We start from the raw sequence: 532,885 nt of genomic DNA, 5'->3' as shown, positions 1-532,885 counted from the left end.
TTTAATATTTTAATACTTTAACACTCCCTCTCGTGTGTAGGCTAGATTTTAACCTAAGATTAAAGTGCGGAAATATGTCATAGGGTTTGGGCCCGAAAAAATATGAACTTCAGTTTTGATATCATAGGAAAATTTTACAAGACTATACTCAATTGTTAAAATTTTAGATGAATGCGTAGTTTAATATTTAAATATAATTTCAAATTCAGTGACCAACTATATTCTGACCCCTATCAATTTGTTTGCAAGAATTGGTATCAAGAGTTCAGTTTTCAATTGCGATAGCTTCTCGTAACTTAAGCTTATGTCTACAAAGATTAGCAATTCCTTGTCATGTATATTCTTTTGCAGATATTGCGGCTGAAAATGCCGGAATGCCGCCGGCAAAGCTGGAATCGCCTCCAACCAAGAGTTTCGATGTAAAATCGGAGGAAATTGAGCATCGTGGAGGGTTGTTAATTGCTTGACAACCGGAAGGACAAAAGGGAGGAGCAATTTCATCGAAAGAACACTGAAGGAGCTGGTTGTGACTTCAGATGGGAAAAGACAATATGCCTAACATGGGACCAAGTTGGTAGCATCCCGGCTTCTAAAACAATGAAAAAACAAAAGGGCCATTGGAGGATCTACCGAGGAAACAGATTTAGGAATTTTGGTTACAATTTCTCTTTATTAGTAGATTGATTTAGTACCTTCTTGGAAAAGGACTCGGCATATCTCATCCTCATGAAACAGGATTGTACTTTTGAAACCAACTCATTACGGTATGTATTTCCATTTCCTTGAGTCAATCTGCACCTGTAAGATGAACGCTTATTGCGAAAACAGCCATTTATGTGTACCATGCTAATTCTGAGTCATGGTACAAAATGATTGAATTCGCTCGATGGAGTTTTAATCAGGCTGCACATCCTAAAAGTGAGCTTATGTTGAATTCTTGGCACGACAACCTTCGTTAAAGTAAAACAGCGTGAGCTTCAATTGTTGTTATCTTTGTTTTTGCGCGAAGATATGAATGCAAGAACACAGAATACAGAACCCAAATCAATCTAAACTGTAAAAATGGGGGAAAATCATCATAACTTAACTAACAAAGTTAATCCCCCGACCACACCGAACAGTGCATGTGATTCTCTTTCTGAAAATAGATTTGACTTCCGCATGCAAATTTTAATGAGAAGTGCTATAATCACTTTCATCTCCATGTCCAAGTCAATCTACCCAGCAAGTGTACCATATTCACATGGACATGGTGCCTAACAAGTTGAAGTGCTGATATAAACCAAATGCAGCAGCTCGCATATGCAGCAAGAATATTTCCAGAAACATCTCGCTTGTCCCATTGGAGTATGAAAACAGTGGAAAATGCGGAAATGGTATGATTCAGCGGCCGCTGCTAGCATTGACAAAAGATAGATCATCACTTGAGGAGTATAGACAGTTAACACGGTAGACCTTACTGAGAAAAGTGCTACATTTCTAGAGTAGCACGATAAGCTTTACTTTTCAGGAGTTACATACAAACTATCTTGTTTCATTCACCCTCATTGGAACTCACTAAACACACTGAAACAATCAGGAGGAATTTTCACAACTCAAAGTCCACATCTGCCAAAATTCATACTTTTCCTTTCTTCTTTTTCAAATCTTTTTTTTTTTTTGTACATACACCCTTCAAGGAGCCTTCTCATTGATGAATCCCACTGCAAATCGCAAAAGGGTGCCCTCCTCTTCGAGCCTTTAACCACCGAACACAATCAACTGTAAACTACAGTAACAAAATTTCTACAGGTAAATTTTTCGTGACTGAAACATTCTAGCTCACCTAATCCTAGTTGCAATCCAATCCACACACCTCTAGTAAAATGCCGTCCTTGGAAACAAAAGGGTTTATTCGGACCCACAAAAGAGTTAAAATCGAGGCGAGAAGAATTGCCCAAACAATTATGATTGTAGGTACCCGATCTTGTTTTCCCATGAATCCTTTGAGGAAGGGATACAGATGAACAATGACCCACAAAGCAAAGAATAGTTTACCAAACAGTGGACCCCAAGATTCGTAGCCATTATTGATGGCATCTGAAACGCCGACAATGACGCCAATTATGTTTAGGATGAGCAGGGTCAAGGGAGGGATTAACAACGATGTCCACTTAAACAGGTATAGCTCAGAGAACTCTCCGTCGTCTCCACCTTTGGACGTGACCGTGAAGTTTGTGTTGACGCCGGCCAAAACTTTTAGTAGACCCTGGAAGAGAGCAAACAAGTGAGATGAGACCCCACCAATTACCCAGAACTGCTCGTTTCTCCACCAGTCGTGGATGCCGACACCACCCCACTGCATCTCGAGGATGCCTGTAGCCGCAATAGATATAAAGAGTGCCATGAAAATGAGACTAGCATAGTTGCTTATCTGCAACATTGTTGAAAAGGTATTGTCAGCCATGGTCTTGTTGCAATCAAACAAAATCAATTGCTCGAGCAAGCACAGAACTCCTGGAAGTGTGGTGGAACTTACCTCAGGGACAATAAACTTTCCTGTTAGAAGACAAACAGCTGGAAGAGTACAATATGCGATCAAGGGAATGGAAGTCAAAGGATAGACGACCGAGTTGATGTAAGAAAACCGCTCTAGCCATTTTAAGCCACAGCCATATCCGTACCATATCGGACAATGCCTGCTCAAGAGGATCTCAACCGATCCAAGAGCCCAACGGAGAACCTGATGCAGGCGATCTGAGAGGTTTATTGGAGCTGAACCCTTGAAAGCGGGTCGCTTAGGCATGCAGTATACAGATCGCCAGCCATGACAGTGCATCTTGAAGCCCGTTAAGATATCCTCTGTAACAGAACCATATATCCAGCCCACCTAAGGGATAGTTACAAGTAGACAGTAAGCGCAATGCAAACCTAGATATTCTCGATACAGTATCAAAAGCAGAGACTTAAGCTGAAATTGTAAGATCTTTACCTCTTTTCCCCATTCTGTTTTGTCCTCATAACCACAGCTAATGACATGAATGGCTTCTTTCAAAAGTGTTGCAGTAGTGGCTCCCTTTGGGACGCCACCTTCTTCCATCAGGGTTGTAGCTATAAAAACTGGGGATTGACCGAATTTCTTCTCGAACTTTACTCGGGACATTAGTGATGATTTTTCATTGTCTATACCTGAAACAGAGTCCCGAAAAGTATGTATCATTTTGCATCTATCCATTTCTATTCTGAGAAAGATGCTCTCTCAATCAGAAATTCAGAGAGAAAATAAGAAGCAAGCGCCATAAGACTACTATGTGAAATCACAATGGTACAAATGAAAGCAGCGTAAAAAATGAAGAATTCAGATAAAGCAGATATTTGGGATATCAACTACTTCATACAAGTGGAGCAACATGCAAGTCCAAAGATTCATTTAGATAGAAAATTGGCACCTTCAATTCCCTCTTCAATATTTTCCAGTGCATGAATCTGCCTTGAAGCCTCCCTGTTCCTCACTGTCTTATTTTGCTCGTAAGACTTCATTTTCCTAACCCTTTTTCTAGATCCACAACACAAGCAGCACCATTTTGGCCAACAGTTACACGTTTTCCTAGGAGGTTTCTTTTTTATTGGGGCATCATACCCATACAAAGCCTGCCTCCGGAAGACACAACCAGTTCCGACATAAATTGGTCCTTGTATACCATCCAAACCCTTCATATTTATCTGGATTAAACAGTATAGACATCAGTATATATGAATGATTTCCTTTTTTCCCAAAAAAAGGAAAGGAAGAACATTATGATATTGATGAGGCCTATTTTTATGTTTACTTACGTCAAAAAATACTACATTACGATTTGAGTATCTATCATGACGATCTATCCCGTCAAATCTCTGTGGAAATTGCACGTAACATATCTTCTTGCCCGAAATTGGATCCATCATGAAGCACATGGCTTCTCGAAGAGCCTTGCTGTTGTTTATATAGTGATCACAATCCACATTCAGCAAATAAGGGGCATTTGTGATGACTGCTGAGACCCGCACCTTGATTAACGACTCAAAAATAGTAGATAATTCAGCAAATTGAGATAGATGATATAAACTTTTGAGAAGTATGACCAAACTTTGAAAGGTCCTTAGGGGAGAGGAGGATTCATACCAGAGCATTCATGGCTCCAGCTTTCTTGTGATGATCAAAACCAGGTCTCTTCTCGCGAGAGACATAAACTAGCCGAGGTAATTCATCTCCTTCTACATCATGGACACCATTTTGGCCAAGGAAAACCTGCATGAAGATGATTAAATGAAAGACAACTTTCAACTCTCTAGCGTAGGCCAAATTTCATAAATCTCATGCCATAAATCATATAGAAATTCCTGAATGCAGCATCCACCTGGATCATTCCAGGATGATCTCTGACATTGTTCCCAGGCCACGGAGTGCCGTCCTGCATTGTCCAACCCTCTTCAGGAACTTTCTGTGCCATTGCCACCAACCCGTTTATCCGAACTTTGAACTCTTCATATTCTCTCTGCAATATTAAAGGTGAGAGAGCTGATGTAAGACATCTTGAAACAAACAGCCTCCTTGATTTATGTAAAAGGCAAAGACGCCACATTGGCTTCCACACACAAGAGTAGATAAAAGTCACACAACAAACTTTAAAAGGTTAAAAGCTGAAGACCTTCATGGCGCGGCGTTCTCTCACAAATTCAGGATTCACTTTGTCCTTTAAATAGTCAACCTTCTGAGAAAAATACCATTCTGGGGCCCTAGGCTCAATATTGAATCTCTTACAGAATGGGACCCACTTTGTTGCAAACTCTGATGTCTCGGAAAGGGCTTCAAAGGTGAGCATCGCTGCCCCGTCATCTGAGACATAGCATGCTACTTTGTGGACTGGGTAATCTACAGCAAGTATGGACAGAACAGTGTTTGCAGTTATAAGAGGAGGCTCTTTCATGGGATCCACTGTGCTCACAAATATGTCTATATCGGCTAATTTGGAGGGCCTTTCTTCTTTTTCATACCTGAAAGGAAATTTCTAATTAGTGCCCTCTGAGAAAAGAGAATAATCACAATGAATCAGGAAAGGCGCAATACCTCAGTGACAAGCGGTCAAGGTATGTTTCTCGTTCAATTGGGTACCATTTTGGAAACTGATCCAGTATCCACGACATAGCAAACCAGATTTCGCATATCACTGATGTAAGCCACAATCCGTATGCATCATTCACAGGGTGAAGAATTCGATAGTGAAAGAACAATCCAAGGATCACAAGCCGCAGAATAATTATCAATCTGTAAGGACTGATCTTGCTGGAAGGAATTGTTAACTTCCTTGAAAGAGGCTGTCTTCCCTCGTCCATCCTGCCAATTGAATAAAGGGTATGTCTTGGTTACTAGAACAATGGGAAAGGAATTAAAAGAAATATTTGATTATCGAATTCTTTCGTAGCATTGAGCTGTTTGACAAATAAGTATATCATTGATTAGACATTTGGATGGAGATTGGAAAGTTCATTTAACAATAGAGGAGTATCATCTTTTTGATCAACCTGGCCATCCAGTTAAACATGATCAGGCAAATCTCTACAATGTACAAAACATGATCCATGGGCTTTCTCTGCTGGAGCAGTAACAGTAAGTTTCACACAGAGATAAAATAGTGGCCACTGCAAGATACAGCATCAACACCTACCTCATTGGTTTTGAAACATAAAAATAATGAGCATCTATTTGCACATGAACTTGGTTATAGAGGTTAACTGAAATGCTAAATTCTGTACAGCCAATGTTGCTGTGTCACCGAGAAACGTAATGATGGCTTAGCGTTAATACATAACTTATTGTAGCCTAGTTTGGACTTTTGGAACTCATTCATGTATTGAAACATGGGAATATAGGTTTCATGTGCATTTCAAACTAAGCAAAAGATACCGCAGTGGATTCCTAAAAGCCTAAGGCAAATTTGTACATGTAAAAACAAGAATAGGAAAATCACACATTGAAAAAGAACGCACATGGGCAAATCGGGATCATCTGGTTCCTGTCCATCACTTCCTCTTTCATGCTTAACAACCTGAAGTCTTTCATTTTGCTTCTTCTTCCACCCTTGCATCCGTTCCTTCCATGCCACGGTTCCATATCCGTAGACTGCTAAATCTTTCTTACGATCCAAGGCTCTTGGTGGCACTGAAACAAATCATCAGCTCTGTGTTAAGCAGGAAGAAACCAGCCTGGAAAACATCATAAGCTGCAAATGAACAAGAACTCCTGCCGATAAATTGGAAGAACAACAAATTACCTGGCACAGAAGAATCAGAATTTGGCACTGGATGTGTCCGTCTTCCTTGACCCATAAATGGCGGAATTATCAAAGCATGCTTATCAGAGGAAATCCCAACATCCTGCGGAAACACACAGCAATTCTTTAGATCAAAACACACAAATAATGAAGAAAAAAACCAAGTTTATCACTGTCATTTACCTCTTGACCATAGGTTAATAACGGAATCTCAGGAACAGCAGAAGATGTGTCCAGCTCTGATGGCGTAGTAACTCCAGGAGCGTAGGTTTGCAAGTCAGGCCCAAAGTTAAGGCGAGTGGACAGCATGCCCTCAGCCGTGCTGTGTCGGTTCCCTCTTCCACTGTCTCCAATATCGAACTCGCGCTCCAAATCATCTGTATTTTCTTCTTCTTCGTCACCCTCAACTCTTGGACTCCCTAAATTTGGCAATTACCATAAATAAGGAACATCAAGCAAAAACATAATGTAGGGCATGTTAAGCAGATAAAAATCTTTCCATGGTGGTTGAAGAACTGGGATTGAATTAGTGTAGACTAGCCATGGAAATGATAGGGGGAGATGGCAACCTTTAATACGCTTATATCGAGTTTTGCAATGAGGGCATGCTTGAGTTCCCTCACTCCTTTCATACTCATAGCAATGTCTACAAACAGGGAATGCACACTCATTGCAAGCAACAAATGGCTCTCCATCCCCTGTTATCTCTATGTCATCCGCACAGATCTGGCAAATTTCCCCAGTTAGATGTTTAACGCCAGTCACCTGCAAATAGCATGATAATGAAGGTTGAGAATTTGAGATGAAGAGGAAGCGTCCCGAGCTGCCTCAGCAAATCAATTCAATGGGTTAGTGGATAGAAGCTCCACTATATGTGACCATGCAGAAATTTTCCGAAGCTGTAGTGAGAAATAGTCCGTGCCGACTCCGTGGGTCTACATGCACAAAATAACCGGACAGGGGAAATAAAAAAAAATGCAGGGTTATGTCTCGGTTGCCGTTACTGAGCCCAAACTTGTAGAAGGAAGCAATACAGGAACAAATGAAGAAGACACAAGGAAAACAAATGCATATGCTGGTATGGGGAAAAGAAATAAAGAATGTACTGAATGGGTAGTGTGTGAATCTCCAAAAGAGCGAATGAGTTTTAGAAGAAGCACCAGGGAGGAACAATTAGTAGACCAGAAAAAACTCCCACAAAAAATAAAACAGAGAGAAGTCACTTCTGAGGTATCTAGTCCAGCAACAAGGCAAAAGAAGAAATCTTTAAGGGACTTACACGTCCAACTTCATCAGCATTGATGAAAACAAACTCGTTCCTGTTGTGAGAACCAGTCACAAGCCTTCCTGTAGCCATAAGCGTAACTCACCCAACTCACAAAAAGCCCACAGCTTTGGAAATCCAAGAGCTTCACTTTTGCTTAGGCAGTATAAAACCTCTTGCCTCTTCCCTTTATCACTCAAACACCTTAAAAATCTCAACTTTGAGCTCTCTCTCTCTCCCTCTCTCTCTCACACCGAGGCACCCATTAGAAGAAGCAACAACCCCACATCATAGAAATGGCCCAGAAAACAGAGACTTGTACACACCAAGAGAGAGAGAGAGAGTTACGCAGGGGAAAATAAAGAGATGAGCAACCGAATGTAGGGGAATTAAAATAGTAAAACAAAATGGTGGTTTTGGAATGTCATAAGTGCTTGCGTACCTTTGTTAAATCTTATCAAATATGTTTTGACAATTCAAAAGTAGGTGATTTTAATAAAAATGTAGAATCATAGTAGATGAGTGATTCTTTAAGGACCAACGTACAAATGAACGGGCTTCTCTCTCTTTGCAATCTCAGTGGTCTCGACCAATGACACGAGCGAGGGAGAGAGGGAATCTAACTGTAACTTACAAAAGAGGCAGGGGGAAATTGAAAAATTCAATGCATGACATAATGAGGACGACATAAGGACAGAGACAAACAAGAAGAGGGAGAGAGAGAGAGCTGTGCGAGTGTAGTGTAGACATGTACAGGTTTTCGTTCTTGCTGTATTAGCGGCCGTGTCGTTTGTCTGAATCTTACATCCATGTGCACTCTCGTGTGTTTTGTCTGTGCTTCGAAGTTCGGAATGTTTGTTGTACTTCCGGTGGGGGCCCAGAAGAGTTTACTGCAGTGGGGGGCGGCAGCGGTGGTGCATCTGCCGTGCCTGAGTGGCGGCACCTCACGGCGTGGCGGAGGCCGGAAAGTACGCTCGCATGGTGGTCATTCAAGTTGGGATGCCAGTTTTGAGGTCTTACTTCTGATTGGAAAACAAAAAATGGACCTCAAAGGATATGAAATGGCGACAAGCAATAAAAGTTGCGAAAAGAGGAATAAGAATACACTATATGGAAACCAAAATGCTACAGAAATAGTATAGATTGATTGTTCGAAAACTGTAGTCTCCAATAATACCTTAATTGGTGGGTTACAAGTTATGGACATCACCTACATGCGAACAATTTAATGTGAATAATATTCATTATTATAACTCACTGATCAGAAATATGATCGGAAAAAAATATAATTTAACTGCATCGAGGAAGGTTTTATTTTGTGTACGATTTGTCAAACAAACTTTGCAGTTTTGATTTTTTTATTTTAGTAAGCTTTGTGTCCCGTGGTCTATACGCTTGTGTAAAAAGTAAAGCTCGATTGATTTAGTCAAACCTGGCGAAGAAAATCGTAGTTATCTTCTTTTAAATACATAATAAATTACGTTCACAAGCGAGCCTTTCATCTTTTGAGGTGGTTAGTTCCATTATTCGAACCGTGTTTAGATTGATTTATACCTTTAATTTTTTGAATTGACTTCCGATTTGGGAACTCTAGAGGCATACTTAAACTCAAGGAACTTTTTTCCCGAGAAGAAGAAGCGCAATGAGAATTTCATAGCCTTAGAGACATGGAAATATCTTTTTCTGGCACAAGGTAGGGTAATTTACCACCTGAATTCTCTCAAAAGGAAAAATAATTATCGTTGATTGAATGTCCTCCTCTGCATGACACGTGGCAAATTTCCACTCTGACGTGCCCTCCATAAAAAAAAGCCCAAAAAAATAAAAATAAAAATAAAAATGCAATTGTGATATTGTTCTCTTGAAGCAACTAGGATTAGCTATTAGAAAAAAAAAATAAAGAAAAGAAGAAAAACTAGGACATCAATTACTGAAATATTGAAATCAATCAAACACTCATTTTCACAAGGACCAAATGGGTTTTTGTGGCTTAGCATCCAAGAGATCAAACAACCACCGTAGACAACAAGAAAAGCTTGGGTCTTTGTGACACGTGAACTTGTTTGTTTGTTTTTTTTTTTTTTTCGATCCAACACGTGAACTTGATTAAGAAAGGGCTAGAAATCATGCTCTTGCCCGACTTTTCTTGATCTAATAAGTAATAATCACCTTTTAGTGTTTTCCTCGTGAACCCTGAAACCCTAGATTGACCAACTTAAGGAAATCAGCGTGAAGAGACGAGATGTACTCCTTGTCTGATTAATTTACTTAATTGTCTCGGATTTCAATGAAAGTTTAGTGAGTGCCTAGCCAATCCAAGCCCTGATACTTCTCTTAGCCCAATAATCAATAGAGCCACTTATACATCCAATCATGGCATGCGCCAAATTAATGCCCGAGCATAATAGCCTCTGTATAAGTTGCAAGAGGGACTCAGCTTATCCATATTCATTATTTTCTATTAACACAACAAGAGGGGGTTTGCAATTATCTTTTGGGCCGCGCTTTTTCCACTCTTCGTTTGATTTGGACACTCTATTTTTTAGTGTTTTGACCATACTTCCTTTGTGGGGCCCACTATTTTTAGTACAACTCTATAAAATAATCTTTTTTTTATAATTATTTTGACCATACTTCCTTTGTGGAGATAAAAACTACGATTTGCAAAAGCAGAGAACTGGACGTTAATGGCGGAACCAGTCAAGCCTTTTTCACAGAGGTGGCCTTTCTTTCGCTGCCAACTGCTCAGGACACATTGCTTAGTAACAATTTTCCCAACCCAAGCTAGCCAGTAACGATGCTACATCTGCCAGTTGTATAAGCTGCGTCACTTAGAGTAGGTCTTTGATAATGCGGAAAAGAAAATTGTAGAATTTTTGTATATTTCGATATCTATTGAAGAAGAATATATAAGCCTATTTATAGAGTTTATTAGATGACTATATGAGATAACATATCAATCAAGATATGCATAATCAAAAGGAGATATACGCATAATTTTAAAAGATACACATAATCGACAAAATTATCGAAATATTTCTAATAAAGGAAATTATCTTAGAGAAATCTCCAATTATCTCTCCCAGCGACAAAAGTTTGTCAAATGAATATATGAACGAAAATTGCCAAGAGAATTACAGAATTCATTTCATTGTCCATTCGAAAGCAACTTGTTTCATTTACCTGCAAGGCCTGAGCGATAACACGTAGAATGTCTGTTACCGTTCGATAGCATTGTCATAAGCATAAGAGACAGTACAATCTACTGTTGCATAGTCAAATCTGTGCTGCAAAGCAAGTAACTTTCTTTCCTTTTCATTTTATTCTCATCGATTGAAGCGAAAAAGAAAAGTTTGTGACTTCTTTTGGCCCAAAAAACATCCGGGAGAATTAAAAATGCACTAATTCTTTGTTTATTATACCTACTAACGAAATTCAGTCGGCCCATGGGCCAGCCAATCAAAGTCACATTGCTGAACTTAATAGTCAAAACTACAAAAAGAAAGAGGAACAGGTTGAAGGGGAAATTCTTCCAATCTTTGACCATGACTATATAATTTCTCATAAATAAATTCCTAATTCTCTTGAAATCATTTCTACATCAATATTCAATTCAAAACGCACAATGCAGCCACTTAAAAGATTCAAGAAATTACTCATTGATGCTTCTCATGCCTTTATGCTAATGTTGTTGTTACAATATGATCAGCAGAACTTTTGCTTCTCTTTTTCTTGTTACAATCAATGGTGTTTTATGAACTTTATATATCTCGGAAAGATTTTGTCTTTACGGCTATATAAGAACGAGAAATTACTTTTTTGATGACTGATCGTGTGCTAAATTGACGATTCCTTCGATTCACACGCAAATTTTCTGTTCAATATGAGTTTTCATTTTATTTTCTGTTCAGTGCTTGTTGTTCATATACTTAAATATTTCCTAGCAAGCAGTACATTCTACAGTGCTTATACTACCACCGGACCCATCCTAACCAGTATTATTTTTCTTTCAGATAGAAATTTTTTCCAGTAAATTGGTTTTGCTCCAGCGTTACAATGTCATTAATTGAGAAAACCTAATTATGATCAGTATTGTCTCATCAACTTTCCCCATAATTATAATAATAATTCCATGAGGCCTTTTGCTTTCCCATACAACGTAACATCTCCATGCAACGTACGCCTATAAATACCTCAGCTCCACCAAAAATATTGTTCATACACATTGTAATCTCTCTACTCGATTGCCAAATTTGTGGGGGGAAAAATGCCTCCAATTCCCAAGCTTTTCATCTTCCTATTCGTCCTTGTGTCTTCATACTTCGCCATTACGACCGAAGCTGGCCGAGCCATCCCGGGGCACAAGCCAGCGAGCCTCGCAGCTCGGCTGAAGGTGGCAGAGAACGGGTCGGACTCATCAAACTGCTGGGAGTCGATGTTCCAGCTACAAGCATGCACCGGTGAGGTGATCATGTTCTTCCTCAACGGGGAGACTTACCTGGGTCCTAGTTGTTGCCAAGCCATTAGGACCATCGAGCATGAGTGTTGGCCCAACTTGTTGTCTTCGCTGGGGTACACAACCGAAGAGGGCGACATTCTCGAAGGCTACTGCGATGCTGCCGCCACCCTGCACCCGCCGTTGGTGGTGGTGCCCAACAAGGGTGTTCCAAACGTTGGAGGGTGATCATTTGATTTGGGGACAAGCTATTTGGGTCATTATGGAGATGTTTCTCATAAATAATGTAGTGTGTTGGGCTTTGGGGTTTGTTTTCATGAAGTTTGAGTTTGCTGGGTCGAAATTAATCAGCAGTGTCCCTTAATGTCTGCTTGTTTTTTCGTGGGTCAAGGGTTGGTTTGTTGAGGTAGAGTAAAAGGTCATGGTCAGAGTCAGGCTTCCGATGTTTGTCCTTCACTTGTAGTCACGCATGTTTATAGAGATCCATGTTATCCCAATTGGCTCAATGGCTTGATCATTCTCTGCTCCATTTGCATTAATCTACAAAAAAAAATGCAATTATCTGAGAACCAAGGAGAAGATTACAAGACAGAAAACAAAGACACATTCCTACTCCAGTCACACTGTCCGTTTTTCTTCTATCATTCACGATAAATAATAAAAAGTACCCGAGTTATACCATGATTGACCGCAGTTCAATTCGTATGGCTCAAGTACCCGTAGAAACGACCCTTTGATGGGGTTAAATCATGGTGGGATGCCACCGGTTGGAGAAGTGGCTCAACCACCGACGATGTCATTGTCCAGGAATTTGATTCTGCAAACTTTCCTGCTTCTTTCTGCGTGAAATTTGATGTTGCCTTTCCTTTTCTTTTTTGGTTTCATCTGACCTTGGAATTCCAACGTAACCCCTCATGAGGAACAATGTATGTGGATAATATTTCAATCGTTAGTGTCAGAACTCTTGCTCTCATGGTTGTCCAAATACATAATGCTTTGAGAATTATATCTCTCCGGGGGCACAAAATCAAAGACAACCAGGCTTGGCTTTGTGCATCTTCCTCTCGAAAATGAATGGAAATAAACTGAAATATTTAGCCCTATTAGAATAAAAGAATCGCACAAATAAAATCACTCATGTTAGTAAAAACAAGCAGTTGCAAGTAACATATTTCCGGGATGATTTAGCGCCTATATTATACGGAGATTAAAACCCACTTCATTTCTTCATTCATTTTTTATGCTCGTGTTTTCATAACTAAGATGTAATTTATCGATTTGTGCGATTGTGATGCACGACATGTAGCAATTTGCAGATTTTAGAAAGTCGTTAGGGAATTAGGGTTTACACTTGTGATAAGGACCGCTAAGAAGTTTGTTTCTATTCATATATATATATATATGGACTAGATAAAATCGCGTCGGCCAGATATTCCGACGCGATTTTATCTAGTCCCTTAGTTTTTTTTTTTTGGTAAGGTTATCTAGTCCCTTAGTTTATGGCTTGATCGCTCATCAAACTGTTTATTATCTTGCACGTGGCTGTAAGACAGCTGCAAATATAGATAACTACACACAAGCACACAATTTAATATTAGGGCATATGCACCGTAATCATATCATCATCGAATTTGCACTTTCTACATGTAGGGCTTTTTAAGCAGGCGCCTTCTTACGAGAGAAGCTAAGTAGACGAAGTCGGATAATCTTCTAATAGGAAGTGGACATATCGTGTTTTTCGCGGCATCAAACAAATGAGTCACTTTCCATAGTGATGTCGCGATCATCATGAAATCACAGGAGCCACTAGCCAGAGAACAGATAACTTTTTCGTGAGATTCAACTACCATTCTCTACGCCATAACCTGCCATTCAAGCCAACGAAAGCTCTCGTGATCATCGTCTACGATCCATGCCGACCGGGGGTAGGGTCTGAAATAAATTCTTGTACAGCAATGATATTGGGGAGCATTCACGCTTGCTTTGAACTTTCCACAGAGTAATCAGTAGTTACCAAGAGTTTCGATTGCTGAAATGGAGCGTGCAAATGAGAAAATGAGGGGAAAAAGTAACAACACTCCACTTAAATCCAGGTAAATTAACAAAAAAGTTATTACCTTATTACACTTGTGCCAATTTAGCTTTGAACCTTTTGACAATTTGCCAAAGTAGTCAATCCGACTAATTTTGGCTGAAAATTGCTGACGTGGACGCCGGCCAATCTACGTGGCACCGTCGACGCTAAAGTGGATAATTTTTGTAATTTAAAAGAAAAAATATATTTTTGAATTATTATTATTATTGTTTATTATTCTTTTCTAATTTTTCCCTTTTCTTTTTTTTTTCTTTATTGCGGCTGGGTGTGGGCTTGCGAGGGCTAGCGAGGGTCGCGGCCCTTGCCGGCCGTAGGCGAGGGCCGGCTTGGCCTTGCCTGTGGCCATCGAGGGCTGTCTCGCCCAGCCCTCTACGATCCTCGGCGAAAAGGAAAGAAAAAAACATAAAAAGAAACAAAAAAACATACATATTTTAAAAAATTGTCCACGTTAGCGCGGGTACGCCACATAGGACGGCCGGCGCTGGCTGGACTGCCATGTCAACATTTTCTGATCAAAATTGATCGGAAGGACTGCATTAGTAAATCGTAAAAAAATTTAGGACTGAATTGAAACAATCGAAAGGTTTAAGACCGAATTTGCATAAGTACAATTGGTTTAGGACTTTTTGGGTAAATTTCCCCTTAAATCGAGTAGATTGATTTGAAGTAATCATCAACATCTCACATCATTTAACAGTAAAGACCTAACTAGAGCATGGCAATCGCATTATTGTCCGTTGTAACGTTTTCCGGAGATAACGTCACTTTCATATTCATCCCCACATCATACTAGAAAATTAAATAAACTGTGATTCTTCAAGAAAATTAGGTTGCGCTAATGGTGCAATAATTCGGGTTGCCGACGCTCTTTCTGTTTCTTCAGAAAGAAACGTAGAACCAACTTCCACAAATTCAGGTCTTAAGTAACGTAAAAACAACTCCAACCATTTCATGCAGTTCGTCTCCTTCATTGAATAATCCGAGCGAGAGGAGCCGTGCGACCTCAGCGATCTCTCAGTCTCTCGATCAGCAATAATCGTGGATTTTTTTTTAATTAATCCGTTGTTGTATTAAAGATTTTAAAAGGAATTATCGTGTCTGAACTCACCCTCAAGAAGATTGCGTTGCGATCGAAATCGGATTTCCTGGTCAGAAAAGTCTCGACATTCTTCCAACTCGACTAATTCTTTTTTCAAAAGTAATCAAAGATCATTCTAGCTCGTTAGGCCCCGACCAATCTCATACACATCATAAAGTATAAGCACAAACATATAGAAAAATTAGAAAGCAAAAAGCAAAAAGCAGGAGGGGCCAAGTCCCTCAAATGATAATATTATTATCGACAACATTCTATATGAGGTCAGGGGTATTGCTTTCGTGGAATTAAAGACACTTCATTGCACCTTTTTCAGGATATATAAATGGACAATATAGATGATTAACTATGTCACTTTGCGAGTTCATTTCAGACTGAATCGCGGTTAATTGATGACTTAGCCACATTTGAATAAACTGAGTTTTGTATGAGATCATGTCTCGCATGACCCGGCGTTTGATTTGGCCAAAATATCGCAATAATGGATGATGAAAATGACATGCACCCACATCTTTTGATGCAGGTCCCCACTCGATCCAACCAAATTAGTGGACAATGTCAATGTGCTTGGTCCCGTCGCGACGAAGATATCATGATGTACTATTATTCGAATAAATTTTGCTAATTTATACGTGTCCTCATGTTAGAGACACAAAGCATCGATTCCAACTAAATGTAAGGTACCTTTGTTATCCCAGCTTTCTAGATATTTTTATATAGCGATCGGGTCATATTCTGGATCGATTGTCGCGACGCGTTTCTTAGTGAACTAACACTAGCTAGCTGGGCGAATCTTTTCCATTCCGGAGAGCCTGAACTGGTTGGTTGTGGAAAATAGAATTGAATACAGTCTAAGTGTTGAAAGGTAAAATGTAAGGAAGATCAGATCATCATAAGATAATTTTATTAGACACCCGAGATACAACCGGTGCAAGACAAGCCCAAACACACACATAATCACTCTCAGGAAGCATTAACAAGCAGCAGATTCAAGATTCAAGACCAACCCTCTGCAGAAGTCCGACGACGATTGAGGGCAGTCTCTTGGCTTGTAGCGTGCTTGGTTAGAGAAGCAAAATTACATAAGCAAGACACAAAGCAAAGAAGAGAGAGACGGCGGCGGTCATCCATGGTTTAGAAGAGATGGTGGTGCTTCTTGCCATGAGCCTCTTCATCTTCTTTCTTGGACTCCTTCTTCTCGTGGTGCTCATGGAAGGCGAACCCGCCGGCCCCGACGGCGGCGGCTGCTGCTACTTCCTCCTCTATCTTGTGCCTGTGGGCGTGCTCTGGGTCCTTCTTGGCCTCATGCTTCTCATACTGCAATTTGCACATCATTAATTAGGAATTGTGTGAATGAAACAAAATGAGTTAAGGTAAAGAAAAGAAAAAGAGTTTAATTTATTCACTTTGAGCAGAAGTTTTTGATCATGTACATACTGTTATGGATTACAACTATGTTTTTTCAAGCCAATTGTGGGGAAATCTTATTCCTCTACTTGATCGGTGAAGGAAATTGATTGAATTCAAACAATTGTTCATTTATAAGGACGATTCATTCTTGCATGGCATGCCATCATCATGTCCAGTTGAAATATGTGAGTGTAATCGAGATCCTTGGCATCCAATGCTTGTGATCACAGTCTGATGGTTCAGGTCAACAAGGTGTAGACGCGAATTTTATCTATATATAAAATGGGAAAAATATCGCAAGAATTGAGAAGGAGAAGATAATCATTACCAAGGCATAAGCGCCGGCGGCGGCGGCGCCGACCTCACCGAGCTGCTGGAGGTGCTTGTGGTGCTTCTCCTCCTTCTTGTAATCGACCTCGGGCTCAGCATAGGCGACCGCCTCGGTGGTCTCGGCATAAGCGCTGTCAGGGCCACTGCCGTAGGCAGTCTCGGAGTAGACGGCGGCCTCGACGGGTGGCTCGTCCTCCTTCTTGTGGTGGAAGAGGTGGTGGCGGTGTTCCTCGGCCATGGTTGATGGTTGGTTTTTTGGGGGATGCTAGAATTGACGATTAATCCGGGGAAAGGACTGCGGATAGCTGAAGTGTATGGTATGTGTCGTGATTTTGTTTGAGAGGGAGGGATGGCATTTATAGGGAGAGTTGGCACATGCAAACTCTCACATCCAATCGGGCCAACGTGTGAGGCCTTAAATGCGTGATGGACGGTCAGGATAGGTGGTGTGGTTCAATTCGCTGCATCTTTATCTTCTTTCAATAAAGCAGTTGTTTGTAAGTCAAGCCAAAAAAAAAGAAATTAAAGGATGAACTTTTCTTTTTTTTTTTTTTTTGTTCTTGTTGGGGGATATTTTCGGTGGTCGAGTATTTATTTGGCAAATAATTTTTATGAGTGGGAGACGGGAAAACAGTGAAAATCTCGAGGGCATTCCAATCTTCTGTGGATATTTAATGTACTGGGTTGAGAATAAAAAAAACCCGATCCAAATAAGTTTGAATGATCTGTCAGTTCGAGTGGCTTTCCCATAAGGGATTTCCTATTCTTGATATATAATATCTGGCTGATGATTCCTTTATGAGTTGAAAAGCAAAACAATGAAATTTTAAGAACATACGAATCTCGTGGATATTTGATATAACATGTTGAGAATATGTCTTGAGATTGAGTTCATAAAATGAATCCGATCTAAGTAAATTCCTAACTTGAGTATGTTTACTAATTTGAGTAGCTTTCCTAAAAGGGGTTTCTTATCTTGGATACAAATTATTTGGCAGGCGATTTTCCTGAGTTGAAGTGGGAATTGAAATGGGAAAAATGAAAATCTAGAGAACATTCAAATTTGAGTATTTTTCTAATTTTGAGTAGGTTTCTTTGAGTAGTTTCCCGATTTGAGTAACTTTTCTAAAAGGGATCAATGTTACTACGGAATCACGCATCTCTAATAATCTTATCATTTCATGTTGATTTTTATGCTAATTTATTCTTCTTCTCGCCTTAAGCTTGAACTACAAGATTCATTAACTTACTAATGTAATTGTAGGAGTCTAAAGTTCAAGATGAGGCTTCATGTTGTAGGTGGGTGGCTTTGACTTATCGATTAAGGAACCTCATTGCTTGAATGTGCTCCACGTACACTATTAATTGAAGATCTAATGACAAGGGTTCTGAATCAAGAAAGAAATGTGCTTCACGCGTCGTCCGTGATTTCATACCGACTTAATTTTCCTTCTCGCAAAAGTGATTTTTTCTTTTTAGATGGTTTAAGAATAAGAGAATAAGTTAAATTTTTCATCACTGCACTTCCATTTTTACTTTTATTTTTCTTTTCCTGCTATACTCTTAAATTGTTTGTAAGACGCATGGCTTTTTATCCACATTAATTTTTCGAGGGGCGGACTCTTAATTTAATTATATATCAGAACTGGCTTGTGGATGCTCCATCAATGTATTTGCTAACATCTTGTCTACTTATACTAACATGTGGAATAGTGGTAAAATGTTATTAGCGTACGTAATGACATTTTATGATCTCGAGGCACGATCAATTGTCTCTCTCACATTTTACTTGATAGATCTATTCTTTTTTATGCCGACCTACCTTTAAATCTATTTGCCTTTAATATTTATATGGGTCTAGTATGAAACTTCGTCAGCTCAACAATCTGTCCATGCCATTGAATTCTTCGTGACAGTTAGTAGCTCCCCCACATGTGAACAGTTCTTACGCCCTTTGTTCCTGGCGATTACTAGATGCCGACACCATCGATTTGGTTTATTTATTTAATTTGGTCGAGCCCCTTCATTTTAGATCTGGCAAGTGGCAACACCTATGTTCATATATATAAAATAAAATGGGTCGAAATTATCTGATGATGCTGAGAAGGTGGGATATCAATAAAACATGAATAAATGAATAAATAAGCAAATGAACATATGTTAATCAATCGTTAAGAAAGGTAGGTTTCCTTCCGTAGGAGGACCATCTCCGACATGAATAAATGAATAAATAAGCAAATGAACATATGTTAATCAATCGTTAAGAAAGGTTGGTTTCCTTCCGTAGGAGGACCATCTCCGATAAATAAAAAAGTGGCATATGATTAAGAAGACATTATGGAAACGGATTAGCATATACTGAGATCCCATTACAAATGGGGTCCTACTTATCTATTTCCAAAGTGATGGGCCCCCCCTCCTATTTATTTATTTATTTATTTTTTGTGGTTGGTTTGATTGGATCGGTGGCCCGACTGGACAGATATCTCAATTTTTGTGGCTATCCTTGGAAACTTTTTGATGGTCCTGGCTTGCATGTACTTACTGAGTTGGGGAACTGTATAGTTTTCCTTATGTATTTTGCTACTTATTGCAAACGAGGAAGAAAAGAAAACAGTGTAAAGTTGATCACGTTTCAAATCACTACACTTTAAGAGATTTCATGATAGGCCCCTTTATTTTAATTTTGTCTTGGATTCTAATTCTCATGCTGTTCTCTAACCACAGTTTAAGTCGTTTTGACGTACTTTCATTCGAAACATGGTGAATAACATATTCGATTTGGCACTCGTCATCGACAGATAGTAACTGTATGTAAAAATCTTTGCGGCGTTCCAATCTTTTGCCATTAGCTTTAATTGACTGCCTTGTATAGTGAAATAAAGGTTCCTTCATCACAACGGTGGTTGGTCTAGTGGCGTAAGGCTTACTCCCAAATGGTTCGAATCCCACGGTCTCTCCTCGGCCGCAGGCAACCTTGGTTCTTTTGCAGCATTGGTTCGGCCATGATATAAGATAACCCCTGTTCAGATCTAGATCCCACTGGCACGATAATGGGGACTGAGGTAATGGGTTTGCTCACGATGAGCAATAGTTATGTCTTAAATCGAACATTCTGTCGCGGGTATGGAACTCCTGTGATAACAGAGGCGGCTGACTAACGCCGATTTAGCATTTCAGATAAATGCATCACACGTCAATAGTTAGCCCTCTCTCAACAAATCCTTTCAAAATTTCAATGTAATTATAGCTAAAATATAAAAAAAGAACATATTGTCAGCTAATCATTTCAAATATAGTTTTTGTTTGAGATCTATTCTCAAAGTGTTGCCAAATGCATCTTCCAGATCACTTAAAGAGAAAGTACACTAGGGGGGTTGGGGGGGGGGATAAGTCTTGTAAAGTTTTGCACCAGATGGAACCAAGGCACTATTCTAACCTGCCCCTCGGATCCGTCGACATAGCATGTACTCTCCATCAAACTTGAAAGATGGTGTTCACTATTCAATGCCCGAAAAAAAATAAGCTGATATAAAAACCTCGACTTTCTTGTAGATCGGTGCGAATTATGTAGCGGGAAATGTGCATCTGAGATCCGAGAAATATGAACGGAATGCAATCGGGTTTCAAACGGGGCAGTTGATATCGAGGGAGATATCGACTGGACGATGGAGGATTTTCGTTTTCAAACTTTCGCATTCATTGGATACGTTAAAGCACTAGAGACCCGAGGGGAAGACCGGTCCTTCTGCTTTATTGGAGACATAAAAGTGGACGGTGGGCGGGTCCATTGGAATGGCCGCTGGAGTGGGAGCTTTGTGTCGGCAAGAGCATATCCACACACCTTAGTATATTCTATTTCTTTCTTTTTTGAAGTTTCTTAATGAGCAAAGAAGAGGAATCTTAAGCAGTTTTGGTTCACCATTACGAAGATTAAGATTAAGATATGATCGAACATGACAAAATAACAAATGTGGAGATCCGTTGTATCTTATCTCTTGTTTGATGAAATTCTCTACCATAAAATACGATGGATATAACTAACCACATATAAAATAAAACTAGATAAATTTAGATTAGTTACTTAAAAATTATTGGAAAAGAAAACTAAGAGGAAAATGGCGGATGTAGGATCGCTGCAGTCACAGTGGTCATCCCACTCGATATCGAATATCAACGTCGTGGTTGCCTCTCCGCCGTGACCATCGCAATGGTTGCCTATTGATGCCAACCATCATGACATTGTAAGGACATCGGTAGAAAAATGATGCATTCACATAGAGAGATTGTCACGATGAAGTTTAAGTTTGAGCCTATTAATATATTTAGTTGGACCACATTCATCAAAAAGTTTAAAGGCATGTAGGTTGGTCGGAATATTAATTGCTTAACAACATGCTAATTAATCTTCCACGCAGCTTTTCTTTAGCCAACTTATACATGCAACTCAACATACATCATCTCATCTGTCGTCGTGGTGGTTGACCACCCCTACGATCCATAAACATGGAGAGGGGTGAACGGGAAAAGGTGAAATCATAAGCAATCACTATGATGATAGTCGCTCGAAATGTGTGACCTCTGTGATGGGATTGAGTGCGACCATCGTTCGGTATACTAAGGTAAGATAAACGATCCCTATTGCTTGGATAAGTTGTCTAGGATTCTATCCTGACTTATTCAGGCTTATCCCAATCCGAATATGTCTCCAAACTCATCATAGAAATTTTTTATTTTATTTACTCTTTTATCCAAGCTACCATATTTGTTCTTCGGATTTGAACTCCTAACACGAATTGACATGGTTTCACGGGTTTAAAAATAAATGTTGTCAAATCCAAATGGTGTGAATATAAAATACATAATATATTTTTGTGTTCAATATGAATATAAAGTTTTGTAACGATTCAATGTGACATAATCCGAATTTAAGTATAAGTGAACACAAAAATCCAATTCTTGACTACTAGATTAATGTACTTTTTAGTGGTTACTAGTTACACACTATACATGTACTTTATCAAACTTCCCTTAAAACTTATAGCGCGTTTGGTTATAATAATGACTGTTACATAACAGGTCTATTGCAGATTGACTACCTATTGCATGATTTTCTTGTTGTAATAGCTATTACAGCGTGATCATATATTCATTTTGTTTTAATTATCTTTTTAAGCAGGCAAGATTAGCCTTAGGATGTCAATTTGATATCAACTGACATGGGTTTTGATAAGTTTATGAAAGTAGATATTGTCAGCTCCACAAATGACATGATTTCAAAATACATAAGCATGATATTTCGACAAAAGTACAAAGTTTTATGATGACGCTACATTGCATGGCATTGTAAACCTTTCATAGGACGTGTCACTTTAAATGTGGTTTATGCATGGTTGGGGCTCACAAACAGAGCCGTATCCAAGGGTTGCTGGCGAGAGTCTCTTTCGGCCTTGACTACAAGTTATACAGTATACGATTTTTGAGCCTTCCTCTGAACTTATCCTTCTTGGCCCCTTTCAAATGGAAAATTATCAACTGCATCAGGAGTACATACGCCCAGTGCGTGTGATCTACGGATCTTGTGGGCCCATAGGGGACCCACACGATTCAACGGATGATGGGCCAACTGCACCTAGTGCATCCAGTACTTCTTATGGGAGATTTGATATGTAAATCGGTCAACATTGAATTCATGAAGTATAATCCATGATGGTATTTTAGAATGCGTTTGTTTAAGGGAAAGTATTTTCTCGGCGTTAGTTTTCCGAACTTTCACCCGTTTGATATGCCAAAAATGATTAGTTAACCGAAAACACTTTCCGATCAAGGATAATTTTCATGCATAAAATTAGGAAAGTGAATTCTTAAATCTAAAAAGGTAAACGCTTTCTAAAATTTCTCATCTTGAATTTTTTAATATTTTATTTTTGCTTTTCTTTTTCTTCTTCCTCCTCCGCCGGTTGCCAAGCCTCGGCGATGGTCAGCGACCATCTACAGGCATGGGCCGTGAGCCTCACCGGCCTCGGGTGAGCTCGACCTCACCCCAGGTTGGCCGAGTCGGCCCTCGCCAGTGGCTTATCCCGGCCGTCGCCGAGGCTCGGCGACCGGCTGAGGAGGAAGAAAAGAAAAAAAATTATTAAATTTTTTTTTTGCCTGAGATAAAGTCACGAGATTGAAATCATTTTTTAAATGATATCCAAACACTAGAAACATTTTCGATCACATATCACCAAACAAAAAAAAAGTAACAGTTTTCCAAAAAATGATTTCTCGAAAAGTATTTTCCTTTATTATGAAGTTTTATCCCAAATAAACGCACCCTTAGTTCTCAAAAAATGAACATGTGTGTATAAGATTCTTTATCCATATAATCGCGTATTCATAGAAAAACGTTATTGTAAAATCGTACTGAAAATTGACAGGACGATTTTATTTAGATGGGCTTGGTGGGCGCAACTCGACCATCATCAGTTAATAATGGGAAATTTTCAATTAAGGACCTATAGTGGGTCTCTTTTTTCAAAAAAAGACTCCAAGTGGACAATGTTTCAATTAAAATCCCAAAGTGCCCAAGCTAGTCTCAAATAAGGACCCAGCTCGCCTGCCGACGATGTTCGTCGGCCTCAGGCGAGGGTCGCCCTCGCTGGCGTTGGGCGACGACCGCCCTCGCTTGGGCGGGCGAGACTCGCCCTCGCCATATTCGGCTAGGGCGAGGGCGACCCTCGCCCGACACTGGCGAGGCCGAGGGCGGCCCTAGCCAGCCTAGTCGAGGGCGGCTCTTGCCCTCCCGGATCCGGCGAGGGCCGCCCTTGGCCTCGCCAGCCCAAGCGAGGGTTGCCCTCGCCGGCTTCGAGCGAGGGTTGCCTCGCCAGATCCGGCGAGGGCAACCCTCGCCTGGGCTAGTGAGGGTTGTGGCGGGGGTCGCCCTCGGCCTCGCCGGATTTAGGTGAGGGTGGCCCTCGCCTGGGCTGGCGAGGGCGTTCCTCGCCAGATCTGGCGAGGGCAACCCTCGCCCTCGCCCACCCAGGCAAGGGCAGCCGTCGCCCGACGCCGGCGAATGCGGCCCTCGCCTGAGGCCGGCGGACGTCGCCGGCGATGGTCACAAGAGGGAAGAGAGAAAAGAAAAAAGGAAAAAGAAAAAAAAGAATGAAAAAGATAAAATTGCCCCTATTTCGGCATCGGAAAATATCTCACGGTCGCCAGCCGGAGAACATTTGGCTGGCCGACGAGCTGGGTCCTTATTTGAGACTAATTTAGGTACTTTAGGTCCTTAATTGAAATATAATCTATTTAGGGTCCTTTTTTTTAAAAAAAAAATCCACTTTGAGTCCTTAATTGAAATTTTTCCGTTAATAATTTCTCGAGTCAACGTCCAGGATAGATTGGATGCTATATAATTGACAGACAATTCGTTTATGCTCGTCCTTGTACGCGTCAGCAGAAGGCATCCGAACTAGAAATTGACCGTGATCTCTAATTTATTTGTCGCATGGCATCACGATGACCAGGTGTAAAATCTTCAGCGTGGATACGTGATACTGTCTCGACCTTGCATATATAATCTTCGTAAAACATCATCCTGAACCAGATGGGAGGCAGTCGATCGCCCGAATTTTCTTTCAAAGAATAGATTAATAATTGTTGTTGGATGCTAATCCATTGTCCCTCGGCCTCCCTGTACATGGTGTCCTGTCCACGTTACGATAAATTAGGCACACACGCTTTATAGAAAAGGAGTGACGACCTTAAAGAATTGCGAAATAAATTTTACTTATACTTTACTCCTTAAAAAATGGTGTTATGGGCCAAAGTAGAAGCCCGATACCTTTCGTACGGAGAAATCATATTGAGGGAGCCTAAGTTTGAGCCTATTAATATATGTAATTAGACCCACCTTTAATTAAAAGTTTAAGCCAGTAAATTATGGGCCAACTATAATATATTAACTGCTCTATCACCATATTAATTCTACAATGTGAAATTTCTTTAACATAACTTACACGTGCATCCTAACAATTTCCCCCTCAAGTGTGAGCTCTCCCTTAATTTAGGTATATCCTTCTGCATCAAAATGTGAAGTCTGCCACCGGGCCTCACTGCTTGGAAATTACGCCTAACTTCATCCACCAACCACCAGAACATACCATCGGCTCTGATACCAATTTTTTTATGGGCCAAAGCAGAAGCCCGATACCTTTTGATCGGGGAGATCACTTTGAGGGAGTTTAAGTTTGAGTCTGTTAATATATCCAGTTGGACCTACGTTTACTCAAAAACTTAAGTCAGTGAGTTATGGGCTAACTAGAATATATTAATTGCTTTACACCACATTAATTCTCTGATGTGGGATTTCTTTAACACAACTCACACGTGCATCCTAACAAATGGTTTCATCCCATTATCCATTTTCTTTTCTTTTTCCTATTCCCTCCTCATTCTCGACCTTCTCTGTGAGTGCGGTCAAATTGGGCCGTGACATCGAATTGGAGGTCGCCAGCCTCGGGAGACCCCGGCCTGAGTCCGGGGCCACCACTGAAGCGAGTTGCCTTAGCCTCGTTTGCACTGAGGTTGGGGAGGTGAGAGAGAGATGGATGGACGGGGGACGAGGCATGACGGTGGAGCGTAACGATTGCGGCAGCTGGAGGCGCCGCGATACATCGACCATGTCAGGGCGCGGTGGGCTATGGACAAGGTATAGTGGGGGAGACGGGGGTAATCAAGGGGACGGAGTATTAGCGTTTATTTGGGTTTGGGTACATTCTTTTAGAAGTGCCCGCGTTTTTGTCATTTTGAGGTAATTTGACGCGGTGAAATAAACTGCTAAATCTAATGAACATGAATTCCCAAGTGAAACATTCAACAAGAAAGTTTCTCTTTCTAAGACACGCTCACACCAACAAGCCAAGAATAAGTAAGTATTTTAAATTTGGTGGACTATGAGGTGCCACTCGTGAAGTAATGCGTGAATGGCCCGGGCGGCATCGTCGTCCCACTCTAATTTGTCCCACCAGTAACGGGTCACAGCGAGTTCTTTCAAGCTTCCCCGAGCGCTGTTCGAGTCCAGTGGCAACTTTCCAGGACGAGGGCACCCGTATATGTTGAGTCGTTCCAGCAGAGGGAAATGTAGAGTTTGGTCGTAAATGCTCGTTAGGCTTGGAAGATTCGCGATTTGTAGGGTTTCGAGACATGAGAATAGTCCTAAAGCAGCTAATATCTCCTCTGCAAGTCCATCCCCAATGATTTTCTCCATCAAATCGCACCATTGGACTCTCAATTCTCGGAGTTTCGGAGCGTGCGCGAGCCAAGACAAGTCCGAAAGCCCGCACCCTCCGACGCGAACTTCAACGAGACTAGCGAAGCAAGAGCAGTTGGGCGCTCGTCCTATTCCTTGAGTAATCTCCATCTCCCCAAGCATTCAGCATTTATCTAGATAAAGCACCTCTAAATGCAAGAAACCGTCGTTGCCTGTTGGTGAGTAACTTATTGGGATGTGGGTCAAGTCGTGGCAATTGGCGATTCCCGCTTGCCTAATGTGTCTTTGCAAATTCGGGGATTGCAATATTTTCAGGGCAGATGAAGACTTGAACACTTCAATAGATAAGTCGGTGAGATGTTGCTTGCGTTCTAGTTCCTCTACGATCTCTTCTTCCTTCACTTGACTCGTTTGCACAAACTGGAAACTCCATTTGCTGAACACATTTAATGGCAAGCTTGCGAATTCCCCTGTCGGAATTAGGAAGGGGCTAGCTATATCGTTTAGTAGCAACGACTGTAAACGACTCAGGTTCTTGATTTCCCTGGGCAACCTGCAGATACGAGTGGCCGACAGGTTCAAATTCCATAGATTAATCAAATTGCAAATCCCTTCGAGGAGTGATTGAATATGTTTATTGTCGGACAAGTTCAAGACTGTCAGATGAGCTGTCATCAAGTCGAAAAATCCTCTTGGCACAACTGTCACTTATGTTTCCCTTACAAACAAAGTTTCGAGCTGGGAACACACGGATGGTGTTCAGTCAATATTCAAAATCCATCTTCCCCAGAGAGATACTTTCTCCGCTTCCCGCCATTTGGAGATCATCTCCGCGGACATGTCTTCGTCTTTCTCTATCACTAGCAACTTGTTCTCCCTTTGCCTGCGGCCACGAGCGATCCAGGTCGCCATGTCGCGGATGATGTCTTGCATCTTTACATACTGTTGCTCATCATCACCACGCCCACTTTCCAATAGACAAGCCCTCTTTAAATCCCCCAAGACAGACTCTCCCTCGTCCTGCATACGATGTACAACATTGGTGTCTCCTAGCAAGCCTTCTCCAATTCAGAGTTCAATAAGCTCGCCCATTATTATGGGGTAATCCTCAGGGAAGAGACAACAGTAAAGAAAGCAAGCCTAGAGGGTAAAGTTATATAAGTTATTATAACTGAACTCTAGTATGTGGTGCACTTGCTCCACCATACATAATAGCTTGTACAGATTGTTCCTCAATGTTGTTAGGTCATGCCTCCACTTACGGGGATTGTCTTTTCTGGCCATGGCTCGCCCGACAGTAATAAGGGTTAGTGGCAACCCTTTGCACTCTTTGGCAATGTCCTTTGTGAGGTCACGAATTTCTTGATGACAATTTACAAACGATTTGCCGACGTTCTTCTCGAATAATTTCAGAGTTTCTTCAAGCGTCAAGCACTGTACTTCCAAGGTTTTATGGGCTCCCATTTGGTCGCATACATTCTTCAACCGAGTTGTGAACACTACTTTGGATCCGTTCTCTAGACCAAGATGAGGAACTCCGATTTTTGAAAGGTCCAGCCTCCACCGTCATCATCAATCAACAACACAAACTTCGTCGTGGTCAAAACACGGCATAGATGATGGACCCTCTCATCCTGGGACCATCGATCCCAGCTCTCATCTTGAATGTGCAGCCTTTTCCTTATGGTGTCTCGAATGCTTTCTTCGTTCACTTGCTTGGACACCACCACCCAAATAACAACCTTGAATCCATGATTTGCACGGGAAAGCTTCTCGTTGATCCCTTTCATGAGGGTGTTTCCCACACCGCCCGTTCTATACAATCCAATCACTCCTACTTGTTTTTCGTCCACGAGCCATTTCCACACTTTATCAAACTTGGAAATGTCAAGCCCCACGGTCTCGTCCATAGGCATCTCGAGCACTGGAGGAGGAGGAGGCGGTGATGTGAAATCGCTGAATTCTCCTTTCTTCTGTTGGAGCTCTCTTGCTTCATTGAGCATTTGATCGACTCTTTTCCCCAAGTTATAGCTCGACCAGCAGTTCAGTGGAAGGCAATGACCGAGACATTTGATTCGGTCACGTTCCCCAGCTTCTTGAAGAACTTGATTTACTCCAACTTCAAATTCTTGCACCTTGCCTAACCAGTTCGCCACTTGTTTCGTGCGCTGCGCACCTCCTCCTTTTTCTTCACTTTCCACTTTGCCTTCAGGTCGTCAGTTTCGTTCCGCAACAAGGCGACATTATTATTCAGATTACAGATGTATCCCAAAGGTTGGCTGGCCAAACCCCACATCTCTTTGACGAGTTCCAAAAAAGGACTCGCGAAATCCATATATTCTTTCAGAGATAAGAGATGGAAAAATGGACTGTCTAGATGGTTGGAAGGCAGGCGAATGGTCGGAGTTCCATAATAGAGAGGCATCTCTTAAAGACTCAATCACATAGAGGTTGGCCCCGCAACAGTAAAATATCTGTCTATGCCATTTAACTCTCAGGGGCAGTGAGCAGGTCCCCCCGCATGTGAATGGTTTTATGGCCTTTCTTCTTAAGATTATTAGCTGCCGGCACCATTCTTTTTATTTATTTATATATCTTGGTCGAACCCCTTCATTTTAAATCTGACAACACCTACATGCATATATAAAATCGATGGATTGAAATTATCTGGTGGTGCTCAGAAGGAGGGACGTTAATAAACACACATATAATATATGTATGTCTTTGTAACGTTTAAATCTTTTGCTATCAACACATGCTACCTATATGTAAAAGTGTTTGCGACGTTTAAATCTTTTGCTAATAACTTTTGACTCACTACCTTGTATAGTTAAATAAAGGTTCCTCCACCACCATGGTAGTTGGTCTAGAGATATAGTGCTTACTCTCAAGTGATTTGAGATCCTCTGATTATATGTTCGAATCCCCAAATCGCTCATCGGCCTTAAGATACCTCGGTTTTTCTGGAGAATTGATTCGGTCATGCCTCGATATAAGATTATCTCTGACTCTACTATCACTAGTATAATGGTGGGACGGCGATGACGTGCTTGCTCAAAATGAGCAATAGTTTTGATTCAAACCGAACATTTTGTCGTAGGCATGGAAGTCCTATGATAATGTCTAGGGGGGTCGCTTACACTGGTTATTCCTTTCCACCCTTTTCATTTAAATAATTTGTAACATATTTCCCGATTCTAGAAATTACAATAATCCACGATATTAAAAATAGTGATTTTTTCAAGTAGTGAAAGGGCTATTAATAGCGAGTGTCAATCTTTTTTCTGGGCCCATCGAGTGTCAACCTCAACTCTTCAATAATTGGTGACCTAATGTAAAAGTCTCATCAGTTATTTTACTAAGAGGTTGCTGATATTAATTGTATAAATTGGTACATGCAGGTGTCACCTATCAACTGGAAAGGGAGGACTTCGTTTTCAAACATGGCATTCATTGGATCGATTAAAAGCCCAACGACTAAAGGCGAAGGACGGTCCTTTGCTTTCATGGAGACATAAAAGGTGGAGAGTGGGTGGGTCCATTTTAATGGGCCGTTGGAGTTTGAGCTTTGTGTTGGCAAGAGCATAGTCATCCGCCTTAGCAAAATTCTCTCTCTTTTTTTGTTTGAGTTACTTGAAAAAGAAAACTAAGAGGGAAATGGCGGATCTAGGATTGCCGTAGTCGCGGTGGTTAACCCACTCGATATCAAATACCACCATTGTGGTTGCCCATCCGCTGTGGCCATCGTCATGGTTGCCTATCAATGCCAACCATCATGACATTGTTAGAACACACGGTGGAAGAGTGATATATTCACCGAGAGAGATCGTCACGATGGAGTTTAAAGTTCGAGCCTATCAATATATCCAGTTGGACTGCATTTACTCAAAATTTTAAAATCAATAAGTTATGAGCCAATCGCAGTATATTAACTGCTCCATAACATGCTAAATTAATCTCTTACAAGGCACTTCTTTAACCAACTTATATATGCACCTCAACAGACATTGTCTTTCTGACCAAAAAAGAAGAAGAAAAAAAAAATTGTCTCAACTGTTGTGGTGGTGGTTGACCACCCCTACAATCCAAAAACATGGAGAAGGGTGAGGGGAAAGGGTGAAATCATAGGCAATCACTAAGACGATGGTCACCTGAAATGTGCGACCTTTGCGATAGGGCCGAGTGCGATCATCGTGCGGTGGTTGCCCGTGACTTCAACAGTGCCATCATTGTTGAATCTCATCATATTTTTGCGCACCAAGGATAAATTAGATTGAAAAGATATAAATTAAAAATACCGAGAAAAGGTAGAAAAAAAATACCTAACTTACTATAACAGCATGTGGTGGTTGTGGTAGTCCATGGGAGGAAATGGGCATTCGTTTCTGGACGGTGAAGTAAGACTAAGCTCATGAGCTTCAGTTTAGGATAGACCTACTACCAAACTAAGATGGGGGAGGCTAGCAACCACCACTATGGTAGTCGCCCGAGGAGTGCAACCACCACGACCACGAATGGTCACTTGTCATGGTGGTGGTCGCGGGTCTCTAATCATCTAATATATGATCTATTTGATGATCTAGTGAATTTTATGGATCTCAAGTGGGATCTATACGATTAAATAGTTAATGAGTCAACTGCATTGCAATGGGTGCATCCAATACTTCTCTTTCCGGATTTAGGATTCTAAAATTGTCACTCTTTACCTAAGATTTATGTTTGTTGTTGTGTTGAGTAATTGGAGATGCTTTTTAATTTACAACTCTAGTTTTCATCAGTTATCAAGTATTGCAGGCGCCCCCATCCACTTCAATATCTGTTCAATTATTCCACCCGATTACTAAATGTAAATGATTTCATATTTGGACCATCCCACGTGTGCTTGGACTCGTGCCGTTCTTGATTTATAAGGTTAGTTGGTTAGTAATGATTTCAGAATTTACTTAATCAAAGTGAATTTTCTCATCATAAAAAGAAAGATAAAAGATAACGGTGTAATTTAACAAAACTAAACGATTACCCACATGTAGCACGTGTTGTCATACGAAAATATTAAAATGGAGCATGATCTAGCATAAATTCAGCATTATATTAACATACCATTAATTGTAAAAGGTACATAAAAAAACTGAATTATCAAAACACAATGTGTGAGATTTTGCCTAATAGTAAGCATGGAAATATTTCGTTAGAAAAGAAAATAGGGGCTTGGAAAGATTTGAACTTGGGATCTTCTTCTTTGTTACTATGTGAGATTTTGTGGTATCACAAACAACCATTCTAAAAGCTTAAGTTGTTATATGAAAGGGTTGTTTAACATTTAAATATTCTATCACAAAGCAACCAAATAGAAGCTTTTGTCTACTGACTAATATGGAAAAACCTTAAATTATGTTATTATGGTAAATTAAAAGGTATTTCTTAATTACAAATGAGTTATAATTAAATTGCAAAATAACGAAGAAAGAGGAGAAGGATCCGGGCAATAAATTAGTGCACACATCTTTTGCTATTTTTGTGGCGAAAGCACCAAAACTTTTTTCTTGCAATGAGACGAGTTGAACTTGAACAATCTAAAATACTAGGTGGCTCATTTAGAGATAACCCTGAGAAAACTTTGTTGTATTAAATTATATAAATAAGGTAGTAATATACACGCTCACTAAGAATTTCAAAGCTGCTACTCTATCTGGGAAGTAATGCTAAGTGAGGGTTACTATTTATTTTATAATACATTTAAAAAAAATAGTAAATGGACTTTGTCTCCACCATGTCATTATTACACGGTTATTTCTAATCTTATTAATTTGTCTCATATGAGATATGGTCTGTTTTTTATACGAAAATCGGCTAACATTGGATTCATGAAGTGTAATCCTGTGATGGTAAGTTCTTTTTCTTTTTTTGGTCAGAATCCTGTGATAGTAGTTTAGTTGTTAAGAAATGTACATGCGTATATTAATTATGCACACGAACGATATAAGATTCTTTATGCAAATAGTTGCATATATGTACCACCCATTTGGATTTTGACCCGTAGTTTGAGCAACATCGATCAAGGGGTGAACTTAAAATGAATCTTTTATATATGTGTTCCAATCATGGTAAAATCTTGTTTTGTGAAATTAAATTGTTGAAATTTCAATTCAGGTCAAAAACACGCCTCACTCACCAAACTAATTACATTTGACCCCGATTTTTTTTGTGAACTAGAGACTCGTACGTGACCGATCATGGAAGCGGAAGGTACTACTGTCGAATAAATTGATCCTTTTAATCAATTAAACCTCTCATGTGTACACAAGCATTATTATAAAATTGTACTGAAAACAGACAGGACAATTTTATTTGAATCGGCTTAGTGGGCGCACTTGACCTTCATCAGTCGATAATTTCTCATGTGGCTTTATTATTCTGGACAAATTGGACCATTTATTTTTTGCTTGTACGCGTTAGTAGAAGACATGTGAACTAGAGATTGGCCATGATCTCTAATTTAGTTATTGCAAGGTATAACGCATCCAAGTGTAATATCTTCATCTTGGATACGTGGCACTGTATCGTCCATAGATTTAATATGTATAGAGTTAACAAAATCATCAGTGAATCAGTTTGAAGTAGTTGATTCAACGATGTCTTCTTCAAAAGAATAGATTGACGATGCCTGTTGGTTGCTCATCTATTGTCCGGTTGTCCCTCATCCGACCTGCATTTGCTGCCCCGTCCACAAATTTATAAATTTAGGCCCACACGCTTTACACGCAAAGGGTTGAGATCCTCCAAAAATTACGAAATCGATTTATATTTTTAAGTATACCTAACAAAAAATTGACATATCATAATTTTTCTTCTTTTCTTTCACTCTTTTCATTTTCAACCTTCTCTATGCATATCTATGGCGTTACAGCGGTGCGTGACATCAAAATTGAGGTCGGTTGCCCTAGGGAACGCTGGCCCAAGCAAGCTGCCCCGGCCTTGTTTGCATCGGGGCCGAGGGGTGAGGGAGATGGATGGACGGGTGACGGGGCATGGCGGTGGAGTGCGAGGGGTAAGGCAACTAGAGGGGCTGCGAGACATCGACCAGGTCAGGGCGCGGCAGCTGATGCATGGGGTAGTGGGAAGGTGGGAGGGGATCGACGGGAGGGGGTATCAGAGTTTTTGGAGTTTCCGTATGATCTTCAAAGAGAAAAAACGAGAGCAAGGGGTTCTTGTCATTCGGGGTGACTTCACGCTGTAAACTTACATGCTAAGTTCAAGGATGTCAATTCCCAAGTAAAAGCAATCGTAAAAAACTCAAAGACCCTCTTGGTCGTATGCCCCACGCAAAGCCCTTGCCGCCATCGTCTCCACGGCACCGCCACAACTGGCCTCGATAATGATGTCTCTCTCTCTAAGCTACATCCTCTCGATATTGACAAGCTAGTCAGTGAAGGCGAAATGCCCCTGAATCTGAAATCGCGATCGAGGGGAAGGGAGAGGGGGAGGGGCTGAGGAGGTCGGTGTTCGGGATTTGGTCATAATTTCATTGGGCATTGTGAAAACTAAAGTGAAAACATGTGACAATGTGGTGAACGCGGCGACTTATAAACCTCTATATGAAATAGATGATCGAGAATCATTTTATTCCGAAAATGATTCCATAAGATTTGGAAGCCGTTCTCTTCCAAGTGTCAAGCTTGATATAATGCGATTACAAGGCGAAATTTGCAAATTAATGAAAGGCAGAAATAGCTACTAAACCTTTAATTAGCAATTCGCATTCTTCGAGATTGCTCCCGTAGAGTTATTTTCATTTACTTTCTCACGATCCCGAGTTATCAAATAGTTTAGGGTTAATATCACGAGAAGTCCCAAATTAGTACACTTGTGATAAATTTACCTTATACTAATTTTTGGGTCACAAAAAATCCCAAATTGTTACACTTGTGACATATTTACCCTCCGTTAACTTTTGTCAAATTTTACCATATAATTATTGAGCTAAATGACACGTGGCAATAACTCAATTGACATGACAAATCCACGTGGAAATTTATATCAATTTAGGGTAAATTTGTCACATGTATACTAATTTTAGGGTTTTTGGTGACTCAAAAAATAATTTAGGATAAATTTATTATAGGTGTACCAGTTTGGGACTTTTGGTGACCCAAAAATTAGTTTAAGATAAATTTATTACGGGTGTATCAGTTTGGGGCTTTTCGCGGTATTGACCCAATAATTTAATGAAATCAAGTTGATTAAACCTGTTTTCTTGAACACATGTCATGCGTGCTTGAAAAATAGTCTCCTTGAAGAAAATAGGAAGGATGATCTAATCTTCTTGTCGGTAAAATAAGCAAATCGAAGTCAGGTTCAATTTATCTTCTTATGTTAGTAAGGTTTGGATTTTTGAGTGGAAATTGTTTAAATTGATTCCCTTAAATTGAATTATATGAATTGAGAAATGATAAGACTCATGTTTTGCAGGGATGATAAAGTAACAACCATTTCTCACAAGTAAATGCGAAAAGACGGGTAGATATTCTCTACCTTGCACGGTCCAATTGACGTCTCAATCAATTTTCAACTGTTAATACTTGTAAATTTAGCACGTACCAATGATTGAAATAGATGGAGAAACTCACGAGAAACACCGGAGTAAAGAATGCTCGGCCCAAAAAAGACATGAAAGTTATTTGTTTGGCCATAGTAACCTCACGTTGCCGGCAGAACTTTGATTTGGGTTTTCAAGGAACAGACGTGCATGGGGTGGGAAGTGAAGGAAGGAAGAATTTAGAGGAATTCCATATCTAGAGTAGTTAATAGGCACACAACAAAAAAATATACAGACGAAAATGCCTCTATATCTAATATTTTATGTGGAGATCATGTAACAACTTGGCCTGGCTCATCTGGGCCAAACCCCTAAAGTAATAGTTTAAATAATCATGCAATATGGTGATCATTTAAATGTGCGTTTATCTATAAATCATTCAGCATGGCATCTCTCATCCGACATGGGGCTTTAGGATGCTACAGGCTTCTCAACTTAAAGAATCAACGTCCTTGTTAGTTTTTTTTTTTTTTGTAATTTTGCCCCGCCAATTTTTCTAGAGAAGTACAAACTGATGCTATTTGCTGCAGTATTCTTCATTGTACCCCCCACATTTAGGAATCCCAGCAGAGAATATATAACTGGACAAATGCAAAAACAATATTACACTCACCAACCTCACTCACTCGGCCCACTAGGTCCGAATCCGATCGTGGTCTTGTAAAAGAACAACCCATGTTTCATTTTGCGTACTGCCTCTCCAAATGTCATGTCTTCTATGAGACTCTCATCGTCCCACTGGAAAGTGACTCGGGCAGCGAGGTCCAACTCAAACTTGGCCCACCAGTCTTTGTCCTCGTGGACTGTGAACTTGAAGCTTCCCCTAGCTATGTTCGTGTCCAACGGCAATTTTCTGAGACCAGGGCAGTCCAATACGCGGAAGCTTACCCCTTGAGGGAAAAATAGGGTCTTGTCACAAATGCTTGTTAGGTTTGGAAGATAGCTAATATCTAGGGATTCGAGAAATGAGAATAGTCTTGAAGCAGCAACTTCCTTCCTTGCAATTCCATCCCCAATGATTTTCTCCATTCAATCGCAGTTTGAGACATACAGTTTCCTGAGTTTCAGAGCATGCACGAGCTAGGACAAATCCAAAAGCCCGCATTTACTGACCTACACTTCAACAAGAATGGGAAAGCAAGAGTAGTTAGGTGCTTGTTGTTGACACCTAAATTTTAGTGTATCATTTAGTCGTAATTTGTATAGAAAATTAGGGATTAAATTTTAACCCCTAAATAAAAATATCTAGGTTGCATAACATATAGTTTAAATTCATTTTAGATTAATTGCATTTTGCATCGGACCGGCGGTGACGAACGAGCTTAAATTTCATCGAATGGGACTCGGCTCGCTTGGAATGCAAGGGCCGGAATTACAAGTCAAACGGCCAGTTGTTTTAATTTGAGTTTAATTCAGCCCATTATGCTTAATTAAATAAAAGCCTCAAGTTAAATCATCCCATTTAAATTAAATTAAACCTAAGCCCAAGCCTAAGCCCATTAGGACTATAGAGCCCATCTAATTGACCTAGGTTAGCATTATATAAACATGTTTAGGTCAGATTTTTAGGAGGGGAGAGAATTTTCGGTTCAGAAATTCGGAGAAGTCGGAGGCTTCGTTCAAGAGGAGGTCTCCACGTTCTGGATGAAGGAGACGGCCAAAAGAGCTCTCCTTCTCTGTAATGTTCATCACGTACAGAAAGAAGAGAGTTTGACTTTGAAAAGAGAGGGGCTGTCTTGCTTCTTGCGAGACTTCACGTGCAAAACAGGGATTGCACCAGAGAAAAAGAATAGGAAAGGACCTCCCACTGCACGTTCTGAAAAGTCAGAGTTCTTCGAAGACCTCCCTGGTCATCATCTCGTCTCTGCACTCTCGGTGATCTGCTGCTCCTTGACTTCCCTGCATCAGCCGCGTCAGCAACGTCCGGATTTCTTTCCAAGACGGTCTTTACACCTTTGCCGAACGGAAGCGCTCTTGCCTGCACCATCGAGTCATCGACGTCACAACACTTTGCTGCAGAGTCACCGAATATACAGCAGTGACTGGCGAGTTCCTCGAGCACCTCGGCGAGACCCATCCATCTGTTTATCTTCTGCAGGTTTCTCGGTGAACTCCAGGAGGTTACCAGCTCATACCGACGTCTCCAACAGTGACAATTTATTTTTAAATATTCAAAATTAGGAAAACTTCCTAATTTAGAACGTATCTGGGCGACTATCCGACCTTATCCCTGGGTTCGATATGCGCGATACGGAAAATTATTATCCTATCCATAACCACTTGGATGCGATAATGATTTTTATCCGCTTCCAAATTTGAATAATCGGCTTCCGTCGATATCTATAACCCTATAGATATGACCGATAGTTTGATTTTTGTGCCTAATCCGAGTTTGAAAAAATATAACGGATCGCGTGGACGTTTTGAATGTGTTGCTATCCTTGTTTATTTAATTGCTTTCATTTTCAAATAAACAGAAAATTCAAAAAATATTAATTAGATTTGAATTAGAGTTTTCACATGTCTAGGAATCCTAAATATATCTAGAAGATAGAGTAGTTGTTTAATTTAAATTAGGACTTGAGATGATCTATTTCCTAGTTTAAATTAAGTAATATTCTAATCTTAATAGATTATTCAGTTATTTTATTATTTCGAATTTCCATGAAAATCCCAAGAAAAGAAGAATGAATTGTTTTAGGATAGATTAAGATAGATTGTATTCTTAATTTAAGTAATTCATTATTTCGAATTTTAACAAAAATCCTAAAAGAAATCATGCTAGGGTAGATTAAGTCATCATAGTTTGCATGTTAATTTAGGCATTTTTATTATTCCGAATTTAAATTGAGAAAATACCAAAAATAATCATTCATCCCGTCGTTAGAAATAGGTCACGCCGTCGCACGACATATAGTTTGCATGCTAGGTTGCATTAATCGCATGTCATTTTCGCATGTCATTGCATATAGGCTAGATTTCATTTAAATAAGTGAAAATCCAAAAAAGAAATTGAGTGAATTGCTTGTTAATTAGAAATCATATTAGGGTGTCAATGTGATTTTCTAGCTAACAATACTGATGCTTACGTTGCTTCCAGGTAAGTAATTCTTCCAAACTTGCAATTTATTTAATTCTTTCGGGTGTTAAATTGGTGGTTTGCGCACTCGCATGAACACCTCACATGTTTAGTAACTAAGTTGAAATGGATCCAAACTGCCCGCCAAAACATTTTGAAAAGAAAAGGTACCGAAAGGGCGTTAGACCGAGATCTAGCGTAATCAAGTCCCCTGCTTAGAATCTGTTCGTAGGAATAAAACATATCTCCCTATGTTTTATTTAGGTTTCTAATCAACCTACCATAAATTGATTAGTGGCGGCTCCAAGCATGAAAACATTTGCATGATAAAGATTCAAACCCTAAGTTGCGAATGGTGGTAGGGCTTGGGAGGGCGAGTTAGGCTTAGTCTTAACAATCCATTAGCTCGAGAGAAATTTTAGGTCGCGGCACTTGTCCTATTCCTTGAGTAATCTCCATCTCCCTGAGCATGGCGCAGTTCTGCAGATGAAGCACTTCTAAATGTGGCAAGTGACTTACTACGATGCGGGTCAAGTCATTTGGGTTATCGAAGATCGACACTCTCCTTATGCTTCTCTGTAAATTCGGGGATGAATATTTTCAGGGCAGATGAAGACTTGAACGCATTGATAGATAAGTCGGTGAGATGTTGCATGCACCCTAGTTCCTCTAGCATCTCTTCTTCGTACACTTGACCCGATCCCATAACCCAATGGCTAAACACATTCAACAGTAAGCTTGTGATTATCCTTGTCAGAATTAGGATGTCTTGTGTTATATTGTCTAGTAGCAACCATCGTAAACAAGTCAAGTTCTTGATTTCCTTGGGCAACTCATTGATACAAGTGGCCGACAGGTTCAAGTATTCTAGACTAATCAGATTGCAATTCCCTTTTGGGAATAACATAATATTTTTATTGCCGGACAGGTCTAGGACCGTCAAACGAGCTGCCATCGAGTCAAAAAATCCACTTGGCATGATCGTCACTTTCGTTTCCCTTACAAACAAAGTTTTGAGGTGGGAACACTGGAGTGGTGTCCTGTTGATATTTCGAATCCATTCTCCCCATTGAGATACTTTCTCTGCTTCCCCCCATTTGGAGATCATCTCCTCGGACATGTTTTCTTCTCTCTCTATCACTAGCAACTTGCTCTCCCTTTGCCCACGATCATGAGCAATCCAGGTTGCCATGTCGTGGATGACGTCGTGCATCTTCACATACTTTGCATCTTCATCAAGCCCACTTTCCAATAGAGAAGCCATCTTCAAACTCCCCAAGACGTACTCTCCCTCATCCCGCATATTGTACACATCATAAGTGTCTCCTAGCAAGCCTTCTCCAATCCAAAGTTCAATAAGCTCGTCTATTCTTATGGGGTAATTCTCAGGGAAGAGACAACAATAAATGAAGCAAGCATGAGGGTAGAGTCATTTAAGCTATTATAACTAAACTCTAGTATGTGGTACACTTTCTCCACCATACCTGACAGCTTGTGTAGATTGTTCTTAAGCGTTGTTAGTGCATGCCTCCACTCACGGGATTGTCTCTTCTGGCCATGGCTTGCCCGATGGTAATAAGGGCCAGTGGCAACCCTTTGCACTCTTCGGCAATGTCCTTTGCAAGGTCTTGAATTTCTCGACGAGAATCTACAAGTGATTTGCCAACATTTTGCTCGAATAATTTCAGAGCTTCTTCGGGCGTCAAGCACTGTACTTCCAAGGTTTTGTCGGCTCCCATTTGGTCGCATACATGCTTCAACCGAGTGGTGAACACTACTTTGGATCCATTCTTGAGATTAGAATGAGGAACTCCGATATTCGAAAGGTCTAGCCTTTGCCATACATCATCAATCAACAACACAAACTTCTTCCTGGTCAAAACATGGCACAAATGATGGACCCTTTCATCCTGGGACCATCGATGCCAGCTCTTATCTTGAATGTGCAACCTTTTTCTTATGGCGTCTTGAATGCGATCTTCATTCACTTGCCGAGACACCACCATCCAAACAACAACCTCAAATCCATGATCTGCGTGCGAAAGCACCTTGTTAATCCTTTTCATGAGGGTGGTCTTTCCCACACCGCTTGTTCCGTACAATCCAATCACTCCTACTTGTTTTTCATCCACTAGCCATTGCCACACTTTACGAAGGGAAATGTCCAGCCCCACGGTCTTGTCCATAGGCATCTCGAGCACTCGAGGAGGAGGCAATGGCAACGTCACAACATCGAATTCTCCTTCCTTAGGTTCAAGTTCTCTCGCCTAATTGAGCATTTGATCAACTCTTTTTCCCAATTTATAGCTCGACCAGCAGTTCGATGGAAGACAACAACAGAGACAATTGATTTGGCGACGTCCCTCAGCTTCTTGAAGAACTTGATCTACTCCGCCCACAAATTCTTGCACCCTGTCTAACCGGTTTTGCACCTGTCTCGTGGGCTGCACAGCTCCTTCTTCTTCACGTTTCACCCTTGCCTTCACATCTTCGCTCTTTGCCTTCAGGTCTTCAGTTTCGTTCCGCAATAAGACGACATTATCTTTTAGATTATGAATGTAGCCCAAAGGTTTACTAGCCAAGCCCCATAAACCTTTGACGAGTTCTACAAGAGAACTTACGAAATTCATACATTCTTTTCGAGATAACAGATCGAAAAATTGACTATTTATTGGAAAGCGGGCGAATCGGTGGACTTCGATAATAGAGAGCATCTTGTAAGAGATGCCTTTACAGACTCAATCATAGAGGCCAAAAGTAAATGCAGACAAGATTCCAACGATACAAGCCAAATGGCACACATAAGCGAAAGGATTAATATCACGAAAAATTCTAAACTGGTATATCTGTGATAATTTTATTTTAAATTAATTTTTTAACCATGTAAATCCCCAAATTGATATATCTGTGATAAATTTACCTCAAACTAATTTTTTGACCACAAAAAACCCCGAACTGATACATTTGTAACAAATTTACCATCTATTAGTTTATATTAAATTGAATTAATACCACAAAAAATCATAAACTAGTACGCCTGTGACAAACAAAGGGTAAAACATAAAATTGGTATATCCGTCAATTGCCGCATGTCATTTAACAAAGCAATTTAACAGTAAAATTTAACGGAAATAAACTGAGGGTAAATTTGTCACAGGTGTACTAATTTAGGATTTTTTGTGGTAAAAAAATTAATTTTAGATAAAATTATCACAGACGTATCAATTTGAAATTTTTCGCGGTATTAACCCTAAGTGAAAGCAAGTGAAAAGTAGCGAATAGAAGAAAACACAACTTAGTGGAGTGGGCTGAATTATTGCGCATGCTGACAAACAACTTTTTAGAATGGTGGATTATGGAAGTAGAGTATTAGTTATATTGATTACTATGAAATGTCGTATAAAGTGTGTGAGTAAAAAAGTCACTGATATGCCTCGAAATCCTACTAATTCTTGTGTGTAGTCATTTGCTTATATTTACCTCTATATAAATATAGTATTAGAGACTCTCCTACAAAATTGTCTAAATTGTTACCATTTGTGCTTGTTAGGTTTGAAATATAACGTGTCTATTGTGCAAGATATCACTAAGCCTTGCTTCCGAGGAATTTTAAGTTAATGTTAATCATACATTGTAATGTTTTTATGTGCATTAGTTCTTTATTGACTAGATAGGTTATTCATAGTTTTATATAAAAAGATTGTTCCTAGCACTGTTATGTAATTTCTGTAATGGAGATTAATTTTAAGAAGAAAATAAAATTTTTCAATGGGCAATAATTTTGCAATATTATGAATTGGCAATTTTAATTAGTAAAATTAATACCAGTGTAATACAAAATTGTAACTTTGAAATAATTTAGCATTATTTTTGCGAGTATTTTTACTTGATCCACTCGTCTAGTTACATGTGGATTAGCTATAATACTAACGTCAAGCAATAGGTAGGTGAAGCATTAACTTTTGACAAATCAAAGACTTCACATTAAAATCCTATGCATCATGCATTTAATTGTCCAAACATGCAAGGTATAGGTCATAATAAGTTTAACAAATAGCAAAGAAAAGCACATTGCAATGGCAAAGTTAGTTCTATTAAAAAAATAGATCAATAGTAACACATAGAGTTCTAGTAGTTGCTTGCGCAACTATACTAAAGTTTAGTCACTGTGACCGGTTCAAATTACTTAAAAGGACATTTTAATACCTAAAAGCTAAGTTGAAAAGTTAGACAAGAACCGAGATCATGTCGACAAGACGAATAGTTGTTATACACCAATCATACACTAATACGAGATACGAAAAAGTTATACCAATGGTGCTGAAACGTTAATTTTCCATCGCACCATCATTTTTTTTTATCTATTATACTTTTGGATTGTTTGTAAGATGCATGGCTTAATATGGTGTACGAAATGACATTTTATGATCTTGAGGTTCGATCAATTCTCTCGTTCACATTTTACTTGTTAGATCTGTTAAGAAGATTGATATGTAAATAGATTAGTATATAGTAAGATCCCATGACTATGTTGTCCCACCAATCCTTTTCCAAAGATCAGATTAACGATTGTCGTTAAATGCAAATCCATCATCCCTCGATCGACTTATATTTTCTGTCCCATCCACAATATGATAAATTAGGCACACACGCTTTATGCCAAGAAGTGATATCCTTTGAAAATTACGAAATAAATTTAAATTCTAAATTTACTCATTGAAAATTAATAGATCTTTCCTATTGTTCGGTAACGGTAACCGGGAGATACTCACCCAGGGGTTATAGGTTACCGTTAACTCCAGGGATCATTGCCTTGAGAGGTAGCGAGTAAAACCATTTCCGGCTCTCTCCTACACGCCTTGTTTTATGTTTTGGCGGCCGGACCCCCTCAAATCCCCCTCTTCTCCCCATATGTTTGTCTTCCTAGGGAGGAAGGAATAACTCTCTATGCTTTACATCCCGAGAGTTCGGATGGCACCTCTTAATGACATGTTTAAGTCTAAAGAAGTGAGATCCTTTGAAAATTACGAAACAAATTTAAATTCTAAATCTACTCATTGTAAAATTGATACATCTATCCTATTTTCCTTCCCTTTTCCTTTTCTGTCTTTTCATTCTCGACTTTCTCCGTGCGTGTGTATGGTCAATTTAGGCCGTGACATGTGATTGGAAGTTGCCCGCCTCGGAAGAACCCGACCCAAGTCTGGGGCTACTGCCCAAGCGAGTTGCCCTGAGGTTGTTTGCACCAAGGCTGGTGGGGAGGGACGAATGGATGGGGACAAGGCATGACAGTGGAGTGCGAATGTTGTGGTATCTAAAGGTGCCCCAAAACATCGACCATGATTTTGTGCATCAAGGATAAGATAGACTGAAAAAAGTAAAAATTATAAATACCAAAAAAAAAGAGTGGAAAAAAATCCCTTACGTATTGTAGCGATCACTGGTGGGGAAGAGACGAATGGACAGGGACAAGGCATGACAGTGGAGTGCGATGGTTGTGGTAGCTAAAGGCGCCTCGAAGCAACCATGTTTTTGTGTATCAAGGATAAGATAGATTGAAAAAAATGAAAAATGGAAATATCGTATAGAGGCAGGAAGAAAGTCCCTAACTTACTTTAGCAATAAATGGGGGTAGTGGTGGTCGCAACTATCATTGGAGGCAATTGCCACCATAGGATCGGTTTAGGGAGGACCTACTACATGACTTAGATAGGGGAGGCCGGCAACCACCATTTTGGTGGTTGCCCGAGGAGTGCAACCACTGCGAATGGTCACTCATCATAGCGGTGATCGCAGGTCTCGGATCATCTGAGATGTAATTTATCGGATGATCCTAGCGAATTTTATAGATCTCACATGTGAATTATATGATTTAACAGATAATTAATCAACTGCATTGCAATAGTTGCAGTCAATACTCCTCTTTCCAGATTTAGGATTCTGAAAATGCCTATCTTTACCGAAGATTCTATGTTTGTTATTGTGTTGAGTACTTGGAGATTCTTTTAGATTTACAACTCTACTTTTCATCGGTTATCAAACATTGCAGGTGTCCGATCCACTTCATCACCTGTTCATTTGTTCCAAGCGATTACCAAATGTAAATGATTTCATATTTGAACCATCCAACATGTGCTTAGACTCGTGCCTTTCTTGATTTGTAAGGTTAGTAGGTTATTAATGATTTCACAATTTATTTAATCAAAATGAGCATAAAAAGAAAGATAAAAGATAACGGTGTAATTTAACAAAACTAAACGTTTACCCACCGTTGCACGTGTTGACGTCATACAAAAATATTATTTAAATGGAGCATGATCTAGCATAAATACAACATTATTTTAACTTACCATTAGTTGTAAAAAGGTACTTATAAAACTGAATTATCAAAATACAAAGTGATCAATTAGTATAATAAAGAAGATTTACAAACACATTATAAGATATCTTATATTGTAGATATCATACCATCTCTGAAATACATATAAACAATAGAAGCTTTTGTCTACTAACTAATATGGAAAAACCTTAAATTATGTTATTTTGCTAAAATAAAAGGTATTTCTTAAATAAAAATGAGTTATAATTAAATTGGAAACTAACGAAGAGAGAGGAGAAGGATCAGGGAAATATATTAGTGCATACATGTTTTTTTTTTCTTAGTGGCAAAAGCACCGAATCTTTTTTTCTTGCAGAGAGAAGAGTTGAGCTTGAACAATCAACAATCCTAGGTGGCTCGTTTAGAGATAATAACACTGAAAAAACTTTGTTGTAATAAATTTATATAAATGAGGTAGTGATATACGCTCGGTAAGAATTTCAGAGCTGCTACTATATTTGGCAAGTAATACTACGTGAGGGTTACTATTTATTTTATAATACTTTTAAAAAAAAAATTAATAAATGAAGTTTGTCTTCTCGATGTCATTATTACTCGGTTATCTCTGATGTTACTAATTTTGTCTCATATGAGATATGGTATGTGTTTGATATGAAAATCGACTAACATTGGATTCTTGAAGTATAATCCTGTGATGAGAACCAATAATGTAGCATCGAATTTGTTGGGAGTTGTCCTCAGCGGTACTTCCCGAATGACAGTACCGACGGACAAATCAGAATCCTGTGATGGTAATTTAGTTGTCAAGAAATGTACATGCGTATATTAATTATGAACATGAATGATATAAGATTCTTTATGCAAATAATCGCATATATGTACCACCCCCCTCTTAAATCGAGGGGGACCTTTCTTGTTTTGAAGCTAGTCCAACAAAATGCCAATAAAATGAGAGAAAGTCAATCGCAATAATTGATTAATGGATATAAAAACAGTCATCATATGAATCATGTACAGAACAGATGGGATATATTTGCACATGATAATTAGACGAACTGTCTTGTCTCGTGTATCATCGAGAGGATAAAGAGAAAAGAGTAGATCGCTAAAGAACGATAATACGATAAAAATGAAAGAAATTCCGTGAATCTTGTATCAGTCCCTATTTTGAAAGATGGGAAAATGAAACAAACAACTTTGACTCAACACCAGAAGAAACGGAATTGAAGAACTGATATGAATGCTCCAATGCTTCCAGCCACATTGTAACTGATCATTTCCATTTATTTCAAGAAGAGTTTGGATTCTATTACAATGAATTATACATACACCGTAATCTTAGCTTGGATCCTCAGTACTAGGACCGCAAATCCTTCGGATCTACTTCTGTCGTACAACAGAAACCACACACATGGGTTTTGATTACTTTTGTGCTTACAAAATTCATGTTTCCTCTGTCAGTTGTGATGGTATGCCTTGTTTCTTCGAAGGCCTTTTGACGGTGCTGCAACCTGCCTACAATACTCCGCGAGAGCCGACAATGGGAATATGTTCCTGAAAGCGGCATAGTGTAACATGCAATTCCTCAGAAAAACCCCAGTGATTTCCTGCAACACAGAACCATTGAATATTAAGAATAACGGCAGACAAAGTTCGTGCTTACATCATGTTGTTTCGTTGTAAGGCAATTCTTACCGATTGAGTTCGCTCTCTAATTAAGGTTTTTTTTTTTATTTGCACTAGTTCCTGATGATGTTTTGAGTTATTAAACAAAACTGTTTGTAAGATAATACGCGTGGACAATAATCATCTCTAGGTTCTCCTAGTTGTATGGATTAGTAGTGCACAGGACATTCTTTCCAAGGATATTGGTGAGGCTCAGCCTTTTTTTTCCTGAGATATTAACCTATACGAGATCAAGTGATAGAAAGGTACAAACCTGTTGAGGATAATCTCCGTCTTCCATTTGTGAATTGATTAGCAGCTTTGCGGCACGGTGTAGGGGAGTCGGATCCCTCTTCGCCTGATCGCAGATGAAATACCAAAGTCAGAAACTTCACTACTGTCATCAAAGTATGGTTAATGCGATCACTGACCTGCCCCGCGTGAATCAGACCCATCAAAGCCCAAGCGGTGTGCACCAGATTTGATCTGTTTCCTTCAAGTGGTACGTATTCCTACATTGACAAATCTGGCGTTAGAAAATTCAAGATTTCCATGCTGCCAGAAAAGCATGCAATTAAGACAGCTAAAGCCGAACACGCTGTAGAAACTAGAAGTTCCCTCCAGAAATTACCTTATTCGAGCAAGAAAGATAGCTCTCTCCCCACCCGCCATCCTGCAACTGTGTTCGTAGAAGAAAGGCGACTCCATTGCGCATAGCTGCACAATTGCTATATGTCTTGCCAGCAGCTGCTAGTCCTCCAAGCGCGAACCATGAGCCGTATGTAAAACAAACTCCCCAGCACCCATACCTGCAGGAATTGCTCAATTAGTTAGTCATTTCCTTAACTTATCCCAATTCTTCATAAGTACCCAATGGAAAAGGAACATACCATGAGCCATCTGGCCTTTGGATGCTCTCCAGATACTGGACAGCACTTGATATAAAATCCGCTATCTGCTTCTTTCTGTGACCAGGATACAACTTCCTTAGCAAAACTAAAGCTTGAATAGCTGATGATGTGCATTCGACATATTCATGCTCAATGACGACGTCCTCAAACAACTCTGTCGGATTTAGGAGCTGCAAGTGACAAATGATGAGAAAGAATGGCCAGATTTAGTAATTTATGAACAAAGGAACATGTCTTAGTTTGTGAGGACCATCAAGGAATTCCTACCAATGTAGTAACTTACTTCTAGCCAATCCTGTGCTCCTGCAGGCTCCCAAGCTGCCAATCCGCCATTTTTACTCTGGATCAAGTGACATCCATGGTTAATGTGACCATATTACAATTTATTATCATACTTGGACATCTGAAAAAACTTATGAAACTCGAAGAAAACTTAAATAGCAATGTGATTTTAGGATGCATAGAGCAAACAAAGTCTAGCCGATATTTCTTGTCTAGATCAAAGATTTTCTCATTTTCTCAAGTCTCGCTCAAGAAAGAAAAACAATGGTATACTCACTTGTAGAGAGAGTAAGATGTTGACAGCATCATACAATCTCTCTGGCTCCATCTTGTCACCCACAATTTCAGGTGGCATCATTGAAAAAAGCAAGCAACACTGAATATACAGCGAGATAGATTCAGTGAGAAACTGAGCAATTTGGGATTGGATTGAACCTGCGGATGCAGTGAAGGTATCCCCAGCAGTATTACCTTCAGAGCTTCTGCAGTGCAATCAGAGACTTGCCAACCGTGATCTTGATCCGAAAATGTCCAAGATCCTTTAGAAATATGACGGTACATGCATTTGAAGTCACCAGAAGGATTCTCCTTGACCTGGAATGTTGTAAATGGATCTATGAAGGTTCAGCTTATGTGAGGAAGCAAAAGAAACTAGAAAGATGTTAGAAGACAAGCAGATGCCCACAAGAATCGAAGATCAAACCTGAGATTTTTTAATGTAGTCGTGTCCTCTAGCTAATACCGGTGCTATCTCCTCAGTCATATTACTGGCAAGCAAAGCTTGGATGGCGAAGCCCGTGTCCCACATTTGGCTGCCAAAACTCTGCATATGAATGAGCCAACCACCAAACTAAGCTTTCCTCTAGATGGTCTCACTTTACTAAATCAATCTTCTCATTGTTATGAGAGTGCTTCCATCTTTCAAATTTGCCGCATAAGTATCTATCAGTATAATTTAAGCCCAATTCTGTTATAGTTCAGTGACACTATTACTAACCTGCATCTTCATTCCGTCTTCAGCAACCCAAAGGTAATCCGGTATCCTAGCAAGATGCTTCTTGAAATAGTCGCTGTCTGGGTCTTCTACCCAGCAAGCAAGCATGCATAACACCTGTCCAAGTCCAAAGCAAAAGATATACTCAGTGATGTTTTCCCATGAAGTGTGAATTTTGCGTTTTATGTCTCTCTCTCCTCCTTAAATCTATGTATTCATTACCTTTTCCACACATCCAATTGTGATATATCGACTGTTCTCATCTTCGTAGTGAATGTGCTTCATTGTCACTTGAAGAGCCTTCTGTCTAAGTTTATTAAACGGCCAACGGTTGAGAAAAGGCTCTGTAAATATGTGAAGACTATCCCAGATCAGATCTTGTGCTAAGTGATGGGGATAGTAGAGATCCTCCTGCAACAATAACTCGAATCATTTCATTAAGAATTTGCTGACTCACAAACTATCGGATTCTGAATTGATATTTTGGACCAGCTCGTGATACTTGCCTGGGCACAAAGATGGCGGACTTTTCTCCAGCAAATCGTGTCGTAGGATTGAGTATGAAGTTCTTCTCTCAACTGTTGAACAAGAGGCGTGATCGGACCGACAAATCTTTTCCCGTACAAGTACGACATGGGCATGTAAGTCGTCCGACAGAAGCAAAACATCTTAGCTACATTATACAAAACGGGACGATTCAGACAACATATCCACGAAACTAAAGAGAAACGCAATTAATGAAACAGAACTTGAAACTTTCTATCTTTCAATGGGAATTCTGGGAGGGTGGCCACTTTAATAACAAGCCAACGCCATATTCTTGTTGGGGCAGCAAAAATGCCATGTGGTTTCAATTTGAAAACTAATCCAACACCTTTGTCTTAATACCTGTGTAAAATTAAATATACAGGACTACTATAGAGTACCATCAAGGACAAGTTTAATATTATCTGCGAAAACAAACCTGGATGAATGGGGCCGAATGAAGGTAAAATCCAGAACTCAGGGGGCAATGGGTTGCTTCCAGACCAATCGAAAACGCCGAGAATCTACAGAGCATGCATGACAAGACAACACACAAGCACAAGCACAATGTCATTTATACGATTCACTCAAACACATACGGAAACCAATCTTGAGGACAATTTTTTGTCGATTCAGAAGGAAGAGAGAGAGTACCGAGAGCCAAGTCTTGCCCCAGGAGGGCATGTAGATGACCCCGCCATGGTCACGAATCCACTTCCTGGCCCGAGTACAAGCATTGTCCAGGCCACCATCAGGCCCTTCCCCGAGAATGCGCATGCATATGTAGCTCAGGGCCGTGCAGAACATGGTGCTGTGACCTTCAATGTGCAAGCCCCATCCACCATCTTCATTCTGCAACAAAATAAATGCAAAACACGCCCACAGTTTCACGTCGAAGTCTTTCATAGTTATTCTGCTATTTTCTCCATCTGGATGTCTCTGTTTTTGCGAGAAAAGAGTACCTGGTGGTTGTAGATGTAGCGGAGGATCTCTTTGCAGTGCTCGGTGGTGAAGACGGCGTCAAGGTGGCCGGTGATGTAGACGCATATGACCAGGGGAGGAAGGAAGAAGAGAGGGCCGGTGTTCTCGGCAGGCCAGTGGCCGTCGCTGGCCTGCAGGGCGGAGAAGAAGCGGACGGCCCGCCTCAGCGCCGTGCATGCCTTGTCGTAGGTGATCTCCTCGCCGTCCTCCACCTTCACCGGCAGGTTCGTCTGCTTGAACTGCTTCTCCCTCAGGAACTGCCCAGATATCACCACGCGTCAGCTTAAGCTTGCCTTTCACATGGCATTACCACATGTCAACAAGAGTTAAACTTCATAATAAGCAACAACAGTAATGGTGTACTAAACAAATTACAAGTGGGGCAAAATTCCGATTGGTGTTTAATGCATGTGCATGCCTATATGTTACATACCTGCATGCGCCAGAGGAGGTCGCTGCAGGGCTTGACTTGGTGGCGGTGATCGTAGAAGTGCTGGCGAGCGGCCTCCACCTCAGCGCGCTCCTCCGCGGTGCCGGCCTCGGGGTCGAACTCCCAAATCTGCCTCCCCACGTAGTTGTTGGTGCTGTACAAGTAGGGACCGTCCACTCCTTCTGCTATCTTCAGCCTCCACATTCTGGTCTTCTCTTTTTCCTCTCTTCCTTCAACTGATTATATTCCGACTCCCGTGGAGTGTCCTTCCTGATGATTCATGCAAACAAAAAAAAGAAAAAATAACCCACAAAAGCAATGACGAGCGAGTTGCTACAGATCAAAACTCCTCAAAAGACTGCTTGTTTTCTGAGATTACGTAACGATAGGCATGCATATGCATTAAAGATATAGCGCCGCGAACTTAACTTAGCATAGGGAAAAGCATGAACCTATCGCACAGAGAGAGATATACCTCTTTTGTTCGAGAGAGTTGTGCTGTTGTGGTCTTCAGATGAAGAAAGGGGATCTCTATTTATACCCACGTTTTGGGTCGCCACCTTCTTCCGACATTCTTCATCTCATTTAAAACATGGCCAGGTTTGCCAAACAAAATTACAATAATGTAAGACATATACTTCGCGCCAAAGAACCTTGTTTTCTTCCGCCCCTGGTTGGATGGTATAACGTAGATGGACACCACCTGCATTTTCATTTTATTAAATTTACATGTGTGTGATATCTATAATTTGTCGTTCACCTATTAGAAGCATGGTCGGAGGAAAATGTAGCCCTCGTACAAAATCAGCCGGCCAAATGCCGCAAGCGGACCTTTGAATGAGTTGTCCTCATTCGACCAGGCAATAAGAACATGTCCGATCTCTTTGCATATCAATATCGTCAACCCCTCTTAACGTACCTAGCATAATTTCTCTATTTCCATCTTACATTCGCTCCTGACCGAAGATGTTTAATTGAGTAAAGCTGCATGATGGGCACATGGAATGAATGTGTCTTATAAAGCTTCACTTGGTGTGCCAATTTTTTCAGCAAGGGCCAGATACAAGACCCAGGAATCATTAAATATGTATATATTCCTGCATGGGGAACAAATTGAAATAGAGGATATAGAAGGGTTGGAAACATAGATTAAAGATGATGTTTTACATTGTAAGGGAAATTAATGCATGAGTGCCATTTTTTTTTCTGTCCTATTTCTAATTCTTCTTATTTTCTGACTTTTGTTCTGTCTCTTACAGAAAGCGGGAGTCGAACTCCACACCTGAGATATTAGCGTTCCTATACCCCAATCCATTTGTCAGCAGGGCTGCATGCCTATTAGCGCATGAGTGCCATTTAACTGCTACCTTTGTTGCCCTCGTGCAGCATGTCATTGCTTCGCGTACAAGCATCGACGGGATTCCAGCTCCAACGATGACTTGGCGTGACCAGTTGAAGATGTAAGGGCATTATGCATTGTGTGATGTATAGAAAGAGGACCCTTCAAAATATAAGATTTTGTAAAAATCTTGCAACTAAGGGTGTGTTTATTTGAGAAAAAGTATTTTTTTTTAAATTAATTTTTCGAATTTTTTCCGTTTAGTTCGCCGAAAATGATTGGTCAATCGAAAACTCCTTCCGACCAAGAAAAATATTCTTGCATAAAATTAGGAAAGTGGATTTCTAAATTTAAAAATATGAAAACACTTTCCGAAATTGCTCCTCTTAAATTTGACAAGGGCCGGCCATCGATGCATGCCATTGAGGCTCAAGCTCGCTAGCCTCGTTGAAAGAGAGAGAGAGTGAGAGAGACGGGACGAGGGAGGGAGGGGTAGGGGTGTCAATGGGTCGAGTCAGGTCGGGCTTTCCTGATATCCAACCCGAAACGTACAGGGTCACGCTTGAACCGCCCCGCCCCGCCCCTACCCAAGACCCTATTCAGCATTTACTTCAAGAGATGGATCAGGTAGGGCCGGGTCAGTGCCGGTGCCGGTGCCGGTGCCGGTGCCACAACGCCAAAATCTCACTAGAGGTGGATAAATCGTCCTCCTGCTCAGTCTTTCTCAAGCAAGAGACAGGAGCGCAGTGGCCATGGAGGGTGCAATTATTTGCAAAACCAAGAAAAAGAAAAATCACATCCAATTCAGACTAGTCAAAGAAAGCTAATGTGGGGGCGGGTAGCGATGAAGGAGAGACTTGCGATCTGGAATGCGAGCGTAGGCGGACCGAGATGAGAGCCTAAGCGACGGCGACGGTGATGGCGATGGCGACGGCGACGGCGACGGAGATGGCGACGGCGATGGCAATGGAGACGGCGACGGCGACGAAGACGGTGACGGCGACGGCGGTGGCCGTGAAGCCCCGTGCAGTGATGGATAGAAGAGACAAGGGCTTCGCGCACAACTCTAAATGGCCGAAGCGAGTCCCATCGCATTCGAACGAGGCCGTCGTCAGAGCTTCAATTGGGAGAAGGTGAAGAAGACTGGGAGTCCATTCTTATCCATAGAACTTGGCAGAAGGTGAAGAAGACTGGGAGTCCATTCTTATCCATAGAATTTGGCTGGGAGTCCATTCTTATCCATAGAATTTGGCAGAGGAGCGACGGGAGATGCTAAAATATCTTTACTGCTGTGGATATTGGGTAAGTGGGTACTAGTGTCAAAAAAGCCTGACCCGGCCCAACCCTAACAATACTCACACTTAAAAACCCTACCCTAAAGAAGACTAAGGTCCGATCCCAAAATATCCTAAATTTTAGGGTAGGGCCGGGTCAGATTGGCATGGGCTTTTTTGACACCTAGGGGAGGGGTAATAGGTAATTTCCTTCCACAAGGAACAAGGATGGTCCTTGGCAAGCACGATGATTCCACGCGTGAAAGAAAAAGTATGTTGTCGAAGCTATCTCTCATATTATGGCGACATTCAACGTACTATAATTCATTTACAATAGTGATTTATGAACAAAAATCGCTTTATAAGTGGGCATTGCATCATTAGAAAAAGGATCACAACAGATATCATCAGTGGAAAAAGAAATTGACACGAGCAACATTCGATCGTCATCTATTATTTGCTATTGTTTTCTATAACCGGTAGATTACGCGTTGAAGAATTTTTCTCCACTTGTGGCATTGGCAATATAAAATTCAAAAAATATCATCATATCAATCTACAAATTCTTATTCAGGAAAATATTAATTAAGGGATTGAATTGGAGCCACTTTTCTTAAAAGAGGATTTTTTTTGGACAAACTTAAAAGAGGATTAAGAGTGGACCTAATCTAAAATAAGAATTCGAAGTGGCTAATTTTGTCTTATATAAAGGTGAGAAGTAGAGCCTTTTTCTATTAAAAAAAAAGGGCTCAAATCGACCTTTTTTTTCAAATAAGGTACTGAAGTGCCAACTTAATTTTAAATAAGAGACTAAAGTGAGGTTGTTTTCTCAAAAAGAGCCTAGAGTTGCCCTCGCATAAAAAAGGACTTGAAGTGGCCTACTTAATTTCAAATAAGGGCCGAGCTCCCTAGTTGGCTGATTTGCACATGTAACTCACGTGCTTTATTTAGATGGTAACATCAGCAAGCTGAGAACGACAGTCATGATCGAAATGGAGAAGTTACGTTGGTGATCTTATAATGAAAGCTGCCCTTAGAAAAAGCCTCGAAACAACCTAGCTTCAATTTGGGACTTTTTCAAATTGGGTCAAAGCAGAATATTTTGGAAAAAATTTGCTTGTGATGTTGCCGCCTTGCCATCGGATTAAGCACGTAAGTCGCACATGTAAGCTAGCCAGCAAAGATTTAGCCAACTGATAAGTTTAGGCCCTTATTTGAGATTAAATTTGTCACTTAAGACCTTTATTTAGAACAAAGTCCATTTTGGGTTTTTCTGGGAAAACGGCCTCTCTTCGCACTCTTGTTTGAAATTATGTCGATCACTTTAGATCCTTATTTAAGACAAGATCCATACTTGGATCATCTTTTGAAAAAGCGACCCAACTTCAAATCCTTATATATGATTAAGTTGGTTATTTCAGACCCTTGAGACAATATCAACTCTATGCCTTTCCGTGCCTTCTTTTGAGAAAGCGATCACGTTTAAGACTCTTATTTGAAATTTTCCTGTCTTGTTACGTATTACTTTTTAAGTCTATTAACGTGGTTCACGTGACCACGTCGAAAGTGCGCACGTATCACTATCGACCGTTCATCAGGGCGGGCCCTGCGATATTCTTATTTATTAAAGACGTGAGAAATAGGCAAAGGCGAGAAGGTCTACGATGGCAGGCGAGGAGAGAGATCTGACGTCCGAATGGGAAGGTGTACATTTGGCATTCGTGGTTCCGTCGACATCTGATCCCACCCCCTCTTCCCTTGTTTAGCTCGTGGCACTTTCTTTTGTTTGGTATAAAATATAATTGCACGTTGCAACAATTATAAGAAATTCCCGCTTGATTTTACTTTAAATATTTGTATTGGTCACTTATTAAATGCGGATTAATCTGTCTACTCAAATGCCCAAGCCATCAAAATCGATGGGTCAATCGCTTGACAATCTTGCTCAATGTTTTGCTTGGAAGTATGTATTGCAGCTATTCACACGTTTCCCTTTTGAAACACAACCTCAATTAGACATTAAAGTGAGGGATTTTTCGAGTTCCTTGGAACTAGGAGTGAGTGTGATCCAGGTTGAGCTGGTTCAACATCTGACCCGGGGACTAACCCGCACAGTGTTGGTCCTCAATTTTTGAGACAGGGAACCCTGTTGAGCTTGGTATCGAGGACAAGACCGACCCTGTGGGTCCGATCCGGTTCCAAGGTTAATCCGGGACCAAGCGATTCTTTTTTTGCTTCATTTTTGTATTCCTCGAAAGGACAAACATACATTTTGAAATAATAGATCCATCGACAATGCGATATTGAGTAACCAAACGGTTACAAATCAAACAAAAATCTAAGATAATGCAACAATAGAAATCTCCACTTGCCAAAAGCGACAAACCATAGAAGACAACAATTCAAAATATGTAAAATAAAATGAATTATAAAACTTCATATCTTGTCCATTCATAAAAGAATTAACATAAGAAAACAAAACAAACAAAAAATATAGTTAATACTTAACAATAGTTCTAAATTGAAATTACTATTCGTGCAATTGATAGAACATCTTGCCATTTATATTCATTCAATTTCTGTCCAATCCATAAACCTTTACCATGTAAATTATCTCCTTTGATTCTTCATGACTACTGTCTTTATATTTGTTTTGTCTTAGGTAAAATTTGGACCTCAACATGCTTGTAATTAAGAAAAGAATGCAAGGACTAGAACAATCGATTTGCCAAGTACAGCAGCTCATCAGTTTCTGTTTTTCTCCAGAGGAATTCTTAAATTTCCCCTTTCAAGAGTTACATCTATAGTTAGCAGGCTCGCAGCACCAAACAATACTTGACTCAAGCCTATGAAGGCTTTCCCTGATGTAACCAGTATCCTCATCTGAACAACACAAGCAATTTGCACTTTCACTGCTTTTGCGAGCGAGCAGTTGGTTTCCATAGAGATTGCCGGAAAGTTCCAATTCTAAGCTCCGGTAGCAAGTCCGGCATGGATCTTATCAATGGAATTCATTGCTCAAAACACCAATCTCAATTCACAAGGCAAATGGTGGAAATGTTCTTAAAAAACTTGTGCCTGTACATGCATAAATGATGACTATAAATTTCAAGATTTCCTAGGAACATGATGGATAACAAAATTGGAAGAAGGCGTGATTAACGTGGCTTATCATATAAACCGACTTAAGAGGGGCGAAAGCCACGGAAGTTAACAGCTTGGAACTAATAGCAGAAGTCAATTTCATGGTTGTTTTATTACAGATACTTACTTTCACGAGAGTAAGAGAGGAAGGCACCTTGGAGCTGCTGACTCAGGTAAAAGCAGGCACAAGATCCTCGTGGAAGAGGAATTTCATCACCAGTAATGCCCCATACACTCTTAAGCAAAAAGGAAGTATATAACCCTTAATTACATGAGTCCCTCCCACGAAATAAAACACAAACTGAGTGAGAACCAATCTGGAGTCATGCTTAAAAGGTGTAATGTCATAAGATTTTCCTACTCCGAATCACCCAAACCGGCTGTTGCTGCTTCCAATTATAGCACCGAGATGGTGGGGATCGAATTTGAGAAACTCCGCACACAATTTCCAACAAAATCAGAACAAACAACAGGTACTTGCGACAGTTTTTAAGACTCTTCGAAAAAGGCGGCCTTCCAAGGCTAATTCAATGAGATACATTGTTCATCTCAGGCGCAAACAGCACAGCATCCTCAACATACCCAAACCCACTAACGGGTGACCATAACATCGCATCATAATTTATAAAATAGGAGTAATGTACCTAGGATTTCAAAAAAGCCATCCTCCCACATAAGGGTGCTGAAGCGACATAGAACTTACCAAAAGGGAGAATTCAAGTTCTTCCTACTATGACAAGTCACCCCCATATACCAAGCTTAAGATCTAAACTATGCCCCGTTAGATCAATTTCAGCAAAACCAATCATCAACTCAACAGACAATGATATGCTTTCTGAGGGATATAATGCTAGCTAGAAAATTAAGGCCCTCCAATTAAGTCCATCTTTTAATGGAAGTTTCCAAGCAAGCTAAGTATACAGACTCATATCACCAACAGCTGCAAAAAGATTTGAACAGACAATGATATGTTTATGTTAAGTTCAGGACTGCTGAATGCTGAGGTAGAATGAACTCCATGAGATCGGGGCGGAGTGAAAAATGGTACTCTTTTCTTCTCGGGGTGGAAAGCGAACTCGAACAGTCTGTCAATGGTGATAGAGGAATCATATTGAGAAAAAGCAACATAGGATCGTACTAGAAGTCTAGACAAATGAATCGGTAGAAAGATCTCTGAGGATACCTTCAACTCATTGTATGCATAATATTATTGGGGATACCTTCCCCTTCCTCCCCCTAAAGCTTCTCGCCATGTATCTATCAAGGTCAGTAACTTCTCCATCGCATTAAAATCTGGCTGCACAGAGCATGTAGAAACAGCAAATGACAATCTCAAAAATGAACAGATTCAGAATAAAAGTCAATCATGGGGTACAGAGTAGGCACCTTTTTAAACAGGATAACAGACTCAATAATATTCTGAAATACGCTATTGCCACAGTTTTTGCTAAGTCTCCAACACCTACTTGAAATTGATAACCAAATATTTTAGGCAAGTGATAGCCGCCTCTTGTAGCCATTTAGAAGAAAGAAAAGAAGAGAGCAACTTGATCCAGAACTATGCACATATAAGAAAGCAGAGCATGATACTGACATAGAGGGTCGGAAGCTGTATTTTTGGATCTTTATTCCCCAGGCGCTTCTTCTTAAGGATCTTCATCACCTCCTTTGCCTTCCTACAGAAGTTAAACCAATTCAGCGACTAAAGCCAATGTCTTTGACGCAGAAATAACATGTAAGGAACCAGCAAAAAAGCAGTTGCACAATACAATAACTTCATTACTAAGATCCATGACATCTTGGAAGTTGGAACACCCCCGGTCTTGACAAGGCAAACGGTGGAATTGTTCTTAAGAACTTGTGCCTGTACCTGCGTAAACGATGACTATAAATTTCAATATTTCCTATGAGCATGATGGATAAAAAATTCGGAAGAAGGCGTGATTAACGTGGCTTATCATATAAACCGACTAAAGAGGGGTGAAAGCCACAGAAGTTAACAGCTTGGAACTAATGGCAGAAGTCAATTTCACAGTTGTTTTAAGGGAAAAATTCAGTCAACCTACCTTTGGAAATTAATCAACTTCAAAAGGTTACTAGATGAGGTACCGGTACATGCGAGTCAGATACTTCTTTTCGCAAGAGTAAAAGAGAGGAAGGCACTTAGGAGCTGCCGACTCATGGACTAGCAGGCACAAGACCCTCTTGGAAGACAAATCTAATCAGCAGTAATGGTCCGAACGCTCTAACCAAAGAGTAAGTGTATAACCCTTAATTACATCCCTCCCTGGAAAAAAAACACAAAATGAGCGAGAACCAATCTGGAATCATGCTTAAAAGGTGTAATGTCGTAAGATTTTCCTACTCCAAATTGCCCAAACCAGCTATTGCTGCTTCCAATTATAGCACCGAGATGGTGGGGATCGATTTTGAGATACTCGGCACACAATTTCCAACAAAATCAGAACAAACAACAGGTACTTGCGACAGTTTTTAAGAGACTCATCGTTAAAAAGGCGGCCTTCCAAGGCTAATTCAATGAGATACCTTGTTCATCTCCGGTGCAAACAGCACGGCATCCTCAACATGCCCAAACCCACTAACGGGCGACCATAACATCGCATCATAATTTATAAAAGAGGAGCAATGTACCTCCGATTTCAAAAGAGCCATCCTCCCACATAAGGGTACTGAAGCGACATAGAACTTACTAAAAGGGGAGATCAATTCAAGTTCTTACTACAATGAGAACCTATTACATCCTCTTTGTCACACCCATATACCAAGCTTAAGATCTAAACTATGCCCCGTTAGATTAATTTCAGCAAAATTAATCATCAACTCAACAGACAATGATATGCTTTCTGAGGGATATATTGCTAGCTAGAAAATTAAGGTCCTCCAATTAAATTCATCTTTTAATGTAAGTTTCCAAGCAAGCTACGTATACAGACTCATATCACCAACAGCTGCAAAAATATTTAAACAGACAATGATATGTTTATGTTAATTTCAGCACTGCTGAATGCTGAGGTAGAATGAACTCCATGAGATTGGGGCGGAGTGAAAAATGGTACACTCTTTTCTTTCTCGGGGTGGAAATCCCACTCCAGCAGTCTGTCAATGGTCATAAAGGAATCATATTAAGAAAAAGCAACATAGGATCGTACTAGAAGTCTAGACAAATGAATCAGCAGATAGATCTCTGAGAATACCTTCAACTCATTGTATGCAGAATAGTATTGAGGTTAACCTTCCCCTTGGTCTCCCTACAGCTTCTTGCCCTGTATCTATCAAGGTCAATAAATTAGCAGATTCAGAATATGGCTGCACAGAGCATGTAGAAACAGCAAATGGCAATCTCATAAATGAACAGATTCAGAATAAAAGTCAATCATGGGATATAGAGTGGGCACCTTTTTAAACACCATTCTAACCATTTCCTGTAGGATATCAGACTCAATAATATTCTGAAATACGCTATTGCCACAGTTTTTGCTAAGTGTCTCCAACACCTACTTGAAATTGATAACCAAATATTTTAGCCAAGCGATAGCCGACTCTTGTAGCCATTTAGAAGAAAGAAAAGAAGAGAGCAACTGGATCCAGAACTATGCACATATAAGAAAGCAGAGCATGATACTGACATAGAGGGTCGGAAGCTGTATTTTTGGATCTTTATTCCCCAGGCAGCTTCTTAAGGATCTTCATCACCTCCTTTGCCTTCCTACAGAAGTTAAACCAATTCAACGACTAAAACCAATATCTTTGACGCAGAAATAACATGTAAGGAACCAGCAAAAAAACAGTTACACAATACAATAACTTCATTCCTAAGATCCATGACATCTCGGAAGTTGGAACACCCCCAGTATTTTTTCTTCTCTTATGGAAAGTACAAGTAAAACTACACTAATAAAATATTTTTGAAGAATGAAGCTGCTATATGTTTGAACAACGCATAAGGACGACACTATTGAGGATGCTAATATGTACAGATCAATGTTCTCTCCAACATGTTTGATTGCATATCAAACTTCATAAGTCAAAAAATTGGGACAGCAAATAGCAGCATATTCCTCCAGCTTGTTAGCCATATGATTTATGTCATAATTTATCTCCCTCTTTCTTGTGAACACTCCAAGATAAGAGTTTAGAGAACATAATTGATATACATTCATGTATACAAATATATAGTTTTGATATAGAAGCATCTCGGTAATTGTGAATTTTCGAGTATGAGTATGAATTTCTAATCTTCATTTGGAAGTACAATCATACTCCCTACAATCGACAAACAATATTCAAATTCAGCAAGTTACATAACATGTTTCCGCATCGCATTCATGTCTTCATATTATAGTGATAGATGATAGCAAAAAAATTCATAGCATGCTCTGGATAAGGGTTATTTGTTTTCAGTAGCCTTCAACTTATTACCCAACTTTTGTATCTCGACATCCCACCTCGCACTTTTTTTTTCCATTTTTTCAGGTAAGAAGTAGCATTATCTTAAAAGTGGGTCAGTCACACAATGCTTTTTGTTGCTCTTTAGTAAAGAACGAAAGGTTAATTGAATCTCCCCAAGGATTTACATTTCTAAATAAATTCATGATTCATACGCTGTGTAAAGTGGGACTCCTGGGAGTTTCTGGAAGGATAAATCAAAGAGTCCACCAAAGACAGAGAGGCCGATGGATCACATTGTTAACAAACAGCAACGGACCAGCAACACTTTGTTCCAAAATCGAATATGCCAGGATGTATTCATCTAAGCGTTTAGAAAGAGAAAGAGTCTTTCAATTACAGGAATTATCACAGTACATTTCCGGATTCCTAAGATAGGTTTGTCATAGGTTGATTCGGTTCAACAATTCAAACGGAAGCATATTAAAGGAACTCCAGAAAAGTGGCCGAGAGAAAATTCAGCCCCCTCCATTGGTAGTAAATCAAAGAAAACCTGAGCAACCTCAAACATCCAAAACTAAGCCATGCCACCACGCCAATGCTTATAAAAAATCACAATTCTGCCCATTGTGGGGCTTCTATCAAGACAGATTTCTCAGTATACTAACAAGCCATCCCAATCGTTACTGGCACAATCAAAATCAACTTTCCCCATACAAAGACACTTTCAAGCGTCAAATTGCTGTAGGATCTAGCTAACGACTAACAGGGCCAAGCGATTATGCAAAATTCCAAATGAAAATATCGAAAGAGAAGAAAAAAAGGGAAGACATAGGAATACCCACCCTGGGTATCGTATAGCTCAATGCTAATACCCCAACCAGGGCCAATCAACAGATCACTCGTCGTCCTCTCGGCACAATCTACTGCATCCATAGCCTCTGCCTCTTTATTTCAAGGTTATCTTGCAAGTATTCCTGACAAGATCGACCCATCCAAGATGTCAATTAACATAAAATTCAAATTCCATGAAATTCAAGAACCTCACACGCCCAGCTAAAGTAAAAAAAACGCACCTAAAAATCCGGACAGAAAGCCCAGGATTCCTCTAACATATGCAAAAATTATCCACTGATCAGTTGGGTGATCACCTTTTTAATTTGTCTCTTACCCTTCAAATTCAAAGACAAAGATACCCGCTCCTAATATTGATCAAGGAGGTGCCAAAAGATCACATTTTTTTTGCCTAAAAGAGGAGAAATTTAATTTTGGCCACTTCAGTAATGGAAATTTTTGGAGCCACTGCCAGTTCTGCCCAGCCTACTACCACCGAAGGAAGGATCCCCATCCGCGAAAAAAAAACTGAGCCAAAGGGCTTCGACCTTCAAAGGAAATGTCAAAGGGGAGGGAAGTTGCTCTCCCAAGAAACAGCTGAGCGAGCTTTTATCAAGGACAGTTGCAGACGCTACTGAATCTGGTGCAGCCACCAGTGCACGAAAGCAGCTAACTCCTAAACCCAACTGCAGCAGCAGAGATAACTCCACCACAACCTGGCCTTGTTCGCATCGGGGCTGGGGGCCACAGAGAGAGAGAGAGAGAGAGAGAGAGAGAGAGAGAGAGAGAGAGAGAGAGAGAGAGAGAGAGAGAGAGAGAGAGAGAGAGAGAGAGAGAGAGAGAGAGAGAGAGAGAGAGAGAGAGAGAGAGAGACGGGGGCCACGGTGGTGGTGGTGGAGTGCGACGGTGGGTATGGCAGCTATAGGAGCGCCTCGAGGCATCATCGACCATGTCAAGGTATCGGTGGCTGCCGGGGGGCTCAATCGCATCGGAGGAGGAGACGCCAAAGCCTTGCCAAAGAGAGAAAGGGAAGCCCAAATCATCACGGACATAATTATTATTATCATTAGAAAAAAATTAAGGGATGAGAAATTTGTCAAAATTTAATTATAAAAAAAAAGGACGAGAGACGGTGATCTTAAATCCAAATTGTGGGAGGGACGGGTTTATTTATTGAATTGGCACTTGCAGTTGCAGTTGCAGTTGGAAGATACAAACGAGAGGTGAGGTTAGAGAGAGAGAGAGAGAGAGAGAGAGAGAGAGGTGCTTATTTGCTGCTACTTTCGTTTTGTTTCCCCTTCATCTTCATTTTAACATCCCCTTACCCCCACGTTACAGGAATCCCAACACCAGAAAATTACATCACTATGGAAAGACGAACGAAGCCACCTTTTTTTTATTATTATAAAAAAAACAATATTAAACTTATCAGCCTCAACTCACTCACTCGGCCCCCCACGAGATAGGAATCTAATCTTGGCCTAGACCCAGGACTCATCTTTTACTTTACGTGCTGTCTCTCCAAATGTCATTTCTTTTGCGGGGCCCTCCACTGCATCCAACTTCAAAGTGACCCGGGCAGTGGGGTCCCACTCTAACTCGGCCCACCAGCGTTTGTCCCCCACGACCTCGAAGCTTCCCCTCGCGCTGCTCGAGTCCAACGGCAACTTTCTGAGATTAGGGCAGTCCAATATGTCCAAGCTTACCCCCTGGGGAAAGTATAGAGCCTGGTCGCAAATGCTCGTTAGCTTGGGAAGACTGATCAGTTGTAGGGATTCGAGACACGAGAATAGTCCCGAAGCAGCTGATTCCTCCCTTGCAAATCCATCCCTAATGATTTGCTCCATCGATTTGTAGGATAAGACCATCAGTTTCCGGAGCTGCGGAGCGTGCACGAGCCAGGACATGTCCGAAAGCCCGCAATTGTTGACCAAAACTTCAACGACATTGGGGAAGCAAGAGCAGTTGGCCGTTTGTCCTACTCCTTGAGTTATCTTCATCTCACTCAACTCGGTACATCCAAATAAATAAAGCGTATCTACATGCGAGAAACCGTCAGTGCTTGCTGATGAGTAAGTTATTACGATGCTAGTCAAGTTACCATTCCTATTATAAATGCACGCTCTCCTTATGCTTCTCCGTAAATTTGGGAATTGAAATATTTTCTGAATAGAGGAAGACTCGTGCACATAGATAGATAAGTCGGTGAGATGTCGCATGCACTCTAGTTCCTCTACCGTCTCTTCTTCCTTCACTAAATAATGATCCCCCACAGGTGTTCTAGTCTCTCACTGGCTGAACACATTCAACGGTAAGCTTGTGATTGCCCCTGTTGGAATAAAGATGTTTCTTTCCGACATATTGTCTAGTAGCAACCACCGTAAACGAGTCAAGTTCTTGATTTCTTTGGGTAATTCACTAATACCGGTGCCCGACAAGTTCAAGTACTTTAGATTAATCAGATTGCAAATCCCTTCTGGGAATGACTTGATATGTCCATTGTCGGACAAGTTCAGGACAGCCAGACAAGCCGTCATCGAGTCAAAAAATCCACTTGGCAAGCCAATCACTCTTGTTTCCCTTACAAACAAAGTTCCGAGCTTGGAACACCCGGATGGTATTTGATCGATATTCCGAATCCATTCTCCCCATATAGATACTTTCTCTGCTTTCCTCCATTTGGAGATCATCTCCTCGGACATGTCTTCTTCTTTCTCTATCACTAGCAACTTGTTCTTGCTTTTCCCTTTTTCACGAGCGATCCATGTCGCCATGTCGCGGATGACGTCGTGCATCTTTACATACTCTCTTTCGTCACGGTTTACATAGTCTCTTTCGTCACGCCCACTCTCCAATAGGCAAGCCCTATTTAACCTCCCCAAGACATGCTCTCCCTTGTTACGCAAACTGTATACATCACCGGTGTCTCCTAACAAGCCCTCTCGAATCCATGGTCCAATAAGGTCGTGCGGTCTTATGCGGTAATCCTCAGGGAAGAGACAACAGAAAAGGAAGCAACGCTGAAAAGTAGGGTCAGTTAATTTATCATAACTGAACTCTAATATGCGGTACACTTTCTCCTCCATACCTGATAACTCGTATGGATTTTTCTTGAGCTTTGTCAGCGCATCCTCCCACTCATGGGGATTGTCTATGCCGGGCATGGCTTGCCCGACGGTAATAAGGGCTAGTGGCAACTCTTCGCACTCTTTGACAATGTCCTTGGCGAGCTCTTGAATTTCTGGATTAGAATTTACAATCGATTTGCCGACGTTGTTCTCGAATAATTCCAGGGCTTCTTCGGGCGTCAAGTACTGTACTTTGAAGGAGGTTTTGTTGGCTCCCATTTGGCTGCATACGTCCTTCGATCGAGTCGTGAATACTACTTTGGATCCGTTCTCAAAAACAGCATCAGAAACTCCGATTTTGGGAAGGCCCAGCCTCGCCCATACATCATCAATCAACAATACAAACTTCTTCCGGGTTAAAACTTCCTGCAAATGATGGACCCTCTCATCCGGGGACCATCCTTTCCAGCTCTCGTCTTTAATGTCCAGCCTTTTCCTCATAGCGTCTCGAATGCTATCTTCATTCACTTTCTTGGACACCACCACCCAAATAACGATATCGAATCCAGGATTTGCATGCGAAAGCTTCTGGTTGATCTTTTTCATGAGGGTGGTCTTTCCCACACCACCTGGGCCGTACAACCCAATCACTCCTGCTTGTTTTTCGTCGACGAGCCATTTCCACACTTTATTAAGGGCACTATCAAGCGCCACTGTCTTGTCCACAGGTATGTTAATTACCGAAGGAGAAGGCAACGGCACCGTCAGATTGCCAAATTGTCCTTCCTCAGTTTGGAGGTTTGACGCTTCAATGAGCATTCGATCGACTGTTTCCCCCAATTGATAACTCGACCAGCAGTGCCGTGGAAGACAACGACTGAGACATTTGATTCGGTCACGCTCCTCGGCTTCTTGAAGAACTTGATCTACTCTACGTTCAAATTCTTGCATGTTGCTTAACCAGCTCGCCACTTGATTCGTGCGCTTCACACCTCCTCCATCTTCTTCACATTTCACCCTTGCTTTCACGTCTTCGCTCTTGGCCTTCAGGTTGGCAGTTGCGGAATTCAACATGTCGACATTATCTTTCAGATTATAAATGGAGCACAGAGGTTTCCTGGCCAAGCCCCATAAACATTTGACGAGATCTGAAAGAGGATTTGCGCACTCCATCGATTCTTTCGGAGGTGAGAGATCGAAAAATTGAGAGCCGGCAAATGGGTGGAGTTCGATTATAGAGAGAACCGTCTCGTAAGATGCCGTTACACACTCAATCATAGAGGCCAAAAGTAATGGCAGACAATATTACAACGATACAAGCCAAATGGCAGACATAAGTACAAGCAAGCGGAAAGTAACGAATGGTGGAAAACACAACTTAGTGGGCTGAATCATTGCGCATGCGGACAAACAACTTTTTAGAAAGGTGGATGAAGGAAGTAGAGTGCTGCTTACTACTTCTCTCTATACAATTACCTACTTTTCCACGAAACTCTCTAAATTGTTACCATGCATATTCATGAGGTTTGAATATCTTTCATGCAAGATACCACTGATCCTTGCTTCCGAGGAATTTTAGGATAATGTTAATCATACATTGTACTATTTTTAAATACATTGATTCTTTGTTGATTAGATAGATTATTCATAGTTTTATACAAAGAGATTTTTCCTAGCACTGTTATGTAATTTCCGTAATGGAGATTACTTTTAAGGAGAAAATAATTTTTTTCAATGGGCAATAATTTTGCAATATTTTGAATTGGCAACTTTAATTTGTAAAATTAATACCTGTGTAATAGAAAATTGTAACTTTTTGAAATAGTTTAGCATTACTTTTACTCTTTTTTTTGCGAGTCATTTTACTTGATCCACTCGTTCAGTTACATGCGAATTAGCTATAGTTGTAAGGTCAAGCGATAGGGCGGTGAAGCATTAACTTTTGACAAATCAAAGACTGCACATTAAAATCCGTATGCATCATGCATTTAATTATCCAAACATACAAGGTATAGGTCATAAGTAGTAAAACAAATAGAAACAGATAGCAAAGAAAAGCATTGCATAGGCATTGTTAAGTTGTATTAAAAAAAACAGATTAATAGCAACATATCGAGTTCTAGTGGTTGCTTGTGAAATAATTAGCATAACTTAATGAAGTTTAGTCCAAATTACTAAAGGAAATTTAATATCAAAGTGAGAAGTTGGATAAGCGATCTCGACAACAAAAAACTAATGCACATACCACAGCGTACCTGAACACGAAGAAGTAACCCATGGTGCGAAATTAAATTTTCCATCGCACTAAGATTATTTGTAAGATGTGTGGCTTAATATGGTGAACTGTGGTGGGATGACGATCACGTGCTTGCTCAAATGAGCAATAGTCATTGCTCAAACCGAACATTTTGTCATGAGCATGGAACTCCTATGATAACACCAGTGGGGTCATTGACGTTGGTTGCCCCTTCTCATCCTTTTTACTCAAATAACCCTCCTGGCATTTTTCCTGGTTCTGAAAATGACAGTAATCCACATGACATTAATAATAGTGACTTCTTTAAGTAGTGAAAAGGCTGTTAATAACGAGTGTCAACCTATTTCTTGGCCGAATGAGTGACGACCTTAACTCGCAAATATTTAGTGACCTAAAATAAAAGTTTCATCAGTTGCATTACTCATGAGTTTGTTGATATTACTTGTATAGATCGGCACGTGCAAGTGTCACGTACTAACCAACACTAGACATTTTCATTAGGCTTTGCAGTGGATATAATAAGACTAGTATTTTTAAGGAAAAGAATACGTGGGCTAAAACTGAATGATACTGAAAATACAAGGATTAAGAGTGCCATTTATGTCAAAAGAGTGGTACCCATAGGCACCACACGTCCATAATTAGTGCTTAACCAACAAATTCTTTCAAACTTTCTATGCAACTATAACGAAAACATAAAAAGAACGTATTGTCAGTTTATCATTTCAAATGTAGCTTTTGTTTGAATACTATAGTTTGATATGTCCAAAGTTTAACATAAGCTTCTGTAATCGAAGATAAACTTTCTGAACAAGATAGAAACTTTTCAGTTCAGCATATGAAAGCTATCGAGATATCACTTGACACTTACCACGGAGATTAAAGAACTCGATTATAAAGAAGCAATTAAGGTTAGCTTCAAAGAGGCTATAGAAGGCTAACTTTAGAAATGACAATATGAACAATTCATCAAAGGCTAACTTTAATGAATAACATAAACATAGTGAGAGCATAGATGGGATTCTTTCCGAGAAAAGACACGTAAAGATGAACTGTTCCAACGGGTCGATGGGTGGAGTCCGATAATAGAGAGCCAGCCATCTTGTAAGATGCTTATACAGACTCAATTATAGAGACCCAAGTTAATGGCCCCACGACAGTACAATGATACAAGCCAAATGGCGGACAGAAGTAAAAGCAAATTGTACCAGCACAACCAACTCAGGGGGCTGAATTATTGCGCATGCTGACAAACAACTTTTTAGAACGGTGGATTATGGAAGTAGAGTGTTGCTTACAACTTCTATCTATATAATTACACACTCTTCCACAAAACTCTCTAAATTATTACCGTGTGTATTCATGAGGTTTGAATATAATGTATCTATCACGCAAGATACCACTAATCATACATTGTACTATTTTTAAATACATTAATTCTTTGTTGATTAGACAGACTATTCATAGTTTTATACAAAGAGATTTTTCCTGGCACTGTTATGTAATTTCCGTAATGGAGATTAATTTTAAGGAGAAAATAAATTTTTTCAATGGGCAATAATTTTGCAATATTTTGAATCGGAAATTTTAATTAGTAAAATTAATACCTGTGTAATAGAAAATTGTAACTTTCAAATAATTTAGCATTACTTTTACTCTTTTCTTTTTGCGAGTATTTTTACTTGATCCCTCTCGTCTAGCTGCATGTGAATTAGCTATAGTTGTAAGGTCAAGCAATGGGTAGGGGAAGCATTAACTTTTGACAAATCAAAGACTGCACATTAAAATCCATATGCATCATGCATTTAATTATCCAAACAAGCAAGATATAGGTCATAAGAAGTATAGCAAATAGCAAAGAAAAGCACATTGCATAGGCATAGTTCAGTTCTATAAAAAAAATAGATTAATAGAACATGTAACAAAAGTTCATGTACTATATTAAATAAATTAAATATTCAAAGACCACATTGCACAAATTTAAAGTTCATGGACTATATTACATATTGGGTCAAAGTTTATGAATTATTTGTGTCATTATCCCAACAATCTACCATATACTACTATGGATATAACCAAAGACATAAAAAGAATAGATAAATTCACATTAATTACTCAAAAAAATTTCATTCTGCTTGAGTGAGATAATTGACCCCTATCACTTGGATAAATTGTCCAGGATGCCAGGCCTATTCAGGCTTATCCCAATTTGAATATGTCACCAAACTCATGATAGAATAATTTTTATCTCATCCAATCTTTTATTCAAGCAACTAGACATGTCCTTAGGATCTCAACTGTTAACACGAATTGACATGGTTTGCCATGTCGTTAAAAATAAATGTTGTCAAATCCAAAATGATATGAATATAAAATACACAATATTTATGTGTTCAATATGAGCATAAAATTTTGTAATGACTCAACGTGACATTACCCGAATTTAAGTACATGGGAACATGAATTTTCAACTCTCGAATGTTAGGTGGTTATTAGTTACAAACCATACATGTACTTCATCAAACTTCTTCTAAAACTTACAATGTGTTTGATTGCAGTAATGACTATTACACGATAGGCCTCTTACAGGTTGATTGTCTATTAAAATGTTTGCTTATAATAATAGTTATTACGGCGTGATCATATATTCTTTTTTGTTTTAATTCTCGTTTTAAGTAGACAAGACTAGTCTTAGGATTCAATTTGACATCAATTGACATGGGTTTTGACAAGTTTATGAAAACAAATATTGTCAAATCTAAAAATGACAAGATTTTAAAATACATAATATTTCAACAAAAGCACAAAGTTTTTCGACGATGCTACAACATATGGCATAATTTTAAGTTCAACACGAAAATACGAATTACCAGCATTTCATGGGATGTGCCACTTTAAATTCGGTTTCTGCATGGTTGGAACTCTTTAATAGAGCCAGCTCCAAAGGGTGCTGGAGAGAGTCTCTGTAGACCTCGACTACTTCTTGTATGATGTACGAATTGTCGGTCTTCCTCTAAACATATTCTACTTGAGCCTTATCAAGTGGAAAATTATTAAGTGCACCAGGAGCACATAGGGCCATTTGCAATGACGTCCATTCGGATGCACCGAATACTTCTCATAGGAGATTCGATATGTTCTTCATAGGAGAATCCGCTAACGTTAAATTCATAAAGTATAATCACGTGATGATATTTTAGTTTTTAAGAAATGAACATTGCGTGTATAAGATTCCCTATGCAAATAATCGCATAATTTTGTAAACAGGCATCATTGTACAATTGTACTGAAAACTGACATAACGATTTTATTTGGATGGGCTTAGTGGACGCATCACGACCATCATCAGTTGAATACTTTCTCAAGTCAATGTCCAAGATTAATTGGACGCCATATAATTGTCAGACAATTCATTTATACTTTTCCTTGTACGCGTTAGCAGAAGACATGTGAACTAGAGATTGGCAATGGTGATCTCCAGTTTATTTGTTGCAAATTCTTCAGCGTGGATACATGGCATGGCACTGTCTCGACCTCGCATGTCATATGCATAAAATATCATCACGAATTAGTTGGAGGTAGTTAATCCGGCGACTCTTCTTCCAAAGAATAGATGCACGATTGTTGTTGGATACGAATCCATCAACCCTCGACCTACTTGTATTTGCTGTCCCGTCCATAATGTGATGAATTAGACACACGCCTTATGAAAAAGGAGTGAGATCCCTTTAAGAATTATTAATAAATTTTAATACTAAATTTATTCATTGTAAAATCGATACATCTTTCCTGTTTTTTTTTCCTTCCCCTTTTTCCTTTTCCCTCTTTTCATCCTCGACTTTCTCTGTGCGTGCGTGTGGTCAAATTAGGCTGCGACACCAGATTGGAGGTTGCCCCACCTCGGAAGACCCTGGCCCGCGTCTGGGGCCACTGCCTGAGTGAGTTGCCCTGACGTTGTTTGCACCAAGCCTGGCGGGTGGTGAGAGAGAGACAAATAAGATGGGGACGAGGCATGACAGTGGAGTGCAACAATTGTGGTAGCTAGAGGCACCACGAAACATTGACCATGTCAGGGCGCCGCACGATGTCCAAGCACCACCAGTACGGCACGGCCTCTTAATGGTGGTCTCTCTCTCTCTCCATCTTCTCAGTATCAACAAGGTGGTCTTTGAAGGCCAAATGCCTATAAATTTGGAAGCACGACTGTCGAGCCTCCACATCTAGGGGCAACCGCATTGATCGGTTCAATTACGGTGGAGGAGACGCCAAACTTTGCTAGAAAGGAAGCTAATTGTAAACGCAACCAAGGTAGAGAGAGAGAGAGAGACGGTATTTAGGATTTGATCGCAATTTCATTGGGTGTTATGAGGATTAGAGTAAAGTAAAAACATGTTTACAATCTTGTTAACAAGACAACATATCAAAACGTTACATGAAATAGATGATGGAGAACCATTTCGTTCGTTTTGTTCCCATAATGATTTCATGAGATTTGGAAGGCAGTCTCCTCCTAGTTTAATCGAGCTTGATGTAATACGATTTGAAAGAGAAATTTGTAAATGAATTGAAGGCAGAGACAGCTACTAAACCTTTACTCATCTATTCACATTCATTGAAATTGCTCCCGTAGTGGCTTTCCTCGTCTTTTCATTTACTTTCTCACAATCCCAAATTATCAAACGAATTAATGAAATCAAGTTGATTAAACTTCGTTTTTTTGGCACCCGTGTAGCACGTGCTTTAAAACTAGTCTTCTCAAATTAAATTAGAAAGGCAACCTAATATTTTTGTCGATAAAATAATTAAATCAAAGCGTGGCATAATTAATCATCTTATTTTAGTAAGATTTGGGCTTTCGAGTGAAAATTGTTTGAATTCAACATGTATTGACAAAATAACAAGACTCATGCTAGGTTGAAGATATTTTTTAGAGTTTTTATATAATTGGCCTTGTTGCGATGATAAAATAACAACCATTCCACAAAGTAAATGCAAAACAACTGGTAAATATTCTCTACCATGCTGGGCCTAGCAATTGATGTCTCGATCACAACTCAATCATTAGGGGGAAATTACTACGAAAGTTCTATACCTATGGCACTTGTGCCAATTCAGTCCTAAATCTTTCAATTTGGCCAATTTAGTCTTAAACCATATGACGATTTCTCAATTCAGTTCTAAATCTTTCAGTTGTGCCAATTTAAGTGGGAACCTCATTTAAACAACATAAGCAATTCACGCTTTTACTGCTTTTGCAAGCAAGCAGTTGGTTTCCATAGAGATTGCTGGAAAGTTCCAATTCTAAGCTCCGGTAGCAAGTCCGGCACGGATCTTATCAATGGAATTCATTACTCAAAACACCAATCTCAATTGACAAGGCGAACGGTGGAATTGTTCTTAAGAACTTGTGTCTGTACATGCATAAACGATGACTATAAATTTCAATATTTCCTAGGAGCATGATGGATAAAAAAAATCGGAAGGCGTGACTAACGTGGCTTATCATATAAACCGACTAAAGAGGGTTGAAAGCCACAGAAGTTAACAGCTTGGAACTAATGGAAGAAGTCAATTTCATAGTTGCTTTATTACAGATACTTTCACGAGAGTAAAAGAGAGGAAGGCACCTAGAAGCTGCTGACTCATGTAAAAGCAGGCACAAGATCCTCTTGGAAGACGAATTTCATCACAAGTAATCCCCATACACTCTAAGCAAAAAGGAAGTATATAACCCTTAATTACATGAGTCCCTCCCTCGAATAAAAACACGAAGTGAGTGAGAACCAATCCGGAATCATGCTTGAAAGGTGTAATGTCATAAGATTTTCCTACTCCGAATTGCCCAAACCGGCTATTGCTTCTTCCAATTATAGCACCGAGATGGTGGGGGATCGATTTTGAGAAACTCCCCACACAATTTCCAACAAAATCAGAACAAACGACAGGTACTTGCAACAGTCTTTAAGAGACTCATCGAAAGAGGCGGCCTTCCAAGGCTCATTCAATGAGATACTTCGTTCATCTACCGGTGCAAACAGCACGGCATCCTCAACATACCCAAACCCACTAACGGTGCCTGTAACATTGCATCACAATTTATAAAAAAGGAGTAATGTACATCCGATTTCAAAAAAGCCATCCTCCCACAAAAGGGTGCTGAAGCGACATAGAACTTACTAAAAGGGGAGATCAATTCGAGTTCTTACTACTATGAGAACCTATTGCATCCTCTTTGTCACACCCATATACCAAGCTTAAGATCTAAACTATGCCCCGTTAGATCAATTTCAGCAAAACTAATCATCAACTCAACAGACAATGATATGCTTTCTGAGGGATATAATGCTAGCTAGAAAATTAAGGCCCTCCAATTAAGTTCATCTTTTAATGGAAGTTTCCAAGCAAGCTAAGTACACGGACTCATATCACCAACAGCTGCAAAAAGATTTGAACAGACAATGATATGCTTATGTTAAGTTCAGGACTACTGAATGCTGAGGTAGAATGAACTCCATGAGATCGGGGCGGAGTGAAAAATGGTACTCTTTTCTTCTCGGGGTGGAAAGCGAACCCCAGCAGTCTGTCAATGGTAATAGAGGAATCATATTGAGAAAAAGCAACATAGGGTCATACTAGAAGTCGAGACAAATGAATCGGTAGAAAGATCTCTGAGGCTACCTTCAACTCATTGTATGCATAATAATATTGAGGATACCTTCCTCTTGGTCCCCCTACAGCTTCTTGCCATGTATCTATCAACGTCAATAACTTCCCCATCGTATTAAAATCTGGCTGCACAGAGCATGTAGAAACAGCAAATGACAATCTCACAAATGAACAAATTCAGAATAAAAGTCAATCATGGGGTACAGAGTGATAACCAAATATTTTAGCCAAGTGATAGCCGCCTCTTGTAGCCATTTAGAAGAAAGAAAAGAAGAGAGCAACTTGATCCAGAACTATCCACAAATAAGAAAGCAGAGCATGATACTGACACAGAGGGTCAGAAGCCGTATTTTTGGATCTTTATTCCCCAGGCAGCTTCTTCAGTATCTTCATCACCTCCTTTGCCTTCCTACAGAAGTTAAACCAATTCAGCGACTAACACCAATATCTTTGACGTAGAAATAACATGTAAGGAACCAGCTAAACAGCAGTTGCACAATACAATAACTTCATTACTAAGACCCATGACATCTTGGAAGTTGGGACACCTCCGGTCTTTTTTCTTCTCTTATGGAAAGTACAGGTAATACTACCTAACAAATAAACTTTGAAGAAAGAAACTGCTATATGTTTGAACAACACATTAGGACGACGCTATTGAGGATGCTAATATGTACAGATCAATGCTCTCTCCAACGTTTGATTGCATATCAAACTTCATCATAAGTCAAAAAATTGGGACAGCAAATAGCAGCATATTCCTCCAGCTTGTTAGCAATAACTATGAAAAGACAAACGAAGCCGCCTTTTTTTTAATTATAAAAAAAACAATATTAAACTTATCAGCCTCAACTCACTCACTCACTCGGCCCCCCACTAGGTAGGAATCCAATATTGGCCCAGTAACAGGTTTCGTCTTTCACTTTACGCGCCGCATGTCTGAATGTCATTTCTTCTGCAGGGCCCCGGTCGTCCAACTGCAAAGTGACCTGGGCGGTGGGGTCCCACTCAAACTCGGCCCACCAGCGTCTGTGCCCCTTGACTTGGAAGCTTCCCCTCGCGCTGCTCGAGTCCAATGGCAACTTTCTGAGACGAGGGCACCCCCATATGTGGAAGCGTACCCCCTGGGGAAAGGATAGAGCCTGGTCACAAATGCTCGTTAGTTCTGGAAGACAGCCGAGTATTAGGGATTCGAGACGTGAGAAAAGTCCAGAAGCAACTAATTCCTCCCTTGCAAATCCATCCCCAATGATTTTCTCCATCGATTCGCAGCCTTTGACCTCCAGTTGCCGGAGCTCCGGAGCGTGCACGAGCCAGGACAAGTCCGAAAGCCCGCAGCCATTGACCACAACTTCAACGAGATTGGGGAAACAAAAGTGGTTTGGCGCTTGTCCTATTCCTTGAGTTATCTTCATCTCACTCAGGTTGATACTCTCAAGTAGATAAAGTGTCTCTAAATGCGAGAAACCGTCAATGCCTGCTGATGAGTAAGTTATTATGATGCTGGTCAAGTTACCATTCTTATTATCGATACGCGCTCTCCTTATGCGTTTCCGTAAATTCGGGGATTGAAATATTTTCTGAGCAGAGGAAGACTCGCATACGCAAATAGATAAGTCGGTGAGATGTTGTATGCACCCTAGTTCCTCTACCATCTCTTCTTCCTTCACTTGACCCGATTGCGAGAAACATCCACCACAACCCTGATAAGTCACCCACTGGCTGAACACATTCAACGGTAAGCTTGTGATTGCCCCTATCGGAATTAAGATGTCCTCCAACATGTAGTCTAGTAGCAACCACTGTAAACAAGTCAAGTTCTTAATTTCTTTGGGTAATTCACTAATTCTGGTGCCCGACAAGTTCAAGTACCGTAGATTAATTAGATTGCAAATCCCTTCGGGGAATGACTTGATATGTTCGTTGTTGGACAGGTTTAGGACCGCCAGACAAGCCGTCATCGAGTCGAAAAATCCACTTGGCACGACCGTCACTCTTGTTTCCCTTACAAACAAAGTTTCAAGCTGGGAATACCTGGATGGTGTTTGGTCGATGTTCTGAATCCATTCTCCCCGTATAGATACTTTCTCCGCTTCCCCCCATTTGGAGATCATCTTTGCGAACATTTCTTCGTCTTTCTCTATCACTAGCAACTTGTTCTCCCTTTGCCCACGGTCACGAGCGATCCAGGTCGCCATGTCACGGATGACGTCGTGCATCTTTACATACTGTCGATCACCATCACGCCCACTTTCCAATAGACAAGCCCTATTTAAATCCCCCAAAACAGACTCTCCCTCGTCCCGCATACTGTATACATCATTGGTGTCTCCTAGCAAGCCCTCTCCAATCCAGAGTTCAATAAGCTGGTTCGTATTTATAGGGTAATCCTCCGGGAAGAGACAACAGTACAGGAAGCAAGCTTGTCGAGTAGAGTCATCTAAGCTATTATAACTGAACTCTAGTATGTCGTACACTTCCTCAACCATACCTTGCAACTTGTGCGGTCTGTTCCTCAGCGTTGTTAGCGCATGCCTCCACTCACGAGGACTATCTTTTCTGGCCATGGCTCGCCCGACAGTAATAAGGGCTAGTGGCAACCCTTTGCACTCTTCGGCAATGTTATCTGCAAGGTCTTGAATTTCTTGATGACAATCTACAAGCGATTTGCCGACGTTCTTCTCGAATAATTTCAAAGCTTCTCTGTGCGTCAAGCACTGTACTTCCAAGGTTTTGTCCGCTCCCATGTGGTCGCATACATGCTTCAACCGAGTTGTGAGCACTACTTTGGATCCGTTCTCGAGACCAGGACAAGGAACTCCGATTTTGGAAAGGTCTAGCCTCGCCCATAGATCATCAAGCAACAACACAAACTTCTTCCGGGTCAAAACTTGGCACATATGATAGACCCTCTCTTCCCAGGACCATCGTTCCCAACGCTCATCTTCAATGCCCAGCCTTCTCCTTATGGTGTCTTGAATTCTATCTTTATTCACCGGCTGGGACACCACCACCCAAATAACAACATCGAATCCGTTATTTGCACGCGAAAGCTCCTTCTCGATCCTTCTCATGAGGGCGGTCTTTCCAACACCGCCCATTCCGGACAACCCAATTACTCCTACTTGTTTTTCGTCCACTACCCATTTCCACACTTCATTAAACTTGGAAATGTCAAGCCCCACGGTCTCGTCCATAGGCATCTCAAGCACCGGAGGAGGAGGCGACGTCAACGTCACAACTCCGAATTCCCTAGCTTGGAGCTCTCTCACTTCATTGAGCATTTGATCGACTCTTTTCCCCAATTTACAACTCGACCAGCAATTCGATGGAAGACAACGGCTGAGACATTTAATTTGATCACATTCACCGGCTTCTCGAAGAATTTGATCTACTTGACCAACAAGTTTTTGCACCGTGTCTAACCAGTACGCCACTTCTCCTGTGCGCCGCACACCTCCTCCTCTTTCTTCACCTTCCACCCTTGCCAGCACATGTTCGCTCTTGGCCTTCAGCTCGCCAGTTGTGTTCCGCAACGAGTTGACATTATCTTTCAGATGACAAATGTAGCCCAAAGGTCTTCTGGCCAAGCCCCATAAATTGTTGACGAGTTGTAAAAGAGAAGTTGCGAAATCCATAAATTCTTTCCGAGATAAGAGATCGAAAAATGGACTACGCAGATGGTTGGAAAGACGGGCAGATGGGTGGTGTTCGATTGTGGAGAGCCATCTTGTAAGCTGCCGTTATAGACTCAATCATACAGGCCCAAGTAATGGCCGACAAAGACTACAATGATACAAGCCGAAATGGCAGACCTGAGTAAAAGCAAAGCGGAAAGTAGCAAATAGTAGAAAACACAACTCAGTGGGCTGAATTATTGCGCATGCTGACAAACAACTTTTTAGAACGGTGGATTATGAAAGTATAGTGTTGCACGTGGTATAGAAAGTGTGCAGGCCGTTACTTATATATACATCTATATAAATATATTATTACAGACTCTTCCACAAAACTCTCTAATTTGTTATATGCGTACTCGTGAGGTTTGAATAGAACATAACCATCGGGCAAGAAACCACTAATCCTTGCTTCTGAGGAATTTTAGGATAATATTAATCATCCATTGTAATATTTTCCTATGCATTAATTCTTTATTGATTAGATAGATTATTCATTGTTTTATAAAAAAGAATTTCCTAGCATTATTATGTAATTTCCATAGTGGAGATCAATTTTAAGGGGAAATACATTTTTCAATGGGCAATAATTAATTGGCAACTTCAATTAGTAAAATTCATGCCTGTGTAATGGAAATTGTAACTTTGAAATAATTTAGCATTATTATTTTTGTGAGTATTTTTACTTGATCCACTTGTCTAGTTACATGTGAATTAGCTATAATAGTAAGGTCAAGCAATAGGTAGGTGAAGCATTAACTTTTGACAAATCAAAGACTGCACATTAAATCCATATGCATCATGCATTTAATTATCCAAGCATGCAAGATATAGGTCATAAGAAGTAAAACAAATAGCAAAGAAAAGCATTGCACGGGCATAGTTTAGTTCTATTAAAAAAATATTAACAGTAACATACAGAGTCCTAGCGGTTGCTTGCGCGATAATTAGCATAATTTAGCAAAGTTTAGTCACTGTGACTGGTTCAAATTACTTAAAAGAACATTTAATACCGAAAAACACAATTGAAAAGTTGGACAAAAACTGTGATATTGTCTACATGCAATAAAACTTAAGACGGACAATTGTTATATACCAATTATACACTACCATGAGACACGAAGAAGTTATACCCATAGTATTGAAACATTAATTTTTCAATCACATTTCCATCTTCTTTTTTTTATCTATTATACTCTCATATTATTTGTAAGATGCGTGGCTTAATATGATGTACGAAATGACATTTCATGATCTTGAGGTACGATCAATTCTCTCGTTCACATCTTACTTGATAGATCCGTTGAGAAGACAATATGTAAAGAAGATGCCAATACTATGCTGTCCCAATAATCTATTTTCAAAATAATGGACTACTTTATCTTACGATTGAAAGGTTTTTTTCTTTTGTGTTTGGTTGATGGGATTAGTGACCGACTGGACAAATATCTCAATTTTTTGTGGTTATCCTTGCAAAACTTTTTGATGGTCCTGCCTTGCATGTATTCAGTTACTGGGGATTTATATATTTTTCTCATATGGTAAAACTTATTGCAAACAAGGAAGAAATAAAACACAGTGTAAAGAGATTACACTTCCGATCCCTACACTTCAAGAGATATCATAATTGACCCCTTTATTTTCATTTGTCATGAATTCTAAGTACTGTGCTCTTCTCTAACCACAGTATAAGTAATTTCATCAAATTTTCATTAAAAATTCGGTGAATTTTTTTAGTCAGCGCTGACGCTCGACACATGGTACCTATATGTAAAAGTCTTTGTAACATTTAATTTTTTTGCTAATAATTTTAACTCACTACCTCGTATAGTAAAATAAAGGTTCCTCCACCAAAACGGTAATCGGTCTAAAGGTATAGGGCTTACTACCAAGTAGTTTGAGACCCTCTGATCATATGTTTGAATTACCGAATGGCTCATTGGCCTTAAGGTACCTTGGTTCTTCTAGAGCATTGGTTCGATCATGCCTTGATATTGAATTAGCCCGACTCTACTCCCACTAGAACCTTGGTGGGACTGCGATGATGTGCTTGCTTAAAATGAGTTATAAATATAGCTCAAACCAAATATTATGTCGTGGGTATAGAACTCCTATGGTAACGCCAAAGGAGATCGCTGACACTGGTCGTCCATTCTCACTTTTTTTACTCGAATAACCTTTAACATGTTTCCTGATACTAGAAATGACATAATCAACATGACATTAATAATTACGACTTTTTCAAGTAGTGGAAAGGCTATTAATAGCAAGTGTCAGCTTTAACTCTTCAATATTTAGTAAGTAAAAGTTTCATCAGTTACATTACTAATGAGTTTGTTGATACTAATTGTATAGATTGGCACGTGCAGGTGTCACGTACTAATCAATGCATTCCCTTGACATTTTTCTTAGGCTTTGTAGTGGAAATAGTAAGACGAGTATTTTCCAGAAACAACAATACACGGACTAAAATTAAATAGTTGTAAAAGTAAGGGGATCAAGAGCGCAATTTATGTTCGAAGTGGTACGCATAAGCACCACAAGTCGATAATTAATATCATACTCAACAAATCCTTTCAAACTTCCAATGTGAATTTGATAAAGCGACTTAAATTGTCTCTGAAGAATAGTATTTTAAACTACAATTATAACGAAATAAAGTATACCTGCCCCTTCTCCAAAAATTTCCATATTAACCCATGAGAATTTTTTAAATTTTATACAATTTAATAGGAGAATTTTTTTTTATCACCCCTAATATTGAATTCTCAACACGAATCACTCATTTGACTTCTTTTGATAATACCGCCTTTCGAGCATGATGAGAAATGCTAAAGAGATAAACATATGAGGTGATGGCAATAATAACCCGCAAAGTTCCTTGGCCGTGATTGGTTCCGAAATGACTACATAAAATAATATATCTCAGTTTAATCATTTCAAATATTGTCCTCGTCCAAATAAGCGCGTTGTCAAATGCATTTTTCAAATTACTTAAATAGAAAGTATACACAGTAATAACTTTCAATTTCTACGAAGGGTGGGGATCCGTCGATGTAGCATGCATGACGCGCAATTTCCTACACTCCATCTGTAATATTTGAGTATTAAAAAAAAAAAAAAAGGTCAACAAGTCAACAAGTCAACATTTGCTACAGTGGACTTCAATTATAAAATAGGACCGAGAGCTTTCGGGGAGGAGAAAACAGAAACGGAAAAGAAAGAAAGAGAGGAAGAGAAGAAGAAGAAGAAGAAAGGGAGGGTTTGGTGCCGCGCGAACCTCGCCTAGCCGATTCGACTTCGTATCGCAACGTCCGGTAAGCATTCACGCCCCTCGTTCATCCGATCGGAAAAGTTTTCCGATTTAGGGCTTGAAATTCGGAATTTTGGGAAATTCGAGCGGCGAAGTCCGATTTTTGAGTCGTAGAGCTGCGTAGTTTTATAGAATTGATAGTTTGTGGTGTTGTGGAGCTGTGGGAACTTACGGATCTTGATTTGGACCTACGGTTTGCCCAATATGAATTTTTGAAGTTGGCCGCACAAGGTGAACAGTGCGCGATCAGTGGGCTTTAGGCCGATTTTCGTCGGTTTTCGGCTCAATTTTGGGACGGTCAAGTTGGGGCTTTTGTAATACTCGGAACGGGCTTTCTTTTGACTATAAGTTTGCTAGGATCGGAGTTCGATGGAAAAAGTTACGGCGCGATCAAGTTTCGCGTTCAAGTTTCGCGTTGCGGGCGATTTGGATAATCGCTTTGGAGGAGGATTTGTGGGCGTGTTTGAGTCGTTTTGATTAGCGTCTAAGCTTAGTTTAGTCTAGTCGTTAGTGAAATGGTGCTTTACTTGATTTTGATGTCGATTCTCGTTTAATTGTTAGGATTACGAGATCGTCGATTCGAGTGAGCGTGGTTGTTTGATTTTTGGGATTCCAGGTGAGTGGTACTATCTCTTCTTTGATTTTATAAAAATCATATCTCGAAGGAATTATGATTCGACATAAATATATATGTTGAACTTAAAAGAGCATTTTGTTGCATAAATCGGGATCGAGCATTTACTACTTTTTAGTATTTGTCAATGATTTGAGAATCGTTTTTGGAAATGTATTATGAAAGGATACATTTGTATATTGTGTTATGAACTAGTTTATGAAATGAGTTCGGAAATTATTCAAGAAATGCTCTACGAAATGTATTTCCGGCGGATGAGCCGTGTTACGAGAAAGTTATTTGTTTGGTTTGTGAAATGTATTCTGGATTAGATTTCTGATATTGGATGATGATTGTTTGATGCTTAATATCGCTGTGAGCCCATTGAGGGGCTTGGGGGTATGCATACCGGGTTTAGGATATCCTTCTGGGCCGAGCCACCGGCTTTGTAGGTGGAGACCTTACCAAGGGGGGAATCTTGGTAGCCTTGTCACAAGGCTTTGTGTCGTGATCATAGTTAGATATTGAGCAATAGATTGGTCGATGGAATGGACCATCGACGTTTGATATGATATGAGATTCATCAATGGAATAGACCATTGATGTGTGATTTGAGATTAGTCAATGGAATGGACCATTGACGTGGTTTGTATAAAGATTGATCAATGGACTTGACCATTGATAGTTTGAATTGTGATTGTGGATTTAAATGTGTATTTGTGACTTGTACAAAGTTTTGATGAAATGAAATAACTGTTATGTGATTCTATATGTATTTTAAACCTTGGGTTTGGCTTCTGAAGTTCTGGTATTGCTTTGTACATATGCATAGTGATTGCTTCGATCTACTTAGAAGAGATGTACTTATTCACTCGAGCATGTTGCTCACCCCCTCTTTCCCAACCTTTCGGGTTCTTTGTTTAGCAGCCAATAGAACGAGAGCGATGTTATTGAGATTCTTGGGTGGTTTGAGGCTGCGTCCTTTGGGCGAAAGGACGGTCGTGTCATTCCCCATATTGGTAGGTTTCGGGGTGTGACACTATCATGGTCAAAAAATGGTTTTGGCCATTCAATGCCCAAAAATCAGTGGGGTTTAAACCTCCACTTTCTCGTAGATCGACACGAATCATAGTGGGACCTAAATATCTTCATTATTGTTGAGTTGTCGTATCAACTGGACCGAAAGGTTTTCACTTTCAAAAACTTGGCATCGATTGGAAAAACGTTTAACCTGAGAAAGTAAAGGCGAAGGCCGGTCCTTCGGCTTTCATGGGAGACAAAAAAGTGGGTGGTGGGCGGGTCCACTTTAATGGCCCTTGGAGTTTGAGCTTTGTGTCGGCAAGAGCACGTTCATCCCCCTTCGTACATTCATTTATTTATTTTTTTTAAATTTACTTTTCAAAGCGAAGAAGAGGAATTTTAAGGCTCCATTTGTTTGGCGAAAAATATTTCTCAGAAAAATATTTTCCGCATTTTTCAGTGTTTGGGGGCGGAAAATAACTTCCCACGGAAAATATTTTCCCTCACATGGGCAATTTTGCTTTCACTTTGGGGGAAAAGGACCTTTTCCCCCAAAGTGAAAGCAAAATTGCCCATGTGAGGGAAAATATTTTCCGTGGGAGAGGAAGTTGATCGCCGGTCACCGTCAGTCGGCGCATCGTCGATTGCCGGTCGCGGCCGCCCGGCCGCCGCCGGCTGCCGGTTCGCTGCCGCCGCCGGCTGATGATCGCTGCCGCGTGGCCGCTGATCGCCGGCCGCTGCTTGGCCATCGCTGATCGCGCCGCCGCCGCCCGCCACCGCCGACCGCCGTGGGTTGCCGATCGCGCCGCCCCCGCCGCCGTCGACCCTCGCCGGTTGTCGACCGCCGCCACCGGTCGCCGCCGCCGGATCGGCGGTCGCCGAACACCAGAAAATATTTTCCGAAACTTTTTCAAATTTTAACCGAAGACCAGAAAATTGTGTTCCAGGAAAACATTTTTCAGGAAAATGACTTCCGGGAAAATATTTTCCAAAAGGAGAATATTTTCAGCTAAACGAACGGAGCCTAAAACAATTTTTATTCACCATTACAAAGATTGAGACGTGATCGAATAAGATAAAATAATAAGTCTCATCGTATAAAGGAAAAATTACAAAATAATTTATAAACTTTAAACTAATATACAATATTATCTATAAATTTTAAATTTATTCAATATGGTCCATGAATTTTTAATTTATTCAATGTGGTACATGAACTTTTGGTACATATTTAATTTAGTCCCTCCACTTTATGAAAATGTTCAATATTATCCATGAACTTGAATTAACGGAAGGGCAATATTGAACATTTTCATATAATTTAGAGACTAAATAGAATATGTAATAAAAGTTCATGGACTATATTAAAAAAATTAAAAATTCAAGAACCACATTGCACAAATTTAAAGTTTAGGGACTACATTACATATCGGATCAAAGTTCATGGACCATTTGTGTCATTATCCAAACAATCTAGCATATACTACGATGGATATAACCAAAGACATAAAAAGAATAGATAAATTCACATTAATTACTAAAAAAATTCTCATTCTGCTTGAGTGAGATAATTGACCCCTATCACTTGGATAAATTGTCCAGGATACCAGGCCTCTTGAGGCTTATCCCAATTTGAATATGTCACCACACTCGTGATGGAATAATTTTTATCTTGTCAAATCTTTTATTCAAGCAACCAGACGTGTCCTTAGGATCTCAACTGTTAACACGAATTGACATGGTTTGACACGTCATTAAAAATAAATGTTGTCAAATCCAAAATGATATGAATATAAAATACACAATATTGACGTGTTCAATATGAGTATAAAATTTTGTAATGACTCAACCTGACATAACCCGAATTTAAGTACACGTGAATACGAATTTTCAACTCTCGAATGTTAGGTGGTTATTAGTTACGAACAATACATGCACTTCATCAAACTTCTTCTAAAACTTACAATGCGTTTGATTGTAGTAATGACTATTACATGATAGGCCTCTTATAGGTTGATTGTCTATTAAAATATTTGCTTATAATAATAGTTATTACGGCATGATCATATATTCTTTTTTGCTTTAATTCTCTTTTTAAGTAGGCAAGACTAGTCTTAGGATTCAATTTGACATCAATCGACATGGGTTTTGATAAGTTTATGAAAACAAATATTGTCAAATCTAAAAATGACAAGATTTTAAAACACATCATATTTCAACAAGAGCACAAAGTTTTACGGCGAAGCTACAGCATATGGCATAATTTTAAGTTCGACACGAAAATACGAATTGCCAGCATTTCATGGGATGTGCCACTTTAAATTCGGTTTCTGCATGGTTGGAACTCTTTAATAGAGCCAGCTCCAGGGGGTGCTGGAGAGAGTCTCTGTAGACCTCGACTACTTCTTGTATGATATACGAATTGTCGGTCTTCCTCTAAACATATTTTGCTTGAGCCTTATCAAATGGAAAATTATTAAGTGCACTAGGAGCACAGAGGGCCATTTACAATGACGTCCATTCGGATGCACCGAATACTTCTCATAGAAGATTCAATATGTTCTTCATATGAGAATCCACTAACATTAAATTCATGAAGTATAATCGTGTGATGATATTTTAGTTTTAAGAAACGAACATTGTGTGTATAAGATTCCCTATGCAAATAATCGCATATTTTTGTAAACAGGCATCATTGTACAATTGTACTGAAAACTGACATAACGATTTTATTTGGATGGGCTTAGTGGGCGCATCACGACCATCATCAGTTGAATACTTTCACAAGTCAATGTCTAGGAAGAGTTGGACGCCATATAATTGTCAGACAATCCATTTATACTTTTTCTTGTACACGTTAGCAGAAGACATGTGAACTAGAGATTGGCCATGGTGATCTCTAGTTTATTTGTTGCAAATTCTTCAGCGTGGATACATGGCATGGCACTGTCTCGACCTCGCATGTCATATGCATAAAATATCATCACGAATCGGTTGGAGGTAGTTAATCCCACGACTCTTCTTCCAAAGAATAGATTCACGATTGTCGTTGGATGCGAATCCATCAACCCTCGACCTACTTGTATTTGCTGTCCCGTCCATAACGTGATGAATTAGACACACACGCTTTATGAAAAGGAGTGAGATCCCTTTAAGAATTATGAGTAAATTTAAATACTAAATTTATTCATTGTAAAATTGATACATCTTTCCATTTTTTTTCCTTCCCTTTTTTCCTTTTCCCTCTTTTCATCCTCGACTTTCTCTGCGCGTGCGTGTGGTCAAATTAGGCCGCGACACCAGATTGGAGGTTGCCCCGCCTCGGAAGACTCGGGGCCACTGCCCAAGCGAGTTGCCCTGACGTTGTTTGCTTGGGGGTGGATGGAGGACGAGGAATGACAGTGGAGTGCGACAATTGTGGTAGCTAGAGGCGCCGCGAAACATCGACCATGCCAGGGCACCGCACGATGTCCAAGCACCACCAGTGCGGCCTCATAACGGTGGTCTCTCTCTCTCTCCATCTTCTCAATATCAACGAGGTAGTCTTTGAAGGCGAAATGCCTATAAATTTGGAAGCACCACCGTCGAGCCTCCACATCTAGGGGCAACCGCATCGATCGGCTCAATTACGGTGGAGGAGATGCCAAGCTTTGCTAGAAAGGAAGCTAATTGCAAAAGCAACCATGTTAGAGAGAGAGAGAGAGGTTGGTATTTGGGATTTGATCGCGATTTTATTGGGTGTTATGAGGATTAGAGTAAAGTAACAACATGTTTACAATCTTGTGAACGAGACAACATATCAAAACGTTACATGAAATAGATGATCGAGAACCATTTCGTTCATTTTGTTCCCAAAATGATTCCATGAGATTTGGAAGGCCGTCTCCTCCTAGTTTAATCAAGCTTGAGGTAATACGATTTAAAAGAGAAATTTGCAAATGAATTGAAGGCAGAGACAGCTACTAAACCTTTACTCATCTATTCACATTCATTGAAATTGCTCCCTTCGTGGCTTTCCTCGTCTTTTCATTTACTTTCCCACAATCCCAAAGTATCAAACGAATTAATGAAAATCAAGTTGATTAAACTTCGTTTTTTTGGCACCCGTGTAGCGCGTGCTTTAAAACTAGTCTTCTCAAATTAAATTATAAAGGTAACCTAATATTTTTGTTGGTAAAATAATTAAATCGAAGCGTGGCATAATTAATCATCTTATTTTAGTAAGATTTGGGCTTTCGAATGAAAATTGTTTGAATCAACATGTATTGACAAAATAATAAGACTCATGCTAGGTTGATGATATTTTTTAGAGTTTTTATATAATTGGCCTTGTTGCGATGATAAAATAACAACCATTCCACAAAGTAAATGCAAAAAGACCGGTAAATATTCTCTACCATGTCGGGCCTTGCAATTGATGTCTCAATCAGAACTCAATCATTAGGGGGAAATTATCACGAAAGTTCTATAACAATGGCACTTGTGTCAATTTAGTCCTAAATCTTTTAATTTAGCCAATTTGGCCAATTTAGTCTTAAACCATATGACAATTTCTCAATTCAGTTCTAAACCTTTCAATTGTGCCAATTTAAGCGTGATCCTCATTTAAACAACATAAGCAATTCACACTTTTACTGCTTTTGCGAGCAAATAGTTGGTTTCCATAGAGATTGCTGGAAAGTTCCAATTCTAAGCTCTGGTAGCAAGTCCGGCACGGATCTTATCTATGGAATGTTGGAAATTTCCTATAATATGGGCTTACATTAATTAATTGATTTTTTATTTTAAATACTCGGGTTAATGGATATTCTATCGCGACCCTTCTTTTTCCATCGTGGGAAAAAGGAACGAGTTTAGGTGGTATTGCCCAAAAAGGCGGACCGATGGCCCATCGATCTAGGTGCGAACTCTCCCTAAGTTCATACCCCGCGCAACGTTGGATTTCGTTTTGAATTGTCGATAACTTAAGTACTTCTAGGAGTCGCCACTAGCCTATTGGGGTCGGCTAGAAACCAATCAAGACGTGGGAGTGTCGCCTCGATTCCTACGCAACCAGAGGTTCTAGGGCCGGGGATTTGTTTACACTAACATTTCTATTAGCGCCCTTTCGGTACCTAACTTGAGAGTGCATTATCTAAATGGTCACACGATCTTGATCACCAATTATAATCCTATGATATCAAAGCCGCTAAGTGTCCTTGCAAATGTTTTTGTGGGATTGTTTTCTTCAATGTCTAGATTAATACTAACCTAATTTAGGAAAGAAATTAACACTCAAATTATCGAAAAGCAGAGCAGTAAGTAAACATCCAAGAAATTGAAGTGACTTGAAAGTAAATGCGGAAAGAGAAAACCTGATACAAGTCGGGCAAATAATATTACATGGCCTCGTTATCATGCCACGGGACAGGACCCCCATGAGCGAAATGAGAATTTAAATATGCATGAAATTACTCTAGCTACACAAAACTATTCTAAGTAATTTTAGTCTATGCAAAATGGTTTTTTTTTGTTGTTGTAAAAATGGTAATAAAATACCAAAATAGCATTAAATTAGAGAAATGACTTTATAAAATCAGGAAAATCTCATAAATGTCATTTTTTTGCATAATTTGATAATATCCAACATTTTTCATTTTTTTTGAAATTTTCCGATTTTTTTTTATTTTAATTTTTTCATTTTTTATTTAAAAAATAATAATTCCCTAAATCGGCCTATGCTCGGTTTACGTGAACATGAAACAACTCAGAATATGAATATTACGAGAACCGGGCTCAAATCAACCGTTTCAAGATCGAAGCTTGGTTTGGGCATTTCGTCGAGCATTTGGTGTGCATTAAACTGCCCCAAATGGCTTCCTCGAGCCATATTCGTGGCTTTCAATCTCACTCCGTGTGTAATATCAAGTGGAACCAAAGTATCAAGGTTATATTATCACAGTAAAGAACAAGATTAGCTAGAAATCACAGCCTAAAACGCACAAGAACCAAGTTGGAATCGGCCTCCAAAATGTGGGTTCGGGCTGCTTTTGCAAATCTGGGTTTAAACCCAGGTCAAGCAAACCTGTTGCATGCCCAGGTTTAAGCCCCGACACTCATCACGTACAAGATCTATGGGAAACATCACTTCATCCGAAAGAATATACGTAACATCTACTTTTAAATTAAACAATCATCATGGAGAATGATCAAGTGAACACGTCGAAACAACCCCTCCAAGAAGCATACACGCATGGTTCATAATGACTAGCCATGAATCAATGTGGGTTAGCTTGGCTTTTTACTCAAGTTGCAAGCCATCTCATGGTTCACACGGGGCTTCAAAGACCAAACCAAGTAGATCTCAGCATAATTTGTACACCCGTATAACATTCATCAAGCTCATGAAGGTAGAAAACGCATGCAAAGAGGAGTAGCAAGTCAAACATATAGGGCTCATGAAGGGGCTCCAATACTTAAAAAAATTCCAGCCTCAGAAATCAATTCTCTGGGCTAGTTTTCTCTTGATTTTTATGACTAAAACATGTTTAAAATTGAACAAAAATACATGTAGGATACTCACCTTGCTTCCTATTTTCTCTTTGAACTATCCCTTGGCCGAGGGAACCAAAAACTTGTCTTCCAAGGGCGCGGGGAAATAGGCTTCTTCAAACTGGAAAATGAGATCTGCAAAGAAAGAACTGACAACGAAGGTTTTTGTTGGTCTCCAAAACCAGAATCAACGACCTCTTTTTCTGACTAATTTGACACCAACCCCAAATATATGTATTCTAGTTTAATTTCCAATTCAAGGGTATCCTCATATGTTCCTCATGTCTCTCAAAAACTCCCACTTTCCCTCACCAGTAACCGTCTGACTTCAACATAGAAAATTTCTGGGTCTCTCTTGACCCGAGAATGGGCTGCTTTTCGAGGGGATTTTGGGTGGCTTCCCGACATCCATTTGGGACGTGCGACCTATGGTTGGAAAGCTCTTTGAATTTAGTTCCACTCTCTTGTTTAAGGTTTTGGCTAATTTGTCACGCCCCGTACCCCACGAAGCGAGAGCATCCCACCTTCGGTCGATAAATTGCGACGTCCCAGGAAGCGTCGCCGACCCACGCCCATACAGAGATCAAGCACAAGTGGAAGTATAAAATAAACAAACCCAGACAATTACAATATGAGCCAAGGATAGCCATCCAATAAACAACGATCAATGCAGAAAATATGTACATACTTATATTACTATTTTAAAACTCTTTTTACAGTGTTCACGACAACCAAAAAGGAAACACCAACAGCTGGGAATAACCCAAACAGCCACTTCTCCGTTCTGCTCCATCCCTACCGGGGTGCATGCTCGACGACTACTGGATAAAATGCGATATTCCCAAAAAGAGGTGGTGACCTCGGCATCCTACTGCTGGGGTCTGAAAATGTTTCGGTTTACACAACCGTGAGACGAATCTCAGTGAGTTCAACCCCTAAACCTAGGCTAGGCTAGCATGCAATCTCCTGACCGGAAACAAACATTTAAAATCATAACACAACCATAATCATACAATTCTCTGACCCTGCAAGTTAGATAGTTCAATATGTAATAATCACGGGACATACGTGGCACACATTATCACACGTACGCCAATCACATGCTCATACACCGAGTCTTACACACTCGCATGCCATTCAATGCATGTTTATGCATGCAAATGTCATTGACATGTCATGCACATTTCTTTGGCCCACTGGCCCACACTGGCACACTTGCCCAATTAATTATTATTACGACTCGAGTCATCAATTTTTCACGGCCCGTCTAGCCTCGCTTCAAAGTGCATGAGGCGCAAGATCCGATCCGGCCCAAGGTGTCTAGCCTCGCTTCAAAGTGCATGAGGCGCAACACTGTTCTCCTTACGAACCAGAGCCTGCTTCAAAGTGCATGAGGATGGTCGCCTTCCGGACGTACCGGGCATCGTCCTGCTTCAAAGTGCATGAGGACGGTATCGACCCGAAGGTCCTTAGGTGATCACACAGCTCATTATTATCTGAACCCAGCGTATAACGCTTCAGGGTATTTTAGGTGATCACATGCTCATGGCAGACACGCATTCTCGCACAATTTCATCACATGCCTCACTCTTGGCATACACAATGCGTGTCCATGTTGTGTAATGCAATGCACCACGAGCACCAATGTAATTTAGACACCCAATGTCACAACACGTGCTTAATTGGCCCAATTAATACCGTGTGGCCCAACGTGCGATTCACAACTCAATAATTAACTACAAGCCAAACAGTGGCCAATCGCACTCCACAAATGCAGCCACACAACATGCGACATGGCAGTACGCAATCAATCACAATTAAGCACGAATTACATACCATCAGTCAATCCGGGCATACCCGGTAATTTCACCAACAAGCTCCTAAATTGATCATTAAACCCCATTTTCCTCCCCAATAGTTCTCATTAAACCACTAAATTTTCCCGATAATAAATTCTACTAATCGGTCCTCAACCCAGTCTCAAATACACACTACTATTATCTAAGCCAGTCAAAAATGCACCGATAATACCTAAACCAGTCCAGGAAAAATGCACTATCAGTCCTAATCCGGGTTTAGGAATTTTACTCACCAAAACAAGGGTCACGACGACGGGGAATGGCAGCCGATCACTGATGAACAGTGAAACCGCGCGGCGGAATTCCCGGCGGACGGCGGCGCGGTGTACGGACGGGTGAACAGTACCCCCCCCCGTACGGACGGCGCGAACAGTACCACGGTACGGACACGCTGTACGGACGGCTGGGAAAAACGGTGGCTTGCGAGGCGCGGCCACTGCGGCGACGGGCCGTACGGTATGGATGAACAATGACCGTACGGGGACGATGAACAAGATCGCACGGTCTCTCGTACGGACCGGGTCAAACTGGCGACGTATGGACATGCCGAATGTACCGGTGTCGATTTAACCAGCGACGGAGTCTCTAAAGCTCGCTGCATGTTCACGTAATGTAAATTGAGAAAAAGAGAGAAAAAGAGGGAAAAAGAGGGGGAAAGGGAGAGAGAAATGGACGGAACCGAGGCTGAGCTGTGGCGGGGGACCAAGGGGGTCGACGGCGAGGCACGGCGGTCGGCGGCGTGCTCCGGTAGCCAACGGCAAGCTCCGGCAAGGCAAAATCAAGAGAGAAAAAGAAGAGGGGGAGTGAGCTACGGAGGAGAGGGAGCTGTTCTGGCCAGAATGAGGGTGAGAGGAGAGAGAGAGAGAGTTTATCTTGGTCAAACATCTAGACTAGGGGTGCCAAGTGTCAAAAATCAAGCCAATGTAACCATTTTACCCCTCATCCAATGGTTCACATTAGATCTTATCCAATAATTCATGGGCACTTAGGTCCTTTATTGCCATAATTAAGATAAGTCCAAATTTAATTAATTTCCTTAAAATTTTCCCAAAATTCGGAACCAAAAATGGCCTAGGGGCAAAACCGTCATTTTTCCGATTCCGAACCGAAATTCCAATTTTCGCACATACGCATTCCATATATGCGTGGCCAACATAATATGGCGTCGGAATCGCGAAATTCATCGCGCAAGCCCTCGAAAATCCACGTCAAAGTTTCGGGAATAAAATAATATTATTTTTCCAATTTTTGTCGAAATTCCAGTTTTTGTCCAAAATGACTCCTGGTAAGCGTGGCCACCCAAAAAATGGCATCGGCCACGAAAAATAACCTCATTTGGCCTCGAAAAGCGACGCTGGCATCCCGGGGGCAAAATCGTAATTTTTCACCCCCGGACCGAAATTCCAATTTTTACTCGTACTAACTCTACATGTGAGTGGCCAGCGTAATATGACGTCAGATTCCCAAAAATAGTCTCTTAAGCCTTTGAAAATCGATACCGAAATCCGGGCCCAATTCCGTGAACAAAACCCGCTAAACTTTCAATTTCGTAGTCTCTCACTAACGGGTGGTGTTTAGAGGTTACGCGTATCGACCTAAGGCTATTCGTATCGTGACGGTCTCGATCATTGAGAGAATGAGAAATTATCATTAGTTCCAGAGGTCACAATCATTAGGTTCAAGTTCCGGACTGGTTGACCACGTGCACTTTTGGTCTTGCAGAATCACCTGCGTCCCAATCGTACATCGTTGGCCTTGGCCAAACCAAATCCGTTACCTTTCCTAAGATCGGCTCACGTTGGCCCAAAATATTTCCTCAGCGTCTCTCGTGATCGGTATCCCTTTCGCGATAGGGTCCCCGGTCCACGTACCATCTACTAGTTAGCCATACCCTATTGGTTAGTATCCCGAGAGTGATCAGCTCTGGGTGAGACTTACTAAAATGAAATGCGAAATAATATCAGTTTCATTGATCCCGGAAATTACATCGAAATTCGGGCTGTTACATAATTTTGGCTCGAAGTTCACGAAAATCTCCCTTTTCTCTCCAAAAGCCAATCTGGAACTTTTTTTGGGTTGATTTTCTGTTTGAGTTGCGTCTGAGGGTGAGTTTTTGGAACGACCGTCAACTCCCCTCCTCTTGTCTCATCCCTTTCTTTTTATCCCCCAAAAGAACGTGCTTCAGAGATCCTATCCACCAAATCCAACCAGATTTTTAGCCCGTGATTGCCCACTTACCAAACCTGCAAACTGAGTCTCTTCACCAACTCTGACTCCAAAATCATCATACTTTGCAGCTGTTGAGTGAGCAGGTTTGACTGAGATTATCACGTGTCTTCAGCAGCTTATCCCTGGCAAATTTTTGTCCATTTGCACTCCTAATGATGGTCTCACACCTCGGCCAGAGTTCACGCTGATCGGCTGGCTGAGTAGGATATGGTGGGGCCACAAAGTTGGCTACTCAGCAGCCTTGAATTGAGACCAAATCGTGGACCGGTTTTTGGAAGCTGATTTAAGTGCTTTAATCCATTAATTTGGTCGGAATTTTTGATCAGTTTGAGAAGTTTATTAGTTTAAGATGATAATCAGAATTTGTAATTTTCCATGCCCAATTTTGCAGGAAAGTCCCTCAAAATTAGCCATTTTCTTGCCCAAGAATGCCCGCTTTGAGCCAATTTAGTCCTTTTGGCTTGATCTGATCAATTTTACCTTGCCCGCTTTCAATTTCAAGCTTGATTAGGGGTAAAAATGATGATTTAAGGGCTTGGGGGCAAATTTTACAAATTTTCCGATTTGGTCCCCCAACTCTTTGGAAATTGCATTTTGGCCCCAACTTGCTAGTTCATTTGCAATTTGATCCCTTAGGTATCGGCTAGCTACACTCGAATCCTTGGCCCTTGCTCTTTCGTTTTTTTTTTTAGTACAATAATTCCAAAATATTTTTGTGGAAAAACAAGTTCCAATTTTTCGAAAATGATTTTTGGGCAAAAAATTTAGGTGTCATCATATTCTAATATATGTGTTGTACCCTTTAGTGATCTTATTGAATTGGGTTTCGGCATCTATAAATAACAGGCCTAGTTGAGCAGCAAAGTGTAGGCAATTGTATTTAACTGAAGCTTGTGATGGGAGGGGCCCACTTAACGCACTAATGATTAGGGTTTGCTAGGTCCCCTCTCTAGCCTATAAAAGGATAGGCTATGCCTATCGGTCGCTTTATCCCATTGAAAGCTGCTATATCGAAATAGGCCAAAGAGAGGAAGATCGGCATTCCAGTAGATCGTTGATCTATTTCTTTTCTTAGAGAATAACAATGGTTCAAACAGGTACGTTTTAATTCCGCTGTGTGTATTATTATTATTATTTTTCTTATGGTGTTCTACATTCATATATGGATTTGATTGTTCTTTAAGAATTAGTGTATATATATTGAGAAATTCTTTACATGGAATTCATTACTCAAAACACCAATCTCAATTGACAAGGCAAACGGTGGAATTGTTCTTAAGAACTTGTGTCTGTACATGCATAGACGATGACCATAAATTTCAATATTTCCTAGGAGCATGATGGATAAAAAAATCGGAAGAAGGCGTGATTAACGTGGCTTTTCATATAAACCGACTAAAGAGGGGTGAAAGCCACAAAAGTTAACAGCTTGGAACTAATGGCAGAAGTCAGTTTCATAGTTGTTTTAAGGGAAAAATTCAGTCAACCTACCTTTGGAAATAATCAACTTCAAAAGGTCACTAGATGAGGTTACCAGTATGTGCGAGTCAGATACTTCATTTCGCGAGAGTAAAAGAGCGGAAGGGCACTTAGGAGCTGTAGACTCATGGGACTAGCAGGCACAAGATCCTCTTGGAAGACAAATCTAATCAGCAGTAACGCCCCATACACTGTAAGCAAAAAGGAAGTACATAAACCTTAATTACATGAGTCCCTCCCTCGAAATAAAACACAAAATGAGCGAGAACCAATCCAAAATCATGCTTAAAAGCTACGTTTGATCGTCTGAATTCGGATTGAGATAGAACATGATAAGGTAGGATTAAAAATTCTCCAAATATCCTCCGGATTTAAAAAATCCTATCATATATTTAGTGCAATCCAAAATATGATTAAAAATATTTGAAAATCTTTGAAAATCTCATTTGCCCAATGCAGTCTCTTATATGCAGATCTTACCTATTGAGCTTCCACACCAAATCGTCAAACCCACTTTCTTTAGCTCCCTTCGATTTGTCTTGGGTCTCCGATTTGTCTCCTTTGCCGCCGCCGCCGCCACCACCATCTTCACCTCCTAGCCGTACTCGTTGCTTAACTTCACTATGTCAGAGGCGATTCGGATGCCAGCGAATCGAGTTGTCAAGGGCGTCACAGAGCGATCAAAGGAGGTTCTGGGCGATACCGATCTAGTAGACAAGGTAGCGGTAGACGATGCAGAGGTGGAGGGTGGCGATGGGGTGGTGGATGCCACACGTGAAGCTCGGACACCACTTGACGTCGGAGCCGATCTAGGGGTAGTGAGGGGCACCAAATCTTGAAAATTCTTAATTATTGATCTATAATTTACTTGCTTTGAATATCTTGGATTTGATTTTATCGGACGGGATTGCAGACTGGTACGAGGTCGTCAAATAATGCAATTCCAATGTGGTTATTGCTTGTCGGAGACAAAAAATCACCATTGTTGCACCTATGGCAAGATACCAATGGCAGTGACGATTCAATGTTGTAATTTGTGGCGGCCAATCTATTTTCATCGCCATAACTAATAGAGACGATATTGTTTTTATCACTTTTTATGGGCGGACACGCGTTGTGGACAACGATCGGTGATGACTTCTCCTTTTTCACCTTAGTTGTCGAAACAAGATTGGCCGGCCAATGATGACGATCAGCGGCGATCAAAGGCGACGATGACCAGTTGTCATGGAGGTGGTCCTTGTGCGGTTGCCGGCAAACCAGATGCGTTACTTCATTGTTGGGAGATAAGTGTTAAGTTTTTTTTTTTATTCAATCCGGGTTTATCCCACCCTCTAGCCCGAATTTTTGATCCGGCATTTTATCCGCAACCAAAAGGTGTAATGTCATAAGATTTTCCTACTCCGAATTGCCCAAACCTTCTATCGCTGCTTCCAATTATAGCACCTAGATGGAGGGGATCAATTTTGAGATAATCCGCACACAATTTCCAACAAAATCAGAACAAACAACAGGTACTTGCGACAATTTTTAAGAGACTCACCGAAAAAGGCGGCCTTCCAAGGCTAATTCATTGAGATACTCTGTTCATCACCGGCGCAAACAGCATGGCATCCTCAACATACCCAAACCCACTAACGGGTGACCATAACATCGCATCATAATTTATAAGAGAGGAGTAATATATCTCCGATTTCAAAAAAGCCATCCTCCCACATAAGGGTGCCGAAGCGACATAGAACTTGCTATAAGGGGAGATCAATTCAAGTTCTTACTACTGTGAAAACCTATTGCATCCTCTTTGTCACACCCATATACCAAGCTTAAGATCTAAACTATGCCCCGTTAGATCAATTTCAGCAAAACTAATCATCAGCTCAACAGACAATGATATGCTTTCTGAGGGATATAATGCTAGCTTGAAAATTAAGGTCCTCCAATTAAATCCATCTTTTAATGAAAGTTTCGAAGCAAGCTAAGTATACAGACTCATATCACCAACAGCTGCAAAAAGATTTAAACAGACAATGATATGTTTATGTTAATTTCAGCACTGCTGAATGCTGAGGTAGAACGAACTCCATGAGATTGGGGCGGAGTGAAAAATGGTACACTCTTTTCTTTCTCGGGGTGGAAAGCGAACTCCAGCAGTTTGTCAATGGTCATAGAGGAATCATATTAAGAAAAAGCAACATAGGATCGTACTAGAAGTCTAGACAAATGAATCAGCAGAAAGATCTCTGAGGACCTTCAACTCATTGTATGCAGAATAGTATTGAGGATACCTTCCCCTTGGTCCCCGTACAGCTTCTCGCCATGTATCTATCAATGTCAATGACTTCTCCATCACATTAAAATCTGGCTGCACAGAGCATGCAGAAACAGCAAATGACATTCTCATAAATGAACAGATTCATAATAAAAGTCAATCGTGGGGTATAGAGTAGGCACCTTTTTGAACACCATTCTAACCATTTCCTGTAGGATATGAGACTCAATAGTATTCTGAAATACACTATTGCCGCAGTTTTTGCTAAGAGTCTCCATCACCTACTTGAAATTGATAACCAAATATTTTAGCAAAGTGATAGCCGCCTCTTGTAGCCGTTTAGAAGAAAGAAAAGAAGAGAGCCACTGGATCCAGAACTAAGCACATATATAGAAAGCAGAGCATGATACTGACATAGAGGATCAGAAGCTATATTTTTGGATCTTTATTCCCCAGGCGCTTCTTAAGGATCTTCATCACCTCCTTTACCTTCCTACAGAAGTTAAACCAACTTAACGACTAAAACCAATATCTTTGACGCAGAAATAACATGTAAGGAACCAGCAAAAAAGCAGTTGCACAATACAATAACTTCATTACTAAGATCCATGACATCGACATCGTGGAAGTTGGAATACCCCCAGTCTTTTTTCTTCTCTTATGGAAAGTACAAGTAAAACTAAACTAATAAAATAATTTTGAAGAACGAAGCTGCTAAATGTTTTAACAACACATAAGGACGAGGCTATTGAGTATTGAGGATGCTAACATGTACAGATCAATGCTCTCTCCAACGTGTATGATTGTCTATCAAACTCCATATGTCAAAAAATAGGGACAGCAAATAGCAGCATATTTCTTCAGCTTGTTGGCCATATGATTTATGTCATAATTTAACTCCCTCTTTTGTGTGAACACTCCCAGATAGATTTTAGAGATAATTGATATATTCATACATACATACATACATACATACATACATACATATTGTTTTGATATAGAAGCATCTCAGTAATTGTGAATTTTCGAGTATGAGTATGAAGTACTAATCTTCATTTGGAAGTACAATCATACTCCCTGCAATTGAGAAACAATATTCAAATTCAGCAAGTTACATAACATATTTCAGCATGGCATTCATGTCTTTATATTATAGTGATAGATGATAGTATAAAAATGCATAGCATGTTTGGGATGAGGGTCATTTGTTTTCAGTAGCCTTCAACTTATTACCCAACTTTTGTATCTCGACATCCCACCTCGCACTTTTTTTTTTCCATTTTTTCAGGTAAGAAGTAGCATTATCTTAAAACTGGGTCAGTCACACAATGCTTTTTGTTGCTCTTTAGTAAAGAACGAAAAGTTAATTGAATCTCCCCAAGGATTTACATTTCTAAATAAATTCATGATTCATACGCTCCGTAAAGTGGGACTCCTTGGAGTTTCTGGAAGGATAAATCAAAAAGTCCACCAAAGACAGAGAGGCCGATGGATCACATCGTTAACAAACAGCAACGGACTAGCAATACTTAGTTCCAAAATCGAATATGCCAGGATGTATTCATCTAAGCATTTAGAAAGAGAGAGAGAGAGAGAGTCTTTCAATTACAGGAATTATCACGGTACATTTCCGGATTCCTAAGATATGTTTGTCATAGGTTGATTCGGTTCAACAATTCAAACGGAAGCATATTAAAGGAACTCCAGAAAAGGGGCCGAGAGAAAATTCAGCCCCTCCATTGGTAGTAAATCAAAGAAAACCTGAGCAACTTCAAACATCCAAAACTAAGCCATGCCACCACGCCAATGCTTATAAAAAATCACAAGTCTGCCCATTGGGGGGCTTCTATCAAGACAGATTTCTCAGTATACTAACAAGCCATCCCAATCGTTACTGGTACAATCAAAATCAACTTTCCCCATACAAAGACACTTTCAAGCTTCAAATTGCCGTAGGATCCAGCTAACAACTAACAGGGTCAAGCGATTATGCAAAATTCCAAATCAAAATATCGAAAGAGAAGAAAAAAAGGGAGGACATAGGAATACCTACCCTGGGTATCGTATAGTTCAATGTTAATACCCCATTCAGGGCCAATCAACAGATCACCCGTCGTCCTCTCGGCACAATCTACGCATCCATAGCCTCTGCCTCTTTACTTCAAGGTTATCTTGCAAGTATTCCTGACGAGATCGACCCATCCAAGATGTCAATTAATATGAATTCAAATTCCATAAAAATCCAAGCTAAAGTTAAAAGATACCCGCTACTAAGATTTGATCAAGGAGGAGCCAAAAGATCACATTTTTTTTTCTGAAAGAGTTGAATTTAAATTTGGCCACTTCAAGAATGGGAACTTTTTGGAAATTTCCATCAATGAAGGATCGCCACCGCCTGACCTTCTACCACCGAAGGAAGGCTCCCCATCCGCGAAAAAAAAACCGAGTCAAAGGGCTTGGACCTTCAAAGGAAATGTCAAAGGGGAGGGAAGTTGCGCTCCCAAGAAACAGCTGAGCGAGCTTTTATCAAGGATAGTTGCAGACGCTACTGAAACTGGTGCAGCCACCAGTGCACGAAAGCAGCTAACTCTTAAACTCAACGACCACAACCTGGCCTTGATAGAGAGAGAGAGAGAGAGAGAGAGAGAGAGAGAGAGAGAGAGAGAGAGAGAGAGAGAGAGAGAGAGAGAGAGAGAGAGAGAGAGAGAGAGAGAGAGAGAGAGAGAGAGAGAGACGGGGCCACGGTGGTGGTGGAGTGCGACGGTGGGTATGGCGGCTATAGAAGCGCCGCGAGGCATCATCGACCATGTCAGGGTATCAGTGGCTGCCGGGGGGCTCAATCGCATCAGAGAGCTCAATCGCATCGGAGGAGGAGACGCCAAAGCCTTGCCAAAAGAGAAAGGGAAGCCCAAATCATCACGGACATAATTATTATTATCATTAAAAAAAATTAAGGGATGAGAAATTTGTCAAAATTTAATTAATTTATAAAAAAAAAGGACGAGAGACGGTGATCTTAAATCCAAATTGTGGGAGGGACAGGTTTTTTTATTGAATTGGCACTTGCAGTTGCTGCATATTCGCTGCTGCTTTCGTTTTGTTTCCCCTTCATCTTCATTTTAACACCCCCCTTACCCCCACATTACAGGAATCCCAACACCAGAAAATTACATAACTATGGAAAGACAAACGAAGCCGCCTTTTTTAATTATTACAAAAAAATAATAATATTAAACTTATCAGCCTCAACTTGCTCGTTCACTCGACCCCCCACGAGGTAGGAATCTAATCGTGGACTTGTACGGGGGCTCATCTTTCACTTTACGTACCGCCTCTCTAAATGTCATTTCTTCCACGGATTTCTCCTCTCCATGCAACTGGAAAATGACCCGGGCGATGGCGTCCCACTCAAACTTGGTCCACCATTCGCTTCTTGCTAGGACCTTGAAGCTTCCCCTCGCGCTACTCGAGTCCAACGGCAACTTTCTGAGACCAGGGCACCCTTCTATGTAGAAGGACACCCCCGGACAAAAGGATAGAGCTTGGTCGCAAATGCTCGTTAGTTTTGGAAGAATGTTAAGTTTTAGGGATTCGAGACGTGAAAACAGTCCCAAAGCAGCTAATTCCTGCCTTGCAAATCCATCCCCAATGATTTTCTCCATCGATTTGCAGTCTTCGACTGTCAGTTCTCGGAGCCGCGGAGCGTGCAGGAGCCAAGACAAGTCCGAAAGCTCACAACGGATGATGAAAACTTCAACAAGATTCGGGAAGCAAGAGCAATTGGGCGCTCGTCCTATTCTTTGAGTTATCCTCATCTCACTTAGCTTGTAACATCGACGTAGATAAAGCGTCTCTAAATGCGAGAAACCGTCATTACCTACTTGTGAGTAACTTATTACGATGCTGGTCAAGTTACCGTTCAAATTATCAATGCACGCTCTCCTTATACGTCTCCGTAAACTTGGGGATTGGAATATTTTCTGAGTAGATGAAGACTTGTGCACGCAGATAGATAAGTTGGTAAGATGTTGCATGCACCGAAGTTCCTCTACCATCTCTTCTTCCTTCACTAAACCCCAAAATTCCTTCCAAATTACTACGGAGTTCCAATGGCTGAACACATTCAATGGTAAGCTTGTCATTGCCCCTGTCGGAATAAGGATGTCTCTTTCCAACATGTTGTCTAATAGCAACCACCGTAAACGAGTCGAGTTCTTGATTTCTTTGGGTAATTCACTAATACCGGTGCCCGACAAGTTCAAGTACTGTAGATTAATCAGATTGCAAATCCCTTTGGGCAAAAACTTGATATGTCTGTTGTCGGACAAGTTCAGGACCGCCAGACAATCCGTCATCGAGTCGAAAAATCCACATGGCAAGACAATCACTCTTGTTTCCCTTATAAACAAAGTTTCAAAGCTGGGAACACCTGGATGGTATTTGGTCGATATTCCGAATCCATTCTCCCCATATAGTTACTTTCTTTGCTTCCCCCCTTTTGGAGATCATCTCCTCGGACATGTCTTCTTCTCTTTCTATCACTAGCAACTTGCTCTCCCTTTGCCCATGGTCACGAGCGATCCACGTCGCCATGTCGCGGATGACATCGTGCATCTTTACGTACTCTCTTCTGTCATGCCCACTCTCCAATAGGCAAGCCCTATTTAACCTCCCCAAGACATGCTCTCCCTCATTACGCAAACTGTATACATCACCGGTGTCTCCTAATAAGCCCTCTCCAATCCAGAGTCCAATAAGGTCGTGCAATCTTATGTGATAATCCTCAGGGAAGAGACAACAGTAAAGGAAGCAATGCTGAAGAGTAGAGTCATTTAATTTATCATAACTGAACTCTAATATGCGGTACACTTCCTCCTCCATACCTGATAACTTGTATGGATTTTTCTTGAGCTTTGTCAGCGCATCCTTCCACTCGTGGGGTTTGTCTATGCCAGCCATGGCTTGCCCGATGGTAATAAGGTCTAGTGGCAACCCTTCACACTCTTGGACAATGTCCTTGGCGAGCTCTTGAATTTCTGGAAGAGAATTTACAATCGATTTGCCAACGTTGTTCTCGAATAATTCCAGGGCTTCTTCGGGCGTCAAGCACTGTACCTTGAAGGAGGCTTTGTCGGCTCCCATTTGGCTGCATACTTCCTTCGATCGAGTCGTGAATACTACTTTGGATCCGTTCTCAAAAACAGGATGAGAAACTCCGATTTTGGAAAGGTCCAGCCTCGCCCATACATCATCAATCAACAATACAAACTTCTTCCGGGTTAAAACTTCCCACAAATGATGGACCCTCTCATATGGGGACCATCCTTTCCAGCTCTCGTCTTTAATGTCCAGCCTTTTCCTCATAGCGTCTCGAATGCTATCTTCATTCACTTGCTTGGACACCACCACCCAAATAACGATATCAAATCCAGGATTTGCGTGCGAAAGCTTCTCGTTGATCTTTTTCATGAGGGTGGTCTTTCCCACACCACCTGGGCCGTACAACCCAATCACTCCTACTTGTTTTTCGTCCACGAGCCATTTCCACACTTTATTAAGGGCACTATCAAGCCCCACTGTCTTGTCCACAGGTATGTTAATTACTGAAGGAGAAGGCAACGGCATCGTCAGAACGCCAAATTGTCCTTCCTCTATTTGGAGGTTTGACGCTTCAATGAGCATCCGATCGACTGTTTCACCCAATTGATAACTCGACCAGCAGTGCCGTGGAAGACAACGACTGAGACATTTGATTCGGTCACGCTCCTTGGCTTCTTGAAGAACTTGATCTGCTCGACCTTCAAATTCTTGCATGCTGCCTAAAAGAGACCAGTCGACCTTCAAATTCACATTTCACCCTTGCTTTCACATCTTCGCTCTTGGCCTTCAGCTTGGCAGTTGCGGAATTCAACGAGTCGACATTATCTTTCAGATTATAAATGGAGCACAGAGGTTTCCTGGCCAAGCCCCATAAACATTTGACGAGATCTGAAAGAGGATTTGCGCACTCCATCGATTCTTTCGGAGGTGAGAGATCGAGAAATTGAGAGCCGGCAAATGGGTGGAGTTCGATTATAGAGAGAACTGTCTTGTAAGATGCCGTTATAGACTCAATCATAGAGGCCAAAAGTAATGGCAGACAATATTACAACGATACAAGCCAAATGGCAGACATAAGTACAAGCAAGCGAAAAGTAACGAATGGTGGAAAACACAACTTAGGCTCCGTTTGTTTGGCGAAAAATATTCTCCCGGAAAATATTTTCCGGGTTTTCCGATGTTCGGGGGGCGGAAAACGTTTTCCGTAGGAAAATATTTTCCTTCCCCTTACAAAATAGCTTAAGTCTACGGAAAAACGACTTCCGCTTCTTCAAAAGCGGAAATCATTTTCCTTAGCTTCTTCTTCTTCTTCTTCACTAAGGTCGCCGCCGCCGCCGTCGGCCGCCGGCAGCGATCGCCGGACGTTGGCCGTTTGCCGGCAGGCGACGCACGCCGGACGCTTCGCCGGCCGCCGGCCAGCTGCCGCCGCAGACGCCGGACGTTGGCCGTTGCCGGCCGCCGCTGCCGCTGGACGCCGGACGCGGACGTTGGCCGCCGGCTGCCGGCTGCCGCCACCGGCTGCCGGACACTCAGGCCGGACGCCGCCGCCCCGCCCGCCGCTGCCGGCCGCCGCGAAAAATATTTTCTCAAACTTTTTCATATTGATCGTCGAACACCGGAAAATTATGTTCCGGGAAAATATTTTCCAAAAGGAGAATATTTTCCGCCAAACGAACGAAGCCTTAGTGGGCTGAATTATTGCGCATGCGAAAAAACAACTTTTTATAAAGGTGGATGAAGGAAGTACAGTGCTGCTTACTACTTCTCTCTATACAATTACCTACTTTTCCACAAAACTCTCTAAATTGTTACCATCCATATTCATGAGGTTTGAATATCTTTCATGCAAGATACCACTGATCCTTGCTTCCGAGGAATTTTAGGATAATGTTAATCATACATTGTACTATTTTTAAATACATTGATTCTTTGTCGATTAGATAGATTAGTCATAGTTTTATACAAAACGATTTTTCCTAGCACTGTTATGTAATTTCTGTAATGGAGATTACTTTTAAGGAGAAAATAAATTTTTTCAATGGGCAATAATTTTGCAATATTTTGAATTGGCAACTTTAATTTGTAAAATTAATACTTGTGTAATAGAAAATTGTAACTTTTTGAAATAATTTAGCATTTCTTTTACTCTCTTTTTTGCGAGTCATTTTACTTGGTCCACTCGTCCAGTTACATGCGAATTAGCTATAGTTGTAAGGTCAAGCAATAGGTAGGTGAAGCATTAACTTTTGACAACTCAAAGACTGCACATTAAAATCCGTATGCATCATGCATTTAATTATCCAAACATGCAAGGTATAGGTCATAAGTAATAAAACAAATAGAAGCAGATAGCAAAGAAAAGCATTGCATAGGCATTGTTAAGTTGTATTAAAAAGAACAGATCAATAATTTTCTCGAGGGCTGAAATCTAAAAATGTCGGGTAGATGAAACCATATGTTAATTCTTTTTAATCCCAAAAATGAAGCTACTTATTACTCATTTCGTTTGAAAAAAATACATGTAACATGCGTAACTCTAGTATTCTTGTTTAAACTTAAAAGGGTCTCTCCATAGATTCAACGCGTGAAATGCGAGATGCGATTATTCACGCATGCTTTTTGGTCAACAGTCGTATCCATGAGTTTTTGTAATTTAGGCCAACCTGTCACCCATGTGCTACTATTCTATTATAAAAGAAAAATTCAGGACAGAGGATGGCAAAACTCGATACGCATTAATATTATAGTTATCACTATTATTATTATTATACAAGAAAAGAGGAAAGTCCGAGTATTACACAATTATCCTCCTAACAAAACTTGATCCAATCTAATCCCTTATCAATAAAAAGAAGTAAATTAAGACCATTTCCATAAGAAGAACAAACAAAAGTGGCACTCAATTAAGAAGACTATATGTAAACAAATTTATATATGCTAAGCTCCCATTACTTTGCCGTCCCACTCATCTATGTTCAAAATAATGGACCACTTTATCTTATAATCAAAAGATCTTTTCTTCTGTGTTTGGTCGATTGGATCGGTGGCCAACTGGACAAATACTTAATGTTTGTCGTTATCCACCCAAAACTTTTTAATGTTCCTGGCTTGAATGTAATTGGTGATTGGAAAGCGGGCCAACGGGTGGAATTCGACAGTAAGAGAGCATCTTGACCTAGCACAGACTCGACAATAGAGGCCAAAACTACAGTGATCCAAGCCCAAACCAGGTAGCACACCAAGGACGACCTCGTCGATATCGTCCGCAAGCAACGTTCATGTGAAAGCTAACTGGCATCGGTGGTCCCCCAACCTAAACTACTACCCGCAGCAACGTGACCGAAACGACAAAACGCCAACTGCCTTGCAACGTATAGAGAAAAGACCTTTTAAAGGCGTGACCGGCAATATTTCTCTTTTTCGACCTATTTCTAATTAGAAATAAAAAAATTTATTTTTCTTTTTCAGACGACTTTCTGAGCAAAAAGTAGTGTTTGATAACGACACAAAATTTTTGTTTTCACCGGCCGGTGAGTGGCGGTGGATGGTCGGATAGTGGTGGCGGCGGCGAACGGCCGGAGAGCGGTAGTGGCGGGCGGCCGACGAGCGGCGGTGACGGCGGCGGGCGACGGTAGACAATCGGGCGACGAGTGGCGGTGGACAGTCGGCTGGCGAGCGGTGGCGAACGACATGTTGGCGAGCGACTGTGGCGGCAGATGGTCAGTTGGCGAGCGGCGAGGGACGGCATGCCGGCAAGCAGTGGCACCGAGCGGCGGTGGACGGTCGACTAGCGAGCATCGGCAACGAGGGGCGATGGCGAACGGGCGGCGAGTGGGCAGAGGTAGGCGACAGGGGTGAGCAATAAAAGAGAGTTGTTATTTCTGTTTCTACTGTAGATGTAGAAAAGTATAAAATTTTAACTTCCCAATTCTATTTCTAAGCCAAAATTTGTCCCAAAAATAAAAAAAATGAAATTATTTTACCAAATGGATTTCTGTTCTAAACCTGTTCCCGGAAACAAAAAAAATAGGGAAACAAAATAATTATCATTCGTGCCATAAGTTTCTCCCGAGGATGCTTCTTGGTCTTGGGCCCTTGGAGGGTCTCTAATAGGTGATTTGGATTGGCGTTTCCTTTTTCTTCCTCTTTCGCCGGATTTGTCTTTGACTATGAAGTACCTTAATCGAAAGTCGTGATTTAGTATTTTGTAGAAGGAGATAGATTTTGTGGCGATTCCGAACATGATATATCAAAAGAGTGAGTAAAAAAGTCACTGGTATGCCTCAAAATCCTACTAATTTGGTTTGTAGCAATTTGCTTATATTTACCTCTATGTAAAAATACCAACAGCCCTTGTGGGGGCCTTCCGCTGGGGATTTGGATTGGATTTTCTTTTTCTTTTCGATCAAAATCGACAATCTAGTGAGACTACTTTCCAAATCAAAATGAAGCTAAATTATTCAAAAGGATTATCATTGAATATATGATCATATGAACACTTGACTTTAGGGATTTTCTTTTTTTAATTCTATGTCTAATTCTTTGAATCTCTACACTAGAAATCTACACGTATGTGTATTTTCAACCATGTCAATAATTTCCATACTATTATTTCTATTGTTTATCTAGAAAGTAAATCAGTGGCCATCTATCTTCCTCTATCCTTTCGAGGAGACATCTCCCTTTCGATCTCCATTGTTTGCACAAAAAGTTAAATATTTTCCTCATCAATAATTTTCTCGAAGGCTGAAATCTAAAAATGTCGGGTAGATGAAACCATCTGCTAATTCTTTTTAATCCCAAAAATGAAGCTACTTATTACTCATTTCTTTTGAAAAAAATACATGTAACATGCGTAACTCTAGTAGTCTAGTTTAAACTTAAAAGGGTCTCTCCATAGATTCAACGTGTGAAATGCGAGATGCGATTATTCACGCATGCTTTTTGGTCAACAGTCGTATCCATGAGTTTTTGTAATTTAGGCCAACCCGTCACCCATGTGCTACTATTCTATTATAAAAGAAAAATTGAGGACAGGGGATGGCGAAACTCGATACGCATTAATATTATAGTTATCACTATTATTATTATTATACAAGAAAAGAGGAAAGTCCGAGTATTACACAATTATCCTCCTAACAAAACTTGATCCAATCTAATCCCTTATCAATAAAATAAGTAAAGTAGGACCATTTCCATAAGAAGAACAAACAAAAGTGGCACTCAATTAAGAAGACTATATGTAAACAAATTTATATATGCTAAGCTCCCATTACTTTGCCGTCCCACTCATCTATGTTCGAAATAATGGACCACTTTATCTTATAATCAAAAGATCTTTTCTTCTGTGTTTGGTCGATTGGATCGGTGGCCAACTGGACAAATACTTAATGTTTGTCGTTATCCACCCAAAACTTTTTAATGTTCCTGGCTTGAATGTAATTGGTGATTGGAAAGCGGGCCAACGGGTGGAATTCGACAGTAAGAGAGCATCTTGACCTAGCACAGACTCGACAATAGAGGCCAAAACTACAGTGATCCAAGCCCAAAGCAGGTAGCACACCAAGGACGACCTCGTCGACATCGTCCGCAAGCAACGTTCATGTGAAAGCTAACTGGCATCGGTGGTCCCGCAACCTATACCATTACCCGCAGCAACGTGACCGAAACGACAAAACACCAACTGCCCTGCAACGTATAGAGAAAAGACCTTTTAAAGGCGTGAATGACAATATTTATCTTTCTCGATCCTATTTCTGATTAGAAATAAAAAAATTATTTTTCTTTTTTAGACGAGTTTCTGAGCAAAAAGTATATTTGATAACGACACAAAATTTTTGTTTTCACCGGCCGGTGAGCGGTGGTGGATGCTCGGCGAGTGGCGGTGGCGGCGAACGGCTGGGGAGTGGCAGTGGCGGGCGGCCGACGAGCGGCGGTGACGGCGGCGGGCGACGGTGGACGACCGGCCGACGAGTGGCGGTGGACAGTCGGCTGGCGAGCGGTGGCGAACGACATGTTGGCGAGCGACTGTGGCAGCAGATGGTCAGTTGGTGAGCGGCGAGGGACGGCATGCCGGCGAGCGGTGGCACTGGGCGGCGGCGGATGGCCGACCAGCGAGCATTGGCAACGGGCGGCGATGGCGGACTGCTGGCAAGTGGCCAGCGGTAGGCTACAAGGGTGAGCAATAAAAGAGAGTTGTTATTTCTGTTTCTGTTGTAGATATAGAAAAGTAAAAAATTTTAACTTCTCATTTCTGTTCCAAATCTATTTCTGAGCCAAAATTTGTCCCAAAATTTAAAAAATGAAATTATTTTACCAAACAGATTCTGTTCTAAACCTGTTCCCGAAAACAAAAAAAATAGGGAAACAAAATAGTTATCATTTGTGCCCTAAGTTTCTCCTGAGGATGCTTCTTGGTCCTGGGCCCTTAGGGGGTCTCTAATAGGTGATTTGGATTGGCGTTTTCTTTTTCTTCCTCTTTCATCGGATTTGTCTTTGACTACGAAAGTACCTTAATCAAAAGTCGTGATTTAGTATTTTGTAGAAGGAGATAGATTTCGTGGCGATTCCGAACATGATATATCAAAAGAGTGAGTAAAAAAGTCACTGGTATGCCTCAAAATCCTACTAATTTTGTGTGTAGCCATTTGCTTATATTTTCCTCTATGTAAAAATAGTATTACGGACTCTCTGATGTTGAATTTATTAGTGGTGCGTTTTTGAACCGATTGGACAAACAGAAGTCCAAACGGAAAGCGAAACGGTGATGCAATTAGATGGTTTTTTTCTATTATTTTAGTATTTTTTTATGAGTTAATTTTAAGGGTCGTTTTTGTAATTTTGCTATTTGATGCTTATTAACTTTCCTATTATGATTATATTTCCAATTCAAATTAGGTAACTTTCCTATTATGATTAGGTTTCCAATTCAAATTAGGTAACTTTTCTATTATGATTATATTTCCTATTGTAATTAGGTTTAACCCCTATAAAAGGGTGTTTAGGGTTTGTTTTGAAGATATAACATTATTATCATCAATATCAATATTGAATTTCGAGATTTTTCTCTCTAAGCAAGGTTTTGCTTGAATTATTCGCTGAACGCTGTGTCAAGTGGTATCAAAGCCTATGGCGACTGGCGGTGGTCTTCGTGATGATGCTCAGGAGACTGGAGCCCCAATCCTTGGGGACGACGCGCTGCAACGTTTGGAGCAGCGTTTAATGGAACGCTTGGATCAATGATTCGATCAAAGTCTTCGTCGTTTCGAAGAACGATTTGACGAGTTAACAGAACGATTCGAAGGTCTCGGCGTTGATGTGAACCGGAATCGGCGAAACGATAGAAGGCCGGGTGCGGATCTTGCTCGCGGTGATCCTGTTGATAGGCCTGTTCCTGTCCGCAGGCAGAATAACCCTCTGTTTTCAGAGAGTTCGGAAGAAGAAGAAACTGAAAATTTTGATGAGGAACATGCTGATTATGGTGGCAGAAATCGTCAAGGAGGACTTCAGAGAAGACATGATAGGAGAGATGGACGACGACGCTATAACGATCGTGAAGGTAACGACTTTAAATTGAAAGTCGATATCCCTTATTTTAATGGTAGTCTAGGTATAGAAGAATTTCTGGATTGCCTTGCTGATATAAATAGATTTTTCGACTATATGGAGACCCCTGGTGAGAAAAGGGTGCGATTAGTGGCATGTAAATTAAAGGGGGGTACATCTGCATGGTGGGAGAGATTACAGAATAGGAGAGAACGAGAAGGGAAAGAGAGAGTTCGAACTTGGACTAGGATGAGGAGGCTGCTGAAGCAAGAATTCCTTCCACCCGACTATGAGCAGATTATGTTCCAGCAGTACTAACGTTGCCAGCAGGGCAATCGGATTGTGCATGAGTATACGGCCGAATTTATGAGATTGGTGGAGCGGAATAATTTATCAGAGACGGAGGGACAGCAGGTGGCCAGATATCTTGATGGTTTGAAACCCTTCATTCGAGATAAAATTGGAGTGCAGTTTCTGCGAAATTTAACTGAAACCAAGAATACGGCGATGAAGGCATAATTGATGCAGCAAGATAGGGGAAGAAGAGGCTACGAAAATTATCAAGGTAGCAGTTCGAGCAGTTTGGTAGAAAAGAGCAGTTTCAATAATCGCTTTAACGTAGGGCGAAATCATGAAGATAAGGCAGTAGAAAAACGCCCTATGAACGAGCCGAGGGATAAGGGAACGCAAGCTCAGAAAACTACCTAACCCTTATGCTAAACCAGCCGCGATAAAGTATTACAGGTGTAATCAGCCTGGGCACCGTTCTAATGAATGCCCTCAGAGAAAGACCGTAAACGTAGCAACGAGAGAAGATGAGGAAGATGGATATTGCTGTGTGCCGGATGGTGAGGACGATGATTTTGAAGATGAAGAAGAGGCACAAGTAAACTGTGTGGTGCGCAGGATGATGTTGGCCCCAAAACAGGAAGATGATTCGCAGCGCCATCAGTTATTCCAAACCAGGTGCACCATTCTGGAAAAGATCTTTGCTGTGGTTATTGGTATGCAGAATATCATTGGGAAGGAGATAGTGAAGAAGCTGGGGATACCCGTGGAGAAGCATCCTAATCCCTATATGTTAGGATGGATTAAATCTGGAGCGGAAAGCATTCAGGTAACTGAGCGATATAAAATTTCATTCTCCAACGGTAAGTATCATGATGAGCTGTATTGTGATGTAGTAGAAATGAATGTATGTCATGTGTTATTTGGGAGGCCGTGGCAATTTGATGTAGATGCTCAACATTCGGGAAGAAGCAATCATTATAACCTTGTGAAGGATGGAGTGAAGTATACGTTACTGCCACTGAAGAATAAAGGAAAACAAGCTGCTGAAAATAATTTCATTACCCTTACGAGGAAATTTGAAGCTGAGGTTAAGGAGACTCGACAGATTCACGTGCTGGTCGTGAAACAAACAATTGAGATTGAGGCTGAATTACAAGTGGAGGAGCAGCTTGAAGCAGTCAAGCCTTTATTGAAGGAAATTAGCGAACTGATGCCTGAAGAGATTCCAGATGGGTTGCCGCCTATGCGTGATATTCAGCACCATATAGACTTAATTCCTGATGTTAGTCTGTCAAATTTACCGCATTACAGGATGAGTCCAAAAGAGAGCGAGATTCTAAAAGAGAAGGTGGAGGAGTTGTTGCGAAAGGGACACATTCAGAATAGCATGAGCCCATGTGCTGTTCCGGCCTTGTTGACTCCTAAGAAAGATGGGAGTTGGCGGATGTGTGTAGAAAGCAGGGCTATTAATAAAATAACTGTGGGTTACAAGTTTCCAATTTCGAGATTGGATGACATGCTGGATAAGTTGCACGGTGCTAAGTGGTTTTCGAAGCTAGATTTGAATAATGGGTACCATTAGATTCGGATTCGGCCCGAAGATGAGTGGAAGACAGCTTTCAAAACAAAGGAGGGGTTGTACGAATGGTTGGTGATGCCTTTCGGACTTTCCAATGCTTCAAGCACTTTCATGAGGCTTATGAATCAGGTTCTGAAATCTTTTATTGGCAAATTTGTTGTAGTTTATTTTGATGATATCCTGATTTATAATAAGACTGGGGAGGATCATCTGATGCACTTAAGGGACGTATTGACAGCTTTGCAGATTAATAAGCTGTATATTAATCTTAAGAAGTGCAGTTTTTTAACTAATAAGCTATTATTCCTGGGGTTTTATTATTACTGCTGAAGGAATAGAGGTAGATGAGGCGAAGATAAGAGCAATCAGAGAGGGGCCGACACCTAAAACAGTTTTTGACGTTAGGAGTTTTCATGGGTTGCCTACTTTCTATTGGCGATTTATTAAGAATTTCAGCACTATCGTAGCTCCAATTACTGAATGTATGAAGAAAGGCAAATTTCTATGGGGAGAGGAAGCTGAGAATAGTTTTGCTATTTTGAAAGAGAAGTTATGTACTGCACCTGTTCTTGCTTTACCTGATTTTGATAAACTGTTTGAAGTGGATTGTGATGCTAGTGGAGTGGGTATAGCAGCTGTTTTATCTCAAGAGCGCAGACCAGTTTGCTATTTTAGTGAGAAGCTTAGTGACGCAAGGCAGAAGTGGAGCACTTATGATAAAGAATTCTATTCTGTCGTAAGGGCTTTGAAGACCTGGGAGCATTATCTGATTGGGAAAGAATTCGTCCTTTATTCTGATCATGAAGCTTTGAAGTATTTGAATAGTCAGAAGAGGATTAGCAAAGATATGTATGCGCGATGATGTCAATTTTTGCAAAAATTTCCTTTCAGATTACAGCATAAGTCAGGTGTGCATAATGTTGTAGCAGATGCATTGAGTAGGAGAGCTGGCTTGTTGATTACGTTGAGCCAGGAAATTCTAGGGTTCAAGCAGCTGAAAGTCTGTTATGCAAATGATGATAACTTTGGAAAAATTTAGGAGTCATGTGCTGCTGGTCAACTTGTACAAGAATTTTATGTGCAGGATGGTTATCTGATGCGTGGCAATAAGCTTTGCCTTTCTCGGACATCATTACAAGAGAAGGTAATTCGCGATTTACATGATGGTGGATTAGCTGCACATTTAGGTCGTGATAAAACTATTGCTGCAGTCCGGGAACGATTTTACTGGCCTCAGTTGCGTAGAGATGTTAGTAGGTACGTACAAAAGTGTTATGTTTGCCAGACTGTTAAGGGTCAATCTAAGAATAATGGTCTGTATATGCCTTTACCTGTTCCTAACAATATATGGGAAGATGTGTCTATGGATTTTGTGCTTGGTTTACCACAGACACAAAGAGACGTGGATTCTGTTTTCGTTGTGGTTGATAGATTTTCCAAGATGGCGCACTTCATTCCTTGTAGGAAAACTTCTGATGCAGTAAGTGTGGCGAGATTATTCTTTAAGGAAGTGGTTCGTTTGCATGGTGTGCCCAAATCTATTACCTCAGATAGGGATAATAAATTTCTAGGGCATTTTTGGCGGACTTTATGGAAACTGTTTGATTCATCTTTAAATTTCAGTAGCACTGCTCACCCGCAGACTGATGGGCAAACAGAGGTGGGTAATAGAACTCTGGGAAACTTGATTCGAAGCATTTGTGGAGATAAACTGAAGCAATGGGATGTTGCTTTATCACAAGCAGAGTTTGCTTATAATAATGCAGTTCATAGTTCTATTGTCAGGTCACCTTTTTCTGTTGTTTATACAAATGCGCCTCAGCATACTCTGGATTTGGTACAGTTGCCTAAGCAAGCGGATAAAAGTGTAGCAGCGGATCATATGGCTAAACAGATTGTGGAAGTGCATTATGAAGTCAAACAGAAGCTAGAGGAAGCTAATCAGAAGTATAAAGTTGGAGCAGATAAGCACAGGCGAAAATAGGTGTTTGCGGTAGGTGATCAAGTCATGGTTTTTCTTCGTAAAGAGTGATTACCAGCTGGATCTTACAGTAAATTATAGCCAAAGAAGTATGGACCTTACGCTGTCAGCAAGAAGATCAACGATAATACTTATTTTATAGACCTTCCACATAGCATGGGCATATCCAACACTTTTAATGTTACTGATTTGTCACCGTTTCATGAGTTCACAGAGCCGTTATATCCAGATCCTGATTTTAGCTCGAGGACAAGTTCTTTTCAAGTGGAGGAGAATGATGCGGAATTTATTAGTGGTGCGTTTTTGGACCGATTGGACAAACAGAAGTCCAAACGGAAAGCGAAACGGTGATGCGATTAGATGGTTTTTTTTCTATTATTTTAGTATTTTTTATGAGTTAATTTTGAGGGTCGATTTTGTAATTTTGCTATTTGATGCTTATTAACTTTCCTATTATGATTAGATTTTCAATTCAAATTAGGTAACTTTCCTATTATGATTAGGTTTCCAATTCAGATTAGGTAACTTTTATATTATGATTAGGTTTCCTATTGTAATTAGGTTTAACCCCTATAAAAGGGTGTTTAGGGTTTATTTTGAAGATATAACATTATTATCATCAATATTGAATTTCGAGATTTTTCTCTCTAAGCAAGGTTTTGCTTGAATTATTCGCTGAACGCTACGTCACTCTCCTACAAAACTCTCTAAATTGTTACCATGTGTGTTCATGAGGTTTGAATATGACGTATCTATCGCGCAAGATACCACTAATCCTTGCTTCCGAGGAATTTTAGGATGATGTTATAGGGGTGAATCAGATGGACCTCTCGAATTGAGAACTGCCCGGATCGGATCAGACCGGCCGATTTGGTCCGGTTTCCGGGAGTATTGATCCGGTTCCCGATTCCTAAAAGTGGAACTGGTGTGCGGGCGGTCCAGTTCTAGGTTGAGAATGGGATCAACCGGACCGGACCTAATATATATATTTTAAATTTTTTTTTAATTTTTGAAGAAAGTAGAAACTGAAACCCTAATCTGCCTTTCCAATTTCCCCCTCTCAGTGCTCTTACCTTTCCCTCTCGCCTAGCCAATAACCTCTTGCTCACTCGAACGCCGACGACTCAACACCTTTCCCTCTCACGGCCTCACCTCACGCCTTGCTTGACGTCTTACGACTCAACGCCTTTCCCTCTCATGGCCTCGTCCCACGCCTCGCTCGACGTCGACGACTCGATGCCTTTCCCTATCACGGCCTTGCCTCACGCCTCACTCAACATCGACGACTCGATGCCTTTCCCTATTGTGGCCTCGCCTCACGCCTCGCTCAACATCGACACCTTTCCCTCTCGCGGCCTCGCCTCACGCCTTGCTCGACATCGACAACTCGATGCCTTTCCCTATTGCGGCCTCGCCCCACGCCTCACTCAACGCCAACGTCTTTCCTACTCGCCTCATGCCTCACTCGACGTCGACACCTTTCCCTCTCGCGGCCTTGCCTCACGCCTTGCTCGACGTCGATGACTCGATGCCTTTCCCTATCGCAGCCTCTCCCCACGCCTCACTCGACGTCGACGTCGACGTCTTTCCTACTCGCCTCACGCCTCACTCGACGTTGACACTGATGGGGGTGTATCGCTAATCGAATCAGAACGATCACGCAGAGAATAGAAGAAAATTAAATGATGCGCGAGTTTACCCATGTTCACCTCCGAATAGGGCTACGTCCTACAAAGGGATTCCACTATGATTTAAGTTTACAACCACATCCACTCGTTACAATGATCTCTCATATGAGTACGATATATATAGGACTTAAAATGGGCCCAAAGCCAAAGCCTATCCGAATCCCTTTAATCCCATAACAAACAGATCAGCAAACCCGATGTTGTTTCGGGGAGCGGAACCCCCGCCCGCTGTCCGGTCAACGGGACCCCCGTGTTGGGGACGCTGCCCCCGAACCCCCGCAATCACATGTCGTCGGATCATACTTCGGTTTCCCTAAACTCATGTGGGCGTGCCCGGTATGAGAAACAAGGGTCCTCGAAGTATTCGCCAACTCCAACAGACACCTTTCCCTCTTGCGGCCTCGCCTCACTTCTCGCTCGACGTCGATGCCTTTCCCTTTCGCGGCCTTGTCACGCCTCACTCGACGTCAACACTCTCAGCTCTCACGCAGCTCTCATTAGAGTTCAACACTCAAATGTAATGTCCGACTTCCTCTTGGTTGAAGAAATCCGACACGAGGCAATAAGTGTGGAATGTGGTCATGGGGATGCCCAGACCAGAATTTTATAAAGCGAGACCAATAATCTTCAAAGAGCAAAGAAGTGTCCCGATTTGTGACTAGAATTTTTTCTCCAAATATTTCTTTTTATTCAATGTAATGACAATAAGTGATTGGTTCCATTGGAACCGGACTTGACCGAATAGTCCCAAGACCAGCTAGTCCAGTCTCTAGTCCTAGAAATTGGGAACCGGTCCTCCCGGTTTGATTCTCGGTTCCGAGGTGGGACTGGACCTGACCGGGAACCAATCACCTCTAATGTTAATCATACATTGTAATATTTTTATGGGTTAATACCATGAAAAACCCCCAAACTGGTACACCAATGACAATTGTACCTAAAACTAATTTTTTGATCACGAAAATCCCAAACCGGTACACTTGTGACAATTTTACCCCAAACTCATATTTTGACCACTAAAAATCAAAAACTGGTACATTTGTAACAAATTTAACATCCGTTAGTTTCCGTTAAATTGGATTAAACCACAAATAATCACAAACCGGTACACTTGTGACAAACTGAGGGTAAAACATAAAACTAGTATATCAGGCAAATGACTTGTGCCATTTAACAAAGTAATTTGATAGTAAAATTTAACGGGAATAAACTGAGGGTAAATTTATCACAGGTATACCAATTTAGGGTTTTTGATGGTAAAAAAATTAGTTTGGGGTAAAATTGTCACATATGTACCAATTTGAGGTTTTTTGTAGTATTAACCATATTTTTATATGGTTACCAAAAAAAAAACCATATTTTTATATGCATTAATTCTTTATTAATTAGATAGATTATTCATAATTTTATACAAAAAGATTTTTCCTAACCTTGTTATGTAATTTTCATAATGGAGATTAATTTTAAGGAGAAAATAATTTTTTTTCAAGGGGCAATAATTTTGCAATATTTTGAATTGGCAACTTTAATTAGTAAAATTAATACCTGCTAATAGAAAATTGTAAATTTCAAATAATCGAGCATTATCTTTCCTTTTTTTTTTTGCGAGTATTTTTACTTGATCCACTCATCTTAGTTACATGTGAATTAGCCACAATTATAAGGTCAAGCAATAGGTAGGTTTACAATTAACTTTTGACAAATCAAAGACTACACATAAAAATCCATATGCATCATGCATTTAATTATCCAAACATGCAAGATACAGGTCATAAGAAGTAAAACAAATAGCAAAGAAAAGCATTGCATAGGCATAGTTTAGTTCTATTAAATAGTAACATATAGAGTTCCAGCGGTTGCTTGCGCAACAATTAGTATATACTTAATAAAGTTTAGTCATTGTGACCGGTTCAAATTACTCAAAAGGACATTTTAATATTTAAAAGCGCAGTTGAAAAGTTGGATAGGATAAAACTTAAGACGGATTGTCATTGTATACTAATCACACACTATTACGAGACAAGTAAAAGTTATACGCATGGTGCTAAAACGTTAAATTTTCCATCACACTTCCATTATTTATTTATTATTCTCTTAGATTGTTTGTAAGATGCATGACTTAATATCATGTATGAACTGACATTTTATAATCTTGAGGTAGAATCAATTCTCTCGTTCACATTTTACTTGATAGATCTGTTAAGAAGACAGTATGTAAACGGATCAGTGTATAGACGATCCCATTACAATGTTGTCCCACATATTTATTTCCAAAATGATGGACCACTTTATCTTATAATCGAAAGATTTTTTCTCGTGTTTGGTTGATGGGATGAGTGGTCAACTGGACAAATATCCAATTTTTGTGGTTATCCTTGCAAAACTTTTTTATGGTCCTGGCTTGCATGTATTCGTTTTTTTTTTTGGTCGGAGCTTGCATGTATTCAGTTACTGGGGAATTATATATATTTTTTATATCGTGGTTTCTTAACGCAAACAAGGAATATAAAATACAGTGTAAAGAGATTACACTTCTGATCACTACACTTTAAGAGATATCATGATTGGCCCCTTTATTTTCATTTGTCATAAGTTCTAATTACTGTGCTCTTCTCTAACCACAGTATAAGTAATTTCGTCAAATTTTCATTCCAAAATCCAGTGAAAATTTTTTAGTCAGCACTCGCCCTCAACATGTGGTACCTATATGTAAAAGTCTTTGTGATATTTAAATCTTTTGCTAATAACTTTAACTCTCTACATTGTATAGTAAAATAAAGGTTCCTCCCCCACAACGGTAGTTGGTCTAGAGATATAGGGCTTACTCCCAAGACGTTTGAGACCCTCTGATCTTATGTTTGTATCCCCAAATCTCTCATCGGCCTTAAGGTACCTTGGTTCTTTTGGAGCATTGTTCGATCATGCCTTGATATTGGATAATCCCGACTCTACTCCCACTAAAATCATGGTGGGACAGCGATGACGTGCTTGCTCAAAATGAGTAATAGATATGGCTCAAACCAAATATTCTGTCGCGGGTTTGGAACTCATATGATAATACCCAAGGGGGTCACTGATGCTGGTGGCCCCTTCCCACCCTTTTTACTCAAATGACCTGTAGCATATTTCTTGACTCTAGAAATGACAATAACTCACGTGACATTAATGATAGTGACTTTATCAAGTAGTGAAAAGGTAGATAATAGCGAGTGTCAACCTTAACTCTTCAATAATGAGTAAGTAATTACATTACTAATGAGTTTGTTGATATTAATCGTAGAGATTGGTAAGTGCAGGTGTCACGTACTAATCAACGGATTCACTAGACATTTTGGTCAGGCGTTGCAGTGGAAATATTAAGACAAGTACTTTCAAGAAAAAAGAATACACGGGCTAAAATTGAATAATTGTAAAAGTACGGTGATCAAGGGTGTAATTTATGTTCACTAGTGGTACACATAAGCACCACAAGTCAATAATTAATATCTTACTCAACGAGTCCTTTCAAACTTTGAATGTAGATTTGATAAAGCGACTTAAATTGTCTCTCAATAATAGTATTTTAAACTAGAATTATGATGAAATAAAGAATGGAGACGGAAAGTCAGTGGTGGACTTGGGATGAGCAATGGCCCTGCCCCCCTTCCAAATATTTCTATATTACCCAATGAGAATTTTTTAGATATATTATCTTTTATTAGGAGAAATTTTTTTCTTACCCCTAATATTGAATTCTGGACCGAACCACCCATTTGACGTCCCTATATAATACCGGCTTTTGAGCATGATGGGAAATTCTAAAGAGAAAAATATATGACGTGATGGCATTGCTGAGGCAATTTCTTAATAGATTTTGAAGTTGATAAAATTATCCATGTTAATCTTGTAAATCTAATATGTACTCTGAAGTATTTTGATCCAGGTAAATATATTCTAGAAGTGGCAACTTTAATACTTTAAGATAACTTAACTTTTTGGACACTCAGACTTTACGAGATTCAGAAGAAAAACTTCAGATTCTACGAGTTTCAGAACGAAAAGTTCAGACTCTACTGAAATAGACACTCAGACTTTATCTTAAGATGTCAGAGAACCTCATACTCTAATTTTGAAGGACTCAGACTTTACTGAAGACCTACGCTGACTTTGTTTCTGACTATAAAGCGAGAATCAAAAACTCTTTAGACTCAGAATTTATTTAGAACGAAACATAACGGCTAGTGATCTGGTGTGGATTTCACAAAAGGAAAGTTTTGATTGACTCAATCGAAGGCTATAATTGATTGACAAATCAGATATTATGGCAAGTATATATCACAATGGATAAAGCTCTTCTTATGAAAATCAAGATTTTGGTTGTATGGGCGACCGGATTCAGTGGGATTCAGATTTTGTCAACCAACGGCTACTCAATCTATTTTATAGAAATCTGTCCAAGGTGAAGATTGGACAATGATCCTCTGAAGACTGTCCAACGGCTAGTTTGGAAGTGGAGGAGTATAAAAGGAGATTAACGAGGAGCAGAAGGCAGCGAAGGAAATCGAGAATCAACAAGTCCAAAGTTTGAGTACATTTCGATTCTATTACTTGTCTTTCTTGAGCTAAATACTGAGATTTCGAGTGATATTATGTAAGAGTAATTGTGTAAGATACAGAGTTCTGTCATTCACCGAGTGTTATCACTCATAACTTGTAATCCCTTTTGATCATATAGTGGAATCCAGTCACTAGGCTATCAGCGTGGGAGAGTAGACGTAGGCTTGATCTAAGCCGAACTACTATAACTTCTTGTGTGCAGTTCTCTCTATCCCTAATCTCTCATTATATTGTTTACACTGCATACTAGCACATTCAATCTTAACATTGTTCAGATTTTACTGATTATAAATCGTTTCCGCTTTAAATTCTTTAAAATCACTCAAATCACATATTCAACCCCTCTAAGTGATACTTGCTAACTACATAATGCACCCATATAACCCGGGACATTTCCTAGTGCACGATTGATGCCAAAATGGCTACATAAAAAAATATCGATTTATCATTCAAATATTGTCTTTGTTCGATCAAAAGTGTTGTCAAATGCATTTTTTAAATGGGTTAATACCACGAAAAACTTCAAACTGGTACATTTGTGACAAATTTACCAAAAACTAATTTTTTGACCACCAAAAGCCCTAAACTTGTATACCTGCGACAAATTTACCCTAAACTAATTTTTAGACCACCAAAAACCCCAAACTGGTACATTTTTGACAAATTTACCCTCCGTTAAATTGGATTAATTCCACGAAAAACCTTAAATTGGTATACCTATAAAACCCCAAATTAGTACGCCCGTCAACTGGCACTTGTCATCCAACTCAGTGATTTGATGGTAAAATTGAACGGAAACTAGTGGAAGGTAAAATTATCACAGATGTACCAGTTTAGGGTTTTTGGTGATCAAAAAATTAGTTTTAAGTAAATTTATTATATGTGTACTAGTTTGGGATTTTTCGTGGTATTAATCCTTTTTAAATTACTTAAATAGATAGTATACATGGTAATAACTTCTGGTTTTTACTAAGGATATGGATCCGTCGACATAGCATGCGTATATGAGCGGTCATTTCTACTCTCATATAAATATCTTGATTAAAATTGAGTTTACGTGTCAACTGGACAAGGAGGTTTCAACTTTAAACTCCGCATTAATTGGAAAGGTTATAGCCGGAGAAGCTAAAGGCCAGGACCGGTCCTTTGCTCTGATGGAGACATAAAAATGGACGGTGGAGTTTGAGCTTTATGTCGGCAAGAGCATATTCATCCCCCTTCGTATATTCATTTCTTTTTTGGTTTTGAAGTTGCTTTTCAAGCGAAGAAGAGGAATCTCATCGCCATTACAAAGATCAAGATGTGATCGAATTAAGATAAAATAAGAACACCCACCCTGGGTCAAGCTGCAAATTGCTGTAGGACACAGCTAACGACAGATCACTGGGTCCATAGTTCAATGTTAATTCCCCAACCAGGGCCAATTTCGTCCTCTCGGGACAATCTACTCCAAGGTTATCTTGCAAGTATTCCTGACGAGATCGACCCACCCAAGATGTCAATTAATATAAAACTCAAATTCCATGAAATTCAAGCAACCTCACTACCCCAGCTAAAGTAAAAAAACATACCTAAAAATCCACTGATTCCTCCAACATAGGAAAAAAAAAGCCACCGATTAGCTGGGTTGCAACCTTTTAATTTGCCTCTTCCGCAAAATCCCTTCAATTCAAAGATAAAGATACCCGCTACTAAGATTGATCGAGGTGGGGCCAAAAGATCACGTTTTTTTTTTTTTCTGAAAGAGTTGAAATTAAATTTGGCCACTTCAGTAATGGGAACTTTTTTGGAAATTTCCATCAATGAAGGATCAGCCACTGCCCAACCGTCTACCACCGAAGGAAGGATCCCATCCGCGAAAAAAAACTGAGTCAAGGCTTCGACCTTCAAAGGAAATGTCAAGGGGAAGTTGTTCTCCCAAGAAACAGCTGAGCTTCTATCAAGGACAGTTGCTGACGCTACTGAATCTGCTGCAGCCGCCAGTGCACGAAAGCAGCTAACTCCTAAACTCAACTCCAGCAGCAGATAACTCGACCACAACCTGGCCTTGTTTGCATCGGGGCCGGCGTTGAGAGAGGAAGAGAGAGAGTTGGGGATGGACACGGCAACGGGGGCCACAGCAGTGGAGTGCGATGGTGGGTATGGCGGCTATAGAAGCGCCATAGAGATTGCTTTTGCGAGCAAGCAGTTGGTTTCCATAGAGATTGCTGGGAAGTTCCGATTCTAAGCACCGGTAGCAACTCCGGCACGGATCTTATCGATGGAATTCATGACTCAAAACACCAATCTCAATTGACAAGGCAAACGGTGGAAATGTTCTTAAGAACTTGTGCCTGCACATGTATAAACGATGACTATAAATTTCAATATTTCCTGGGAGCATGATGGATAACAAAATCGGAATAAGGCGTGATTAACGTGGCTTATGATATGAACCGACTAAAGAGGGGTGAAAACCACAGAAGTTAACAGCTTGAACCTAATGGCAGAAGTCAATTTCATAGTTGTTTTAAGGGAAAAATTCAGTCAACCTATTACTAGATGAGGCACCAGTACATGCGAGTCAGATACTTCCTTTAATCACCAGCAATGCCCCATACACTCTAAGCAAAAAGGAAGTATACAACCTTTAATTACATGAGTCCCCCCCTCGACATAAAACACAAAATGAGTGAGAACCAATCTGGAATCATGCTTAAAAGGTGTAATGTCATAAGATTTTCCTACTCTGAATTGCCCGAACCAGCTATTGCTGCTTCCAATTACAGCACCGAGATGGCGGGGATCGATTTTGAGAAACTCTGCACACAATTTCCAACATCAGAACAAACAACGGGTACTTGTGACAGTTTTTAAGAGACTCATTGAAAAAGGTAGCCTTCCGAGGCTAATTCAACGAGATACTTTGTTCATCTCCGGCACAAACAGCACGGCATCCTCAACATACCCAAACCCGCTAATGGGTGACCATAACATCGCATCATAATTTATAAAAGAGGAGTAATGTACCTCCGATTTCAAAAAGGCCATCCTCCCACATAAGGGTGCTGGAGCAACATAGAACTTACTAAAAGGGGAGATCAAAACTTTGTCAGCATAAGGAGAAAATTAAGGTCCGCCAATTTAGTTCATCTTTTAATGGAAGTTTCCAAGCAAGCTAAGTATACAGACTCATATGACCAACAGCTGCAAAAAGATTTAAACAGACAATGATATGTTTATGTTAATTTCAGCACTGCTGAATGCTGGGGTAGAATGAACTCCATGAGATTGGGGCGGAGTGAAAAATGGCACACTCTTGTCTTCTCGTGGTGGAAAGCGAACTCCCGCAATTTGTCAATGGTCATAGAGGAATCGTATTAAGAAAACGCAACATAGGATTGTACTAGAAGTCTAGATAGCAGAAAGATCGCTAAGGCTACCTTCAACTCATCATATGCAGAATAGTATTGAGGATACCTTCCCCTTGGTCCCCCTACAGCTTCTCGCCATGTATCTATCAAGGTCAGTAACTTCTCCATCATATTAAAATCTGGCTGCACGGAGCATGTAGAAACAGCAAATGACAATCTCAAAAATGAACAAATTCAGAATAAAAGTCAATCATGGGGTACAGAGTAGGCACCTTTTTAAATACCATTCTAACCATTTCCTGTAGGATAACAGACTCAATAATATTCTGAAATACGCTATTGCCACAGTTTTTGCTAAGAGTCTCCAACACCTACTTGAAATTGATAACCAAATATTTTAGCCAAGTGATAGCCGCCTCTTGTAGCCATTTAGAAGAAACAAAAGAAGAGAGCAACTGGATCTAGAACTATGCACATATAAGAAAGTAGAGCATGATACTGACACAGAGGGTCAGAAGCTGTATTTTTTGATCTTTATTGCCCGGGCGCTTCTTCGTAGGGATCTTCATCACCTCCTTTGCCTTCCTACAGAAGTCAAACCAATTCAGCGACTAAAACCAATATCTTTGATGCAGAAATAACATGTAAGGAACCAGCAAAAAAGCAGTTGCACAATACAATAACTCCATTCCGAAGATCCATGACATCTCGGAAGTTGGAACACCCCCAGTACTTTTTCTTCTCTTATGGAAAGTACAAGTAAAACTACACTAATAAAATATTTTTGAAGAATGAAGGTGCTAAATGTTTTATCAACGCATAAGGATGACGCTATTGAGGATGCTAATGTGTACAGATCAATGCTCTCTCCAACATCTGATTGAATATCAAACTTCATAAGTCAAAAAATAGGGACAGCAAATAGCAGCATATTCCTCCAGTTTGTTAGCCATATGATTTATGTCATAATTTATCTCCCTCTTTCTTGTGAACACTCCAAGATAGAGTTTAGAGAGAACATAATTGATATACATTCATATATACATTTATATAGTTTTGATATAGAAGCATCTTAGTAATTGTGAATTTTCGAGTATGCGTATGAATTTCTAATCTTCATTTGGAAGTAGAATCATACTCCCTGCAATCAAGAAACAATATTCAAATTCAGCAAATTACATAACATGTTTCCGCATGGCATTCGTGTCTTTATATTATAGTGTACATGACATCAAAAAAAAATGGATAGCATGTTTGGGATAAGGCTTATTTGTTTTCAGTTGCGTTCAACTTATTACCCAACTTTTGTATCTCGACATCCGACCTCACACCTTTTTTTTTTTTCCATTTTTTCAGGTAAGAAGTAGCATTATCTTAAAACTGGGTCAGTCACACAATGCTTTTTGATGCTCTTTAGTAAAGAACGAAAAGTTAATTGAATCACCCCAAGGATTTACATTTCTAAATAAATTCATGATTCATAAGCTGTGTAAAGTTGGACTCCTTGGAATTTCGGGAAGGGTAAATTAAAGAGTCCATCAAAGACAGAGAGGCCAATGGATCACATCGTTACAAACAGCAACGGACCAGCAATACTTAGTTCAAAAATCGAATATGCCAGGATGTATTCATCTAAGCATTTAGAAAGAGAAAGAGTCCTTCAATTACAGGAATTATCATATGGTACATTTCCGGATTCCTAAAATAAGTTTGTCATAGGTTGATTCGGTTCAATAATACAAACAGAAGCATATCAAAGGAACTCCAGAAAAGGGACCGAGAGAAAATTCAGCCCCTCCATTGGTAGTAAATCAAAGAAAACCTGAGCAACTTCAAACATCCAAAACTAAGCCATGCCACCACGCCAATGCTTATAAAAAATCACAATTCTGCCCATTGGGGGGCTTCTATCAAGACAGATTTCTCAGTATACTAACAAGCCATCCCAATCGTTGCTGGTACAATCAAAATCAACTTTCCCCATACAAAGACACTTTCAAGCTTCAAATTGCTGTAGGATCCAGCTAACGACTAACAGGGTCAAGCAATTATGCAAAATTCCAAATCAAAATATCGAAAGAGCAAAAAAAAAGGGAGTACATAGGAATACCCACCCTGGGTATCGTATAGTTCAATGTTAATACCCCAACCAGGGCCAATCAACAGATCACCCGTCGTCCTCTCGGCACAATCTACTGCATCCATAGCCTCTGCCTCTTTACTTCAAGGTTATCTTGCAAGTATTCCTGACCAGATCGACCCACCCAAGATGTCAATTAATATAAAATTCAAATTCCATGAAATTCAAGCAACCTTACTCCCCCAGCTAAAGTAAAAAAAAACACCTAAAAATCCGGACAGAAAGCCCAGGATTCCTCCAACATATGCAAAAATTATCCATTGATCAGCTGGGTTATCACCTTTTTAATTTGCCTCTTACCCTTCAAATTCAAAGACAAAGATACCCACTCCTAATATTGATCAAGGAGGTGCCAAAGATCACATTTTTTTTCCCTAAAAGAGGAGAAATTAAATTTTGGCCAATTCAGTAATGGAAATTTTTGGAGCCACTGCCAGTTCTGCCCAGCCTACTACCACCGAAGGAAGGATCCCCAACCGCCAAAAAATAGCTGAGTCAAGGCTTGGACCTTCCAAGGAAATCTCAGGGGACTAAGCTTTTATCAAGGACAGTTGCAGACGCTACTGAAACTGGTGCAGCCGCCAGTGCACGAAAGTAGCTAACTCCTAAACCCAACGACCACAACCTGGCCTTGAGAGAGAGAGAGAGAGAGAGAGAGAGAGAGAGAGAGAGAGAGAGAGAGAGAGAGAGAGAGAGAGAGACGGGGGCCACGGTGGTGGTGGTGGAGTGCGACGGTGGGTATGGCAACTATAGAAGCGCCGCGAGGCATCATCGACCATGTCAGGGTGGCGGTGGCTGCCGCTCATCTAAAGGAGGGAGAGGGGGCTCAATCGCATCCGAGGAGGAGACGCCAAAGACTTGCCAAGAGAGAAAGGGAAGCCCAAATCATCACGGACACAATTATTATTATCATTATCATTAAAATAATAAATAATAAATAAGGGATGAGAAATTTGTCAAAATTTAATTAATTTTTTTTTGAAAAAAGGACGAGAGACGGTGATCTTAAATCCAAATTGTGGGAGGGACAGTTTTTTTATTGAATTGGGCACTTGCAGATGCAGTTGCAGTTGCAGTTGCAGTTGGAAGATAGATACAAACGAGAGGTGAGGTTAGAGAGAGAGAGAGAGAGAGAGAGAGAGAGAGAGAGAGAGAGAGAGAGAGAGATGCTATTTGTTGCTGCTTTCGTTTTGTGGTTTCCCCTTCGTCTTCATTTTAACACCCCCTTACCCCCACATTACAGGAATCCCAACACCAGAAAATTACATCACTATGGAAAGACAAACGAAGCCGATTTTTCTTTTTTTTATTACAAAAAAGAAACAATATTAAACTTATCAGCCTCAACTCACTCACTCACTCGGCCCCCCACGAGGTAGGAATCCAATCTTGGTCTGGCGACGGGACACATCTTTCACTTTACGTGCTGCCTCTCCAAATATCATTTCTTCTACGGGGCCCTCGCCACCCAACTGCAAAGTGACCCGGTCGGTGGGGTCCCACTCAAACCCGGCCCACCAGTCTTTTCCTGCTAGGACCTCGAAGCTTCCCCTCGCGCTGCTCGAGTCCAACGGCAACTTTCTTAGACCAGGGCAGTCGAATATGACAAAGCTTACCCCCTGGGGAAAGGATAGAGTCTGGTCGCAAATGCTCGTTAGCTTGGGAAGACGGACGAGTGCTAGGTATTCGAGACGTGAGAATAGTCCCGAATCAGCTAATTCCTCCCTTGCAAATCCATCCCCAATGATTCTCTCCATCGATTGACAGTCTACGACTATCAGTTTCCGGAGCTTCGGAGCGTGCACGAGCCAGGACAAGTCCGAAAGCCTACAATTGTCGACGTAAACTTCAACAAGATTGGGGAAGCAAGAGCAATTGGGCGCTTGTCCTATTTCTTGAGTTATCTTCATCTCACTCAGCTTGGTACATTGAGATAAATAAAGCGTCTCTAAATGCGAGAAATTGTCAGTGCTTGTTGGTGAGTAAGTTATTACGATGCTAGTCAAGTTACCTTTCATATTATCAATGTACGCTCTCCTTATGCGTCTTCGTAAATTTGGGGATTGGAATATTTTCTGAGCAGAGGAAGACTCGCGCACGCAGATAGATAAGTCGGTGAGATGTTGCATGCACACTAGTTCCTCTACCGTCTCTTCTTCCTTCACTAAACCACATTCCTCCCAATGATCTTTGGACTCCCACTGGCTGAACACATTCAACGGTAAGCTTGTGATTGCCCCTCTCGGAATAAAGATGTTTCTTTCCAACATGTCGTCTAGTAGCAACCACCGTAAACGAGTCAAGTTCTTGATTTCCTTGGGTAATTCACTAATACCGGTGCCTGACAAGTTCAAGTACTGTAGATTAATCAGATTGCAAATCCCTTCGGGGAATGACTTGATATGTCTGTTGTCGGACAAGTTCAGGACCGCTAGACAAGCCGTCATCGAGTCGAAAAATCCACTTGGCAAGACAGTCACTCTTGTTTTCCTTACAAACAAAGTTTCAAGCTGGGAACACCTGGATGGTATTTGGTTGATATTCCGAATCCATTCTCCCTGTATAGTTACTTTCTTTGCTTCCCCCCATTTGGAGATCATCTCCTTGGACATGTCTTCTTCTCTCTCTATCACTAGCAACTTGCTCTCCCTTTGCCCATGGTCACGAGCGATCCACGTCGCCATGTCGCGGATGACATCGTGCATCTTTACGTACTCTCTTCCGTCATGCCCACTCTCCAATAGGCAAGCCCTATTTAACCTCCCCAAGACATGCTCTCCCTCATTACGCAAACTGTATACATCATCGGTGTCTCCTAACAAGCCCTCTCCAATCCAGAGTCCAATAAGGTCGTGCAATCTTATGTGGTAATCCTCAGGGAAGAGACAACAGTAAAGGAAGCATCGCTGAAGGGTAGAGTCATTTAATTTATCATAACTGAACTCTAATATGCGGTACACTTCCTCCTCCATACCTGATAACTTGTATGGATTTTTCTTGAGCTTTGTCAGCGCATCCTTCCACTCGTGGGGTTTGTCTATGCCGGCCATGGCTCGCCCGACGGTAATAAGGGCTAGTGGCAACCCTTCGCACTCTTGGACAATGTCCTTGGCGAGGTCTTGAATTTCTGGATGAGAATTTGCAATCGATTTGCCAACGTTGTTCTCGAATAATACCAGGGCTTCTTTGGTAGTCAAGCATTGTACTTTGAAGGAGGTATTGTCGGCTCCCATTTGGCTGCATACTTCCTTCGATCGAGTCGTGAATACTACTTTGGATCCGTTCTCAAAAACAGGATGAGAAACTCCGATTTTGGAAAGGTCCAGCCTCGCCCATACATCATCAATCAACAATACAAACTTCTTCTTCGTTAAAGCTTCCCACAAATAATGGACCCTGTCATCCGGCGACCATCCGTTCCAGTTCTCACCTGTAAGGCCCAGCCTTTTCCTCATAGCGTCTCGAATGCTATCTTCATTCACTTGCTTGGACACCACCACCCAAATAACGATATCAAATCCAGGATTTGGGTGCGAAAGCTTCTCGTTGATCTTTTTCATGAGGGTGGTCTTTCCCACACCACCTGGTCCGTACAACCCAATCACTCTTGCTTGTTTTTCGTCCACGAGCCATTTCCACGCTTTATTAAGGGCACTATCAAGCCCCACTGTCTCGCCCACAGGTATGTTAATTACTGAAGGAGGAGGCAACGGCATCGTCAGAATGCCAAATTGTCCTGCCTCAGTTTGGAGTTTTGACGCTTCAATGAGCATTCGATCGACTGTTTCCCCCAATTGATAACTCGACCAGCAGTGCCGTGGAAGACAACGACTGAGACATTTGATTCGGTCACGTTCCTCGGCTTCTTGACGAACTTGATCTACTCGACCTTCAAATTCTTGCATGCTGTCTAACCAGCTCGCCACTTGATTCGTGCGCTGCACACCTCCTCCATCTTCTTCACATTTCACCCTTGCTTTCACATCTTCGCTCTTGGCCTTCAGGTTGGCAGTTGCGGAATTCAACGAGTCGACATTATCTTTCAGATTATAAATGGAGCACAGAGGTTTCCTGGCCAAGCCCCATAAACATTTGACGAGATCTGAAAGAGGATTTGCGCACTCCATAGATTTTTTCGGAGGTGAGAGATCGAAAAATTGAGAGCCGGCAAATGGGTAGAGTTCGATTATAGAGAGAACCGTCTTGTAAGATGCCGTTACACACTCAATCATAGAGGCCAAAAGTAATGGCAGACAATATTACAACGATACAAGCCAAATGGCAGACATAAGTACAAGCAAGCGGAAAGTAACGAATGGTGGAAAACACAACTTAGTGGGCTGAATTATTGCGCATGCGGACAAACAACTTTTTAGAAAGGTGGATGAAGGAAGTACAGTGCTGCTTACTACTTCTCTCTATACAATTACCTACTTTTCCACAAAACTCTCTAAATTGTTACCATGCGTATTCATGAGGTTTGAATATCTTTCATGCAAGATACCACTGATCCTTGCTTCCGAGGAATTTTAGGATAATGTTAATCATACATTGTACTATTTTTAAATACATTGATTCTTTGTTGATTAGACACATTATTCATAGTTTTATAAAAGAGAGTTTTCCTAGCACTGTTATGTAATTTCCGCAATGGAGATTACTTTTAAGGAGAAAATAATTTTTTTCAATGGGCAATAATTTTGCAATATTTTGAATTGGCAACTTTAATTTGTAAAATTAATACCTGTGTAATAGAAAATTGTAACTTTTTGAAATAATTTAGCATTACTTTTACTCTTTTTTTTGCGAGTCATTTTACTTGATCCACTCGTCCAGTTACATGCGAATTAGCTATAGTTGTAAGGTCAAGCCGTAGGTAGGTGAAGCATTAACTTTTGACAAATCAAAGACTGCACATTAAAATCCGTATGCATCATGCATTTAGTTATTCAAACATACAAGGTATAGGTCATAAGTAGTAAAACAAATAGAAACAGATAGCAAAGAAAAGCATTGCATAGGCATTGTTAAGTTGTATTAAAAAAAAACAGATTAATAGCAACATATCGAGTTCTAGCGGTTGCTTGTGAAATAATTAGCATAACTTAATGAAGTTTAGTCACTCTGACTGGTTCAAATTACTTAAAAGGACAATTTAATATCCAAAAAGTGCAATTGATAAATTGGATAAGAACTGGGATCTTGTCGACATGGCACAATAAAACTTAGGACGGACAATTGCTACATACCAATCATGCAGTACCTTGAGACACAAAGAAGTTATACCCATGGTGCTGAAATGTTAAATTTTCCATCACACTAAGATTATTTGTAAGATGTGTGGCTAAATATGGTGTACTGTGGTGGGACGACGATCACATGCTTGCTCAAATGAGCAACAGTCATTGCTCAAACCGAACATTTTGTCACGAGCATGGAACTCCTATGATAACACCAGTGGGGTCGTTGACGTTGGTCGCCCCTTCTCACCCTTTTTACTCAAATAACCCTCCTGGCATTTTTCCTGGTTCTGAAAATGACAGTAATCCACATGACATTAACAATAGTGACTTCTTTAAGTAGTGAAACGGCTGTTAATAGCGAGTGTCAACCTATTTCTTGGCCGAATGAGTGTCGACCTTAACTCGTAAATATTTAGCGACCTAAAATAAAAGTTTCATCAGTTGCATTACTCATGAGTTTGTTGATATTACTTGTATAGATTGGCACGTGCAGGTGTCACGTACTAACCAACACTAGACATTTTCGTTAGGCTTCGCAGTGGATATAATAAGACTAGTATTTTTAAGGAAAAGAATACGTGGGCTAAAACTGAATAATGCTGAAAATACAAGGATTAAGAGTGCCATTTATATCAAAAGAGTGGTACCCATAGGCACCACACGTCCATAATTAGTGCTTAACCAACAAATTCTTTCAAACTTTCTATGCAACTATAACGAAAACATAAAAAGAACGTATTGTCAGTTTATCATTTCAAATGTAGCTTTTGTTTGAATACTATAGTTTGATATGTCCAAAGTTTAACCTAAGCTTCTGTAATCGAAGATAAACTTTATGAACAAGATAGAAACTTTTCAGTTCAGCATATGAAAGCTATCGTGATATCACTTGACAGTTACCACGGAGATTAAAGAGCCCGATTATAAAGAAGCAATTAAGGTTAGCTTCAAAGAGGCTATAGAAGGCTAACTTTAGAAATGACAATATGAACAATTCATCAAAGGCTAACTTTAATGATTAACATAAACATAGTGAGAGCATGGATGGGATTCTTTCCGAGATAAGAGACGTAAAGATGGACTGTTCCAACGGGTCGATTGGTGGAGTTCGATAATAGAGAGCCAGCCATCTTGTAAGATGCTTATGCATAGACATGGCCACGGGCCGGTTTTGGCCCAGAACCGGCCCGGGTCAAATCCGGGATCAGCCCGTTGACCGGGCCCACGGTTCGGAACCGGCCCGTGACCTACGGGCCCGGTTCAAAAAAAAAAAACTGCTGCTGCACAGCAGCCCTACGTTCCCACGCCCACGCCCACCTCCAGTCCTCCTCCTCCAAATCCCTCCTTCCCCACTCTCCTCTGTGCCTCCTCCGGTCCTCCTCTTTTCTCCTCCGCTTGCCCCTCGTCTTCCCAGATCCAACCCCCGCCGCCGTCGCCCCCGCCCATGGCCGCAGCCGCCAACGCCGACGCTCCCTTCTCATCCCCCCTCGCTACCCTGCGCCTCCTCCCCTTTTCTCCTTCGCCTGCCCCCCGTCTCCCCAGATCTGACACCCACCGCCGCCGCCGCATGGCCGCAGCTGCCGACGCCCATGGCCGCAACTGTCGACGCCGACGCCCCCTCCTCCTCCCCTCCTCCCGACTTCGCCTAGCCCCCGGAGGAGGAGGACCCCCCGCTCCTCCTCCCCGTCCCCATCCCCCTCCCCCTCTCAGCCCCCTCGCCGCCGCCCCCGTCTCCCGCTTCATCTCCTCGCCACCTTGAACCTCGCCTCCGCCACCGTGGCCAAGGCCGCGACGACCGACAGAGGACCAGGCCTGCAATTTTTATTTTATAATTTATTTTATTAATTTTTAAATTACGAACCGAAATCGATCGGAATCGGAATTGGAACCGACCTAGAACCGTCGGTTCCGGTTTCGGAACCTGCGGTTCCTGATCCGTGGTCATGTCTACTTATGCAGACTCAATTATAGAGACCCAAGTTAATGGCCCCACGACAGCACAATGATACAAGCCAAATGGCAGACAGAAGTAAAAGCAAATTGTACCAGCACAACCAACTCAGGGGGCTGAATTATTGCGCATGCTGACAAACAACTTTTTAGAACGGTGGATTATTGAAGTGGAGTGTTGCTTACAACTTCTATCTATATAATTACAGACTCTTCCACAAAACTCTCCAAATTATTACCGTGTGTATTCATGAGGTTTGAATATAACGTATCTATCACGGAAAATACCACTAATCATACATTGTACTGTTTTTAAATACATTAATTCTTTGTTGATTAGATAGACTATTCATAGTTTTATACAAAGAGATTTTTCCTAGCACTGTTATGTAATTTCCGTAATGGAGATTAATTTTAAGGAGAAAATAGATTTTTTCAATGGGCAATAATTTTGCAATATTTTGAATTGGAAATTTTAATTAGTAAAATTAATACCTTTGTAATAGAAAATTGTAACTTTGAAATAATTTAGCATTACTTTTACTCTTTTCTTTTTGCGAGTATTTTTACTTGATCACTCTCGTCCAGCTGCATGTGAATTAGCTATAGTTGTAAGGTCAAGCAATAGGTAGGGGAAGCATTAACTTTTGACAAATCAAAGACTGCACATTAAAATCCATAAGCATCATGCATTTAATTATCCAAACAAGCAAGATATAGGTCATAAGAAGTATAGCAAATAGCAAAGAAAAGCACATTGCATAGGCATAGTTCAGTTCTATTAAAAAAAATAGATTAATAGTAACATATAGAATTCTAGCAGTTGCTAGCGCAACAATTAGCATAACTTAATAAAGTTTAGTCATTGTGACCGATTCAAATTATACAAAAGGATATTTTAATACCTAAAACCGCAGTTGAAAAGTTGGACAAGAGCCGATATCTTGTCCAATTAATACGAATTATATACTAATACGAGATATGAAGAAGTTAAACCCATAGTGCGGAAATGTTAAATTTTCCATCACGCTTCCCATTTTTTTTCATCTATTATACTCTCAAATTATTTGTAAGATGCGTGACTTAATATAGTGTACGAAATGACATCTCATGATCTTGAGGTACGATCAATTCTCGTTCACATTTTACTTGATAGATGTTGTCCCACGTATCTAAAATAATGGACCACTTTATCTTACGATCCAAAGATTTTTTTCGTTTGTGTTTGGTTGGTGGGATCAGTGGCCAATTAGACAAATATCTCAATTTTTGTGGTTATCCTTGCAAAACTTTTTGATGGTCCTGCCTTGCATGTATTCAGTTACTGGGGAATTGTACATTTTTCTCATACAGTAAAACTTACTGCAAACAAGGAAGAAATAAAACAGTGTGTAAAGAGATTACACTTCCGATCCCTACACTTTAAGATATATCATGATTGACCCTTTTATTTCCATTTGTCATGAATTCTAATTACTGTGCTCTTATCTAACCATAGTATAAGTAATTTCATCAAATTTTTATTCAAAATTCAGTGAATATTTTTTGGTCAGCACTCATGCTTGATACATGGTACCTATATGTAAAAGTCTTTGCAACATTTAAATTTTTTGCTAATAATTTTAACTCACTATCTTGTATAGTAAAATAAAGGTTCTGCCACCACAACGGTAATCAATCTAAAGGTATAGAGCTTACTACCAAGTATCATATGTTTGAATTCCCAAATCACTCATCGGTCTCAAGGTACCTTGGTTCTTCTGGAGCATTGGTTCGATCATGCCTTGATATCGAATTACCCCGACTCTACTCTCACTAGAACCATGGTGAGATAGCAATGATGTGCTTGCTCAAAATGAGTCATAAATATAGCTCAAACTGAATATTTTGTCGCGGGTATAGAACTCCTCTGGTAACGCCCAAGGAGGTCGCTCACACCGGTCGCCCATTCTCACTCTTTTTACTCAAATAACCCGTTGCATATTTCCTGATTCTAGAAGTGACATAATCCACATGACATTAATAATTACGAGTTTTTCAAGTAGTGGAAAGGCTATTAATAGCAAGTGTCAACCTTTTTCTTGGCCGATCGAGTGTCAACCTTAACTCTTCAATATTTAGTAGGTAAAATTTTCATCAGTTACATTACTAATGAATTTGTTGATGCTAATTGCATAGATTGGTACGTGCAGGTGTCACGTACTAATCAATGCATTCCCTAGACATTTTTCTTTGGGCTTTGCAGTGGAAATATTAAGGCGAGTATTTTCAAGAAAAAACAATACACAGACTAAAATTGAATAGTTGTAAAAGTACGGGGATCAAGAGTGCAATTTATGTTCACAAGTGGTACACATAAGCACCACAAGTCGATAACTAATATCTTACTCAACAAATCCTTTCAAACTTCCAATGTAAATTTGATAAAGCGACTTAAATTGTCTCTGAAGAATAGCATTTGAGACTACAATTATAACGAAATAAAGTATACATGCCCCCTATCCAAAAATTTCGGTATTAACCCATGAGAATTTTTTTAATATATTAAAATTTATTAGGAGAATTTTTTTTTATCACTCCTAATATTGAATTCTCAACCCGAACCACCCATTTAATGTCCATACATAATACTACCATTCGAGCACGATGGGAAATGCTAAAGAGATAAACATATGACATGATAGTAATAACAACCCGCAACGTTTCCCTAAGTGTGATTGGTTCCAAAATGATTACATAAAAAAATATAAATCAATATAATCGTTTCAAATATTATCCTCGTTCAAATAAGAGCGTTGTCAAATGCATTTTTCAAATTACTTAAATATAAAATATGCATTGGTAATAACTTTCAATTTCTACGAAGGATGGGGATCCGTCGATGTAGCATGCATTACGCGCAATTTCCTACACTCCATCATGGTCGAAAAATGGTGTTCGCTATTCAATGCCCAAAAATTATTGGGGTTTAAACTTCTACTTTCTCGTGGATCGACACGAATTATAGTGGGGACCTAAATCTCTTCATTATTGTTGAGTTGTCGAAAGGTTTTCACTTTCAAATCTGACATCGATTGGAAAAAGTTAAAGCTGAGAAAGTAAAGGCGAAGGCCGGTCCTTTGGCTTTCATGGGAGACATAAAAGTGGATGGTGGGCGGGTCCATTTTAATGGCCCTTGGAGTTTGAGCTTTGTGTCGGCAAGAGCACATTCATCCCCCTTCGTATATTCATTTATTTTTTGTTTTAAATTTACTTTTCAAGCGAAGAAGAGGAATCTTAAAACAGTTTTTATTCACCGTTACAAAGATTGAGACGTGATCGAATAAGATAAAATAATAAGTCTCGTCGTATAGAGGAAAAATAACGAAAATGATTCATAAACTTTGAGCTGATGTACAATATTATCCATAAGCTTTGAATTTGTTCAATATAGTTCGTAAATTTTTAATTTATTCAATACGGTATATGGACTTTTGGTACATATTCAATTTAGTCCCCGCACTTTATGAAAATGTTCAATATTATCCATGAACTTGAATTAACGGAAGAGCAATATCGAACATTTTCATATAGTTTAGAGACTAAATAGAACATGTAACAAAAATTCAGAGATTATATTAAATAAATTAAAAATTCATGGACCACATTGCACAAATTTAAAGTTCAGATACTACATTACATATCGGGCCAAAGTTTATGGATTATTTGTGTCATTATCCCAACAATTTATCATATACGATGATGGATAACCAAAGACATAAAAAGAATAGATAAATTCACATTAATTACTCAAAAAATTTTCATTCTGCTTGAGCGAGATAATTGACCCCTATCACTTGGATAAATTGTCCAGAATGCCAGGCCTCTTCACGCTTATCCCAATTTGAATATGTCACCAATCTCATGATAGAATAATTTTTATATTGTCGAATCTTTTATCCAAGCAACCAAACGTGTCCTTAGCATCTCAACTGTTAACACGAATTGACATTGTTCAACACGTCCTTAAAAATAAATGTTGTCAAATCCAAAATGATATGAATATAAAATACACAATATTTACGTGTTCAATATGAGTATAAAATTTTGTAATGACTCAACCTAACATAACCCGAATTTAAGTACACATGACCACGAATTTTCAACTCTCGAATGTTAGGTAGTTATTAGTTACAAACCATACATGCACTTCATCAAAATTCTTCTAAAACTTACAATGCGTTTGATTGCAGTAACGACTATTACACGATAGGCCTCTTACGGGTTGATTGTCTATTAAAATATTTGCTTATAATAATAGTTATTACGGTGTGATCATATATTCTTTTTTGTTTTAATTCTCTTTTTAAGTAGGCAAGACTAGTCTTAGGATTCAATTTGACATCACTCGACATGGGTTTTGACAAGTTTATGAAAACAAATATTGTCAAATCTAAAAATGACAAGATTTTAAAATACATAATATTTCAACAAGAGCACAAAGTTTTACGACGACGCTACAGCATATGGCATAATTTTAAGTACGACACGAAAATACGAATTGCTAGCATTTCATGGGATGTGCCACTTTAAATTCGGTTTCTGCATGGTTGGAACTCTTTAATAGAGCCAGCTCCAGGGGGTGCTGGAGAGAGTCTCTGTAGACCTCGACTACTTCTTGTATGATATACGAATTGTCGGTCTTCCTCTAAACATATTCTGCTTGAGCCTTATCAAATGGAAAATTATTAAGTGCACCAGGAGCACAGAGGGCCATTTACAATGACGTCCATTCGGATGCACCGAATACTTCTCATAGGAGATTCGATATATTCTTCATATGAGAATCCGCTAACATTAAATTTATCAAGTATAAGCGTGTGATGATATTTTAGTTTTTAAGAAATGAACATTGTGTGTATAAGATTCCCTATGCAAATAATCGCATATTTTTGTAAATAGGCATCATTGTACAATTGTACTGGAAACTGACATAACGATTTTATTTGGATGGGCTTAGTGGGCGCATCACGACCATCATCAGTTGAATACTTTCTCAAGTCAATGTCCTGGATTAATTGGACGCCATATAATTGTCAGACAATTCATTTATACTTTTCCTTGTACGCGTTAGCAGAAGACATGTGAACTAGAAATTGGCAATGGTCATCTCCAGTTTATTTGTTGCAAATTCTTCAGCGTGGATACATGGCATGGCACTATCTCGACCTCGCATGTCATATGCATAAAATATCATCACGAATCGGTTGGAGGTAGTTAATCCGGCGACTCTTCTTCCAAAGAATAGATTCACGATTGTTGTTGGATACCAATCCATCAACCCTCGACCTACTTGTATTTGCTATCCCGTCCATAACGTGATGAATTAGACACACACGCTTTATGGAAAAGGAGTGAGATCCCTTTAAGAATTATGAATAAATTTAAATACTAAATTTATTCATTGTAAAATTGATACATCTTTCCATTTTTTTTCCTTCCCTTTTTTCGTTTTCCCTCTTTTCATCCTCGACTTTCTCTGCGCGTGCGTGTGGTCAAATTAGGCCGCGACACCAGATTGGATGTTGCCCCGCCTCGGAAGACCCTGGCTCGAGTCTGGGGCTACTGCTCGAGTGAGCTGCCCTGACATTGTTTGCACCAAGGCTGGGGGTGGGGTGGGGTTTGTGGGACGAGGAATGACAGTGGAGTGCGACAATTGAGGTAGCTGGAGGCGCTGCGAAGAACAGAGAATTCAACAACGTCTATATCAGACATCTAACATTTCTCACACACCTCTGCACGAGGAATATGCTCGACGAGTCGCATCGTCGCAATTCATCTCTACTCAGTACGATGAAAAAGGGCACCACTTTCGGCGCGTAGACGAAAAAAAGGGGCACGCTTCAGCGTACACAATTTAACCGATCCACCGGTTCACAAAATATGCGCATGCATGCCGGCATTTTCACACTTCGACAAGCGACGCTCCAAAACGGGTTCTGTCGTTCCGAATCCATTGAATAACAGAGCCCTTCATATCGGAATCAAGGAACTTTCTCATTCGGAACACGAAATTCAAGAAGCAACCCCTCCCCCAACCCCCCCCCCCCCCAAGGGACAAGAACAATACTTTGATCTGAGGTGCGAGCTTTGCCCAACCTTTTCCCTTAGTTTCTGTCAGTGGCTTTGGGCAGACCATGACCATCCATGTCATTATGGTCAAACCGTCGATCGGTCTCCTCACATCACATTGGCCATGTCAAAATGTGAAAACCAAGCAAAGCCTATGATTATGAGAATAATAACTACACAGTTGTAGATTAAATGTAGGTGGCAACAAAAAAGGGCGGGGAGGTGTGTGGGAATCATGTCTCTTGGCTTTGGGAATCCAACCCCCCCACCCCCACAGCCACGACCTACACTGTCCGAAGACCACCAAGCAAAGCCACGACATCGACCATGTCAAGGCGCCGCACAATGTCCGAGCACCACCAGCGCGGCCTCATAATGGTGGTCTCTCTCTCTCTCCATCTTCTCAATATCAACAAGGTAGTCTTTGAAGGCGAAATGCCTATAAATTTGGAAGCTCCACCGTCGAGCCTCCACATCTAGGGGCAACTGCATCGATCGGCTCAATTACGGTGGAGGAGACGCCAAGCTTTGCTAGAAAGGAAGCTAATTGCAAATGTAACCATGGTAGAGAGAGAGAGGTTGGTATTTGGGATTTGACCGCGATTTTATTGGGTGTTATGAGATTAGAGTAAAGTAAAAACATGTTTACAATCTTGTGAACGAGACAACATATCAAAACGTTACATGAAATAGACGATCGAGAACCATTTCGTTCATTTTGTTCCCAAAATGATTCCATGAGATTTGGAAGACCGTCTCCTCCTAGTTTAATCAAGCTTGATGTAATGCGATTTAAAAGAGAAATTTGAAAATGAATTGAAGGCAGAGACAGCTACTAAACCTTTAATCATCTATTCACATCCATTGAAATTGCTCCCGTAGTGGCTTTCCTCGTCTATTCATTTACTTTCCCACAATCCCAAATTATCAAACGAATTAATGAAATCAAGTTGATTAAACTTCGTTTTTTTGGCACCTGTGTAGTGCGTGCTTTAAAACTAGTCTCCTCAAATTAAATTAGAAAGGTAACCCAATTTTTTTGTCAATAAAATAATTAAATTGAAGCGTGGCATAATTAATCATCTTATTATAGTAAGATTGGGCTTTCGAGTGAAAATTGTTTGAATTCAACATGTATTGACAAAATAACAAGACTCATGCTAGGCCGAAGATATTTTTGAGAGTTTTTATATAATTGGCCTTGTCACGATGATAAAATAACAACCATTCCATGAAGTAAATGCAAAAAGACCGGTAAATATTCTCTACCATGCTGGGCCTTGCAATTGATGTCTCGATCACAACTCAATCATTAGGGGGAAATTACTACGGAAGTTCTATACCTATGACACTAATGCCAATTCAGTCTTAAACCTTTTAATTTGATCAATTTGGCCAATTTAGTCTTAAACCATACGACAATTTCTCAATTTAGTTCTAAACCTTTCAGCTGTGCCAATTTAAGTGTGATCCTCATTTAATCAACATAAGCAATTCACACTTTTACTGCTTTTGTGAGCAAGCAGTTGGTTTCCATAGAGATTGCTGGAAAGTTCCAATTCTTCCAATTCTAAGCTCCGGTAGCAAGTCCGGCACGGATCTTATCAATGGAATTCATTACTCAAAACACCAATCTCAATTGACAAGGTGAACGGTGGAATTGTTCTTAAGAACTTGTGTCTGTACATGCATAAACGATGACTATAAATTTCAATATTTCCTAGGAGCATGATGGATAAAAAAATCGGAAGAAGGCGTGATTAACGTGGCTTATCATATAAACCGACTAAAGAGGGGTGAAAACCACAGAAGTTAACAGCTTGGAACTAATGGCAGAAGTCAATTTCACAGTTGTTTTAAGGGAAAAATTCAGTCAACCTTAATTACACGATTTAGGGGAAAAATTCAAAAGGTTACTAGATGAGGTTACCCTTTACCAGTATGTGCGAGTCAGATACTTCCTTTCGCGAGAGTAAAAGAGAGGAAGGGCACTTGGGAGCTGTCAACTCGTGGGACCAGCAGGCACAAGATCCTCTTAGAAGACAAATCTAATCAGCAGTAATGCCCCATACACTGTAAGCAAAAAAGAAGTACATAAACCTTAATTACACGAGTCCCTCCCTCGAAATCAAACACAAAATGAGCGAGAACCAATCTAGAATCATGCTTAAAAGGTGTAATGTCATAAGATTTTCCTACTTCGAATTTGCCCAAACCGGCTATTGCTGCTTCCAATTATAGCACCGAGATGGTGGGGATCGAATTTGAGAAACTCCGCGCACAATTTCGAACAAAATCAGAACAAACAACAGGTACTTGCGACAGTTTTTAAGAGACTCACCGAAAAAGGCGGCGTTCCAAGGCTAATTCAATGAGATACTTTGTTCATCTCTGTCGCAAACAGCACGGCATCCTCAACATACCCAAACCCACTAACTGGTGACCATAACATCGCATCATAATTTATAAAAGAGGAGCAATGTACCTCCGATTTCAAAAAAGCCATCCTCCCACATAAGGGTGCTGAAGTGACATAGAACTTACTAAAAGGGGAGATCAATTCCAGTTCTTACTGAGAACCTATTGCATCCTCTTTGTCACACTCATATACCAAGCTTAAGATCTAAACTATGCCCCGTTAGATCAATTTCAGTAAAACTAATCATCAGCTCAACAGACAATGATATGCTTTCTGAGGGACATAATGCTAGCTAGAAAATTAAGGTCCTCCAATTAAGTTCATCTTTTAATGGAAGTTTCCAAGCAAGCTAAGTATACAGACTCATATCACCAACAGCTGCAAAAAGATTTAAACAGACAATGATATGTTTATGTTAATTTCAGCACTGCCGAATGCTGAGGCAGAATGAACTCCATGAGATTGGAGCGAAGTGAAAAATGGTACACTCTTTTCTTTCTCGGGGTGGAAAGCAAACTCCAGCAGTCTGTCAATGGTCATAGAGGAATCATATTAAGAAAAAGCAACATAGGATCGTACTAGAAGTCTAGACAAACGAATCAGCAGAAAGATCTCTGAGGATACCTTCAACTCATTGTATGCAGAATAGTATTGAGGATACCTTCCCCTTGGTCCCCCTACAGCTTCTCGCCATGTATCTATCAATGCCAATGACTTCTCCATCACATTAAAATCTGGTTGCACAGAGCATGTAGAAACAGCAAATGACAATCCCATAAATGAACAGATTCATAATAAAAGTCAATCATGGGGTATAGAGTAGGCACCTTTTTGAACACCATTCTAACCATTTCCTGTACGATATCAGACTCAATAGTGTTCTGAAATACACTATTGCCACAGTTTTTGCTAAGAGTCTCCATCACCTACTTGAAATTGATAACCAAATATTTTAGCAAAGTGATAGCCACCTCTTGTAGCCATTTAGAAGAAAGAAAAGAAGAGAGCAACTGGATCCAGAACTACGCACATATATAGAAAGCAGAGCATGATACTGACATAGAGGATCAGAAGCTGTATTTTTGGATCTTTATTCCCCAGGCGCTTCTTAAGGATCTTCATCACCTCCTTTACCTTCCTACAGAAGTTAAACCAATTCAGCGACTAAACCAATATCTTTGACGAAGAAATAACATGTAAGGAACCAGCAAAAAAGTAGTTGCACAATACAATAACTTCATTACTAAGATCCATTACATCTTGGAAGTTGGAATACCCCCAGTCTTTTTTCTTCTCTTATGGAAAGTACAAGTAAAACTACACTAATAAAATAATTTTGAAGAACGAAGCTGCTAAATGTTTTAACAACGCATAAGGACGATGCTATTGAGTATTGGGGGTGCTAACATGTACAGATCAATGCTCTCTCCAACATGTATGATTGCCTATCAAACTCCATATGTCAAAAAATAGGGACAGCAAATAGCAGCATATTTCTCCAGCTTGTTGGCCATATGATTTATGTCATAATTTATCTCCCTCTTTCGTGTGAACACTCCAAGATAGATTTTAGAGATAATTGATACATACATACATACATACATATTTTTTTGATATAGAAACATCTCAGTAATTGTGAATTTTCGAGCATGAGTATGAAGTTTTAATCATCATTTGGAAGTACAATCATACTCCCTGCAATTGAGAAACAATATTCAAATTCAGCAAGTTACATAACATGTTTCAGCATGGCATTCATGTCTTTATATTATAGTGATAGATGATAGTAAAAAAATGCATAGCATGTTTGGGATAAGGGTTATTTGTTTTCAGTAGCCTTCAACTTATTACGCAACTGTCTTACCAAAAAAAAACTTATTACGCAACTTTTGTATCTCGACATCCCACCTCGCACTTTTTTTTTTTCCATTTTTTCAGGTAAGAAGCAGCATTATCTTAAAACTGGGTCAGTCACACAATGCTTTTTGTTGCTCTTTAGTAAAGAACGAAAAGTTAATTGAATCACCCCAAGGATTTACATTTCTAAATAAATTCATGATTCATAAGCTGTGTAAAGTTGGACTCCTTGGAATTTCTGGAAGGGTAAATTAAAGAGTCCATCAAAGACAGAGAGGCCGATGGATCACATTGTTACAAACAGCAACGGACCAGCAATACTTAGTTCCAAAATCGAATATGCCAGGATGTATTCATCTAAGCATTTAGAAAGAGAGAGAGAGAGAGAGAGTCTTTCAATTACAGGAATTATCACGGTACATTTCCGGATTCCTAAGATATGTTTGTCATAGGTTGATTCGGTTCAACAATTCAAACGGAAGCATATTAAAGGAACTCCAGAAAAGGGGCCGAGAGAAAATTCAGCCCCTCCATTGGTAGTAAATCAAAGAAAACCTGAGCAACTTCAAACATCCAAAACTAAGCCATGCCACCACGCCAATGCTTATAAAAAATCACAAGTCTGCCCATTGGGGGGCTTCTATCAAGACAGATTTCTCAGTATACTAACAAGCCATCCCAATCGTTACTGGTACAATCAAAATCAACTTTCCCCATACAAAGACACTTTCAAGCTTCAAATTGCCGTAGGATCCAGCTAACAACTAACAGGGTCAAGCGATTATGCAAAATTCCAAATCAAAATATCGAAAGAGAAGAAAAAAAGGGAGGACATAGGAATACCTACCCTGGGTATCGTATAGTTCAATGTTAATACCCCATTCAGGGCCAATCAACAGATCACCCGTCGTCCTCTCGGCACAATCTACTGCATCCATAGCCTCTGCCTCTTTACTTCAAGGTTATCTTGCAAGTATTCCTGACGAGATCGACCCATCCAAGATGTCAATTAATATGAATTCAAATTCCATAAAAATCCAAGCTAAAGTTAAAAGATACCCGCTACTAAGATTTGATCAAGGAGGAGCCAAAAGATCACATTTTTTTTTTCTGAAAGAGTTGAATTTAAATTTGGCCACTTCAGTAATGGGAACTTTTTTGGAAATTTCCATCAATGAAGGATCAGCCACTGCCCAGCCTTCTACCACCGAAGGAAGGCTCCCCATCCGCGAAAAAAAAACCGAGTCAAAGGGCTTGGACCTTCAAAGGAAATGTCAAAGGGGAGGGAAGTTGCGCTCCCAAGAAACAGCTGAGCGAGCTTTTATCAAGGATAGTTGCAGACGCTACTGAAACTGGTGCAGCCACCAGTGCACGAAAGCAGCTAACTCTTAAACTCAACGACCACAACCTGGCCTTGAGAGAGAGAGAGAGAGAGAGAGAGAGAGAGAGAGAGAGAGAGAGAGAGAGAGAGAGAGAGAGAGAGAGAGAGAGAGAGAGAGAGAGAGAGAGAGAGAGACGGGGCCACGGTGGTGGTGGAGTGCGACGGTGGGTATGGCGGCTATAGAAGCGCCGCGAGGCATCATCGACCATGTCAGGGTATCGGTGGCTGCCGGGGGGCTCAATCGCATCAGAGAGCTCAATCGCATCGGAGGAGGAGACGCCAAAGCCTTGCCAAAGAGAGAAAGGGAAGCCCAAATAATCATCACGGACACAATTATTATTATTATTAAAAAATAAATAAATAAATAAGCGATGAGAAATTTGTCAAAATTTAATTATAAAAAAAAAGGACGAGAGACGGTGATCTTAAATCCAAATTGTGGGAGGGACGGGTTTATTTATTGAATTGGGCCCTTGCAATTGCAGCCGTTGCAGTTGGAAGATACAAACGAGAGGTGAGGTTACAGAGAGAGAGAGAGATGCTTATTTGCTGCTGTGGTCGTTTTTGTTTTCCCTTCATCTTCATTTTAACACCACCCCATCCCCACATTACAGGAATCCCAACACCAGAAAATTACATAACTATGGAAAGACAAACGAAGCCGCTTTTTTTTTTATTATTAAAAAAAAAAACAATATTAAACTTATCAGCCTCAACTCACTCACTCACTCGGCCCCCCACGAGGTAGGAATCTAATCTGGGGTATATACCAATGCATGCCTTTCACTTTACGCACCGCCTCTGCGAATGTCATTTCTTCTTCGAGGTCTATGCCAGGCAACTGCAAAGTGACCCGGGCAGTGGGGTCCCACTCAAACCCGGCCCACCAGTCTTTTTCTGCTACGACCACGAAGCTTCCCCTCGCGCTGCTCGAGTCCAACGGCAACTTTCTTAGACCAGGGCACTTGTCTATGTCGAAGCTTAGCCCATGGGGAAAGGATAGAGCCTGGTCGCAAATGCTCGTTAGTTTTGGAAGTTCGACGAGTCGTAGGGATTTGAGACGTGAGAATAGTCCCGAATCAGCTAATTCCTCCCTTGCAAATCCATCCCCAATGATTCTCTCCATCGAATTGCAGAATACGACCGTCAGCTTCCGGAGCTTCGGAGCATGCACGAGCCAGGACAAGTCCGAAAGCCCGCAGTTGTTGACCCAAACATCAACGAGATTGGGGAAGCAAGAGCAGTTTGGTGCTTGTCCTATTCCTTGAGTTATCTTTATCTCACTCAGCTTGGTAAACTGAAGTAGATAAAGCGTCTCTAAATGCGAGAAACCGTCAATGCTTGCTGGTGAGTAAGTTATTACAATGCTAGTCAAGTTACCATTCCTATTAACAATGTACGCTCTCCTTATGCGTCTCCATAAATTTAGGGATTGGAATATTTTCTGAGCAGAGGAAGACTCGCGCACGCTGATAGATAAGTCGGTGAGATGTTGCATGCACTCTAGTTCCTCCATCGTCTCTTCTTCCTTCACTAAACAACATTCCGATTGAGGATTTTCTTCCTTCACTAAATTACATTCCGTATGAGGATTATCGGACTCCCACAGGCTGAACACATTCAACGGTAAGCTTGGATTGCCCCTGTCGGAATAAAGATGTTTCTTTCCAACATATTGTCCAGTAGCAACCACCGTAAACGAGTCAAGTTCTTGATTTCTTTGGGTAATTCACTAATATCGGTGGCCGACAAGTTCAAGTACTGTAGATTAATCAGATTGCAAATCCCTTCGGGGAATGACTTGATATGTTTGTTGTTGGACAAGTTCAGGACCGCCAGACAAGTCGTCATCGAGTTGAAAAATCCACTTGGCAAGATAGTTCCCTTACAAACAAAGTTTCAAGCTGGGAACACCTGAATGGTATTTGGTCGATTTTCCGAATCCATTCTCCCCATATAGATACTTTCTTTGCTTCCCCACATTTGGAGATCACGGACATGTCTTCTTCTCTCTCTATCACTAGCAACTTGCTCTCCCTTTGCCCATGGTCACGAGCGATCCACGTCGCCATGTCGCGGATGACATCGTGCATCTTTACGTACTCTCTTCTGCCGTCATGCCCACTCTCCAATAGGCAAGCCCTATTTAACCTCCCCAAGACATGCTCTCCCTCATTACGCAAACTGTATACATCACCGGTGTTTCCTAACAAGCCCTCTCCAATCCAGAGTCCAATAAGGACGTGCGGTCTTATGTGGTAATCCTCAGGGAAGAGACAACAGTAAAGGAAGCAACGCTGAAGAGTAGAGTCATTTAATTTATCATAACTGAACTCTAATATGCGGTACACTTCTTCCTCCATACCTGATAACTTGTATGGATTTTTCTTGAGCTTTGTCAGAGCATCCTTCCACTCGTGGGGTTTGTCTATGCCGGCCATGGCTCGCCCGACGGTAATAAGGGCTAGTGGCAACCCTTCGCACTCTTGGACAATGTCCTTGGCGAGGTCTTGAATTTCTGGATGAGAATTTGCAATCGATTTGCCGACGTTGTTCTCGAATAATACCAGGGCTTCTTTGGTAGTCAAGCATTGTACTTTGAAGGAGGTATTGTCGGCTCCCATTTGGCTGCATACTTCCTTCGATCGAGTCGTGAATACTACTTTGGATCCGTTCTCAAAAACAGGATGAGAAACTCCGATTTTGGAAAGGTCCAGTCTCGCCCATACATCATCAATCAACAATACAAACTTCTTCCGGGTTAAAACTTCCCACAAATAATGGACCCTCTCATCCGGGGACCATCCTTTCCAGCTCTCGTCTTTAATGCCCAGCCTTTTCCTCATAGCGTCTCGAATGCTATCTTCATTCACTTGCTTGGACACCACCACCCAAATAACGATATCGAATCCAGGATTCGCGTGCGAAAGCTTCTTGTTGATCATTTTCATGAGGGTGGTCTTTCCCACACCACCTGGTCCGTACAACCCAATCACTCTTGCTGGTTTTTCGTCCACGAGCCATTTCCACACTTTATTAAGGGAATTGTCAAGCCCCACTATCTCGTCCACAGGTATGTTAATTACTGAAGGAGAAGGCAACGGCATCGTCAGAATGCCAAATTGTCCTTCCTCAGTTTGGAGGTTTGACGCTTCAATGAGCATTCGATCGACTGTTTCCCCCAATTGATAACTCGACCAGCAGTGCCGTGGAAGACAACGACTGAGACATTTGATTCGGTCACGCTCCTCGGCTTCTTGAAGAACTTGATCGACTCGACCTTCAAATTTTTGCATGCTGCCTAACCAGCTCGCCACTTGATTTGTGCGCTGCACACCTCCTCCATCTTCTTCACATTTCACCCTTGCTTTCACATCTTCGCTCTTGGCCTTCAGGTTGGCAGTTGCGGAATTCAACGAGTCGACATTATCTTTCAGATTATAAATGGAGCACAGAGGTTTCCTGGCCAAGCCCCATAAACATTTGACGAGATCTGAAAGAGGATTTGCGCACTCCATCGATTCTTTCGGAGGTGAGAGATCGAAAAATTGAGAGCCGGCAAATGGGTAGAGTTCGATTATAGAGAGAACCGTCTTGTAAGATGCCGTTACAGACTCAATCATAGAGGCCAAAAGTAATGGCAGACAATATTACAACGATACAAGCCAAATGGCAGACATAAGTACAAGCAAGCGGAAAGTAACGAATTTTCCAGCAAAAAAAAAGCGGAAAGTAACGAATGGTGGAAAACACAACTTAGTGGGCTGAATTATTGCGCATGCGGACAAACAACTTTTTAGAAAGGTGGATGAAGGAAGTAGAGTGCTGCCTACTACTTCTCTCTATACAATTACCTACTTTTCCACAAAACACTCTAAATTGTTACCATGCATATTCATGAGGTTTGAATATCTTTCATGCAAGATACCACTGATCCTTGCTTCCGAGCAATTTTACGATAATGTTAATCATACATTGTACTATTTTTAAATACACTGATTCTTTGTTGATTAGATAGATTATTCATAGTTTTATACAAAAAGATTTTTCCTAGCACTGTTATGTAATTTCCGTAATGGAGATTACTTTTAAGGAGAAAATAAATTTTTTCAATGGGCAATAATTTTGCAATTTTTTGAATAGGCAACTTTAATTTGTAAAATTAATACCTGTGTAATAGAAAATTGTAACTTTTTGAAATAATTTAGCATTACTTTTACTCTTTTTTTGCGAGTCATTTTACTTGATCCACTCGTCCAGTTACATGCGAATTAGCTATAGTTGTAACGTCAAGCAATAGGTAGGTGAAGCATTAACTTTTGACAAATCAAAGACTGCACATTAAAATCCGTATGCATCATGCATTTAATTATCCAAGCATGCAAGGTATAGGTCATAAGTAGTAAAACAAATAGAAGCAGATAGCAAAGAACAGCATTGCATAGGCATTGTTAAGTTGTATTAAAAAGAACAGATCAATAATTTTCTCGAAGGCTGAAATCTAAAAATGTCGGGTAGATGAAACCATCTGCTAATTCTTTTTAATCCCAAAAATGAAGCTACTTATTACTCATTTCGTTTGAAAAAAATACATGTAACATGCGTAAGTCTAGTATTCTTGTTTAAACTTAAAAGGGTCTCTCCATAGATTCAACGCGTGAAATGCGAGATGCAATTGTTCATGCATGCTTTTTGGTCAACAGTCGTATCCATGAGTTTTTATAATTTTGGCCAACCTGTCACCCATGTGCTACTATTCTATTATAAAAGAAAAATTGAGGACAGAGGATGGCGAAACTCGATACGCATTAATATTATAGTTATCACTATTATTATTATTATACAAGAAAAGAGGAAAGTCCGAGTGTTACATAATTATCCTCCTAACGAAACTAGATCCAATCTAATCACTTATCAATAAAAGAAGTAAATTAGGACCATTTCCATAAGAAGAACAAACAAAAGTGGCACTCAATTAAGAAGACTATATGTAAACAAATTTATATATAATAAGCTCCCATTACTTTGCCGTCCCACTCATCTATGTTCAAAATAATGGACCACTTTATCTTATAATCAAAAGATATTTTCTTCTGTGTTTGGTCGATTGGATCAGTGGCCAACTGGACAAATACTTAATGTTTGTCGTTATCCACCCAAAACTTTTTAATGTTCCTGGCTTGAATGTAATTGGTGATTGGAAAGCGGGCCAACGGGTGGAATTCGACAGTAAGAGAGCATCTTGACCTAGCACAGACTCGACAATAGAGGCCAAAACTACAGTGATCCAAGCCCAAAGCAAGTAGCACACCAAGGACAGACCTCGTCGATATCGGCCGCAACCAACGTTCATGTGAAAGCTAACTGGCATCGGTGGTCCCCCAACCTAAACTATTACCCGCAGCAACGTGACCGAAACGACAAAACACCAACTGCCCTGCAACGTATAGAGAAAAGACCTTTTAAAGGCGTGAATGATAATATTTTTTCTTTCTTGATCCTATTTCTGATTAAAAATAAAAAAATTATTTTTCTTTTTCAGACGAGTTTTTGAAGCAAAAAGTAGTGTTTGATAACGACACAAAATTTTTGTTTCCACCGGTCGATGAGCAGCGATGGATGGTCGGCAAGTGGCGGTGGCGCGAACGGCCGAGGGAGCGGCGTGGCGGGCGGCCGACAGCACGGTGATGGCGGCGGCGACGGTGGACGACCGACCGACGAGTGGTGACGGACAGTCGGCTGGCGAGCGGTGACGAACGACATGCTGGCGAGCGACTGTGGCGGCAGATGGTCAGTTGGCGAGCGGCGAGGGACGGCACGCCGGCGAGCATCGGCAACGGGCGGTGATGGCAGACGGCTGGCTAGTGGGCAGCGGTAGGCGACAAGGGTGAGCAATAAAAGATAGTTGTTATTTCTTTTTCTGTGTTAGATATAGAAAAGTAGACAATTTTAATTTCTCATTTCTGTTCCAAATCTATTTCGAAGCCTAAATTTGTCCCAAAAATAAAACAATGAAATTATTTTATCAAACGGATTTCTGTTCTAAACCTGTTCGCAAAAACAAAAGAAATAGGGAAACAAAATAGTTATCATTCGTACCCTAAGTTTCTCCCGAGGATGCTTCTTGGTCTTGGGCCCTTAGGGGGTCTCTAATAGGTTATTTGGATTGGCATTTTCTTTTTCTTCCTCTTACGCCGGATTTGTCTTTGACTACGAAGTACCTTAATCGAAAGTCATGATTTAGTATTTTGTAGAAGGAGATAGATTTTGTGGCGATTCCGAACATGATATATCAAAAGAGTGAGTAGAAAAGTCACTGGTATGCCTCAAAATCGTACTAATTTTGTGTGTAGCCATTTGCTTATATTTACCTGTCACGCCCCGAACCCCACGGGCGCACGACATCCCGCTATGGTCGTTAAAATGCGACATCCCAGGACTCGTCGCCGACCCTTTTCTTTCATTCTTTGAATTACGCAAGCGGAAACGATAACCAACACAACAATCCCCAGACAATAATTAAATCAGGGATAGCAGAGGAAAACCAGACATAACAAAAGCCATTTTAATATTCACTTGATTAACCCCTGGGAACATACTTACAGTGCCCACTTCGGGCGTTTCCACAAAAACCAAAGAAAAGACAAAGGTTAGGGTTAATCTACTCCATCCAAAAGATCGCCTTTCGTGCCTAACCTCAAAGATCAACCAAAAACTGCGGTACTCCAAACCGCATAAGAAGCAACGACAAGCTAAGGTCCTGAAAAAGGTTTAACAACAACAAATGAGATAAAATCTCAATAAGTTAACGGCCTAAGCCCCGCTTAGGAGGCCAACTCGCACGGGGGTCCCTAAACAGGCGAAACGGCAACAACAACATCATTAACAGCCACAGGCATCCTCACCTCGCCTTGGTACACACGTTGATGAAATGCATATGTCACATACTCGAAGCATTTAACGAGATTTTCCATGCATTAATGCAACACAGCATGCGCGTGTCTCGATTATAAGGCAAAACCCGCTGGGCACGTCCCATACCATGCCTAGCGGTTTCTACCCCATAATCAAGCACTATGCATCACACGTATTCCAATTATTACGCCCTGGGGCCACCACACATCAAGCGATACGCAAGCAAGATGGCGGTCTACCGGTAAAAACCGGCTCCGTCCCGCCCGTCGGGCACGGCTACGTCAAACGATACACGGGATGACGGCATTCCAATACGGCAACATCAAACGATACACAGTAAGATGGTATCCCGTAAGGAGCATCGAGTCCGGCCGGCCGCGACAAGGCATCCGGGTATCGGCACTCATTATCCCCGTGCATCCGATAAATCGGGCAACGCAAGCGATACACAGAAGACGGCTTTAACGTGTGACCACACGAGCACACAAGCATACCGGCCAATTATTATCTTTTCAATTAGCCTACGCGTCACGAATAGTGCTTCACATGCCGCATAACAAACCAAGTGGTCACACATGCAAACAATCAATCAATTCCTGCAAACTTCGATGCCAAACATGTTTATCAACCACAATGCATCACTGTCATTCTTGGCATACCCACAAAAATAATTTAATCCCACAAATTTTCGTTGAAAACTTCCATTCTAAACAATTAGCCATCTAATCAATTTAATACAACAATTCACGCCATAATCGTCACCATACAAGCTGAAAATCATAATTTGAGATTCAAGATTTTTCCGAAATAATAATAAATAACCTCGGAAATTAATTAATTAATAATCTCCGAAAATAATTATTTTCTAAAATTCGAAATATTTTCTCAAATCAAAATCATTCAAATCATTTGCTAAAAATGCCAATTTATACGGTAAAATCCAACATTGGCATCACAATTAACGTTAGAAAATTTTCCGAAAATAATACTATTTAATTTTCGGAAATTAATTATTTAATAATAAAAATAATAATATTTAATTCGGAATTAATTTATTAACTAATAAAATAATATTTAAATTCCGAAAATAATAACATTTCATATAATAATCAATAACAATAAACTAATCAATAACTTATACCCTAAACACAATTAATTAACCACTAACCCACAATTAACACAAACTAAACATAAATTAAACTACCCTAAGCAAGTTTAACGCCCTAAACACGGGATTAGGGGTTAACTTACTCGGCTAACGCCGGCGACGACGCGAGGACGACGGCGGCGACAAGGGCGGTCCGCGGTGGCTTCCGGTTCGGTTTCGGCAGCCGGCGGACGACGGCGAACGAGCGCGGCGAGGGAGACAGCCGCTGTGGGGGCTGCTCCGGCGTGGCTTGGCTGTTCCCGTCGACTGGGACAGCAGCGGCGACGGTCGGAGGTGGACGGCGACGCACGGCGAAGCTCAGCTGGACGGCGGTGGTGGGCGACGGAGGCGAGCGGAGCTTGACCGCGACGGCGGGACAAGGCGGCGACTGGGCCGGCGAGCGGCGCGGCTCGCGCTTGGCCGAGACAGGCCAGCGACGAGGCTGAGGACGTGGCCGGTGTGGAGCTGCTCGGCCAGAGGGAAGCCGGGATGGCGGTGGCTCGCGACAGGAAGGCGGCGTAGCTGGTCCCGGCGAAGATGGCCGGCGACGCAGTGAGAAGAAGCAAGAAGCAGCCGCAGCAACAAGCGGAAGCCGGCAGAACCAAGACCAGCGAAGGAGAAGAAGAAGGGAAGAAAAGAAAAGAAAAAGAAGAAAAGAAAAGAAAAGGAAGAAGAGAGGAAATGATGGGGCCTGGTGAGAGTGGGTGGGGTGACAGTCGCATGGGGGGGTCAGACACGCAAAAAGGGGAGACCGGCGGGGAGAGAGAGAGAGAGAGAGAGAGAGAGAGAGAGAGAGAGAGAGAGAGTGGTCAAATCGCAATAATCGCGATCCAACGGCCACGATTCGAATCCAAAAATGATCTAACGGTCCTCGAAAAATCCTAATTAATATTTTTAGGATTTGGCCAAAAAGGGTGTTAATAAAAACACACTGCAGGATGATTTACTACCCAAATTGCATCTTGGTCAAAAATTCACTTTTCACGTATCCCGGTAATATCGAGATTGGCCACACTAATATCGACACCGTCCAATTAAATTTGTTCCGGAATTCCAAGAAATTCAACACCAAAATTTGGGCTCTAAATAACGGCCAAATTCGATCGAATGCGATTCTAGCGAAATCTCAATTTTAAAAACAATAACCGGGAGTGATCAGTTCCCGGGCGAGATTTTACTATAAGCACACCGACGAATTACACGTTTTATAAATCCCAAAATGTGCCAAAATTCGGAATGTCACAACTCTTTCCCCTTACAAAAATTTCGTCCTCGAAATTTATACCCCAACCCAACTATTCAAACAAATGGGGATTGTGTCGCATCAACTCTTCACTTTCCCACGTGGCTCCCTCGGTCCCATGATGTTGCCACACTACTTTGACAAGAGGAATCGTTTTGTTTCTTAATACCTGCTCCTTCCGATCCTCAATTCTCACGGGTCTTTCCACGTACGACACTCTGTCATCCACGTCGATCTCTTCGTAGTTCAAAATGTGGGTCGGATCCGGTTCATACTTTCTAAGCATAGACACGTGGAATACATCATGTACTTGAGCCAACCTTGGTGGCAATGCTAGACGATATGCCAATGTTCCAATTCGCTCCAAGATTTCGAACGGTCCTACATATCTTGGGCTCAGCTTGCCTTTCTTGCCAAAGCGCGACGTTCCTCGCATCGGTGATACCTTGAGGAACACATGATCTCCAACTTGGAACTCCAATGGTCTACGTCGCCTATCTGCGTAATTTTTCTGGCGACTTTGAGCAGTCCTTAGTCTATCCCTGATGACTTTAACAGCATCCGACGACTGTTGTACCAACTCGGGTCCCGAAATCTTTCGTTCTCCAACTTCGTTCCAACAAACAGGAGTCCTACAGGGTTTGCCATAAAGTGCTTCGAAAGGTGCCATTTTGATACTCTGCTGATAACTGTTATTGTACGCGAATTCGACAAGATGCAATTGTTCTTCCCAACTCCCTTTGAAATCCAAAACGCAGGCTCGTAGCATATCCTCGAGAGTCTGAATCGTTCTCTCGGATTGTCCATCTGTCATGGATGAAAAGCGTCTGCATCGCAGCCTTTGTTCCCATGCCGCCTTGAAGACTTTTCCGTAACGTGGCGGTGAACTTGGGGTCTCGATCGACGTGATCGTCACGGCACGCCATGGAGACGAACTATATGTCTCACGTACAACTCAAAGATACTTGTCCATGGCAAAGTCCTTTCGCACTGGAATGAAATGAGCAGACTTTGTGAGTCTATCTACCACAACCCAGATGGAATCATTACCTCTTTGGCTCCTCGGTAGACCCATCACGAAATCCATCGTGATATGCTCCCATTTCCATTCTGGTATTTCCAGAGGTTGCGAGTAGTCCGCCAGTGTTTACAATGTTGAGCCTTCACCGTTGACACGTTAAACATCTAGCCACATGCTTGGCAATATCTCCTTTCATGCCATTCCACCAATAATATTGGCGAAGATTCTGATACATTTTTGTGCTGCCCGGATGAATACTGTAGTTACTGCGATGAGCTTCCGCTAAAATTTCCTCTTTAAGTCTTTCATCATTGGGCACACACAACCGTCCACGAAACTTCAAGATCCCATCATCGGATACTTGAAAGTCAGGTTTCCTCTTAGATGCGTCCATTTGCAGAATCTTTTGCAGTTCAGGATCCGAAGGTTGCGCTGCTTTAATCTTAATTTGTACTTCGGGTTCAATTCTGAGAGTAGCCATTAAACTCGAGAGGTGACTTACCTCGAACCTGAAATCCGAGTCTCGAATTCCTTCAAGCAAAATCCATTCTTGAACCATCATATGCGCAATCGAGGACTTTCGACTCAATGCATCAGCTACCATATTAGCCTTACCCGGATGATACAAAATGTCACAATCATAGTCCTTCAGCAACTCCATCCATCTACGCTGTCTCATATTCAATTCTTTTTGCGAAAATAGATAATTTAAACTCTGATGATCCGTATAGATATGAAACCTTTCTCCGCACAGATAATGCCTCCAAATCTTAAGCGCGAATATGATAGTAGCCAATTCCAAGTCGTGCGTTGGGTAGTTCTGTTCGTGTGGTCTTAATTGTCTGGACGCATATGCCACAACTCTTCCATGTTGCATTAAAACACATCCTAATCCTTTGTATGACGCGTCGCTATAAATCTCATATCCCCCTGAACCAGACGGTAACGTTAGAACAGGTGCAGTAGTTAGCTTCTGCTTAAGCTCTTGAAAACTAAGCTCACACTTATCCGTCCATTCAAACTTCGTGTCCTTTTTCAGTAATCGCGTCAAGGGCATGGCTATAGCAGAAAACTTTTCCACGAACCTCCTATAATAGCCAGCCAATCCCAAGAAACTCCGAACTTCAGTTACCGTCGTTGGTCTAGGCCAATTCATAACCGCCTCAATCTTAGCTGGGTCTACTGAAATTCCTTCCCCAGAAATCACGTGTCCAAGGAAAGCCACTCGAGTTAACCAAAACTCGCACTTACTAAGTTTGGCATACAATTTATGATCTCGAAGGGTCTGCAGCACTGTCCTCAAATGCTGTTGGTGTTCCTCTGAACTCTTCGAATACACCAAAATGTCATCAATGAACACGATCACGAACTTGTCCAAATATTCTTTGAACACCCTGTTCATCAAATCCATAAAAGCTGCAGGCGCATTTGTCAGACCAAACGGCATCACGGTAAACTCATAATGTCCATAGCGCGTTCTAAATGCCGTCTTCGGTATATCTTCCTTTCGAATTCTCAACTGGTGGTAACCTGTCCTCAGGTCTATCTTCGAGAATACCGAAGCTCCTTGAAGTTGGTCAAACAAATCATCTATCCTAGGCAACGGATACTTATTCTTAATCGTCACCTGATTGAGTTGCCGATAGTCGATGCAAAGGCGCAACGACCCGTCCTTCTTCCTTACAAATAGAACTGGCGCTCCCCAAGGTGATGCACTAGGACGAATAAATCCTTTGTCCAACAGTTCCTGCATCTGAACCTTTAACTCCTTCAATTCCGATAATGCCATTCTATAAGGTGCCTTAGAAATCGGTTCCGTTCCAGGGGCCAACTCAATCACAAATTCGATTTCCCTTTCTGGGGGCAACCCAGGCAATTCCTCAGGGAAAACGTCCGAAAATTCTCGCACCACAGCAATATCTTGCATACCAGGTTCCTCTACCAAAGTGTCAATTACAGTCGCCAAATAGCCTTGGCAACCCTCATCCAATAACTGAGTCGCCTCGAGTGACGAGATTAAAGGGATCGAAGGTCCTCCTCGATTCCCGACAAACTCAAAACCGACACTCCCTACTGGCTCAAACTGTATCGTCTTACGATAGCAGTTTACCGTGGCTCGTTGCTTGGTGAGCCAATCCATTCCAATAATCACGTCAAAGTCGAACATCGTCAAAACAATCAAATCTATGCTGTCCTCACGACCACCAACAGATAATCTACAACCAGTACAGCCTACTGCAGACACTATACTATCCTTTAAAGGGGTAGAAATATTATAAACCACTCCCAGCGGTTTCGGACTTAACCCCACTAATTCCACAAATTGCTTAGCCACAAATGAATGCGTAGCTCCAGGATCAAACAAAGCATAGGCAGCATGGTCGTGTAATGAAACCGTACCTGTAATGACGGCAGGCGAGTCCTCCGCCTCCTTCCTTGTGACAGCATAGACCCTGCCTTGCACTTGGGGTCGGTTCCACTGGTTCGGCGGGGCACTACTTGCAGGTTGTCCTACCTGCTGCATTGGTCTTTGCGCTCCCGCTGCCTGGCGTGGACAGTCTCTCACGTGGTGGCCGTGCTGGCCACATCCAAAACAAACTCCCGTCCTCATAGGGCAAGGGGCTGATCCATGGTGTCTTCCACAGAATCGACAGGGGCCATTATTGTTGTACACCGGTTTCCTCACGCCACCTTTCTTATTAGGAGGGACGTGGAACTTACTTCCTGTCATCGGTCTCTTCCCAAACCGATGATTATCCTTGTTTGGCACAAACCGCGATCCAGACGCGGCTGTCCTCTCAGCCAAGTTTCTCTCAATTAATTGCGCTCTTTCATACAGCTCATTATAGTCCTTCAGATTCAGGGGCACCAGTTGATCCTTAATCTCAGGTTTCAGCCCATCCCTAAACCTCCTTGCCTTGTCAACTGGGTCTTCAATCAACCTCGGGGCATATTGGGACATTCAAGAAACCTTGCCTCAGCATCGGTCTACCGACAATTGGTTCTCGCCGAAGACGCCGAAACTCATTCATCTTCTGCTCTCGAGCGCAGTCCAAAAAGTACTTATTATAAAAAGCTTCCACGAAGGCACCCCACACCCGGGCCGTACCTTCGGGAAATACCCTCCTCTGGGTAGCTTCCCACCAAGTACTGGCGTTACCTTGCAATTGGTAGACTGCCAGTGTCACCTTGTCTTCATCTGTACATCTCAATAAGGCAAAAACCTTATCCAACTCCCTAATCCAGAGGGTTGCAGCCTCAGGATCACCCGCGCCAGTGAACTTGGGCGGCTTGAGTTTCAGAAATTGCTCCACCAACTTGTGCATGGGCTGGTTCCCATTTCCATTGCCGCCTAACGGAACATCTACAGGCATGCAGCGCAGTGCGGTGCAAGCAGGCAATGCAGCCAGCGGCGGCTTGATTCTGAGCCTGCTGCCCTATTAAAGTCTCTAAAGCCTGCAGGATCTGGTCCAATCTAGGATCCCCTGGTGCTCTCCTTCTGGCACCAGCCTGACCTGGTTCGGCCCTCCTCCTAGGGGCTCTCGGTTCAGGATTGTCCATCTCGCAGGATCTTTACAGAAACCTACTTTCCAATTCCAACAAGGAATTAAAATTCCTGAGCAATCTGCTTACGAACGAGAAAGCTAACAACCAAACACAGGCACTTAGTGTCTTCCTAACTCACTATCCCAAAACCCATCACACCTTATCACTCCAGGTCTCGACCAAACTTGGATCGAGCTGACCTTGCTTTGATACCAATTCGGACGGGGATGTCACGCCCCGAACCCCACGGGCGCACGACATCCCGCTATGGTCGTTAAAATGCGACATCCCAGGACTCGTCGCCGACCCTTTTCTTTCATTCTTTGAATTACGCAAGCGGAAACGATAACCAACACAACAATCCCCAGACAATAATTAAATCAGGGATAGCAGAGGAAAACCAGACATAACAAAAGCCATTTTAATATTCACTTGATTAACCCCTGGGAACATACTTACAGGCCCACTTCGGGCGTTTCCACAAAAACCAGCAAAAGACAAAGGTTATGGTTAATCTACTCCATCCAAAAGATCAGCTTTCAGGCCTAACCCTCAAAGATCAACCAAAAACTACGGTACTCCAAACCGCATAAGAAGCAACGACAAGCTAAGGTCCTGAAAAAGGTTTAACAACAACAAATGAGATAAAATCTCAATAAGTTAACGGCCTAAGCCCCGCTTAGGAGGCCAACTCGCACGGGGGTCCCTAAACAGGCGAAACGGCAACAACAACATCATTAACAGCCACAGGCATCCTCACCTCGCCTTGGTACACACGTTGATGAAATGCATATGTCACATACTCGAAGCATTTAACGAGATTTTCCATGCATTAATGCAACACAGTCGCGCGTGTCTCGATTATAAGGCAAAACCCGCTTGGGCACGTCCCATACCATGCCTAGCGCTTTCTACCCCATAATCAAGCACTATGCATCACACGTATTCCAATTATTACGCCCCCCTCGGGGCCACCACACATCAAGCGATACGCAGCAAGATGGCGGTCTACCGGTAAAAACTGGGCTCCGTCCCGCCCCGTCGGGTACGGCTACGTCAAACGATACACAGGATGACGGCATTCCAATACGGCAACATCAAACGATACACAGTAAGATGGTATCCCGTAAGGAGCATCGAGTCCGGCCTCGGGCCGCGACAAGGCATCCGGGGTATCGGCACTCCAGATTATCCCCAGGCATCCGATAAATCGGGCAACGTCAAGCGATACACAGCAAGACGGCTTTAACGTGTGACCACACGAGCACACAAGCATACCGGCCAATTATTATCTTTTCAATTAGCCCATGCGTCCATGAATAGTGCTCACACAATGCCGCATAACAAACCAAGTGGTCACACATGCAAACAGTCAATCAATTCCTGCAAACTTCGATGCCAAACATGTTTATCAACCACAATGCATCACTGTCATTCTTGGCATACCCACAAAAATAATTTAATCCCACAAATTTTCGTTGAAAACTTCCATTATAAACAATTAGCCATCTAATCAATTTAATACAACAATTCACGCCATAATCGTCACCATACAAGCTGAAAATCATAATTTGAGATTCAAGATTTTTCCGAAATAATAATAAATAACCTCGGAAATTAATTAATTAATAATCTCCGAAAATAATTATTTTCTAAAATTCGAAATATTTTCTCAAATCAAAATCATTCAAATCATTTGCTAAAAATGCCAATTTATACGGTAAAATCCAACATTGGCATCACAATTAACGTTAGAAAATTTTTCGAAAATAATACTATTTAATTTTCGGAAATTAATTATTTAATAATAAAAATAATAATATTTAATTCGGAATTAATTTATTAACTAATAAAATAATATTTAAATTCCGAAAATAATAACATTTCATATAATAATCAATAACAATAAACTAATCAATAACTTATACCCTAAACACAATTAATTAACCACTAACCCACAATTAACACAAACTAAACATAAATTAAACTACCCTAAGCAAGTTTAACGCCCTAAACACGGGATTAGGGGTTAACTTACTGCTAACGCCGGCGACGACGCGAGGACGACGGCGGCGACAAGGGCGGTCCGCGGTGGCTTCCTGCTCGGTTTCGCGCACTGGCGGGACGACGGCGAACGAGCGGCGGCGAGGAGACACCGCCGTTGTGGCCGCCCGGGCTGGCTTGGCCGTCCCTGCCGATCGGGACAAGCAGCTGCGACGGTCGGAGGTGGACGAGCGACGCACGGCGAAGCTCACCTGGACGGCGGTGGTGGGCGACGGAGGCGAGCGGAGCTTGACCGCGACGGCGGACAAGGCGGCGATCGGGCCGGCGAGCTGGCGCGGCTCGCGCTTGGCCGAGACAGCCGCCGACGAGGCCGAGGACGTGGCCGGTGGGAGCCGCCGGCCGCAGGGAAGCCGGGATGGCGGTGGCTCGCGACAGGGAGGCGGCGTACTGGTCCCGGCGAAGATGGCCGGCGACGCAGTGAGAAGAAGCAAGAAGCAGCCGCAGCAACAAGCGGAAGCCGGCAGAACCAAGACCAGCGAAGGAGAAGAAGAAGGGAAGAAAAGAAAAGAAAAAGAAGAAAAGAAAAGAAAAGGAAGAAGAGAGGAAATGATGGGGCCTGGTGAGAGTGGGTGGGGTGACAGTCGCATGGGGGGGTCAGACACGCAAAAAGGGGAGACCGGCGGGGAGAGAGAGAGAGAGAGAGAGAGAGAGAGAGAGAGTGGTCAAATCGCAATAATCGCGATCCAATGGCCACAATTCGAATCCAAAAACGATCTAACGGTCCCTCGAAAAATCCTAATTAATATTTTTAGGATTTGGCCAAAAAGGGTGTTAATAAAAACACACTCAGAGGATGATTTACCAGTCCAAATTCGTACCCGGTCAAAAATTCACTTTTCACGTATCCCGGGTAATATCGAGATTGGCCACACTAATATCGACACCGTCCAATTAAATTTGTTCCGGAATTCCAAGAAATTCAACACCAAAATTTGGGCTCTAAATAACGGCCAAATTCGATTGAATGCGATTCTAGCGAAATCTCAATTTTAAAAACAATAACCGGGAGTGATCAGTTCCCGGGCGAGATTTTACTATAAGCACACTGACGAATTACACGTTTTATAAATCCCAAAAATGTGCCAAAATTCGGAATGTCACATTACCTCTATGTAAAAATAGTATTACAGACTCTCCCACAAAACTCTCTAAATTGTTACCATGTGTGTTCTTTTTTTTTTTTTTTGATCAGAAGAACCATATTCATACAATTCTCATGACTTAGCTTGCGAGTACAATGGCAAAGCATCGACACAAAGTAGACTCTCAAGATCGGGAGGGGGGTAAAAATAGTATTACATGTGTGTTCTTATATTTACCTCTATGTAAAAATAGTATTACAGACTCTCCCACAAAACTCTCTAAATTGTTACCATGTGTGTTCTTTTTTTTTTTTTTTGATCAGAAGAACCATATTCATACAATTCTCATGACTTAGCTTGCGAGTACAATGGCAAAGCATCGACACAAAGTAGACTCTCAAGATCGGGAGGGGGGTAAAGTTTCCAATTCTGTGGCAGAACATTTTTTCTTTGAGCCTTCACTATTCAGTCTGCCACTTTGTTGGACTCTCTATTACAAAAGGCCAACTTAATATCTGTAAAATTTTTCAATAGATCTTTGGCTTTCAAGATAAGCACATGTATATCCCACTTGAAATAATCTACACATGTGACGGCTTTAACCAAGTCTAAATTATCCGACTCTAGTAGAAGGCAATCCGTTGCCCGTTCAGAGCAGAAGATTGGCGTTTCTAGAAGAGCACTGACCTCGGCTCGAGCTGCAGAGTCGGCCCTCACTGTTTTTTCAAAACCATCTACCATTCTTCCATAGCTATCTCGCATCACAGCAGCTACTGCCCCCGATGTTGAACGTTTCAATAAAGGAAGCATCAATATTGATCTTCAGGACTCCCTGTTGCGGATTTCGCCATATTTGAGGTAAGTGTTGGCCTTCAATAGCTTTTCCTTTTCCTAAATTGCTTTTTCGTGCTTCATTTTGCTTCAACTGAGCTGAATTCACCAGCTGATTTGGGTTTGGTTTCAGTCTTCGGAATATGAAATTGTTCCTTGATTTCCAAATAAGCCAAAGGACAGTCGCAAGTAGCTCAAAAGTTATAGTTGTGATGCTAAAATTCCAGAGCCGTTCTTCAATTCTTGGGAGACCTTGATTGGGAAACTTGATTTGCAGTGAAGGATTGGACCAGACTTGTTTCGTCCATGGACAGAGGAGAAAAAGATGCTCAATAGTTTCGGGATGTTGGTGACATAGCTCACACATCGGTTCTGGTACAATACTTCGTCTGTATAGATTTACCTTTGTTGGTAATGCATTTTGACATATCGCCCATAGGAAAAATCTGGTCTTCGGTTCGTGTTTGCCTTCCAAATTTTTATCCACAATGCTTCGGGGTTTGATATGAAGAAGAAGCCTCGATTTGGGTTTGGTTTCATTGCAAGGTCTCTGTTTCTATTATAGCCACTCTTAATCAGATAGGATCCCGATTTGGTATTTAACCAAACCAGATTGTCTTTAGTGTCATGTGACCTCAATGGGATTGCAAGAATTTCATCGACAATCTGTTCATCAAAAAGCTGCTGTACCATCGATTCATTCCAATTCGACTCCTCCTGCAAAATTAACTCAGCTACCCTCTTAGGCTCCTCACGATTAGGTGGACCCCCAATAACTCCCCTATGAAGCCATTTGTCTTCTCTAATGTTAATCTATTCCCCATTGCGCACAGACCACATAATGGAATGATGGATAGATGCTCTCCCCATCAGAACACTAAGCTACCCCCATGATGGACGAGTCCCTTTCCCTGCATGCCAGAAATCACAATTAGGGAAATACAGCCCTTTCAATACTTGAGTCCATAATGAGGAAGGGTTTTGGGTAATTCGCCATGCTTGTTTTCCCAACATAGCCCCATTAAAAGCCATTAGATCCCTGAATCCAAGTCCTCCACTATCATTTCTTCGTTTCAGAACATCCCATTTCCTCCAATGTAGTCCAGCTTGTGTTTCACCATTTTTCCACCAAAAAGATGCAATTTTCTTTTCAATTGGTCTGCAAATGGAGACGGGGATTTTAAAGATAGACATAACATATTGGGGTAGTGCTTGCACCACTGCTTTGAGGAATATTTCTTTTCCAGCTTTTGACATTAGATTTTCCTTCCAACCTGCTAGTTTCGTGTTTACTCTTGCTAGTATCCAAGCAAACATATGTTTTTTTTATGCCCCCCAGTCTGAAGGGATCCCTAGGTACTTCCCCGTCTTCTCTAATTCTGGAACTCTAAGCTCATATGACATATTCTGTCTCAAACTCTGTGGACAATCCTTGCTGAAATATACCCCTGACTTGTTTAAGTTTATTGATTGCCCAGACGCAAAACAATATTGATTCAAAATAGCTGCAACATTCTGGCATTCCATAATCGTTCCATCGAGGAAAAAGATTGAGTCGTCTGCAAACAAGAGGTGAGATAGCGTGGGGCAGAATCTATTCAGCTTGATCCCCTTTATACTTCCATCCTCCATTGCCTTTTTCATCAAAAAAGATAACACATTACCCACCAAGATGAACAAATAGGGGGAGAGGGGATCACCTTGTCTAATTCCTTTTGTTGGTTGAAAATAGGGTAGAGGCTCTCCATTTAGCTTGACACTAAAGGACATAGTAGAGACACATTGCATAATCCACTTCACCCATTGATCACTAAAACCCATCTTCCCCATGCAAGCTTCCAAAAAATCCCATTCAACTCTGTCATAAGCTTTTTGCATATCAAGTTTAAGCACTGCTTGAAACTTTGGTTTTCTCTTTCTGATTCTCAACTGATGTAGCACCTCTTGGACAATTAAGATGTTATCCTGAATTTGTCTTCCACTCATGAAGGCACTTTGCTCAATAGAAATTAAGTTTGGCAAGCATATTTTCAATCGGTTTGCCAAGACTTTTGATATAATCTTGTACGCAAAGTTACACAAGCTTATGGGGCGAAATTGTTCCAGTTTTTCCGGGTTTGGGATCTTTGGAACGAGGGATTTATATGTTCTGTTCAACTCTGAGTTGAGATACCCTGAGCGAAAAAAGTTTTGTACCTCCCTGAAAACTGATTGTTGTAGCTCTTTCCAGTTATGCTGAAAAAACTAGCCATTTAAACCATCGGGTCCTGGGGCTTTTGTAGATCCAACTGGTAGACTGCTTCAGTTACTTCTTCTAGTGTCACTGGCTTTGTTAACATCTAGTTCATGTCCTCCCCTACTAGACAAGGATAGTCCTCCAGTGTTGGCTGGAAATTTCGAGGGCCGACTGTTTGAAAAAGGTTGCTGAAGAATTGAGATGTGTGCTACTTTAGTTGAGTTATATCATGAACCCATTCCCCTTCTTCATTTTTTAACATGGAGATTTTGTTCCTCGGTCTCCTCTGAATTGTTGTGGCGTGAAAAAATTTAGTGTTTTTGTCTCCCCATTTGAGCCAATTTACTCTCGATCTCATACCCCAATACATCTCCTCTTGTCTCCACATCTTCTCGATTTCATTTTTCAGAAACTCCACCCTCTCTCTGTCCCAATGCAAGTGTTGGTTGTTGGAGATATCCTGAAGCTCTCTCTTTAAAAGGTCTATTTTCTTCTTTCCATTGGAGAACTTTGTGTTGCTCCATTTAGATAGAGCCAATGATACTACTTTCAGCCTCTTCAGCAGATCTTCATTCATCAATTCTTCCGAGTGCCAGACTTTTTTAATGATGTTTCCACATTCCTCATCTTCCAGCCAAAAAACCTCAAATTTAAAGTCTTTTTTCCTTTTCACTAACTCGGGAAAGAGAGATAACAAAATAGGACTATGGTCTGACCCTATTGCCGGCAATGCATATGCTTCAGCGTGTGGAAAGCAAATTCGCCAGTCCATAGTGCACAATACCCTGTCCAATCTCTCCTTGACATGATTTTCTCCATCCCTATTATTTGTCCAAGTGAAAGCACATCCCTTACTTTCCAAGTCCATTAAAGAACAAGTATTGATGAAGTCTCGGAAAGCATTGAGTCGATAATGTTCCGCCATGCGCTTCCCTACTTTTTCCCAGTGATAAAGGATTTCATTGAAGTCTCCTATGCAGACCCATGGTCGATCAGTCAAGTGGCTAATGTTGTACATATCTTCCCAAAGAACTAGCCTTCTCCGGAACTCAATTGGTGCATGTATAAAGGTCAGTCGCATTCGTTGTTTTGTTTCCTCTAATACGCACACCAAATCTATAAAGAATTCAGAGTTTGATTCCACTGATAAAGATACTCTGTCATCCCAAAAAATAGCCATACCCCTGGCAATACCCCTCGGATTTACCAAAAAACTGTTCTGGAGTCGTAGCTGCCTTCTGAGTCGAAGTACTACTTGTTCTTGATTTTAGTCTCCATAAAAAATAGTATACGGGGCTTTTCTTGAGCCACAAGGGCTCTGATTGCTTGAATTGTCAAGGGATTGCCCAACCCCTAACAATTCCAGCATATAATATTCATATGTAACCCGGTGGCTTATTAGGGCTAGCCACCAAAGCCCATTCCATTGTTCCTGACACCACTTGAATAGGTGTATCCAGTAATTGAGTTTCATCTAGCAGCTGCGAGTTTACCATTTGTGCTTCATAGGGGTTGTACCTGCGTTTCTTCTTAGCAGCAGCTTTCTTTGTCTCTTTAAGCTTCTTATTCTGAGCAACTTCTGGGAGCATTTGTACATCAGGGGAGGTAGAGCCACTGCTCTGACCTGGAAACGGCAGATTGGTTGGAATAAAGTCCTCACCCCTCTTGGCTTGTTGCTGCGACTGCATACTTGTATCCCCAAACATTATGTTCTTTCCCTTTTCTACTTGAATATGGTTGGGCTGAGAGAAAGGTTGCAGGGCTTTACCCTGAAAAGGCACAATCTGAAGGGAAAGTATTGGGGTCTCAGAGATAATTTCCTCTTCTATATCCTCCTCCTTTAACTTCCCATAAAAGAGCTTCATAAAAGGACTGTGACCCTGTACTTCGGCTTTAAGCCACTGGCCATAGAGACACTCATCCTCAGCTTCAGATTTCCCTTCTTTGAATTCGACTTCTTCACAGTAATTTGCGTTGTGCCCTAATCTACCGCAAGAGTAGCAGAAATTAGGGAGCCTCTCAAACTTATAATCCAACCAGAGCTTTTTCCCTCCCTTGCTAGCAATAAATCCGGATTTTAAAGGGGTTTTCACATCTAAGAGGACTTTCGCCTTCCCAATTTTGTTAGCTGCAACACCCTTCGCATCTACCTTCACATCCATTACCAGACCCAGACTTTTAACAGCTCTTAGAACGACTTCTTCTGTAAGCCATTCAAAACGAAGTCCGTGGATTTGCACCCAAAAAGGACACGTATCAAACTCATATCGGTGTGGAAGCATATCTGGTTCCCATTTTTTGAGAATCAATAGATGGCTCGAGAAGGACCAAGGACCAGTTTCAAACACCCTCAGAAGTTCTTTCTCAGTCATGAAGGTAATGGCATAAATTCCAGATTCCAAAGGGGAGAGGGTTACATTCTCAAGTCTCCATGCTTTCCTCATTGTGCTTTGGAATGCTAGAAAGTTTATCTTTGGGTTTTGAAACAGCTTGCCAACGAGGGTAAGTCTACCTTCTCTGATTTTGCTTGTAGGAACCGCCTCATCCATTGCAGTAACTTCTGTTCTTGACCAAAGCCTGCCTAATCGTTTGCTGAGTACTGCCATTCGACTCTCTGATTCCTCCTCCCTCTCCATGATCACTTTCCAAAGCAAAAACATAGCATACAGAAAGACTTACCCGAGACTAGATGTAATCGATTCAAGTATGAAAGACCCAACGCAGAGCGATCAGGAGAACTGCATAGCATTCCGATATGGACTTCAACCGAGAATTTTGTTGGACGAGATGCCGACCATAAAACACCTTCACCTTACCCTCACTGGTAGTGCTCCAGAGGTTAGGGGCAGGAAGAGTGGTTCAGGCATCATTACCGGGTTTTGGGCTTTAGGAAACGATTAGGGTTTATGGGTTGTAGGGATTCAACAGATTTCCACTCTCTTTGTTGTGGAGGAGCCACTAATGTGGAGAGGAGCGACCGTATCAGGGGATTCAGAAGGGGTTGATTTGCGTTGTGAGATACAGGGATTAGGGTTTAGGATTTAGGAGACCTACCACCAAAGGGCAGAGGAGAGCTCTTCATGATGAGAAAGAACGGAGAACACGATTTTGGCCACCACTAATCCTTGCTTCCAAGGAATTTTAGGATGATGTTATAGGGGTGAGTCAGATGGACTGCTCGAATTGAGAACTGCCCGGATCGGACCGGACCGGCCGATTTGGTCCGATTTTCGGGAGTGTTGGTCTGGTTCCCGGTTCCTAAAAGTGGAACCGGTGTCCGGGCGGTCCAGTTCTAGATTGAGAATGAGATCGACCGGACCGGACCTAAAATATATATTTTAATTTTTTTTAAATTTTTGAAGAAAGTAGAAACTGAAACCCTAATTTGCCTTTCCAATTTCCCCCTCTCAGTGCTCTCACCTTTCCCTCTCGCCTAACCAGTAACCCCTTGCTCACTCAAACGCCGACGACTCAACACCTTTCCCTCTCGCGGCCTCACCTCACGCCTTGCTTGACGTCTTACGACTCAACGCCTTTCCCTCTCACGGCCTCGTCCCACGCCTCGCTCGACATCGACGAGTCGATGCCTTTCCCTATCGCGGCCTCGCCTCACGCCTCACTCAACATCGACGACTTGATAACTTTCCCTATCGCGGCCTCGCCTCATGCCTCGCTCGACGTTGACACCTTTCCCTCTCGCGGCCTCGCCTCACGCCTTGCTCGACATCGAGAACTCGATGCCTTTCCCTATCGCGGCCTCGCCCCACGCCTCACTCGACGTCGACGTCTTTCCTACTCGCCTCATGCCTCACTGGACGTCGACACCTTTCCCTATCGCGGCCCCGCCCCACGCCTCACTCGACGTCGACGTCTTTCCTACTCGCCTCATGCCTCACTGGACGTTGACACCTTTCCCTCTCGCGGCCTTGCCTCATGCCTTGCTCGACATCGATGACTCGATGCCTTTCCCTATCGCGGCCTCGCCCCACGCCTCACTCGACGTCGACGTCGACGTCTTTCCTACTCGCCTCACGCCTCACTCGACGTTGACACCTTTCCCTCTTGTGGCCTCGCCTCACTTCTCGCTCGACGTCGATGCCTTTCCCTTTCGCGGCCTTGTCACGCCTCACTCGACGTCAACACGCTCAGCTTTCACGCAGCTCTCATTAGAGTTCAACACTCAAATGTAATGTCCGACTTCCTCTTGGTTGAAGAAATCCGACACGAGTCAATAAGTGTGGAATGTGGTCATGGGGACGCCCAGACCAGAATTTTATAATGCGAGACAAATAATCTTCAAAGAGCAAAGAAGTGTCCCGATTCGTGACTAGAATTTTTTCTCCAAATATTTCTTTTTATTCAATGTAATGACAATAAGTGATTGGTTCCATTGGAACCGGACTGGACCGAATCGTCCCAAGACCAGCTAGTCCAGTCCCCAGTCCCCATAAATTGGGAACTGGTCCTCCCGATTTGATTCCCGGTTCTGAGGTGGGATTGGACCTGACCGGGAACCAATCACCTCTAATGTTAATCATACATTGTAATATTTTTATGGGTTAATACCATGAAAAATCCAAAACTGGTACACTAATGACAATTGTACCCAAAACTAATTTTTTGATCACGAAAACCCCAAACAGGTACACTTGTGACAATTTTACCCCAAACTCATATTTCGACCACTAAAAACCAAAAACTGGTACATTTGTGACAAATTTAACCTCAATTAGTTTCCGTTAAATTAGATTAAATCACAGATAATCACAAACTGGTACACTTGTAACAAACTGAGGGTAAAACATAAAACTAGTACATTAGGCAAATGACTTGTGCCATTTAACAAAGTAATTTAACAATAAAATTTAAAGGAAATAAACTGAGGGTAAATTTATCACAGGTATACCAATTTGGGGTTTTTGATTGTCAAAAAATTAGTTTGGGGTAAGATTGTCACATATGTACCAATTTGAGGTTTTTCGTAGTATTAACCATATTTTTATATGCATTAATTCTTTATTAATTAGATAGATTATTCATAATTTTATACAAAAAGATTTTTCCTAACCTTGTTATGTAATTTTCGTAATGGAGATTAATTTTAAGGAGAAAATAATTTTTTTTCAAGGGGCAATAATTTTGCATTATTTTGAATTGGCAACTTTAATTAGTAAAATTAATACCTGCTAATAGAAAATTGTAAATTTCAAATAATTGAGCATTATCTTTCCTTTTTTTTTTTGCGAGTATTTTTACTTGATCCACTCATCTTAGTTACATGTGAATTAGCCATAATTATAAGGTCAAGCAATAGGTAGGTTTACCATTAACTTTTGACAAATCAAAGACTACACATAAAAATCCATATGCATCATGCATTTAATTATCCAAACATGCAAGATATAGGTCATAAGAAGTAAAACAAATAGCAAAGAAAAGCATTGCATAGGCATAGTTTAGTTCTATTAAATAGTAACATATAGAGTTCCAGCGGTTGCTTGCGCAACAATTAGTATATACTTAATAAAGTTTAGTCATTGTGACCGGTTAAAATTACTCAAAAGGACATTTTAATATTTAAAAGCGCAGTTGAAAAGTTGGATAGGATAAAACTTAAGACGTATTGTCGTTGTATACTAATCACACACTATTACGAGACAAGTAGAAGTTATACCCATGGTGCTGAAACGTTAAATTTTCCATCACACTTCCATTATTTATTTATTGTTCTCTTAGATTGTTTGTAAGATGCATGGCTTAATATCATGTACAAACTGACATTTTATAATCTTGAGGTAGAATCAATTCTCTTGTTCACATTTTACTTGATAGATCTATTAAGAAGACAGTATGTAAACAGATCAGTGTATAGACGATCCCATTACAAATGTTGTCCCACATATCTATTTCCAAAATAATGGACCACTTTATCTTATAATCGAAAGATTTTTTCTCGTGTTTGGTTGATGGGATGAGTGGTCAACTGGACAAATATCCAATTTTTGTGGTTATTTGATGGTCCTGGCTTGCATGTATTCGTTTTTTTATTGGTCGGAGCTTGCATGTATTCAGTTACTGGGAAATTATATATATTTTTTATATAGTGGTTTCTTAACGCAAACAAGGAATATAAAATACAGTGTAAAGAGATTACACTTCTGATCACTACACTTTAAGAGATATCATGATTGGCCCCTTTATTTTCATTTGTCATAAGTTTTAATTACCGTGCTCTTCTCTAACCACAGTATAAGTAATTTCGTCAAATTTTCATTCCAAAATCCAGTGAAAATTTTTTAGTCAGCACTCGCCCTCAACATGTGGTACCTATATGTAAAAGTCTTTGTGATATTTAAATCTTTTGCTAATAACTTTAACTCTCTACATTTGTATAGTAAAATAAAGGTTCCTCCCCCACAACGGTAGTTGGTCTAGAGGTATGGGGCTTACTCCCAAGAGGTTTGAGACCCTCTGATCTTATGTTTGTATCCCCAAATCTCTCATCGGCCTTAAGGTACCTTGGTTATTTTGGAGCATTGGTTCGATCATGCCTTGATATTGGATAATCCCTACTCTACTCCCACTAAAATCATGGTGGGACAACGATGACGTGCTTGCTCAAAATGAGTAATAGATATGGCTCAAACCAAATATTCTGTCGCGGGTATGGAACTCATATGATAATACCCAAGAGGGTCGCTGATGCTGGTGGCCCCTTCCCACCCTTTTTACTCAAATGACCTGTAGCATATTTCTTGACTCTAGAAATGACAATAACCCACGTGAAATTAATGATAGTGACTTTATCAAGTAGTGAAAAGGCAGAAAATAGCGAGTGTCAACCTTAACTCTTCAATAATGAGTAAGTAATTACATTACTACTGAGTTTGTTGATACTAATCGTAGAGATTGGTAAGTGCAGGTGTCACGTACTAATCAACGGATTCACTAGACATTTTGGTCAGGCGTTGCAGTGGAAATATTAAGACAAGTACTTTCAAGAAAAAAGAATACACGGGCTAAAATTGAATAATTGTAAAATTACGGTGATCAAGGGTGTAATTTATGTTCTTTAGTGGTACACATAGGCACCACAAGTCAATAATTAATATCTTTCTCAACGAGTCCTTTCAAACTTTGAATGTAGATTTGATAAAGCGACTTAAATTGTCTCTCAATAATAGTATTTTAAACTAGAATTATGACGAAATAAAGTATGGAGACGGAAATTCAGTGGTGGACTTGGGATGAGTAATGGCCCTGCCCCCCTTCCAAATATTTCTATATTACCCAACGAGAATTTTTTAGATATATTATCTTTTATTAGGAGAAATTTTTTTCTTAACCCTAATATTGAATTCTCGACTGAACCACCCATTTGACGTCCCTATATAATACCGGCTTTTGAGCATGATGGGAAATTCTGAAGAGAAAAATATATGACGTGATGGCATTGTTGAGGCAATTTCTTAATAGATTTTGAAATTGACAAAACTATCCATGTTAATCTTGTAAATCTGATATGTACTCTGAAGTATTTTGATCCAGGTAAATATATTCTGGAAGTGGCAACTTTAATACTTTAAGATAACTTAACTTTTTGGACACTCAGACTTTACGAGATTCAGAAGGAAAACTTCAGACTCTACGAGTTTCAGAACGAAAAGTTCAGACTCTACTGAAATAGACACTCAGACTTTATCTTAAGATGTCAGAGAACTTCAGACTCTAATTTTGAAGGACTCAGACTTTACTGAAGACCTACGCTGACTTTGTTTCTGATTATAAAGCGAGAACCAAAAACTCTTCAGACTCAGAATTTATTTAGAACGAAACATAACGGCTAGCGATCTGGTGTGGATTTCACAAAAGGAAAGTTTTGATTGACTCAATCGAAGGCTATAATTGATTGACAAATCAGACATTATGGCAAGTATATATCACAACGGATAAAGCTCTTCTTATGAAAACCAAGATTTTGGTTGTATAGGCGACCAGATTCAGTGGGATTCAGATTTTATCAACCAACGGCTACTCAATCTATTTTATACAAATTTGTCCAAGGTGAAGATTGGACGATGATCCTCTGAAGACTGTCCAACGGCTAGTTTGGAAGTGGAGGAGTATAAAAGGAGATTAACGAGGAGCAGAAGGCAGCGAAGGAAATCGAGAATCAACAAGTCCAAAGTTTGAGTACGTTCCGATTCTATTACTTGTCTTTCTTGAGCTAAATACTGAGATTTCGAGTGACATTATGTAACAGTAATTGTGTAAGATACAGAGTTCTGTCATTCACCGAGTGTTATCACTCATAACTTGTAATCCCTTTTGATCATATAGTGGAATCCAGTCAGTAGGCTATCAGCGTGGGAGAGTAGACGTAGGTTTGATCTAAGCCGAACTACTATAACTTCTTATGTGCAGTTCTCTTTATCCTTAATCTCTCATTATATTGTTTACACTGCATACTAGCACATTCAGAATCTGAACATTGTTCAAACTTTATTGATTATAAATCGTTTCCGCTTTAAATTCTTTAAAATCACTCAAATCACCTATTCAACCCCTCTTGGTGATACTTGCTAGCTACATCGGACACCAATATAACCCGGGACATTTCCTAGTGCACGATTGATGCCGAAATGGCTACATAAAAAAATATCGATTTATCATTCAAATATTGTCTTTGTTCGATCAAAAGTGTTGTCAAATGCATTTTTTAAATGGGTTAATACCACGAAAAACTTCAAACTGGTACATTTGTGACAAATTTACCCAAAATTAATTTTTTGACCACCAAAAGCCCCAAACTTGTATACCTACGACAAATTTACCCTAAACTAATTTTTTTACCACCAAAAACCCGAAATTGGTACATTTTTGACAAATTTACCATCTGTTAAATTGGATTAATTCCACGAAAAACCTTAAATTGATACACCTGTAAAACCCCAAATTAGTACACCCGTCAACTGGCATTTGTCATCCAACTTAGTGATTTGACAGTAAAATTTAACGAAAATTAGTGGAGGGCAAAATTATCACAGATGTACCAGTTTAGGGTTTTGGTGATCAAAAAATTAGTTTTAAGTAAATTGATTACATGTGTACTAGTTTGAGATTTTTCGTGATATTAATCCTTTTTAAATTACTTAAATAGAAAGTATACATGGTAATAACTTCCGGCTTTTACGAAGGATGTGGATCCGTCGACATTGCATGCGTGTATGAGCGGTCATTTCTACTCTCATATAAATATCTTGATTAAAATTGAGTTTGCGTGCCAACTGGACAAGGAGGTTTCAATTTTAAACTCCGCATTAATTGGAAAGGTTATAGCCGGAGAAGCTAAAGGCCAAGACCGGTCCTTTGCTCTGATGGAGACATAAAAATGGACGATGGAGTTTGAGCTTTGTGTCGGCAAGAGCATATTCATCCCCCTTCGTATATTCATTTCTTTTTTGGTTTTGAAGTTGCTTTTCAAGCGAAGAAGAGGAATCTCATCGCCATTACAAATATCAAGATGTGATCGAATTAAGATAAAATAAGAACACCCACCTGGGTCAAGCTGCAAATTGCTGTAGGACACAGCTAACGACAGATCACTGGGTCCATAGTTCAATGTTAATCCCCCAACCAGGGCCAATTTCGTCCTCTCGGAACAATCTACTCCAAGGTTATCTTGCAAGTATTCCTGACGAGATCGACCCACCCAAGATGTCAATTAATATGAATTCAAATTCCATAAGATTCAAGCAACCTCACTCCCCAGCTGAAGTAAAAAACACACCCAAAAATCCACTGATCCCTCCAACATAGGAAAAAAAAAAGCCACTGATTAGCTGGGTTGCCACCTTTTAATTTGCATCTTCCGGAAAATCCCTTCAATTCAAAGATAAAGATACCCGCTACTAAGATTGATCAAGGTGGGGCCAAAAGATCACGTTTTTTTTTTTCTGAAAGAGTTGAAATTAAATTTGGCCACTTCAGTAATGGGAACTTTTTTGGAAATTTCAATCAATGAAGGATCAGCCACTGCCCAGCCTTCTACCACCGAAGGAAGGATCCCATCCGCGAAAAAAAAAACCTGAGTCAAGGCTTCGACCTTCACAGGAAATGTCAAAGGGAAGTTGTTCTCCCAAGAAACAGCTGAGCTTCTATCAAGGACACTTGCTGACGCTACTGAATCTGCTGCAGCCACCAGTGCACGAAAGCGGCTAACTCTAAACTCAACTCCAGCAGCAGATAACTCGACCACAACCTGGCCTTGTTTGCATTGGGGCCGGGGTCGAGAGAGAAAGAGAGAGAGATTGGGATGGACGCAGCAACGGGGGCCACAGTGGTGGAGTACGACGGTGGGTATGGCAGCTATAGAAGCGCCATAGAGATTTTGCTTTTGCAAGCAAGCAGTTGGTTTCCATAGAGATTGCTGGGAAGTTCCAATTCTAAGCTCCGGTAGCAACTCTGGCATGGATCTTATCGATGGAATTCATGACTCAAAACACCAATCTCAATTGACAAGGGAAACGGTGGAAATGTTCTTAAGAACTTGTGCCTGTACATGCATAAACGATGACTATAAATTTCAATATTTCCTGGGAGCATGATGGATAACAAAATCGGAAGAAGGCATGGTTAACGTGGCTTATCATATAAACCGACTAAAGAGGGGTGAAAACCACATAAGTTAGCAGCTTGGACCTAATGGCAGAAGTCAATTTCATAGTTGTTTTAAGGGAAAAATTCAGTCAACCTACCTTTGGAAATAATCAACTTCAAAAGGTTACTAGATGAGGTACCAGTACATGCGAGTCAGATACTTCCTTTAATTACCAGCAATGCCCCATACACTCTAAGCAAAAAGGAAGTATATAACCCTTAATTACATGAGTCCCTCCCTCGACATAAAACACAAAATGAGTGAGAACCAATCTGGAATCATGCTTAAAACGTGTAATGTCATAAGATTTTCCTACTCTGAATTGCCCGAACCAGCTATTGCTGCTTCCAATTTTAGCACCGAGATGGCGGGGATCGATTTTGGAAAACTCTGCACACAATTTCCAACATCAGAACAAACAACAGGTACTTGTGACAGTTTTAAGAGACTCATTGAAAAAGGTAGCCTTCCAAGGCTAATTCAATGAGATACTTTGTTCATCTCCGGCACAAACAGCACGGCATCCTCAACATACCCAAACCCGCTAACGGGTGACCATAACATCGCATCATAATTTATAAAAGAGGAGTAATGTATCTCTGATTTCAAAAAGGCCATCCTCCCACATAAGGGTGCTGAAGCGACATAGAACTCACTAAAAGGGGAGATCAATTCAAGTTCTTACTACTATGAGAACCTATTGCATCCTCTTTGTCAGCAAAACTATGCCCCATTAGATCAATTTCAGCAAAACTAATCATCAACTCAACAGACAATGATATGCTTTGAAGGATATAATGCTAGCTAGAAAATTAAGGTCCTCCAATTAAGTTCATCTTTTAATGGAAGTTTCCAAGCAAGCTAAGTATACAGACTCATATCACCAACAGCTGCAAAAAGATTTAAACAGACAATGATGATATGCTTATGTTAATTTCAGCACTGCTGAATGCTGAGGTAGAATGAACTCCATGAGATTGGGGCGGAGTGAAAAATGGTACACTCTTTTCTTCTCGGGGTGGAAAGCGAACTCCCACAGTCTGTCAATGGTCATAGAGGAATCATATTAAGAAAAAGCAACATAGGATCGTACTAGAAGTCTAGACAGCAGAAAGATCTCTAAGGCTACCTTCAACTCATTGTATGCAGAATAGTATTGAGGATACCTTCCCCTTGGTCCCCCTACAGCTTCTCACCACGTATCTATCAAGGTCAGTAACTTCTCCATCATATTAAAATCTGGCTGCACAGAGCATGTAGAAACAGCAAATGACAATCTCAAAAATGAACAGATTCAGAATAAAAGTCAATCATGGGGTACAGAGTAGGCATCTTTTTAAACACCATTCTAACCATTTCCTGTAGGATAACAGACTCAATAATATTCTGAAATACGCTATTGCCACAGTTTTTGCTAAGAGTCTCCAACACCTACTTGAAATTGATAACCAAATATTTTAGCCAAGTGATAGCCGCCTCTTGTAGCCATTTAGAAGAAAGAAAAGAAGATAGCAACTGGATCCAGAACTATGCACATATAAGAAAGCAGAGCATGATACTGACATAGGGGGTCGGAAGCTGTATTTTTGGATCTTTATTCCCCAGGCGCTTCTTCTTAAGGATCTTCATCACCTCCTTTACCTTCCTACAGAAGTTAAACCAATTCAGCGACTAAAACCAATGTCTTTGACGCAGAAATAACATGTAAGGAACCAGCAAAAAAGCAGTTGCACAATACAATAACTTCATTACTAAGATCCATGACATCTTGGAAGTTGGAACACCCCCAGTCTTTTTTCTTCTCTTATGGAAAGTACAAGTAAAACTACACTAATAAAATATTTTGAAGAACGAAGCTGCTAAATGTTTTACCAACGCAGAAGGACGACGCTATTGAGGATGCTAATATGTACAGATCAATGCTTTCTCCAACGTTTGATTGCATAACAAACTTCATAAGTCAAAAAATAGGGATAGCAAATAGCAGCATATTCCTCCAGCTTATTAGCCGTATGATTTTTGTCATAATTTATCTCCCTCTTTCTTGTGAACACTCCAAGATAGAGTTTAGAGAGAACATAATTGATATACATTCATATATACATTTATATAGTTTTTTTTTTGGTAAAGAACATTTATATAGTTTTTTTTTTGATGACCCGGGAACCGCCGTACAGCCGACAGCCGACGATGTAAACTCGGGGTGACGCTAGCGCAAGACCCACCACCACGGCGCCACACTTAATAGTTTTGATATAGAGGCATCTCAATAATTGTGAATTTTCGAGTATGAGTATGAATTTCTAATCTTCATTTGGAAGTACAATCATACTCCCTGCAATCGAGAAACAATATTCCAATTTAGCAAGTTACATGACATGTTTCCGCATGGCATTCGTGTCTTTATATTATAGTGATACATGACAAAAAAAAAAATGCATAGCATGTTTGGTATAAGGGTTATTTGTTTTCAGTAGCCTTCAACTTATTACCCAACTTTTGTATCTCGACATCCCACCTAACACTTTTTTTTCCATTTTTTTAGGTAAGAAGTAGCATTATTTTAAAACTGATACCATCACACAATGCTTTTTGTTGCTCTTTACTAAGAAACGGAAGGTTAATTGAATCTCCCAAGGATTTACATTTCTAAATAAATTCACGATTCACGAGCTCTGTAAAGTTGGACTCCTTGGAGTTTCTGGAAGGATAAATTGAAGAGTCCATCATCAAAGAGACCGGTGGACCATGTTGTTACAAACAGCAACGGATCAGCAGTACTTAGTTCAAAAATCGAATATGTCAGGATGTATTCATCTAAGCATTTAGAAAGAAAAAAATAGTTTCTCAATGACAGGAATTATCGCAGTACATTTCCGGATTCCTAAGATAGGTTTGTCATAAGTTGATTCGGTTTGATAATTCGGATGGAAGCACACCAAAGGAACTTCAGACAAATGGCCGAGAGAAAAGGGAGCCTCCTCCATGAGTAGTATATTCAAGGAAACCTGACCAACTTCAAACATCCTAAACTAGGCCATACCCCCAAGCCAATGCTTATAAAAAAGAAAAAAATCACAATGCTGCCCATTGGGGGGATTTCTGTCTAGACATATATCTCATATACTAATAAGCCATCCCAATCGTCACTGATTCAATCAAAATCAACTTCCCCCATACAAAGACACTTTCAAGCTGCAAGTTGCTGTAGGATACAGCTAACGGCTAACAGGGCCAAGCTATTATGCTCAAATTCCAAATCAAGAATCAAAAGAAGTAAAAAAGGAGGACATAGGAATACCCACCGTGGGTCTATAGTTCAATGTTAATACCCCCCATTCAGGGGCCAATCGTCAGATCACTTGTCCTCCTCTCAGCACAATCTACTTCATCCATCCACAGCCGATGCCTTCTTGCTTCAAGTTTATCTTGCAAGTATTCCTGACGAGATTGACCCATCCAAGATGTCAATTAATATGAATTCAAATTCCATAAAAATCCAAGCTAAAGTTAAAAACACACCTGAAAATCCGGACAAGAAAGCCCACGATTTCTCCAACATATGCAAAAAAAAAGGCCACTGATCAGCTGGGTTATCACCTTTTAAATTTGCCTCTCACGGAAAATCCCTTCAATTCAAAAATAAAGATACCCGCTACTAAGATTTGATCAAGGAAGAGCCAAAAGATCACATTTTTTTTTTCTGAAAGAGTTGAAATTAAATTTGGCCACTTCAGTAATGGGAACTTTTTTGAAAATTTCCATCGATGAAGGATCAGCCACTGCCCAGCCTACTACCACCGAAGGAAGGATCCCCATCCGCGAAAAAAAAAAACCGAGTCAAAGGGCTTGGACCTTCAAAGGAAATGTCAAAGGGGAGGGAAGTTGCGCTCCCAAGAAACAGCTGAGCGAGCTTTTATCAAGGACAGTTGCAGATGCTACTTACTGAATCTGGTGCAGCCACCAGTGCACGAAAGCAGCTGACTCCTAAACTCTCAACGACCACAACCTGGCCTTGTTCGCATCGGGGCTGGGGGGCGAGAGAGAGAGAGAGAGAGAGAGAGAGAGAGAGAGAGAGAGACGGGGGATGGAGGGGGGCGACGGGGGCCACGGTGGTGGTGGAGTGCGACGGTTGGTATGGCGGCTATAGAAGCGCCGCGAGGCATCATCGACCATGTCAGGGTATCGGTGGCTGCCGGGGGGCTCAATCGCATCGGAGGAGGAGACGCCAAAGCCTTGCCAAGAGAGAAAAGGGAAGCCCAAATCATCACGGACATAATTATTATTATCATTAAAAAAAAATTAAGGGATGAGAAATTTGTAAAAATTTAATTATAAAAAAAAGGACGAGAGACGGTGATCTTAAATCCAAATTGTGGGAGGGACGGTTTTTTTATTGAATTGGGCCCTTGCAATTGCAGCCGTTGCAGTTGGAAGATACAAACGAGAGGTGAGGTTAGAGAGAGAGAGAGAGGGTTATTTGCTGCTGCTTTCGTCTTGTTTCCCCTTCATCTTCATTTTAACACCCCCCACCCCGACATTACAGGAATCCCAACACCAGAAAATTACATAACTATGGAAGGACAAACGAAGTCGATTTTTCTTTTTTTTTTTATTACAAAAAAAACAACAATATTAAACTTATCAGCCTCGCCTCACTCACTCGGCCCCCCACAAGGTAGGAATCGAATCGTGGCCTGGTCAAGAGAGGACTCATCATGTTTCACTGTACGTGTTGCCTCTTCGAATGTCATTTGTTCTACGAGGCTCTCGACACCCAACTGCAAAGTGACCCGGGCGGTGGGGTCCCACTCAAACTCGGCCCACCAGCGTTGGTCCCCCTCGACCTCGAAGCTTCCCCTCGCGCTGCTCGAGTCCAACGGCAACTTTCTGAGACCAGGGCAGTCCTGTATACAAAGCGTACCCTCTGGGGAAAGGATAGAGTCTGGTCGCAAATGCTCGTTAGCTTGGGAAGACTGACGAGATATAGGAATTCGAGATGTGAGAATAGTCCCGAAGCAGCTAATTCCTCCCTTGCAAATCCATCTCCAATGATTTTCTCCATCGAATCGCAGACTTCGACCCCCAGTTCCTGGAGCTTCGGAGCATGCACGAGTCAGGACAAGTCCGAAAGCCTCGCACTCATAGACCCAAACTTCAACGAGATTGGGGAAGCAAAAGTAGTTTGGCGCTCGTCCTATTCCTTGAGTTATCTTCATCTCACTCAGCTCGGTACATAAAAGTAAATAAAGCGTCTCTAAATGCGAGAAACCGTTAGTGCTTGATGGTGAGTAATTTACTACGATGCTAGTCAAGTTACCATTCCTATTATCAATGCACGCCCTCCTTACGCGTCTCCGTAAATTTGGAGATTGGAATATTTTCTGAGCAGAAGAAGACTCGCACATGCGGATAGATAAGTCGGTGAGATGTTGCATGCACTCTAGTTCCTCTATTGTCTCTTCTTCCTTCACTAAACAATATTCCCTCAAATATGCTTCATACTCCCACCGGCTGAACACATTCAACGGTAAGCTTGTGATTGCCCCTGTCGGAATAAAGATGTTTCTTTCCAACATGTCGTCTAGTAGCAACCACCGTAAACGAGTCAAGTTCTTGATTTCGTTGGGTAATTCACTAATACCGGTGCCCGACAAGTTCATGTTATGAAAATTCAAATCGGCATTAGCATAAATATTACAAACAATACAGTATTGTAAAGAAACGAAATTGCAATAACAAAGTTGGAATCGATACAAATGAATCACCGAGGCACGTGTTTGACACGCTTCCTTAAAACGCATTCGTTCCCTCCAAAGACGCGACCGAGGTTTCGTGAACGTCTGTCTCCCAGGATACAACGGTTGACGGCGAAGAAGAGAGCACGGCACTTCCAAGCTTCCGGCGAACTTGAACAAACTCGAAATGAACACTACCGAAAAACAGTGCAAATGCAGAGAGCGTGTAAAAACAGAGGAAGAATGATTTCGATAAAAATAGAACGCAGGGGAGAGCATTTCGGGAATAATAACGACCGATTAAATCTGTCGTTACAAAATCAATACGAATAACGGACGATTAAATCTGCCGTTACAAAATCAATACGAATAACGGACGATTAATTCTGCCGTTATAAAATCAATATAAATAACGGACGATTAATTCTGCCGTTATAAAATCAATACGCATGGGAATAACGGTTGATTAAATCTACCGCACGTTACGAAATTCGTAACAGTTTGAGTTGAAAAAATAAATCATAAGGCAAAATTGGGCTCGTTGCGAGGCTCACTTTTCGGTCCTGCAATCGTGTACGCGGGATGTGCGCTCGCGCCCAAGTTTCAACTTGTCGGGCGTCGGATTTGCACCCCTGCGCTGCGCGCGAGAGAGTTTGTCTTTATGATAATTACCACTTCAAATAAGTGTAATCGTATATAAAGACTCCATGCCTTTCTTTCTTTTCCGATGTGGGAATAGTGTTTTTCCTCTTCCCACTTCCAACTCAAGGGTGTTCTTTGAGCATCAATTTCTCATTCATTCACCCATCAATTTATCCCATATTTCCAACAGTTCAAGTACTGTAGATTAATCAGATTGCAAATCCCTTCGGGGAATGACTTGATATGTTTGTTGTTGGACAAGTTCAGGACCGCCAGACAAGTCGTCATCGAGTCGAAAAATCCACTTGGCAAGACAGTCACTCTTGTTTCCCTTACAAACAAAGTTTCAAGCTGGGAACACTTGGATGGTATTTGGTCGATATTCCGAATCCATTTTCCCCATATAGATACTTTCTTTGCTTCCCCCCATTTGGAGATCATCTCCTCGGACATGTCTTCGTCTTTCTCTATCACTAGCAACTTGTTCTCCCTTTGCCCACAATCACGAGCGATCCAGGTTGCCATGTCGCGGATGACATCGTGCATCTTCACGTACCGTCGTCGGTCATCATCACGCCCACTTTCCAAAAGACAAGCCCTATTTAAATCCCCCAATACGGACTCTCCCTCGTCCCGCATACTGTTTACATCATTGGTGTCTCTTAGCAAGCCCTCTCCAATCCAGAGTTCAATAAGCTCGTTCGTATTTATAGGGTAATCCTCAGGGAAGAGACAACAGTAAAGGAAGCAAGCCTGTCGAGTAAAGTCATCTAAGCTATTATAACTGAACTCTAGTATGTGGTATACTTCCTCCACCATACCTTGCAGCTTGTGCGGTCTGTTCCTCAGCGTTGTTAGTGCATGCCTCCACTCACCAGGACTATCTTTCTGGCCATGGCTCGTCCGACAGTAATAAGGGCTAGTGGCAACCCTTTGCACTCTTCGGCAATGTTTTTTGCAAGGTCTCGAATTTCTTGATGACAATCTACTAGCGATTTGCCGACGTTCTTCTCAAATAATTCTAGAGCTTCTTTGGGCATCAAGCACTGTACTTCCAAGGTTTTGTCCGCTCCCATGTGGTCGCATGCATGCTTCAACCGAGTTGTGAGCACTACTTTGGATCCGTTCTCGAGACCAGGACAAGGAACTCCGATTTTGGAAAGGTCCAGCCTCGCCCATAGATCATCAAGCAACAACACAAACTTCTTCCGGGTCAAAGCTTGGCCCAGATGATAGACCCTCTCTTCCCAGGACCATCCTTCCCAATGCTCATCTTTAATGCCCAGCCTTCTCCTTATGGTGTCTTGAATTCTATCTTTATTCACCGGCTTGGACACCACCACCCAAATAACAACATCGAATCCGTTATTTGCACGCGAAATCTCCTTCTCGATCCTTCTCATGAGGGTGGTCTTTCCAACACCGCCCGTTCCGTACAACCCAATCACTCCTACTTGTTTTTCGTCCACTACCCATTTCCACACTTTATTAAACTTGGAAATGTCAAGCCCCACGGTCTCGTCCATAGGCATCTCGAGCACCGGAGGAGGAGGCAACGTCAACGTCACAACTCCGAATTCTAATTCCTTAGCTTGGAGCTCTCTCGCTGCTTTGAGCATTTGATCGACTCTTTTCCCCAATTTATAACTCGACCAGCAGTTCGGTGGAAGACAACGACTGAGACATTTAATTTGATCACATTCCCTGGCTTCTCCAAGAATTTCATCTACTCGACCAACAAGTTCTTGCACCGTGTCTAACCAGTTCGCCACTTCTTCTGTGCGCTGCACACCTCCTCCTTCACGTTCCACCGTTTCCCGCACATCTTTGCTCTTGGCCTTCAGCTGGTTAGTTGTGTTCCGCAACGAGTTGACATTATCTTTCAGATTACAAACGTAGCCCAAAGGTCTACTGGCCAAGCCCCATAAATTGTTGACGAGTTGTAAAAGAGAATTTGCGAAATCCATAAATTCTTTCCGAGATAAGAGATCAAAAAATGGACTACGCAGATGGTTGGAAAGACGGGCAGATGGGTGGTGTTCGATTAAGCTGCCGTTATAGACTCAATCATACAGGCCCAAGTAATGGCCGACAAAGAGTACAATGATACAAGCCGAAATGGCAGACATGAGTAAAAGCAAAGCGGAAAGTAGCAAATAGTAGAAAACACAACTCAGTGGGCTGAATTATTGCGCATGCTGACAAACAACTTTTTAGAATGACGGATTATGAAAGTAGAGTGGTGTACGTGGTATAGAAAGTGTGCAGCCCTTTACTTATATTCACATCTATATAAATATATTATTACAGACTCTTCCACAAAACTCTCTAATTTGTTATATGCTTACTCGAGGTTTGAATAGACCGTAACTACCGGGCAAGAAACCACTAATCCTTGCTTCTGAGGAATTTTAGGATAATATTAAGGGTTAATACCACGAAAAATCATAAACTGGTACATTTATGACACATTTACCCCAAACTATTTTTTTTTATCATAAAAAACCTCAAACTAGTACACCTGTGACAATTTTACTCTGAACTATTTTTTTGACCACCAAAAACCCAAACTGGTACACCTGTGATAATTTTACCCTAAACTTACAACAAAAAACTCCAAACTGGTACATATGTGACAATTTTACCCCGAATTAAAATTTTAATTTTATCATATATTTTTTTCGAATTTTTATTTATTTTTTATTCTTTTCTTTTCTTTTTTTTTCATCTTCAAACCCCGGCCAGGTTCTTGGGACAGCGGCCTGACCGAGCGAGCCGCGAGGCCGCCCTCGCCGCCCGGACAAGGGTGACCCTCGCCGAGGCTCAAGCGAGGCGACCCTCGCCCGACGCAGGCAAGGGTCGCCCTCGCCCGACGCAGGCGAGGGCCGCCATCGCCGGATCTGGCGAGGGCGACCCTCGCCTGCGTCGGCCAAGGGCCGCCTTCGCCTGAGTCGGGTGAAGGTCGCCCTTGCCCTAGGCAGGCGAGGACGGCCCTCGCCCGACGCAGGCGAGGGTCGCCCTCGCCAGATCCGGCGAGGGCGAAGGCCGCTCGACGCCGGCGAGGACGAGGGCCGCCCGACGCAGGCGAGGGCGACCCTCGCCGGATCCGGCGAGGGCTGCCCTCGCCCGATACCGGCAAGGTTCACCCTTGCCGGATCTGGCGAGGGCGGCCCTCGCCAGATACCGACGAGGGTCGTCCTCGCCCGATACCGGGGAGGATCGCCCTCGCCGGATCAGCCCTCGCCCGATACCGGAGAGGTTCACCTCGCCGGATGCGGCGAGGCGGCCCTCGCGGACGCTGCGAGGCCGCCACTGTGACGCCCGAGCCGCCAGCTCGCCTCGGCTTCCAGCCTCGGCCGGTCGCCGGGCCGGCGGCCAGGCCGAGTTGAAGGTGAAGGAAAAAAAAAAAGAAAAGAAAAAATTCGAAAAAATTCGAAAAAATATTAAAAATTAGTTCGGGATAAAATTGTTACATGTGTACCAGTTTAGGGTTTTTTATGGTATGTTTGAGGTAAAATTGTCACAGGTGTACCAGTTTGGGGTTTTTTATGGTAAAAAAAATAGTTTGGAGTAAATGTGTCACAAGTGTACCAGTTTAGGGTTTTTCGTGGTATTAACCCTAATATTAATCATCCATTGTACTATTTTCCTATGCGTTAATTCTTTATTGATTAGATAGATTATTCATTGTTTTATAAAAAAGATTTTTCCTGGCATTATTATGTAATTTCCATAGTGGAGATCAATTTTAAGGGGAAATACATTTTTTCAATGGGCAATAATTAATTGGCAACTTCAATTAGTAAAATTCATGCCTGTATAATAGGAATTGTAACTTTGAAATAATTTAGCATTTTTTTTGTGAGTATTTTTACTTGATCCACTCGTCTAGTTACATGTGAATTAGCTATAATAGTAAGGTCAAGCAATAGGTAGGTGAAGCATTAACTTCTGACAAATCAAAGACTGCACATTAAATCCATATGCATCATGCATTTAATTATCCAAGCATGCAAGATATAGGTCATAAGAAGTAAAACAAATAGCAAAGAAAAGCATTGCATAGGCATAGTTTAGTTCTATTAAAAAAAATATTAACAGTAACATACAGAGTCCTAGCGGTTGCTTGCGCAATAATTAGCATAATTTAGCAAAGTTTAGTCACTGTGACTGGTTCAATTACTTAAAAGAACATTTAATACCGAAAAGCACAATTGAAAAGTTGGACAAAAACTGAGATCTTGTCAACATGGCACAATAAAACTTAAGACGGACCGTTGTTATATACCAATCATACACTACCACGAGACATGAAGAAGTTATACCTGTGGTGTTGAAACGTTAATTTTTCAATCACACTTCCATCTTTCTTTTTTAATCTATTATACTCTCATATTGTTTGTAAGATGCGTGGCTTAATATGGTGTACGAAATGACATTTCATGATCTCGAGGTACAATCAATTCTCTCGTTCATATCTTACTTGATAGATCCGTTGAGAAGACAATATGTAAAGAAGATGCCAATACTATGCTGTCCCAATAATCTATTTTCAAAATAATGGACTACTTTATCTTACGATTGAAAGATTTTTTTCTTTTGTGTTTGGTTGATGGGATCAGTGACCGACTGGACAAATATCTCAATTTTTGTGGTTATCCTTGCAAATCTTTTTGATGGTCCTGGCTTGCATGTATTCAGTTACTGGGGATTTATATATTTTTCTCATATGGTAAAACTTATTGCAAACAAGGAAGAAATAAAACACAGTGTAAAGAGATCACACTTCCGATCCCTACACTTCAAGAGATATCATAATTGACCCCTTTATTTTCATTTGTCATGAATTCTAAGTACTGTGCTCCTCTCTAACCGCAGTATAAGTAATTTCATCAAATTTTCATTAAAAATTCGGTGAATATTTTTTAGTCAGCGCTGGCGCTTGACACATGGTACCTATATGTAAAAGTCTTTGTAACATTTAATTTTTTTGCTAATAATTTTAACTCACTACCTTGTATAGTAAAATAAAGGTTCCTCCACCACAACGGTAATCGGTCTAAAGGTATAGAGCTTACTACCAAGTAGTTTGAGACCTTCTGATCATATGTTTGAATTACCGAATGGCTCATTGGCCTTAAGGTACCTTGGTTCGTCTGGAGCATTAGTTCGATCATGCCTTGATATTGAATTAGCCCGACTCTACTCCCACTAGAACCTTGGTGGGACCGCGATGACATGCTTGCTTAAAATGAGTCATAAATATAGCTCAAACCAAACATTATGTCGTGGGTATAGAACTCCTATGGTAACGCCAAAGGAGATCGCTAACACCGGTCGTCCATTCTCACTTTTTTTACTCGAATAACCTTTAGCATGTTTCCTGATACTAGAAATGACATAATCAACATGACATTAATAATTGCGACTTTTTCAAGTAGTGGAAAGGCTATTAATAGCGAGTGTCAACCTTTTTCGCGGCCAATTGAGTGTCAATCTTAACTCTTCAATATCTAGTAAGTAATATCTAGTAAGTAAAAGTTTCATTAGTTACGTTACTAATGAGTTTCGAGAGCCCAATTTATGTTCACAAGTGGTACACATAAGCACCACAAGACGATAATTAATATCATACTCAACAAATCCTTTCAAACTTCCAATGTAAAAAAGTGACTTAAATTATCTCTGAAGAATAGTATTTTAGATGACAATTGCGACGAAATAAAGTATACCTGTCCCCTATCCAAAAATTTCCATATTAACCCATGAGAATTTTTTTAATATATTACAATTTATTAGGAGAATTTTTTTATCACCTCTAATATTGAATTTTCAATCCGAATTATCCATTTGACGTTCCTACATAATACCGCCTTTCGAGGATGATGGGAAATGCTAAAGAGATAAATGTACGACGTGATGGTAATAATAACCCGCAACGTTTCCCGGGGTGTGATTAGTTTCAAAATGATTACATAAAAAATATAAATCAGTTTAATCATTTCAAATATTATTCTCGTTCGAATAAGAGCGTTGTCAAATGCATTTTTCAAATTACTTAAATAGAAAATATACACGGTAATAACTTTCAATTTCTACGAAGGATGGGGATCCGTCGATGTAGCATGCATGACGTGCAATTTCCTATACTCCATCATGGTCGAAAAATGGTGTTCGCTATTCAATGCCCAAAAATCAATGGGGTTTAAACTTCCACTTTCTCGTAGATCGACACGGATCATAGTGGAGACCCAGATATCTTCATTATTGTTGAGTTGTTGTATCAACCGGACCGAAAGATTTTCACTTTCAAACTTGGGATCAATTGGAAAAACGTTAAAGCTGAGAAAGTAAAGGCGAAGGCCGGTCCTTTTGCTTTCTTGGGAGACATAAAAGTGGACGTTGGGTGGGTCCATTTTAATGGCCCTTGGAGTTTGAGCTTTGTGTCAGGAAGAGCACGTTCATCCCCCGTCGTATATTCATTTATTTTTTATTTTAAATTTACTTTTCAAGCGAAAAAGAGGTATCTTAAAACAGTTTTTATTCACCATTACAAAGATTGAGATGTGATCGAATAAGATAAAATAAAGTCTCGTCGTATTGAGAAAAAATGATAAAAATGATTCATAAACTTTGACCTAACGTATAATATGTCCATAAATTTTAAATTTATTCAATGTGATTTATGAATTTTAATTTATTCAATACGGTATATAGGCTTTTGGTACATATTCAATTTAATCCCTACACTTTATGAAATTTTTTAATATTATCCCTGAACTTGAATTAATGGAATGACAATATTGAACATTTTCATATAAATCAGAGACTAAATAAAATATGTAACAAAAGTTTAGGGACTATATTAAATAAATTAAAAATTCAAGGATTACATTGCATAAATTTAAAGTTCAAGGACTATATTATATATCAGGCCAAAGTTCATGGACCATTTGTATCATTATCTCAACAATCTACCATATACTACTATGGATATAACCAAAGACATAAAAAGAATAGTTAATTCACATTAATTACTCAAAAAAATTTCATTCTACTTGAGTGAGATATTTGACCCCTATCGCTAGGATAAATTGTCCAGGATGCCAGGCCTCTTCAGGCTTATCCCAATTTGAATATGTCACCAAACTCATGATAGAATAATTTTTATCTTATCGAATCTTTTATTCAAGCAAGCAGACGTGTCCTTAGGATCTCAACTGTTAACACGAATTGACATTGTTCGACACGTCCTTCAAAATAAATGTTGTCAAATCCAAAATGATATGAATATAAAATACACAATATTTACGTGTTCAATATGAGTATAAAATTTTGTAATGACTCAACCTAACATAACCTGAATTTAAGTACACGTGAACACGAATTTTCAACTCTCAAATGTTAGGTGGTTATTAGTTACAAACCATACATGTACTTCATCAAACTTCTTCTAAAACTTACAATGCGTGTGATTGCAGTAATGATTATTAACATGATACGCCTCTTATAGGTTAATTGTCTATTAAAATATTTGCTTATAATAATAGTTATTACGGCGTGATCATATATTCTTTTTTGTTTTAATTCTCTTTTTAAGTAGGCAAGACTAGTCTTAGGATTCAATTTGACATCAATCGACATGGGTTTTGACAAGTTTATGAAAACAAATATTGTCAAATCTTAAAATGACAAGATTTCAAAATACATCATATTTCAACAAGAGCACAAAGTTTTACGATGACGCTACAGCATATGGCATAATTTTAAGTTTGACACGAAAATACGAATTGCCAGCATTTCATGGGATGTGCCACTTTAAATTCGGTTTCTGCATGGTTGGAAATCTTTAATAGAGCCAGCTCCAAGGGGTGCTGGAGAGAGTCTCTGTAGACCTCGACTACTTCTTGTATGATATACGAATTGTCGGTCTTCCTCTAAACATATTCTGCTTGAGCCTTATCAAATGGAAAATTATTAAGTGCACCAGGAGCACAGAGGGCCATTTACAATGACGTCCATTCGGATGCGCCGAATACTTCTCATAGGAGATTCGATATGTTCTTCATATGAGAATCCGCTAACATTAAATTCATGAAGTATAATCGCGTGATGATATTTTAGTTTTTAAGAAATGAACATTGTGTGTATAAGATTTCCTATGCAAATAATCGCATATTTTTGTAAACAGGCATCATTGTACAATTGTACTGAAAACTGACATAACGATTTTATTTGGATGGGCTTAGTGGACGCATCACGACCATCATCAGTTGAATACTTTCTCAAGTCAATGTCCAGGATTAATTGGACGCCATATAATTGTCAGACAATCCATTTATACTTTTTCTTGTACGCGTTAGCAGAAGACATGTGAACTAGAGATTGGCCATGGTGATCTCTAGTTTATTTGTCGCAAATTCTTCAGCGTGGATACATGGCATGGCACTGTCTCGACATCGCATGTCATATGCATAAAATATCATCACGAATCAGTTGGGGGTAGTTAATCCCACGGCTCTTCTTCCAAAGAATAGATTCACGATTGTTGTTGGATGCGAATCCATCAACTCTCAGACCTACTTGTATTTGTTGTCCCGTCCATAACGTGATGAATTAGACACACACGGTTTATGGAAAAGGAGTGAGATCCCCTTAAGAATTATTAATAAATTTAAATACTAAATTTATTCATTGTAAAATTGATACATCTTTCCATTTTTTTTCCTTCCCTTTTTTCCTTTTCCCTCTTTTCATCCTCGACTTTCTCTGCGCGTGCGTGTGGTCAAAGTAGGCCGCGACACCAGATTGGAGGTTGCCCCTTGCTTGGGGCGGGGGGGGGGGGGGGTGTTGGGCCGCGGTGGGGTTTGTGGGACGAGGAATGACAGTGGAGTGCGACAATTGTGGTAGTTAAAGGCGCTGCGAAACATCGACCATGTCAGGGCGCCGCAGGATGTCCAAGCACCACTAGTGCGGCCTCATAACGGTGGTCTCTCTCTCTCTCTCTCTCTCTCTCTCTCTCTCTCTCTCTCTCTCTCTCTCTCTCTCTCTCTCTCTCTCTCTCTCCATCTTCTCAATATCAACAAGGTAGTCTTTGAAGGCGAAATGCCTATAAATTTGGAAGCACGACCGTCGAGCCTCCACATCTAGGGGCAACCGCATCGATCAGCTCAATTACGGTGGAGGAGACGCCAAGCTCTGCTAGAAAGGAAGCTAATTGCAAATGCAACCATGGTAGAGAGAGAGAGAGAGAGGTTGGTATTTGGGATTTGATCGCGATTTTATTGGGTGTTATGAGGATAAGAGTAAAGTAAAAACATGTTTACAATCTTGTGAACGAGACAACATATCAAAACATTACATGAAATAGATGATCGAGAACCATTTCGTTCATTTCGTTCCCAAAATGATTCCATGAGATTTGGAAGGCGGTCTCCTCATAGTTTAATCAAGCTTGATGTAATACGATTTAAAAGAGAAATTTGCAAATGAATTGAAGGCAGAGACAGCTACTAAACCTTTAATCATCTATTCATATTTATTGAAATTGCTCCCGTAGTGGCTTTCCCCGTCTATTCATTTACTGTCCCACAATCCCAAATTATCAAACGAATTAATGAAAGCAAGTTGATTAAACTTCGTTTTCTGGCACCCGTGTAGCGCGTGCTTTAAAACTAGTCTTCTCAAATTAAATTAGAAAGGTAACCTAATATTTTTGTCGATAAAATAATTAAATCGAAGCGTGGCGTAATTAATCATCTTATTTTAGTAAGATTTGGACTTTCGAGTGAAAATTGTTTGAATTCAACATGTAATGGCAAAATAACAAGACTCTTGCTAGGTTGAAGATATTTTTTAGAGTTTTTATATAATTGGCCTTGTTGCGATAATAAAATAACAACCATTCCATAAAGTAAATGCAAAAAGACCGGTAAATATTCTCTACCATGCTGGGCCTTGCAATTGTTGTCTCAATCACAACTCAATCAATGGGGGGAAATTACCACGAAAGTTCTACACCTATGGCACTTGTGCCAATTCAGTTTTAAACCTTTGAATTTGGTCAATTTAATCTTAAACCATATGACAATTTCTCAATTCAGTTCTAAACCTTTCAGTTGTGCCAATTTAAGTGGGATCCTCATTTAAACAACATAAGCAATTCACACTTTTACTGCTTTTGCGAGCAAGCAGTCGATTTCCATAGAGATTGCTGGAAAGTTCCAATTCTAAGCTCCGGTAGCAAGTCCGGCACGGATCTTATCAATGGAATTCATTAGTCAAAACACCAATCTCAATTGACAAGGCAAACGGTGGAATTGTTCTTAAGAACTTGTGCCTGTACATGCATAGACGATGACTATAAATTTCAATAGTTCCTAGGAGCATGATGGATAAAAAAATTGGAAGAAGGCGTGATTAACGTGGCTTATCATATAAACCGACTAAAGAGGGGTGAAAGCCACAGAAGTTAACAGCTTGGAACTAATGGCAGAAGTCAATTTCACAGTTGTTTTAAGAGAAAAATTCGGTCAACCTACCTTTGGAAATAATCAACCTCAAAAGGTTACTAGATGAGGTACTGGTACATGCGAGTCAGATACTTCTTTTCGCGAGAGTAAAAGAGAGGAAGGCACTTAGGAGCTGCCGACTCATGGACTAGCAGGCACAAGATCCTCTTGGAAGACAAATCTAATCACCAGTAATGCCCCAAACGCTCTAACCAAAGAGTAAGTGTATAACCCTTAATTACATATATCCCTTCCTGGAAAAAAAACACAAAATGAGCGAGAACCAATCTGGAATCATGCTTAAAAGGTGTAATGTCGTAAGATTTTCCTACTCCAAATTGCCCAAACCAGCTATTGCTGCTTCCAATTATAGCACCGAGATGGTGGGGATCGATTTTGAGAAACTCGGCACACAATTTCCAACAAAATCAGAACAAACAACAGGTACTTGTGACAGTTTTTAAGAGACTCATCGTAAAAAGGCGGCCTTCCAAGGCTAATTCAATGAGATACTTTGTTCATCTCCGGCGCAAACAGCACGGCATCCTCAACATGCCCAAACCCACTAACGGGCGACCATAACATCGCATCATAATTTATAAAAGAGGAGTAAAGTACCTCCGATTTCAAAAGAGCCATCCTCCCACATAAGGGTACTAAAGCGACATCGAACTTACTAAAAGGGGAGATCAATTCAAGTTCTTACTACTATGAGAACCTATTACATCCTCTTTGTCACACCCATATACCAAGCTTAAGATCTAAACTATGCCCCGTTAGATTAATTTCAGCAAAATTAATCATCAACTCAACAGACAATGATATGCTTTCTGAGGGATATATTGCTAGCTAGAAAATTAAGGTCCTCCAATTAAATTCATCTTTTAATGTAAGTTTCCAAGCAAGCTAAGTATACAGACTCATATCACCAACAGCTGCAAAAATATTTAAACAGACAATGATATGTTTATGTTAATTTCAGCACTGCTGAATGCTAAGGTAGAATGAACTCCATGAGATGGGGGCGGAGTGAAAAATGGTACACTCTTTTCTTTCTCGGGGTGGAAATCCCACTCCAACAGTCTGTCAATGGTCATAAAGGAATCATATTAAGAAAAAGCAACATAGGATCGTACTAGAAGTCTAGACAAATGAATTAGCAGATAGATCTCTGAGAATACCTTCAACTCATTGTATGCAGAATAGTATTGAGGTTAACCTACCCCTTGGTCTCCCTACAGCTTCTTGCCCTGTATCTATCAAGGTCAATAAATTAGCAGATTCAGAATATGGCTGCACAGAGCATGTAGAAACAGCAAATGACAATCTCATAAATGAACAGATTCAGAATAAAAGTCAATCATGGGATATAGAGTGGGCACCTTTTTAAACACCATTCTAACCATTTCCTGTAGGATATCAGACTCAATAATATTCTGAAATACACTATTGCCACAGTTTTTGCTAAGAGTCTCCAACACCTACTTGAAATTGATAACCAAATATTTTGGCCAAGTGATAGCCGACTCTTGTAGCCATTTAGAAGAAAGAAAAGAAGAGAGCAACTGGATCCAGAACTATGCACATATAAGAAAGCAGAGCATGATACTGACATAGAGGGTCAGAAGCTGTATTTTTGGATCTTTATTCCCCAGGCAGCTTCTTAAGGATCTTCATCACCTCCTTTGCCTTCCTACAGAAGTTAAACCAATTCAACGACTAAAACCAATATCTTTGACGCAGAAATAACATGTAAGGAACCAGCAAAAATACAGTTGCACAATACAATAACTTCATTCCTAAGATCCATGACATCTCGGAAGTTGGAACACCCCCAGTATTTTTTCTTCTCTTATGGAAAGTACAAGTAAAACTACACTATCTTACCAAAAAAAAAAAAAGTAAAACTACACTAATAAAATATTTTTGAAGAACGAAGCTGCTATATGTTTGAACAACGCATAAGGACGACGCTATTGAGGATGCTAATATGTACAGATCAATGTTCTCTCCAACGTGTTTGATTGCGTATCAAACTTCATAAGTCAAAAAATTGGGACAGCAAATAGCAGCATATTCCTCCAGCTTGTTAGCCATATGATTTATGTCATAATTTATCTCCCTCTTTCTTGTGAACACTCCAAGATAAGAGTTTAGAGAACATAATTGATATAAATTCATGTATACAAATATATAGTTTTGATATAGAACCATCTCGGTAATTGTGAATTTTCGAGTATGAGTATGAATTTTTAATCTTCATTTGGAAGTACAATCATACTCCCTACAATCGACAAACAATATTCAAATTCAGCAAGTTACATAACATGTTTCCGCATGGCATTCGTGTCTTTATATTATAGCGATACATGACATCAACAAAATGCATAGCATGTTTGGGATTAGGCTTATTTGTTTTCAGTAGCCTTCAACTTATTACCCAACTTTTGTATCTCGACATCCCACCTCACACTTTTTTTTTTTCCATTTTTCTAGGTAAGAATTAGCATCATCTTATAACTGAGTCCATCACACAATGCTTTTTGTTGCTCTCTACTAAGAAATGGAAGGTTAATTGAATCTCCCAAAGGATTTACATTTCTAGATAAATTCACGATTCATAAGCTCTGTAAAGTTGGACTCCTTGGAGTTTCTGGAAGGAAAAATTAAATAGTCCATCAAAGAGGCCGATGGACCATGTTGTTACAAACAGCAACGGACCTGCAATACTTAGTTCAAAAATCGAATCTGTCAAGATGTCATGTACTCAGCATTTAGAAAGAAAAAACAGTTTCTCAATTACAGGGATTATCGCAGTACATTTCCAGATTCCTAAGAAAGGTTTGTCAGAAGTTGAATCGGTTTGACAATTCAGACAGAAGCACATCAAAGGAACTTCAGACAAGTGGAATACCCACCTTGGGACTCATATAGTTCAATGTTAATTACCCCCATTCAGGGGCCAATCGACAGATCACTCGTCGTCCTCTCGGCACAATCAATCTACTGTATCCATAGCCTCTACCTCTTTACTTCAAGGTTATCTTGCGAGTATTCCTGACGAGATCGACCCATCCAAGATGTCAATTAATATAAAATTCAAATTCCATGAAATTCAAGCAACCTCACTCCCCCAGCTAAAGTAAAAAAAAAACGCACCTAAAAATCCGGACAGAAAGCCCAGGATTCCTCCAACATATGCAAAAATTATCCACTGATCAGCTGGGTGATCACCTTTTTAATTTGCCTCTTACGAAAATACCTTCAAATTCAAAGATAAAGATAAAGATACCCGCTCCTAATATTGATCAAGGAGGTGCCAAAAGATCACATTTTTTTTTTCCTAAAAGAGGAGAAATTAAATTTTGGCCACTTCAGTTATGGAAATTTTTGGAGCCACCGCCAGTTCTGCCCAGCCTACTACCACCGAAGGAAGGATCCCCATCCGCGAAAAAAAACCCCGAGTCAAAGGGCTTCGATCTTCAAAGGAAATGTCAAAGGGGAGGGAAGTTGCTCTCCCAAGAAACAGCTGAGCGAGCTTTTATCAAGGACAGTTGCAGACGCTACTGAATCTGGTGCAGCCACCAGTGCACGAAAGCAGCTAACTCCTAAACCCAACTGCAGCAGCAGCAGATAACTCCACCACAACCTGGCCTTGTTCGCATCGGGGCTGGAGGGCGAGAGAGAGAGAGAGAGAGAGAGAGAGAGAGAGAGAGAGAGAGAGAGAGAGGGCGAGAGAGAGAGAGAGAGAGAGAGAGAGAGAGAGAGAGAGAGAGAGAGAGAGGGGCCACGGTGGTGGTGGAGTGCGACGGTGGGTATGGCGGCTATAGAAGCGCCGCGAGGCATCATCGACCATGTCACGGTAGCGGTGGCTGCCGGGGGGCTCAATCGCATCAGAGAGCTCAATCGCATCGGAGGAGGAGATGCCAAAGCTTTTGCCAAGAGAGAAAGGGAAGCCCAAATCATCACGGACATAATTATTATTATCATTAAAAAAAAATTTAAGGGATGAGAAATTTGTCAAAATTTAATTATAAAAAAAAAAGGGGACGAGAGACGGTGATCTTAAATCCAAATTGTGGGAGGGACGGGTTTATTTATTGAATTGGCACTTGCAGTTGCAGTTGCAGCAGTTGGAAGATACAAACGAGAGGTGAGGTTAGAGAGAGAGAGAGAGATGGTTATTTGCTGCTGCTTTCGTTTTGTTTCCCCTTCGTCTTTATTTTAACACCCCATCCCGCCACCCCCACATTACAGGAATCCAACACCAGAAAATTACATCACTATGGAAAGACAAACGAAGCCGCCTTTTTTTTTTACTATTATAAAAAAAACAATATTAAACTTATCAGCCTCAACTCACTCACTCAGTCACTCGGCCCCCTACCCCACGAGGTAGGAATCCAATCTTGGCCTTGTCCCGGGTCTCATCTTTCGCTTTACTTGCTGCCTCTTCGAATGTCAGTTCTTCTACGAGTCTCCTGTCATCCAACTGCAAAGTGACCCGGGCGGTGGGGTCCCACTCAAACTTGGCCCACCAGCGTTTGTCCCCCTCGACCACGAAGCTTCCCCTCGCGCTGCTCGAGTCCAACGGCGACTTTCTGAGACCAGGGCACTCGTATATGTGGAAGCTTACCCCCCGGGGAAAGGATAGAGTCTGGTCGCAAATGCTCGTTAGCTTGGGAAGATAGAAGAGTCGTAGGGATTCGAGACGTGAGAATAGTCCCGAAGGAGCTAATTCCTCCCTTGCAAATCCATCCCCAGTGATTTTCTCCATCGAATCGCAGGCTCCGACCGTCAGTTCCCGGAGCTTCGGAGCATGCACGAGCCAGGACAAGTCCGAAAGCCCGCAGCTGTTGACCGAAACATCAACGAGATTGGGGAAGCAAAAGTAGTTTGGCGCTCATCCTATTCCTTGAGTTATCTTCATCTCACTCGTCTCGGTACATTGAAATAAATAAAGCGTATCTAAATGCGAGAAACCGTCAGTGCTTGCTGGTGAGTAAGTTATTACGATGCTAGTAAAGTTACCATTCGTATTATCAATGCGTGCTCTCCTTATGCGTCTTCGTAAATTTGGGGATTGAAATATTTTCTGAGCAGAGGAAGACTCGCGCACAAAGATAGATAAGTCGGTGAGATGTTGCATGCACTCTAGTTCCTCTATCATCTCTTCTTCCTTCACTAAAAAACATACCTGAAAAAGTTCTTTGGACTTCCACAGGCTGAACACATTCAACGGTAAGCTTGTGATTTCCCCTATCGGAATAAGGACGTTTCTTTCCAACATATAGTCCAGTAGCAACCACCGTAAACGAGTCAAGTTCTTGATTTGCCTGGGCAACTTACGAATACGAGTGGTCGACAAGTTCAAGTATTGTAGATTAATCAAATTGCAAATCCCTTTGGGGAATGACTCAATATGTTCATTGTGGGATAGGTCCAAGACTGTCAGACGAGCTGTCATCGAGTTGAAAAAGCCTCTTGGCATGATCGTCACTTCAGTATCCCTAATAAGCAAAGTTTCAAGCTGGGAACACCTAGATGGTATTCGGTTGATATTTTGAATCCATTTTCCCCATATACATACTTTCTTTGCTTCCCCCCATTTGGAGATCATCTCCTTGGATATGTCTTCTGCGTTCTCTATCACTAGCAGTTTGTTCTCATTTTGCCCGCGGTCACGAGTAATCCAAGTCGCCATGTCACGAATGACGTCGTGCATCTTTACATACTCTCCATTTGAATCAAGCCCACTCTCCAATAGGCAAGCCCTATTTAACCTCCCCAAGACATGCTCTCCCTCATTCTGCAAACTGTATACATCACCGGTGTTTCCTAGCAAGCCCTCTCCAATCCAGAGTCCAATAAGGTTGTGCGGTCTTATGTGGTAATCCTCAGGGAAGAGACAACAGTAAAGGAAGCAAAGCTGATGGGTACTGTCTTTTAATCTATCATAACTTAATTCTAGTATGTGGTACACTTCCTCCACCATACCTGTTAGCTTGTGTGGATTTTTCTGGAGCGTTGTCAGCGCATGCTTCCACTCATGGGGATTGGCTATGCCAGCCATGGCTCGCCCGACGGTAATAAGGGCTAGTGGCAACCCTTTGCACTCTTCCGCAATGTCCTTGGCAAGTTTTGGAATTTCTGGAAGAGAATCTACGGTTGATTTGCCAACGTTGTTCTCGAACAATGCCAGGGCTTCTTCGGGCGTCAAGCACTGTACTTCGAAGATTTCGTCGGCTCCCATTTGGTGGCATACTTGCTTCAAGTGAGTTGTGAATACTACTTTGGATCGGCTCTCGAGACCAGGACAAGGAACTCCGATTTTGAAAAGGTCCAGCCTCGCCCATACATCATCAATCAACAACATGAACTTCTTCTGGGTCAAAACTTCCAATAGATGATGGACCCTCTCATCCCGGGACCATGCTTCCCAGCTCTCATCTTTAATGTTCAGCCTTTTCCTTATGGCGTCTCGAATACTATCTTCGTTCACTGGTCGGGACACCACCACCCAAATAACGACCTCGAATCCATGATTTGCGTGCGAAAGCTTCTCGTTGATCATTTTCATGAGAGTGGTCTTTCCCACACCGCCTGTTCCGTACAACCCAATCACTCCTGCTTCTTTTTCGTCCACGAGCCATTTCCACACTTCATTAAGAGAACGATCAAGCCCCACAGTCTTGTCTATAGATATCTCGAACACTAGAGGAGGAGGTGGAGGAGGCAGCGGTGACGTGAAATCGCTGAATTCTCCTTTCTTACGTTGGAGCTCTCTCGCTTCGTTGAGCAATTGATCGGCTCTTTTTCCCAATTTATAGCTCGACCAGCAGTTTCGTGGAAGACAATGACTGACACATTTGATTTGATCACGCTCCCCAGTTGCTTGAAGAACTTGATCTACTCCACCTTCAAAGTCTTGCACCTTTCCTAACCAGTTCACCACTTGATTCGTGCGCCGCGCACCTCCTCCTCCTTCTTCATGTTCCATCCTTTCCTTCACATCGTCGCGCACGGCCTTCAGGCTGTCAGTTTCGGAAAGCAACGAGTCGACATTACCTTTCAGATTATAAATGGAGCACAGAGGTTTCTCGGCCAAGCCCCAGAAGCATTTGACGAGTTCTGAAAGAGGACTCGCGCACTCCATCGATTCTTTCGGAGGTGAGAGATCGAAAAATTGAGAGCCGGCGAATGGGTGGAGTTCGATTATAGAGAGAGCCGTCTTGTAAGAGGCCGTCACGGACTCAATCGTAGTGGCCAAAAGAAATAGCAGAAAAGATTACAATGATACAAGCCAAATGGCAGACAAAAGTAAAAGCAAGTGGAAAGTAACGAATAGTACAAAACACAACTTGCTGGGCTGAATTATTGCGCATGCGGACAAAGAACTTTTTAGAAAGGTGGAGGAAGGACCGGAGTGTTGCTTACAACTTATATCTATATAAATATATAATTGCAGACGCTTCCACAAAACTCTCTAAATTGTTACGGTGCGTATTCATGAGGTTTGAATATAACGTATCTATCATGCAAGATACCACTAATCCTTGCTTCCGAGGAATTTTAGGATAATGTTAATCGTACATTGTACTATTTTTAAATACATTGATTCTTTGTTGATTAGATAGACTATTCATAGTTTCATACAAAAAGATTTTTCCTAGTACTGTTATGTAATTTCCGTAATGGAGATTAATTTTAAGGAGAAAATAAATTTTTTCGATGAGCAATAATTTTGCAATGTTTTGAATTGGCAACTTTAATTAGTAAAATTAATACCTGTGTAATAGAAAATTGTAACTTTGAAATAATTTAGCATTACTTTTACTCTCTTTTTTTGCGAGTATTTTTACTTGATCCCCTCGTCAAGTTACATGCGAATTAGCTATAGTTGTAAGGTCAAGCAATAGGTAGGGGAAGCATTAATTAACTTTTGACAAATCAAAGACTGCACATTAAAATCCATATGCATCATGCGTTTAATTATCCAAACATGCAAGATGTAGGTCATAAGTAGTAAAACAAATAGAAACATATAGCAAAGAAAAGCATTGCATAGGCACTGTTAAGTTTTATTTTAAAAAAAAACAAATTAAGAGCAACATATCGAGTTCTAGCGGTTGCTTGTGAAATAATTAGCATAACTTAATGAAGTTTAGTCACTGTGACTGGTTCAAATGACTTAAAAGGACATTTTAATACCTAAAAGCGCAGTTGAAAAGTTGAACAAGAGCCGAGATATTGTCAACATGGTACGATAAAACTTAAGATGGACAGTTATTATATACTAATCATATACTAATACGAGATACGAAGAAGTTAAATCCATGGTGCTGAAACGTTAAATTTTCCATCACGCTTCCATTTTTTTTTTTAATCTATTCTACTCTCAAATTATTTGTAAGATGCGTGGCTTAATATAGCGTACGAAATGACATTTCATGATCTTGAGGTACGATCAATTCTAGTTCACATTTTACTTGATAGATGTTGTCTCACGTATCTATTTCCAAAATAATGGACCACTTTATCTTACGATAGAAAGATTTTTTCGTTTGTGCTTGGTTGATGGGATCAGTGGCCAACTGGACAAATATCTCAATTTTTGTGGTTATACTTGCAAAACTTTTTTATGGTCCTGGCTTGCATGTATTCAGTTACTAGGGATTTATATATTTTTCTCATATGGTAAAAATTATTGCAAAAAAGGAAGAAATAAAACAGAGTTTAAAGAGTTTACACTTCCGATTCCTACACTTCAAGAGATAAATTGTTTGTAAGACGCGTAACTTAGTATCGTGTACGAAATGACATTTTATGATCTTGAGGTACAATCAATTCTCGTTCACATTTTACTTGATAGATGCTGTCCAATGTATCTATTTCCAAAATAATGGACCACTTTATCTTACGATCCAAAGATTTTTTCGTTTGTGTTTGGTTGATGGGATTAGTGGCCAATTGGACAAATATCTCAATTTTTGTGGTGCGAAACTTTTTTATGGTCCTGGCTTGCCTGTATTCAGTTACTGGGGATTTATATATTTTTCTCATATGGTAAAACTTATTGCAAACAAGGAAGAAATAAAACACAGTGTAAATAGATTACACTTCCAATCCCTACACTTTAAGATATATCATGATTGACCCCTTTATTTTCATTCGTCATGAATTCTAAGTACTGTGCTCTTCTCTAGCCACAGTATAAGTAATTTCATCAAATTTTCATTAAAAATTCGGTGAATATTTTTTAGTCAGCACTGGCGCTCAACACATGATACCTATATGTAAAAGTCTTTATAACATTTAAATATTTTGCTAATAATTTTAACTCACTACCTTGTATAGTAAAATAAAGGTTCCTCACCACAACGGTAATCGGTCTAAAGGTATAGGGCTTACTACCGAGTAGTTTGAGACCCTCTGATCATATGTTTGAATTCCCAAATCGCTCATCGGCCTCAAGGTACCTTGGTTCTTCTAGAGCATTTGTTCGATCATGCCTTGATATTGAATTACGTTAGCTCTACTCCCATTAGAAGCATGGTGGGATGGCGATGACGTGCTTACTCAAAATGAGTCATAAGTATAGCTCAAACCAAACATTTTGTCGTAGGTATAGAACTCCTATGGTAACGCCCAAGGAGATCGCTGACACTGATCGTCCATCCTCACTATTTTTACTCAAATAACCTTTAGCATGTTTCCTGATTCTAGAAATAACATAATCCACATGACATTAATAATTACGACTTTTTCAAGTAGTGGAAAAGCTAGTAATAGCGAGTGTCAACCTTTTTCTCAGTCGATTGAGCGTGAACCTTAACTCTTCAATATTTAGTAAGTAAAAATTTCATAAGTTACATTACTAATGAGTTTGTTGATACTAATTGTATAGATAGGTACGTGCAGGTGCCACGTACTAATCAATGCATTCCCAAGACATTTTTCTTTGGGCTTTGCAGTGGAAATATTAATACGAGTATTTTCAAGAAAAAACAATACACGGACTAAAATTGAATAGTTGTAAAAGTACGGGGATCAAGAGCCCAATTTATGTTCACAAGTGGTACACATAAGCACCACAAGTCGATAATTAATATCATACTCAACAAATCCTTTCAAACTTCCAATGTAAATTTGATAAAGCGGCTTAAATTGTCTCTGAAGAATAGTATTTTAAACTACAATTATAACGAAATAAAGTATACCTTCCCCCTATCCAAAAATTTCCGTATTAACCCATGAGAATTTTTTAAATATATTACAATTTATTAGGAGGATTTTTTTTTATCACCGCTAATATTGAATTCTCAATCCGAATCACCCATTTGACGTCCATACATAATACCGCCATTCGAGCATAATGGGAAATGCTAAAGAGATGAACATATGACGTGATGGCAACAATAACCCGCAACGTTTTCCTTGGCCGTGATTGGTTCCGAAATGACTACATAAAAAAATATATATCAGTTTAATCATTTCAAATATTGTCCTCGTCCGAGTAAGAGCGTTGTCAAATGCATTTTTCAAATTCCTTAAATAGAAAATATACACGGTAATAACTTTCAATTTCTACGAAGGGTGGGGATCCGTCGATGTAGCATGCATGACGCGCAATTTCCTACACTCCATCATGGTCAAAAAATGGTGTTGGCTATTCAATGCCCAAAAATCAGTGGGTTTAAACCTCCACTTTCTCGTAGATCGACACGAATCATAGTGGGGACCTAAATATCTTCATTATTGTTGAGTTGTCGTATCAATTCAAAAACTTGGCATCGATTGGAAAAACGTTAAAGCTGAGAAAGTAAAGGCGAAGGCCGGTCCTTTTGCTTTCTTGGGAGACATAAAAGTGGACGGTGGGCGGGTCCATTTTAATGGCCCTTGGAGTTTGAGCTTTGTGTCGGCAAGAGCACATTCATCCCCCTTCGTATATTCATTTATTTTTTGTTTTAAATTTACTTTTCAAGCGAAGAAGAGGAGTCTTAAAACAGTTTTTATTCACCGTTACAAAGATTAAGATGTGATCGAATGAGATAAAATAATATGTCTCATCATATAGAGGAAAAATGACAAAAAATGATTCATCAACTTTGATATGATGTAGAATATTATTCATCAACTTTAAATTTGTTCAACGTTATTCATGAACTTTTGATTTATTCAATACTGTATATGAACTTTTGGTACATATTCAATTTAGTCCCCGCACTTTATGAAAATGTTCAATATTATCCATGAATTTGAATTAACGGAAGGGCAATATTGAACATTTTCATATAGTTTAGAGACTAAATAGAACATGTAACAAAAATTCAGAGATTATATTAAATAAATTAAAAATTTGGGGACCGCATTGCATAAATTTAAAGTTCAGAGACTACATTACATATCGGGCCAAAGTTCATGAATTATTTGTGTCATTATCCCAAGAATTTACCATATACGACGATGGATATAACCAAAGACATAAAAAGAATAGATAAATTCACATTAATTACTCAAAAAATTCTCATTCGGCTTGAGTGAGATAATTGACCCCTATCACTTGGATAAATTGTCCAGGATGCCGGGCCTCTTCATGCTTATCCCAATTTGAAAATGTCACCAAACTCATGATAGAATAATTTTTATCTTGTCGAATCTTTTATCCAAGCAACCAGACGTGTCCTTAGGATCTCAACTGTTAACACGAATTGACATTGTTCGACACGTCCTTAAAAATAAATGTTGTCAAATCCAAAATAATATGAATATAAAATACACAATATTTACGTGTTCAATATGAGAATAAAATTTTGTAATGACTCAACCTAACATAACCCGAATTTAAGTACACGTGAACACGAATTTTCAACTCTCGAATGTTAGGTGGTTATTAGTTACAAACCATACACGCACTTCATCAAAATTCTTCTAAAACTTACAATGCGTTTGATTGCAGTAACGACTATTACACGATAGACCTCTTACAGGTTGATTGTCTATTAAAATATTTGCTTATAATAATAGTTATTACGGCGTGATCATATATTCTTTTTTGTTTTAATTCTCTTTTTAAGTAGGCAAGACTAGTCTTAGGATTCAATTTGATATCAATCGACATGGGTTTTGACAAGTTTATGAAAACAAAAATTGTCAAATCTAAAAATGACAAGATTTTAAAATACATAATATTTCAACAAGAGCACAAAGTTTTACCACGATGCTACAGCATATGGCATAATTTTAAGTTCGACACGAAAATACGAATTGCCAGCATTTCATGGGATGTGCCACTTTAAATTCGGTTTCTGCATGGTTGGAACTCTTTAATAGAGCCAGCTCCAAGGGGTGCTGGAGAGTGTCTCTGTAGACCTCGACTACTTCTTGTATGATATACGAATTGTCGGTCTTCCTCTAAACATATTCTGCTTGAGCCGTATCAAATGGAAAATTTTTAAGTGCACCAGGAGCACAGAGGGCCATTTACAATGACGTCCATTCGGTTGCACCGAACACTTCTCATAGGAGATTCGATATGTTCTTCATATGAGAATCTGCTAACATTAAATTCATGAAGTATAATCATGTGATGATACTTTAGTTTTTAAGAAATGAACATTGTGTGTATAAGATTCCCTATGAAAATGATCGCATATTTTTGTAAACAGGCATCATTGTACAGTTATACTGAAAACTGACATAACGATTTTATTTGGATGGGCTTAGTGGGCGCATCACGACCATCATCAGTTGAATACTTTCTCAAGTCAATGTCCAGGATTAATTGGACGCCATATAATTGTCAGACAATTCATTTATACTTTTCCTTGTACGCGTTAGCAGAAGACATGTGAACTAGAGATTGGCAATGGTGATCTCCAGTTTATTTGTTGCAAATACTTCAGCGTGGATACATGGCATGGCACTATCTCGACCTCGCATGTCATATGCATAAAATATCATCACGAATCGGTTGGAGGTAGTTAATCCGGCGACTCTACTTCCAAAGAATAGATTCACGATTGTTGTTGGATGCGAATCCATCAACTCTCAGACCTACTTGTATTTGCTGTCCCGTCCATAATATGATGAATTAGACACACACGCTTTATGGAAAAGGAGTGAGATCTCTTTAAAAATTATTAATAAATTTAAATACTAAATTTATTCATTGTAAAATTGATACATCTTTCCATTTTTTTTCCTTCCCTTTTTTCCTTTTCCCTCTTTTCATCCTCGACTTTCTCTGCGCGTCCGCGTGGTCAAATTAGGCTGTGACACCAGATTGGAGGTTGCCCCGCCTCGGAAGACTTGGGGCCACTGCCCAGGTGAGTTGCCCTGACGTTGTTTGCTTGGGGGTGGGTGGAGGACGAGGAATGACAGTGGAGTGCGACAATTGTGGTAGCTAGAGGCGCTGCGAAACATCGACCATGCCAGGGCGCCGCACGATGTCCAAGCACCACCAGTGCGGCCTCATAACGGTGGTCTCTCTCTCTCTCTCTCTCTCTCTCTCTCTCTCTCTCTCTCCATCTTCTCAATATCAACAAGGTAGTCTTTGAAGGCGAAATGCCTATAAATTTGGAAGCACCACCGTCGAGCCTCCACATCTAGGGGCAACCGCATCGATCGGCTCAATTACGGTGGAGGAGACGCCAAGCTTTGCTAGAAAGGAAGCTAATTGCAAATGCAACCATGGTAGAGAGAGAGAGAGAGAGAGAGAGAGAGAGAGAGAGAGAGAGAGAGAGAGAGAGAGAGAGAGAGAGAGAGAGAGAGAGAGGTTGGTATTTGGGATTTGATCGCGATTTTATTGGGTGTCATGAAGATTAAAGTAAAGTGAAAACATGTTTCAATCTTGTGAATGAGATAACATATCAAAACGTTACATGAAATAGATGATCGAGAATCATTTCGTTCATTTTGTTCCCAAAATGATTCCATGAGATTTGGAAGGCCGTCTCCTCCTAGTTTAATCAAGCTTGATGTAATACGATTTAAAATAGAAATTTGCAAATGAATTGAAGGCAGAGACAGCTACTAAACCTTTACTCATCTATTCACATTCATTGAAATTGCTCCCTTCGTGGCTTTCCTCGTCTTTTCATTTACTTTCCCACAATCCCAAATTATCAAACGAATTAATGAAATCAAGTTGATTAAACTTCGTTTTTTGGCACCCGTGTAGCGCGTGCTTTAAAACTAGTCTTCTCAAATTAAATTAGAAATGTAACCAAATATTTTTGTCGATAAAATAATTAAATCGAAGCATGGCATAATTAATCATCTTATTTTAGTAAGATTTGGGCTTTCGAATGAAAATTGTTTGAATTCAACATGTATTGACAATATAACAAGACTCATGCTAGGTTGAAGATATTTTTTAGAGTTTTTATATAATTGGCCTTGTTGCGATGATAAATTAACAACCATTCCACAAAGTAAATGCAAAAAGACCGGTAAATATTCTCTACCATGCTGGGCCTGGCAATTGATGTCTCAATCAGAACTCAATCATTAGAGGGAAATTACCACGAAAGTTCTATACCTATGACACTTGTGCCAATTCAATCCTAAACCTTTTAATTTGGTCAATTTGGCCAATTTAGTCTTAAATCATATGACAATTTCTCAATTCAGTTCTAAACATTTCAGTTGTGCCAATTTAAGTGTGATCCTCATTTAAACAACATAAGCAATTCACACTTTTACTGCTTTTGCGAGCAAGCAGTTGGTTTCCATAGAGATTGCTGGAAAGTTCCAATTCTAAGCTCCGGTAGCAAGTCCGGCACGGATCTTATCAATGAAATTCATTACTCAAAACACCAATCTCAATTGACAAGGCGAACGGTGGAATTGTTCTTAAGAACTTGTCTGTACATGCATAAACGATGACTATAAATTTCAATATTTCCTAGGAGCATGATGGATAAAAAAATCGGAAGAAGGCGTGATTAACGTGGCTTATCATATAAACCGACTAAAGAGGGGTGAAAGCCACAGAAGTTAACAGCTTGGAACTAATGGCAGAAGTCAATTTCACAGTTGTTTTAAGGGAAAAATTCAGTCAACCTACCTTTGGAAATAATCAACTTCAAAAGGTTACTAGATGAGGTTACCATTTACCAGTACGTGCGAGTCAGATACTTCCTTTCGCGAGAGTAAAAGAGAGGAAGGGCACTTGGGAGCTGTCGACTCGTGGGACCAGCAGGCACAAGATCCTCTTGGAAGACAAATCTAATCAGCAGTAATGCCCCATACACTGTAAGCAAAAAAGAAGTACATAAACCTTAATTACACGAGTCCCTCCCTCGAAATCAAACACAAAATGAGCGAGAACCAATCTGGAATCATGCTTAAAAGGTGTAATGTCATAAGATTTTCCTACTTCGAATTTTCCCAAACCGGCTATTGCTGCTTCCAATTATAGCACCGAGATGGTGGGGATCGAATTTGAGAAACTCCGCGCACAATTTCGAACAAAATCAGAACAAACAACAGGTACTTGCGACAGTTTTTAAGAGACTCACCGAAAAAGGCGGCGTTCCAAGGCTAATTAAATGAGATACTTTGTTCATCTCTGTCGCAAACAGCACGGCATCCTCAACATACCCAAACCCACTAACGGGTGACCATAACATCGCATCATAATTTATAAAAGAGGAGCAATGTACCTCCGATTTCAAAAAAGCCATCCTCCCACATAAGGGTGCTGAAGTGACATAGAACTTACTAAAAGGGGAGATCAATTCAAGTTCTTACTGAGAACCTATTGCATCCTCTTTGTCACACTCATATACCAAGCTTAAGATCTAAACTATGCCCCGTTAGATCAATTTCAGTAAAACTAATCATCAGCTCAACAGACAATGATATGCTTTCTAAGGGACATAATGCTAGCTAGAAAATTAAGGTCCTCCAATTAAGTTCATCTTTTAATGGAAGTTTCCAAGCAAGCTAAGTATACAGACTCATATCACCAACAGCTGCAAAAAGATTTAAACAGACAATGATATGTTTATGTTAATTTCAGCACTGCCGAATGCTGAGGCAGAATGAACTCCATGAGATTGGAGCGGAGTGAAAAATGGTACACTCTTTTCTTTCTCGGGGTGGAAAGCGAACTCCAGCAGTCTGTCAATGGTCATAGAGGAATCATATTAAGAAAAAGCAACATAGGATCGTACTAGAGGTCTAGACAAACGAATCAGCAGAAAGATCTCTGAGGATACCTTCAACTCATTGTATGCAGAATAGTATTGAGGATACCTTCCCCTTGGTCCCCCTACAGCTTCTCGCCATGTATCTATCAATGCCAATGACTTCTCCATCACATTAAAATCTGGCTGCACAGAGCATGTAGAAACAGCAAATGACAATCCAATAAATGAACAGATTCAGAATAAAAGTCAATCATGGGGCATAGAGTAGGCACCTTTTTGAACACCATTCTAACCATTTCCTGTAGGATATCAAACTCAATAGTATTCTGAAATACACTATTGCCACAGTTTTTGCTAAGAGTCTCCATCACCTACTTGAAATTGATAACCAAATATTTTAGCAAAGTGATAGCCACCTCTTGTAGCCATTTAGAAGAAAGAAAAGAAGAGAGCAACTGGATCCAGAACTACGCACATATATAGAAAGCAGAGCATGATACTGACATAGAGGATCAGAAGCTGTATTTTTGGATCTTTATTGCCCAGGCGCTTCTTAAGGATCTTCATCACCTCCTTTACCTTCCTACAGAAGTTAAACCAATTCAGCGACTAAACCAATATCTTTGACGAAGAAATAACATGTAAGGAACCAGCAAAAAAGTAGTTGCACAATACAATAACTTCATTACTAAGATCCATGACATCTTGGAAGTTGGAATACCCCCAGTCTTTTTTCTTCTCTTATGGAAAGTACAAGTAAAACTACACTAATAAAATAATTTTGAAGAACGAAGCTGCTAAATGTTTTAACAACGCATAAGGACTATGCTATTGAGTATTGAGGGTGCTAACATGTACAGATCAATGCTCTCTCCAACATGTATGATTGCCTATCAAACTCCATATGTAAAAAAATAGGGACAGCAAATAGCAGCATATTTCTCCAGCTTGTTGGCCATATGATTTATGTCATAATTTATCTCCCTCTTTCGTGTGAACACTCCAAGATAGATTTTAGAGATAATTGATACATACATACATACATACATACATACATACATACATACATATTTTTTTGATATAGAAGCATCTCAGTAATTGTGAATTTTCAAGCATGAATATGAAGTTTTAATCATCATTTGGAAGTACAATCATACTCCCTGCAATTGAGAAACAATATTCAAATTCAGCAAGTTACATAACATGTTTCAGCATGACATTCATGTCTTTATATTATAGTGATAGATGATAGTAAAAAAATGCATAGCATGTTTGGGATAAGGGTTATTTGTTTTCAGTAGCCTTCAACTTATTACGCAACTTTTGTATCTCGACATCCCACCTCGCACTTTTTTTTTTCCATTTTTTCAGGTAAGAAGTAGCATTATCTTAAAACTGGGTCAGTCACACAATGCTTTTGTTGCTCTTTAGTAAAGAACAAAAAGTTAATTGAATCACCCCAAGGATTTACATTTCTAAATAAATTCATGATTCATAAGCTGTGTAAAGTTGGACTCCTTGGAATTTCTGGAAGGGTAAATTAAAGAGTCCATCAAAGACAGAGAGGCCGATGGATCACATTGTTACAAACAGCAACGGACCAGCAATACTTAGTTCCAAAATCGAATATTCCAGGATGTATTCATCTAAGCATTTAGAAAGAGAGAGAGAGAGAGAGAGAGAGAGAGAGAGAGTCTTTCAATTACAGGAATTATCACGGTACATTTCCGGATTCCTAAGATATGTTTGTCATAGGTTGATTCGGTTCAACAATTCAAACGGAAACATATTAAAGGAACTCCAGAAAAGGGGCCGAGAGAAAATTCAGCCCCTCCATTGGTAGTAAATCAAAGAAAACCTGAGCAACTTCAAACATCCAAAACTAAGCCATGCCACCACGCCAATGCTTATAAAAAATCACAAGTCTGCCCATTGGGGGGCTTCTATCAAGACAGATTTCTCAGTATACTAACAAGCCATCCCAATCGTTACTGGTACAATCAAAATCAACTTTCCCCATACAAAGACACTTTCAAGCTTCAAATTGCTGTAGGATCCAGCTAACAACTAACAGGGTCAAGCGATTATGCAAAATTCCAAATCAAAATATCGAAAGAGAAGAAAAAAAGGGAGGACATAGGAATACCTACCCTGGGTATCGTATAGTTCAATGTTAATACCCCATTCAGGGCCAATCAACAGATCACCCGTCGTCCTCTCGGCACAATCTACTGCATCCATAGCCTCTGCCTCTTTACTTCAAGGTTATCTTGCAAGTATTCCTGACGAGATCGACCCATCCAAGATGTCAATTAATATGAATTCAAATTCCATAAAAATACAAGCTAAAGTTAAAAGATACCTGCTACTAAGATTTGATCAAGGAGGAGCCAAAAGATCACAATTTTTTTTTTCTGAAAGAGTTGAATTTAAATTTGGCCACTTCAGTAATGGGAACTTTTTTGGAAATTTCCATCAATGAAGGATCAGCCACTGCCCAGCCTTCTACCACCGAAGGAAGGATCCCCATCCGCGAAAAAAAAAACCGAGTCAAAGGGCTTGGACCTTCAAAGGAAATGTCAAAGGGGAGGGAAGTTGCGCTCCCAAGAAACAGCTGAGCGAGCTTTTATCAAGGACGATTGCGAGACGCTGCGAATCCAGTGCGACCACCCGGTGCACGAAAGCGCCTAACTCCTAAACCCAACTGCAAAGCGACAACGGATAACTCCACCACAACCTGCCCTTGTTCGCATCGGGGCTGGGGGGCGAGAGAGAGAGAGAGACGGGGGACACGGTGGTGGTGGTGGAGTGCGACGGTGGGTATGGCAGCTATAGAAGCGCCGCGAGGCATCATCGACCATGTCAGGGTATCGGTGGTTGCCGGGGGGCTCAATCGCATCAGAGAGCTCAATCGCATCGGAGGAGGAGACGCCAAAGCCTTGCCAAGAGAGAAAGGGAAGCCCAAATAATCATCACGGACACAATTATTATTATTATTAAAAAATAAATAAATAAATAAGCGATGAGAAATTTGTCAAAATTTAATTAATTTAAAAAAAAAGGACGAGAGACGGTGATCTTAAATCCAAATTGTGGGAGGGACGGGTTTATTTATTGAATTGGGCCCTTGCAATTGCAGCCGTTGCAGTTGGAAGATACAAACGAGAGGTGAGGTTACAGAGAGAGAGAGAGATGCTTATTTGCTGCTGTGGTCGTTTTTGTTTTCCCTTCATCTTCATTTTAACACCACCCCATCCCCACATTACAGGAATCCCAACACCAGAAAATTACATAACTATGGAAAGACAAACGAAGCCGCTTTTTTTTTTATTATAAAAAAAAACAACAATATTAAACTTATCAGCCTCAACTCACTCACTCACTCGGCCCCCCACGAGGTAGGAATCTAATCTGGGGTATATACCAATGCATGCCTTTCACTTTACGCACCGCCTCTGCGAATGTCATTTCTTCTTCGAGGTCTATGCCAGGCAACTGCAAAGTGACCCGGGCAGTGGGGTCCCACTCAAACCCGGCCCACCAGTCTTTTTCTGCTACGACCACGAAGCTTCCGCTCGCGCTGCTCGAGTCCAACGGCAACTTTCTTAGACCAGGGCACTTGTCTATGTCGAAGCTTAGCCCATGGGGAAAGGATAGAGCCTGGTCGCAAATGCTCGTTAGTTTTGGAAGTTCGACGAGTCGTAGGGATTTGAGACGTGAGAATAGTCCCGAATCAGCTAATTCCTCCCTTGCAAATCCATCCCCAATGATTCTCTCCATCGAATTGCAGAATACGACCGTCAGCTTCCGGAGCTTCGGAGCATGCACGAGCCAGGACAAGTCCGAAAGCCCGCAGTTGTTGACCCAAACATCAACGAGATTGGGGAAGCAAGAGCAGTTTGGTGCTTGTCCTATTCCTTGAGTTATCTTTATCTCACTCAGCTTGGTAAACTGAAGTAGATAAAGCGTCTCTAAATGCGAGAAACCGTCAATGCTTGCTGGTGAGTAAGTTATTACAATGCTAGTCAAGTTACCATTCCTATTAACAATGTACGCTCTCCTTATGCGTCTCCGTAAATTTAGGGATTGGAATATTTTCTGAGCAGAGGAAGACTCGCGCACGCTGATAGATAAGTCGGTGAGATGTTGCATGCACTCTAGTTCCTCCATCGTCTCTTCTTCCTTCACTAAACAACATTCCGATTGAGGATTTTCTTCCTTCACTAAATTACATTCCGTATGAGGATTATCGGACTCCCACAGGCTGAACACATTCAACGGTAAGCTTGTGATTGCCCCTGTCGGAATAAAGATGTTTCTTTCCAACATATTGTCCAGTAGCAACCACCGTAAACGAGTCAAGTTCTTGATTTCTTTGGGTAATTCACTAATATCAGTGGCCGACAAGTTCAAGTACTGTAGATTAATCAGATTGCAAATCCCTTCGGGGAATGACTTGATATGTTTGTTGTTGGACAAGTTCAGGACCGCCAGACAAGTCGTCATCGAGTTGAAAAATCCACTTGGCAAGATAGTTACTCTTGTTTCCCTTACAAACAAAGTTTCAAGCTGGGAACACCTGAATGGTATTTGGTCGATTTTCCGAATCCATTCTCCCCATATAGATACTTTCTTTGCTTCCCCACATTTGGAGATCACGGACATGTCTTCTTCTCTCTCTATCACTAGCAACTTGCTCTCCCTTTGCCCATGGTCACGAGCGATCCACGTCGCCATGTCGCGGATGACATCGTGCATCTTTACGTACTCTCTTCTGCCGTCATGCCCACTCTCCAATAGGCAAGCCCTATTTAACCTCCCCAAGACATGCTCTCCCTCATTACGCAAACTGTATACATCACCGGTGTTTCCTAACAAGCCCTCTCCAATCCAGAGTCCAATAAGGACGTGCGGTCTTATGTGGTAATCCTCAGGGAAGAGACAACAGTAAAGGAAGCAACGCTGAAGAGTAGAGTCATTTAATTTATCATAACTGAACTCTAATATGCGGTACACTTCTTCCTCCATACCTGATAACTTGTATGGATTTTTCTTGAGCTTTGTCAGAGCATCCTTCCACTCGTGGGGTTTGTCTATGCCGGCCATGGCTCGCCCGACGGTAATAAGGGCTAGTGGCAACCCTTCGCACTCTTGGACAATGTCCTTGGCGAGGTCTTGAATTTCTGGATGAGAATTTGCAATCGATTTGCCGACGTTGTTCTCGAATAATACCAGGGCTTCTTTGGTAGTCAAGCATTGTACTTTGAAGGAGGTATTGTCGGCTCCCATTTGGCTGCATACTTCCTTCGATCGAGTCGTGAATACTACTTTGGATCCGTTCTCAAAAACAGGATCAGAAACTCCGATTTTGGAAAGGTCCAGTCTCGCCCATACATCATCAATCAACAATACAAACTTCTTCCGGGTTAAAACTTCCCACAAATAATGGACCCTCTCATCCGGGGACCATCCTTTCCAGCTCTCGTCTTTAATGCCCAGCCTTTTCCTCATAGCGTCTCGAATGCTATCTTCATTCACTTGCTTGGACACCACCACCCAAATAACGATATCGAATCCAGGATTTGCGTGCGAAAGCTTCTTGTTGATCATTTTCATGAGGGTGGTCTTTCCCACACCACCTGGTCCGTACAACCCAATCACTCTTGCTGGTTTTTCGTCCACGAGCCATTTCCACACTTTATTAAGGGAATTGTCAAGCCCCACTATCTCGTCCACAGGTATGTTAATTACTGAAGGGGAAGGCAACGGCATCGTCAGAATGCCAAATTGTCCTTCCTCGGTTTGGAGGTTTGACGCTTCAATGAGCATTCGATCGACTGTTTCCCCCAATTGATAACTCGACCAGCAGTGCCGTGGAAGACAACGACTGAGACATTTGATTCGGTCACGCTCCTCGGCTTCTTGAAGAACTTGATCGACTCGACCTTCAAATTTTTGCATGCTGCCTAACCAGCTCGCCACTTGATTCGTGCGCTGCACACCTCCTCCATCTTCTTCACATTTCACCCTTGCTTTCACATCTTCGCTCTTGGCCTTCAGGTTGGCAGTTGCGGAATTCAACGAGTCGACATTATCTTTCAGATTATAAATGGAGCACAGAGGTTTCCTGGCCAAGCCCCATAAACATTTGACGAGATCTGAAAGAGGATTTGCGCACTCCATCGATTCTTTCGGAGGTGAGAGATCGAAAAATTGAGAGCCGGCAAATGGGTAGAGTTCGATTATAGAGAGAACCGTCTTGTAAGATGCCGTTACAGACTCAATCATAGAGGCAAAAAGTAATGGCAGACAATATTACAACGATACAAGCCAAATGGCAGACATAAGTACAAGCAAGCGGAAAGTAACGAATTTTCCAGCAAAAAAAAAAGCGGAAAGTAACGAATGGTGGAAAACACAACTTAGTGGGCTGAATTATTGCGCATGCGGACAAACAACTTTTTAGAAAGGTGGATGAAGGAAGTAGAGTGCTGCCTACTACTTCTCTCTATACAATTACCTACTTTTCCACAAAACACTCTAAATTGTTACCATGCATATTCATGAGGTTTGAATATCTTTCATGCAAGATACCACTGATCCTTGCTTCCGAGCAATTTTACGATAATGTTAATCATACATTGTACTATTTTTAAATACACTGATTCTTTGTTGATTAGATAGATTATTCATAGTTTTATACAAAAAGATTTTTCCTAGCACTGTTATGTAATTTCCGTAATGGAGATTACTTTTAAGGAGAAAATAAATTTTTTCAATGGGCAATAATTTTGCAATTTTTTGAATAGGCAACTTTAATTTGTAAAATTAATACCTGTGTAATAGAAAATTGTAACTTTTTGAAATAATTTAGCATTACTTTTACTCTTTTTTTGCGAGTCATTTTACTTGATCCACTCGTCCAGTTACATGCGAATTAGCTATAGTTGTAACGTCAAGCAATAGGTAGGTGAAGCATTAACTTTTGACAAATCAAAGACTGCACATTAAAATCCGTATGCATCATGCATTTAATTATCCAAGCATGCAAGGTATAGGTCATAAGTAGTAAAACAAATAGAAGCAGATAGCAAAGAACAGCATTGCATAGGCATTGTTAAGTTGTATTAAAAAGAACAGATCAATAATTTTCTCGAAGGCTGAAATCTAAAAATGTCGGGTAGATGAAACCATATGCTAATTCTTTTTAATCCCAAAAATGAAGCTACTTATTACTCATTTCGTTTGAAAAAAATACATGTAACATGCGTAAGTCTAGTATTCTTGTTTAAACTTAAAAGGGTCTCTCCATAGATTCAACGCGTGAAATGCGAGATGCAATTGTTCATGCATGCTTTTTGGTCAACAGTCGTATCCATGAGTTTTTATAATTTTGGCCAACCTGTCACCCATGTGCTACTATTCTATTATAAAAGAAAAATTGAGGACAGAGGATGGCGAAACTCGATACGCATTAATATTATAGTTATCACTATTATTATTATTATACAAGAAAAGAGGAAAGTCCGAGTGTTACATAATTATCCTCCTAACGAAACTAGATCCAATCTAATCACTTATCAATAAAAGAAGTAAATTAGGACCATTTCCATAAGAAGAACAAACAAAAGTGGCACTCAATTAAGAAGACTATATGTAAACAAATTTATATATACTAAGCTCCCATTACTTTGCCGTCCCACTCATCTATGTTCAAAATAATGGACCACTTTATCTTATAATCAAAAGATCTTTTCTTCTGTGTTTGGTCGATTGGATCAGTGGCCAACTGGACAAATACTTAATGTTTGTCGTTATCCACCCAAAACTTTTTAATGTTCCTGGCTTGAATGTAATTGGTGATTGGAAAGCGGGCCAACGGGTGGAATTCGACAGTAAGAGAGCATCTTGACCTAGCACAGACTCGACAATAGAGGCCAAAACTACAGTGATCCAAGCCCAAAGCAAGTAGCACACCAAGGACAGACCTCGTCGATATCGGCCGCAACCAACGTTCATGTGAAAGCTAACTGGCATCGGTGGTCCCCCAACCTAAACTATTACCCGCAGCAACGTGACCGAAACGACAAAACACCAACTGCCCTGCAACGTATAGAGAAAAGACCTTTTAAAGGCGTGAATGATAATATTTTTCTTTCTTGATCCTATTTCTGATTAAAAATAAAAAAAATTATTTTTCTTTTTCAGACGAGTTTTTGAGCAAAAAGTAGTGTTTGATAACGACACAAAATTTTTGTTTCCACCGGTCGATGAGCAGCGATGGATGGTCGGCAAGTGGCGGTGGCGGCGAACGGCCAGGGAGCGGCAGTGGCGGGCGGCCGACGAGCGGCGGTGATGGCGGCGGGCGACGGTGGACGACCGACCGACGAGTGGTGACGGACAGTCGGCTGGCGAGCGGTGACGAACGACATGCTGGCGAGCGACTGTGGCGGCAGATGGTCAGTTGGCGAGCGGCGAGGGACGGCATGCCGGCGAGCATCGGCAACGGGCGGTGATGGCAGACGGCTGGCTAGTGGGCAGCGGTAGGCGACAAGGGTGAGCAATAAAAGATAGTTGTTATTTCTTTTTCTGTGTTAGATATAGAAAAGTAGACAATTTTAATTTCTCATTTCTGTTCCAAATCTATTTCGAAGCCTAAATTTGTCCCAAAAATAAAACAATGAAATTATTTTATCAAACGGATTTCTGTTCTAAACCTGTTCGCAAAAACAAAAGAAATAGGGAAACAAAATAGTTATCATTCGTACCCTAAGTTTCTCCCGAGGATGCTTCTTGGTCTTGGGCCCTTAGGGGGTCTCTAATAGGTTATTTGGATTGGCATTTTCTTTTTCTTCCTCTTACGCCGGATTTGTCTTTGACTACGAAGTACCTTAATCGAAAGTCATGATTTAGTATTTTGTAGAAGGAGATAGATTTTGTGGCGATTCCGAACATGATATATCAAAAGAGTGAGTAGAAAAGTCACTAGTATGCCTCAAAATCGTACTAATTTTGTGTGTAGCCATTTGCTTATATTTACCTCTATGTAAAAATAGTATTACAGACTCTCCCACAAAACTCTCTAAATTGTTACCATGTGTGTTCTTTTTTTTTTTTTTTGATCAGAAGAACCATATTCATACAATTCTCATGACTTAGCTTGCGAGTACAATGGCAAAGCATCGACACAAAGTAGACTCTCAAGATCGGGAGGGGGGTAAAAATAGTATTACATGTGTGTTCTTATATTTACCTCTATGTAAAAATAGTATTACAGACTCTCCCACAAAACTCTCTAAATTGTTACCATGTGTGTTCTTTTTTTTTTTTTTGATCAGAAGAACCATATTCATACAATTCTCATGACTTAGCTTGCGAGTACAATGGCAAAGCATCGACACAAAGTAGACTCTCAAGATCGGGAGGGGGGTAAAGTTTCCAATTCTGTGGCAGAACATTTTTTCTTTGAGCCTTCACTATTCAGTCTGCCACTTTGTTGGACTCTCTATTACAAAAGGCCAACTTAATATCTGTAAAATTTTTCAATAGATCTTTGGCTTTCAAGATAAGCACATGTATATCCCACTTGAAATAATCTACACATGTGACGGCTTTAACCAAGTCTAAATTATCCGACTCTAGTAGAAGGCAATCCTTTGCCCGTTCAGAGCAGAAGATTGGCGTTTCTAGAAGAGCACTGACCTCGGCTCGAGCTGCAGAGTCGGCCCTCACTGTTTTTTCAAAACCATCTACCATTCTTCCATAGCTATCTCGCATCACAGCAGCTACTGCCCCCGATGTTGAACGTTTCAATAAAGGAAGCATCAATATTGATCTTCAGGACTCCCTGTTGCGGATTTCGCCATATTTGAGGTAAGTGTTGGCCTTCAATAGCTTTTCCTTTTCCTAAATTGCTTTTTCGTGCTTCATTTTGCTTCAACTGAGCTGAATTCACCAGCTGATTTGGGTTTGGTTTCAGTCTTCGGAATATGAAATTGTTCCTTGATTTCCAAATAAGCCAAAGGACAGTCGCAAGTAGCTCAAAAGTTATAGTTGTGATGCTAAAATTCCAGAGCCGTTCTTCAATTCTTGGGAGACCTTGATTGGGAAACTTGATTTGCAGTGAAGGATTGGACCAGACTTGTTTCGTCCATGGACAGAGGAGAAAAAGATGCTCAATAGTTTCGGGATGTTGGTGACATAGCTCACACATCGGTTCTGGTACAATACTTCGTCTGTATAGATTTACCTTTGTTGGTAATGCATTTTGACATATCGCCCATAGGAAAAATCTGGTCTTCGGTTCTGTGTTTGCCTTCCAAATTTTTATCCACAATGCTTCGGGGGTTTGATATGAAGAAGAAGCCTGATTTGGGTTTGGTTTCATTGCAAGGTCTCTGTTTCTATTATAGCCACTCTTAACTGTATAGGATCCTGATTTGGTATTTAACCAAACCAGATTGTCTTTAGTGTCATGTGACCTCAATGGGATTGCAAGAATTTCATCGACAATCTGTTCATCAAAAAGCTGCTGTACCATCGATTCATTCCAATTCGACTCCTCCTGCAAAATTAACTCAGCTACCCTCTTAGGCTCCTCACGATTAGGTGGACCCCCAATAACTCCCCTATGAAGCCATTTGTCTTCTCTAATGTTAATCTATTCCCCATTGCGCACAGACCACATAATGGAATGATGGATAGATGCTCTCCCCATCAGAACACTAAGCTACCCCCATGATGGACGAGTCCCTTTCCCTGCATGCTAGAAATCACAATTAGGGAAATACAGCCCTTTCAATACTTGAGTCCATAATGAGGAAGGGTTTTGGGTAATTCGCCATGCTTGTTTTCCCAACATAGCCCCATTAAAAGCCATTAGATCCCTGAATCCAAGTCCTCCACTATCATTTCTTCGTTTCAGAACATCCCATTTCCTCCAATGTAGTCCAGCTTGTGTTTCACCATTTTTCCACCAAAAAGATGCAATTTTCTTTTCAATTGCTCTGCAAATGGAGACGGGGATTTTAAAGATAGACATAACATATTGGGGTAGTGCTTGCACCACTGCTTTGAGGAATATTTCTTTTCCAGCTTTTGACATTAGATTTTCCTTCCAACCTGCTAGTTTCGTGTTTACTCTTGCTAGTATCCAAGCAAACATATGTTTTTTTTATGCCCCCCAGTCTGAAGGGATCCCTAGGTACTTCCCCGTCTTCTCTAATTCTGGAACTCTAAGCTCATATGACATATTCTGTCTCAAACTCTGTGGACAATCCTTGCTGAAATATACCCCTGACTTGTTTAAGTTTATTGATTGCCCAGACGCAAAACAATATTGATTCAAAATAGCTGCAACATTCTGGCATTCCATAATCGTTCCATCGAGGAAAAAGATTGAGTCGTCTGCAAACAAGAGGTGAGATAGCGTGGGGCAGAATCTATTCAGCTTGATCCCCTTTATACTTCCATCCTCCATTGCCTTTTTCATCAAAAAAGATAACACATTACCCACCAAGATGAACAAATAGGGGGAGAGGGGATCACCTTGTCTAATTCCTTTTGTTGGTTGAAAATAGGGTAGAGGCTCTCCATTTAGCTTGACACTAAAGGACATAGTAGAGACACATTGCATAATCCACTTCACCCATTGATCACTAAAACCCATCTTCCCCATGCAAGCTTCCAAAAAATCCCATTCAACTCTGTCATAAGCTTTTTGCATATCAAGTTTAAGCACTGCTTGAAACTTTGGTTTTCTCTTTCTGATTCTCAACTGATGTAGCACCTCTTGGACAATTAAGATGTTATCCTGAATTTGTCTTCCACTCATGAAGGCACTTTGCTCAATAGAAATTAAGTTTGGCAAGCATATTTTCAATCGGTTTGCCAAGACTTTTGATATAATCTTGTACGCAAAGTTACACAAGCTTATGGGGCGAAATTGTTCCAGTTTTTCCGGGTTTGGGATCTTTGGAACGAGGGATTTATATGTTCTGTTCAACTCTGAGTTGAGATACCCTGAGCGAAAAAAAGTTTTGTACCTCCCTGAAAACTGATTGTTGTAGCTCTTTCCAGTTATGCTGAAAAAACTAGCCATTTAAACCATCGGGTCCTGGGGCTTTTGTAGATCCAACTGGTAGACTGCTTCAGTTACTTCTTCTAGTGTCACTGGCTTTGTTAACATCTAGTTCATGTCCTCCCCTACTAGACAAGGATAGTCCTCCAGTGTTGGCTGGAAATTTCGAGGGCCGACTGTTTGAAAAAGGTTGCTGAAGAATTGAGATGTGTGCTACTTTAGTTGAGTTATATCATGAACCCATTCCCCTTCTTCATTTTTTAACATGGAGATTTTGTTCCTCGGTCTCCTCTGAATTGTTGTGGCGTGAAAAAATTTAGTGTTTTTGTCTCCCCATTTGAGCCAATTTACTCTCGATCTCATACCCCAATACATCTCCTCTTGTCTCCACATCTTCTCGATTTCATTTTTCAGAAACTCCACCCTCTCTCTGTCCCAATGCAAGTGTTGGTTGTTGGAGATATCCTGAAGCTCTCTCTTTAAAAGGTCTATTTTCTTCTTTCCATTGGAGAACTTTGTGTTGCTCCATTTAGATAGAGCCAATGATACTACTTTCAGCCTCTTCAGCAGATCTTCATTCATCAATTCTTCCGAGTGCCAGACTTTTTTAATGATGTTTCCACATTCCTCATCTTCCAGCCAAAAAACCTCAAATTTAAAGTCTTTTTTCCTTTTCACTAACTCGGGAAAGAGAGATAACAAAATAGGACTATGGTTTGACCCTATTGCCGGCAATGCATATGCTTCAGCGTTAAATTAGATTAAATCACAGATAATCACAAACTGGTACACTTGTAACAAACTGAGGGTAAAACATAAAACTAGTACATTAGGCAAATGACTTGTGCCATTTAACAAAGTAATTTAACAATAAAATTTAAAGGAAATAAACTGAGGGTAAATTTATCACAGGTATACCAATTTGGGGTTTTTGATTGTCAAAAAATTAGTTTGGGGTAAGATTGTCACATATGTACCAATTTGAGGTTTTTCGTAGTATTAACCATATTTTTATATGCATTAATTCTTTATTAATTAGATAGATTATTCATAATTTTATACAAAAAGATTTTTCCTAACCTTGTTATGTAATTTTCGTAATGGAGATTAATTTTAAGGAGAAAATAATTTTTTTTCAAGGGGCAATAATTTTGCAATATTTTGAATTGGCAACTTTAATTAGTAAAATTAATACCTGCTAATAGAAAATTGTAAATTTCAAATAATTGAGCATTATCTTTCCTTTTTTTTTTGCGAGTATTTTTACTTGATCCACTCATCTTAGTTACATGTGAATTAGCCATAATTATAAGGTCAAGCAATAGGTAGGTTTACCATTAACTTTTGACAAATCAAAGACTACACATAAAAATCCATATGCATCATGCATTTAATTATCCAAACATGCAAGATATAGGTCATAAGAAGTAAAACAAATAGCAAAGAAAAGCATTGCATAGGCATAGTTTAGTTCTATTAAATAGTAACATATAGAGTTCCAGCGGTTGCTTGCGCAACAATTAGTATATACTTAATAAAGTTTAGTCATTGTGACCGGTTAAAATTACTCAAAAGGACATTTTAATATTTAAAAGCGCAGTTGAAAAGTTGGATAGGATAAAACTTAAGACGTATTGTCGTTGTATACTAATCACACACTATTACGAGACAAGTAGAAGTTATACCCATGGTGCTGAAACGTTAAATTTTCCATCACACTTCCATTATTTATTTATTGTTCTCTTAGATTGTTTGTAAGATGCATGGCTTAATATCATGTACAAACTGACATTTTATAATCTTGAGGTAGAATCAATTCTCTTGTTCACATTTTACTTGATAGATCTGTTAAGAAGACAGTATGTAAACAGATCAGTGTATAGACGATCCCATTACAAATGCTGTCCCACATATCTATTTCCAAAATAATGGACCACTTTATCTTATAATCGAAAGATTTTTTCTCGTGTTTGGTTGATGGGATGAGTGGTCAACTGGACAAATATCCAATTTTTGTGGTTATTTGATGGTCCTGGCTTGCATGTATTCGTTTTTTTATTGGTCGGAGCTTGCATGTATTCAGTTACTGGGAAATTATATATATTTTTTATATAGTGGTTTCTTAACGCAAACAAGGAATATAAAATACAGTGTAAAGAGATTACACTTCTGATCACTACACTTTAAGAGATATCATGATTGGCCCCTTTATTTTCATTTGTCATAAGTTTTAATTACCGTGCTCTTCTCTAACCACAGTATAAGTAATTTCGTCAAATTTTCATTCCAAAATCCAGTGAAAATTTTTTAGTCAGCACTCGCCCTCAACATGTGGTACCTATATGTAAAAGTCTTTGTGATAGTTAAATCTTTTGCTAATAACTTTAACTCTCTACATTTGTATAGTAAAATAAAGGTTCCTCCCCCACAACGGTAGTTGGTCTAGAGGTATGGGGCTTACTCCCAAGAGGTTTGAGACCCTCTGATCTTATGTTTGTATCCCCAAATCTCTCATCGGCCTTAAGGTACCTTGGTTATTTTGGAGCATTGGTTCGATCATGCCTTGATATTGGATAATCCCTACTCTACTCCCACTAAAATCATGGTGGGACAGCGATGACGTGCTTGCTCAAAATGAGTAATAGATATGGCTCAAACCAAATATTCTGTCGCGGGTATGGAACTCATATGATAATACCCAAGAGGGTCGCTGATGCTGGTGGCCCCTTCCCACCCTTTTTACTCAAATGACCTGTAGCATATTTCTTGACTCTAGAAATGACAATAACCCACGTGAAATTAATGATAGTGACTTTATCAAGTAGTGAAAAGGCAGAAAATAGCGAGTGTCAACCTTAACTCTTCAATAATGAGTAAGTAATTACATTACTACTGAGTTTGTTGATACTAATCGTAGAGATTGGTAAGTGCAGGTGTCACGTACTAATCAACGGATTCACTAGACATTTTGGTCAGGCGTTGCAGTGGAAATATTAAGACAAGTACTTTCAAGAAAAAAGAATACACGGGCTAAAATTGAATAATTGTAAAATTACGGTGATCAAGGGTGTAATTTATGTTCTTTAGTGGTACACATAGGCACCACAAGTCAATAATTAATATCTTTCTCAACGAGTCCTTTCAAACTTTGAATGTAGATTTGATAAAGCGACTTAAATTGTCTCTCAATAATAGTATTTTAAACTAGAATTATGACGAAATAAAGTATGGAGACGGAAATTCAGTGGTGGACTTGGGATGAGTAATGGCCCTGCCCCCCTTCCAAATATTTCTATATTACCCAACGAGAATTTTTTAGATATATTATCTTTTATTAGGAGAAATTTTTTTCTTAACCCTAATATTGAATTCTCGACTGAACCACCCATTTGACGTCCCTATATAATACCGGCTTTTGAGCATGATGGGAAATTCTGAAGAGAAAAATATATGACGTGATGGCATTGTTGAGGCAATTTCTTAATAGATTTTGAAATTGACAAAACTATCCATGTTAATCTTGTAAATCTGATATGTACTCTGAAGTATTTTGATCCAGGTAAATATATTCTGGAAGTGGCAACTTTAATACTTTAAGATAACTTAACTTTTTGGACACTCAGACTTTACGAGATTCAGAAGGAAAACTTCAGACTCTACGAGTTTCAGAACGAAAAGTTCAGACTCTACTGAAATAGACACTCAGACTTTATCTTAAGATATCAGAGAACTTCAGACTCTAATTTTGAAGGACTCAGACTTTACTGAAGACCTACGCTGACTTTGTTTCTGATTATAAAGCGAGAACCAAAAACTCTTCAGACTCAGAATTTATTTAGAACGAAACATAACGGCTAGCGATCTGGTGTGGATTTCACAAAAGGAAAGTTTTGATTGACTCAATCGAAGGCTATAATTGATTGACAAATCAGACATTATGGCAAGTATATATCACAACGGATAAAGCTCTTCTTATGAAAACCAAGATTTTGGTTGTATAGGCGACTAGATTCAGTGGGATTCAGATTTTATCAACCAACGGCTACTCAATCTATTTTATACAAATCTGTCCAAGGTGAAGATTGGACGATGATCCTCTGAAGACTGTCCAACGGCTAGTTTGGAAGTGGAGGAGTATAAAAGGAGATTAACGAGGAGCAGAAGGCAGCGAAGGAAATCGAGAATCAACAAGTCCAAAGTTTGAGTACGTTCCGATTCTATTACTTGTCTTTCTTGAGCTAAATACTGAGATTTCGAGTGACATTATGTAACAGTAATTGTGTAAGATACAAAGTTCTGTCATTCACCGAGTGTTATCACTCATAACTTGTAATCCCTTTTGATCATATAGTGGAATCCAGTCAGTAGGCTATCAGCGTGGGAGAGTAGACGTAGGTTTGATCTAAGCCGAACTACTATAACTTCTTATGTGCAGTTCTCTTTATCCTTAATCTCTCATTATATTGTTTACACTGCATACTAGCACATTCAGAATCTGAACATTGTTCAAACTTTATTAATTATAAATCGTTTCCGCTTTAAATTCTTTAAAATCACTCAAATCACCTATTCAACCCCTCTAGGTGATACTTGCTAGCTACATCGGACACCAATATAACCCGGGACATTTCCTAGTGCACGATTGATGCCGAAATGGCTACATAAAAAAATATCGATTTATCATTCAAATATTGTCTTTGTTCGATCAAAAGTGTTGTCAAATGCATTTTTTAAATGGGTTAATACCACGAAAAACTTCAAACTGGTACATTTGTGACAAATTTACCCAAAATTAATTTTTTGACCACCAAAAGCCCCAAACTTGTATACCTACGACAAATTTACCCTAAACTAATTTTTTTACCACCAAAAACCCGAAATTGGTACATTTTTGACAAATTTACCATCTGTTAAATTGGATTAATTCCACGAAAAACCTTAAATTGGTACACCTGTAAAACCCCAAATTAGTACACCCGTCAACTGGCATTTGTCATCCAACTTAGTGATTTGACAGTAAAATTTAACGAAAATTAGTGGAGGGCAAAATTATCACAGATGTACCAGTTTAGGGTTTTTGGTGATCAAAAAATTAGTTTTAAGTAAATTGATTACATGTGTACTAGTTTGAGATTTTTCGTGATATTAATCCTTTTTAAATTACTTAAATAGAAAGTATACATGGTAATAACTTCCGGCTTTTACGAAGGATGTGGATCCGTCGACATTGCATGCGTGTATGAGCGGTCATTTCTACTCTCATATAAATATCTTGATTAAAATTGAGTTTGCGTGCCAACTGGACAAGGAGGTTTCAATTTTAAACTCCGCATTAATTGGAAAGGTTATAGCCGGAGAAGCTAAAGGCCAAGACCGGTCCTTTGCTCTGATGGAGACATAAAAATGGACGATGGAGTTTGAGCTTTGTGTCGGCAAGAGCATATTCATCCCCCTTCGTATATTCATTTCTTTTTTGGTTTTGAAGTTGCTTTTCAAGCGAAGAAGAGGAATCTCATCGCCATTACAAATATCAAGATGTGATCGAATTAAGATAAAATAAGAACACCCACCTGGGTCAAGCTGCAAATTGCTGTAGGACACAGCTAACGACAGATCACTGGGTCCATAGTTCAATGTTAATCCCCCAACCAGGGCCAATTTCGTCCTCTCGGAACAATCTACTCCAAGGTTATCTTGCAAGTATTCCTGACGAGATCGACCCACCCAAGATGTCAATTAATATGAATTCAAATTCCATAAGATTCAAGCAACCTCACTCCCCAGCTGAAGTAAAAAACACACCCAAAAATCCACTGATCCCTCCAACATAGGAAAAAAAAAAGCCACTGATTAGCTGGGTTGCCACCTTTTAATTTGCATCTTCCGGAAAATCCCTTCAATTCAAAGATAAAGATACCCGCTACTAAGATTGATCAAGGTGGGGCCAAAAGATCACGTTTTTTTTTTTCTGAAAGAGTTGAAATTAAATTTGGCCACTTCAGTAATGGGAACTTTTTTGGAAATTTCAATCAATGAAGGATCAGCCACTGCCCAGCCTTCTACCACCGAAGGAAGGATCCCATCCGCGAAAAAAAAAACCTGAGTCAAGGCTTCGACCTTCACAGGAAATGTCAAAGGGAAGTTGTTCTCCCAAGAAACAGCTGAGCTTCTATCAAGGACACTTGCTGACGCTACTGAATCTGCTGCAGCCACCAGTGCACGAAAGCGGCTAACTCTAAACTCAACTCCAGCAGCAGATAACTCGACCACAACCTGGCCTTGTTTGCATTGGGGCCGGGGTCGAGAGAGAAAGAGAGAGAGATTGGGATGGACGCAGCAACGGGGGCCACAGTGGTGGAGTACGACGGTGGGTATGGCAGCTATAGAAGCGCCATAGAGATTTTGCTTTTGCAAGCAAGCAGTTGGTTTCCATAGAGATTGCTGGGAAGTTCCAATTCTAAGCTCAGGTAGCAACTCTGGCATGGATCTTATCGATGGAATTCATGACTCAAAACACCAATCTCAATTGACAAGGGAAACGGTGGAAATATTCTTAAGAACTTGTGCCTGTACATGCATAAACGATGACTATAAATTTCAATATTTCCTGGGAGCATGATGGATAACAAAATCGGAAGAAGGCATGGTTAACGTGGCTTATCATATAAACCGACTAAAGAGGGGTGAAAACCACATAAGTTAGCAGCTTGGACCTAATGGCAGAAGTCAATTTCATAGTTGTTTTAAGGGAAAAATTCAGTCAACCTACCTTTGGAAATAATCAACTTCAAAAGGTTACTAGATGAGGTACCAGTACATGCGAGTCAGATACTTCCTTTAATTACCAGCAATGCCCCATACACTCTAAGCAAAAAGGAAGTATATAACCCTTAATTACATGAGTCCCTCCCTCGACATAAAACACAAAATGAGTGAGAACCAATCTGGAATCATGCTTAAAACGTGTAATGTCATAAGATTTTCCTACTCTGAATTGCCCGAACCAGCTATTGCTGCTTCCAATTTTAGCACCGAGATGGCGGGGATCGATTTTGGAAAACTCTGCACACAATTTCCAACATCAGAACAAACAACAGGTACTTGTGACAGTTTTAAGAGACTCATTGAAAAAGGTAGCCTTCCAAGGCTAATTCAATGAGATACTTTGTTCATCTCCGGCACAAACAGCACGGCATCCTCAACATACCCAAACCCGCTAACGGGTGACCATAACATCGCATCATAATTTATAAAAGAGGAGTAATGTATCTCTGATTTCAAAAAGGCCATCCTCCCACATAAGGGTGCTGAAGCGACATAGAACTCACTAAAAGGGGAGATCAATTCAAGTTCTTACTACTATGAGAACCTATTGCATCCTCTTTGTCAGCAAAACTATGCCCCATTAGATCAATTTCAGCAAAACTAATCATCAACTCAACAGACAATGATATGCTTTGAGGGATATAATGCTAGCTAGAAAATTAAGGTCCTCCAATTAAGTTCATCTTTTAATGGAAGTTTCCAAGCAAGCTAAGTATACAGACTCATATCACCAACAGCTGCAAAAAGATTTAAACAGACAATGATGATATGCTTATGTTAATTTCAGCACTGCTGAATGCTGAGGTAGAATGAACTCCATGAGATTGGGGCGGAGTGAAAAATGGTACACTCTTTTCTTCTCGGGGTGGAAAGCGAACTCCCGCAGTCTGTCAATGGTCATAGAGGAATCATATTAAGAAAAAGCAACATAGGATCGTACTAGAAGTCTAGACAGCAGAAAGATCTCTAAGGCTACCTTCAACTCATTGTATGCAGAATAGTATTGAGGATACCTTCCCCTTGGTCCCCCTACAGCTTCTCACCACGTATCTATCAAGGTCAGTAACTTCTCCATCATATTAAAATCTGGCTGCACAGAGCATGTAGAAACAGCAAATGACAATCTAAAAAATGAACAGATTCAGAATAAAAGTCAATCATGGGGTACAGAGTAGGCATCTTTTTAAACACCATTCTAACCATTTCCTGTAGGATAACAGACTCAATAATATTCTGAAATACGCTATTGCCACAGTTTTTGCTAAGAGTCTCCAACACCTACTTGAAATTGATAACCAAATATTTTAGCCAAGTGATAGCCGCCTCTTGTAGCCATTTAGAAGAAAGAAAAGAAGATAGCAACTGGATCCAGAACTATGCACATATAAGAAAGCAGAGCATGATACTGACATAGGGGGTCGGAAGCTGTATTTTTGGATCTTTATTCCCCAGGCGCTTCTTCTTAAGGATCTTCATCACCTCCTTTACCTTCCTACAGAAGTTAAACCAATTCAGCGACTAAAACCAATGTCTTTGACGCAGAAATAACATGTAAGGAACCAGCAAAAAAGCAGTTGCACAATACAATAACTTCATTACTAAGATCCATGACATCTTGGAAGTTGGAACACCCCCAGTCTTTTTTTCTTCTCTTATGGAAAGTACAAGTAAAACTACACTAATAAAATATTTTGAAGAACGAAGCTGCTAAATGTTTTACCAACGCAGAAGGACGACGCTATTGAGGATGCTAATATGTACAGATCAATGCTTTCTCCAACGTTTGATTGCATAACAAACTTCATAAGTCAAAAAATAGGGATAGCAAATAGCAGCATATTCCTCCAGCTTATTAGCCGTATGATTTTTGTCATAATTTATCTCCCTCTTTCTTGTGAACACTCCAAGATAGAGTTTAGAGAGAACATAATTGATATACATTCATATATACATTTATATAGTTTTTTTTTTGGTAAAGAACATTTATATAGTTTTTTTTTTGATGACCCGGGAACCGCCGTACAGCCGACAGCCGACGATGTAAACCCAGGGTGACGCTAGCGCAAGACCCACCACCACGGCGCCACACTTAATAGTTTTGATATAGAGGCATCTCAATAATTGTGAATTTTCGAGTATGAGTATGAATTTCTAATCTTCATTTGGAAGTACAATCATACTCCCTGCAATCGAGAAACAATATTCCAATTTAGCAAGTTACATGACATGTTTCCGCATGGCATTCGTGTCTTTATATTATAGTGATACATGACAAAAAAAAAATGCATAGCATGTTTGGTATAAGGGTTATTTGTTTTCAGTAGCCTTCAACTTATTACCCAACTTTTGTATCTCGACATCCCACCTAACACTTTTTTTTTCCATTTTTTTAGGTAAGAAGTAGCATTATTTTAAAACTGAGTCCATCACACATTGCTTTTTGTTGCTCTTTACTAAGAAACGGAAGGTTAATTGAATCTCCCAAGGATTTACATTTCTAAATAAATTCACGATTCACGAGCTCTGTAAAGTTGGACTCCTTGGAGTTTCTGGAAGGATAAATTGAAGAGTCCATCATCAAAGAGACCGGTGGACCATGTTGTTACAAACAGCAACGGATCAGCAGTACTTAGTTCAAAAATCGAATATGTCAGGATGTATTCATCTAAGCATTTAGAAAGAAAAAAATAGTTTCTCAATGACAGGAATTATCGCAGTACATTTCCGGATTCCTAAGATAGGTTTGTCATAAGTTGATTCGGTTTGATAATTCGGATGGAAGCACACCAAAGGAACTTCAGACAAATGGCCGAGAGAAAAGGGAGCCTCCTCCATGAGTAGTATATTCAAGGAAACCTGACCAACTTCAAACATCCTAAACTAGGCCATACCCCCAAGCCAATGCTTATAAAAAAGAAAAAAATCACAATGCTGCCCATTGGGGGGATTTCTGTCTAGACATATATCTCATATACTAATAAGCCATCCCAATCGTCACTGATTCAATCAAAATCAACTTCCCCCATACAAAGACACTTTCAAGCTGCAAGTTGCTGTAGGATACAGCTAACGGCTAACAGGGCCAAGCTATTATGCTCAAATTCCAAATCAAGAATCAAAAGAAGTAAAAAAGGAGGACATAGGAATACCCACCGTGGGTCTATAGTTCAATGTTAATACCCCCCATTCAGGGGCCAATCGTCAGATCACTTGTCCTCCTCTCAGCACAATCTACTTCATCCATCCACAGCCGATGCCTTCTTGCTTCAAGTTTATCTTGCAAGTATTCCTGACGAGATCGACCCATCCAAGATGTCAATTAATATGAATTCAAATTCCATAAAAATCCAAGCTAAAGTTAAAAACACACCTGAAAATCCGGACAAGAAAGCCCACGATTTCTCCAACATATGCAAAAAAAAAGGCCACTGATCAGCTGGGTTATCACCTTTTAAATTTGCCTCTCACGGAAAATCCCTTCAATTCAAAAATAAAGATACCCGCTACTAAGATTTGATCAAGGAAGAGCCAAAAGATCACATTTTTTTTTTCTGAAAGAGTTGAAATTAAATTTGGCCACTTCAGTAATGGGAACTTTTTTGGAAATTTCCATCGATGAAGGATCAGCCACTGCCCAGCCTACTACCACCGAAGGAAGGATCCCCATCCGCGAAAAAAAAAAACCGAGTCAAAGGGCTTGGACCTTCAAAGGAAATGTCAAAGGGGAGGGAAGTTGCGCTCCCAAGAAACAGCTGAGCTTGCTTTTATCAAGGACAGTTGCAGACGCTACTTACTGAATCTGGTGCAGCCACCAGTGCACGAAAGCAGCTGACTCCTAAACTCTCAACGACCACAACCTGGCCTTGTTCGCATCGGGGCTGGGGGGCGAGAGAGAGAGAGAGAGAGAGACGGGGCATGGAGGGGGGCGACGGGGGCCACGGTGGTGGTGGAGTGCGACGGTTGGTATGGCGGCTATAGAAGCGCCGCGAGGCATCATCGACCATGTCAGGGTATCGGTGCCTGCCGGGGGGCTCAATCGCATCGGAGGAGGAGACGCCAAAGCCTTGCCAAGAGAGAAAAGGGAAGCCCAAATCATCACGGACATAATTATTATTATCATTAAAAAAAATTAAGGGATGAGAAATTTGTCAAAATTTAATTAATTGTAAAAAAAAAGGACGAGAGACGGTGATCTTAAATCCAAATTGTGGGAGGGACGGTTTTTTTATTGAATTGGCACTTGCAGATGCAGTTGCAGTTGGAAGATACAAACGAGAGGTGAGGTTAGAGAGAGAGAGATGGTTATTTGCTGCTGCTTTCGTTTTGTTTCCCCTTCATCTTCATTTTAACACCCCCACCCCGACATTACAGGAATCCCAACACCAGAAAATTACATAACTATGGAAGGACAAACGAAGCCGCCTTTTTTTTTTATTATAAAAAAAACAATATTAAACTTATCAGCCTCGCCTCACTCACTCGGCCCCCCACAAGGTAGGAATCTAATCGTGGCCTGGTCAAGAGAGGACTCATCATGTTTCACTGTACGTGCTGCCTCTTCGAATGTCATTTGTTCTACGAGGCTCTCGACACCCAACTGCAAAGTGACCCGGGCGGTGGGGTCCCACTCAAACTCGGCCCACCAGCGTTTGTCCCCCTCGACCTCGAAGCTTCCCCTCGCGCTGCTCGAGTCCAACGGCAACTTTCTGAGACCAGGGCAGTCCTGTACGACGAAGCGTACCCTCTGGGGAAAGGATAGAGTCTGGTCGCAAATGCTCGTTAGCTTGGGAAGATTGACGAGATATAGGGATTCGAGACGTGAGAATAGTCCCGAAGCAGCTAATTCCTCCCTTGCAAATCCATCTCCAATGATTTTCTCCATCGAATCGCAGACTTCGACCCCCAGTTCCTGGAGCTTCGGAGCATGCACGAGTCAGGACAAGTCCGAAAGCCTGCACTCATAGACCCAAACTTCAACGAGATTGGGGAAGCAAAAGTAGTTTGGCGCTCGTCCTATTCCTTGAGTTATCTTCATCTCACTCAGCTCGGTACATAGAAGTAAATAAAGCGTCTCTAAATGCGAGAAACCGTTAGTACTTGCTGGTGAGTAATTTACTACGATGCTAGTCAAGTTACCATTCCTATTATCAATGCACGCCCTCCTTACGCGTCTCCGTAAATTTGGAGATTGGAATATTTTCTGAACAGAAGAAGACTCGCACACGCGGATAGATAAGTCGGTGAGATGTTGCATTCACTCTAGTTCCTCTATTGTCTCTTCTTCCTTCACTAAACAATATTCCCTCAAATATTCTTCAGACTCCCACCGGCTGAACACATTCAACGGTAAGCTTGTGATTGCCCCTGTCGGAATAAAGATGTTTCTTTCCAACATGTCGTCTAGTAGCAACCACCGTAAACGAGTCAAGTTCTTGATTTCTTTGGGTAATTCACTAATACCGGTGCCCGACAAGTTCAAGTACTGTAGATTAATCAGATTGCAAATCCCTTCGGGGAATGACTTGATATGTTTGTTGTTGGACAAGTTCAGGACCGCCAGACAAGTCGTCATCGAGTCGAAAAATCCACTTGGCAAGACAGTCACTCTTGTTTCCCTTACAAACAAAGTTTCAAGCTGGGAACACTTGGATGGTATTTGGTCGATATTCCGAATCCATTTTCCCCATATAGATACTTTCTTTGCTTCCCCCCATTTGGAGATCATCTCCTCGGACATGTCTTCGTCTTTCTCTATCACTAGCAACTTGTTCTCCCTTTGCCCACAATCACGAGCGATCCAGGTTGCCATGTCGCGGATGACATCGTGCATCTTCACGTACCGTCGGTCATCATCACGCCCACTTTCCAAAAGACAAGCCCTATTTAAATCCCCCAAGACGGACTCTCCCTCGTCCCGCATACTGTTTACATCATTGGTGTCTCGTAGCAAGCCCTCTCCAATCCAGAGTTCAATAAGCTCGTTCGTATTTATAGGGTAATCCTCAGGGAAGAGACAACAGTAAAGGAAGCAAGCCTGTCGAGTAAAGTCATCTAAGCTATTATAACTGAACTCTAGTATGTGGTATACTTCCTCCACCATACCTTGCAGCTTGTGCGGTCTGTTCCTCAGCGTTGTTAGTGCATGCCTCCACTCACCAGGACTATCTTTTCTGGCCATGGCTCGTCCGACAGTAATAAGGGCTAGTGGCAACCCTTTGCACTCTTCGGCAATGTTTTTTGCAAGGTCTCGAATTTCTTGATGACAATCTACTAGCGATTTGCCGACGTTCTTCTCGAATAATTCTAGAGCTTCTTTGGGCATCAAGCACTGTACTTCCAAGGTTTTGTCCGCTCCCATGTGGTCGCATACATGCTTCAACCGAGTTGTGAGCACTACTTTGGATCCGTTCTCGAGACCAGGACAAGGAACTCCGATTTTGGAAAGGTTCAGCCTCGCCCATAGATCATCAAGCAACAATACAAACTTCTTCCGGGTCAAAGCTTGGCCCAGATGATAGACCCTCTCTTCCCAGGACCATCCTTCCCAATGCTCATCTTTAATGCCCAGCCTTCTCCTTATGGTGTCTTGAATTCTATCTTGATTCACCGGCCTGGACACCACCACCCAAATAACAACATCCAATCCGTTATTTGCACGCGAAATCTCCTTCTCGATCCTTCTCATGAGGGTGGTCTTTCCAACACCGCCCGTTCCGTACAACCCAATCACTCCTACTTGTTTTTCGTCCACTACCCATTTCCACACTTTATTAAACTTGGAAATGTCAAGCCCCACGGTCTCGTCCATAGGCATCTCGAGCACCGGAGGAGGAGGCAACTCCGAATTCTAATTCCTTAGCTTGGAGCTCTCTCACTGCTTTGAGCATTTGATCGACTCTTTTCCCCAATTTATAACTCGACCAGCAGTTCGGTGGAAGACAACGACTGAGACATTTAATTTGATCACATTCCCCGGCTTCTCCAAGAATTTCATCTACTCGACCAACAAGTTCTTGCACCGTGTCTAACCAGTTCGCCACTTCTTCTGTGCGCTGCACACCTCCTCCTTCACGTTCCACCGTTTCCCGCACATCTTTGCTCTTGGCCTTCAGCTGGTTAGTTGTGTTCCGCAACGAGTTGACATTATCTTTCAGATTACAAACGTAGCCCAAAGGTCTACTGGCCAAGCCCCATAAATTGTTGACGAGATGTAAAAGAGAATTTGCGAAATCCATAAATTCTTTCCGAGATAAGAGATCAAAAAATGGACTACGCAGATGGTTGGAAAGACGGGCAGATGGGTGGTGTTCGATTAAGCTGCCGTTATAGACTCAATCATACAGGCCCAAGTAATGGCCGACAAAGAGTACAATGATACAAGCCGAAATGGCAGACATGAGTAAAAGCAAAGCGGAAAGTAGCAAATAGTAGAAAACACAACCCAGTGGGCTGAATTATTGCGCATGCTGACAAACAACTTTTTAGAATGACGGATTATGAAAGTAGAGTGGTGTACGTGGTATAGAAAGTGTGCAGCCCTTTACTTATATTCACATCTATATAAATATATTATTACAGACTCCCACAAAACTCTCTAATTTGTTATATGCATACTCGAGGTTTGAATAGACCGTAACTACCGGGCAAGAAACCACTAATCCTTGCTTATGAGGAATTTTAGGATAATATTAAGGGTTAATACCACGAAAAATCCTAAACTGGTACACTTGCGACACATTTACCCCAAACTATTTTTTTTACCATAAAAAACCTCAAACTGGTACACCTGTGACAATTTTACCCTCAACTATTTTTTTGACCACCAAAAACCCCAAACTGGTACACCTGTGATAATTTTACCCTAAACTTACCACAAAAAACTCCAAACTGGTACATATGTGACAATTTTACCCTGAATTAAAATTTTAATATTATTTTTTATTTTTTTCGAATTTTTATTTATTTTTTATTCTTTTCTTTTCTTTTTTTTTTCATCTTCAAACCCTGGTCGGTCGCCGGACCGGCGACCGGCCATGTCACGCCCCGAACCCCGCGGGCGCACGACATCCCGCTACGGTCGTTAAAATGCGACGTCCCAGGACCCGTCACTGACCCTTCATTTTATCCTTTAGTACGCATGCGGAAGCGAACACAACAATTCCCGGACAACAATAATAAACAGGGATAGCATAGGAAAACCAGACATAACAAAAGCCATTTTAATATTCACTTGATTAACCCCTGGGAACATACTTACAGGCCCACTCCGGGCGTTTCCACAAAAACCAGCAAAAGACAAAGGTTAGGGTTAATCTACTCCATCCAAAAGATCAGCTTTCAGGCCTAACCCTCAAAGATCAACCAAAAACTGCGGTACTCCAAACCGCATAAGAAGCAACGACAAGCTAAGGTCCTGAAAAAGGTTTAACAACAACAAATGAGATAAAATCTCAATAAGTTAACGGCCTAAGCCCCGCTTAGGAGGCCAACTCGCACGGGGTCCCTAAACAGCGAAACGGCAACAACAACATCATTAACAACCACAGGCATCCTCACCTCGCCTTGGTACACACGTTGATGAAATGCATATGTCACATACTCGAAGCATTTAACGAGATTTTCCATGCATTAATGCAACATAGTCGCGCGTGTCTCGATTATAAGGCAAAACCCGCTTGGGCACGTCCCATACCATGCCTAGCAGTTTCTACCCCATAATCAAGCACTATGCATCACACGTATTCCAATTATTACGCCCCTGGGCCACCACACATCAAGCGATACGCAAGCAAGATGGCGGTCTACCGGTAAAAATCGGGCTCCGTCCCGCCCGTCGGGCACGGCTACGTCAAACGATACACGGGATGACGGCATTCCAATACGGCAACATCAAACGATACACGTAAGATGGTATCCCGTAAGGAGCATCGAGTCCGGCCTCGGGCGCGACAAGGCATCCGGGGTATCGGCACTCAGTTATCCCCGGGCATCCGATAAATCGGGCAACGTCAAGCGATACACGAAGACGGCTTTAACGTGTGACCACACGAGCACACAAGCATACCGGCCAATTATTATCTTTTCAATTAGCCCATGCGTCCATGAATAGTGCTCACACAATGCCGCATAACAAACCAAGTGGTCACACATGCAAACAGTCAATCAATTCCTGCAAACTTCGATGCCAAACATGTTTATCAACCACAATGCATCACTGACATTACTTGGCATAACAGAATAAAATAATTTAATTCCAAAAGTCTCATAAATTTTCCACAGAAACTTTCGATCAAACAATTTGCCATAAAATCAATTTAATACGACAATACACGGCAAAATCGCCAACATTCAAGCTAGAAATCATAATTTGAAATTATAAATTTTCCGAAATAACAATAAATTAAATTCGGAATTAATTAATTACTAATATCCGAAAATAATTTAATATTTCAAAATGTCAAAATATTTCCTCGAATTGAAATCATTCAAATCATTTCCTAAAAATGCCAATTTATACGGTAAAATCCAACATTGGCATCACAATATGACGTTAGAAATTTCCGAAAATAATAACATTTAATTTTCGGAAATTAATTATTTAATAATAAAATATTAATATTTAAATCCGAAAATAATAAAATAATATTTAATTCCGAAAATATTTTTATTTAATAAAATAATCAACAATATTAATATAATTGATAACCTATCACCACATCACGATAACTTATCACACGAACGATAACCTATCACCAAAGGTTATTTAATAATTCAACATTAATTTAATCTAAACCTTAATTAAACTTAACATAAACTACCCTAAGCAAGTTTAACACCCTAAACACGGGATTAGGGGTTAACTTACTCGGCTAACGCCGGCGACGACGCGAGGACGACGGCGGCGACAAGGGCGGTCCGCGGTGGCTTCCGGTTCGGTTTCGGCAAATGGCGGACGACGGCGAACGAGCGCGGCGAGGGAGACAAATGGGCCGTTGGGGCCGCTCCGGCGTGGCTTGGCTGTTCCCGTCGACCGGGACAAAGCAATGCGACTGGTCGGAGGTGGACGAGCGACGCACGGCGAAGCTCACTGGGCGGCGGTGGTGGGCGACGGAGGCGAGCGGAGCTTGACCGCGACAGCCGGACAAAGGCGCGGCCCGGGCGGCGAGCGGCGCGGCTCGCGCTTGGCCGAGACAGGCCAGCGACGGGGCTGAGGACGTGGCCGGTGTGGAGCTGCTCGGCCAGAGGGAAGCCGGGATGGCGGTGGCTCGCGACAGGAAGGCGGCGTAGCTGGTCCCGGCGAAGATGGCCGGCGACGCAGTGAGAAGAAGCAAGAAGCAGCAGCAACAACAAGCGGAAGCCGGCAGAACCAAGACCAGCGAAGGAGAAGAAGAAGGGAAGAAAAGAAAAGAAAAAGAAGAAAAGAAAAGAAAAGGAAGAAGAGAGGAAATGATGGGGCCTGGTGAGAGTGGGTGGGGTGTCAGTCGCATGGGGGGGTCAGACACGCAAAAAGGGGAGACCGGCGGGGAGAGAGAGAGAGAGAGAGAGAGAGAGAGTGGTCAAATCGCAATAATCGCGATCCAACGGCCACGATTCGAATCCAAAAACGATCTAACGGTCCTCGAAAAATCCTAATTAATATTTTTAGGATTTGGCCAAAAAGGGTGTTAATAAAAACACACTGCGAGGATGATTTACCAGTCCAAATTCGTACCCGGTCAAAAATTCACTTTTCACGTATCCCGGGTAATATCGAGATTGGCCACACTAATATCGACACCGTCCAATTAAATTTGTTCCGGAATTCCAAGAAATTCAACACCAAAGTTTGGGCTCTAAATAACGGCCAAATTCGATCGAATGCGATTCTAGCGAAATCTCAATTTTAAAAACAATAACCGGGAGTGATCAGTTCCCGGGCGAGATTTTACTATAAGCACACTGACGAATTACACGTTTTATAAATCCCAAAAATGTGCCAAAATTCGGAATGTCACAACTCTTTCCCCCTTACAAAAATTTCGTCCTCGAAATTTATACCCCAACCCAACTATTCAAACAAATGGGGGTATTGGTGTCGCATCAACTCTTCACTTTCCCACGTGGCTCCCTCGGTCCCATGATGTTGCCACACTACTTTGACAAGAGGAATCGTTTTGTTTCTTAATACCTGCTCCTTCCGATCCTCAATTCTCACGGGTCTTTCCACGTACGACACTCTGTCATCCACGTCGATCTCTTCATAGTTCAAAACGTGGGTCGGATCCGGTTCATACTTTCTTAGCATAGACACGTGGAATACATCATGCACTTGAGCCAACCTTGGTGGCAATGCTAGACGATATGCCAACGCTCCAATTCGCTCCAAGATTTCGAACGGTCCTACATATCTTGGGCTCGGCTTGCCTTTCTTGCCAAAGCGCGATATCCCTCGCATCGGTGATACCTTGAGGAACACATGATCTCCGACCTGAAACTTCAATGGTCTACGTCGCCTATCTGCATAACTTTTCTGGCGACTTTGGGCAGTCCTTAGCCTATCCCTGATGACTTTAACAGCATCCGACGACTGTTGTACCAACTCGGGTCCCGAAATCTTTCGTTCTCCAACTTCGTTCCAACAAACAGGAGTCCTACAGGGTCTGCCATAAAGTGCTTCGAAAGGTGCCATTTTGATACTCTGTTGATAACTGTTATTGTACGCGAATTCGACAAGATGCAATTGTTCTTCCCAACCCCCTTTGAAATCCAAAACGCAGGCTCGTAGCATATCCTCGAGAGTCTGAATCGTTCTCTCGGATTGTCCATCTGTCGCGGATGAAAAGCGATCTTTGCATCTGCGCCTTTGTTCCCATGGCGCCTTGAAGACTTTTCAACGTGGCGGTGAACTTGGGGTCTCGATCGACGTGATCGTCACGGCACGCCATGGAGACGAACTATATGTCTCACGTACAACTCAGCATACTTGTCCATGGCAAAGTCCTTTCGCACTGGAATGAAATGAGCAGACTTTGTGAGTCTATCTACCACAACCTAGATGGAATCATTACCTCTTTGGCTCCTCGGTAGACCCATCACGAAATCCATCGTGATATGCTCCCATTTCCATTCTGGTATTTCCAAAGGTTGCAGTAGTCCGCCAGGTTTACGTGTTGAGCCTTCACCGTTGACACGTTAAACATCTAGCCACATGCTTGGCAATATCTCCTTTCATGCCATTCCACCAATAATATTGGCGAAGATTCGATACATTTTTGTCTTGCCCGGATGAATACCGTAGTTCTCGCGATGAGCTTCCGCTAAAATTTCCTCTTTAAGTCTTTCATCATTGGGCACACACAACCGTCCACGAAACTTCAAGATCCCATCATCGGATACTTGAAAGTCAGGTTTCCTCTTAGATGCGTCCATTTGCAGAATCTTTTGCAGTTCAGGATCCGAAGGTTGCGCTGCTTTAATCTTAATTTGTACTTCGGGTTCAATTCTGAGAGTAGCCATTAAACTCGAGAGGTGACTTACCTCGAACCTGAAATTCGAGTCTCGAATTCCTTCAAGCAAAATCCATTCTTGAACCATCATATGCGCAATCGAGGACTTTCGGCTTAACGCATCGGCTACCTTGTTAGCCTTACCCGGATGATACAAAATGTCGCAATCATAGTCCTTCAGCAACTCCATCCATCTACGCTGTCTCATATTCAATTCTTTCTGCGAAAATAGATACTTTAAACTCTGATGATCCGTATAGATATGAAACCTTTCTCCGCACAGATAATGCCTCCAAATCTTAAACGCGAATATGATAGCAGCCAATTCCAAGTCGTGCGTTGGGTAATTCTGTTCGTGTGGTCTTAATTGTCTGGACGCATATGCCACAACTCTTCCATGTTGCATTAAAACACATCCCAATCCTTTGTATGACGCGTCGCTATAAATCTCATATCCCCCTGAACCAGACGGTAACGTTAGAACAGGCGCAGTAGTTAGCTTCTGTTTAAGCTCTTGAAAACTAAGCTCACACTTATCCGTCCATTCGAACTTCGTGTCCTTTTTCAGTAATCGCGTCAAGGGCATGTTTATAGCAGAAAACTTTTCCACGAACCTCCTATAATAGCCAGCCAATCCCAAGAAACTCCGAACTTCAGTTACAGTCGTTGGTCTAGGCCAATTCATAACCGCCTCAATCTTAGCTGGGTCTACTGAAATTCCTTCCCCAGAAATCACGTGTCCAAGGAAAGCCACTCGAGTTAACCAAAACTCGCACTTACTAAGCTTGGCATACAATTTATGATCTCGAAGAGTCTCAAAGATCGTCTCAAATGTCTTGGTGTTCCTCTCAACTCTTCGAATACACCAAAATGTCATCAATGAACACGATCACGAACTTATCCAAATACTCCTTGAACACCCTGTTCATCAAGTCCATAAAAGCTGCAGGCGCATTTGTCAGACCAAACGGCATCACGGTAAACTCATAATGTCCATAGCGCGTTCTAAATGCCGTCTTCGGTATATCTTCCTTTCGAATTCTCAACCGGTGGTAACTTGTCCTCGTGTCTATCTTCGAGAATACCGAAGCTCCTTGAAGTTGGTCAAACAAATCATCTATCCTAGGCAACGGATACTTATTCTTAATCGTCACCTGATTGAGTTGCCGATAGTCGATGCAAAGGCGCAACGACCCGTCCTTCTTCCTTACAAATAGAACTGGCGCTCCCCAAGGTGATGCACTAGGACGAATAAATCCTTTGTCCAACAGTTCCTGCATCCTGAACCTTTAACTCCTTCAATTCCGATAATGCCATTCTATAAGGTGCCTTAGAAATCGGTTCCGTTCCAGGGGCCAACTCAATCACAAATTCGATTTCCCTTTCTGGGGGCAACCCAGGCAATTCCTCAGGGAAAACGTCCGAAAATTCTCGCACCACAACAATATCTTGCATACCAGGTTCCTCTACCAAAGTGTCAATTACAGTCGCCAAATAGCCTTGGCAACCCTCATCCAATAACTGAGTCGCCTCGAGTGACGAGATTAAAGGGATCGAAGGTCCTCCTCGATTCCCGACAAACTCAAAACCGACACTCCCTCGGCTCAAACCGTATCGTCTTACGATAGCGGTTCTGACCGTGGCTCGTTGCTTGGTGAGCCAATCCATTCCAATAATCACGTCAAAGTCGAACATCGTCAAAACAATCAAATCTATGTCGTCCTCACGACCACCAACGGATAATCTACAACCAAGATGACCCTACTGCAGACACTATACTATCCTTTAAAGGGGTAGAAATATTATAAACCACTCCCAGCGGTTTCGGACTTAACCCCACTAATTCCACAAATTGCTTAGCCACAAATGAATGCGTAGCTCCGGGATCAAACAAAGCATAGGCAAGATGGTCGTGTAATGAAACCGTACTGTAATGACGGCGGCGAGTCCTCCGCCTCCTTCCTTGTGACAAAGATAGACCCGCCTTGCACTTGGGGTCGGTTCCACTGGTTCGGCGGGGCACTACTTGCAGGTTGTCCTACCTGCTGCATTGGTCTTTGTGCTCCCGCTGCCTGGCGTGGATAGTCTCTCACGTGGTGGCCGTGCTGGCCACATCCAAAACAAACTCCCGTCCTCATAGGGCAAGGGGCTGATCCATGGTGTCTTCCACAGAATCGACAGGGGCCATTATTGTTGTACACCGGTTTCCTCACGCCACCTTTCTTATTAGGAGGGACGTGGAACTTACTTCCGTCATCCGGTCTCTTCCCAAACCGATGATTATCCTTGTTTGGCACAAACCGCGATCCAGATGCGGCTGTCCTCCCAGCCAAGTTTCTCTCAATTAATTGCGCTCTTTCATACAGCTCATTATAGTCCTTCAGATTCAGGGGCACCAGTTGATCCTTAATCTCAGGTTTCAGCCCATCCCTAAACCTCCTTGCCTTGTCAACTGGGTCTTCAATCAACCTCGGGGCATATTGGGACAGCTCAGCAAACCTTGCCTCGTACTGGTCTACCGACAATTGGTTCTGCCGAAGACGCTGAAACTCATTCATCTTCTGCTCTCGAGCGCAGTCCGAAAAGTACTTATTATAAAAAGCTTCCACGAAGGCACCCCACACCCGGGCCGTACCTTCGGGAAATACCCTCCTCTGGGTAGCTTCCCACCAAGTACTGGCGTTACCTTGCAATTGGTAGACTGCCAGTGTCACCTTGTCTTCATCTGTACATCTCAATAAGGCAAAAACCTTATCCAACTCCCTAATCCAGAGGGTTGCAGCCTCAGGATCACCCGCGCCAGTGAACTTGGGCGGCTTGAGTTTCAGAAATTGCTCCACCAACTTGTGCATGGGCTGGTTCCCATTTCCATTGCCAGCTAACGGAACATCTACAGGCACAGGCGCAGGTGCAGGTGCAGGTGCAGGTACAGCAACGGCAGCGGCGGCTTGATTCTGAGCCTGCTGCCCTATTAAAGTCTCTAAAGCCTGCAGGATCTGGTCCAATCTAGGATCCCCTGGTGCTCTCCTTCTGGCACCAGCCTGACCTGGTTCGGCCCTCCTCCTAGGGGCTCTCGGTTCAGGATTATCCATCTCGCAGGATCTTTACAGAAACCTGCTTTCCAATTCCAACAAGGAATTAGAATTCCTGAACAACTTGCTTACGAATGAAAAAGCTAACAACCAAACACAGGCACTTAGTGTCTTCCTAACTCACTATCCCAAAACCCATCGCACCTTATCACTCCAGGTCTCGACCAAACTTGGATCGAGCTGACCTTGCTCTGATACCAATTCGGACGGGGATGTCACGCCCCGAACCCCGCGGGCGCACGACATCCCGCTACGGTCGTTAAAATGCGACGTCCCAGGACCCGTCACTGACCCTTCATTTTATCCTTTAGTACGCATGCGGAAGCGAACACAACAATTCCCGGACAACAATAATAAACAGGGATAGCATAGGAAAACCAGACATAACAAAAGCCATTTTAATATTCACTTGATTAACCCCTGGGAACATACTTACAGGCCCACTCCGGGCGTTTCCACAAAAACCAGCAAAAGACAAAGGTTAGGGTTAATCTACTCCATCCAAAAGATCAGCTTTCAGGCCTAACCCTCAAAGATCAACCAAAAACTGCGGTACTCCAAACCGCATAAGAAGCAACGACAAGCTAAGGTCCTGAAAAAGGTTTAACAACAACAAATGAGATAAAATCTCAATAAGTTAACGGCCTAAGCCCCGCTTAGGAGGCCAACTCGCACGGGGGTCCCTAAACAGGCGAAACGGCAACAACAACATCATTAACAACCACAGGCATCCTCACCTCGCCTTGGTACACACGTTGATGAAATGCATATGTCACATACTCGAAGCATTTAACGAGATTTTCCATGCATTAATGCAACATAGTCGCGCGTGTCTCGATTATAAGGCAAAACCCGCTTGGGCACGTCCCATACCATGCCTAGCAGTTTCTACCCCATAATCAAGCACTATGCATCACACGTATTCCAATTATTACGCCCCCTCGGGGCCACCACACATCAAGCGATACGCAGCAAGATGGCGGTCTACCGGTAAAAATCGGGCTCCGTCCCGCCCCGTCGGGCACGGCTACGTCAAACGATACACAGGATGACGGCATTCCAATACGGCAACATCAAACGATACACAGTAAGATGGTATCCCGTAAGGAGCATCGAGTCCGGCCTCGGGCCGCGACAAGGCATCCGGGGTATCGGCACTCCAGATTATCCCCAGGCATCCGATAAATCGGGCAACGTCAAGCGATACACAATAAGACGGCTTTAACGTGTGACCACAGGAGCACACAAGCATACCGGCCAATTATTATCTTTTCAATTAGCCCATGCGTCCATGAATAGTGCTCACACAATGCCGCATAACAAACCAAGTGGTCACACATGCAAACAGTCAATCAATTCCTGCAAACTTCGATGCCAAACATGTTTATCAACCACAATGCATCACTGACATTACTTGGCATAACAGAATAAAATAATTTAATTCCAAAAGTCTCATAAATTTTCCACAGAAACTTTCGATCAAACAATTTGCCATAAAATCAATTTAATACGACAATACACGGCAAAATCGCCAACATTCAAGCTAGAAATCATAATTTGAAATTATAAATTTTCGAAATAACAATAAATTAAATTCGGAAATTAATTATTTAATAATAAAATATTAATATTTAAATCCGAAAATAATAAAATAATATTTAATTCCGAAAATATTTTTATTTAATAAAATAATCAACAATATTAATATAATTGATAACCTATCACCACATCACGATAACTTATCACACGAACGATAACCTATCACCAAAGGTTATCTAATAATTCAACATTAATTTAATCTAAACCTTAATTAAACTTAACATAAACTACCCTAAGCAAGTTTAACACCCTAAACACGTGATTAGGGGTTAACTTACTCGGCTAACGCCGGCGACGACGCGAGGACGACGGCGGCGACAAGGGCGGTCCGCGGTGGCTTCCGGTTCGGTTTCGGCAGCCGGCGGACGACGGCGAACGAGCGCGGCGAGGGAGACAGCCGCTGTGGGGGCTGCTCCGGCGTGGCTTGGCTGTTCCCGTCGACTGGGACAGCAGCGGCGACGGTCGGAGGTGGACGGCGACGCACGGCGAAGCTCAGCTGGACGGCGGTGGTGGGCGACGGAGGCGAGCGGAGCTTGACCGCGACGGCTGGACAAGGCGGCGACTGGGCCGGCGAGCGGCGCGGCTCGCGCTTGGCCGAGACAGGCCAGCGACGGGGCTGAGGACGTGGCCGGTGTGGAGCTGCTCGGCCAGAGGGAAGCCGGGATGGCGGTGGCTCGCGACAGGAAGGCGGCGTAGCTGGTCCCGGCGAAGATGGCCGGCGACGCAGTGAGAAGAAGCAAGAAGCAGCAGCAGCAACAAGCGGAAGCCGGCAGAACCAAGACCAGCGAAGGAGAAGAAGAAGGGAAGAAAAGAAAAGAAAAAGAAGAAAAGAAAAGAAAAGGAAGAAGAGAGGAAATGATGGGGCCTGGTGAGAGTGGGTGGGGTGTCAGTCGCATGGGGGGGTCAGACACGCAAAAAGGGGAGACCGGCGGGGAGAGAGAGAGAGAGAGAGAGAGAGAGAGTGGTCAAATCGCAATAATCGCGATCCAACGGCCACGATTCGAATCCAAAAACGATCTAACGGTCCTCGAAAAATCCTAATTAATATTTTTAGGATTTGGCCAAAAAGGGTGTTAATAAAAACACACTGCGAGGATGATTTACCAGTCCAAATTCGTACCCGGTCAAAAATTCACTTTTCACGTATCCCGGGTAATATCGAGATTGGCCACACTAATATCGACACCGTCCAATTAAATTTGTTCCGGAATTCCAAGAAATTCAACACCAAAGTTTGGGCTCTAAATAACGGCCAAATTCGATCGAATGCGATTCTAGCGAAATCTCAATTTTAAAAACAATAACCGGGAGTGATCAGTTCCCGGGCGAGATTTTACTATAAGCACACTGACGAATTACACGTTTTATAAATCCCAAAAATGTGCCAAAATTCGGAATGTCACAGCCCAGAGGCAGAAGCCGGCGAGGGCCGCCCTCGCCCGCCCAGGGCAAGGGCGACCCTCGCCCAACTCAAGCGAGGGCGGCCCTCGCCCGGCGCCGGATCTGGCGAGGGCGACCCTCGCCTGCGTCGGCCGAGGGCCGCCTTCGCCCGAGTCGGGTGAGGGTCGCCCTTGCCTTGGGCGAGCGAGGCGACCCTCGCCCGACGCAGTGAGGTCGGCGTCGCCGGATCCGGCGAGGCGAGGGCCGCCCGGCGCCGGTGAGGCGGCCCTCGCCATCCGGCGAGGATGAGGGCCGCCGCCGACGCCGGCGAGGGCCCTCGCCGATATCGCGAGGTTCACCTCGCCGGATCGGCGAGGCGGCCCTCGCCGGCGCCGGCGAGGCGGCCTCGCCCGACGCCGGCGAGGCGGCCTCGCCGGCCGCCGAGGGCGGCCGCTCGCCGGATCCGGCGAGGGTCGCCTCGCCCGATACCGGGGAGGATCGCCCTCGCCGGATCTAGCGAGGGCGGCCCTCGCCGGCTTCCGCCTCTGGCCGGTCGCCAGACCGGCGACCGGCCAGAGGTTGAAGGTGAAGGAAAAAAAAAAGAAAAGAAAAGAAAAGAAAAAAGAAAAAATTCAAAAAAATTCAAAAAAATAATATTAAAAATTAGTTCGGGATAAAATTGTCACATGTGTACCAGTTTAGGGTTTTTTATGGTATGTTTGGGGTAAAATTGTCACAGGTGTACCAGTTTGGGGTTTTTTATGGTCAAAAAAATAGTTTGGGGTAAATGTGTCACAAGTGTACCAGTTTAGGGTTTTTCGTGGTATTAACCCTAATATTAATCATCCATTGTAATATTTTCCTATGCGTTAATTCTTTATTGATTAGATAGATTATTCATTGTTTTATAAAAAAGATTTTTCCTGGCATTATTATGTAATTTCCATAGTGGAGATCAATTTTAAGGGGAAATACATTTTTTCAATGGGCAATAATTAATTGGCAACTTCAATTAGTAAAATTCATGCCTGTATAATAGGAATTGTAACTTTGAAATAATTTAGCATTTTTTTTGTGAGTATTTTTACTTGATCCACTCGTCTAGTTACATGTGAATTAGCTATAATAGTAAGGTCAAGCAATAGGTAGGTGAAGCATTAACTTCTGACAAATCAAAGACTGCACATTAAATCCATATGCATCATGCATTTAATTATCCAAGCATGCAAGATATAGGTCATAAGAAGTAAAACAAATAGCAAAGAAAAGCATTGCATAGGCATAGTTTAGTTCAATTAAAAAAAATATTAACAGTAACATACAGAGTCCTAGCGCGGTTGCTTGCGTAATAATTAGCATAATTTAGCAAAGTTTAGTCACTGTGACTGGTTCAATTACTTAAAAGAACATTTAATACCGAAAAGCACAATTGAAAAGTTGGACAAAAACTGAGATCTTGTCAACATGGCACAATAAAACTTAAGACGGACCGTTGTTGTATACCAATCATACACTACCACGAGACATGAAGAAGTTATACTTGTGGTGTTGAAACGTTAATTTTTCAATCACACTTCCATCTTTCTTTTTTAATCTATTATACTCTCATATTGTTTGTAAGATGCGTGGCTTAATATGGTGTACGAAATGACATTTCATGATCTTGAGGTACGATCAATTCTCTCGTTCATATCTTACTTGATAGATCCGTTGAGAAGACAATATGTAAAGAAGATGCCAATACTATGCTGTCCCAATAATCTATTTTCAAAATAATGGACTACTTTATCTTATGATTGAAAGATTTTTTTCTTTTGTGTTTGGTTGATGGGATCAGTGACCGACTAGACAAATATCTCAATTTTTGTGGTTATCCTTGCAAATCTTTTTGATGGTCCTGGCTTGCATGTATTCAGTTACTGGGGATTTATATATTTTTCTCATATGGTAAAACTTATTGCAAACAAGGAAGAAATAAAACACAGTGTAAAGAGATCACACTTCCGATCCCTACACTTCAAGAGATATCATAATTGACCCCTTTATTTTCATTTGTCATGAATTCTAAGTACTGTGCTCTTCTCTAACCGCAGTATAAGTAATTTCATCAAATTTTCATTAAAAATTCGGTGAATATTTTTTAGTCAGCGCTGGCGCTTGACACATGGTACCTATATGTAAAAGTCTTTGTAACATTTAATTTTTTTGCTAATAATTTTAACTCACTACCTCGTATAGTAAAATAAAGGTTCCTCCACCACAACGGTAATCGGTCTAAAGGTATAGGGCTTACTACCAGGTAGTTTGAGACCTTCTGATCATATGTTTGAATTACCGAATGGCTCATTGGCCTTAAGGTACCTTGGTTCTTCTGGAGCACTAGTTCGATCATGCCTTGATATTGAATTAGCCCGACTCTACCCCCACTAGAACCTTGGTGGGACCGCGATGACATGCTTGCTTAAAATGAGTCATAAATATAGCTCAAACCAAACATTATGTCGTGGGTATAGAACTCCTATGGTAACGCCAAAGGAGATCGCTAACACCGGTCGTCTATTCTCACTTTTTTTACTCGAATAACCTTTAGCATGTTTCCTGATACTAGAAATGACATAATCAACATGACATTAATAATTGCGACTTTTTCAAGTAGTGGAAAGGCTATTAATAGCGAGTGCCAACCTTTTTCACGGCCAATTGAGTGTCAATCTTAACTCTTCAATATCTAGTAAGTAAAAGTTTCATTAGTTACGTTACTAATGAGTTTCAAGAGCCCAATTTATGTTCACAAGTGGTACACATAAGCACCACAAGACGATAATTAATATCATACTCAACAAATCCTTTCAAACTTCCAATGTAAAAAAGTGACTTAAATTATCTCTAAAGAATAGTATTTTAGATGACAATTGCAACGAAATAAAGTATACCTGTCCCCTATCCAAAAATTTCCATATTAACCCATGAGAATTTTTTTAATATATTACAATTTATTAGGAGAATTTTTTTTATCACCTCTAATATTGAATTTTCAATCCGAATCATCCATTTGACGTCCCTACATAATACCGCCTTTCGAGGATGATGGGAAATGCTAAAGAGATAAACATATGATGTGATGGCAATAATAACCCGCAACGCTTTCCTGGGCGTGATTGGTTCTAAAATGACTATATAAAAAATATATATCAGTTTAATCATTTCAAATATTGTCCTCGTTCGAATAAGAGCGTTGTCAAATGCATTTTTCAAATTACTTAAATAGAAAGTATGCACGGTAATAACTTTCAATTTCTACGAAGTGCGGGGATCCGTCGACGTAGCTTGCATGACGCACAATTTCCTACGCTCCATCGTGGTCAAAAAATGGTGTTGGTTATTCAATGCCCAAAAATCAGTGGGGTTTAAACCTCCACTTTCTCGTAGATCAACACGAATCGTAGTGGGGACCTAAATATCTTCATTATTGTTGAGTTGTCCTGTCAACTGGACCGAAAGATTTTCACTTTCAAACTTGGGATCAATTGGAAAAACGTTAAAGCTGAGAAAGTAAAGGCGAAGGCCGGTCCTTTTGCTTTCTTGGGAGACATAAAAGTGGACGTTGGGCGGGTCCATTTTAATGGCCCTTGGAGTTTGAGCTTTGTGTCAGGAAGAGCACGTTCATCCCCCGTCGTATATTCAGTTATTTTTTATTTTAAATTTACTTTTCAAGCGAAAAAGAGGTATCTTAAAACAGTTTTTATTCACCGTTACAAAGATTGAGATGTGATCGAATAAGATAAAATAATAAGTCTCGTCGTACAGAAAAAAAATGATAAAAATGATTCATAAACTTTGACCTGACGTATAATATGTCCATAAATTTTAAATTTATTCAATGTGATTTATGAATTTTAATTTATTCAATAAGGTATATAGGCTTTTGGTACATATTCAATTTAATCCCTACACTTTATGAAATTTTTTAATATTATCCCTGAACTTGAATTAATGGAATGGCAATATTAAACATTTTCATATAAATCAGAGACTAAATAAAATATGTAACAAAAGTTTAGGGACTATATTAAATAAATTAAAAATTCAAGGATTACATTGCATAAATTTAAAGTTCAAGGACTATATTATATATCAGGCCAAAGTTCATGGACCATTTGTATCATTATCTCAACAATCTACCATATACTACTATGGATATAACCAAAGACATAAAAAGAATAGTTAATTCACATTAATTACTCAAAAAAATTTCATTCTACTTGAGTGAGATATTTGACCCCTATCACTAGGATAAATTGTCCAGGATGCCAGGCCTCTTCAGGCTTATCCCAATTTGAATATGTCACCAAACTCATGATAGAATAATTTTTATCTTATCGAATCTTTTATTCAAGCAAGCAGACGTGTCCTTAGGATCTCAACTGTTAACACGAATTGACATTGTTCGACACGTCCTTAAAAATAAATGTTGTCAAATCCAAAATGATATGAATATAAAATACACAATATTTACGTGTTCAATATGAGTATAAAATTTTGTAATGACTCAACCTAACATAACCTGAATTTAACTACACGTGAACACGAATTTTCAACTCTCAAATGTTAGGTGGTTATTAGTTACAAACCATACATGTACTTCATCAAACTTCTTCTAAAACTTACAATGCATATGATTGCAGTAATGATTATTAACATGATAGGCCTCTTATAGGTTAATTGTCTATTAAAATATTTGCTTATAATAATAGTTATTACGGCGTGATCATATATTCTTTTTTGTTTTAATTCTCTTTTTAAGTAGGCAAGACTAGTCTTAGGATTCAATTTGACATCAATCGACATGGGTTTTGACAAGTTTATGAAAACAAATATTGTCAAATCTTAAAATGACAAGATTTCAAAATACATCATATTTCAACAAGAGCACAAAGTTTTACGATGACGCTACAAATATGGCATAATTTTAAGTTTGACACGAAAATACGAATTGCCAGCATTTCATGGGATGTGCCACTTTAAATTCGGTTTCTGCATGGTTGGAAATCTTTAATAGAGCCAGCTCCAAGGGGTGCTGGAGAGAGTCTCTGTAGACCTCGACTACTTCTTGTATGATATACGAATTGTCGGTCTTCCTCTAAACATATTCTGCTTGAGCCTTATCAAATGGAAAATTATTAAGTGCACCAGGAGCACAGAGGGCCATTTACAATGACGTCCATTCGGATGCGCCGAATACTTCTCATAGGAGATTCGATATGTTCTTCATATGAGAATCCGCTAACATTAAATTCATGAAGTATAATCGCGTGATGATATTTTAGTTTTTAAGAAATGAACATTGTGTGTATAAGATTTCCTATGCAAATAATCGCATATTTTTGTAAACAGGCATCATTGTACAATTGTACTGAAAACTGACATAACGATTTTATTTGGATGGGCTTAGTGGACGCATCACGACCATCATCAGTTGAATACTTTCTCAAGTCAATGTCCAGGATTAATTGGACGCCATATAATTGTCAGACAATCCATTTATACTTTTTCTTGTACGCGTTAGCAGAAGACATGTGAACTAGAGATTGGCCATGGTGATCTCTAGTTTATTTGTCGCAAATTCTTCAACGTGGATACATGGCATGGCACTGTCTCGACCTCGCATGTCATATGCATAAAATATCATCACGAATCAGTTGGGGGTAGTTAATCCCACGACTCTTCTTCCAAAGAATGGATTCACGATTGTTGTTGGATGCGAATCCATCAACTCTCAGACCTACTTGTATTTGTTGTCCCGTCCATAACGTGATGAATTAGACACACACGGTTTATGGAAAAGGAGTGAGATCCCCTTAAGAATTATTAATAAATTTAAATACTAAATTTATTCATTGTAAAATTGATACATCTTTCCTTGTTTTTTTTCCTTCCCTTTTTTCCTTTTCCCTCTTTTCATCCTCGACTTTCTCTGCGCGTGCATGTGGTCAAAGTAGGCCGCGACACCAGATTGGAGGTTGCCCCTTGCTTGGGGCGGGGGGGGGTGGGGGGGTTTGTGGGGGCGGTGGGGTTTGTGGGACGAGGAATGACAGTGGAGTGCGACAATTGTGGGGGGGGGGCGGTGGGGTTTGTGGGACGAGGAATGACAGTGGAGTGCGACAATTGTGGTAGTTAAAGGCGCTGCGAAACATCGACCGTGTCAGGGCGCCGCAGGATGTCCAAGCACCACTAGTGCGGCCTCATAATGGTGGTCTCTCTCTCTCTCTCTCTCCATCTTCTCAATATCAACAAGGTAGTCTTTGAAGGCGAAATGCCTATAAATTTGGAAGCACGACCGTCGAGCCTCCACATCTAGGGGCAACCGCATCGATCAGCTCAATTACGGTGGAGGAGACGCCAAGCTCTGCTAGAAAGGAAGCTAATTGCAAATGCAACCATGGTAGAGAGAGAGAGAGAGGTTGGTATTTGGAATTTGATCGCGATTTTATTGGGTGTTATGAGGATTAGAGTAAAGTAAAAACATGTTTACAATCTTGTGAACGAGACAACATATCAAAACGTTACATGAAATAGATGATCGAGAACCATTTCGTTCATTTTGTTCCCAAAATGATTCCATGAGATTTGGAAGGCCGTCTCCTCCTAGTTTAATCAAGCTTGATGTAATACGATTTAAAAGAGAAATTTGCAAATGAATTGAAGGCAGAGACAGCTGCTAAACCTTTAATAATCTATTCACATTCATTGAAATTGCTCCGGTAGTGGCTTTCCTCGTCTATTCATTTACTTTCCCACAATCCCAAATTATCAAACGAATTAATGAAAGCAAGTTTATTAAACTTCGTTTTTCTGGCACCCGTGTAGCGCGTGCTTTAAAACTAGTCTTCTCAAATTAAATTAGAAAGGTAACCTAATTTTTTTGTCGATAAAATAATTAAATCGAAGCGTGGCGTAATTAATCATCTTATTTTAGTAAGATTTGGGCTTTCGAGTGAAAATTGTTTGAATTCAACATGTAATGGCAAAATAACAAGACTCTTGCTAGGTTGAAGATATTTTTTAGAGTTTTTATATAATTGGCCTTGTTGCGATAATAAAATAACAACCATTCCACAAAGTAAATACAAAAAGACCGGTAAATATTCTCTACCATGTTGGGCCTTGCAATTGATGTCTCAATCACAACTCAATTATTGGGGGGAAATTACTACGAAAGTTCTATACCTATGGCACTTGTGCCAATTCAGTCTTAAACCTTTGAATTTGGCCAATTTGGCCAATTTAATCTTAAACCATATGACAATTTCTCAATTCAGTTCTAAACTTTTCAGTTGTGCCAATTTAAGTGGGATCCTCTTTTAAACAACATAAGCAATTCACACTTTTACTGCTTTTGCGAGCAAGCAGTCGGTTTCCATAGAGATTGCTGGAAAGTTCCAATTCTAAGCTCCGGTAGCAAGTCCGGCACAGATCTTATCAATGGAAATTCATTACTCAAAACACCAATCTCAATTGACAAGGCAAACGGTGGAATTGTTCTTATCAACTTGTGCCTGTACATGCATAGACGATGACTATAAATTTCAATATTTCCTAGGAGCATGATGGATAAAAAAATTGGAAGAAGGCGTGATTAACGTGGCTTATCATATAAACCGACTAAAGAGGGGTGAAAGCCACAGAAGTTAACAGCTTGGAACTAATGGCAGAAGTCAATTTCACTGTTGTTTTAAGGGAAAAATTCGGTCAACCTACCTTTGGAAATAGTCAACTTCAAAAGGTTACTAGATGAGGTACCGGTACATGCGAGTCAGATACCTCTTTTCGCGAGAGTAAAAGAGAGGAAGGCGCTTAGGAGCTGCCGACTCATGGACTAGCAGGCACAAGATCCTCTTGGAAGACAAATCTAATCACCAGTTATGCCCCGAACGCTATAACCAAAGAGTAAGTGTATAACCCTTAATTACATCCCTCCCTGGAAAAAAAACACAAAATGAGCGAGAACCAATCTGGAATCATGCTTATAAGGTGTAATGTCGTAAGATTTTCCTACCCCAAATTGCCCAAACCAGCTATTGCTGCTTCCAATTATAGCACCGAGATGGTGGGGATCGATTTTGAGAAACTCGGCACACAATTTCCAACAAAATCAGAACAAACAACAGGTACTTGTGACAGTTTTTAAGAGACTCATCGTAAAAAGGCGGCCTTCCAAGGCTAATTCAATGAGATACTTTGTTCATCTCCGGCGCAAACAGCACATCATCCTCAACATGCCCAAACCCACTAACGGGCGACCATAACATCGCATCATAATTTATAAAAGAGGAGTAAAGTACCTCCGATTTCAAAAGAGCCATCCTCCCACATAAGGGTACCGAAGCGACATAGAACTTACTAAAAGGGGAGATCAATTCAAGTTCTTACTACTATGAGAACCTATTACATCCTCTTTGTCACACCCATATACCAAGCTTAAGATCTAAACTATGCCCCGTTAGATTAATTTCAGCAAAATTAATCATCAACTCAACAGACAATGATATGCTTTCTGAGGGATATATTGCTAGCTAGAAAATTAAGGTCCTCCAATTAAATTCATCTTTTAATGTAAGTTTCCAAGCAAGCTAAGTATACAGACTCATATCACCAACAGCTGCAAAAATATTTAAACAGACAATGATATGTTTATGTTAATTTCAGCACTGCTGAATGCTGAGGTAGAATGAACTCCATGAGATTGGGGCGGAGTGAAAAATGGTACACTCTTTTCTTTCTTGGGGTGGAAATCCCACTCCATCAGTCTGTCAATGGTCATAAAGGAATCATATTAAGAAAAAGCAACGTAGGATCATACTAGAAGTCTAGACAAATGAATCAGCAGATAGATCTCTGAGAATACCTTCAACTCATTGTATGCAGAATAGTATTGAGGTTAACCTTCCCCTTGGTCTCCCTACAGCTTCTTGCCCTGTATCTATCAAGGTCAATAAATTAGCAGATTCAGAATATGGCTGCACAGAGCATGTAGAAACAACAAATGACAATCTCATAAATGAACAGATTCAGAATAAAAGTCAATCATGGGATATAGAGTGGGCACCTTTTTAAACACCATTCTAACCATTTCCTGTAGGATATCAGACTCAATAGAATTCTGAAATACGCTATTGCCACAGTTTTTACTAAGAGTCTCCAACACCTACTTGAAATTCATAACCAAATATTTTAGCCAAGTGATAGCCGACTCTTGTAGCCATTTAGAAGAAAGAAAAGAAGAGAGCAACTGGATCCAGAACTATGCACATGTAAGAAAGTAGAGCATGATACTGACATGGAGGGTCAGAAGCTGCATTTTTGGATCTTTATTCCCCAGGCAGCTTCTTAAGGATCTTCATCACCTCCTTTGCCTTCCTACAGAAGTTAAACCAATTCAACGACTAAAACCAATATCTTTGATGCAGAAATAACATGTAAGGAACCAGCAAAAAAACAGTTGCACAATACAATAACTTCATTCCTAAGATCCATGACAGCAAATAGCAGCATATTCCTCTAGCTTGTTAGCCATATGATTTATGTCATAATTTATCTCCCTCTTTCTTGTGAACACTCCAAGATAAGAGTTTAGAGAACATAATTGATATACATTCATGTATACAAATATATAGTTTTGATATAGAACCATCTCGGTAATTGTGAATTTTCGAGTATGAGTATGAATTTCTAATCTTCATTTGGAAGTACAATCATACTCCCTGCAATCGACAAACAATATTCAAATTCAGCAAGTTACATAACATGTTTCCGCATGGCATTCGTGTCTTTATATTATAGCGATACATGACATCAACAAAATGCATAGCATGTTTGGGATTAGGCTTATTTGTTTTCAGTAGCCTTCAACTTATTACCCAACTTTTGTATCTCGACATCCCACTTCACACTTTTTTTTTCCATTTTTCTAGGTAAGAATTAGCATCATCTTATAACTGAGTCCATCACACAATGCTTTTTGTTGCTCTTTACTAAGAAATGGCAGGTTAATTGAATCTCCCAAAGGATTTACATTTCTAGATAAATTCACGATTCATAAGCTCTGTAAAGTTGGACTCCTTGGAGTTTCTGGAAGGAAAAATTAAAGAGTCCATCAAAGAGGCCGATGGACCATGTTGTTACAAACAGCAACGGACCAGCAATACTTAGTTCAAAAATCGAATATGTCAAGATGTATTCTTCTAAGCATTTAGAAAGAAAAAACAGTTTCTCAATTACAGGGATTATCGCAGTACATTTCCAGATTCCTAAGAAAGGTTTGTCAGAAGTTGAATCGGTTTGATAATTCAGACAGAAGCACATCAAAGGAACTTCAGACAAGTGGCCGAGAGAAAATGCAGCCCCCTCCGTGAGTAGTAGTAAATTAAAGGAAACCTGACCAACTTCAAACATCCTAAACTAGGCCATACCCCCAAGCCAATGCTTATAAAAAAGAAAAAAATCACAATGCTGCCCATTGGGGGGATTTCTATCTAGACATATATCTCATATACTAATAAGCCATCCCAATCATCACTGATTCAATCAAAATCAACTTCCCCCATACAAAGACACTTTCAAGCTGCAAGTTGCTGTAGGATCCAGCTAACGGCTAACAGGGCCAAGCTATTATGCCCAAATTCCAAATCAAAATATCGAAAGAGAAGAAAAAAAAGGGAGGACATAGGAAATACCCACCCTGGGTATCGTATAGTTCAATGTTAATACCCCATTCAGGGCCAATCAACAGATCACTCGTTGTCCTCTCGGCACAATCTACTGCATCCATAGCCTCTGACTCTTTACTTCAAGGTTATCTTGCAAGTATTCCTGACGGGATCGACCCACCCAAGATGTCAATTAATATAAAATTCAAATTCCATGAAATTCAAGCGACCTCACTCCCCCAGCTAAAGTTAAAAAAAACACACCTAAAAATCCGGACAGAAAGCCCAAGATTCCTCCAACATATGCAAAAATTATCCACTGATCAGCTGGGCGATCACCTTTTTAATTTGCCTCTTACGAAAATCCCTTCGAATTCAAAGATAAAGATACCCGCTCCTAATATTGATCAAGGAGGCGCCAAAAGATCACATTTTTTTTTCCTAAAAGAGGAGAAATTAAATTTTGGCCACTTCAGTAATGGAAATTTTTGGAGCCACTGCCAGTTCTGCCCAGCCTACTACCACCGAAGGAAGGATCCCCATCCGCGAAAAAAAAACCGAGTCAAAGGGCTTCGACCTTCAAAGGAAATGTCAAAGGGGAGGGAAGTTGCGATCCCAAGAAACAGCTGAGCTTGCTTTTATCAAGGACAGATGCAGACGCTACTGAATTTGGTGCAGCCACCAGTGCACGAAAGCAGCTAACTCCTAAACCCAACTGCAGCAGCATATAACTCCACCACAACCTGGCCTTGTTCGCATCGGGGCTGGGGGCCGAGAGACAGAGAGAGAGAGTAGGGGGGATGGAGGGGGGCGACGGGGCCACGGTGGTGGTGGAGTGCGACGGTGGGTATGGCGGCTATAGAAGCGCCACGAGGCATCATCGACCATGTCAGGGTATCGGTGGCTGCCGGGGGGCTCAATCGCATCGGAGGAGGAGACGCCAAAGCTTTGCCAAGAGAGAAAGGGAAGCCCAAATCATCACGGACACAATTATTATTATTATTATTAAATAAATAAATAAATAAATAAAATAAGGGATGAGAAATTTGTCAAAATTTAATTAATTATAAAAAAAAGGACGAGAGACGGTGATCTTAAATCCAAATTGTGGGAGGGGCGAGTTTATTTATTGAATTGGCAGTTGCAGTTGCAGCAGTTGGAAGATACAAACGAGAGGTGCTCCCTTCATCTTCATTTTAACACCCCCCCACCCCGCCACCCCCACATTACAGGAATCCCAACACCAGAAAATTACGTAACTATGGAAAGACAAACGAAGCCGCTTTTTTTTTTTTATTAAAAAAAACAACAATATTAAACTTATCAGCCTCAACTCACTCACTCACTCGGCCCCCCACGAGGTAGGAATCCAATCTTGGCCCAGTACTGGGACTCATCTTCTTTCACTTTACGTGCTGCCTCTCCAAATGTCATTTCTTCTACGAGGCTCTCAACATCCAACTGCAAAGTGACCCGGGCGGTGGGGTCCCACTCAAACTCGGCCCACCAGCTTTTGTCCCCCTCGACCACGAAGCTTCCCCTCGCGCTGCTCGAGTCCAACGGCAACTTTCTGAGACGAGGGCAGTACCATATGTCGAAGCTTACCCCCTGGGGAAAGAATAGAGCTTGGTCGCAAATGCTCGTTAGTTTTGGAAGATTAAAGAGATGTAGGGATTCGAGACGTGAGAACAGTCCCGAAGCAGCTAATTCCTCCCTTGCAAATCCATCCCCAATGATTCTCTCCATTGAATTGCAGTACGCGACCCACAGTTCCCGGAGCTTCGGAGCATGCACGAGCCAGGTCAAGTCCGAAAGCTTGCAACTATAGACCCTAACTTCAACGAGATTGGGGAAGCAAGAGCAGTTGGGCGCTCGTCCTATTCCTTGAGTTATCTTCATCTCCCTCAGCTCTGTACATGAAGGTAAATAAAGCGTCTCTAAATGCGAGAAATCGTCAGTGCTTGCTGGTGAGTAAGTTATTACAATGCTAGTCAAGTTACCATTCTCATTATTAATGCACGCTCTCCTTATGCGTCTCCGTAAATTTGAGGATTGGAATATTTTCTGGACAGAGGAAGACTCGCGCACGCAGATAGATAAGTCGGTGAGATGTCGCGTGCACCCTAGTTCCTCTACCATCTCTTCTTCCTTCACTAAACAATGTTCCCCCATATTTCTTTCAGACTCCCACACGCTGAACACATTTAACGGTAAGCTTGTGATTGCCCTTGTCGGAATAAGGATGTTTCTTTCCAACATATTGTCCAGTAGCAACCACCGTAAACGAGTCAAGTTCTTGATTTGCCTGGGCAACTCATGAATACGAGTGGCCGACAAGTTCAAGTATCTTAGATTGATCAGATTGCAAATCCCTTTGGGGAATGACTCGATATGTTTATTGTCGGATAGGTCCAAGACCGCCAGACGAGCCGTCATCGAGTCGAAAAAGCCTCTTGGCACGAACGTCACTTCTGTTTCCCTTACAAATAAAGTTTTGAGCTGCGAACACTTAGATGGTATTCGGTTGATATTTTGAATCCATTTTCCCCATATACATACTTTCTTCGCTTCCCTCCATTTGGAGATCATCTCCTCGGATATGTCTTCTACGTTCTCTATCACTAGCAATTTGTTCTCCTTGTGCCCGCGGTCACGAGCAATCCAAGTCGCCATGTCACGAATGACGTCGTGCATCTTTACGTACTCTCCATTTGAATCAAGCCCGCTCTCCAATAGGCAAGCCCTATTTAACCTCCCCAAGACATGCTCTCCCTCATTCTGCAAACTGTATACATCACCGGTGTCTCCTAGCAAGCCCTCTCCAATCCAAAGTCCAATAAGGTTGTGCGGTCTTATGTGGTAATCCTCAGGGAAGAGACAACAGTAAAGGAAGCAAAGCTGAAGGGTAAAGTCATTTAATCTATCATAACTTAATTCTAGTATGTGGTACACTTCCTCCACCATACCTGTCAGCTTGTGCGGATTTTCCTTGAGCGTTGTCAGCGCATGTTTCCACTCACGGGGATTGGCTATGCCAGTCATGGCTCGCCCGACAGTAATAAGGGCTAGTGGCAACCCTTTGCACTCTTGCGCAATGTCCTTGGCAAGTTTTGGAATTTCTGGATGAGAATCTACGGTTGATTTGCCAACGTTGTTCTCGAACAATACCAGGGCTTCTTCGGGCGTCAAGCACTGTACTTCGAAGATTTCGCCAGCTCCCATTTGGTGGCATACTTGCTTCAAGCGAGTTGTGAATACTACTTTGGATCGGTTCTCGAGACCAGGACAAGGAACTCCGATTTTGGAAAGGTCCAGGCTCGCCCATACATCATCAATCAACAACACGAACTTCTTCTGGGTCAAAACTTCCAATAGATGATGGACCCTCTCATCCCGGGACCATGCTTTCCAGCTCTCATCTTTAATGTTCAGCCTTTTCCTTATGGCATCTCGAATACTATCTTCGTTCACTTGTCGGGACACCACCACCCAAATAACGACCTCGAATCCATGATTTGCGTGCGAAAGCTTCTCGTTGATCATTTTCATGAGAGTGGTCTTTCCCACACCGCCTGTTCCATACAACCCAATCACTCCTGCTTCTCTTTCGTCCACGAGCCATTTCCACACTTCATTAAGAGAACGATCAAGCCCCACAGTCTTGTCTATAGACATCTCGAACACCTGAGGAGGAGGAGGCAGCGGTGACGTGAAATCGCTGAATTCTCCTTTCTCATGTCGGAGCTCTCTCGCTTCGTTGAGCAATTGATCGACTCTTTTTCCCAATTTATAGCTCGACCAGCAGTTTCGTGGAAGACAATGACTGACACATTTGATTTGGTCACGTTCCCCGGTTTCTTGAAGAACTTGATCTACTCCACCTTCAAAGTCTTGCACCTTGCCTAACCAGTTCACCACTTGATTCGTGCGCCGAGCACCTCCTCCTTCTTCTTCACGTTCCACCCTCGCCTTCACATCGTTGCGCACGGCCTTCAGGCTGTCAGTTTCGGAAAGCAACGAGTCGACATTACCTTTAAGATTACAAATGAGGCCCAAAGGTTTGCTGGCCAAGCCCCATAACCCTTTGACGAGTCCTAAAAGAGGACTTGCAAAATCCATAGATTCTTTATGAGATAAGAGATCGAAAAATCGACTGTTTAGATGATTGGAAAGCAGTTGAATGGGTGGAGCTCAATAAGCTCTATTATATTTATCTTGATTGTTCTGGCTAGTAGATGAAGAAAAGAATGTCGGAACCTTTTCTTTACTTCAACAAGAGAAATGGAACTACTATTCTTTTTCTTTCTTGTCGGGGTTGAGCTGCGAAGAATCTTACGGTTCAGAAATGAAATCCACAGACGTTTGAGCCTAGAAGAAAGGAAGGTATCCGTGACAAGTCTCCCTTTGAAGCACCCTGATGAGCTATGCGATTTAAGGTCTGCTTGAGACAATATACACATGATGGCGTAATATGGACAAAGGCAAAGAGTATCAGTGACCTATATTTCTTTGAATCCTGGCAATGCTCATGTTCTTCTTCCTTCTTTTGTGTATAGAGTCCATAGACCGCGTGGAATGTAATCTAAGGTGTCCAGAAGCAAAGAATTATTCGATTCCTTCTTAAGATGCAAAATAATATAATTGAGGAGTCGGTCTTTTAGAATCGCTCCAATGGAGATTTCACAAAATAAATTAGCTGGTTATTTTAGTTCTCATAACTCGACAACTTTGGTAACTATCGAAGCAAACCATAAAAAGCCTTCTATAATTATTAGAATAAGAGTCTGTCTGGTGTTTACTTTTTGCTTTTTTATAATCTATCGGCGTAACCGGATTCACTTTTATTAATGTAAAATGCTTAAATCTTTGAAAGTAATCTCACATTGATGCTGAAAACAGACGACCTCAAATCAAAGATCTGGTTCCGTTGGATGGCGCCTTGATAGCGTGTACTAAAAGGAGACACGAGCAGTAGTAATTGACTGCTTTAAAGTTAGACGCTCAAGGCCTTGGTTCGCATCAACCTCGGGTTCCTACCATTTCCTTCAAAATTGGCAACTACACTAGCTTTCCCTCCACAAGAACAAATAGACTCTCGAGTAGAATTGTTATGATGTGATTTACTCATGCAAATTCCCTTAAGATTTAGGTCTAATTAGCAACATTCACAGAGATGAACAATGTTGTCATGAATCACGACCTCTTGGGAGAGACCGGCTGTTCACGGAAAGGGGCAAAAATGAAAAGAGGAGAATAAAACTTCCTAGGCACGCTTCAAACTTCATACAACAAGGCTGAGGCCACCGATTATCATTCTCAAATGAGAATTGCAACATTCTGGAGGATTTGTGAAAGGACAATGTTCAAGACATATGCTTACAATGGAACAATACCAAGAGAATAACTGGGGCTCACTAAAGCTATTGCTTAACTTTCAGCGAATCCTCAATCCGCTGGATCAGTTGATCAGCTGTCAGAGCACCCTCCTGATAATTAAAAATAAGAAAAGGGTAGCTGATTAAAAAACATCTTAAAAAATAATCCGTTGGAAGCAATCGAACATCAGAAGAATTTCACAACCCAATCTGGCAATCGAATTATGAATGAGAATCGATTAAATTCTGATTAACTACCATTCATAGACCACAAGAATAATGCATGAATCTTAGGCAATGCCTATTAGTTATTATCATTTCTGCACGGACGTACAAGATTTTGAGCTGGCAACCATGTCCTTCACAGAAACATTATGGGGATACCCTCTGCCTTGCGCCAAAAATAGTATCGCTTTGTCTGTTAACTATGCATGGATTGCAGCAACCTAGCAACAGGAGAAGCTGTGTTCTCCTGGATGGTCAAGCTCTACAAAGGGAAGGCCTTCCGTTGATTGCTGTTAAAGACTTATGCAGTTTGTGTGTATTAATCATCTGTTTTTATGTAGAAACATGGTGCTTCATCATGGTCTTGGTGCTGGTTCCATGTTTTGCAAAAGAATAATGATGATGTTGGATGGAATACTCAATTCATAAAAGGCTTAGGAGGAGAATGGTATCTACTAATTGAAGGTTATTATTGATTCTTCATGCCACAAGAGGGGCCTAAGTGCCTATATACATTACAAGAGGCGTCTGTGCTCTTTTGGCAAAATGCAAGTGCTCTATACAGAGTTCACCCTGTATCATTCACATTATAGAGAACGTAAATTGTCGAGAAACTTGTGACTGCAGGTTTTCGTTCATATTAGGATATCTAAGGCATCTCATCACAGTATCAAAAACTTTATGAGCCTTTATTAACATAAACTACTATCCAATTATTATGAGAACTTCGTAGATTGGATTTCCATATGACAGCAGAGGTGAAAAAGATAAAACTTACAAAACGCTCAAAGGGCTCCCCGTCTTTAAATATGATAAAGGTAGGTAATGCTTCTATCCTGTATTTATCAGCAATGCTGGGGTACTTCTCAGTATCGATCTTCACAACTTGAATTGTATCCTTAAGTCTAATGCTGACCTCATTAAGGATGGGAACCATAAATTGACAAGGACCACACCTGGCAGAAAAGCTCAACTTATAAGTATTATGCCCAATCAAGTTGCTCAAAGATTTATTTAAAAAGGTATCATTGCTTCAAATTTTTGGAGGATGAAAATTACCAAGTAGCATAAAAATCAACTAATACAGGTTTCTCGGATTTGGCCAACAAATCATCCAAAGAGTTATATGTCTGCTTCTTAGCTTCAACCTGTAAAAACAAGGAATACCGGTAAGTGGATGTTTCTAATATACAAAATAAAGATTAAAATCAATATCACCAAATGGTCCAACAGACACAAGCGGAAGCACGTATATTTTCTTTGACCATATTTTTCTAGTCTGAAAGAGGCCTAACTTATTAAGAAGGATCATAAAGTTTTTTTTGGTAAGGGAAGGATCATAAAGTTTAACTCCATTATATCAGAGGAAGGAGACAACTATATAAAGACCAAATGCTGTTACCAGCAGAAACGAGTACAAAGAGGGTCAAATACGTTTCAATTTTAACAACAGTTAAACAGGATGCAGACCAATCACAAGGATAAAAATGCATGACAAATAACAAGAAGAATCGTCCAGGATATCGACATACATATAAACTCCCAAATGAAACGATAAAGTCTATCGTTGTCTGTTGTTGTTTGTGATGACATGTACAAAATCAACTCCTGCTTAGAGTTCATTTGGTATAGGTGAACCCCCAGGCTTCCCCAAAGAAGCTTTACAAACCTCTAGCAAGGTCTTCTAGTCATCCTTATGCCATTGGAGGCCTTACTCGTATATTTTTAACACTGTAATTCATAATAGCTCTGTACCACTTTCTTCAACATTCTTTGAGATTCAAAGTCCTTCATTTGAGATGTCCGAACCATCTCAAATGAGCTTCTGTAACCTCACCTATGAGTCTATGACTGGGCCACACAATTCTTACCATATAGTTATAATTCTGATATTGTCTTTTCTCAGGTTCCAAAGTACATAGTTACACTTAATGATGATGTCTTGCACACGCCAATTGCCTTTCTCATGCTATCAACAGAATTCTAAAGGTCAATAAAATTCTATACTTTGCTCATAGATCCTAACTATCAACTGAAGGGTTAAGAGATAAAATTTACGATTATGCGGTACAAACAAATCTTTTAATGCTCAATTAGCAAGCGCTTAGCTTAGATTATAGCGTCAAAACAGAAGGAACAAGGCAAGCAAGTCAGTAGACCATATTAATTAGAGGGAAAAGAAACAGGTAAACATCTTGAATATGTCCTCAAATTATTAAAAAAAAAATGTACAGCAATTACCCAACAAATTGGCTCAAGAGCAGTAACTATAACAACGCTACGATGTTCACTTCAACATAATGATAGAGGTAATGACTAATGACCACTAGTGTGCAATCCTGGACTTGTAAATACAACACCTAATTACAATCCCTTAAAAAGATATATGCGGAGGAATTATGGAAGCAAGTCATTCTTGGAATAATTAAAAATCAAACAATCCTATACATGTGTGGCTCTTTCCAGTGGTCCTGAAAAAATGGATGTGAATTTATTTGGAAATTGTAATACACGAAAGAGCCAAAGCCAGCACAGTCTAACAGCAATACCCTTGAACAAAAGAGTCTAAAATAGCAAAACTTGATTTTCTTTGCAACTCTCTTTGACAACCGAAATTTGGCAGTCTTTGCTTGCGTATTTGTATGACAATCATCTCACATCAGGTGCTATCACTAAAATGTTCAATTCCTCAACTGTTGAAGAACCAACTCCTCTGAAATCAGCAAAGTTTTGCTGCAGTATTGTCCAACTAAAGCATTGAACATTTTCCTTTACTAATAGATCTTTTTTATAACAGTAAGCAGTATGGTCACATAAATGACAGATGATTACATCAGACAAGATGCTAACATGAGAATGTTAAAGTTCCTCATACGTCAAATGAGCAAACTCCTGATAATAGTAATAAAGCATAAGGTAGATTTCACCAGTTTATTTTCTTCTAGACAGATCATATTGTGAAAAGGTCAATCCTAAAATCTTCTCCGTGCAATGAACGAATTCATCTAGTCTTAGAAAAGACATGAGACTGATAACCCAGTATGATGTCAATTTCTTTATACATGAAGATCAAGAAAACACGACATGACATTGTCAGTGATTACCTCCTAAAGCACATTCATTGCATTTAGGAAACAATCACTATGGGTTTAGTAGGGAAAACCATCACAAGTACAATGCCATGTAGCATGCAAATAGCGACACGAGCTGTTTAGATTGACGCATAACCTGTTTGGTTAAGCCGGATGCCATACAATGTTTAGTAAGCACGTGACTATAATACTCCATTCTCTTCTTTATTGAAAAACATAGCTAATTCAATGATAAAATAGAACGAAGATGTAACACATAATAATCGCCCCGACAAAATCGAAGTTAAGCAGTTAATAAGAGAATTCGCCCGACGTCGAATGACCGCTCATGTGATTTACACGCCATGCCGACACTCGTATCGACCCAACAAAGCTCCACTGCACACTAAGACCCGATGTCGATGCCGGTGGGGAACACACACACACCAGAGCACGATAAATCCACGAGCAATGAATGCTTTCAGCAACAAAAGCAAGCCACGGCCAAGCTAAATCTAGAGCAAGAGACGCCCGATTCCAGTCAAAAATATCCCAACATCGAGTAAGCACCGGACAAGAGAAGGAGCTCGCGCTCCGGCGACCACGCCTTCAGCGACGACAGAGCGACACCGCAACACGACGGAATCCATCGGAGAGAGAGAGAGACAGAGAGAGAGGCGTATTACCACCAGAGAGGAGCTCCGAGGCCACGGATTCACCGAGATCCTCCGGCCTCCTCCGCCGCCGCCGGAGAACCCGCGAGAGCCAGCCGGGAGCCGGAGCCGGAGCGGCGGCGGGGGGGACGAGGCGGGGGCGGCGCCGGCCCGATTCTCGCTCCTCAAGCAAGGAATCGAAGAGGGAGAGAGCGAAATCGCCATGGGAACAACCACCGCGAGCTCTTCCTCCTTTTTGGATAGAATCGAAGAGGAGAAAATATCTCCGCAGCTGCGTCGCCTGCGCGCGTGGATTCGGGGAAGAGGAGCGAAGAGCTTTTCGGATTCTTCGGCTTCGGCCCTATTTATACACGTGTTACGGTGCGAGCCGTGCGACGAGTGAGGAAATGTCTGCCGGGGATCTTGTCCGTCCGATCGTGCCCCTCTCGCGGGGGGCCTGGGGGAGTGGGTTGACCTCGTCGGATCGGACGGTCCTGATCTTTGGTTTGACCGGACGGTGCTGGCCAAGGGGAAGCCGCCTCCTCCAGAGTTGTTGGAGGCTTTCTGTTGGTGATGTTCGGTCGCAACTACCGTTTCGATTTTCGTTTTGGCTTTTCTTTTCACGGATATTATTATTATAATTTAAAATTGGCATATTCCTTGTGATTTATTATTTGTAAAATAGCAATATATCGAGGGAGCATCAGTACAAACTACAAAGAGGAGAATAATTATTATTATTATATATATATATATATATTATAAAAATTCTGTTTAGTTCCCAAAATGGGCAGGAAAAAAATTAGTAATTTACGTCTTATTGTCTTGCGACAGGCCAACACGTGAGTCGTATTAGGCGCCGTGCTGATATTTGTTATGACCTTCGCATCGGAATGATGATGTGGTAGCGTGGAGAAATCAATTATTTATGAAGCAAAAGCTCGGTGAAGAAACATGTCTACGAGTACCTCAAATATGACTGTCCATCAAGATAAATGACTTTTTCTTCTTTTCAAAGGAAAATCATAATACTGAGAAGGTTGAGGATATTAAGATTAGGTACGCACTTGGATTTTCATGGGATTTACGTCTTTAAATTCTTCACCACTTTTATTTCTTATTGTCCATAGTGAACATTTTGATCTAAGATTTCGATTCTCCCATATTTTTCGTGACTATGATCTCTAGTGAAGTCGATACTCGATCGTATAGCTGATAGTTTCGCTTTACAAGGACCGAACCGCGCTCATAGCGTGCACGATCAAGAGCTAATTGACTAACAAATCCAAGCAAAATATGCATTAATCTAATTAAATTGGCTAATTAACGATACAACTGCGTCTCTCTAAGAGGAAAAGAAAGGATTGAAAGTACTTTTAGCACTATCGGTAGCTATGGCAGCCGTCAGAGATGGTTGTCCTTCCATAACTTCCAAGTTGAAAAAAAATATATATATGCCCAGAGACGAGCTTCAAAGCATGACGATACTTACACTGTAGGATCTTCGCTCTGCACTTTGCAACTCACTAGAAAGGGCCATCTCCCCAATTATGGTAATGAGCCTGTTCAAATTTAAGGAAATCATAACTCGTTCTATGGACAGAAACAAACACATTCACATGTAAATGTCCGTAACAGAATTTTGACATTTCCACCTCCGCTGTTCTTGCAGACTATATCCGTCGAGTTACTAGAGCTCAATGAACATCGTGCAGTTAAGGGCTAAGTGGTAACAGGGATAGGTATCCGATGGTTGTCGTACACTCAGCTTCAGCTCAAAAAGGAAATACTGTTTACACGGTGTTACAATGTGAAATAACATTAATTCGTGGGAGCCGGGAAAAGAACTCTGAGGTACACCAGCCGATCACCCGTCGCTTGTCCATGTGAAGGCCAAGAGAACAATGGTTAGTGCAGAAAAGATGGTGGCGCAAGGAAACACCCACATAAGCCAATTCGAGCTTCTGCCGGGACTCTTCTCTTGGCCGCTCAACTCGACCTCCTTGAGCAGCTCTCTCACTCCGTCCATGTCGGAGTCCTTGGCAGCTTGAATTAGCCTGCTCTGAATTTTTTCGAGCTTTGAGAGCCTTCTTTCTTTACGTGCATCCTTGGGTGGCCAGATGAAACCTGTCATCTTCCATAGGAGGATACCCACGTAAATGGCAACGATACAGTCTACAGTATAATGGTGGCGTTCCCTTATCTCTCTTTGGGCACTGTGCATCACAAGCAGCCATACGAAGACCGAGCTGAGACCCCCATAAGCCTCCTGTAAGGATAATAAATACAAACTTCAGAAACTTTCGTTCAAACCACTAGGACATTAAAGGAAAGAAAACAACTGAAAGGATATTTGAAGATATTCGGTTTTGATTGCTCTAGACTAAAATGGAGAGAAGGGGTCAATTGGGGAGGTAAATTTCCACTACTGTTGGTGCGTTTGTTTCGCAAAAAAATGAATGATTTAGAAAATATTTTCCTAAAAATGATCGCTTGTATTGTTCAAATAAATGACCAAAGAAGAAAGAGTATCATCGTCCACGAAAGTCCACGAAAATGCATGGACATAAATAATTGTTGGTAATGAAAACATTACCTAATTATTTCAAGCAATACAAGCGATCATTTTCAGGAAAATGTTTTCTATATCTTTTATTTTCCACTAAATAAATGAAGCCTATGATAGTTTTCAATCACTCGTAAAATTGGACTAAAATGGAGAGAAGGGGTCAAATGAGGAGGTAAGTTTCTCCTACTCTTGGTGCGTTTGTTTAGCAGAAAATGAATGATTTAGAAAATATTTTCCTGAAAATGATAGCTTGTATTGTTCAAAAAAAGACCGAAGAAGAAATATTTTTCTTGTCCACGAAAATACATAGACATAAATTATTGTTGATAATGAAAATATTTTTCATTACCTAATTATTTTATGCAATTCAAGCAATCATTTTTAAGAAAATGTTTTCTAAATCATTCATTTTCCGCTAAACAAATGAAGCCTTTGATAGTTTCCAATCACTCGTAAAACTGGAGCAAAAGTGAGGGATGCAGCTGCTTTTCTCTTCAGATTCTCATTTTAACCCTCAACACTCAATTAAGTTAGAATATCCAATAAATATTACATTGAAACAGCCGGAGAGATTGTGCTCTTCCAGAATTTTTGTTTCTTCTGTTTTCCATTCCCTTAGCCCACCCCCCAAAGAATTCTTTTCTAAGCAAAGAGTTATGTTAAAAGGAAGTGGATTTCTCTGCGAAGAATACAGAATTGACAACTAGAGTTCAAAAAGGGTACCGTCCAAGCCATAGCTGTAAGTACAGCAACAAGCATGTGGCCACTGTACATGAGGTCATTGCAACCGCCTCCAGCTTTCTTCAGCAGACTAAACCATGAAGACCCTTCTGGGACGGTTGGTCGTAAAAAATCGATGAGGAAGCTCATTGAGCCCCAATCAGGCCGGTATTCTCCAAGGTAACTGCCAGTATTAGCTGTCAAACACGGAAACTGTGAGTCTGATTTGTATGGGTTAAGGAAATTTACTTGTTCAAAACGCAGACTACAACAGTGAATCCTTAACAAGCAATTTACTTACATGAGTTATAGGTTTGCCATCAAGAAATTCCACTTGACCTAAACTCCCGGATTTTAATATTTGTAAGTAATCGGCATGTAATTATTTCGTGAAACAAAAAACGTTATATATATTATACTGTGAATCCAAGCATATGCTTAAAGCCTAAAAAGAAAACTATGCGACCTATTAAACTGAAATTTAAGAACTCAAAAATCTAGAGTGAGCAGACAACTGCTGAAAATCGCTATTTCTAATCTGCTTTGATGGTCAGGGAAGAATATCCTCCTAAACTGTACTATGAGAAAATAAGGGAGCAAGAGAGACTATCACAAACGTATGCCATAAAAATATTGAACATACCATATGCTATATCCAAATTTATTATCTTGCGAATAGCATCAGCATCTGAGGCATATGGTACATAATATTTCTGGGCCCAACGATGAGGATAAGCTGGGACTCTAAACCTAGAATAGGCACACCAGGGCCGAGCAGATGGAAGAATTGTAGAAGCGAAAGTTATAGCCCGAAGAAGTCGACCAATCGCCATGGTGAACATGTACCTAGCCCCCAGTCCAAGACCAGGAGCTTCTACAGAGTCGAACAACACAGAGAAAGCCAGCATCATGAACAGCATCAGGAAATGATGAAGCCCAATAATTGGAGCTCTCAATATATCAACAATTGTCTGAGGAAGTTTTTCATTTGATGCTAGAAGCAGCCACTGGCCGGTGTCAGGAAGAGGAGGTGTATCCCTGTACAAAACGAAATTTGCATAAAATTTCCTTCTTGTTATGGTTAAGCTCTAACCTTGCAGGTTTACTACAATGGTGTGGGAGACTGAAATCATAGAAATCAAACTGCTGCATCATACATCAATAATATTATGTAATGTCCTGCCTAGATACAATCCGGGCATCATGATGGAACTTCTATGGCAGAAATAGAGCTATAAATGGAGCTACCATAAACAGAAAGTGACGCTGTTTTTCTTTTACAAACAATGGAGAATGATACTCAACTGCAATTAACTTTCACATAAATGTGCTAACTCCATCACCCTCTATGAATTTATCGAAATTACAAAAAGAGATTCCCTCTGCATAGGCCATATAGCCATCACCATCAGAGACCTCGTCATTTTTTCATCAGACAGATCAATTCATCACATTCCATCACATGATTTATTCTGTGAAGCAACAGTGAGTGCTGGCAGTATCTATTCTAGACACGTAGGTCCTTTCTGAGTATATAGATTTCATGAATTTTCAGAGCCATGCATCGTTAGAGATGTTTTGTAATATGACTTATAAGCACATAAGAATTTACACTTTGGGACATTCAACAGAGGCAAACTGTAAATCTTGGAATTTGCTTGATGCATACAAGTCCTACAGTTTCATCTTGAAATCTTTTTCAACAGTAAAACTTTACTGCCAAATTGATCATTCTCCAAATTCTTTTCAAATTTGAGTAGAGACAGCTAAAGAGCATGAAGGACACTGAAAACAAGTTTATGGTAAATGGTGGCAGTGTGGCACTTTTGATAGCGGTCTCTGCTCCAGGTTTAGTATGCCAGAGTAAAATCATACTGCCTTAGTCCAAATCAAAATTACAAATAAAAACTTAAATTATCAATCGACTAGCACAAAACCATGGCATTGATGAATAATGTTCACGAGGTAGAGTGCATGATACAAATATATTAGAGATCATACATTATAATCCCATCTTGTAGAGTTCCACGTTGAAGACATCCATGAAATGAAACCATGATAAGATCCAAAAGCCCATGTTCTAGCTTTATCTTTTGATGTTCTAATTTCTAAGGATCACTTTGAATTAGGATTCCCAGTTAAGCAAATTCAACACTGTGAGACATCAAATGGAGTAGAAGTAGTTCACGGAAGAATGGAGATAAAACATAATCACAAATGCCCGGCATTCTGGAAACATTTTTTGAGTAGCGAAACATATAGATTGCAGGAACGAGTCCTGATTTGCTTGACCTCAAGAACATAAAGAGTGCAAGTCCAACATCTGACTCCCATCAGCACCTTATGGACTCTTCCCCATAAAAGAGGAAATGAGTCGAATAATTTCATTTATTGTTGACTAAAAAGTCTCATCATCACGTAATTTTGCTCATCTGCGTATTGATGGACTCATACAAATCATTCGAAGACATGCATGCATGCAAAAAAAGGAAAGAGGTCGAGCAAAGCTTCAACCTTTGCAATCTTTTCCGAAATTCAATCTCATTCACAGAGCAAAATTTCCAAGAATGGGTTCATAATTGAAGAGATACCCACATATGGAAACATCTGGAGAGAGCAGCAGACGCTAGACAGAAAGGTTCCGCTCAAGACAGCATCTAATTATAGTAAAAAAAAAACGTACTAATTAATGACCATGTATCAAAATATTTTCACTTAAATCTCGAGTCGCAATCGACGCAAGTACTCTTCAATCTTCAACGAAATCTTCACAACGAAGTCCATTATTTCCAATCGATCAAGAATGACTTGCAATCGCACAAACAACTTGCCGCATTCGACACCGCCACTGAATTTTTTAGTTCGGCGACAAAATCAAACTCAACCGCAAGCCAGATTCGAGCTTGCTGAAGTTCTGATAAGAGCAATTTCGAGCTAATGGAACTCCGATCCAGGCACGATCGAACTAGAAAAAGGGGGCGGCGCGTCATCGGCCGACCTCAGCCGGAATTACCTGTGCCAGTCCAAGCCGAGCACGGCGGTGACGGAGCGCACGGACAGAGCTTCGAAGAGGAAAGCTAGGAGCATGAACACCATGGAGGCGACGAAAGGCAGGGCCGACCGGAACTCGGCCGACCAGTGCCGGTAGTAGGGGACGCGGGAGACGGCGACGAGGGCGAGCACCGACCAGAGCGCCGGCTGCAGGCGCGCGTGCCACGCCGGGGACAGGCGGCGGAGGTAGTCGACGGCGACGTAGGACATGGCGGCCGCGCCGAGGCCGCCGGATCTCGGCGGCGTCCGCCATCGCATGGTGGCGCCGGTCGTGGTGGTCGAAGCGAGCTGCGATCCGGTAATGGCAATGACCGAACACTTGCTGCTCCTTCGCTCGTCCTAAAACAGCTTTACTAATAATTGTCGAGCATTTATTAATTTTTCAATTTCTTCTTCTTTTTTTCTATTTTTCGAGACTTTAAATTTCCCTTTTGGGTGAGTTCCACTTAATTATGTCTTTGCTTTTAATAGATTACGAAGTCGATAAAATAAATGAAGAAGTATTCTTATTTAAATGCTAACTGTTGATTAAATTTGTAATCCGAGTCGAGTTACCACATAGGCAGTTCAATAAATGAGCTCGGTTCGACTTGATTAGTAGATAAATTAACTCTAAGCTCGATAACTCTAGCTCAAAATTCGTAAAGTGTAACATATTGTAAAAAGAATAAGACACCCCTGCCACTTCCGAGCAAAAAATATTACTCCGAAAAAAAAAAGAGATCCCATAAATAAGGTAACACTTTTTTTATTCAAACTAATTGATTGTCTTTCAATTTACTTAATTTAAGTAAGCTAATAGTTTGAATGGGCTGTCTTATAATACAAGTAAATTGCCACGATTTTCTTGTCAATGAATAATTATTACATGTAATAATGTTTCAGGAAGTTTTTTCTTTAAATTTGCATGATGATAATGGATGTTGGGAATTTTTAATGTGCTTACCTCTATCATATTGTCAATTTTTTTTTTCAAATATCTATAAAATCTTATAGGGATGATATGACATAGTGATATATATTATAATTTTAATTAAACCAAATGCATTCACTAAAATAAGTAGATAATTCTTTTCATTTTTATTTGTGTTAGATATTTTAAATAATGAATATATATATATATATATATATGATAAATATAGATTAAACAGTTAAAATTGCTGAAAAGAGTGTCGACTATAACATAGCGATATATAAAGAAGAATGAAAGGCGAGATTTGATAATTTTGAACGTCTAAAAAACGATGCAGTCATAATGATGCAGGATGATGAGGTGTCTCCAGTCGTATTTGGGATTGAAAAAGCTCGAGTCTTCCCAATATTTATAAATATAGTCATTCAAGTAGTCTACGGAGCATCTAAAGTGTAATGCTTTTGAACATGCTTTTGTACTGAGACCTGCTGATGAATGGCCATACTACAAAAACCAACCTTATAATTCATATCTCTGAAACTTGTCTCTTGTTTACTATGATGGAATCATGGTATCCTTCCCCAGCAGTCTTACCATTAGTTATGGATTTAAGAGCTAAACGCGTCCCGTGAGGAAACTCATGTGAATTCAGTTGATTGTTGAGAAAGATAACAGATCATCGGTCGTGAGAAGCGAATCCCCGGTTGAATTAGTAGCAATGTTTAGCCGAAATTTATCGCTGAATTCGGGAACGGTGGCATTCTCTAGCAGGAACTATCATCCAGACAAAAGAAGAGGATCTTATTGCTGCTAATGTCACCGGTCATGTTCACAGTGATCGGGATCATGAGACAAATCCTGAGGATTCTTAAAGACAACAGTCACTGCCTCACATTGATTTCGTTACAGGACAAGACTTATTCGTAAGCCGAATTTCGTAAAATGCCCGACGAAGCTCGTCGCCCTTCACTCCTTGTATATTTTGATGTCTCTCCACCTTGATTCCATGTAGAAGCTTATGTTAGCTGGCGCCGCATACACTCCGCACTTGAAGTACAGATCGCCCGGCCCTTTGTCGGCCACCTGGAACACTTGATTCCCATCGAGAAACACGGTCACTTTCCCTTCATCGACGTCGTGGATTATGTTAAGCCTGAACCACCTGTCGTAGAGGCCAGTGGCGATAAGGTTCCCGCTGTAGTACTGCATGTCCCCATCATAGATCCTCAGTATGAGGGTAGTAGCTCCCTGAGCTGCACCGTGTATTTGGGCTATCGTAGCGCCGGATGTCCCATTGGGCACAAAACCGAACCCTTCGAATTGCCAGACTCCAGACGAGTAGTCTAGACCCTGCCAAATGTGTAACCTTGGAGCTTACAAAGATGTACAAAATCGAGGAGGGAACAAAGAAATCAAGACAGAATAAAATGGAAAAGATTCTGCTAATTCGATCAGTTTCTTTTTCAACCAATCACTACCACAACGATGAACTCTAGGGGGAATCAAGAATTACTCTAATCCGAACTTCAGTGCGTGGTTGAGTTTGACTGCTTGGATCATGGGGCTTGTCGTCGGCGTAGACCCACAACTTGCGCACCCCATCCACGAAGCTGTAGCGCTCCTCCAGTGGAATGTCGTAAGGCTTTTGCAGTTCAATGTTTGCATCTGTCAACGGTATCTCAGTGAAACCGTCCGTAGGATCAGCAAAACAGAACAGATTGGACTCCAGATTATGACTCGAGACCAGGACGACAAAGAACAATAGTACATGGCTAAAAGGTATCTCCATTTTTGTTTCTCGTCTGTCTGATAAATTGTTGAGGAACTAGTGAAGGCAGAGCTTCTATAAGTAGGGACAACTGAAACAAAAGCAGGAACCATATATGATTTATGATCTCAACAAAACAATGCATATCCTCGGGTCTTCTTTCCTTGGACAGACATGCTTGTCCTTTTGACAATTTGAATGACCTTGTCTCATCGGTGTGATCTCATGTGTATATACAAGTGATTCCGAGTTTCTGAGAAAATGTATGACCGTCCAATTATGTCAATGCAAAAGGGTTGATTGATGCCCCATTACTTGTCTTCAATGTAGTAGGTTTAGTCTTAATAATTGTTTATGGATTCAAACAATGGCAGATTTGTCGTTGATTTTCAGACAGTGATGGATGACGATATTGTGCCGTCTATGCACTTGGAGGTCCATTGCAATTTGTTTCCATCACCTCACCACATCGATTTCACACCGAGCCAATTACTTCATGGTGCCGTTTCATCGTGGCCATCTTCATCATTTTCATCCATCCGTGTTTGTGAGGGTTAGACACAAACTTCATTAGAATATATCAAATTACAAGCTTAAAGAGTTTTGTTAATTTTTGGTACAGCTAAGTATGTTACTGTCGGTTTCGTTTACAGCAAGCGATTGAGCAAAATCCTCTAAAATGGGAGAAGGCCGAAATGACTGATTGTATGGTAGTGCATTCTGCTCTAAGTTCATGCATAGAATCTAATCATCTCAATGAGACAGACTTGGCATTGTTTCCTTCTGTTTTCTTGTTTAGTATAAGACGATTAGCCTGACTCAAATTGTCTCCGTGTGCTAATCAGGATACCATTAGAATCTGGCTCTTTCTACTTGATGGAATTCTCAGTTCTAGATTCCGAAAGAACCGGATAATTTACAGCTCAACAGTCTAATATGTCTGAGTCAACATTTCAGATGACTGGGGGCACGCAAAATATACACGAAGGCCGACTATGAATGTAATTAGAATGTAAACTAAGGGATAAGTCGATGAATCTCGAGTGATCCCATTATTAACTATGCTAACTGATCTACAAGAAGCAGATGAAAAATCATAGTCGCATCATTAATGACATAATACATGAGCATGGACATGATCTTCTGTCAAATCTCTTGGCTCAGTATTTCCTATTTTCACTTTTTGTTAAAGTATCGACCCACTTGATCCGTCAGTTTTTTAGGAAATAAAATAAAAAAATGTAACCGAAACCATAAGAGATCTAAAAAAGGAAAAGTAGATTTAGCATGGAGAGATTGTGTCATTTGTTTCTTTGGCTGAACAAGACGAGGGATGAGGGTGCTAATAAATTTGTGTGCTAGTTGACTAACACATGCATGGAGGCTCATCAGTGGAGCTGGTGTCACATATGCAGAGACAGAGAAAGAAGCTTCAAAGCCATTTGTGGTCGACAAGTATTGTTGATTGGCATGTCTTTTCCTAATTCGACGTGTTTGGACCACCAACAGCTAACTGTATATTCAGCCCTAGCTTATACTTTGAACTAACCACAATTTACTTTTCTGCAATAAGCTGACTTCCCAGGTCACATGTTTTGCATATCATAGCCTTGATTACTTCACATGACAAGGCAGCTTTAGATGCATCATCCTAAAGTTCTCTGTCTGGTAGAAAGCTTTTGGTTTATTAATCAGTTAAGAGGCATGACTCTAAGCCAAGCGCTTTACGGGCGAAACCAAAACAACCAGTTATCAAATAAAAAGATGAAGAGGTTTTTTTTCGGACAATGTAGAACTGAGAGTCAATTTTGGGAACACCTGAACTTTTAGTTAGTTCTTTGTGACCCTGCTGACTTACTTTGCTAGCCAAATTGCCCTGTAATTACTCTCTACAAGCACTTATTGTATATTTTAATGTCCTTCCACCTCGATTCCATGTAATAGCTCACCTTAGGGGGCGCGGCATACACTCCACACTTGAAGTACAAGTCGCCGGGGCCACGATCTTGCGTCACGAACTTTAGAGTCCCATCAAGGTAAACCTCCACGATGCCTTGATCCCTGTCATGGATCACGTTCACCCTGAACCACTTGTCGTAAAGATTGGTCGCGATCAGATCGTGAAGATAGTATTGTACATCACCTTCATACATCCTTAGTATCAGAGTAGTGGCGTGCCCCGTGCCGCCATGGATCTGCACTATGATGGCTCCGGAGGTCCCATTCGGCACGAAACCGTAGCCCTCAAATTGCCACACCCCAGATGAATAGTCAAGCCCCTGTGAGAAAGTACATTAAGATCTAGTTGATGACAAATTTGGATGTGAGTCCTTTAGTCACTGTGAAGGCGGGCCTACTTGAACTACGAACACCATAAGGCATGTATGCACATTGGAAAAAGAAAAATTCAAAACTAATAAATGGAGGGATTGCGAGAATACTCTTATGCGAATTTCCGTCCGTGGCTTGGTCTTACTGTCAGGTTCGTGAGGTTTATCATCTGCATAGACCCAAAGCCTCCTAATTCCATCTGTGAAACTGTACCTCTCCTCCAACAGCTTGTCATACGGTCTCTGTATCTCGAAGTTCCACTCTGTCAGCGGCACGACGGTGAACCCGTCAGTGGGATCAGCACAGATACGAACTATTTCAATGCTATAAACAAGGACAAGGCACAGGATCAGAAGTAAAGAACGCATCTTCTTCAGTTCTTGACCAGGTGAAGTTACAAGGAAAAGCTGGGCATTGTACTGCTAGGATTATCATATCCACGAACCAGAGACAACACAAGTTAAGCCTAGAACCTTTTTTGGACCAGTGCCAGTGTCTTGTTCCTTCAATAAAAAAGCTTATATGTAGCACCTAACACTAAGAAGAGGTCAAATGCTCGATACAGATTGAAGCTTTAGTTCAACGGTTGATATATAATTGAGGATGACAAAGTTTGCTGGGTCACTCAAATAAATTATGTGCAGAAAGCTCCAAACATATGTTGGGTAAAAGATTTCATTCTTGGATTCAAGGCCATGTCCTCCTTTTTCTGTTTTTATCGGATTGGAATCACGTTTAGGTGATGTCATGAAGACTCTTATGCTTATGTTGAATCAGCATCTCCTCTAAAAGTATCTGGAAAGGAGAGAGCTTTGGATTATATTGTATCATCTTATATTATCAGAAGTTCTCTTCTTTTTTGACATATAAATTTACATTACCTTTGTCTCATGAAGAAACCCATCTCATCGAAACTCAATGTGTTGATCAGAGATCTCGATCTTTATACTACATTGGATCTTATTAATGAGTGTCTTGAGAGTACTAACTAAGACTACTAAAAATAATTAATATGTTTATGTTTTCAAAGCATAATTAATGACCTTTAACAAGTGCTTTAGAAGCACTCTTTGCCATTCTCCTTTTACATTTAATGAAGCGAAAAGTTGGCAGTGACTTGCAAAAGTAACTAATAGCTCATTTGACAGCCAAACTAGGAATACACAAGACAATTTGGACTCTTCTGCTAAAACACCAGGTAAAGAATTAAGCCAATCCATTCATACCCCATTGAAGACAAGCTCGGTTGATTGCATAAAATGTTAGAAGTACCAATGCCTCCGACAATTAAACTAACCGACCATATGTCCAATTACCAACGACCATGAACTTTCATTTATTCTGTACAAGAAGCCAGGAATTAATCTTAAAATCATCTTACATTGTCATTTCTTTACTGCCTAATCCTTCGTTCGTTTTATTGTTGCAAGACACAAATACAAGTGCCCTTCAAGCTCGTTCACTCGCTCCTGAAATGCGATGTTTTTCTTCTTGAGCTAGTTTGCCAGTGGCTCAGAAGTTTTTCCCTCCCTTCTCGTCAAACATAGATCAAACATGGCTTTGTTATGCTTCATCCAGTCAGCAAGTCGAGATACTAGCCGTCTAATCATCGCGACATTTCTATCCGTAATGCACAGCCCTTTAGCCGTGATATCCAATTGTTCTGCGACTTTCTCGAGAACCCGAGTCCTTGCAGATCCGAATAAGTTGGACATTCTTTTTCATTCTTACTTGTGCTTAGACTATTTTAGAATAGTAGTTTCCGAGTACAGTATATATGTGTGCATATACACACACAAAACTCATTAACAAAATGACCAGTTGGCTATCCGCCAAATAAGCTATTTTTCTTTGGAAAAGAGTCTCACCAGTTTCGTCTCAAATGGAAAAAAAAAAGAAAAAGCAGAAGAAGAAACCAAACAAAAAGAAGAAAAAAAGGCGAGATTCAAGCTCAATTCAAGAGTGGGCCTCACATTAGACCTTAGTCTTCATCGTATGAATATAATTGTAATTGAATTTTTTACTTCCAACAGCATGAAGTGGGACCCATAATATGATAAAGTGAAGATGATAGAAGTGTCTCCGGTCGTCTTTGGGATTGAAAAAGCACGAGCCTTCCCGATATTTATGACTATAGTTATTCAAGTAGTCTCGTGAGCATCTCAAATGAAGTACTTTCTAACATGCTTCTGTACTAAAACCTGTTGATGAATGGGCCATACTACAGAAACAAACCTTATCATTCATATCTCTGCACTTTTATTTTGTTTACTACGATGGAATCACGGGATCCTTCGCCAGCAGTCTTTCCACTAGTTATAGATATGGACTCTGTGGGTCGCCGATGTTAACAACTAAACATGCTGCGTGAACGCTTCGCCTAAAGCTCATGTGGATTCAGTTGGTTGTTGAGAAAGATAACAGATAATCAGTTGTGAGACGCTAGACACCAGTTGAATTAATCGATATGTTTCGCCGAAATTTATCACTGAATTCGGGAACAGTGGCATTCTCTAGCAGGAATTGTCATCCAAACAAAGAACAGGATCTTATTGCTAATGTCACTGCTCATATTCATAGTGATCAGAATCGTGAGACAAATCCTTTGGATCCTTAAAGACAGCAATCACTGCCTAACAACGATTTTGTTATCGGGCAGGACTTATTCGCAAGCCAAGTTTTGCAAAATGCCCAATGAAGCTCGTCGTCCTTCACTTCTTGTAGATTTTGATGTCTCTCCATCTCGATTCCATGTAGTAGCTTATGTTAGCCGGCGCCCCATACACTCCACACTTGAAGTGCAGGTCGCCCGGCCGTTTGTCAGCCACCTGGAACACTTGATTCCCATCGAGAAACACGGTCACTTTCCCTCCATCGACGTCGTGAATTATGTTAAGCCTGAACCATCTGTCGTAGAGGCCGGTGGCGATAAGGTTCCCGCTGTGGTACCGCATATCCCCCTCGTAGATCCTCAGTATGAGGGTAGTAGCTCCATGAGCTGCACCATGTATTTGGGCTATCGTAGCGCCGGATGTCCCATTGGGCACGAAACCATGCCCTTCGAATTGCCAGACTCCAGACGAGTAGTCTAGACCCTGCCAAATGTGTAACCTTAAAGCTTACAAGGATGTGGTACAAAATCGAGGAGGGAAAGATTCCGCTAATTAGATCAGTTTCTTGTTCAATCAATCACTACTACAACGATGAACCGTAAGGGGGTACGAGAATTACTTTGATCCGAACTTCGGTGCGTGGTTGAGTGTGACTGCTTGGATCGTGGGGCTTGTCATCGGCGTAAACCCACAACTTGCGCACCCCATCCACGAAGCTGTAGCGCTCCTCCAGTGGAATGTCATAAGGCTTTTGCAGCTCGATGTTTGCATCTGTCAACGGTACCTCAGTGAAACCATCTGTAGGATCAGCAGAACAGAACAGAATGGATTTCAGATTATGACTCGAGACCAGGACGACAAAGAATAACAGTACATGGCTAAAAGGAATCTCCATTTTTGTTTCTCGTCAGTCTCGAGAAATTGTTGAGGAACTAGTGAAGGCAAAGCTTTCTATATGTAGGGACAACATAAACAATGCAGGAACCAGATATGATTTTCTAATCTTAACCCAACAGAGCATATCCTATGGTCTTCTTTCCTTGGACAGACATGCTTGTCCTTTTGACAATTTGAATGACCTTGTCTCATCTATGTAATCTCGTGTATATACAAGTGATTCCCAGTTCAACGGTTGATAATTGAGGATGACAAAGTTTGCTGTGTGACTCAACTAAATCATGTGCAGAAAGCTCCAAACTTTGTTCAATAAAAGACTTCCTTCCTGGATTCAAGGCCATGTCCTCCTTTTCGTGTTTTTATCAGATTGGAATCAAATTTTGGTGATGGCATGATGACCCTTTTGCTTATGTTGAATCAGCATTTACTCTATAAGTATTTAAAAAGGAGAGAGCTTTGGATTATATTGTATCATGTTATATTATTAGTAGTTTTCTTTTCTTTTCTTTTGGGATGAGTGTATTGAAAATCCTAAAACTTGTCACGAAAATGCAATTAAGTCCTAAAACTTTCGAAAAATACAATCAAGTCTTAAAACTTGTCACGAGAGTGCAATTGAAAACTAAAACTTTCAAAAATTACAATCGAGTCCTTCCATTAACTCTGTCCAACTTGACAAACGGAATATTAATAAGTTTTAGAACTTGATTGCATCAACTTGACAAGTTTTACAATTTAATTGCACCAACTTGACAAGTCTTAAGACTTGATTACACTTTCATGATAAGTTTTAAGACTCAATTGCGACGATTTTAGGACTTCCGGTACATTTATCCACCATAACAATTTACATTACCTTTGTATCATGAAGAGACCCCTCATTGAAACTCAATGAGTTGATAGGAGAAATCAATCTTTATATTGTATCAGATCTTATTAACGAGTGCCTTAAGAGTACTAATTAAGACCGCTATAAATAATTGGTATGTTTATCTTTCCGGAGCAAAATTAATGATCTTTAACAAGTGCTTTAGGGGCACTCTTTGCCATTCTCCATTTGCATTTTATGAAGGGAAAAGGAGGCAGTGATTTGTAAAAGTAACTCATGGCTCATTTGACAGCCAAACTAAGAATACACAAGACAATTTGGACTCTTCTGCTAGAACGCCAAGCAAAGAATCAAGCCACTCCAGTCAAACTCCATCGAAGACAAGCTCGATTGGTTGCATGAAGTGTTAAAAGTACGAATGCCTCCGACAATTAATCTAACCGACCATATGTCTAATTACCAACGACCATGAACTTTCGTTTATTCTGCACAAGAAGCCAGAAATCCATCTTAAAATGATCTTTCATTGTCATTTCCTTTACTGCCAAATCCTTCGCTCGTTTTATTGTTGCAAGACACAAATACAAGTGCTCTTCAAGCTCGTCCACTCGCTCCTGAAATGTGATGTTCCTCCTCTTGAGCTCGTTCGCCGATGGCTCAGAAGTTTTTTCCCTCCCTTCTCGTCAAACAAAGATGAGCCATGGTTTTGTTATGCTTGATCTCATCGCTAAGTCGTGATACTAGCCGCCTAATCATATCGAAATATCTATCCAAGAAGTACGTCCCTTTAGCCGCGATATCCAATTGTTCTCGAGAAACCGGAGTCCGTGCAGATCCGAATAAGTTGGACATTTTCCTCCTGAAGCACTTCAGCGGAAAGCTAAAAATGGGCGGCCCCATAGGCAGCCCGGTGAGCATATGGGCTGCGAGAACCATCACCGTTATCGCGACTACTAGACCACATGTAGCAGTGACGAATATTCCCATCGCCTTGTGAAGAAGTCGGATCAGCCGAATCTTCCTTGCCACCTTCTTTCTCCGTGACTTCAAGCAGTTTAGGATGGAATGGTACTCGTCGTGAATCAACGCGAAGTCGTGCTCGTTAGGATTACAGATTGGACGAGTTAGAACAATAGACAGGATGATAATTAGCTCCGAGGTGATCGTATTCATGTCGTTCCTCGAGCATATATCATCACTAATTACATCGAATGCTCTTCGCATCATGTAGTTCCTTGCTTTGATTTGCTGGATCCAATGAGAAGGTCGATGCATATATTAGAGGCCGCAACGATCACATCAAAGTACCTCAGCATAAGAAGCTTGAGCTTAGGTTGCTTCGAAAGAACGGTCAATTCGAGGAGAGACGATAGATTTTGCTCGCCAAGTTCATCCATAATATGAGATGGTCTTTAATTGGAGTGCAATCAAGAGGGCACTTGATGAGCATTTGCAAGAAATTGTGCTTTATCAAACAAATCGATGAACGTTTTAGCTCGGAATGCGTCAAGGTAGTCTTCATTGACGTCTAAGCTTATCTTTTCCGAGCGTCCTTTAGTTCTTCCCTATCTGAAGCATCTGCAAAATGCATTGAGAGGTCTGCATCATCAGGAAGCCAAAACAAAAATGGGTCATGATAATTCGTCAGCTCCACACTTCATTCATGCGTATAGTTCTAGCTAAAAACAAGCAATGGCCATATCATGTTGCTACAGACGAGGTAAGATTTGATTAGTTCCATCGAACACAAGCTTACCATTAAAGTCGGTTTGTTATTGTTCAGGGTTATTCTAACAGATTATGCCGATCACATCTCAAAAAATGGAGCGAATCCAATAAAAACCATAAGTTACTAGACTGATTTTTCGGCTATCAGCTTCGACCCAACCTATATTGCGATTGGATTCGGTCCGCACACAACATCATTAGCACGAGCCTATATCCAATATCTTTGGTGGAAATACAAAGATGATGGTGAACCTTAGCTTAGGGAGCTAACTTCACTTCTTAAAATCAACCATTTTCAGCACTTGATTGAATTGACAATTATCAAAAGCGAGTATAAGCATATTATGATTTCGAAATCACGTGTATTCACTCTATGTGCTAAAAAGTGATAAGACTTTTAATGTTATTATCACCTATACTCTTAGAGGTAGTTTGCATGGTGTACGCATCACTGAAATGTTATAAAGGTGCACGCATCGTATAAATATCAGAGAAGACACGCATCTCTTCTAATCATTCTCTTGCGGAACTTGCGCACATCGCTTGAGCTCTCTTGAAGATCAGACTCGACATCATTTGCTGTATTCAAGTTTGGAATAACTTCAAGTCACTACATGGAGAAATCTTCGAAGCCCATAAACGAGCTTGGCCAACCTCCTAAGCCGTTAGACAGTCGGTGGGATATGGTATAGGCGGAAGCCGGTAGGGCGGAGTGGGCGGCGGGGGCAGTAGTAGTCGGCGGGGCAGCCATAGGCGAGGAGGGGTCGCAATAGCCTAGAGGCGGTTTGGTTTGCCGAAGGGGCCACGGGAGAGAGGAGCTTCTAGTGGCTCTTCCCTGTTAGTAAAACAGTGAAGGCGTCAACAATCCGTGAGATAGCGAAGGCGTCACATTGAGCAATATTCAAAGAATTTTCAAAAAATTTCAAAGATACATATATTAAGTTACACCAAACATATGATGAGATATATTAGAATCCGGTGGATATTCCAAAGATTTCTAATCTCACTTTATCCTATTCCATCTCATCCCAATTCAAATCCAAACAAACGCAGCCCTCGCCGTGGATGGTCGACATCTATGTCAGCGATTAACAAAGATTTTTTATTAATATTTTTATTTTATAGTCCCAACAGGCGAGGACTTCAGGCGAGGGCCATAACGCCCTGACCAACCACAGTCATAAAAGTTATTAACAAATTGTCTACATCAGTGCCGATCGGGCCACATAGGCCGGCCAGCGTCCCGTCAATGATTTATGGCCAAAATTGATCGGAATGATGGCAAATCGTCAAAATGTTCATGACTAAATTGATCAAATAAAAAGGTTTAGGACTAAATTGACAATCGTACACTAGCTTTTGGGACTTTTTTGGTAATTATCCCTTTCGAGTATCTAAAATGATGGTCTCAAAGTAGTTTATGAAGATGTAGAGAGCTGTGCTTGTAGTTTATGGAAAATATATAGGGTCTCCAAGTAAATTGAGCAAAACAGAAATGGGGTCAGAGTAATTTTTTGAAAAAAATAAAAAAACAAGGGGTGTCTAAAGTAACTTAATCAAAGCAAGGAGTGTTCGCATTTGCCCTATTGATGGTTTTTTTAATCATTCCACTTTAGAGTTTGTTTAGAGTCACGTTTACTTTTGTATCTTGATTTTTTTTTTATGTCTGAGTTTTAACTCTTCTTGTAATCTTAAAGGCCTAAAATTTTCACAATGTAAATTGTTTATACCTATTTTCCATGTATAATCCTTTTCATAAGACAGAAAATGAAAAGGTTATTTTTTTTCTTTTTTCGGAAGACGCCGCAAACAAACCTAAAATTCATGTACAAGCCTCTTCCTTCTTTCATGAGGAAACTTTAGGAGTGGCTAAATAGTACGAAAAATCTCTAAGACCATTACAAAGAGTATGAATCTAAGGGTCGCGATTAGTTGAGTGCTCGCAAGCTAAGATATATTTAACGTGGGAAATGATTTTAATCAATGCAAACCTTGCATCTCTCTCTCTCTCTCTAAATTATTTGAGTAATTTGCACTTGTGGACATTAAAGTTTATCACAATTTTTAGTTAGTCACTAATCAGATACATCAAACTTTCATTTATCTTCAGTTTGACGTTGGTCAAAATTGACCAAGTTAATCAATGTAAAATTGCATATCTCTCTCTCTCCTTCCTGACATTGTTTGAATTGTTGAGATATTGATTGAGTAAATTGAACTTGTGGTCATTAAAGTTTAGCACAACATTTAATCAAATCACTGAATTGTGATTTCAATAACCATATACATTGAACTTTCATTTCTCTGCAATTTGATGCATTTCGGCAAAAACGGACCAATTTTCAACAAAACAGTTGACACGACAATGGCGTGATAATGAACCTGACATTTTTAAAATTGGCGATGTGTTCACCACATAAAAATCTATTAGAAAATCAACAAGATATAGAACCAAAGCACATCAATTGAAAAAAAATAAAATTTAATGCATTGAGTGATTGAAATTTAAATTCAATGATCTAATTGTAAATCCACTAAAATCTATTAACAGAAGAAATTTGCCCAACCTTCGAGCTGGAGGAGTGAAGTGAATTCTTTATCAAGGAAGGGAAGAAAAAGAAGTGGCCCTTTCTCTTTCGAGCTTCCCAAAGCAACATTTGGTACCATGCCTTTTGTTCTTTTCTTTTAACCCCTATTATTTCTGCTCTTTTCCTTTCAGGAAAAAATGTTTGGCCCACATCGAAGTTCACGACATGTCGAAGTTAAGGCTGTCACGGTTTTCACTAGCGGCCACATTTAAACATTCAACATCAGCACTAGAATCTCTCCCCTTCTTTCCATGAAAGTGAAGCTGTCGTTTAATACATGTGGCTCGTCCCTTGAGGATTTATAATATATAATGTCTAGGCTCGTGAAGGTTCTATCCACGAGAATTTTAGGTCCACGCATGACCCTTGACCCACATTAAAATAGAGTCGTTTGATAATGGACCTGGTTGTTTGTTCTGAATCGATGTGATCTGCTTGGAGGATCTTGCCGTTTTGCATATTGATTTAAAGGGAGGAAAGTACGTGTAGATTGGTTCTCTCTAGTGAAACAACCTTATGTTCCTTAGCTAAAGTAATTTGAGAAAATTAATCACATTGTAGCACTTACATATGGTCGTTACTCATCACAGTCCTCTTTGTCCACCGGCTCAAGGGATTATGTGGCTCGGTAATAAAACCGGTAAAAGCCAGTGTTGATCTAGCTGAACCGATCAGATCAATGAACTTGTTGTTAGATGTAATTTGGTCTAGAATTTTGAAAAAATGGAAAATGGGGACCGTGGGTTTATGGATTAAAATCCAACCTTAAAATAGTCGTAAATAGCGCTTTACCAATTGAATCTTAGAACCTTTAAAAGGTTTGAAAAGATTCGAACTTGTGTCGTTGAGGGACACATAATGCGCTCAATCCATTTGATGTGGCAAGAAATTTCATAAAATTTGAGCATTATTTTATATAAAGTATTCATGTTTGTTCGAATTAATTAAATCACCCAATTTAAATAGTTCACCGGGTCAAATGATGAACCACTAGCCTCTCCAGTTCACTTACTAGGGCGATTTTGGGAATATTGCCCGGAGGCTAATGAAACACCTTACAAATCTCATAATCGGTTAAATTGATACCTCCTATGACCTCTGCAGATAGCCCTAAGTATAAATAGTTTTCACGCAGTTGATATGTTTTGAAGTTTGAACGAGTAACCGTAAAAGCCGTAGGGCCCATGGGCCTGATCCAATCCAGGCCAAACCGGGCCTTCAGCATGACGACCCGTGCCTAGGCAGAGGCCAAGTCATGCTAGCCGGCTCGGTGGCCACCATTACCTCCAAATCTCGAGCCGGAAATTGTGACGTCTCAACATATACGACAATATATCTCAAAGTTAGTCATCACCATTATTAAACATGCATTACATCTTTGGTCCACGATCTCTTTATTCTAACCTTCACTTTTTGATCATCACAGTGTACAAATGTAAATGCCTAGAGTGAAGTCTCCATCAACAAGCATATCGCATTGGTAGTCCACCAAGCATTGTCCCCATCAAATTCCCCCCAAAAATTTCGAACCTGAAAACTAAAGGAGTGAATCAAGGCTACCTACGAAGGCAATGCGACATGATAATGCTCACAGATGAAACAAAATGGAAAAACCCGTGCTCCTATCTCTCACCAAAATCGAAAACATATCTCAGTGACAGCCGTTAAGAAACCAAATGGCCCATCCGCCCATGCTTCGTGTCTGAATCTGTTAAGAGCAATGGTAGCCTGCCTTAATGTCTCTTCACGTGCGAGGCCTTGTCTATGTCTCTCAGGTCTCCCAAAACAAAAAAATTTTGCCTCTGTCATCTCCCAAGCTCCATATATTTTAATTTATAATTGAATTTAGAGTATCGATAATTAAAGATAAACAAGGGGAAAAGGGGAAACTTTACAGGGGGCATAATTACACCATTATACAAAAGCAACTGTAGTAATTATGAAATACAAAAGGTTGTGAGGATTCCTCAGAGAAAGTAGAATAGTATGCATTTTCCACCCCCCAAGATTGTACAATACTTTATTTTTTTTCTCAGCATTGAAATTGAAGATGTTGCAGGATGATAATACGCTAATCATTTTAGAATAATTAGTGTAATTAATCTCTCAATCCATCCTTATTCTAATCTTGGTTATTTAACTCTATAATCTCTTAATGGGATTTTTTTTTTGTGTTGCTTTTTGCAATAACGAGAACACACACACACACCATCCCCTACACCCATTTGTCTGTCATCCGTTCAAAGCTCTTCCCTTGAAAAGCCCAGCACTTCTGACAGTTCATGCACACTCTCTCTCTAAAGAAAAGTTGGAAGAAAGAAGGAAAAAGAGAAAAAGAAAAAAAGAAAAGGTTGCCAGAGATGAATAAAGCTCGCTGTTGATCCCACTCTTTATCTTTTATCGGCTCACAGTCCCGGCTTACACGAAAGAATACAAGAACTGTTGGTGTTACATGATGAAGATGACAATGCTCGTCGCGTTGCTATGCTTCTTCTCTGTTTTCTCTGTTGTTTGCAAAGTGGGTCACTGTTCAACAGTGCTTGTGGATGGAGTTTCAGAGTGGAAGAACCCGACTGTTCATGTTGGAGATACCATCAGTAAGTACTTTCCTTTTCTTTCGTTCTTTTCTTTTCTTTTCTTTTTGAAGGGAAGAGATCTTGCGCATGAATTCTCTGTTCAGTTTCGGATTTCAAGAACTCAAAATTGAGCTAACATTCCCCTGTTCTCTGCGTCGTCTCTCAGTTTTCAGACACAAGCATCAATACGACCTCTACATTTTCCAGAATCAGCGAGCCTTCACTCTCTGCGACTTCACTCAAGCCACTCTTCTTACCAAGCCGGGCTCTAACACATTCACGGTATGCTCTCTCTCTCTCTCTCTCTCTCTCTCTCTCTCTCCCTCTGTGTTTGTGTGCGCAGTTGGGTTCTCTACTTTTCTGTTTCTTCTCTTTTCCTTAGATGAACACGTTTAACAACTTGTAATTAGCTTGGATTTCACAAAAGCTGCTAAAATCTTGGAGCTTTACTACATTATCATTTTAAAACTATGTTGCGAAGAAGCTCACAAGCTGATATGAATTTTCTCTTCAAACAAGCCCAAAATCAAACGAAAAGATATGTTACCTGAATCGGGTAATTTCTTGAATCTGGAGTAATATCAGCCAAATGAAAAGCATTGTAACTTTTTTTTCTGACCATTTCTTTCAATGCTTATCTAGTGGCACCCATCACGCCCTGGCTATTTCTACTTCACCTTCAACAATGGCTCTCTCAATGCATGCCAAGACACCCAAAAGTTTCCCGTTAAGGTATCTTCCGAGTCACCGCCACCATCCCCAGAGAATCTAATCATCCCGCCAGAATCACCTCCAATGCCGGCCATGGCCCCGGCCCCGACCACGGGAGGGATTGTGTCGTCGTCGCCGGCGTTTCCCTGGCCATACCGCCCTCGCGAGGAGCTCTCGCCGGGGCCTGCCCCGGCAGCGAGCTTGTTGCCGGACAAAGGTGGGATACCCTTCATTAATAGCAATCCTGCAGTTCCTCTGCCTACAGGAGAAGTGGACTCTGCCACAATAAGGCCTCTGCCTACCTCAGATCAAGGAAAACAGGTACAAGACTAGTTCGATTCATCAAAGCGATTATTAACAAGAATACTAATTCGTGAATGACTATTAAAGTGGTTATATTGAATGGTTGAATCATGTCAGAGTACGTTGTAATGGGCCAATACCGCATATTGTCAGTGTTTGTTCAGTTGGGCTTGGTGTTGATAGCGTCCACATTACCATTACAAGTCTCAAGAGGTTACCAATTATAGAACCTATTTAAGTAGCATGCAGCTTCTGTGATCTTTACCGCTTTAATTGAAACTTAATGTACACGGTTGGCTAAATGACTGAACTCTAGGAGCAGTAGTCTGAAGTTTTGTCGACAACTAGTTACGGTTTTGATGTATCCAAGTGTTTTAGGTTCTAAATCCGAATCACGCCGCACATCATTCGGGGTGATTCTATTATCAGTTCTCTTGACTTTGTTTTAAGCATTTTGAGACGAAAGATAGCAGAAAATCATCTGTCATTGTGAAAATGAGGAATTCATAGCTTTGAAGTAATCATCAATGATAATCACTTTGCCTGCTTAAAATTGTGCCACAATCATTGCTCTTTTGGTCAAATCTGTCATCTCTTACACCTGCAATCCGAAATGGGCGGTAATATCTTATGAAGCCAAAAGTCAAATAAAAGAAGAAATTGCTGAAAGTGTAGGAACCTTTATCTAATTACTCTTGAGTACTAACATGGTCTTTATACTTGAACTTCATATGAAGATCTGAAAAGATAGAGGAGCTGTTGATTGGGGTCTCAATTACATATTCTCTTGTCTGTTGATTGCAGGAGGTGGTGGGGTTGCTTCAACTGCAGATGGCTCTGCTTTGTGCAGTGTTCTTGATGCTGTGACCAAAGAAATGGAGCTAAAAAGAGGGAAAAAAAAAAAAAAAGAACTTAGGAGGCAACTACAACTAGTGTGTAAAGAATGTGAGTAGGCTAATGAGTGGGAGGTTATTTGGGGACCTTAAAGTAGCTTTAGAGATTATAATTAGACCATGTAATATGATGATGCTCCTTGCCTTGACCCTACTTTGGAATCATTGGCAAGCTTTGGCCTTTAGTTTTGCTGTGTAATCAATTGCTCCCTCCTCTCTTTTTTCAACTTTCTCCTTTGCCTTTATTTCCTTTCACCCAATTTCATCATTCTTCAATCTTTACTTGTGAAATTTATCGTCGCTCGGAGGCGTGAATCGGTTTTCTTTTCGTTTCGGCGGCATTAATTTTTAGTTGAAAAGCAATTTAGTGTCAGATATTTTCTAAGCAAGCCAAAAAGCTGTAAAGAAGCTTAAATAATTGTGAGATCCTTACTAGGTAAGAAAGGTCATTAATCTCGAGGATGTTCTCTCTTTCTTGGATGACGGAATTTGACTGGCTTTTGGATGGATAAGAGCGATTCAATGACAACAAACACGCAAAAATCACTTCCATTACATTCACTTTAACGAAAAGTTCATGGTTAAGATGTGCAAAAACGCGGTTGCATCTGCTGCAATTTATGTTCAAATGCATGTACCGGTGAATTTTGACACTTGATAGAACATTCAAATTCGGTCTTTGTTCGTGTGTTTCGGAGAATGTACATGACGAAGGAACTCTCAGCCTGCATTAACCTAGGCGGCATCGTTAACGGAGAAAATTTACATGAAGTTGGAAAAGAATCCCTCGTCAGTACGAATGCGCAATTTATTGGTTGGACCAGAAACCGGGTGGAGGACTATTTGTGCGCCCTCAAGCCCTGCGACATACGAGCACCTATCAAGAGATCTGATTCCCCAGCTTAGACATCATATTTCACGATTGTCTGAAATGTAATGTAGGTGTTTCAAAGATATATCATCTGCATCTTATATCAGACCAGATACCTAACAAGACAACCGGGGCTCCGAGCAAACTCTTAGCATAGCACACTTATCTGCAATTTTCGATAGAACTCGGACTGTTTTGGTCTTCTAAACTTATGAGCACCTTTAACTCCTGTTTTCCTTGAGTCACCATGGAAAATTCTATCTACAAGACCTGAATTTGAAGACTCTGAAAAGTTCTTTTTCTAGAGCAGGCAACATAGAGATGGAGCATGTTGAGTTAAGACTCTAGTAAACCCTAGTTAAATGAATTCGATATTTGAGTTCCCAGAATTTTGAAAAGCCGTCCTCGGACATTAGTACACGATCTAGGCGTGCCAATTCCTGCTGCTTCATCTCGTGTTTGCGTGTGTAATCTGTGACATTGACAATATAGCTCAAACTTAATCGGCTTCTTTGCAAAACTCGGATCCGAAAAAGAACCGCCAAAATGTGTCGACTAATGTCCGTTTTCGGCTAAACTGTCATCCGGGTCATAAGTCGGAGTTATAAGTTCCACGGAATTTCTGGTGTTCATACCGTATAAGATCGTGTCACCGTGTCATGCCCGTGAATCCTCGGTCCTGGAGGGGCTCAAAATTTTTCAGTGGTCTCCACCCACAAAAATTCGTGAAAGTTCATCGCCAAAGAAAGCTGGAACACTTAGCTAACTGGCGATGGAAAATGCAAACATGTTACCAAAAAAAGCTGGCACTTGTTAATGCATAGTTGCTTGTGTCCATAATGATGGATTAAACCTCCAAAATGCAGAAAGTATTGGGCCAGAAGGTCCAAAACTTGCTTCCTACCCTCTGTTCCTATGCACTGCAATATAAGAAAGCTCATAACCCAGGTCATCACTGGTCAAGACTCGGATTGAGTTTTCTGTGCTCCCGTTTTTACATATATTTCTATTGGTACCGGACTTTACCAAAAATACCTTCTGTCGACGAAATTCGTAACGTTTCATGATGCGTCAACCGGAGGAGAATACCTTGAATCAATTCTCGGCGAGTCCGAGTTGAAATACTAGCCTCTTTCTTGCTTTGGCAAGATTAAAATTTCTAGATTTTGAATTTTATGTCGGAATTCTTAACTTTAGTAAAATCACAGCACTAACGAGGATCTCGCCTGCCAAATAAGAAAAATTTGTATTTTCGGGATCATACAGATTATTCTTGGGACATACGTAATTAATGTTGCGAAAGCCGGATACTTCTTAAAAATATGTTCGAAAGGTGCTCTCCAGGCACTTGTTAACACTAGATCGCACACGGCAGATCGCCTCAAAACGCCCTGCCTATCAATGCAATTATGTTGGTGGGGCTATACTTCTTCTGTGAGTCCAAACTTGAGGCGCGCATGATGCTCGACCCACAACAGCTCTCGGACAGCATCCGTCCAGGTGGGATTGGAATGGACCAGAGAGTTGCATTGGATAAGATGAAAGAAGACAAAATTAGCTTTTTCGGGTGTTATGTTACCATCGGACAGCCAACCACCCTATTCTCAGGGAGGTCCCAATCGGCGTGGTTGGTAAGTCTCCTCCTTTGCGGTCGAGAAAGAAAGGAGGCCATTCCTGCATTCAATCCTTGTGCTTCCACATTGATTTGAAGTGTCACCAAACCCCCAGCTCATATCAAGAACGTGGATGGCGAGAGGATTGCGATCGCGAGTGCCGACTATAAGAGAATTGACCATCTGTAATCCATATATGGAAATTTAGAATGCTGAGATAGTAGAATCGAAATCGCATACTCGGTTTGGACAACCACCGTCTTCGAACCGTTTCGATAAGGGCGAAGTCGCACGGATCCGGACCTAGATATTTCTCTCCTTTTCCTTTGTTACATGGTCTCGATGGATGAACAATCAGCGTATGTAAGAGGAGGGGAGATGAAACCACAACATATCTATAGTGTGTACTCTAACAGGCCCATTCACCACAGGTTATTCTTAAAATATCGGCTTACATTGACCGCCCAACCACATTATTACTGTACCCGAAATGTTCTAAAACCACTATAATATGATCAAATAACTGTATCTGGCGATCTAGCGCCGCCTTATTTATTTTGTGAAATTTATAATAATACGCCATTTACGAAACTAAAATGTTATGTGGTCAATGTTAGCAATTGCTTATAAGAATTTGTAACGATGACTTGATAGCATCCGATTCATGACGGGATATGATAGTTAGGATCTGAAGAGTTTAGCTCATCCTTTAGGTTAAATCACCTTAATTAGACTTGTAATTGTATGAATACCGTGCTCGTTTTGGCTACTCCTTTCGTGATTTCGTAGCTCTTTTGTCCTCATGACAAAAGGTAGCTTTTGGAATTGAAAGTTGGAGACGACTTGAGCACACCCAACTTCCTCATTTGCCGTCAAATAAGATGGAAGGCCCTTCTGCAATTAATTCTATAGATTAACGTAAATGGGTAGGCTGCTTGGAGTGATTAAGGTCGTACCCAAATCTACATGGATATATTTTTTTTTTCTTGAATTACATATAACGACAAAGTATAATACACATTATAAGTAAATTGAGAAATTAACTGTCATTATCTTATATTATATAAACATTCGTAGAGTAATTAAAAAAGGAATTTGAATTTTCTTCATTAATCTAAGAACGATGGAATTGAGTTCGAAATTTTGCTAGTCCTAATCTAACATTATTTGGTTTTGTGCAAATAATCACATCAAAGACGTCATTTTTCATGAATAAACTGCCACAAAAGATAAATTATACCTAACGGAGTAGTTTTTGTTTTTTTGGTCGAATCCTAACGGAGTAGTTTGGGTGGTTGCGCGTGTCATGTTCGGGGTTAAACGGACCTAATTAGGGCTGCTTAATTAATTAAGTCACGCAAATCATGTTCGGGCTACCGATTATTGGCTCGGTCATTTTCAGATTAAGACTTTTGAAGCATAAGAGATCTATCTTGTCTAGAATGAGGTTCCTAACACAACGATCCAAATGAATCATTCTTCGCACCGACACAATCCCTGTGGAAGAATTCAGACTTCTCCAAGGAGGGCAAAAAAATCCTCCGTTAGCCCGTCTAGATCGATTGACTTTTCGGTTTATTTTTATTGGCTTAATCTAAATCTCGCCGCTTGCACATTTAATTTTTTGTTTAATTCAAAACTTTCGCAACACCCAAATAATGACAAGTAGATTCACACATGATATTTCGGGAAACTTAAATAGTACTGTAAAGTATTTTTTGTTTTTTTTGTTTTTCATAGTGTGAACTAAACAACTGCTCGAGAAAGTTAAGATCGAAAAAATAGATCATGACATACACAAACACATATAAAATATCATGCGGATTGCAGACCATGTTTCCCTTCTTTCTTTATTTGCTTGGCTTCGGCCGCAGTCACACGCTGTCTTGCCTACAATTCGAACGTTCTCGAGAGACAGACCAACCCCCTCCCTCTTCTTCAGAGTTCAGACCTAAAGAACCAGTCAAAAGTCAAAGCTTGGAACATTTGTCCTTTTCCTCAGGTCAGAGTCAAATCCAGCTCCAAGAGAGAGGAAGCTGTAGTTCTGACCGACCGTACCTCGAGACTGAACAACAACACAGCAATTCCCACTGAGCCGTCCAAGCTTGTAATGGAAGTCATGCACCGCCCCAGATCAATGCAATTTGACCAAATGAACTTGCAATTACAGAAAGCCAACTAAAATGATCGAGGGGCATCCATCAGGACCCTGAATGGCTCTGTTCCTAACATGGAAGATCACATGCGGTCAAGGTCAAAAATGGGCAGGAACAATCTGGTATCGGCATATTAAAAAAGCTTCAGGACTTTCCAGTCCCCATGTTTTCATACCCAATCTGAATCTTTCTGCATCAATGTCGAAAGATCCAGAAAGACAGAAGAAGACAGTCATCTGGGACTTCAGATTCCAATATCACAACTGCAACCGGACCAAAATCGGATTGAGAAGCCTAATGCAAAGCAAAACAGATGGTGCTTGTTCCAACCAAAGTTAACCCAGTATGTGCAATGTATTACCAGAAGGACAAAAGGAAAGATACATAATAATACAAGAACGGCCCAATTCTCCAAATGCTCAAACACCAAAATTTACCCAAAACGCAGGTAAGACATTCGATATACATCGCGCCCCAAGACATTATTAGATCATCATGAAGAAGACAGTAAGAGAAGCAAAGAACCCAGCGAGGTTCTTCCCCTATGCTACATTCATATATATATTTCTTTACATAAGTACTCCTCTTCCCGGCGCCGGTCGTCGGGAGTCCTCTCTACTCGGCGCAGTTCGCCCTCCCGATGTAATCGAGCCCCTCGGTGCGGCTCCGCACGATCCGATGGAAGACCTCTCTCACTTGCTTCTCCAGTGGATCCAACCCATCCTTCACGGCCTCGAACACCTCCACCATGTCCTCCACTCTCTGCCTCACCTCCTCTTCCTTGTCGGCGGACAGCGGGAATTGGGCCGAATCCACCAGTTCGCTCATCATCCTAGCGCACCTCTCGATTTGATGGATCTCCCGCAACAATCCGCACGCGTTCCTCCTCTCCCTCTTCTTCGATTCCTCCGCGATCCTATCGTGGAGCGAGAGGAGCGGCGCGGCCCAGGCGAACTGCCTCGGGATGGAGAAGTGGACTTGCAGTCCCCGGTCCTGGCATGGGATCGCCGCCACGAGGGCCCATGTCACGAAAAGGAGCACCGAGTTCATCGTGAAGACCGACACGGCGAGGCCGTTGGTGGCCACGATCTCGTTCGCCCTCGGGGCATACAGGTTATTTCCGATGGCCTGTATCTGCCTCGCGGCGGACCACGACCTCGAGACGCTCCAGGAAAGCGACCTGAAATGGCCCAACGAGCGGTGGTCGCGGGTCAAGTTGCTGCGGCTGAAGGACCGGTTCCGGTGCGCCGCCACACCCGAGCCGCCGGCGGCTTCCTTCTCGTCGAGCATCCCGATGGCCAAATCGATCAGGGCCTTCTTGGCGCGGCGGAATTGGCCCTCGCTCGGGCTCCTCTTCTGGCTGCTGTTGTCCAGCGCGCACACGACGATCTCCAGGAGCTTCTGCCACTGCCTAACCTGCTCGATCCCGTCCCGGATCGCATTACAGACGTCCAGGGCCTTGATGCTCCGCTCGTGGAAATCGGCGATCGACCTGTCCATGGGGGACCTCGACAGCTGGGACCTGCGGTTGAACAGGATCGCCCGGAACTCCTCCTGGCAACAGAGGAACGCGTCGAGCAGCTTCCGGACCCACGGGAGCGAGAGGAGCTCCTCCGGCCCGGCCGACGACAGGTCGAGGAACCGATCGGCGACCTGCTTCTGGAAGGCATCCAGCTCCAGCTCGGCGCTCGTCGCCTCGTGGCCGGGGTCCACGGAGTGCACCGCCTGGTCCCGCCGCAGGCTCAGGATGGACCGCCCAATGTAAGAGCCCTGGTACTCCGTCGCGGGCATTTTCTCTCTCGATCCCACAAGACCACCCAGGTACCGGAAACGGCAGCAAGCTCGCGAATTTTACCGAATCCCTCGACGGCGGGGGGGCCTCGAATCGGGAATCTTAGCAACGGCCCATTTCAGAACACGCGTCGGACTGATCAAATTTCGAAGGCTTGCTCGTGCAAACGAAGCTCCAACAATGGATGAATGATGAAACCCTAAAGGGGGGAGGCATATATATTGGGGGGAGCGATTTGGACCGCGTGTTTATGGGTGGTTCGGAAAGGGACGGGTCGGCCGTGTGATGGCGAGAGAGATTTTTACCTCAATTAGCATGGTTAATCTATTAATTCACCCCCGCCCCCCACTCAGGGCCCCTCGACGCGCCGGCCCACGCGCAGTCGACGCGATCGGATCTCGACCGTCGGTTTCCCGGGGCATCGCGCCCTGGGCCGTCCATGGGCACCACGTTACTCGGTACTCGGCAGTTGTCGTGGCGTGCCCTGTGTCCCCCGTGGATGATCCTGGGCTCGGCAGCAGCGTATCATTTCCCGCGGGGATGTCTGTTCCGGTCGTGTTTTCGTTTTTTCTTTTTTTTTAACCGCCGCTAGCGTCACGGGGCTGTGTTGCTGGGGCCGCGTGACGGGAGGGAAGGGGGCGGGGGCGGGGTGGTGGCGCTCGCGCGCTTGGTGCCGCGCACGTGCGGCCCGGGGGAGGGGGCGCGTTGACCACGTGGAGGAATTTGATTGGGTCTCTGACGAACGCGAAACGTGGATGACTTAACAAGTGGAGGGCTCGGTCCTCGTTGGCGCGTAGGGCTCTCGTTCTCCTTCTAGAAGGACATGGCATGACACAGTTTGGTTTGGTCCCTAATGCAATTTATGAGAGAGAGAAAAAGAAAAAAGAGGAAATAATTGTTGAAAAGGAAAATGGAAATGTCAATGTAACGCCTTCCGAAAATATGAATAATTTTAAAAAAAAAAATTTAAAATGATAGGCCGTATCACTTAATGAATAGAAAAATATTTACTTACATCTTCAATAAAAATGGTTAAATATGAATTGTCGTTGGTAATGAAAATGTTTTTCATTATTATTCATTTTTCGCGAAACAAATGAAACCCTAAAAAATTATATTCACGAAGGTGATTTATCTTTTATTTTCCCTTTCCTCAGCAAAAGAGCGAGAAGGAGCGATCACCACCGATCTACGGTGTTTCGTTAACACTACCTATGGTCCCCGCTTTTTGGAGGATATCGGATTGAGTGATAATTACATAAACATCTCAATTTATAATAGGAAAGAAAGAAAGAGAGAGTAAGCTTATTTTGTAGCACGTTTAAAGTGCACGAATATCTTTTGTTTTATTTGATAGGAGGTGCGTAGTTATTCTTTTGAAATTGCGTTTCTATCCGATTTCGAATACCAAAAATCCCGATCGTTGCTTCTTTGAACATTAGATAATTTTCTTTCACTTCAAATAAGGTGAAACAAATGGACCCTTTTTATCCTAACCATGTGATAAAGTGCTAATTTTTACACGTTCATTAATTATTTTCGAGGTGTGTGGATTACTATGCTTTTTCTTCATTTTTTTTTCTTTTTGGGAAGAGTCGTCATGTTTCTCTTCGTGAAACGATCTGGCGCTTCGCTAAATTATCCTTTTGATTAGGAGGAATTGGTCAACTTTCATTATGCACCACTTGTTTTGCTACACGAGCAACAGCGGGTTTTGACCTCAGAAAACCACTTTTCGTACATTCATGATGAAGAATAAAGTAATAAAAAATATTTTTAGAAAAAATTCCGGACGCTCGATGGTCAGCTATGGCAGGTCAATTATTGATGAGGATTAATGATATATTTGGATTAGAAAGAAAATGGGTAGAGGGGAAGTGGGTTAGGGTTTCTTGTACAAGGACAGCACGCAAAACCCTAATGGTTTCTTGTACAAGGACAGCACGCAAAACCCTAATTAGATTACTGATGTTTAGGTGCGAAAGAATCGAAATGAACTACTTCAACCGATATGCCCTTAGGCACGGCCATACATAACATAGGAATCGCACTTGGATAGGGTGGACAATTAGCTGGAGCAACGGATGCTGTAGCGAAACTGATTGTGAAAAAAAGGAAATCGGCCACATTTAAAATTACTTTATGTAAAGGTCCGTTTGATATCCAAAAACTGCTCAACAATAGTCGGACAAGTGGAGAATGTTGAGGCAAACCAGAAAAAGTTGATTAGAGCCGGATCTAAAAGTTGGCTAGATAAGCGTCACGTAGTAGGTGTGATTACAAACCCTATAGACTATCACCATGGGGGGTGAAGGGAGAGAGCCCCAAGCATGCAATTACAACAGGCAACTGTCTTTCTGTTCCCGATCCAAGAGTGAAGATACGAGAATGAAGATGCCAAATTAGAAGAGTCAGGACTGCTTCTGCTTGTTTTCCTCTTCTCCGCGGACTGGAGTGGAGAGAAGAAAACCTTTGCCCCTTTCTATCGAAAACCAAAAGGTTCGCAAACAGTAATTCGAATGATGATAAATAAAGAGAATTCTTGATTCAGTTTTCCACCTTAACAACAGAAAAAAGATTGATCAAATTCTATTGAATTCGACTCATAGTGATAATTTATCAAAGAATAACTCTGATTATCAAACGATTGAACAACCGGGAGCAATTAACTTACGATACTCAGTTAACATTCACAAAAAGTATCTAATGAAATATGAGTTCAATACATTCTGTGTTAGTATAAAGACGGATACTCCATGCTCATTATCAGATAATCACTCGTTTGCAAATCTCGTGTGGGGCTTATAGCTTGTCAAATTTATTAGTTTATTTGTCTTGCCCATGAAGGGACAAGAAATATGCTCGAAGACAAAGAGGGATGCGACAGTGAAACGTCAATGTCGATACCATTTCTCTGAAAATATTTTGCCAATTTTAAATGGTGGTCTGACTATGTCGCATATAATAGAGTTGTTTATACGTCGTGCTTTCGACGAACAAAAGACTTCGATGAGGAAACAAACAAGCACGAGTTTTTTTCGTGTTCTTTAATCGTTTGTAGGTACACGATTCGGATAAGGACCGGCTTATATGGTCACGTTGGATGCATCGTTTTTTCTTCTGGCAAGATGGTTTCAAGAACTTCAATCCTTGGGTGAGATTGAATTTTCAAACCTAAAATATGGAAATTCATGCAATGAATCGAGCAGGATTTGTAACGTGAGTGGAGCTAAATTAGCGTCGAATGTAAATTTGCCTCTCCAATTTGATCGAAGTTAGGTCGTAGCACGAGAAATAAATAACTTGTCGGGATTGTTAAAGTGTAATACCGCGTCGCTTGATGTGATTATAACGTGCCTTATGTAAATATAATCCCTTTTCATATGATGATTTAAACTTTTTTTTATTGAACTTTTTAACGTGGCTTCAAAAACAGGAACTCCCGAGCTCAAAAATCTTTTGAGTAGCACGAACAACTTGTATTTATACCTATAGAGCAACTCGCGTTCATCTTGAACAAGTCCCATTAATCCACAATTTGCCACGAGAACTGAATGTTGGGCCACCAAAGATGGAGAGAGACGAGTGACAATTTGACCAGCCGAAAGGTTCAATTCTCGAGGCACAACGAGTGAGTTCGTGACCTCGATTCCTTCATTAAATAAAATATCAATTGGGGCATTTTCAAATGAGGAAACAACAAAAACAATAATCAAGCTCTTGGAAAGGCAAGGAATCTTTACGTATTCAATAATTGATTTTTGGGAATTGAAGGACTTGGTCCATGTTGATTGCTAGTTCAGTAGTTTTTAAAGCTCTCTCCCTCTCTATACATACATACGTACAAACTAGGGCTCACGACGTGGAGTGATGTGGAATGTATTGACTTGGTCTCTTTCACACGTCTCTGTTATGAAGTAGAGCAGAATACGTTGGCCTAAGAAGCAAGACAACCAACTTCGTCAGAAGAAGAAGAAGAAGAAGAAGAAGAAGTCAATGTAATTGCTTCGCGAAGCTGATGACAGATTCGCACATGTCCTTTTTAACGTTACAAGGCACGTTTCCTGCTTTCTTTGTTAGGTTAAAGGAAGATGGAAATGGCATTGAACAGCACTAATTGCTAAGAGGGATTAGGTTCACGAGACCATTCAGCATCTAGACTCGCCAAGGAGCTTAAGGGGTTCGGATCTCAACCTCTGACGACGATTGAGTCACGAGAATTAATGGAGCTCAATCTGAGTGCGCTCGTTTCGCTGAAATATTGGTTATTTTGAGAGTATATATTTTGAAAATAATTGATCGTATCGCTTATAAAAATAAATGAACAAAAAAATATTTTTATCACCGACAAACATGTTCAAGATTAATACCTGGTCAACTTTTCGCCATGGACGAAAATAATTTTAGCTTGATTTTCATTTGAATCTTGAAGTGGGTAAGAGTTGGTGGGTACTCAAAAGCCCCAATTCATATGGTTAATTTCATACACACGTTGCCAATATTAATGATGATCATCTAGGTTTTTTTTTTTTTTTTTGGCTCGAAATGATGATCATCTAGTTAGATTGATATTGCGGCTCGAAGTGGAATCGCTGCCTTGCTGATGTTGCATGCCATGGGTACGTGTGGCAGAAAACGCACAAGACACCAAGCTTGATAGAAAGGCCTTTTTCTCACTCTCAGAGTACACGTATTGATGTTGCATACCGTATTTAATTGCCATCCATTCATCATCACCTCTCTCTCTCTGTCACTGGCTTAGGCTTCGCTTCTTCTTGATCTCTTCTTGGCTTTTTGGTTTGGCATCACACCAAGGTTTGCTGAGTTTCTCCACTTGCTTTCTTTTAGTATGAGCATGATCTGTCCAAGTTTTTCAAGGCTTTGGTGAAGATATACGGCGGAATTCCAAAGTTAAGAATACTCGATTCTTGCCTTTCTTGATAGAAAGTAGGGCATGATTCGTTCATAGATTTACTGGCTTGTTTGCCTTGTGGCTCGTTAGTATCGCTCTGTTAATCTATTGGAATGGGACTTGCAGTTGGAGTTTTAGTGGAAGACCGCTTGAGATACCGACTAAAGGAGAATTGGCAAGGTGAAAAATGGGCTACGTGGTGATAGTGTCGTTGCCGGCTGTACTGTTGTGCCTCGTCATCTTGGCCTTGACATGTTACTTGATCGGAAGGGAATGGGGTCGACGATGGGCGCAGCACTACGGGAGTCCCGCACAGCCACTCCGCTCGCACCAGAGGCCACCCGAACTCGTGTGAATTTTTTTGCATCATTCCACGTATGTTTATACGCAAACTCGCACGTACAGATTGTACAAATCGACATGTTAAGTTGTTGTATATGAAGCCACGAAGCGTCTTAGGTCTCGAGAAGGCAAGATGCATAGAAACTTCTTGTACAACTCTCTTTGCAGTTTCTTTTTCTTTCTCAATGCAATTCATTCTCGGCTCCTAGTCATGATGGAGCGGAGTTGCTGCCCAAGGTTTCACAATTTCCTCATTCATTTCTGTCCAGTGATCTCACGGCAAGTAAATCCATTGTGAGCTATAGGAGTATTCGAGCTACTAATGTCGCGCACTCGTTACTCAACGTTTCCACAATCCATAAGCCACTGTGACGGTCTATCTTTCATCGGATCATTGCCAACCGATCTAAACATAGTCGCGGACTGACATAGAAATGCTCTAACATTGCCTCCTTCAACAAAAACTTTGCTATATGTTTAGCTTTAACAAGGGATATAACAAAAGGGTGATGAAATTAAGTGGTTTCCGACCATTGAAGTTACGAGAATAAAGAGTAGTGCTGAAATTCTCACGAACCAGATTCTCATTGACTGGATGGCTTTGACTGGAAGCATCATAAGCTGCTAATATAGCCCCCTGATATGCTAACAAAAACCCTTCTTTTCCTGTGATTTCTCTCGCCTACTTAAGGAAGTAGATACATCCTTTTAAGATGAAAGGGAAAAAGGATACCCATCTGGGAAGTTTCTCTCTGGCTTGCTGCTTCTCTATAGCTTCAACCCACAACATCAGCAACAAAGATGCTACCCGAGTCGCACCAGCCGCCTAAGACGTCTCTGCCGGGGCACTGCAGTGGAGAAGAGCAGATCTTTGAGTTCGCTGTGAAGAGATTTTCATGATAAAGTGCAGCAGCATAATGCTGCAGTATAAGGCAGTCCAATCAGAGTGGCATAAGGCCCACTTCGCCCAATGTGCTGTGACAGCCAATAGAACTTTTGGGTCACTTAACATTGATTATTCAGACGAACCTTGTACTTGATTAAGGTAAGTCTATATAACACAAACTCTTGATAATTGTACAATTAATAGGGTCGCCATGTTAAAGTGCAACAACATACAGACATCAAAGCTTTTGTTGCCCAATGATTCGCATTTCAAACAGGCATGAATACAGCATCTATAGGATAACTTCCATCTTTACAGTTTTTTGGGATGAGATACGCTACACTGCCGTTTAATATATAGGTATTCAGATAAGCAATGATTGAGGCTCTAGACGATATTACCTTGTTAAACCCTAGCCAGTTTGAGTCTCCTCTAAATGTAAATACTTTCTCGCTCTTTGTCCACTGCCCACAAAAGACCTGCCCAAACAAAAGATTACGAGTAAGACTAGATATATCAAAAGAAAGAAAACTAGGACTAAATCTTGGGCATCAACAAAAGAAAGCTAGATGAGGAAGTGCCACGTTTTAACTCAACTACAATTAACATGAAAGGAAGACATACTGCTTTAACAAATTAGAGCACCCCCAGCACTAGAAAGAACAATAACTGTATGAAGGAATAAAGCTTACAGGCACCTAGTGTACCATTATGGCATGACAGATGCACACACCTATACAATAATCTCTTAAAATATTTTTGCATTATAAAATGTTTTCATTGATAGCCACCTATTCTTCAAGTCACGCCATTGGCTACATCCATGTAAGATCATTCTTATGCTGTGCTCTATTTGCACATGTCCACGTGTTAAACCAGCAAAAGTACATACAAGTGAGAAGAGGCAAGCAGACAAAGTACATAAGAACTTATTTGCCAACCTTACCTCATAATCCATTCCTTGTACATAGATATAATCAGAGTTTATTGATGAAAATGCAAGTCCAGTGATCTGTGTGATGAAGCAGGAAAAATTTACTCTCACCAACAGATTTTGACAGCATAAGCCAGAGATACTTCTGCAGATATAGCTTCATTTGCATAATGCGTATATTTAAGCTACTAATGCAAATCATGAGATTTTGCTGTCACACAATGGAAAAAGTGAAGCTGGAAGTTCATTCCACATTCTAGAAAAATGAACCCAACTGATAGTAAACGGAAAAAATAGAAGGAACTGGCCACAACTGATTAACTCTTTGAATAATAATTTAGACTGCTAAGCCACTCTCTTATTTTCCTTATCATTTCCAGTTAAAGAAGCTTGCACTTTTCACAATGTGAAAGCAAATTTGCTTGACGGTGATTAACTGATGCATGAGTCCTCAATTCAAATTACACAAGTAAATGAAGATTTCTTCTTTTTCCTTATCATACAATAACTGATGCATGCATGAGTGGAGAAGCATCATCATGTAAAGCAACTTACAGGTTGAGACCACTACTTCTTCTTTTTCCAAAAGAAAAATTGTGTTCAGGTGGCAAGGATTTAGGTAGTCAAAGGAATGGGTGGTGACATCCAGATAGTTCAAAACAAGCATGCACCTTTATCTGTGAATATTCTATCACATGCAGTTGGAGAAGGCAGCTCCTGGGAAGTGTTGTACATGGTCAACCTCTAGCTCCATCATCAACCAGCCACTTATGTCTTCACATAAAAGCTAGGTTATCAACTTCCAACTCGTGACTTATGGCTATTAGATACAGAGATGTTAAGCGATTGACTTCTGGTTACCCCAAACACATAGACAATCGTTCATCTCTTGAAATTGACTAAACTACTGGACCATGAAGAAATGTCAATATGTGTCTCACACTCATCATTGTAAAACAGTTTGCAACTGGCTCCACAATCAATGACAAAAAGATTTCTTGCATGCAAAGAAATTGAAGTCTCCTTCCAAATCACGTTCTGAAGCAGAAACATTAGCAAAGAGCTTGGAAGCGGGGAATAGCTTACCTCATACTTTGAGCAATGCACCCATCGTGATAATGCTGCCCATCTGTATTAGAAGTATAAAAACAATATTACAAAACACCCAAATCTGCAAACCAAATGATAAAGACATGACTCATGTACAAAACCGACAGAAGTGGAGGTGCAAGAATCATGCAATTCTATAGCAATTCATTTAATTCAACTTGATTTCAGCATTTGGTCATGAATCCATCAATTGAGCCAGTTGGAAGATGACAGATCTCAAAAGATCCAAACTCTGATTCATCTAAAGTCCACCAGGATAAGGAGCCTCAATGTAAATTGAACAAGATTCTAAGTTGGATTTGATAATTAAATGGGATAATAAACTCATATTGTATGCAATCATACAAACTATCAAAGAGAGACTTTACCATTCTTTCTTTCAGTTTTCTTCTCTTAAGTAATGTCAGAATTTAAAAGAACAAATGAGGCAATAGTTCACAGTTCTTCAAACTTGCATTTACATGGGGATGCCATCACCCTTCAACAGAGAAGACAGCACGATAGAGTATTGCCACCTCATCAAAGGCATGAGGAGTCTATACGCTTACAAAATTAAACGAGTATATTCAAGCTTTCTGCACTCTGTTTAGTGAGGTAAAATGAATTTATCGAGTGAAAATAACTTAATTCATACTTCTAGTTCTAGTTATTTTAGAAGAAACTTAATGTCAAGTGGTATAATCAATTAATGTATGTAGGAAAATGAATAATAACATTACCTTCCCATATCTATGAATTAATACCTATTTCGTATCAATGCTTCTTTTCAATCCATTCTAGAACTTGTCATTACATCTTTCAATTCACGACCCTACAAGATGCATAATTCAAAAATATTGAGTCCTCTGATCTAATGCATGCATCTCAACCTTAATCTGAAAACAGCAAATCTGAAATTGTTGTGATCGCTCCACCACTTCCAGGAATAGTACCAAAGCTTATCTAGAATATTACACATCTTATCAACAAATCAAGTCAAACCGACCTGACCAATTCAACGAGAACAAAAACTATAAGCCATGGACTTCTACATGTTAGTTATGAAGACTCAGTCTAAGTAACTGCATTTACAGAAATGGATAATGAGAAACCTGCGAGGATCATATACAGTCACCGTACGATCAGCACCACCAACTGCTATGTTGCTAGTAGAAGAACTGCAGACAGCATAGAAGATGTCACCAAGAGAGCCACAGATTCGATGGAGGCAACCACCATTTTCTTTCATCCTCAAATCCCATATACTCAGCTGCAACAATCCAAACATAAACTGAATAAAATAATAAATTCAACCATAATGTCAAAGACAAATTATCTGTAAAAGCAAATACTGCACATCCTTTCTTTAATGTCATTACTATACCTGACAACCTTCAGCGACAGCTAATATAAAATTTCCATTCCCATTAGACATATTCTCTATGAAGTTCAGTGAAGATGGATACCACAGCCTGAAAGATCAGGTTTATAAGAACAACTTTTTCCTCAAGTCTGCAAACATATGCCATGTACCTATAGTTATCAAGCACTAAGAACATACGTCCTCAGAGTCCGAAGATGCATATCCTGATCATACATATCGATGCTTTTGCTAAAGCTCCGTGCTACAGCAGCCTGTGATATACAACCAGTCAGGAAAACACTGAGAAATATCATACAAGATATTAAATACTTTTTAAAAGAAGTACAAGTAAATAAATACGAAAAACTTATGTAGAATGAGCAGTGATCTGGTCTCCAACTTTAATGCACTTTGTTTAAATGACCAATTACAGGTTCCCTCAAAGTTTTGAACTCAGAGGTTCTTAGACAAACTATTATCCACGTTCATGAACGGGTAAGAACAAAAGGATAAATGCCAAGCACATGTAATGTCTAAGATCGTCAAGTAAAAAGTGAGTGTTCATCATGACCAAGATTGCTCCAAAGGCAAGTTAAATTCAATGCTTATATGAATACTCCAAAACCACTCGCAGAATACAAAAAAGGGACACTATGAAAACTAAAAGTATGCTTTATCAATAAAATCTCTATACAACTAAGACTACTGTGTAGTAAGACATGAAAGAGATAATGATAACATAAAAGACATGTGCCATGAGATAACCAACTTATTCCATCCTCAATGCTTCCAAATTTCAAATGGAAATTGAAAAACAGAAAAATTCATGGATGACTAGGTACCATAGACCATTGATTTGGACTGAAGCAAAGTCCTGCCCAACTACCTTCTCCAATTCCACAATCTTGAGGCAATACCGAGTATGCAAGCCTGCCATCATCTGAAGATTCCACGGGAAAACATTATTACTTTATTGTACAAAATTTATGAATCGAAGACGGAGTCAACAAGGAAAGCAGGAAAAACAAGGAGTTTTGACAATCATAAAGCAATTAGATCACTTATATGATATATATGCCCAGAAACCTATCACATCTCAAGTAAATATAGGTTAAATGATAGAAGATTAATCTAATAGCTTCCATTGAGGAGCTATAACATAGATAAACTGCGCAGTTTGCTATTGGTCAGACAAAAGTCGGTATAAAGTCAGTAACAGGGCTAGCCCAGCCATGAAGGGCAGAACATTAAAAACCAAAAATCATTGGACTCTTCTCTGTCAGGAAACCTTTAGAAGCAAGGATATGAAACAAGACTAATGATGCAGAGGAGAGAGGACTACAGCATGGAAAGGACATAGGACAAATTAGAACCTTATTGAAAGGAGTCATGAGGAGGGGAATTTCACAAATTAGCAGAACGAATGTATCTTCTACATCGGTGGACCGTGTATTACTCTATGCTTTCTTCTTTAAATTTACATATTTGCAAAAACCCCAACCCGGTATCAAAGTTATAGGAACCGAGTAACTACCATTCATGTCCAATTGGGGATAAAATGAACCCCTTCGCAAAAATTGTATAGGGTTTTCCCAATAAATGCCTCTTGAGCACTCATCAGACAGGATTCATATGCAATATATCGATTCTACAAATATTAATTCCACATGACTCAAGAAAAAACAGAAAATTTAGATATATATTCATTTAATTGGTTAATAAATGTCAGGAACAATCGTTAAGAATATGTAGAATGTAATTATCGCATTCAATGAAATTTGAGTAAGCATGCAAAAAAAAACAAAAACCACCCCAACCCCCAAAAGAAAAAGAGAGAGAGAGATTGAGACTAGACAAAGTGTAAAAGAACACGAACTTGATTAATGCTGGATCATATACAAAGTTTTTGACCAGCAAATTCAGACTGAGAAGAAAAAAAAAGGAATTCCAATGAGTATTCATCTCATTTCCTCTGAAGAGAATTGACATCAAAAGATTTCAAATTCTGCTCACTGCTAACCGCACAAGAATAAACATTTCTAATTCTCCTGCTGAAAGTCCCCTAAAAATTTAAATTACATTAGACGGGAGCATACCTTTACCACCTCTATCTAGCTTAGATACAATGAGGTGGCCACAGGAATCCACACTTCCCAGCATTAAGTAGCCAGCGCCTGCAATCGATCAACAATACTATAAGCCAGTCAATCGACGTCGCCAGCCGCCAACTAAAATTCGACAAGGAGAAGAGCAGCTTTTCTCACGCTAGAGTGAATACTAAAGACAATCTAAGCATCCACACCAAACTAGATGACCATAAATTAAGCATTTAATATAGAACATATCACTCCAACGGGCACGAAAGCATGACCAGACACAGCATGAGAGAACTGTTTAAGGAACTAGTAAAGGAATGAGTCTTTCAATCATAATCACCATCAGCAAGTCTTTTTTCCGGCAAGATTATGTCAAGCTAAGCCCAACTAATATCTTAAAAGGGAGCCCACCCATCACTGTATAGGACTGGCAGTATCCGCAACTATAACCTTCTTGATATATGTATTTCTGAAAGTAGCTCCTGTATAGCAATACAAGCAACAACGCTTTTGGATAATAAAAGGTCCAACATTACGATTTTGAAATTAAACTTCAACTCTTCATTGGCCCTTCACTTAGTCCGGTGGTTGGACAAAACTCACATGCATAGCTTTGAGTTGTAATAAATTAGAATCAGCTGCACACATCACACATAACCAATGTGAAGTCACCCACTAAATGTAATTATTAATACCTAATTGGCCAGAAAGAAAGGGCAACAGATTGCTGTATAGAATGCAGTAGTTTGTCGTAGGCCAGCAGTTTAGCTATGCGGTACTCTACTGTTTCATGTCAAATAGTCTTTGCCAATTAATTGAATGAGCTGACTACCCAAAAAAATTAGTTTAATGAGCCGATTTTTTTTTTCATTCTTTTTTTTTCTCTTTTTGTCTCTAGGGTTTTTGTAGTGGAATCAGCCAACAACCAGATATTTCTCAAGCACGACTCAGCTCAACATCATACTTCGACATTTTTTTTTGTGAAATGAAATCTTCAGGTAGCTTAAAAGAAAAGCCACTTACTGTCAGATTCAGTCAGCACTATACTCTGAATTTCGGATCGGTGCGGGCAACGGTCGACTAGCATAGAGTCTGTAACCTTCAAAAACCAAGACCATCACATTACAGAGGATCCGTACAGAGGATGACAGAATGAAAACCAACCATGGAAATAGAACCCTTTTTTGCCCGAAAGAAAAGCTAAGACCAGTTCATAACTGAAATTCGAGATCACTGCACACAAGGCATAGTGAGGAATATACAAGACCAAGTGAGCTTTACCTGTGCATGAGCTGGAATAAGAAGGCTTTCTTTGCCTTTCCCGACCAAAGCCCCCTCCAAGGGCACCTGAAATCATGAAATGGAAAGAGATAGAGATATAATTCATGGAAAGAGATCGACCATACGAAAGGACATTGAGGAGAGGTTGTGAACCCACAATTCTCTAGCCTGTCTAATTGCATAAGCAGATATCCGATAGAGGAGTCTCAAAAACCTCCAGCAAATGATGATACCTATCTATTCTATCATCTTCAATTCGCCGACAAAATCTCCGCAGCGAGCAGTCCCAATAACAATCATTCAAAACGCACGACCATCACAGGTCAATACATTAAGTTTTCCGGCAAAAGTGTTCTCTATAACCACCCCCACTTCATTCTTACAAAATCGAAACGGCATCAAAATTCCGGGTCGAGTTCTACCATTCCCATTCCCCGTCATCAGTTAACAAGGACTCGTCGAACATTCCTAACAACCACGTGCCGCGGGCTACGACGGAACCGACCGCACATATCAGAACATCAAAATTCTTGCAAAATTCAAGCCAAAAGGGGTCGTGTAACGTAACCTGGACTCTGAAGATACGGCAACCGGAAGCAATGTAGACCCAACATGAAGATCCTTCCTGGTTAGCCTGACCCAGCAAAAAGGAGGCAAATTTAAACTCATGAGGCCTTAACAACGTCTAGAGAGAGGGAGGGTTTAGGGTTTTGGGAGAGTCGACAGCGATTACGTGGAGAGCGAGGCGGGTAGACTGGAGATTTCCAGGAGAGGGGTGGCGGATGAGAGTGGAAGGAACCGTCGCCTTCACCAGATTCTTCGCCTCCAACATTCTTCTCTCTCTCTCTCTCTCTCTCTCTTTCGGCGGGAACTGCAAACTGAGCCGACCTTCGCCGTCGCCCGCCATCGTTCGATGAAGTAGACGGCGGAGCTCGACGGCTGAGCGGCGAACTGCCAAAATACGTTCGAGGAAATTACACTTCGCTCCTCTGAAACTAGACCTGTTGATAGGTGGGTTGGGTCGAATTTAGATCGGGTTGTCAATTGTCATGACCTAAACTGACCGTTTAACCTGTTTTGATCTATTACCATACAATACAAATCTAGTGACTTCTATTGATCCATACACAATTCATATTACTAAGTACGAAGTGAGCGAGAGAGAAAGAGAGTGAAGAGAGAATTATTGAGGCGAGTTGGATCTAAATACATTGTGAACATATTTAATGCACATATTAAGTCAATTTATGACATATAGAGTTGGGTCAAAACCCATTTATGACTCATTTAATATATATAACCGCCCATATAACAAACCATTCCATCAAATTTGAATTAAGAAGTGGGTTTATGACCTATTTTGATGGGTCTATCTAAAACTTGTACTCTATTTTAATTTACTCCTCGTGTTCATTTTGCGTTTTTGGACCTCAATCCATTCACTAATAGGTCCGACACGTACCAATTTGCCCACCAAATCCTTGGCATCGATTTCTTTATTTATAGCTGAAGTATAATCAAGATAAATTACATATCGCCCCTCAACTTTTAACTCAATTTCGTCTTGCCCATCTAATTTGATGTGATAGATTGTGATTACAAAGTGTCGTGTGTATCTTGGATCACAATTAGGCTTCATGACCATCGAATAGTTTGATCACAAGACCGGATCATATATTTTCGAAGATAATTTGCCTACAGAAAGCACCCGTTTCTAGGGGTGTACAAAGGAACCGAGAATCGCCCAGAATCGGATCGGACCAGCCCTGTTCCCGGTTCCAATTTAGTGGAACCGATGAGTACTGGTCCGGTTCCCGATTCTAGACATGGAACTGCCCACCCGCCCATCTGGACTGGACCGGTAGTATATACATATATATAATTTTTAAGGAAACTTCTAACAAAAAATATATAAAAAAAATTAAGAAAAATAAAAATCCCAAAATCCCTAATCTAAAGCTCAACGCTCATTAATTGAGTGTTGTCTCGTCTCACTCTCACTTTGTCTGAGTCGTTTCTCTATCTCTTACTCATTGTCTTGACTCTTAAACTCAACGCCCATCGATTTACAGCCGTGCGTCCGATCGTTCATTGCCTCCCTCTCTCGCTTTCGGTCACCTCCATTTGTGTGAAGTTTCGTGGAACCGGTTTTATGGACCCACCTGGGAACCGTACCGGACCGGCGATCCGGTTCTCTGGTGAATTCATTGAACTAACGGGCGGTTCCCAATTCTAATTTTTCGGAACCAGTCCTTAGTGGGCGGTTCTCGGTTCCATGGTGGGAACCGCCCACCGGACCATACTCACCCCTATCCGTTTCGATTAGTATTAACTTTTGAGATTCGATTTAACTACTGAATGATCTTTTCATTGGTACAAAGTGGCAACAATGTGGCGGAACTGACCTCAAATCAAAATCATCTCACATGCCGGATATAAGGTCAAATATTCCCGTGAGGTTGTGGGGCAACTCGAGGAAAGAAGGACATGGACTTCAGGGAGTAATGTGACACAAATCAAGCTAAGAGGGGGCAAGATTAAAATTAATAAAAAATTCAGTAGGCAATCCGTAATTTTTTTCAGTAAGGGAGTGACCCACCGCTATAAGGTGACATTGACGGTTTTCGGCAAAAGAGAGAGTGATAACCCTAATTGGAAGCTTCAAAGCTTTTCCTTTGGATCGATCCTCTCTGCAACTGAACTATGCAGCATTGGAGATGGAAATAGCCTTCTTTATCCCCAAATGTTCCGTGGCAAGATGTCTAGATTTTACGTTATCTTTGAACATGCTCGTTTTCCCGAAGTAGATATTTAGGGAAAATTCCATTTTGGTACCCAAAGTGGGGTCAAATTCTCAATTTGGTATACAAAGTGGACAAAGTCTCAAATAAGAATCTGAAGTGCTTAGTCAGTCTCAAATAAGAGCCCGAAGTGCCCAAAAAATCTCAAATAAGGGTCTGGGTCGCGCGGCCGGCCAAAATGTCCGCCGGCGGCCAAAAAAGGACTGTTCCGGCACCGGAACAGTACTTTTATTATTTTTTTTACATTTTTTTCTTTCTTTTTTTCTTTTTTCTATTTTTTTCTTTTCCTTTTCCTTTTCTTTTTTTTTTCTCTTCCCCGCCCCGCCTCAAAGTGAGGTCGCCTCCGCCTGGCGCCGGCGAGGGCCGCCCGCCCGGGCGGGCGAGGGTCGCCCTCACCGGGGTCGGGCGAGGGCGGCCCTCGCGCATCCGGCGAGAGCCGCTCTCGCCGAATCGGCGAGGGTCGTCCTCGCCCGACGCCGGAGAGGGCGACCCTTGCCTGCCTAGCCCAGCTCTCGCCGGATCTGGCGAGGGTCGTCCTCGCCCGACGCCGGAGAGGGCGACCCTCGCCTGCCCAGCCCAGGCGGGGGTGGGCCTCAACCGAAACACAAATTCGGTTGACCTCAGCTAACGATTTCCTTCTTGGACTTGGCTTGCTCATGCCATTTTAGACCGATTATTTTATTGAAGTGATTATTATATTTATTAATGCATGAGGGGCATCAAGCTCGTCACCCACCCTTTATTCAAGTTAGTGAGTTTTCTTGTACTTTTATAAATGATGCTATTTACGTGTAAAACTCAAGCCTAGTTAATTTTTAATGAAATTTAGTATCCCCTAATGTTTTAGTAATTATGTTTTTCGACTATTCGGTAACAACTTTTTTTTATAGGTTTGTATCGTTTCATTTATTAAGAAGATAACATAATTTAACTAAGAGTCGATAAATTTAAATTAAATGAGACTTGGTCGGCAAATAAACCTTGGTAAGCAAAGCTGTAGAACAACGAACGAATAAACGGCTTATTGTCGATAACGTACATTTTTTACTGTTAATAATGAAAATTTTATCAATAAAGGCTTATTGTTGTCTTCGTTGACGTGTACTTTCTTTCTCGATAAATATTCATCATTAACTTTTCTCCCGTATAAAAAAATCATCATACCGAAGATTATAACAAGTTTATTTTATCGATAGGATATGTTATTACGTGTTTAATTTTCAAAGATTCTTCTTGAACTAGCAATAAAATGAATTTATATTAGTTTACTTTCAATTTTCTTTTGTTCTTTCTATTTGTAAATTTAAACATAATAAAGAAATAATTTATCCAAATATTTTGGTTCTTGTCAATTTACAATTTAAATATAATGAGGAAATAATTTCACGCTTCAAATTGCAACGTTATCTTCTTAACATTCAGATTTTAATTTAATTTGGTTGTAAATTAAGTGGGTTTATGTGACGTTACTTTATAGGCTATATATGTTTAAAAATATATGTTTCTCCATACGCTATATATGTTTAAAAATATTTCTATTATAAAATGCATGAGACAAAATTTATGGAGTAACAAATGAATAAAAAAAACTTAGTTGTTGATTGCATGCAACTTATGCTTATATTTTAATTATTTATGATAGAGTAATTGTATAATAATAACGATTGTGCAAAATGTTAGACATTATTTCAATAATTCTAAGAGAGAATTAAAAGTGGCTAGTACGAAAAGGGTGACGGGGCAATTTTAAGAATATCGAGTCATATGTTTTACTACGTTTGCCGAATGACATATGCATTTGAAGTGAGTCGGGACTTGCAAATTGGATAGCACCAACCTTGCAAATCGAAATATCCGTAGATGGCCAATGGACTCCCGAAAAGGCAAAAGTAATATTTTTTTTGCTTTTTCCGTTAATATTTAAAATATTATTTAAATTTCAAAAACTTTGGAGAAAATTGTACGCGAATCTATATATCAAGGTAAGATCACTTTCGAAGGTTTCAAGTATTTTTTTACATTAATACAAGTGAATTCGGGTATGCCGCAGGATTTTAAAAAAAGCAAAAGGCAAACACTAAATAAACTCTGATTGTAATAAGTATTGGAGAAGGCTTTTTGTGGATTGCTTCGATAGTTACCAAATTGTCGAACTATGGAAACCAAATAAACAGCTAATTAAGTTTGTGAAATTTCCATCGGAGAGCTTCTAAAAGGCTAACCCTCAATCCCATTAATCGAATAATTCTTTGCTTCTATCCAAAAAAATAGTGATTCTTTGCTTATGGACACCATTGATCACATTCCACGCAGTCCACAGACAAAAGCAGGAAGAAGAACGCGAGCATTGCCTCGTATTGAAGAAACATCGGTCACTGATATTCTTTGCCTTAGTTCATACTCCTCGGGGTGCTTCTAAATGAGACTAGTCATGATACCTTCCCTGTTTTCTTGGCTCAAACGATTGTGGATTTCAATTCTGAACATAAAGATTCTTTGCGGCTCCACCCCAATGAAGAAAGGAGAAGAATTATAGTCACATTTCTCTTCTCGAAGTAAAGGGACGATTTCGATATTCTTTCCTTCGCCTGCTAGCCAGAACGATCGAGATAAATATAGCATATAGCTTATCGAACAGCACCCGTCCACCTGCTTTCCTACCATCTACATACTCTTATTTTTTCGATCTCTTATTCTTTCCTTTGGACGCATTATTTTCTAGTTCAATTCCATATAACCAGAGAGGACAAGTTACAGAGCAACGGGTGGAGCTTGCGGGCAATCCCTCTAGTTCTGTGTTGAGACCGGTCCCTCGCGTGACGATTTAGTGGGCGAGACGCAGGAGCTCTCTCTTGATTCACCTGCTACGGAACAAGCAAGTGAAACAAGAGGATATACTCTTCAAAGATCTGGTCGATTTTGCAAGAGCAAGGTCCTCTTCATCGCCGCAGAAATCAAAGCCCGTCATCTTGACTTGGAGTGATTGGTTCGTCTGAGAACTGCGGTGGTGAGGCATCTAAATTCTTTTTCATGTAACTGGTTTTTTTATAAATCATGTCTTGGAAAACATGATCGGTTCGGACAATTGCTGAGTCGTGGCTTTTGATGGCTCCATGATTTGTTATCAGCATAGGCAATACCAAGTAATGCAGTCTTCAGTCACTAGAGCTTAGTGATTATTGTCATCTAAAGTTGATTCATGCCCGAGTCCTTTAATTCAAGTTGAACTCGATAGACATGAACAAAGAATTAAATTTTGGATAACATCAAAACCCAAAAAATTATATGAGATTTCTGTTTTCTCTCTATTGCTCGAATTATGACCAATATGATGATGACAATCTAAAACATAAATTGTTGACTCAAATATCATAAAACTTCGGTCATTAAGCTAACAAAAATTTAAAGGATAAGTGCAACAAAACTCTCTGGAAGCATCTTAATGGAGAAAATCTAACATTCAAACTTGTGTTTGGATGCATCTATTAGCAAAAGGTTTTGATACACTTTTCATTAGTTAAGTTCAAAAATATGAAATTTCAACTATAGTTCTCAAGCTTTAAAAAAATTGAGCTAACACCAAACGAGAGAATAATACAGCGTAACAAAGTAGGCCTCTTTTTCTGGCCAAACAAAAAGTAGTCCTGTTTTTTTTTTTTGGCCAAAGTATTTGAATGTATACAGTAAAGTGTCGAAGATATAACAGCAACCTCAAAATCGCAGAGGTCAAGTTTTAAAATCGTACAAAAGCAAGTCAACTAAATGGAATGGGGGTGACACTACCCAATTGCTAGGAAACTTTCACTTATATCCTACACCACAGGTTCACAATGCGATCTCATGAACTGGTTTGGCATCGTAACAGCTTTAAAGACAACTTCTAAATCGGTGTCAAGGATGATGTGTTCCCAATGCTTTTCTTTGGCTTAAAGAACTCCCTCCTTCAATGCTAACCTCTTATATATCAGAAGCAGCAACTGCTTACCCTGTACCACCCTTTATAGCACCTGAATAATCTCGACCAATAACTCCCACAGCCGCCTTGTTATGTTTTTCTAAAAGACTACTAATATCATTAATTTTGATGACACCTTGTGAAGGTTTCTTCCAATCAAAATCTCTAGTATCTTCCTTCTCACTCTTCCTCTGATCAGGATTGTCCAACTGCATATGCTTCTTCAAGTGAACATACTCAGTTAAAGCTTGTTGCGATTGCTTAAGCACCTTAACAGGGTCTGGAATAGAATGCTTGTACACACTACTACATCTTCCCTTCCACATATACCAACATACAAAAGCAATGATCCTGGAAATAGCTGCTTTGTCTCCACTCCTCTTCTCCATATCCTGACGTATTCTATCAAACCATAAATCAATACTCGACACGTCCTCCTTCTAATTTTCAGATTCAACATAGCAAACCAGATACACTCAGATTTTCGGCATAACAAAGTAATACGTTCAATAGTTTCCTCTCCACAAAACACACAATTAGCATCATTTCTGATCCTCCTCTTGAAAAGGTTGCTATACGATGCTAAGGCACTAAGAGTGTAGTTTCCACACACACACTGCTCTCCACCACCTTTCAGATAGATGGACCTTCCTTCCTAAAATATAACTCCTTCGCAAAAATATACACAGATATCATTGTTAACCATCCTCTGTCAAAAGGCCACACATATTTTTCTTCACCGCTGATATCACTAAGCTTTGATTTGTTGAATGGCATCCCAATCTTCAACTGCAACATAATCTTGGCTAGGCCTCACATCCCAGCATCTCAAATCATTGTTAACCAAATTACTACCCAATATAAGCTTGATTTCCTCCTTTGTTATCCCCATCTATCCTTCCACACCTTAACTGTCTCTAGAAGCTATTTGCCATACGGTCCCTCCATTCATAATCTCCCTTCCCTCAAAAATACTACTCCATCCCCTAGAGGCCTTAGCACCTTTGACAGCCTCAAGAAAGTCACATTATGGAAAATATAGACCTTTAAGAAGCTTAACCCACACAGCATCCGGGTTATGAAAGAGCCTCCATACTAGCTTAGCAAGCCGAGGTAGATTAAAAGTTTGACGATACTTAAAAACCCACAAAAAAATCTTTTATAGGAATCTCATTTGAGTCGATCTCACCATTTTCATTGTACTGCAAAATTAGATCCTATTTTTGTGTTTCTAAAACGAGATTTCGAGTTATATCTTTCGCTAATTAAAGCCTTGGTCGATCTTAGTTTAGTCTTCAATAAATAATCGAAGAACTTAAATTTTTGCACATCTTAAATTATCCATACTTTATAAGGAACTAATCTCACATTACGTTGCACATCTTTAAAACGTATGTCGATGGATATGACTTTCAAACCTATTTATCATGGCCAATGTAACCTTTAGTTAAGTTTAATATGCATAGTCCTTGTACATACAATTGATAAATTGCACTTGTTGTGTGGATTGAGAATTTATCTCCCACAATGAGTACATCAACCTAAAATTTGGGAATTATTCAAAAAGTCCTAAACCTATTGCACTTTTGCTAATTCGATCCTAAACTTTTTCACATTTTACTAATTGAGTCCATCCGACCAATTGACACTTTTGCCAATTCAGTCCTAAACTTCTTCATAAGCTATAAATATTTGAAAGTAGTTTTATTATAAAATCCATGAGACATTAAATTTATGGAGTGACAGATGAATAAAAGAAAACATAGTTGCTGATTGCATTCAACTTATGTTTAGATTTTAATTATTTATGATAGAGTAATTGTAAAATAATAACGATTGTGCAAAATGTTGGCATTATTTCAATAATTCTAAGAGAGAAGTAAAAGTGACTAGTATGAAAATGGTGACAAGGCAATTTTAAGAATATTGAGTTATATATTTGATGTCTGCATAATGACATGTACATTTGAAGTGAGTTGTGACTTGCAAATTAGGTAGCACCCATCCTGCAAATGGAAATATCAGTAGATGGCCGGTGGACTTCTAAAAGTGCATGAGCAATATATTTTTTTTTAATTAACAATTAAATTTTTTTAATTTCAAAAAATTTGTAGAAGATTATATGGGAATCTGTATATCGATGACTTTCAAAGGTTTTGAAGCATTTTACATTAATAAAAGTGAATTCGGGCACGCCGTAAGATTTTTAAGAAGCAAATAGTAAAAACTAAACAAACTCTAATTCTAGTTAGTATTAGAAAAGGCTTTTTGCGGATCACTTCGATAGTTACCCAAATTGTCGAATTATGAAAACTAAGTGCACAGATGATTAAATTTTTGAAATTTCCATTGGAGAGCTTCTAAAAGGCTGACTCATCAATTACATTTTTTGCATCTTAAAAAGGAATCAAATAATTATTTGCTTGTATCCAAAATAATAGTAATTCTTAGCTTCCGGACACCATTGATCACATTCCACGCAGTCTATAGACAAAAGCAGGAAGAAGAACATAAGCATTGCCTCATATCGAAGAAACATCGGTCACTGATATTATTTGATTCTTCATACTCCTCAGGGTGCTTCTAAATGAGACTAGTCATGACACATTCCTTCCTTTTTACTTGGCTCAAACTTTTGTGGATTGCATTTTTGAACGGTAAAATTCTTCGCAGCTCGTCCTCGACGAAGAAACAAGAAGAAGAAATAGTTCCATTTCTCTTCTTGAAGTAGAGAAAAGGTTCCGATACTCTTTCCTTTGTCTGCTAGCTGGAATGATCGAGATAAATATACAAGAGCTTATCGAACTCCACTCATTCGCCCCCTTTCCAACCATATAAATAGTCGATTTTCCGATTTATGGAAATCGCAAGTCCTCTTTTAGAAATCGTCAAAGGTTTATGGGCCTTGGCCCGTAAACCTTTGGGCTACATTTATAATCTGAAAGATAATGTCCGCTCGTTGGATGAAGAAAATAAAAATCTGAAGGCTGTGAGCGAAGATGTGAAGGCAAGGGTGGAACGTGAAGAAGAAGAAACACGCGCGTGGCGCACGAATCAAGTGGCGAGCTGGTTAGGCAAGGTGCAAGACTTTGTCGGTGGAGTAGATCAAGTTCTTCGGGAAGCCGGGGAACGTGACCAAATCAAATGTCTCAGTCGTTGTTTTCCACGGAACTGCTGGTCGAGTTATAAATTGGGGAAAAGAGTTGATCAATTGCTCAACGAAGTGAGACAGCTCCAACATGAGAAAGAAAAATTTAGCGATTTCACGTCACGGCTGCCTCCTCCTCAAGTGCTCGAGATGCCTATGGACAAGACAGTGGGGGTTGATATTTCCCTTAATAAAGTGTGGAAATGGCTAGTGGACGAAAAACAAGTGGGAGTGATTGGGTTGTACGGAACGGGCGGTGTGGGAAAGACCACCCTCATGAGAAGGATCGAGAAGGAGCTTTCGTGTGCAAATAACGGATTCGATGTTGTTATTTGGGTGGTGGTGTCCAAGGCAGTGGATAAAGATAGAATTCAAGACACCATAAGGAGAAGGCTGGGCATTGAAGATAAGCATTGGGAAGGATGGTCCTGGGATGAGAGGGTCTATCATATGTGCCAAGCTTTGACCCAGAAGAAGTTTGTGTTGTTGCTTGATGATTTATGGGAAAGGCTGGACCTTTCCAAAATCGGAGTTCCTCATCATGTTCTCGAGAACGGATCCAAAGTAGTGCTCACAACTCGGTCGGAGCAAGTATGCCACCAAATGAGAGCCAACAAAACCCTTGAAGTACGGTGCTTGATGCACGAAGAAGCCCGGGGATTGTTCGAGAGCATCGTCGGCAAATCGACTATGCATTCTCATCCAAAAATTCTAGCGCTCGCTGATGACATTGTACAAGAGTGCAAAGGGCTGCCACTAGCCCTTATTACCGTTGGGCAAGCCATGGCCGGCATAGCCAATCCCAATGAGTGGAACTATGCGCTGACAACGCTTAGGAAAAATCCACACAGACTATCAGGTATGGTGGATGAAGTGTACCACATATTAGAGTTCAGTTATGATAGATTAAATGACTCTACTCTTCAGCGTTGCTTCCTTTATTGTTGTCTCTTCCCTGAGGATTACCACATAAGACGGCACGACCTTATTGGACTATGGATTGGAGAGGGCTTGCTAGGAGACACCGATGATGTATACAGTTTGCGTAATGAGGGAGAGCATGTCTTGGGGAGGTTAAATAGGGCTTGCCTATTGGAAAGTGGGCGTGATGATGACCAACGGCATGTGAAGATGCACGATGTCATCCGCGACATGGCAACCTGGATCGCTCGTGACCACGGGCAAAGGGAGAACAAGTTGCTAGTGATAGAGAAAGACGAAGACATGTCCGAGGATATGATCTCCAAATGGGGAGAAGCAAAGAAAGTATCTCTATGGGGAAAATGGATTCGAAATATCGACAAAAAACCACCCCAGTGTCCGCAGCTCGAAACTTTATTTGTGAGGGAAACAGAAGTGACGTTCATGCCAAAAGGATTTTTCGACTCGATGACGGCTTGTTTGGCGGTCCTGAACCTGTCCAACAATAAGCATATCAAGTCATTCCCCGAAGGGATTTGCAATCTGATTAATCTATGGTACTTGAACTTGTCGAGCACCGGAATTAGTGAATTACCCAAAGAAATCAAGAACTTGACTCGTTTACGGTGGTTGCTACTGGACAATATGTTGGAAAGTAACATCCTTATTCCAACAGGGGCAATCACAAGCTTACCGTTGAATGTGTTCAGCCAATGGCAATTCAAAGGACATTTCGAGGAATGGGGTTTAGTGAAGGAAGAAGAGACGGTAGAGGAACTAGGGTGCATGCAACATCTCACCGACTTATCTATCTGCGTGCGTGAGTCTTCCTCTACTCAGAAAATATTTCAATCCCCAAATTTACGGAGACGGATAAGGAGAGCGTGCATTAATAATAGGAATGGTAACTTGACTAGCATCGTAATAAATTGCTCACCAGCAAGCAATGACGGTTTCTCGCATTTAAAGACGCTTTATCTACTTCTATGTACCAAGTTGAGTGAGATGAAGATAACTCAAGGAATAGGACGAGCGCCCAACTGCTCTTTTTTCCCCAATCTCGTTAAAGTTTCGGTCGACAATTGCAGGCTTTCGGACCTGTCCTGGCTCGTGCATGCTCCGGAGCTTCAAAAACTGACGGTCGTACGCTGCAAATCGATGGAGAAAATCATTGGGGATGGATTTGCAAGGGAGGAATTAGCTGCTTCGAGACTATTTTCACGTCTCGAATCCCTACTACTCATGAGTCTTCCCAAGCTAACGAGCATTTGCGACCAGGCTCTATCCTTTCCCCAGGTGGTAAGATTCTCCATACTCGACTGCCCTCGTCTTAGAAAGTTGCCGCTGGACTCGAGCAGCGCGAGGGGAAGCTTCGGGGTCACAGCGGGAAAAGACTGGTGGGCCGAGTTTGAGTGGGACCCCACCGCCCGGGTCACTTTGCAGTTGGGTTGGTTGAGCCGTGCAGAAGAAGAAATGACATTTGAAGAGGCAGCACGTAAGGCGAAAGATAACCAGTCCTTTCTTGGCCTGGCCACGATTAGATTCCTACCTTGTGGGGGGCCGAGTGAGTGAGTGAGTGAGTTGAGGCTAATAAGTTTAATATTGTTTTTTTTTATAATTAAAAAAAAAGGCGGCTTCGTTTGTTTTTCCATAGTGATGTAATTTTCTGGTGTTGGGATTCCTGTAATGTGGGGGTAAGGGGGTGTTAAAATGAAGACGAAGGGGAAACAAAACGACCGCAGCGGCAAATAAGCATCTCTCTCTCTCTCTCTCTCTCTCTCTCTCTCTCTCTCTGTAACCTCACCTCTCGTTTGTATCTTCCAACTGCTGCAACTGCATCTGCAAGTGCCCAATTCAATAAAAAAACCGGTCCCTCCCACAATTTGAATTTAAGATCACCGTCTCTCGTCCTTTTTTTTTAATAAAATTAATTAAATTTCAACTTATTTCTCATTCCTTATTTATTATTTATTATTTTTTTAATAATAACAATAATTGTGTCCGTGATTATTTGGGCTTCCCTTTCTCTCTTGGGCAAAGCTCTGGCGTCTCCTCCTCCGATGCGATTGAGCCCCTCCTCCCCCTTTCGATGTGGAGGCATGACGGTCGTGCTTCTAGATTCAGAGGCATTCTCGCCTTCGATGACTTGCTTATCAATGTCCAGAAGATGTAGCTTAGAGAGAGAGAGAGAGAGAGAGCATCATTATCGAGGCCAATGGTAATGGCGGTAATCGCGAAGATAGTGGGGGCAAGGGCTTTGCGTGGGTGGAGGGCATACTACAGAGAGAGAGAGAGAGAGAGAGAGAGAGAGAGAGAGAGAGAGAGGGTGTTTCAAGAGTTTTTGACCGAGTCCTTTTCATCAGTCGGTTCTCGGTGGACCAGGAACAACTTCCCTTTGACATTCCCTCTGAAGGTCGAAGCAGCCTCCGACTCAGCTCTTTAGCGGATGGTGATCCTTCCTTCGGTGGTAGAAGAGGCCGGGCAGTAATCGCCAGCAGTGGCCTGATCCATTCAGTAATGGGAAATTATGATTCGGCAGTGGCCTTATCCTTCGGTGGCTTCTTATATTCTGCTATTTCGTGTTTTTTATCCGACAGCCCTATCAGGTCTACTACTATCAATTTGTCTTCCTAGCTCTAGAACCTTTGGCTGAACAACACAACCGAAGTCCGAAAATTGCTCTAGCTTTATTTCTTTGCTTTTCTTTTAGGATCTGGTCGTAAGATTCGACCGTTCCGTAATCCGTTGCTGTTCTAATTGGAAGAAGTTGCAGAATTCTAGTATGCACCGTCTTGGGTGATCACCAATTCTTACTGCCTGAACGACAAAAAGTTGTTATTGCTAGAGACTTGGAGTATCGAGTTACTACTGTCCAAGAGCTGCGAGGGATATTTGCACTTGGTATTTATGCACATCGAGTCTTGTCCCCTCTTAGATACTGAGATTTATCTTGCTTTTGCCGAAAATGGCTTTGCGACTTTTGCACCTCTTTTGGCTGGGAAGGCTTTCCCATATTTCGAATTAGCAAAATGAGACGATTACCTCCTGCACTCTGTGCCCCGTGAATAAGCTCATAAGGTGGGCTATGCTGCCCATGCATGGGTGCCGTTTCTCCTTTCGCTTGCAGACTTGATTTTTGCACTTTGGGAAGATACATTTTCGGTTATGATGTTGTATGTAGCTTATTTAGTAAACTTTGCAATCTTCAGTGCAGATTGAGTTGGATTTTGACGTTACGTTCTGAATCTTCATCTAACATTGTGGACATGGTGGCAGGCTTTGAAGCAAGAAGTAATTGTTGACCTTGTCGATCAGTGTCGTTCTTATCGAGAGTGTGTCATGCTTCATCTGAATTACACAGCGTTAGAACTTCAATAAAGAAAATAAATTATGCAACCTTTTGCGGTTAGATGTTATACCCCTAGTTGCGCACTCTACTGACCTTCAGAGACGCGGAACTTCTATGGCTGGGATTGGCATTGAATGCTAGTTTGCAGCGTGCTCTTTGTCAACATGATAACATTGTCACCAAAGGTGCTCCATTGACCAAAGCAGAAGTGACAGAAACCCCCAGCTTTGGCACCAGCGAGTGTGAATCATGAGGATGGTGAATCTGAAGATGATTTTTCCCAGCTAGCTCACAGGTGAATGTTTTGCATTCTTTTTTGGATATGGTGTTCAGGTAAAATTTTATTTTCACTTTCAGTTGCTCTCGAGCTTCCATCATGTGACAGTTTCATCTAATACGACTGGTTCTACAGAACAGATATGCCACTTTCTTTGAGTTGCTTTTGGTAACTTAGATAGAGACCGTAAAGGCTCTGGTATATGCCTTTTAGAAACATGGTCAGGCACAAATTTCTACGATTGTGGAAAGTGATGACGACTTACTAACATCACAATGATATGGAGAATCCTATTTTCTTCCACACTTACTCTGTTGCTTCTCTAGACACCGACCTGGTTTTGTTTTGCCAGCACCCTTGTGTTAAAATGTGCTATATTCTTCCGTTTGAAAACATTGGCAATAGAGCATGCACACGCTCATACTCGTAGAAGAAAGTCTCTTTGTGACAGAGAAAAGTAATTTTCTTGAATGTCAGTTTTGAGATCTCTGATGTTGACTTCTGTAATCTTATGGAGGATTCTATGCTGAACGACACCCTACAATCTGTTTGAATAAGGGAAACATCAGACCTGCAGTAGTTGAAGTTTATTCCTCGATTCAAATTTCCATGTCTCATCATGTAGTATTCACAGTGTTGCAGGTGGTCAACAGATAATGGAGAAAAAGGGTAAGCAGCGAATGCTCAGACTGAACTATCGCGAATCTTCGACCAAAAAAAAAAAAAAAAAACTATCGCGAATCAGCCCACTTCTCCCATCTCCACCCTCATCAAAGAGACCAGTTGCTGGAGATTCAAGCTCACTGATTATCTCAGTGGCGATGTATAAAAATACAAAGAATTTCCCGCGACAATGGGATCGACACTGTCCTCAGTTCCTGATTCTAACAGGACCTGTTCCATGCCATCTACTCCATCTTATCCCCATTTTTTTCTTCTATTTTGGGCTTAGCCTACAAAATATCTGCTTGCTTTCTCTAGGAGAAAGGCCGTTGTCCTTTCACTGTCTATACGACTCCAGTGAAGGTTCTCAGCTGACAAATACTATCCAGCTGATAATATATTTCATACCTAGCTGTTTTTTGCTCCCTAAACAGGTGAAGAGATTATTCTGTTTAGCATGCTTAGCGTACAGTCTGAGAAGAAGTTTAATTAAGTGCTGGATTGCTTCCATTCCCTGTTCATCGAAATTCAAGGAAGAAACTATAATCTAGTGACTGTCATTATTCTTGTCCTGCCATTTGCAGCCTGGCCGCAAATTTAATCGGCTCCAACGATGGCTTGATACATGACATATAACTGATGTCATCCTTCTTAGTCTACTAGTTTTATTTTCATTCACCAATCACAATGGAAGCCTGGACTGTCAAGCATTTGAGTTTTGCAGGGAAATAGTAAAAGGTGAAACAGGTGGTTTATGGTATGGTGAAGTACTGGAGTAAGATGTTTCTTTTGCCTACGAAAGTGATCAAGGCTGTTGTGATGAGATGCTCTGCATCTTTGTGGAAAGTCATATCAACTAATGCCGGGGGGCTAGATTGGCTTGGTCTAAAGTGTCTTCCCATGAGGGAGGGCTTGGCCTTAAAAACTTACTTCTATGAGTGATGGTTCTATGTGTCACGGTCCATAGGTTCTCAAGGTACAAAGGACTTCCGACCAAAAAACAAAAAAGGTACAAATGACCGTGATGATCGGAAAAGACCGGGCGAGTATTTTAGAGTTTCACGAATTCTCTAGAATATTATTACTAGGGACAAGCAATATGGGAAATATACACCATTATGGAGAATTCTTGTAATTAATGCGGGTAGTTGATAGATGGAGAAATTAAACCTCCACGTTTAAATTGTAGGGAGATCTACGGTTACGAATAAGGAAGTACTTGTATATATAGGAATCCCTCCTCTCATTGGTATACTCTGACAAGTAAAAGAAAATCCGGATTCTCTCTCTAAAGATCCTTGTGAGGCCTACCTTTACCTGTGAGATTTGGCACACTGCTTGTATTCTCAGGAAGTTGCAGTCCAAATCTAGTTCCTTTTGCATTGCTTGGGTGCATTGTCATCGTTTGAAGGGATCTAGCATCTGAAGTGTTGTTATTAAGGCCAATACTACTTACTTATTCATTCTACCTAAGGTATGCAATGTGTTATGCACCACCAACCAATTTAAGGGGGCTAGAGCTGGAGCTGACATAACATTTGTATCGGGTTTCAGGAACTATCCTTATGGAGTTCTACATTTCTGTCTGATTCAAGGCAATACGGAATTCAAACTTCAGTATGCTGATTTCGAATATCTTTAGCAGCTTTATTCTCCATGGTGAACTGGCCAGGCTCTCCTATTTGCTTATGTCCGTGCATCAATGGATTAACTTTCATAAACAAAAGACATATCTCCAATCTTTACTTATCTGTCCACTCTCCGCAATTAAGCTGCTTGAAGTTGCATTTGTTGATTAACAGGCCAGAGTAATAGGATTGTAGCAAAAGGTAGTTATTCAGCAAGAAATAGACCAACTCAAGAAGAACGTAAACTGCTTCGAACATTCTTATTTCTCATTTTCTCAGTCATACAATGTGCTCCCGGGCAAGCATTCGCTTATGGCTACCATTACCCAGTTGAGTTTGTCATTCTAGCATATTGGTATTCCAATGACGATCGGGTCATAACGATAAAGTCGAATCCCCCATGCCGCTTCTTTCCTTGGCTATTATGGCTCTGTGCCAAATTGCCAGGTGAAGCAATAAATACATCTACAGTGGCTCAACGAGAACTGGATACTTGTTCTTGGGCATCCTTACTAGAGTAGGCTGGACTGAGTCATCTCTCTCTAGAGGAGTCCACCTCTCAAGAAGAGTAGGATTGTCAGATCATGTTCTACACTCACAATAAATGCCTGAGAAATTCATCAAGCATAGCCTCAGACACGAACGTATCAATTTTATCATTTCTTTTTCTTTTTCTTTTTCTTTTTCTTCTTCTTCTTCCTTATTGCTTCATTTTTTTAAAAAGACTAGCTTAAAAAAGGTTGTCCCCTTGGCTGGTTGACATGCTAGATACCAATCAAAATGTTCTAGCCGGAAGATGAGACTTTGTTTATCAAAATGAGCATTTTGTGTTCTTACTTCTATCTGCACGCTAAGTGATGAATGAAAATAGAGATCTCCAGCTTCGCCAGATTGATCCCCGGGCACATACGTGGTCCACTACCGAATCCAAGGAAGCTGAAAGGCTTCAAAGGTTCCTGAGATCAATAGAAAGATTTCAGCTGGAAATAAGAAATAAAACGTGGGCTGTATACTATACGAAGAAGCGACAGAAAGATGGTTACATCAAATCTGGAAGGGTCAAAAACTTCGGGCTGAGGGAAAACTTCCGGGTCATGGTGAATAGAAACAACATCCAGGTTCACCAACCAACCTTTCTTGATCTTATATCCTGTAAAAGACCAGGAGTTAGTATTAGTAGGCATCTTGAGAATGCATTTTTCTGATTAGCGTGTTTGGTCTTTTTATCGGGATGCATACCATCAATCTCAAAATCCTGAGCAGCTTTCCTCGAGAACCAAGGTAATATCGTGGCTCTCCTTAGAGTTTCACTTATTACCTGAAATACCAAAGACAAAAAGAATTTCTACGTCTTCCCGTTTTCAGTAGGGTAATTAGGGTGATAGAGTTAATGTCTTTCTTACTTTAGCGGTGTGAGGCATATTATTAACTTCGCTCCAAGATAGATTCGCTCCACCCTTGCCACTCGCTTGAATTTCCATAGGCTCTTCCTGCATACGAAGCACGCAACCCGTTCTTCAGTATTCTTAGGTGACGGTTTCAATTTAACAGAGCTCATCGGCAAAATGGGAGTACCCTGAGCCGTTGCAGATCTCGAGGGTTCTCTCCGAGGAATTTCATGAGCCAAGTCAGAGCAGCAGTGGTGGTGTCGTGACCAGCAACTAGAAGAGTTAGTACATTGTCCTTCATTTGCTTGTCCGTTAGCTTCTCTTTGTCGGCTTCTCCGTCCACCGCCTTGCTGTGCTTGATTATCAGGGACTCCAGGAAATCGTTTTGGAAGCCTTGTCCTTCTCTCCTCCTAGAAATAACGCTGTCCAACATGCTATATACATCCTATCCCGAGCCTGAAATCGTCAAAACGTTACATTAGGAAAGTAACTCGACGAAGTCTTCCGTTCCATCATGAGTATATTCCGAGGATATGAAAAAAAAAAAAAGAATAACCTGAATTCCACCATGAAATGCGGTTCCTGGCAATTTAAATGGCAAGGAAGCGAATGCGGAGGAAATTATTTCGAAATCGGATCAGAATTTCTCCTGCTCTCTTCGCCTTTCGGTTCTAAGCTCATGATCATCATGTGGCCAATTACCTTGAGAGTGAACTGCACAAAGAATGTCTTACCATTATGTTTACGTGCAGAACGATTACAGCAGAATTTCCGAAGATCTTTTTGTGTACTTAAACTGTAGAAGCCTCCTCAAGAACTAAAACTTTTCGTCCCTGCCCAATAAGCCCGAAACACAAATTCGGTTGACCTCAGCTAACGATTTCCTTCTTGGACTTGGCTTGCTCATGCCATTTAAGACCGTTTATTTTAGGGAAAATTTCATTTTGGTACCCAAAGTGAGGTCAAATTCTCAATTTGGTATCCAAAGTGGACAAAATGTCAAATAAGGATTTGAAATGCTTAATCAGTATCAAATAAGGGCCCGAAGTGCCCAAAAAATCTCAAATAAGGGTCTGGGTCTCCGGGCGGCCAAAATGTCCGCCGGCGACCAAAAACGGTACTGTTCCAGCACCGGAACAGTACTTTTATTATTTTTTTTACATTTTTTTTACTTTCTTTTTTCTTTTTTCTGTTTTTTTCTTTTCCTTTTCCTTTTCTTTTTTTTTTTCTCTTCCCTCCGCCAGCCTCCGGCGGAGGTCACCGGCCTCAGGCGGAGGCTGCCCTCGCCGGCGTTGGGCGAGGCCCGCCCCCACCTGGGAGGGCAAGGGTTACCCTCGCCGGGGGCGGGCCTCGCCTGATGCCGGCGAGGGCGACCCAGGGCGAGGGTCACCCTCGCTTTCCATTATGCGGAGATCCGATTGCAATTAGGTTGCCAAACTTCACTTTCCATTCACTCGAGCACATTAGATTTTGATTCCGTGTCGGCAACCGACACGCGGGCGAAATGCTGAGGTGGCCACGGCCCAGTGCCAGCATAATGTCTAGTCATCCCAAACTTAGAAGAATTACACAAGCCCCTCCCCTCGCCGCCAGTTTTCCTTATTGGAAATAACAAGATAGGATGAAAAGGTGACTCTCACCCCTTCCCATCAAGCAAGAGCCAACAACAAATCAACTGGAGATACCTAATGGGTTGCATGCATAGAAAACTCTCCGTTGGTGGAGCACTAAGAACTTATTAAAACTACAGTCATTCTTTGGAAAAACACTAAAAAATCAATGGTTGCACAAGAACGTATCGCAATTGGACTCCTTCAGTATCAATGCATCTATCCCCTTTTGTTTGAGGAGATTAAACGAGGGATTCCATATAAAATTTAAGGGTTCTCTATCTTGGCTAGTGGGCATTAAAAGACACATTGGTCGTTGGGACTGTGACGGGCTTTTGGCAATTAGTGTGGTGTACTTACGTGCGGGTGGAATATCTTAAACCATATGTCGGCCGAAAAGAGGAATTGCCGATTAGTGATTTCGGTTTATCTTTTTGTGAAAAGGGATCATTATAATTAATCACTTTGATCAACCTGATGGACCTATACGTAATTATTAAGCTAGCAAGGATTGTTGTCTTAGTGAGAAGCTGCATTAGGTCTGAAAGATAGGCGGTCAAATTCTCTTGAAAAGCATCGATATTGGGTCGGGTCCTGTTTCTGGCTCGAACTCTTTTTTGGCTCACGAAAAAGCACCAGATTCAAGTCAGGTCCGGATTCCGGCTTGAACTTTTTTCTTTTGAAAAGATGTCTCAATGAGAAGCTTGAGACCTGAGTTCGGCGTGTGTTGAGAGCCTGAGGTTTTTGCTTATTGAGTTTTGGATTGTACCGTGTTTTGATCTGTCATGGGTGCTTTTCTTCGTGACGAAGGAGTTCTTTGGGATCAAATTGGGGACGAAGAAAATTGAAAGGAAAAAAAGGGAAAGATAAAAGGCAGAGAAAAGAAAGTAAAAGATCACATGAAATGACACACAGGGAGACAGAGATGAATACGTGAAATGACATGTCGAATCTTTGACGGCATCATCAAATGGAAACTTGACGGGGTCTAGATTTGTTACGGTGTTTTGATATGTTACGGTTGCTTTTCTTCATGACAAAGGAGTTCTTTGGGATCAAATTGGGGACGAATAAAATTGAAAGGAAAAAAGGGAAAGATAAAAAGCAAAGAAAAAAAGTAAAAGATCACGTGAAATGACACGAGAGAGATAGAGATGCTTACGTGAAATGACATATCGAATCTTTGACAGCATCATTAAATGGAAACTTGATAAGGTCTAAATTTGTCATCAACCGAGTGTTTATACATTTTTTATGAAATAAGAAAAGTTCGGATCAGAATAGGAACCCGACCTAAAGTTATCATCTTTGTACAAGATTAAAAAAATGTTCGGAATTATAATCTCGCCTGAAATTATTTTATGAAACAAAAGTAATTCGGGTCAGAAATGACCCGCTGCCCGAATTTATTACTTTTTAAGAGAATTGGGCCAAAATGGACTAGAGGATTGCAGAAATTTTCCTTCCACGATGATAGGTGGTGACTGACTTTTGTGTCCGTTCAGTGTACATTTTGTCAAAAGAGCACCAAAATGGAACCCACCCTTATCTTTTGAAAGAAATTCTTTTTGAACATAGTTGTACATTACTGACCATGGAATCAAGAAATGACACTTTTAACGATTTTTCTATTACTTGTAAAGGAATCTAGAACCTCGTAAATAACGATTTTCTTTGGAACTTTCACTGCAAGCTTTGATTTGACGTTGGATTTCACGAAATTGTTTTTGGGCTATTAAAAAGCTAATGATTTTGTGTTTAATTTTATTCGAAAATCTTGTCCAGTGATCGAGGGTATTTTCTAAGGACGGGGATATCATATGATCGCAATTGAGAGAATCGTGATATCTTTTATTTTATGTGTCGAACGAGACAAATTAGGAATAAATAGCCCTTAAACATATAAACCCTGTTTGATTATTAGGAAAATGATATAAATAGTTCTCAAATTTTGACTCAATGTGCAATATTATACTTAAACGTTTAATTGTCTTAATTAGATCATTGAACTATTTTTAAATATTCAATCTAATTCCCAAACTTTCAATTTGTTTAATCCAATCCATAAATTATTCATATCAAAGTCAAATCAATCATTCGATACTATTCACGAATTTTCATAATTACAATATTGCCTAAATGTAGGGATGTGTCCTAGTCAAGAGAGTACGAATTTACCTCCTCTAGAAAGAAAAATGATTAGCATATTGGATTTATAACGATTAATACATGTCTTCTTTTTCTTTTTATCTTTTACCTTTTCTTGTCTCTATCATTCTTTTCTTTTTTCTTTTCCTCTCTCCCAATTCTTCTTCCTCCTTTCCCTAGGAGCAGCTCGTCCACCGCCATGGTCGTCGTCGCCCACCGGCCATTGCCGCCACACTCGTCGTCACACTAAAGGCCAACCGTAGCCATTGCTACCTGCGCAGCTCCCCAAGAGCATATATTTTGATCATGTTGGGGTACCTGTACATGATATAATTGCTTCGCAATTTCAGCGGATCTCACAATCCTCGAAAATACAAAAAATCTAATTCCTCGTGCAAAATCGAGTAGATCATCAAGTAGTAATCTAATTTTTCTCCGATGATATTGACAAATCTCCTTTCTACTGGGTACTATCTACATGTGTTGATCATGACAAAATCATTTATGAGGAAGATGTTGCCATTCGAGTGTTTTAGACAGATTATAGCACCAACACCATCATGCATGGCATCACGAAACGGGAAGCAATTTACATTACTTGGATCAGACAATGTTATGAGGATAAAGCAATCAATCAACAGTCATACTTGAAGAAACTTGGAGATTTTTAGAAGAACACTTGCAAGCTTCGAGTTTCGCATTTTGCTTAATTCAAACCTCTGTCCATACTCATCTTCTCTTGTCCTGTAAACTTCTATGTTACTGATATTCACTACATGATATTACGGCGCACCCATGCTCCACCATCCTTTACCCATCTCATGGCACTTTAGTTCTATCGATTTATGAAAAACCATAAAGATTTTGAACAATTTGCCTTAGCGAGATTCCAATGTAGAAAGAGAGAACACGAACGTACTTTATCACAGAATTGATGCCGCAATGAAGAATAGTCGATACATATACATATTTAGATATCATTGCCTTTAAAAGGATAGAATATACTTTAGAAAAAGAGGAAAAAGTTCGTGAGGTAATCACACAACGTTGAACATGGTCCCTGTGATCTGATTTAGTGCCTGGCATGCACTTTGTCAAATTAAAAATGAATATGAGTATATTGCTTTCTAGGGTTCCCTTTATTTCGCGAAAAATGGATAATTTGGAAATCATTTTCCTAAAAATGATTGCTTCTATTGCTTGACTAAATATTTTTATTATTAATGACAATTTGTGTCTAAACATTTATAAGCAATCATTCTTAGGAAAATAATTTTCAAATCATTCATTTCCAGTGAAACAGACGCATCGTCACAGTGTAAACGTTTAGAATATCAAATACAGAGGATATGAACACGTAGGCGCAATCGAGAGAATCTTTGAAAGGGAAAAAAAAAGCTGGTCTCCCTATTACATGATATGATAATTAATCACTTCTTTTCTAAACAAAAAATAACTTTAAGATTAGGGAGAGAGAGGGACAGACAGACAGAGGGAGGGTTAAGCTGGTGAGGGCAGTCCAAAGCAAGGAATAAGAATCAAAGCAATGCAATCTGACGTAATAACCGATGGCATCCCCCACACCACTCTGAAAATTGCACCCATTTCGGGAATGTGATCATTGACTCCCCCCTTCCCCATTTGTCATTGCTGAATTAACAATGGAAATCCTTTTGTGTTCTTCTGCATTTCTTTATTTGATTTCATTTGAGTGGTGATGCATCTCCCTCTCTCTGCCTCCCTCTCCCTCCCCCCTCCCCCCACTCTCTCTCTCTCTCTCTCTCTCTCTCTCTCTCTCTCATAATTGTGTGACAGATATATAGTAATCTACATGGGTTTCAACTTTCAACCAGTAGGTGTTTTTCTTCCTCCTTTCCATGTGCAGGTGTGTTATGAGAGTGGACACCCATTTGAGAGAGAGAGAGAGAGAGAGTTGAGTTCAGTGCTTATCATCACACCCATTTGAGAGAGAGAGAGGGAGGGGGAGCTGAGTTCAGTGCTTATCATCACCATCATCTTGTGTCTTCATGCTTGAAGGAGGGCATCATTTGCAGCCAGCTCATGTAGAAGGAGACTCATGCTTCAGCTTCAAGCCTCCATGACCAAGGCAAGAGAACCAAGCATTTCTCCTGGAGTTTCTAGTGCTCACTTCTCACACTCTGTCAACCCAAATCTCCCTTCTTTCTTCTTCTTCTTCTCTCAGAGGATCACAGAAAGTGAAATTTGTATAGGTACTGTGATGCTCCTTCTTGTTCTTCTCTCCTCTGTGGATGTGTTTGTTTGATTAGGAGGTTATCTATATATTTATCATTCACTGGAATTTTTTTTTTGTTGCCTATCTCTGTGTAGATCATGATTATGAAGACTGCCAATTTGACTTATATAGAAGACGTTTTGTACAGGCTTCTTTTGTTATATATTATTTTTTTGTTTTCGTCTTCAATTTTTCTTTTCCTTATATCTCGAATGCATGTAGCAAGTACGGTAAGGAAGTATTGATAATTGTTTAGGTATACTATCGTTTTATTTCTCAACTTATCTAGAGCACTCCGAGAATTAGCATATGATGGAATTACTATACGTAAATCCTAATATATCGAAATTTAGGATATGTACCATATATATCTTTTTGTTCGAAATTTAACAAATATACATGTGTAAATATATCCGTGGCAAGTAGGTATGCTGGGCCACCATCCCCCACTCACATAACTAAAATGTTTGTCTAAAATCGTCATGTGCAATAGGTTAAATGTATCACAATTCATTGGTCATGTCTCGACATACCCGGAAGCTCAAAATTGATCATATTTTGTCTTATTTCTTTCACTATAATAATTAACTTTATTCACCAAGTCAGAGTTAATCACTAAACGAAGTAGTGTTTTGCACGAACAATCAGACATCATTAAAAAGGTATAATTATTTAGTGACGTCACATTAATACGGTATATCGTATCATTAATGCGCTCTTTTAAAGAAAAGTCCTAATTTCAAGAACTTTCGTGACACCAGTAAATTTGCCCTAACATGTCACGGTGGATCAATCAACATATCACCGATAAAACAGGTGACGCGTGAGTTAAAGAACTAGTATTGGAAAACCCCTCTTGATAAATAGAAAAGTACTATAACCCATCATCCATTATGGAAGAACCCATAAGAAAATTGCACTCCCCAGCTAAAACTAATGATCATCACCTCTCTGTTGCAACAAAAGGAAAAGGTTGGGGTTAAAAAAGAAGATCGCGTCAACATCCACGAGGTGATTAAATTAATCGTATGGAACTTATCGTCTGAAGAAAATTTGATTGAGTGGGGGGGTGGTGACCGGGGGGGACTTTTCCAGCAGCTGAAGGGACCTTATGCTTTTTATCTTTTGAGTGCTCTTTTCAATTATTTTGATTACATTAAGAAAGTGGAGCTGGAGAGGACTGCACCATGAGAATTTATGCATTTTTTGACTCTTCAATCTTCAATTCTCTACAAAAGAAGAAAAAAGAAGAACGAACTTAGGTTATGTTTATATCGATGATACCGCATCATTATCGATTTGGGATGGAGTGAAATGGCCGCGATTAAATGGACCGACGATTCACCCGTGAAAAAAGGAGCCAGAAAGGTAGTTCTGCAAAGCTGGTTTGCAAAGGAAGAGAACAAATTTCGAATCGTGTATTTCAATGTGTCTTTGTTTATTTAAATGATCATTTGGAACTTGCGTCGTGACTTTCGAATTAGTTCAATTCGATTGATGGCTCGAGCCGCGTTGCCTAAGCCATGGCATGCCTCGTGTGGAGAGACCGTACATGCCATTTTACCAACTTCGTGCACGAGTGATAGAGAGAAGGCATCCAACTCAAAATAATTACACCAGAGGAAATTACACGGTTCAAAGGATAAAAGTTCACTTGAGGAGCAATAAGATTTTCCAATGGCTCCGATTATTTACAAGAACAGACGGGAATAAAAAGGAAGATGGCATAAAGACCAGCTTCATCCGTCACAAATCTCCCCAATTTCTGGAAAGTCAGGAGTTCAATTTGTCCTTCACAAAACACGAAAACAGTCACCACATAACAGTAAAAGCACAAACACACACACAAGAAGACCCCCCCGGAGAAGCCAACTCGCAAGAGGGATCGATTGGGAGAGAACTCCGAGCCCTCTTTATGCAAACTTCTGCAGTACCAAGGTCTAGCTACCCTGCTTCTATATAGACAACACAAACTCTATCTAAAAAACCTTCTCCCACATAATAGATATCTCTAACTCCTCCCCTCGTTTTCTAAAACTCGACATCCTTCTTCATAACCTTATTCATTAGCTACCGATTTTATTCACATGCCAATTTGGTGTCGAAGCTAGTTAGACAGATGGCGAAAGCTTGGAATGCGGATAAAGGATACCGGTAATCCATAGTAAACATATCCTTTCCGACCTTACCAAACTGAAGTATAATCTTGTCATGATCGGAATGAGATGGCTGAGACGGCTGAGAGGGCTGAGATGGCTGAGATGGTGTTGGTGCTCCAGCTGCCTGGTGGTTTGCAGCTATCAACTGAAAATTCTTTACAGAGGCCACGGTCACTCTTCCTCGGAAGTTAAGGCACCAACACTGCAACTGCTCGTGCCACCTCGGCGCCTTATTTCGAAGTACCAAAGGTCTTTCCTTTCCCTCGTCTTCCTCTTCATGGGGGCCAATGATGTCCGAAAAACGGGAACTGCTGAATTCGGTTGAATTATCTATTGATCTTGAGAAAGAGATGCTCCGGAATGAATCTTCCAGTGAGCGAGGAAGAATCTCAGGCTGACCCGGGACACTGCCACCTGCCTCAACGGCTGACGCAGGAATTGAGTGCATTGTGCAGTGCATCCTCCGCGGACCCCTCGTGCCCAGCACATTCAGCTCGTATGTGACCTGAGCTATGTTGTAGCTGCCAGTGGGGACTTTAGGTGACACTTTTTTAGAGTAGAATCTGCGGCTCCGCCCAGGTGGAGAAAGCTGAGCATTGTTGTATGGAGGCTGTGTATCATAGATGATGAACTTGGTGCCAAGAAAATTAGATCTGAAACAAGAGGGAAGAAAAACATATTGAGTAGTGTGCAATCTTTCATTTGCCAAATTTTAACCAGTTGTCTTTACTAAGACCTACTTATTTCTAGCTTAAGAGCCTCTCCCTCCTCTCTATCTATTTCATCATATTGAAATAGTCAGGTTATGCTAACATGTTGCATGGTCAACAGCAAATGCACCGAATGGATAACATCATACACCAATTAATGCGTCAGATCTGCATGTTTCGTGGAGAGTATTAGTTGATGGCACAAAGAGATGCCAGTCATGAACTATTATTAACATGGTCTTGTTAACGAGTCCTTCCAGAGCACTTGTTAATCATACTTAACAAGGAAAAATTTTCATTTCAAATGCACTGATTACATAATTAGATTAATTAAGGTAATTAGGGCTTTGGATCTCTTATGCTCTATAAACAAAGTCATCTTATCTACTCTTTAATCAAGCCATTGAATAAAGATGTAACCTCCAGTCTCTTTTCTCTCCCTCTCTCTTGAAAATCCTTGATTATTAACACAACCATTACAGCTATAAATACTCTTAAAAGTTCATAATAGGAGTGCTTGTGTTGAAGAGGTATTAGTTGATAAAATATGTCACTAACTAACTACGGAGGCATGGCTAAAGAAGATATGATTGATGGGTTGTCCCAACCCAACAAATCCCCCAACAAATCCTAATGACCACCGAAAGGAACATGCTTTTGAGCCAAGCAATATTCCTTCTCCCTTGATAGAAATCTTTAAAGGATGTAAACTCAGTATCTTTGTCTTAAACCAAATGGGGAAGAAGATAAAACGCCAACTGCTATTCTCACCTCAATTTTCCAATGTAGGTGTTACTTGATCTTGATACGTTATCTGCATCCATGGAGATCACATACTCGGTGCAAGTAGTTCTCCTTGTCCGTTTTGCAGAGAGAAGGAACTTGCCATTCTCAACCAGCAGAGCTGCAAAGAGATAGCTCCGATAGGATCAACAACCATTACACCCAGTGTGTAAAAGTTAGAACCAGGCAACTGATTCAAATAGGAGGCAATTATCTTTTGATAAGTGAGATGAGAGAGTGACTAAGATGCCTCAAAAACAATCAATACAAGCCTTTAGGTGACAACTAGCAAACAACACACATGGGTTACTTCTTATAAAGGCCAGACCCATAAATCATCAGCACAACTATTCTAAGATAGTTTGATCCCATGAAGACATGAGAACAAAAGTGAGTATCACACTCTTCAAATTTAGATAAAGACTCTAGAATTAAATTGCAAATCCCGGTTCCCTGTGTTGATAGGATTGCATTCACCGAAGGAACAGTTTTCCCCTGGCAGTTTTATTGAATGAATGAAGGCCTCAAGAAAAAATTGGTCAAAAGATAAAAAAATATATATATAAAAAAAACCTCAAAATTCTCCTTAAATATCTATACATTTTTTAATATGAACTAGAATGCATAAGTAAGAACATGATCAGTGTCATAGGACGTGATTCAGGACCATCAGGTACTTCTGCAATCGTAGCTTTAGAATAATAGAACCCACTGGGGCAAACAAAGGGTACTTTAGCAGCATTGACTGTTTTATAGCTAAAGGGCGTAAATCCACTATCTTGAGTCTAGTAATGCATGGGCTCAACAGGATTCTTCAAAGTGGATTTCCTCCACTGTACACAAATAAGAAGGTTTTAATGACAAAATTATCTTAGGAGTACATTCAAGGTTGATTTCTGAACTTTGGAATCTCCATTTAAGTCCATCCAAATCATAATATATGGAGTTCAAGTTCAGGTGACTTGGTAATAAGAATAGTGAACCAGGACGTACAAAGGAGTGAGTGATCAAGCTATCTTGGATCTACCTCTTGAAAAGATGAACAAATAAATCATAATCTCAAGAACCAGACACATGCAAGATGGAGGAGTGGAAAGATGCATCTGATGTGTTCAACAATCGCAAAATGAAACTTAAGCTTAAGTACAAAGGAGCAACACAGGCACCACGAAAGTATAGTATAAAAGGAATGCCTTGTTCGATGAGTTGAAATTAAATATGGAATAAGAATTCAAATAGCAACATTCACAGAAAACGAATTATGGCTGCAACTGTGGACAAGATGAAAGAAGTTTGTTCAAGGTGATGGGACACATAGAAAGACAACCTTTGCATGTTTAGATGAAAGATGTAATTCTATATTGCAGATTAAGGCTACAAGAAACAAAGGAAGACTTGAAAGCCGTGAAACAAGGCAGTAAAGAGAGATCTCGATTTTTTGGATCTTTTTTTATTTAATGATAATTAAGATTTCATTAAGAAGGTAACAAGGGAGTATCACCCCTATACAAAACGGCTTGGGGTAGAAGCCACCCACATACAAGCTTATGCACAAAAGACTGTTTCTAACATTTCCAACAAACTAGATGGAGGCTTCATACAAAAATTGAGCAGAATCGAATGAGAAGATCCATGTAGCAAAGTCACAGAGAAATTGGGTTAAAAATTGATTATTGATTCTGTTGTTTGGCTTCCACAGTGAGTTTTTTGCATCTCTCTGTCATGAACTTAACTTTTCATTCACTCTCTTTGTGCAGGTAGGACAAGTACAACTGAAGAGCTGTTTCTGGTTTCAATGTTTAGGAGCGAAGTTCTAGAAGACAAGTCTAATTCTTGTTTTTCTTTAATTTGGATGAGTGGATAAGGAAGGTCATTTATAAGAAGCTTTCGCGAATACGTTCAGATCAGGTAGAAGTCTGGTCATCTAATGGTTGTAAATTTAACTTCATTACAGTTGTAAGGCAAGGTGATCTAAGAAAGGTTCCCCTTTTTCTTTGGATGGGTAGGATAAGAAAGGTCATTTATGAGACACTTTCTGCAAATAATTCCCCTGATCATGATTTGACTTCCTAAAACACTGTAACTTAACAAGTTTGTCCATAAGGCAATTTTTTTCCCGATAGAGCGCCCATTTGGTTTTCAGAAGAAAACCGATAAGAAATGATATCTACACAATTAAGAAGGCGAGAAAAATTGTATCTTTGCATGGGATTAATCGAATGGAGATGGTTTGAAACAATATAGATACACAACACAACTTTTAGCCAGACGTGGTCTTAACAAGCAGCTTTGCCTTTTTGACCAAGTAAAAAAGAAACTATACATTCATAAACCAATGTACAAACATAACAGGGTCGGAGGGGATGGAGATTAATTTCCAAATATCAAAGATTATGGACTTTTAATGTAGAAGCGGGAACCCCTATGTACCATTTCAATCAAATTAGTCTTCTTCGCTTATAAAAAGAAACTAGCCAGGACTATTCAAGGAAATCAATTTAAATGATTAAACTTTCCAAGTACAGCTCATTAAACCTGTCTACATTAATTTTCGCACACCACAACCTTTGTCATAAATGACACTCAAAAAAAGAGCTAAGCAACTGTTCACTTTTGGAATACCCAAGTGACGCAAGACAAGCCAACAAGCAATTCATTTTCAACATCTTTAGTGACTAAACTGGAAACTTACCAGGGCTAAGGCAGAGGAAGAGGCGGTAAGTCAATTTAGATTTGTCCCTTTTGATAAAACACTGAATAGTTCCATCCCGAGGTCCTGGCTGTTCCAGACAAGTGGGGAAACTTTCGTCAACTCTCCCACCAGAAAGTATAACAGACGGATGCGTTACGAGTGACCCCAACAATGAAATCTTTAAGAAAAGTACCTGCTTCAGTGAGACAGGGAAAGTAATCTTGCCAGAAATTTCAGGACATCTAACAATTTCCTTGCACATTGCCCTCCATGATCTGCAAACTGCAGCACAGGCAACAACATGTTTCCGAGCAGGCCAAGTGGTCTCACTCGCCTCTAATCTCCTGATAACATCGCGTAAAAGCTCGGGAGGAAGGCTGGACCATCTGCTCGTTTGTATCACCTGAGGCTCATCATGGAAATCTTGAGAACCATGAGATTTCCCTGTTGTGTGGCCAGGCAACCTCAACTCAAAACTTCGCCTGGATAAGCTTCCCAACCCATCCCTTATGTCACGAACTATGCCACGGAAAGACATTTGCTCCAGCTCGGCGACAGATTAGGAATGCTAGACTATATTCTAACGTGGCTGCATCAGCTTGTCTCCCGCTCGAGTCAATCAAAAATTGCGAACTGTAACGTATACATATACTACATCAGCTAAAACAAACTCAAACTCGTAACTGATGCTTAGTAACCAAGAAAGACAACGCCATAAAGGAACATAGAGACGGAAGATCTCGATGCAAGATAAGGAGATTCGTAAGAAACCCTCAGAGACCTAAAGCAGCTCAAAATAAGATAACATGCCAGTGGTGACTTTTTAAAGGGCTTTGAACCCCATTGGAAACCCAATTTGCCATTAAATCTAATCAAGCTCTGCCTACTCCGAGTGGAGAATCCACAAAAAGAATTCACGAAAACAAAAAAAGAAATCAATAAAGAAAGAAAAGCTAATCGGACATATTCCGCCATCGCAGAGCCATATAGCTATCCTAATACCACGATTATCCAAGTCAACACGTCGCTTCACAATAGAGCATCCCCCGATAATGTATAAAAACGACAATCTCCTGTGAGTACTAACTTCCCACTTCACACTATAAAACAACTGGAAAAAGATATATTCTTATCATCAACATGTTCTGCAAGGCATCAACTGACCATGTGAAAAAAAAGTCAGAAATCTTCAACTTATAGTTATCCTCAAAACCAAGCTTACGATCTCCTTCTAAAAATACCATGAAGAGTCAAATTCACGTCCCGTAAGGTCTCCATCAGTTCGATTCGAGCAACTCAAGGGCATCATTCAGCACCATACCAAGCTAGAAAGAGAAATTTTACGTAGCAAACCTGCAACACCAGCTGGAAAACGGCAGGAAAACGACCCCCGGCGAGCTCTGATTTCGGGACAAAACGCTCTTCCACCGGTTCCGGCGAGATCGACAAAGATACCAACCGAATCTCCTCCTCCTCCTTCCGCTGCCGCCGCTTCCGCTTCAGTTCGACACCGGAAAAAGACGGTCAGGAGCAGCGCGGCGGATCAGCAGAAAAGCCGAGACCCTACGCGGAAAGGAGAAGGCGGATCCCGAGAGAAATGGCCGGAGGAAGTGGTGGATCCTTACGGAGCCAAAACGAGGGTTTCCAAACACGGAAAGGATCGAGGGAAGGGAGACGGAACAACGTCAATGGAGATCGATCGGAGGACTTCGTGCTCCGGCGACGGAGCGATCCGCGGCGAGAAGAGCGCGCTCCTACCTCCTCCCAACCGAGATTTGTCTCCTCCGATCGTCTCTACTTCACCACTCTCTCTCTCTCTTCTCTCTTCTGTGTGACGCAAGCGGGCAGTCGCCGACTGACGTGACTCTTTAATCTCCGTTAAATAGGAATTTTGAGGAGCCAACATTTTCTTAATATATATAGAGAGAGAGAAAGAGAAATACTATAGTCTCTTTTTTTAATTTTTGTTATAGTGTAAAAAGAATGATTAATATCACGAAAAATATGATAAATTTATCCCAAATCAAATTTTTTTTACCACTAAAAGCTCTGAACCGGTACACTTGTGATAGATTTACACTACGTTAAATTGGATTAATACAAAAAAAAACCTACAAATTAGTACACCCGTGACGAACGGAGAGTAAAACCTAAAAATCGATACATCCGTCAACTGCCACGTGTCATTTAACTCAACAATTTGACAGTAAAATTTAACGAAAACCATCGGAGGGTAAATTTGCCACAAGCGTACCAATTTGGGGAGGTTTTTGGTGGTAAAAAAATTAGTTTTTGGTAAATTTATCTCAGGTATACCGGTTTAGAGTTTTTCGTAATATTAAACCTAAAAAGGAACGTATTTTATATATCGATTACGATGCAGTAGATATTTCATTAATTTGAAGGATGAGCTCAAACTCTAATATTTTCCAGTAGCCGCTAAAATTTAAATGAAATTTCCGAAATATGGAAATGTAATTTTAAATATAGGAAGTTACTGATCACATAAAAAAAAATTGCAAATGAATTATAAGTTACTGAATGACGTGGAGAAGTTAACAATAGAATGGTTATCGATTATTCATTTACTGATTATTGTTTTTGCCGAATAATTGATTACATGAAAGTAATTGCGGATTATATATTCATCATTTTGGTTCATTTTTCTAGTGAAAAGTTATTAGCTAAGCGAGAAGAAGTTACTAATTGTTTATGCGTGGGGTTTTGGTTGTACAAGCTTGAGGATTCCTTTTCAATATTTTGAAAAAAAAAAGTGAAAAACTATCTAACCATTATAATTTTTCAAAATTTCTCAATGATTGTATTAAATATTTATATTTTTTTTTTAAATTTCTCTACTAAATTCTCTCTCCTCAAGCTTGAGCCGACGTTGAGCTCGACATTTCGCGTCGACGGATCTCTGGGCGTGGAGGCTCGTGACCACCATGCGAAATGGCAACCCCACATCACATCGGATCGGCTCGACTCTCTGTCTCTCTCACACACACAAAGAGAGTCGAACGGCTTGGACGGAGACTCGCAGCGGTGCCGAGGTGGTTGTGTTGTTGGCCGTGGTGGCGTCGTGCTCGGGTCGGCGGGTGAGCAAATCTAGGATCGTGCCTAGCGAAACTTATGGTGCAACAAAGATGGAGACACATCTCGCTTGCGATGACGCATTTTGCGATGGATGATTCGCGTTCATCTTATATATTAAGGAAATAATAATCTTTCCGGAAAGTTACTCACGTACCAAAAAAGGATAAGAATCCAAAAGTGCGACTATTTCCAATGTATAATTATAATTTCGTCAAGAACAAAAGAAAGATATAAAGTGTAATTTCAAAGTGAAAGAATGTCTCGAAATAATGTTCGAGTAAAATTATAAATAAAGACTCAAATGATAATCATTTTGTTTTTCTGTTTTTCTATTTTTCTATTCTTAGAAACATGTTTGGAATAGAAATCCGTTGGACAACGCAATTTCATTTTTTTATTTCCAGAAAAAAATTTCTAGCTCAAGAAAAGGTTTAGAACAAAATATTATACTTTTCTATTTCTGGGACAAAAATAAAAATAACAATTCTTCTCGGAGCTCGCCATCGCCGCCCGCCGCCCGTCCTGCCGCCATCGCTAGGGGTGTACAAAACGGACCGCCCGGACCGGGAACCGCCCGAACCGGATTGGATCGGCCGGTTTGGTCCTGTTCCTGAGAGTGTCGGTCCGGTTTTCGATTCTTAAAAGTGGAACCGGTGTCCGGGCTGTCCGGTTCTCGTTCCAAAGGGGAACCGGACTGGATCGGACCGACTACATATACTTTTTTTATTTTTTATTTCTTCAAAAAAATTAGTAAAATGTGAACTAAATCCCGTAGAACGTTTTCCCTTATCGTTGCACAAATGAATCTTCACTTATCGTCAAGTTCTCTCATTGTGAAGGGAAAAAAATAAAAAAAGTGACCGGTTTCATTAGACCGGACCGGGAACCGATCACCCCTAATCACCGCCGCTGATGTACGAATTCTATATCGACGTTGTCAAACGAATTTCTGTTTCGGGAACAAAAATATTGTGTCATTGTCAAATGTTACTTTCTGCTCAAAACTCGTCCACGGAATATAAATCTATTTCTGGCCAAAAATTAGATCCGAGAAGAGAATGGTTATTATTCGCGCCTTAAATGTCCAGTGGATTAGTAGCAGGAGAAAACCTCAGACAAGGAAACAATTTATTTTTACCCACCCAAAAAAATTTAAAAAAAAAAGGAGACCATCTTTTGTTTATGGAACATTGTTTTTTTTTTTTTGAACCTCTGTTTATGGAACATTGTTAGGTCACCAGGATATTTATTCCTAGAATTGGATTATCTTTACGACACATGTTGCTTTTTTTTATTCCTATTTTCATTTATTGATTTTCCTTGTAAAATTTGTCTGCTCTCGTTTTCATGAATAATGCATAATCCAAAAGTCAAAGTCAATGATTGATTCCTAGTCATAGATCAAGCCTCCATTTCTCGTGCATAAATTGACATATTTCTGCCCTGATAATCACCTACGATTTTTCGACCAAAAAAAATCACCTACTATTCAGGTCCATTGCCAAAAAAGAAGAAGCAAATGGATCTCGGAATCTTATTCAAAACAAATAAACATCGAGCTAATGACATCGAAATTAGTTCGGACTAGGGCGGAAATCGATCGAATCATTAAAAGCGGTCACCGTCCGATCATTAATTTCACAACCCACCTCCGTCTCGATCGAGATCCAAAGTCTAATGTGAGATATTCATCCAATCTTTTTTTTATGATTGCGATTAACTTAGGATTATGTATTCGTACTAGTTTCTACACGGGTTTAACGTGCATGATATTTATCTTCGAAAATATCCAAATTTCTTTCCTATTCGAAAAAAACATGCAGGCAGGTGGATATGACGTTACCTTAATCTCCCAGAAAATTTAAGAAAATCCCACAAAGCCCACCAAGAAATTTAATTAATCTTGTTTTTTTTTAAACTATAGAACAGACAGAACAACAAGAGCAGGTGATTATCCTTACTGGAATGCAAAATCAACACGCAACATAGGAATAAAAAGGGAAGGCATGACCCAAGCAGGATGATGCGTACGATAATTAAATTATTATATTTATATTAATTGGGCGACTTTAGTGTAATTTTGCAATTGTCGTTCTTGATAAAATCAAGGGTAAATGTCACTCACTTATTTACAGAGTTAGGTACATCCCTCCAGATTTTTCATGAAATTTAATGAATGATGGTCAATAATTAGCACGCAAGCAAAATCAAGTGGATGCTTAGGTTTGAGATATGGATTAGCGATGACCCAAGCTGAAAATTAATCGACATGTTCGTCCTTTCTGATCCATGACGTTTTACTTGCCGCTCGCCGGCTGCGTAATCTCATGCCCGCTCCGACGCGAGGGGACATAGATGGGTCGCCTCTCTCTCCCCGGTTGCCTCCCCCGGCACCTGCGAACCAGCCACCGCCGCAGGCTCCGGCGGCCACCGGGCTCGCCGCTCGTGATGAGGCTGAACGCTCTTTTGTGCTCGTGTCCTGTGATGAAAGTGACCGTATATGTAAAACTTTCTTTCTGTGGCAGCGCACAACTGGTAGACAAGTAGAACGACGAAGCATCTCCCGGTGCCGGATATCACAAATGAACGACACAAGAAATCACGATTTAGATTTTTTTGCCTTTTGTTTGCGCTCGTGTTATTAGAAAATATTTTTCCGTTTGGTTCGTTGAAATTATACTTTAGTTGGAAAATGGTTTTCGAAAGAACTTATTTTCAAGGAAAATGGTTTTCGTTTTTTATTATGTTAGGCTGTACCTTGCAAATAAAATGGAAGTCATTTTCCAACAAACTGGAAAATTTATTAAACACGTGCTTGAGAAAAGTCTTAAGTTCAATCCCAGATTTTAAGTTCTGGTCCTAACCTCAGGCGACCTGCCTTGATCGCCGAGGACCCAGGCCAAGCCTCAGAGAAACCCGTCACGGGCACTAGGGACCCGGGCTCGACCTCGGGGAGTCCCTAGGCCAGCCTCGAAGGATACGGGGCCACGAGCCAGGTCTAGAGTCCCGAGCATCGGGGTTAGTCGTATTTTGGAAAGTGATTTCTGGTTTTAAAAGAAATCTTTCTATTTTTCTTTTTTAAATTTAAGCGTGGGATTTTTTATGAAAACATTTTCCGTTGACGCGTTTTCTTTAACGATCGAAACGCTAGAAAATGAAGAAAATCTTTTCCGTCAATGAATTTTCTGCGAAACAAGCGAACATGTTCAGTTGCTATTACATGTCTGCGAGTATACATTTTATGTGTTCACAATGGCGACATCGTAAACGGCAAAATCGCTAAAATTGACCTTTCAAAATTGATGTAAGCAATTTGCCTCTTTAGCAAGAGACTTTATTTATAGTCAATATAGATGGTTGGCTCCGATTCTCTACTCAATCATAGGCCCCAAGCTCTCCATTCTTTTCTTCTCCCCTCTTCTTCTTTTCTCTCAACCTGCAGATATAAGGGTTGAAATGTCACTAATCTGAATCGTTAAGACTTGCGCCAAAACCACAGTGTTAGAATGATGATGCAAAAATTAATATAAGCAGCAGCATGCAAAGCATGCGTTACTACATCAAGAAAACTATTAGGATCATGAAAAGCATAGTCATCACCCACGTTCATTTGAGCGACATTACTCTTTATAAATCTTACGACATTCTTTCATAGTTTTCATAAGCTTAAAATATATATTCGAATGGGGCACGTCTAATATATCTTAAGTGGTGCATTTTTTTGTCGATAATGGTATGTTGTATAGACGTGCGGGGTGATATTGTAATTAATCATATCGTTTATATATAATTTAATCTATCGTGGGTTTTTCATAATTTACCCTAAAATGAGATAAATTCAGACCCGTTACATCACATGTAATCCCACGCAAAGTTGGCATTATGTCAAAACTTGCAAAAACAGCATCTTGCGAGGATTTCTACTGCCAAAATAAGTAGCTACATGGAAATTTCCTATGAGATCGGGGGTCACCTAGCATATGATTGAACTTTACGAGCATCATGTTTTTCCCACACCTCAATCCTCATATCTTTATTTTTTTCTATATATAATAAATCAAATCTTAGAAAAACCTAAAACAACATTTAAGAGATCAAACCCTTTTTTTTCAGTTGAAGACTTGACTATATGTTAGTATCCAAAATATCACTCACACCCCAATGTAGGTTCCAAACATATGGTAGAAGAAAGAGCTCTATTCCAACTTATCTTTACCATTCAATTTCATATTATTATATTTTTTTAATTTAATCCTACTCCAATACTCACATTATTCAACAAATAAACAACCGTTAATTGGTCTGACCAAAAAAAGGAACAACCCTTAATTGTAAACATGGACAAGATTATTGTGGCCCAATGAAGGCCCAAAACTTAATGGTATGGGCTTGCTATGTCCTCAATGAAGCTATCTTCGAGGTCAAACTGTGTTGACCGTGCTTGTGATTGGAGGTCATCATTTGCCTATTACGTTCAAAATGCTGATGCTGCTGAAATTCGAGCAATTACTTTCAAGTATGCCAAACATTACACTAGGGACCCAGTGAAATTGTTGTATTGGCATGCTTATAGGCCAGTCACAATCTAAGAAAGTATATGTTCGGTCTGCTGTGCGCGTCACTGTTGTACAGAATAATCTATTCAAAATAAAATGATGTTTGAAGGGACATCTAATGTCGAGTAAAAAAAAAAAAAAGAAAACAATTTCCTTGGATGCTAGTAAATTGCTGAGAGAGTTTGTAAGTGTAAAAAAAAAATCGGGAAAATTAGTGCGAAAATTCTAAACCTATTATATGGAATAAAATCAAGATCTAAAGCTTCCAATTGAATCGATGTAGTCCTAATCCTTTTTTTAAAAAAATGCAAGCAAGTCCGTTAGAATTGACGCTTGATTTTTCTTACGGTGGTGATTTCATATAGAAGTCATTAGATTCAAAGCATCCGTAAGTTATGTAAATAAAAATTGATGAGGTAGTTTATGTATTGCTAATTTGCAGATGATCAAAGTGCTGGTAAGTTATCAGCAAGTTAGCTGAAAAAAAGTCACGAGTTCATATATTTTTTTTTGCCGACGGTTTTTTGACATTTACCAACATTTATTGGAAACCGTGTGTGTGGAAAATGACCGTTGTTGCGAGAGCGCATGCATCTTGGGAAATAGAAAATTCCAATGTTCATGAAATGGAGAGATTTCAATTCAATAATGAATGACTTGAGGAATGGCTTGGGAAATCAATAACCACCACTTCTACTTTTAAATGAACAACATTTGGATTTTGTTTCACATGTTACACACCATAATTAGACTTACACTAAATATTTACCATTATTCTCTTTTGTGGGCCTCAACGAAGCTTATATTTACCCGAAACGACATCATGCATTTCATGGTTCCACCAAGAAAACGCAGGTTTGAGTGTCAGTGCAGTGTGGCGTTTCAACTGCTCAATGAATGAATGAAAGTACAAAAGGTTGTCGCATCACCTTTTCCTTCAAACGGGCCTGATTCTTTCCATCATTATCCCGCGGCAATGCATGGTGGTAAGAAGGCCTGGCTTATTTATCTTTTTCACTTATAAAAATTGATATAAATGATCCTTAAATTTTGACCCGATATGTAATATAGTTTCCGAACTTTTAATTTGTTCAATATTATCCTTGAACTTTAGCTTAATATTTAATGTGGTTGCTTAACTTTTAATTTATTTAATGTGATCCTTGGACTTTTGATACATGTTCAATGTAGCTTCTGAAATATATAAAAATGTTCAATATAGTTATTCAATTAATTCAAGATCATGGACAACACTGAATATTTTTATATAATCCAGGGACTAATTTGAATATGTACAAAAAGTTCAGAGGTTGTATTGAAAAAATTAAAAGTTCATGTACCATATTATATATTGAGCCAAAATTCAAAGGCTATTTGTGTCGTTTTCCCCTTTTCACTTTGATTTTAATTTCTTTGTCCAAGTGAACGATGATTTCCTTTTTTCTTTTTCAAGAAAAAAGAAAGAGTGAAGTGGATAATGATAACAAGAAAATCTCAGCTAAAGAAGGAGAAAGGAGATTGGGGATCCATAGCCATTGATGGCAACAGCCAAAGAGGAGCCTTCCCTACACTTGTACAATTGTTGTCCATTACCGTTCATCTCCACGTTTATGACCGTGACCGGGTCAGGTTCGTGGGGGCAAACCTCTTTTGTTGGACCACCCCTTCATTGCCTTAACTTCACCAAAGTTGGACAAATAATGGTAGGGTATAGGCAAGTGAAAGGAAATAACATATATATACACGTATATACGTACAAGTTTATAGAACAATAGCCCGAAATGAGGGATATTTAACGTCTGCAAATACAACTTGCAAGAACGACAACCCAGACCCGATGAGACTACAGCCAGGATGGTGAAGCAAAGACGTGATTATCGTTGCCGGGATGATCGCGTCTTTGATTCCAATTGGAAATTAAACAATTTAGTACTCGATAACTACATTATCTAGCCGAGTGAGGACATGGCCTATACATATGGTCAACAACTAATGTAAGAACATATATCCTAGAAATATGTAGTGGACAAACTAGTTATAATCGAAATTATGTATTTCTAGTATTTGTCGATTGTCATAATGTAGAATAAGGGTGGCCCGGAATAGGTACTATAAAGTATTATGGAGTTTTGGTGATAATATATTGAAGCTCTACATCTCACTGGCACCAACTGCGTTAGGCCTTAAATTGCTTGGGCATGATATGTTTAAACCTAGAACAATGTTAGATTTTCCCATATACCTAAATAAATTACCAATCAATGTAGGTCAATAATTACATTTCTTTACTTTTGTACTATATGATACTTTATCAATCACCGCGAAATAATAGATTGATATATATCAAAAAGTAATTAAACCTCCACGTATGATGAGTCATTTCACGATGAAAAGTAACTTTTTGACTATGATCGTAAATGTTCGATATGAGTAAGTATATTTCTATAAGTGATTAATGATTTTAACACACGATTAGTAAGCTTTGATAAGGAAACAAACTTGATTAGGATAATCAAAACCAAACACCAGAGCTCCCTGTCAAAACTTGTTCATGCCAGAAAAGCAACACAGACCCAAATTCTCTATTAACCACATCATTTACACCCAGAAATGAAAATCTTAATTCTGTTCTACATGTATCTCTATCGCCAATGTGAAATATTTATTTCTCAACCCCCCCAAAAAAAATTGTAATAAATCAGAAATAAACATAAAGTACGCTCACCTTTATATGCTACAAGCCCCATTTCTCTCTACTTCCGCATGAATCCATCTAGCTCATACCGGACGGGATCCGACCCATTTTATCGATCCGACGGAGTCTTGCGACCCGACCTGACCTGACCCGACCCGCATAAGCAGCGAAGACGATGTGGCGTGCGCTCCGTAAATCCTTGCCTGGACCGGGCAAGTGATCCAGGTCTCACTCGGTTGCGCCCATTGAAGATGGCTTGCTCGCCACGATCTCGAACTCGCGACCGTCATCGTCTCCGTCTTCATCCTCCTCCCGATCCATATTGCTGTGGTCGTCCTCGTCGTCCTCGTCATCGTCTTCATGGTTTTCGCCAATGTGGTCCCCCTCCATCTCATCCATCTCTTGCTGTTGTTGCTGCTGCTGCTGCAGAGGCGGCCACTGCTGTTCTGGGGTCACCATCAGCGGAGCTGCCGCGCTTATCATCGGACTGAACTGAGTAGTGCACGTGAACAACGTCGAAGAGCCGTGGTGGTCGCCGCTCTTGCTGGTCTTCTCTCTGTATATCTCGTCGAGCTGCTGGAAGTACGGGCACGTCTTGGAGTCCTCGCGACGCTTCTTGTTGGATTCCTTCACCTTCTTGAAGTACTTGTTGATGTTCTCCCACTTCTCCTTGCACCGCTTCGCGCTCCGCTCGTACCCGAGCCTCCTCATCGCCGTCGATATATGCTCCCACAGCGGCCCCTTCGGCCCGTTCTCTTGGTACTTCGCCTCGAGATCTGTTCTCAACCTTATCAGTGCCTCGACCTCCACCTTCGGCCACCTAGAAGAGCTCGCCCCACCACCTCCGGTGGTCGCAAAATGCACCCCGTTGTCGGCCTTTGGGACTTCGATGCTCCTCATCTGAGATGGCAGGGCCGGCGCCGATGGTTTTGGTGCAGCTGGGATTGGCACTGCCACCAGCTGTTGCGACAGCGGGTTATTATTATTCTGGGGCGGCGATGACCTGCGGCTTTGCTGTTCCGCTATCTTCTGCAAGAACGACATGACCGCCGCATCCTTGGCTTCGGTGGCCAACCTCTCTTGGGCCAGGATCTCGCGCTCCCGGGTGATCCTCGCCGTCTCCTGCATCCACCATGACTCTTCCCGGGCAGCCCTTTCGCACTCGCGCTTCTCGATCGTGTCCAGGAAGTTGCGGTGCAGCTCCTCTTGCTTGTCCATCACATCCTTCATCACCCTCTCGAAGAAGTCCCTCCACCTTCTCTTCCGCTTGTTTGGACCTCCTCCTCGTGGCAGCCCCTCATCCGAGAATGTCGACGCCGAGGTCGAATTGGAGGCGGGCTCTCCGGGCAGGGCGGCCCCCGGGAAACTGGAGTTCGGCGGAGGAGGAGGAACGATGACGGTAGGGTTTGAGGGTGGCGGCAAGGAAGGCATCGTGAAGTTGAGGACGGTGGAGGAAGCGGCCAAGTTACCATGTGGGATAATATTAATGTTGTTGTTGTGGTGGTTGTTGTTCATGTGGGTTGTGGATGATGGAACGGCGGCTGCGGGCACGTGAGGGATGCTCTGAGGCCCGATTGCCGCCTGCATTGCTGGCGGCTGCACTGCTGTTGCCGGAGGCTTTGGTGGTTGCGGTGAGTGGAGGGTGTGGTTCTCGAAGGCCTCCAATTGATCAAAGAAGCGGTAGGTCTTGCCCTCGTGCTTTCCGGTCCGACCGTCCTTGGTGCGCTTGTGGTACTTGTACACGTTCTCGAATTTCTCCTTGCATTTCTTGGCACTTCGATGATACCCAAGCTCGCTCAGCTTCCTGTGAACACAAACAGTTGCCGAAGAGACAATCACACGCTCACATCCGCACACAAAAACATAGAAAGCCTAAAAGATTTCTTCCTTGATCTCACACCCACACGAGAGACATACAATTATCAAACGATAATCTGGATTTTAATTTGGAATAAGCAAAGCGAACATAAGCATCGTATTGTCAAACACAAAAAACAACGAGAGAGAGAGAGAGAGAGAGAGAGAGAGAGAGAGAGAGAGAGAGAGAGAGAGAGAGAGAGAGAGAGAGTTGAAAGGAACTCATCTGAACTAAGAGCAGCTTAACAAAGATTTCTCTTGTTTACTTCAGCAGAAAATAAAGACAAGACAGCACAAACAAATGAGTTTCCTCGATCTGAACTCACTCCCCTCACTGAAAATTTTATCTTCATTAAATCCACAACATATGAGCAACCCGAAGAAGAAGAAGAGGACAAAACAACCGTCCACTTAATAAGCAAAATTATCATCCTAGACCCTAGAGAAATTCTTGAAACATTCGGAAGTGGCAAGAGAATTCAGAAGAACGCAGATCTACTGCACCAACGACTTCACAAAAGCGCTCGAGTTTACATTTCAGATCAAAATGAATAGAGCTGAGAAGATAGGACTCGAGAATTGAATTACCTGGAGATCTCTTCCCAGAGCGGACCCTTTGCACTCGAGTCCCGAAAGGTCACGTCCATGTCCGACCTTATACTCAAGAGAGCCAGCGTCTCCTGCCTCGGCCACCTATTCCCGCCGCTCTCCTCCCTCCTCCTTCCTCCCTCTTCCTCGCCCGAATTTGGTGCGAACCCGCCAACCTCACCCGCCGCAGTAACTGCAGCCGCAGCTGCCGCCACGTCGCCGGACGCTCCCGGCGCGCTCGGTGCGTCCCCCAGCATAGGATTCTCTCTCCCTCCCTCTTGCAGCTGAGCGAAAACGAAATGGTGGGGTGGGGGGGCAAAACAGAACAAAAAACGAATCTACCAAAAGAGAGAAAATAGATAAGAATGGTCAATAATCCCAACAAGGGTTTCCGTGTGAGAGAGGAGAGGAGGATGATCAGTTTGTGGTGAATACAGTAACTTTTTATATTTTTGGGTGGGGAGGATCTGCTTGTCAATCTCAAGAAGCTAAGCTAAAGCTATTTTCGTTTCGGCTTTTCTTAAGATTTACAGAAAAAATAAACATCTGGGTGTACGCTTTTTCTCTTTTCCTTTTAGCTGTGGAATCTTGCAGATTTCAAAATAAATTTTTTTTTTGGGGGGTATAGTCGGTTCTTCCAAAATAAAATAAAAAAAAGAGAAAAAAAAGGAAGAAATTATAGTGGTAGGGAGCCGATTCTTGGACCCTCCAGTAAACTAATAAAAGCGGCACAGGAGGCTGCATAAATTAAAATGAATTTTAAAATAGGAGGGTTTGCTGAGATTGAGATAAAAATATATAAATTTAAGTGATTTTATTTTGTTTTGTTTTTGTTCATTATGTCAACAGCTGCATGTGAAGACAATAGTGACCATAAGTTGGTTTTTGTCTGTCCAGCTAAATTGAGTTAAAAGCCGGCCCATGTAGGCCACACCCCACCCCTATTCCCTCTTCTATTCTCTCTCCACTTTCTTTGTCTTCTTTTTTATGTTCCATAATTATCCCCCTCGATCCGATACCGTCCATTGCTCTGAAAATTCAAATCTTAGGAGGAGTATTCCTTAATAATGTATGTGTATATATATATATATATATACACGAGGCAAAAGCCACCAAAAATTTTAATGTATGCTTACAATGATACATTTACCATGAACTTTTTCTCGTGATACCAAAAATCTTAAACTTGTACCTATGTGACACGTTTACTCTTCGTTAAGCTTCCGTAAATGAGAACAGTTAAAAATCTACCTACATATACGCCAGAGTAAAGTGTAAAAAACAACGTTATTTTAGCTGTTAAATAATTTAACGGAACCTTGATATAGGGTAAATGTGTTTTATAGGTACGAGTTTAGGGTTTTTTATGTTACAAGAAAATATTGAGGGTAAATGTGTCATGGTAGATATAGTTTGGATTTATGATGTTACAAAAAAATTCGGCGTAAATGTGTCATAATAAGCATTGTTTGAGATTTTTTGTGACTTTTTTCCTATGAAGATATATGCATTGACATCCTTATATAGGTGCATATTGGAAAAATTGAACGCGAGAATTGGTCTTCCTTTGAGATCATATTATTAAATGCAAATAATTTGAAAAACGATATGTGTTTTTCTTATGATATACATCTTTGTCAGTGAAGTAGCAAGGCAAATTCTTTGAGCTGCAATTACCACCTTTAAAGTATACTATTATGTAGACAAGAAAAAATTAATTTCGATTAATTAATGACAAAAGACTTTCTGAATCTTTTTAAAATTTAAATGAATTTATATTCGTTACACAACTCACATAAAAATAGTTACACAAGTTATTTGAAATGTGTCACATGCATTGCGTTAAATTCAAAACAGTATTGCGAGCGACATGTTTAAATAATTTCTCTCGCAAATTTTGTACCGAATATAAAGTCGATTAAAAATTCACTTTCTTTTTTTTTTTTTTAAATGAATCGTCAACAGGACTCTATGGAGTATAAATCTTGCCTGCATGATCCGTGATGGATCTCATCCGATTGATTGGCCACAAAATGAAACACAATGGGTCACATCATTTGAAAGTCTAACCTAATCTTTTACTTCAATAAACAGGGTCTTTTTCAACAAAAATCAAGAGCTGGCGGATACACGTGGCACAAGAATTGACTGTGCTGCTAGCCCTAACATGGATCTAATTACGCACTTAATCATTGAAGCTAATTAAAGAACTAATACACGCCGGATCAAATCGGCTGATTGCGATCCGACTTTGCTTCTGCAATCTCACAATAATTTATAGCTGGTAACTCCAAGTTCAACTGGCAACAATAATTTATTAATACAATATTTAATTTATTAATGCAATATATAATTTATTGTATATATTGTATTAATAATTATCATTAATAATTGATGAGATATTCTACTTGTTGGCACAGGGGTCCTACACCGATCATGACCCATACAGCTTTGACAAGTATAAATATATATATTTTTAATAATCTTGTGAAGAAAATAGACAAAAGGGCATGAGCAGCTGATCTTACAAAAAGATTTTTTCTTTCTTTCATTTTTTTTTATTCTAAAGTGGGATCCACTTATAGAATTAAACTAGTTAGATGGTGGGTCAATTTTATATGGCCATGCCCATTTATGAATCGACGTGAATAATGGCCGATTTCAGTTAGGTTGTGACCTACCATGACATATGGTATTAAAATATTAGATGGCTTCGTGTCATGATCATTATTGAAAAATTTTAATGGCCATTAACCCCCTTGTAGCATAATGATCTATGATGATTAATACGTAAGAGAGAGCTAGTATATGCAAAAACCCAAATTTCAGAATCACTTTTCTAATTCAGTAACAAATTCTACAAAATTATTAAAAAATGGTTAATACCACAAAAAATCCTAAATTATGCCATTGTGATACAAATACCCCCAAACCTATTTTTTGTGTCACTAAAAACCCTAAATTTGTCCATTGTGACATATATATCCTAAAAAATTGGGTCATAAAAAAATCCTGAACATAGACTAGTGTGACAAATATACCATAGATGGAACTAAAATAAAGGGTATACATATCGCACACGTATAAGTTTGGGTTTCTTCGTGATACAAAAAAAAAAGTCAGGGGTATCCGTGTCACAATAAACAAGTTAAGGGTTTTCCATGACGCAAAAAGAGCTGGGGTATTTCTGCCACATTCAGTGTGGTTTGGGGTTTTCTGTGGTATTTTCCCTTAAAAACGGGTCATATTCCAGCACTATTCATGAGTGATTGGGGGCATTTCTATCGTCATCAAGAATAAAGAAGAGAGGTGGACATTGCCGTTGGCGCAAGTGGCTATACTTCTTTGTCAATTAACTCCGGTCCTTCTTCATCCATCCCCGCACTTGCAATCGAAAACGACCCCCCCTAGAAAAGTCTGAAATAAATCTCCCTTCTTGCGCCGGTTCGCATATATATAAAATATGCACATTCGATGGGAGCACGTCCAAAATTGTGGACAAGAGTTGAACGCGGGAAAAAAAATCTAAGAGCGATGACGTCATAAATAAGTCCATCCCAATCTTAACCAAGGTGATAATACATACATACATATATACGTACATATATATATATATATATATATATATATATATATATATATATATTAGGGTTGCAATAATCTTTTTTTGAAGGGGTAAAGCGTGGTGGGAGTCATGTGGATCTTCGCTTGCATCGCAAGGCATAGCCCCATGCATCTCCCATTTTCATCCTCTTTTTATTATTTCTCTGTTGTCTTTGCGTGGTGCTTCGCTGTCGCAGGTCATTTGAGCTGGAGGAGTGAACCGTAATGGATCCCTTCTCCTTCGCTGGGCGGCTCGAGCTTCCCTTAGCTGGAGAGATATGTAGAGAGAGAGGGAGGTTTACGTAACCCTAACGTGTTTTTCACGGCCTTACAAGTCCAACGGGAAATCTCTCTGTCAAAAACCTCCATATCTCACGTCCTGAGATTTCCAACATTTCGACTCACTGATGTTGATATGAACAAATAAAGATGACGAAGTCGTAAGTCGACTTGGTGATACATGTTATGTATTTTTCTCGATTGGTTGAACACGACTCGCTCGTTTAGATGTTTATTTCACGGTTTACCTAATTGTTTCGCGAGAAAAGATGCTCGGATTTGGTTCCGCTGGACCATGTCGCGTGGGTTACGTGTGTGGACCCACACATGATCGACGGCTCGGATGGATTTGGTCTGGTGAACCCGGGTCTTGACAAGATTTATCCGATTTCGTAAATCAATCTAACATATCGATCTTTTGCATCCTCATGTATTAGTGTTTTTAGAATTCGGTACACTTAAGCTGAGATATTGCACCGTTGTTTATGAGCTCCGCGTTTTTTTTCATCAGACACCTTTTGTTGATGAGACATATATTCAAAGGAACTTATTTCATTTTCCTAAGTTTGGCTCCATTTCGTAAATAATAAGAAAGTCATTTTCTGATATGTGTTACAAAGAAATTATGAAACACACATTTGAGAAAAAGTCTTGAGTACAACCCTAGGTTTTATAATTTAAAATGAAAAATTTATTTTCCTGAATTTAAGTATAAATTTTCCCTTGACTATGAATTTTTTTTTCCATTGGTTCATTTACCAGCATTTTCCTAAGCGATCCGAACGCCGGAATATGAGGAAAACGTTTTTGACAAGAAATTATTCGCGAAACAAACAAGACCCGGGACTATATTCTTCTATAAACCCTAATTTAGGAAAACACGGCCCTTTTAATAACGCAAAGCATCATTTAAATTGATGAAACACGAAATCTTCAAGTAGCCATGGACTGAATGTACAAGATACGGCCAAAGCCGGAAGCATTTGATAGTATATAGGGGACTATCGAACTTGAGCAGTGCGTCTAAGCTAATATATACAAGCCTATTCCATGATCACTAAATAAATCCTTCATGATAGAAAAATATTTTTAATAAATCACAAGGTAATTCTTTTCTTAACAATAGAATTCTTTCCTTAAGTCTCTCGTAAGAGCCAATAGATGCAACACTTATTATTACCAAATGCGCATTTACTTATATATATATATATATATATATATAATAATGGATGTGAGATGTACTCGTGGTTCTAGCAACGTTGAAAATATATCCTAGTATAAAAGTGCAGATTTCTACACAGAAAACTATTAAATAAATAAAATTAAATAAAAGCGCGAGCATTATAAATAATAAAGAGTCCGTAAACAATATATAAAACCATAAGAAGAATTGCTAGAAATTCTAGACCAACCATGTAGGTGGTATTGCTAAGCAAGGAAGAAAAGGGTAAAACGGTAAGAAGAAGTAAGGATATATAACAATTGCAGAGAACTGCTTTGATTTAAAGTACAGACCTTCCACAGGCGGTTCGACCTGCCGTTTGTGGGGTATGTAGTATGTAAAGGCAAGAAGGAATTAGAGAAATGACTGGTATATAAACAATATTGAAAGATTACAATAACAGTATAGAAAGGTTACAGAATGTAGATATTGAAGTACAAGTGCAGTTGTAAGAAAGTTTCTTTGGTAGAAAGTGATGGATCTTATGGAGTTTCGAATGAAACTTTGTGTTTCCTGAGAATAGTTCTAGCAGATGTCTGCAGACTATATTTCTCGAAAGGAAACTAAGATCTAGAGGATAATATGAAAACAGGGACCAGAAACTTATTGGGTATGAAAGGTTCTAGAAAGATTGTGAGATGTATGATCTCTTATTCTCTCGAAAGAGGCTTGGAGAGATCTGGAGAAGATGGAGAGGTTTTGAACTCAGAGAGAAAGGGTCTGAAGAAGTTCTGCCTTCTCAAGTGAGTGAGGTCTTGTTTATATAAGCAAACTGGGTTCCTGTAGAAATAGTTCACGGGTAGTACTGTAGCGAATAGTAGTAAGTGCACAGTGTTACAGTGAACAGTGACCGAACATAATTATGAAAGTCCTGAGAAAAGAAAAAGTTGACAAACTTCTTTCGGCTTAGAAATTATGAAAACAGCCAGGAGTCTTTCGGTGCCTTGTCCTTAGGAGAATCTGGAGAGATCTTCCACTGGCTCAGGCTCCTCTTCTTCTTCTTCGTCCTTCACACTTGCCCAGTTGTGAGGAATGGGAGTAAATCCTGGGATCCCATAGCAGTCATCTTCATTTGAATTGCCACTATGATGGGAATGAGAAGAACTGGTTTCTTCAATTTCAGAAAGGGCTTGTTTTAGCATTCCGGCTAGCTGTTAATGAGACTTAGCAGATGCTAATTTAGAAAGCACAAATCCTTTGTCATGTAGAAATGGGGTGATATTATCGGAACGATGGGGTGGAACCCCTAGAAATTAGCCATTCTATGACGGCTTGCTTGGTGACCCTATCAAAAATTTGAAACCATCCCACCATTTGACTTTAAATCGTCTTATGAGAATGGGGATGCCAGTTTCAGGGGATTTTCTATAATCAAAATACCATCCAAGAACCCAAGATACTCCGAAATAATAGAAAAAGAGCATTAATTTGGGGAAATTTTTCTCAAATGGAAGTGGGGTGAATTTTTCTAGAAAGTGTTCATAACTGGGTTGGATTTTTGGGTGGATTAATTCGTCAGTAGGTCCCAAATGTTCCCACCAGCGAATAAACCAATATGGAACGATTTTGATATCAAAATCTTCGAAAAAGAATAGCCAAGTATGAGTATTATTGGTATTCTTTCTCCAGAAAGTGTTCCACCAGGCTTGTTGATAGTCAAAATATGAAAAGGATGTCCTACTGTATGGAAGGGCTTCATTTGTTTTGGTAGCAAGTTTTTGCAAGGTTAAGTGGATTAGGTTTCCACCGAGAAGGGTGAATGACCCTATGAATTACGGCCGTGGAATAATTTACATGGCCCTTATCTCGAGAAATGTTTGAAGGTAACCGATTTGGTTTCTTCTAGAATTTTTTCATAAAACTCATTTGTTTTGTAAACATCATGAGGAGTGTATAAAATTTTTTCAGAAAACATGTTCTTAGCAAATATGTATGGATCTGCATTATAAAAACCATTTTCAACATTGCAAATATTCTGAAATATTGTTTTATGGAAAAATTTTGATTTTGGAGGAGGCTGTACGAGGTAGACCGAATGACCACCTCACTAGAAATTGTTTTTCCCTTTGCCTTTTGGGTGGCTATGGGAGAAGGATCGGGACTTACTATCGCCATGGATGGTTGTGGCTGACTATAGAAGGCTTGTTGGAGAAGCTGTAATGCTTCCTCCTGGGATAACTGGGTTATATCAAATTGAGAGAGTTTATCAGAAGGATTTTCAGGTTCTTTTTTGACCTGGCTAGAAATGGTAGTAATATTCAATGGTTCTTTGAGCGGCTGACGGAGCCAGGTTCGATGTTAGTCGGGCCTGGGGTTTTCTTTCGGAAGATGGTTCGCAACTTGTTTTCCTTTGTCTCTCCTTGTGGGTTTGTTGAGTGGTTTGGGAGGCATTTTCCCCGTAAAAATTCTCTTGTGAGAAAGTCCGGGAGAGAATTTGAAGAACCATTTATGAATTCTATATCAAAATCAAAAACAGATAAAATGGCTTGCCATCTCCGGCGAAGATTTGTTTTGAAGCAATATTTTGAACATCCTTTTGCAAAACATCTTTTGATTTGCGATCAATGCGTAATAGGAACTTTTGATTTAAAAGGTCTCCTTGGAATTTAGAAATAGAAAGTACAATAGCAAGAATTTCTTTTTTGATTGTAGAGTAATTCTTCCGACAATCGTTCTAATGTTTGAGACAAACCGAACAATTTGTTCTTTATTGTCTTTCGATTGTTTGAGAATTCCTCCATAACCAATATCGAAGCATCAGTTTCCACAATTTTGAAAGTAGAAGGATCGTGAGATGTAAACAAGGAATTTCCTTGACAGGTTCGCTTTATCCGTTTTATAATATCGAGTATGAATGCGGGTCCATGGTGGAGGATCTTTTTGAGCCTCCGATGAAGTGGTTTGCAAATTATATTGATACGAGGAAAGAATTCGATAATATAATTTAAACTTCCAAGAAATCTTTGCAAGCTGAGTTTTATCCCCGATTTCATCGAGAAATTTTTTCGTAAAAAACTATTGATCTCTCAATAGGTATGATGGTTCCTTGATGAATGTAATGTCCTAGAAAACGAATTTTTGTTTTGAAAAGGGATATTTTAGTAGGGAAACTACTAAACCATTTTTCTTCACAATATTGATAAAATGATTGATGTGTTTAAAATGTTTTTCTATGGACGTAGAAAATATTAAAACATCATCAATATAAACAATAATATAATCGGAACAATGATTAAAAATATCATTCATAATCCTTTGGAATTCGGAATGAGCATTTTTAATCCAAAAGGCATGACATTCCATTCATATTGGCCAAAAGGGACGAGTAAATCTTGTCTTGTACCCATCCTTTTCACTAATTTGAATTTGCGAAGCTTCGATTTCTATTTCGAATTTGGGCCTAAAAGGCGACATTTTTAATAACGCAAAGCCTCATTTAAAAATTTTTTTATGAGATCTGATATCTTTTGAGCAACTCCAAGGATTGGATGTATTTCTTAAATATTTTAATAAGCTCTATTCCTCAGATACGGCTACCAAATTCATTTGAGAAGGTCTACAAATTTTTTGAGCCGGAATTTCCTTTAAATAGACATTAGAACATAAAATTAGAACATATGGAATCTTTGATTTGATTTTCAAGAATTAAAATGGAATTGTTCTTGAAGGTATTCAAATTTCTGGTTTGGGGTTTTGAAATGAAATCGAAGCTAAAATTCTTTTTCCAAGGTTTTTCTTCTTTTACTTTTTTTTGGAAAATTTAAAAGGGCAAGAAGAAAATGAAAGGCGATCCAAAAAAAACATTTCGTTTGATATTTTTAACAAAAAGATATTTGGTCTATTCACAATGAATAAGGTCATTAAATTAATCCTTTATGATAGACTAATTTTTTTTTTTTTTTTTTTTTTTTTTTTTTTTTTTTTTTTTTTTAAATTTAAGACAGGAACAAAAAGGAATTTTTTTTTTTTTTTTTTTTTTTTTTTTTTTTTTTTTTTTTTTTTTTTTTTTTTTTTTTTTTTTTTTTTTTTTTTTATTTTTTTAAGGGGTTTTTTTTTTGGAGGAGGGGGGGGTGGAAGGATTTTTTTTTTAAAATTTTTTTTTTTTTTTTTTTCCCTTAAATTTTTCATTTTAATATTCAAAAGTTTTGTCATTTTGCACAATTATCAATATTTGAATTTCTTTCGTTGATTTCTCTAAGAGTATTGTAGAAGAATTTCTTCTACTTTTCAAAAATTATTATTATAAAATCCGGTGTTCTTATTTTCTTGATTAATATAATAAGGATCTAAATCGCAAATCTGCAACCTTTTCAAACTAGATTCATTATTATCGGTTCAATCATTAATTGATTGAGTTGATTATAGTTTCTTCATCTAAATCTAACTCATTAACCTTTTGCTGAGTTTGCAAATCGGGAGGTGTGGCCTTTCTTGCCACGGTTATAGCAAGTGATATTTTTAAAATCTCTTTTGGGTTTTTTGTCTTTATTAAAATCATCACTTTCTTTTTCTTAGAAAACTTTTTATCAAACTTCTTCTTATAAGGTTTATAAGGTTTCTTATAAAACTTCTTTTATCCTTTTGCTTGGAAAGGCATTTTCCCGAACATTTGGATTTTTCAAAAGATTCAAAAGATGGATCATATTGGGCACAAAAATCTCCTAGTCCTTTTTTAGAAAGTTTTTGTTCTTTCTTGATTTGTTTTTTGGAGACGAATGTTAGTGCACAATTGTGTTCCTATTTTATAAATATAAGAAGTTAGTTCACCATAAGAAAGAAGGTCATATGGAATTTGATTTCCATATTCTTCTCTTATGTTACCACGAACTCCGTTCTCCTATGAGTTTTGGTAAATCAAGCAAGAAATTTTTCTTTCCAAAAAGGCGATTGCAATACTGTTCTTTGGAAAACTCTTTGTAAAAATATTTCTTTATATTCTCGGAATTCTCCTAAAGATCTACATTTCATATTGGATAAAAGATCTTGATTTTTATCGAGAATATGAGAAGAATCTCCTAGAAAATGTTGGGATATAGAGAATATCAAAGTATTAACAAAGATCTTGGATAGGTTGATCATCCTCATCAAGAATATTTTGACCAAAGAGTCGAGTTTAAAGGCATTTAAAATTTGAGACCTTTGCTCATCATTCAGGTAGTTATCCCACCATCCTTTGAGGCGGCTCAGAAAATCCGGCTATTAAAAGATATGCAACGAGAATGATCGGAAGTGTCGGGGATGGTCTTATAAGTATTAGCAAGCATGACCATCCGGAGTCGAATATTTATAAGGTTTTGCTCAGAAACACCGTCTATATTCCATTCATAGATAGCATTAGAAGAATATTTGTTACGGACTCTAGAAAAGGTTTCTTACGTGAGAATATCGGGAGTCGCACGAGAGTAATATAACTTCGAGGATCCTTCCAAGTGATACGATTTATTTCGGAAGGGATTCGGTATCGGATTTATCTAAAAGATTGATCGATGGGAAGATTCAATGCGGTCGGGAGTGTCTTTGACACTCGATTTTGTATTAAAGGAGTATCCAAAATTATAGTATTTTTAGGAATCAAAACCGTTTTCCTTTGAGGAGTCTTCTCCTATCCTCTAAGGCTTTGGCAAAATCAAGACTAGGATTCTTTGGAATTTCAAAATTCCTAAAGAGGGGCGGTTTTAAATCCTTTTTCGGAATTGCTATAGAAGAAGATGAGAAATTATTTTGAGTAAGATTTTCAATTCGATCAAGCCGTTTACCTATGGTGTGTAGGTGTTGATTAGAAAAATTATTCGTTCAACAATTTTTTAATACCGATGCCATCTATTTCGCAGAGCGCAGTTTGAAAGGAGAAGCAATTATTTCGTTTCTCGATGTTCAAGTTTGATTTTTCTAAGGGGGAGGATGATTAGACTCGATGACATGGCCATCGTTTAATTTCCATTTATAAAATTGATCTAAAACAAAAATTTGTTTTCTTTTAGAAATTTATTTTCAAACCAATCAAAGAAGAATACTTCGATTTCATGTTGATACATGTAATCATAATATTCCTTTTTGATTTCAAGTGCTTGTTTTTGAAAGTTAGCAAAGAACCATTCTACGATATGTTTATTTTCAAAGGAATTGAATTCTTTATTCAAAATGATTCCTGTCGGTTCAAAGGCTATTTCCAAAACATTGATTTTAGGATCTTCCATTTCGGAAGGAGTTGGATCGGGAAATCGGGAGTATTTTGATAAAGCTGGCACTGGAAATTCCCGACACTGTTATCTATACCACGATGTTTGGAAGAGGGGAGCACTTGTGGATGCTTCCTCGGTATTATTCAAAGGGATATTTAAAGGAACATTAGGAATGGTATCTACCGACCTTCGAGGTAAAAGTAGAATGCCAAGAAGGAATTGATCTAATGTCGCATGACCCATGCAGGAATATCTATAGATCTTAAGGAAAATTGAATAGTTACTCTTCCTTCGGGATGTTGAATGATATTGGTAGGATCAGAATTTTGGAATGAGCGGCCGTTTGGGAATTCGGTTCTCTAATTCCCATTGATCGGGAAGGGTTATCGATTCCAAGGAATGGTCCCGGGGAATGGTAACATTTGCTTTAGAAATATCGGTTTGTAAAAAAGGGTTTCTCTATTGGAATTCAATTTAAAAGCTTTGCCTATCGAAGCTGCGTAGAATTCATCACTTTGTAATAAACTCAGTATATAAGAGCTATGGGAATAGAATCTTCAGCAATGGAATAATTATGGGTTTTAATTTGAAGAGTGAGAGATTTTAAAATATTTTTGTCTTTGAGAGAAACGCATTAAGAGCAGGGGTACTATCAAAATGAATTGGACCGGGCCTTGCAAAGACCTGCTTTCAACAAGCACCAAGAATAGGATTCTTCATATTTTAAAGTCTAGCATCTCTTAAAACTAGGAAGTAAGGAAGCATTATCTAATCCTTCTTTGGTAAGGGGTTTTGCACCGACACATGCACCAATCCTATGTGCATGTAATTCCATTTCTGGGAATGCTTTTTATAGAATCCTTATTCAAAAGTTGTATTGAAGCAAAGGAGTTAGAAAGTGGAATGTCTCTTTCTTCGATAACAATGACGTAATCATTGTTTCCAAAGAGTCTAAATTTAGAATGTTCATAAATTTTATCCAACTTGACTTTTGAATAAACCAATTTTCAATAGATTTATTGAAATCTTCTATATTAATTTCTTCTCTATTTATTGGTCCTTGATACGAGGACATTTGTGATAAAGAACTAGAAGAAGACTCGATCTCCTTAATAAGTTCATTTCAAAAGACTACTTTCTTCTTTTCAATAGATTTCGGCGATGCTTACCAACGGTCTTACTACCCCACTGGGCTTTACTTCTGGAACACATCCAGAAATCACTTGAAAAGATCTCCACGAAGGAAATCGTCTTTACCGAGAATGAATTTATAAAGTATATCTTTATCTACCCCTTGGCTTTGATACCATAAATATCCAAGGATCTGGGGATTATAATTAGAGAGTAAAATATTATAGAAGTATATCAATAAATGAAAGAAAACGATTTAATCTGTCCTTTTTCGTTTATTAGAAAAGAGTATAGGATAAAATCCTGGAAATTGCAATAAAAAGAAAAGAGCAACAAAGATGTATGTTATATTTAATCGTCGTTCCCAATAATTAAAATATCTAATATATTGAGAAAATAAATAATGGATGTGAGATGTGCTCGTGGTTCTAGCAACGTTGAAAATATATCCTAGTATAAAAGTGTAGATTTCTACACGTAAAACTATTAAATAAATAAAATTAAATAAAAGCGCGAGCATTATAAATAATAAAGAGTCCGTAAACAATATATAAAACCATAAGAAGAATTGCTAGAAATTCTAGGACCAACCATGTAGGTGGTATATATATATATAATTCTTCTACGGGTACAAAAAAAATTGTTTTCACTCAAGTTGTAACCATTACCATTGCAATATTTAGCTTTTGAATCAGAAGGTTCCAATTGAAAAGTCCCTACAAGTCAAAGTACATTGGACCTCCCCACCCCCCCTTACGCTTAAGCAAATAACACTTATCTATGACCCGAACAAAAATGGCAGGTTTAGACAATTATAAAGACAAAAAATGCATGCAAGAATTCAGTGCACACTGGATGCAGAGTCTAATGTATGGCACACAAATAAATTAATTTCATATCCTACCACAAGAATACAAGTAACAGCATTTCACCAATCACAGAACTCCGTAATTTTCGGCGCACTAACTTTCCTGATAGAATATATGTGTCGGAAATTAGATTGCTTTGTATAAAAAAAAATGTTTGAAATTAGTCTTTTGAGAGCACTCGTTAATTTCGGATAATATTATCGAAAAAAGAACAAAGGGTTTAAGAGAATTTTTTTTTATCTTTTGCCACTCCTCTCAAATTCATGGGAAAAGATTGCTTACTCAGATCGTCAAGTTGGGTTGCCAGAAAGAAAGGATTGATTAATGATGGTGGTGCTGGAATCTGTCCGAAGATTGTCTGAGAAGTTGTGGCAGATTCACATGTGAAGAAAGAAAGAAGGTGGTAAGAACGTGGGTATTTAATGAAGGAGGGAGTGTGTGCATGTGGATCACCAAAATCGTATGTAATGTTTTGCTATTAAACTACCTCGTCAGCCCTTCAGGGGCCGTACCAACTAATCTCTCTTTTTCTGCCTTTTGCCTCGTGCATTTGCCCCAAATTACAATAATCTTTAGGTTTTGCACTCTCTCTCTCTCTCTCTCTGTCACATCAAAGCTTGGAAATGATTTTTCTTACCCACAAGAAGAAAAGATCAGACCGGGTCTTTCTTTAATATGATTTTAATCTGTGGAATCAGATTATTGGAGAGATAAAAATTTAAGACATTGTTTAAATCCGTAAAAATCGCGAAAAACACCCACAGGCCGACATTCGCATTTTGTAAATGTCTCGAGTATTTCGGATGAAGAGTAAAGGATAAAAGTCTATTGAAACTAATGATCCCATTTAGTTACGTTCAGTGTGCAAGAAATGCAAACATGTCCGTGTCGTTTATGTTCCGTTTTTTCGCGAAAAATGAATGGTTTGGCAAATATGTTTCTGAAAATAATCGTTTGTTGATTGCTTAAAATAATTAGTCAATGAAATATGTTTTCATTATCGACAATATTACATGTCTAAATAATTTTGTGATCGATGAAAATATTTTTCGTTTCATTCAATTTTGTAAGTGATACGGGCGATCATTTTTAGGAAAATAATTTCTAGATCATTCGTTTCTCGCAAAACAAACGGACCCTTAATTTCGTGACAACACAAGTCTTATTTTGTTTAAAAATGTAATTGGTCCCACGTAGCGATCCGTCGGTACCTTAAATTATGTTACTCTTGACGGATTGAAGTGCCTAATCAAGTAGGTCGTTGAGGCTAGGACATTGAAATGACAAGCTAGGGAAGCAAAAGGTGGACTCCCCCATAAGAAAGCCTAGTGATGAGGAATTTAATTTCTTCTTCAATAAGTACATGAGCATTTTATTTTATTTTTATATCTTCATTATAATTTATTCTTGCTTTTTTTTTTGCTGGATATATAAATGATTGCATCGTGTGTTGCAATTGCAATTGCTCAAGCCAACAAGAAATGATGCCACAACAAGTTATGCAGAAGTCATATCATTGTCCCAATAAATTTCTCTCTTCCTAAACTCAAGAGGGCAAATTGTCATCTAGCTGAGGCAAATGGCTCTAGTTTACTGGGCCCGATCGAAAAAGTTACACGCAATAATACGAAGATCATTATAATAAAATTAATAATTTAATCGTGATTATGATTGTGTGATTATATTTTATATATATGCAGACAAAAAAGGAAGAAGAGGAGTTGACATCACATGGTGGTGGGCATGTGGATGTGAATGAACACCTAGCAAAGGGCAATGTTCATCATGTGTGGTGTCGTGGATCTGGAACTACACACCACGTGGATTCCTTTCTTCATCCTCCCCCATTTTAACCTTTTTTTTTTTCTTCTTTTGTGTCCCCCTTTTAATCTGTTTTACAGAATATTTTTCCGTTTTTCTATTTTCTATTGACATGCTGAGCTAAAGATGTAATTATAGGTACGGTAGAATATTATAATCGCGGAGTCCTGATTATCTGTGATCATCACGTAAAATTAATAGCAAAAATAAAATAAAAACGCATAATTTACGTGATTTCATTGTTTTAAGTGAAAGATAAGCTAGTTCCGTCTCGGATAGCTTCGATGTAAAACGACCGTGTTTTTATTTTTTTGGATAATTTTGAGAACGCCCACGTGTTTTTTCTTTATTAGAGAAAAGTAAATATGACAATTATAAAAAATCACCACCACTCCGAATATATGGATTCGATTTGGTGTTTCGCTTGATTCTGGCATTATTCTTAGTATATCTTTGCCCGGGGCAGATCAACATTAGAAGAAAAACAAAAATTCAGGTGCACGAAACTTTATTATTATTATTTTTTTAATGCATGCAAATGTAAATAATAATATGTTTGGACGGTTTTCCAACTCGATGTTTTGTTCTGCTCACCAGATTAGCTGACTTTTTTCATGGATTTTAAAATTTAAAACTAATGTGTTTTCCTTGTTATTGTAAAAGTATAAAAATTAAAGACCGGTTCGCTTTTTTCAATAGGGTGAGATTCGTCACTTCATTATTTAAATCCAGTTGCTCTTATTTTATATATTTTTCTTCACTTCAATAATTAAAGTCATATCGAGTTAGGTATAAATTGATGTCCCGAATTTTCTCTCTTAATTATACCATTTTGAAAAGTTGACACATCGGTACAAAAACATTTTGTATGGCCCGTATTTATTTTCCCTATCCTTTTTCGTTTTTCTTTTTGGTCGCACTTCGCCTTTTTCTTCCCCATAACAACGGCACCCCTTGCCCAGATTACCCCGCTATTGGCACCCCGCCCTGCCGTCCCGCCAACCTCCATCGGAGGTGAGCGATGCAGGACCACGCCTCCCCCACCTCACACGAGCAGCGGTTGCACGGTCTCTCCCGGCCTTAGGTGCCGGGAGGGCCGCTTCAGGCTCGGTTACCCCCCCGGATCCTCACTTCAAAGAACTTTTCTCCTACCTGTTCTACAACATCGTGTATCATTATCGAAGTTCAACATATCATAGGAAAGGATTATCTGAAGCATGTCATACTCAAGCCATTCTATGCAGTACAAAACGCTATTCCTCAGTCGTTCCACCAGGACTTGACGGATTCAAGAGTTGAAAAATATGGTGGACTGCCCCACTCGAGGCCTATATACAGGAGAAAATTCAGCACACATTGTGTTGGAGACACGTCAAAACTTGACATGACATGAGGCAAAAACAACAGCGGGAATCTATCAAATTGGGAACCCGCCAACCCTGCTATAATCATTGCATGTCCTTATACAACACCTAAAAAATAAGGGGAACACTAACTTTTGAGAAATGCCCAAGTATTCATACGTAGTGAGCAAACGAAAGCAATTATCAAATTCAATTTTTTTACGCGTCTCTACGTAAATTCCACATTTGGATCTGAGTAGGTCCTTAGGAGGAAAAATATCAGGGAAGAACACGGGAGCTCTGAGTTGTTCGGCAGCCGGGACATTAAACAAGGTACATATGCTTCCAATCAGCCTTATCGGGACGAGCCTCAGAGCCTGCAATGATTCCTGGAGTTAAAAGGTTACCTTTACCTAAGAGCTTCTTCCCACAAAAGTACACGGAGCAACCACCAAGCGCATGTGCGGAACAATCAAACCTTTTCGCTTTCGCAGGAGTCGGAATTTGGAGCGTGAGGTTCCCAAATGATTAATTGCCATCGATTAGTGAGAAGATCCTTCTTGGAACATGGCGGACATGTGCATGCCCAGTCCGCCAAGCAACGTATGCGAACATGTTCAATGTTTTATTAATCGGGTCTGTCCTTGATTCAATAAATTAGGGAGGACCTAATTTTGTTCTTCTGATAAAAGATGGTACGACGAAGGAGGGACTCAAGTCTCCAGGGGGAGGAAAAAATGACCGATTAAGGCATGAACTCTATTCTACAAATGATGTGGTGTGCAAAATAAGTCGAGCGAAACCCATGTAGTTCGTCCAGTGATTGAGATGTAGATGGTTTCGTGTGTAGGATAATGTGAAGTGGGATGATTGCGGGGCATTCGAAAATTGGAATTTCGTAATGCTCGATGCGTATAACGCGATGTGGATCGATGAGGAAGCTTTCCTTTATTGTCAAGGGGTCATACGCGGTGCTTTGTACAAGAGCGATCATGCAACTATTCTAGGCCGAGCTATGTTTTGCTCCATCCCTGATCGGAAGAAATTTCGTCCGAACGTGTTTTTGATTGACGGATGGTGTCCGTATTTATAACCCATCAATCTAAAAGCTAATTGGAGGAATAAGGGACGGAGGAAAACACAACCCTTTTGGATTCCTCTGTCACTGTATAAACACATATTTTTATATCAAGCAACATAATAATTGTCATCGTTTTGGATTTCTTTTCTATCGTTGTCATTTTTCTCGACAGCTTACGGATCGATTTCTGTTGTTATAGTTGTTCTTCTATGTGTGGTAAATACATAAATAAGGGTGCTAACAATCAGGAAAATAAACCAATTCAACCAAAGCAAAGCTGCAATTGGCATTAAGCATAGCCACAAAAAAGATGATGACCTTATTCAACGCTGAAGAGATTATTAGGTACTTCTTAAACATATAGATAATGAATCAATTTTTTGCGTTAACTTGCAATTTAAGTTTGAATTTTAATCACGGTAGTTATTCTGGCCGATGCGGACGGATGAGATGCGTTGGACTCACAAAAGATGAAGCCGGCTAATTTTTTGGCGGGAAGAACGGCAACTATTTGAAGAGCAAATCGAAAATTCTAAATGACTCTCCGAAATCGCGCCGTGATTGAAAACAAACAGAAAGAGCTACTGGCAAGAAGATCTAAATCCTTAATCACTAGGATCTTGAAAGGTTCTTAATCCAAATCATCAGCTTCCATGTAATCAAGAGCTTATAGAAGTTAATAAAGGCCTTAAAGTACAACATTTATGGAAAAAACACAGTCCCTAGTGAATATTTCCAGTTTCTATACATCGCACCATGATTTGATTCTCTAGTGTTAACATCATTAAGGCTGCGCATGACAAGCATTCTGTACCTAGTATATGATTCTCGACAGAAATGATTCTTTTTGATTCTGTGCCCGAAAACAATTTCCAAGCATTTGAAGACACTTAGTAACTGCCCAAAATTTTTGTTCCTAGAATAGAAAAAGAACAGAAATGCGTTTGGTAACTACACAAAATTTTTTTTTTAATAATATTTTGAATTTTTTAATATTTATTTCTTTTTTTTCTCTTTTTTTTTTCTTTCTTTCCCCTTCCTTTCTTGGCCATGGTCGGCCGCCGGAGCCGGCGACCGGCCACAGGCCAGGGTCGGTGAGGGCGTCGAGGCCCTCGCCGCCGCCACCCAGGTCCGTCGCCTTGTGGCGACGGCGAGGTCGAGCCTCGCCCAGGCGGCGAGGGCTGCGACGCCCTCGTTGGCCCTGGCCTATGGCCGATCGCCGGCGGATGACGTGGCCGAAGAACAATAACAACCAAAAAAAATAAAAAAATTAAGAAGAATCAGTTCTGAAAAAATTGTTCCAGAATCAAGAAGCTACTTTTTTTTTTTTATTGTTGATTCTGTTCCAAAACTGATTTTAGGCACAATTTTGCAAAAATTGTGTCCGGGCACAAAATTTAACAAACGAATTTCTGTTCCCAAACTGATTCTGGGAACAAAAGAACAGAATCAATCACTATTTGGCAAGTTACCAAACATGCCCTAATTAGTGTGGCTCAATGAAATCCGATCTCTTTTCAGTATATCAAAACTCGATTCATCGGTAGATCGCTAAATTTCTCGATGCATAGATGAACTGAAAACCAAAACCTTGTAACCATTAGCCGATAAAAGGTGTTGAGCTATGTAATCACGCGGTTATATAGGCCCGGTCGACTCGACTGCGTACATACATAAAACAGAAGAGGTTCCGAATGTGACCGCCGCGTCTCACGGTCACGCGACAGGGAAATGGAGGACGACGATGCCCAATATACAGCATTTTACGGTGACATTAAGCAGCTACTCGATTCAGGCGGGCAAAGTTCGACAATCTGTAAGATTATCTAGAGACAAGCCACGGTAAGATATCATGTGATCAGAAAAATGTTGTGAGAACCACCTTTGCTTCAGCAATGCGATCCCGGAAAATTCAATCGGGTCTTTTCTAGCCAGTTCAGTGAGACTGTTTTCAGAAGAATTGAGGCAGCAACAGATCTAGAATCAAATGAAGTGACCTTTCATTACAGCACCAAATGCAATGCAAGAATTGAGAAATCCAGAAGCAAAAAGGAGAACACAAACAAGCTTGCTTCATGAGCCGTGACTGGAAGTACGTATGCATAGCCACCGACAATGCAAAACGTTAAACCAAGAATCAAAACTTTCTAATCTAAAACTTGGATTTATCTTTCTTTCGGTCCAACTTAAATCCTACTTATCTTTCTTTCGGTCCAACTTAAATCCTACAAACAACTTTACTTGTTCATGCAGCCAAGCCTTCATCACTCATAGTTACTGAATTGTCTACTTGAACAACAATCAATTGACTAGGGAAATTTCAGTGCTGTGCATCAGAGGAGATTTACTCCCAGGCAAAGTTTTGTCAGTTTGTCTTATGTCCAAAAGATTTACTGTGGTGATCATCTCCTGTTCATCTGATGGCAATTGCCAACATTACTGGCCAGAGGTCCAGCAGTGTAATCTCTGATCATGTTTAAACATAAAACACCTCTTTAGCTTCAAATCTGTTACAACACAACCTCAAAACGCGTGTCCCTGATTAAAAAAAACCATTTTATCGGAGAAAAGAAAAGTAAGGATTCTCATGAAAAATAACAGCTAGTGTGAAAGGCAATACCGTCAGGCCTTAGAACTTTGAGAAGAACTTCTGGGCATTCACATCTTTGAAGATCATGAGTGACATCAATTTTGAGAACACCAGCAACATAAACGCCATTGAATGCCAGTTTTAGCTTAAATATTTCTTTTTTCTTTCTTTTGCAATTTAGATAGGTTTAAGCAAGCAGCATACAAACCAGATATTCCTGCGAAGAACAGTAGTAATTCTACCTACAGAAGAAATTCATAGACATAACACAGGTCAGTGCATGGGCGGAAAAAATGCTTTAACTTTCGAAGCTAAGATAACTTGCAGTAAAACCTTTCAAGTGCAAAAAAGCAGTAGTCTGCAGCAACAATAATCGTGCCTATTTTACTTTCCTTAGGGTTTCTGCCAATGTCATTCTTTGCAGTGATTCGCGTATAGTCAAATAGTCTAACAAGATAATTTTGGGGTCATTGTCTCACATGACCAGACCAGCTTAAACAAATATATTTTATGTCTCGTTCTCCTCAGATGGTACCAATGTTGTGCCATGCCCAGCCAGTCACAACTTTGTCTGCCGCGGTACGCTTCCATCTAGCAATCATCTTAATCCAAGTTAAAGCATTCAGTAAGCATGTTGACATCCAATTGTCCAACCCTCCCCATCATAAGAAGCATAATTCGCTTCATCCAGCTTTGAGAACTTATCCACAACAAAACACTTGATACATCCCATTTCAGTCATTACTTTCCATACTTCCAATCCTTGCTCTCATTTCGACCTACTTAAACTGACTTATGTTTTAGATCTTTCCTTTATAATTCAAAGATTCATTTGTTTCTCTCATTCAAGCTATATGATTCACAAAACATTAGGGAACTAAGCTGTGAACTGTAAGCATGTGCCTCACTAGAGTGAAGCAGTAAGATCTCAGCCAAACTCAATATATGTTTATCACCTAATGAATTCCTCCATTGGGCCCCCTCCCTCCAAAATCTATATGCATTCCATGACAAAGAGTTGCCATGTATAAGTTTATTTCTTCCATTACCAAGCTAATTAGATGGAATGGGGACAACACATGAAAATCATGTGCTTGTTATACCCTCAATCTGGCTTATGGTATTGTTATACTTTTGATTGCAATCCAATAACACCACCAAGTTCCAGAACACCATCTCAACATCACAGTCCAGCTCTAGCATCTGCTAACTAATTTCAGAGATGAATTAAAAGGGCACTATATCAGAGAATAGGAACCTATAACACTTCAAATTGACTGCTATTCAAAACTAAAATAATCAGACACTGGTTACTACTCATATTATTTGAAGAAAAAAATAGAGCTATTGCACCAATGTTGACATCAAAGAAAGTGCAAAAGTTATTAGCATCCAAGATCGTGGAAACAAGTTGAGCTTGGATCCAGATTGAGGCAGGTCAGAGCCCAGGAATCAATAGCGACACACTGACACACGTCACAAGAAAGTCCCACACATTTCAATTGTTCAGATGACGACAACTACTAGCCAACCTTTTTCTCCCATGTGGGTCAGCAGTTGGAGACAAAAATAATGCACACCATTATAATTCATTTTGTACTATCTATACGATGAGATTCAAATACTCAAGATCTTCCCTTATAATTCCATGACACCATCTTAACATCACAGTCCAGCTCTAGCATCTGCCAACTAATTTCAGAGATGAATTAATAGGGCACTGTATCAGAGAACAGGAACCTATAATACTTCAAATTGACTGCTATTCGCATCTAAAACAATCACACACTGGTTACTACTCATACCATTCGCAGACAACGATGGCACTATTGCACCAATGTAGACATCAAAGAGACTGTGAAACTTATTAGCATCCAAGATCGTGGAAACAAGTTGAGCTTGGATCCAGATTGAGGCAGGTAAGAGGCCAAGAATCTATAGCGACACACTGACACGTGACAAGAAAATCCCAAACAATTTTAATTGTTCAGATGTCGACAACTACTAGCAAACCTTTTGTCTCCCATGTAGGTCAGCAGTCAGCGACACAAATTATGCACACCATTATACATTATTTTGTATTATGTATCCGACGATATTAAAAAACTCTAGATCTTCCCTTACAAATGCTTTCCCTACCCCTTTCAAAAATACATCCCCACACAATAGCAGAGCTTCTAAAAGACGTTTCATGTGTCCTGACCTCCTCAAACAAGCTTTTCACATCCTTCCCTTGATTGAGGTAATAACATTTATTTTCTCAAATATATCCTTTTAGGATTTTATCTTTTCTTGAGTACTACTAGAATCAACAACGCATTTTCATCCTAGTGCAATCTTTCTGTATGTAAATTGGCAATTTGGGAAAAAAAAATAGTTATGGACCAATCCGCAAAATATAGTGTAGTTCACACAAGGATTACCAATGATTCTACAAGAATAATAGAATTCACTGTATTCCTAAAAATCATAAACTTCAAAATGCCAGAGTCACTTGGAACAAAACTTTTGATGATTTCCAGCTTCGTCAACCAAGATTTAGCAAAAACTAAAACAATTGGAAAGTGAAAGGGATCTTGTGCAGCAATGGAGGATTAAGAAAAGGCACCATCATGTTAACATGCATAAACGCATTTGTTCATAGCCATTTAACCTCGTGCTCCACACAGTAGGCAGCTTGTGAAACAATATCCATGTCCAAAACACAAACATATAAACCTCGGACTTATGGAAGATTAGACAAGCCTCTTGACTCAACTAGATATCCATGATAGGAACTATTAAAAAACAAAAATTTCCCAGGCTTGAAATTGTGGATGACCAGACAACAAGTAAGAAAGAGGCACCATGGAATCTGATGTATTCAAGCAATCGCTATACTAGGAAGAATAATTAACACATACAACATTACCAAGTTTGAAGTTTTGGAAGATTTGAAAATCTCCTGATTCAAAACCAAGCAGTCTAAATAACCTACTGAAAAGAATCAAAAAGACAACGCTGAAATATTCTAGAGTTATGTGATGCAAGACTTATATCTTTGCTGATGGAGAGGGATTTGAACCCCCAGTTTTCCTATCAATACTTTGGTCAATGGAAAACATCCTAGATAAAAGAGAATCATGGGGCAATATTGGAGTTCTCTATGTGTGGAAAAGTCAAAATGATTGATGCACAGAGAATACACAATTTAACCCGTAGTCAATAGCAACTCTAATAAGGACTTATCATCTCCTGAATAATGAAAAAGAGTCAAGTTATCCCTCAACCAACCTATTAAGGACTTGATTTAATCACAAGCTTGCAAGAAAAAACGTCGTCTCCTTACGAAGAAGCAACGTGTATAAGACTCACACAATTGAAAGAATAGAAACAGATCTAATTCAAGGCCAATTATATCCTATCTTACACTGCTAAGAAATCCAGAAGGTTGCAATAGCAAACTAATTATTGATAGAAAGACAGGAGTTTGCTTGAACAGCATTCATACATTCCCAAAGCTAAAATATGCAGCAGAGGATATGAACAGACTTAGAACAATTTAAGGAGAGAAGAAAAGGCACAAATCCAGCGGCTAAAGATATATCACAAGTTAAAACCAAGTACATGAGAGACATTACAAGATGAGGCTCAACAACAAGAAACAGACCATCATATATTGCCACTCATCTAATAGCGGAATATCTTCTCTTTTTTGCAATAAACATCTACTACTGGAATTTGAGTAGCACCGCTCCACTGAATAATTAACGGCGGCTACTAGCCACAGAAGGAAAGCTGCATTTCATGTTGATAAAATCAGAAAGGACTCCGACCAAAAAAGAAAAAATTCAAAAAGGACAAGACTCACCTGGCTATCTATCTAACTAAAGTCAACACCCATCTCCTTTCGTTTCAATTCTAAAGCCATACGTTCATTCTCAAGCTTCATCTTTTCATTTTCCATCTTCATCTTTTCTAATTCGCGGTCTCTTTTCCTGCAAAATCTCTCCCATTTGAAGCGCTGTTTCTCCAACTCCAACATCTCGTATTGAATTTGTAACTTCTGTTCTTCAAGTTGAAGTGAATGAGATTCATTCAACTGCTTCTGTAACCAACCCGCCCTATTCTCTGAAAGAGTTTGATTCATATCAGGATGTACAACATGAGAATGGGAATGGGAGCTTTTGTTGTACTCTTGAACATTCAAGGAAGTCCCAAAACTGAAATCTTCATGGCCTTGGACTTGCTTCATCCTCTTTGCAGAACCCTGCAAAACCCCACACATTGCCCTGCCATCGCCATGAGGAGCATGATTATCCTCATGTTCGTCATGATCATCATTATCCACATCTTGATCATCCTCATCAAAGTCATCAAGGCTGTTTCTTCTGACATCATTCTCATGATCATCTCTACTTCTGAGAGCCTGCTGCAGAGAGCGTTGTAAGCCTGGGTCATGAGGTAGATGTAGCCGATTGCTATTGTGGTAAGAGCACATCTCTTCATAGAACAAATGCTTTGAGCTCAAAATTTTCCTGACATCATCCTTCTCCTTCTCCGTAAGGAACTCTATCACATCCAAAAGTGCAGGATTCTCGACCACCTGGCAAGAAGTCCCCCGACCAAGCATATCGTTGAGTTTCTTGTACCTCTTATTAAGGTCATTGAACTTATCCTCACACTGCTGAGGTGAGACATGGTAACCCCTCTCAGCCAAAACCTTCGAAATCGACTTCCATTTACCCTTTTTCTGTAAGACAGCAAACTTTCTTCGTCCCCCGCCCCCACAATCTGAACCTGAATCTTCACCTATATAGGAGACAGCAGTGATCAGAAGTTTAACCATCTTATCAGTCCATTTCACCCGTTGCCATGGTGACCCTTTTTTCCCTTTGCTTACATCATTATGACTATCAACACCATCTTCGGTAAAGCTTGGATCATCGTCATCACTCGCCGAGTTCTTGCACCTCTCCCCTTTGTTAAAATCTCCCACAGAGATCATCTGATCGCAACCTGGCAACGTTCCCATGGTAAGCGGGAAACCCTCATGGATCGAGGGGTGGACCCCAGGTGTTTGGCGAGGATGAGGGTGATGCTGCTGATGAAGAGTGTGCGATTGTTGCGCTGGACCGTGGATTTGAATTGACCTATGCAAATCTAGACCTCCATATGCAGGATTACCTGGGATCATACCTCCTTGTGACATATTCCCTTCCATTGCTTTTCGCAAACAACAATTAATCAAGACACGCGAGCTTTTCTCACTTAAAAGTTAAAACCCTATCTTATAAATTTCTTAAGCGAGCATAGCCATCTGCCAACGCAATTCATCCACCCTGAGGGCCAAAATGAAGCAAACCATCTCTTTTTTTTTTTTACCTAGCTCAAGCAAATTCCACGCACGTTTCGGGATCCTTCTGACAGTTCCCAGATCCTCAAAGCAAGCACCTTTCACATCACAGGAGCACTAACCCAACCATTACAACAAGGATCCCACAAAAAATCTCCGTGACCAAGCTTAATCCCACCGATTGCAGCTCAACCCTTCACGCATCCCCAGGCACACCAAAATCACCACAACTCGAACCAAAACACACCCAAGATTTTCAACAACCCAGAATGTTGTGCAACAGAGAGAAAGAGAACACCCACTTATCTGAGCAAGACCCTGAATAGAGCTTCGCAGCTCGACAGCACCAAGAGCATCTCCAGAAAATAAGGCGAGGAACCAAGGCAGGCGCTCACGAAAGCCAGAACCATCCGGCCTCAAGAGGGCTCTAAAGGAAGGACCTTTCTTGAGGAGGAGAGAGAGAGAGAGAGAGAGAGAGAGAGAAGCGGATTCTTGAAAAATAAAAACTCGGTCATTATATAGTACTGCACCTACAAGAAGAGGGTTTCTTGTTTTTTTCCTTCAATATTCTTATCTTTTTCTTTTGCCATTGTCGTTGTGTTCGCGTTGCGAGCATCAGATGAAGTTTTTCTGAAAAAGGGGCCTCCTTTTTGCAGGTTCAGTGTATGGAGAAAGATCCGTCGGGCCCGCCGTCGATGTCCCAATCAATCCAAAGACGGTATACAAAACTCCAGAGGCCATCATCCCCACGTCAAACCAAAGTGTATTCTATGTGGAATAATGCCAAGAATGATAAGAAAATGACAATTGGGGAGGAAAAGAAAATTGCCAACGGGACTGCTTTCTCACATATTATTGGAACCACCCCTCCCACCACAGCGATTAGCTGGGGGGAACGAGCGCAATTTGCAGTAGATTAGCATGCTTTTGTATGCTTTCGTGTGGCAACTTGTCCTCCAAGTGGGGGTTTTGATATGTTTATGTGATTAGGTGGTGCTTAAATAATGAACCGTCAGGTTGGTTATAGAATAGTATTGTTTGGCGTCATGACGAGGAGTGTTTGTGCAGTTCGGTTCGGTTCAATTCGGAGGTGTTTTTTGCCCGGGCCGAACTTATTGGTTTGAGAAAGTCTCGACTCGGACTAAACCAAGCCAATAAAATTGCAACTCAAATTGTGCCGATAACTTCGAGCTATTTGGTTTGGTACGGTTTCAAACTTTTACCGCTAAACTGATTGGTAAGTAAGAAATTCTAACACATAAGTAGATTGTCTAACTTCAACGTGGAATGGAAGTTAACAATAGATGCACATATTTCCGCACATATTTCCACACACTTACCGAAAGAAAGAAAGAAATATAATCACAATTTTCATCCGATTAAATCATTAAATACTGAGAAAACTTATTTAACTAGATAGAATGACGCATAATATCGTAGAAAAGCTCTTTCGCAGGTGTTAGTTGAGATTAGAAATCAATCAATAATAACTGACTTGAGAATTAGAAATCTCTTATTTAATAGAATAGAAGAATCTTGGATAGGCAGAATTTGCTTGGTTAGGCCAAATTCCAAATTTCATAACTATATGGACCCAATCCGACCTAACAAGCCAAGAGCGAAAACCTAAACAAAAACCGAACCGATAAATCGCTAAACTGCACTTCCTGATTTGGCTCGGTTTGTCGGGTTTTAGTTTTCCAGGAAACACGCCTAATTGCCAATGCTTCTGTTGTTCATTTTGACGGTCCATCGAGGCATGGTTGTGGAGTCGTATCCGAACACCCCTAAATCCCCCTTTAAAAACAATATTTCGTCGGATCATCGAGAAAGATACAAAAGAAGGGGCGTACGCTCACGTAAAAGTTCACATGTAAAGTTCATGCATGTAGTACAAAAAGTCGAAAATATTGGCGATTGGGTCCCCCATCGCCTTTTTCTATTCTCTTTCTTTAGGTTTCTTTTCTCCTGCCAAAAGCAATGCTCCCGTTTTTCTGTTAACACAAGTCCAAGTCCGTGACGTTGCGTTTCCCTTCTCTTTTTGAAATTGGGAACAAGGAGGTGTACTGGAGAATACAACGTTGAGAGCAACTGACTTGTGATTCAGAACAAAGAGTTGAATTGCCAACTCAGCATGAGTTGAAAAGTGCCCGAATCGACGAATTCCAAGAAGGTAGATTTGACCCAAAAAAGTTTACCGAGACCACGCAAAATTTCACTACCATTACAACAAGAGATCAGCCTCCCGAGTCAACAAATGATGCAACTAAAAAACAAATCCAGCAGACTAGATTCGGCATGCCTTATTAACAGTTCCCCCCGAGAGGCCGAAAAATTGGCTAGTTACCCACCAAAGCTACATGTGAATTAATGGTACATAGTGATATGACCCATAAAAATCAATATGTCCCGCCTTTCCCTTCAATTGCTGATAAGAAACAATCAGGATGAGAGAGATACATCAGTACAACACAGTAAAGGCAGGCAATGGATATACTTGAGACAGACAAAGTAAAGTATTAGATGTCCCGATTTAACATGCCCAAACGATTACCCTCCTCTTGTCAATCGACATGTTGGCACAATCTTACACGCATTTCAAATGCTGTCCACCGCTTTTCTTAGTTCCCGTGAAGCGCACACGAGCCATGTCAAGCCAAATCGAATGCTTAATTGACCTTCACACGATACTTGGAGGGTCCCCAACCCAGTTACACACAGCACGAGGCCACCGAGTGCGTATGCAGTCCACAAGGGGTGCATGCTGAGGAGGCTCGCGTTTAGCCACTTCAGCATCCTTTGTGCTCGACGGATCCCCACCTGAACCAGAGGGCGCTGCCGCCATGAATTCTTCGGGGGTCCATCGTGGTGGGACAGAAACTCTTAATTTAGTCAGTCTAGGCCTTTGAACTGGAGCCTCACTTCCCAAGTTCGCTTGGCCATTCAAATCAGATTTTGCAATTCCATTGAAATGGTAAAGATCAAACACCTTTTTGCCCATCAATCCAGAGGAGTCCTTTAGACCTCCCATACTGCTGTCTAGATCTAATATGACCTGCCAAAATTCACTCCACACGATAAAGCCCGAGCTGCAAAGCTGATCAACTTTTTCCGGGGGAAGCCTGACGTCAGTTTCCCTTAATACTTGATGGAATCCTTCCACACCAATAAAACCACCCCCTCCACTCTGATCTTGTGCATCAAAAGCCCTCCGAATCTGTGATTCCCTTTCTTCTAGTTCGTTCTCTTCCTGAACAATGGTATCAAGAGCAAATAGAACTGTGTAATGGGACTCACTTCCCACAACCCATATAGGCCAGTTAGGGCACTTTAAATGCTGACCAACCTTGCAAAAGTTAAGTGATTCTAACAGAGTCAGAAACCCAACTTCCACGCATGTTGATACACCCTTTAAAAACATACCACCGCCAAGATCCATCCTTCCATCGAAAACATTGGGCACAGCCTGCCCGCAAAGTAGCAAGTTTACAATTTCCTGCCCCAAAACAATCGTAAGTTTGCATCAAAATTTTCTCCACATCTTCACCATATAGCATTAGCACAGTAAATAAGACACAAGGTATTTATCAGAAACATCGTAACTGCTGAACCACCAAATGGAACAATAAATTCTTAACGCAATGATAGTTACCTGCGATGCATGACCAAATGGTGCAGTTACCAGAGGCAGACTGGGATCATCTCTGTCAGCTTGAACGGCATCCTGCAATTACAGAATGCCTCGACACCATTATTTCCTTTGTTTGTTCATCATCAACTACATTTCCTTTTGCATTAGTTTTCCAGCGGATCAAATTTCTTATTATTTCAGATTGTCGGTTATTATCCCAGCATCCTTTCTGTGGCCTAACAATATAGCATGATTTGAAGTCTCGACCAACATAAGTATTTGATCACTTCTGAGTTCTGACTTTTGGGCAAGAAATAAAGAGTAACTAATAAAAATGAAAAACCATTCTGACTAATGACAGGTGGATGATACGAGCAGTACTGTACTAATATCGATAGGAATCATAGAACTTAGGCGGCCAAAAGAATAGGAAATAGAGCTGCTCCTCCTGAATCAAGGAAAAAAGGTTTCATGCCCAAGGCAGATACCATCGCTTTGCAACAAATTCGATTAATAAGGCTAATGGAAATGAAAACATTGGCCGTGTCAGATACGTGTTTTAATCTATGAACATATACTGTTAAAATATTTAGCTCTTAAAGAAAGAGTAATTGGATAGCAACCAAAGTAAATGGGAATAGACACAAATATCTGCAAACTAGTAGTTGACAAGCTTGCCAGATAATTAGTATGAGGGAAAAGGTAGCATACCAGTCCACGAGAAAGTAAAGCGGAGATAAGAAATAGCAGCGCTCCCATTCGACTTTGAAAAACGGGAAGTGTTGCTTCAAGCCTTCGGAAAACAGTAGCATGCACACTATAAGTCTCGACTCTTAGAATTTTCTGCAAATCAGAAGCTGACTCTATCGGAAGTCCCTCCAGAGCTTTAATAGTACCCTAAGAAACAAAAAATAATGGCAATGAGTTTAATTAATTTAAAAAGGAACTTCCAAAGGCAAGTCAAACAGTAGAATCAAAACCTATATTGCTGCCTTAAAAGTACATGAAACACCAACCTATCGCCTACCTCATCCTTTGAACCATCCGCAGCCCCCTCAAGTTCTTTACCAGTAACGCTTAAAGTGGCAATAACTGCCCTTTTATTACTTCCACAGAGAAATAAAATCTCACTCATACTTCTTATCAGTGCCCTGTCATTGATAATAAGAAAAAAAGACATTGCTGGTTATCTCAGTTAATTTCTATTCCAACTTGCATATCAAAGTAGCACAGCTAATGGAAACAAAAAAAACAACCACTAAACTGTGAGACAAACAACCTTCCAACCAACAACATACCACATGTAACCATTTTCACGCTTAGAATATATTTGAAGTTGTTGCATTATTTCTACTAGCTCATTTATAGAGTAAAACGAGTTCCACAAAATTGGGATAAATCAATTAAAAGGATTTGGTTTGCAGCGACTCAACATCAGTCCTTGTCAGAAAATATTTGGAAATTTCTAGTACTGAAGGGCATCGGTCCACATCCAATAGATCATAACGACAGGTAAACTAGGAAAGAGGAAGTCTCCAAAAGATACCTTTTAACCTATTCGTCATCAAAGCCCACAACCTGTCTTTACCCTAGCCAAGAAAGGGACCAGTGCGTTGCAACAGGCAATAACAAATTGATCAAGTAATAGCAAAAGCATTTAAATAATTGACATACATGTCCAGGTTTTACTATTATCACGTGTTAATCAACAAACTTAGTTTACCAAATCACAAGTCCAGGTTATGGTTTGGGAGCAGAACCTTGCCATTGCGTTCCTTGTAATTTTTTCAATTTTTCAAAAGTTTTGGCATTCTATACATATGCCAATCAATATAATCTAAAATATGAGCAAAAGTGAGCTGTAATCGAAAGAGACAGCCAATAGCTTACAGAACTAAACGAAAATCAACCACGTGGAGAAAAATCAACCAAACAACCTAAACATGATTGCTGATGAGGACAATGTACTCAACCCAACCAAAAAACTCAAACCAACCAAAAAAAATGAGGAAGTAAACAGAAGCAGAAACAGAATTCCACTAACAGCAGGCAACAACCAAGAAAACAATAAACTCTCTATAGATTAATTACCTCAATTTTTCACTGTCTATAAGGGAGGCAAAATTATCTGAACCTTGAAATTGTCTTCGAGATGATGCTTTTGGACCAAGGTTTGGTGAAATAGTCGATGCAGCTTTATGCAAATCGTCCGGAAAGAAAAGAAGATACTTGAGAACAAAAGCCTACACGAGGAAACTTTTATTATTGCAAACAACATTAGTAAAAGAATACAACATGATCCTAAAAGCAGACAATGAAACCAACTAGATAGGCACTAAAATGTTGACAGCCATAAACCTGTCCCAGAAACTGTCTCAAATAAGTGATCACAAAATGCACCCAACACGCAACACCACATCACCAGTATCAACCCACAACATTAAATTTATTCACCACAAAAACCAACTGTCAATAAAATATTACGACTAAAAGAATATAATGATGGATGCCGGATAGATTAAAACTCTGCCAAATTGTAAGTTCAACATGTAGCCGCCTGCATTCACTAACAACATGATTGATTGATTTTGTTGTCATTATATAGTTATTTGTTCGCTCTATTGCAAACTCAACAATAAGCTGTAGAGCCTGCCTGCCAATAGATCATAGTGATGAAAGCTGCATTCAGTATATATACCCATTTCCTAAATGAATTCAAGACATCCTCTTCGACGATGTCCTAATATTCAAGGAAAAACCATATGCAAAGCCATCTTTATGAGACCAAACATAGTTCAGGCCAGATTGAGACCCGACCTAAAATTGATGTTTTTTCCAAGGGAATTGGGCCCTTAGGATCCCAATAGACACGCTTCACATTTCTAGAAGTCAAACACAGAAGATTTTGAAAGGCATACTTGCTAAGTACTTATCAGCAGAACTGGTTCATAAACCAATAGCCTTGTATCTCCACAATATAAATTTGACAATTATAAAACCTAAATGCAACAAACACAATATACATCCTAAAATAGCAGTGTGCGATGTTGAGAAAACAAGGCATTACTTGTACAGCTGCTAAGACACCGCAGGGCCCTCCTTCATGCTGCACTAGGCCCATGGATGTTTCTGGATCAGGGCTAAACCTGAAGTGAGGCTTCGATGGCATTAGTCAGCTAGGTGTATAAGACCCTTAATTTAAATCATCAATATAAGTTTTACAGCAGCATAGATGATGCAAATGTAGTGAGCAGACAGGAGAATCAATGAAAAACAAACTTCTCTAGTGAAATGAACACGGATACCAATAAGACTTCGTACAGATATTAGAGCAGTCAATTTCACTAGGATCACTATACAGGTAGTACATCACCAGATTGCTCAGGCATAATCAACAAAAGAAGAGCCTCCAACATTAAAAAGTTGATTCTCGTGTCCACTAAATATCTTCCCTTCACTCTGTATTTGCCAAAAGGTTGTCCAACAAGATTTTTAGAAGCAAGTGATCAGGCATATCAACATGGATTGCTAACTGGAGTCAACAACGCATTCCAACGTCAATTTACCACTATGATTCATCTCTTTCTTCCAGATACATCCTAAAACTACCTTACTATACTTTTTATTAACTTGTCGTCAAGTCAAGCATAAGTAGAGCGGGTAACTTACAAACTAACACTGCAGCATGGCAGCAGCAAAAACAAAGAGATGCAATCGACATCCAGCCTTTAAAAGATTATCCATCAGCATCTTCATTTATATACTCCATACTTAGCTCTTAAACCGACTAGCGACATCTTGCTTTTTCTTCTATTGCTAAGTGAAAAAAAGACATGCAAATAAAAGTAACAGAAATACAATTTTCAATTATCCACAATGTGTCCCGGAAGAATCTTTAAAAGCACATTGCCTGATTTTTTTTAATCACAGAATTGATGAGGCATAATCAACATGAGAAGCTGTTCGAAGAAAATGATGCACACGCACCAACTCAAGGCATAGCACAATTTTTTAATTCACTTCCAATGCAATCACTGTGATGCCTCTCTTACTTCTAAAGACGTCATAAAACTATCTGAGTCAACTTTATGTTGCCTTATTGACCTCAAAGGAAGAGTGAGCAGATAATAAACATTAACTATGGCTACAAAGGAACCGCAAAGCGATGTTGCACTTCCAAATTCTAAACAACTATTTAGTCGCACTGTTTAATCATATGCTTACTCCATACTCAGCTCATAAACCAAATGCGAAACATAAATGCAAGAATTGACAAAGAAATCCAAATGAATGGCATCCAATATCAATTGCATCTCCGTTATATATACATTATAAGGATTTGCACAAGACAACTCGCTCAAACTCACAGATTTGTACCCATAGAACAAACACCGTTCCCAATTACATCGAATCATGAGAATTTTGTTATGGGTTCCTGGGATTAACTATGATTAATAGCACAGAACAATCAGAAGAGAAATTCAGCACATTTCGGTCGCCTGCACCCCATACCTTATTCCTTGATTACTCCACTGCGCGAGAATTCCTCTCGAAACATCGCCCCCGAAAACCATCGAGAACAACTGATGCGCTTCTTCGCTCGACAGTCCCCTCCCAGTTTGCCCATCATCCACACCGAATCCCCCGTCTCTCCTCGGGACAGGCTTAGACTTCTCGTTATTCGGCGTCGTCGACACCGGCGACGGGGACTGTGACGGAGACGGAGCAGGCGACGGAGGCGACGCCGCTCCAGCGCTCCTCGCGGCCAGCATCCTCTTCTCGGCCGCGGCGGCCATGAGCTCCCTCTGCATCCGGCGGCCGTCCTCCGGCGACGAGCACCCGGCGCGGCGGCGGAGGCGGCGGCGTCCCTGGGCTTGCTCCGCTTGGGCTCCGGCGGCGAGTGCTGCATGCTGAGGCGCAGCGCCATCTTCAGGTCCTCCTCCTCCTGATCCGCCATCAGCGACCGCCCCCCGCCGGCCCCGCGGAAAGGGATCTCGAAAAAAAGCGCCGAGGAGAAGAAGCAGAGGAAGCGATCTAGGGTTTCTCCCCGGGCGCTCCACCGGCTACTCCATCATCGGCGTCGTCGAATCGGCGGCGGTTCGCGGAGATCGACGGCGAAGGGAGGATCGATCGCGCCGGGGGGGAGACGGTCGGAATCGAGGAGGGAGGATCGAAAGCTTTTCTCTGATCCGGGGGGGGGAGGGGCTCGGAATCGCGCCGATTTAAAACATTTCAGAGGAGGATGATCGTCGGGGAAGAAAGGAATCGCAGTTCCTTCTTCGTTTCTCTCTCCCTCTCTCGTCGTGGAACGAAAACGTCGTCGTTTCGCCTCGAGGCAAAACGGCGCTGAGGAAGGAAGCCTGGCAAAGTTAACGTGTGGTGGGGCGTGGGGGACTAGTGTGGTTTGCTCGAAGAAATGGAAAGACCGATTATTTTTGTTGTTTTTTTTTTTCTGTGAATAGAAATGGAAAAATTGATTCGCAATATCTCTCTTGATCAACCCTTTTTTCGAGCATTAAAATAAAGATTAGAAATTGTCGGGTTTCGAGAAAAAAATTGACCATGCCCGCGCACGTGACGCGTACTGATAGGATCGTTGTGAAAGGATAGAGTTTTTGGGTATTAAATGCGTGAAGCCACGAGAAATTAATTTTAATAATCGAATCATTCTGATCATTCGTGAGATCGAAATTATTAACTACCGTGTTCGTTTTGAAAATGTAATTTATGTGTGGATTTTTTTGGGCAAAGTTAGGTTATAGGCTGACGGGCAGATTCATGGCCTGAGAGGCACCTCCTTCTCCGTTTATTTTTCGCAAGCTGATATAACGGGGTGTAGTCATAATAGTTGATTTCTCTATTTTCTTTCGAGATTAAGGAAAAAGAAAATTTGCTCCTTCAATTGAAAAGAATATAAATAGATTAAAGTGGAAAAAAGTTACAAAACACTCCAAACTATTTCTAATATGACACGTTTTATATTGACACTAAAAACTATACCCATCAAAAATCCAAAATATGTCCGCCTTGACATAGTTATCCTAAACTTTATTTTGTACATATGTGACACATTTACCCACTTCCATCAATGTTTCGTTAGATGATTTTTCAGTCAAGATAACGTCGATTTTATTTCATTTAAGTCACGTGAGTATCATAGGCAGATTTGGCAAAATCTCGATGGAGGTAAATGTATCACACATATAAATTTGAGATTTTTTATATTATAAAAAAAATTTAGAGTAGATACGATACAGTCACAGTAGACACGATTTGAAATTTTTGACGTCTTTTTTCCTTGTATTAAAGCAATATCTATGTTCGTCTAAAATTTCAAATTTTTGACAGTCACAATGGAGGCTTAGGCTCGAAGAAATTTCAAATTTTTGACGTCTTTTTCAAATCCTAAGAAAATACATTATTGTTTTTTTCTTAATTTTCGTCTACAGTAGTTTCCTTTCGCTCTCTCTCTCTCTCTCTCTTTCTTTTCCTTATTTTTCTTATTTATTTTTATCCGCCATTTTACTTTTCCCCTTCTTCTCCACTCCCTTCCTCCCTTCCTTCTCCGCCATAGCCGCACAGCCCGAAAGTTCAATTACGCTCGCCGCCAGCAAGCAAAGGCTCGGCGAATCTCCTCCCGATCCGATCGAATCCGAAGCGAGCGAATCGCCGGGGGAATGTCGAGCGACAGCGACGACCTCGACGAGGACGAGCTCCTCCAGATCGCCCTCAAGGAGCAGGCGGAGCGCGATCTCAGCTACCAGAAGCCCGGCCCCAACCCCCGCAAGCCCGTCGCCAACTACGTCCAGCCGCCGCCCGCCCCCGCGGCCCACCCCCACCAGCAGAGGAGCTCCGCCACGGCCCCGCCGCCGGCCGCCGCGAGGGCCGGCTACGGCGGCGCGCAGCGGCAGATTGGGGGCGGCGGCAACAAGAACAGGGGCAGCAGCAACGGGAATAGGAGGGTGGTCGACGACGATGACGATTCGGACGTCGAGATGCTGAGCATCTCGAGCGGGGACGAGGATTCTGCTAAGGATCGCGCGGGTTCGAGGGCTAGAGGTGGCGCGAGTGGTGGTTCGAGGCCCGGGAGGGACGACGACAGAGCGTGGGATGGCGAAGAACCTGATTGCTGGAAGCGCGTGGACGAAGACGAGGTGAGATCGAGACGGTAAACCTTAACTATCCGGTCTTCTTTTAATGGCAAGTGTATCCGCAGATGTCAAACGATTTCATTGGGTGTTCTGCACTGTGCGCAGCCTTAGTTAAAAAATGCTACAGTATCTTGTAAACTCTATCTTGGATGAATTCTATAGGTGATATACTTGGTCTATGTTCTTGTGCTTGGGACATTATCATTGCAGGATTGCAGCAATTCTGAATGATAGCAGAAGCTATTAAACCAAAGTGATGCCAATATCTAGTTATTTTTTCTTTCTTTTGCTGTAGAGGGAACGAAGTCACTCCCGTGATTTTTGCTACAAAATGATTGTTTTGGGTTAAATTACTGCCAAGTTTCTCGGAATTATAGAAATGATGATTCAGTCTTCAGTTGAAGTTGCTCTTTTCCGACAGCTTGCTCGTAGGGTTCGTGATATGCGGGAAACGAGGGCAGCACCTGTAGCACAAAAACTGGAAAAGAAGGTATCAGTAGTGGGTAAAAAGGGGCTCAACACTTTGCAGTCTTTCCCTCGTGGCATGGAATGTGTTGACCCACTTGGCTTGGGGTAATTTTCTGCTCTTTCTCTGTCTAATTTTTCTAGAGCCCCGAGGTAATCGGCATTGTCCTGGCTTTACTCTGGCCTGTTCCCCTGTATTCAATGTTATCTGATGTTAAGCGGCTTATTGTTGGTGAGACACTATCACAGCTCTGCTCCTGTTTTGGAGCGAGCAAATTCCGTTTGTATCTGATTTTAAGTCGATTTGAACCTGTATGTTCTTATTTTTACCTTTACTTATTGACAATTGCATTAAGAATGACAAAGCTATGTAGATTTTGACTATCTCATAATTTAGAGTTTTGTGATCTAGTCCTTTGATTGCTTTTGCCTTTTGCTCATTCTTGCCGACAGGATTATAGACAACAAATCACTACGGTTGATTACAGAAGCGTCAGAAAGTTCTCCGTCAAAGAGTGGCAAAGATAATGTGGATAACAGCCTTCGTGGTACTCTTTTATCTTCTATCACCTTTTAGTATGACTATCTGCCATACTTTAGTTGAGTGGATGCCCTCTTTGGATGTTCTCGTCTTCCTACATTCATGGACCTTGTCCTCCAAACAGCTGAGGATTGACCCAAAAGTGTTCCTCTTTGTATGCGAGCCCTAGCTTACCCTCTGTAGAACTACTTTACTGAGAAATCTTTCATTAACAGTTTTTCTTTGTTAATGCTCTAGCACGTTTTTTTCTAGATCTCCCACCCTGATGTTCCTTGTTTTTGGGGGTAAAATGCGTGTTGCATAATAGATCTTAGAAAATACTGAAAAAGTTATAGAGAACATAAAAACTTCTGTGTAAACTAAAAATATTAGCAAAGTTGTGGACCTTGTGGTGCATTTTCATGGTTGTTAAATGATCCTGTTATATGAAGTGACTGGTATATGAAGCATGAATATGAGCTTGCATGTATACTATACTTCTCAACAAGTCTTGTTGCGAGACTTGTACTCATATTCTTTAGCCCCTCAACATATATTATATTCTCATGATTTTCTCCCGGTAGAAGTAAAAGGGCCATTGCTAAAAAGGAAGTCACATCATTAGGATTTAAGTTTAGTGGAGAGTTCGGTGTTTATGGCGAATCTTCTCATCAAACTTACAATGCTTCATTGCTTCACCTGATTGATTTGTCATTGCACAGGTGAGCCCGCATTTGGTTTAAATATTTTGTGGATTCAGTAATTTCTTTAATATATTATTGGCCATCTTTCTGATTTTCTTGCATCTTAGTTCTGGAATTTTTCATCCAATGCTTCTTTTAAGTCTGAGCAATGCTGGTGCTTTGGAGCTGTTTTTTGGACCTTAATTTAGTTGCCATCATTGACACCAACCCTTGCAGAGAAGCTGATGTACTTCTCGGAAAATTTTGATGCTAAGATTTTCTTATCCCGGATACACCAAGATACAAGTGCAGCAGACTTAGAGGCTGGTGCTCTTGCTCTGAAAACTGATCTTAGAGGAAGGACTCAACAGAGAAAGCAATTGGTTAAAGAAAACTTCGATTGCTTTGTCTCATGTAAAACCACAATTGACGGTACGTGGTGATCCTGTCCAATCTGAGGGCCTATCTCTGATTCTATCAAGCTACTAACTATTTTTTGCTGCAATGGGTATTATATTACTTGTTTAAGTAATTCTGCCTGCCAATTTCTTCAGTTTTTTTAATTTGATGAGTCAAATGTTCATTTTATCAGACATTGAATCGAAACTAAAACGGATTGAAGAAGACCCTGAAGGCACAGGGACTGCTCACCTATTTAATACTATTCAAGATGTAAGCTCATTGGCTAGTCGTGCTTTTGAGCCTCTCTTTGAGAGACAGGTTAGTAGCAACAATTACTGCTCATGCTTTCTGCATACGTACACTTTGTTGCGAGAGGCACTGTAAGTGATTAATGACTTGTTGAATTTAAATATAGGCTCAAGCTGAGAAAATTCGTTCTGTCCAAGGAATGCTTCAAAGATTTCGAACTCTGTTCAACTTGCCTAGTACAATTCGTGGGAGCATCAGTAAGGGTGAGTACGACTTGGCAGTTAGGGAATACAAGAAGGCGAAGTCAATTGCTCTACCATCTCATGTAAGATTTTTATGGAGCCTCATTATTTTGCCGGGACTGATCTAATCTCTAGTTTGGTGGTCTTTTTGTAAAGTGCAAGTTCCACAATTAGGATGAAATGTGTGTGGATCTCTACTTTATCATTTAGCTGACCAGCGTCGTGACATTCTTTAGAGAATGGTTCTCATGAACGATTAAGCAAGCATTGTGAACATTATGACCATAGCCTTAGCTATGCTGACTGAGAAGTTCTGATCTTTAGAATTGATGTTGTAGCAGACGGACAACATCTCCCCTAAGTATAAGTTTTTCTCCCAGTAGGGTGGCCTCATTAGGTGGATATAAAATCAATCTGGTTGAGTATTGGTATTTTTGTGGGGCATCAAACTGGATGATTTAAGAAAAGAAGTGTATGCCAGCCAGTCATCAAGAGAAAACCTGAAAGAACAAAAGTATGAGTTTTCCATATCTGAAAGTGAGAGAGACAACTTTATTTTTGTAATGGTTGAGTGAGGATCTCTTGAACTCGATTTTAGTTTCTCCCTTATAAAATATGCTTCTTTTTCCTTTAATAAGGAGAAAATGGTAGTTGGGATTGACTAATAAAGTACTTTGTGGTATACTTAAGAAAAGTTTGAAGTGCATAAATATCTTGTTTGTTTACTTGTGGTGCAACTTTTGACCAAGATCTCTCTCTCTCTCTCTACCCATCTTCCTTCTGCCCTCCCAATATAATTCTAAATGTTTAGTTTAAACTTGAAAGCGCTCTTGCAAGCTGCTTTTCCATTAAAAGCGGCTTTTGTGGGTTGTCTTTTTCCCCCGAAGGGAAAAAAAATCCCCTGCATCCAACTGTTGATAGAGCCTGATTTAGAGACAAGATGTTGTCTCCATCCATTTGTCTGCGTCTTGTTACCAGTCCATTTAAGGTCGTATAGCGCATAAACAGGACAGTATCATAATGTTGTCGTTTAACAAATAAATTGGCTACAAACCAAAAATATGCTGCTTTAGCCTATTTGACTTGTTCTTTTGTAGTCTTGATTGACTTGCTTTCTTTAATAAAACTGAACCATATCTCATCTTCAATGCCTTCAGGTGGGAATACTAAAACGTGTACTTGAAGAGGTTGAAAAAGTGATGCTGGAGTTCAAAGGTACGCTGTACAAGTCTATGGAAGACCCTCACATTGATCTAGGAAATGTAAGTTCCTCTTCTGTTTTTTCATTTTTTTTTATTCCCTAGTAAGAAGCTGCAAACTCAAGCGAGGATGGATATTGCTTAAATAACATGCATACTTGGCTTCTGCATTTCCTAGCAACTGATATCATACTGGAAAGTAAAAAAGGGTTGTTTCTTTGTAGTCCTAGTTAGAAAATAGAGAAATTCAGCTCTCTTCTCAGATCATTGTGATTGGTGGAAAAAAATGTTGGTCCGTAGAAAGGACAACCTCTGAAACAAAGCTGTCTTTTTTTGGTATCAACACTGTCAAATGACATACCAATCAGAAAAAAAAACATAGTCAAATGACATACTCAAGGATACCTCTATAACTTCGTCAGGTACCATGGTCATAGTGTCATTCACCTTGCTAGGGAATGACAGTTTTGGCTTAAATATGGCAGAATTGCCAAAAATATGACATCTGGTCTAGCCTGTTTGTTTGGTATTGAGCTTAGTTGAGTTGACTTGTCATAGTATTTTCTACAATGGTGAGATCATGGGTGTGAAATGATTATGGATCTGGGAACATACAGTCGCAAGGCCAAGTTTGGCTGATGGTTCACTCAGCTGTGGGGATATTTTAGCTATTTCAATTGCTCCTTGTTTTAAGCTCAGATGTGACTTTCCCAGAGGTCATAGAAGGGTGTGTCCTCCCATCCCTTGTGCCATATGAATTTGTAACTTCATTAAGGAAATTAGTAGAAGACGCATGTGGTGAACAGGTTGAAATTATTGTTTTGAAATTTTTAGCTTGAATTTGTCAACATAAATAGACCTTGTTCTGAGTTTTTCATATATTAAATGATCCACTTCATATAAATAATTTCAATATATGAAGGCTGTGTAAATTGTTGGGGCATCATTATGGAATCTCACTGTTTGTTTTAGTCATACAAACAATTGATCAATTTCATTCGTATATTGTTCACAGCCTGATGGTTTTTGAATTTTGTCGTGTAGGATGACATGCTTGTTTACTCACTTTTTGAATAACATGTATTACTGAATAAACCAAAGATAACTCAGAGATAATTTTGTTTTATGGTATGTACAAATGCATATTATTTTTCTATCCCAAACACAGTGAATTCGAAGATATAAATTTACACAACAATAATAATTGAATAATATCTATATGAGCATTGAATAAATTATTTGAGTAAGAAAGAGTACTGATTTTGAAGAAGTTAATGAATAATGTGCGCTTGTGGTCACGCCATGTGGTGCAATTGCATGAATACATCACCTATTTGTGCATATTATTGATTTTTCATTTTATTACTAGATTATATTAGAGAAGAAATCACACATATGCCGTTTTAAAGTACTTGCTACAGCTTTCATCCACATGTTTTGATTGGACAAAAAAAAGACGATTAAATTTGTCCTTGCATGTCTTTTTCAATTGGGATTAGTGAAGAATATGATATTAGCAATCATCAGCTGATTTTTTTCGAACTTTTTCAGCTCGTCTTTTGCTGCTTTATGCAAGTCACTTTGTTCTTTAAGGTGTTGGTCTCTTGATTGGTTTGCTCTTGGCTGATGGCTTGTAATGTTTTTTGTAGCTTGAAAACACAGTAAGATTGTTGCTAGAGCTGGAACCCGAATCTGACCCTGTATGGCATTATTTGAATATCCAGGTTTGTAAATTTATGTCCATGTCAGAATGTGATTTTCCTTTTGTGAAAATTGTAAGCATTTCCTGTTGTTGATTTTCCTGTGAACTCATAGACGACAATTCAGTTTGACTTGCTGAGGTTTAGAACTCTGGAGATTTTTTTTTGCCCATCCTTAAGGGTCTCTGCTAGCCATTTATCAACAGGCCTGATGAAACTTTTCAATCCCCTTATGTAATCAAAACAAAATAATAGATAAAGAGCACAAACAAGAGGGAATCAACAATTGTGCACTTTCTGTTTAGATTTATCCTTCTGCATCTATAGAAAAGTGAACTCTTTCCCCTCAACAGCATTGTTTCTGACTATTCCAGAATCAAAGAATTCGGGGTTTGCTAGAGAAGTGCTCTTTAGACCATGAAGCAAGGAGGGAGAATTTGCAAAACGAGCTGCGTGAAAGGGCTGTTTCTGATGCAAGATGGAGGCGCATTCAACAAAATCTGAATGAACCCGTAAGCTCACAATCTGAAGTACTAGACTAATCATCATGTTGTTGTGGCAGAGGGAGATTGTTCATGTTGCTGATGATGATTTCACTTCTTACAGTCAGATGACAATAGTCCCAATCCTGGCAATATCAACATGTTGGTAGATGCAGAGTCACTAGACTTGGCAGGGGAAGAAGTTGATGCTCTCAGAGGAAAATATATTCATAGGTTGACTTCTGTTATTGTCTATCATGTACCAGCATTCTGGAAAGTAGCCCTTTCTGTTTTCAGCGGGAAATTTGCAAAGGTATTCATTTTCTAATCTTCAGTTGAGATTCTATGCATGCGACGTTCTCGATTTAGTAGTTTGCCTATACATCACTTGGCGTTCAATTTCAGTATCGTGTCCTATACATATTCTCTGAGAGGAGGAAATTTACAAATATAGAGCTGCCGCGTTAAGTGGGATGACACTGTAACTTGTGAGTTTCAGCATTTATCTATATTTGTATACGTCAATATTTAAGGATTGCAAGAGAGAAGGTCTGAGAAGGACGACTAGATTGTTACTCAAATATAAGAGTACATAAGATGCTCTATGTAGAGAGGAGTGAAACATAAAACTGACTACCTCGCTTAATATTTATTTACTAGCTGATGACTAACACTATTAAATATACTTCAACAGTGTAACTTTTGTCTGATAGAACTACTTAAGAATTTGTAAAGTCTGGCAAGTATATTGCTAGTCGCAGATAGCGTGTGCTTAGGTGAAAGGGAATCCATTCCCGAGTAAGAAAGAAGAGCCCCTTAGCGAGCTACTTCAAATTATTTTAAGTTTTATCAGAATGGGGCATTTTCAGGTTGGATATCTCCCACCTACTTGGGTCAACCACGGGTTGATCTTACCCTTTGCTGTTTACGATTATTTACGGTTTCATAGCAAAGCACAATTAGATTATTTAATGAGATATGGATACTATGGCTATGGCAATTTCTGTCTGTAATGACATTGTTTTCTGGTTTGCTCATTGGCGATGTTTACATGGAGTGGGCTGTTGTTTGTGTCTAACGTCATTTAGAACATTCTTGCATCAGCTTCAAAGTTGGGTTAGAACTCTCACTTCCTTGTTCAAGAACTCTTAGTTCAGGGAGTCCACGACTAGCTAATTCCCGTAAGACCTTATTATGATTATTTCTCATTAGTTGTGCTTTGCAGCCGAAAGAGGAAATGAATTTTGCTTAGGAGTAATTATAATTGTTCCCCTGTTGCACTTTCCCTCTGTTTGTGTCTGTGGGTGGGTGGTGGTTTGGTGGGGGCGGAATTGACTCTGCAGGTGTAAAAATAGGCATGGGTCATGGTGCATCCATGCGTACATCAGTGCATGTGCTCATCTGTGTGACATGGGCATGTGCGTCAGCTTCCTTGTGTACTTGTTGGTCATTTATAAAAGAAACTCTGTAATTTCTCTGTTTGAATTGACTTGAGAACTGTCTTAATTATGGTCTTAATGTTCCAGTCTTCCCAAGTTTCTACTGATTCAAACATAAACAGCACGGGAAATAAACCTGAGGAAAAAGTTGGAGAAGGGAAGTACTCAAGCCATTCTCTTGAGGAAGTTGCTGGGATGATACGGCAGACCTTATCAGCCTATGAAGCAAAGGTATTTCTTTTGCATTTTGATAGTGAATTTTTGGCAAGTTCCTGAACATTTTGGACAGACATCAGCTTTCTGTTATTCCCTTTTCTGAGAATGTTATGTATTGCATATTACATTTGAGACGAAACTGATCTGTAGCTGATACTTTGACCTCAATCTTTGAATAAATAAAATATTTCCTCATGACTTTCTAAATTAGAGGAATGGTTTCTGGAATCATTATTGAAGACTTTTTCAGGAAAGCACACTCGCTTTGTTTGTTGTCTCAACGACTTTTTGGCTGCTTTACGTGGTATATTGCTTTACATATATTGGAGGTTGTAATCTTGTTCTTATAATCATTGGAAGTTGATTACTTCATGTAATTTGATGTGCAACTAAACACATGGATGTACATACTTTGTAAAGTTTTTATGAACAGTCAATTCTGATAAACAATATTTCCTGTTCATCAGAATGTGCATATTTTATGTTTAGTTAAAAGTTATTTTCTTTCTCTGGGTATTTGAGTCTACTAAAAAGAAAAAAATACTTACACGGTGCTTATTTCTTGTCTCAGGCAGCTTGTTAAGCATGAAAAATTATCTTACACATGATAAAATATTTTTGAGCAAGGATTTTTCCCTCCATCTTGAGTTGCATTGGTGATAATGAACTTACGGCTAAAAAAAGAAGAAAATTATTTAGAACACCACGATTCAATTCTAGTCTTTGAGGCTTGTGCAGCTCAATGTTAAGAGCTGGTCTTATAGGGGTGGTGAGCCTATGTGGCATCTTTAAACCATGGATTCCCACAAACGTAAGACTTGAGATATATAACTTTCTATTGAGGAATTCAATGTACTTTGGATTGGGAATGCAAGCTTCTGCTCGAATGAAATCTTAATGGTAAATTTTGCCATGAAAGGATCATTCTGGAAACTCTCTGATATTGGCATTGCTGGCCATCTTTGGATTAAAAAATCATATCACCAAAAAGATGTGCCAAGTTAGTTCAGTTGACGATAATTCTGATGATAACGTAAGATCCTAAAGGAGTCCTTTAGGATGAGGCTGGTAGATTAGAACAGGTTCAGTTCAATTTATGGCATAAATGAGTTGTGACTTCCAATGATGACAGCATCACCAGTTTGTGGAGTGGGCATAAGAAATAGTCTACTTCTATTTTAACAATCTAATTGATTTATGAAGATGCATGTGGACATTCAATGCATGCTGAGAGTGCTGATGGGAGGAGGTTGAAGCCTTTAGGCCTTGTTTTATTACATGGACTGAACTCGAGGGAAATGGGAACTTTTTTCTAAATTGTTCGGTCACCTGTAATTAAAGGAATGGCAGGTGAAATTTGCGAATAAAAAGGGCTCTGTTACCGTGTTTTCAATGACATGGAGGGACATGGGTTAGGGGCAGGAATAATTGAGTTGTGAACTCATAATAAGAAAAGTTTGCAAAAAGACAAGTAATATGATTTGGATTCGACAAATCTAATGAGAAGCAAATTTTGATTTGGTAAGGATATTAATCTGCATAAACTTTATAGCAAGTGACAAACAGAATATCATACCATTTATATATTGCTGTCTGATTCCAATGTTATACAAAACACGGTGATTCAGACATTACTTTCCATTTCAATTACTCAATTTCATTCCTATATCTTTCAATCTGTACTGTTTATTTCATTCTTGCTAACCAAATGGGGCCTCGATGATTTATGGCTATAGTAAAAAAGTGTATGAATCCCTTTGTTCCAATTTTTACTTTGATATTAGTGGTCGGACCTGTTTGGGGAAAACATCGTTATTTGTTGCCTGATCATGTTTCTTATGTCAATCTTCTGATGGTACGGACTCTCAGATTTTACAAAAGGAAATGCGAAATCTGCTTCTAGGCTTCTGCTCCTTTTGCTTTGTAAAATACTTATCAGAAGTTAAATCTGCATTTAGGTTGTACTGCTATCTCATTGTGAGCTTTTCAATAGAATTGAGCATTCAATGTCTGTCCAGGTACATAACACCTTCCGGGAACTTGGAGAATCGAACATTCTTCAGTCATACATGAGTGATGCTATAAATGAAATATCTAAAGCATGCCGAAGTTTTGAAGTTAAAGAATCAGCTCCTCCCAGTGCTGGTATTTACCCTACTCCTGAAGCTTCATTCTGTCCACTTCTCCAATTACTCTGATAATCTTTGCTTCTTTGCAGTTTCAGCGCTTCGTGCGTTGCATTCTGAGATCACGAAGATCTACATACTAAGGCTATGCTCATGGATGCGGTCAATGACAGAAGAGGCATCTAAGGAAGAAACTTGGGTTCCGGTGTCTATTCTTGAAAGAAATAAGTCTCCATACACGATCTCCTTCTTGCCTTTGGCTTTCCGTGCTATTGTGAGTTCAGCAATGGATCAGATAAACATGTAAGTAATCTATTGCACTTCATGTCAATGCTTTGGCTTATACGTAAGCAGCTCAGCACTGGCCTACTTTAATTAGCCCTTGGTTTGTAGGACTCTCGAGTGCCTTCCTTTGATTTTGATGGAAGTTTATGTGGGTCTGTTTGAGGTGTTATTCTTCATGTTCATTTGATAAAAGGAAAGGAAATCTCTTGAGGGGAGAACCTTATTTTGCTCTATCCAGAAGGTGCTAAAGGAGAAAGAAAAGTTTATTGCAGAACTAGGAAAATCAGTTATGAGGAAAGAGAAGTGTATTGGCTGAACTAGGAACATCAGTTATGAGGACTAACATGACTCCGACAGAAACATACACAAACTGACAGAATAGTAGCTTTTTTAGATTGATAATGACAAAGATTATGTTCGTCTCCATTTATATATTCCACATGATGCAGTGTAGGTTTGCTCTTTCCAAATCTTTACTGTTGAAGCGTTTTAAATCAGCACCCAGCTTGGCAAATATCTTTTAGCTATTTGGGGCATAATGAGACCATTTTTGTTTTGGCCATGCTGATTGTTTAGTTGGTTACAATGTCGTAACGCTGGAGGAGATGAATTAATTCACCATCTTGCTTAGCAATGCATTAACAATAGGATACTAATGGTTTTTTCTCCATAACTTTTTAGTAATCAGAATCCGATTTCTCACAGCGGTCCACAGAATATAAAAGGGGGACTGGACTCCAGATCTGCTTTCGGACTAGTTGAATAGGTCTGGAATGAGCCACAGTTCTTCTAAGTTTGATTAAGAAGCACTCTCGGCGTTTTCATCCAAACTCAAACTTCGCAGACATCTATACCTTTAATGCAAACAAAGTATTAATGGAAACTTAAGCTTTCCTCTTATCAGTCTTCAGTGTTTTAAAACATTGAGTCCACTGCATATTCCAGTTTAAAACATCAGCTACCATCTCTTGTTTTCAACTGTAATAGCAAACAAGTCCTAGAGAGAGAAATTAACATCTTCAGCACGCACATCTTTACCTTTCTATTATATTTCTAGAGGCTCAACCAACCTTTACGATCCACCCGTCATAATGCCATATGTGAAATTTTCATTCCATATCCTCTGCTTTTTTTCAACTGACCTCCAAAGTCATTTTTGCAAGTGAGTCTCAGGGGAGAATATGAAATCCCTGTTGAGATGTCAGAATATCCATCTGCACTACTTCTCCAGAGGAAATTCTTCGCAGATTCCATAATCTGTTGGAGAAGGATGTGGGGGAATAGGACAATACTTGGAAGACTACTCAGTTTTTTTGTTTTTTTCAATGTAGAAACATCCCCTTTTGATAATAGAACTTCCAATTGGTCAGTTTTCTGTCCATTCTCTCAATTATGTGTTCTATTTATAGTAAAATTGGGCACCTAGTGTGAGGCCTAAATAAGACGTTTGGAGGGGTATTCATGACTATATTATGTTCCCTCTCATCCGAATACCTGATTTCAAAAAGTTTAGTGAATTATGTTGGCATTTCTGCTTTTTTTTTTTTGGAAATCCCTACGTTCATAGTGCAGGCCACCCATAGTGATTGTTGTCATGCTGCTTGGACCCCTTCTCCTATCCTTTTCCCTTAACTGAGCAAAGAAGAAGGATTACGAATATGGTATCATCTGAGATGCTGTCTTGACGAAATGGGTCTTCACATTTGACTCCCTCCTATAATAGTGACGAAATAAACGAAACTGCCAATACACTCTTAGAATGTGTTTCCAGAAATCGTCATTACAGGAAAAGTACATGTTCACATTCATCTGTTTCGCTGAGGATCGCTCCAAAAGCAGTTTAAATAAAGTATTATGTCTATGTGTGGGGCAAATCTTGTGCTTTCATGCACCCATGATAAACTGATCGATAACAAGCAGACAAACAAGCACGTGTCATTTTCTTGCATTTATTTAAATGATTCCGCATGTGCTCTAAAATATGCTTCCAATTTTGTGTTCCTGGCTTTCCTTTTCAGGATGATTCTGTCCGTGAAGAGTGAGGCAACAAAGTCGGAAGATATGCTTCTACAGCTCCAAGAAATTCTAGAATCTGTTAGACTTGCATTTCTGAACTGTTTTCTTGATTTTGCTGGTATGGTGGATTGAGTGGTCATTGCATCACTTTTCATTCTCCAAAATTTTACCGACATCCCAGTTGGTAATTATGATTTATTTGCATGCATCAACCAGGTCATCTAGAGCGCATTGGCGTTGAGCTAGCACAGAACAAATCAGGCAAAGAGAGTCCCTACTTGCAAAATGGCTACTCAAATGAACTGGAAGAAAATATCTCTACTGATCTTCCTGGAAGTGCACATCAGCGGTTATTAATTGTCCTCAGTAATATTGGATATTGCAAGGATGAGCTTTCTTATGAGTTGTACAACAAATACAGACAAATCTGGCTTCAATCTATGTATGTCTTTTGCATATTGAAATATAGAAGAACAATTTTGTCTGATAGGGTTGTCTTAAATTGCTTATGGCAGTATGTGCAGTGTAAAACCGGAAACAAATTTATATCTGTGCTTAATTACCCAAATCAGGCCACACCTCGAGTACTATTATGTTTAAACTTGGCCTATTGATTGATTTCGAAAGGTACACATCACATAATCTGACTCATTGGATTATAATTTACTTGTTTTGAAAAATGATGGTTTATGTGGTATTTTTTTATTGGCACTTCATATCCTCCAACTTTTCGAGTCAGGCTTCTTTCCATTTCCTTAGATGGAGAACAATATCCTGGTGATAAATCAGTCAATGAACAAAGCAATGTCCTTTTTCTTGCATTCCTTTCTTTATTATAGAACTTCTCTTGCCTTTTTATATATATTATGAAATATTTATGCTGTGGAAAATGCTTATCTAGTCTTCATTCAGGGTAAAGGACGAAGGGGACAGTGATATACAAGATTTGGTAATTTCCTTCTCAGGGCTTGAAGAGAAAATTCTTGAGCAGTATACATTTGCGAAGGTATGGCTTCACATTCATCCATGGTGAATCTTTGGATCCATTCTCGCGAATGGGTTTTATGTGCATGTTTCTTCATCTTACTTGGTCATAGGAACTTTTTTTTATGTCAATGTTCATCACCAATTGGACTTCCTAAATGTGATATTATGACTTTATGGAAGTAGAGTGATGTGCAAATCAAACATAACGTCATGAATCATGTGATACTTTTGCTTGGCATGCTGCCTAACATAGAAGCATTTATTGATATGTTACTGATAATTTTGGTGTCTGTGCAGGCAAATTTAATTAGAGAAGCTGCTGTGAGCTACTTATTGGATTCTGGTGTTCATTGGGGATCAGCACCTGCAGTCAAAGTGAGGCTTTGAACTAATACAGGACGGCCACTTTTCTTATATTTTTATATGTTGAACTTCTTGTGAAGATCCATATTAATATTGGGGTGATACTTTGTAGGGTGTGCGGGATGCAGCTGTGGAGTTAATGCACACTCTTGTAGCTGTTCATGCTGAGGTATGTTCTGTCTATCTATGATTGTATAATTTTATCCCTCCTTGTTCACACCTACTACTTTTCATGGCTAGTGTTTACGTTCTCTGATCTCTTCTACTTTTGGGTTCATAAGATGTGATCTTTATGGCTTAGGATTTCACATGAAGTGGCAATCTGATCTAATCGTATCTGGTGCTTGGTTATCTATAGTTGCTTCAATAAAGCTTTTCTTATTGTATGTCACAACAGGTTTATGCAGGGGCTAAGCCTCTGTTGGAAAAGATCCTAGGTGTTCTTGTGGAAGGATTGGTCGATACGTTTCTTAGTCTCTTTAATGAGAACAAAGGCAAAGAACTTAGATCACTTGATGCAAATGGTTTCTGCCAGCTCATGCTTGAGGTATGATTTATTTAGGAACTGACTAATGTAATTTTTTTACTTTAAGCTTGCTGGCTGTTTCCTCTAATTGGAATAGGAAAGTCAAGACATGAAGTTTTGTGATAATGCATCAGTTTTTATAGTTCGTTTCATTGAAAAAAGTTTAAGGCAGATGAAACGCTGCTCTCCATAACAGACCGTTGCTAACAGTCACTCCATGGATGTGCTAATACGGTTGCATCCAAATAGTTAGGCAGGAGGAGAATTGGAGTAAGAGGATAACAAGATAATGGAGCTTATGATCATAAGTTTAATTCCAAAAGCTTTTTGTCTTCCTATTACTTGCTTTTGCATATGGCCGCTAGTTGTATCCGCTTTTGCTACCATTTGTTTAGTCTAGTGGACTATGTTAGGCTGCAAACCAGGTTGCAGTATGTTTGTGCAGCAACCTGCAACGATAGCAATTCATTACCAATATGTAAATTTGTTTCATGATTTTTAACTCTCGTTATACTTGTCCTCGTTCTCTCTCTGATTCGCTCTCTTATTTTCCAATATCTTACATTTTTTACACATCCACCTTACCACTACTTCATGCCACCGCCTGCCACCACCACTGTCGCCGCCGCCATCATCATCATCATCATCATCTCCACCTCATTATTTCTTTGTTTCTTCGTTTCTCTACATGCTGTGGCATTTTTCTTTGTATACTTCTTATACATGGGAAAAACACTCAGATTTGCTGAACCAACCCATCTTACGTGTCTACTGCAGCTTGAATATTTTGAGTTCGTGTTGAATCCATATTTTACGGCTGATGCAAGGGAGTCCTTGAAATCTTTACAAGGGGTGCTTTTGGAGAAAGCCACTGAGAGTATGTCGGAGGCTGCTGAGAATCCAGGCCACCATCGGCGCCCAACTCGTGGAAGTGAAGATGCACTTGCAGATGAAAGGCAGCAGGGGATGGGTGTCTCACCAGATGATTTAATTGTAAGGGATAATATTGGCCTGTTTATGTTTTATCTCCTAGGAGAACAAGGTTGCGTTTTTCTTTGGGTACTTATCATGTTTCATGCAGCTAATCGCTACTTTTTTAGCCAAAGTTCCATGGAGCTATTTATGTGAGCCTTTTTCATGGGGGAAATTTGAAAATATATCTGAAAGTAAATTTTTGGGTTACACTAGTAGACCACGGAAGCTCTAAATAATATCTGATATTGTGACTTTACCTTTAAATCCTGTCTATGCATGAAGGTCCTGTGAAGTGGATGTGAAACCAAAGTAGTGGGCTGAAATTCGTTATAGAGGTTGAGAGTCATCATCTGTCTTAATATTTCACGGTTTGGTTACAGAATCAATGATAGGTGGTGCAGTTCTACTTCTGTTTCACTTTCCTTCTCGTTCTCTTCATCTATTGACTATCTGGGTTTTAAAAAAAAGTTTGGTGAATAAAAGCTTCCTCTCCGTGCCTTTTGAATTCTACAGGCTCTTGCACAGCAATATAGCTCCGATTTTCTACAGGCAGAGCTCGAGAGGACTCGTATCAACACGGCATGCTTTGTGGAGTCGATTGCATTGGATTCGGTGCCAGAACCAGCCAGAGCTGCATACACTCCCTTTAGGGGGTCCGTGAATTCTCCTAGCAGAAACTACAGAGGCACGGCTGTGGTTGGATCACCGAGTTACTCCCGACAGAGGCGTAGATAAGTTCATAACAGCTACCCCAATTTTTTCTTTGGGGGGCTGAGACCCTGTTGTAATTTGTTGCTTTTCCCGTTTCTATATATGGTTGGCAGATACCTTATTCTTTCGTAAGCAGCCTTTCCCCATCGCCCGATGCCCTCTTCTGTTCTGATTGATTTGTTTGACCTGTTTCCTGCCAAGCTTCTGTTTTGCTGTTTATATCTAACTTGGACTCATAGCTTGTACATTTCTGGTCTTCTTTTCTCGGCCATGCCCATCATAGCTTGTAAAGAAATTGAGACGTTCTCAATAATCTTCGGAATGGTTGTCCTCATCGTTTCTTATTTAATGCGATGTGCTCAATTCTCGACTTTAGGCTGCGTCCCATCTGTAAACCTTAGCTAGGAGCTCTCCGCCGAGATGGCTCGTTGTCAATTCACTAATCCTCATCAGATTGTGAGTGGACATACTTCGCCTCCAACTCCGTCTCCTTTCTTGATGCTTGTTTGACAATTCTCCGGTTATTCTTCAGAATATTTTTCTCCGCTTATTCTTCAGAATATTTTCTGATTGGCATTTTTGATCCTCAGCGCCCTCAAAGTTGGCTCAAAAGGAAAGCTTCGGCTCGGTCCGTGACTTTGGTAACCATAGGACCTGCAATGGCGAGTTTGGCTGAGTGGAATAATGCGGCTGCGTTATGCAATCCCGAGTGATGGACCCACCCAACGATGGCCATATTAGACAAGTTCAACTCCCCAGGCTCTTCATACATGGACATCTAGCCCTAGAAGCTGACAAGAATTTCACGAAGGGAAAAATCTTAAACCTCTTCATTATTCAAAAAACTAATTGATAATCAGCAAGAATAAATAATCTCATCAGCCATTCCTTTCAACTTGTGCCTATATCCTCTCCATAAAGACAAATTTGCAAGACTAGCTTCCCAGTTTATCAATCTATGCTAAAGTAAACGATGACATCACGTGATGCCCTTGCCATATGAATATTATGCCAGTCTCCATCAATTGGAATCATCAATTTGCATATGCTTTAACTGATGTCATGCACACTTTTGATCATTGAACGAGTTAGACAACCTCACGTATTAATGGGTGCACTATGGAAATTAACTTTCTCTGCTTAGGGAACCATTCTCAAGGGATTCATTTCTTCATTGTTTCCTTTCCCTTCATTTCCTCACAAGTTAGGCTTCCCTTTTGCAAGCGAGAGCAAGGAAAACAAATAATATCAAGCGAGCGAACTATACGGCTCTCGCGCCGATTCCCGATGTCTGTTGGTAGGTTATGTGCTAAAAAGATCCAAACGTACAGCTCTCCTGTGAGGCTACACTGGATGTTGACTCCACCAGTTATATGTGAGCGCCCAATGGAGGAGAGAGAGTAGGGTTGGTGTTGGAAGAGACTTTCCAATCTGTATATCAAATGCATATTCTGCGAGTCGAAGGACGGCATACAAATGACATGATACAACCAATGACTCAAGGATTAAGACGCCATTGCATGTCAAACACTTGATGCCATTCTTTTATTTGCCTAGTGCTTGCCTCATATGGCAGTATATGGCAGCGAGATCGAGTGCCGAGAAAGAGACAATGTCGTTTGTCGATGTAAACACCGAGACAAGAATGTATAATGACCAGAGGAAACGAACAAACAATGCCGGATGAAAACTGGCAGAATAGACCTTGACAATATTGCTCGGGGCAACCGTCCACGAATCACTTCACGTCGTCGTTCATCACTAGGCGGAATTCCTCCTTTGGCGGAGCATTAGCCTCGTTTCCAGGATGTACCCAATGGGCCAATTGTCTCTTGCAAGATGATGCTGCCAAAAATCGCTATAACAACAAGGACAAGGGAGAATATACCAAAGCAAGCACTTATCTTGATCATTATAAAGCCGCCTCTTGGTCCTCTCTGACATTTGCAGGTGCTTTTGTGTTTCAGAAGCTCGCAAACTTTCTAGCCATGGAGTTCAGCATCCTGGCAATGTTGGTGCTTCTGGTCGTGTTTGTAGTCTCAGTAGGTTTCCTTCATTTATGGACATCACCAAAAGCAATGGAGGACATCCCGGGAACCTTGGGTTGGCCTGTTGTTGGCGAAAGCTTCTCCTTCATATCCGATTTTTCGAGTCCATCTGGTATTTACAATTTCATGAAGAAGAGACAAGAAAGGTAATCAATCAAAGACCAAGAGTGAGACCGATTATCAAAATTTCAGTATCAGAATACATAACTTACATGATATGTGCATTTGTCAACAGGTATGGGAAGGTATTCAAGTCCTTTGTCTTGGGAAGGTTCACTGTCTTCATGACCGGGAGAGAAGCGAGCAAGATTCTATTGACTGGAAAAGATGGGATGGTGAGTTTGAACCTCTTCTATACCGGGCAGCAGGTTCTTGGCCCCACGAGTCTTCTCCAGACAACTGGGGAAGAACACAAGCGGCTTCGACGGCTCATTGCGGAACCACTATCCATCGATGGCCTGAAGAAGTACTTCCAGTTTATCAATGCCCTCGCGATAGAAACATTCGATCAATGGGAGGGACGAAAAGTTTTAGTTCTTGAGGAGGCTTCTACAGTTAAGTATCCACAAAAAGATCTTCAGAAATTCTGCTTTAATAGTTCTACTCTTGAACATAATAGTAAGATATATTCTTTGTGCAGTTCACCCTCAAGGTTATTGGCCACATGATCATGAGCTTAGAACCGAAAGGCGAAGAGCAGGAGAAATTCCGATCCAATTTCAAAATAATTTCCTCCTCATTCGCTTCCTTGCCATTTAAAGTGCCAGGAACTGCATTTCACCGTGGAATTCAGGTAATTTTTTTTTTCATATACTTTGAATATACTTGCGATAGAAAGAAGACTTCGTCTAATTACTTTCTCAATATAATGTTTCGACAAAATCAGGCTCGGGATAGGATGGATAGCATGTTGGACAGCATTATTTCTAGGAGGAGAGAAGGACAAGGCTTCCAAAATGATTTCCTGGAGTCCCTGATAATCAAGCACAGCAAAGCAGCAGACGGAGAAGCCAACAAAGAGAAGCTAACTGACAAGCAAATGAAGGACAATGTACTAACTCTTCTAATTGCTGGTCATGACACCACCACTGCTGCTCTGACTTGGCTCGTGAAATTTCTCGGAGAGAACCCTCAAGTTCTGCAACGGCTCAGGGTACTCCTGTTTTGCGATGAACTCTGTTAAATTGAAATCCTTACCTAACAATACTGAAGCACGGGTTGTATGCTTCGTATGCAGGAAGAACATATGGAAATTCAAGCGAGTGGCAAGGGTGGAGCGAATCTATCTTGGAGTGAAGTTAATAACATGCCTTATACCGCTAAAGTAAGCAAGACATTAACTCTATCACGTTAATTACCCTACTGAAAACTGGAAGACGTAGAAATTTTTGTATCTTTGGTATTTCAGGTAATAAGTGAAACTCTAAGGAGAGCCACGATATTACCTTGGTTCTCGAGGAAAGCTGCTCAGGATTTTGAGATTGATGGTATGCATCCCGATAAAAAGACCTAACATGCTAGTCAGAAAAATGCAATATCAAGATGCTTACTAATACTAGCTCTTGGTCTTTTACAGGATATAAAATCAAGAAAGGTTGGTCGGTGAACCTGGATGTTGTTTCTATTCACCATGACCCGGAAGTTTTCCCTCAACCAGAAGTTTTCAACCCTTCCAGATTTGATGTAAGCTCCTTTCTGTCGCTTCGTTATATAGCTCACATTTTCATTTCTAATTTCCAGCTGAAGTGTTTTTATTGATCTCAGGAACCTTTGAAGCCTTTCAGCTTCCTTGGATTCGGTAGTGGTCCACGTATGTGCCCGGGGATCAATCTGGCGAAGCTGGAGATCTCTATTTTCATTCATCACTTGGCGTGCAGATACAAGTAAGAAGAGAAAATGCTCATTTTGACAAGCAAAGTCTCATCTTCCTACCACAACATTTTGATTGCCATCTAACATGTCAACCAGCCAAGGGGACAACCTTTCTTAAGCTATAGTCTTCTTAATAAATCAAGCAAAAAAAGAAAAAGAAAAAGAAACGATATGGTTGATATGTTCCTGTCAGAGACTATGCTTGATTAATTTCTCAAGCGTTTATTGTGAGTGTAGAACTTGTTCTGACAATCTTAATCTTCTTGATAGGTGGACTCCTCTGGAGAGAGATGACTCAGTCCAGCCTACTCTGGTAAGGATGCCCAAGAACAAGTATCCAGTTCTCGTCGAGCCACTGTAGATGTATTTATTGCTTCACTTGGCAATTTGGCACAGAGCCATAATAGCCAAAGAAAGAAGTGGCACGGGGGATTCGACTTTATTGTTATGACCTGATCGTCAATGCAATACCAATATGCTAGAATGACAAACTCACTGGGTAATGGTAGCCATAAGCGAATGCTTGCCCGGGAACACATTGTATGACTGAGAAAATGAGAAATAAGAATGTCCGAAGTAGTTTACGTTCTTTTTGAGTTGGTCTATTTCTTGCTGAATAACTACCTTTTGCTACAATCCTATTACTCTGGCCTGTTAATCAACAAATGCAACTTCAAGCAGCTTAATTGCAGAGAGTGGACAGATAAGTAAAGATTGGAGATATGTCTTTTGTTTATGAAAGTTAATCCATTGATGCACGGACATAAGCAAATAGGAGAGCCTGGCCAGTTCACCATGGAGAATAAAGGTGCTAAAGATATTCGAAATCAGCATACTGAAGTTTGAATTCCGTATTGCCTAGAATCAGACGGAAATGTAAAACTCCAGAAGGATAGTTCCTGAAACCCGATACAAATGTCATGTCAGCTCCAGCTCTAGCTCCCTTAAATTGGTTGGTGGTGCATAACACATTGCATACCTTAGGTAGAATGAATAAGTAAGTACTATCGGCCTTAAAAACAACAGTTCAGATGCTAGATCCCTTCAAACGATGACAATGCACCCAAGCAATGCAAAAGGAACCAGATTTGGACTGCAACTTCCTGAGAATACAAGCAGTGTTCCAAATCTCACGGGTAAAGGTAGGCCTCACAAGGATCTTTAGAGCGAGATGAGAAGATCCGGATTTTCTATTACTTGTGAGATGATACCAATGAGAGGAGGGATTCCTATATATACAAATACTCTCTTATTCATAACCGTAGATCTCCCTACAATCTAAACATGGAGGTTCAATTTCCCCATCTATCAACTACCCGCATTAATTACAAGAATTCTCCATAATGGTGTATATTTCCCATATTGCTCATCCCCAGTAATATTCTAGAGAATTCGAGAAACTCTAAAAGGCTCGCCCGGTCTTTACGATATCACGGCCCTTTGTACCTTTTCTTTTTTTGGTCGGAAGTCCTTTGTACCTTGAAAACCTATGGACCGTGACACATAGAACCATCACTCATAGAAGTAAGTTTTTAAGGCCAAGCCCTCCCTCAAACTTGGGAAGACACTTCAGACCAAGCCACTCTAGCTCCCCTGGCATTAGTTGATATGACTTTTCGCAAAGATGCAGAGCATCTCATCACAACAGCCTCGATCACTTTCGTAGGCAAAAGAAACATCTTACTCCAATACTTCACCATACCATAAACCACCGGTTTCACCTTTTGCTATTTCCCTGCAAAACTCAAATGCTTGACAGTCCAGGCTTCCATTGTGATTGGTGAATGAAAATAAAACTAATAGACTAAGAAGGATGACATCAGTTATATGTCATGTATCAAGCCATCGTGGGAGCCGATTAAAATTGCGGCCAGGCTGCAAATGGCAGGACAAGAATAATGACAGTCGCTAGATTATAGTTTCTTCCTTGAATTTCAACGAACAGGGAATGGAAGCAATCCAGCACTTAATTAAACTTCTTCTCAGACTGAACGCTAAGCATGCTAAACAGAATAATCTCTTCACCTGTTTAGGGAGCAAAAAACAGCTAGGTATGAAATATATTATCAGCTGGATAGTATTTGTCAGCTGAGAACCTTCACTGGAGTCGTATAGACAGTGAAAGGACAACGGCCTTTCTCCTAGAGAAAGCAAGCAGATATTTTGTAGGCTAAGCCCAAAATAGAAGAAAAAAATGGGGATAAAGATGGAGTAGATGGCATGGAACAGGTCCTGTTAGAATCAGGAACTGAGGACAGTGTCGATCCCATTGTCGCGGGAAATTCTTTGTATTTTTATACATCGCCACTGAGATAATCAATCGAGCTTGAATCTCCAGCAACCGGTCTCTTTGATGAGGGTGGAGATGGGAGAAGTGGGCTGATTCGCGATAGTTCAGTCTGAGCATTCGCTGCTTACCCATTGTCTCCATTATCTGTTGACCACCTGCAACAATGTGAATACTACATGATGAGACGTGGAAATTTGCATCAAGGAATAAACTTCAACTGCTGCAGGTCTGATGTTTCCCTTATTCAAACAGAGTATAGGGTGTCGTTCAGCATAGAATCCTCCATAAGATCACAGAAGTCAACATCAGAGATCCCAAAACTGACATTCAAGAAAATTACTTTTCTCTGTCACAAAGAGACTTTCTTCTATGAGTACGAGTGTGTGCATGCTCTATTGCCAATGTTTTCAAACGGAAGAATATAGCACATTTCAACACAAGGGTGCTGGCAAAACAAAACCAGGTCAGTGTCTAGGAAAGCAACATCGTAAGTGCAGAAGAAAATAGGAATCTCCATATCAATGTGATGTTAGTAAGTCATCATCACTTCCCACAATCGTAGAAATTTGTGCCTGACCATGTTTCTAAAAGGCATATACCAGAGCCTTTATGGTCTTTATCTAAGTTACCAAAAGCAACTCAAAGAAAGTGTGGCATATCTGTTCTGTAGAACCAGTCATATCAGATGAAACTGTCACATGATGGAAGCTCGAAAGCAACTCAAAGTGAAAAGAAAATTTTACCTGAACACCATATCCAAAAAAGAATGCAGAACATTCACCTGTGAGCTAGCTGGGCAAAATCATCTTCAGATTCACCATCCTCATGATTCACACTCGCTGGTGCCAAAGCCGGGGGGTTTCTATCACTTCTGCTTTGGTCAGTGGAGTACCTTTGGCGACAATGTTATCATGTTGACAACGAGCACGCTGCAAACTAACATTCAATTCCAATCCCACACGTTGCTAAGGTTGGATGATTAATTTTTTTTTCTTTATTGAAGTTCTTAACGCTGTGTAATTCGGAAGAAGCACGACACGCTCATGAAAAGAACGACACCGATCGACAAGGTGAACAATTACTTCTTGCTTCAAAGCCTGCCACCATGTCCGCAATCATAAGATTCAAAACGTAACATCAAAATCCAACTCAATCTGCACTGAAGATTGCAAAGTTTACTAGATAAGCTACAAACTACTACATAACCGAAAAGGCATCTTCACAAGTGCAAAAATCAAGTCTGCAAGCGAAAGGAGAAACGGGACACATGCATGGACAGCATAGCCCACCTTATGAGCTTATTCATGGGGCACAGAGTGCAGGAGGTAATTGTCTTATTTTGCTAATTCGAAATATGGGAAAGCCTTCCCACCCAAAAGAGGTGCAAAAGTCGCAAAGCCATTTTCGGCAAAAGTAAGATAAAACTCAGTATCTAAGAGGGGACAAGACTCGATGTGCACAAATACCAAGTGCAAACATCCCTCGCAGCTCTTGGACAGTAGTAACTCGATACTCCAAATCTCTAGCAATAACAATTTTTTGTCGTTCAGGCAGTAAGAATTGGTGATCACCCAAGATGGTGCATACTGGAATTCTGCAACTTCTTCCAATTAGAACAGCAACGGATTACGGAACGGTCGAATCTTACGACCAGATCCTAAAAGAAAAGCAATGAAATAAAGCTAGAGCAATTTTTGGACTTGGGTTGTGTCGTTCAGCCAAAGGTTCTAGAGCTAGGAAGACAAATTGATATTAGTAGACCTGATAGGACTGTCAGATAAAAAACACGAAATAGCAGAATATAAGAAGCCTCTGTCCCGGTAGTCTTCATCTCGTCCCTCTGAATCATAATTTCCCATTACTGAATGGATCAGGCCACTGCTGGCCAGTACTGCCCAGCCTCTTCTACCACCGAAGGAAGGATCCCCATCCGCCAAAAAAGCTGAGTCAAGGCTTGGACCTTCGAAGGAAATCTCGAGGACTAAGCTTTTATCAAGGACGAGAATCGACGCTACTACTCGAATCTGTGCACCACCCTCCGAAACTCCTTCCTAAACTCAACGACCACAACCTGGCCTTGATAGAGAGAGAGAGAGAGAGAGAGAGAGAGAGAGAGAGAGAGAGAGAGAGAGAGAGAGAGAGACGGGGCCACTCTGGTGGTGGTGGAGTGCGACGTGGGTATGGCGGCTATAGAAGCGCCGCGAGGCATCATCGACCATGTCGTGGTATCGGTGCCGCCGCACATCTCCTTTAGGAGGGAGGGGGCTCATTCGCATCGGAGGAGGAGACGCCAAAGCTTTGCCAAGAGAGAAAGGGAAGCCCAAATCATCACGGACGCAATTATTATTATTATTATTATTAAAAATAATAAATAATAAATAAGGGATGAGAAATTTGTCAAAATTTAATTAATTATAATAAAAAAAGGGCGAGAGACGGTGATCTTAAATCCAAATTGTGGGAGGGACGGGTTTATTTATTGAATTGGGCCCTTGCAGATGCAGTTGCAGCAGTTGGAAGATCCAAACGAGAGGTGAGGTTAGAGAGAGAGAGAGAGAGAGAGAGAGAGAGAGAGAGAGAGAGAGAGAGAGAGAGAGAGAGAGAGAGAGAGAGAGATGCTTATTTGCTCTGCGGTCGTTTTGTTTCCCTTCATCTTCATTTTAACAACCGCCACCCCGCCACGCCCACATTACAGGAATCCCAACACTAGAAAATTACATAACTATGGAAAGACAAACGAAGCCGCCATTTTTTTTATTACAAAAAAAAAACAACAATATTAAACTTATCAGCCTTGCCTCACTCACTCGGCCCCCCACGAGGTAGGAATCCAATCTTGGCCCATCCCTGGAACTCATCATCTTGCATTTTACGTGCTGCCTCTCCAAATGTCATTTCTTGTACGAGGCTCTCAACATCCAACTGCAAAGTGACCCAACTGCAAAGTGACCCGGGCGGGGGGTCCCACTCAAACTCAGCCCACCAGTCTTTTCCTGCTACGACCTCGAAGCTTCCCCTCGCGCTGCTCGAGTCCAACGGCAACTTTTTGAGACCACGGCACCTGTCTATGCGGAAGGACACCCCCTGGGGAAAGGATAGAGCCTGGTCGCAAATCCTCATTAGTTTTGGAAGTTCGATGAGTCGTAGGGATTCGAGATGTGAGAATAGTCGCAAAGAAGCTAATTCCTCCCCTGCAAATCCATCCCCAATGATTTTCTCCATCGATTTGCAGCGATCGACCTCCAGTTTTCGGAGCATCGGAGTGTGCACGAGCCAGGACAAGTCTGAAAACCCGTAGCCAACGACCCAAACTTTAACGAGATTGGGGAAGCAAGAGCAGTTTGGCGCTCGTCCTATTCCTTGAGTTATCTTCATCTCACTCAGCTTGGTACACTCATATAGATGAAGCACCTCTAAATGCGAGAAACTGCCTGCTCGTGAGTAACTTATTACGATGCTGGTTAAGTTACCATTCCTATTATAGATGCACGCTCTCCTTATGCGTTTCCGTAAATTTGGGGATTGGAATATTTTCTGAGCAGAGAAAGACTCGCACACGTTGATAGATAAGCTGGTGAGATGTTGCATGCACCCTAATTCCTCTACCATCTCTTCTTCCTTCACTTGACCCGATGGCAAGAAACTTCCACAATAACCCCACTGGCTGAACACATTCAACGGTAAGCTTGTGATTGCCACTGTTGGAATTAAAATGCCCTTCGGCATATTGTTCAGTAGCAACCACCGTAAACGAGTCAAGTTCTTGATTTCTTTGGGTAATTCACTAATACCGGTGGCCGACAAGTTCAAGTACTTTAGATTAATCAGATTGCAAATCCCTTCGGGGAATGACTTGATATGTTTGTTGTCGGACAAGTTCAGGACCGCCAGACAAGTTGTCATCGAGTCGAAAAATCCACTTGGCAAGACAGTCACTCTTGTTTCCCTTACAAACAAAGTTTTAAGCTGGGAACACCCGGATGGTATTTGGTCGATATTTCGAATCCAATCTCCCCATAGAGATACTTTCTCCGCTTCCGGCCATTTGGAGATCATCTCCACGGACATGCCTTCGTCTTTCTCTATCACTAGCAACTTGTTCTCCGTTTGCCCATGGTCACGAGCGATCCATGTCGCCATGTCGCGGATGACGTCGTGCATCTTTACATACTCATTTCCGTCATCATGCCCACTTTCCAAAAGACAAGCCCTATTTAAATCCCCCAAGACGGACTCTCCTTCGTCCCGCATACTGTATACATCATTGGTGTCTCTTAGCAAGCCCTCTCCAATCCAGAGTTCAATAAGCTGGTCCGCATTTATAGGGTAATCCTCAGGGAAGAGACAACAGTAAAGGAAGCAATCCTGCCGAGTAGAGTCATCTAAGCTTTTATAACTGAACTCTAGTGTGTGGTACACTTCCGTCACCATACCTTGCAGCTTGTGCGGTCTGTTCCTCAGCGTTGTTAGTGCATGCCTCCACTCACCAGGACTATCTTTTCTGGCCATGGCTCGCCCGACAGTAATAAGGGCTAGTGGCAACCCTTTGCACTCTTCGGCAATGTCCTTTGCGAGGTCTCGAATTTCTTGATGACAATCTACGAGCGATTTGCCGATGTTCTTCTCGAATAATTCCAGAGCTTCTTTGGGCATCAAGCACTGTACTTCCAAGGTTTTGTCCGCCCCCATGTGGTCGCAGACATGCTTCAACCGAGTTGTGAGCACTACTTTGGATCCGTTCTTGAGACCAGGAACTCCGATTTTGGAAAGGTCCAGCCTCTCCCATAGATCATCAAGCAACAATACAAACTTCTTCCGGGTCAAAGCTTGGCCCAGATGATAGACCCTCTCTTCCGAGGACCATCTTTCCCAATGCTCACCTTCAATGCCCAGCCTTCTCCTTATGGTGTCTTGAATTTTATCTTGATTCACCGGCTTGGACACCACCACCCAAATAACAACCTCGAATCCATGATTTGCATGTGAAAGCTCCTCATTGATCCTTTTCATGAGGGTGGTCTTTCCACACCGCCCGTTCCGTATAACCCAATCACTCCCACTTGTTTTTCGTTCACTAGCCATTTCCACACTTTATTAAGGGAAATATCAAGCCCCACTGTCTTGTCCATAGGCATCTTCAGCACTTGAGGAGGAGGCAGCGATGACGTGAAATCGCTAAATTTTTCTTTCTCATGTTGGAGCTGTCTCACTTCGTTGAGCAATTGATCGACTCTTTTCCCCAATTTATAACTCCACCAGCAGTTCCGTGGAAGACAACGACTGAGACATTTGATTTGGTCACTGTTGACACCTAAATTTTGACTAACCATTTAATAATAATTTGCATAGAAAATTAGGGATTAAATTTTAACCCCTAAACAAAAATATTAAAATTGCATAGCATATAGTTTAAGTTCATATAGGTTAGTTGCATTCCGCATCGGACCGGCGGTGGCGAAAAAGCTAAAAATTCATCGCGTAAACCAAGCTTGAGCGCTCGGCTCACTCAAGGGATTGGGGGCCAAAATTCACAAGTCTAAAAGGCTTTGGTTGTTTTAATTTGAGCTTAAATCAGCCCGAATTAATTTAGCCCATTTGGAATTAAAATTAAATTAAATGATAAAGCCTAAGTCTAAGCCCATTAGGACTAGGAAGCCCGGTTAATTAACCTAGGGTTACGATATAAATATGTTGTTATGCGTCATAATCGGGGGACTCTCATAATTTTCCAGAACGCAACTCCCGAGAGCGCGAGGCCACACAATTGAACACACGGCCACACAATTGAGAGAAAAATCGTGAGAAGCTTCGGAGATTCACGGCCACAGTTCTGCGAAGAGTTCGTAAAAAGGTGGCTTTGAGAAAGAGAAGCGCACGAATTGGCCCTGAAGAAGCAGCACCAGAGAATTGTTGGTGGTGCAAACGGAGAATTGCCGCACATCCACGGTTTTGACGTTGCTGCTGCCCTCTTGCTATCTGGGGTCGTGTTTAGCCACTATCGCGTCTCCGACAATTGCACCATCAGCAGCTCTTCGACCAAGCTGTGGCTTCCCTCTAAATCGGGTCCCTGTGGTCCGACGCCTTCATGGTTTCAACACCCCCCCGGCAAGCACTGCAGCAGCGGGAATTCAACCAGAAACATCCTGAACCTTCTTGCACCGAGAGCTTCCAGATTTTCCTCTGTTTCGCAGAATCGTTCAAGGTGTTATGGCGAGCAAACCAAGCCATTGACTGGTGGGAACTTCCTGTGTCGATCCACGAATCAAGCTGTGACCAAGAAACGCCTAAATCGTGATCCATCGCCAGTCCACCTCGGCAAGCGCTCCTGCTATCGCATCACCCTTGCGGCCGACCCCATGGTCGCGAGTCAGTCCGTCGTCCCACTCGTGATTCTGTTTCGCAGGTGACGAGCCTAAATTCGTGACGATCCGCAAGCGACTCGTTGTCGTCGGCCATCCGCTGTCGGTCACCGTCCCGATCCGCGAGCCCGAGTCCGATCCAAGTTCGAATTGGAAATATCCACAAATTAGGTAAGATTATCATCTATAGTCTTAGAATATTCAATTTCCTAATCTTTCGGGTGTTTGAATATTTCGTAAATATTTCGGTGGATAGCTAGATATCTTAGGATAATTTTGTGGTATCCGCAATATTCGGAAACACCCAAAATTAGGAATCATTCCTAATTTGGCAACGTATCTGGACGACTATCCTACCTTATCCCTAAGGTACGATACGCGGTGATACGGAAAATCGTTATCTTATCCATAATCACTTGGATACGATAATAGAATTTATTTGCTTTCCAAATTTGAACAATCAACTTTCTGTCGATATCTATAACCCTATAGATATGACCGCTAGTTTGATTTCTTTGCCTTATCTGAATTTGAAGAATCTTGCGGATTGCGTGGATTGTTTGAATATGATTGGTATTTTTGTTTGATTGTTTTCCTTTTAAATAAAGAAAATCTAAAAAAATTGTCAGTCTAGTTTAAATTAGAGATTGTTTTAATCTAAGTGGATTATTTAGGATATTTAATAATTTCGAATTTTAATAAAAATCCCAAAAAAAAAGAATCACTTTAGGATAGATCAAATCATTTTCTCTAGGATAGATTGCATGTTAATTTGAGTAATTTTTAATTCCGAATTTCATTTGAAAATACCAAAAATAAATCATTTGTCCGTCATTAGAATTAGGTCACGTCGTCGTATGACATATAGTTTGCATGTTAGGCTGCATTAATTGCATGTTAATTTTTGCACGTCATTACATATAGGTTAGCTTTAATTTAAATAAGTGAAAATCCTAAAAAATATTGAGTGAACTGCTTGTTAATTAGAAATCATATTAGGATTGTTGATGTGATTTTCTAGCTAACAATGCAGATGCTTACGTTGCTTCGAGGTAAGTAATTCTCCCAATCTTGCAATTTATTTAATGTTTTGATTATTGGGTGTTACTTTGGTGGTTTGCGCACCCGCATGATCACCTCACATGCTAGTGACTAAGTTAAAATGAATCCAAACTGTCTACCAAAACATTTTTTTGAAAAGAAAAGGTACCGAAAGGGCGTTAGACTAGATCTAGTGTAATCAAGTCTCCGAGCTTAGAATCTCTGGTTTGTAGGAATAAAACATATCTCCCTATGTTTTATTTAGGTTTCTAATCGACCTACCGCAAATAGATTAGTGGCGACTCCAAACATGAAAACTTTTGCATGCTAAAAACTTAAACCCTAAGTTGCGAATTGGTAGGGCTTGGGAGGGCCCGAGTTAAGCTTAGTCTTAATAATCCATTAGCCTGAGAGAAATTTTAGGTCGCGACAGCTTGGCGACTCCGCTGGGGATTTGAGTTAAAACTCTTAGTGGACTTAGGCCAGTTTTTCTTTTCAAAAAATATTTTTTGTTTGGCAGCGAGGATCCCAGGTATGTCTCTAACATTTTAGTTGTTAAATGTTTTTGCAGAATGGGAGGTATAAGGGGAGGAGTGATTGTTAACCCTTGTTTTGCAGGGAGGTGTTTGGATGTATGGTTTATTTTATGCACGAAGCGCTGTATGATATAACTTGCTGTGCATGCCTTGCATTTACACTACACCGCACACACTACCCGTTGCCGGACCTGGGCAGCACAGGTTTAGGATGGTACTGAGACAGCGGACACCCCGACCACACCCGTGTGGTACGGGTCGCCCTCCTCAGTCTCGAAAGTTCTTTCACGGTGTCATTGAGTTCCCACCACGGTTGCACCCTTTGCAACCCGGGTCGGCTCCTTGACTAAGCCGGAGTCAGGGGAATCCCAGCCTAACCACCATCATGACTGGTTTAGCTCGGTAATCCTCGCGTCTCCACTTTGCAAGCCAGAGTCTAGATAGAAATCGAACCTCACATTTCATGCGCATGCCTATGTGGTTGCCATGGTCCTACCAGGTGAAGTAAGTCTTCTGAACCTTTATCTTGCAGTTTACTTATTTTCTCGTATTTTTTTGGGTGGTCCATGACAGGTCTAGGTAGGTTTTAATTTGAAAGCCATAATCATTGAGTCCTTGGAAAAGAAAAAAGAAAGAAAGAAAGAAAGCCTTTTTTTTAGAGAATTTATTTCCTGGGTGTGTCATAGGTAATTATTTTCACAAGAGGTTGTCATCGTTTTTATAACAAAAAATGGCGAAAAAAAAACTTCAGAGAATTTTTTTTCAGTTCATAGTTTCTAGGGAGTCTTAATTTTTGGTTTTCCTAGTTTTATGATTAGGGCTTTCGATGCGTCTATTTTCTAGGTTGTGTCTAGAGTGTTATTTATATTTCTTTGCTTAGGGCACTTTTCCATAAAGTCTCGTTCATATACGAGTATTTTTATGAATAAACGAAGAATGAAAAAGACTAGAAAGCGTGTCATGGACCAACCTTATCTTGACCATGTGCTTATGTGGTTCATTTCTCTTGAATCAGGTGACTACGGATCATCTACAGTTATTGATCCATCGCTCGAGCCTCTCCAAGGGGCAACCTCGCCGAGTCCCTTTGTTGTTGCTCCTCCGCCACCGTGGGCTCACCGCCCAACACAAACTGCAGCTCCATCCACCACTTGCCGTTTTCACAACGACTGTGGCTTCTCTGCATAAATGCCATCCTTGTCTTTGTTTCTCGGAGCCCCATACGTCGGCCAGCCGCCAAGCCGAAAAGCCCCTAGCTGTGAGCCACCACCGTGAGGAAGTTGATACTCAAGTTAAGTGATTATGGATCGTCGACCACCGGCTGTTCCCACCTGGCCATGAGAGAAAACAAGTGCTTAGAGTGAAGTGCCGAACCGCCTCGCTAATATCAAGAAAGACCTAAAGCAGGCCTCTGTCATTCTCCAACAACTCTCGAGGCAAATGGCACATCTGTCAGACTGCTTGAAATAACTCACCATGACCCGTCCTTTTCCTCAAGGGCCAAGGGTGATGATTCAAACGAAGCCCTTCAGCACCGACTCGAATGACAAAGCAATCGTACCTGACAGTACTATTGAGTCCCCTGATCCTAGGGAGTTGAGCACCTTGTGTCCAAAGTTCGTAAAGCACGAACAAGGTAATCGGGATCCACTCGTTTCAACATCGCACCCCTAGCAAAGCAAAGCACAACTTCTCCCTGGATGTCAAGACAGCCCACCGAGACACCCGTTCTCTAATCGATGACAAGGTGCTAGGAGACAATTCACTCTTCTCCCCGGGTCTCTATCCTAAGTATTGACGATCCTTCGGGAAAAGGGCTTGCTTTCCACTGAGCTAAAGCGGCCTAATCCTGAGCGGTTCTCCAACTACGACCCATCCAAAAAGTGTGACTATCACCTGGGAGAAGTCGGTCACTCCAATGATGACTGCTATGTTATAAAGCACAAGGTTCAGGACTTCTTAGATACTGGGACATTCACATTCCGTGCTTGTGGCTCTGCCAAGGTGAAGACGATCTTCTCATAGTTCCAAACATCCGGACCACACTCCGAGTCTTGCAAGAATGATACATGAAGAGAAGGACGTGATCGACACCCTGGGACAGCCGAGCGGCAAGTTCGACTACTATGTGAAATACTCAGCTCCCCCAAGCTTCTATATTGACCCACGTGATATTGTCTCCGATGGATGGGGAGGTATGGATGATCCAATACCTCCAGTGACAGAAGACCCTGATGATGCGATGGAGGGAATCACTGCCTTGTTTGATAACATGCTTATTGGAGCTATCGAGGAAGGACCGTTGGAGGAAATGGGCACTGGCCCACAAGAGTAACATCTTTACTTTTTTCGCACACTCCCCTACGTGGGAATTTTTACTGCTTTTTAGGACTTGCCCCGTCTTGGGAGCTGCTTTTCGGGACTTTTCGTTTCTAGGACTTGATTGTTGCAATTTCCATTCCAATAAATGTAATTTATTTGGTGATAATCAATAAAATCACAAGTTATTTTCATTTTTGAGGGCATGTTGAGGTATACCAAACTAGTCCGGTGATGATATCCAACCATGAAAGAAAATATCATCCACGGAGAAATTCTGAGGGTCGGGCTTCCTCATGTTTCCTCCCAAAAATCATTTTGAAAATAAAAAGCATTTCATTGCTAAAAAAAAATCCAAAAAAATTTGTAGATTCAAAAAATTTTAATTTTAATTTTTTTTTCAAAGCATGCATTAGATTAACCCTGTTTGTTTTTCTGATTCACTTACTTTATGTCTCAGAGCATAATTCCATAAATCTTGATGACAATGAGAGATCTGAAAATGACATATCAAGTTCCAATGATGATGAACCTGTGGGGCAAATGATCACTTCCTACTTGGACACGATGCTATCTTTGAAGAGCGAAAATGGAGTACTCAACACTTCTCAATCCATCAATAGAAAAGTGGGGATAACAGATCAGGGGCATGAAAAGCAACAATGGAGATAATGCCTTGGTTCCAACAACAATGAGTAATTGGAATCGTTTGAATCTCAGTTCACATTTGCTTAGTGACCTATTCATGCACGATTTCTTGTGCAGGGGCAAAAGCAAAGATGGAGCGTTTATGAGTCCGTCTCTTCCAAATAGGGGCAATCCAAGGTTGCCCATTTCTAAGATAGTCCCGTTGTGTTTGTTTGATACTCCTAACACTTCTTGCTGGGGCAATCTTAAATGAATGCTCAAAACCATGTTTTTCATGTTCCGATGACATTTTTGAGTATAGAAAATTCTTTAGTCAAAATTAACAAGCTTTTTATGCTCAAAGTTGGTAAGATCATGAAATGTTCAAAAGAGGATTTGGCATTGTAATTTTACCTGTTTAACTCCATTAATATTATCAAGATAGACAATTTAATAAATAATGTGGAATTGCTTGGACGTGCTAAATGAGATGTGTCGGAATGATGAAAGGCAAGCCCTATCCTATACACAGTCCCATACACTAATCCCCAGTGAGTTGAGTGGAAAAATTCCACGTCTGCAAGGTAAAGAGTTATCTCGCAAAAGGTACGGCAGCCGAAATGATGAGAGGCATTTCATTTCTTTATCTTAAACACTACAGGTTGTCTATTGTTTCGCCACTTTGAGCTTAAACACTTGGAGAAATTTTTTCAAATTACCCCTGTCAAGAACCACCCCACATTGGGGCAAATTGGAGGTAAGTCAGCATTATAAGGTGAAAAATGAATAGAGATTGTCTTGCTCTCACTTGCATCAATCTTCGAGTGTTGCTTTTTCAGATGAATTCACACGAAGTTCAAGTGCCTTAGAATGACGAAGAGCATTTCTTTCTCTATCTTACACATGCTTTATCCTTTGGTAAGCCCAATTGAGCCTGCAAATTCATTTCTTAAACCCAGTTGGTGATCATCCCCTACACTGGGGCAAGGCAAAAGTCATCATTGTTCAAGCAGCATATTCGGAGCGCCGATAAAAGATGAAGACCCTTGAGAGTCCAAATGTCAAGTAATTTGGTAAAAACAAGCCAAAGTGTGGTTGGTCAATAAATGCATTGTAGACATTGTGTGTCAAAAGTCAAAAATGAAAAAAAAAGAAAAAATTAGGAGGCATGAAAAAGCAGTGTGCCTAGTAAAAGCAAGGCCAATGCCCATGAAAAAAGAAAAAAGAAAAGAAGAAGAAGAGAATGAAAAAAAATGAAAAAAAAAAGGAGATGTTAAGATGTGTCAAAGTCATCCACAGTCTTAAGGAGTCAAGTGATAAGCTCTCGAAGCCAACAGAGCATCTACCGAGAAGACAATCCTTGGCGAAAAAGAGGACCGGTGATAATGCCTAGATGATCACCAACTCTCACCCTATTTATACACATTTTTTAGCCTTATGATCCATTCATTTCTCAACCCATGAGCCTAGCCTACGTTACGTCCCTTGCAAAGTCTCTTCAGATTAGGGCACTTGAACTAGCGTAGAGTTTCAGATGTTTATAAGCTTAGCTCGAAGAAGTGCGAGCAAGTCCATTTCTATCTCATTTTGCAGGATTCTTGACTTGTAAACCCGGAGACAATTGTGGAGTATTGATCTTTCAATAGCCTCGACTCGAAGAGTCCCCCTTGCTAAGCCATTGACCAAGCCCACATTACGGTCCTAACAAAGACCTCTCAGATTGGTAAGGTCGTACCGCTTGCGAGAATACTCGGACCCTTGTCGACATGATGATGGTGAGATGGAGTGATTCTCATAAATCAACCTTTTTTTAATGAGAGTGAGTGAAGGCCCTTTCTAACTGAATGTCTCATTTAGCATTATTGAGAAATCTACGTTATGAGTGAAAATTGTCTTGATTGATGATTCTCCCCAATGGAGATTTGGTGATGTAAATACGGTGAAACCATTATGCACAGACCTCAAATGGATTGATAAAAACTCTAACGAACTTTGAAATGTGCGTCCTGGAATAGTCTAGGTTGTCTATCTCCTTGATGAATGCATGCATGTTTGCTCTAATTGTGTCTGACAGGTAACGTTTCCACGAAGACCAAGTGAATATCTGACGTTCGAGTTGTTTTAAAGCCTCGAGATTCGTCCAGAAATTCTTGAATTTTCCTTCTACAGGGAATCGACCTGGCGTGCTCTCATAGCCCGGAGTCCCACTGACACGGCGTGCTCTCGTAGCCCGGAGTCCCTTCATAGACATGGCGTGCTTCCTTAGCCCGGAGTCTCTCTTAATCGACCTGGCGTGCTCTCATAGCCCGGAGTCCCACTGACACGGCGTGCTCTCGTAGCCCGGAGTCCCTTCATAGACATGGCGTGCTTCCGTAGCCCAGAGTCTCTTCCATCGACACGGTGTGCTTCCGTAGCCCGGAGTCTTTTCGTAGACACGGCGTGCTTCCGTAGCTCGGAGTTTTTTCATCGACACGGCGTGCTTCCGTAGCCCGAAGTCCCTCTTAATCGACCTGGCGTGCTCTCATAGCCCGGAGTCCCACTGACACGGCGTGCTCTCATAGCCCGGAGTCCCTTCATCAACCTGGCGTGCTTCTATAGCCCGGAGTCTCTTTACATCAACACGATGTGCTTCTATAGCCCGGAGTCCTTCCTATTTTCAAACAACAACATGAGACGTATCCTCATGAGTCAGAGATATTATCAGTTGTGTTGCAGTTGCTCGGCTTCTTTGACAACATCCAGGCGCATACCGATCCAGCCTTCCCATATTTCTCACCATATTCTTCAACTGAGTGCCTGAGGAGAAATCCAGGTATCTCATCCGAGTATCCGAGGAGAAATCCGGATATCTCACCATATTTCATCCGAGTGCCTGAGGAGAAATCCAGGTATCTCATCCGAGTATCCAAGAAAAAATTCGGATATCTCACCATATTCTTCAACTGAGTGCCTGAGGAGAAATCCAGGTATCTCATCCGAGTATCCGAGGAGAAATCTGGATATCTCACCCGAGTGCCTGAGGAGAAATCCAGGTGTCTCATTTGAGTATCCGAGAAGAAATCCGGATATCATCCGAGTATCCGAGGAGAAATTCGGATATCTCACCCGAGTGCCTGAGGAGAAATCCAGGTGTCTCATCCGAGTATCCGAGGAGAAATCCGGATATCTCACCCGAGTGCCGGAGGAGAAATCCAGGTATCTCATCCGAATATCCGAGGAGAAATCCGGATATCTCATCATATATTTCACCCGAGTGCCTGAGGAGAAATCCAGATATCTCATCCGAGTATCCGAGGAGAAATCCGGATATCTCACCCGAGTGCCTGAGGAGAAATCCAGGTATCTCATCCGAGTATCCGAGGAGAAATCCGGATATCTCACCATATTTCTCTTTTCAGAACTCCTGAGGTGAAATCCAAGTAATTCGAGTCCTATCGGGAGTCTTCGATCCTATCAAGTCTGTGAGGTAAAATCCAAATGCTTGATAGCTTCATCAGGATTGTCCCATACCTCTCAATCTACTTAAGCACTCCTACAAGGTAAGTAACTTCAGGTACGTTTTTATTATTCGCATGCATCATTTCTTATTGCATTCCAAAACGGGATTAACACTCCCATAAAAAATAACATTCATTGCATTTTCATGGTCAAAATTTCGGTATCATTTAGTCTTTGAATGCAACCTCTTCGAGCTCACCTTCAAAGAGGGGCAGCTGTTGACACCTAAATTTTGACTAACCATTTAATAATAATTTGCATAGAAAATTAGGGATTAAATTTTAACCCCTAAACAAAAATATTAAAATTGCATAGCATATAGTTTAAGTTCATATAGGTTAGTTGCATTCCGCATCGGACCGGCGGTGGCGAAAAAGCTAAAAATTCATCGCGTAAACCAAGCTTGAGCGCTCGGCTCACTCAAGGGATTGGGGGCCAAAATTCACAAGTCTAAAAGGCTTTGGTTGTTTTAATTTGAGCTTAAATCAGCCCGAATTAATTTAGCCCATTTGGAATTAAAATTAAATTAAATGATAAAGCCTAAGTCTAAGCCCATTAGGACTAGGAAGCCCGGTTAATTAACCTAGGGTTACGATATAAATATGTTGTTATGCGTCATAATCAGGGGGGCTCTCATAATTTTCCAGAACGCAACTCCTGAGAGCGCGAGGCCACACAATTGAACACACGGCCACACAATTGAGAGAAAAATCGTGAGAAGCTTCGGAGATTCACGGCCACAGTTCTGCGAAGAGTTCGTAAAAAGGTGGCTTTGAGAAAGAGAAGCGCACGAATTGGCCCTGAAGAAGCAGCACCAGAGAATTGTTGGTGGTGCAAACGGAGAATTGCCGCACATCCACGGTTTTGACGTTGCTGCTGCCCTCTTGCTATCTGGGGTCGTGTTTAGCCACTATCGCGTCTCCGACAATTGCACCATCAGCAGCTCTTCGACCAAGCTGTGGCTTCCCTCTAAATCGGGTCCCTGTGGTCCGACGCCTTCATGGTTTCAACACCCCCGGCAAGCACTGCAGCAGCGGGAATTCAACCAGAAACATCCTGAACCTTCTTGCACCGAGAGCTTCCAGATTTTCCTCTGTTTCGCAGAATCGTTCAAGGTGTTATGGCGAGCAAACCAAGCCATTGACTGGTGGGAACTTCCTGTGTCGATCCACGAATCAAGCTGTGACCAAGAAACGCCTAAATCGTGATCCATCGCCAGTCCACCTCGGCAAGCGCTCCTGCTATCGCATCACCCTTGCGGCCGACCCCATGGTCGCGAGTCAGTCCGTCGTCCCACTCGTGATTCTGTTTCGCAGGTGACGAGCCTAAATTCGTGACGATCCGCAAGCGACTCGTTGTCGTCGGCCATCCGCTGTCGGTCACCGTCCCGATCCGCGAGCCCGAGTCCGATCCAAGTTCGAATTGGAAATATCCACAAATTAGGTAAGATTATCATCTATAGTCTTAGAATATTCAATTTCCTAATCTTTCGGGTGTTTGAATATTTCGTAAATATTTGGTGGATAGCTAGATATCTTAGGATAATTTTGTGGTATCCGCAATATTCGGAAACACCCAAAATTAGGAATCATTCCTAATTTGGCAACGTATCTGGACGACTATCCTACCTTATCCCTAAGGTACGATACGCGGTGATACGGAAAATCGTTATCTTATCCATAATCACTTGGATACGATAATAGAATTTATTTGCTTTCCAAATTTGAACAATCAACTTTCTGTCGATATCTATAACCCTATAGATATGACCGCTAGTTTGATTTCTTTGCCTTATCTGAATTTGAAGAATCTTGCGGATTGCGTGGATTGTTTGAATATGATTGGTATTTTTGTTTGATTGTTTTCCTTTTAAATAAAGAAAATCTAAAAAAATTGTCAGTCTAGTTTAAATTAGAGATTGTTTTAATCTAAGTGGATTATTTAGGATATTTAATAATTTCGAATTTTAATAAAAATCCCAAAAAAAAAGAATCACTTTAGGATAGATCAAATCATTTTCTCTAGGATAGATTGCATGTTAATTTGAGTAATTTTTAATTCCGAATTTCATTTGAAAATACCAAAAATAAATCATTTGTCCGTCATTAGAATTAGGTCACGTCGTCGTATGACATATAGTTTGCATGTTAGGCTGCATTAATTGCATGTTAATTTTTGCACGTCATTACATATAGGTTAGCTTTAATTTAAATAAGTGAAAATCCTAAAAAATATTGAGTGAACTGCTTGTTAATTAGAAATCATATTAGGATTGTTGATGTGATTTTCTAGCTAACAATGCAGATGCTTACGTTGCTTCGAGGTAAGTAATTCTCCCAATCTTGCAATTTATTTAATGTTTTGATTATTGGGTGTTACTTTGGTGGTTTGCGCACCCGCATGATCACCTCACATGCTAGTGACTAAGTTAAAATGAATCCAAACTGTCTGCCAAAACATTTTTTGAAAAGAAAAGGTACCGAAAGGGCGTTAGACTAGATCTAGTGTAATCAAGTCTCCGAGCTTAGAATCTCTGGTTTGTAGGAATAAAACATATCTCCCTATGTTTTATTTAGGTTTCTAATCGACCTACCGCAAATAGATTAGTGGCGACTCCAAACATGAAAACTTTTGCATGCTAAAAACTTAAACCCTAAGTTGCGAATTGGTAGGGCTTGGGAGGGCCCGAGTTAAGCTTAGTCTTAATAATCCATTAGCCTGAGAGAAATTTTAGGTCGCGATAGTCACGTTCCGCGGCTTCTCGAAGAACTTGATCTACTCCACCGACAAAGTCTTGCACCTTGCCTAACCAGCTCGCCACTTGATTCGTGCGCCGCGCACGCGTTTCTTCTTCTTCACGTTCCGCCCTTGCCTTCACATCTTCGCTCACAGCCTTCAGATTTTCATTTGCTTCATCCAACGAGCGGACATTATCTTTCAGATTATAAATGTAGCCGAAAGGTTTACTGGCCAAGGCCCATAAACCTTTGACGATTTCTAAAAGAGGACTTGCGATTTCCATAGATTCTTTCCGAGACAACAGATCGGAAAATCGACTATTTAGATGGTTGGAAAGGGAGCGAATGAGTGGAGTTCGATAAGCTCTTGTATATTTATCTCGATCATTCCAGCTAGCAGACAAAGGAAAGAGTATCGGAACCTTTTCTCTACTTCAAGAAGAGAAATGGAACTATTTTTCTTCTTCTTGTTTCTTCGTCGAGGACGAGCTGCGAAGAATTTTACCGTTCAAAAATGCAATCCACAAAAGTTTGAGCCAAGTAAAAAGGAAGGAAGGTATCATGACTAGTCTCATTTAGAAGCACCCTGAGGAGTATGAAGTAAATCAAATAATATCAGTGACCGATGTTTCTTCGATATGAGGCAATGCTCATGTTCTTCTTCCTGCTTTTGTTTATAGACTGCGTGGAATGTGATCAATGGTGTCCGGAAGCTAAGAATTACAATTATTTTGGATACAAGCAAAGAATTATTTGATTCCTTTTTAAGATGCAAAAAATGTAATTGATGAGTCAGCCTTTTAGAAGCTCTCCAATGGAAATTTCAAAAATTTAATCATCTGTGTACTTAGTTTTCATAATTCGACAATTTGGGTGACTATCGAAGTGATCCGCAAAAAGCTTTTTCTAATACTAACTAGAATTAGAGTTTGTTTAGTTTTTACTATTTGCTTCTTAAAAATCTTACGGCGTGCCCGAATTCACTTTTATTAATGTAAAATGCTTCAAAACCTTTGAAAGTCATCGATATACAGATTCCCATATAATCTTCTCCAAAGTTTTTGAAATTAAAAAAAATTAATGGTTAAGTCAAAAAAAAATATTGCTCATGCATTTTTAGAAATCCACCGGCCATCTACGGATATTTCCATTTGCAGGATGGGTGCTACCTAATTTGAAAGTCACAACTCACTTCAAATGTACATGTCATTATGCAGACATCAAATATATAACTCAATAAAATTGCCTTGTCACCATTTTCATACTAGTCACTTTTACTTCTCTCTTATAATTATTGAAATAATGTCTAACATTTTGCACAATCCTTAATATTTTACAATTACTCTATCATAAATAATTAAAATCTAAACATAAGTTGCATGCAATCAACAACTATGTTTTCTTTTATTCATTTGTCACTCCATAAATTTAATGTCTCATGGATTTTATAATAAAACTACTTTCAAATATTTATAGCTTATGAAGAAGTTTATGACTGAATTGGCAAAAGTGTCAATTGGTCGGATGGACTCAATTGGCAAAATGTGAAAAAGTTTAGGATCGAATTAGCAAAAGTGTAATAGGTTTAGGACTTTTTGAATAATTTCCCAAATTTTAGGTTGATGTACTCATTGTGGGAGATAAATTCTCAATTCGCACAACAAGTGCAGTTTATCAATTGTATGTACAGTGACTTTGCATATTAAACTTAACTAAAGGTTACATTGGCCATGATAAATAGGTTTGAAATTCATATCCATCGACATACGTTTTAAAGATGTGCAACGTAATGACAGATTAGTTCCTTATAAAGTATGGATAATTTAAGATGTGCAGAAATTTAAGTTCCTCGATTATTTATTGAAGACTAAACTAAGATCGACCAAGGCTTTAATTAGCGAAAGATATAACTCGAAATATCATTTTAGAAACACAAAAATAGGATCTAATTTTGCTGTACAATGAAAATGGTGAGATTGACTCAAATGAGATTCCTATAAAAGATTTTTTTGTGGGTTTTTAAGTATCTTCAAACTTTTAATCTAGCTCGGCTTGCTAAGCTGGTATGGAGGCTCTTTGATAACCCGGATGCTGTGCAGGTTAAGCTTCTTAAAGGTCTATATTTTACATATTGTGACTTTCTTGAGGCTGTGAAAGGTGCTAAGGCCTCTTGAGGATGGAGTAGTATTTTTTAGGGAAGAAAGATTATGAATGAAGGGACAGTATGGCAAATAGCTTCTAGAGATAGTTAAGGTGTGGAAGGATAGATGGGGATAACAAAGGAGGAAATCAAGCTTATAGTGGGTAGTAATTTGGTTAATAATGATTTGAGAATCCGGGATGTGAGGCCCAGGCAAGATTATGTTGCAGCTGAAGATTGTGATGCCATTCAACAAATCAAAGCTTTAGTGATATCAGCGGTGAAGAAAAATATGTGTGGCCTTTTGACAGAGGATGGTTGACAATGATATCTGTGTATGTTTTTGTAAAGGAGTTATTTTTTAGGAAGGAAGGTCCATCTATCTGAAAGGTGGCAGAGAGCAGTGTGTGTGTGGAAATGGATTTGGCATGTACATTGTCCTTCAAAGATGACAATGCACTTAGGGAAACTACACTCTTAGTGCCTTAGCACCCTATAGCGACCTTTTCAAGAGGAGGATCAGAAATGATGCTAATTGTGTGTTTTGTGGAGAGGAAATCGTTGAACATATTACTCTGTTATGTCGAAAATCTGAGTGTATCTGGTTTGCTATGTTGAATCTGAAAATTAGAAGGAGGAAGTGTCGAGCATTGATTTATGGTTTGATAGAATACGTCAGGATGTGGAGAAGAGGAGTGGAGACAAAGCAGCTATTTCCAGGATCATTGCTTTTGTATGTTGGTATCTGTGAAAGGGAAGATGTAGTAGTGTGTACAAGCATACTATTCCAGACCCTGTTAAGGTGCTTAAGCAATTGCAACATGCTTTAATTGAGTATGTTCACTTGAAGAAGCATATGCAGTTGGACAATCCTGATCAGAGGAAGAGTGAGAAGGAAGATACTAGAGATTTTGATTGGAAGAAACCTCCACAAGGTGTCATCAAAATTAATGATATTGGTAGTTTTTAGTAAAACATAATAAGGCGGCTGTGGGAGTTCTTGGTCGAGATTATTCAGGTGCTATAGTGGGTGGCACTGGATAACCAGTTGCTGCTTCTGATATAAGAGGTTTAGCGTTGAAGGAAAGCATTGGGAGCAAATCATCCTTCGAACCGATTCAGAAGTTGTCTTTAAAGCCATTACGATGCCAAACCAGTTCATGAGATCGCATTGTGAACCTGTGGTGCAAGATATAAGGGAAAGTTTCCTGGTGATTGGGTAGTGTCACCCCCATTCCATTTAGTTAACTTGCTTTTGTACGATTTTAAAACTCGACCTCTGCGATTTTGAGGTTGCTGTTATATCTTCAACACTTTACTGAATACATTCAAATACTTTGGCCAAAAAAAAAAAATAGGCCTACTTATTTTTTGGCCGGAAAAAGAGGCCTACTTTGATACGCTATATTATTCTCTCGTTTCGTGTTAGCTCAATTTTTTTAAAGCTTAAGATCTGGAGTCAAAATTTCATCTTTTTGAACTTAACTAATGAAAAGTGTATCAAAGCCTCCTGATAATAGATGCATCCAAACAAAAGTTTAAATGTTAGATTATCTCCATTAAGATGCTTACAGAGAGTTTTGGTGCACTTATTCTTTAATTTTTTGTTAGCTTAATGACCAAAGTTTTATAATATTTGAGTCAACATTTCATGTTTTTGATTGTCATCATCATATTGGTCTTAATTCAAACTATAGAGAGAAAATTGAAATCTCACCATTTTTTTGGGTTTTAATTTAACCCAAAATTTAATTCCCTGTTCATGTCTATCGACTTCAACTTAAATTAAACGAGTCGGGCCTGATTCTACTTTAGATGACACTAACCACTAACCTCTAGGGACTGTAGACTGCATTACTTGGTAATGTCTATGCTGATAACAAATCATGGAGCCATCAAAAGCCACGACTCAGCAACTGTCCGAACTTATCATGTTTTCCAAGACACGATTTATAAAATAAAACCAGTTATATGAAAAAGAAATTAGATGCCTCACCACCGCAGCTCTCGGATGAACCCATCCCTCCAAGTCAAGATGAGGGGCTTGATTTCTCCGGCGATGAAAGGACCTTGCTCTTGCAAGATCGACCAGATCTTTGAAGAGTATATCCTCTTGTTTCACTTGTTTCTCCGCAGCGGGTGAATCAAGAGAGAGCTTCTGCGTCTGGCCCACTAAACTGTCATACACGAGGAACCGGTCTCAATACAGGAAATTAGAGGTATTGCCCGAAACGCCACCCGTTGCTCAGTAACTTGTCCTCTCTGGTTATATGGAATTGAACTAGAAAATAATGCGTCCAGAGGAAAGAATAAGAGATCGAAAAAATAGGAGTATGTAGATGGTAGGAAAGCGGGCGGATGGGTGCTTTTCGATAAGCTATGCTATATTTATCTCGATCGTTCTGGTTAGCAGACGAAGGAAAGAATATCAGAACCTTTCCTTTACTTCGAGAAGAGAAAGGGAACTATAATTCTTCTCCTTTCTTCGTCCGGGTCGAGCCGCAAAGAATCTTTCTGTCCAGAAAAGAAATCCACAATCGTTGGAGCCAAGAGAAAAGGGAAGGTAACATGACTAGACTCATTTAGAAGCACCCCGAGGAGTATGAACTAAGGCAAAGAATATCAGTGACCGATGTTTCTTCAATACGAGGCAATGCTCGCGTTCTTCTTCCTGCTTTTGTCTGTGGACTGCGTGGAATGTGACCAATGGTGTCCAGAAGCAAAGAATCACTATTTTTTTGGATAGAAGCAAAGAATTATTCGATTAATGGGATTGAGGGTCAGCCTTTTAGAAGCTCTCCGATGGAAATTTCACAAACTTAATTAGCTGTTTATTTGGTTTCCATAGTTCGACAATTTGGGTAACTATCGAAGCAATCCACAAAAAGCCTTCTCCAATACTTATTACAATCAGAGTTTATTTAGTGTTTGCCTTTTGCTTTTTTTAAAATCTTGCGGCGTACCCGAATTCACTTTTATTAATGTAAAAAAAATACTTGAAACCTTCGAAAGTGATCTTACGTTGATATATAGATTCGCGTACAATTTTCTCCAAAGTTTTTGAAATTTAAATAATATTTTAAATATTAACGGGAAAAGCAAAAAAATATTACTTTTGCCTTTTCAGGAGTCCATCGGCCATCTACGGATATTTCGATTTGCAAGGTTGGTGCTATCCAATTTGCGAGTCCCAACTCACTTCAAATGCATATGTCATTCGGCAAATGTAGTAAAACATACGACTCAATATTCTTAAAATTGCCCCGTCACCCTTTTCGTACTAGCCACTTTTAATTCTCTCTTAGAATTATTGAAATAATGTCTAACATTTTGCACAATTGTTATTATTATACAATTACTCTATCATAAATAATTAAAATATAAGCATAAGTTGGATGCAATCAACAACAAAGTTTTTTTATTCATTTGTTACTCCATAAATTTTGTCTCATGCATTTTATAATAGAAATATTTTAAAACATATATAGCTTATGGAGAAACATATATAGCTTATAAAGTAACGTCACATAAACCCACTTAATTTACAACCAAATTAAATTAAAATCTGAATGTTAAGAAGATAACGTTGCAATTTGAAGTGTGAAATTATTTCCTCATTATATTTAAATTGTAAATTGACAAGAACCAAAATATTTGGATAAATTATTTCTTTCTTAAGTTTAAATTTACAAATAGAAAGAGCAAAAGACAATTGAAAGTAAACTAATATAAATTCATTTTATTGCCAGTTCAAGAAGAATCTTTGAAAATTAGACAAGTAATAACATATCCTATTGATAAAATAAACTTGTTATAATCTTCGGTATGATGATAATTTTATACGGGAGAAAAGTTAATAATGAATATTTATCGAGAAAGAAAGCACACGTCAACGTTAAAAAATGTACGTTATCGACAATAAGCCGTTTATTCGTTCAGTGTTCTACAGCTTTGCTTACCAAGGTTTATTTGCCGACCAAGTCTCATTTAATTTAAATTTATAGACTCTTAATTAAATTATGTTATATTCTTAATAAATGAAACGATACAATCCTATAAAAAAAAGTTGTTACCGAATAGTCGAAAAACATAATTACTAAAACATTAGGGGGATACTAAATTTCATTAAAAATTAACTTAGCTTGAGTTTTACATGTAAATAGCATCATTTATAAAAGTACAAGAAAACTCACTAACCTGAATAAAGTGTGGGTGACGAGCTTGATGCCCCTCATGAATTAATAAATATAATAATCACTTCAATAAAATAATCGGTCTTAAATGGCATGAGCAAGCCAAGTCCAAGAAGGAAATCGTTAGCTGAGGTCAACCGAATTTGTGTTTGGGGCTCATTGGGCAGGGACGAAAAGTTTTAGTTCTTGAGGAGGCTTCTACAGTTTAGGTACACAAAAAGATCTTCAGAAATTCTGCTGTAATCGTTCCGCACGTAAACATAATGGTAAGACACATTCTTTGTGCAGTTCACTCTCAAGGTAATTGGCCGCATGATGATCAGGAGCTTAGAACCGAAAGGCGAAGAGCAGGAGAAATTCTGATTTGATTTCAAAATAATTTCCTCCGCATTCGCTTCCTTGCCATTTAAATTGCCAGGAACCGCATTTCATCGTGGAATTCAGGTAATTCTATTTTTCTTTTCATATCCTAAGAATATACTCGCGATGGAACGGAAGACTTCATCGAGTTACTTTCCTAATGTAACGTTTCGGCGAAATCAGGCTCGGGATAGGATGTATATAGCATGTTGGACAGCGTTATTTCTAGGAGGAGAGAAGGACAAGGCTTCCAAAACGATTTCCTGGAGTCCCTGATAATCAAGCACAGCAAAGCGGCGGACGGAGAAGCCGACAAAGAGAAGCTAACCGACAAGCAAATGAAGGACAATGTACTAACTCTTCTAGTTGCTGGTCATGACACCACCACTGCTGCTCTGACTTGGCTCATGAAATTCCTCGGATAGAACCCTCGAGATCTGCAACGGCTCAGGGTACTCCCATTTTGTCGATGAGCTCTGTTAAATTGAAACCGTCACCTAAGAATACTGAAGAACGGGTTGCGTGCTTCGTATGCAGGAAGACAATATGGAAATTCAAGCGAGTGGCAAGGGTGGAGCGAATCTATCTTGGAGCGAAGTTAATAACGTGCCTCATACCGCTAAAGTAAGAAAGACATTGACTCTATCACCCTAATTACCCTACTGAAAACGGGAAGACGTAGAAATTCTTTTTGACTTTGGTATTTCAGGTAATAAGTGAAACTCTAAGGAGAGCCACGATATTACCTTGGTTCTCGAGGAAAGCTGCCCAGGATTTTGAGATTGATGGTATGCATCCCGATAAAAAGACCAAACACGCTAATCAGAAAAATGCAATCTCAAGCTGCTTGCTGATACTTACTGTCACTCCCCGTACCCCACCGGAACGCAACATCCCGTCTATGGTCGATTATGGTGCGACGCTCCCAGGTGCGTCGCCGACCCAACGCCCAACTCAGAGATCAAACACATACGGAAGCACGTATATAAATATATATACACACCCGTACAATAAAACACATGAGACCAAGGTAGTACAATCATCAAACAAATACATTTGAAAACATATATACTGGTATTGCCAAAGAAAACTTTTTACAATGTTCGTCTATACAGAGATAGTGGAAAGCACCCACACTAGCAGCTACTACTCGGTCAAAAGGAGTCAGTGGCAAGGTTTACTAGACAGGGTCAAGGCGGGCTTCAGTCAAAAAGGTAGGACCCGCTCTATCTAAGACTAATGGCAACCTAAGGAGTCCAGTCCGGATCGAACTCAGATGATCCACTTGACGAAGTACCCTGAGATTCAGACTCCTCAGAATCCATGTCCTCTGCTCCTATCTCTTGATCGGATCCCAACTCTGCAACCTCTTCGTCCTGCTCCTGATCGACCTCCATGGCTACTAGCTCTTCCTCTTCGTGATGGTCCAAGGGTTCCGGATCAGCATACAATACTTTCGGCTCGTCATCCTCTTCGACCATGGCAGCAGGTCCATCCACGGTCTCGCCCTGGCTGCTCCAATCAGGTGAGGTTGGAGGATCGGAGATCTCACCGCTTACCATCTGCCGAATCATGACGCCATTCACATCCACCGGGACATCGAAGGTTCTGACCGGGGGTCCAGTTACTCCATCGGTTCCTCTATAGCACCAAGCCATATATTCTTGGGTATGGTAGTGCGACTCTCCCACATTCACAAACAAAACAGCATAACATCTCACATAGGCTGCTCCATTTCCACAGGGGTGCACGCTCCATGACCGCTGAATAGTATGCGGTATCCCAAAAAGAGGAGGTGCCCTCGGCTTTCTACGGTTAGTGGTCTGAAAAGTTTCGGTTTATACAACCGTGAGACAAATCTCAGCGAGTATAACCCCCTAAACCTAGGTTAGGCTAACATGCAATCTCCTGACCGATAAACAATACAATACACAATCAATGATCTAGGCCCTCGGGCCCAAACCGTTCATCACACTGACCCTACAGGTTAGACATTTTATATCACCACAATAATCACGGCATAGGCGCAGTCATACTCAATCACACGTGCGCCAAACGCATGCTTATGCTCATTAGTGTTTGCCTCATACACAATCACCGGTACGCACATTAGCCACATACTCCGGCACACAACTGTCATGCTCCAGATTTAACTCACACGATGCTTGCTGGCACAATGCTCATTTTTACACCTTATCAATCGACCCGTAGGCCACGACCAGAAGGCCAACAACACTTCACGGCCTGCGCCAAAGCGCTCATGGCCCGGTGTCTCTAGTCCGCGTAAAACGCATCAGGCGCAACACCGATCTCCTCACGAACCAGAGCCCGCGTAAAACGCATCAGGTTGGTCGTCTTCCGGACGAACCGGGCATCGTCCTGTGTAAACGCCTCAGGACGGCACGACCCGAAGGCCACGACCCGAAGGCCTTAAGTGATCACACGGCACACTGCCAATTTTATCTGAGCCCCTCGTAATGCATTTGCGCATAATTTAATTAAGTGATCACACGCTCATGGTAGGCATGCATTCTCGCACAATTTATCACATGCCTCACTCTCGGCATTCACAATGCGTGACCATGCAATGCAGTATAATGCACCATGAGCAAAAACCAGTCTAGGCACCCAGTCAAATTCATGCCATCAATTGGCCAATCACACTCCGCATTGGTTGGCCACTCGGTCACACGATATGGCATTATACAATTTCCCAACAATTGGGCACAGAAATCAACCAGTCATTCAGCCCGGGCACACCTGGCAATCCAGTCACGTAATCATTAACTAATCCGAACTATCCCGATAATTATCTCTGACAAACCCACTAATTTCCTTGGATTTATTTCCACCAAATGGGTCCTCAATCCAGTCCAAAATATACACCGGTACTACCTAAGCCAGTCCAACATACACTGATAATACCTAAGCCAGTCCAGAAAAACGCACTATTAGTCCTAATCCGAGTTTAGGAAATATACTCACTTAATTTCTGGACCACGGCGACGGGGAACGGCGGCCGATCACTGATGAACAGTAAAACCGGCGGCGGAATTCCCGGCGCACGTACTGTTCACGGCGGTACTATTCACGGCATACTGTTCACGGCGGTACGAACACTGTACGGACTGCAAGGGAACGATGGCTGGCGAGACGGCGGCGACGAGGCGCGCGGCCGTACGGACGGCGGGCGTACGGACGCTACAGTACGCCGTACGGACACCGTACGAACGGTGACGGTCGGCGTCGTACGGTGAGGCTGGACGGCTGGGTGGCGACGGTGCGGCGATCGGAGCTCCGGCGAAGCTCCGGCGGCTCTATTTGCCGAACTGAAAGAGAGAAAAAGAGGAAGAAAGAGAGAGAAAGGGAAAGAGAAAGGGGTCGGACCGGGGCAAGACTGAGGCTGGGGGCTGTGGTGGTTGACGGGGAGACACGGTGGCTGGCGGTGGCGCTCCGGTGGCCGGCGGTGTGCTCCGGTGAAGCCAAACCAAGAGAGAAAATGGAGAAAAAGAGAGAAAAATGGGAGAGGGGACTGTTCTGGTGGTCTTGGCCGAATGGGGGAGATGAGAGAGAGAGAGAGAGAGAGAGAGAGAGAGAGAGAGAGAGAGAGAGAGAGGGTTTAATTTCTGGTCAAACAATGTAGACTAGGGGCGCCAAGTGTCGCCCATCCGCAAAAATGACTAAAATGCCCCTAATCTAATGGTTCTAACTCAATCTTATCCAAAAAGTGGATGGTAAAATGGTCCTTGGCTCTCAATAATTGAGCTGATAATCCTCTGGTAATTATCCCAAAAATATCCCAAAAAATTTGGACCAAAAATTAGCCCAGGGGCAAAATGATCATTTTTTCGGTCTCGGGGCGAAATTCCAATTTTTGCACATACGTGTTCCATATGTGCGTGGCCAACATAATATGGCATCGGAATCGCGAAATTCACTTTCTAAGCCCTCGAAAATCGACTGCGTAGTTCCGGGAATAAAATAATATTATTTTTCAATTTTTGTCGAAATTTCAATTTTTGGCCAAAACCACTCTATATATGCGTGGCCACCCCAAAATGACCTTGGCCGCGAAAAATAACCTCAAACGGCCACCGAATCCAGCCTCGGTGCCCACGGGGGTAAAACCGTCATTTCTGAGTTCCGGGTCGAAATTACATTTTTCGACCGTACTTACCCCAAACATGTGTGGCCAGCATAATATGACGTCAGAATCGTGAAAATAATCTTTTAAGCCTTCGAAAATTGACATCGAAATCCGGGCCCAATTTCATGAACAAAACTTGCTAAACTTTCAATTTCAGGGTCTCTCACTAACGGGCGGCAGTTTAGAGGTTACGCGTATCGACCTAGGGCTATCCGTATCGTGATGGTCTCGATCATTGAGAGAATGAGAAATTATCACTAGTTCCAGAGGTCACGATCGTTCGGTTCAAGTTCGAGACTGGTTGGCCACGTGCACTCTCGAACTTGCGGAGTCACCCGCGATTCGATTGTACATCGTTGGCCTTGGCCAAACCAAATCCGTCACTTTTCCTAAGATCGGCCCATGTTGGCCCAAAATATTCCCTCATCGTTTCTCAAGATCGATATCCGATTCGCGATCGGCTCCCTAGTCCACGTACTATTCTCCTAGTTAGCCATACCCCTTTTGGTTAGTATCCCCAGAGTGATCAGCTCTGGGCGAGACTTACTAAAATGAAATACGAAATATTGTCAGTTTTATTGATCCCGGAATTACGTCGAAATTCAGGCTGTTACAATTCTTCCCCCTTTACAAAAATTTCGTCCTCGAAATTTGTAATCTACTCTTACTCCTCAAACAAGTGGGGGTATTGACGTCGCATGACCTCTTTACTTTTCTCAAACGGCACCTTCTGTCCATTGGTGTTCCCAAACAATTTGGCCACTAGGACTGTCTTATTATGTTGTCCCTGATCCTTTCTGTCCTTAAGCTACACTAGTCTCTCCACGTACGACGCTTCGTCATCTACGTCTGTCTTCTCTTAACGTGGGTCATATTTGGTTCATAATTTCTCCACATCGACTCGTGGAATACGTCATATACTTAGGACAGATTAGGCGGCGAGGTAAATCGATAGGTCAGATTTCCAATCTTTTCCAGCATATCAAACAATCCGACATACCTCGGCTCAACCTTTCTTTCTTGCCATATTAGGGCAATCTTTTCATAGGGAACACTTTAACTCACATTTGGTCTCCAATCTCGATACTCTAAAAGTCGTCGTCTCCGATCGTGTAAATTTTCCTGACGACTCTACTTATCTGTCCGACTCAAAGTCCCTTTCGCACTGCCAAAAGGTGCGCAGACCTAATCGGTCTATCAGCTATCGTCCCAATGGATCATGTCCTTTCTGACTTCTCAGCAATTCCTCTACAACATCCTTTGGGGCAGGTTCTCATTTCGACATCGGAAATTTCCGACAGTCACATTAGCCTTCCCGGCTTATAGTGCTGTGCCATTTCTCATAGGCATGTCAAATACTTGGTCATGAGCTTGGCCACATTTATTCTTATCCTATTCCACTAGTAATGTTGTTGCAAGTTTTGACACACCTTAGTACTACTCGGGTGGACACTATACTTACTGTGGAAATTTCCACTCAAGATTTCCTCCTCGAGTTTTGCCTCATCAAGTACACACAATCATCCTTAGAACCTCAAAAATTTCTATCCCCGAATACATGGAAATTCGACTTCCGCTTATCGGCATCCACCTCTATGACTCTTCGTATCTCGTGATCCACATAATGCCATTCCTTGTTCTGGGCCTAGATTTCCAAACTAATCCTCAAAGCGGCCAACAGATTCAACATTCGGCTTACCTCAAATTTAACTTCCGAGTTCCTGAGCCTTCCTAACAAGGTTCATCCCTTGATCACCCCATACACCTCAATCGACTCACGACTTAACTCATCTATTACTCGTTTAGCCCTTCCATGGCGACACCGGTCATTGCAATCAATTCTCCGTCGTGCATCAGATAAATCATCTCGTACGGCCTCAACTGGCACGACGCATAATTTGTTACTCTACCGTGTTGCCTCAACACACATCTAAATCTTCTTAGTGAAGCGTCACTATAGACCTCGAATCCTCCCGGTCCGGGTTGAATATTCAATACCGGGGCAATCATCAGCCTACACTTCAACTCTTGGGAACTCCGTTCACAGTGATCATTCCATTCAAACGGATTTCCTTCTCAATCAGTCGTGCCCATAGCACGGCTATTGACGAGAATCTTCCACAAAATGTCGATAATTGTCAGCCAAATCTACGACACTTCAAACCTCAGTTATCGGTATCAGTCATGACCACTTAGTTATTACCTTGACCTTAGTTGGGTCCACGAAAGTTCCATCTTCCGAGATTATACGTTCAGGGGATACGACTCCATCGAGCCAAAGTTCGCACTTGTCATACCTGGCGTGGAGTGCGTGTTCTCTCAAAGTTCGTAATACCTCAGCCCGACTTGCTTTTTGTTCCCAGGCTCCTCGAGTCTCCCAATACATTGTCAACGAAAATCGTTACGAACTACTCCCATAATTCTTGGAACACTCGGTTCATTAGGCCCACAAAAGCAGCGAGGCATCCCTTAGACCAATGGGCATTACTATGAATACGTAGTGCCCATACCTCGTCTGTTAAGCAGTCGTAATTATATCCCCTTGTCATATCCTTAACGAAAAATTTCCAGTCCGTAACACGATCTTAGGAACATTCTCGTTCCGAATTCTTTGCCGGTGACATCCGTCCATAATTCAATCTCAGAGGACACTAAAGTTTCTTGCAATTGATCGAACAGGCTATTGATCATCGGTAATGGGTACTCATTCCTTTTTGTTACCTGGTTCTGTTGCCGATAATTTACGTACCATCTCAAAGTCATGTCCTTTTTCCTCGTACCAAATACAGGAACTCCCCATAGAGATACACTAGGGCGAATAAAATTTTTGTCCTCGAGTTCTTACATCTGAACTTTCAATTCCTTTGATTTCCGGCAAGGACACTCAATACAATGCCCTCGAAATCAATTCAACTCCCGGCCAAATCTGTCACGATTCCACTTCTCGTTCTAGTGGCAACCCTGAAATTTCTAAGGAAAGTCCTCGGAAGGTTACACACCTCGTTAATTTTTCCAACTTTAGTTCTGTCACGATCGGGTCAACCACGCCCACTAAACGCCCTTCACAACCTTCATCTGACATCTAATTACTTCAAGCAAGGGCATCCAAGGAATCGAGATTCCTCCTCAACTTTCCTGAAATTCAAACCTAGGAAATCCATTCGGATTAAACTGGATTACCCTATTGTCATAATTCATTATGGCTTTCTGTCTTATGAATCATTCCGTATCAATTTTCACGACAAAATCGTACATGGCCAATACTGCCAAGTCAACACTCCTTTCTCTACTATCAATTACTGTCTCACAGTTAGGACACCTCAACGACACCATCACTTTATCATTCAAGGAATCGTCACATCAAACGTGACTCAAGTACAACAGACTCAATCCCGTCCAGTTTAACTAATTGTTCCGACTCCCACTTTCGATGCAAGCCTCAGGACGGCTCATTTAACGGTTCGGCTTTCTGATATCCTCCCTAACCGATGGGATGAACAGCCTGTTTCCCCGCCATTTACTTCTTCCCGAAGCGACGATTATCCTTATTCTGAGCATACCACGATCCAGAAGTGGTTGCCTCTTCTCACTAATCTCGCTCTATCACTTGAGCTCATTTAAGCATTTTCACCTCATCCCTGATGTTCAATGAAATCATTAGGTTTCGGAGATCCGACTTCAGTCTGTAACATCCTGAATTTCGACTTATTTCCGGGATCCGACGAAGTGGATATTATTTCTCATCTGATTTTAGTACGTCTCGCCCGGAGCTGGCCCCTCGCGGGATACTGACCAATGGGAAAGGCTAACTAGGAAAATGGTACGTGGACCGGGGACCCAATCGCGAATCGGGCACCGATTCCGGGAAATGGCGGGAAAGTATTTTGGGCCAGTGTGGGCCAATTCTAGGGAGGCGACGAATTTGGTTTGGCCAATGACGTACGATTGGATCGCGGGTGATTCCGCTCGATCGAGAGTGCGCGTGGCAAATAAATCCCGAACCTGAGCCGAACGATCGTGACCCTGGAATAACCAATAATTCCTTGCACTATCCCAGTAATCGAGACCGTCACGACTCGAGTGACCCTAGGTCGATACGCGTAACCCCTAAACAGCCACCCGTCAGTGAGAGGCTCTAAAATTCTGAATTGAGCAATTTTGATCGCCAAATTGGACCCGAACTTCGATGTCAAAATTCTATGAGTGTTTGCGACTATTTTGCGAGGCCGACGTCATTTTTGAGTGGCCACACATATTTGGGGTCGGTACGGTCGAAAAATGGAATTTCGACCCGGGACCGGAAAATTACCGTTTTGCCCCTATGACTCATTTTTAGGGTTCCGAATTTTGGGCCATTTTTGGGGATTAAATTTGGATATTTTAATGTATATTTCAGCCCAATAATTCAAGGGGTGAAAGACCAAAACGCCCTTGGATATTTTGGGTTGGATTATTGAGAACCAAGTGTGTAAAGGGCAATTTTGGAATTTGGAAAAGTTGGTCAAAGTTATTATTGCCCAATCCTCTCTCTCTCCTCCCATTTTTTCCTCCCCTTCAGCCGTGCACCCCCCTCCTTCCACGCCACTCCTCTTCTTCTCTTTCTTTTTCATCTTTGTTTGGCCGTGAGAGGCCCTCACCGGAGGACCGCCACCGCTGCCGCTGGAGCCGATCCGCCACCACCACCACCTTGCCTTGCACCACCATCCAGTCGTCCCACTCTCTCTCTCTCTCTCTCTCCCTTTCCTCAGCCGCGTGAGCAGCCTCCACCGTGGACTGCCATCCGCAAGCCACCGTCGTTTGCGCCGCCGTGAGGACGCCGGAGCGCCGCCGCTGAACCGGGTCGATCCAGCTGCTGTTCAGCCCTTCTCTCTCCTTATTCAGCCCACTTTTGAAGCCACAAACCTAGTGAGTGGAAATCCTAACCCTTAATTAGGATTATGTGCACTTTGGACAAGTTTTAGGGATTATTAGGGTATTTTAGGGGTTGATTAGAGTGGGCTGATTTGGGCTGAAGTTATGGTGATTTTAAGGACCTAATGTGATGATTTAGGAATGGTTTAAAGGCTGTGGATCATTGGATTAGTGGTTGGTTGTGTTTGGTTTGCTTGGTGGTGCATAATTGTTGATTTCCGGTACGGTTACTGTTGCGTCGTCTGATTTTGTTATTTTTGGTGTGACTTGTGTGGGCCGAATTTGAAGAAGTGTTCTTCATGAAAGTTGTTTCCAACATCTTGAAGTATAAGATACTTTAATTTGGGAATTTTTGGAAATCATTTGATGCCATTCGGAAGTCCATCTTTGGACCGAAATAAAACTGCCCGATTTACTGTTCATCCGACCTTCTGGTTTGTTCGAATTTTTTATAAATTTTTTTAGGCCTATTTTCAAAATACTTCCTTCACAAAAATTATTGGGGACATTTGTGTCTATAACATATAAAAATTTCAAGGTTTTCCAAAATGATTTGGGTACTGAATGAGTTGTATTTTGATGGCCTGAGGAGCTGTCCGAGAGAACCGGATTTCGTCTGACTTTGAGTGTCAAAACGAGGTGTTTACGGTTAGAACTGGATTTTGAGTTCTTCACGGAAAATGTTCATTGAGATATTTTGTACAACATATCCAAATTTCATAATTTTTGGAATTGATTTACTATTTATTTCAAATGGATTTCGGCTACTATGTAACTGCCCAGTTTGGACCCGATTTTGTTCACTCTCGGTTTTTATCTCTCTCGGACTGATTGGTGGCTGTCCACATTGAGGCATGACCGGATTTAAAATCGACAATGTGAGTATAACCTTATAAACCCGGTCTAGGACAGTGTACATTTTTAGACGGACCCGGTTTAGTTTATTAGTAGTACGATTTGAGGAGAATTGATATTGATAGTTCGAGGCTAAGGTGAGATCGCGATTAATTTGATGGATTATTGTCGCGATCTAGTGGCGAATTGGAGGTCGATAATAGGGTGAATAGTGGCTGTCCCCAATAATGGATATTCGAATTGGTGTCATTAAATTGGAGATTTATCGGTTGAATTGCCGGGTATGCCCGGGTTGACTGGCTTATTGATTGTCGTGCTCAATTCTTTAATGCCATGCCGCCTGACTGCGTGTTCAAGCAATGCGGTGTGTGATTGGCCAATCATTGATGTGAATGTTATTGCCCAAGTGCGTGAATTATGTTTTGGGCCACATGGTACTAGTTGGCCAAGTGCGCATGTTATGCGAATAAGTATGGGCAATTGATTGGCTATTTGAGCACGTTGATTTGGCATGTTTGTTGAAATGCCGTGCTGAAATTGAATGCTCATGTTGCATTGTACGACATTGCATGGCCGCGCATTGTGTATGCCGAGAATGGGGCATGAGATGAGATTGTGTGAGAATGCGTGCCTGATATGAGCATGTGATCACCTAATTGCCCTGATGCGTGTTACGCGGGGTTCAGATAATAACTGACTGTGTGTATGTGTGATCACATTTCGCCCTGATGCATGTTACGCGGGGTGTGCCGTCCTCATGCACTTTGAAGCAGGATGATGCCCGGTACGTCCGGAAGACGACCATCCTGATGCGTTTTACGCGGGCTCTGGTTCGTGGGGAGATCAGTGTTGCGCCTCATGCACTTTGTAGCAGGCTAGAGACATTGGGCCAGATCGGTGTTGCGCCTCATGCACTTTGTAGCAGGCTAGATGCACCGGGCCGGGAATTGTGATGACTCGAGTCGTAATGAATAATAATAATGGAGCATGAGCCAGTGTGTAGTGTGAGCCAGAATGAAACATGGCATGATGATGACATTTTCATGCATAAAAATGCATGGGCCAGTGTGCGAGTGTGCAAGACTCGGTGAATGACATGCGAGATGAACACTTTGAGCATGAGCATGCATGTGGCCAAGTGTGTACACGCATGTGTTGTGATTATCCTGTTGTTATTGCCTAACCTGCAGGGTCAGTAAGGTAAGCGATCTGGGCTCAAGGGCCTAGGTTATTTGATTGACATTATGGTTCGTTGTTGTTGATTTGCTTGTCGGGAGGTGCATGTTAGCCTAGTTTCGGTTTAGGAGGCCTACTCACTGAGATTCGTCTCATAGTTGTTTAAACCCCGTTTTTCAGACCCCTGTTAGAGGATGCCTGGTGTACCCGATCAATATAAGGATCCGGAGCCCATAGAATAGGATCCCGAACAGGTTGGCGAGGTCGAGCTGATGGATTCCGAAGATGAGATAATCGAGGTTGATTCTGAGTCATCGGGATCTGATCGTGACGGAGTTTAGTAGGAACAGCCTTAACCTCTCTTAGGTAGGGCTAGTAACCTTTTGATTGTAGCCCTACCTTGGACTGCCCCTTGGCCACTTAGGGATCTTATTAGTAGTGGCCTTTGTCCCGCTTTTGTTTGGTGATTTGGATTGGTGTATCGTGGACATTGTATATGTTTTGAAGTTCAATGCAAGTCTTGATTATTAGGCTTTTAATTGTTCGTCGTTCCTGCTACCCTTGGTCATGTATTGTTTTGTACGGGTGCTGTAATTATTGCTTCCGCATGTGCCTTATGCTCTGTTTTGGGAGTTGGGTCAGCGACGCGTCCTGGGACGTCGCATCAAAATCGACCGGTACGTGGGTTGATCGCGCTTCGAGGGGTTCGGGGCGTGACACAGTCCGTCTTGGAATTTCCAAACCTTGTCCTGTGGATTCTCAATCAGCCAAGCGGACTCCTTTCCATATCGTTCCACAGTCATCTGCCTTCGGCAAAGCCATATAAACTCCGTCAGTTCCCTTTTTGGGCATTCTCTGGGGAAATATTTTTCCATAGGAACTCTTAACAATCATGGCCCAAATCTAAGTTGTACTCATTGGGGATATCTTATCCCTGGTGGAAGGCCATCTACAGCTGGCATGATTCTGTAACGGATACACCGCCAAATTTACTTTCTTCATCTCAGTGCACCCCAATGTTTCAAAGGCTTTCTCAACTTTCGCTATCAATCTCGGTGCAACCTTGGGGTCACCCTTACTATTAAACTTAAGAAAGTTCCACTCGAGAGATTATTCCACCAGTTGATGCACTCGCCTATTGGCCACTATGTGAGCTTAACCCTACTGGCATTATTTCCAATTATAGCAGCAATCGCTGCAGCCTCAACAGCCTAGGCAATAATGGCGCTCCCTTCCTGAGCTTGCCTGCCCATACATTCCCCCTTTCTAATAGGATCTGAGTCACTACCTCGAATCTTAGGTCTCAGCCTCATGGTCTACAACACTCGACTGCTACCGAGTTTCCTTACTCATCACACTGCCATTCTTGATGCCTCACTATACAGCTACCTGCTATAACCCCCTAAGGGATTTGAGAATTAAACCAATCTATCCCAGTCTAAGTCCTAGGCAGGTATCAAACAACAATTAACAATTAGCATGCGGCCTAACATTTATCCAACACATCACCCAAGGGATTCGCATACTCACCTCGGGTCCTGCCGCACCTGCACTGCAAGGGTCACACTAGTAAACACACAATCAATATACAATGGTCAGGAGATGCATGTAGCACACGAGGTCACCCTACTGGCTACTCAGGTCTCATCGCTCCTTATCACTCCAAGCTTCGACCTAATTGGACCGAGCTAACCTTGCTCTGATACCAATTCGAAGAGGGTATGTCACGCCCCGTACCCCACCGGAACACAACATCCCGTCTATGGTCGATTATGGTGCGACGCTCCCAGGTGCGTCGCCGACCCAACGCCCAACTCAGAGATCAAACACATACGGAAGCACGTATATAAATATATATACACACCCGTACAATAAAACACATGAGACCAAGGTAGTACAATCATCAAACAAATACATTTGAAAACATATATACTGGTATTGCCAAAGAAAACTTTTTACAATGTTCGTCTATACAGAGATAGTGGAAAGCACCCACACTAGCAGCTACTACTCGGTCAAAAGGAGTCAGTGGCAAGGTTTACTAGATAGGGTCAAGGCGGGCTTCAGTCAAAAAGGTAGGACCCGCTCTATCTAAGACTAATGGCAACCTCAGGAGTCCAGTCCGGATCGGACTCAAATGATCCACTTGACGAAGTACCCTGAGATTCAGACTCCTCAGAATCCATGTCCTCTGCTCCTATCTCTTGATCGGATCTCAACTCTGCAACATCTCCGTCCTGCTCCTGATCGACCTCCATGGCTACTAGCTCTTCCTTTTCGTGATGGTCCAAGGGTTCCGGATCAGCATACAATAGTTCCGGCTCGTCATCTTCTTCGACCATGGCAAAGCGTGTCCATCCACAGCCTCGCCCGGCTGCTCCAATCGGTGAGGTTGGAGGATCGGAGATCTCACCGCTTACCATCTCGCCGAATCATGACGCCATTCACATCCACCGGGACATCGAAGGTTCTGACCGGGGGTCCAGTTACTCCGTCGGTTCCTCTATAGCACCAAGCCACATATTCTTGGGTATGGTAGTGCGACTTTCCCACATTCACAAACAAAACAGCATAATATCTCACATAGGCTGCTCCATTTCCACAGGGTGCACGCTCCACGACCGCTGAATAGTATGCGGTATCCCAAAAAGAGGAGGTGCCCTCGGCATTCTACGGTTAGTGGTCTGAAAAGTTTCGATTTACACAACCGTGAGACAAATCTCAGCGAGTATAACCCCCTAAACCTAGGTTAGGCTAACATGCAATCTCCTGACCGATAAACAATACAATACACAATCAATGATCTAGGCCCTCGGGCCCAGACCATTCATCACACTGACCCTGCAGGTTAGGTATTTTATATCACCACAATAATCACGGCATAGGCGCAGTCATACTCAATCACACGTGCGCCAAACGCATGCTCATGCTCATTAGTGTTTGCTTCATACACAATCACCGGTATGCACATTAGCCACATACTCCGGCACACAACTGTCATGCTCCAGATTTAACTCACACAATGCTTGCTGGCACAATGCTCATTTTTACACCTTATCAATCGACCCGTAGGCCACGACCAGAAGGCCAACAACACTTCACGGCTTGCGCCAAAGCGCTCATGGCCCGGTGTCTCTAGCCCGCGTAAAACGCATTAGGCGCAACACCGATCTCCTCACGAACCAGAGCCCGCATAAAACGCATCAGGTTGGTCGTCTTCCGGACGAACCGGCATCGTCCTGCGTAAACGCCTCAGGACGGCACGACCCGAAGGCCACGACCCGAAGGCCTTAAGTGATCACACGGCACACTGCCAATTTTATCTGAGCCCCTCGTAATGCATTTGCGCATAATTTAATTAAGTGATCACACGCTCATGGCAGGCACGCATTCTCGCACAATTTATCACATGCCTCACTCTCGGCATTCACAATGCGTGACCATGTAATGCAGTATAATGCACCAGGAGCAACAACCAGTCTAGGCACCCAGTCAAATTCATGCCATCAATTGGCCAATCACACTCTGCATTGGTCGGCCACTCGGTCACACGACATGGCATTATACAATTTCCCAACAATTGGGCACAGAAATCAACCAGTCATTCAGCCCGGGCACACCTGGCAATCCAGTCACGTAATCATTAACTAATCCGAACTATCCCGATAATTATCTCTGACAAACCCACTAATTTCCTTGGATTTATTTCCACCAAATGGGTCCTCAATCCAGTCCAAAATATACACCGGTACTACCTAAGCCAGTCCAACATACACTGATAATACCTAAGCCAGTCCAAAAAAATGCACTATTAGTCCTAACCCGGGTTTAGGAAATATACTCACCTAATTTCTGGACCACGACGACGAGAACGGCGGCCGATCAACGATGAACAGTGAAATCGGCAAATGAATTCCCCGCCACGTGCATCGCCATTCACGCGGATTCCACGGCAGTACGGACACCAGACGGATCATGGGGAACGATGGCCGGCGAGACGGCGGCGACGGGGCGCGCGGCCGTACGGATGGCGGGCGTACGGACGCTACAGTACCGATCGTACGGACACCGTACGGACGGTGACGGTCGGCGTCGTACGATGAGCTGGACGGCTGGGTGGCGAGGGTGCGGCGATCGGAGCTCCGGCGAAGCTCCGGCGGCTCTATTTGCCGGACGGAAAGAGAGAAAAAGAAGGAGAAAGAGAGAGAAAGGGAAAGAGAAAGGGGTCGGAGCGGGGCAAGACTGAGGCTGGGGGCTGTGGTGGTCGACGGGGAGACACAATGGCCGGCGGCGGCGCTCCGGTGGCCGGCGGTGTGCTCCGGTGAAGCCAAACCAATAGAGAAAATGGAGAAAAAGAGAGAAAAATGGGAGAGGGGACTGTTATGGTGGTCTTGGCCGAATGGGGGAGATGAGAGAGAGAGAGAGAGAGAGAGAGAGAGAGAGAGAGAGAGAGAGAGAGAGAGAGAGGGTTTAATTTCTGGTCAAACAATGTAGACTAGGGGCGCCAAGTGTCGCCCATCCGCAAAAATGACTAAAATGCCCCTAATCTAATGGTTCTAACTCAATCTTATCCAAAAAGTGGAGGGTAAAATGGTCCTTGGCCCTCAATAATTGTGCTGATAATCCTCTGGTAATTATCCCAACAATATCCCAAAAAATTCGGACCAAAAATTAGCCCAGGGGCAAAATGGTCATTTTTCCGGTCCCGGGGCGAAATTCCAATTTTTGCACATACGTGTTCCATATGTCCGTGGCCAACATAACATGGCATCGGAATCGCGAAATTCACTTTCTAAGCCCTCGAAAATCGACTGCGTAGTTCCGGGAATAAAATAATATTATTTTCCAATTTTTGTCGAAATTTCAATTTTTGGCCAAAACCACTCTAAATGTGCGTGGCCACCCCAAAATGACCTTGGCCGTGAAAAATAACCTCAAACGGCCTCCGAATCCAGCCTTGGTGCCCACAGGGGCAAAACCGTCATTTCTGAGTTCCGGGTTGAAATTTCATTTTTCGACCGTACTTACCCCAAACATGTGTGGCCAGCATAATATGACGTCAGAATCGTGAAAATAATCTTTTAAGCCTTCGAAAATTGACATCGAAATCCAGACCCAATTTCATGAACAAAACTTGCTAAACTTTCAATTTCAGGGTCTCTCACTAACGGGCGGCAGTTTAGAGGTTACGCGTATCGACCTAGGGCTATCCGTATCGTAATGGTCTCGATCATTGAGAGAATGAGAAATTATCACTAGTTCCAGAGGTCACGATCGTTCGGTTCAAGTTCGGGACTGGTTGGCCACGTGCACTCTCGGACTTGCGGAGTCACCCGCGATTCGATTGTACATCGTTGGCCTTGGCCAAACCAAATCCGTCACTTTTCCTAAGATCGGCCCACGTTGGCCCAAAATATTCCCTCATCGTTTCTCAAGATCGATATCCGATTCGCGATCGGGTCTCTGGTCCACGTACTATTCTCCTAGTTAGCCATACCCCTTTTGGTTAGTATCCCTAGAGTGATCAGCTCTGAGTGAGACTTACTAAAATGAAATACGAAATATTGTCAGTTTTATTGATCCCGGAATTACGTCGAAATTCAGGCTGTTACACTTACTCCTGGTCTTTTACAGGATATAAGATCAAGAAAGGTTGGTTGGTGAACCTGGATGTTGTTTCTATTCACCATGACCCGGAAGTTTTCCCTCAGCCCGAAGTTTTTGACCCTTCCAGATTTGATGTAACCATCTTTCACGTCAGCCGTCGTATAGTATATAGCCCACGTTTTATTTCTTATTTCCAGCTGAAATTTTTCTATTGATCTCAGGAACCTTTGAAGCCTTTCAGCTTCATTGGATTCGGTAGTGGACCACGTATGTGCCCGGGGATCAATCTGGCGAAGCTGGAGATCTCTATTTTCAGTCATCACTTAGAGTGCAGATAGAAGTAAGAACATAAAATGCTCATTTTGATAAACGAAGTCTCATCTTCCTGCTAGAACATTTTGATTGCCATCTAGCATGTCAACCAGCCTAGGGGACAACCTTTTTTAAGCTATAGTTTTTTTAGAAGAATGAAGCAATAAAGAAGAAGAAGAAGAAAAAGAAAAAGAAACGATATGGTTGATATGTTCGTGTCAGAGACTATGCTTGATTAATTTCTCAAGCGTTTATTGTGAGTGTAGAACTTGTTCTGACAATCTTAATCTTCTTGACAGGTGGACTCCTCTGGAGAGAGATGACTCAGTCCAGCCTACTCTGGTAAGGATGCCCAAGAACAAGTATCCAGTTCTTGTCGAGCCACTGTAGATGTATTTGTTGCTTCACTTGGCAATTTGGCACAGAGCCATAATAGCCAAGGAAAGAAGTGGCACGGGGGATTCGACTTTATTGTTATGACCCGATCGTCAATGCAATACCAATATGCTAGAATGACAAACTCACTGGGTAATGGTAGCCATAAGCGAACGCTTGCCCGGGAGCACATTGTATGACTGAGAAAATGAGAAATAAGAATGTCCGAAGCAGTCTACGTTCTTCTTGAGTTGGTCTATTTCTTGCTGAATAACTACCTTTTGCTACAATCCTATTACTCTGGCCTGTTAATCAACAAATGCAACTTCAAGCAGCTTAATTGCAGAGAGTGGACAGATAAGTAAAGATTGGAGATATGTCTTTTGTTTATGAAAGTTAATCCATTGATGCACGGACATAAGCAAATAGGAGAGCGTGGCCAGTTCACCATGGAGAATAAAGGTGCTAAAGATATTCGAAATCAGCATACTGAAGTTTGAATTCCGTATTGCCTTGAATTAGACAGAAATGTAGAACTCCAGAAGGATAGTTCCAGAAACCCGATACGAATGTCATGTCCGCTCCAGCTCTAGCCCCCTTAAATTGGTTGGTGGTGCATAACACATTGCATACCTTAGGTAGAATGAATAAGTAAGTACTATCGGCCTTAATAACAACAGTTCAGATGCTAGATCCCTTCAAACGATGACAATGCACCCAAGCAATGCAAAAGGAACCAAATTTGGACTACAACTTCCTGAGAATACAAGCAGTGTTCCAAATCTCACGGGTAAAGGTAGGCCTCACAAGGGTCTTTAGAGCGAGATGAGAAGATCCGGATTTTCTATTACTTGTGAGATGATACCAATGAGAGGAGGGATTCCTACATTTATAGATATTCTCTTATTCATAATCGTAGATCTCCCTACAATCTAAACGTGGAGGTTCAATTTTCCCATATATCAACTACCCGCATTAATTACAAGAATTCTCCAGAATGGTGTATATTTCCCATATTGCTCATCCCTAGTAATATTCTAGAGAATTCGAGAAACTCTAAAAGGCTCGCCCGGTCTTTCCGATCATCACGGCCCTTTGTACCTTTTCTTTTTTTGGTCGGAAGTCCTTTGTACCTTGAAAACCTATGGACCGTGACACATAGAACCGTCACTCATAGAAGCAAACTTTTAAGGCCAAGCCCTCCCTCAAACTTGGGAAGACACTTCAGACCAAGCCACTCTAGCTTGTCACGCCCCGTTCCCCACGAAGCGGTAACATCCCTACCTTGGTCGATTATGGTGCAACGCTCCCAGGAAGCGTCGCCGACCCAACGCCCCAACCGAGAGTAAAGCACAAGCGGAAGAATAAATAATAAACCCTGACAGTAAAATATGAGACAAGGATAACCAACAAGCAACCAACGAGGAAACATACTTGCACTTTACATTGCTATAGAAAACTTCTTTACAAACATCTATACACAACTATGAAAAGATATAAGTCCCCACCTATACGATCTGCATGCCACGGGGTCAAAAAGGGAAGTGGCTAGGGAGGTCAGACTAACTCAAAGAGAGGGCTACAGTCAAAAAGTTTCCAGCCCTCACTACTAGCTATGGCTCAGAATAAACCTAGGGTTCCCACTCAGGGTCGAGAAGATCCGAGAGGTTTCGTCCGACGGCTCCTCGAAGGATTCTCGAAGACTCGGACGGTTCGAATCCATATCTTCGGCTTGGGCTCGCTCATCTTCGAGTCCCGCTCCAACTCGGATCTAGGTAGAGACCTAACTCGTCGTCTACTCCCAGCTCTTCGTCAGATCCTACCTCAGCGACTTCTCCGTCTACACTTGAGTCTTGATCCATCGGCTCAGGTTCCGGCTCCTCTTCGGCATCTTGGTCCTGATCTTCAGCTATCACCTGTGGCTCCTGTGGCTCCTCATCCATAGGCTCATCAACGCCATTTACATCGTGAACATCTTGAGGATTGATCACCTCGCCATCCGCATATATGGGTTCCATCAATCCATTTTGACCGATTGACGCATCAAAAGTCCTCAGGGGTTGCCCTAGGTTTCCGTCGGCATCTCTCAAGCACCAAGCTACATATTCCTGAGTCTGATGAAAATACTCTCCCACGTTTACAAACACCACGGATCTATATCTCACATAGGATTCCCCATTTCCTGCGGGGTATGAACTGGTATACTAGTGTATCTGTACAGGTATTCCAAAAAGCGGCGGGTTCGGCATCTTTACGGCTGGGGGTTTGAAAAGTTTCGGTTTACACAACCGTGATACGAATCTCAGTGAGTTCAACCCCTAAACCTAGGCTAAGCTAGCATGCAATCTCCTGACTGAAAATAAATATTTGAAATCATAATGCAACAACAATCAAATAATTCTCTGACCCTGCAGGTTAGGCAGTTCAATATATAATAATCACGGCACGTACGTGGCACGTATTATCACACGTACGCCAATCACATGCTCATGCACCGAGTCTCACACACTCACATGCCAATCCATGCATGTTCATGCATGCAAATGTCGTCGACATGTCACGTGTATTTCCCGGCCCACTGGCCCACACTGGCACACTGGCAATCGCCCAATTTATTATTTATTACGACTCGAGTCAACAATATTCATGGCCCGGTGCGTCTAGCCTGCTTCAAAGTGCATGAGGCGCAGCAACCGATCTGGCCCAGTGTCTCTAGCCTGCTTCAAAGTGCATGAGGCGCAACACTGATCTCCTTACGAACCAGAGCCTGCTTCAAAGTGCATGAGGATGGTCGTCTTCCGAACGTACCGGGCATCGTCCTGCTTCAAAGTGCATGAGGACGGTATCGACCCGAAGGTCATGACCCAAAGGTTCTTAGGTGATCACACAACCAATTATTATCTGAACCCAGCGTAAAACGCTTCAGGGTATTTTAGGTGATCACATGCTCATGGCAGGCACGCATTCTCGCACAATTTCATCACATGCCTCACTCTTGACATACATAATGCGTGTCCATGTTATGCAATGCAATGCACCACGAGCACCAATATAATTCAAACACTCAATATCACAACACGTGCTCAATTGACCCAATTAATACCGTGTGGCCTAACGTGCGAATCACAAATCAACAATTAATTTCAAACCAATCATTGGCCAATCGCACTCCACATAATTCAACCACACGACATGTGACATGGCACTACGAAGTCAATCACAATTAAGCACAAATTACGTACAACCGTCCAACCCGACATACCCGTAATTTTTCAATGGGCTCATAAATTGGTCATTTAATCCAATTAATCTCCCCAAATAATTCTCATTAATCCACTAAATTTTCCCAATAATAATTTCTACCAATCAGTCCTCATCCCAGTCTGAAATATACACTGATACTACCTAAGCCAGTCCAAAAATGCACCGATAATACCTAAACCAGTCCAGAAAAACGCACTATCAGTCCTAATCCGGGTTTAGGAATTTTACTCACCTAATCCAAGGTCATGACGATGGGGAACGGCAGCCGATCACTGGTGAACAGTGAAACCGGCGGCGGAATTCCCAGCGACGGCGTACGGACGGCGTGAACAGTGACCGTACGGGGGCGGCGGTGAACACAAGCAAACAGACAGACACCCCCCATACAGACACCGTACGGAACCAGCAAAAACGGTGGCCGGTGAGGTGGAGGTGGCCGGCGCGACGGGCGTACGAATGGCGACCGTACGGCGCTACAGTACCGACCGTATGGACACTGTACGGACGGGTGCGGTCGGCGTCGTACAGCGTGGCTGGACGGCTGGGTGGCGACGGAACGGCGATCCGAGCTCCGGCGAAGCTCCGGTGGCCCTATTTGCCGGACGGGAAAGAGAGAAAAAGAGGAAGAAAGAGAGAGAAGTAGAGAGAAAAAGGGTCGGACAGGGGCGAGGCTGAGGCTGGGGGTTGAGGTGGTCGACGATGAGGCACGGTGGCCGGCGGTGGCGCTCCGGTGACCGGTGGCTTGCTCCGGCAAGGCCAAACAAGAGAGAAAAAGAGAGAAAATGGGGGAGAAGCTGCTGGTCTGGGGTGGTTCTGCTGAATGGGGGGGGGGGGGTAGAGGAGAGAGAAATGGGTCTGGTCTGGTCAAATACAGCAGCCTAGGGGCGCCACGTGTCGCCGATCCGCGCGATTTGACCAAAACGCCCCTAATCTAACGGTTCTAACCCATCCCTATCCAAAAAGTGAAGGGTAAAATGTTCTTTAGCCCCAATAATGCAGCTGATAATCATCAATAATTATCCCAAATAATTTCCCAAAAATTCGGACCCAAAAATAGCCCAGGGGCAAAACCGTCATTTTTCCGGTCCCGGGGCGAAGTTCCATTTTTCTCCCGTACCAACCCTCCATGAGCGTGGCCAACATAATGCGGTGTCAGAATCGCGAAATTCATCGCGCAAGCCCTCGAAAATCGACTGCAAAGTTTCGGGAATAAAATAATATTATTTTTCAATTTTTGTCGAAATTCCAATTTTTGGCCATAACGATTCCTGGTATGCGTGGTCACCCAAAAATGGCGTCGACCTCGAAAAATAACCTCATTTGGCCTCGAAAAGCAACGCTGGCGTCCCGAGGGGCAAAATCGTAAATTTTCACCCCCGGACCGAAATTCCAATTTTTACTCGTACTAACTCCAAACATGTGTGGCCAGCGTGATATGACGTCAGATTCCCAAAAATAGTCTCTTAAGCCTTCGAAAATCGATATCGAAATCCGGCCCCAATTCCGTGAACAAAACTCGCTAAACTTTCAATTTCAGGGTCTCTCACTAACCGGCGGCTGTTTAGGGATTACGCGTATCGACCTAAGGCTATCCGTATCGTAATGGTCTCGATCATTGAGAGAATGAGAAATTATCACTAGTTCCAGAGGTCACGATCGTTCGGTTCAAGTTCAGGACTGGTTGGCCACGTGTACTTTCGGTCTTGCAGAATCACCTGCGTCCCTATTGTACATCGTAGGCCTTAGCCAAACCCAATCCATTACCCTTTCCTACGATCGGCCCACGTTGGCTCAAAATATTCCCTCAGCGTCTCTCGTGATCGGTGTCCGTTTCACGATAAGGTCCTCGGTCCACGTACCATTTTCTAGTTAGCCATACCCCATTGGTTAGTATCCCGAGAGTGATCAGCTCCGGGCGAGACTTACTAAAATGAAATGCGAATTAATATTAGTTTTATTGATCCCGGAATTACATCGAAATTCGGGCTATTACATAGCTCCCCTGGCATTAGTTGATATGACTTTTCGCAAAGATGCAGAGCATCTCATCACAACAGCCTCGATCACTTTCGTAGGCAAAAGAAACATCTTACTCCAGTACTTCACCATACCATAAACCACCGGTTTCAACTTTTGCTATTTCCCTGCAAAACTCAAATGCTTGACAGTCCAGGCTTCCATTGTGATTGGTGAATGAAAATAAAACTAGTAGACTAAGAAGGATGACATCAGTTATATGTCATGTATCAAGCCATCATCGGAGCCGATTAAAATTGCGGCCAGACTGCAAATGGCAGGACAAGAATAATGACAGTCGCTAGATTATAGTTTCTTCCTTGAATTTCGACGAACAAGGAATGGAAGCAATCCAGCACTTAATTAAACTTCTTCTCAGACTGAACGCTAAGCATGCTAAACAGAATAATATCTTCACCTGTTTAGGGAGCAAAAAACAGCTAGGTATGAAATATATTATCAGCTGGATAGTATTTGTCTTCTGAGAACCTTCACTGGAGTCGTATAGACAGTGAAAGGACAACGGCCTTTCTCCTAGAGAAAGCAAGCAGATATTTTGTAGGCTAAGCCCAAAATAGAAGAAAAATGGGGATAAAGATGGAGTAGATGGCATGGAACAGGTCCTGTTAGAATCAGGAACTGAGGACAATGTCGATCCCATTATCGTGAGAAATTCTTTGTATTTTTATACATCGCCACTGAGATAATCATTGAGCTTGAATCGCCAGCAACTGGTCTCTTTGATGAGGGTAGAGATGGGAGAAGTGGGCTGATTCGCGATAGTTCAGTCTGAGCATTTGCTACTTACCCATTGTCTCCATTATCTGTTGACCACCTGCAACAATTTGAATACTGCATGATAAGACGTGGAAATTTGCATCAAGGAATAAACTTCAACTGCTGCAGGTCTGATGCTTCCCTTATTTGAACACAGTATAGGGTGTCGTTCAGCATAGAATCCTCCATAAGATCACAGAAGTCAACATCAAAGATTTCAAAACTGACATTCAAGAAAATTACTTTTCTCTGTCACAAAGAGACTTTCTTCTATGAGTATGAGTGTGTGCATGCTCTATTGCCAATGTTTTCAAACGGAAGAATATAGCACATTTCAACACAAGGGTGCTGGCAAAACAAAACCGGTCGGTGTCTAGGGAAGCAACAGAGTAAGTGCGGAAGAAAATAGGAATCTCCATATCATTGTGATGTTAGTAAGTTCCCACAATCGTAGACATTTGTGCCTGACCATGTTTGTAAAAGGCATATACCAGAGCCTTTATGGTCTCTATCTAAGTTACCAAAAGCAGCTCAAAGAAAGTGGCATATCTGTCCTGTAGAACCAGTCGTATCAGATGAAACTGTCACATGATGGAAGCTCGAGAGCAACTCAAAGTGAAAATAAAATTTTACCTGAACACCATATCCAAAAAAGAATGCAGAACATTCAACTGTGAGCTAGCTGGGCAAAATCATCTTCAGATTCACCATCCTCATGATTCACACTCGCTGGTGCCAAATCTGGGGGTTTCTGTCACTTCTGCTTTGGTCAGTGGACTACCTTTGCAAAAGGTTGGATGATTAATTTTTTTTATTGAAGTTCTTACGCTGTGTAATTCAGAAGAAGCACGACACGCTCTCGATAAGAACGACACTGATCGACAAGGTCAACAATTACTTATTGCTTCACAGCCCGCCACCATGTCCACAATCATAGATTAAGATTCTAAACGTAATGTCAAAATCCAACTCAATCTGCACTGAAGATTGCAAAAGTTTACTAAATAAGCTACATACTACTACATAACCGAAGAGGCATCTTCCCAAGTGCAAAAATCAAGTCTGCAAGCGAAAGGAGAAACGGGACACATGCATGGACAGCATAGCCCACCTTATGAGCTTATTCGTGGGGCACAGAGTGCAGGAGGTAATTGTCTCATTTTGCTAATTCGTAATATGGGAAAGCCTTCGCACCCAAAAGAGGTGCAAAAGTGGCAAAGCCATTTTCGGCAAAAGCAAGATAAAACTCAGTATCTAAGAGGGGACAAGACTCGACGTGCGTAAATACCAAGTGCAAATATCTCTCGCAGCTCTTGGACAGTAGTAACTCGATACTCCAAATCTCTAGCAATAACAATTTTTTGTCGTTCAGGCAGTAAGAATTGGTGATCACCCAAGATGGTGCATACTGGAATTCTGCAGCTTCTTCCAATTAGAACAGCAACGGATTACGGAACGGTCGAATCTTACGACCAGATCCTAAAAGAAAAGCAATGAAATAAAGCTAGGGCAATTTTCGGACTTGGGTTGTGTCGTTCAGCCAAAGGTTTTAGAGCTAGGAAGACAAATTGATATTAGTAGACCTGATAGGACTGTCAGATAAAAAACACGAAATAGCAGAATATAAGCAGCCTCCGTCCCGGTAGTTTTCATCTCAGCCCTCTGAATCATAATTTCCCATTACTGAATGGATCAGGCCACTGCTGGCGAGTACTGCCCAGCCTCTTCTACCACCGGAGGAAGGATCACCGTACGCTGAAGAGCTGAGCCGGAGGCTGCTTCGACCTTCAGAGGGAATGTCATGGGGAAGTTGTTCCTGGTCTACCGAGAACCGACTGACGAAAAGGACTCGGTCAAAAACTCTTGAAACACCCTCTCTCTCTCTCTCTCTCTCTCTCTCTCTCTCTCTCTCTCTCTCTCTGTAGTATGCCCTCCACTCCACGCAAAGCCCTTGGCCCCACGATCTCCGCGGTTACCGCCATTACCACTGGCCTCGATAATGATGCTCTCTCTCTCTCTCTAAGCTACATCTTCTGGGCATTGACAAGCTTAGTCATCGAAGGCGAGAATGCCTCTGAATCTAGAAGCACGACCGTCGTGCCTCCACATCGAAAGGGGGAGGGGGGCTCAATCGCATCGGAGGAGGAGATGCCAAAGCTTTGCCAAGAGAGAAAGGGAAGCCCAAATAATCACGGACACAATTATTATTATTATTATTATTATTATTATTAAATAAATAAATAAGATAAGGGATGAGAAATTTGTCAAAATTTAATTAATTATAAAAAAAAGGACGAGAGACGGTGATCTTAAATCCAAATTGTGGGAGGGACGGTTTTTTTTATTGAATTGGCACTTGCAGTTGCAGTTGCAGTTGGAAGATACAAACGAGAAGTGAGGTTACACAGAGAGAGAGAGAGAGAGAGAGAGAGAGAGAGAGAGAGAGAGAGAGAGAGAGAGAGAGAGAGAGAGAGAGAGAGAGATGCTTATTTGCTGCTGCGGTCGTTTTGTTTCCCCTTCATCTTCATTTTAACACCCCCTTACCCCCACATTACAGGAATCCCAACACCAGAAAATTACATAACTATGGAAAGACAAACGAAGCCGCCTTTTTTTTTATCATAAAAAAAACAACAATATTAAACTTATCAGCCTCAACTCACTCATTCACTTGGCCCCCCACGAGATAGGAATCTAATCGTGGCCAAGTCAAGAAAGGACTCCTCATCATCTTTCACCTTACGTGCTGCCTCTTCGAATGTCATTTCTTCTTCTGCGGGGCTCAGGATACCCAACTGCAAAGTGACCCGGGCGGTGGGGTCCCACTCAAACTCGGCCCACCAGCGTTTGTCCCCTCCGACCTCGAAGCTTCCCCTCGCGCTGCTCGAGTCCAACGGCAACTTTCTAAGACCAGGGCAGCCGAGTATGGCAAAGCTTACCCCCTGGGGAAAGGATAGAGCCTAGTCGCAAATGCTCGTTAGCTTGGGAAGACCGATGAGTAGTAGGTATTCGAGACGTGAGAATAGTCCCGAATCAGCTAATTCCTCCCTTGCAAACCCATCCCCAATGATTCTCTCCATCGAATCGCAGCCTACGACCGTCAGCTCCCGGAGCTGCGGAGCATGCATGAGCCAGGACAAGTCCGAAAGCCTGCAATTGTCGACCGAAACTTCAACGAGATCGGGGAAGCAAGAGCAGTTGGGCGCTCGCCCTATTCCTTGAGTTATCTTCATCTCACTCAGCTTTTTACAGCCAAATAAATAAAGCGTCTCTAAATGCGAGAAATCATCAGTGCCTGTTGGTGAGTAATTTATTACGATGCTAGTCAAGTTACTATTCCTATTATCAATGCGCGCTCTCCTTATGCGTCTCCGTAAATTTGGGGATTGGAATATTTTCTGAGCAGAAGAAGACTCGCGCACGCAAATAGATAAGTCGGTGAGATGTCGCATGCACCCTAGTTCCTCTATCATCTCTTCTTCCTTCCCCTGGCCCAATTGCAGGAAACTTCCATCAGAACTCCACAGGCTGAACACATTCAACGGTAAGCTTGTGATTGCCCCTGTCAGAATAAGGATGTTTCCTTCCAACATATCGTCCAGTAGCAACCACCGTAAACGAGTTAAGTTCTTGATTTCTTTGGGTAATTCACTAATACCGGTGGCCGACAAGTTCAAGTATCGTAGATTGATCAGATTGCAAATGTCTTCTGGGAATGACTCAATATGTTTGTTGCCGGATAGATCCAAGACCGTCAGACGAGCCATCATCGAGTCGAAAAATCCTTTTGGCATGAACGTCACTTCTGTTTCCCTTACAAATAAAGTTTCGAGCTGCGAACATTGGGGTGGTGTATTGTTGATATTTCGAATCCATTTTCCCCATAGAGATACTTTCTTTGCTTCCCCCCATTTGGAGATCATCTCCTCGGACATGTCTTCGTCTTTCTCTATCACTAGCAACTTGTTCTCCCTTTGCCCGTGGTCACGAGTGATCCAGGTTGCCATGTCGCGGATGACATCGTGCATCTTCACATACCGTTGGTCATCATCACGCCCACTTTCCAATAGACAAGCCCTATTTAAATCCCCCAAGATAGACTCTCCTTCGTCTCGCATACTGTATACATCATCAGTGTCTCCTAGCAAGCCCTCTCCAATCCAGAGTTCAATAAGCTGGTTCGTTATTATGGGGTAATCCTCAGGGAAGAGACAACAGGAAAGGAAGCAAGCCTGTCGGGTAGAGTCATCTAAGCTATTATAACTGAACTCTAGTATGTGGTACACTTCCCCCACCATACCTGGCAGCTTGTGTGGTTTGTTTCTCAACGTTGTTAGCGCATGCCTCCACTCACGAGGATTGTCTTTTCTGGCCATGGCTCGCCCGACAGTAATAAGGGCTAGTGGCAACCCTTTGCACTCTTCGGCAATGTCCTTTGCGAGGTCTCGAATTTCTTGATGACAATCTACAAGCGATTTGCCAACATTCTTCTCGAATAATTTCAGAGCTTCTTTGGGCATCAAGCACTGTACTTTCAAGGTTTTGTCGGCTTCCATTTGGTCGCATACATGCCTCAACCGAGTTGTGAACACTAGTTTGGATCCATTCTTGGGATCAGGATGAGGAACTCCGATATTCGAAAGGTCTAGCCTCTGCCATACATCATCAATCAACAACACAAACTTCTTCCGGGTCAAAACATGGCATAGAAGATCCACCCTCTCTTCTCGGGACCATCGATCCCACCTCTCATCTTGAATGTGCAGCCTTTTCCTTATGACATCTCGAATGCTATCTTCGTTCACTTGCTTGGACACCACCACCCAAATAACAACCTCGAATCCAGGATTTGCATGTGAAAGCTCCTCGTTGATCCTTTTCATGAGGGTGGTCTTTCCCACACCGCCCGTTCCGTATAACCCAATCACTCCCACTTGTTTTTCGTCCACTAGCCATTTCCACACTTTATTAAGGGAAATATCAAGCCCCACTGTCTTGTCCATAGGCATCTCGAGCACTTGAGGAGGAGGCAGCGGTGACGTGAAATCGCTAAATTTTTCTTTCTCATGTTGGAGCTGTCTCACTTCGATGAGCAATTGATTGACTCTTTTCCCCAATTTATAACTCGACCGGCAGTTCCGTGGAAGACAACGATTGAGACATTTGATTTAGTCATGTTCCCCGGCTTCTCGAATAACTTGATCTACTCCACCGACAAAGTCTTGCACCTTGCCTAACCAGCTCGCCACTTGATTCGTGCGCCGCGCACGTGTTTCTTCTTCTTCACGTTCCACCTTTGCCTTTACATCTTCGCTCGCGGCCTTCAGGATTTCATTTGCTCCATCCAACGAGCGGACATTATCTTTCAGATTATAAATGTAGCCCAAAGGTTTACTGGCCAAGGCCCATAAACCTTTGACGATTTCTAAAAGCGAACTTGCGATTTCCATAAATTCTTTCCGAGACAGCAGATCAGAAAATCGACTATTTAGATGGTTGGAAAGGGAGCGAATGAGTGGAGTTCGATAAGCTCTTGTATATTTATCTCGATCATTCCAGCTAGCAGACAAAGGAAAGAGTATCGGAACCTTTTCTCTACTTCAAGAAGAGAAATGGAAATATTTTTCTTCTTCTTGTTTCTTCGTCGAGGACGAGCTGCGAAGAATTTTACGGTTCAAAAATGCAATCCACAAAAGTTTGAGCCAAGTAAAAAGGAAGGAAGGTATCATGACTAGTCTCACTTAGAAGCACCCCGAGGAGTAAGAAAAGTAAATCAAATAATATCAGTGACCGATGTTTCTTCGATATGAGGCAATGCTCATGTTCTTCTTCCTGCTTTTGTCTATAGACTGCGTGGAATGTGATCAATGGTGTCCGGAAGCTAAGAATTACTATTTTTTTGGATACAAGCAAAGAATTATTTGATTCCTTTTTAAGATGCAAAAAATGTAATTGATGAGTCAGCCTTTTAGAAACTCTCCAATGGAAATTTCAAAAATTTAATCATCTGTGCACTTAGTTTTCATAATTTGACAATTTGGATAACTATCGAAGTGTTCCGTAAAAAGCCTTTTCTAATACTAACTAGAATTAGAGTTTGTTTAGTTTTTACTATTTGCTTCTTAAAAATCTTATGGTGTGCCCGAATTCACTTTTATTAATGTAAAATGCTTCAAAACCTTTGAAAGTCATCGATATACAGATTCCCATATAATCTTCTCCGAAGTTTTTGAAATTAAAAAAAATTAATGGTTAAGTCAAAAAAAAATATTGTTCATGCACTTTTAGAAATCCACCGGCCATCTACGGATATTTCCATTTGCAGGATGGGTGCTACCTAATTAGCAAGTCACAACTCACTTCAAATGTACATGTCATTATGCAGACATCAAATATATAACTCAATATTCTTAAAATTGCCTCGTCACCATTTTCATACTAGGCAGTTTTACTTCTCTCTTAGAATTATTGAAATACTGCCTAACATTTTGCACAATCGTTACTATTAATTTTACAATTACTCTATCATAAATAGATAAAATCTAAACATAAGTTGCATGCAATCAGCAACCATGTTTTCTTTTATTCATTTGTCACTCCATAAATTTAATGTCTCATGGATTTTATAAAAAAACTACTTTCAAATATTTATAGCTTATGAATAAGTTTAGGACTGAATTGACAAAATTGTCAATTGGTCGGATGGACTCAATTGGCAAAATGTGAAAAAGTTTAGGATCGAATTAGCAAAAGTACAATAGGTTTAGGACTTTTTGAATAATTTCCTAAATTTTAGGTTGATGTACTCATTGTGGGAGATAAATTCTCAATCCACACAACAAGTGCAATTTGTCAATTGTATGTACAGTGACTTTGCATATTAAACTTAACTAAAGGTTACATTGGCCATGATAAATAGGTTTGAAATTCATATCCATCAACATACGTTTTAAAGATGTGCAACGTGATTAGTTCCTTAAAAAGTATGGATAATTTAAGATGTGCAAAAATTTAAGTTCCTCGATTATTTATTGAAGACTAAACTAAGATCAACCGAGGCTTTAATTAGCGAAAGATATAACTTGAAATCTCATTTTAGAAACAAAAAAATAGGATCTAATTTTGCAGTACAATGAAAATGGTGAGATTGACTCAAATGAGATTCCTATAAAAGATTTTTTTGTGGGTTTTTAAGTATCTTCAAACTTTTAATCTAGCTCGGCTTGCTAAGCTGGTATGGAGGCTCTTTCATAACCCGGATGCTGTGTGGGTTAAGCTTCTTAAAGGTCTATATTTTCCATATTGTGACTTTCTTGAGGCTGTGAAAGGTGCTAAGGCCTCTTGGGGATGGAGTAGTATTTTTGAGGGAAGAAAGATTATGAATGGAGGGACAGTATGGCAAATAGCTTCCAGAGATAGTTAAGGTGTGGAAGGATAGATGGGGATAACAAAGGAGGAAATCAAGCTTATATTGGGTAGTAATTTGGTTAATAATGATTGGAGATGCTGGGATGTGAGGCCTAGCCAAGATTATGTTGCAGCTGAAGATTGGGATGCCATTCAACAAATCAAAGCTTAGTGATATCAGCGGTGAAGAAAAATATGTGTGGCCTTTTGACAGAGGATGGTCGACAATGATATCTGTGTATGTTTTTGTAAAGGAGTTATATTTTAGGAAGGAAGGTCCATCTATCTGAAAGGTGGTGGAGAGCAGTGTGTGTGTGGAAACTACACTCTTAGTGCCTTAGCATCCTATAGCAACCTTTTCAGGAGGAGGATCAGAAATGATGCTAATTGTGTGTTTTGTGGAGAGGAAACTGTTGAACATATTACTCTGTTATGCCGAAAATCTGAGTGTATCTGGTTTGCTATGTTGAATCTGAAAATTAGAAGGAGGAAGTGTCGAGTATTGATTTATGGTTTGATAGAATACGTCAGGATATGGAGAAGAGGAGTGGAGACAAAGCAGCTATTTCCAGGATCATTGCTTTTGTATTTTGGTATCTGTGGAAGGGAAGATGTAGTAGTGTGTACAAGCATACTATTTCAGACCCTGTTAAGGTGCTTAAGCAATCGCAACAAGCTTTAACTGAGTATGTTCACTTGAAGAAGCATATGCAATTGGACAATCCTGATCAGAGGAAGAGTGAGAAGGAAGATACTAGAGATTTTGATTGGAAGAAACCTTCACAAGGTGTCATCAAAATTAATGATATCAGTAGTTTTTTAGAAAAACATAACAAGGCGGCTGTGGGAGTTATTGGTCGAGATTATTTAGGTGCTGTAAAGGGTGGTACAGGGTAACCAGTTGCTGCTTCTGATATATAAGAGGTTAGCATTGAAGGAGGGAGTTCTTTAAGCCAAAGAAAAGCATTGGGAACAGATCATCCCTGACACCGATTTAGAAGTTGTCTTCAAAGCTATTACGATGCCAAACCAGTTCATGTGATCGCACTGTGAACCTGTGGTGCAGGATATAAGGGAAAGTTTCCTAGCGATTGGGTAGTGTCACACCCATTCCATTTAATTGACTTGCTTTTGTACGATTTTAAAACTCGACCTCTGCGATTTTTAGGTTGCTGTTATATCTTCGACACTTTACTGAATACATTCAAATACTTTGGCCAAAAAAAAAAATAGGCCTACTTTTTTTTTGGTCAGAAAAAGAGGCCTACTTTGTTACGCTGTATTATTCTCTCGTTTAGTGTTAGCTCAATTTTTTTAAAGCTTGAGAACTATAGTTGAAATTTCATATTTTTGAACTTAACTAATGAAAAGTGTATCAAAACCTTTTGCTAATAGATGCATCCAAACACAAGTTTGAATGTTAGATTATCTCCATTAAGATACTTACAGAGAGTTTTGGTGCACTTATCCTTTAAATTTTTGTTAGCTTAATGACCAAAGTTTTATGATATTTGAGTCAACAATTTATGTTTTTGATTGCCATCATCATATTGGTCTTAATTCGAACAATAGAGAGAAAATTGAAATCTCATATATTTTTTTGGGTTTTGATTTTATCCAAAATTTAATTCTTTGTTCATGTCTATCGAGTTCAACTTGAATTAAAGGATTCGGGCATGATTCAACTTTAGATGACAATAACCACTAAGCTCTAGGGACTGAAGACTGCATTACTTGGTAATGCCTATGCGGATAACAAATCATGGAGCCATCAAAAGCCACGACTCAGCTATTGTCCGAACCGATCATGTTTTCCAAGACATGATTTATAAAAAACCAGTTACATGAAAAAGAATTTAGATGCCTCACCACCGCGGCTCTCAGACGAACCAATCACTCCAAGTCAAGATGACGGGCTTGATTTCTGCGGCGATGAAGAGGACCTTGCTTTTGCAAAATCGACCAGATCTTTGAAGAGTATATCCTCTTGTTTCACTTGCTTGTTCCGTAGCAGGTGAATCAAGAGAGAGCTCCTGCGTCTCGCCCACTAAATCGTCACGCGAGGGACCGGTCTCAACACAGGAACTAGAGGGATTGCCCGAAAGCTCCACCCGTTGCTCTGTAACTTGTCCTCTCTGGTTATATGGAATTGAACTAGAAAATAATGCGTCCAAAGGAAAGAATAAGAGATCGAAAAAATAGGAGTATGTAGATGGTAGGAAAGCAGGTGGACGGGTGCTGTTCGATAAGCTATATGCTATATTTATCTCGATTGTTCTGGCTAGCAGGCGAAGGAAAGAATATCGGAACCTTTCCTTTACTTCGAGAAGAGAAATGTAACTATAATTCTTCTCCTTTCTTCATTGGGGTGGAGCCGCAAAGAATCTTTATGTTCAGAAATGAAATCCACAATCGTTTGAGCCAAGTGAAAAGGAAGGAAGGTATCATGATTAGTCTCATTTAGAAGCACCTTGAGGAGTATGAACTAAGGCAAAGAATATCGGTGACCTATGTTTCTTCGATACGAGGCAATGCTCGTGTTCTTCTCCCTGCTTTTGTTTATAGGCTGCGTCGAATGAGATCAATGGTGTCCAGAAGCAAAGAATTACTATTTTTTTGGATAGAAGCAAAGAATTATTCGATTAATGTGATTGAGGGTCAGCCTTTTAGAAGCTCTCTGATGAAAATTTCACAAACTTAATTAGCTGTTTATTTGGTTTTCATAGTTCGACAATTTGCGTAACTATCGTAGCAATCCACAAAAAGCCTTCTCCAATACTTACTACAATCAGAGTTTGTTTAGTGTTTGCCTTTTGCTTTTTTAAAATCTTGCGGCGTACCCGAATTCACTTTTATTAATGTAAAAAAATACTTGAAAACCTTCGAAAGTGATCTTACGTTGATATATAGATTCGCGTATAATTTTCTCCATAGTTTTTGAAATTTAAATAATATTTTAAATATTAACAGGAAAAGCAAACAGATATTACTTTCGCTTTTTCAGGATTCCATCGGCTATATATGGATATTTCGATTTGCAAGGTTGGTGCTAACCAATTTGCAAGTCCTGACTCCCTTCAAATGCATATGTCATTCGGCAGACATGGTAAAACATATAACTCAATATTCTTAAAATTGCCCTGTCACCCTTTCTCAAGCCACTTTTAATTCTCTCTTAGAATTATTGAAATAATGTCTAACATTTTGCACAGTCGTTATTATTATACAATTACTCTATCATAAATAATTAAAATCCAAGCATAAGTTGCATGCAATCAACAACTAGTTTTTTTTATTCATTTGTTACTCCATGAATTTTGTCTCATGGATTTTATAATAGAAATATTTTTAAGCATATATAGCTTATGGAGAATATAATTAGTAAAGTAACGTCACATAAACCCACTTAATTTACAACCAAATTAAATTAAAATCTGAATGTTAAGAAGATAACGTTGCAATTTGAAGTGTGAAATTGTTTCCTCATTATATTTAAATTGTAAATTGACAAGAACAAAAATATTTGGGTAAATTATTTCTTTATTAAGTTTAAATTTACAAATAGAAAGAACAAAAGAAAATTGAAAGTAAACTAATATAAATTCATTTTATGGCTAGTTCAAGAAGAATTTTTGAAAATCAAACAACTAATAACATATCCTATTGATAAAATAAACTTGTTATAATCTGCGGTATGATGATATTTTTATACGGGAGAAAAGTTAATAATGAATATTTATCAAGAAAGAAAGTGCTCATCAACGAAGACAACGAGTAAGCCTTTATTGATAAATTTTCGTTATTAACTTTCAAAAATGTACTTTATCAACAATAAGCCGTTTATTTGTTCATTGTTCTACAGCTTTGCTTACCAAGGTTTATTTGCTGACCAAGTCTCATTTGATTTAAATTTATCAACTCTTAATAAAATATGTTATCTTCTTAAGAAATGAAACGATGCAAACCAATAAAAAAAAGTTGTTACCGACTAGTCGAAAAATATAATTACTTAAACATTAGGGGGATACTATATTTTATTAAAAATTCACTTAGCTCGAGTTTTACACGTTAACACCATTATTTATAAAAGTACAAGAAAACTCACTAACCTGAATAAAGGGTGGGTGACGAGCTTGATGCCCCTCATGAATTAATAATAAATAGTCTAACTCCCATTATTTTGTAACTCACCCTTCTAGCTTCAGACAAAACATGATCATGTAGAACTACATTTCTCTCTTGCCAAACTAAGTGGTCGCACTACCATTCCAATTTGAGGCTCTTAAGCTTTCCCCTTTAGCAGCCTGCAGAATAAAAGGGATTTCTACAATTTAACCGTTTGCTGATCTAGCACAATTATTCTACTGTAAATTGTGCTATCGACTAGAATTTGAGAAGGAGCATCAAAAGAGCAGATGCTCTCTAGATACCTCTTTGATTGGCATAATATGAATTTACCATCGATGCAACACCACTCATTCATTCTAGCTAAGGTATGCAATGTATTATGCACCACCAACCAATTAATGTAAGCAAATTTAGGGACATCAGGACTGAACCAGATCAACCTATGCCACAGACCACCATTCAGGTATTCCTCACCAGATTCCCAGCATCATGTTGCTGAAACAAGCCATTCTTAGAGCCAATATAGACAACTCTATCAGCTACATCAGAGTTTGGCAGGATGCTAACACAGAGGGCAGCTTTAATTTCCACAAAGTCATCAGAACGAGCTGGAGGGCATCTCCATTCATTATCCACGGTAACATCTGCCACCGTAGCATTAGAACCCGTAGCTGAGTCATAGATGACTCTAAAAGGAAATACATCAGCCAATATGCCAAGAGGATGCCACCTGTCATACCAAAGTGAAGTATTTTGACCATTACTTACAATATTCTTTGCAAAACGCTTAGAACCCAGAGCATATATTTTGTAGGCTAAGCCCAAAATAGAAGAATCATGGGGATAAGGAGTAGATGGCATGGAACTGGTCGGGTTAGAATCGGGAACTGAAGACATTGTCGATCCCAATGTTGCGGGAAATTCTTCGTATTTATACATCGTCATTGAGATAACCTATCGAGCTTGAATCTCCAGCAGCCGGTCTCTTTGATGAGGGTGGAGGTGGAATAAGTGGGCTGATTCCCGACGGTTCAGTCTGAGCATTCGCTGCTTTCCGGTTGTGTCCATTATCTTTTGACCACCTGCAACAATGTGAATACTACATGATGAGACATGGAATTCTGCATAAGGAACAAACTTCAACTGCTGCAGGTCTGATGCTTCCCTTATTTGAACAGAGTATAGGGTGTCGTTCAGCATAGAATCCTCCATAAGATCACAGAAGTCAACATCAAAGATCTCAAAACTGACATTCAAGAAAATTCCTTTTCTCTGTCACAAAGAGACTTTCTTCTATGAGTACGAGTGTGTGCATGCTCTATTGCCAATGTGTTCAAACGGAAGAATATAGCACATTTCAACACAAGGGTGCCGGCAAAACAAAACCAGGTCGGTGTCTAGGGAAGCAACAGAGTAAGTGCGGAAGAAAATAGGAATCTCCATATCATTGTGATGTTAGTAAGTCATCATCACTTCCCACAATCGTAGAAATTTGTGCCTGACCATGTTTCTAAAAGGCATATACCAGAGCCTCTATGGTCTTTATCTAAGTTACCAAAAGCAACTCAAAGAAAGAGTGGCATATCTGTTCTGTAGAACCAGTCGTATCAGATGAAACTGTCACATGATGGAAGCTCGAGAGCAACTGAAAGTGAAAATAAAATTTTACCTGAACACCATATCCAAAAAAGAATGCAAAACATTCACCTGTGAGCTAGCTGGGCAAAATCATCTTCAGATTCATCATCCTCGTGATTCACACTCACTGGTGCCAAAGCTGGGGGTTTCTGTCACTTCTGCTTTGGTCAGTGGAGTACCTTTGGTGACAATGTTATCATGTTGACAAAGAGCACGCTGCAAACTAGCATTCAATGCCAATCCCAGCCACAGAAGTTCCTTGTCTCTGAAGGTCAGTAGAGTGTGCAACTAGGGGTATAACATCTAACCGCAAAAGGTTGCATAATTTATTTTCTTTATTGAAGTTCTTACGCTGTGTGATTCAGATGAAGCACGACACACTCTCGATAAGAACGACACTGATCGACAAGGAACACCAAATGCTCATTTTGATAAACAAAGTCTCATCTTCCTGCTAGAACATTTTGATTGCCATCTAACATGTCAACCAGCCAAGGGGACAACCTTTTCTAAGCTATAGTCATTTTAAAAAAATGAAGCAATAAAGAAGAAGAAGAAGAAGAAGAAGAAGAAAAAGAAAAAGAAATGATAAAATTGATATGTTCGTGTCTGAGACTATGCTCGATGAATTTCTCAGGCATTTATTGTGAGTGTAGAACTTGATCTGACAATCTTACTCTTCTTGACAGGTGGACTCCTCTAGAGAGAGATGACTCAGTCCAGCCTACTCCAGTAAGGATGCCCAAGAACAAGTATCCAGTTCTCGTTGAGCCACTATAGATGTAATCGTTGCTTCACCAGGCAATTTGGCACAGAGCCATAATAGCCGAGGAAAGAAGCGGCATGGGGGATTCGACTTTATTGTTATGACCCGATCGTCAATGCAATACCGATATGCTAGAATGACAAACTCACTGGGTAATGGTAGCCATAAGCGAATACTTGCCCGGGAGCACATTGTTTGACTGAGAAAATGAGAAATAAGAATGTTCGAAGCAGTTTACGTTCTTCTTGAGTTTGTCTATTTCTAGCTGAGTAACTACCTTTTGCTACAATCCTATTACTCTGGCCTGTTAATCAACAAATGCAACTCCAACCGGCTTAATTGCAGAGAGTGGACAGATAAGTAAAGATTGGAGATATGTCTTTTGTTTATGAAAGTTAATCCATCGATGCACGGACATAAGCAAATAGGAGAGCCTAGCCAGCTCACCATGGAGAATAAAGGTGCTAAAGATATTCGAAATCAGCATACTGAAGTTTGAATTCCGTATTGCCTTGAATCAGACAGAAATGTAGAACTCCATAAGGATAGTTCCTTAAACCCGATACAAATGTTATGTCAGCTCCAGCTCTATCTCCCATTAATTGGTTGGTGGTGCATAACACATTGCATACCTTAGGTAGAATGAATAAGTACTATCAGCCTTAATAACAACACTACTCCAGATGCTAGATCCCTTTAAACGATCACAATGCACCCAAGCAATCCAAAGGGAACCGAATTTGGACTATAACTGTCACAACTTACTAAGAATACAAGCAGTGTTCCACATCTCACGGGTAAAGGAACGCTAGGCCTCACAAGGATGTTTAGAGAGAGAAGAGAAGATCTGGATTTTCTATTACTTGTGGGATGATACAAATGAGGAGAAGTGATCCCTATATATACAAGTACTCCCTTATTCATAACCATAGAAGGTTCTATCTCCCTACAATCTAACGGTGAAGGTTCTATCTCCCCATCTACCAACTACCCGCATTAATTACGAGAATTCTCCATAATGGTGTATATCTCCCATATTGCCCGTACCTAGTAATATTCTAGAGAACTCGAGAAACTCTAGAAGGCTCGCCTGGTCTTCTCGAATCATCACGGTCCTTCATACGTTGAAAACCTCTGGACTGTGACACATAGAACTATCACTCATAGAAGTAAGTTTCTAAGGCCTAGCCCTCCCTCACACTTGGGAAGACACTTCAGACCAAGCCACTATAGCCCCCCTGGCACTAGTTGATATGACTTTTCACAAAGATGCAGAGCATCTCATCATAACAGCCTTAATCTCGTGGGCAAAGAAACATCTTACTCCAGTACTTCACCATACCATAAACCACCGGTTTCACCTTTTGATATTTCCCTGCAAAACTCAAATGCTTGACAGTCCAGGCTTCCATTGCGATTGGTGAATGAAAATAAAACTAGTAGACTAAGAAGGATGACATCAGTTATATGTCATGTATCAAGCCATCGTCGGAGCCGATTAAAATTGCGGCCAGGCTGCAAAAGGCAGGACAAGAATAATGAATGTCACTAGATTATAGTTTCTTCCTTGAATTTCGACGCACAGGGAATGGAAGCAATCCAGTACTTAATTAAACTTCTTCTCAGACTGTACGCTAAGCATGCTAAACAGAATAATCTCTTCACCTGTTTAGGTAGCAAAAAACAGCTAGGTATGAAATAAATTATCAGCTGGATAGCATTGGTCAGCTGAGAACCTTCACTGGAGTCATATAGACAGTGAAAGGACAACGGCCTTTCTCCTAGAGAAAGCAAGCAGATATTTTGTAGGCTAAGCCCAAAATAGAAGAAAAAAATGGGGATAAGATGGAGTAGATGGCATGGAACAGGTCCTGTTAGAATCAGGAACTGAGGATAGTGTCAATCCCATTGTCGCGGGACATTCTTTGTATTTATATACATCGCCACTGAGGTAATCATCGAGCTTGAATCTCCAGCAACTGGTCTCTTTGATGAGGGTGGAGATGGGAGAAGTGGGCTGATTCGCGATAGTTCAATCTGAGCATTCGCTGCTTACCCATTGTCTCCATTATCTGTTGACCACCTGCGACAATGTGAATACTACATGATGAGACATGGAAATTTGCATCAAGAAATAAACTTCAACTGCTGCAGGTTTGATGTTTCGCTTATTCAAACAGATTGTAGGGTGTCGTTCAGCATAGAATTCTCCATAAGATTACAGAAGTCAACATCAGAGATCTCAAAACTGACATTCAAGAAAATTACTTTTCTCTGTCACAAAGAGACTTTCTTCTATGAGTACGAGTGTGTGCGTGCTCTATTGCCCATGTTTTCAAACGGAAGAATATAGCACATTTCAACACAAGGGTGCTGGCAAAACAAAACCAGGTCAGTGTCTAGGGAAGCAACAGAGTAAGTGCGGAAGAAAATAGGAATCTCCATATCAATGTGATGTTAGTAAGTCATCATCACTTCCGACAATCGTAGAAATTTGTGCCTGGCCATGTTTCTAAAAGGCATATACCAGAGCCTTTATGGTCTCTATCTAAGTTACCAAAAGCAGCTCAAAGAAAGTGTGGAATATCTGTTCTGTAGAACCAGTCGTATCAGATGAAACTGTCACATGATGGAAGCTCGAAAGCAACTCAAAGTGAAAATAAAATTTTACCTGAACACCATATCCAAAAAGGGAATGCAGAACATTCAACTGTGAGCTAGCTGGGAAAAATCATCTTCAGATTCATCATCCTCGTGATTCACACTCACTGGTGCCAAAGCTGGGGGTTTCTGTCACTTTCTGCTTTGGTCAGTGGAGTACCTTTGATGACAATGTTATCATGTTGACAAAGAGCATGCTGCAAACTAGCATTCAATGCCAATCCCAGCCACGGAAGTTCCTCGTCTCTGAAGGTCAGTAGAGTGCGCAACTAAGGGTATAACATCTAACCGCAAAAGGTTGCATAATTTATTTTCTTTATTGAAGTTCTAACGCTATGTGATTCAGATGAAGCACGACACACTCTCGATAAGAACGACACTGATCGACAAGGTCAACAATTACTTCTTGCTTCAAAGCCTGCCACCATGTCCACAATCATAAATTAAGATTCAGAACGTAACGTCAAAATCCAACTCAATCTGCACTGAAGATTGCAACAAAGTTTGCTAAATAAGCTACATACAACATCATAACCGAAAAGGCATCTTCCCAAGTGCAAAAATCAAGTCTGCAAGCGAAAGGAGAAATGGGACACATGCATGGACAGCATAGCCCACCCTATGAGCTTATTCATGGGGCACAGAGTGCAGGAGGTAATTGTCTTATTTTGCTAATTCGAAATATGGGAAAGCCTTCCCACCCAAAAGAGGTGCAAAAGTGGCAAAGCCATTTTCGGCAAAAGCAAGATAAAACTCAGTATCTAAGAGGGGACAAGACTCGACGTGCATAAATACCAAGTGCAAATATCCCTCGCAGCTCTTGGACAGTAGTAACTCGATACTCCAAGTCTCTAGCAATAACAATTTTTTGTCGTTCAGGCAGTAAGAATTGGTGATCACCCAAGATGGTGCATACTGGAATTCTGCAACTTCTTCCAATTACAACAGCAATGGATTACGGAACGGTCGAATCTTACGACCAGATCCTAAAAGAAAAGCAAAGAAATAAAGCTAGGGCAATTTTCGGACTTGGGTTGTGTCGTTCAGCCAAAGGTTTTAGAGCTAGGAAGACAAATTGATATTAGCAGACCTGATAGGACTGTCAGATAAAAACACGAAATAGCAGAACATAAGAAGCCTCTGCCCATAGTCTTCCTCTCATCCCTCTGAATCACAATTTCCCATTACTGAAGGATCAGCCACTGCCAGCACTGCCCAGCCTTCTACCACCGAAGGAAGGATCCCCATCCGCCAAAAAAGAGCTGAGTCAAGGCTTGGACCTTCGAAGGAAATGTCAAGGGACTAAGCTTTTATCAAGGACGATTGCGCGCTACTGAATACGGTGCGACCACCGGTGCGGGAAAGCACTAACTCGTAAACCCAACCGTAGCAACGAGATAACTCCACCACAACTCGACCTTGTTCGCATCGGGGGTGTGGGGGAGAGAGAGAGAGAGAGAGAGAGAGAGAGACGGGGACACGGTGGTGGTGGTGGAGTGCGACGGTGGGTATGGCAGCTATAGAAGCGCCGCGAGGCATCATCGACCATGTCAGGGTATCGGTGGCTGCCGGGGGGGCTCAATCGCATCGGAGGAGGAGACGCCAAAGCTTTTGCAGGAGAGAAAGGGAAGAGCAAATCATCACGGACACAATTATTATTATTATTATTAAATAAATAAATAAAATAAGGGACGAGAAATTTGTCAAAATTTAATTAATTATAAAAAAAAGGACGAGAGACGGTGATCTTAAATCCAAATTGTGGGAGGGACGGGTTTATTTATTGAATTGGCACTTGCAGTTGCAGTTGCAGTTGCAGCAGTTGGAAGATACAAACGAGAGGTGAGGTTACAGAGAGAGAGAGAGAGATGCTTATTTGCTGCTGCGGTCGTATTGTTTCCCCTTCATCTTCATTTTAACACCCCCCACCCCGCCACTCCCACATTACAGGAATCCCAACACCATAAAATTACTTAACTATGGAAAGACAAACGAAACCGCTTTTTTTTTTTTTATTATAAAAAAAACAACAATATTAAACTTATCAGCCTCAACTCAGTCACTCGGCCCCCCACGAGATAGGAATCCAATCTTGGCCATGCGCCGGCACTCATCTTCCACTTTACGTGCTGCCTCTCCAAATGTCATTTCTTCTACGAGGTCCTCGCCATCCAACTGCAAAGTGACCCGGGTGGTCGGGTCCCACTCAAACTCGGCCCACCGGTCTTTGTCCCCCTCGACCTCGAAGCTTCCCCTCGCGCTGCTCGAGTCCAACGGCAACTTTCTGAGGCCAGGGCACTCGTCTATGTAGAAGGTTACCCCCTGGGGAAAGGATAGAGCCTGGTCGCAAATGCTCGTCAGTTTTGGAAGTTCGACGAGTGCTAGGGATTCGAGACGTGAGAACAGTCCCAAAGCAGCTAATTCCTCCCCTGCAAATCCATCCCCAATGATTTTCTCCATCGAATCGCAGCGTACGACCGTCAGCTCCCGAAGCTTCGGAGCATGCACGAGCCAGGACAAGTCCGAAAACGTGCACTCATCGACCCAAACATCAACGAGATTGGGGAAGCAAAAGTAGCTTGGCGCTCGTCCTATTCTCTGAGTTATCTTCTTCTCACTCAGCTCAAAACCCCCAAATAGACAAAGCATCTCTAAATGCGAGAAACCGTCAATGCTTGCCGGTGAGTAATTTATTACGATGCTAGTCAAGTTACCATTCCTATTATCAATGCACGCTCTCCTTATGCGTCTCCGTAAATTTGGAGATTGGAATATTTTCTGAGCAGAGGAAGACTCGCGCACGTAGATAGATAAGTCGATGAGATGTTGCATGCACTCTAGTTCCTCTACCGTCTCTTCTTCCTTCACTAAACCCCATTCCTTCAAATAATCTCGAGACTTCCACTGGCTGAACACATTCAACGGTAAGCTTGTGATTGCCCCTGTCGGAATAAAGATGTTTCTTTCCAACATGTCGTCTAGTAGCAACCACCGTAAACGAATCAAGTTCTTGATTTCTTTGGGTAATTCACTAATACCGGTGCCCGACAAGTTCAAGTACTGTAGATTAATCAGATTGCAAATCCCTTCGGGGAATGACTTGATATGTTTGTTGTCGGACAAGTTCAGGACCACCAGACAAGTCGTCATCGAGTCGAAAAATCCACTTGGCAAGACAGTCACTCTTGTTTCCCTTACAAACAAAGTTTCAAGCTGGGAACACTTGGATGGTATTTGGTCGATATTCCGAATCCATTCTCCCCATATAGATACTTTCTTTGCTTCCCCCCATTTGGAGATCATCTCCGCGGACATGTCTTCGTCTTTCTCTATCACTAGCAACTTGTTCTCCCTTTGCCCATGGTCACGAGCGATCCAGGTTGCCATGTCGCGGATGACGTCGTGCATCTTCACATACCGTCGGTTTACATACGGTTGGTCATCATAACGCCCACTTTCCAATAGACAAGCCCTATTTAAATCCCCCAAGATAGACTCTCCCTCGTCCCGCATACTGTATACATCATCGGTGTCTCCTAGCAAGCCCTCTCCAATCCAGAGTTCAATAAGCTGGTTCGTTATTATGGGGTAATCCTCAGGGAAGAGACAACAGGAAAGGAAGCAAGCCTGTCGGGTAGAGTCATCTAAGCTATTATAACTGAACTCTAGTATGTGGTACACTTCCTCCACCATACCTTGCAGCTTGTGTGGTTTGTTCCTCAGCGTTGTTAGCGCATGCCTCCACTCACCAGGATTGTCTTTTCTGGCCATGGCTCGCCCGACAGTAATAAGGGCTAGTGGCAACCCTTTGCACTCTTCGGCAATGTCCTTTGCGAGGTCTCGAATTTCTTGATGACAATCTACAAGCGATTTGCCGACGTTCTTCTCGAATAATTTCAGAGCTTCTTTAGGCATCAAGCACTGTACTTCCAAGGTTTTGTCGGCTTCCATTTGGTCGCATACATGCTTCAACCGAGTTGTGAACACTACTTTGGATCCGTTCTCGGGACCAAGATGAGGAACTCCGATATTCGAAAGGTCTAGCCTCCGCCATACATCGTCAATCAACAACACAAACTTCTTCCGGGTCAAAACATGGCATAGATGATCCACCCTCTCTTCTCGGGACCATTGATCCCACCTCTCACCTTGAATGTGCAGCCTTTTCCTTATGGCATCTCGAATGCTATCTTCGTTCACTTGCTTGGACACCACCACCCAAATAACAACCTCGAATCCATGATTTGCATGTGAAAGCTCCTCGTTGATCCTTTTCATGAGGGTGGTCTTTCCCACACCGCCCGTTCCGTATAACCCAATCACTCCCACTCGTTTTTCGTCCACTAGCCATTTCCACACTTTATTAAGGGAAATATCAAGCCCCACTGTCTTGTCCATAGGCATCTCGAGCACTTGAGGAGGAGGCAGCGGTGACGTGAAATCGCTAAATTTTTCTTTCTCATGTTGGAGCTGTCTCACTTCGTTGAGCAATTGATCGACTCTTTTCCCCAATTTATAACTCGACCAGCAGTTCCGTGGAAGACAACGACTGAGACATTTGATTTGGTCACGTTCCCCGGCTTCCCGAAGAACTTGATCTACTCCACCGACAAAGTCTTGCACCTTGCCTAACCAGCTCGCCACTTGATTCGTGCGCCGCGCACGTGTTTCTTCTTCTTCACGTTCCACCCTTGCCTTCACATCTTCGCTCACGGCCTTCAGATTTTCATTTGCTTCATCCAACGAGCGGACATTATCTTTCAGATTATAAATGTAGCCGAAAGGTTTACTGGCCAAGGCCCATAAACCTTTGACGATTTCTAAAAGAGGACTTGCGATTTCCATAAATTCTTTCCGAGACAACAGATCGGAAAATCGACTATTTAGATGGTTGGAAAGGGAGCGAATGAGTGGAGTTCAATAAGCTCTTGTATATTTGTCTCGATCATTCCAGCTAGCAGACAAAGGAAAGAGTATCGGAACCTTTTCTCTACTTCAAGAAGAGAAATGGAACTATTTTTCTTCTTCTTGTTTCTTCGTCGAGGACGAGCTGCGAAGAATTTTACCGTTCAAAAATGCAATCCACAAAAGTTTGAGCCAAGTAAAAAGGAAGGAAGGTATCATGACTAGTCTCATTTAGAAGCACCCCGAGGAGTATGAAGTAAATCAAATAATATCAGTGACCGATATTTCTTCGATATGAGGCAATGCTCATGTTTTTCTTCCTGCTTTTGTCTATAGACTGCGTGGAATGTGATCTATGGTGTCTGTAACAGCCCGAATTTCGATGTAGGTCCGGGATCAATAAAACGGATATTAATTCGCATTTTATTTTAGTAAGTCTCACTCAGAGCTGATCACTCTCGGGATACTAACCAATGGGGCATGGCTAATTAGAAAGCGGTACGTGGACCCTATCGTGAAACGGATACCGATCGCGAGAGATGCTGAGGGAATATTTTGAATCGATGTGGGCCGATCTTAGGAAAGGTAACGGATTTGGTTTGGCCAAGGCCAACGTTGTACACTCGGATTGCGGTGATTACATGACCGAAAAGTGCACGTGGCCAATCGATCATGAACCTAAACCGAACGATTAGAGCCTCAGGGGTTAGTGATAAATTCTCATTCTCTCAATGATCGAGACCATTACGATACGGGTAGCCCTAGGTCGATACGCGTAATCTCTAAACTGCCGCCCGTTAGTGAGAGACCCGAAATTGAAAGTTAAACGGGTTTTGTTCACGGAATTAAGCCCGGATTTCGATATCGATTTTCAAGGCTTAAGAGATTATTTTTGGGAATCGACGTCATATTACGCCGGCCACTCATATGTGGAGTTAGTACGAGTAAAAATTTGGAATTTCGGTCCGGGGGGTGAAAAATTACGATTTTGCCCCCGGGATGCCGCGTTGCTTTTCGAGGCCAAATGAGGTTATTTTTCGTGGCCGATGCCATTTTTGGGTGGCCACGCATACCAGGAGTCGTTTTGGCCAAAAATTGGAATTTCGTCAAAAATTGAAAAAATAATATTATTTTATTCCCGAAACTTTGATGTGGATTTTCGAGGGCTTGCGCGATGAATTTCGCGATTCCTACGCCATATTATGTTGGCCACGCACATATGGAACACGTATGTGCGAAAATTGAAATTTCGGTTCGGGATCGGAAAATTACGAAAATGCCCCTAAGACCATTTTATTTAATTCCGAAAATTGGTCAAAATTTTGGGGTTAACCAAGATTAATTGGGATTAAACCAGGTCTGGTCAACCATGGTTAGGGACAAAAGACCATTTCATCCCTAAATTATTGGATTAGATTGAATCCTAGCCCTTGGATCAAGGGCAAAATTGTCCAATAGACCTAGATCTTGACACTTGGATTCCACCAAGGCAGTGTTGACTCAGTTTGACCAGACTATATCTCTCTCTCTCTCTCTCTCTCTCTCTCGTAAGGTTCATTCGGCCATTTTCCCCAACTTCTTCTTCCTTTTCCCTGTTTCTATTCTGCCGTGGACATTTCCGTCATTCCGTGCACGTTCACGCCGAACAGATCACCCGCCGATGCCGCCCGCCGAGCCAACATCACTAGCAACCATTTCCACCTCGTGCAGCCACCACAGCCCCGGCTTTGACCCGTAAACACGCCCTCTCTCTCCTTTTTCCCTCTTTTCTCATTTTTCGTTTTACAAACATTACCGCGGAGCTTTACGCTGAGCTCCAATCCGCCGCCCGGTCGACACCCGGCCGTCCAAAGACGTCCATACGTTGCCGCCTAAGACTGCCCGTCGTAAGTGTCCGTACGGATCACCGCTTCACGCCGGACCGTACGGACGCCGCGTCGCCACTCAACACCTCGCCGGCCACCTTCCTAGCCGTCCGTACAATGTCCGTACGGGGTACTGTTTCACCGTCCGTACACCCGCGCCGTCTGGCCGGGAATTTCGCTGCCGGTTTCACTATTCACCAGTGATCGGCCGCCGTTCCCCGACGTCGTGACTTTGGATTAGGTGAGTAAAATTCCTAAACCCGGATTAGGATTGATAGTGCGTTTTTCCTGGACTGATTTAGGTATTATCGGTGCATTTTGGGTGGCTTAGATAATAGCAAGTGTGTATTTCAAACTGGGTTGAGGGAGCGATTGGTAGAAATTATTATCGGAAAAATTTAGTGGATTAATGAGAATCATTGGGGAGGATAATGGGGTTTAATGACCAATTTAGGAGCTCGTTGGTGAAATTGCCGGGTATACCCGGTTGACGATTGTACGTCAATTGTGCTTAATTGTGGTTGATTTCGTGCATCGCTATGTCGTATGTTGTGTGGCTGATTTTGTGGAGTGCGATTGGCCATTGTTTGGTTACAATGAATTGCTGCTTTCTGAATCGCACGTTAGGCCACACGGTATCAATTGGGCCAATTAAGCACGTGTTGTGACATTGGGTGTCCGAATTATGTTGGTGCTCGTGGTGCATTGCATTGCATAACATGGACACGCATTGCGTATGCCAAGAGTGAGGCATGTGATGAAATTGTGCGAGCATGCGTGTCTGCCATGAGCATGTGATCACCTAAAATACCTTGAAGCGTTATACGCGGGTTCGGATAATAATGAGCGTGTGATCACCTAAGGACCTTCGGGTCGATACCGTCCTCATGCACTTTGAAGCAAGACGATGCCGTACGTCCGGAAGGCGACCATCCTCATGCACTTTGAAGCGGCTCGGTTCGCAAGGAGAACAGTGTTGCGCCTCATGCACTTTGAAGCAGGCTAGAGACACCGGGCCGGATCGGTTCTTGCGCCTCATGCACTTTAAAGCGTGCTAGACGCATCGGGCCGTGAAAAATTGATGACTCGAGTCGTAATAATAATTAATTGGGCAAGTGTGCCAGTGTGGGCCAGTGGGCCAAAGAAATGTGCATGACATGTCAATGACATTTGCATGCATAAACATGCATTGAATAGCATGCGAGTGTGTGAGACTCGGTGTATGAGCATGTGATTGGCGTACGTGTGATAATGTGTGCCACGTATGTCCCGTGATTATTACATATTGAACTGTCTAACTCAAGTAGGTCGTGAGAATTGTATGATTATGGTTGTGTTATGATTTTAAATGTTTGTTTCCGGTCAGGAGATTGCATGCTAGCCTAGCCTAGGTTTAGGGGTTGAACTCACTGAGATTCGTCTCATGGTTGTGTAAACCGAAACATTTTCAGACCCCCAGTAGTAGGATGCCGAGGTCACCACCTCTTTTTGGGAATACCGCATTTTATCCAGCAGTCGTCGAGCATGCACCCCGGTGGGGATGGAGCAGAACGGAGAAGTGGCTGCTTGGGTTATTCCTAGCTGTTGGCGTTTCCTTTTTGGTTGTCGTGAACACTGTAAAAAGAGTTTTAAAATAGTAATATAAGCATATACATATTTTCTGCGTTGATCGTTGTTTATTGGATGGCTATCCTTGGCTCATATTGTTATTGTCTGGGTTTGTTTATTTTATACTTCCGCTTGTGCTTGATCTCTGTATGGGCGTGGGTCGGCGACGCTTCCTAGGACGTCGCAATTTATCGACCGAAGGTGGGATGCTCTCGCTTCGTGGGGTACGGGGCGTGACAGTGTCCGGAAGCAAAGAATTACTATTTTTTTGGATACAAGCAAAGAATTATTTGATTCCTTTTTAAGATGCAAAAAGCCTTTTCTAATACTAACTAGAATTAGAGTTTGTTTAGTTTTTACTATTTGCTTCTTAAAAATCTTACGGCGTGCCCGAATTCACTTTTATTAATGTAAAATGCTTCAAAACCTTTGAAAGTCATCGATATACAGATTCCCATATAATCTTCTCCAAAGTTTTTGAAATTAAAAAAAAAAATTAATGGTTAAGTCAAAAAAAAAATATTGCTCATGCACTTTTAGAAATACCGGCCATCTACGGATATTTCCATTTGCAGGATGGGTGCTGCCTAATTTGCAAGTCACAACTCACTTCAGATGTACATGTCGTTATGCAGACATCAAATATATAACTCAATATTCTTAAAATTGCCTCGTCACCATTTTCATACTAGGCAGTTTTACTTCTCTCTTAGAATTATTGAAATACTGCCTAACATTTTGCACAATCGTTATTATTTTACAATTACTCTATCATAAATAATTAAAATCTAAACATAAGTTGCATGCAATCAGCAACCATGTTTTCTTTTATTCATTTGTCACTCCATAAATTTAATGTCTCATGGATTTTATAATAAAACTACTTTCAAATATTTGTAGCTTATGAAGAAGTCGAGGACTGAATTGGCGAAAGTGTCAATTGGTCGGATGGACTCAATTGACAAAGTGTGAAAAAGTTTAGGATCGAATTAGCAAAAGTAACATAAGTTTATGACTTTTTGAATAATTTCTCAAATTTTAGGTTGATGTACTCGTTGTGGGAGATAAATTCTCAATCCACACAACAAGTGCAATTTATCAATTGTATGCTTTGCATATTAAACTTAACTAAAGGTTACATTGACCACGATAAATAGGTTTGAAATTCATCTCCATCGACATACGTTTTAAAGATGTGCAACGTAATGTAAGATTAGTTCCTTATAAAGTATGGATAAATTTAAGATGTGCAAAAATTTAAGTTCCTTGATTATTTATTGAAGACTAAACTAAGATCGACCAAGGCTTTAATTAGCGAAAGATATAACTCGAAATCTCGTTTTAGAAACACAAAAATAGGATCTAATTTTGCAGTACAATGAAAATGGTGAGATTGACTCAAATGAGATTCCTATAAAAGATTTTTTTGTGGGTTTTTAAGTATCTTCAAACTTTTAATCTAGCTCGGCTTGCTAAGCTGGTATGGAGGCTCTTTCATAACCCGGATGCTGTGTGGGTTAAGCTTCTTAAAGGTCTATATTTTCCATATTGTGACTTTCTTGAGGCTGTGAAAGGTGCTAAGTCCTCTTGGGGATGGAGTAGTATTTTTTAGGGAAGGGAGATTATGAATGCGGGGACGGTATGGCAAATAGCTTCTAGAGATAGTTAAGGTGTGGAAGGATAGATGGGGATAACAAAGGAGGAAATCAAGCTTATATTGGGTAGTAATTTGGTTAATAATGATTGGAGATGCTGGGATGTGAGGCTTAGCCAAGATTATGTTGCAGCTGAAGAGTGTGTGTATGCTCTATTGCCAATGTTTTCAAACGGAAGAATATAGCACATTTCAACACAAGGGTGCTGGCAAAACAAAACTAGGTCGGTGTCTAGGGAAGCAACAGAGTGAGTGCGGAAGAAAATAGGAATCTCCATATCATTGTGATGTTAGTAAGTCATCATCACTTCCCACAATCGTAGAAATTTGTGCCTGACCATGTTTCTAAAAGGCATATACCAGAGCCTCTATGGTCTTTATCTAAGTTACCAAAAGCAACTCATAGAAAGTGTGGCATATCTGTTCTGTAGAACCAGTCATATCAGATGAAACTGTCACATGATGGAAGCTCGAAAGCAACTCAAAGTGAAAAGAAAATTTTACCTGAACACCATATCCAAAAAAGAATGCAGAACATTCACCTGTGACCTAGTTGGGCAAAATCATCTTCAGATTCACCATCCTCATGATACACACTCGCTGGTGCCAAAGCCGGGGGGTTTCTGTCACTTCTGCTTTGGTCAGTGGAGTACCTTTGGTGACAATGTTATCATGTTGACAAATAGCACGCTGCAAACTAGCATTCAATGCCAATCCCAGCCACAGAAGTTCCTCGTCTCTGAAGGTCAGTAGAGTGCGCAACTAGGGGTATAACATCTAACCGCAAAAGGTTGGATGACTTATTTTCTTTATTGAATTTCTAACGCTGTGTAATTCAGATGAAGCACGACACGCTCTCGATAAAAACGACACTGATTGACAAGGTCAACAATTACTTCTTGCTTCAAAGCCTGCCACCATGTCCACAATCATTGATTAAGATTCAGAACGTAACGTCAAAATCCAACTCAATCTGCACTGAAGATTGCAAAGTTTACTAAATAAGCTACATACAACATCATAACCGAAGAGGCATCTTCACAAGTGCAAAAATCAAGTCTGCAAGCGAAAGGAGAAACAGGACACATGCATGGACAGCATAGCCCACCTTATGAGATTATTCACGGACTTGGGTTGTGTTGTTCAGCCAAAGGTTTTAGAGCTAGGAAGACAATTGATATTAGTAGACGTGATAGGATTGTCAGATAAAAACATGAAATAGCAGAATATAAGAAGCCTCTGCCCATGGTCTTCCTCTCATCCCTCTGAATCACAATTACCAGTACTGAAGGATCAGCGATTGCCAGTACTGCCCAGCCTTCTCCCACCGAAGGAAGGATCCCCATCCGCCAAAAAAAATGAGTCAAGGCTTGGACCTTCGAAGGAAATCTCGTGGGACTAAGCTTTTATCAAGGACAGTTGCTGACGCTACTGAAAATGGTGCAGCCACCAGTGCACGAAAGCAGCTAACTCCTAAACTCAACGACCACAACCTGGCCTTGTTCCAATCCGGGCCGGGGCCGAGAGAGAGAGAGAGAGAGCTGGCCTTGTTCCAATCCGGGCCGGGGCCGAGAGAGAGAGAGAGAGAGAGAGAGAGAGAGAGAGAGGGGGCCACGGTGGTGGTGGAGTGCGACGGTGGGTATGGCGGCTATAGAAGCGCCGCGAGGCATCATCGACCATGTCAGGGTAGCGGTGGCTGCTGCACATCTAAAGGAGGAATCGCATTATCGGACGAGACGCCAAAGCTTTGCCAAGACAGAAAGGGAAGCCCAAATCATCACGGACACAATTATTATTATTTAAAAATAAAAATAAATAAGGGATGAGAAATTTGTCAAAAATTAATTAATTAAAAAAAAGGACGAGAGACGGTGATCTTAAATCCAAATTGGGCCCCTGCAGATGCAGATGCAGCAGTTGGAAGATACAAACGAGAGGTGAGGTTACAGAGAGAGACAGAGAGAGAGAGATGCTTATTCACCGCTGCGGTCGTTTTTTGTTTCCCCTTCATCTTCATTTTAACACCCCACGCCGCCACCCCCCACATTACAGGAATCCCAACACCAGAAAATTACATAACTATGGAAAGACAAATGAAGCCACTTTTTTTTTATTATAAAAAAAACAACTATATTAAACTTATCAGCCTCAACTCACTCACTCACTCGGCCCCCCACGAGGTAGGAATCCAATCTTGCCAGCGTAACGGGACTCATCTTTCACTTTACGTGCTGCCTCTCCAAATGTCATTTCTTTTGCGGGGCCCTCCATTTCATCCAACTGCAAAGTGACCCGGGCGGTGGGGTCCCACTCAAACTCGGCCCACGTCCACCAGCGTTTGTCCCCCTCGACCTCAAAGCTTCCCCTCGCGCTGCTCGAGTCCAACGGCAACTTTCTTAGACCAGGGCAGTTTACTATGAAGAAGCGTACCCCCTGGGGAAAGGATAGAGTCTGGTCGCAAATGCTCGTTAGCTTGGGAAGACCGATGAGTCGTAGGGATTCGAGACGTGAGAATAGTCCCGAAGCAGCTAATTCCTCCCTTGCAAATCCATCCCCAATGATTTTCTCCATCGATTCGCAGAATGTGACCGTCAGTTTCCGGAGCTTCGGAGCATGCACGAGCCAGGACAAGTCCAAAAGCCCGCACCTCTTGACCCAAACATCAACGAGATTGGGGAAGCAAAAGTAGTTTGGCGCTTGTCCTATTCTCTGAGTTATCTTCATCTCACTCAGCTCGGTATATTGAAATAGACAAAGCGTCTCTAAATGCGAGAAACCGTTAGTGCTTGCTGGTGAGTAATTTATTACGATGCTAGTCAAGTTACCATTCCTATTATCAATGCACGCTCTCCTTATGCGTCTCCGTAAATTCGGGGATTGGAATATTTTCTGAGCAGAGGAAGACTCGTGCACGCAGATAGATAAGTCGGTGAGATGTTGCATGCACCCTAGTTCCTCTACCATCTCTTCTTCCTTTAGTTCCTCTACTGTCTCTTCTTCCTTCACCCCACCCCATTCCCCCATAAGTTCTTCTAACTTCCATTGGTTGAAATTCCATTGGCTAAACACATTCAGTGGTAAGCTTGTGATTGCCCCTGTCGGAATAAGGACGTTTCCTTTCAACATATCGTCCAGTAGCAACCACCGTAAACGAGTCAAGTTCTTGATTTCTTTGGGTAATTCACTAATACCGGTGACCGACAAGTTCAAGTATCGTAGATTGATCAGATTGCAAATCCCTTCGGGGAATGACTCGATATTTCCATTGCTGGATAGGTTCAGGACCGCTAGACAAGCCGTCATCGAGTCGAAAAATCCTTTTGGCATGAACGTCACTTCTGTTTCCCTTACAAATAAAGTTTCGAGCTGCGAACACTGGGGTGGTTTCTTGTCGATATTTCGAATCCATTTTCCCCATAGAGATACTTTCTTTGATTCCCCCCATTTAAAGACCAGATCCTCGGACATGTCTTCGTCTTTCTCTATCACTAGCAACTTGTTCTCCCTTTTCCCGTGGTCATGAGCGATCCAGGTTGCCATGTCGCGGATGACATCGTGCATCTTTACCCATGACTCTTCATCTTCATCACGCACACTTTCCAATAGACAAGCCATCTCTAAACTCCCCAAGACATACTTTCCCTTATCCCGCATACTGTATAAATCATTGATGTCTCCTAGCAAGCCTTCTCCAATCCAGAGTTCAATAAGCTCATCTGTTATTATGGGGTAATCCTCAGGGAAGAGACAACAATAAAGGAAGCAAAGCTGAGCAGTAGAGTCATTTAAGCTATTATAACTAAACTCTAGTATGTGGTACACTTCATCCACCATATCTGACAGCTTGTACGGATTGTTCCTGAGCGTTGTTAGCGCATGCTTCCACTCATGGGGATCCTTTCTGCCGGCCATGGCTTGTCCAACAGTAATAAGGGCTAGTGGCAACCCTTTGCACTCTCGGACAATGTCCTTAGCGAGCTCTGGAATATTTGGATGAGAATGTACATTCGGTTTGCCGACGTTGTTCTCAAATAATTCCAGGGCTTCTTCGGGCATCAAGCACTGTACTTTGAAGGTTTTTTCCGCTGCCATTTGGTCGCATACTTGCTCTGACCGAGTTGTGAATACAACTTTGGATCCATTTTCGGGACTAGGACGAGGAACTCCAATTTTTGGAAGGTCCAGCCTCCCCCATAGATCATCAATCAACAATACAAACTTCTTCTTATTCAAATCTTTCCGCAGATGATGGACCCTTTCATCCCAGGACCATCCTTTCCAGAGCTCATCTTCAATGTCTAGCCTTTTCCTTATGGCATCTTGAATTCTATCTTTGTTCACTTGCCTAGACACCACCACCCAAATAACAACATCGAATCCATGATTTGCGCGGGAAAGCTCCTCGTTGATCCTTTTCATGAGGGTGGTCTTTCCCACACCACCTATTCCATATAACCCTATCATTCCTACTTGTTTTTTGTCCACAAGCCATTCCCATACTTTCTTAAAGGAACTATCAAGCCCCACCGTCTTGTCCATAGGCATCCCGAGCACTCGAGGAGGAGGCAATGGCGATGTCACAGTGTCGAATTCTCCTTCCTTGGGTGGGAGCTCTCTTGCTTCATTGAGCATTTGATTAACTCTTTTCCCCAATTTATAACCGGACCAACAGTTTGGTGGAAGACAACGACTGAGACATTTGATTTGGTCACGTTCCCCGGCATCCCGAAGAACTTGATCTACGCGACTGACAAACTCTTGCACCTTGCCTAACCAGGTCGCCACTTGTTTCGTGCGCAGAGCACGCTCTTCTTTTTCTTCACGTTCCACCCTTTTTTTCACATCGTAGCTCACGGCCTTCAGGTCTTCAGTTGCGTTCTTCAAAGAGTCGACATTATCTTTAAGAAAATAAATGTAGCCCAAAGGTTTCTTGGCCAAGCCCCACAACTCTTTGACGAGTTGTAAAAGAGGACTTGCGAAATCCATAGATTCTTTCCAAGATAAGAGATCGATCGAGTATTTAGATAGTAGGAAAGCGAGCGGATGGGTGGTGTTCAATAAGCTCTGCTATATTTATCTTGATTGTTCTGGCCAGCAGACGAAGGAAAGAATATCGCAACCTTTTCTTTACTTCAAGAAGAGAAATGGAACGCATAATTCTTCTTCTTTCTTCGTTGGGGTCGAGCCGCAAAGAATCCTTCTGTTCAGAAATGAAATCCACAATCGTTTGAGCCAAGAAAAAGGGAAGGTATCATGACAAATCTCATTTAGAAGCACCCTAAGGAGCCTTGCGGTTTAGGGTCCGTTTGAGACAAAGAATACATGATTGCTTAATATGGACCAAGGCAAAGAACACTAGTGACCTATGTTTCTTCCATATAAGGCAATGCTCAAATTCTTCTTCCTGCTTTTGTCTATGGACTGCGTGAAATGTGATCAATCGTGTCCAGAAGCAAAGAATTACTATTTTTTGGATAGAAGCAAAGAATTATTTGATTTCTTTTTCAAGATGCAGAATAATGTAACTGATGAGTCAGCCTTTTAGAAGCTCTCCAATGGAAATTTCACAAATATAATTAGCTGTCTATTTAGTTTTCATAATAGGACAATTTGGGTAACTATGGAAGTGATCCGCAAGAAGACTTCCCTAATACTTACTACAATTAGAGTTTGTTTAGTTTTTATATTTTGCTTTTTAATGATCTTCACTTTTATCAATGTAAAATGCTTGAAACCTTTGAAAGTCGTCTTACATTGATATATAGATTCGCATATAGTCCTTTCCAAAGTTTTTGAAATTTAAGAAAAAAAAATTTAATGAGAAATATATATGCTTTTGCCTTTTTAGAAGTCCACCAGCCATCTACGAATATTTCACTTGCAGGATTGGTGCTGCCCAATTTGCAAGCCACAACTCACTTCAAATGTACATGTCATTCTGCAAACATCAATTATATAACTCAATATTCCTAAAATTGCCCAATCACCCTTTTCGTACTTGTCACCTTTACTTTTATCTTAGAATTATTGAAAAAATGTCTACATTTTTCACAATCGCTGTTATTTTAGAATTACCTTATAAAAAATAATTAAAATTTAAACTTAAGTTGCATGCAATCAACTACTATGTTTTCTTTTATTCGTTTGTTAAACCATAAATTTAATGTCACAAGGATTTTATAATAAAAACATTTTTAAATATATATAGCTTATGGAGAATATAATTAATAAATTAACGTCACACAAATCCATTTAAATTACAGCTAAAATAAATTAAAATATGCATACCACACTAGCGATCTAAGGTCGCCACCTAAAATTGAAGTTCCCCAACCTCAGGCAACCTACAATTTAAAGCGAACGGCCAGTTGGTTCTTGTCACAACCACCATGAGACTCTCTATTGTTTATCCAGAGAAACAGAGACAGAGGGGGGGGGGGGGGGTAAATGGAGAGCAACGAAAGATGCCACTGGGAGGGGTATTGCAGCGACAATCGTATTGGAGAGCTAGCGACAAGGAGATGGGTGGCGGAGATAAGAGGCAAGTAAGGGAGGGAACAAGAGCTAAAAGAGTTCGATATCTGGGGATTTGTGTGTAAAATCCTCATAAAGCACGAGGCATTCCAATCAATTTAGAGTAACTGGATATGGTCCACTTACTCTCTAACTGTAGAGAGTTTAAACCGCGAATGCTGATATCGACAATTCACACACACACACACTAGAAAAGGAGAGAGAGGATGCGGCACGCAAAACATGCTCTATTGTCACCAGACCCAGAGGGGTTTGGTGTACAGGGTGGGTGGGGTCAGGGTCGGAGATGCGGTTGGGATTCAGGTATAAGATCTCCGGTGATCGTTAAACATTAGCAATAAGAAAAAAATAAAACTTGCACCGAGTTATTATGCAGGCTCTTAAGCAATTCTGGATAATTAAGAACAAATCACTGCTCATATATGGAGTCATCGGACTATAAGTTTCTGCATATAACCTAATTATGAAAACTATTAAATCGCACATTCTTGGTAAATCAATATAGTTGCTGTAGTAATTCATTCCCATAATAGACGGCTACTTTCAAGAAGCTTTCTAGTAGTAGTTTGATGTTATAGATTAAGTTCAAATGTGCTCTATATGTAGGATAGTCTTGATTTGTAATATGATTAGTGAGCTTTCTCCAAATAAATAACAGAACTAGCCAGTGATAACTCGGTAAAATTGTTAGATGTATTAGATGATTTACCGACATCTGTTTATATAGTCAAATACCGTTATTTACCACAAGAAATGAAACAATAATAACCCGCTAAAAGTTATTATCGGCTAGTTGAAAGATATATAATTACTAAAACATTAGTGAGTTACTAAATTTGATTAGAAATCCACTTAACTCGAGTTTTACACGTTGATAAATTACTTTAAAAAGTACGAGAAAATTCACTAACCTGATTGAAGGGCGGGTGACGAGGGTCCGAGCTTAGTACTTGACCTGAAAGTCCTTGCTTGATGCCCCTTGTGCTTTAATAAATATAATAATCTGTTAATAAAATAATCGGTCTTAAATGGCATGAGCGAGAAAAGCCCAAGATGGAAGTCGATTGCTTAGGTCAACCGAATTTGTGTCTTAGACATTTACTAAGATCAATTTTAATAGCCAAATCCTTAATGAGAACTTACTACTAGAGTGCCAAAGCTAATTAACTCAAAATAACACAATAGTTATCAATATACTCAATAGCTTATATTGGTTAGTAATTTGGTTGATAATGATTTGAGATGCTGGGATGTGAGACCTAGCCAAGATTATGTTGTAGCTGAAGATAAGGATACCATTCAACAAATCAAGCATAGTGACATCGGCGATGAATAAAAGTATGTGTGGCCTTTTGATAGAAGAGGACAGTTGACAGCTATATCCATTTATGTTTTTGTATAGACTCTAATTTTAAGGAAGGAAGGTCCATCTATCTCAAAGGTGGTGGAGAGCTGTGTGTGGAAATGGATTTGGCCTGTTTATTGTCGCTCAAAGATGATAATGCACTTAGGGAAAATACACTCTTAATGCCTTAGCATCCTATAGCAACCTTTTCAAGAGGAGGATCAGAAATGATGCTGTGTTGTGTGGAGTGGAGGAGACTATGGAACATATTACTCTGTTAAGCCGATGGTGTGAGTGCATCTAGTTTGCTATATTGAATCTAAAAATTAGGAGTAAGTATCGAGTATTGATCTACGGTTTGATAGAACAGGTCAGAATATGGAGGAGAGGAAGCAGATATATCCAACATCATTGAGTTTGTATGTCGGTATCTGTGGAAGGAAAGATGTAATAGTGTGCATAATCATACTATTCCAGATCCTGTTAAGGTGCTTAAGCAGCTGCAGCAAGCTTTAACTGAGTATGTTCACTTGAAGAAGCATATGCAATAGGACAATCCTGATCAGAGGAAGAGTGAGAAGGAAGATACTAGAGATATTGATTGGAAGAAACCTCGACAAGGTGTCATCAAAATTAATGATATTAGTATTTTTTTAGAAAACCATAACAAGGTGGCTGTGGGAGTTATTGGTCGAGATTATTCAGGTGCTATAGTGGGTGGTACAGGGTAACCAGTAGCTGCTTCTTATACATAAGAAGTTTGGCATTGAAGGAAGGAGTTCTTTTAGCCAAAGAAAAGCATAGGGGACAGATCATCCCTGACACCAATTCAGAAGTTGTCTTTAAAGATGTTACGATGCCAAACTAGTTCATGAGATCGCATTATGAACCTGTGGTGCAGGATATAAGGGAAAGTTTCGTAGCGACTGGTAGTGTCACCCCCATTCCATTTACTGAATACATCTAAATACTTTGGCCCAAAAAAAAAAAAATAGGCCTACTTTTTTGGCCGGAAAGAGATGTCTACTTTGGTACGCTGTATTATTCTCTCGTTTGGTGTTAGCTCAATTTTTTTAAAGCTTGAGATCTAGAGTCGAAATTTCATATTTTTGAACTTAACTAATGAAAAGTGTATCAAAACCTTTTGATAAAAGATGCATCCAAACACAAGTTTGAATGTTAGATTATCTCCATTAAGATGCTTACAGAGAGTTTTGGTGCACTTATCCTTTAATTTTTGTTTAAAAATTTTATTTTTGTTATGATTGATCACCAATTCAACAAAAACCATTTTGGTTTTATAATATTTTAAGAGTCAAAGTTTCATGTTTTTGATTGTCGTCATCATATTGTCCGAACTTATCAAGTCCCAAGACATGATTTATAAAAAGCCAGTCACATGAAAAAGAATTTAGATGCCTCACCACCGCAGCAGCTCTCGGATGAACCAATCCCTCCAAGTCAAGATGAGGGGCTTGATTTCTGCGGCGATGAAGAGGACCTTGCTCTTGCAAGATCGACCAGATCTTTGAAGAGCATATCCTCTTGTTTCGCTTGCTTGTTCCGTAGCAGGTGAATCAAGAGAGAGCTTCTGCTTCTGGCCCCCTAAACTGTCGTGCGAGGAACCGGTCTCAACACAGGAACTAGAGGGATTGCCCGAAAGCTCCACCCGTTGCTCTGTAACTTGTCCTCTCTAGTTATATGGAATTGAACTAGAAAATAATGCGTCCACAGAAAAGAATAAGAGATCGAAAAAATAGGAGTATGTAGATGGTAGGAAAGCAGGTGGACGGGTGCTGTTCGATAAGCTATGCTATATTTATCTCGATTGTTCTGGCTAGCAGGCGAAGGAAAGAATATCAGAATCTTTCCTTTACTTCGAGAAGAGAAAGGGAACTATAATTCTTCTCCTTTCTTCATCCGGGTCGAGCCGCAAAGAATCTTTCTGTCCAGAAAAGAAATCCACAATCGTTTGAGCCAAGAAAACAGGGAAGGTATCATGACTAGACTCATTTATAAGCACCCCGAGGAGTATGAACTAAGGCAAAGAATATCAGTGACCGATGTTTCTTCAATATGAGGCAATGCTCGCGTTCTTCTTCCTGCTTTTGTCTTTGGACTGCGTGGAATGTGATCAATGGTGTCCAGAAGCAAAGAATCACTATTTTTTTGGATACAAGCAAAATAATTATTCGATTAATGGGATTGAGGGTCAGCCTTTTAGAAGCTCTCCGATGGAAATTTCACAAACTTAATTAGCTGTTTATTTGGTTTCCATAGTTCGACAATTTGGGTAACTATCGAAGCAATCCACAAAAAGCCTTCTCCAATACTTATTACAATCAGAGTTTATTTAGTGTTTGCCTTTTGCTTTTTTTAAAATCTTACGGCGTACCCGAATTCACTTTTATTAATGTAAAAAAAATACTTGAAACCTTCGAAAGTGATCTTACGTTGATATATAGATTTGCGTACAATTTTCTCCAAAGTTTTTGAAATTTAAATAATATTTTAAATATTAACAGGAAAAGCAAAAAAATATTACTTTTGCCTTTTCGGGAGTCCATCGGCCATCTACGGATATTTCGATTTGCAAGGTTGGTGCTATCCAATTTGCGAGTCCCAACTCACTTCAAATGCTTATGTCATTCGGCAAACGTAGTAAAGCATATGACTCAATATTCTTAAAATTGCCCCATCACCCTTTTCGTACTAGCCACTTTTAATTCTCTCTTAGAATTATTGAAACAATGTCAAACATTTTGCACAATCGTTATTATTATACAATTACTCTATCATAAATAATTAAAATATAAGTATAAGTTGCATGCAAATTTTATAATAGAAATATTTTTAAACATATATAGCTTATAAAGTAACGTCACATAAACCCACTTAATTTACAACCAAATTAAATTAAAATCTGAATGTTAAGAAGATAACGTTGCAATTTGAAGCGTGAAATTATTTCCTCATTATATTTAAATTGTAAATTGACAAGAACCAAAATATTTGGATAAATTATTTCTTTATTAAGTTTAAATTTACAAATAGAAAGAACAAAAGAAAATTTAAAGTAAACTAATATAAATTCATTTTATTGCTAGTTCAAGAAGAATCTTTGAAAATTAAACAAGTAATAACATATCCTATTGATAAAATAAAGTTGTTATAATCTTTGGTATGATGATATTTTTATACAGGAGAAAAGTTAATAATGAATATTTATCGAGAAAGAAAGTACACGTCAACGAAGACAACAATAAGCCTTTATTGATAAAATTTTCATTATTAACATTAAAAAATGTACGTTATCGACAATAAGCCGTTTATTCGTTCATTGTTCTACAGCTTTGCTTACCAAGGTTTATTTGCCGACCAAGTCTCATTTAATTTAAATTTATCGACTCTTAATTAAATTATGTTATCTTCTTAATAAATGAAACGATACAAACCTATAAAAAAAAGTTGTTACCGAATAGTCGAAAAACATAATTACTAAAACATTAGGGGGATACTAAATTTCATTAAAAATTAACTTAGCTTGAGTTTTACACGTAAATAGCATCATTTATAAAAGTACAAGAAAACTCACTAACCTGAATAAAGGGTGGGTGACGAGCTTGATGCACCTCATGAATTAATAAATATAATAATCACTTCAATAAAATAATCGGTCTTAAATGGCATGAGCAAGCCAAGTCCAAGAAGGAAATCGTTAGCTGAGGTCAACCGAATTTGTGTTTCGGGCTTATTGGGCAGGGACGAAAAGTTTTAGTTCTTGAGGAGGCTTCTACAGTTTAGGTACACAAAAAGATCTTCAGAAATTCTGCTGTAATCGTTCTGCACGTAAACATAATGGTAAGACATATTCTTTGTGCAGTTCACTCTCAAGGTAATTGGCCACATGATGATCAGGAGCTTAGAACCGAAAGGCGAAGAGCAGGAGAAATTCTGATCCGATTTCAAAATAATTTCCTCCGCATTCGCTTCCTTGCCATTTAAATTGCCAGGAACCGCATTTCATCGTGGAATTCAGGTAATTCTTTTTTTTTTTTTCATATCCTCGGAATATACTCGTGATGGAACGGAAGACTTCGTCGAGTTACTTTCCTAATGTAACGTTTCGACGAAATCAGGCTCGGGATAGGATGTATATAGCATGTTGGACAGCGTTATTTCTAGGAGGAGAGAAGGACAAGGCTTCCAAAACGATTTCCTGGAGTCCCTGATAATCAAGCACAGCAAGGCGGTGGACGGAGAAGCTGACAAAGAGAAGCTAACGGGCAAGCAAATGAAGGACAATGTACTAACTCTTCTAGTTGCTGGTCATGACACCACCACTGCTGCTCTGACTTGGCTCATGAAATTCCTCGGAGAGAACCCTCGAGATCTGCAACGGCTCAGGGTACTCCCATTTTGCCGATGAGCTCTGTTAAATTGAAACCGTCACCTAAGAATACTGAAGAACGGGTTGCGTGCTTCGTATGCAGGAAGAGCATATGGAAATTCAAGCGAGTGGCAAGGGTGGAGCGAATCTATCTTGGAGCGAAGTTAATAACATGCCTTATACCGCTAAAGTAAGCAAGACATTAACTCTATCACCCTAATTACCCTACTGAAAACGGGAAGATGTAGAAATTTTTTTTGTCTTTGGTATTTCAGGTAATAAGTGAAACTCTAAGGAGAGCCACGATATTACCTTGGTTCTCGAGGAAAGCTGCTCAGGATTTTGAGATTGATGGTATGCATCCCGATAAAAAGACCAAACACGCTAATCAGAAAAATGCAATCTCAAGATGCTTACTAATACTAACTCCTGGTCTTTTACAGGATATAAGATCAAGAAAGGTTGGTTGGTGAACCTGGATGTTGTTTCTATTCACCATGACCCGGAAGTTTTCCCTCAGCCCGAAGTTTTTGACCCTTCCAGATTTGATGTAACCATCTTTCTGTCGCTTCGTCGTATAGTATATAGCCCACGTTTTATTTCTTATTTCCAGCTGAAATTTTTCTATTGATCTCAGGAACCTTTGAAGCCTTTCAGCTTCCTTGGATTCGGTAGTGGACCACGTATGTGCCCGGGGATCAATCTGGCGAAGCTGGAGATCTCTATTTTCATTCATCACTTATCGTGCAGATAGAAGTTAGAACATAAAATGCTCATTTTGATAAACAACGTCTCATCTTCCTGCTAGAACATTTTGATTGCCATCTAGCATGTCAACCAGCCAAGGGGACAACCTTTTATAAGCTATAGTCTTTTTAAAAAAATGAAGCAATAAAGAAGAAGAAAAAGAAAAAGAAATGACAAAATTGATATGTTCGTGTCTGAGACTATGCTTGATGAATTTCTCAGGCGTTTATTGTGAGTGTAGAACTTGATTAGACAATCTTACTCTTCTTGACAGGTGGACTCCTCTGGAGAGAGATGACTCAGTCCAGCCTACTCTAGTAAAGATGCCCAAGAACAAGTATCCAGTTCTCGTTGAGCCACTGTAGATGTATTTGTTGCTTCACTTGGCAATTTGGCACAGAGCCATAATAGCCAAGGAAAGAAGTGGCACGGGGGATTCGACTTTATTGTTATGACCCGATCGTCAATGCAATACCAATATGCTAGAATGACAAACTCACTGGGTAATGGTAGCCATAAGCGAACGCTTGCCCGGGAGCACATTGTATGACTGAGAAAATGAGAAATAAGAATGTCCGAAGCAGTTTACGTTCTTCTTGAGTTGGTCTATTTCTTGCTGAATAACTACCTTTTGCTACAATCCTATTACTCTGGCCTGTTAATCAACAAATGCAACTTCAAGCAGCTTAATTGCAGAGAGTGGACAGATAAGTAAAGATTGGAGATATGTCTTTTGTTTATGAAAGTTAATCCATTGATGCACGGACATAAGCAAATAGGAAAGCCCGGCCAATACACCATGGAGAATAAAGGTGCTAAAGATATTCGAAATCAGCATACTGAAGTTTGAATTCAGTATTGCCTTGAATCAGACAGAAATGTAGAACTCCAGAAGATAAGTTCCAGAAACCCAATACAAATGTCATGTCAGCTCCAGCTCTAGCCCCCTTAAATTGGTTGGTGGTGCATAACACATTGCATACCTTAGGTAGAATGAATAAGTAAATACTATTGGCCTTAATAACAACAGTTCGGATGCCAGATCCCTTCAAACAATGACAATGCACCCAAGCAATGAAAAAGGAACCAGATTTGGACTGCAACTTCCTGAGAATACAAGCAGTCTTCCAAATCTCACGGGTAAAGGTGAGCCTCACAAGGATCTTTAGAGCGAGATGAGAAGATCCGGATTTTCTATTACTTATGAGATGATACCAATGAGAGGAGGGACTCCTATATATACAAATACTCTCTTATTCATAACCGTAGATCTCCCTACAATCTGAACGTGGAGGTTCAATTTCCCCATCTATCAACTACCCGCATTAATTACAAGAATTCTCCAAAATGGTGTATATTTCCCATACTGCTCATCCCTAGTGATAATATTCTAGAGAATTCGAGAAACTCTAAGAGGCTCGCCCGGTCTTTCCAATCATCACACCCCTTTGTACCTTTTCTTTTTTTGGTCGGAAGTCCTTTGTACCTTGAAAACCTATGGACCGTGACACATAGAACCGTCACTCATAGAAGTAAGTTTTTAAGGCCAAGCGCTCCCTCAAACTTGGGAAGACACTTCAGACCAAGCCACTCTAGCTCCCCTGGCATTAGTTGATATGACTTTTCGCAAAGATGCGAGAGAATCTCATCACAATGTACCTTGATCACTTTCGTAGGCAAAGAAACATCTTACTCCAAGTCTTCACCATACCATAAACCACCGTTTCACCTTTTGCTATTTCCCTGCAGAACTCAAATGCTTGACAGTCCAGGCTTCCATTGTGATTGGTGAATGAAAATAAAACTAGTAGACTAAGAAGGATGACATCGTTATATGTCATGTATCAAGCCATCGTCGAGCGATTAAATTTGCGGCCAGTGCAAATGGCAGGAGAAGAATAATGACAGATCACTAGATTATAATTTCTTCCTTGAATTTCGACAAACAGGGAATGGAAGCAATCCAAGACTTAATTAAACTTCTTCTCGGTGTACGCTAAGCATGCTAAACGGAATAATCTCTTCACTGTTTAGGAGCAAAAAACAGCTAGGTATGAAATATATTATCACGGATAGTATTTGTCACCGAGAACCTTCACTTTGAGTCGTATAGACAGTGAAAGGACAACGGCCTTTCTCCTAGAGAAAGCAAGCGGATAATTTGTAGGTGAGCCCAAAATAGAAGAAAAAATGGGGATAAGATGGAGTAGATGGCATGGAACAGGTCCTGTTAGAATTAGGAACTGAGGACAGTGTCGATCCCAATGTCGCGGGAAATTCTTTGTATTTTTATACACCGCCACTGAGATAATCAATGAGCTTGAATCTCCAGCAACTGGTCTCTTTGATGAGGGTGGAGATGGGAGAAGTGGGCTGATTCGTGATAGTTCAGTCTGAGCATTCGTTGCTTACCCATTGTCTCCATTATCTGTTGACCACCTGCAACAATGTGAATACTACATGATGAGACGTGGAAATTTGAATCGAGGAATAAACTTCAACTACTGCAGGTCTGATGTTTCCCTTATTCAAACAGAATGTAGGGTGTCGTTCAGCATAGAATCCTCCATAAGATTACAGAAGTCAACATCAGAGATCTCAAAACTGACATTCAAGAAAATTACTTTTCTCTGTCACAAAGAGACTTTCTTCTATGAGTATGAGCGTGTGCATGCTCTATTGCCAATGTTTTCAAACGGAAGAATATAGCACATATCAACACAAGGGTGCTAGCAAAACAAAACCAGGTCGGTGTCTAGGGAAGCAACAGAGTAAGTGCGGAAGAAAATAGGAATCTCCATATCATTGTGATGTTAGTAAGTCATCATCACTTCCCACAATCGTAGAAATTTGTGCCTGACCATGTTTCTAAAAGGCATATACCAGAGCCTTTATGGTCTCTATCTAAGTTACCAAAAGCAACTCAAAGAAAGTGGCATATCTGTTCTGTAGAACCAGTCGTATCAGAGGAAACTGTCACATGATGGAAGCTCGAGAGCAACTGAAAGTGAAAATAAAATTTTACCTGAACACCATACCCAAAAAAGAATGCAAAACATTCACCTGTGAGCTAGCTGGGAAAAATCATCTTGATTCACCATCCTCATGATTCACTCGCGGTGCCAAAGTGAGGGTTCACTGTCATCGCTTTGGTCAATGGAGTACCTTTGGTGACAATGTTATCATGTTGACAAAGAGCACGCTGCAAACTAGCATTCAATGCCAATCCCAGCCACAGAAGTTCCGCGTCTCTGAAGGTCAGTAGAGCGCGCAACTAGGGGTATAACATCTAACCGCAAAAGGTTGCATGATTTATTTTCTTTATTGAAGTTCTAACGCTGTGTAATTCAGATGAAGCACGACACGCTCTCGATAAGAACGACACTGATCGACAAGGTCAACAATTACTTCTTGCTTCAAAGCCTGCCACCATGTCCACAATCATTGATTAAGATTCAAAACGTAACGTCAAAATCCAACTCAATCTGCACTGAAGATTGCAAAAGTTTACTCAATAAGCTACATACAACATCATAACCGAAAAGGTATCTTCCCAAGTGCAAAAATCAAGTCTGCAAGCGAAAGGAGAAACGGGACACATGCATGGACAGCATAGCCCACCTTATGAGCTTATTCATGGGGCACAGAGTGCAGGAGGTAATCGTCTTATTTCGCTAATTCGAAATATGGGAAAGCCTTCCCACCCAAAAGAGGTGCAAAAGTAGCAAAGCCATTTTCGGCAAAAGTAAGATAAAACTCAGTATCTAAGAGGGGACAAGACTCGACGTGCACAAATACCGAGTGCAAACATCCCTCGCATCTCTCGGACAGTATTAACTCGATACTCCAAATCTCTAGCAATAACAATTTTTTTTTGTTCAGGCAGTAAGAATTGGTGATCACCCAGGATGGTGCATACTGGAATTCTGCAACTTCTTCCAATTAGAACAGCAACGGATTAAGGAACGGTCGAATCTTACGACCAGATCCTAAAAGAAAAGCAATGAAATAAAGCTAGAGCAATTTTCGGACTTGGGTTATGTTGTTCAGCCAAAGGTTGCAGAGCTAGGAAGACAATTGATATTAAGTAGACCTGATAGGATTGTCAGAAAAAAAACACGAAATAGCAGAATGTAAGAAGCCTCTGTCCCGGTAGTCTTCAGCTCAGCCCTCTGAATCACAAGTTCCCATTACTGAAGGATCAGCAACTGCCAGTACTGCCCAGCCTTCTACCACCGAAGGAAGGATCCCCATCCGCCAAAAAAAAGCTGAGTCAAGGCTTGGACCTTCGAAGGAAATCTCAAGGGACTAAGCTTTTATCAAGGACAGTTGCAGACACTACTGAATCTGGTGCAGCCACCAGTGCACGAAAGCAGCTAACTCCTAAACCCAACTGCAGCAGCAGATAACTCCACCACAACCTGGCCTTGTTCGCATCGGGGCTGGGGGGCGAGAGAGAGAGAGAGAGAGAGAGAGAGAGAGAGAGAGAGAGAGGGATGGAGGGGGGCGACGGGGGCCACGGTGGTGGAATCTAATCTTGGACATGTACGGGAGCTCATCTTTTGCTATCTCTCCAAATGTCATTTCTTCTGCGGGGCCCTCCCCTGCACGCAACTGGAAAGTGACCTGGGCGGTGGGGTTCCACTCAAACTCGGTCCACCATTTTTTTCTTGCTAGGACCTCGAAGCTTCCCCTCGCGCTGCTTGAGTCCAACGGCAACTTTCTAAGACCATCGCACACCATTATGAAGAAGCGTACCCTCTCGGGAAAGGATAGAGCCTGATCGCAAATGCTCGTTAGCTTGGGAAGACCGATGAGTCGTAGGGATTCGAGACGTGAGAACAGTCCCAAAGCGGCTAATTCCTCCCTTGCAAATCCATCCCTAATGATTTGCTCCATCGAATAGCAGTCTATGACCGTCAGTTCCCGGAGCTTCGGAGCATGCACGAGCCAGGACAAGTCCGAAAGCCCGCAATGCTTGACCAAAACTTCAACGAGATTCGGGAAGCAAGAGCAGTTGGGCACTCGTCTTATTCCTTGAGTTATCTTCATCTCCCTTAGCTCGGTACATCCAAATAAATAAAGCGTCTCTAAATGCGAGAAACCGTCATTACCTGCTGGTGAGTAAGTTATTACGATACTGGTCAAGTTACCATTCACATTATCAATGCGCGCTCTCCTTATGCGTCTCCGTAAATTTGGGGATTGGAATATTTTCTGAGCAGAGGAAGACTCGCACACGCAGATAGATAAGTCGGTGAGATATTGCATGCACTCTAGTTCCTCTATCGTCTCTTCTTCCTTCACTAAACAACATTCCGCAAGAGGTTCTTCAGACTCCCACAGGCTGAACACATTCAACGGTAAGCTTGTGATTGCCCCTGTTGGAATAAGGATGTTTCTTTCAACATATTGTCCGGTAGCAACCACCGTGAACGAGTCAAGTTCTTGATTTCTTTGGGTAATTCACTAATACCGGTGGCCGACAAGTTCAAGTATCGTAGATTAATCAGATTGCAAATCCCTTCTGGCAATGACTCAATATGTTCGTTGTGGGACAAGTTCAGGACCGCCAGACAAGTCGTCATCGAGTCGAAAAATCCTTTTGGCATGAACATCACTTTTGTTTCCCTTACAAATAAAGTTTCAAGCTGTGAACACTGGGTTGGTGTCTTGTCAATATTTCGAATCCATTTTCCCTATAGAGATACTTTCTTTGCTTGCCCCCATTTGGAGATCATCTCCTCGGACATGTCTTCGTCTTTCTCTATCACTAGCAACTTGTTCTCCCTTTTCCCGTGGTCATGAGTGATCCAGGTTGCCATGTCGCGGATGACATCGTGCATCTTTACTCTCGGCCCTCCATATTCATCGTTCACACTTTCCAATAGACAAGCCATCTCTAAACTCCCCAAGACATACTTTCCCTTATCCCGCATACTGTATACATCATCAATGTCTCCTAGCAAGCCTTCTCCAATCCAGAGTTCAATAAGCTCATCCGTTATTATGGGGTAATCCTCAGGGAAGAGACAACAATAAAGGAAGCAAAGCTTAACGGTAGAGTCATTTAAGCTATTATAACTAAACTCTAGTATGTGGCACACTTCATCCACCATATCTGACAGCTTGTACGGATTGTTCCTAAGCGTTGTTAGCGCATGCTTCCACTCATGGGGATTCTTTCTGCTGGCCATGGCTTGTCCGACGGTAATAAGGGCTAGTGGCAACCCTTTGCACTCTCGGACAATGTTCTTAGCGAGCTCTGGAATATTTGGATGAGAATGTACATTCGGTTTGCCGACGTTGTTCTCAAATAATTCCAGGGCTTCTTCGGGCGTCAAGCACTGTACTTTGAAGGTTTTGTCCACTGCCATTTGGTCGCATACTTGCTTTGACCGAGTTGTGAATACAACTTTGGATCCATTTTCGAGACTAGGACGAGGAACTCCAATTTTTGGAAGGTATAGCCTCCCCCATAGATCATCAATCAACAATACAAACTTCTTCATATTCAAATCTTCCCACAGATGATGGACCCTTTCATCCCAGGACCATCCTTTCCAGAGCTCATCTTCAATGTCTAGCCTTTTCCTTATGGCGTCTTGAATTCTATCTTTGTTCACTTGCCTAGACACCACAACCCAAATAACAACATCGAATCCATGATTTGCGCGGGAAAGCTTCTCGTTGATCCTTTTCATGAGGGTGGTCTTTCCCACACCACCTATTCCATATAACCCTATCATTCCTACTTGTTTTTCGTCCACAAGCCATTCCCACGCTTTCTTAAAGGAACGATCAAGCCCCACCGTCTTGTCCATAGGCATCCTGAGCACTCGAGGAGGAGGCAATGGCGATGTCACAATGTCGAATTCTCCTTCCTTGGGTGGGAGCTCTCTTGCTTCATTGAGCATTTGATTAACTCTTTTCCCCAATTTATAACCGGACCAACAGTTTGGTGGAAGACAACGACTGAGACATTTGATTTGGTCACGTTCCCCGGCATCCCGAAGAACTTGATCTACGCGACTGACAAACTCTTGCACCTTGCCTAACCAGTTCGCCACTTGTTTCGTGCGCAGAGCACGCTCTTCTTTTTCTTCACGTTCCACCCTTTTTTTCACATCGTAGCTCACGGCCCTCAGGTCTTCAGTTGCGTTCTTCAAAGAGTCGACATTATCTTTAAGAAAATAAATGTAGCCCAAAGGTTTCTTGGCCAAGCCCCACAACTCTTTGACGAGTTGTAAAAGAGGACTTGCGAAATCCATAGATTCTTTCCAAGATAAGAGATCGATCGAGTATTTAGATAGTAGGAAAGCGAGCGGATGGGTGGTGTTCGATAAGCTTTGCTATATTTATCTTGATTGTTCTGGCCAGCAGACAAAGGAAAGAGTATCGCAGCCTTTTCTTTACTTCAAGAAGAGAAATGGAACGCATAATTCTTCTTCTTTCTTCGTTGGGGTCGAGCCGCAACGAATCCTTCTGTTCAGAAATGAAATCCACAATCGTTTGAGCCAAGAAAAAGGGAAGGTATCATGACAAATCTCATTTAGAAGCACCCTAAGGAGCCTTGCGGTTTAGGGTCCGTTTGAGACAAAGAATACATGATTGCTTACTATGGACCAAGGCAAAGAACACTAGTGAGTAGTGACCTATGTTTCGTCCAAATAAGGCAATGCTCAAATTCTTCTTCCTGCTTTTGTCTATGGACTGCGTGAAATGTGATCAATCGTGTCCAGAAGCAAAGAATTACTATTTTTTGGATAGAAGCAAAGAATTATTGGATTCCTTTTTCAAGATGCAGAATAATGTAACTGATGAGTCAGCCTTTTAGTAGCTCTCCACTGGAAATTTCACAAATATAATTAGCTGTTTATTTAGTTTTCATAATAGGCCATTCGCATGTGCTACTTCCGCACGGCGTAGAAACTATCGAGCGCCTTAGAGATAGAAGGACCGCGAAAAGAGGGTTGCTCATTGCGGACAAAAGATTTATATAGCTAGAAGGGAAGGGTCGTTGTAGTGGCCTGAAGAATCCCAGAACCATCATCGATGTGAATGAAGAGGAGGAAAACATGAAAAATGGGCAAAATGACGATACCCTCATACAGCAAATGTTCCCATCATAAGTTTTAGGAGGAAAATATGAGGCCATTCTGATGTAACTGCAGGAGCTGATTACAGAACAAAATATGCCTCGAACAAACTCAGCTAGAATATGAAAAACATTTCCTAACAAACAACACAACAACGACGACATCGATGATAACCAATGAACTGCAATCTAAATTACTAAAAGTTGTCACTTATGCAGAGCACAGCAACAATTCTCAGCCCCTATGTCTACAGCGAGACAAGGAGGCTGGACTGTTCCATCTCTGTACCAAGTCGACCGCTTCTCAATCAATTCATTCACGAAATCATCCAATTTCTCTATACCAACGCTAGGCATCACCACGACGTGAGCAATATTTCCCTCACAAGCCAGTTGCCATCTGCGCACAAACTCCTCTTCTGATGGCCGTTCAAATACAACCGTGCTGCTTAGCTCATTTAACATGGCACTTATCCCTGCCTCACGAAGACGATCCTTCAGGTAGTGGGCATTTCTAAGGCACTTCTGTACTTCCTTTTGAAACCCCTTGTAACCTTTGCGATTGAGCGTGTACCAAAGAAAGATAGGAGCGTGGCCATTCCTGCTACCCATGATCGTCGCATCCCTGGAAGCAAGGTATTCAACGTTCCTCGAGAGAGCATTTATATGATCCATCCTTGTAATTTGAACACCACAAGGCATTGGACATCCCACAAACTTGTGGCCAGAAACACTTACACTTCCTATGGGCTTCTTAAAAGAAACCTTCGGTGCCTGTTCAACAAAAATAAAATGACAATGTTAAGGGAATACGTACAAGGCAAAGAAAGCTCTTTATGCATGAATAGCCAAACATAGCTGAAAACAAGGAGAAAGCAATCCAATCATACAACTCATACGAAAACAAACAATTAATTCCAAATGATAAAATCTCCATAAACACCAGGTATTTAAATAACTTACAACTTGGAATGATATATTTATATCTTTAAAAAAAGGAAAGCCAAACTACACAAACACAAAAAAAAAAAAAAAAATGTGTAGAATCGGTCAGGTGTAACATGAAAATCTCTTTTCAGCACAATACAATCTCTCCCTATCTAAAAAGAGTAAAATAACTCTTATCCTTCAAGTCTTCTTCAAAATTAGTAACATGAAAATCAAATCACTTACCCGTTTGACAAAAGGCATCATGAGTCCAAATAGAGCTCCATCACAATGTATGTAGAATCGATCATGTGTAAACCCACTTTCTTCGAGAGTTTTTATAATGAGATCAAGGTCATCCACAGCTCCTTTGACAGTAGTTCCTTCAAAAGAAAATTTATCATTTAGCTAAAACTTCATGATCTGTACGTTTGCAACATGCACCCCATATATATGGAATGCATGAGCCTTACATGCGGAGATAAGAGAGAATATAGATACCTATGTTAGCATTGATGATAGCAGGCTTATCCTTGTTAGCAAGTAGTTTGTCTTTAAAATCAGCACAGTCAATTTCCCCGGAAATCAGAGTTGCTACTTTAACGCATTCCATTCTATACATTCGTGCTGCCTTGAAAACAGAATAATGGGACTCTCTTGATGCATATAAAATTCCATTAGGAAAAACTTCCCTCCTGCACATTCTCAAGGTTGTCATCGTTTCAGTCTTCTCGTCAAGTTTGTTTTATGTACAGCACGAATAATGAAGCAAATTTTTTTTTTAACATTTACTTACCCCACTAAGATCCCATGAAGATTGCCTTCAGTCCCACAGTTTGTAATATAACCCCAGTAATCACTTTTCTCGATTTCCCACAAACGAGCAAACCAATCCAACACACCAACTTCAAACTGTCTTGAGTGCACTCCATAGTTGCTCTCAATAAATGGATCCCCAAGGTTATTGATCGAGAAATGCTGCAACTGTGCCAAAGCCCCATAATCGAAGTCCAGATTGTAAGGATAGCCTGCATAGACATTCAAATGCCAGTGAGAACTGGATATATAGTTCACGCCCATACATAAGTTCTGTCTCTAAACAATGCATATAGTTGATAAAAGTATAGAATTTCAGAGCAACTAAGTGTCCACATTCCAACAGATGCAGAGTATATGAGTGCAAACATGATGAGAATGCTCACCAGCTTTCATTTATTAAAGCAAAGGGGCCCTTGTCTCCCAAACAACATACTACTACACTAAAAGAGTATTCTCCCGAGAAATCGGAGTACTTCCAGACATTGAGCAAGTTTCTACCGTTAGACATCCACATTAGATACACAATGTTCAGCTCAGAAAGCAGAAAGCCCACGGTTGCATCTAAGGCTAGCCAAAGACATGGAATTGACGACAGCTTACGGCCAACACTAAGCAAACAATTCTGCTGAATACATGTAGAGAAGACGAAAAGTTCGCCCCCGGATACTGTGGTCAGCGAAGTTAAACCGATTTGCCGAATCAAACCCCCGTTTGAAAGATCAAGCGCCTACAATCCGGCGAAAACCAACACAACCAAACAGCAAACTTCTTGGGTAGGCTGATTAAATCGAAAGAAATGGGGGAAAAGTAGTACAGTTTCCTGAAATGGATCGATCGTCAGTGCACGTCGGAACTCCACCTTAGCCGCAAACAACAGCAAGCGGGGGAAATCCACAAGCGAAAGCGCCAGATCGGAGAAGGCAGGCCACGAGAGCATTACCTAAATGGTGCTTGGTCCTCTCCGTCAGCGTCTTCCGGTAGCGCGCCAGGACGCCGGCCATGTACGCGTCCTTGTCGCCGGTGAACTCGTCGTTGGCGTCGGGCTCCTCGATGGCCAGGCACGTGGTGTGCACGTTCCTCCCCAGCACGATCCCCCTCTTCCCGCCGCCGGCGGCCTTCCCCTCCTCCCCACCAGCCCCGTTCCCAATCAGGTCGGCCACCGCCGCCGGCACGGGCTCCGGCGCCACCGCCGCCGGGTCGAACGCCTCCGGCAAGACCTTCGCGCCGCCGCCGCCGCCGTTCATCATCATCATCTCCCCCACCTCCGATGATCCGAGCCGACGAGAGAGAGAAAGAGCAAGAGCGAGAGAGAGAGAGAGTAGGAGCGATGGAGCGAGATCGCTCGCGTATTTATAGGCACGAAAGTGAAGCCCTTCAAGTTTTCCCTTTTTGGGGGTCCAAAAGCCCTTCGAGTTTGGCTTATTTACTTTTTCGCCCCCCTCTTTCCTCCTCCTTTCACGGACGGGACGGTTGCCGCCCGCCGGCGGCCGCCGCGAGCGAAACTGCCCACCTTCGCGGCAGCTGCCTTGTGGCTCCATTACTCGTGCATTGCTACAATTCTACATCTACTATGTTTAGAATCGGCGGGTCGATTTTGATTCTTGTTAAAGGTCATTTTGAATTCATCGATCGACACGAAGTTTGCCGAATTGGTGGATCGGAAAACCTCACGAGCGCACAGATTTTCTTGGTTCGGCGATTGGCCTCGGTGGAGTTTTTTGAGCGGAAGAAACAGGAAATGCGCATCGGAGGGCTCTCGAAGATTTAGGTACACTTAACATCTTGAGGATTAAGACTAGGGGCGAAGCGATATCCGAAATACCCCGAAAAAGGGGAATGACAATGTTTTTCGAAAAGGGAGGTCCGCACCGGCATAAAATGGGTCAGTTTAATTCGGGCTAGTCACCTAAATAAAAACTATTATTTTTAAAAAATATATATCTTGATCTTTTATAGTTCAAATAAAAGTGTGTAATTGCATTTGGAGTTGATTAATTTTGAATTAATACCATGAAAAACTCCAAACTGGTACATTTGTGATAAATTTATCCTAAACTAAATTTTTGACCATGAAAAACCTGTGCACCCCGTGACAAATTTACCCTTCGTTAGTTTTCGTTAAATTTTACAGTAAAATTGCTGAGTTGGATAACGCATGGCAGTTGGCGAGGGTACCAGTTCGGGGTTTCACCCTCCGTTCGTCACAGAAGTATCAATTTGCGATTTGTTGATGCACTAATCCAATTTAACAGAGGGTAAATTCGTCACAAATGTAACGGTATGGGGTTTTTGGTAGTCAAAAAATTAGTTTGAAGTAAATTTATTACAAATGTACCAATTTAGGATTTTTCGTGATATTAACCTTTTCGTTTTTCAAATAATTTACGGGCACGAGTATACATACCTAAAAATCCATACCAACACCTTACGAGTCTCGGAAAAGTGATTAATATTTTACTCAGATATTTATATCTTTATTTTTATTTTATTTTTGGGGAAATTAAATAGCCACTTTTAGGCTAAGTTCTTTTGGCAAACTCCATATACCAAAATGAATCAGCTCCTTCTTCCCCCCTACTGCTCCTATTGGCCCCCGATGTGGATGGCGAACGTCGCCGGGACGGAAATTTCTTCCCTCTGACCAAATGCGAAAGCCACCCTCCTCAGTCCTGACCTCGCCGAGATATGATTTCGGGTTCGCACCCCACCTCACATGCTGCCGCGAATACTCCATCGTCGTTCGAGATATATATTTCTTTCCAAGAGGTGGCGGGGGCGCGAAAGCGACCCGTCCTTCCGTCGTATAAGAGCACGGATTAGATTTCTGGGGCCGACGAGATGATTTCTCGCTCCCGCCGGCTAAACCTTGTCGGGAGGAGGGAAAGACTGGCTCGTCACGTTTTCGATTCGAGGCAAATTGCCTCGGCGTTCCCATGCTTCCGCTAAAGTTGCAGGGTCGCCGCTTATATTCGCGAAATTCGTATGCATATTATTCTTGAGTATGGATTTAGGGTGCATGTCTTTTTGCATGAACTAATTTCGTAAATCAAATTATTTCCTTGGAAAATTTTATTGTAAAACATTTTGATAGGATCTCTTTAAATTCGCCTAATTAACTAAATTTGACAATGTAACTTCAGTGTACTCCATTCATTTTTATAAAAAAAAAAGATTAATACTACGAAAAACCTTAAATTGATACATTCATGGCAAATTTACCCAAACTAATTATCCTAAACTGGTATACATGTGATAAATTGATCACAAAAGACCTTCAAATTGGTACACTTGTGACAAATTTATCTTCCGTTGGACCACGGAAAATCATAAACTGGTATACCTGTGACAAACGGAGGGTAGAACCCCAAACCGGTACGCCCATTAACTAGGAGTGAGCGGTTCCAAGTTCCTTACAGGTTCTACTTAGAATCTAGAACCTATCCTCGGGTACAAGCTCATCATTTTTTGGAACCTGGAACCTACTCATCGGAACGTGGAACGTAGAACCTACCCGTCACAGGTTCCAAGGTCGGTTCTAGGGTCTACTTAGGTTCCACTTGTATTATTAATTGAACAATTGCAGTGAATCATTACTTTTAATGACTATCACTTACTGCTACGATCCATTAACCACAATTTATATTAGACACACGAAGAATATGAAAAATTAACAAGTCATAAAATGAAAACTTAAAATAGTGGTTCCAAATTATACAGTCATCATCTGATGCCATGGAACATCGCAGGATCACGCGAAAACATAGACAAAGAAAAAACACAAAAAACTTTTTTAACGTTTCAAGTTCCAAGTTTCAGGTTTTAGGAACCTACCCGTCGAAATATATTTCTTAATTTTTAGAATCTGAAACTTATCTTACATATCTTTTTTTGATTAAAAAATTAATTTATGTTAAATTTATCATAAAAGTACCGACTTCTTCGGTGGTATTAACCCTTTTCCAAAATTTTGGAACACGTGATGCGCGCGCTCCTGTCGTGTCATCATCTATCAGAAGCTACGAATCCTGTGCAAACGTGGGCAAAAAAGAAAGAGTGGAGACGAAGTCGCCACGTCGACACGACGTCGTTTGGGGGACTACACGACAACCGAGGGAGTCGGAATCGAATGGCCCCTCATCCGGACAGCTCAGCACGGGGTCGAGGGGGTGTCGGCACGAGAACCGGAGGGGATCAGATCCCGGTGGGTCCCGCGCTAACGGGGGAATTCTGATTTGGCCTTTGCCCCCGTGGACCCGAACCTGAAGTCGGATGGACCCCACCGGGATGACGTGGAGCCCCCCGGTCCTCTCTTTTTTTTTGGCTTTATCTTCGTCTCCTCTTTCTCGGCTCTTTTGCGTTTCTTTCAAGACTATAGCTCCGGTTGGCTTTTCGTTTTCTTTGACAGGGCAAAAGAATAATTAAGAGGTCAACAAGGGTTGCTTGAGATTACTTAATTCTTTTGGCCTCCAAACAAAATTCTGAGAAATCAAAAAAAGTCATAAGCCTTTTAATTGGGTCAATTTAGTCCCAAAATTTTTTGTATTTGTATTGATTTAGTTCATCAGACCTGAAATTTGACGTGGACACCGGCTATCCGGTTAGCGCCAGCGTAGACAATTTTTAATACTGAATTGGCCGTCATATGTCAGTCATTTGCAGCCAAAATTGGCCGGATAGACTCAATTAACACAAATGCAAAAGCTTTATGACTAAATTGATCAAATTGAAAAGTTTAAGACTAAACCGGTACCAATGCAATGTATTTATGACTTTTTTGGTACTTCTTTATATTTAATTCGAGTTTAGTCGTTCAGAAAGAACAACGTGAGTTCGGATGATGCCTTGGTATTACTAAAAGAGCGACACATGAATAAAAAGGCGACTCGGCTTTATGATTACTATTGCGATTAGGCTTCACTGTCTAGCCATTTTCAATAAATGAAGTTTCATGATGGATGTTGGGATATACATAAACTTTGCACGACCCAATAAATTTTGTTATCACATGAAGTTAATAAAGGAAAGAAAACCCTTTAACTTTATGTTTCAACTTAAGCAGCAATAATGATGGAAAATGTGTTCGTGGGAAAAAGCCAGCTAGCCTTACAAAATTGAAAGCATAGTCCAATGCATATAGATGGACATGCAGAGAACGATGCGTCGTTACCATATAGAGACCCGCCAATCTCTAAGATGGGGTCATATCATATTCATATCATTTTTTTTTTTTTTTTTGGTAACCTAGGGAACCCCGCGGCCGGCAGTGAGGGAGTAAACCACAGAGGCGACACGTGCTAGCCACCACACACGTGCGTCACCGGTTAAGTCGCCTACTTGGCGCAGGGATTAGAACACTCAGCCTTTTGCGAGAGGAAGAGTGCGCGCTCCGGCGGCGCCACCCGGGTGGGTGGTATCATATTCATATCGTATGTCCTCCATTTGCCAAAGACTCGTCTCCTTACAGGAGGCATCGCCACGAGGTGCGGTCCATGTCATGCACCTGGCCACTATACATAATCAAGTATCTTGATTGAAGTCCCATATTGTGTCATGTAAGTGGACTTAAAAGTCCCGCGTCCCTCCATATAAATGAACTACAATCTCATGTCATTTCATTTCTTATTATCATCCTTTTAAGAGAGGAGGCCATATATACATACCACCGTAGGTTGTGACTAGAGCCTATGTTGTATACATGGCAAAATTGCATGGTAAAAGGCATGTTTCCAAGTGAATCATCCCAACCACAAAATCCAAAGCTCATGTAGTCCATTATACCTCTTTAATCTATGGCAAAAAGCCGCAAAAAACTCTCAAACTATGCCCACTGTGACAGATATATCCTAAACTTTTTTCTATGACACAAAAAATCTTAAATTTGTACATGTATGACACATCCGCCCTTCGTCAAGATTCTATCAATAGGCATCATTAAAATTTTGCCTACATAGACGCCAAAAGGCAAACGGTGTTGACATGACGCCCATATGATTTAAATAAAATAAAAATGACGTTATTTTGGCTGAAAAATCATTTAACGGAACCTTAATAGATCAAAGTGGATATAATTGGGGATTTTGATATCATAATAAAAAATTTAGAGTAAATGCGTAACGATGGACATAGTTTTGGGCTTTTGGTGGATTTTTCCCTTAATCTAAAGACCAAGGTAATCAATCCCTTGACTTTACATGCACTACCCAATAATTAATATATTGGTGGTGGGAGGCGAGAGGACGGAGGGAGGACACGAACGCTGCGTTTTCTCGTAGGTTTGCCATACGAAGTCGTTTTTTCGGCTTTGTGGAAAGTAGGGGCTCGTTTTGCCGAGCCAAATGTGTAGATATAAGTTGCTATTGATAAAGAAAATATTTTTCATTGGCTGATTATTTCAAGCGATATGAGAGATTAATTTTTAAGAAAACGTTTTCCGAATCATTTCTTTTTCGCAAAACAAAGGGAGCCTAATTTGAGCTTTTCGATTCGAAAAAAAAATCTCAAGATGGTTTCGATAATTAAAGTCTGAGCCCGTTTCACTAAAAAAATGGGCGAAGTACTTTTAGAATATGATGGATTGATGAATGAATCGTCCAAGGTTGTGAATGGTTCATTGTTGATTTTGGAAGTAAATGACAATGAAATGGAAAAGTACGACTTTAGGAACAATGGTAGTAAGTGATATAAAATACAGGTAAATGTTGAATATTTTGATTGATTGTAGATCTTTTCACAAAGAGTACAACGTGGGAATTTATACCATACTATCGACGGTTTCAAACAACGATTTTTGAATTCAAATAAACAAATAACTTCATAATCTTATTTGCGGTAACAAGAAGTTATTCCACACAAAACTTATCTACAAACACTTTTCCACAAGAAATTACAAGAATCCCAAAATAGTGGTAATAAACATTATTACCCAACAGTTACTTTTTTGTGTTGATTGCCCTCTGTCGATGACTTTGTCAATCAACTTCCTAAGTCTTGATGAAGGCTCTCTTCGATAACTTTTAGAATGTTGTCGATGACTTTCTTAGCGAGCTGTTGATTCTTTTCAAGTTGTTGATTATTCAGTTCATTTTTTACCAAACTCTATTCTCATCGGCTAAGTCTAATACTTGTCAATAATAGCCAAAAGTTGGTCTTTTTAGGTTGTCAATGCAACTGATAACGATCAGTAATCAAATAAAGTATCTAATTTGAAAAAAAAAGGATTCTTTCCCTAAAAATGATCTCTTGTATTATTTGAAATAATTAACAAAAATGTTTTCGTTATTAGCAACAATTTATATTTGAACATTGATGTGGACTCCGAAAATTTTTTCATTCATTCAATATTGTGATCGATATAAGAGATAATTTTTACAAAAGCGCGAAGTACTTTTAGAATATGATGGATCGACGAATTAATTGACAAAGGTTGTGAATAGTTCATTTTTTATTTTGGACAAGTAAATAACAAGAAATGGAAGAGTACGACACTAGGAACAAATTGAGTTCTTTGATTGATTTCGGATCTTTTTTACAAAGAGTACAGCGTGAGAATTTATAGCCTACTCTCGACCATTTCAAACAACAGTTTTTTAATTCAAATAAATAAATAACTTTATAATCTTATCTGCAGTTACTCCATGCAACACTTATCTACAAAGTTATTCAACAACACTTATTCACAATTACAAAAATCCTCAAATAACAGCAATAAACATAATTATCCAACACTTACGTTTTTGTGTCGATTGCCCACTGTTAATGACTTTATTAATCAACTTCATAAGTCTTGATTAAGGCTCTCGTCGATAACTTTCAGGATGTTGTCGACGACTTCCTTGACGAGTTGTGAATTCCCTTCAAGTTATCGATTGTTCTATTCATTGTTGACCAAACTCTACTCCTATCGACTAACTTTGATACCGGGAAAAGTGCCAAAGAAATCCTAAACTTTTTGCATTTGTGTCAATTTAGTCCTAAACCTTTTTTGGTGCCAATTTAGTCATAAACCTTTTTTTTTGTACCAATTCAGTCCTAAACCTTTTTATGGTGCCAATTCAGTCATGAACTTTTTATATTGGTGCTAATTCAGTCCTAAACCTTTTGTTTTTGTGCCAATTCAGTTCTTCCGGCCAATTTTGGTACGATTTTGCTGACATGGACACCGACCGACCGACGGCTGGTCACTGGCGCTGACGTGGACAACTTTAATAATATTTTAATACTTTTTTGAATATTTATTTATTTTTTCTTTTTTTTCCCTCTCCTCCCTCCTTCCTCCAACCGGTCGCCGGACCGACGACTGGCTAGAGGCCGGCGAGGGCAGCCTCGCGCTGGGCGAGTCCCGACCTCGCCGGATCTGGTGAGGTCGTGCCTCGCCCAGCCACCGGCGAGGCTCGACCTCGCCAGATCCGGTGAGGTCGAGCCTCGCCTAGCCATGGCGAGGCTCGAGCCCTCGCTAGAGGCCGCGCTGGGCGAGTCCTTGCTGTCCCTCATCTGCCCTTGCCGGCCCCAGGCGAGGGCTAGCGACCCTCGCTCAGATCTGAGGCGATGGTCGCGCCCTCCCCCAGATCGGGGCTGCAAGCCTTCGCCGAGGGCTCGCTCGGGGCCGGCGAGGGTCGCCGGGCTTCGGGAAGGCCTAGGCGACCTCCGCCGGCCCTTCCCGGCTGCTGTGGCGGCGGCCACCGGCGAGGGCTTGGCCACCGCCACAGTCGCTGGTTGGGTCTTTTTTTTTATAGCTTTTTTCCGATTTAATTTATATTTTTTTAGTTTTTTTCTGACACGGCGCTTGTTATACGCCACATCATCGCCACGTGTCTCAAGAAAAGTAATAAAATAGGACACGTCAGCAGCAAGTCAGCATTTTCAGTTAGTAAATTAGACGGTGTTAACTTTAGGACTCGATCGAATCAATTTGACAAGTTTTAGGACTCGATTACACCTTTTGTAAGTTTTAGGACTCAATTGCACTTTTGTGACATGTTTTAGAACTTTTAGTGCACATATCCCAATATTCTATTATTAAGTCTTATGGTTCAAGTTTATTGTCATGACTTGTTTCGGACCATTAACGTTTTTATGTTTCGTCCGAATTCCAACTATCTCCATTGTTAAAATATTCTACATCTTTCGTCTACATGATTCGTATGCTTTTTATATATTTGTAGTCACGCTCAATATGTAAACTTAAGCTTTTGGATTGAACAATCTGACATGTTATCTAAGTTAGATTTTGCTCTAGATTATTTCGCATGTGCAATCCTCATTCGTCAAATTCCACAGTGTCATTTCTAATCCAACTTATGCGTAGGGGTATTAAAATATCTTATTTCGCACCTTTGCGGGGTTTATGTGTTAAACTTTTGAATTGTATATGCTAACATCCATCACGGCTCAAATAGCAGCAACGCAATTGGTCGCTATCGCCGCAACCACCAACCGCCATCAGACTCCATCACCACCGCCACCAAACACCAAGGGTCACCACCACGCACCGAATTCCACGGTGCCCCGAATTAGAGATGTACGCTCTCATATCCGAGGTTGCGCGCTTCGATTAGGATGTGGCTCGCCTTAAACAGAGGTGGCGCCTCGAGTCCGAGGCAGTGCGTTATAGATTGAAGCAAAACCCCTAAAAAATCTAGATCGGCAGTCGAAGTTTATACGGATAAAAAGTAATCAATTAACGTGTTGCCATTTGTAGGTGGGTGATGGGTACGGCACGAGTTGCAGGTCCGAAAGAGATGGCGCCAAACGTGAGGTTGCCGCGGTGATGGGTTCAGAGAGGTCGTCATTGATGATGGCTTCATGACACGACGGTTGTGGCTACACAAAGAAGAAGAAGAAGAAGACAGGGCCATGTCTGGACAGAGAAGGAAGCAGAAAGAATAAGAAGAAGGAAAAGAAGAAAGAAAAAAGAGAGAAAAAAACATCATTAATTATTTTTAGTCTTAGTTGGCATCCTAGTCATCATCTTGGACAATTTTTGTTGCGTAAGCATGCCACATCATCGTTCTAAATGGTTACCTAACCGCGTTAGTACTAAGTCAGTAATTTCCGTCAATAAATTTAACAGAACCACCACATTGAGGCTAATTTGAAAAATTGAGACGTGATTGAACAAAAGAAAATATTAGGTTCTTAATTTAAAAATGAACAAAAATTAAGATATTTGCGACCAGCTAGAGACAAAGGCCGGCGAGGCTCGACCTTGCCTAGCCAAATCATCATCTTTGGACAATTTTTGTCGTGTAAGCACGCCAAATCATCGTTCTAAACGGTTACCTAACCGTTTTAGTACCAAGTTAGTAATTTCGTCGATAGATCGGAAAAAGTTAAGATATTCGCAGTATCATTATCTCTTAATTTGGCTACCGTCCTTTGGGGCTCTTCCTAGCCGAAGCCTAGTATCTCGGTATTTAAATCCAGTTAGGTCATAATTTGACCTAGCTTTTATTAGTATATTTTTGCATCGACTCATTCTACCTTCTCTTTTAGGAAAATAAAAGAAGAAAAAGAGAAAGAAAAGAAACGTTAATTCTACCTTTCAACCTTCACTAATTTTTCATTTCATTTATGTTATCTTTATGACATAGTTGCTGTCTTAAGGTTGAAACATAACATGATAGCCAATATATATTCCTCATTTTTATTCTTTGAAGCCAAATATACTCCCTAATTTTCTTTAACCTAAATACATATATAGCAGCATATATATATACACACACATATATATTTATATATATAGAAGGATAATAGCATCTCGAGATAGATAGATCCATAGTTAGCGACCTCAAGCTACTTAAAATTTAATAATCTACACTACCCTAGCAGGCTAGCATTGGAGATGCGAGGAATCGTTAGGAGAAAAGGGACCGGCATCTACAGAACTAGAGAAATCACCGGGCATTCTCTTGGGGCCTATTTGGTAATCATTTTGTTTCTTTATTTTTTTTTTTTCGGTTTTTTGTTTTTCGGAACAAAAAAAAAAACAGGAATCCATTTGGTAACGTTAGTTAATTTTTCTATTGCCCGGATGAGAAAAGTGATCAGGGAATAGATTTGAAACATAAACAAGAAGTAAAAAAAACCTACGTCTTTATGTCCGAGAATAATTTATGAAACAAGTCATTTTCTTTTTTTTTTTCTTTTCCCTTTTTCCTTCTTTCTTCTTCCTTCTTTAGCCGGTCACCGAGCCTCGGCGATGGCCGGCAAGGTCGACCTCGCGGTGGCCTGGCGAGGTCGACCTCGTGGTGGCCTGGCGAGGCCGACCTCGTGGTGGCTCGGTGAGGAGGAAGAAGAATGGAGGAAAAAAAGAAAAGAAAAAAAATTAGAAAAATCTCAAAAAATTCCACATCACAAAATTTTTTTAGGGTCATACCGAAAGCTTTTCTCTTCTTTTTCTATCCGAGAATATATATTTTGTACAGTTACCAAATGCTTTCGTCTGCTTAGAAACTCGTTCAGGGAATAATGATAGAAAAAACTATTTCTGAAAAAAAAAATTATTTCCGAGAACGGAAATGTTACCAAACCCACCCTTAGTATAATGTGCCATATAGTATTGAGACTAAGGCTCTTTCCGTCAAGTGTCAATACGACGGGTGTACCATTTAATATGTTATAGCATAAGGTCCCTCAGTTTCACCACGGATCAACGCATCGGGGTGTCTCACTTTCAAAAATTTGGCAATCTCGCCAGAAAAACTAGCGAGCCCGACGTTTTTAGGTCAAACATACTCGTGATTGCACCTAATTCATTCACACATTCTTTGGAGTTGATTTCAGTGATTAATGAACAATGGAATTGACTCGTGGTTTAGGCGAACGGGCACTAACCTTCTCGTTCTTGGACCACAAATCTGAATTTCAGCTTACGTTTTTACTTCCTCTTTTATTGGCCGAAAGCTTCCGTTTTACTTGATCCATGAGATAATGAGACATTACGAGCTTAATCATGTAAGGGGGCTTCTTCTCGTCCTAAGAGAGAACATAGAAGGGTGTGTTTGTATAAGTGAAAAAGTTTTTCGCAAATTAGTTTTGTGGACCATTATATATTGGTTTGCTGAAATCGATCAGCCGATGAAAAATCATTTACAGCAAAAAAAAAAACAATGCATGTTTAAAGTTAGGAAAATTAATTCCATAACCTAAAAAATGGGAAAGTATTTTCCTGAAAAATAATTTATCGGAAAATATTTTCTTTTATCATGATATTTTTTTCCAAAACAAACACACCCCTAGTAATAATTCAACGTTACCGTCATGTGACCTCATAGGATACTCCTGTTGCAAATTTTAGTTGTCCTAACTTTCATATTAAAGTTTTGAGTATAAAATATCTCTGAAGTACTTATCACTCTAAAAGCAAATTAGTTTACTCATTAACTCTATGTAAATCTTTGTTTAATTAAATATTGCAATTTTTTTTTAATTTGGATTTAGGATTCCCCTTATTCCTTTATTCAAATATAACGCAAGAAATTAATGACGGAAATGAAATTCCTTGCTAGTGGTGACTTTTGAGTTAAGAGACTCAACACCATAAGATTCTACCACTCCATGAAATTTTTTATTTTTATTTTGGGGGGGGGGGGGGGGGGGGTGGGTGAGATTGTATTAGATAGTATTAGAAAAATAACAGAATAATACTATAAGGGCTAGACTACGAAGATTTGAAATTTGAGAGACTAAAAGTGTAATTCTGTAAAAAACAAAGAAACATATATATATATATATATATATATATATATATATAAAATTTATTAGTTATGTGTATGTGTTTCCTCCATAACTTCCTATTTCTAAGAGCATTAGCTATATAACATGCACTTATCGAACTCAAGCTAGCTTTGATAATCAATGAATTTAGTATCCTTGAGTTACCATCTTCCGTCCAATAGTAGTCGAGTCATATCGATCGTTTTGGAATCAAAGCTGTTAAATGCGATGAAGAGTTTTCGACGGAATTATGCCTTTCTCTAGTTAGATCCACCCCAAATACTCGCGAACTAGTATTAACCCAAAAATAGAAATTGGATTTCCTAATTTTCCTTGATTGTGGCTGACATACAAGAAAGATATAACACATGAATATTAAAAAAAAGAAGAAGAGATTATGGATACGATTTGCACTTCATTTACTCTCATCATAGTTGACTTCTTGTATGTTTATTGAGTAATTCTACCCCCTTTGGTTTTCACCCATTTGAAGGTGATGGCAGAGTCTATATAAAGAGCGGGAGAGCTTTGGAATTGGCATCACCAAAATCCAAGCTTTGGCGAGCTTGGAGAAGAACATGATGAGGTCCTCAATGGCCTCCTTGGTTGCCACTCTACTGGTGGTAATAGCATCTCTTAGCTTGCCGACGGAAGCCACCGAAAACCTTGGTATTACGATACACACTTCACTTCCTGGGAAATCTCCTCCGCCGCCCGACTCTCATCCTCCTCCTCCTCCTCCTCCATGGTGGCAGTGGCAGCCTTTGCCTCCACCATGGATCCATAAGTCTCCACCCCCTCCACCGCCCAAAACGCCTCCTCATCCTCGGTGGCCACTGCCACCTCCGTTTTTCAAGTCTCCACCTCCTCCGCCACCCACGCCACCACTGCCACCGCCAAGATCTCCTCCACCACCGCCACCACCACTGCCCAAGTCACCACCTCCTCCGCCACCCACGCCACCGCCACCGCCACCGCCACCGCCAAGATCTCCTCCACCACCGCCACCGCCACCGCCAAGATCTCCTCCACCACCGCCACCGCCACCGCCACCGCCACCGCCACCGCCCAAGTCACCACCTCCTCCGCCACCTCCACCACCCACGCCTCCTCCGCCACCCAAGTCACCACCTCCTTCAACACCTCCACCACCCAAGTCACCACCTCCTCCACCGCCACCTCCTCCAACACCACCACCACCACCGTCACCACCTCCACCACCACCTCCGACACCCAAGTCACCCCAAGTCACCACCTCCACCTCCTCCAACACCACCACCACCACCCACTCCTCCGCCGCCACCACCGCCAAAATCACCACCTCCTCCGACACCTCCAACAACCACGCCTCCTCCATCACCCAAGTCACCACCTCCTTCGACACCTCCACCACCCAAGTCACCACCTCCTCCACCGCCACCTCCTCCAACACCACCACCACCCACTCCTCCGCCACCACCACCGCCAAAGTCACCACCTCCTCCGATACCTCCACCACCCAAGTCACCACCGCCGCCTCCTCCAAACACCTCCACCACCCACGCCTCCTTCACCGCCACCTCCTCCAACACCACCACCACCCACTCCTCCGCCACCACCACCACCAAAGTCACCACCTCCTCCGATACCTCCAACATCCACGCCTCCTCCACCACCCAAGTCACCACCTCCTCCACCGCCACCTCCTCCAACACCACCACCACCCACTCCTCCGCCACCACCGCCGCCAAAGTCACCACCTCCTCCGACACCTCCACCACCCAAGTCACCCACCCTCCACACCACCACCACCACCCACCCACTCCTCCGCCACCACCACCGCCAAAGTCACCACCTCCTCCGACACCTCCACCACCCACGCCTTCTCCACCGCCACCTCCTCCAACACCATCACCACCCACTCCTCCGCCACCACCACCGCCAAAGTCACCACCTCCTCCAACACCTCCACCACCCACGCCACCCAAGTCACCACCTCCTTCAACACCTCCACCACCCAAATCACCACCTCCTCCACCGCCACCTCCTCCAACACCACCACCACCCACTCCTCCGCCACCACCACCGCCAAAGTCCTCCCTCCGACACCTCCACCACCCAAGTCACCACCTCCACCTCCTCCAACACCACCACCACCACCCACTCCTCCGCCACCACCACCAAAAAAACCACCACCTCCTCCGACACCTCCAACACCCACGCCTCCTCCACCACCCAAGTCACCACCTCCTTCGACACCTCCACCACCCAAGTCCACCACCCACCTCCTCCACCACCACCTCCTCCAACACCACCACCACCCACTCCTCCGCCACCACCACCGCCAAAGTCACCACCTCCTCCGATACCTCCACCACCCAAGTCACCACCGCCGCCTCCTCCTCCACCTCCACCACCCACGCCTCCTTCACCGCCACCTCCTCCAACACCACCACCACCCACTCCTCCGCCACCACCACCGCCAAAGTCACCACCTCCTCCGACACCTCCAACATCCACGCCTCCTCCACCACCCAAGTCACCACCTCCTCCACCGCCACCTCCTCCAACACCACCACCACCCACTCCTCCGCCACCACCGCCGCCAAAGTCACCACCTCCTCCGACACCTCCACCACCCAAGTCACCACCGCCACCTCCTCCAACACCACCACCACCGCCGCCAAAGTCACCACCTCCTCCGACACCTCCACCACCCACGCCTTCTCCACCGCCACCTCCTCCAACACCATCACCACCCACTCCTCCACCACCACCGCCGCCAAAGTCACCACCTCCTCCGACACCTCCACCACCCACGCCTTCTCCACCGCCACCTCCTCCAACACCATCACCACCCACTCCTCCACCACCACCGCCGCCAAAGTCACCAACTCCTCCAACACCCACGCCTCCTCCACCACCCAAGTCACCACCTCCTTCGACACCTCCACCACCCACTCCTCCGCCGCCGCCGCCGCCGCCGCCGCCACCTCCACCACCACCACCACCCAAGTCACCACTCCCTCCGACACCTCCACCACCCACGCCTTCTCCACCACCGCCTTCACCCACCACCGTCACCACCTCCTCCGACGCCTCCACCACCGCCACCACCTCCAACACCACCCCCACCCACACCTCCGCCACCACCGCCACCTCCGCCACCTCCGCCACCACCGCCACCACCACCCAAGTCACCACTCCCTCCGACACCTCCACCGCCCACGCCTCCTCCACCACCGCCTCCCCCAACACCACCACGACCCACTCCTCCTCCGCCGCCACCACCACCACCACCACCACCACCCAAGTCACCACCTCCTCTGACACCTCCACCACCGCCACCACCTCCAACACCACTCCCACCCACACCTCCGCCACCACCGCCACCGCCATCGCCAACACCACCTCCACCACCTCCTCTGACACCCCCACCACCCACAACACCTCCACCCCCTAGATCGCCATCGCTACCACTACCGCCATTGCCACCGCTACCGCCATTGCCACCGCTACCGCCATTACCACCGCTACCCATTACCATCGGTTAATAGGCCTCATCCACCACCACCCAAGCCTAACAAGCCTCCTCCACCACCGCCACCCCCGCGGGCTCAGATCTCCTCCTCCTCCTCCTAGGCGTGGAGATGACTAGGGAATGTATGTCACTCGCAAGGTGAGACACTCTCAAGAATAACCGAATCCAAACAATCTGCTTACATAAGTCCAGTATTGATGATCATTGTCCCAATAACCGACTTTCTTATTCGATCATGCAATGTGTTTCTGTTTCATGCATTATTCACTATTTAAAATAACAGGAAATTGATTTCTTTAGCAAATGATAGAAAAATTATTAATTATCTATCTTTTGCAGGATATGGACACAAGAAACATCAAGAATAAGGGGAGGCTCAAGGTCCTTGGTGAAAGGGAGCTCCTAATAAAACATTCATAATCTTTGAGGCAATCGTCCCCACTTATCTTGGCTTTCATATGATGTTGCTCTCGACTGCGAGTGTCGATGTTGGTGTAACGTCTTGTTTGTAGTGAAATGAAAGTGCAATATTGCCTCGAAAAGTTTCAGATTTCTTTTGGTGATTGCCCGATTCCATATAGAATGATTTAATACTTAAATTTCAAATGCAGTTCCAAGAGGGCCAAAGGTCATTTGAATAAGTTGATAAATTCCGCATTATTCCGGTACAAAATTTTAGAATATCTCATCATCATATCATCATTTAACATAAAATTCCGGCTATTGGTGAATATTTCGATGAAGGAATCATTAAATATATTTAAAAGAACGCACTTGAATGCGTAAAAATGACGCCTTTGTTGAAACTGCCGGAAGAAAACTGATTTCTTTCTCTGATCCCTTTTCTCAATCTCACGACATAGATGGAATTTGCATATATACGTGTGTTGTTAGGAAGGGCTGGTTTTATATTGGTACATCGATCAAATAATAATAAGTTTAAATCAACGCCCGAGATTTTCTATCCGATAATTTTTGCATTAATATATTTGTAATTTCCATGATAATCGGACCACTTAATGACATAATTTTATACATCCATGATCTAGCCAATCTTCCGGGGATTTTCTTAATATTTTCGCGATTTTTAGCGACACAGGATGCTACTGTAATGGTTCAATACCATCAAAATCATGATATAACTTATGTGGTTCGTGTACCTCCCCTAATGTTCAAATGGCCCTTTCTTTGACAGGGCAAAAGAATAATCAAGAGGTCAACAAGGGTTGCTTGAGATTACTTAATTCTTTTGGCCTCCAAAAAAAATTATGAGAAATCGATTATCTAGGATGCTAAATAAATAACAAATGAAGAGTAGAGTATTTAATTCGGAAATAAAAAATCAAAAAAAGTCATAAACCTTTTAATTGGGTTAATTTAGTCATAAACCTTTTGCATTTGTACTGATTTAGTTCATCCGGCCTGAAATCTGACGTGGACACCGGCCGTCCGGCTAGCGCCAGCGTGGACAATTTTTAATACTGAATTGGCCGTTATATGTCAGTCATTTGCAGCCAAAATTGGCCGGATAAACTCAATTGGCACAAATGCAAAAGCTTTATGACTAAATTGATCGAATTGAAATGTTTAAGACTGAACTGGTACCAATACAATATGTTTATGACTTTTTTTGTACTTCTTTATATTTAATTCGAGTTTAGTCGTTCAAAAAGAACAACGTGAGTTCAGATGATGCCTTGGTATTACTAAAAGAGCGACACGTGAATAAAAAGGTGACTCGGCTTTATGATTATTATTGTGATTAGGCTTCACTGCCTAGCCATTTTCAATAAATGAAGTTTCATGACGGATGTTGGAATATACATAAACTTTGCATGACCCGATTAAATTTTGTTATCACATGAAGTTAATTAAGGAAAGAAAACCCATTAACTTTATGTTTCAACTTAAACAGCTATAATGATGGAAAATGTGTTCGTAGGAAAAAGCCAACTAACCTTACAAAATTGAAAGCACAATCCAATGCATATGGATGGACATGCAGAGAACGATGCGCAGTTACCACATAGAGACCCACCAATCTGTAAGATAGTTACCACATAGAGACCCACCAATCTCTAAGATAGGGTCATATCATATTCATATCGTATGTCGTCCATTTGCCAAAGACTCGTCTCCTTACAGGAGGCATCGCCACAAGATGCGGTCCATGTCATGTACCTGGCCACAAGTATCTTGATTGAAGTCCCATATTGTGTCATGTAAGTGGACTTAAAGTCCCACGTCCCTCCATATAAATGAACTAAAATCTCATGTCATTTCATTTCTTATTATCATCCTTTTAAGAGAGGAGGCCATATATACATACCACCGTAGGTTGTGACTAGAGCCTATGTTGTATACATGGCAAAATTGCATGGTAAAAAGCATGTTTCCAAGTGAATCATCCCAACCACAAAATCCAAAGCTCATGTAGTCCATTATATCTTTTTAATCTATGGGAAAAAGCCGCCAAAAACTCTCAAACTATGCCTACTGTGACAGATATATCCTAAACTTTTTTCTATGACACAAAAAATCATAAATTTGTACATGTGTGACATATCCGCCCTCCGTCAAAATTCCATCAATAGGAATCGTTAAAAATTTGCCTACATGGATGCCAAAAGGAAAACGGTGTTAACATGACGCTCATGTGATTTTGGTTGAAAAATCATTTAACGGAACCTTGACAGATAGTTCAAAGTGGATATAGTTGGGGTTTTTGATATCATAATAAAAAATTTAGAGTAAATGCGTAACGATGGACATAGTTTTGGGCTTTTGGTGGTTTTTTCCCTTAATCTAAAGACCAAGGTAATCAATCCCTTGACTTTACATGCACTACCCAATAATTAATATATATACACATAAATATATCAAATAAGTTGACATCATCAAACAAGCCCTTATTATAAAAAGACGTACTTCCAAGATCTGTAATAGTCCCATAATCGTCACCCAATTCCCGTGGGGGACATTTTTCTCTCTCTATTGTGTTTAAATGCTAGACATCGACATATTATATATACCAAATGAATAATAAACCAACTTTAGAGAATTCAGCAAGACAAAAGTTAATCATTGCATCTTACATAGGCTTGCCGAAATTCATGGAAGAGATAAGATGGGGTGTCTTGCATCTTTTTGTCCTTTTGCCGAGCCTATGGACCTCATAATCTGCTATTTGTCTTATGTCCGTGGTCTTTCAAATTCGCCTCCTCGTTCTCGGAAGACAATCCCATTAAAACTTCATGCATGGTCATTGGAGAAATTGAACCTAAGGCGTTTTCCAGAATTTTCGCTCAAGTCGTATTTCGACGGTGATTATGTAGTTTCATTTTTCTTGTAATTTTCATAAAAAATACATCTATTTCGGCGTCCATTATAAAAATAGCCACATTTAATCCGACGTGTCGGTGACATGGCACTAGGCGCAAGATTGAGGACATTACAATGACTGCTGTAGTTAATGGAAAATTATTAGGTATTCCCGGCCTACGTTAAAGGGTGTAAACATGGAGAAAACTGATCCGAAGATGGGAAGCCCCCACGTAATATGCAGTTTCCACCTTTGAATGGCATATCACAGTTGTGTCTTCATTTAACCTATAGAAAACCACATGGAGTTTGGGGCCCTTTAGACTTTTTAGGGGTGGACAGCAACTCCAAAGGGTAGCATAGATGTAAGAAAACTCATGCTACGATCGTGTACATTATACTGCGAAGTTATTTTACACTGGTTAAAGTATTTTGTGCGCTTACCAGGATAGGGTCTATGGGCGATCAAGAGGGTCCGTGGCCGAGGATAGCAACCTCCATTGCACTCTCGGAGGCGCTCGCCTAGGGGTCAGTCCTAGTTGGCTGAGCCTATGTCATAATTTATGGCATTCATTGTGCTGCACCATGTGACTTAACAGGCCTAGAAGCGATCTAGTCCTAACCCAATAGCATTCGACTCATTTGTTCGAGGGTTACTGAAACGTTGCTTGGAAAGCGCTAACGAGGATGCATATGTATCTTGTACATGCGTGCCTGTTTGCATGTATCTTGTATCCCTGTGATCAGATCGGTCCTAGGTTTCACACTCACCAGACAAAGGGGTGTTGTAGTGTACTAGGAATGCGATATGGACTGAATATGTCAGATGCATTTGTGCCTAGGACCATTCAAGTAACGTGAACGTTGCTATGGATCATTAACTCAATTTCAGTTTCTGTGTCTTCACAATCCCATAGAGACCAAACTTTTACAATTTCTCAGAGTCTGTCTCAAGTAATGTTCCTGAAAGTCCATGGCTCTTGTGATGAAGAGTGAAACGAGTGAATTACACTCCAGTCTGCTTCTCTCTGAGGAATTTAAAGACGACACAATACAAAAGAACTAACCAAAATGGCTTTTAGGAGTCATATACGGCAAGTCGTCGAAACCGCCGGGGCTTCGATCCCCTCCATTAGTCAGTATTTCCTTGGACTGCTCCGGCAAGACAGACCGGATCCTGACCGTTGGCTTCCGAGGTGGCAAACGCGGCGCGGGATCTTCGCCCTTCAAAATCCTAGCGGCCTCCTTCATGGCAGGCCTCTTCTCAGGGTCGGCATGCACGCAGCAGAGTCCCACTCTCAGCATCCTCACCATCTCGGCCTCGTTGAACCGGCCTCTCAGCCTCCGATCGACGGCCGAGATCAATTTCCCCTTCTCCCACTGGCCCCACACCCAGTCGACCAGGATGACCCCGCCTCGGTCAACCGGCAGCCGCCCCGTGGCGACCTCCAGCACCACCACCCCGAAGCTGTACACGTCGGTCTTCGTCGTGGGCACGCCGTAGTACACGTACTCGGGTGCCAAGTACCCCATTGTCCCTGCCGGTATCGTCACCGCTCTGGTCCTGCAGCTGTGCTCGTACACCTCCGCCAAGCCAAAATCCCCCAATTTGGCGTTGAACTCCGAATCGAGCATAATGTTGCAGCTCTTCACATCTCTGTGAATGATCTGCCTCTCGCACTCTTCATGTAGATAGGCGAGGGCCGAGGCGACTCCAAGGACAATTTTTTTCCGCTGTTCCCAGGAGAGGAACTTCGCTGAGTGCGAACAGTTGTGAAGGAACGTGTCCAAGCTACCATTGGGCATGTATTCATATATCAGGAGCAGTTCATTCCCCTCACAGCACCAACCCTGAAGCTGGACTAGATTCTTGTGCCGCAAGCAACCGACCATGGTGGCGAACTCGGTTGTGAACGGGCACCGGCAATTCATGATCCGATTATCGCGGTCGAACCTCTTGACAGCCACAGTCCCGCCGGATGGCAGAGACCCCTGGTAGACAGTGGCCGATGCACCCTCACCAATGATCTTGCTCCTGCTGAATCCCATTGTGGCTGCTCTGATTTCTGCAAGTGAGAGTCTAGTTGGGACCTTGTTCAACTGGAATCTTGGGCCTTCTTGGGTTCTGATTTTTCTCTGCCTTGAGTTCTTTATCAGATAAAAACCAGCCACACTCAAAATCAAGATCAAGGAAATTAGGAAAGCTGCTAAACCTCCGAGTCCGAGAGCCATGTCCCTTGTCTTTGTTCCTGCATCACGGCGATCAGACTCAGAGCCGTCCATATCAATGATCGAATCTTCGGTCGAGCACGTTGAACACTCCCCTTCGTGGACATTGTCGTTAGCCGAAGTCGAAGTCGGCAAAAGCCCGAAAGTCCTGAACCTCCAGTGACTAACAATATGAACTGCGGAACCCTTGCCATTTGAAGCAGAGAACCCAACGTGCATATACTCCTTGAAGTGCCTGGAGAGATCAATCTGTGCGACCAGTGCAGGACTTGTTGGCCTGATGTGCGAATAACTGATCCAAATGCGTACCAATTTGACCGCATTCCTGTACTCGATCCAGGTGGTGATCTGCTTCCCGCTTTTCAGATCGACCCCTCTTGAGACCACGTCGACTGAAGCCAGGGAATACACCGAATTCACATCGATGCCGATGTGGTTCCCGTTGATGTCCCCGAATGAAGGGTCGAAGCTCGTGTCCATCTCAACAGCGACGAAGGACGATTCTTGCGATCCGAACGCCGGCGCAGGGAGGCCCAAGTACCCATCCTGAGGGCTGAAAGAATCGGTGTCCGACGTGATCAAGAACGCCAGGCCATCGCCGAAAGGGCACGAGGGGTTGCGGAGAATGATGAATGAGAAGCGGCAGAAGAAAGACGCGGAAGAGTTCGACGAAGAATCAAGAAAGCGAACCGGGTGCGCGTAGAAGGCCCTGCTGATGCCGCTGGAAGCAGAAGAGTAAGAGTAAGAGGAAAAAGGAGCGCAGCGACTGATGTTTTGCGTGAGGCTGATGGAATGGTTGCCGAAGGAAGCGTCGCCATAGAGAGTGACGTTGCGGGCGTGCAGGGATATGTCGGACACCGAGGGCGCAAAGAGGAGGAGGAGGAGGAAGAAGAAGAAGAGATAGAAAGAGATGGGTAGGGCAAAACAGGAAGGCATCGCTTGTACAACAAACAGGGGGAATATGCAGAAGCGGAACAATGAATAAAAGATTCGATCTGTGATGGGGTTAAGCGAAGGGAAACATGAAGGAAAAGCAGAGAGAGTGAGAGAGAGGGAGCGAAGCCGAACGAGAATCGAGCGGGAAATTGAAACAGAATAACGAGAAAAACAGTCGTCGAGATTGATCCCAAGGTGGAGATTCCATTTCCTTTCCCTCGCCTATGCCAGAGAGCACAGGGAGATGTCGTTTTTCTTCTTCAGAAAATCTTACAGTTCGTGATCTTGATCAATGAACATATATTTCTAACTTAATTACTGAATTCGATTTTCATACAAACGTACGAAAGTTTTGAATAAAAATCTTCTGAAAGATTGAAGTCTGGCCTGCTAGCCAATGGAAGTTGCTTAGCCTTTGCCTGTGCTTAATTTGGTATCTCATATCCAGAGATGGTGGGATTACCTCAAGTGTCCCAAGTTTACATCTAGAAACACCATACAATTGATTCACCTTAAATTTGCTTCATCATCATTCCCACCCATTTATCAAATAAAGTAATGGACATAAGAAATCGTATCGACTAAGTAATCCTAACGCCTATATACTATATAAGTACATGCACTACTACTTTCACATGATAATGAACCTCATGCGGATGGGATCGATAGTCACGCCGTATCAAATATTTTTCCCTCGTCATGCCGTGCGGTCGATCATAGCAAGGGAGATTTAATCACAGCAAGTCCTGTTTTATAATTATGGTTGGTGATTGACTAATAGGTTGCTTTTCTGTATGTCACGGGTTCCGTTTTGTGGACCTCGTATTTGGCTTCTAATTACTCTAAGCTGCCTTGTGTTGCTGATTGTGGTGGCTTAAATTGATGTACTTCATTGTATTTCGGAGATACTACAAGTAGAATCTTTTCTTTTCATTCCAGACCCGTGTTACTCTGTAAATCCAATAGTCAAATATGACCCGAGATAGGCCCAATTTTGCACACTACAGAAATTTCTGATTTTCAATTTCCAAAAGTGAATTATGAAACTAGAAGTTGAATGCTTTCCAATGCAAGAAAAAGGTCAAAGTTTTACAAGACCAACTGAACCCCCATTCCATAACCATAAGGAATTCAGGAATTGCACAGACTTTGAGACCTCTTAGTTTGAGAATAGGCTAGGTGAGGAAGGCTAAGCAAAGAGCTTCTCATGGGTTGATGGCAATGCTCCGCTACCCCTTAAGCAGCATTTCGTATATGTTCGGACTGTTGGCAATGCTCCACTCCCTGGCACTTTCTTCACATCATTGCTGAGTATCCGTAAGAAGAAAGAGCAAGTCCAACAAAATGGCAGGGAGCAGTTCTGAACAAGCGGGTCATGGGTGGCTTGACAACAACAAAATGGTAGGCTTTATGGTTTCACTCCAACGAGTTCTTAGTTGATCAACCTTAACACAACATAGATAGCAGCTAGAAAGAGCTTGAAATGGTCAGAGATCAGATACCCAATAGAAGGTTGGAGATGCTTACAACCAGCTAGAAATGAATACACTAACTTACAGGAAGAAATGAAGACATAGCAGCTCCAGAACCTGTATACAAATTTTCGATATTGGCGTAAATTAAACTTTTATAGTTCTTGTATTCCCGGGGAAAAATTTCGCAAACTACATTGGAATTGCGAAAACGAGCAATCTAAAGAAGGAGCCACGGCTTCCAGCTCTAGAGACTCTTTGCGCTTGAGGTACTGATGCAAAATGGTTAACCGCGCCGTCTCGAATGCGAAGTAACCGATCGCAGAGAAACACGCGCTGTGGACGACCCGCGGCCCCATCCCGCGAGTGAACCCGACCAGCCCTTCCTCCTTCAAGATCTGCTTCACCATCGCGGTAACCCCGCCGTACATCACCGCGCCGACCTTGCTCGCGGCCTCTGCGCGAACCTGAGTCATCAGCCTCGTCTTAACCACGTCCAGAGGCGTGGTCAGCGACGCGGATATGGCGCCGGCGAGCGCCCCGCAGCAAACGCTCTGCAGGGGCTCCATGCTGGCCTGCTTGGTCTTGCTCAAAACCGCAGCTTTCAAGTACTCGAACGAAGAGTAACTCAGAACACCCGCAGGCAAATTCCTCAACAGGGTAGCGGAATACCCAGCATAAAGCCCCAGCACGCCATCCTTTTCCAAGATCCTCAGCAGCACCTCCCAAGATCGTCCCTTCGCGCCCGCTTGCATCCTCTGCGTAATCAATTCTTTGGGCACCATGATAGCAGAAGACACGATGTTTCCCATCGCGCCGGCGGTCGGCGGGATGAGCACGGCGGGGAAATCCTCCATCTTCGACAAGACCGACTTCCCGAACTCGCAGGTACCGAAGTACACAGCGGAAGACGCAGTGGACCCGACAATGACAGCGGAGACCCCGCTGTAGAACCCCAGGATACCTCTCGATTGGAACGTCTTCACGACCGCGTCGAGCGTGTTCTTGTACAGCTCCGAGGCGCCCTTGGTCTGGAGCTTGGTCTTGATGGTGTCGAGCGGGTGCAGGCACACGTAGGTGAACGCGCCGGCGATCCCGCCCCCGGCGGCGCCGATGAGGGCCCGCTCGGCGACGGAGAGGCTCTTCATGAGGGACCGCACTCGGGGGCTGTTTCTCGAGGCGGGCTTGAACCATTTCGAGTAATTAGGAGGAGGGGGCGGCGGGTTAGGGTTGTCGAGGGAGAGGGTGGCGGAGGAGAAATTGATGAGGCCGGTGGCGGCGGCGGCGGCGGCGGCGGCGGCCTTGGGGGGCCGTCGGGAGGGAGGAGGGGAGACGACGAGGGAGGTGAAGTGGGCGAAGAGGGTCGCGAACTCCGACGGGATCGGGCGGTGGTTGGGGCTCGGACATGGGAGGCCGAGCGATGCAGAGAGCCTTCCCTCCATATCTCTCTCTCTCTCTCTCTCTCTGCGTGCGCTCTGGTTTGGTGGTGGGAGGCGAGAGGACGGAGGTAGGACACGAACGCTGCGTTTTCTCGTAGGTTTGCCATACGAAGTCGTTTTTTTTCGGCTTTGTGGAAAGTAAGGGCTCGTTTTGCCGAGCCAAATGTGTAGATATAACTTGCTATTGATAAAGAAAATATTTTTCATCTTCGGCCGATTATTTCAAGCGATATGAAAAATTAATTTTTAAGAAAATATTTTCTGAATCATTTCTTTTCTGCATAACAAAGGGAGCCTAATTTGAGCTTTTCGATTCGAAAAAAAAAACCTCAAGATGGTTTCGATAATTAAAGTCTGAGCTCGTTTCACTAAAAAATGGGCGAAGTACTTTTAGAATATGATGGATTGATGAATGAATCGTCCAAGGTTGTGAATGGTTCATTGTTGATTTTGGAAGTAAATGACAATGAGATGGAAAAGTACGACTTTAGGAACAATGGTAGTAAGTGATATAAAATACAGGTAAATGTTGAATATTTTGATTGATTGCATATCTTTTCACAAAGAGTACAACGTGGGAATTTATACCATACTATCGACGGTTTCAAACAACGGTTTTTAAATTCAAATAAACAAATAACTTCATAATCTTATTTGCGGTAACAAGAAGTTACTCCACACAAAACTTATCTTCAAAGTTATCCAACGACACTTTTCCACAAGAAATTACAAGAATCCCAAAATAGTGGTAATAAACATTATTACCCAACAGTTACTTTTTTGTGTTGATTGTTCTCTGTCGATGACTTTGTCAATCAACTTCCTAAGTCTTGATGAAGGCTCTCTTCGATAACTTTTAGGATGTTGTCGATGACTTTCTTA

General features: G+C 40.9%; 30 protein-coding genes, 13 long non-coding RNA genes and 14 pseudogenes across 53 annotated transcripts; 12 read left to right on the top strand and 45 right to left on the bottom strand.

Annotated features, from left to right (window-relative positions):
* Positions 1-1,456: 1,456 nt before the first annotated feature.
* Positions 1,457-7,959, bottom strand: LOC115681698 (cellulose synthase A catalytic subunit 6 [UDP-forming]-like). The gene is made up of 14 exons (XM_030605728.2): positions 7,570-7,959; positions 6,860-7,055; positions 6,474-6,709; positions 6,291-6,393; positions 6,007-6,178; positions 5,087-5,353; positions 4,668-5,013; positions 4,377-4,514; positions 4,142-4,267; positions 3,814-4,026; positions 3,429-3,702; positions 2,972-3,168; positions 2,519-2,869; positions 1,457-2,413 (listed from the first exon to the last, which is right to left on the bottom strand). Exons 1-14 carry the CDS (start codon positions 7,645-7,647, stop codon positions 1,832-1,834), a joined length of 3,279 nt encoding a protein of 1,092 aa, XP_030461588.1. The 5' UTR covers positions 7,648-7,959; the 3' UTR covers positions 1,457-1,831.
* A 3,808-nt stretch (positions 7,960-11,767) lies between these two features.
* Positions 11,768-12,507, top strand: LOC115681618 (egg cell-secreted protein 1.1-like). The gene has a single exon (XM_030605617.2). It carries the CDS (start codon positions 11,822-11,824, stop codon positions 12,236-12,238), a length of 417 nt encoding a protein of 138 aa, XP_030461477.2. The 5' UTR covers positions 11,768-11,821; the 3' UTR covers positions 12,239-12,507.
* Positions 12,508-16,088: 3,581 nt separating this feature from the next.
* Positions 16,089-17,282, bottom strand: LOC115681734 (abscisic stress-ripening protein 5-like). Its single transcript, XM_030605782.2, has 2 exons — positions 16,940-17,282; positions 16,089-16,518 (listed from the first exon to the last, which is right to left on the bottom strand). Exons 1-2 carry the CDS (start codon positions 17,177-17,179, stop codon positions 16,336-16,338), a joined length of 423 nt encoding a protein of 140 aa, XP_030461642.1. The 5' UTR covers positions 17,180-17,282; the 3' UTR covers positions 16,089-16,335.
* An 8,467-nt stretch (positions 17,283-25,749) lies between these two features.
* Positions 25,750-28,629, bottom strand: LOC115681608 (disease resistance protein SUMM2-like; annotated as a pseudogene).
* A 6,755-nt stretch (positions 28,630-35,384) lies between these two features.
* LOC115668941 (probable disease resistance protein At1g61300) lies at positions 35,385-40,595 on the bottom strand (annotated as a pseudogene).
* A 4,877-nt stretch (positions 40,596-45,472) lies between these two features.
* Positions 45,473-50,236, bottom strand: LOC115681688 (beta-amyrin synthase-like). Its single transcript, XM_030605712.2, has 16 exons — positions 50,001-50,236; positions 49,549-49,824; positions 49,241-49,438; positions 49,026-49,110; positions 48,568-48,734; positions 48,284-48,472; positions 48,065-48,178; positions 47,771-47,890; positions 47,539-47,661; positions 47,345-47,443; positions 47,069-47,125; positions 46,765-46,955; positions 46,506-46,683; positions 46,306-46,386; positions 46,149-46,232; positions 45,473-45,816 (listed from the first exon to the last, which is right to left on the bottom strand). The coding sequence occupies exons 1-16, from the start codon at positions 50,199-50,201 to the stop codon at positions 45,667-45,669; spliced, it is 2,313 nt and encodes a 770-aa protein (XP_030461572.1). The 5' UTR covers positions 50,202-50,236; the 3' UTR covers positions 45,473-45,666.
* A 5,065-nt stretch (positions 50,237-55,301) lies between these two features.
* On the bottom strand, positions 55,302-56,487 carry LOC130138144 (uncharacterized). Its single transcript, XR_008816559.1, has 2 exons — positions 55,882-56,487; positions 55,302-55,688 (listed from the first exon to the last, which is right to left on the bottom strand). It is a non-coding gene; the product is annotated as an uncharacterized LOC130138144 (long non-coding RNA).
* Positions 56,488-56,494: 7 nt separating this feature from the next.
* On the bottom strand, positions 56,495-61,755 carry LOC130138139 (uncharacterized). Of its 5 annotated transcripts, none has more exons than XR_008816552.1 (6): positions 61,238-61,755; positions 61,007-61,138; positions 59,398-59,481; positions 59,171-59,269; positions 56,938-57,140; positions 56,495-56,839 (listed from the first exon to the last, which is right to left on the bottom strand). It is a non-coding gene; the product is annotated as an uncharacterized LOC130138139 (long non-coding RNA). The 5 variants fall into 5 exon arrangements; XR_008816551.1 differs by having other exon boundaries at positions 59,171-59,272; positions 59,402-59,481; XR_008816549.1 differs by having other exon boundaries at positions 59,402-59,481; positions 61,238-61,754.
* A 679-nt stretch (positions 61,756-62,434) lies between these two features.
* LOC130138218 (disease resistance protein RPS5-like) lies at positions 62,435-65,577 on the bottom strand (annotated as a pseudogene).
* Positions 65,578-73,807: 8,230 nt separating this feature from the next.
* LOC115665132 (disease resistance protein RPS5-like) lies at positions 73,808-128,512 on the bottom strand. Its single transcript, XM_056311258.1, has 2 exons — positions 125,608-128,512; positions 73,808-73,853 (listed from the first exon to the last, which is right to left on the bottom strand). Exons 1-2 carry the CDS (start codon positions 128,479-128,481, stop codon positions 73,848-73,850), a joined length of 2,880 nt encoding a protein of 959 aa, XP_056167233.1. The 5' UTR covers positions 128,482-128,512; the 3' UTR covers positions 73,808-73,847.
* Positions 74,118-76,917, bottom strand: LOC115681686 (probable disease resistance protein At5g63020; annotated as a pseudogene).
* Positions 122,179-124,723, bottom strand: LOC115681687 (uncharacterized). Of its 2 annotated transcripts, XR_008816555.1 has the most exons (4): positions 124,455-124,723; positions 124,224-124,355; positions 122,613-122,694; positions 122,179-122,292 (listed from the first exon to the last, which is right to left on the bottom strand). It is a non-coding gene; the product is annotated as an uncharacterized LOC115681687 (long non-coding RNA). The 2 variants fall into 2 exon arrangements; XR_008816556.1 differs by having other exon boundaries at positions 124,224-124,723.
* An 11,382-nt stretch (positions 128,513-139,894) lies between the features above and the next one.
* Positions 139,895-140,716, bottom strand: LOC130138142 (uncharacterized). Its single transcript, XR_008816557.1, has 2 exons — positions 140,597-140,716; positions 139,895-140,498 (listed from the first exon to the last, which is right to left on the bottom strand). It is a non-coding gene; the product is annotated as an uncharacterized LOC130138142 (long non-coding RNA).
* A 3,215-nt stretch (positions 140,717-143,931) lies between these two features.
* Positions 143,932-146,873, bottom strand: LOC130138217 (probable disease resistance protein At4g14610). Its single transcript, XM_056311633.1, is given in 3 exon segments — positions 143,932-144,845; positions 144,848-145,090; positions 145,093-146,873. Coding segments are annotated over 3 exon segments (2,898 nt in total). The 5' UTR covers positions 146,834-146,873.
* A 7,583-nt stretch (positions 146,874-154,456) lies between these two features.
* Positions 154,457-156,910, bottom strand: LOC130138216 (uncharacterized). Its single transcript, XM_056311632.1, has 4 exons — positions 156,479-156,910; positions 155,405-156,387; positions 154,802-154,930; positions 154,457-154,466 (listed from the first exon to the last, which is right to left on the bottom strand). Exons 1-4 carry the CDS (start codon positions 156,908-156,910, stop codon positions 154,457-154,459), a joined length of 1,554 nt encoding a protein of 517 aa, XP_056167607.1.
* A 4,247-nt stretch (positions 156,911-161,157) lies between these two features.
* Positions 161,158-162,722, top strand: LOC130138141 (uncharacterized). The gene is made up of 3 exons (XR_008816554.1): positions 161,158-161,265; positions 161,342-161,434; positions 162,538-162,722. It is a non-coding gene; the product is annotated as an uncharacterized LOC130138141 (long non-coding RNA).
* Positions 162,723-166,960: 4,238 nt separating this feature from the next.
* Positions 166,961-167,485, top strand: LOC130138215 (uncharacterized). The gene has a single exon (XM_056311631.1). It carries the CDS (start codon positions 166,961-166,963, stop codon positions 167,483-167,485), a length of 525 nt encoding a protein of 174 aa, XP_056167606.1.
* Positions 167,486-178,610: 11,125 nt separating this feature from the next.
* On the bottom strand, positions 178,611-182,375 carry LOC115667920 (disease resistance protein RPS5-like; annotated as a pseudogene).
* Positions 182,376-191,519: 9,144 nt separating this feature from the next.
* LOC130138138 (TOM1-like protein 3) lies at positions 191,520-230,008 on the bottom strand. The gene is made up of 7 exons (XM_056311261.1): positions 229,611-230,008; positions 209,154-209,285; positions 207,508-207,586; positions 207,276-207,374; positions 207,073-207,186; positions 206,937-206,974; positions 191,520-191,890 (listed from the first exon to the last, which is right to left on the bottom strand). Exons 3-7 carry the CDS (start codon positions 207,568-207,570, stop codon positions 191,794-191,796), a joined length of 411 nt encoding a protein of 136 aa, XP_056167236.1. The 5' UTR covers positions 207,571-207,586; positions 209,154-209,285; positions 229,611-230,008; the 3' UTR covers positions 191,520-191,793.
* On the bottom strand, positions 192,110-194,739 carry LOC115665315 (uncharacterized). Its single transcript, XR_004003740.2, has 3 exons — positions 194,006-194,739; positions 193,765-193,903; positions 192,110-192,539 (listed from the first exon to the last, which is right to left on the bottom strand). It is a non-coding gene; the product is annotated as an uncharacterized LOC115665315 (long non-coding RNA).
* On the bottom strand, positions 195,299-198,135 carry LOC115665316 (probable disease resistance protein At5g63020; annotated as a pseudogene).
* LOC115693844 (disease resistance protein RPS5-like) lies at positions 210,353-259,723 on the bottom strand. The gene is made up of 2 exons (XM_056311259.1): positions 256,514-259,723; positions 210,353-210,388 (listed from the first exon to the last, which is right to left on the bottom strand). Exons 1-2 carry the CDS (start codon positions 259,286-259,288, stop codon positions 210,383-210,385), a joined length of 2,781 nt encoding a protein of 926 aa, XP_056167234.1. The 5' UTR covers positions 259,289-259,723; the 3' UTR covers positions 210,353-210,382.
* Positions 216,948-218,513, top strand: LOC130138140 (uncharacterized). The gene is made up of 3 exons (XR_008816553.1): positions 216,948-217,055; positions 217,132-217,224; positions 218,329-218,513. It is a non-coding gene; the product is annotated as an uncharacterized LOC130138140 (long non-coding RNA).
* LOC130138137 (disease resistance protein RPS5-like) lies at positions 230,375-233,167 on the bottom strand (annotated as a pseudogene).
* Positions 252,767-253,561, bottom strand: LOC130138143 (uncharacterized). The gene is made up of 2 exons (XR_008816558.1): positions 253,369-253,561; positions 252,767-253,270 (listed from the first exon to the last, which is right to left on the bottom strand). It is a non-coding gene; the product is annotated as an uncharacterized LOC130138143 (long non-coding RNA).
* A 726-nt stretch (positions 259,724-260,449) lies between the features above and the next one.
* On the bottom strand, positions 260,450-264,841 carry LOC115693846 (thioredoxin Y1, chloroplastic-like). Of its 2 annotated transcripts, none has more exons than XM_030620907.2 (4): positions 264,527-264,841; positions 261,829-261,917; positions 261,548-261,725; positions 260,450-260,655 (listed from the first exon to the last, which is right to left on the bottom strand). In XM_030620907.2, the coding sequence occupies exons 1-4, from the start codon at positions 264,716-264,718 to the stop codon at positions 260,590-260,592; spliced, it is 525 nt and encodes a 174-aa protein (XP_030476767.1). In that variant the 5' UTR covers positions 264,719-264,841; the 3' UTR covers positions 260,450-260,589. The 2 variants fall into 2 exon arrangements, with proteins under 2 accessions (XP_030476767.1, XP_056167235.1); XM_056311260.1 differs by having other exon boundaries at positions 264,530-264,841.
* A 1,286-nt stretch (positions 264,842-266,127) lies between these two features.
* On the bottom strand, positions 266,128-271,185 carry LOC115693845 (protein PHLOEM UNLOADING MODULATOR). The gene is made up of 4 exons (XM_030620905.2): positions 270,796-271,185; positions 268,426-268,820; positions 267,786-267,979; positions 266,128-266,762 (listed from the first exon to the last, which is right to left on the bottom strand). Exons 1-4 carry the CDS (start codon positions 271,089-271,091, stop codon positions 266,361-266,363), a joined length of 1,287 nt encoding a protein of 428 aa, XP_030476765.2. The 5' UTR covers positions 271,092-271,185; the 3' UTR covers positions 266,128-266,360.
* A 1,527-nt stretch (positions 271,186-272,712) lies between these two features.
* On the bottom strand, positions 272,713-273,535 carry LOC115693859 (citrate-binding protein-like). The gene is made up of 2 exons (XM_030620920.2): positions 273,260-273,535; positions 272,713-273,096 (listed from the first exon to the last, which is right to left on the bottom strand). Exons 1-2 carry the CDS (start codon positions 273,533-273,535, stop codon positions 272,713-272,715), a joined length of 660 nt encoding a protein of 219 aa, XP_030476780.2.
* Positions 273,536-275,403: 1,868 nt separating this feature from the next.
* Positions 275,404-276,213, bottom strand: LOC115693857 (citrate-binding protein-like). The gene is made up of 2 exons (XM_030620918.2): positions 275,956-276,213; positions 275,404-275,793 (listed from the first exon to the last, which is right to left on the bottom strand). Exons 1-2 carry the CDS (start codon positions 276,211-276,213, stop codon positions 275,404-275,406), a joined length of 648 nt encoding a protein of 215 aa, XP_030476778.1.
* A 2,343-nt stretch (positions 276,214-278,556) lies between these two features.
* LOC115693858 (citrate-binding protein-like) lies at positions 278,557-279,352 on the bottom strand. Its single transcript, XM_030620919.2, has 2 exons — positions 279,077-279,352; positions 278,557-278,940 (listed from the first exon to the last, which is right to left on the bottom strand). Exons 1-2 carry the CDS (start codon positions 279,350-279,352, stop codon positions 278,557-278,559), a joined length of 660 nt encoding a protein of 219 aa, XP_030476779.2.
* Positions 279,353-286,779: 7,427 nt separating this feature from the next.
* Positions 286,780-289,209, top strand: LOC115693840 (uclacyanin-3). Its single transcript, XM_030620900.2, has 4 exons — positions 286,780-287,096; positions 287,242-287,357; positions 287,718-288,107; positions 288,894-289,209. Exons 1-4 carry the CDS (start codon positions 286,952-286,954, stop codon positions 288,954-288,956), a joined length of 714 nt encoding a protein of 237 aa, XP_030476760.2. The 5' UTR covers positions 286,780-286,951; the 3' UTR covers positions 288,957-289,209.
* A 4,733-nt stretch (positions 289,210-293,942) lies between these two features.
* LOC115693855 (protein ROH1-like) lies at positions 293,943-295,435 on the bottom strand. Its single transcript, XM_030620915.2, has one exon. The coding sequence runs from the start codon at positions 295,411-295,413 to the stop codon at positions 294,238-294,240; it is 1,176 nt and encodes a 391-aa protein (XP_030476775.2). The 5' UTR covers positions 295,414-295,435; the 3' UTR covers positions 293,943-294,237.
* Positions 295,436-301,092: 5,657 nt separating this feature from the next.
* LOC115693850 (uncharacterized) lies at positions 301,093-309,284 on the bottom strand. The gene is made up of 13 exons (XM_030620912.2): positions 309,051-309,284; positions 308,886-308,951; positions 308,318-308,383; positions 308,060-308,135; positions 307,037-307,114; positions 305,783-305,880; positions 305,139-305,212; positions 304,962-305,049; positions 304,690-304,847; positions 303,575-303,617; positions 302,501-302,566; positions 301,956-302,033; positions 301,093-301,516 (listed from the first exon to the last, which is right to left on the bottom strand). The coding sequence occupies exons 1-13, from the start codon at positions 309,222-309,224 to the stop codon at positions 301,445-301,447; spliced, it is 1,137 nt and encodes a 378-aa protein (XP_030476772.1). The 5' UTR covers positions 309,225-309,284; the 3' UTR covers positions 301,093-301,444.
* An 8,646-nt stretch (positions 309,285-317,930) lies between these two features.
* Positions 317,931-320,714, top strand: LOC115664415 (probable disease resistance protein At5g63020). Its single transcript, XM_056311630.1, has one exon. It carries the CDS (start codon positions 317,931-317,933, stop codon positions 320,712-320,714), a length of 2,784 nt encoding a protein of 927 aa, XP_056167605.1.
* Positions 320,715-325,436: 4,722 nt separating this feature from the next.
* LOC115693851 (abscisic acid 8'-hydroxylase 3-like) lies at positions 325,437-328,844 on the bottom strand (annotated as a pseudogene).
* A 5,241-nt stretch (positions 328,845-334,085) lies between these two features.
* On the bottom strand, positions 334,086-340,630 carry LOC115693849 (tubby-like F-box protein 8). 2 transcript variants are annotated; one of them, XM_030620910.2, is made up of 5 exons: positions 340,157-340,630; positions 338,997-339,436; positions 338,804-338,891; positions 336,100-336,232; positions 334,086-335,271 (listed from the first exon to the last, which is right to left on the bottom strand). In XM_030620910.2, the coding sequence occupies exons 2-5, from the start codon at positions 339,339-339,341 to the stop codon at positions 334,539-334,541; spliced, it is 1,299 nt and encodes a 432-aa protein (XP_030476770.2). In that variant the 5' UTR covers positions 339,342-339,436; positions 340,157-340,630; the 3' UTR covers positions 334,086-334,538. The 2 variants fall into 2 exon arrangements, with proteins under 2 accessions (XP_030476770.2, XP_030476771.2); XM_030620911.2 differs by lacking the exon at positions 340,157-340,630 and having other exon boundaries at positions 338,997-339,986.
* Positions 340,631-349,007: 8,377 nt separating this feature from the next.
* LOC115693856 (trihelix transcription factor DF1-like) lies at positions 349,008-352,070 on the bottom strand. Its single transcript, XM_030620917.2, has 2 exons — positions 351,596-352,070; positions 349,008-350,954 (listed from the first exon to the last, which is right to left on the bottom strand). The coding sequence occupies exons 1-2, from the start codon at positions 351,850-351,852 to the stop codon at positions 349,379-349,381; spliced, it is 1,833 nt and encodes a 610-aa protein (XP_030476777.1). The 5' UTR covers positions 351,853-352,070; the 3' UTR covers positions 349,008-349,378.
* A 23,204-nt stretch (positions 352,071-375,274) lies between these two features.
* LOC115693842 (uncharacterized) lies at positions 375,275-377,601 on the bottom strand. The gene is made up of 2 exons (XM_056311501.1): positions 375,567-377,601; positions 375,275-375,493 (listed from the first exon to the last, which is right to left on the bottom strand). Exon 1 carries the CDS (start codon positions 376,917-376,919, stop codon positions 375,579-375,581), a length of 1,341 nt encoding a protein of 446 aa, XP_056167476.1. The 5' UTR covers positions 376,920-377,601; the 3' UTR covers positions 375,275-375,493; positions 375,567-375,578.
* Positions 377,602-379,437: 1,836 nt separating this feature from the next.
* LOC115693841 (uncharacterized) lies at positions 379,438-385,898 on the bottom strand. The gene is given in 8 exon segments (XM_030620901.2): positions 379,438-380,547; positions 380,704-380,775; positions 381,394-381,579; positions 381,710-381,833; positions 382,774-382,925; positions 383,750-383,828; positions 385,195-385,531; positions 385,534-385,898. Coding segments are annotated over 8 exon segments (1,872 nt in total). The 5' UTR covers positions 385,640-385,898; the 3' UTR covers positions 379,438-379,731.
* Positions 385,899-387,199: 1,301 nt separating this feature from the next.
* On the top strand, positions 387,200-403,753 carry LOC115693853 (exocyst complex component SEC5A-like). Its single transcript, XM_056311749.1, has 21 exons — positions 387,200-387,836; positions 388,255-388,406; positions 388,752-388,846; positions 389,739-389,933; positions 390,094-390,221; positions 390,319-390,477; positions 391,552-391,656; positions 393,243-393,317; positions 393,668-393,805; positions 393,900-394,088; positions 395,302-395,445; positions 397,449-397,575; positions 397,649-397,859; positions 399,860-399,975; positions 400,074-400,299; positions 400,770-400,863; positions 401,142-401,219; positions 401,320-401,376; positions 401,605-401,754; positions 402,511-402,726; positions 403,222-403,753. The coding sequence occupies exons 1-21, from the start codon at positions 387,360-387,362 to the stop codon at positions 403,441-403,443; spliced, it is 3,354 nt and encodes a 1,117-aa protein (XP_056167724.1). The 5' UTR covers positions 387,200-387,359; the 3' UTR covers positions 403,444-403,753.
* Positions 403,754-405,407: 1,654 nt separating this feature from the next.
* Positions 405,408-408,906, top strand: LOC115693854 (abscisic acid 8'-hydroxylase 1-like). Its single transcript, XM_056311629.1, has 9 exons — positions 405,408-405,613; positions 405,703-405,851; positions 406,091-406,260; positions 406,354-406,620; positions 406,705-406,791; positions 406,876-406,954; positions 407,044-407,150; positions 407,232-407,350; positions 407,610-408,906. Exons 1-9 carry the CDS (start codon positions 405,408-405,410, stop codon positions 407,698-407,700), a joined length of 1,275 nt encoding a protein of 424 aa, XP_056167604.1. The 3' UTR covers positions 407,701-408,906.
* A 382-nt stretch (positions 408,907-409,288) lies between these two features.
* LOC130138247 (uncharacterized) lies at positions 409,289-410,581 on the bottom strand. Its single transcript, XR_008816638.1, has 2 exons — positions 410,373-410,581; positions 409,289-409,784 (listed from the first exon to the last, which is right to left on the bottom strand). It is a non-coding gene; the product is annotated as an uncharacterized LOC130138247 (long non-coding RNA).
* A 1,691-nt stretch (positions 410,582-412,272) lies between these two features.
* Positions 412,273-466,935, bottom strand: LOC115666587 (disease resistance protein RPS5-like; annotated as a pseudogene).
* On the top strand, positions 429,015-450,968 carry LOC130138214 (abscisic acid 8'-hydroxylase 3-like; annotated as a pseudogene).
* LOC130138249 (uncharacterized) lies at positions 456,810-458,636 on the top strand. The gene is made up of 2 exons (XR_008816641.1): positions 456,810-456,929; positions 457,543-458,636. It is a non-coding gene; the product is annotated as an uncharacterized LOC130138249 (long non-coding RNA).
* On the bottom strand, positions 459,544-461,889 carry LOC115681748 (disease resistance protein SUMM2-like; annotated as a pseudogene).
* A 1,525-nt stretch (positions 466,936-468,460) lies between the features above and the next one.
* Positions 468,461-470,458, bottom strand: LOC115664154 (uncharacterized). Of its 2 annotated transcripts, none has more exons than XM_056311752.1 (3): positions 470,085-470,458; positions 468,890-469,497; positions 468,461-468,591 (listed from the first exon to the last, which is right to left on the bottom strand). In XM_056311752.1, exons 2-3 carry the CDS (start codon positions 469,358-469,360, stop codon positions 468,535-468,537), a joined length of 528 nt encoding a protein of 175 aa, XP_056167727.1. In that variant the 5' UTR covers positions 469,361-469,497; positions 470,085-470,458; the 3' UTR covers positions 468,461-468,534. The 2 variants fall into 2 exon arrangements, with proteins under 2 accessions (XP_056167727.1, XP_056167726.1); XM_056311751.1 differs by having other exon boundaries at positions 470,123-470,458.
* Positions 470,459-471,242: 784 nt separating this feature from the next.
* Positions 471,243-474,706, bottom strand: LOC130138248 (uncharacterized). The gene is made up of 3 exons (XR_008816639.1): positions 474,099-474,706; positions 473,491-473,898; positions 471,243-472,902 (listed from the first exon to the last, which is right to left on the bottom strand). It is a non-coding gene; the product is annotated as an uncharacterized LOC130138248 (long non-coding RNA).
* Positions 474,707-475,535: 829 nt separating this feature from the next.
* On the bottom strand, positions 475,536-478,325 carry LOC115664155 (disease resistance protein SUMM2-like; annotated as a pseudogene).
* Positions 478,326-485,512: 7,187 nt separating this feature from the next.
* LOC115664635 (disease resistance protein RPS5-like) lies at positions 485,513-493,193 on the bottom strand. 2 transcript variants are annotated; one of them, XM_030586538.2, is made up of 3 exons: positions 492,816-493,193; positions 490,958-491,049; positions 485,513-488,712 (listed from the first exon to the last, which is right to left on the bottom strand). In XM_030586538.2, the coding sequence occupies exon 3, from the start codon at positions 488,496-488,498 to the stop codon at positions 485,670-485,672; it is 2,829 nt and encodes a 942-aa protein (XP_030442398.2). In that variant the 5' UTR covers positions 488,499-488,712; positions 490,958-491,049; positions 492,816-493,193; the 3' UTR covers positions 485,513-485,669. The 2 variants fall into 2 exon arrangements, with proteins under 2 accessions (XP_030442398.2, XP_056167725.1); XM_056311750.1 differs by having other exon boundaries at positions 490,958-491,024.
* Positions 493,194-495,064: 1,871 nt separating this feature from the next.
* Positions 495,065-497,846, top strand: LOC115662234 (uncharacterized). The gene is made up of 5 exons (XR_008816640.1): positions 495,065-495,430; positions 495,531-495,799; positions 495,885-496,135; positions 496,225-496,331; positions 496,419-497,846. It is a non-coding gene; the product is annotated as an uncharacterized LOC115662234 (long non-coding RNA).
* Positions 497,847-500,911: 3,065 nt separating this feature from the next.
* LOC115662237 (disease resistance protein RPS5-like) lies at positions 500,912-503,902 on the bottom strand (annotated as a pseudogene).
* Positions 503,903-504,554: 652 nt separating this feature from the next.
* On the bottom strand, positions 504,555-507,683 carry LOC115662239 (serine decarboxylase). Its single transcript, XM_030584411.2, has 5 exons — positions 507,313-507,683; positions 506,350-506,581; positions 506,055-506,248; positions 505,800-505,936; positions 504,555-505,400 (listed from the first exon to the last, which is right to left on the bottom strand). Exons 1-5 carry the CDS (start codon positions 507,623-507,625, stop codon positions 504,834-504,836), a joined length of 1,443 nt encoding a protein of 480 aa, XP_030440271.2. The 5' UTR covers positions 507,626-507,683; the 3' UTR covers positions 504,555-504,833.
* An 11,937-nt stretch (positions 507,684-519,620) lies between these two features.
* On the bottom strand, positions 519,621-520,605 carry LOC130138268 (uncharacterized). 2 transcript variants are annotated; one of them, XR_008816667.1, is made up of 3 exons: positions 520,492-520,605; positions 520,140-520,217; positions 519,621-519,902 (listed from the first exon to the last, which is right to left on the bottom strand). It is a non-coding gene; the product is annotated as an uncharacterized LOC130138268 (long non-coding RNA). The 2 variants fall into 2 exon arrangements; XR_008816668.1 differs by having other exon boundaries at positions 519,621-519,950; positions 520,167-520,217.
* A 5,758-nt stretch (positions 520,606-526,363) lies between these two features.
* LOC115667008 (U1 spliceosomal RNA) lies at positions 526,364-526,516 on the top strand (annotated as a pseudogene).
* A 400-nt stretch (positions 526,517-526,916) lies between these two features.
* LOC115667007 (L-type lectin-domain containing receptor kinase S.6) lies at positions 526,917-529,259 on the bottom strand. The gene has a single exon (XM_030588646.2). It carries the CDS (start codon positions 529,090-529,092, stop codon positions 526,990-526,992), a length of 2,103 nt encoding a protein of 700 aa, XP_030444506.2. The 5' UTR covers positions 529,093-529,259; the 3' UTR covers positions 526,917-526,989.
* A 1,301-nt stretch (positions 529,260-530,560) lies between these two features.
* On the bottom strand, positions 530,561-532,071 carry LOC115669186 (protein MITOFERRINLIKE 1, chloroplastic). The gene has a single exon (XM_030590469.2). The coding sequence runs from the start codon at positions 532,004-532,006 to the stop codon at positions 530,720-530,722; it is 1,287 nt and encodes a 428-aa protein (XP_030446329.2). The 5' UTR covers positions 532,007-532,071; the 3' UTR covers positions 530,561-530,719.
* Between the last annotated feature and the right edge of the window lie 814 nt (positions 532,072-532,885).

The sequence above is a fragment of the Syzygium oleosum genome, unplaced genomic scaffold, assembly GCF_021117445.2.
Source record: "Syzygium oleosum isolate NSW1041296 unplaced genomic scaffold, Sole_v2.1 Sole_v2.05, whole genome shotgun sequence".
NCBI lineage: Eukaryota > Viridiplantae > Streptophyta > Magnoliopsida > Myrtales > Myrtaceae > Syzygium > Syzygium oleosum.
This window is presented reverse-complemented; position numbering and strand designations above follow the sequence as displayed.

Excerpts from the sequence above, each read along its gene's own strand:
- LOC115693846 (XM_030620907.2), bottom strand. The coding sequence starts at position 264,718 with ATGGCGATTTCGCTCTCTCCCTCTTCGATTCCTTGCTTGAGGAGCGAG. Across the intron at positions 261,726-261,828 it reads GTTGATTTTTATGCTACTTG|GTGTGGTCCTTGTCAATTTA; the intron begins GTAATTTTCATC and ends CTTTTCTGCCAG. Across the intron at positions 260,656-261,547 it reads GGGAGCCCTTTGAGCGTTTT|GAGGGTGCTCTGACAGCTGA; the intron begins GTAAGTTTTATC and ends TTTAATTATCAG.
- LOC115681618 (XM_030605617.2), top strand. The coding sequence starts at position 11,822 with ATGCCTCCAATTCCCAAGCTTTTCATCTTCCTATTCGTCCTTGTGTCT.
- LOC115693859 (XM_030620920.2), bottom strand. The coding sequence starts at position 273,535 with ATGGAGATACCTTTTAGCCATGTACTATTGTTCTTTGTCGTCCTGGTC. Across the intron at positions 273,097-273,259 it reads GCACTGAAGTTCGGATTAGA|GGTCTAGACTACTCGTCTGG; the intron begins GTAATTCTTGAT and ends CACATTTGGCAG.
- LOC115693854 (XM_056311629.1), top strand. The coding sequence starts at position 405,408 with ATGGAGTTCAGCATCCTGGCAATGTTGGTGCTTCTGGTCGTGTTTGTA. Across the intron at positions 405,852-406,090 it reads GCAGGTTCTTGGCCCCACGA|ATATATTCTTTGTGCAGTTC; the intron begins GTCTTCTCCAGA and ends CATAATAGTAAG. Across the intron at positions 406,792-406,875 it reads ACATGCCTTATACCGCTAAA|GTAATAAGTGAAACTCTAAG; the intron begins GTAAGCAAGACA and ends TTGGTATTTCAG.
- LOC115681734 (XM_030605782.2), bottom strand. The coding sequence starts at position 17,179 with ATGGCCGAGGAACACCGCCACCACCTCTTCCACCACAAGAAGGAGGAC. Across the intron at positions 16,519-16,939 it reads CCGCCGGCGCTTATGCCTTG|TATGAGAAGCATGAGGCCAA; the intron begins GTAATGATTATC and ends TGCAAATTGCAG.
- LOC130138138 (XM_056311261.1), bottom strand. The coding sequence starts at position 207,570 with ATGAAGATCCTTAAGAAGCGCCTGGGCAATAAAGATCCAAAAATACAG. Across the intron at positions 207,187-207,275 it reads TTAGAATGGTGTTCAAAAAG|CCAGATTTTAATGTGATGGA; the intron begins GTGCCTACTCTA and ends TGCTCTGTGCAG. Across the intron at positions 206,975-207,072 it reads CTGCATACAATGAGTTGAAG|ACTGCTGGAGTTCGCTTTCC; the intron begins GTATCCTCAGAG and ends GACCATTGACAG.
- LOC115664154 (XM_056311752.1), bottom strand. The coding sequence starts at position 469,360 with ATGACGATGTATAAATACGAAGAATTTCCCGCAACATTGGGATCGACA. Across the intron at positions 468,592-468,889 it reads AACATGATGCTGGGAATCTG|GCTGCTAAAGGGGAAAGCTT; the intron begins GTGAGGAATACC and ends TTTATTCTGCAG.
- LOC115662239 (XM_030584411.2), bottom strand. The coding sequence starts at position 507,625 with ATGATGATGATGAACGGCGGCGGCGGCGGCGCGAAGGTCTTGCCGGAG. Across the intron at positions 506,582-507,312 it reads GAGGACCAAGCACCATTTAG|GCTATCCTTACAATCTGGAC; the intron begins GTAATGCTCTCG and ends ATGTCTATGCAG. Across the intron at positions 505,401-505,799 it reads TGATGCCTTTTGTCAAACGG|GCACCGAAGGTTTCTTTTAA; the intron begins GTAAGTGATTTG and ends TTTGTTGAACAG.
- LOC115693858 (XM_030620919.2), bottom strand. The coding sequence starts at position 279,352 with ATGGAGATTCCTTTTAGCCATGTACTGTTATTCTTTGTCGTCCTGGTC. Across the intron at positions 278,941-279,076 it reads GCACCGAAGTTCGGATCAAA|GGTCTAGACTACTCGTCTGG; the intron begins GTAATTCTCGTA and ends CACATTTGGCAG.
- LOC115693842 (XM_056311501.1), bottom strand. The coding sequence starts at position 376,919 with ATGGAAGGGAATATGTCACAAGGAGGTATGATCCCAGGTAATCCTGCA.
- LOC115693840 (XM_030620900.2), top strand. The coding sequence starts at position 286,952 with ATGATGAAGATGACAATGCTCGTCGCGTTGCTATGCTTCTTCTCTGTT. Across the intron at positions 287,097-287,241 it reads TCATGTTGGAGATACCATCA|TTTTCAGACACAAGCATCAA; the intron begins GTAAGTACTTTC and ends GTCGTCTCTCAG. Across the intron at positions 287,358-287,717 it reads CGGGCTCTAACACATTCACG|TGGCACCCATCACGCCCTGG; the intron begins GTATGCTCTCTC and ends ATGCTTATCTAG.
- LOC115693844 (XM_056311259.1), bottom strand. The coding sequence starts at position 259,288 with ATGGATTTTGCAAGTCCTCTTTTAGGACTCGTCAAAGGGTTATGGGGC.
- LOC115669186 (XM_030590469.2), bottom strand. The coding sequence starts at position 532,006 with ATGGAGGGAAGGCTCTCTGCATCGCTCGGCCTCCCATGTCCGAGCCCC.
- LOC115693850 (XM_030620912.2), bottom strand. The coding sequence starts at position 309,224 with ATGGCGGGCGACGGCGAAGGTCGGCTCAGTTTGCAGTTCCCGCCGAAA. Across the intron at positions 308,384-308,885 it reads GCCGTATCTTCAGAGTCCAG|GTGCCCTTGGAGGGGGCTTT; the intron begins GTTACGTTACAC and ends TCATGATTTCAG. Across the intron at positions 301,517-301,955 it reads ACTGGCTAGGGTTTAACAAG|TGCCCCGGCAGAGACGTCTT; the intron begins GTAATATCGTCT and ends TCTCCACTGCAG.
- LOC115693856 (XM_030620917.2), bottom strand. The coding sequence starts at position 351,852 with ATGCTGGGGGACGCACCGAGCGCGCCGGGAGCGTCCGGCGACGTGGCG. Across the intron at positions 350,955-351,595 it reads CTCTGGGAAGAGATCTCCAG|GAAGCTGAGCGAGCTTGGGT; the intron begins GTAATTCAATTC and ends TTGTGTTCACAG.
- LOC115693845 (XM_030620905.2), bottom strand. The coding sequence starts at position 271,091 with ATGCGATGGCGGACGCCGCCGAGATCCGGCGGCCTCGGCGCGGCCGCC. Across the intron at positions 268,821-270,795 it reads CTCGGCTTGGACTGGCACAG|GGATACACCTCCTCTTCCTG; the intron begins GTAATTCCGGCT and ends CGTTTTGTACAG. Across the intron at positions 267,980-268,425 it reads AAATTTGGATATAGCATATG|CTAATACTGGCAGTTACCTT; the intron begins GTATGTTCAATA and ends CGTGTTTGACAG.
- LOC115681698 (XM_030605728.2), bottom strand. The coding sequence starts at position 7,647 with ATGGCTACAGGAAGGCTTGTGACTGGTTCTCACAACAGGAACGAGTTT. Across the intron at positions 3,703-3,813 it reads GTAATGTAGTATTTTTTGAC|ATAAATATGAAGGGTTTGGA; the intron begins GTAAGTAAACAT and ends TGTTTAATCCAG. Across the intron at positions 2,414-2,518 it reads GAAAGTTTATTGTCCCTGAG|ATAAGCAACTATGCTAGTCT; the intron begins GTAAGTTCCACC and ends ACAATGTTGCAG.
- LOC115664635 (XM_030586538.2), bottom strand. The coding sequence starts at position 488,498 with ATGGATTTCGCAAGTCCTCTTTTACAACTCGTCAAAGAGTTGTGGGGC.
- LOC130138215 (XM_056311631.1), top strand. The coding sequence starts at position 166,961 with ATGCCTCGCTCGACGTTGACACCTTTCCCTCTCGCGGCCTCGCCTCAC.
- LOC115681688 (XM_030605712.2), bottom strand. The coding sequence starts at position 50,201 with ATGTGGAGGCTGAAGATAGCAGAAGGAGTGGACGGTCCCTACTTGTAC. Across the intron at positions 49,439-49,548 it reads GCTACATCTACAACCACCAG|AATGAAGATGGTGGATGGGG; the intron begins GTACTCTTTTCT and ends ATTTTGTTGCAG. Across the intron at positions 46,684-46,764 it reads CAAAGGCCAGATGGCTCATG|GTATGGGTGCTGGGGAGTTT; the intron begins GTATGTTCCTTT and ends CAATTCCTGCAG.
- LOC115665132 (XM_056311258.1), bottom strand. The coding sequence starts at position 128,481 with ATGATTGAGTGTGTAACGGCATCTTACAAGACGGTTCTCTCTATAATC.
- LOC115664415 (XM_056311630.1), top strand. The coding sequence starts at position 317,931 with ATGGAAATCGCAAGTCCTCTTTTAGAAATCGTCAAAGGTTTATGGGCC.
- LOC115693857 (XM_030620918.2), bottom strand. The coding sequence starts at position 276,213 with ATGCGTTCTTTACTTCTGATCCTGTGCCTTGTCCTTGTTTATAGCATT. Across the intron at positions 275,794-275,955 it reads GGACGGAAATTCGCATAAGA|GGGCTTGACTATTCATCTGG; the intron begins GTATTCTCGCAA and ends ACTTTCTCACAG.
- LOC115667007 (XM_030588646.2), bottom strand. The coding sequence starts at position 529,092 with ATGCCTTCCTGTTTTGCCCTACCCATCTCTTTCTATCTCTTCTTCTTC.
- LOC115693849 (XM_030620910.2), bottom strand. The coding sequence starts at position 339,341 with ATGTCTTTCCGTGGCATAGTTCGTGACATAAGGGATGGGTTGGGAAGC. Across the intron at positions 338,892-338,996 it reads TCCCTGTCTCACTGAAGCAG|CCAGGACCTCGGGATGGAAC; the intron begins GTACTTTTCTTA and ends TGTCTGGAACAG. Across the intron at positions 335,272-336,099 it reads ACCTACATTGGAAAATTGAG|ATCTAATTTTCTTGGCACCA; the intron begins GTGAGAATAGCA and ends CTCTTGTTTCAG.
- LOC115693853 (XM_056311749.1), top strand. The coding sequence starts at position 387,360 with ATGTCGAGCGACAGCGACGACCTCGACGAGGACGAGCTCCTCCAGATC. Across the intron at positions 388,407-388,751 it reads GTTGACCCACTTGGCTTGGG|GATTATAGACAACAAATCAC; the intron begins GTAATTTTCTGC and ends TCTTGCCGACAG. Across the intron at positions 390,222-390,318 it reads AGCCTCTCTTTGAGAGACAG|GCTCAAGCTGAGAAAATTCG; the intron begins GTTAGTAGCAAC and ends ATTTAAATATAG.
- LOC130138216 (XM_056311632.1), bottom strand. The coding sequence starts at position 156,910 with ATGCCTGTAGATGTTCCGTTAGGCGGCAATGGAAATGGGAACCAGCCC. Across the intron at positions 156,388-156,478 it reads ATGTCCCAATATGCCCCGAG|GACTATAATGAGCTGTATGA; the intron begins GTTGATTGAAGA and ends CTGAATCTGAAG. Across the intron at positions 154,931-155,404 it reads TTCCCTGAGGAATTGCCTGG|GGTGTTCAAAGAATATTTGG; the intron begins GTTGCCCCCAGA and ends TTTGATGAACAG.
- LOC115693855 (XM_030620915.2), bottom strand. The coding sequence starts at position 295,413 with ATGCCCGCGACGGAGTACCAGGGCTCTTACATTGGGCGGTCCATCCTG.